At 42.8% G+C, this 576716-nt stretch overlaps 1 protein-coding gene and 1 pseudogene across 1 annotated transcript; one reads left to right on the forward strand and one right to left on the reverse strand.

Annotated features, from left to right (window-relative positions):
- Nucleotides 1-26530: 26530 nt before the first annotated feature.
- On the reverse strand, nucleotides 26531-457492 carry LOC126457144 (protein gooseberry-neuro-like). The gene is made up of 7 exons (XM_050093214.1): nucleotides 457424-457492; nucleotides 306220-306533; nucleotides 229446-229566; nucleotides 129538-129728; nucleotides 123918-124059; nucleotides 113163-113361; nucleotides 26531-26805 (listed from the first exon to the last, which is right to left on the reverse strand). The coding sequence occupies exons 1-7, from the start codon at nucleotides 457476-457478 to the stop codon at nucleotides 26658-26660; spliced, it is 1170 nt and encodes a 389-aa protein (XP_049949171.1). The 5' UTR covers nucleotides 457479-457492; the 3' UTR covers nucleotides 26531-26657.
- Nucleotides 214673-214790, forward strand: LOC126458672 (5S ribosomal RNA; annotated as a pseudogene).
- Nucleotides 457493-576716: the final 119224 nt, after the last annotated feature.

Consider the following 576716-nt stretch of genomic DNA (forward strand, 5'->3'; position numbering starts at 1 on the left):
ATGCATGTAAAATAAGCACATAATCTCTGGTCTGAGGCATAAGTGTTGTTTTAAGTGATGTAGTGAACACATGGGAAAGGTTCTAGAGTCACCAAACTATGTTTTTAGTATATCAATGAAAATAATCAATTTTTGAAAATATACCGATCGAAAACTGGAAGAAGTTGTACAACATAAATGAAAGTTGGTAGGTGCTTTTTCTACATCAGAAAGATGATGTCTATTGTAATTTCGCACCAGTTACATAAGAGTGTTGCTAGTAGTGCCATATGAGGATGCAGATCAGGTTTGCTTTAAATAAACACTGTAACGGTCCTGAGCATTAGTTACTTTTGAGACTGAATGTGGTGAGCTGATGATAGTCCAGAATGCCTTTAAGGTGCCAAAGATACTATCATAAACACCTCATTGAGTTTGAACTGGGTCATGTAATAGGGCTACAAGAAGCTGAATGTTCCTTACTGAAGAACGACTTGGCAGGAATGTAGTGACTGGTCATGATTGATGGCTTTGGTGGTCACAAGAATATATGGTCACAAGAAGACTGGACTGGAATGGCCACATAGCACTACCAAGAGGGAAGATTATCATACTTGGCTTATGGCTCTTTCACATTGTACTGCATCTGTAGCAGCAATAGAAGCAGCAGTTGGCACCACAGTGACCAAGTGAAATGTTACAAATTGGTTACCTCAAGGATAGCTCCGAGCCAGACACCCTGTAATGGGTATTCCACTGAACCCAAACCACCACCATTTCCGACATCAGTGGTGTCAAGTGAGAGCTCATTGGAGGGCAGGTTGGAAGGTCTGTTGTGTTTTCTGATGAAATCTGGTTCTCCCTCAGTGCCAGTGATGGCTGTGTATTAGTTAGAAAGAGACCACTTGAGGGCCACCAACCATCTTATCTGCATGCCAGACACACTGCACCTACATCTGGAGTTGTGGTTTGGTGTACAATTTTGTATGACAGCAGGAGCACTCTCGTGTTTATCTCACACACCCTGACTACAAATTTGTAGGTCAGTCTGGTGATTTAACCTGTTGTGCTGCCATTCATGAGCAGCATTCCATGGGGTGTTTTCCAACAGTGTAACACTCATACACATCTTGGTGTTGTAACCTAACCTGCTCTACAGAGTGTTGCCTTGGCCTGCTATATGGGACAACATCGGACAATCACTGCAACATCATCCACAAACACCATTAACCGTCTCTATATTGACCAACCAAGAACAACAGGTATATTCAACCCACATACTAACATCTGGCACCTGTATGAAAAAATGAATGCACATTTGCATACTTGCATTCAATATTTTGGTGGTTACACTGATTATTAATATACCAGTACTTCACATTTGCAACAGCTTATCTCATACTTAACAATACCAAGTGGATCTTGCAATGTTAATCACTTAAGTATGTTATCTAGACAAATGTATTCCCAAAATTTCATTACTCTCTATAAACTAATTTTGGAGTTGTGATTTTTTTTTCCTGTCAGTGTATAATGTAATAACATAGAAAAAAAATTTACTCACCAAGAGGCAGCAGGAAACACACATAGAAAAGTATTAAAATTTGCAAACCTTTAGAGCCAGTCTTCTGGCAGAAGGGTTGAAGAGGAAGGGAGTGTGGTGAAGGAAAAGGGCTGGTGAGGTTTAGGAAGTGGCAAGAGTCTAAAAAAGTCACCCAGAACCCTGGTTTATGGGAGACTTACTGGACAGAATGAGTCTTTCCTTCTCATTTGTATCTCAAAAGAGTAAAAAATGAATTGCAATCAATGAGCAAAGTGTCCATAAAAATATAAAGCAAATGATTTTGTGTTAATCTTATATTATATGTACTTATTTCTTGTTTATGTATGTCAAAGCATATAAATGTGTCAAAGTGTATAAAAGAACTGTTAAAATTTTACTGACCTATAAAATTCTTTTTATAAAAGCAGCACACCCTAGTGTAGCAGAGAAAAGAAGAGAATCAGTGAAAAAACGAACCAGATGGAGCACAAAAAATGTGAATACAGTTTTCTCTGTCTCAGTCCTCATTCCGCCTTCCTCACCAAAAATTTTGGCTTGCAAACTTGTGCTCTTTTGTGCTGAAAGAGAATAGCAGAAAGACAGTGATAATGGAAGAGAAAAAGACAGTGATAATGGAAGAGAAAAAAGACAGTGCCAATGGGGGAGGAGAGAGAGAGAGAGAGAGAGAGAGAGAGAGAGAGAGAGAGAGAGAGAGACAGTGACGGTGGGAGGGAGAAGGTGGCAGAGAGAGAGAGATAGAGAGAGAGAGCTGATGAAGAAATATAGCAGTGGGAGACAAAGAGATAGGAGATATTGATGGTCAATGAAAGACAGTGGCAGTGAAAGATAAAAGGGAGCTGGGTGGAGACAGAAAAACAATGGAAATGAAAAATACAGATGAGTGGAGACCGTACATAGCTGTGGGGGTCTGGACATTCCCGGGCCAGTGAACTTAAATATATTAATAGGGGAGAATTCATTTTGGAGTGAATTTTTAAACACTTTGGTATAGGAGAAAAAATAAGTTGAACCCTTCCCCCCCCCCCCCCCAGAATATTTTTGAACTGCAGATGTATGGATGAGACTGTGGCAATGGAAAGAAAAACAAAAGGAGCCAAGGGAGAGAGACATATGTAGGCAGTGGCTGTGAGAGTGAGTTGCAGAGTATGAAGGCTTAGCTACAAAGAGCGACTGGGTAGAAGGATTTAGAATGTTCTGTGTTAAAAGACTGTGAATATGTTTGCATGCCAAAACTTTTGGTGAGAATACAGAATGAGGATTTGGGTCTCAGGCTTGCCTTTTTCATGCTCTAACAGGAGCATTTTTCTGCTTACTATATCCAAGATGACCTTCACCCATCTTAACAAATGGCATCACCCTCCCTTAATGTGCTGAATGCAGATCGGTTCGGAATATAATATTTTCCATGAAAGCAGGGGAGAGTAAATAAATGAAATGTCAAAAGAGGCCTTCTGTTCTATTTTTATTTTGCACTCCACTAAGAAAGGAGGAATGGCTGATGACAGGTCTTTCTACACTTCACTCTCCTACTTTTCCTTTGAAATGGTGAAGTGATCACAGAATATGGAAGAACAACATGAGCATTTGTGGAAGTACACCACTGGTCACTCAGACTGCAACATTCTCTAGGTGACATGAAACAGTAATCAAATAGGCAACTGTAGTAAATGCTTGATTAGCACGAGGTAGCTATGAGTAACATCAGTTTCATTCTGTATCTACTTAATTAATAAATTATGGGTTTCTCATTAAGAATGGATTTTGGTTTTTGTGAGGGGTCATGTAATGTCCCATGTGAGAAGGAGAAATGTCTACCAGCATATCAGAATTTTATGTGGCAGGATAATGATGTATTAAGACTACATTTACCATTCTGCAAAATTGCTGCTTGTGTTGGCTGGGATCCAATGACTGTCAAGTGAATTTGGAATTAGTGGGTCCAGAAGGTCCATAATCAATGCCATGCAGGATCTCAACAGTCCCACACAATAAGCTCCCATGAAGGCAGGCATATCGTTTGCTGAGCTGTGCAGCATTGTACAGCATGCCACATATCTGTAATCAAAAAATAGGCTTGTTTGTGGCAAGGCATGTATCCACACAGACAGTGCAATGCTGTCTGCTGTATTACTGACTGTCAACGTGGTTATCATTGTTGACGCTTCTCTTGATGTGGTAGGAAAGAGAAGCACAGAAACAGTGGTGTATGACACTAGACCTAGGAATTGCACTATGTTATGTTTCCCAGTTCTGCATACAGGATCATAATGGATGTATCCATAGCTGGAGACTCCAAGGAAAACAAACATTGCCAGATTGCATTCATCATCATCATATGGCATAGTGTTATGAGGTGCCATCTGGTACACAACATGACTGTTTGTGGTTTACACAGCTGGTAATTCAGGAAGCAGCTGCTACATTTCTACTCTGTTAATTCTGGCAGCTGTGCCATATCACGAATTTCTCTGTGATGTTATCTTTTAAGAAGATAATGAAAGTCTTTATGTTACTCATGCTGACCTGACCTACCTCAAAATGTTGTTGTTGTTGTTGTTGTTGTTGTTGTTGTTGTTGTCTTCAGCCCTCAGACTGGTTTGATGCAGCTCTCCATGCTACTCTATCTTGTGCAAGCTTCTTCATCTCCCAGTACTTACTGCAACCTACATCCTTCTGAATCTGCTTAATGTATTCATCTCTTGGTCTCCCTCTATGATTTTTACCCTCCACACTGCCCTCCAATGCTAAATTTGTGATCCATTGATGCCTCAGAACATATCCTACCAACTGGTCCCTTCGTCTTGTCAAGTTGTGCCACAAACTCCTCTTCTCCCTGATTGTATTCAATACCTCCCCATTAGTTATGTGATCTACCCATCTAATTTTCAGCATTCTTCTGTAACACCACATTTTGAAAGCTTCTATTCTCTTCTTGTCCAAACTATTTATCGTCCATGTTTCACTTTCATACATGGCTACCCTCCATACAAATACTTTCAGAAACGACTTCCTCACACTTAAATCTATACCCGATGTTAACAAATTCATCTTCTTTAGAAACACTTTCCTTCTCATTGCCAGTCTACATTTTATATCCTCTCTACTTTGACCATCATCAGTTATTTTGCCTCCAAATAGCAAAACTCCTTTACTACTTTAAGTGTCTCTTTTCCTAATCTAATTCCCTCAGCATCACCCAACTTAATACGACTACATTCCATTATCCTTGTTTTGCTTTTGTTGATGTTCATCTTGTATCCTCCTTTCAAGACACTGTCCATTCCGTTCAACTGCTCTTCCAAGTCCTTTGCTGTCTCTGACAGAATTACAATGTCATCGACGAACCTCAACGTTTTTATTTCTTCTCCATGGACTTTAATACCTACTCCAAATTTTTCTTTTGTTTCCTTTACTGCTTGCTCAATATACAGATTGAATAACATTGGGGACTGGCTACAACCCTGTCTCACTCCCTTTCCAACCGCTGCTTCCCTTTCATATCCCTCGACTCTTATAACTGTCATCTGGTTTCTGAACAAATTGTAAATAGCCTTTCGCTCCCTGTGTTTTACCCCTGCCACCTTTAGAATTCGAAAGAGAGTATTCCATTCAACATTGTCAAAAGCTTTCTCTAAGTCTACAGATGCCAGAAATGTAGGTTTGCCTTTCCTTAATCTAGCTTCTAAGATAGGTCGTAGGGTCAGTATTGCCTCACGTGTTCCAACATTTCTGCGGAATCCAAACTGATCTGCGCCGAGGTCAGCTTGTACTAGTTTTTCCATTCATCTGTAAAGAATTCGTGTTAGTATTTTGCAGCTGTGACTTATTAAACTGATAGTTCGGTAATTTTCACATCTGTCAGCACCTGCTTTCTTTGGGATTGCAATTATTATATTCTTCTAGAAGTCTGAGGGTTTTTTGCCTGTCTCATACATCTTGCTCACCAGATGGTAGAGTTTTGTCAGGACTGGCTCTCCCAAGGCCGTCAGTAGTTCTAATGGAATATTGTCTGCTCCCGGAGCTATGTTTCGACTCAGGTCTTTCAGTGCTCTGTCAAATTCTTCACGCAGTGTCGTATCTCCCATTTCATTTTCATCTACATCCTCTTCAATTTCCATAATATTGTCCTCAAGTACATCGCCCTTGTATAGACCCTCTATATACTCCTTCCACCTTTCTGCTTTCCCTTCTTTGCTTAGAACTGGGTTTCCATCTGAGTTCTAGATATTCATACAAGTGGTTCTCTTTTCTCCAAAGGTCTCTTTAATTTTCATTTAGGCAGTATCTATCTTACCCCTAGTGAGATAACACTCTACATCCTTACATTTGTCCTCTAGCCATCCTTGCTTAACCATTTTACACTTCCTGTCGATCTCATTTTTGAGACGTTTGTATTCCTTTTTGCCTGCTTCATTTACTGCATTTTTATATTTTCTCCTTTCATCAATTAAATTCAATATTTCTTCTGTTACCCAAGGATTTCTACTAGCCCTCGTCTTTTTACCTACTTGATCCTCTGCTGCTTCATCCCTCAGAGCTACCCATTCTTCTTCTACTGTATTTATTTCCCCCATTCCTGTCAACTGTTCCCTTATGCTCTCCCTGAAACTATGTACAACCTCTGGTTTAGTCAGTTTACTCAGGTCCCATCTCCTTAAATTCCCACCTTTTTGCAGTTTCTTCAGTTTTAATCTATAGTTCGTAACCAATAGATTGTGGTTAGAGTCCACATCTGCCCCTGGAAATGTCTTACAATTTAAACCTGGTTCCTAAATCTCTGTCTTACCATTATATAATCTATCTGATACCTTCTAGTATCTCCAGGATTCTTCCATATATACAACCTTCTTTTATGATTCTTGAACCAAGTGTTAGCTATGATTAAGTTATTCTCTGTGCAAAATTCTACCAGACGGATTCCTCTTTCATTTCTCTCCCCCAGTCCATATTCACCCACTATGTTTCCTTCTCTCCCTTTTCCTACTCTCGAATTCCAGTCACTCATGAGTATTAAATTTTCATCTCCCTTCACCACCTGAATAATTTCTTTAATCTCATCATACATGTCATCAATTTCTTCATCATATGCAGAGCTAGTTGGCATATAAACTTGTACTACTGTAGTAGTTGTGGGCTTCGTGTCTATCTTGGCTACAATAATGTGTTCACTATGCTGTCTGTAGTAGCTTACTCGCAATCCTATTTTTTTTATTCATTATTAAACTGACTCCTACATTACCCCTATTTGACTTTGTATTTATAATCCTGTACTCACCTGACCAAAAGTCTTGTTCCTCCTGCCACCGAACTTCACTAATTCCCACTATATCTAACTTTAACCTATCCATTTCCCTTTTTAAATTTTCTAAACTTCCTGCCAGATTAAGGGATCTGACATTCCACGCTCCGATCCATAGAACGCCAGTTTTCTTTCTCCGGGTATCGACCTCCTTTTGAGTAGTCCCCACCCGGAGATCTGAATGGGGGACTATTTTACGTCCGGAATATTTTACCCAAGAGGACGCCATCATCATTTAACCATACAGTAAAGCTGCATGCCCTCGGGAAAAATTACGGCTGTAGTTTCCTCTTGCTTTCAGCCGTTCACAGTACCAGCACAGCAAGGCCGTTTTGGTTAGTGTTGCAAGGCCAGATCAATCAATCATCCAGACTGTTGCCCCTGCAACTACTGAAAAGGCTGCTGCCCCTCTTCAGGAACCACACGTTTGTCTGGCTTCTCAACAGATACCCCTCCATTGTGGTTGCACCTATGGTACGGCCATCTGTATCGCTGAGGCACGCAAGCCTCCCCACCAACAGCAAGGTCCATGGTTCATAGAGGGTGTTTAGTATTGCTGTTGCCAGTTAGTGACCCGAACCTCTCACCCATTGAAAACATGGTCTTGGGTTGCCAAGAGACTGACATACTACTGGGACTGGTGAACTCCAACACAGAGGTGGAGATGCATGGAATAACATATCTGTACCTACCATCCAAGCTTAGATTGAATAAATACCCAGCCAAATTAGAGATTTTGTTTCCATCAGAGTTTACAGCTCTGTGTATTAAATTTCACACCTTTTATACAACCAAACCCCCACCCAAATCACCTTTGAATTTGGTCATGTGCTTTTTGAGTTGCAGACAGGCACAATTAAAAGATTCCTAAACATTTAAACTTTCAGGCAAAAATGTCCTCCTTTGGAAACAGAAAACATGCACACAATCATACAAACACACACACACACACACACACACACACACACACACACACACACTCACTCACTCACTCACTCAGCCACACACTCTCCAGCTGCTATGGCCCAACTGCATCTAACATGATCAGAAATATGGGGTGGGTGGAGTGTATAAGGAGGTGGCATGGGGCAGGGAGGGGAGGAATAGAAGGGTAGAGGCAGAGAAATATGTTCTGCCTGTTAGAGCATACAGGGTCATTGTGGCTGGAGACAGTGCCCACGTGGCTGTGAGTTATGCTAGTGTGTGTTTATTTTTGAAGAAGGACTGTTTTCTCCAAAACCTTAAATATGTAGCAGTTTTTTCACGTTGTGCCTGTCTCTGACTCACTACCTCCTCTGCTCAGTGAGTAGCAAGCTATCCTTTTTGTAATGTTGTTGTTATATTCCATCTTCGACTTTCCATTGATGGATAAGTAGATTTTCATTGTTTACTATCCTTCCTGGTGTTGCTGTTTTGAAGGTCAGAAGTGTATTTATTACTCTAAAATAAATGTATATGATCAAATAATCATCTCATTTAATTATTGTGGAAAATTAGTAAATTAATTATTATGAAAAATTAATTCACATAACATGCCCCATAAAATAAATAAAAGAGAGGAAATATACCAAGTTATGACAGTCACGAGTCAAACATAGTGGACAAAAGAATGTTCTAACAGTAGCATGATTCTGTCATTCACCTATGGAATTTCCCAGGTACCATCTTGATGGTACTTTCCAGTTATTATGCCAAGAAAATACTGGCAACAATCATGGTGACTGCGTGACTGACTCCCACCTCAGTGAACTGAATGCAAAATAGAACTGAGACCAACCACAAAGGTTGTTAAATTAACACGATTCACATTGTCCATCGCACTTCACATAGTGTAGACCAGAAACCATCTGCTAAGCATGCCCGATGTGAAACTGACTGGGCACAACCCGTGCTGCCTGAGTTGTTGTTGTTCTGCCAGCAGAGGGCGCAGCCGAATTGTAGCATGCCCTCTGGTGGACGGGACTTTACTTGCGGCAACTACTGTCTGTGATGCGCCATGCCGATGTGCGCCTCCCACGATCTTTCTGGTGGCTACTGCACTCCTCCTCTTTCGGGGGGTGAAGCCACTGTGATCCATTGTGTCGGAAGGTGGAGCATCGTGCAGTAGCGATGACCGCCATGTCCATTGGAACACTGGAGTTGGGGGGATCTGCCAACCCTCGAGCCGGAACCTTCGAATACGGTTGGAAGTGGCCCACATGAAGAGGCCCCCGTCGTCCCACCACCGGAGCCCAGGACAGAACAGGCAACAAGCTGTCAAACTCCGGATCCCATTCCAACTCGGAAGGGACAAGACCCAGTGGAGGGGATGATGGGGAAGGCACGACCACAGGTGAACCAGCCTCCTGAAAAACTGGGCCTGCGAGGGGGGCCGGCTCTTGCCGGGGCATCTCTAAAGATGGCGATGCCAGTGCTGGAGCTACTGGAGGCCACCAAGGCTGAGAACCATTGCAGTGTGGCGGAGTCACAGGTGGGAGGGGCAGTAGTGTCCCCTGAGAAAACAACATGGGTGCCGGCAATGGTGAAGCCGGCGCTTGAGGGTTCGGAGGGTAGGTGCCCAAACATGGACGTAGCTGATTTTGGTGACGACGTACCTCCCGGTCCCCCGCCTGCAAGGTATAGAGCCGGCGGCCATTGCGGCGCAGGACCACCACCGGTATCCAGCATGGATTGTGACCAAACCCACGTGCCCAGACCGACATGCCCAGTGGAAGGCTGGGTACCGCGTTTTGCAAAGACTGGCGAGGACCAGGCTGGAGGAGGTGCAGCAGAGTCCTAGGTTGGCGCCCGTGGAGGCTGTATTCTCCCATTGGTGTGGTCTGGTATGCCGTCAGGAAAAACATCAATGCTTCCTCCACAGGAAATTCATGCCCATACTTTTTCATCTGCATCTTAAATGTGCGCACCATGCACTTGGCTTCCCCATTCGATTGTGGATGAGAGGGGAGAGAGCAAACATGCCGAATACCAAAGCGCCTACAAAAATCCTGGAAGGTCTGCAAAATAAACTGACGTCCATTGTCCAATACCAGGGTGACTGGTAGACCTTCCACAGAAAAGATTTTTGCGAGTGCCTGGATTGCAGCTTCTGAAGTGGTTGAGGAGCAGCAAACCACATAGGGGAATCAGGAATAAGCATCAATGACAATGAGCCAAAAACCATGGAGAAACGGGCCTGCAAAATCTATATGAACATGTTCCCATGCCTGGGTTGCAGGTGGCCATGAAGAGAACGCTGACCTTTGAGACGCCTGTTGGCTCACACACTGGGAACATGCGGCCACCAAGTGCTCAATTTCTCTGTCAGTACTGAGCCAATACATATGTCTGTGAGCCAAGGCTTTAGTACAGGAAACACCCCAGTGCCCCTCATGTAATAACGTGGGGACCTCCTTTCTCAAACTTGCAGGAACAACCATGTGAGGAGCTGTATCATCAGTAGCCAGAAGGAGAAATCCTTCCAAGACTGAGAGGCGGTCTTGCACAACAAAATAATTATGAAGAGGGTCTGAGGCCCAGCCTGGAGGTCGGAACGACCACCCCTGCTGAACGAAGCAAACTACTTGCCGGAGAACTGGGTCAGCTGCCGTTTCCCTGGTGACTCTAGAACTAGTGATCAGGAAGCCATCTACCGCTTGGTGGGACGCCACATCCAAATGAAAACACATAATGTCCTCCCAATCGAACTTAGGATCCGGGCCCACCGGAAGACAGGAAAGAGCGTCGACGTTGGCATGCTGTCCGGTAGGGCAAAAATGAATGTCATAATGGTAATTAGAGAGGAACTAGGCCCAGCGCTGCAGTCTGTGGGCCGCCCTATCCAGAATCTGAGAGGCGGGGCCAAATAACGATATTAATGGCTTATGGTCAGTGATTAACTGAAACTTCGTGCCATACAGGAATGGGTGAAACTTGGTAACAGCGTAGACAATGGCCAAAGCCTCTTTTTCCACCAGGGAGTAATGGGCCTGCATGGGACTAAGAGTTTTAGACGCAAATGCCAGTGGCTGCTCGGCTGCTTGGCTGGGCCAAGACCACCCCCACCCCATACTGCGAAGCATCTGTAGCCAGGACCAACGGCTTATTGAGGTCAAAAGTAGTGAAACAAGGCACTGACGTGAGGAGGCCCTTCAATGAGGTGAACTCGCACTCACATGCAGGTGACCAATCAAAAGGAACACCCTTGCGCAGAAGGCAGTGGAAGCCCTGGAAACGAACTGGTGGTAATAGGCAATCTCGCCTAAACAAGCTTGTAACTCCTTCAGCAAAGTAGGCCATGGAATGTTGACGATACCTTGGACCAAACTTCCTAATAGCTGGACGCCGTGCTGAGAGATGGTGTAGCCGACATACTCAACGGACGGTTGGAAGAAGTTCGACTTACACAAGTTGCAACGCAGGCCCACGGACCTGAATTTGAGAAAGAGGGCTCAAAGGTTGTGCAAGTGTTCCTTTGTGCTGCAGCCTGTGACAATTATGTCATCCAGGTAATTAATACAATGAAGGATTGTCGACATGACGTGCTCAAGAAACGCTGAAATATCGCAGGGGCATTGGATATTCCGAAGGCCAACCGCTGGTATTGGTAAAGGCCAAATGGGGTGTTGACAACCGCCAGCCGTTTGGAGTCCTCATCAAGTGGTATCTGATGATAAGCCTCTGAAAGATCGATTTTCGAAAAATATTGGCCTCCCGCCACGTCGGAGAACAATTCATCAGAACTAGGCAAGGGATAGGTGTCCACCACCAATTGGGAATTAATGGTGGCCTTGAAATCGCCACAAAGACGTAATTTTCCCAAGGGTTTCCTGACAATAACAAGGGGCAAAGCTCACTCACTAGAAGAAATGGGAAGAACGACCCCAAGGGCTGTCAGCCGGTCTAGCTCTGCTTTTACCTGAGGGCGGAGAGTCAAGGGGATCTGCCTCGCATGTAGAAAACAGGGGCGAGCTGATGCCTTCAACATTAAGTGAGCTTCAAAGTCTGAAACACGCCCCAAGCCCTCCTCAAAGATATCCATAAAGTGAGAGGTCAAAGATTCCAATGATTGATAGGGAACGTCTTTGGAGACCAACTGTATGGTGTCTGCAATAGAAAACCTGGAAGCTTGAAAGGTATCCAATCCAAAAAGGTTAGTGGAGCTCGCATCACTGACAACACTAAAATAAAGAGGCCAAGTACCTGATTTGTAAGTAATGTCGGTAGTGAATTGACCCAGTAGGGGAATGAACTGTTTACCATAACAGCGGAGACGCCAGTAAACTGGCGCCAATGGGCCACCCAAGGTCGGAGTAAGTTTGGGCATTCAACAAGGAAACTGTCGCGCCCGTATCTACTTGCAGTTCTAATCGGCGCGACCGAACCAACACCTCGATAAAGAGTTTGTGTGCTGATGCATCGGGAGCCTGGCCAGATGAAACTTCCTGAATATCAATGTCCATGTCCTCTGTACCTGCTTCCTTCGATTCTTTTGAGGCTCAGTGGCAAACTTAAGCAATGTGTCCTTTTTTATTACATTTGTGACAAACAGCCCAACGCTGGGGGCACTCTGACAGATCATGATGTATATAGCATGATGCACAGGGCAGTAACAGGGGCCGGTGGCTGGAACTCTGTTTACGCGCCGTGCGGGAGCGGCTGTAACGGCCAGATTGTACCGCTCACACGTCGTCCACCCCAGACGCAGTGGACGCAGCCGCACCGCCCTGAACCGCCGCGACGTTGCACCAAGCTTCCAAATATTGACCTGTGGCGTGAGAGACTTCATACGATTGAGCAATGTACAGGACTTCTTCCAGGGAAGGGTCTTCCAACTGCAGGGCCCGTTGCCGGACCTCCCTATCAGGGACTGAACGAACAATGACGTTGCGCACCATAACGTGGGCATACGACTCTCGCGTCTGCTCCGTGACAAATGACACTTGTGACTAAGACTGTGCAGCCCACACCCAGTAAGACTGATGGGGCTGTTTCTTGCATTGATAGAACTCGACCCTAGCTGCCACAACATGCATGCGTTGGCGATAATATGAAGACAGCAATGAACACAATGCATCAAAGGACAAGGTCAAGGGTTCCTGCAATGGCGCTAGCTGCTGCAAAACTTGATACAGTGAGGAGATATCCAAGACAAGAAAAGAGCATGACATACCTCGGCTTTGGCAACATGAAACGCCTGGAAATTCTGCCAAAGGTGATGTTCATACACGTCCCAATCCTACGCCGTCTCGTCATACGGGGGAAAGGGAGGAGGGAACGGCGCTGGAGCAGACTGCATGGAGAGCAACGCCGGAAGCGCTTGTTTCGTGGTTGCCATGAGCTCCTTCTGCTGCTCAACCAAAACCCACACTAAATCCTCCATGCTGTGGATAAGCTGTGAAACCGGAACGACGACGCAACGCGCGAAAGAATGACCCTACTCGTCATCAATTGTGTATTAATACGATTCATGTTGTCCGTTGCACTTCACATAATGTAGACCGGGAACTGTCTGTTAGGCATGCCCGATGTGAAACTGACTGGGCATGGCCCATGCTGCCTGAGTTGTTGTTGTTCCACCGGCAGAGGGCGTGGCTGAATTCTCGCGTGCCCTCTGGTGGACGGGACTTTACTTGCGGCTACTACTGTCCATGACGCGCTGTGCCAATGTGCACCTCCCGCGATCTTTCTGGTGGCTACTGCAGTTGTATAAAACCAAAAAATGTTATACAAAGCCAAAAAGTTGTATGAGGGAGTTAGTACAGTGCAAAGCTGTAGGTCTCTGCTGGGTGTTCTTGAATTCACTGCTCAATCAATTCTTATTATACAGGGTGCGCCACTCAAAAGAGGCCACACAAACATTTTTAGTAATGGCATAAAACTTTCTGATATGTCTTTATCAATACTGAAGCACAGAGTGCCTCTCTACGCAATGCTGAGTTCCAAGTTCCAAGATAGGAGGGCACCTTGCATCCAAGTGAGGAAATTAAAGCACTAGTGTACGCACTAGACAGGGAGAGTGCTCCTAGGGATCAGAATACCAGTGGAGGGACGCCTCATGATGTCAACAGGCAGGATGCTGCAATGTGTGAAGAATGGCTTGGTATATGGCAAAGGCATACTAGAGGAACAAATGAGGATTGTCGCCAGTGGTGGTATTGTTTCTGGGTGCAGTCAAGCCATTGTGTGTGCCCATCTATTTGCCGTTGCTCACATACAGCTGTGTCAGAAGATAGAGACTTCAGCTATATTCTGGCATTGTTCCTTAAGTTTTTAAAGATGCAGCACTTGTCACCAGGTCACTGACTACCCTGTTGGTTTTCTCAGAGAAGGTTAATGGTAGTTGTAAGTCAGTATGTTTTCTAGCAATCAGTTCAATTAAACAGTATGTTTTACATCATGAATGATTGTGTTTTTTGGGGTAATCAGTGCTCATGTTTTTTAAAGGCAAGAGGCTCACTGCTAGCAAAATTAACTGTGCAGCATTTCCTTTCTTGCACTCAATGGTTGTACTCTTGCAATTAATGCTCCCAATCAAGCCAAAGCCAAATCCGAAGCATCAGCCATTATTAAATGTAATGGTGCAATAATTTTCACCGTGCACATTAGATGACTGTGTTAATCATAGTTGTTGGTTAAGAGGCCAGGTTATGGGGGCAGCATATGTGTGATTTAGACTCACTTCTTTTAAGAGGGTTATCAGCCTTGAAGCAGATTGGTGTTCCTCTGTTTTAGGAAGTGTATTTTTTTTTCTACTTATGTGCCCATTCTGTGGAGCAACATCCTGTTTGTACAGTGGAACTCAGTGAAGGTTCAATCTGAGCCACCGGAGTCTTTATAATGTGGGTTGGTTGTTGTGATGGTGTGTATTGTACATTTTTAAGAAATCGCGTAATTGTTTCACCTTCATTGTTTATAATACATTAATTGGTTTGCTCCTTGCATGGATAATTTTTTAATAATGCTCATGATTTTTGGACTTCAAATGTAAAGATTTAAGATCTGGATGTTGACTATACTGCACTCGCGTAAGGATTTAACTAAACTATTTTGGTATTGGCAGATTAAATAACTGATGATTATGCAGTTTCTTTATGAGAAAGGATTAATTAATTAATTAATATGTGCATGTTTATACCAGGATGTAAAATTTTAAACCAATTATGACTTCTTGTTTTCTTTGAGATGTATGCTGTTTCAGGTTTTCATGGTCAAGATTACTTTTTGTTAGTGGGTAGACAACAATTATTGTGATAATTAAAATTAAAATTTGTTATTGTATTTGATTCTATGGGCTCAGTGGTTTCCACTCATGGATGCCCATGTCCTGTTATCACGTTTCACTTTCAAATTACCTCTTGAGCCAGAAAAGAGGAATGTCATACATCTCCAGGATAATGGACAGAATTGGGTATATTTTGCATAAACATGACATAGAGGCTATTTACAAACTGACCAAGATGATAAAAGAGTGTCTTAGATAGGCAGAGGACAAAAGGGCCCCACTCAGATTGTTGGCAATATACTGCATACTGTGTACATATGGAGAAGTCCATGTTGGGATGCCTGGTTGATCTGTCAATACCAGGACCATTGGAAAGGACCTACAGGGTGTTGCAGATAGGCACAGACGGAGAAATCAGCCACAGTGGAGTGTGCACTGTGTGAGACTGACCACATAATATACTAATAGTAATAGAATGGCCAAAATGCAGGTGGAGAAGAGCTACCACACTCATTTGTTAAGGGGATCCTTATAAATTCACAAACATGGTAATATTTTTGACAAGAAAATAGAAGGCCTCAAGCTACACAGCTCCTGGAGTCCCATGCTGCAGTGACTGAATGTTGCATATAATGAGAACCACTGTAGCAATGACCAGGGATTAGCCCTCAGACATTGGCATTACAGATACATACTCATATAATCTTATGCCACAGGCTTGCCTCCAGTGTGCTGTCCTCACCCATAAATCATCCTAGCGACCATCAGCTATGAAGGGTGAACCTTTGACAATGACAGCCACTCGTACTGGCAAAACGTCAAAAAATCATTAAACGTGTGTGTGTGTGTTTGAAATTTACGGGCGCTAAACAGCGTGGTCATCAGCGCCCAAACGCATAAAAACAGGAACACATGCAGTGAAGGGACTAAGACGAACATCGAACAAGGAGAACGGCTAAAAGACACAGACCTGACGCAGTTCCAAATCCTCACATACAGAGGCAAAACAAGAGGAGAAGGAACACACTAAAAAGGAAGGGAAACAAGGAAAAGAGAACAGAAACCGAAGGGAAACAAGGAGGTAATCGTGACTGGCTGACCTCTTACCTAAAACGTGGGTGAGCCGGTCACCCAGCAGCACATTAAAATCCTCTCCCTAAAATCCGAGGCAACAAATTGGACAGGACACAAAACCGTAAGACCTTAACTACAGTCGTTGCGTCATCTTGTAAAATAGAGGGCAAATCCAGTGGCAAAGAAACCACCGCCCTCTGGTCAGAGAATAAAAGACAGTCAAGTAAAATGTGGCGGACAGTAATCTGGACGTCACAAGCACTACAGATTGGGGGGGGTCCTCCCGCCGGAGTAAAAAACCATCCGTTAAGGGACTGTGCCCGATGCAGAGGCGAGTGACGAGAACCTCATCCCGCCTGCATGACTGGTAGGACGTACGCCATGGCCGTGTGGTGGCCTTGACCAGACGCAGCTTATTTTCACTGACTGCCAGCCACTCCTCTTCCCACTGACGCATAACGCGAAAACGCAGGAGGGAGGTAACAGCATGGAGGGGCACGGCACATGCAACAACGTGAGGGAGGGAACATGCATCTTTGGCAGCCACATCCGCCAGTTCGTTTCCCCTAATACCCATGTGCCCCGGCACCCAGCAGAAGGAAACCTCCTTCCCCTGCCGTTGCAGGTGGAGTAGGGCATCATGGATGTTCTGGACGACCATATCTGCTGGGTACAAGTGTTGCGTGGTCTGAAGGGCACTCAGGGAGTCAGAACAGATGAGGAACTTAAGACTGGGAACACATCTCATCTGCTCCAATGCCTGCAAGATCGCAAACAATTTGGCATCAAAGATGGTAAACGCCGCAGGAAGCCATAACTTGACGACTCGATCAGGGAAAACAACAGCACAACCAACAGAGTCCCCCTGTTTGGAGCCATCCGTACATACTGGTACATGGTCGGGATGCTGGTTTAAAATATCATAAAATAAGGAGGTAAAAATAAACGCAGGAGTGCAGCTCCTCCGGTACTCCGACAAGTCTAAAAGGACGCTGGGCCTCTGGAACAACCAGGGAGGCAGGCAAGTAAAACCTTGTCGTTGGGGGCCACACGCTCCACACCAAGGGACTCAAGCAAATGCATGGCACGAATGCCAAATGGTCTTGTTGCCCTGGGACCACTGGAAAATAGACATTCCATAGGCAGTCGGGCAATGGTAGAGTACTCAGGGGAGGTAGGACAGGCAAGGAATTGACACACCCGTCGCACCATGAGGAGTTTCCGCCGGGTGGCGAGCGGCGGTTCCCCTGCCTCAGCACACAGGCTGGGGACGGGACTGGTACAGAAGGCACCAGTGGCCATCCTGATACCCTCATGGTGTACTGCGTCAAGAATCTTCAGATACGAAGGCCTTGCTGACCCATACACGGTGCAACCATAGTCAAGACGCGATCGGACGAAAGCCCTATAAAACTGCAGCAGACGTGCCCGATCTGCTCCCCAGGACCGATGGCTCAGACACTTCAAAATATTCAGTGCCTTCAGGGCCCGCACCTTGAGGTCTTTAAGGTGAGGCAACCACGACAACTTGGAATCAAAAGTGAGGCCCAGGAACCGCACAGTGTCGCTAAAAGGAAGAATGGTGTCCCTCAGACGCAATTCAGGGGAGGTAAAAAGATGTCAAGAACGATTAAAATGAACACACACACATTTGTCTGCAGAAAAGGATTACCAACCCTATATCGAAGGAGGCGGTGGGAAAGAAAGGACCGAATGAAGATAGGGAGACGGCCATGAAAGCCGCACTCATGGAGTTGATTGAAGATATGGCGGCGCCAAGTAGTGTCAAACGCCTTATGAATGTCAAAGAATACACCTAGACAATGCTGGTTATGCAGGAAGGCCTGCTGGATGGCCGTCTCAAGGAGGGTCAAGTTGTCTATAGTTGAACGACATCTCCGAAAGCCGCACTGAGAGGGGCTAAGGAGCTGCCTGGTCTCGAGCAGCCAAACCAGGCGACGGTTGACCATGCGTTCCAACATCTTCCCGACACTGCTCGTCAAAGCAATACTCCAATAACCACTGGGATGCGTTCAGTCCTTCCCCGGTTTGAGGAGGGGAATCAAAATCGCCTCCCGCCACGAGTCAGGGTACGTGCCGGATAACCATATCATATTAAAACAATTCAGGAGAACTTCCTTGGAAGGCAGTAACAAGTTCATGACCAGGCGCAGTATCTTGAGCCACAGACAGAGCCGAATCCAGTTCCCACATTGTGAAGGTGCAGTTGTAGGGCTCAGAATTTGGAGACCGGAAGTCCAACTGACCCCTCTCGATGGCAGTGCGGTAGCGGCAGAAATCTGGATCACAGTTAATAGTGGCGGTAGATGCCGCAAAATGCATGGCCAGTGTCTGGGCAATGTCTCTCGGCGCCGTGAGAAGACTTCCCTGATGCAGCAATGCCGTGACAGGTAGCTGGCCGAGTTTCCCGGAAATCCTCCTGATGGCTCCCCATACTTTCGTAGAACTAGTGGAGCGGGAGATGGAGTTCAAGAAAGATTACCATGACCGTCGTTTGCTCTCTGTAATCACTCGCCGCGCTTTGGCCCTTGCCACCCGAAAGGCCGCAAGATTGTCAGCTGAGCGACGGCACTTGAAGCGGCGCAGAGCTGCACAGTGGGCTCAGATGGCCGAGCGACACTCAGTGGTCCACCAAGGGACAGGACACCTCTTGGGATGACCGGATGACTGTGGGATTGACAATTCAGCAGCATGGGAGATCACGGCTGTAACATGGTCTACCCATTCGTGGACGCTGGCACGGTGTTCCAAAACAGCCAGTTGGCTGAAAAGTGTCCAGTCAGCTCGGCAGAGGTGCCACCGGGGCGGCACTGGTAATGCCATAGCCTCATCCAGGAAGCAAATCCAAAGGGGGAAGTGGTCACTAGAATGGAGGTCAGCAGCAACCTCCCACAGAGCAGAATCTGCGAGTGCTGGAGAGCAAAAGGAGAGGTCAATAGCTGATGACGACCCAGAAGCAGTACAGAAATGAGTGGGAGCACCAGAGTTGAGGATGCACAGTTCTTCAGACATCATGAGGCTTTCCAGAATGCGACCCCTGGGGCAAGTAGTCGAAGAGCCCCATAAGACATTATGAGAATTGAAGTCCCCCAGAAGAAGAAATGGGCGGGGGAGTTGGCTAATAAGGTCTGCGAGAGCCTCAGAGTCTATCGCATCCTGAGGTGGTAAGTAAAGTGAACAGACTGTGAGCCTCCAACCCACAAGAAGGTCAACTGCAACTGCTTGCAAGTCTGTAACGAGAGGGAGCTCAGATGAGGGGTGCATGTCACGGACAAAAACTGCAACACCACCCTTTGCCCTTTCCCCATCAGATCATCTTTCCGATATACGGTATAGCCCCGTAAAGAAGGAGCATCAGTGGCCCGAAAATGTGTCTCTTGGAGACATAAGCACAAAGGGCACTCTCGTACAAGGAGTTGTAATTCGGCCACATGCGTCCTGAACCCATTCAGGTTCCACTGTAATATGGGAGCCAGTGATCAGGGGGGCTGAACTCTCACCCTGCCTCTGTGCTTTGGAGGAGAGCCCATACTGGCCTGAGATTTATTCCTGGTGCGAGAAGATCGCCCCCGGTTGACGTCAATGTCCATCAGCTCCGATGACGGCCCACGGGAGATGTCAGACAGTACGATAGCCTCATCATCGGACTGACCCTGACTAGTCTCCTCAGGTGGCAAAACCTTCAGCTTCGGCGTCTTTGTCTTGGGGGGCTTAGAATGCAGAGCCTTGTCAACAGTTGGAGCATTACTCGCCTGGGCAGAAGGCCCCATATGGGGAGAGGGAGGAAGTACCCCAATGTCAGCAACCACAGCCTTGTCCGACATGGCGGGGAGAGCCGCAGGTTGCAAAACAACCACAGCAGCACAAGTGCACTGGCAAACGCAGGTATTAGTGCTAACACTAGCAACCTCCGTTTGCGTAGCAACAGTGGCCAGTTGTACCAGTTTTTTCAGAGCGGAAGTGAAAGATGTAGTAAACACAGGAGGTTGCATGGCCTTAAAGAGCTTCTTGGCCTCACCATAGGGGATGCGCTTAGATGTTTTAATCTCCTGTATCTTCCGTTCGTCGAGATAGATGGGGCAGACCCGGCTCCAGACAGGGTGACTCCCAGAGCAATTCACGCACTTCACAGGCGATGAACAATCAGCTCCATCATGGGCAGGCTGACCACATTTACCACAAGTGGCTATCCCATTGCACCCCAACGTAGTATGCCCAAAGCGCTGACATTTAAAACAGCACATTGGGTTGGGGAAATATGGCCTTACTGGCAAACGTAAGAACCCCGCTTTAACATGCTCTGGGAGTCGTGGACAACTGAACGTGAGAATAAACGAGTCGGATTTGACTAGGTCCCCATCGACTCATTTCATAATATGCTGCACGTCAACAATACCTTCATCAGCCCATTCAGATTTTAACTCGTCTGTGGGGATATCCACCAAGTCCCTACATGTCACAACACCCTTACTGTAGTTCAGAGTGGAGTGGAGCTCAGTCTTGATAGCGTACTCACCGAGACAGGTTGCTTTCCGAAGAGAAGCGACTTGACGGGAACTAGATGTCTCAGCTAACAGAGTCCCATTGCGCAGTCGCTTCACAGATTTAAGTGTTCCTGCAATTCCCTCAAGACCCTTGTGGATGTAAAAGGGAGAATCCCTCTCAAAGCTACCCTCCTTCTGTTTAATAATCAAAAACACATTCTGATTATCAGCATGTGCTCTGTTAGGACAGTCTGATAAATCTCGATCAACACTAGGCGCTAGAGGACTCGCAGCACGAAGTCGCTTCTTCGATGGGGTGTGTTTTCCTACCAGTGGCCCACCCAAGCCACTGGTAGGGGGAAATGTAGAGGTCGAAAGGTCCATTGTGGTCCCACGAGCAGCTAGGGAACTAAAGGTCCGCTCAGACAGAGCCCCGCGTGCCTGAGTAAGCCTTATACAACTGGGGTGCGGCAGGTGCCCCAGAGGTTGCCCGCTTGTGACTGTTCCACCTCAACAACCATGCATCTCATAGGCGCGGAGCACACTGGAAGATTGAGGGGTTTTTATAGAGGTTAGCCTTCCTCACAATCCAGGTGGTCAAGCCAAGATTACCATTCCCCGCAGCACACAACATTCCACCGCCGCGCCATACGGTGGTCGCTGAAGCATGTCCGGGGGTTACAGTGACAGGAGACTGGTGGCGCCGACCAGTCCCCAGCTCAGGACCCCGGGGTCGCCAAGCCCGTACTCAGCAAATGAATGCTGAGCCCCTGGGGGGGGGAAAAAAATCATTAAACAAATGCTGATTGGTTGGTTGATTTGAGGGAGGTGAAAAAACAGCATGGTCATTGGTCCCATTTGATTAGGAAAGAATGGGGAAGGCTGTGCCCTTTCAGAGGAACCATCCTGACATTTGCCTAATGCGATTTAGGGAAGTCACAGAAAACATAAAACAGGGTGGTTGGATGCAGATTTGAACTGTCATCCTGCCAAATGCAAGTCCAGTTTGGTAACCTCTGTGCCACCTTGCTCAGTAATAAATGCTGGCTGAAGACCCCAAGACAAAAGCCAAAGGCAATACATCAACAAGTGGCCATGAAAGCCTCAACTATTTTGTATGGCATATAGAGTTGACTGTATAAGGACTGGTCTTTGGTCTCCAAAACATCTTTGATGTAGCATTTTCATTTCAGATTTCCTAAACAGATCCAGTAAATTTTATATCCTATAGTTCCTCAAGCCATAACCGATAGCATTTGTCAAGTTGGCTGCAAAAAAATTTAGGCTGCTAGGATATAGTTACCATTGTAATGTGTATGTGGTCATCACTGTAGGACAGGCTGAATAAAAAACACTGCATCTTCCCACTCAGCATACTCACAGCAGCACTACAATTCCTATTGTAAGCCTTTACAGTTATTGGACAATGGAAGCCAATATGATGGCCTAGGCATCACAGGTTCAGAGCACATAGCTACAAACAGTTGGAGACAGGTCCATATCTTTTGCAGTGTTCCAGCATAGAGTCAACACAAAGAATGAAGCTCTTAAAATTTTAGTGACAACATTGCAGTCATCTCATGCTGTGGTAATACTTCATGATTAAGACACTTCTTGTTGCTGTATGCAACACTTGTCTACCCACTAATTCCACTTATATGCATAGTAGTTGAAGCATCGTATGTAGTACAAACCAAGAGTCATGTTATTTCAATCTTTGTTTCCAGAGATGGATTCTTGTTTCAAACCCACTCATGTATTTGTTGACTTGCATATTTTTACATTCATTAGGAATGCTCACATTTCCTTTCACATTTCTTCTTAATTTAATTTAATTTCCCTTTATACCCAAGCTTACGCAGTACCAACCTTCTCAGTCACACAAGAGAGGACACTGCTCAGCCTACATATACAGGATGAGTCAGGAGGAAAGGTACATGCTTTGAGAAGCAATAGTATAAGTGAATAGGGCATATATCCACAACAAGTTTTTTGTTCAGAATTACTAATGCTGCCACCCGTCAAAACACGTACCTTTCCTCCTGACTCACCCTGTATCAAATCTTAATAATCTGCAGTTATATCGGGTACACCCTTCTACAAATCTTTTGAGTCTTTTACTCATGTGGGTCTTACTTTATTTGTGTATGCCATCATTTATAGAACTCTTTGGACCTGTAAGCTGAAGCAGAAATTTCAGACCAGAAATACAGAAAAGTCCTGTAATCAAAACTAAAACCATCACAGCTGTGGATAATTCAGTCCATTTCTGAAACTGCATGCTAAACAACATTCATCATCATTTATAAAGATCTATCCTGCACTTTCTCAACACCAGTAATCTGTTGTTTGTTTTCTTTCCTTGTGTGTAATCAGGCAGAAGTCTGTAGTGTACTGTATAGTTTTGAGATGATGTGCATTAGCTGCGTAGTTTTTCTGTGTTGTCTTGTATATATAATTCTTCCCATTTCCAACCTATGTATGATATGTGACCATCATGAATCAAAATATTTATCTACAATTTAAAATATGTATCACTGAATGAATTGCATGTACTGTAGTTAATCCTACCTTAACTGTGCTTTAAAAATGTACATTTTTATTTTTTTTAATTTGGTGTCACCCTTTTCACTGATTTGATGATTATGTCTATTTCATATTGTGTGTATGTGTGCATTTTTCACCTCTACATACTTCATTCACCCGTATTTCTTGATAATCTATTTTATACCTTCCTCTGCATTTTTCTCTCTGTTGTTCTTCTTACTGTTAAATTAATGTCCCAAGTGCCCTAATCCAAACACACCTAGCCATTCAATTCATTTGGTACAAATTTGCCACAGACTTCTTTTTCTCTTACTTTGTCTAGTATATTTCAGTCTTTCACTCTATCTGTTGCTTTAGTCACTCCACCTTTCTGGAGCAACAGTGTTAGTTACTTTTTTCTTGTCTTCTGACTATCTGTGTCACACTTTCATGGAGCACGCTCTTTCTAGTGTAGAACACCAGGAACTACTTCTACAACTGTAGGTAAATGTTTAATGTAAATAGATTTCTTCTTGCTTTAGAAACTTTGTTCAAATGTGCTACATCCTACTAGCTAAGTACTTTCATAACCTACTTAACAGTGCCCTTTAACTTCTTCTTGTGTGCAAAAGCAGTTATAGAAGGTGTGGTAATTTAATTATATTATTTTATTAGAATGCAGCTCATTTTAATGATGTCTTCTTTTAACAAAATTCATATTCTGTATTCTTGAACTTATTGTCCTCCCCTCCTGTACATTGCTTCATGAATGCTGGAACATGAGATAGTGCCTGTCGCTGAAAACTGCTTCACAGACAGGAAACTGTGATAGAATGTATTGTTTTGGTTCAGAATCCATGATCTTTTCTTCCTTACTTTCTCCTTGGCTTGATTAGAATTCTCTGTAGTGCTTCTAATTAACAGTGTTGACTTTCAAGTACCCATTCAGTCATGATAACAATGATGCATTGTTGCTGGATCACACTGGAAAATCCATGTTTCATTATCTGTGTAGACATATATGGGCAAGGATGCTTGTTCTGTGAATTGCTGTGAATTGCTATGATGTCAGAGCAAATGGAACAAAAAAGTGATAGCAGTGACAATGTTAGTTATCCAGTATCATTTTTGCATAAACTTTTTCATGTTTAATACATAATGAAAAATTTGCTTTACAGTCTTTTTGTTAGAGTTTACCATTTTGGTGAGCATCTAGATCTCCAGATATTGGCCTTTTCAAACAATTTATTTGATTTTATGCTCCCATGCAAAGTAAAGAATTTAATTTTAGATCCAACAACAGGCTGTGCGAAACCAATGGTAAAAATCTCTATCAAATTTTGAAAAGCAGGGGAGGAGACTCTAAAAATATACACATAAAATTTAGCTGATCTGTAGCAAATGTCCTTGTAAAACATTTTGCAAAAGATTTCTGTGAAATATAAAAATCAGATACTGATTTCTAGTGTACACATACATTTTCTTGAAAAGCCTGTGTTTGTTTTTTGTGGCAAACAAACAGAAGTTTTTCCATGCAAAAGAAGACGGAAGATGGGAAAGTTTAGAAGAGTAAAAATTGTTAAAACAGTACAGCTGTAGTGCCATTTCTTGAGATATACTATCAGCCAGTATACGATTTTAAAGACTGTAAATTAATAAGAAATAAGAGCAGTTTCCTGTTCTTGTCAATAGGAAAACATTAAGAATGATTGAATAGGGTGGTGGAATAGGCATTATAGAAACCCTGTTTCTGTTTATAAATTCCAGTATTCTTTTTTCAAATACATATCAGTTCACCATTTTCATTGCCACTATATACATGCGTATTTGTGAATGCAAAGAACAGAAGCAGACTTCTTACATTTCATCTGTATAAGAAGCAGCAGCTTTGTAGTCCATTACAAATGGTTAAATTTATTAAAATATGTCATTCTTTTAACTGAGTAAACAAATTACGAGGTAACATTGATATATACAGTATTTGGTATATTAGTTGCACCTAAGATGCATTCTGAGTTCTCATTGTAGTAAATATGCACTGTCATTTTGCAATAACACTTTATTAAAACTAAGGAACAATGTATTTCAAGTATATTAAAATTTATTTCATTTCATTTACAGTATCACAATATCAAAACTATATTTTAAAATATCTGTACACAAAATAAGTCTGAACTGGAGCTACCATTATCTTGTTTCATCAGTCTTTTGATTTTGGGTCTAAGTGACACTCTTGTCAGCTATGTTTCAAAAGCAGCCAATCTCCAAAAGAATTTTTTTTATGTCAAGAGATTGTTAATCATCCATTTGAATGTCAGCTGATAAGCAGTAATTTTTGCTGGTTCTTTTTGAGCTATGCTTTATAAATGATTCAGTTTTTTGTAATACATTTTTATGTTTCTGCTGTCATAAATTAAGGTGGAATAATTTTAGTGGCAGATATGTTAGATCATTCTCAGACAATAAATTTAGGTCTTATGGATTACTAAAAATGTATCCTGTGCCTCAGTAAGAGAGCGATTCGTGCTAAGTCTCTGTTTCCAAAGTGACAAGAAGTACTTTAACTAATATTCTGATTCAAGAGCTGGCTTTAGCTGGTAATCAGTAGATGATGTGTTGTTCAGATAAACTACTGCTGTTTAAACTAAAGAAAGTGATGCAGTTGTAGAAGGCACATTATATATATTCCTGAAATATTTTCTCCTAAAGCTGGCCTATTTCATATGGCATTTTGCGGTGGCAGAAAACCAGTTAATTTATTTGAACAGATTATATCTTTGTAAATAACAACACTTAACTGTGTACCTGAAATGTGGTGTGAATACTACTATCTGTCTTATGTAAATTAATTATAGTTTGCCGAAGTTATAAAAAAAATTCGAAACACATGCATTGGAAAATGCTGCAGAATAGGATGTAACAAGGTTTTTAAAAGTGTTATGATTTGATATATGCATGACATTACCCTGTATTTTTTTAATAATTTTTGATAAAAATTAATCTCTTAACGAATTTTTCAGTGAAGAAACTTCCAGTATAACAGAAGCATATGCATTATCAGTGAAAGTAACTCGAGTGGATTTATCTATGAAAAATTAAACTTTATGTGTATCTACACTTGATTCATATTTTTTACACTTTACGTACTGGTATGAATGTATATTTCTCTTCCTCAAAAGGAAGTGGTAATGCATTTTTCATTCTGGTTTCTATTAAATTATTAGAGAAAGAATGTTTTAAAAAAGCTGACAATGGTAATAGTAGGCATTCACATATTTCGAGGAAGCTATATGACCAGTCACTTCTTAGCTTGTGAGTAAATTGAGAACTTGGAAGTGCAGTTGCACTCTAGCCTGTATTGTGTGTTTACAATGGGTAAAATAATTAATGTCAGCAGTTATATTGACAAACATCCAATAAAAAATAAATATATTTCGGTAATGAATAAGACATCTTGACAAACAATTTCACTCTCAGATTACATCCATCATTAATAATCTAGTGTTATCAGAAATGACTTGCACCACCCTGTGGCAAAGCTGGTTTACACTCATAGTTCCTATATGAAACATTTGCACCAACAAGCTGTGGCACTGTATTAGTTTGTTGCATGAGACTGGAACTCATATTCTGTGCTCCAGTCGAATAAGCATCCCTGAAACAAGAAAAATGATATATATATATATGTTTACTATTTGGTGAAGGATGTAAACATATGTTGAATTCTGTTTCAGTTTTTTTCTGTAATTACAAAAGTCATTTCATTATCTTGACTGTTGCAAAACATTATTCTTATAAATGAGAGATAAGAAAAAGAACTTATAGATGAAAAATGTCATTATTTTTCTCTGATTTGTTTGTTTTCTTAGTTTGTATTACAATAAGATTGAATTCATATCCTGAATACACATAAAAAAATCAACAGTTCAGATTGACACATAGTGCATATGCGATAGTGTATTCAGGGAAATCAATTACTCATAGACAACAAAACCATCATTCCTTTTGTGATTAAGCCCAAAAGGGATGATGTTCTTGTTGTCTAGAATTGTTGACTAGATATTCTAGAGTGGACACTACATGTTGTCTGTTGTCCTTATTAAACACTTCCAAGCAACTAAGAATCTTTTCCTCAATGAAAATTTACCCCACAGTAGATGACATAACACATTCAGTGTTATTGTAATGGACCTTAGGGCTTTTCAAGGCCCCAGCTTAAAAGAATAGTTAACTATGCATTACCTAGTAGAACAGTTAATGTTGGGAGGATCCTCTACATTATACAGCTGCTGTAAAGCAACCCCTAAAGAAATAGTGACTTCTCCATAATAGTTGCAAAACAAGGCATTGTGTGTGTGTGTGTGTGTGTGTGTGTGTGTGTGTGTATGTGTGTGTGTTAGAGTGTACATGTGCAAATCCACGGCCACGGGAGGCAGTGCGCTTGTATTACTGCAGAGAGCTATGTCCATCGCTACGCCGGTGCAGGCCTGAAACACTTGCTGATATTAACTGCTCCACGCTCTCACTCAAGGGGAAAAAGGAACACACACACACACACACACACACACACACACACACACACAGAGAGAGAGAGAGAGAGAGAGAGAGAGAGAGAGAGAGAGAGAGAGAGAGAGAGATCCTGAATGAAACACATTTAGACGTACATCTACATCTTTATATGTACTCCTCAAACCTCTGTGAAGAGGGTAATTAGCAAGGTACCACATGTCAATGTTCCTTCCTGTTCTAATTACATATGGAGAGCACAGCAAGAATCACTGCTGAAATACAAGTGTGCTGTAATTAATCTAGTCTTTTCTCCATGTCACTATGGGAGTGATGCATGAGGGGGGGGAGGCAGATGAAGAATTTCTCCAGTTTTTCACTTAATACTGGGTCTTCAAACTTTTTAAATAGACTTCCATGAGATAACTGGCATCTATCTTCAAGTGTCTGCCAATTCAGTTTTTCAAAATTTCCATGACCCTCTCTTATGAGTCAAATATATCTGTGACAATTTGTGCCACCCTTCTTGGTACACATTCATTGTCCACTGTTTGTCCTATATGGTATGGTCCCACACACTAGAACTATATTCTAACACTGGAAGAACAAATAATTTTAAGCATTCACTCATCACATCTTAGAATATTGTTAAAGTGTATGGGACCCACACCAAGTAGACTAACAGAGGACACTGAACGTATACAAAGGTGGGCAGCACAAAGGTACTTTCACTCTTGGGAGATTGTTTAGCTTACAAAAACGTAATGCATGTAGCCTTCAGTGACTATTGCAGGAGATCTCTCACTAAAACCAAGGAAATTCTGATCATATTCACACAGTGGCTATAAATGACTTCAAAGTTATGTCTAGATACTCTTGGATAACAGATAAACATAAACAAAAGTGTAAATGATGAACTGTGTTTTCAAATGATCCTCTACTAAGGGGGATACAAAAGGGCTGCCCCAGTTTACTTCTCACACACAGCAAAAGTGACATAGAAATTAGTGTCTGGGGAGTTGAGAAACAGTTACAATCACTAAAAGCAAACAAGACTCCAGAGCCCATTGGGATCTCTGACAGGTTCTATCCAGAATTTGCAGTTAATTTAAGTTCATATTAACCACAATATAGTGTAGATCCACTGAACAAACAAATGCACCCACTGACCAGAAGAAATCACAGGTCACCCTCATCTACAAGAGTGTAAACAGAAGTGATCCACAAAAGTACCATCCATCCTCACTGAAATTCATCTTTTATATAACCCTAGAATCTATTCCAAGCTCAAACATAATAATGTACCTCTTAACAGGACGACTTCCTCCATGCAAACCACGACAGATTTCTTAAACGCTAGCCATGTGAAACCCAACTTCCACTTTTTTCACCTGACACTCTGGAAGCCTTGGATTGAGGCAGTCAGGTGAGCATAGTTATGTCTTGACTTCCAAACAGCATTTGACTCAGCACTGCACCAACATTTATTGACAAAAGTACTTCTGTATGGGGTATGAGACAACCTGTGGTTTGGGGTAGTGTGTTGGACTATTAATCAAAACATCCACAGTCCTGGGTTTGAACTTTGCCACTGCTTAAATGTTGAATAAAATCATCAGCAGTGGTGGCCAAAGACTTCTGGTGTAGGAAGTCACCCCTTTATGACAATGGCCATTTCAAAGAGGATAGAGAGCAGACAGAGGTTCAGGGCACTTCTTGTCCCTGTGATGGGAAACTGCCCCTAAAAGGCAGAAGAATTGGCAATGTTAAATTGCATGAGAATCCAGAAGGCAATGGAAACCACTGCGTTAAAGACATATAGTGTGTACCCACAGGACATGTGGCCTGTACTCGAAAAAGTGTCCCACTCCATTGGCAAAAGATTCTGAGCTAGTCCCTCGTTCAGATATCTACGAGGGGACTGCTGGGGGGGGGGGGGGGGCAAGCGGGGGAGGGGGGGGGGGGGGAGTGGACTCTGAGAAAAATATTGATTAGCCAATGAAAAGTAACATTCTACAAGTTGGGTTATAAAATGTCAGAAGTCTGAACGTGGTAGGTAAGCTAGGAAATCTGAAAATGGAAATGCTAATGGTCAGTTTAGATGTAATGGGGCCAGTGAAGTGAAATGGGCAGATGAGTATAGGGTACTATCTACAGAAGCAGAAAATGGTATAACAGGAGTATGAATCTTAGTGAACAGGAAGGCAGGGCAGAGAGTGAGTTACTGTGAAAAGTTCAGTGACAGGGTTGTTCTCATCAGAATCTACAGCAAACCAATGCTGACAACAATAGTTCAGGTATATATGCTGGTGTCACAAGCAGAGGATGAAGAGGCAGAGAAAGTATACAGGGATATTGAAAAGGTAATTCAATACGTAAAGAGAGATGAAAATCTAATAGTTACGGGAGACTGGAATATGTTTGTAGGGGATGGAGTAGAAGAAATGGTTATGCGAGAATATGGGGCTTGGTATGAGGAAGGAAAGAGGATAAAGGTTAATTCAGTTCTGCTATAAATTTCAGCTAATAATAGCGAATTCTCTGTTCAGTAATCACAAGAGGTGGAGGCATACATGGAAAAGGCCGGTAAAAAGGGGAAAATTCCAATTACATTACGCCATGGTCAGGTAGAGATTCCAAAATCAGGTGTTCCCAGGACCAGGTACAGACACAGATCTAAAATTTAGTAATGAAGAAGAGCAGGCTGAAGTTTAAGAGATTAGTCAGGAAAAATCAGTGCACAGAGAAGTGGGATACAAAAGTAGTACTGGATGAAGAGAGAATACTGCAGTAATGAAAAGCTCAGTAGGCATTTCAGCTGAAGAGGAATGGACATCTCTAAAAAGGGAAATGGTGCAAGAAGGGAACTGTGAAGAAACCATGGATAACAGAAGAAATATTTCAGCTGATGAATGAAAGGAAGTACAAAAATGTGCAGGGAAATTCAAGGATACAAAGGTACAAGTTACTTAGAACAAAATAAATAGGAAGTGTAGCGAAGTTATGGTGCAATGGAAGCATGAAAAATGTGGAGAAATTGGAAAAGAAATGATTGTTGGAAAATCTGACTCAGCATATAGAAAAGTCAAAACAAGATTCAGTGAAATTAAAAGCAAGGGTAGTAATGTTAAGTGTGCAATGGGAACTCCACTGTTAGATGCAGAAGAGGGAGTAGATAGGTTGAAAAAGTGCATTGAAGGCCTGTATTAGGGGCAGGACTTGTATGATGACAGGATAGAAGAAGAAATGAGAGTCGACAGGCAAGAAAAGTAGCATCCAGTATTAGAATTAGAAGTTAAAGTACTTTGGATTACTTAAGATCAAATAAGGTGGAAGGGATAGATAATTTTGTATTGGAGTTTTTAAACATGTTGGGGACATTGGCAACAATACAACTATTCACATTGGTATGTAGAATGTATGGGACTGGTGACATACCATCAGGCTTTTGGAAGAACATCATCCATACAATTCTAAAGACAGCGAAAGCTGACAAGTACAAGAATTATCACACAGTCAGCTTAAACTGCTCATGTCACCAAGTAGCTGACAGAATAATAGACTGGAGGATGGAAAAGAAAATTGAGGATCTGTTAGATTATGATAAGTTTGGCTCTGGGAAAGGTAAAGGCACCAGTCAGGTGTTCTGACATTGTGCTTGACAATGGATTCAAGACAAAGGAAGGCCAATACACTTTCACTGGATTTTTTGACTTTGAAAAGGCTTTCAATGGTGTGAAATGGTGCAATATGTTCAAACCTCTGAGAAAAATAGAGATAAGCTCTAGGGAAAGATGAGTAATATGCAATGTGTACAAGAACTGAGATTGAACAATAAGACTGAGTGACCAAGAACAAAGTGCTAGGATTAAAAAGAGTGTAAGACAGGGATGTAGTCTTTTACCCATGCTCTTCAATCCACATGTCAAAGAAGCAGTGGTGGAAATATAAGAGAGGTCCAAGAGTGGAATTAAATTCAAATGAAAAGATATCAATGATGGAATTCACTGATATCATTGCTGTCCTCAGTGAAAGGGAATGAGATTTGCAGGATATGTAGAAAGCAACGAACAATCTAATGTGTGCAGAAATTGGATTGAAAGTAAATCAAAGAAAAATGAAACTAATGAGACATAGCAGAAATGAGGAAAGCAAGAAACTTAAAATCAGAATTGGGGATCATGGAATAGACAAAGTAAAGGAATTCAGCAACCCAGGCAGCAAAATAACCCATGCTAGATGGAGGTGGGATGACATAAGAAACAGACTAGCACTGGCAAAATGGGCATTCCTTGCCAGTAGAATTATACTAGTATCAAACATAGGCCTTAATTTGAGGATGCAATTTCTGAGAAAGCGCACTTGGAGCACAGCATGGTATGGTCATCAAACATGGGCTGCAGGAAGGCTGGAAAATAAGAGAAATGAAGCATTTAGGATGTGGTGCTACAGAAGAATGTTGAAAATTTGGTGGGCCTATAAGGTAAGGAATGAGGAAGTCTTCTAGAGAATTGGCGAGGAAAGGAATATTTGGAAAACACTTACAAGAAGAAGGGACAGGTTGTTGTTGTTGTTTTTGTGGGAAGAGACCAAACAGCGAGGTCATCGGTCTCATCGGATTAGGGAAGGATGGGGAAGGAAGTCAGTCGTGCCCTTTCAAAGGAACCATCCCAGCATTTGCCTGGAGCGATTTAGGGAAATCACGGAAAACCTAAATCAGGATGGCCGGACGCGGGATTGAACCGTCATCCTCCCGAATGCGAGTCCAGTGTGCTACAAAGGGACAGGATGACAAGACATCTGCTAAGACACCAGGGAAAAACTTGCATAGTTCTTGAGGATTTGTAGAGGGTAAAGAACTGTAGACGAAGACAGAGATTGCAATGTATCCAGCAAATAATTGAGGATGTAGGCTGCAATTGCTAATATGAGATGAAAGGTTGGCACAGGAGAGGAATTCATGGCATCATGTTATCTTGGGTGGAGAGTCAGTAATGAAAGTATAAGTGGCTTATAGGGTGCTGCAGGGAAGTTTGTTGTGAACCTTGTTGTTCAGTTGTATATTAATGACCTGGCAGACAATATTAATAGTAAACTCAGACTCTCTTCAAATGATGGAATTATCTATAATGAAGTACTGTCTGGAAAAAATTGCATAAATATCCAGTCAGTTCTTGATAAGATTTCAAAGCAGTAAAAAGAATAGCAGCTTTGGTAAATGATGTAAATTTGTGCACTTTGCAAAATGAAAAGAAAAACTTTGTTCCCTATGACTACAACACCAGTAATTCACATTTAGAATTAGGCATCTTACACACATACATTGGAAATCAGTCTTCTGATTAGTGTGATGCAGTCTGCCACAGCTTCCTCTCCTGAGACAACTTCTTCACTTCAAAATAGCACTCAAACTCATTGCCCTCAGTTATTTGCTAGATATATTCAAATCTCTGTGCTCCCCTACAATTTTTACTCTCTACAGCTGTAGTACCAGTGAAGTTATTCCCTGATGTCTCAACATATGTTCTGTCATCCTTCCCCTTCTTCTTGTCAGAGTTCCTCATAGTGTACTTTTCTTGCCAATTCTATGGAGGACCTCCTAATTTCTTATCTTCTCTATTTATTTAACGTCCAGTTTCTCCACAATTAATGATTCACTTCAATAATGTGCTCCAAATGTACACTCCCAAATATTTCTTCCTCACAAATGGTTCAAATGGCTCTGAGCACTATGTGACTTAACATCTGAGGTCATCAGTCCCCTAGAACTTAGAACTACTTAAACCTAACTAACTAAGGACATCACACACATCCATGCCCAAGGCAGGATTCAAACCTGCAACTGTAGCAGTCGTGCGGTTCCAGACTGAAGCACCTAGAACTGCTCAGCCACAATGGCCGGCTTTCCTCCTCAAATTAAAGCCCTTGTTAAAATACTGGTAGACTTTTTTGGCCAGGAATACTCTTCTTGCCTGTGATAGTCTGCTTTTTGTGTCCCACTTGCTTCATCTATCAAGTGTGTTGCAGAGTTGTATTCCTCCAACGTATCAAACAGGGGACTATTCAACACACCACTGTGGCCATTGCTCAAGGCAAATGCTACTGTATGTTTCCAATTAGAATAAGTGTTCAAACATAGTACCGCCAACTCCAGTACACCTAATGATTTGCTTTTCAAATTACCATATACAGGAATACACAGGACAGAAGCACATCTGTGGTAATGTCAGCACATGTATATCTGACGCAGTCAGTCATGCCTTGATGGCCTTTTGGCACTTGTTGGTACACTTTATCTTTTACATAACCCCATAGAAGGAAATCCAGCAATGTTAAATCCCATGATCTAGCAAGCCAATTAATAGGGTCACCTCTACCAATCCACTAACCAGTGTAAATATGGTCTAAACATCCCATGCTTCAAGAGTGTAATGTGCTGGGAAACCATCATGCTGAAACGACATACACTGTTGAATGTCCAGGGCAACACATTGTTGTAGTACCGGTGGTTACTTTTCTAAGAAAGTTTGACATTTGTGTCCATTCAACATGCCGTTGATAAAATATGGACCAATAAGTTTGTTCCCCATGACCCCTAGTCTGGGTATTCTGACATTGACCTCTCAATGTATATATTCTTTACTGTCATTTGTTGTTAACAATATCATTTTATTCCCAAGAATTAGCAGCTATCAATCAGTTAACACTAGGTGGAAATCCAATCTGCATTTTGATTGCACTTCATTGACTCTTGTGCAGTACACTGCTGCATCCACTTTCAATAAGCTACTACAAGAATTCAAAAATCTTAGCAGTAATCCATGTGCTTTCAAATCGAAACTGAAGAGTTTTCTTTTGGATCACTCCTTCTACTGTGTTGATGAGTTCCTTGAAAAATTAAGCTGATTCCTATATTGTATTGCCGATTAAATTTACTTAAACTTATGCCTTGACTTTTTTGGGTTCATAAACATTTTATTTTATGTTATTACTATTATACTATACTTTCATGCACTGACACATTCCATATCCTTGGACTTTTGCTCCTCAGTTTGGTCCTATGGAGCTAGATGTGGAGGGGAGGGGAAAAAACAGTAGCATAATATGCATCACACACACACACACACACACACACACACACACACACACACACACACACACACACACACAAAAAATTAGTTGGTCCTTTATCGATGGTATGTTGAATGGACACAAATATCAAACATTTTTGGAAAAGGAACCATTGGTACTACTGCTGCAGTGTGTTGCCCTGGACGTTTGACAATGTATTTCATTTCAGCATGATGGTTACCCAGCACATTACGCACTTGAAGTGCAGGAGGTATTAGATGGTATTTACTCTGGTTAGTGGATTGGCAGAGGTGACCCTATAAAATGGTCCACTAGGTCATGGGATTTGACATTGCTGGGCTTCCTTTTGTGTGGTTATTTAAATGATAAGGTGTACCAGCAAGTGCCAAGAGTTCACGAAAACATGGCCTACTGCATCAGAAATACATGTGCTGACCTTACCACAGATGTGCTTCTGTCCTGTGTATGGTAATTTGAAAAGCAGATCATTAGGTGTATTGAATTTGGCAGTACTTTGTTTGAACACTTACTCTAATTGGAAACACAGAGTAGCATTTACCTTGATCCACAGCCACAGTGTATGTTGAGTAGTCCCCTGTTTGATATGTCAAAGGAATACAGCATTGTAAATGGAGTTTCCAGTTAGAAGTTGTGAACTACTGGCCTGCCATGCCCTTGGGACATGGAGGTGGGGTCCCACGTGCCATTGGATATTCAAGGGCCATTGAGTAGCATGTCATAAATTAAGATTGTGTACCCATTTCTATTCCTCTGATTACAGTGCCATTTGTGGCAAAACAAAGAAAATGCTTCAGGCTTAACATATATAGATTTTGGCATAGAATCATAATCTGAAATAAAAGATTACAGGATCCCACTTAAGATTTCAAAGTTGGCCCCAGCCACCCATGCATGCGGTGGGTTGGCGGGTTGAGTTGGTGTTGCTCTGAGATAAAAAAATTGGAGTTATAACTTTTTTCGATCCTATGTGTAGTTTATGAGACATTTCAGTGCCCTCAGTTAAAGTGAACTCCCTGTATAGATTGAACAGTAGAGTTGAAAGACAACCTCCCTATCTCACGCCCTTATTAATTTGAGCACTTGGTTCTTAGTCTTCCATTCTTATAGTTCTTTCTTGATTTTTGTACATGTTGTATATTACAGACCTTTCTGTATTGCTTACACCTGTTTTCCTGAGAATTTCTAATGTCTTGTATCATTTTACATTATCAAATATTTTTAAGTCAACAAACCCTAAGAATGTGTCTTGCTTTTGCTTTCATCATCAAATGCAATGTCAGAACTGCCTCTCAGGTGCCTTTACCTTTCTGAAAGTCAAACTGATCATCATCTAAGTATTCTCTATTTTATTTTCCTTTCCTCTGTGTATTGTTCTTGTTAGAAAGTTCAAAGCATGAGCTGTTAAGCTGCTTACATAATAGTTTTTCAAGCTTTTCTGGCCTGCTGTCTTTAACACTGTGCAGATATTTCTCTAAAAGTCTGATGGTATGTTCTAGACTCAGATTCTACATATAAACTTAAATAGTCATTTGGCTGTCACTTTACAAATCATTTCATAAATTTTGAAGTAATGTTACCTTTGCCCTCCAACTTATTTGCTCTCAGATCTTTCAAAGTTCCGGTAAACTCTTGACTCTAATATGGGTATCAGACTCGTGTTCCTTTTGCTGTCATGTCATCAGACAGTTTCTTCACCTTGGAGAGACCTTCAGTGCTTTTTTCCAACTGTCAGCTCTTTATTTAACATTCAAATTCCTATTTCTCTCTCAATGTTGATGTCTTTGCTTTTAATTTCACTGAAGACTGTTTTGACTTTTCTACACGCTGAATCTATCATTCTATTGACCATATCTTTTTTTAGATTTCTTCACATTTTTCCTGCCCCTAGTTCACTTTAGCTTCATAGTTAACTTCAGCATCCTAGTTAACTTCAGCATCCCTTTACTTCCTAAACATTGAGGTGATGAAAGTCATGGATACCTCCTAATATTGCGTCAGACCTTGTTTTTCCTTGCATTGTGAAGCAGCATGACATAACATAGACTCAACAATTTGTTGGAAGCCCCCTGTAGGAATACTGAGCCGTGCTGTTGCCAGAGCAGGATTTTGTGCACAAACTGACCTCTCAGTTATGTCCCATAAATGTTTGATTGGATTCATGTTGGGTGATCTGATAGCCAAATCATTCACGCGAGTTGTATAGAATGTTTTTCAAACTATTTGTGAACAGTTGTGGCCCAGCAACATTGTCATTCATAAAAATTCCATCATTATTTGGAAACATTAAGTCAATTAATGGCTCCAAATAGTCAAACATAACCATTTCCAGTCAATGATTGGCTCAGTTGGACCAGAGAACCCTGTCTGTTCCATGTGAACCACAGCCCACACTGTTATGGAGCCACCACAAGCTTCCACAGTGCTTTGTTAACAACTTGGATCCATGGCTTTGTGGGATCTGTACCACACTCAAACCCTACTATCAGCTCTAACCAACTGAAATTGGGACCCATCTGACCAGGCCATGGTTTTCCATTCTTTTAGGAACCAGCCTATATGGTTACGAGTCCAGGAGAGGCACTGCAGGCAATGTCATGCTGTTAGCAAAGGCTCTCACATGATTCATCTGCTCCCATAGCCAATTAATTCCAATTTTGCTGCTCTGTCCTAATGGATATGTGTGTTGTATGTCCCACGCCAATTTTTGTGGTTATTTCGTGCAGTGTTGCTCTTCTGTTAGCACTGACATTTCTATGCAAATGCTGCTGCTCTCGCTCATTAAGTAAAGGCCATTGGCCACTTTGTTGCCCATGTTGAGAGGTAATGCCTGAAATTTGGTGTTCTCGGCACACTCTTAACACTATGGATCACAGAATATTGAATTCCCTAATGATATCCAAAATGGAATCTCCCATGCATCTAGCTCCAACTACCATTACCCTTTCAGAGTCTGTTAATTTCCATCATACAGCCATAATCACATTACAAATCTTTTCACATGAATCACCTGCATATAAATGTCAGTTCCACAATGAACTGCTCTTTTATACCCTGTACGTGTGATACTACTGCCCCCTGTATTTGTGCATATCACTATCCCATGACTTTTGTCACTTCGTTGTACACTGCTGTGTTCCTGCCATTTCCTAAACGTTTTTGTACTTGCTGCTTTCATTGATCAGCTGGACTATTTCAGCTGTTACACTGGATTTCCTTACAGTCAACTTCCGTGTTCTCTGTCCACCTGTCCAGCTTCTGTGATTGTCATTTTTAGAGATGTCTGTTCATCATTTAACTAAACCATTTACTGTGATATTCATTATTGCAGTATGTACTTCATAACACACCTTCAAATGCACATCATCATTCTTAAGTCTTTCAGTGTCCCACTTCTTTCCACAGTGGTTCTTTCGAATGATTTTCGAAAATTTAAGTCTGCCCTACATCACCATTAAATTGTGATATGAACTTTTATCTGCTTTTGGGTATGCCTTACAATCCACTACCTGATTTCAGTATCTGTTTCACAATGACGTAACTCAGATGGAATCTTCCTAGGTCTCTAGGCTGCTTCCAAGTATACTTCCTTCTTTTGTGACTTGAACAAGGTATTAGCCAAAATGTATTGCAGAACTCAATTTTCCCTCTTATTCATTCTCCTGCAACTCAGTTTTCTGTTTCCACCCCTAATACTGTGTTCCAATCCTCCCTGATTACTAGATTTTCATTCTGAATTAACTATTTAATGCCCTTATATAGTATCTCTATCTCTTTATCACCTGCTATTACATAAGCATGTAGACTTGAACTATTATCATTGGCACTGGTTTGCTTTCGATTCTTATGAAAATAATTGTATCATACACTCCTGGAAATGGAAAAAAGAACACATTGACACCGGTGTGTCAGACCCACCATACTTGCTCCGGACACTGCGAGAGGGCTGTACAAGCAATGATCACACGCACGGCACAGCGGGCACACCAGGAACCGCGGTGTTGGCCGTCGAATGGCGCTAGCTGCTCAGCATTTGTGCACCGCCGCCGTCAGTGTCAGCCAGTTTGCCGTGGCATACGGAGCTCCATCGCAGTCTTTAACACTGGTAGCATGCCGCGACAGCGTGGACGCGAACCGTATGTGCAGTTGACGGACTTTGAGCGAGGGCGTATAGTGGGCATGCGGGAGGCCGGGTGGACGTACCGCCGAATTGCTCAACACGTGGGGCGTGAGGTCTCCACAGTACATCGATGTTGTCGCCAGTGGTCGGCGGAAGGTGCACGTGCCCGTCGACCTGGGACCGGACCGCAGCGACGCACGGATGCACGCCAAGACCGTAGGATCCTACGCAGTGCCGTAGGGGACCGCACCGCCACTTCCCAGCAAATTAGGGACACTGTTGCTCCTGGGGTATCGCCGAGGACCATTCGCAACCGTCTCCATGAAGCTGGGCTACGGTCCCGCACACCGTTAGGCCGTCTTCCGCTCACGCCCCCAACATCGTGCAGCCCGCCTCCAGTGGTGTCGCGACAGGCGTGAATGGAGGGACGAATGGAGACGTGTCGTCTTCAGCGATGAGAGTCGCTTCTGCCTTGGTGCCAATGATGGTCGTATGCGTGTTTGGCGCCGTGCAGGTGAGCGCCACAATCAGGACTGCATACGACCGAGGCACACAGGGCCAACACCCGGCATCATGGTGTGGGGAGCGATCTCCTACACTGGCCGTACACCACTGGTGATCGTCGAGGGGACACTGAATAGTGCACGGTACATCCAAACCGTCATCGAACCCATCGTTCTACCATTCCTAGACCGGCAAGGGAACTTGCTGTTCCAACAGGACAATGCACGTCCGCATGTATCCCGTGCCACCCAACGTGCTCTAGAAGGTGTAAGTCAACTACCCTGGCCAGCAAGATCTCCGGATCTGTCCCCCATTGAGCATGTTTGGGACTGGATGAAGCGTCGTCTCACGCGGTCTGCACGTCCAGCACGAACGCTGGTCCAACTGAGGCACCAGGTGGAAATGGCATGGCAAGCCGTTCCACAGGACTATATCCAGCATCTCTACGATCGTCTCCATGGGAGAGTAGTAGCCTGCATTGCTGCGAAAGGTGGATATACACTGTACTAGTGCCGACATTGTGCATGCTCTGTTGCCTGTGTCTATGAGCCTGTGGTTCTGTCAGTGTGATCATGTGATGTATCTGACCCCAGGAATGTGTCAATAAAGTTTCCCCTTCCTGGGACAATGAATTCACGGTGTTCTTATTTCAATTTCCAGGAGTGTAGAACTGTTCACAGTAACTCACTCCCTGCCCCACCTTCTATTTATAACAAATCTACTCTCATTACACCATTTTCTGCTGCTGTTGATATCATTCCAAGTCTGTTTGACAGGAAATCCTTGTTTACTTCAATGACTCCCACTGTATGTAGACTGGGCATTTGCATTTATGTTGTCAGATTTTCTAGCTTTCCTACCACATTCAGATTTCTGACATTCCACTGTCCAGCTCATATAATATTAACCTTTTGATGGTTATTTGATCTTTTTCTTATCATCACCTACCCCTTGGCAGTCCCCTCCTAGAGATCCAAATGGGTGAGTAATTCCAAATATTTTGCCAGTGGAAAGAGCATCATGACACTTTTTCATTTACAGGCCACATGTCTTTTGAACGTATATTATGTATCTTTAATATAGTGCTTTCAGTTCTCTTTTTGCATGTTCATGCCATTGATAATTGCTGTTTTCATTTTTTTATTATTATTTATTAATTTTCTTTTAAGGGAGCAGTTTTCCATTCCATGGGCAAGAGTGCACCCAAAATATCTAATCTACTCATCCACCCTCTTTGGCTAGGCCATAGGCAGAAAGAGGGTGACCTTCATACTGTAAGCCCTCAGCCACCATTGCTAATGATTTTTATTCAAAATTCCTGTAGTGGCTGTCGTCAAACCTGAAACTTAGGACATGTTTGATTATTAGTTGAATATGCTACACCTAGACCGTGGTCATGACCATGGAGAGTAGCTACAAATTAACTGACCTGCAGAGGATCGATGCTTGGTGTATGGGATTCATACCAAATAGGACTAACAGTTTATATTACAAGGAAGGATGGCACAAATGGTCACAGGTTTGCTACTATCCCCACTGTAAGAATCATCTCCATTGTCTCTGACACTTGAAACATAAAGGATTGTTTACGCTACTTACCTGTACCCATGGTGTTATATTTTGGGGTAAGGTGCTCACTTAAAGAACATTCTAAGCTCAGAAAAGGGCATCAAACTGATCAGTGGAGTTGGTTTGTGAAATTCATGTAGACCATAGTTCAGGTGTCTTGGAATTCTACCTCTAACATCATAGCCCACATCTCGTGGTCGTGCGGTAGCGTTCTCGCTTCCCATGCCCGGGTTCCCGGGTTCGATTCCCGGCGGGGTCAGGGATTTTCTCTGCCTCGTGATGGCTGGGTGTTGTGTGCTGTCCTTAGGTTAGTTAGGTTTAAGTAGTTCTAAGTTCTAGGGGACTGATGACCATAGATGTTAAGTCCCATTGTGCTCAGAGCCATTTGAACCATTCTAAGATCATAGTACATGCATTACATCATGGGATTGGTTGTGCCATTTCGTAGCATTGCAACTTCTCTGTATACAAAAGCATCATCTGCGAAAAGCTTCATGGAGCTTCTGATGTTATCTACTAGGATGCTTTTCACAGAAGATGCTGTTGTATACAGAGGAGTCGCAATGCTAGGAAATGGTAATGAAATGCATGAAGACCTGCAGAGGATCAATGCTTGGTGGAGGGAGTGGCAGTATGCCCTCAACATAAACAAATGTAATGTATTGTGAATACATAGACAAAAATACCCTTTATTGTATGATTACACAATTGCAGAACTCTTACTAGAAGCAATTACTTCCATAAAATATCTAGAAGTATGCAGATGGAACGATTTGAAGTGGAACAGTCACATAAAGTTAGTCGTGGGTAAGGCAGATGCCAGACTGAGATTTTTTGGAAGAATCCTCAGGAAATGTAGGTTATCAGCAAAGGAATAGTATAAAAAATACTCATTTGACCAATACTTGAATATTTCTCATCAGTCTGGGATCCATACCAGGAAATAGAGAAGATTCAAAGAAGAGCAGCATGTTTTATTACAGGTTCATTTTGTAAGCATGAAAGTATCACAGACATGCTCAACCAATTCCAATGGCAGACACTACGTGAGAGGCATTTTACGTCAGAGTATGGTCTACCGTTAAAGTTATGAGGTTGTTAGTCCCTAGAAGAGGTAACATATATAGTGATTCCTTTTATGTACATCTAAAAATTAAGAGAGATTGAGCCTGTATGTTGGTTTACCAGCAACAATATGAGACTGGAACAGGGAAAGGGGGAAACGACACTGGTATGCAAAGTATCCTCCACTACACACCATAAGGTGGCTTATGGAGTATAGATGTAGATGTATTCAATAAAACTTCCTTAAAGGCTGTACAGAAAGGTATACCCTATTCAGAAGGTTTTGTTTTCTAATAGATTTCCAACAATCTTGAAAAATTTATTGATAAACTCCAACTTATTCAAATCCAATTTGAAAGGTTTCCTTATAGTGCACTCCATCTGTGTTCCTCACAGTAATTAAGAACTTCTCTCTGTGACATGTAACTGAATTTTTTGAATGTGTTTTGTGCTTTATTAATTCTTTTGTTTATAAAGTTTCGATAACCAAGTAGCTTTGCCTCGCATGTCCCCTCAGAAACTGATAAATAAAATAAATCAAAATAGCAGAAGTAATGGGGTATCAACAATTTTCATTATTAACTAACTTAGCTGCTAAGTGCTTGCCAGTGTCAATGAATTTTCAGTATCAGTGCTCATAAGAAGATCAGTTAGCTGCATAGGAAATAGCAATATTCATTGCAAGCATGCATCACTTTTCTATGATATTGTGATTACTGAGACATTAAGCTAGAAATTGGAGACAGAAAGCAGATATTTAATATTACTGAGTTAGGACTTTTCTTGATATAAAGGCTTTCCTAAAATTTTGTAGTATTAAATCTAGTCTGAATAAAGTAACAGTTTATAGTATTTTAGTGACAGTTTACTTTAGTTCCTAGCAGCTACTTCTTGTAGTCAGTATGTGGCCAGGCTCATTCCACATCCCTGAAGGTTCTCCTTCAGGTTGAAGTGGTACCTGACAAACATGAAGAGCACTGTTGTTGAGAATGTATTTAAGTGATGCTATGATATGTATTAATGATTTTTGTATGGCATGTTGGCCTAATCATTAATGTTCTTTGAAATACATGTGTCTTAATGTCATAGAGAGCAGTACTGAATCATGTAATGGCAGTGCCAATCAGTCCATTAAGTGCTTCTGTGAGAAACCATTAAATAATATATGATGTGCTGTTTGGCCTTCATAATTGCAATATCATTAAAGTATATACTATGCACTGCTGTGTAATGAATTCTGTTCCAAGGTGGAAGGAAGCTCTTAGAACAAACAGCCCACACAAGAAATTCACAGCATCAAATTACGAAACCTCTGCAAACAAAATAACCACATAAAGCAATATAAGATTAAATTGATGTAAATAACATGGTTTTCTTTCTGTTAATCTGAATTTGCAGCGGCCACCAGAAAGATCGCGGGAGGCGCACATCGGCATGGCGCGTCACGGACTGTAGTTTCCGCAAATAAAGTCCCGTCCACCAGAGGGCACGCAAGAATTCGGCCGCGACCTCTGCCAGCAGAGCAACAACAACAACAACAACAACAACAACAACAACAACTCAGGCAGCATGGGCCGTGCCCAGTCAGTGCACATCAGGCATGCCCATGAGACAGTTCCCGGTCTACTCTGAAGTGCGACGGAAAACGTGAACTGTGTTACTACACAATTGGTGACGAGTAGGATCGTTCTTTCATGTGTTCCGTTGTTGTTCTGGTTTCGCAGCTTTTCCGCGGCATGGAGGATTTAGTGCGGGTTTTGGTTGAGCAGCAGACGGAGCTCATGGCCACCATGAAACAAGTGCTTCCGGCGTTGCTCTCCACGCCGTCTGGTCCAGCGCCGTTCCCTCCTCCCTTTCCCCCATATGACGAGACGGCAGAGGATTGGGACGTGTATGAACATTGCCTTCGGCAGCATTTCCAGGTGTTTCATGTTGCCGATGCGGAGGTATGTCATGCTCTTCTCTTGTCTTGGATATCTCCCTCACTGTATCAAGTTTTGCGGCAGCTAGTGCCGTTGCAGGAACCCTGGTCCTTGTCTTTTGATGCATTGTGTTCATTGCTGTCTTCATATTATCGCCAACGCATGCATGTTGTGGCAGCTAGGGTCGAGTTCTATCAATGCAAGAAACAGCCCCATCAGTCTTACCGGGTGTGGGCTGCACAGTCTTAGTCGCAAGTGTCATTTTGTCACGGAGCAGACGCGAGAGTCATATGCCCACGTTATGGTGCGCGACGTCATTGTTCGTTCAGTCCCTGATAGGGAGGTCCGGCAACGGGCCCTGCAGTTAGAAGACCCTTCCCTGGAAGAAGTCCTGTACATTGCTCAATCGTATGAAGTCTCTCACACCACAGGCCAATAGTTGGAAGCTTGGTGCGACATCGCGGCGGTTCAGGGCGGCGCGGCCGCGTCCACTGCGTCCGGGGTGGACGACGTACGAGTGGTACAATCCGGCCGTTACAGCCGCTCCCGCATGGCGTGTAAACAGAGTTCCGGCTGCCGGCCCCTGTTACCGTCCTGTGCGTCGTGCTATATACATCACGATCGGTTGGCGTGCCCCCAGCTTTGGGCCATTTGTCATAAATGTAATAAAAAAGGACACATTGCTAAAGTTTGCCGCTCAGCCTCGAAAGAATTGAAGGAAGCAGGTACAGAGGACATGGACGTTGACATTCAGGAAGTTTCATCCGGCCAGGCTCCCGACGCATCGGCCCACAAACTCTTTATCAAGGTGTCGGTTCGGTCGCGCTGATTACAACTGCAAGTAGATACGGGCGCAGCAGTTTCTTTGTTGAATGCACAAACTCACTCCGACCTTGGGTCGCCCCCATTGGCGCCAGTTTACTGGCGTCTACGTGGTTATGGTAAACAGTTCATTCCCCTACTGGGTCAATTCACTACCGACGTGACTTACAAATCAGTCACTCAGCCTATTACTTTTATTGTTGTCAGTGATGCGAGCTCCGCTAACCTTTTTGGCTTGGATGCCTTTCAAGCTTTCGGGTTTTCTATCACTGACACCACACAGTTGCTCTCCGAAGACGTTCCCTATCAATCATTAGAATCTTTGATCTCTGACTTTCCGGATATCTTTTAGGAGGGCCTGGGGCGTGTTTCAGACTTTGAAGCTCACTTAATGTTGAAGGCGTCGGCTCGCCTGCGTTTCCTACGCGCGAGGCAGATCCCCTTGGCTCTCTGCCCTCAGCTAAAAGAAGAGCTAGACTGACTGACAGCCCTAGGAGTCATTCTTCCCATTTCTTCTAGTGAGTGGGCTTTGCCCCTCGTTATTGTCAGGAAACCCTCGGGAAAATTACGTCTTTGTGGCGATTTCAAGGCCACCATTAATTCTCAATTGGTGGTGGACACCTATCCTTTGCCTCGTGCTGATGAATTGTTCTCCGCCATAGTGGGAGGCCAATATTTTTCGAAAATCGATCTTTCAGAGACTTATCAGATACCACTAGATGAGGACTCCAAACGGCTGGCGGTTGTTAACACCCCGTTTGGCCTTTACCAATACCAGTGGTTGGCCTTCGGAATATCCAGTGCCCCGGCGATATTCCAGCGTTATCTTAAGCACGTCACGTCGACAATCCCTCATTGTGTTAATTACCTGTACGACATAATTGTCATGGGCCGCAGCACGAAGGAACACTTGCACAACCTTAGCACCCTCTTACTCAAATTCAGGTTCGTGGGCTTGCATTGCAAGCTGCGTAAGTCAAACTTCTTCCAACCGTCCATTGTGTATGTGGGCTACACAATCTCTCGGCACGGCGTCCAGCCGCTAGGAAGTTTGGTCCAAGGTATCGTCGACCTTCCGCGGCCCGCTTCGCTGAAGGAGTTGCAAGCTTTTTTAGGCAAGATTGCCTATTACCACCGTTTCATTCCCAGGGCTTCCACCATCGCCTGCTCCCTGTACTGCCTTCTGCGCAAGGGTGATCCTTTTGATTGGTCGCCTGCATGCAAGCGAGCATTCACCTCATTGAAAGGCCTCCTCACGTCAGCGCCGTGCCGATGTGCGCCTCCCGCGATCTTTCTGGTGGCTACTGCAGAAATGTTACTTCAAAAATTACCAGAATCATCATGAAACATGCAGTAAAAATGCTCTTCATACTGTTCCATCCATTGACCAAGACAGCCACTTTTCTGAAGGCTGTCCAGAAACAGTTTCTTTTGTGACATATAGTCACATGGGTAGCATGCAGCCTTAATGTAAATCCTGAGCCCTTCTTATACCACTGCTGTAATGGGTTGCTTAAAATCAAGAGATCACATGTTAAAAATTATATCTGACACATTCCATGTATATCCATGTCTGCCTAACAAAACACAACTGCCTTGAAAACACAAGCATGACGTATGCATGACATTAAGAACAAAATATTTCAAAGAACATTAAGAATTAAATCCACATACCATACAAAAAAAACATTAATACATAGCATAGATTCACTTAACTACATTCTCAACAACAGTGCTTAACTGATGGCTGCTTGCCATTTCAGTATCTAACTACTGACACATACCACCAGGTGGCATAGTTGTATGGTTGCAGAGGCATTAAAAGTGTTCATAAAAATATATATAGTCAAGGTTAATAACGAAAATAGTATTGGAAAAAATGTAAACATAATAGGAAAAACACCACATTCTGGTTTATGTTTATTTCCTAAAGAACCTTAGGGGATTCTGACTTCCATAACTTCAGATTTGGCAGTGCTGTATGTTCTTGCTTCTCATCTGTAAGAATTATGATTGACTTGACTGTCCCAGTATGCCCTTCTTCCCCTTCCTGGTCTCCTTTCATCCTCTTCCCACCAGCCCTCAAATGGATCATTTGATTTACTGATCTTTTGTTACTCACGTTTAACTATTGCCTTTTAAGTTTCCTTACAGGTGTTTCCAATACTGTATTTGTCATTAACTTGTCCATACATTTCTTTGAGATAAACTTTTGACACCACTACAAACATACATTGAAGCCACCTGCTGGCATGTATCATTAGTTAGAGTCTGAAATGGCTGCTCCCCATTAGTTGAGCACTGATGTTGAGACTGTATTTATATGATCCTATAGTAAGTATTAAACAACAGAAAGTCTAGGATGGAATAACAATAATAGTATGAAAAGGATAGATTGTTTCTCACCATATAGAGAAGACACTGAGTCACAGACAGGCACAATGGAAAGACTGCTACACATTTTAGATTTTGGTCCAAATTACTTTTTCTAAAGCAGAAAACACAGACATTTATACAAGCACAACTCACATATGCATGGCCACTATCTCTGGCTGTTGTGGCTGGACTGAGTCATAACCGTGCTTTGTGGGAGCAGTGAGCTCTGCTCATGAAGATGAGGGTAATCACACTGTGAGAAAACGTAAATTAGCTGCAGGTGTGGTTATTCTTACTGGTGCAGTTATCACCAATTGAACCTAGTTTTTAAAGTAAAAGACTAGACATTAATTTAACATGGCCATTAATTATGATGTAATAAGAAGAACAACACCTGAAATCAAGAGCACTTGTGAGGAAGGAAAGATATCTGAGTTCTTACTGGCAGAAACTGCAGTGAAGTCTTGTAGGGTCCTCCAGGAAGACAGAAGAAGAACAAGAACTTCAAGTGTTTATGATGCAACCATGAACAGTCTTAATGGAAAGTTACATGACAACGAAGTGAACCAGCCTGAAGAGGATCACAGCAAGTTGGTCAAATTTTTGCAATGTAGTTGTTTTAGTGGTTTACAAAGATGCAGCCCAATACCCAAAAAAGTACTTTTCACTATGGATGATTAAGGCAACTCTGTTGTGTTGATTTTTGCAGTGATTATATTAGAAAAATCTCAAATTTCTTCAAATTCAATGGTGTCTGTGATGTAAAAAAATAATCCATTGCATAAGTTTAATCATGATCTTACAAAATATGAAAGCATGTCTAATTTCTTGTTTGAATCAGTGTACAGTAAAAAAAGATGTAGTGAAATTAATCCAAAGATGCCTAGACTTAACTCTCAAATTAAATTACGTAAACCTTATACATAGGACAACCACAGCTATGAGAAATCATTTTGGATATTAATAAACTGCTTCAGCTGTATTTAGTCCTTTATTATTAGATCAATACTGGTTTCATGGCACTGAAGGCGCCATCTTCAGGTGAACATGTGACTAAAACATTAGAGTGGAAAAGCTCAGAGCCTTTTTGTCCCAACTTTCATTGTCCGTCAGAACAAAACAACACTACAAGGTGGTATGTCATAGAATAAAATAGCCGGATTCCAATATAGTAGATGGGTCTGCTTCTCCGATCTATACAGAACTGTGAACTGACCACACGGCCACGTACCCTTTTCATGATTCCATATAGATCGGAGATGCAGACCCATCCACTATATTGGAATCTGGCTGTTTTATTCTATGAGATACCACCTTTTAGCAGGGTTTTGTTCTGATGGACAACGAATGTTGGGCAAAAAGGTTCTGAGCTTTTCTACTTTAATGTTTTAGTCATATGTTCACCTGTAGATGTGGCTTTTAGTGCCACAAAACCAGTAAATGATCCAATAATAAAGGACTAAATACAGCAGAAGCTGTTTATTAATACCAAAGATGAAAATTACATAAAGTTGACATACCTGTTAGGTCTGTTGTAAGTAGTTGTCAGAGCCCTAATAATAAAGTCAACAGTATCTGTAACGATAAACTTTAAAAAGCTATTACATTTTTCCAGTGTTAAAACAGATATGGTATGTAGTTGTAACAGAGGGAGCATTGCAAGTATTGACATCACCAACCTGTATACCAACCAAAATTCCTAATGAATGAACTCCTGTGATCATATGGACCAATCAGTTGAAATTTAAGATATTTAGCCTCATTGAAACTTTGGATTTACTGACCTAATGCAAATGACCCTGCCTTTCCATTATTTTAAGTTCAATGTTAAGCTCTATCATCAGAATGATGGTTTAGCAAAGGGCTATAGCCCCTCAGTCATTCTTGCAGATATCTATATAAATGATCTTGAGGATAAGTTCTTTGATTTTCACAGCAAGACAAAGAAAACTGTATTATTTATTGTAGGTATGTTGCTGACATTTTCATTCCTTACAATGGCTGTAACAAAGATACAGAAGGGTTTTTGTATGTGGCTGTTTGTGCTTGATCAGATGAATGAAAAAGTATTGTACATTTTATAGTGAAAATGGAGGTGAAGGGATGCTTAAATTTTCATGATCTTAAGATTATGTGTGATTGATTAAAACTTGTTACTGACATTTTCCGTAAGTCTGCCACCACCAATTTAATTACTGGTGAAGATTCATGGTGCCTATGAGCATACATATTTTTTCCCATATTTTATGGGTTTCACTAAATTGTGGCTTAGCATGGAAGCTACTAACAATGAAATTGACATTATCATTCAAATCTGGGTGGCTAACAGATGCAAAGAAGAATTTGTCCGGAGGATGGGAATGAACTTCATTAATGGACAGATGTGTCAAGCCTGAACAGTAGGGGACAAATTTAAACATTGTACCATGGTCCATGCTGTGACAAAGATGCGTAAAATTTTCAGAAGTAGATTTTTGCACCAACAAAAAGCTTGCGCTTATTCTGTACCATAGTCTTGATGAAAAATAGATACACTTAAAAAGTCAGGGATGTACAGAATTCAATTTATGTTGTGTAAAAACAACTGTATCATCCTGAAGACTAAAGATCTTTTTTAAGCAGGTGTAAAGAGCACACATACCAAAATAACAATGCTCATGGGTGCCACTAAGGGATAAGTGTTATGTGATGCTTCCTATGGATGACAGTATGAGAGTCTTGCATTCTGAACCTAAGGGGAGGAATCAAGATATTGTTGAAGAATTAGAAATTTGGTCATTGCACAACCAGTCATCGTGCAGTTATCAATGAACAAACACTCCAGTTGACATTGGTTCTTTAATATCTTTGATGAGATTCTGACATAAATGTGGTTGTCCTCTCTTGAAATCCGAATCACTGGTAGGTACATGCTGCTCATTTTAGTTAACGGTAATACCTATTAGAAATGGTGCCTGCCGTGTTCTATTTCTCAACCCGAACAAGAGATAGTATGGTAGGCTTTTATTTGGTGTGAGTATGTATAACTGCCAAACCATCACATTAATGGGATCCACCATCTGCATAAAAATCCTATGAGACATATTCCCTCACTGTTTTATCTAAGTTTAATCATACGTGTGATTTTTCACATACATGTGATTTTTCACTTTATGTAACTAGTTCCCAGATCCATTTTTACTTTATCATGCCTAGTAAGTCTGTTTCCTTGTTATATGCTTGTTCATATATTGGCCAGCTGATCTTCAAAGATCCCTTTGGTCCTACATGGGCTTGAATATATGTAATTAAATTACAGCACCCATTGTTCCTTAGCCTCTAGGACTATTGATGAAATGCCATGTGTCTTTGCAGGCTCAGCCAAACCTGAGTTTGTTTTTTGATGTTAATATGTATTTTAAGTTCCATAAATGCATATAATTTTTCCTATACTTATTACCTATTCTGTAGTGTAAGGCTGGTTAAACACTGTCTGGTTTTGTTACTGGCAAGTTCATTGTAAACATTTTTGTAAATTTGTTTATGTACTGCTTATTAACCTCATTGGTGCAACAGCATTTGAATCAACAAAAATGTTTCATTCCATGCCTGATGACTTCTCTCCCTCTCCCCCTTCCAATCTCTGCAACATTTTGTCCAAGCCCCCCCCCCTCCCCTCATCCTGATATTGCTGTATTTTCAGTTTATCCTATACATATGTGGTGCATAACCTAAAAAAATGACATAGTCCCCTCTGTTCTATCCTTTTAGGGTTAACATCTTCAATATTTTTTTATTGGCATTGCAGATGCCTGTACTGCATAAAAATTTTAGATATTTATATAAAAATGAAAATAATCAATATTTGATAATTATAATTGGATAGATAAAAATATCTACGCACCACGTGGCTGCAGGATGGCACACACATAAAAAAAGGTTACACTTATGCAAGCTTTTGGAGCCAGTGGATCCTTCTTCCGGCAGAAGGGTTGAAGGGCAAGAAAGAGGGGTGAAGGAAAAGAACTAGAGAGATTTAGTAAAAGGGGTAGAGTTCAGAAAAATCACCCAGAACCCCAGTCCAACCCTTCTGCCAGAAGAAGGAACCACTGGCTCCAAAAGCTTGCATAAATATGACATTTATTTAGGTGTGTGTTCGCCTGCTGCCACTTGGTGTGTAGATTTTTTTGTCCATCCAATTAAATTATACTGTCAAAGTTTAGATATTTCATTTGTTTGTAAAATTTGTTGGTGCAGTAGTACCATATGTCAATAAAGACATTTCGCCCCATATCTGATGCCTCACCTCCTCCTTCTCACTATTTGGGTTTATGTGCATTCTGTAAAGAACACAAGGTGATCCTGACTTCTATAACTTTCCATTCAGCACTGCTGTAAGTTATTGGTTCTTATCTGTATGTCTGTATGTATCTGTATGTGTGTATCTGCCTGTGTGTAGCTGTCTGTGTGTATCTGTATATCTTATCTGATATGAATTAATAGAGGGAAACATTCCACATGGGAAAAATATACCTAAAAACAAAGATGATGTGATTTACCAAACGAAAGTGCTGGCACCTCGATAGACACACAAACAAACACAAACATACACACAAAATCCAAGCTTTCACAATAAACTGTTGCCTCATCAGGAAAGAGGGAAGGAGAGGGAAAGACGAAAGGATGTGGGTTTTAAGGGAGAGGGTAAGGAGTCATTCCAATCCCGGGAGCAGAAAGACTTACCTTAGGGGGAAAAAAGGACAGGTATACACTCGCACACACACTCATATCCATCCGCACATACACAGACACAAGGAGACATTTGTAAAGGCTAAGAGTTTGGGCAGAGATGTTAGTCGAGGTGGAAGTGGAGAGGCAAAGATGTTGTTGAATGACAGGTGAGGTATGAGTGGCGGCAACTTGAAATTAGCGGAGATTGAGGCCTGGTGGATAACGGGAAGAGAGGATATATTGAAGAGCAAGTTCCCATCTCTGGAGTTTGGATAGGTTGGTGTTAGTGGGAAGTATCCAGATAACCCGGACGGTGTAACACTGTGCCAAGATGTGCTGGCCGTGCACCAAGGGATGTTTAGCCACAGGGTGATCCTCATTACCAACAAACACTGTCTGCCTGTGTCCATTCATGCGAATGGACAGTTTGTTGCTGGTCATTCCCACATAGAATGCGTCACAGTGTAGGCAGGTCAGTTGGTAAATCACGTGGGTGCTTTCACACGTGGCTCTGCCTTTGATCGTGTACACCTTCCAGGTTACAGAACTGGAGTAGGTGGTGGTGGGAGGGTGCATGGGACAGGTTTTACACCGGGGGCGGTTACAAGGGTAGGAGCCAGAGGGTAGGGAAGGTGGTTTGGGGATTTCATAGGGATGAACTAAGAGGTTACGAAGGTTAGGTGGACGGCGGAAAGACACTCTTGGTGGAGTGGGGAGGATTTCATGAAGGATGGATCTCATTTCAGGGCAGGATTTGAGGAAGTCGTATCCCTGCTGGAGAGCCACATTCAGAGTCTGATCCAGTCCCGGAAAGTATCCTGTCACAAGTGGGGCACTTTTGTGTTTCTTCTGTGGGAGGTTCTGGGTTTGAGAGGATGAGGAAGTGGCTCTGGTTATTTGCTTCTGTACCAGGTCGGGAGGGTAGTTGCGGGATGCGAAAGCTGTTGTCAGGTTGCTGGTGTAATAGTTCAGGGATTCCGGACTGGAGCAGATTCGTTTGCCACGAAGACCTAGGCTGTAGGGAAGGGACCGTTTGATGTGGAATGGGTGGCAGCTGTCATAATGGAGGTACTGTTGCTTGTTGGTGGGTTTGATGTGGACGGATGTGTGAAGCTGGCCATTGGACAGATGGAGGTCAACATCAAGGAAAGTGGCATGGGATTTGGAGTAGGACCAGGTGAATCTGATGGAACCAAAGGAGTTGAGGTTGGAGAGGAAAATCTGGAGTTCTTCTTCACTGTGAGTCCAGATCATGAAGATGTCATCAATAAATCTGTACCAAACTTTGGGTTGGCAGGCTTGGGTAACCAAGAAGGCATCCTCTAAGCGACCCATGAATAGGTTGGCGTACGAGGGGGCCATCCTGGTACCCATGGCTGTTCCCTTTAATTGTTGGTACGTCTGGCCTTCAAAAGTGAAGAAGTTGTGGGTCAGGATGAAGCTGGCTAAGGTAATGAGGAAAGAGGTTTTAGGTAGGGTGGCAGGTGATTGGCGTGAAAGGAAGTGAACCATTGCAGTGAGGCCCTAGACGTGCGAGATATTTGTGCATAAGGAAGTGGCATCAATGGTTACAACGATGGTTTCTGGGGGTAACGGATTGGGTAGGGATTCCAGGCGTTCGAGAAAGTGGTTGGTGTCTTTGATGAAGGATGGGAGACTGCGTGTAATGGGTTGAAGGTGTTGATCTACGTAGGCAGAGATACATTCTGTGGGGGCTTGGTAACCAGCTACAATGGGGCGGCCGGGATGATTGGGTTTGTGAATTTTAGGAAGAAGGTAGAAGGTAGGGGTGCGGGGTGTCGGTGGGGTCAGGAGGTTGATGGAGTCAGGTGAAAGGTTTTGTAGGGGGCCTAAGGTTCTGAGGATTCCTTGAAGCTCCGCCTGGACATCAGGAATGGGATTACCTTGGCAAACTTTATATGTGGTGTTGTCTGAAAGCTGACGCAGTCCCTCAGCCACATACTCCCAACGATCAAGTACCACGATCGTGGAACCCTTGTCCGCCGGAAGGATGACGATGGACCGGTCAGCCTTCAGATCACGGATAGCCTGGGCTTCAGCAGTGGTGACGTTGGGAGTAGGATTAAGGTTTTTTAAGAAGGATTGAGAGGCAAGGCTGGAAGTCAGAAATTCGTGGAAGGTTTGGAGAGGGTGATTTTGAGGAAGAGGAGGTGGGTCCCGCTGTGACGGAGGACGGAACTGTTCTAGGCAGGGTTCAATTTGGATAGTGTCTTGGGGAGTTGGATCATTAGGAGTAGGATTAGGATCATTTTTCTTCGTGGCAAAGTGATACTTCCAGCAAAGAGTGCGAGTGTAGGACAGTAAATCTTTGACGAGGGCTGTTTTGTTGAATCTGGGGGTGGGGCTGAAGGTGAGGCCTTTGGATAGGACAGAGGTTTCGGATTGGGAGAGAGGTTTGGAGGAAAGGTTAACTACTGAATTAGGGTGTTGTGGTTCCAGATTGTGTTGATTGGAATTTTGAGGTTTTGGAGGGAGTGGAGCTGGAAGTGGGTGGTTGAGTAGATGGGAGAGACTGGGTTTGTGTGCAATGAGAAGAGGTTGAGGTTTGCTGGAAAGGTTGTGAAGGGTGAGTGAGTTGCCTTTCCAGAGGTGGGAAACCAGGAGATTGGATAGTTTTTTGAGGTGAAGGGTGGCATGCTGTTCTAATTTGCGGTTGGCCTGTAGGAGGATGCTCTGAACAGCCGGTGTGGATGTGGGAGAGGAAAGATTGAGGACTTTTATTAAGGATAGGAGTTGACGGGTGTGTTTATTGGCTGAGTTAATGTGTAGGTGAAGGATTAGGTGGGTGAGGGCAATGGATTGTTCAGTTTGGAACTGGTATAGGGACTGATGGAAGGAAGGGTTGCAGCCAGAGATGGGAACTTTAAGTGTGAGGCCTTTGGGGGTAATGCCAAATGTCAGACAAGCCTGAGAAAATAAAATATGCGAGCGTAATCTGGCTAGGGTGAAGGCATGTTTGCGGAGGGAATGTAAATAAAACTTAATGGGGTCGTTGTGGGGCTGTTGTGAGGGTGACATCGTATTAGAAGGTGGAATGTGTAACATGAGGTTGAAATGGAAATGAAAGTAACTGGAGATCTGTTGTGAAAAAAGGCGAAAAAGTGTTGGATAAAGCTTGGCTATGTTGATCCTGTGGTGAACTTGGGTTGGTAGACAACGATGTGCACAAAGGTTAGGTGGTTGTGTTGCCACCAAAACACGTTAAAGGATGGAGAGATTCGGGAAAATTTCGAAAAAACGGCGTGTAAATGTATTAAAAAGAGTGGTTTTGTGGTGGCAGATTATGAAAATGAGGCTAACAAAAAACCACTCTTTTTTAATACATTTACAAGCCGTTTTTTCGAAATTTTCCCGAATCTCTCCATCCTTTAACGTGTTTTGGTGGCAACAAAACCACCTAACCTTTGTGCACATCGTTGTCTACCAACCCAAGTTCACCACAGGATCAACATAGCCCAGCTTAATCCAACACTTTTTCGCCATGATGGCTCATGGATCCCAGCCAAGCCCCCTCCAAGTAGCCCATGGAAAGGTTGGCATAGGAAGGAGCTATCCTGGTTTTAATGTCCATGCCCCTGATCTGTTTGTATGTTTGCCCCTCAAAGGTGAAGCAGTTGTTGATAAGCATAAAGTTGATGATGGAGAATAGGACGGATGTCATAGGTTTGCAATCAGGAAATGTTTGGTATTTTTAATGTAAGAGGGATGTCTTCGTACTATGGGTTTCAGGTCATCAACTAAAGCAGATATACATTCAGTGGGTGCTTTGAAGCCAGAAACTATTGGACATCCAAGATGATTCCGTTTGTGAGTCTTAAGAAGAATGTAAAAGGTTGGGGTGCTTAGTTTTGGGGGCATAAGAAGTTCTATGGAATGAGGTATAAGTCTTTCTGAGGGTCCTGAGGTTTTTAGGAGGAACTGCTGGTCATTCTGAATCAAAGGGATGGGATATTGATGGCAGATGCTGTATGTGCAGATGTCAGACAGCTGGTGTAGACCTTCATTAACATACTCCTGTTGGTCATGTACCACAATGGTAGATCCTTTGTCTTCTGGGAGGATAATGATGGAGTCATCAGCTTTTAGAGAACGTTGAACCTGGACTTTTGCAGAGGATAGGTTACAGTCATGTTGTAGGGACCTCAGGAAGGGTTGTGAAGCAAAGCTGGATTCGAGGAATTCTTGGAAGGCTTGTAAGGGATGGTTCTGAGGTATTGGTGGTGGATCAAATTGGGATTGTGGTTGGACCTGTTCAAGGTAATGTCCTGTTCAAGGTAATGTCAGGTTTGCTGTTGGAAAGGTTTTGGGATTGGGTTGCAAAGTGATACTTCCAGCTGACATTGCATGTAAAGGAAAGTACGTCCTTCACCAAAGCAGCATGATTAAGTGCAGTTTTAGGGCTGAAAATAAGACCCTTTGGTAATAAAGAAAATTCAGGAGGGGAAAGTGCTTTAGACAAGAGGTTGAGAACACTGTACTGTTGTGACTGGTTCTTGTGATGAAGGATCACCTTGTGAACTCTGTACATATACCTGGAGACCTCATTAAATATGTTTAGGAGGCTGTTCTGGCAGATATTGAGAGAACAATATGCAGTCAGCTGCATATTGTGGCATACATTGGAACTAATGATTCCTGTCTAATATCCAAGTTCATACTTGGATCAATCCAGCAACTCCAAAGAAGATTGACAACATCAGTTTTACTCACTTGCTAGAGATGCAATACACATCAGAGACTACTACCCAAGCAGCTGAGTGTGAGTAGATTGCACACAAGGTTTATTTAGTTTAGGTGACTGCAATCATTTCAGATAATGATAGTTGTAGGAGACTCCATTGTGTTTTTATAAGACTCAAAGATGTGGCCCCATAGATGAAATGATTGAAATTCTAGTAATTAACTGCCGAAGCATTCAAAGAAAAGTCCCAGATGTTGAAGGAGTTCTAAAAAGTATTGGAATTCATATAATACTTTTGCTATTAGGGAGGAGGCAGCACATTATCTTGGATAGGGAGATATTGATTAAAGAAGAAGTAACTTCAGGCATGACCCAGGTAAGTCTGTTGGCACTCTTGCAGTTAATAATATGTACTGATGACCTGCATACAATATGAATACTTGGTAACATTTCAAAGTGGTGGACAAACTGGCAATTTGCTTTAAATCTACAGAAAAGTGGAACTGTGCACTTCACAAAATGTAGAAAAGTTGTACCTTATGGCTAGAGCTTCAATGAGTCACCATTAGAATCAGTAAACTCATATAAATACCTTGGTGTAACGATTTGGAATAAAATGGAATGATGATGTAGGCTCAGCCCTAAGTAGGGTGGGTGGCAGATTTCAGTTCATTGGTAGAATATTAGGAAAATGCAGTCACTTTATAGAGGAGGCTGCTTACAAATCACTTGTGTGTCACATCTTAGAATATTGCTTTAAGTGTGTGGAAGATAAACCAACTAGAACTAAGAGAGGATATTAAATGTATGCAAGGAAGGATGGCAGATAGACCACAAAGACAAGCTTAGATTAATTACAGCATACACAGAGACATTTAAGCAATCATTCTTCAAGTACTCTGTGCACAATTTGAATCCTACCTTGTGGTATTATCTGTTGTGAAGCCATAGTGCAAGTGTATCATGATATCAGTACAGAGATGATGATGTACCAGATGGACAATTAATGCATCACAATATCTGTATTTAATGCTGTATTATGTTAGGTACCTTTTGCTATGCACTTCAGAATGGTTTTCAGGAAAACATGTAGGTGTAGGCCAAATGCTGCTGTAGATCTAATTGTTCATTAGTAGTAATCAATTTAGATGATAAAAATAACATGTTTTACACTGCTATTAAAACAGTTCTTCCCATTAATCTTATGTATTGAATACCTTTTATTTAATCTCAATCTGTGCTGTAAAGCAAAATAAATTGTGGACAGGTAACATAATCTTTGATTGAAAAATTATTACAAATCTGACATTTAGTTAATACAGCAACATTTAGATATCATGTGCACTTGTTTCACCCATAAAATAACTGTCATAAGACAATCATTTGAGCAAATAAAGAGTAAAAGTAATGTAATACAGTTTTTTGTTAATCAAGTATGACAAAATAATGTGATTATACTGAAAAAAAATTAGAGTGGACAAGTGTGGAAACCACAACAGAATAATCAGAAATGGACGCCAATGAGAAGTCTATTTACGCTCTTTTCTGTTGGATACTGTGAAGCAACTATCTTGAACTGAGATGTGGCTACAGTTTGACATTTTAGTAATTGTGTTTATCACTCCACAAAGAAGAAGAAGGAGCTGGCAGTCTTCAATCACAAATCTGATCCTACAGTAGGAGAGGCAGAATTAAAGCAGTTGTTGTCAGCAGTAAGACTAAGAGTAGTGTAGATGAGTGGATTGTGATCAAACTAGCAAATCAGGTAAGAGGTTTAAGAAAAGTTGCAAATCTACCAGCTTTAGTCAAGGTGTATCCAACAGTTTCACTGATTTGGAGACTGTAGACAACCCAAGGAGTTCAAGAACATTATGGCAAGCCAGGGAAGAAAATGGAAGTTAAGGTAATTAGTGGTCAGGGGTTTAAAAATTCAAGAAGGTCCTCCTCCTTGGGATCAGTCATAAGAGGTAAATCTCCAACTTAGTAGAGAAACACTGGGGAAGGAGTACAGGGCAGTAAGTATTTGAAACCAAGTGAGGATTTCAACAATGTGACCTGTGGTTTATGCTCTCTGCAGATTTTGGTGAAGAAAACAAGTAGTGATTTTTGGATGCACCGGTAATGCTTAGACTTTAATGCACTGGTAAAGCTCAGACTGTAATGGACTGGTAAAGCTTAGACTGTAACCTCAACTACAAAATCAAGAATAATATCAGGCACATCCCAGGGGATGCTTTATACAGGATGTAAATTTGAAGTTAAAAAAAAAAAACAGAATAACTCGAAAAATAAGCTTCACATGAAAAAATTTGTAGAATCCAAAGTTGATTTTTTTCAAGGCGGACATCTGCTGGCACTAAGATTAGCCCTCCACCCCAGCCCCCTGGCTGGCAACGTTAAAATTTCAAATGGGAACCCCCATTTTTTATTGCAGAATCAGATTCTACATTTAAAAAAAACTACTTACATTTTATTTTAAACATTTGGTTTGATTCTTGGTAGTTCACACTGTAATTCAAGGAAATCCATGTTCGTATTTTTGCATGGAATATGGCTAAGGATAAATAAAAAATACTTATTTACTTCATAAATTTTGATTCGCTAAAACTAAAACTCTCTCTCTCTCTCTCTCTCTCTCTCTCTCTCTCTCTCTCTCTCTCCCTCCCCATAGGGTGGGGTCTGAGAGAGAGGTATTAGAGTTTTACAAATGTTCACCCAAATATTAATTTTTTCTGCAGTTTTGGATAAGTTTTGTTTGTTTCATGGTCATGAGGTCACACAACTTTTAATTATCAAACAGATCATCTGTTTAGCTAACTAACCAACCTAACATCCTACTTACTAATGAGTGAACTCTTTAAGTAAAAAACTGACTCACAAACCTACTTTTTTTATTAGATTCAGAGTAATCACTCTTCTTTGTCGAGAAGTCTCACGACTAGGTTGCTTGCTGAGTTTGAGTCTTTTAGTTTCGGGTGGAAAAACATAGAAAACGACATTCATAAATTTATTGACTTAAATCTCACTCATAGAAATTCTAACCCTGCCTTTCTCGATTCTCCTTATCTTTCCTCTCTTGAGATTAATAGGAGGTATATGTCATTATGAATTATCTTCCTGTGTACATTTTTGGAGAAAGTGGGAGAAATTTTGACGATCCAGTCGTGCTTTATGCACAGTGTTTTACTGGCAAAGTACGATCAAGGTTCTATTTTGTTTGAGTGATTAAACAATTTACTGGGGAAGGTAGTGTGAAACAGAAAAAAGAACCTGTGCAGCTACTGTTTATGGAGAAAACAATCAAGTGGCAGACCTAGCTACTGTGGCTCATAATCCACATGTGAGCACAAGAGAAATATCAAGGCAGTCAGGAATTTCACACATGAGTGCTTAAAAAATCCTGAAGCACCACAAATTTCATCCATACTATGTACCCATGCATCAGGAACTACATGGTGATGACTTCCAAAGCCACCTAACATTTTGTCACTGGGCATTCAGCAAATGCAAAGAAACTAAAACTTTTTTGCCAGAGTACTTTTCTCTGATGAGGCAACATTCACAAACCACAGCAAATTTAATCGCCATAACATGCATTACTGGAGTGAACAGAACCCACACTGGATTCAAGAAGCCAACCATCAGCGACGTTGGTCAGTTAATGTTTGGTGTGATATAATTGGCAATAAACTGATCGGTCCATATTTTATCAGTGGTAATTTGAATGGCAACAAATATCAAAACCTACTTGAAAATGATCTGCTAGATCTACTTGAAGACCTGAGCATTGAACTTCGACAAAACATGTGGTTCCAACACGATGGTTTTCCAGCACATTATTCATTAGTAGCATGCAATGTACTAGATTGACTTTACCATGGTCGCTGGATTGGCAGGATAGGTCTTGTGAATTGGCCAGCCAGATCACCTGACCTTACCTCACCAAATTTTTTCTTAGGGGGTTATCTAAAAGATATCATTTGTCAGGAAACGCCTACCACTCGCAAAAACATGATGCAAAGAATAAGAGATGCTTGCGGTGCAATTACAGCAGACATGTTATCAAGATGTGTGCAGGGATTTACAGCATGAGTCAATAAATGCATCAAAGTTGGAGTTCATCAATTTGAACATATGATTTCATAAAATGGTGAGATGCAAGCGATTTATGGACAACAAGCAGGTTGAAAGTGAGAGACAAGGGGACTCACTGGAAACAGGCACCCTAAAATTCATTTACTTGCAAGTATTTGCAAATAATCAACAATAAAATGAAATCATTTATTCCTTTTCAGGACCACCAAATCTTAAACGGGAATACCTTCATATTTAGTTAGCAAGTGGGTTAGTCTTTTCCTCAGTTAGTCTTTTACTTTGTTTACTCTGTTAGTTAAAGAGTACACACGTTGGTAAGTAGGATGTTTGGTTAGCTGGTTAGCTAGTCAGATGATTTGTTTGATAATTAACAGTTGTCTGGCCTCATGACCACAAAACAAACAAATCTTATCCATATCTGCAGGAAAAATCAATATGTGGGTCAACATTTGTAAAACTCTGATTCCTCTGTCTCAAACCCCACCCTATGGGGGGGGAGAGAGAGAGTTTTAGTTTTAGCGAATCAAAATTTACAATGTAAATATGTATTTTTTATTTGTCCATAACCATTTTCCACACAAAAATGAGAGCATGGATTTTCTTGAACTACAGCACTAACTGCCAAGAATCAAAGCAAATGTTTTAAGACAAAATGTACATAGTTTTTTATGTAGAATCTGATTCTGCAATAGAAAATGGGGGTTCCCATTTGAAATTTTAAAGTTGCCTCCCGCCCCTTCCCCAGGGGGCTGGGGTGGCGGGCTAATTTTAGCATGAGCAGATGTCCCCCTCAAAAATAATCAACTTTGGATTCTTCACATTTTTTCATGTGAATCTTATTTTTCAACTTATTTTGGTTTGTCAGCATAAAATTTACATCCTTTATACTAATGTGGAGATTGTGCAACTCTCTGACTGATGCAAAAAGACCAGGATGAGGTGCTACACTAAAGGTGTAAATGTAAAGGTTCAGGAATGACACAGCAGTGTGGGACAATGACACATAGGTGAAACTGATGCATTGCTTCTCACAGTGTCACACCACATGTAAAGACCTACATCTGAATGTTTCCAGTAAGCTGTTACGTCCACAATTATTTTCCAGAAGCATTCACTATAACCATAATACTGACTGCTTAATCTCTGTGATTTCTGTTTTGTCACTGTGTTTTTAGGGTAAATTTTTCTGAAAGACAGAGCTGCTGTATAACTGTACATACATTTTGAACAGCTAGTAGAAAAACAAAAACAGCATCATGCACTGCACAGAATGTAAGAATCGTAATCTGATATTGTAGACTAACAACTGTGAAAGTCTGCTGGAGAGTATGGAACTGGGCTTCGGCCACTAGAGGGAGCTGTTACATCTTCAAGTGCTCACCTAGCTGGCCAGCAGCACCACACATCATTCTGCTTGCCAGTCAGAGCTCACAGTAACTCCGTTTGTTGATTTTCACTTCACTACATCTTAGATTCTCCCTCTTCGGATTACTTATTGGGCTTGTTTATCTACAGTGCCGTCTCCACTTGTCCGTTTCCACACTGTTTGTTTTGTTGTCTGCACTTGGTGATCCACTGTTGGTGTCCTCATGTTAGTCAGCCAAGCCTCAGCAGATTTCCTCGAGTTGTTCCTGACCTTTTGTTGAATCCCAGCCACAATACATAAAACATTTGGACTTGGAAGATTATTGAGTAAGAAAGATGAGCTTCCCACTTGAATGCTGGAAATATATCTACAGATGGACTGTGTTTCACTGAATTCCAATGGAATCAACATAAACTAAACATGTAAATGTAGTTTGATACACATTAGTATTACATTATTACAGTCTAAATAGAAGGAAAGAGGAGGTGGCTGTGTACACTAAAAGTGGAATACAGTCCTGTGTCACAGACCCAAATGACCACTGGACTAACCAGGTCCCATAATTCTGTACTTCATTAACAAACTTTGAAAAATATAAGGCAGCCTTCCTGATGAGGGACCCCCAAATAGCAAATGCTTTTTAATTTAATTAACCACTGAGAAAATATACTTACATGACATACTGAGAAGCAAATGTATGTGGGTGTTTCAAGGTGATTTCTTCTGATATAGTTCATATCATGATTACTTAAAAGTAACTGATGTCTAGATTCAATTTGTTCTGCACAATAACACTCCAAAAAAGAATAGGACACAGAGCAACAGCAATTGATGATTTATTTCTAAATCCAACTGGCTTTCTTGAAATAGATGTGAGCAACATAATAAATGCTGTGTCTGTCTATGATGCTGAAATAACAGCAAAAAGCGTTCCCATGAATCACATAAAGGGAAACATATAATTCCACAGATTTATAAGTTTTAACTCATTTACACTATTCAGATAGAATTTGCAGGTTTAACAGTGGAAGGAGTTTTCTGAGGACACACACTAGATGAGAAATTTAGTTATTTCTTAAAACTATTCTTACAAAATTATGAATTCAATTTTCCTTTATGTCAGGTCAAAAACAAGTACAGTAGAATCTAGCAGAAAGCGTGCTTAACATCCAAGATGAAAGTATCCTGTGCAAGAAGACAGAGCGTTATTTAATGCAAAGGGCTACCACTAATGAAGAATGAAAGAAGCACTGCAAAAAGTATTGTTGACATTCTTACTATGGCATCAATAAAGCAAAACCAATGTGCTATGCAAAAAATATCCCAAGAACAAAACAGAAGTGTGGAGCATTATTATGCAAGAAATGGGTAAACTTAATAAAGCAAATGATATTCAACTCCTTGATATCATCAGCCGTGAGACAAATGAGATCCAGGTCAGTGGATTCTAACTAACAGTAACTAAAAACACGTAGACAAGAAAAAGTTCATAGAAAACAGATCTGTTAAACTCATATAGAAAGGCATTGCATATCACACCAACAGACATCACTTTGGCCAAATTATTTTTTAGTGAGATCACAACAACCTTAACTCCCAGGGGAAAAAGTGGCACTTTTCGCAGTGACTGATGAAGAAACACTAAAGATAATAAAAAACCTAAAACAAACAAAGTCATGTGGAACTGACAGAATATCAAGTATATAAATTAAACACTGTATGCAGGAACTCAAGAAACCTCTTACACAACTAACTAATTCATCATTCCAGGAAGGAACTTTTCCAATGTGTTTAAAGATAGCACTGATAAAACCAATACATAAAAAGGGGAATGAATACAATCCAGAAAATTATAGTCCTATAGCTCTTTTACCAATCATATCAAAAATGAGCTTATGCACAGAGACTTGTTGCTTTTCTGATGAAATATGAAATAATCAACAAGAATCAGTTTGGCTTCCAGAAAGATAAATGCACCATAGATGCAGTAATAGATCTCATTGAAAATGTCATAACAAATTTGGACTCTAAAAATAAATGTGTAGGAGTATTTATGGATCTAACAAAGGCATTTGACTGTGTTGACCACTTTAGTAGAAATATTAGGGGTATATGGCATAAGAAGAAACACAGGAGACTGAATTCTCTCATACCTGACAAACAGGAGCCAATACACTGAAATTACAAAAACTACTGGTGAAAAACAATAAGATCTAAAGCAAGAATTTTACACTTCTCTGTGCCACAAGGCTCCATTCTTGGTCCAATGCTCTTCATCCTATACACATATCACATCCCAAACATGATCAGGTATGGTAGTGTAGTTACCTATGCAGTGACACAACTCTTCTGTTCATGGATAAAGACACAGAAAAGCTAGAAGTAGAAGCCAATGTAGAAGTACATAATGCCATTCAAAGATTTACTGAATTAAATCTGCACAACAATATTACTAAAACACTTTGTGTAAACTTCAGACTTCGAAACTTTCACAGTGAAGATATCAATGTATGCATAGACGAGTGCATAGCAGAGAACACCAAATGTACAAAATTCCTTGGGATAATTATCAATGAAAATGTAAACTGGTGTAAGCATGTGGAATATATAAGGGGGAAACTCAGTGAAAACCTGTATGTGCTGCACAAACTGAGCTACCTAAAAGAAACAGACATTATGAAAACAACCATAGCGTGGTTTCAGTTACCTGAGTTTTTGTGTGTGTGTATGTGTGTGTGTGTGTGTGTGTGTGTGTGTGTGTGTGTGTGTGTGTGTGTGTGGGCACTCGCCCTTAACGACCAAAAGTTATAATTGTGAGAGTCTTTTTGTTGTGGCTATCCGTGACTCAGCATCTCCTCAATATGGCAACTTTCCTTCTCATAATATTGTTACATTCCATCCTGGATTTTCCACTGTTTAATTTCACTGTACATAAATTTCCTACAAGATCTGAGCATTAGATCATAATACAGAAAACATTTAATAAAATACTAAAAGATGTGTAAGAGAAGCAGTATATTAATGAAGAGTGAAAGGAAATTATGATAATAATAGGAGTTGCTGGTGAAGCCTTAGGGAAAAGGATGAAACATAAAACCAAAAGAAAACTCCAAATCTGTAATAAAGAACTATTAGATATTATAAAATGTAAGAAACAAGACTGTATGAAATATTTGCTGACAAGGAGACTACAGTGATTTTAAGTAGCACACAACAGTGGTCAGAAGAGAACAAAGAAAATAAAACAATAAAGCTAGGAAAAAATTTCTGAATGTAATGTAGCACAGTATACATGGGCAACAAAATAAAGCCTATAAGATTTGAAACAACTTAATAAAGATGAAAGAGATAGTTTCAAACCGACCTAATTTCAGAAATGAATGGTTGGATTATTTACAAAGTTAATGGATAGCTGATGGGGGAAATATGAAAACAATTAGTGATGACCATGTTGATCTTACATGAATGGAAGAAGTAAAGGCCGTGTTACAGACATACCAAAATATAAAATCCCCAGGGGAAGACAATTTGCATGTGGAATAATTTTAATGTGCTTAAGAATAATTGTTCTTCAAGTTATCAGGTTTTGTAAATATTTGTCGGAAATACAGTAACATACCAGGAGATTCGAAACCTGAAGAAATTCTTATCCCAGTATTTAAAAAAGGGGTCCATAGGATAAGTGATAATTATTGAGGTCATAGTCTTTAGGCCCCTAGATACAAGATATATTTGAAACTAATGGGTAATAGACAAAAGATACTTTCAGAAACTTTTTTTACAGAACAAGAGAATGGAGGTTTGGACTGGAAGATCTTGCATAGACATCATTTTTCCAGTCTGCCAAATAATCAGAAAACACACATAAAACAGCATCTCACATGCATAGCCTTTGTAGACTATGAGAAACATTATGATAAAGTACACAGAGTTATATTATGGGAAATGTTAAGATAGAATGGTATACCTTAGGAATGGCCAACAGTTGATATGAATAAGATCTGACGTTACAAAATTGTACAACAGAATCCTTAACAAGGCCATCCAGTCAGTGAAAAATATGTTTGTGAATGTAGAAATCAGTGGATCAAACAATAAAATAAAAACTATCAGAATTGCAGGATGCAGGGAAAAATGCAGTTTGGAAGGAAAATATCCAAATAAAAAGTGAGGATCATCTTGTTAGCAATCCAAAAACAGTTGCTGATATCTTCAACAAACATTCTTTTACATTAATGGAACAAACAAGATTGCAAGGCACCATAAATCAAGCCATGAATTATTTGCAAGCCAGTGACCTAGCACAGTGCAGCAGATCAAAGTAAAAACAATCACTATACAGAAAATGGAAAATTCATTAAGTCTCTGAAAAGCACAAATCTACCAAAGTTGACAACACATCCAGTAAATTATTAAAATACTGCTGCTCCCTTGTGATAAAAATCCTTTGCCATAATTTTGAAGCATCATTTGAACAAGGAATTGTTCCTGAAAGTTGCTGCTGTGAAGCGATTGAATAAGAAGTGACATAAGACAGATACTGCTAACTATTGGCCAATCTTACTAAACTAAACTAAACTCCTCCCAAATAGGCCATGAAGGCCCAAAGGTACTGACCGGCCACCTTGTCATCCTCAGCCCGTAGGCATCACTGGATGCGGATATGGAGGGGTATATGGTCAGCACACTGCTCTCCTGGCCATATGTCAGTGTCTGAGATCGGAACCGCTACCTCTCAATCAAGTAGCTCCTCAGTTTGCCTCACAAGGGCTGAGTGCACCCTGCTTGCCAACAGTGCTTGGCAGATCAGATGGTCACCCGTCCAAGTGCTGGCCAAGCCCAACAGTGCTTAACTTCAGTGATCTGATGGGAACCAATGTTACCACTATAGCAAGGCCATTGGCTCCAATCTTACTACACACAAGGTTTTTCAAGGTTTTAGCTGATATGTACCAGGATTGTTGAACACTTTAGTGGCCATAATTTCATCAGTGAAAGTCAGCTTGGATTCCAGAATGGATTATCAATAAAAGATGCAATATTTGCAGTTGCTGCCAATGTCCTGGAGCCATCAACAAAAAATGGAAATTTTTGGAACATTTTGTGACCTAACAAAAGTGTTTGACTGTGTCAGTCACCAAATACTTCTACCTAGGTACCAACATTAAAGCATATTTTTTCTAGCATTAAACGGAAAGTTGTATTTCATAATCAAGAAGGTGTCTCAGCATCATCAGAATCGGGTAGCATCTCATTTGGAACGCCACAGGATACAGTCCTGGGTCCCTTACTACTTATTATTTTTATTAATTGTATGTCTTTGTAAAGAATATTTTAAATTTTCAATCTTTGCTGATGATATTATGGTACTTGTTGATAATTCATTAGAAAATTGTGAGGTGTTAGCTACTAAGGCTTTTAGTGATATTGTGAATTGGTTTAACATAAATTATCTTTCTGTTAATTACAGTTAAACAAACTTTATTCAGTTTCATACAGCCTCTAAAAATGAAGAAATACAAGAAAAACTAGATGACCAGCAGATATGATTGGGTGGATACTTCAAAGTGCCTGGGATTATATACTGACAACAAACTAAAATGGTCAAACTTTATCCTGTATCTGTGCAAAAAAGAACTGTATTCTGCAACTTATTCTGTATGTGTTCTTTGATCTTGCAGGTATATAAATACGGAAACTAATAAATTAGCTTTGTATGATTATCTTCAGTCCATTACAGCATATAGATTCACAATTTGTTGAAATCAAAACACTAGCTAGAAAAGCTCTGTATGCTATAAGAATTATAAGCAGAGTCCACTCTAGAGCCACACGTAAGAATCTTCTTAAGGAACCTAAAATCATCACATCTACTGCACAGTATATACTAAACAGCCAAAGAAACTAGTCCACCTGCCTAATATCATGTAGGGCCTCCTCGAGCATGCAGAAGTGCCACAAAACAATGTGATGGACTTGTCTAATGTCTGATGTAGTTCTGGAGGTAATTGACACCATGAATCCTGCATGGCCATCCATGAATCCATAAGATAACGAGGTATTGGAGATCTCTTCTGAATAGCATGTTGTAAGGCATCCCAATAATGTTCATGTCTGGGGAGTTTGGTGGTCAGTGCAAGTGTTTAAACTCAGAAGAGTGTTCCTGGAGCCACTTTGTAGCAATTCTGGACATGTGGGGTGTCACATTGTCCTGCTGGAATTGCATAAGTCTGCCAGAATGCACAATGGACACAAATGGATGTACGTGATCAGACAGGATGCTTACATATGTTTCACCTGTCAGAGTTGCATCTAGAGGTATCAGGAGTCCCATATCACTCTGTCTGCACACACTCCACACCATTACAGAGCCTCCAACAGCTTGAACAGTCCCCTGCTGACATGCAGGGTCCATGGATTCATGAAGTTGTCCCCATACCCATACACGTCCATCTGCTTGATACAATTTGAAACAAGATTTGTCTGATCAGGCAACATGTTTCCATTCATCACATTATAGCTTGCACCTAAAGCCTTCTACAGTAAATAAAACACACACATTTCACACAAGCAAGCACACCTCATGCACACTACTGCTACCATTGACAACTCCAACTGGAATGTGACTGTCACAGTGAATAGCAATCTAGAATTTCATGGTGGGGGATAGAGTGGTGGTAGGATGGCAGGATATGGAGGGGTTGGGGGGGGGGGCATGCCAGGGCTAGGTGGCAGCCTGACAAGACTGCTATGCACAGTCTTGGGAGGTGGGGTATGGGGAGGAGGGGGGAGGGGGGAAGTAAAAAAGGAGAGTAGCAGGGGCGGGAAAGGATGGGCAACTGCACTGGCAGAGTGTGGCACACAAAGGGGTTGAGGAGAGATTAAAAAGGAGGAGTTCATATGACAGATGGTGCAGAAACTGTTGGGTGGAGGACGTGGGGATAGTAGTTTGCCACAGGTTGTGGCTGGGATAGTTTTGGGAGCAGAGAACTCCCATCTGCACAATTCAGAAAAGCTGGCAGTGGAGTGTAGGATCCAGATGGCCTGGGTTGTGAAGCAGCCATTGAAATCAAGAGTGTTACAGTCAGCTGCTTGTTGTGCCACAGGGTGATCTACTTTGCTTTTGGACACATTGTTGTGGTGGCCATTCGTCCTTGTGGGCAGCTTGTTGGTAGTCATACCAATATAAAATGCTGTGCAATGGTTGCAGCAGAGCTGGTATATGACACGTCCGCTTTCACAGGTGACTATTGAAGCTGTCAGTGGTAGCAGTCATATGTGAATGAAGTATGCCTGCCTGTATGAATGTGCTTTCTTCCCCCTGAAGGAGGCTTTGAGCAAAAGCTATAAAGTGTAACTGTCTTTTTGTTGTGCCTGTCTGTAACTCAACGGGTCACCTTTACAGTGAGTAGCAATCTATCCTTTTGCTAATATTGTTGTGCCTTAATTAATGTTCAGACATATATCTCAAGTAAAGAAGAATGTTGGGCATCCTAAGAACAGATGGAAAGATCTGCTGCAGTCTACATGAAATTGAAACAGACAAAAAAGTGGAAATGATGATGAGAAGTGCGCAGTAATGATACTGTATAATGTTGGTAACAAAACATCTCACAGGAGCCTTTTCAGTGACCTAGGATTTCTTACATTAACAAGCCATTACATTTGTTCCATAATGATATTTGTGGTTGATAACAACAGTGCATTTAGTATAAACTTTGCAATTCAAAAACACAATACTAGAAGAGGCAGGGAATTAAAAATCCCCAGATATTCAAAAACAAACCAAAAGAATATCTCACTAGTCACTCTCTCTACAATTTATGGGAATATCTGAACTAAGGGATATAAATTTCATGTAACTCTAATGTTTATATTAAACTGATCTAGATTTTCTGGAGTAGATACAGCAAATAGAGGTTTTGTTTCAAATATTAGTTTAAAAACAAAAAAAAAACAAAAAAAAAAAGCCAAGTAGTCAAAGAGGAAAAGCAATAGTTTTTTTTCACTGTAGCTGTTGCTCTCTTAAAGTACATAAACATATATAAAGTAACTTCTGGAACTGCACACAAACATATATAAAGAAATTTATAAGTAATTACCATAATTGTCAGTATGATTTGCTGTCAGTATACATTATAAAATTAGCTTACAGTGGCTGCCTCTGCCTGTCAGTGTATAACTTGATTTGTTCCATATCCATGAAGGCTCTCCTTTTTTATGAGAGTTATTGAACACAATATTTGAATGAGTGGTTAAACGAACAAGAAAAGCAACCTGTAGAAGAAATGGCTAATACAAATGTTTCTAAATTTTCTTATAAATTTGTAGGGATTCCTAGATTCTTATGTTTTGGTTGATGGTAGCATATTGAAGACATTTCACTGGGATAAGGATCCCCCTATGAAAGCTAACTAATAGAATTTAATTGTCCACACATTTAGAGAACTTGGGAATGTCAGAGATTATACCAGTTGGATTTACTTTGTTGTTTAGGTCCACTACTTGATTTCATATATGAATTTCTCTGCAGATAATCTTCTGTGAAAGCCATACTGTGAAGCAGTTTCCAAGTTGTACTGTGAATAATGACTAAATAAAATTCTGATTATCAGTTTCTCAAATGCATTTCAAAAGGAAGAGGAGTGACGAATGATACGGGTCAGTACAGAATTATGAGTGATGTTCATTTCTCCCTTTCATAGACAGGTATCTCTACTGCACATTTAAATCTGTCAAGAGATATCCCTTTAGTATGTCACATCATGGAAGACAGCCTCAGCTCAGCTAGGACATGAACAGCCACCTCCAGCAGCTGCAGTCAGCAATCTGTCAATGCAGCAACCCCTCTACACTGTGCCTGCTTCTGTGCCAACCTCCTGCCTGATGACAGCACGGGTCTGAGAGACTGGCCACTGTTTGCAATATTTTCTGCATGACATAGAAATACAGTGACTCCACATGTCCAGCACTGGACAGCTCCAGTTAAACCCTCTAACACCATCCTGTCATTGTCAGACAGCTAGGCTATAGGATAATGTCCAGAGAGTTGAATGGAATGGATAGTGTCTTGAAAGGAGGATATAAGATGAACGTCAACAAAAGCAAAACGAGGATAATGGAATGTAGTCGAATTAATTCGGGTGATGCTGAGGGAATTCGATTAGGAAATGAGACACTTAAAGTAGTAAAGGAGTTTTGCTATTTGGGGAGTAAAATAACTGATGATGGTCAAAGTAGAGAGGATATAAAGTGTAGACTGGCAATGGCAAGGAAAGCATTTCTGGAGAAGAGAAATTTGTTAACATCGAGTATAGATTTAAATGTCAGGAAGTCGTTTCTGAAAGTATTTGTATGGAGTGTAGCCATGTATGGAAGCGAAACATGGACGATAAATAGTTTGGACAAGAAGAGAATAGAAGCTTTCGAAATGTGGTGCTAGAGAAGAATGCTGAAGATTAGATGGGTAGATCACATAACTAATTAGGAGGTGTTGAACAGGATTGGGGAGAAGAGAAGTTTGTGGCACAACTTGACTAGAAGAAGGGATCAGTTGGTAGGACAATGTTTTGAGGCGTCAAGGGATCACCAATTTAGTATTGGAGGGTAGCGTGGAGGGTAAAAATCGTAGAGGGAGACCAAGAGATGAATACACCAAGCAGATTCAGAAGGATGTAGGTTGCAGTAGGTACTGGGAGATGAAGAAGTTTGCACAGGATAGAGTAGCATGGAGTGCTGCATCAAACCAGTCTCAGGACTGAAGACCACAACAACAACAACATGCCAGTCAACACTGCTTCGACAACACAGCAGCCACCAATGTCAGCAGGCCTTGAATCTTAGATGACTACATGGCCACCTGTGTGGTTGGGCATCTAAGGACTCTGCCACCCTCTAGGGTTTACAATGCTGGGATTCAGTCATCTCTGCAAGTGCTAAGGTTCAAACTGAGGACTCCATCTTATGCCAGTGGGGCATGGCACAGCCTACTGTATTCTCCGTGATAGCAGACGATTCAGTGAGCAGCCTGCTACAGCTGGAAATATCAGACTTCCTCTGACACATCAGTGGTGGGCATAGTAGCAGCTTGCTGACATTTACAGGGCTAGGCTGGAAGGACAATACACTGGAAGATGCCGTGTCAATCTATTTGCACTGCTCACCATGGACAACAGTAGTAGCATTGAAGACTGACAATATAAATAATTTGCAGTAAAGGATTTCTTGTATCCAAGAGCTGCCTTTTCTGTATGCTCCACATCCATCTCTGGTAGAGAATCACTGCCCATTCCAAGCCATTTTAGACATTCCATTACATATGGTGTCAGAAGAACTAATGAAGATGAAGATGGACATCCAGTGGGTAAGACCAGTCAGTGCCATGACTGTGCAGCAGTGGCATTCTTTGCAGGAATATGAGTAAGTTGTGACTTAAGAGTTTTCAGGCCTATGTGGTTGTATTTCCTTTTCTTTCTTCTTCTTTGTTATTGTGTGTATACTGTGTACTTGTGATGGTAGTAAGTGAGCAAGATGTATAAACAGGTTCTGGATCAAGATATAATTCAGCATCTGCTGGATCAGGTAGCTCAATTACAGCAAGAAATAGAAAAATTAAGAAAAGAAAGTGTACCTGTCCTACTTTTTCAGTAGCTCCATTTTCATGTAAATCAGGGAAAGATATCATTGTCTTTTCTGATAATTTGTTTACATCTACCAGTTTGAGAAATTGGAATAATGAGGTAGAATTGTGAGTAGTTAGACTGAAATTAGCAGGGGATGTTGGGGCTTATGTAATGTACCATGAGAAATTAAGAAATGTACATCATTCGACAATTTGAGAGAAGCATTTGTAGAAAGATATGGAAAGAAAAATACATCAAGATATTACCATGAATAGTTCAACAGGATATTTTGGAAACATGGAGAATCAGTAGAGCATCTTGTAGACTACATTTGGAAAGTTAATATTAATATATATGACCTGACTGAGGGTGATAACACCAATAAATCTATTTTACAGGAAGCCAAGTAAGGTTTGCCACTGGAAATGTCACATAGGGTACACATGGAATTCCCAAAGACTTTGAATGAAGCATTAGTCACTGTGGCAGCATTAGCCAACAGCGATAAGGTCACTAAATCAAAGGGAAAACAAAAAGTGATATTTAATATCGATGTCAAGTGTTCTAAATGTGGTTGCATAATCATAAACAGTGTGGACACTCTGAATGGAATTGTTTACAGAAAGATGTGCAGAAATAGGGAATGTGGTTACCAAATACAATAATGCTGTTACCAACCAAAAAGTGTGAATCAGTAAGACATTACAGAATAAAAAAATAAAGTCAGTAAGATTAGATGAAGTACTAATGTGTGTGCTGAACCAGAGCATACAAAGTATACAAGCTCCCTTAACAATCACAATAAATGAATCATTCACATCAGGGAAATTTACACAGGATTTAAAACAGGCAAGAATTGTACCTCTGCTAAAGAAAGGTAATGCAGAATACAAAGAAAACTACCAGCCTCTTTCCCTCTTGTCACTATTCTCAAAAATAATAGAATCCATTATGAAACACAGGTTGACAAATTATTTGAATAAGTACAACCTTTATGAGCATCACAGTTTGGGTTATGGAGTGGCAGAGGTATAGTATCGGCCATAGCAGAATTCACAAAATTGATACGTTATGCTTTTCATAAGGATGAGTGTGTTACAAACACAGTTTTGGATATTTCTAAGACATTTGATACTGTTGACCATGAGGTTCTACTAAATAAACTAGAGGTATTAGGCATAAGAGAAACAGCTAATGACTGGTTTCAGTCATACCTAGCAAATAGGGCACAAAGAGTAGAGATATCACATACATCAGATAGTTATAAACTTATACTGAAACACTTATCAGAAGCAGATACACTAATACAGGAGTTTTTAACAGTTCTGATGGCAGTGAGTATAGGTATATGAGATTTTACTGCACTAATGAATTACTGCAATGAAGTCAAAATGGTAGTGTATGAGAAGTACAAAAGTAAGTTGTCAAAATTAAGTGACTGCATTTCACGTTTACAGTAAGTAATTGGTGGTCTAAGAAGAGAAAACAATGGTCTCAAGTATGAAAATATGTAACTGTGGTCAAAGCAAAACATGCTTGAACTGCTGCAAAATAGGGCTGATAAATCATCAGAATGAAAGAAAGTAAGCAACAAATGCAGAACATCAGTGCAAAAATGTCACACACAATAAGTGATACGAAGTTTGTGAATGTAAACAAATTTAATGTTCTTCCTTAGCAGCAGACCAGTAACTGGCGAGTCAAATTATTACAAATTATTGTTTAGTGCCCAAGTACATTGTTCTTATCATATAAATAACAGGGACGGATAAGCTAACGTATAACCTTACGTATGAGTAATCATACTTGACTTCTGAATGAATATACAGTTGTACATACAGATACACATACATTTCAGTTTTTAAATTACACTGTAGATAGACAAAGAATGACGATTGTAAAAATAAATTTAAGCTTCCTCAGGAGGTATTATGCATTTTGGTGTAGAAATTCATCTATACTATTATAAGATCCATCTAGAAGGAACTGCCTCAGCTTTTCTTTAAACTTGGGTATGTTTCCAAACAGTTCTTTAATTATTGGTGGAAGAGCATTAAAAATCTTGGTGCCACTGTATAAAAACCCGCTCCTGTACATCTACCTCTACATCTACATCTATACTCCGCGAGCCACCTTACGGTGTGTGGCGGAGGGTACTTATTGTACCACTATCTGATCCCCCCTTCCCTGTTCCATTCACGAATTGTGCGTGGGAAGAACGACTGCTTGTAAGTCTCCGTATTTGCTCTAATTTCTCGGATCTTTTCGTTGTGATCATTACGCGAGATATATGTGGGCGGTAGTAATATGTTGTCCATCTCTTCCCGGAATGTGCTCTCTCGTAATTTCGATAATAAACCTCTCCGTATTGCGTAACGCCTTTCTTGAAGTGTCCGCCACTGGAGCTTGTTCAGCATCTCCGTAACGCTCTCGCGCTGACTAAATGTCCCCATGACGAATCGCGCTGCTTTTCGCTGGATCATGTCTATCTCTTCTATTAATCCAACCTGGTAAGGGTCCCATACTGATGAGCAATACTCAAGAATCGGACGAACAAGCGTTTTGTAAGCTACTTCTTTCGTCGATGAGTCACATTTTCTTAGAATTCTTCCTATGAATCTCAACCTGGCACCTGCTTTTCCCACTATTTGTTTTATGTGATCATTCCACTTCAGATCGCTCCGGATAGTAACTCCTAAGTATTTTACGGTCGTTACCGCTTCCAATGATTTACCACCTATGGCATAATCGTACTGGAATGGATTTCTGCCCCTATGTATGCGCATTATATTACATTTATCTACGTTTAGGGAAAGCTGCCAGCTGTCGCACCATGCATTAATCCTCTGCAGGTCCTCCTGGAGTACGTACGAGTCTTCTGATGTTGCTACTTTCTTGTAGACAACCGTGTCATCTGCAAATAGCCTCACGGAGCTACCGATGTTGTCAACTAAGTCATTTATGTATATTGTAAACAATAAAGGTCCTATCACGCTTCCCTGCGGTACTCCCGAAATTACCTCTACATCTGCAGATTTTGAACCGTTAAGAATGACATGTTGTGTTCTTTCTTCTAGGAAATTCTGAATCCAATCACAAACCTGGTCCGATATTCCGTAAGCTCGTATTTTTTTCACTAAACGTAAGTGCGGAACCGTATCAAATGCCTTCCTGAAGTCCAGGAATACGGCATCAATCTGCTCGCCAGTGTCTACGGCACTGTGAATTTCTTGGGCAAATAGGGCGAGCTGAGTTTCACATGATCTCTGTTTGCGGAATCCATGTTGGTTATGATGAAGGAGATTTGTATTATCTAAGAACGTCATAATACGAGAACACAAAACATGTTCCATTATTCTACAACAGATTGACGTAAGCGAAATAGGCCTATAATTATTCGCATCTGATTTATGACCCTTCTTGAAAATGGGAACGACCTGCGCTTTCTTCCAGTCGCTAGGTACTTTACGTTCTTCCAGCGATCTACGATAAATTGATGATAGAAAGGGGGCAAGTTCTTTAGCATAATCACTGTAGAATCTTAAGGGTATCTCGTCTGGTCCGAATGCTTTTCCGCTACTAAGTGATAGCAGTTGTTTTTCAATTCCGATATCGTTTATTTCAATATTTTCCATTTTGGCGTCCGTGCGACGGCTGAAGTCAGGGACCGTGTTACGATTTTCCGCAGTGAAACAGTTTCGGAACACTGAATTCAGTATTTCTGCCTTTCTTCGGTCGTCCTCTGTTTCGGTGCCATCGTGGTCAACGAGTGACTGAATAGGGGATTTAGATCCGCTTACCGATTTTACATATGACCAAAACTTTTTAGGGTTCTTGTTTAGATTGTTTGCCAATGTTTTATGTTCGAATTCGTTGTATGCTTCTCCCATTGCTCTCTTTACGCTCTTTTTCACTTCGTTCAGCTTTTCCTTATCAGCTATGATTCGACTACTCTTAAACCTATGATGAAGCTTTCTTTGTTTCCGTAGTACCTTTCGTACATGATTGTTATACCACGGTGGATCTTTCCCCTCGCTTTGGACCTTAGTCGGTACGAACTTATCTAAGGCGTACTGGACGATGTTTCTGAATTTTTTCCATTTTTGTTCCACATCCTCTTCCTCAGAAATGAACGTTTGATGGTGGTCACTCAGATATTCTGCGATTTGTGCCCTATCACTCTTGTTAAGCAAATATATTTTCCTTCCTTTCTTGGCATTTCTTATTACACTTGTAGTCATTGATGCAACCACTGACTTACGATCACTGATACCCTCTTCTACATTCACGGAGTCGAAAAGTTCCGGTCTATTTGTTGCTATGAGGTCTAAAACGTTAGCTTCACGAGTTGGTTCTCTAACTATCTGCTCGAAGTAATTCTCGGACAAGGCAGTCAGGATAATGTCACAAGAGTCTCTGTCCCTGGCTCCAGTTCTGATTGTGTGACTATCCCATTCTATACCTGGTAGATTGAAGTCTCCCCCTATTACAATAGTATGATCACGAAACTTCTTCACGACGTTCTGCAGGTTCTCTCTGAGGTGCTCAACTACTACGGTTGCTGATGCAGGTGGTCTATAGAAGCATCCGACTATCATATCTGACCCACCTTTGATACTTAACTTAACCCAGATTATTTCACATTCGCATTCGCTAATAACTTCACTGGATATTATTGAATTCTTTACTGCTATAAATACTCCTCCACCATTGGCGTTTATCCTATCCTTGCGGTATATATTCCATTCTGTGTCTAGGATTTCGTTACTGTTCACTTCCGGTTTTAACCAACTTTCCGTTCCTAATACTATATGCGCACTATTTCCTTCAATAAGAGATACTAATTCAGGAACCTTGCCCTGGATACTCCTGCAGTTTACCAATATTACGTTAACTTTTCCTGTTTTTGGTCTCTGAGGACGGACGTTCTTTATCAACGATGATAATGTCCTCTCTGGTAAGCCGTCAGGTATTTTATCGTTTCGCCCAAGGGGGGGTCCCTCTAACCTAAAAAACCCCTTCTGATCATAATGAATATCAAGTTTTCTTCTGGGGTTATAATTATGGTACAAACTATTGGTTTTAAATAAGATGCTATTTTTTGAAACACAGCACATCACGGAAGAAATATATTGAGTAGCCGGCCGGGGTGGCTGAGCGGTTCTAGTTGATACAGTCTGGAACCGCGCAACTGCTACGGTTGCAGGTTCGAATCCTGCCTTGGGCATGGATGTGTGTGATGTCCTTAGGTTAGTTAGGTTTAAGTAGTTCTAGGGGACTGATGAACTTAGAAGTTAAGTCCCATAGTGCTCAAAGCCATTTGAACCATATATTGAGCAGGTGTTATAAAGATTTGAAGATCTCTAAATAGATTTCTGCATGAATGCCTAGAATGAATTCCACGCGTAATTCTTATGGCTTACTTCTGTGCATGGAATACTTTTATTGCTATCGGTTGATTTCCCCAGAATATTGCACCATAGGTCATAAGTTGATGGAAATGCCAAAGTATGCTGTTTTTATTGTTTTCATTTCCCTACTGTCTGATATGATTCTCAAGGCAAATGTTGCTGAGCTTAACCTTTTGCACAGATCTTGAATATTGTAGTGCCACTTAAGTTTGCTCTCTATATGCAGACCCAAGAATTTGGGAGACTCAACCTTTAGACTCTCATGTTCACCTGTTTTTAGATTCATTTCACTGGTAACATTTATATTGGAGGAAAAACGAATATAATTTGTCTTTTTTAGACTGATGGAAGAGCATTAGTTTCAAACCATTTTGTCATATCTGCAAAAGCCTTATTTACTATCTCATTTGACACATTCCCCAAGGGTTTATTAACTGCTATGGTAGTGTCATCAGTGTGCATGGTGATTTTCCCATGTTCTATGCACAGTGGCAGATTTATAAACATGAGAAAAAGAAGTGCCCCAATACTGAGCCTTGAGGTACTCCAGTGGCAATGGAGCCTGACCACCATGCACTCCTTCCATGATTACTTTCAGCTTTCTTCCACACAGATAGAATTCAAGCTGTTTGCCTACTGTTCCACTCATTCCTAGAGTGTTGGCTTTATTCAGGAGAATATGGTGACTTATACTGTCAAAAGCTTTTGACAGGTCACAAAATATTTCAGTTGTCAGCGTATTATTATTTATGGATTCTAAAACATTGTCATCAAATGCATGTATTGCATCCTCAGTTGATACCCCTTTTTGAAAGCCAAACTGGCTACTGCTGAGGGTGCTGTATTTACTAAGATGCTCAACCATTCAGTTGTGCATCAATTTCTCTAGTATCTTAGAATAACTGAGAGTAATGAAATGGGTTGATAATTTGTAGCATCAGTCTTCTCCCCTTCTTTATAAATTGGTCGTAAAAGTCCATATTTTAGCCTGTCAGGGAATAAGCCTTCCGCCAGTGACATATTACAAATGCAGCTGAGGACTTTACTTATTTCTCTGCATCAATGTTTCAATAATTTGCTGGAAATGTTATCAACTCTGACAGAGTTTTTACTTTTTAAAGACAGAATTTCTTTTTCTATTTCTTTCACTGCCATTTTCTGAAAACACATCTTGTCTATTTTTTTAGTTAAGGTGTTATGTACAAATTCTGTAGCTTTTGTTACAGATCCCAGGCACCCCTTTTGATTTGCGACTATTAGGAAATGATTGTTGAAAATATTAGTCTTTATTTCAGGATCATCCACTGTATTGCGCCCATTTCTTAAACTAGTAATTTCTTTGGCAGCTGATTATTTTCCAGTCTCACTTTTATCATTACTTCATAGCTCCAAGATATCCATCATGAACATCCACAAGAGGCATGGCTTGATCAAACAGTCTTGTGTAAGTGGAGCCATATCACAAACTAACTATAAATTAGCAAATACTTACAAACTTTTTAGTAATATTCATGTTGTGAATGTAAGAAGTTTTAGCAGAGTTGTGTACTATGGCCTGCACCTAAGTAGGTCAGGGAAAAAAAGCTATAGTTATCCATCTAAAAGCATTAGACAAATGGTTTTCAAAAACACAGGACAAGAATGCGTCCTTGAACTCATCAGCTGTGAATTCTTTTTTTAGACAAAGCATTAAGTCAATGGCTTGAAGTTGTATGTTACAAGACAATAAACCTCTATTGTATAGACTGTAACTGCCTCTGGAAAGTATCAGCTGACAGTTTTCCACCAGAATATTAAAGGTGTAGAAAAAGAAAGTTGTAAGCCTATAGTTCAAGAGTAAGCCTTTAGTTTCAGAACTATCATAAAGTAAAAACACATAATGTAAAACTGCAGTTGTAATGCCTTAGAGAGGAAGAAAGACACAAATTACTTAGCCTCATGCAAGTGAACATTCACAATATAAGGAATAAATTATTAGATGGCAATAGTTCAAAAGAAAAAGGCCTTTTGAATGCAGCACATGTAGCATTTTTTATTTAACTTATGCACCCAGAGATGTTTCACCTTAGTCACAAGGCATCTTTAGTGAGTGTCAGATCACCATGTAATTCATTATTTGTAAGCCCAATAGTTTTCTCTCATGTGGCAAACTGGTTGAAAGTATGCTGTTCTCTTTGTGGCCACTGTTTTCAAACTGTAGCACTGTAACTGCTACTTTCTGTGCAGCATGTAAAAAGCATTTTTCTTATGAACTTCTGCAATTTATTTACACTGCTGCGAAAATGGTCACCACAAGAAATATTTGTAACATAAAGAATGCGATGTATTGTGTGTATCAGAACAACGGCTTACAGAAAGCCAAGAATATTTTTTCATATATGACAAGTACAGTCAGGCACAGCTATAATGTGAGAGAAGAAAAGGGGGCTGCAATATTTATCAGACAACATAAAATTGTCTAAAATTGATGTAAGCTTGTACTCCTCTGAATTAAATGGAGAATTTAGCTGTATAAGAATGTCATAATATTAATAGCTGTATAAGAATATCATAATATAGATTTCCAAATGGTGATGTTAATTTATTTTTGAGAAATTTGAATAAATGTTGAGAAAAATTTTAAAAATCAAAACATATGTCGCAGTATGTGGTGCTTTTTATCATAGAGTTTTCAGGCTCAGCTGAACTCTACACAAAAGCATTTTAAACCTACTCAGATGATCAAATTTATATTTTACTAACAGGAGTCCTACATGTGGGGCCGGCCGGTGTGGCCGTGTGGTTAAAGGCGCTTCAGTCTGGAACCGCGTGACCGCTACGGTCGCAGGTTCGAATCCTGCCTCAGGCATGGATGTGTGTGATGTCCTTAGGTTAGTTAGGTTTAATTAGTTCTAAGTTCTAGGCGACTGATGACCTCAGCAGATGAGTCGCACAGTGCTCAGAGCCATTTGAACCAGCCATCCTACATGTGGGAATGCCTGTTTGGACAATATTATAGTTAATTTCTCAACAGACCTATACAGCATTAGCATATCAGATGACTGTTTCACATATCATGCTCCTCACATACATTATGCACCATCAGATAATGATTACAGTAGGTGGCTGCAAATAAGAAACCACACATGACATGTTGAGAGGACAGAAAGAGGAATATATTAAGGTATTCACAGACCACCTTAGACATGTAAACCGAGACTTTTTTTGTGAGTATGACGCAGATAAATCGACTGTTGAAACACTCTTTAATAATTTTTTGAGACATGTAGTTAACTATTGTGCTCTTGCTTACCAGTGAAAAGAAACAGTGCTAAACCAACAGAAAAAGTAAAAGGCTTAAATGCTACACTGATGACCTTGCTGATATCAGGAAAAAGATGCTTACACTGTACAAAATCTACACAAATAATTGAAAATGTGGCACAAGAATTCACTTCTATCCAAACTCAAGACGTTCTGTTGAGCCACAAAAGCTCCATAAATACTTCACTATAACAATAAATTAATTAAGATGAAAAATTAACCCACCAAATACAACAGTAACTGAAATACTTACTGATTAGCTTCATAGAGGGCATGAACTCTGTTGGTACGAATTCCATGGCCACAGTAAATATATAGTAAATGCTGTTCCATAATTTTCGAACTCGACAAGTGAGAACTGCTACTGCTGAGTACACAATAAAAAGGACAGTACACCTTATTTGTAAAATGCTTGCTTTTATTGCGAACTAGTGAATCTGTCAATGCTTCACAATTGCTAAATATAGACTGGAATAGGATATACGTCCTCATCCTCGACTGCTTCCCACCCCGCCACACTTCATTTCTGCTCAGCTCCTCCTCCCCACCCCGTACCTCCCACCCCTCTGTTTCTCCATCTCCTCCTACTTTCCATCTCTCTGTCCCCTTACCCTCTCTCTGATTTTGAACCTTGAAGTAACATCCAGCATTCCCCAAGGAAGTGTTATAGGCCCTCTATTGTTTGTGATCTATATTAATGACATAGGAGACAATCTGAGTAGCCATCTTAGATTGTTTGCAGATGATGCTGTCATTTACTATATTGTAAAATCATCAGATGATCAAAACGAGTTGCAAAATGATTGAGATAAGGTATCTGTATGGTGCGAAAAGTGGCAATTGACCCTGAATAAAGAAAAGTGTGAAGTTATTCACATGATTATTAAAAGAAATCAGCTAAATTTCAATTACGTGATAAGTCACACAAATCTGAGGGCTTTAAATTCAACTAAATACTTAGGGATTACAATTACAAATAACCTAAATTGGAATGATCACATAGATAATAATGTGGGTAGAGCAAACCAAAGACTGCGATTCATTGGCAGAACACTTAGAAGGTGCAACAGGTCTACCAAAGAGACTGCTTACACTATGCTTGTCTGCCCTATTCTGGAGTACTGCTGTGCGGTGTGGGATCCGCATCAGGTGGGACTGTCGGATGACTTCCAAAAAGTACAAAGAAGGGCAGCTTGTTTTGTATTATCACGAAATAGGAGAGATAGTGTCACAGACATGATACATAAATTGGAGTGGCAATCATTAAAACAAAGGCGTTTTTCGTTGCGACGGGATCTTCTCATGAAATTTCAATCACCAGTTTTCTCCTCCGATTGCGAAAACATTCTGCTGGCACCCACCTACATAGGGAGAAATGATCATCACAATAAAATAAGAGAAATCAGGGTTCACACGGAAAAATTTAAGTGCTCATTTTTCCGGCATGTCATTTGAGAGTGGAATGGTAGAGAGGCAGCATGAAGGTGGTTCATTAAACCCTCTGCCAGACATTCTTTTGTGAATAGCAGAGTAATCACATAGATGTAGATGTTTATTATTGTTATGAAGAAAATCTTCATTAGGAGTTTAAGTTTCTTAAAATGAATGGGTCAATCGATTGGGATCATTAGATATACGGGATATGAGAGAGATCCCTCCTGCTGCTATATCTATGAGAATATAGCTTCAATGACAGTAATTTGCACAGTTTTAATCTACCAGTGGGTAGAATTACAAGGTTCTGGATGATTCAGATTCTGCAATAGTATTCTAATCAGAAGCCTATAAGCCATAAATACAGGGTTATTCTAAATGATGGACTCATTTTCAGACCTTTGTATTTATTCAACTACAAATACAAAATGAACAAGCTTTATACCAGTGAAAAGATGAAGTTTCAAAGCTTTTTTTCATGTTTGATATCAATTTAATAAATTTTATAATTTGCAATTAATTATTATTTAATAATTACTTAATAATTAGAAATGTGACAAATGTTCAGTATGGTGACTGCTGGCTGCATGGCAATCATCAATGCAGTAGTCAATCTTATCCTACACAAGCAGAAGCATATCTGCTGTTACTGAGTGCACGACAGCAGTGATTTGGTTCCACAAATTGTTCAGAGTGGTTGGTAGAGTGGGACATATACAGCTTCCTACACATAACTCCATAAGAAATAGTCACAGGTCATAAGGTCAGGAGATCTCAGTGGCCAGAAATGCAGAGCCAGGACCTCAAGTCCCTGCAACTGAGCCAGCGCTGTGGAAGAGAGTCATTCAAAAAGCCTCGTACATCACAGTTCAATGGGGCGGAGCTCCATCCTGTTGGAAAATGAAGTCCTGGGAATCTTCCATAACTTGAGGGAACAGCCATTGTTCCAACATGTGCAAGTACATCATTCCCGTTACAGTTCTTTCCACAAAGAAAAATGGTCCATAAACCTTTGTATGGGATACAAAACAGAACACATTGATCTTCGGTGAGTTTCTTTTGTGCTGCAATGGTGAATGTGGATTTTCCAAACCCCATATGCCAACATTGTATCTGTTGACTTTTCCACTAAGGTGGGACGTAGCTTCATCACTAAAAATTACACTGTTGAAATGCGCCATCCTCCATCTTTGCTAGCCCATTACCACAAAATGTGAGGTGCTTCTCTTTCTCATTGCGGTTGAGAGCCTGCACAAGTTGTAATTGGTAGGGCTTGTACAGCAAATTCCATCTCAGAATTTTCCATACAGTTGTTTGGAGTATTCCAAGTTCTCAACTGGCTCTATTGGTAGACTTACTGGGACTGTGCAAAAAACATTCTTGAACCCTTCAGACATCATTCTCTGACACACATGGTCGGCCTGTGCTTTTCCTTTCCACACACTCCCAGCCTGTTTAAATTGCTTAAACCAACAGCTAATGCTTTTACGAGCTGGTGGTTGAATACTGAATTTGGTACAAAATGCCCATTGCACTGTAGTTTGTGACTCACTTTTTGTAAACTTGAAAACACAGAAAACCTTGTGCTCCACAGTCGCCATCTCACTCGCAACTGACAGTGAAACAGATTGACCTCGCGAACTCTACCAGCTGCTTCTGAAACCGTCACCACCCGCCTGCCGCCACCCACCAAAAACTTTGAAACTTCCTCTTTTCATTGGTATAAAGCTTGTTCATTTTGGATTTGTACTTGTATACATATGGATTTTTGAATATGGGACCATCATTTAGAATAGCCTAGTACAATTTTAATGTTTCCTGTGAAACTGATTGGGGAAGGAACAAATCAGCACATTCTTGTGTATACAATATTTGTTAGAAAATACATATAAGGTGACAGAATAATGTGGGAGAAGCAATTTGTGTAGTGGTTTACAAGCCCTCCTATCCTAGAGAGAAAAAATCAAAACTGCACATTTTTACCACACAGCACAAGCATTTTTCTCCCTCATGGTCAATTTTAACAGAAAACCTGATATATATCCTATGTCCTTGTGAATTGTACTGGAGTACTGTGTGAAAATTTGAAGTAAACTGGTCAAGAGATTTTTATAAAAACATACCCATTTTTACATTACATATATATTAATATATGATATATATACACTGGTGTCGCAAATTGTGCAAGGTTGGATTTATTTTGCCACATAACATTATAAACAGGTGTTAGTAAAGCAGAAACAATGTAAAGAATAAACAACGTAAACAACTGCAATATGCATAATGGCACACAACGAATTTTCACACGCATTCCAACAACTGGTTAATGTGTTCACTATGGAGTGTGACCACCTCTGGCAGTGATACTGGCCTGATGATGATGGTGCATGCTGTGGATGATGTCATCAATCTTATGTCAAGGCAATAATGCCAATACTTTCTGCAGATCTGCTTGCAAGTCTTGTAGAGAGTTTGGTGATGACTCCACTCTAGGTGTTCCCTTGTGTGAAGATGTGTCAGAAGTACATGTACAGCAGACCTCTGATAATAAAGGCCACTCTGCTGAAGCCTTTTGTATATTATTTGCCTTGATACAACACGTCTAGTGGATGCTATGATGCCAGTTGCATGCAGTACTAAGGTGGCACCGCCTATGTGCACCTCTACATGGATACTCTGCAAATCACATTCAAGTGCCTGGCAGAGGGTTCATTGAACAACCTTCACAATAATTCTCTATTATTCCAATCTCATACAGTGCACTGAAAAAAATTAACGCCTATATCATTCCATGTGACCTCTGATTTCTCTTATTTTATTATGATGATTGTTTCTCCCTATGTAGGTCAGCATCAGCAAAATATTTTCGCATTCAGATGAGAAAATTGGTGATTGAAATTTCATGAGAAGATTCTGTCACAACAAAAACACCTTTGTTTTAATGATGACTGCCCCAAATCTTGTATCGTTTCAGTGACAGCCTCACCTATTTCACAATAATACAGAATCTGCTACCCTTCTTTGAACTTTCTTGATGTTCTCATTCAATCCTATCTGGTGAGGATCCCACACCGCACAACAGTATTCTAAACGAGGATGGAAAAGCGTAGTGTAGGCAGTCTCTTTAGTAAATCTGTTACATTTTCTAATTCTCCTAACAATAAAACACAGTCTTTGGTTAGCATTCCCCACAACATTTTCTATGTGTTCCTTTCAATTTAAGTTGTTTGTAATTGTAATTTGTAGGTATTTATGACCTTTAGGTTTGACTGATTTATCATGTAACTGAAGTTTAGCAGATTCCTTTTGGCACTCATGTTGATGACCTCACTTTTTGTTATTTAGGGTCAACTGCCAATTTTTGCATAATACAGATATCTTCTCTAAATCGTTTTACAATTTCTTTTTATCTTCTGATGACTTTGCTAGCCACTAAACAACAGCATCGACTGCAAAAAAATCTAAGGTGGCTGCTCAAATTGTCTCCTAAATCGTTTATGTAGATAAGGAATAGCTAAGGGCCTATAACACTTCCTTGGGGAACGCCAGAAATCACATCTGTTTTATGTGATGACTTTCTGTCAGTTACTAGGAACTGTGGTCTCTCTGACAGAAAACCATGGATCCAGTCACGTAACTGAGACAACATTGCACAAGCACACCATTTCACAACAAGTGGCACAGTGTCAAAAGCCTTCTGGAAATCTAGAAATAGGGAATCAGTTTGAAATCCCTTGTCAATAACACTCAACTCTTTGTGTGTGTAAAGATCTAGTTGTGTTTCGCAAGAACAATTTTTCTATATCCACATTGACTAAGTGTTTGAACACATCTACCTTTCTTGAATATTGATGTGACTTGTGCAAGTTTCCAGTCTTTAGGTACAGATCTTTCACCGAGTGAACGATTGTATAAGTTTGTTAAGTATGGAGCTATTCTATTAGCATACTCCAAAAGGAACCTAATTGGTATAAAGTCTGGACCAGAAGACTTGTTTTTGTTAGCTGATGTAAGTTGCTTCACTACTCCGAGGATATCTATTTCTAAAACACTAATGTTGGTAGCTGTTCTTCATTCGAATTCTGGAAAATTTACTTCATTCATTACTTAAGATTTCTGCTCACATCAGAAAAAGCCATCTGCTTGCAAGTCTTTTTTTTTTAAAGATATTTCCTCATTTGCACTATTGTTTCTGGTACTGTAACTGCAAAGACAGATCATCAACTAATGTCTTAACTTACCCTTGAGATCTCAGAATTTGTCAGGGAAATCAAGGAGTTTCAGTTGGGGAAACTTCTGGCAACCCTGAAGGAAGATCAAGCTCCATCATTTGTTAATTAATTTGGTTCAAATCTCTTAACGGCTGCCCTTACAGCCAAATAATGGCCCTATCTTTCTGATGTAGCATGTGGTCAACCCTGCCTTGGTCTCTGGAAAACAGTTTCAGTCTCTATAAACTGTCACCACATCCAAGATGCAACAGAGTGATTCATATCAAGCCATCAGGCCACATCAGTGTGTGACTGGCTGCTTCCATTCTTCTTATAGCTCTCCACCGCAGAGAGTCTGAGAGGTGTCTTCTCTGTGCCATACTGCACCATCTGTGAATGTGTACACTGTGATTATGGATGGGGGACTACCTGGCAAACACTAACCTATTTGAGAGGTGCCCTGACATCATTCGTGGTTGTCCATTGACCAGAATGCCATCTAGTGTGCAGAACACATGTTCTATAGAATGTTGTGAAAATTTATAGAAAATTGGTTGAGAACTTTCTGTGATTTTTGGTAACACTCATTCCCCTTTATACATGACACATACATATATATTAAAAAAATTATATTGCCTTTGTGTGTCAGAATGTTCATTAGAGACTCATTTAAAAATCTGAAGCAAAATGGTCAAGAACTTTTCAAGACTTCTGGTAACAGCCTTGATTATCAACTTGTCTTTATATGGGATGAATATTAATAAAACTGACAAACTGCGGGGATGGATTCCTGACTGGAAATGGAGGTAAAAAGTTCTATGACTATGTGTCCAGAAATGTTCCTGCAGTTTGTTGGTTTTATTAATGTTCACCCTGTATAACAGTAAAAATTTTAAATGTCTATTTATACACCTCATATATTAAGAAATATGTAGCCTTTGTCTGTCCAAAGGTTTGTTAGAGTATTATGTAAAAATCTGATGCAAATTGCTCAAGTACTTTTTGAGATTTTTGGCACCAACGTAAAATGACTTGCAATCTAGGATTTGAAGTTTTCCCTGATCAGTGCAAAGTTTCAAAAGCTATACCTGCATACAAAAAGGTGTTGTGTCAGTCTGTTCCAAAATGTTTGAAACAATTTTTTACACAGAGCTTAGTAACTCTATTGAAAGACGTGACCATCTTTATAGTAGATATCATGGTTTTTGACAAGGAAAACTATCACTTTTGCAGTCCTTGAAATTGCTAATCAGACATTAATTGCATTTGAAATTAAGAATACGATCTCCAGTGAGCTATGTCATTTGAGATAGGCATTTGACGGTATCCCCTTTGACATCTTACCTGCCAAACTAGAGATTTACAGAATAAACAATACAGCTTTAGAAATAATTAATTGTTAGCTAAATAACAGGAGACAATTCATGTCAGTTCAAAATGGTGTTCTTACTCAAAGAATGTCACGTCTGGTGTGTCTCAGGTCTCTCTCCTTGGACTATTCTTCTTCATTGTTGCAGTTAACCATTTGTTACATTATACTGGACTTCAGTCAGTTATATGCTATGTGGACAATACAGCTTTAATCACCACATATCAAGATATTTATAGGTTACACCAAAAAATTACCGGATGCACTCTCCTTGACACTAAACTGGTTCTCATCTAACAAACTACTTTGTAAACCTGAGAAAACTCAGCATCTGCAGTTGGGACTAACTAAAGACATAGAAGCAAAATCTGTAAAACTGCTTGGAATACATATTGATTCAAAACTAAACTGACAACCCCTCATCAACCACATCTGCAAAAAGATTTTGCTGATCTAATTACTAATAAATATCTTAAGGCAGCTTACTTTGGACTTTTTCAGTGTAACATGTTTTATGGGATGTTGCCGAATGGTCACTTGTGTCATGTTAGTCATGTACTACCTAAAGTCACAAAGGAACATTTCCATCATGTCTCGGTACCACACAGGACTGAAACAACTGAATTCTCCACAAGTGTTTTGACTGCCTCTCATCATGTTGTGTATTCCGCTGTCCACTGAAATGACACAATATCCTTGTACATCCCTACTCCACCACTGCTACAACCCCTTGCCCCATGGGTTAAATCCCTGTAATTGACCTAGCTGCAAGACCTGTCCCACACATCCTCCCACCACCACCTACTCCAGACCAGTAACAAGCTCACATATCCCATCAAAAGTAGGGTTACCTATGTAAGCAGTCATGTGGTTTACTAGTTAAGCTGCAACCACTGTTCTGTGTTCTACTTGGGCATGACAACCAACAACCTCTCTGTTCACATGAATGGCTGCCAACAAACTGTGGCCACGGCACAGCTGGACCACCCAGTTGCAGAGCACACTGTCCAGCATTCTTCATTTCAATCACTGCTACACAGCCTGCACCATCTGAAGCCTGCCTATTAACACCAGCATCTCTGAACTGCACAGCTGGGAACTCTCTCTCTGCAATACCCCCCCCCCCCCCCCCCTCCCTGCTCACAGCTCTAGCACTACATAGCCTTCTATTCCACCAACACATAATAAATAAATAAATAAATCCATAGTCTTTTTACTTCTCTCCTTGTCCCCTCGCCTTCTACCCCTCCCCTCTAACCTTCCACCTCACCTAGATGCCCTATCCTCTCCCCTCCACATCCCTGTATGTCCTACCCTGTTACCCCTCTCTCCCTCATCATCCCAGCCCCCTCCTTACCCCACCATTCAGACTGCTTCTCCCATCATGTGCTGTCACTCGCAGTCTGGTCTCAGCTGCCAGAGATAGTGGTCATATGTGTGTGAATTGTGTTTCCATGAAGGCTGTGTGCATTGTCTATTTCAGAAGAAGACCTTTTGGCCGAAAGCTTATTTGTTTAGCAGTCTTTTGTTATGCCTGTCTGCAACTCTACATTCCACTATATGGTGAGTAGCAATCTATCTTTTCCATAATATTGTCATTTTCCATCCTGGATTAGCCATTGTTTGGTTAATAGATAATCCCTTCTAGAGTTTAAGAAGATTGTTGGACACTTGTTTCCTTCTGGAGAAGAAATTGAGTTTTGAGATTACAATTGCAATTCCATACAACTGGGTAAGTAATTTGTGCATGTAACATGAACATTAATTAATACAGTGATTGCTATTGTTCGTGTTATCGATGTAAAGCCCATCCCACTACATATGGTCAACAGAAAATAAAGAATCTTAATCTGAAACTCAGGGTAGCAAATAAGGGCCAATCCTGTTCCTGCTATACACAAATGACTTCCCCATTAGTGTTAGAAATTGAAAAAAAAATTCTCTTTGCTGATGATAGCATAATCACTGACAAAACAAGAGAACTCCTTGCAGGAAAAGCAAATGAAACCCTCAAGGAAGTTCACAGTTGGTCAACATGCAGTAAAGTGACACTGAACATAAAAAAGGAAATGCCATGAGTTTCAATTTGAAGAGAAAATGATACTTAAATTAAATGTGTATGGTACCTCTGAAGATTGCATAACAATCACAAAGTTTCTTGGAATAAATATTGATTCTCAGTTGAAGTGGTGTGAACATACAAAGAAAATTGCAAAGTGAACATTATACATTATGCCCTTAGAGTACTGTCATAAGTGTTTAACAGCCATTGTCTTATGGTTACACACTATTCATATGTACACTCAGTTTGCAGCCATGGAATTCTTTCCTGAGGAGCAAATGCACAAATTATGAACATAGTTCTCAAATTACAGAAAAGGGCCATTAGAATAATAACCAAAAACAGTATCCAAGCTCATTGTAAAGATCTGTTAAAAGAAGTGGTGATTTTATATAAACCTTTAAAGTTCATTTACTGAATTTACTGTTGAGCTATACACATCAAAAATAGTTTTGATAAGTACTACACAAACAGCTCTGTCCATAACCATGGAAGAAAACAAGACTGAACTTACATTTATCAAGAAAAAATAAAATTGAAACTCATCGCATCATTTTCTGCTAAGATGTAAAACTGTACAATAAATTCGTGGGGAAGATTAAAGAAATTACTGAAACAAACTTACTTAAAAAGGTATTTAAAAAGTATCTCTTAAGCAATACATTCTATACATTAAAGGATTCCTTAGATGGCACAGAGCAGGGTGTTTGGAAAAATTATGCAACATAAATAAATAATAATAGTGATATTTCACGTAACACTCACACAAAATATTTTCCCCTTTTTTTCTTTTCTGAAAAACTTACTCCCAAAGCTGTGCAGTGTATAATAGTAACACCTTATCCTCTTTCTGAGCTCAACACCTGACTAGTTATGGAGGGATGATGATTCAGTTTCCCAGACTAGCAAACAGGAAGCTACAGTATGTAAAATGGAAAAGAGACATTGCCGCACTGCTCCTTACCTCAGCTGATAGTTTGTGAGTGTGAGTTTGGATTATGAAACAATTTGTGTATATGTAGTGTATGGAGTGACTGGGAGTGAGAAATGAACAAACAGTGTACCAGTAGCAATGTATGTTGTTAAATAACTCCTTTGTAAAATAGCATTGCATATTAGGGATAAACCAAATGAGGCTGCACTGTTATAAACAGGCTGGTCTTGTTTTCAGGAGAGTGGAGACTCCAATCTTCATCCAGCCATCCTGGTTTAGGTTTCCCAAAATTATTTCAGGCAACTGCTGTAATAGTTCCAACTATAAGGTCATAGCTGAGTATTTCGCCTTTCCTTGTCAAACTACACCTGTAAGTATGTAAATGCCTGTGTTCATGAATTACTGTATATTATTTTTTTGTTCACAAACTGTAAAACCAAAACATGCCCAGTATGCTTGTAAAAATGATCTACAGACTAATAAAAGTACTGTTAGGATGAAGCTCATAATCCTCCATTAAATGGGGCAGGGGGTGGTGTGTCCTCTGTATATTGCTACCAGTAAAAATTAGCATGGGTCACCTCCAAGTGGAATCAGTGGCAGACTTTTTCTGACTGGCTGTATGAAAGGAAAATTGGGCACATTTTTGTTGGATACTGGGTCATAAGTGTGTGTGATAAGTGAGAGTATACATGGTGAAGTAAAGCTGAATCTGCCACACTGGTGTTCAAATAGAACAGGTGGAGGTAATGTTCATTCACTCAGTTTGACAATGCTGGGATTTCAAGTGGGCAGAAGTAACTTCTGAGTTAGTATTACAGTTCTCCCTACAGTAATTAGTAGCTGTGCAGTCATACTTCGTTTGGATTTCCTGGTTGCACACCATGCCAAAGTTGATTTAGGGGTGTGTGTGGCAGAGCTGGAAAGGAAACCTTTTCATTTTGGTTTTATGGTTGAAAAACCAAAACTGTCACAAGGATCACCCTCAGGTCATACCAAAAGACACATGAAAATTACACTGGGTAGACACAAGACCAGATATGCTGATTGCTTCGTTAGTAATATATGAGCTGTCACCAGAGGAAGAGGAGTTAAATGGAGCACAATTTTATACATGAGATAGTTCACCTCACATATAGGTAATTGACAGAGTCCAAGCTGTATCTGTAAGGATTGATAAATTTAGTTTCAGAGATGTAAACCCATCCTGTGGTACTCTGACAGTCAGCTTAGAAGTACTGGACTAGGATGAATTGTGTAGGGACTTAATGTTAATATATGCAACACTGAGACAGTCCATCAGTTCAACCACACTGAGGAGGAAAGTATCACATCTTCATCTACATGGATACTCTGCAGATATAAGTGCCTGGCAGAGGGTTCATTAACGTACCTTCACAATAATTCTCCACTCTAAAACAGCACACGGAAAAATGAACACCTACATCTTTTTGTGCAAGCTTTGATTTCTCTTATTTTATTATGATGGTCATTTCTCTCTATGTAGGTTGGTGTTCAATAACATTTTTGCATTTGGAAGAAAGTTGGTGATTGAAATTTCATGAGAAGTTTGTGACTCTCTCCCCTCTATTTCTTGGTAATACAAAATGTGCCACCCTCCTAGGAACTTTCTCAAAGTATGGCATCAGTCCTGTCTGGTAAGGATCCCACACAGTGCAGCAGTACACCAAAAGAGGACATACAGGCAACATTTTCTTTGTGTTCTTTCCAGGTGAAGTTGTTCATACTTGTAAATCCTAGGTATTTAGTTGAATTTATGGCCTTTAGATTTGACTGATTTGTTATGTAACTGAAGTTTACTGGATTTCTTTTATCACTGACATAGATGACCTCACACTTCTCATTATTTTGATCAGTTGCTAATTTTCACACCATACAGGTATCTTCTACAAATCTTTTTGCAATTTGTTATGATCAACTGAAGACTTTACTAGATGATAAATGACAGCATCATCTACAAACAAACTAAGATGGCTGATCAGATTGTGTGAATGAAGGACAGCAGAGAGTCTACAACACTACCTTGGGGAACACCAGAAATCACTTCTGTTTTACTTGATGACTTTCCATCAGTTACTACAAACTGAGACTCCTTTGACAGGAAATCTCATAACTGAGACAATATTCTATAAGCGCACAATTGAATTACAAGCTGCTTGTGAGGTACGGTGTCAAAAGCCTCCTGGATACCTGAAGTACATAATCAATATGAAGTTCCTTGTCGATAGCACTCAACACTTCATGTGAATAAAGAGCTAGCTGTGTTTCACCAGAAATGTGTTTTCAAAATCCATGTTGAATGTGTATCAATAGGCAGTTCTCTTTAATGTAATTCACACTTGAACACAATATATGTTCCAAAATCCTGTGGCAGTTTGACATTAATGAAATCAGCCTGTACTTAGTGGATTACCCCTAATGCCTTTCTTGACTGTTGGTGCGATCTGTGCAACTTTCCAGTCTTTGGGTATAGATATTTCCTCAGGTGAGGAGTTGTATGTGATTTTAAGTATGGAGCTATTGAATCAGCACACACTGAAAGGAACCTACAATATTGCAGTGCCTGTGTTACACTGATTTATGATGCAAAGATCCTTTGGATGTGGTGACAACAGTCATCACAAAAAACACTAAATGTATTCATAATTGCAGTTATGGACAACCATCAGCTGTGGACTGGAATGATGACAATGAAAATTTATGCAGACCAAAACTCGAACCCAGACTTCCCACTTGTTGTGAGTGGTCACCTTATGCCATTTGGCCATCCGTACATGACTCATGGCGAGACCTAAACTTCCATATGCCGTTAACCATGTGTCTACCACCTATGTATCCAAACGAACTTTGCATTGCAAATTGGAATAACACAGGCATTGCAGTATTGTATTTATCTGCCAACAACAGACAAGCGGCTTTCAAGTAAAACGTTTCTCCTGTATGAGAATATACATAGTGGATGTGTGAGTACTGATTGTAGACACATAGTTGATGACATATGGAAGTTTGGGTATGGCAGCAATTCATGCACAGATAGCCAAATGATAAGGCAACTGCTTGCGATAAGCAGGAAATCCGGGTTCAAGTCCTGGTCCAGCCCAAATTTGAATTATTGTCATTCCATTCTATAGCTGATGGGTATCAGTACACACAATTGTGAATACATTTAATGTAATTGGTATACAATGTAGATGGTAAAACTAAGTTATTTAAGTTGCTTCACTACTCCAAGGATACTCACTTCTAAGTTACTCATGTTGGCAGCTATCTTTGATTCAGATTCTGAAATATTTACTTTCTCTTTTTGATGAAGGAATTTCAGAAGGCTGTGTGTAGTAACTCTGCTTTAGCAGCATTGTCATCAGTGGTATTTCCATTGATATCATGCAGAGAAGGCATTCATAGTGTCTTGCTGCTAGCATACTGTATATATGACAAAGATCCCTTTGGATTTTATGCTTTTGAAAAAAGGTTTCACTGTGGAAACTATTATATGCATCTCACATTGAAGTCTGTGCTAAATATTGAGCTTCTGAAAAAGATTGCCCTTCTTGAGGATTTTGTACTCATTTAATTTTTGCATGCTTTTTTTGTTGTTTCTGCAACAGTGTTCTGACCTGTTTTTTGTGCCTCATCTAGAGAAACAGGATAAGGAGGACATGAAGAGATTGTTAGCAGAATACACTGAGTTTTGTTATCACCTTGGACCACTGCCTGCCATACCTCTAACTTGGCATCATTTTATCACTGGAAATGAACCACCTATCTATGGGAAACCTTACAGGGTCATGCATCATTTACAGCCTGTAATGGAAGAGCTCATAAGTCAGCAACTTCATGATGGGATCAACAAAGAGAGTAATAGCTTCTGGCCACACATCATTCTCATTTAAAGAAATCATCAGATGGCAGTAAATCAATGGGTTTTGTTGCGGCTACCATTATTTAAATCAGCAGGAGTCTACCCTAAGCCTAACGTCATAGAAGCATTAGATAATGTAGGCCAGTGTCATTACTTTACATCTATGAACCTACAAAGTGGGTACTGCATTCACAGTACTCTCTGGTCATTATCATTGTATGGCATTTGGACTGAGAAAATGTGCCAGCAACTTTTCATCACCTGTTAGACGGTGTGTTATTAGCATCAAAACTGAAGTATTGCATGGTCTACTTAAATGAGATCATTGTGTTCTACAAGGATATCCAGGAGTGTATACAACATTTATGTGAAGTCTTTGACAGTTTATGGGGAGCATGACTAACACTCAGCCTGGGAAAGTGCTATTTCATACTACAGGAAGTCCGTTACATGGGCCATATTAGTGGACAGAATTGTGTCTGTGCCAATTTGTGGCTTGTTTATGCCATAAGAAACTTCTCAGCATTCACTACTGAAGAGGAACTGCAGCTATATTCTGACTTAGTTAATTTGTACAGAACAATTATTCCGAAATTCACAGAAATTGCCATACCACTCACACAATTATTAAATATGGAATTAAAATTTCAATGTTCTCTGGACTTCAAAACAGCATTTGTTAACCTGAAAGGTTTATTGATCACTGGTCTGGTTGTCATTTGTCTGGACTACCACAATGTAATTTATAGTATCATGTGATGCCGGAAATTTTACCTTGAGTTGCTTTTCCAGCCAGAAGGTTGAGGTAAAAAACATCCAGCAGCACATGTGTCAAGACAGCTCAATATGGCAGAAAAACATTATTTGACAATGGAAAAGGAAATACTGGCACAAATATTTGGAGTCACTTATTTTCACTTTTTTTTGCAGGGCCAACAAGTGAAAGTAATAAGTGATCATGTGACATTGAAATAGCTGATGGGACATAGAGATCTGATAAGCTGTTTAACTAGATGGGCATTATGACTGAGTGAATTCGATTCTGAAATAGTAAATCAATTGGATAAATCACATAGAAATGCAAGTGGTCTTGTTCATAGAATACACACTGTGGAATGCACCAGGGTAAACATTCCAGAATAGCAGGAAGCAAAAGGTGCTGACTCAGACCGTCAGCAGTTTGTGAAGCAACCACAATTCAGCAGGGAAGATGGGGTGCTGCAAAGAAAGTGCTGCCAGGAAAATTACAAAACAAGGTGTTGAGGTTGGCACATGATTCAATTTTAGCTGGATGCAGTGGTCACCATGCCACAGAATGCAGAGTTGTGCAGAACTATTGGTGGAAGACATGCAAGCAACATGTCTACCACTATGCCAATAATTGCACTGCATATGAGCAAAGGGTGGAGCTCAGTCATCAAAAAATTACATTAAATATTTTGAAATGGATCTGATAAAAAGGGGGAAAATGACATACACTACATTAAGGATTAGGGATAGAAACACTGCATCCATAAGACACAGATTTTGTAAAACCAAACATATATGGAAAAATAGGAGAGCATTTTGCCGATTACTGCAAAAAGAAACATACAAGAATTCGGTTACTCCGTATGAGTCGTACTTTAATACCACCACATAGGCTCACTTTGTCTGAACTGATATTAAAAGAAAGAAGCTCATAATATTTTGCATTGTACATGATACTTCACTCCCCACGTCTTTACACTAAAATGTCATTTTGGCCATTGAGAGTGAGAACTATTGAAACAAATGCATGATACATCACTCACAACTGTGTTAATGTTCACATAATTTGAGCACACTGTTTGTACCAAACATACCCAGTATCATGCTCACATTCTTTATATATGAGCGTACTAAGTATCTAATAATAAAAATCACTGTTTCATCTAGTTTGGGTTATTGTTTCTCGTATTTTCATGTGGAAAAAATTCTAGTGATGTAATTAAAAAGGAGTACGCCATTTAACTATGTTACATCTTAGTTCCTCAGTGGCAACTGCATTTTCCACCAGAAAACCAACTCAGTAATCATAATCATTACCTTTCTTTCGAACGGGTACTACAGGTCCCTGAAGACCTGCACCAAATCTGGGTGGTGACACTATGAACAACTGTTGGCATGTAGAACCTTTGGAAAAGTATTCAGATAAATAAATCCATTCTTGAAATATGACTACTTTGATTTTTATCATCAGTAGCAGATCTAAGGTGAATTTAGGATTTTATTATTTTTGTTTATGGTTTTCAACTCAGTCCAGTTTGCCATTCTATATCATCCTTAAATGTATAACCACCATAGATATTCCCTGTATATTTAACATGAACAATAATGGTCCCATAACATTTGTTTGGAATGTGCTGAAGCCACTTACACAGCTTATGGTTTCTCAGCTTTGAGAATGACATATTGAGTTCTCTTTAAGTACGTAAATTAGAATATTATGGTGTAACAGGAAATGCTGCAAAATGATTCAAATCTTATATCTCTGGCAGGGAACAAAGGGTGTTATATGGAAAGAGACGTGTATTAAGCTATCAGGCATCATCCAACTGGAAACTAATTACATGTGGGGTCCCACAAGGTTCCATTTTAGGGCTCTTACTTTTTCTTGTGTATATAAATGACCTTTCATCAGTAACATTACCAGATGACAAGTTTGTCTTGTTTGCCAATGATACAAACATTGCAATAAATAGCAAATCAAGTGTAGTCTTAGAAAGATCGGCTAATAAAATGTTTGTGGACATTAATCACTGGTTCCTAGTCAATTCTTTGTCACTAAACTTTGAAAAAACACACTACATGCAGCTCAGAACTTGTAAGGGGTGTCCCACGAATATATGTTTAACATACAATGACAAGCGGATAGGAGAAGTGGGCAGTGTTAAATTCTTGGTATTACAGTCTGATAATAAATTCAACTGGGAGGAGCACGCCACAGAACTGCTGAAGCATCTTAACAAATCTCTATTTGCAATGTGAATTGTGTCAGACATAGGGGATATAAAAATGTAAAAGCTGGCATACTATGCTTAATTTCATTCCATAATGTCATATGGGATTACCTTTTGAGGTAATTCATCAAGCCAAGCTAAAGTTTTTGGGCACAAAAATGTGCAGTAAGAGTTATACATGGCGTGAACTCAAGAACATCCTGCAGAAGCCCTTTTAGGGAACTGGGGATACTAACTACTGCTTCCCAATATATTTATTCCTTAATGAACTTAGTCATTAAAAATATATCACTTTTTCAAACCAAAAACTCAATTCATTGAATCAATACTAGAAATAAGAATAACCTTCACAAGGATTTAAAGTCACTTACTCTTGTACAAAAGGGTGTGCATTATTCAGGAAAACACATTTTCATTAACTTGCCAGCAGTCATAAAAAGCTTAACAACCAATGAAATTCAGTTCAAGAGAAGCCTAAAAGATTTATTGGTGGCCAACTCCTTCTATTCCATTGATGAATTTCTCAGTAGAACCAACTGATTTGTGTGTGTGTAATATACAGGGTGGTCCATTGATCATGACCGGGCCAAATATTTCACGAAATAAGCATCAAACAAAAAAACTACAAAGAACAAAACTTGTCTAGCTTGAAGGGGGAACCCAGATGGCACTATAGTTGGCCCGCTAGATGGTGCTGCCATAGGTCAAACGCATATCAACTGCATTTTTTAAAATAGGAACTCCCATTTTTTATTACATATTTGTGTAGTACGTAAAGAAATCTGAATGTTTTAGTTGGACCACTTTTTTCGCTTTGTGATAGATGGCGCTGTAATAGTCACAAACATATGGCTCACAATTTTAGACAAACAGTTGGTAACAGGTAGGTTTTTTTAAATTAAAATACAGAACGTAGGTACGTTTGAACATTTTATTTCGGTTGTTCCAATGTGATACATGTACCTTTGTGAACTTATCAATTTCTGAGAATGCATGCTGTTACAGTGTGATTACCTGTAAATACTACATTAATGCAATAAATGCTCAGAATGATGTCCGCCAACCTCAATGCACTTGGCAATACGTGTAACGATGTTCCTCTCAACAGCGAGTAGTTCACCTTCCGTAATGTTCGCACATGCATTGACAATGCACTGATGCATATTGCCAGGCATTGTCAGTGGATCATGATGGCAAATATCCTCCAACTTTCCCCACAGAAAGAAGTCCAGGGACGTCAGATCCGGTGAACGTCCGGGCAATGGTATGGTGCTTCGACGACCAATCCACCTGTCATGAAATATGCTATTCAATACAGCTTCAACCACATGCGAGCTATGTGCCGGGTATCCATCATGTTGGAAGTGCATGGCCATCCTGTCATGCTGAAACATCTTGTAGTAACATCAGTAGAACATTACGTAGGAAATCAGCGTACATTGCACCATTTAGATTGTCATTGATAAAATGGGGGCCAATTATCCTTCTTCCCATAATGCCACACCATACATTAAACCGCCAAGGTTGCTGATGTTCCACTTGTTCCAGCCATCATGGATTTTCCGTTGCCCAATAGTGCATATTATGCTGGTCTACGTTGCTGCTGTTGGTGAATGAAGCTTCATCACTAAATCTGTCATCGTCTTGTAATTTCTCTTGAGCCCAGTGGCAGAACTGTACATGATGTTTAAAGTCATTGGCATGCAATTCCTGGTGCATAGAAATATGGTACGGGTGCAATTGATGTTGATGTAGCATTCTCAACACCGACGTTTTTGAGATTCCCGATTATCACGCAATTTGTCTGCTACTGAAGTGCGGATTAGCCGCAACAGCAGCTAAAACACCTACTTGGGCATCATCATTTGTTGCAGGTCATGGTTGACATTTCACATGTGGCTGAACACTTCCTGTTTCCTTAAATAACGTAGCTATCTGGCGAACGGTCTGAACACTTGGATGATGTCATCCAGGACACCGAACAGCATACATAGCACACCCCTGTTTGGCATTTTGATCACAATAACCATACATCAACATGATATCAACCTTTTCTGAATTTGGTAAACAGTCCATTTTAACATGGGTAATGTATCACGAAGCAAATACCATCTGCACTATCGAAATGTTATGTGATACCACGTACTTATATGTTTGTGACTATTACAGCACTATCTATCACAAAGCGAAAAAAGTGGTCCAACTAAAACATTCATATTTCTTTATGCACTACATGAATATGTAATAAAAAATGGGGGTTCCTATTTTAAAAAATCTGTTGGTATCCATTTGACCTCCTGCCATCTAGCAGGCCAACCATAGCGCCTTCTGATTTTCCCCTTCAAGCTAGATGAGTTTCGTTCTTTGTAGTTTTTTCGTTTGTGTGTGTGTGTGTGTGTGTGTGTGTGTGTGTGTGTGTGTGTGTGAGCACAATCTAACTTCTGCACCATTTCAGTGCAGTAATGTGTTCATTGTAAATAAGTATTATAGTAGTTCAATTACATGTTTGTTGTTGTTGTTGTGGTCTGAAGTCCTGAGACTGGTTTGCTGCAGCTCTCCATGCTACTCTATCCTGTGCAAGCTTCTTCATCTCCCAGTACTTCCTGCAACCTACATCCTTCTGAATCTGCTTAGTGTATTCATCTCTTGGTCTCCATCTACGATTTTTACCCTCCGCGCTGCCCTCCAACGCTAAATTTGTGATCCCCTGATGCCTCAGAACATGTCCTACCAACTGGTCCCTTCTTCTTGTCAAGTTGTGCCACAGACTATTCTTCTCCCCAATCCTATTCAATACTTTCTCATTAGTTACGTGATCTACCCATCTAATCTTCAGCATTCTTATGTAGCACCACATTTCGAAAGCTTCTATTCCCTTCTTGTCCAAACTACACTCCTGGAAATGGAAAAAAGAACACATTGACACCGGTGTGTCAGACCCACCATACTTGCTCCAGACACTGTGAGAGGGCTGTACAAGCAATGATCACACGCACGGCACAGCGGACACACCAGGAACCACGGTGTTGGCCGTCGAATGGCGCTAGCTGCGCAGCATTTGTGCACCGCCGCCGTCAGTGTCAGTCAGTTTGCCATGGCATACGGAGCTCCATCGCAGTCTTTAACACTGGTAGCATGCCGCGACAGCGTGGACGTGAACCGTATGTGCAGTTCACAGACTTTGAGCGAGGGCGTATAGTGGGCATGCGGGAGGCCGGGTGGACGTACCGCCGAATTGCTCAACACGTGGGGCGTGAGGTCTCCACAGTACATCGATGTTGTCGCCAGTGGTCGGCGGAAGGTGCACGTGCCCGTCGACCTGGGACCGGACCGCAGCGACGCACGGATGCACGCCAAGACCGTAGGATCCTACACAGTGCCGTAGGGGACCGCACCGCCACTTCCCAGCAAATTAGGGACACTGTTGCTCCTGGGGTATCGGCGAGGACCATTCACAACCGTCTCCATGAAGCTGGGCTACGGTCCCGCACACAGTTAGGCCATCTTCCGCTCACGCCCCAACATCGTGCAGCCTGCCTCCAGTGGTGTCGCGACAGGCGTGAATGGAGGGACGAATGGAGACATGTCGTCTTCAGCGATGAGAGTCGCTTCTGCCTTGGTGCCAATGATGGTCGTATGCGTGTTTGGCGCCGTGCAGGTGAGCGCCACAATCAGGACTGCATACGACCGAGGCACACAGGGCCAACACCCGGCATCATGGTGTGGGGAGCGATCTCCTACACTGGCCGTACACCACTGGTGATCGTCGAGGGGACACTGAATAGTGCACGGTACATCCAAACCGTCATCGGACCCATCGTTCTACCATTCCTAGACCGGCAAGGGAACTTGCTGTTCCAACAGGACAATGCACGTCCGCATGTATCCCGTGCCACCCTACGTGCTCTAGAAGGTGTAAGTCAACTACCCTGGCCAGCAAGATCTCCGGATCTGTCCCCCATTGAGCATGTTTGGGACTGGATGAAGCGTCGTCTCACGTGGTCTGCACGTCCAGCACGAACGCTGGTCCAACTGAGGCGCCAGGTGGAAATGGCATGGCAAGCCGTTCCACAGGACTACATCCAGCATCTCTACGATCGTCTCCATGGGAGAATAGCAGCCTGCATTGCTGCGAAAGGTGGATATACACTGTACTAGTGCCGACATTGTGCATGCTCTGTTGCCTGTGTCTATGTTCCTGTGGTTCTGTCGGTGTGATCATGTGATGTATCTGACCCCAGGAATGTGTCAATAAAGTTTCCCCTTCCTGGGACAATGAATTCACGGTGTTCTTATTTCAATTTCCAGGAGTGTATTTACCATCCACGTTTCACTTTCAAACATGGCTACACTCCATACAAATACTTTCAGAAAAGTCTCCCTGACACTTAAATCTATACTCGATGTTAGCAAATTTCTATTCTTCAGAAACGCTTTCCTTGCCATTGCCAGTCTACATTTTATATCCTCTCTACTTTGACCATCATCAGTTATTTTGCTCCCCAAATAGCAAAACTTCTTTACTACATTAATTGTCTCATTTCCTAATCTAATTCCCTCAGCATCACCTGACTTAATTCAACTACATTCCATTATCCTCATTTTGCTTTTGTTGATGTTCATCTTATATCCTCCTTTCAAGACACTGTCCATTCTGTTCAACTGCTCTCCCACTTCCTTTGTTGTCTCTGACAGAATTACAATGTCATCGGCGAACCTCAAAGTTTTTATTTCATCTCCATGGATTTTAATTCCTACTTCAAATTTTTCTTCTCTAAGTCTACATATGCTAGAAACATAGGTTTGCCTTTCCTTAATCTTTCTTCTAAGACAAGTCAAAGGTCAGTATTGCCTCATGTGTTCCAACATTTCTACGGAATCCAAACTGATCTTTCCCTAGACTGGCTTCTACCAGTTTTTCCATTCGTCTGTGAAGAATTCGCGTTAGTATTTTGCAGCTGTGACTTATTAAACTGATAGTTCGGTAATTTTCACATCTGTCAACACCTGCTTTCTTTGGGATTGGAATTATTATATTCTTCTTGAAGTCTGATGGTATTTCACCTGTCTCATACACCTTGCTCACCAGATGGTAGAGTTTTGTCAGGACTGGCTCTCCCAAGGCCATCAGTAGTTCTAATGGAATTTTGTCTACTCCCAGGGCCTTGTTTCAACTCAGGTCTTTCAGTGCTCTGTCAAACTCCTCATGCAGTATCGTATCTCCCATTTCATATTCATCTACAGCCTCTTCCATTTCCATAATATTGTCCTCATGTACATCACCCTTGTATAGACCCTCTACATACTCCTTCCACCTTTCTGCTTTCGCTTCTTTGTTTAGAACTGGGTTTCCATCTGAGCTCTTGATATTCATACAAGTGGCTCTCTTTTCTCCAAAGGTCTCTTTAATTTTCCTGTAGGCTGTATCTATCTTTCCCCTAGTGAGATAAGCCTCTACATCCTTACATTTGTCCTCTAGCCATCCCTGCTTAGCCATTTTGCACTTCCTGTCGATCTCATTTTTGAGACGTTTGTATTCCTTTTTGCCTGCTTCATTTACTGCATTTTTATATTTTCTCCTTTCATCAATTAAATTCAATATTTCTTCTGTTACCCAAGGATTTCTACTAGGCCTCGTCTTTTTACCTACCCGATCCTCTGCTGCCTTCACTACTTCATCCCTCAGAGCTACCCATTCTTCTTCTACTGTATTTATTTCCCCCATTCCTGTCAACTGTTCCCTTATGCTCTCCCTGAAACTCTGTACAACCTCTGGTTTAGTCAGTTTATCCAGGTCCCATCTCCTTAATTTCCCACCTTTTTGCAGTTACTTCAGTTTTAATCTACAGTTCATAACCAATTGATTGTGGTCAGAGTCCACATCTGCCCCTGGGAATGTCTTACAATTTAAAACCTGGTTTCTAAATCTCTGTCTTAACATTATATAATCTATCTGATACCTTCTAGTATCTCTAGGATTCTTCCATGTATACAACCTTCTTTTATGATTCTTGAACCAAGTGTTAGCTATGATTAAGTTACGCTCTGTGCAAAATTCTACCAGATGGCTTCCTCTTTTATTTCTTCCCCCCAATCCATATTCACCTACTATGTTTCCTTCTCTCCCTTTTCCTACTTTCAAATTCCAGTCACCCATGACTATTAAATTTTCATCTCCCTTCACTACCTTAATAATTTCTTTTATCTCATCATACATTTCATCAATTTCTTCATCATCTGCAGAGCTAGTTGGCATATAAATTTGTCCTACTCTAGTAGGCATGGGCTTCATGTCTATATTCACCACAATAATGCATTCACTATGCTGTTTGTAGTAGTTTACCCGCACTCCTATTTTTTTATTAATTATTAAACGTACTCCTGCATTACCCCTATCTGATTTTGTATTTATAACCCTGTATTCACCTGACCAAAAGTCTTGTTCCTCCTGCCACTGAACTTCACTAATTCCCACTATATCTAACTTTAACCTATCCATTTATCTTTTTAAATTTTCTAACCTACCTGCCCGATTAAGAGATCTGACATTCTGCACTCCAGTCCGTAGAACACCAGTTTTCTTCCTCCTGATAACGACGTCCTCTTGAGTAGTCCCCACCCGGAGATCCGAATGGGCTACTATTTTACCTCCGGAATATTTTACCCAAGAGGACGCCATCATTATTTAACCATACAGTAAAGCTGCATGCTCTCGGGAAAAATTACGGCTGTAGTTTCCCCTTGGTTTCAGCCGTTCGCAGTACCAGCACAGCAAGGCCATTTTGGTTAGTGTTACAAGGCCAGATCAGTCAATCATACAGACTGTTACCCCTGCAACTACTGAAAAGGCTGCTGCCCCTCTTCAAGAACCACATGTTTGCCTGGCCTGTCAACAGATACCTTTCCGTTGTGGTTGCACCTACGGTACAGCCATCTGTATCGCTGAGGCACACAAGCCTCTCCACCAACGGCAAGGTCCATGGTTCATGAGGAGGATTATATGTTTATTACCTTATAAATAAATAAAAAACTTGTTTTTATTTTTAAATCAGTGCATTAGTGTTTGTAAAATGATTCTTTCATATAGTGTTCGTTAAAAAAAAAAATGGATGATCATTCCACTTGGAACCTGTGGGATGGTACATTAGTGTATTTGTTTGAGTTGTAAATATTTGTCAAGTATTATTATTTTTCTGACAAGTTCTATATCCTGGAGGACTTCCTCACTATGGATCAATTGGAATGAAAGTAAATCTAAACTAATCTTTGCTATAAAATTGAGACTCCACTCACCAAGGTGGTTAGACATCAATGGAAATGATAGTTAAACATAAAACAGAATGGCTGAGTGACCACTTTGACAGTTTCCTCCTAAATGTGAGTTCAGACCACTGAATTCCTAAATGAAGAGCACTCTTATAGATCCACTCTACTGGAAGGTGTACCAGGAAAGGGACAAGATAATGGTTTAAAGTCCCATCAATGATGAGGTCATTAGAGGCAGAGCACAAATTAGGATTGGGAACCAGTAGTGCTATTTTGAAGGATCTATCCTGGAATTCACTTTGAGTGATTAAAGGAAATAATGAAATACCTAACTCTGGATGGTCAGGGAAGGAATTGAACCACCAACCTCTTGAGTACGAGTCCAGTGCCTTACCACAGTGCCACCTCCTTTGCAACATGTAACATATGTTGCAAAAGAAAGAAAGTCCCATGCACTGCTCTCCATGCAGGAATTATTGCACTGCCAAACTGAGCCTTTCATCATCTGCTGTATGCAGTGGCTATACACTGTCCCCCGATTGTATGAGTTCACCTTGTTCCACTCCAAGAAATCTGTGAAGGAATGTCATAAAGAGGTAGTCATAGATAATTTTTTTTTTATTTTTTATTTTTTCAAATGATAGGATTGCATTGGTTATCTCCAAAGTAAACCCAATGGTAACATTTTTACTTGTTATGAACAAGGCTGCTACAGTGGTACTCAGAGCATAGAGCTGCAGGGACCATGTTTCTATGACAGTGGCACTTGATGGAATATTTCCAGACCAAGTTTCTGACTACTCACCACCATCACAGCAACTGCCACCCTAAATATCACCCATACATTAATATACCTGCCTGACTTACTCTTTCAGATCCTACCCTCTGAAAACATGATGTAATGAAATAATACTTGGGATATGATTTTTCTCCCATCCCTAGATCTGGTGTTAGCTGTCCACATATCAAAGGAATATGGCCACATATCAATGGAACACCTATTAGAGCACATGAAAAGGTGTTGTACTAAACATCACCATGGTCTTTTAACACTAGGAACATCATCTTCAGCAGCCTACATAATGTTAGCCATATCAGGTATTGTTTACTACCAGAACAAGTGCAGAACTGCCCAAATTCTATCCTTACAAACCAGCAACCTGCAGGTTCATACCGGTAATTTTGGTGCCAATGAGTGATACGCTGTTAAAGGACAGTACCAGTCATGAACCAAGAACTCTGTATGTGTGCCATGCACTTGTGAAAAAGCAAAGGAACTGTAAATGGTGTAAAGGGATCAAGTAACACTGTGTGTGAAATAAGGGACACAAAGCACAAATAACTGTGACTATATCAGTGCTTATGTTGCAGCCATTTCACAGACATAAATCTGTAGGGCCAGATTTTCCTAGGGGGAAGGAAGTGTAATGCCAAGGGCCACAGTTACAGCCCATTGTTGTAACTAAGACATTACCAGCAATTGTCATAACTAAGACATTACCAGCCATCTGCAGGAGCCACAGTCAGTAACTGGCCAATGCAGCAACTTCCACCATGTGCTTGCTTCCACACTGACCTCCTTCTCCCTGATTGCCTGATGACAGCTGGACCTTGGGTCAATGGCCCCAGTTTGAGATGTTGTCATGTGACTTCCACATGGCTAGATCCAGACAGCTGTATTTAACCTCCTCCCCCCCCCCCCCACCCACCCTCCTCCCTCTGCAGCCAGCCTGCCATTATGGAACAGTTGGTCTATCCTGTGATGTACATTCAATATCACCACCAGCACCATCCCCAGGTCTTGAGCCTTTGTCTGCCACTTGACCATCTGGGCATTTGGGCAGCTCAGCACTTCATGGGACTACAGCATTAGAGTCCAGTCATTTTTGCATTTGCTGAGTGTAAAACTAAGGTTCCTTCACCCTGTACTACAGGCACTAGATACAGCCTGCTGTATTCTCAGTGACAGCAGATGATGCCACAGCCAGCTTGTTATGGCTGGAAACATGAGGTTTCCTCTGAAGCAGAGGCAGTTGGCTCAATAGATGCTTGCTACCACCGACAGAGCTGGGCTGGGAGGTCAGTACATCATTTTTCATGCTCACCATGGATTAACAATAGCAGCATAAAAGGCTTTCAAATGTAAACAAATAGCAATAAAGGGTTTCTTGTATTCACGAGCTGCCTTCTGGTACTGCCATCCTAGACCCCCTCCCCCATTATAAATCAATGACTGAGTACAATTATATCTTAAATATCCAGCTATCATGTCATCACCAGAGTTAGAGTATTTTCGTTTTTGCTAGTAAATGTGTTTTGCTTTCTTGATTACTTGAGGATTTTTGAATACTGGTGGAAAAGAAGTTTGAAATTTTGATTACAACTTAACCTCTGATTTAAATAGAGCCCTCTTTTAATTTCAGAAGGTATAGTAATGGCAAATGTCATCCATCCTCTGTTTCTGCTTCTGTTGGAAATGTACACTCATTTGTTTCAGGGAGAGACATGACTCAGACTGCTAAAGCAGTGTGTATAAGAAACAGCTTATGGTTTGATTTACAAATCTCTTATCACTGTGATTTCAATAAGTTTTCTCTAAACAGTGTGATTGAGTAATTCATTACATTTCAGTTGTGCAATATTTTGCTATCATGATCTGAACACTTACTGTGTCGTTTAAAACATATTGTAGTCTATCTTCATTATCTGCACTATTCATTACACAAGACAGTGAAGATAAATTACAATATCCAATGTATGTTTAAACCAAGGCAGTAACAGAAAATGATTTCAGCGTTTCTGTCAGGAAACAAAGGCAGTGATGGCTACTAGAAAAAGTGACTTGTATATTCAAAAAAGTTAATAAATATAGAGCAAGTGATGGGTATATACAAGAACAGTTATTAAAAATATTTATATAGGTGATGTATACTAATCAGCCAGGACATTATGACCATCAACCCACTATCGATATAGACCTGTCCAGGCAATAGCAGCATCATCTGGTAAGGAATGACTATTAGTTGTACTCGTGGATGGTGTATGTAGTTTCAGTGAGGTTGCTGTTTGTGTGTAGCATGGGGAAGGCGTGCTATGTATCTGAGTTTGACCGAGGGCAGATTGTGATGGTCCAGAGGCTCAGCACAAGCATTTTGGAAACTGCACAGCTTGTTGGGTGTTTGGGGAGTGCTGTGCTGAAGGAAGGGTGCAAATCTGTCATCTTCCAAGGGAACAGCTCCATGACACCTGTACTGTGGGACAGAGGCAAACTGACAGTGGCTCTATTATGCTCTGGGAAACATTCACATGGCCATCCATGGGTCCAGTGGAGCTCCTGCAAAGCACTGTGATGGCTATGGAGTATTGTACCCTCGTTGCAGACCACATACACACCTCCAGACAATCTTGTTTCCCGATGTAGTGGCATTTTTCAAGATAATGCCTCATGTCACAAGCCCATGAGTGTGATGGAGTGGTTCAAGGAACACAGTGGCATGTTCCAACTGATGTGTTTGCCTCCCCAACTTGCCTGATCCGAACCCGATTGAACACATCTGGGATGTGATTTAACATGGCATCAGAGCTCATTGCCTCACTCCTCCCTACCCCCACCACATATCACTGCTGTTATCCATGCCAAAGGTGGATATACTGGTTATTAGGTAGGTGTGTGAAAGTATTTGCAGATGCAATCAAAATAATATCAAAAATTAAAAAAGTGTAAGGTCACTTGCATGGGATGTTTAATAGTTTAAATTACAGTTAATGCGTATAGAAGTGAATGTAGGATAGAAAGAAAAAAGAACAAGAAATGTAATTTTTAAGAGGAGTCCTTGGACATATACTATTAGATGGAAAGAAACTGGAGGTATAAGACAGCAAGTTAAAATTGAACCATTTCTGAATAAAATTTTAAAAAGGCAGAAAGTGACATGACCATTTGCAGAAGAGTCCTGAACATAGATTTCCAGCAGCAGTCATGAACTATGCTCCTAGAGGAAAAAGAAATATCATAAAGCTAAGGATTAAATATCCAATGGAACAGCCTTTGGTTTAGCCTAATCCTTAAACAAAAGAAAACAATCTGAACCTAACTCATCAGCATTTCTTCTTCTAAATATTTAACCATCAGACAATGTAAACTCCAGGCAGGAATCTCAACAGCATAGGAAAAGACAGAGTGCTACTATCATAAAGAAGAAACGTCAAGTTGGAGACAGACAGGCACATTTTAAAGACACTCACATATGGCTTTTGGCTACAGCCGTCATCAGTAAAGCACACACACACACACATACACACACACACACACACACACACACACACACACACATACACATACACACACACACACACAAGGAAATTACATTTTTATAACTGAAAGTAGCTGGATCTAGAAATACTGGCTTCTCTAAGGTCCAAGTGACACAAGCAGCCAGGAGTGGCACCATGATGAGAGGGACACCAGAGGTGCTCCTTGGGCGGGATCTGTACTCAGTGTTTGTTATAATTAGTTGTGAAAACAATCTATTTCCGAGCTCACTAGATTAAGATATATTTTTATAAAGTTTTATTAAGAGCCCAAGGGATGACAACTAATGTATAAGGGAAGATGAATGAGGAGAGGGGGGGGGGGGGGGGGGCAAATGATGCATTGCTTATGGGGAGGGCACCAAACGATATGTCGCTTTAAAGTGTTCTTGATCTGGCCCTGCATTGGATGCTGCATTATAAGCCTCAACTGTTGTCGGAACTTACATTATGAGAAAGTTGAATATCAGAATCTCTAGATGTCTTTCGTCAGTGGCACCTAACAGTAGATAAAAATTAATGTCTTCACAAATAATGGGACATCAGTTAAGTCTACACAATCTACTTAACACACACTCTAACTGCTTGATAAAACTTAAGACAGTTTCCACTGGCATTGTATACTGTTAATACTACTAGTTTGTTTGTCTCCAGATAGACTTTGTGTACAGCATTTGAAAAGCTGTAGCAAATCAGTCACTAACCAGGGGTTGAGAGTCAACACTGATTTTTACATGTATTGCCATTCTCTTTTTAAGTTGTGCATATTTCGATTTATATCTGTTCAATTTCAATGACTTTGAAGTGGTGTTTTGACAAACATATTTACTGATAGTTTTTCTCTTTCATTTTCTCGAGTCCACCCTTTTGGCTTGTGAGGCTTCCTATATTTTGATAGATGATAGTAAATGAATGTTTCTTCAGACCAACAGTTTCATTATTCAGTCTTTCATTCATTTATCACATTCTGTGCATCCTATCAAGAAGGAGATCATTCAAGGATGTGAGACAAAGACATCAAAGGAACATAATGTTTATACTGTGTTCATGATAAGCTGTCACTATACTGCTTAGTGATTTTTGCACTTATCGCATTTAAAGTTACTCAAATAAATTAGTAAGGGCGATGCTACTTTGAAAAATGCTACAGCCTCCGCAGTTGTATTACTCAGCTACTATTAGCAGCTTGATATTTATGATTGCAAGGGTTTTTACAGAGAAAATTTTTAACATGCATTAATACCAAGTCATGTTTATGGTACATTATTGTATGACATACAGTTTTGCAACAAACACTACTACTTGCCATTTAGCTCACAGAAATTTTCAGCCACTGATTCCAGATATTGGAATAATTTATGGAAAAAGTGGCTAATTAGGTATGTTTTTAATTTTCTTTAGCAGTTCCTGATTTTTTGCTTTATGTTAGACAGAAAGTTGTTGAATATCTTACTACTAGAGTATACAACTCCAAGGTGAACCCTTGACGAAGAGGCATGAAATTTTTGTGTGTACCTTGCATTGTAGCTGTGTATATCACAGTTCACTTGAAACTGACTCTTATTTTCAACAATAAAATCCATTAAGGCGTAAATATATTGGGAAGTAAATGTAAAGATCCTTAAAAACACTTCCGAAAGATGTATGGTTACCCCCTTTACACTACATTCTTACTGTTTTCTTCTGCTGAACAGACACTTTACTTTACTTTAGGTGCACTGTGGCAAAAGATAATTCTATAAAACAGAGAATGAAAATTTGTCAAATAAGCCAACACCCTTATGCTATGTCAACACAATGGCAGATGCTTTAAGCACATAACAAAGTGAGCTGAGCTTCTCAATTGCCTTATCCAAATGCTGAGTTCATTTTAACTTGTTATCCAGTTGGACCCTAAGGAATTATACACACTGTGCTTTATTTAGTGAATGAACATTCAAGTTCACTTGTGCTGCTCAACATCATTATTGCATGTTTGAAGTTGCATAATACAAGTTTTTGTGAGAGTAATGCTGTTAACTGTGAACCACTTGTATTAGAGTTGGTCAAAAGAATGGAAACACCATGAGAAATGCTTACTTGAAAACAAATACAAGTTCTGGCCAAGCCTCTAGTTGATGCTGTTGTATTTCACCATGAATGGCACCTATGCAATGTCCTCAATGAGTTGCCAGTGTCAGCCATGGTCAGAACAGTTTTCTGTGTACTTGTGAGTGCATTATGTCAGACCTAAGTGAACTCAAATGTGGGCAAATTGTTGGGGCTCATATGGTTGATGCTTGCATAAGCAAAGGAGCAGAAGTATTTGGTGTTTCAAGGGGCATTGTATCGACAATTTGTATCACAGGGAGAGCAAAGAACTTGTCAGCACCGGAACAACACCAAAGGAATTCCTTAAGGAGGGAATAATAGTGATGCAAATGCCCATAACTGGAAAACATTGTGCTGGTGCCTTAAAACATAGACTATGGTGCAATGGAAGAATGTTGTTTGGTCAGATGAGCCTTGTTTCACACTGTTTCCTACTTCTGTCTGAGTTTACATCTCAAGACTGAAACATGGTGCAGGTTTGGTGATGATTTCAGCAGCCGTATCATTGTATTCCAGGGTTTTCATGGTTGCTTTGCAAGCTTGCATTACTGCCAAGGATTATGTGACCATTTTGGCTAATCAAATCAGTCTCATGGTACAACATTTGTTCCCAACTGTGATGTTGCTTTCCAAGACAACTGGGGTCCTATTCACACAGCCTACATCATCCAGAACTGGTTTTGTCAGCACAATAATGGGTTGTTACATCTCCCGTGGCAACCACAGTCACCACATATCAGTATAATTGAGCCTTTGTGATCTGCTTTGGAGAGAAGGGTGCGTGATCCCTATCCACCTTCATCATCATTACCAGTACATGTTACTATTTTGCAGGTGTAATGGTATAAGGTTCCCTTGAAAACTATACAGGACCTGTATTCATCCATTCCAAGATGACTGGAAGCTGTTTTGAATGCCAGTGGTTCTCCCACATTATATAAAAGGTATGGTAATGTGTTGTGTTTTTGGTGTATTTTTGTCCATCCTCAGTATGTCTATTCAGGTATCATCTGACTAATGTAATTGATGACATCATCAACTAAGTCAAATTGTTACCTGCACCCTTAACTATTAATTGGCAATCTTCCTTACCAAGATATTTGTCCAAAGAGGTTGAATCACAAGTGCTTTGCTGCAGCCTACAATTAGCTTTAAAAAATTTTTTTCTGGTAATTAAATACCAAAGCATTACAGCTTAGTTCACATTACTGACTATATTAGGATATGTTTGAGATCATATTTATGTTGTTCAGTTGAACTGACATACCCATAGCTGTCAAGGCCAAAATGATGAGTCCACTGTTGTTCACCAGACATCCTTGATCCCCACATGTCAGCTGCTACCTGCTGGTAATCAAACTGATCTGATGTTTGCTGCTGGCAGCTGGGCAGGAAGCTGGACTGGGTCTGGTAGCCTGCAGTTGGTCTCATCCAGCTAGAGCTCATACATCCAGCCATATGAGCTCCTGTCCAGAAATACAGAGGCATTAAGCCACATGCAACTCAAGTAGAATAGAAACTGAATGCTATGTAATAATTATGTTCCACATTGGTAATTTCATTCATCAGTATGAAAGAAAATTTAGTTATGCTTTTGGAGAACTGTGCTGTTTATGTTCTGGCATATACAGCATGAGATTTCACACAAAGCGCTGTCCATTTTCAGATTTATTACAATCAAATTAAAATGTAGAAACGGGAGATAGTCATGGGTAACAGGTCCACACCACACTGTTACAGGATTATTAGAATACATACAGCACTTTGCAGATAGTCTCTCTCTAGTTATACATACATAATCTGCAAATTAATGTGAAGTGCATGACAGAGGATATTTAGCAATGTCCCAAGTAAAGTTTGTTCCCATTCGAATTGTGTGTGTAATGTAGGAAGAATGACTGCTTAAATGCCTCTGTGCACATGGTAGCTAGTTTAATGGTGTCTTTTCAGTCCCTTTGGGAGTGATACATAGGGGCTGAAGAATATTTCTAATTGTTCATTTAATATTGGTTCTTGAAACTTTGCAAGAAGCCAGACAAAGCTGTTGCCATACTTGCCCCGCTTCTATATATACACTCAGTATTCCCTGTTAGTCCTTATTGTAAGAGTCCCACACACTGAGCAATATTCTAAGATGGGATGTGCAAGTGATTTGTCTCTTTTATAGATTGAATTTTTCAAGTATGCTGTCAAGGATCTAAAGTCTGACACCTGTCTTAGCTACACCTAGATCACTTGAACAGGATGCTGTACCCAGTGCCTGAAAGAAAGTACAGGTCACACCCATCTACAAGAAAGATAGCAGATTCACATAATTTGTGCCCAATCTCACTGGCACCTGTCTATTGTAGAATCCTTGAGCATATTCTGGACTGAAACAAAGTGAGTTATCTCAAACAGAATGACAAAAACATCAATCCTGTGAAACCCAAACTGCACTTTTCTCACATGACACACTGAAAGCCATGTGATCATTCCATTTCATATCCCACCCTATTATTACAACCAGATACTTGTATTTATGTATTTTATAAAGTACATTATTTCACATTCCTGTATATTTAATGCAATTAGCCAACCTTTTCACCACTTTGGAATCTTATCAAAGATATATCTGCAACTCTTTTCATAGAGTAATTCTTTGCAGGTGACTGCTCATGTGCAGAAATTCTGGGGTTATTATTATTATTGTCTACCAGGAAATAAATATACAAAAGAGCAATAAGTCTCCCAACACATTTCTCTGGAGTATGCTTGAAATTACATATAATTCTGTCAGTGACTCTGATCTGATCCATGGCTTTCAGAGTGTCTTGTGAGAAAAGTGCAGTTTGTGTTTCACAGGACTGATGTTTTTGGTCATTCTGTTTTGAGATAATTCACACTGTTTCAGTTCAGAACATGGTCAAGGATTCCACAACAGATAGGTGCCAGTGAAATTGGGCACAAGTTTTGTGGATCTGCTATCTTTCTTGTAGGTGGGTGTGACCTGTGTTTTCTTTCACTCTGTGGGCACAGCGTTCTGTTCAAGTGATCTAGTGTATATTGTGGTTAAAATGGAAGCTACTCAGCTGCAAATACCATATAGAATCTAACAAGGGTCCCACTAAGCCCTAGGACCTTGTTCAGTTTGAGAGATTTTAGACGTCTCTCAATGCCACTGACACTAATATTATACCACACCTTTGCAGTGGTGTGAGGTGTAAACCTGTGTATCTTCATTAATAAAAAAAATTAAAAACTGAGTTCAGCATTTCTTCTTTTCAATTCCTTTATCATCTATGAGTGTCTGATAATATTTTTGGCATTACTGACAGCCTTTACATATAACCAGACCTTTCTTTTTAATTTTATTTTGAGGAATACTTTGACAAGATTTTGCTAAGGCATCACTGAAGGCTTCATGCATTGTCCTCTTGACAGCTAAACATATTTAGAAATTCTGACCCCATGGAGAAAGAAAAGCATAGTGTGTAAAAACTGGTGAGCATAGTGAACTCAAAAATCAGTAATGTTTTAGATTACTTTCTATATTGAAATATAAATTGTTTAAATGGTCAAAAACTCTACAAATCTCTAAGGAATGACATTGACTTTGAGTAGACAGTTTTAGAGATACGAAATTATATGATATTCAGTCATTAATGCTTCTGATGATGTTTGTACAATTTTGATGTGAATATACATAGCTGTGACATGCTTACTGACAGGATGATGATCAAATAAATGACAAAATGTCATCAGTGCTCTGCACAAGAGGTTAGTACACTATTACAGCAGCTGATATGTAGATAATGTCTCATGTTGTCATCAGACACAGAGTACAATTTTCTCACTATTTTTACTCGTGTTTGATGCTTTGGAGAAATGATGTGTCATATTAATAGGGACAGGCAGAGAAAGCTTGAAAGTCTCATGTAGTCATTTGCTATAGGTAGTAGCACGCCCACTGATATTTTTGCTTTTGTGTGAAAAGGAAGGAGATGTCTTTTGATCACTGAACAGATTCTGGGTATAAGTGAGCTTTTGTGCTGCATTTTTATGTTGTTTACTTCTTATCAAAAGTTTTACAACACTATGGTGAATTTTATATACTATGTGTAAATTGTAGATTACACAAATAATATGTCCTATAAGGGAAAGAAAGTTCAAAATGTAACTAAACTTACAAAACAGTAACTGACAAAGGTATAACAAAAAAAAAAACAAAAAAAAAACAGGTAATACACATTCTAGTTTTCAGGGCCAACAGCTACTTTTTTGCCAAAAGACAGGAACTGAAACTACTTGGGTTTAAGATGAGAAGCTCTCAAGAACCATTCACCAAAGTAGAGGATGTGGGAAAAACAGCTGAGCTTCACCACTCATCACAGACGGGACAATCGGAAACAGCCAGTCACTCTGTCATCCTCAACAAATGGCATCACTTGGGTGCAGTATGGAGGGTATGGGTCACACACATTCTCCCAGCCATTGTCAGTTTTTCAGACCTTGGAGCCACTACTACTCACTCAAGTAGTCCTGCAACTGATATCACAAGGCCGAGCGAATCTTGCTCCAGTCCTCCCACCAATGAAAAATTCCTGGTAGGATCAGAAACTGAACCCAGGTCCTCCCCACAGCAATCTTCTGTACTGACCAATCAGTTGTAGAGATGGTCGAGAAGAGGACAAGAGCAGAGGATAAACAAATGAAATGATAGCAACAGATGGGATATAAAAGCTGTAAAGTTACACTGGCAGAGAAATAAAAAGTAACAGAAGGGAATACTGAACATTGAAGCACGTAGGAAAAATACATGAGGAGCAGCAGAGAAAAAGGAAAGTAAAAGCAAATGAAGGGATAAAAAAGAAGCAGTAAAGGAAAGAAAATGTAAGAGAGATACAAAAACAGAAAAGTTAACAGTAATGGGAGTTATGTTCAAATGGATGATTGGAACCACCTGTACATAAAAAAGTCTTCTGAGGCTTCCACCCATGAGCTTTCAGCCAAGTGGTAACTGACCTTCATGTGGTTGCTGGCCTTATCCTTAAATAACTGTGGTACTGTCTGTGACATGAACAGTGTTCAGTTCATCACTGTGTAAGCCAAAGCTTACATCCACTTCTGATATACTTGCTTTAACTTTGATTCAACTGGATTCCACACTGTACTCAGCTTCAAACCGTTATCTACATCAAGAGTGTAATTAGATATTTTGATCTCTATAGCTTTTTTTATAAGGCTATCTCAGAGACTTCCTTCATGGTGATAGAGATGTCATTTATCCAGTTTTATGTTCATTTTCCAAAGCATGTTCAGTTACCATCAATTTTGTAGACAGCGTAATAGCAGACTCCTCTCATGTTCAGTCCAAGACTGTTCTGCCATGTCTATGGTCTAATCAATTGATAAAAGCTGAGAAGCATTTAACCATAAGCCAGTGGATGTATTAACACTTAACATGGCTGGAAACTCTAAATATTTTATTAAATTATGTCACTGTGAGACTAGTTGGTCATCCATCTGTACATATTCCACAATCAATTCCCACACTCAGATTTTCAAATTTGATAAGTTGTTACAATTATATCATTGAGTGCCCTGCCACAATAGCTTCCATCTCTTGTTCACCTCAAGATCATGAATGGTTTTCCAATTTAATGTCCATATCTCAGAAAAATGAAACTCTGGATGCAGAAGCTATTGTACTGGGGAAATGCTACAAGTCAATGAGCAGACTTAATAATAATAATAATAATAATAATAATAATAATAATAATAAAAACTCTCATGAGTTCCATCGTAGAATACTGTTTAAGTGTGTAGGACCCGTACCATATTGGACTAACAGCGGATATTGAAAATAAACGTTGAAGGACAGCATGGATTGTAACAGCATCGTTTGACCCACAGAAGTGCATTATGGAAACACTAAAAGACCTTAGCTAGCAGATGTATGAAGACAGATGGCAATTACCCCATCAAAGCCTACTTATCTAGAAAACTACTACAGCCCCTACTTATCACTCCTGTAGGGATTGCAAAGACAACAATAGACTAATTATGGGCATATGCAGGCCTTGAAGCAATCATTTCATTCCATGCTCTAAACACAAATAAAAAGGAAAGAAGCTCTAATATGTGTTATGATGGGAAGTTGGTTGGTTAGTTGGTTGGTTGGTTTAAAAGAGGGATGAAGAGACTAAACTGTGAGGTCATTGGTTCCTGATGGGAAATAAACTCCTGCATGTACTTCAGAGTGGTTTGCAGAGTACGAATGGAGACGTATATGTATATGTAGAAATATGATTCAGTAACCACATAAACAAATTTTGTCCCTTGGTACTACAGTTACTGAGAGTCTTATGGGACATTAAAAGAACAGTAATGACTAAATAAACTTACATACATGAAAGAAAGTTATTAAAAGAACAAATTAACATAGAAGTAAGGAACATATGACAAGTTTGGTATAGTTTAATATGTGGTATGAAGAGTCGACATTTGGGGAACAGAAAGAACAAAATTTGTTCGATGCAGAAGGTACCTGTATGTGGAGACAAGTCACAATAACATTCTGGAATAAAAAAAGGAAACTCCAGTAACATATGGTAAGAAAATTAACAATGAATTTATACAGACATCACTGAAGTAAGTATATTGGGGTTAAAATCAACAAAGAGATGTAGAGTGCCTGTATCACAAATATAATCAGTGGATGAACTGCAAGAATTAAAACTGAATGGTACATAAACTGAGAGGTGAAAGGTCGAACATAATCAGATGTTAGCTTTAGTGAGTGAGGACAATGTTTATGAATGGAATCCTTGCGGGCAGTAGGCAGAATATTGACTTACTATTAATTTTAAAAGATTTTAATTGTTTTTCAGTTAAATTAATTGAGTGAATAAGGTTTGTGTTGTGTGGGTGCATAAGATGCTTACTGTGATCTAAAGATAGTGTCTTTTACTAATAACCAAAACATTCTGTTTCCTGGATTTGTTCCCAGCCACTGCTTAAATTTTGAATACAAATCTATTACAGTAGCAGCTGAAGTTTCTGGCTAAAGAAGTCACCCTTGCTCTGGCAAGGATCTTGTCAAAGAGGGCAGAGGAGTGGATAGAGGTTCAGGGCACTCTCTTGCTCTTAGGGTGGGCAACTGCCCCGAAAAGTTTGATGGTGATCTCTTCATTGGCAAAAGATTCTGGGTTAGTCCCCAGTTTGGTTCTCTGTTAGTGAACCGCTAAGAGAAGGTGGCCATGAGAAAAAGGTGAAATAACCAATAATGGGATTACATTCTCTGTGTTGCAGCATGGAATGTCAGAATAGAAGAGCTACAAACTCTGAAAAGAGAAATGGAAAGGCTCAGTCTAGATACAGTGGGGGTCATTGAAGTGAAATGGAAAGACGTTGAGGATTTCTGTTTAGGCAAATAAAGGGTAAAATCAACAGCAACAGAAAATAGTATAACGGGAGTATGATTGAGTAACAATGGGAAAGCACATCAGCAAATGAGCAACTGTTAACAGTTCAGTGACTGAGTTCTTCTCATCACATTCGCCAGTAAATCAAGGCCGACAACATTAGTTCAGATATAAATGCCAATGTTGCAAGCAGACGAATTGATAGAGAAAGTATATGACGATTTTGAAAGAGTAATTCAGTATGTGCCACCAGCCTTGCCGCAGTGGTAACACCGGTTCCTGTCAGATCACCGATGTTAATTGCTGTCAGGCTGCGCTAACACCTGGATGGGTGACCATCCGGTCTGCCGAGCGCTGTTGGCAAGCGGGGTGCACTTAGCCCTTGTGAGGCAAACTGTGGAGCTACTTGATTGAGAAGTAGTGGCTCCGGTCTCGGAAACTGACATACGGCTGGGAGAGCGGTGTGCTGACTACATGCCCCTCCATATCTGCATCCAGTGACGCCTGTGGGCTGAGGATGACACGGCGGCCAGTCGGTACCTTTGGGCCTTCATGGCCTGTACAGGAGGAGTTTAGTTTAGTTTTAATTCAGTGTGTGAAAGGAGATGAAAATCTAATAATTGTGGGAGATTGGAATGTGCTTGTGAGATAAGAAATAGAAGAATGGGTTACGTGAGAATATGGACTTGGCACTAGGAATAAAGGGGGAAAAGACTGTTTTAGTTCTGCAATAAATTTCAGCTGGTAATAGCGAATACTCTGTCCAAGAATGATAAGAGGAGGAGGTGTACACAGATAGACCCAGAGACATTGGAAGGCTCCAGATGGGTTACATCATGGACAGGTAGGATTCCGAAATCTGATGATGTATTTTAAGGCGTACCCAGGTGCAGATGTAGACTCAGATCACACTTTAATTATGAAGAAGAGTAGCCTACAGTTAAGAGAATCTCCCGGAAGAATCAGCGAGAAAGGAAACGGATTACTGAAGTATTGAGGAATGATGAGAAGCATTTGAAGTTCACTGAGGACGCGGGTACAATGATAAGGCATACCAGGTAGGAAGTTCCGATGAAGAGGGCAGTCTAATAATCGTTGTAAGCTGAATGAGCCCTAGGATATCGGACATTGCACAAGAAATAGGGTTTCCGAACACAACACTGTCTCCAATGAATCTTCAGTACTGCAGAGACGATGTTTCCTCACGTACAAATCGCCGCACCAGATGACCATAAGTGTTTGACAAATGGGCGTCACGTTGCGTCCACAGAATCAGAAACCGACTTGCATGTGGTGTGTCAAGAACCCATTTCTGCTGGGACTGTAGGGAGAGAGAAATGCAACCCTTAGGCTTCAGCAGCCAGTGACTGTCTAGTATCAAAAATCCTTTTCGTGACCTTCAAACATTCAGTTTTCATGGAATTTTTTGTAAGATGTTCAGGCTGTTTTTGTATATGTTTATGACAACAGTAGGTATTTGTCATTGACCTGAAGCAGTAGACATGTTTATAACTACCAGACACGACATGGAGCACACCATATGTGATGTAAGAGAGTGACTGGAGAGCATAGATATTACTCCTGCAATATTTCTCAGATCATTGCAGGAAGTGACACCCAAATGATTATTCAAGTAATCGTGTGGGATATAAAAGATATGCAGTCGAATTTTCGGAAGAATGTCCACAAAATCCGAAAGATATCAAAGGCGTATAAATGTGAAAACTATCGCACATTAAGTGTACTCGTACATTGAAGTGGTTTGCAAGAATAATATACAGATGAAATGAAAAGAAAATTAGGGATCTGTTAGATGACGATCAGTTTGGCTTCAGGAAAGATGACGGTACCAGAGAGGCAGTATTGAAGTTGTACTTGATAATAGAGACAAGAGTTTTAAAAAAAACAAGACACCGTCGTATAAAGAGCATCCGATGACGTAAAATGTTGCAGGATATTTGGAATTATTAGAAAAATAGGTGTAGACCCTAGGGAAAGGCGGGAAACATCATCTGTACAGGAACCAAGAGGAAACAATAAGAATGGTGGTCGTAGACAAAAGTGCTCGGAGCATGAAGAGCGTACAGCAAGGATTTTTCTCTGCTGTGTCAAACGTATGGATTTAATTTGTATTTCGATGGAGCACTGACATAAATAAAAGAAAGTTTCAGGAGTGGGCATTAATTCACGGTGAAGTGATGTCAATGATAAAATTCACTGATGGCGTTACGGTGCTTTCCTTAGTGAAAGTAAGGATGGATTATTGAACCTGTTAAACTCAATGAATAATATAATGAGTTGAGAATCTGGGACAAGAGTAAACGAAAGAAAGGCGAAAGTAACGAGGAGTAGCACAAATGAGATTAGCGATAAGCTTTATATAAAAATTTGGGGATCGTGTAGTAGACCAAGTTCCTGAATTATTCTACGTTGTAAGCCAAACGAAGCGTTATGGGCGAAGTAAGGAGAATATAAAAAGCAGAGTAGAACAGGTAAACAGGCCATACCGTTGTCAAATATACAATGAGGTGACAAAATTCATGGGATACCTCCTAAAACCGTGTTGAACCGTCTTTTGCCCAGTGTAGTGCAGTAACTCGACGTTACATGGCCTCAGCAAGTCGTTGGAAGTCCCCCGCAGAAATATGGAGCCATGCTGTCTCTGTAGTCGTCCATCATTGCAAAAATGTTGCCGGTGCAGGATTTTGTGCATGAACTGATCTCTCGACTACGTCCTATAAATGTTCGATGAGATTCAAGTCGGGCAATGTGGTTGGCCAAATCATTCGCTCGCATTGTCCATAATGTTCTACAAACAAATCGTCAACAGTTGCGGCCCGATGCCACGGCGCATTGTGATCCATAAAAATTCCATCGCTGTTTCGTAACATGAAGTCCATGAGTGGCTGCAAATGATCTCCAAGTAGCCAATCAATGATTGGCTCAGTTGGACCAGAGGACTCAGTCCATTCCATGTAAACACAGCCCACATCAATATAGAGTCAGCACCACCAAGCACAGTGTCTTGTTGACGACTTAAGTCAATGGTTCAAATGGCTCTGAGCACTATGGAACTTAACTGCTGTGGTCATCAGTCCCCTAGAACTTAGAACTACTTAAAACTAACTAACCTAAGGACATCACACGCATCCATACTCGAGGCAGGATTCGAACCTGCGACCGTAGCGGTCGCGCGGCTTCAGACTGCAGCACCTAGAACCACTCGGCCACCCCGGCCGGCTTGAGTCAATGGATTCGTGGGATCTGCGCCACACTTGAACTCTTCCATCAGCTCTTACTAACTGAAATTGGAACTCATTTGACCAGGGCACGGTTTTCCAATCGTCTAGGATCACGAGCCCAGAAGAGGCGTTTCAGGCAATGTCGTGCTGTTAGCAAAGGAACTCACGTCGGTTGTCTGTTGTCATAGCCCATTAACGCCAAATTTTGCCGCATTTTCCTAACGAATACGTTCGTTCGTTCCACTCTGATTTCTGTGGTTGTTTCATGCAGTGTTGCTTGTCTTTTAGCGCTGACAATTCCACGTAACACCGCTGCTCTCGGTCGTTACGTGAAGGCAGTCGGCCACTGCGTTGCCTGTGGTATGAAGTAATGTCTAAAATTTGATGTTCTCGACACACTCTTGACACTGTGGATCTCGGAATACTGAGTTCCCTAACGATTTCCGAAATGGAATATCCCATGGGTCTAGCTCCAGCTACGATTCTGCGTTAAAAGTCTGTTAATTTCCGTCGTGCGGTCATAAACTTCCCGGAAACCTTTTCATATGAATCACCTGTATCCAAATGACAGGTCCGCCAATGCACTGCCTTTTCATACCTTGTGTATGTGTTACTACCCCCATCTGCATGTGTGCAGGGTCGGCCGCAGTGGCCGAGCGATTCTAAGCGCTTCAGTCGCAGGTTCGGATCCTGCCTCGGGCATGGATGTGTGTAATGTCCTTAGGTTAGTTATGTATGTTCTAGGGGACTGATGAGCTCAGATGGTAAGTCCCATAGTGCTCAGAGCCATTTGAACCATTTTTTTGCATGTGTGCATATCGCTAACCTATGATTTTTGGTCACCTCAGTGCATATCTTAATTTCAGGAAGAAACATCAGAGAACGTACGTCTGAGGCAAAGCACTGTTTGAAAGTAAATCACCCTGTGGGAAAATGGAAAAGATGAGAATTGAAGCGTTTGAGATGTACTTTTATAGAAGGATGCTGAAAATTAAGTGGGCTGGTATGATAAGAAATGAATAGGACTTCAGCAGAAACGGCGAGGAAAGCAATGTGTGGAAAACACCATGGGACGCTATGATAGGAGATGTGTTGCGATTTCAGGGAACACCTCCCATGCTACAAGACGGAGGCATAGAGAGCAAAAACTGTAAGGGAAGCTATAAATTGTAATATGTCTACCAAATAATTCGGGACTTTGGTTGTAGGTGCTACAGTGAGATCGAGGTGTTGGCACAGGAAAGGAACTGTGGTGGGGTGCATCAAACCAGTCACTAGATTGTTAAAATTTCAATTTGGTCTTATAATGGAAACGTTTGCATATGATGTCATAGGCAATAGTTAATGGTGTATCGCATGGGTACTGGCTCTTACCCTGTGACACCTGCATGCTTGCAGCTGTAGCCGCAACATCGGAGACGCTGTGACCGCCAGCCAACTGCAGAGCTCCGAACGCCATCTGCTGGGAAGCGCCGCAATGCTTGCGCCAGCGAGCTCGTCTGTTGCTAAACCACACCTGCAAGCATGGAAGGAGCCAAAATATTATGAACTACAGTTCGCTTTACTGTAGTAATTGTTAGTAGCTAGGTACAGCTAACGAAGTTTATTACAAAGTGTATTCCCACATTTAGGCAAATTATTGTTTCTTTAGCTGCAGTTTCGAAGGGTGCCAGGGGTACTACATAAGTTTCCAGATTGACAGTATTAAGGTATCACGTTCTTAAAGTGACCGTTTTATAAACATGCTGCAAATCATGGTACGAAATATGTCTGCACAAATCATGCATGAGATAATTGTGTTAGGACAGGTATAGAGGCACATTTAAATTAATGTCTCGTCGGTATAGAGTTAAAGCAAGATGAAGAGATGAGGAAATAATCTGCTGCTTTGACAAAGAACCTATATTTGAATCCGTCTGAAAGGACTTATGGAAACAATGTAAACGCTAAATCTGGACTTGTGGGTGGCGATGTTAATCGCTTTTGTCCTGAATACGAGCCAATTGTAAACAGAAGTGTTATTTTGAAAATAAGTAAATCTTTGACAACAGGACTCTAAGAACAAATTTTTTTTCTCTTCTTGAAACACAGGATAATAAAACTGAAAAGCTTTTACAGTGCCTAAATTAGCATTGTAATGTCAAAACTCCTGAACGTTATCTAGATAAGTAACTTATAGTGGGTTCGAAAGACACCATCCAGAAACAGCTCAAATCAGGCTCTCACTGTCCGATTTGCTTTGTGAAAAATCTCATTCTTGATGCAGAGATACCGTGTTTAAGGACATATGACCAAGCTTTTTTTTTTTGCATAGAAGGCAGGTTTCGTAGAAGTTTTGTTGTAAGATAGTGGTCTCCCGGCAGTTTATCTTAATAAGTTATATCTCCTGAGATGCTATCAGATTTATCAATGACCTGTGAGATTTGATGCGAACGCAAGAGGGGGAACGATCAGTCCGAACCATGGGGATTCTGAAGAGGTCTGTGCAAGTAGTCTGACATCAGAACACCAAACAATGCTGTATTACACCGGAATGACGAAGTTCTGTGCACTCGAATAGTGTTGTCACAGTTTTTTCCTAAATACTGCCAGACCCAAACTTCACTGACATATACACTTATTTTCGAAACAGTGTAACAGAAGAATTTATTAGTTTCAGTTGTTAGTTCCCGATGGTGTAACACACTACCTCACGTCTACTAACTCATGTTAAGGAAAAAATTACGTACAAACATGGCGTTATTGTTAATTTAACTATCCGTGGAGCAGAGTGATTATTCATGAAAAATATGGCAGCTACTTAGGGGTTAACAAGAACCACGAGTTTCTCTTCTCAAACTTTTAGAATGGATGAGCCTGAGAAACATAGACATTAGGAGGACCAGAGGATGTGTACATCGATGGATAACGAGCGTTTTCAATTCCTTGCTACACCTTTCGGCGAGTTTTTCCTGTAGCTTGAACAACATTCAGTTGAGAGAATTTCGTGAAACAGATGAGCATTCGTCTATGTAAATTGTCACAGCGGTGAAATGAAATGTCGTGTGGCCAGGGCCTGCCGGCGGGTAGACCTAATGGCCTGGTGCAAGTCTTGAGCTGACATCTACATCTACATCTACATTGATACTCCGCAAGCCACCCAACGGTGTGTGGCGGAGGGCACTTTACGTGCCACTGTCATTACCTCCCTTTCCTGTTCCAGTCGCGTATGGTTCGCGGGAAGAACGACTGTCTGAAAGCCTCCGTGCGCGCTCTAATCTCTCTAATTTTACATTCGTGATCTCCTCGGGAGGTATAAGTAGGGGGAAGCAATATATTCGATACCTCATCCAGAAACGCACCCTCTCGAAACCTGGCGAGCAAGTTACACCGCGATGCAGAGCGCCTCTCTTGCAGAGTCTGCCACTTGAGTTTATTAAACATCTCCGTAACGCTATCACGGTTACCAAATAACCCGGTAACGAAACGCGCCGCTCTTCTTTGGATCTTCTCTATCTCTTCCGTCAACCCGACCTGGTACGGATCCCACACTGATGAGCAATACTCAAGTATAGGTCGAACGAGTGTTTTGTAAGCCACCTCCTTTGTTGATGGACTACATTTTCTAAGCACTCTCCCAATGAATCTCAACCTGGTACCCGCCTTACCAACAATTAATTTTATATGATCATTCCACTTCAAATCGTTCCGCACGCATACTCCCAGATATTTTACAGACGTAACTGCTACCAGTGTTTGTTCCGCTATCATATAATCATACAATAAAGGATCCTTCTTTCTATGTATTCGCAATACATTACATTTGTCTATGTTAAGGGTCAGTTGCCACTCCCTGCACCAAGTGCCTATCGGCTGCAGATCTTCCTGCATTTCGCTACAATTTTCTAATGCTGCAACTTCTCTGTATACTACAGCATCATCCGCGAAAAGCCGCATGGAACTTCCGACACTATCTACTAAGTCATTTACATATATTGTGAAAAGCAATGGTCCCATAACACTCCCCTGTGGCACGCCAGAGGTTACTTTAACGTCTGTAGACGTCTCTCCATTGATAACAACATGCTGTGTTCTGTTTGCTAAAAACTCTTCAATCCAGCCACACAGCTGGTCTGATATTCCGTAGGCTCTTACTTTGTTTATCAGGCGACAGTGCGGAACTGTATCGAACGCCTTCCGGAAGTCAAGAAAAATAGCATCTACCTGGGAGCCTGTATCTAATATTTTCTGGGTCTCATTAACAAATAAGGCTAGTTGGGTCTCACACGATCGCTGTTTCCGGAATCCATGTTGATTCCTACATAGTAGATTCTGGGTTTCCAGAAATGACATGATACGCGAGCAAAAAACATGTTCTAAAATTCTACAAGAGATCGACGTAAGAGATATAGGTCGCCACTTCGGCGACTTGCGCGTCGATAAGGATGAAATGAGAATGACTAAGACGACACAAACACGCAGTCCCTGAGCGGAGAAAATCTCCAACCCACCCAGAATCGAACCCGGGCACCTCGGAATAACAAACCAGCGCGCTGTCCACTCAGCTACGGTGGCGAAACTGTCACACCGTCACTCGCCAAATCGATACTGATTCACCTTTTCTGAAACAATCATTTAAAATACTACACTGTTCCACTCTATTTGGCGCATGGCGAAGGTAGAATTCCAGATGTACACTACTGATGTAAAGTATCCCAGTTTTCAGTGGAGTGGAACTCTTGAGTTCTACGATTGTCATACTCGTCATTTTCTGGCAAAGTATCGAGATATTGTCGAAGTCCCTTTATTTATTGGAGAGGATCCTTCAGTTCACACCGAGCAAGGTAGCGCATTTGGGTGGACGACGACTCAGTCCTCGTCCAGCCATCCAGATGCAGGTTTTCGCGATTTCACTAACTCGCTCCAGGCATAGACTGGAACGGTTCCTTTGAAAAGAGGAAGGTCGCTTTCTTTCTCCACCCTTCCGTAATCCAAGCGTGTACTCCGCCTCTAACGAGCGCCATGTTGACGAGACGTTAAACGCGTGTCTCTCTCCCTCCTCCATCTCCTCCACCCCTCGTTCCACCACCCCATCGCTGCGCCCTATTTGCCTTATTTCCTCACTGCTATCGACCCGAATAGCAGGAGGACCCCCCTCCCCCCCCCCCCTTTCCAGTCGATTACAAGCACAAAAACTTCCGCAGTGCATCGACGCTTCGCCAGAGGAAAATGAATATGACACTCGGCACTCGTCAAAACTTCGCAGTGTCTCAGTACTGCCACCTGACTGGAAATCCGAGAGCATACCATCATTTTGGGCATGGCTTTGCAAATTATACAGGGTGTTACAAAAAGGTACGGCCAAACTTTCAGGAAACATTCCTCACACAAAATAAAGAAACGATGTTATGTGGACATGTGTCCGGAAACGCTTAATTTACATGTTAGAGCTCATTTTAGTTTCGTCAGTATGTACTGTACTTCCTCGATTCACTGCCAGTTGGACCAATGGAAGGAAGGTAATGTCGACTTCGGTGCTTGTGTTGACATGCGACTCATTGTTCTACAGTACTAGCATCAAGCACATCAGAACGTAGCATCAACAGGTTAGTGTTCATCACGAACGTGGTTTTGCAGTCAGTGCAATGTTTACAAATGCGGAGTTGGCAGATGCCTATTGATGTATGGATTAGCACGAGGCAATAGCCGTGGCGCGGTACGTTTGTATCGAGACAGATTTCCAGAACGAAGATGTCCCAACAGGTAGACGTTCGTCTTAGGGAGCACGGAACATTCCAGCCTATGACTCGCGACTGGGGAAGACCTAGAACGACGAGGACACCTGCAATGGACGAGGCAATTCTTCGTGCAGTTGACGATAACCCTAATGTCAGCGTCAGAGAAGTTGATGCTGTACAAGGTAACGTTGACCACGTCACTGTAGGGAGAGTGCTACGGGAGAACCAGTTGTTTCCATACCATGTACAGCGTGTGCAGGCACTATCAGCAGCTGATTGGCCTCCACGGGTACACTTCTGCAAATGGTTCATCCAACAATGTGTCAATCCTTATTTCAGTGCAAATATTCTCTTTACGGATGAGGCTTCATTCCAACGTGATCAAATTGTAAATTTTCACAATCAACATGTGTGGGCTGACGAGAATCCGCACGCAGTTGTGCAAACACGTCATCAACACAGATTTTCTGTGAACGTTTGGGCAGGCATTGTTGGTGATGTCTTGATTGGGCCCCATGTTCTTCCACATACGCTCAATGGAGCACGTTATCATGATTTCATACGGGATACTCTACCTGTGCTGCTAGAACATGTGCCTTTACAAGTACGACACAACATGTGGTTCATACACGATGGAGCTCCTGCACATTTCAGTCGAAGTGTTCGTACGCTTCTCAACAACAGATTCGGTGACCGATGGATTGGTAGAGGTGGACCAATTCCATGGCCTCCACGCTCTCCTGACCTCAACCCTCTTGACTTTCATTTATGGGGGCATTTGAAAGCTCTTGTCTACGCAACCCCGGTACCAAATGTAGAGACTCTTCGTGCTCGTATTGTGGACGGCTGTGATACAGTACGCGATTCTCCAGGGCTGCATCAGCGCATCAGGGACTCCATGCGACGGAGGGTGGATGCATGTATCCTCGCTAACGGAGGACATTTTGAACATTTCCTGTAACAAAGTGTTTGAAGTCACGCTGGTACGTTCTGTTGCTGTGTGTTTCCATTCCATGATTAATGTGATTTGAAGAGAAGTAATAAAATGAGCTCTAACATGGAAAGTAAGCGTTTCCGGACACATGTCCACATAACATATTTTCTTTCTTTGTGTATGAGGAATGTTTCCTGAAAGTTTGGCCATACCTTTTTGTAACACCCTGTATTTGGTTTACTGGAATGAAACGTATGAAATCAGTCCTAACAGTGTAAGAACAAGAGGTGTGTGTAAGTTAGGCGCAGCTGATACAGCACGACCAGATGCACCAGCAAGAAACCTGTATGCGCGCCTCCGAGAGCCCGGTCCTTCGGGCGAGCTCCTCGCGAGTATAGACGTCTGGGTACTGCGTGCGCTGGAAGGCGCGCTCCAGCGTCTCCAGCTGGTCTCCGGAGAACGTGGTCCGCGACCTCCGCTGCTTGCGCTTCAGTGGGATGCCCGGCTCGGACTCCGTGTCCGAATCACACCGCCCTGAAACAGAAAAGCGCTAGTATTCATCAGAATTTCATACAGAACGAGGGAGACTAAAGCCTTGTTTACGCGACGACACGAGGTTGCAGGCAACTGCGCTACCGGCCACTGCGCATGCGCGCCGCGCGTTTGCGCAACTCGTTGGTGAAACTAAACACTTTCGGCGTGTTCCAACTTTGGCGACACTAGTTGCACGAGTTTTGAGGTTATGCGTGTTCGTAGAGTGTAGACAAACTGAAATATGAAGTGGGGAACGGAGAATTATGTTCGCTTTTTGGATATCTATGCTCTGCATAGGTGTTTGTGGGATTTCAGTGATGCTGATTACAAAAATAAGGAACATATTGCTGCCGCTGAGACTGTCATGTGCGATCATAACATAGATGGTTTGACAATATCTGAGCTGCAGGGCAAAATTAGAGTTAGGAGCACATATACAACTGAATTAAGAAAAATACAAGCAAGTGTAATTCTAGCTGTGGCAATGCTCTCGTCTCCTAAGACTAAAATCCCACTGTTCGAGTTGGCCAACTCTTTGTTAATGAATATTGTTGACAGGAGGGAAGGCTATACAAATTCAAGATGCTGCATTCTTTTTCAATATTCATATATTTAAAACGTCGCTGCAGTGCTCGCCATTCAAATATGTTAGAATTTTGAAATATTGCCACTGTTAAGATCTATCTTCAAGAGAGTAGTTTGCAAACCAGTATCTTCTTAATGCGGGCTGCTTCGAGTAATTATTGTTGCTAATGTTAATGTTGATAATTATTGGTGTTAATGAAATAGCGCCATCACCAACTAAAACCGTATCTTATAGCATGCCGAGTGTTCTCGATTGTAATGCACGCAATATGATGTGTAATTTCCGTTCTGGCGACAGTGCTTCATGCATTACAGTACCTTTATTCCTTATCGCATAATTAACTCAGTTTAGAAGAAACGTGAACAGTTCTGGTGACATTCTAAGATAATTAAAAGAACTTCTTGGATCTTCCGTTATAAATTATTTCAGCAAGGATGCTGAGCAACCGAGCTGACGTCTTTTCTTCATCCAGTCACCAATCTAAACGCGTTTCTTACTTTTCCCTTATACAGCTATTCCATGCAACAAGCTTCAACTCCAACACAACTCGTGCGGCGTGCAGCTGCCAAAACTTTCATTTCAGACACAACTCAGGGACCCACAAAACCACGAAACAGAAGTGTATACTAGTGTCGCCATGTCTACAGTCATATATGAAACCACTTGCGTGCAACCCATTCCACGCAACGCGTGGCGTAACCCAATGTCGTCGTGTAAACTAGGCTTAAGGGGAAAGTACATAAGATGAAATATACAGGATGCCTCCTTATTGGTATGACAGACTGACTTGGTCTTAGTGTCATCTTGAAAGAAAATAGGTCAAGTTTTGATTCACGTGGTATGCTAGCACAGAATCGCGCCACTGCAAGCGCTAGCTGTAGTTGCAGCAAAGATGGCTGCCGTTACCAGTCCCGAGAGTGCTCGCTACGTGTTTTGGTTTGAACAATCAAAGTCTGAAGCAGCTGTGCGATGTAACTTTCGTAGAGAGTAGGAAAAATTCTGCCAGTAGTCGTACTATTTATGAGTGGCAGGAGTGCTTCGTTGAAACTGGATGTTTCATAAGACATAACAGTTCCTCAAGTCGTCGCCGTGCGTCTGACAATGTTGTGGAGCAAGTCAGATCGAAGCTTTGTGAACAGTCCTACAAAATCGACCCTATGTGCTCCTTGAGAGCTGGATGTCCCACATTCACTGTTTCACCTACGTTAAGAAAAAAGTTGCATCTCAAACCATACTAGTTTACAATGGTGCAAGGACTAAAAGACACTGGTAAGATTATTCTTAAGGATTTCTGTGTGGAAATGTTACACCAGTTGGACGAAGATTCCATTGGAAAATTTATCTTCCACTTTAAGTATTAAAGCTAGCAAACACAACTGTAGGATTTGGGGCAGCGAAAAATCCACGAAAGTCCCTGGAGCACGAACGTGATAGCTCAAAATGGACTGTGCTTCATTCATTGAGGAAATGCAACGTTTACAGACCTTCCTTTTCCCAAAAAACTAGCAACGGAATAGCGCACTTAGATAAGCTGTAAAATCTTTCAATTCCCCCGGTTGACGTTCATGAGCAATAATGCAGTGTAAAGTTTATACAAGATGACACGCCACCACACTATCACTGTATTGCCTGATTTCCTGAATTTCTGCTTTCAGGTAATTGGATGGGCCGACGTGCGCAATTGCAGGGCTCCCACATTCATCGGATCTGACATCTTTTGACTTACCACCTTCTCTCCCAGAGCTCAGAGCTCGAATATACCTCGCAACTGGACAGGTCATACCTGATATGCTGTGCCAAGTTTGGCAAGATATCGGTTTCAGATGAGATGTGTGCTATATAACTAATGTATGTCACATTGAACCTGTTTCTCGTGGTCGTGCGGTAGCGTTCTCGCTTCCCACGCCCGGGTTCCCGGGTTCGATTCCCGGCGGGGTCAGGGATTTTCTCTGCCTCGTGATGGCTGGGTGTTGTGTGATGTCCTTAGGTTAGTTAGATTTAAGTAGTTCTAAGTTCTAGGGGACTGATGACCATAGATGTTAAGTCCCATAGTGCTCAGAGCCATTTGAACCATTGAACCTGTTTAGCTATCAGGTAAAAAACTTAATGTGTTTTGCTATAAAACGATACCACAACCATATCTGTACGTTAAATGAATAAATCAGTTGGAGTTTTCAAATTTGTAAAGTCCTTTTTGATACTCCAGTTATATGCATTATCTGATAAAAACCCCCATTTAAAGTGGAATTGATCACTAGATGTCATGAGAGGTGGAGCCAACAGCATAAAAGGAGGCAAGGATTATTGAGTTGTCAGCACAGAAGCTGTAATATAGATTAGTTCAGTCAAAAGAACTCAGTGACTTTGAACATGGATTAGTCATTGGATGTGACAAGAGTAACAGATTCACCAAGGACATTTCAGTCCTTATAAAGCTGATAAAGTTGACTGTTAGTGATGTGATTGTGAAGTGAAAACGCGAAGGAACAATCACAGCTAAACCAGTATCAGTTAGACGTCATGTACTGATAGACAGCAACCGCCGAGCATTGTGGAGAATGGTTATAAAAAATCACATAAATCAGGGGAAGGAAACACTTGCGAGTTCCCAAGTGCTACGAGAAGTTTTACGCACATGACTGTGTGTAGGTAGTTAAAAAAAGATGGGGTACAGTTTTCGAGCAATTCCTCGTATGGCACCCATTTTTGAAGGCAGTGCTAAGCGATACTTGGCGTGATGTGAAGGGCGACGCCACTCGACAGTGTATGACTAGAAAAACGAGTCGTCTAGAGTAATGAATCACACTAAACCCTGTGGCAATCTGATGGAAGGCTTTGCGTTTGGTGAATATCTGGAGAACGTTACCTGCCATCATGTGTAGTGCCACCCGTGAAGTAAAGAGGAGGTGGTGTTCAGGTCTGGGATATTTCCCATGGTTGGGGTATGGCCCCTTATTGCGCTTTTAAGAAAACGCCAAATACGGAAGATGGTGAACACATTTTACAGTATTGTGCGGTACCTGCAGTAGAGGAGCAGTCTGGAGACGATGACTGTATCAGCGTGACAGTGCAGCCTGTCATAAAGCTGTATGTGTGAGGCAATGGTCTGTGTACATCAACATTCCTGGAAAGGATTGACCCAACCAGAGTCTCGACCAATGGAAAACTTTTAGGTTAAGGTAGAATGTCGATTTCGCTCCAGACATCAGCGTCCAAGATCACTATCATCTCAGGTTTTGGCTCTCGAGGAAGAACGGGGTGCCATTCGTCCACAGACATTAAGCCTTGGAAAGTGTCTCCAGCAGAGTTCATTCCATCACAAAGGCGAGGGGTGGACTCACCCTATATTAATGTCAACTAATAGGTGTCTGGATATTTTTGATCAGGTCGTATATATACTTACATTCAGATGCTCCATATTAAGGTGTCTATCAGTTTAAAATGTTCAGGCATAACGTGCTGTCACTATACGAAACTTCATCACTACAACATTTCCGTCATGTTACTGCATCAGCTGAACGAGTTGGCACAGTGGTTAGCACACTGGACTCGCATTCAGTACGATGTTTCGAATCCCTGTCCGACCATCCAGATTTATGTTTCCCGTGAATTCCCTAAATCGCTGAAGGCAAATTCTGGGATGGTTCCTTTGAAATCTAATCCGAGCTTGTACACCAATGACCTCAGTGTCGACTGGACGTCAAATTCTTACCTTCGCTCTTACTGCGATCTTCTCCAGGAGCACTCACTTTGTGTGTTCCATCTGTCTCTAGAGACGGCCCAGAAGAAACAAATGCATTTAGCTGGTGAAGAATTATATCAGCTGCTCGCTCGGCGTGAAGAAAATGCAATAATCTCCCCTCGCTCGCTCATTGCCAACTTACGATTCACCTCTGGTTATGAGCTATACTCTCAACACGACATAAAAATAGTAAAAAGTTTTTAGTGAATTTAGTATAGTAATCAGCACAGACTGTTTCAAGCTGAATGTGATCGTTCCAAGAAAGGCACTAACATTTTCAGCAATAGCACCTTTGCATTGAGAAAGCTGGCATTCCCCATTTCAGAACTGGCTGAAATGGGTAAGTGCCTAGCTAGAGGAGGGCCGCGTAACCTTACAGTATTTTAGTGGTCTAATTCTCCATTTAGCATTTGATATTACACAGCTTGAATGCAGTACAAATGGTTCAAATGGCTCTGAGCACTATGTGACTAACTTCTGAGGTCATCAGCCCCCTAAAACTTAGAACTACTTAAACCTAACTAACCTAAGGACATCACACACATCCATGCCCGGGGCAGGATTCGAACCTGCGACCGTAGCGGTCGCGCGGTTCAAGACTGTAGCGCCTAGAACCGCTCGGCCACACCGGCCGCGAATGAATGCAGCACAGAATTATAGTATGATCGATTCTGGCTCATGTAGTAGGCCTAAAATAAATTTCTAAGTAGATCGGTGTAAAACAAAAGGAAAGAACTCGGTAACAGAACATAGTCCATACCAGAACATAGTCCGTATCCCTCTAATATCACCGGTAGGAACACCGACTTCAACGTCCCCGAACAATCGGCGATGCGCCATCAACTTCGCCACATATCATCACTCCAGTAGACATACTGGTGATGTTTAGACTTTAATCAACGATATCGGTGTAAAGTCTGGTGATTAGGAACTTTACGCGACCACCTCCACACCTCCCTACCACTTCGCAGCCAAATATTGCTAAGTCAGAACAGGGGTGGACAATCGGACATAGCAAATAATAATAACGTGCATGATTAGATTCAACGAAGAACATTGAAAATACTGTGATGGAAACTCCTAGAGCACTTGTGGCCTAAATGACAGAACTCGTTCAGTATCTCTGTCTAGTTCAGAAGTTACAGAGAGAATCGAACTGAAAAAAATACCGGATCATCCTCAATTCCAAGGCGTTCCACAAACCTTTGTTTGATATTAAGCACCAGTTACACGCAGTTGGCATTGAAACATGTATCAGACATGATGAATAGTAAATTTTCTAATTGTAATTACAGATCACGTTTACACAGTGTACATCCAAAGGATAAACGAACTGACAATTTTTCCCGCTCAGCTTGGAGGTGACACTTCGTTACCAATTTCAGCATCATGGGATTTCGTTTGATTTACAGTTTCTTCACAAAGATGAATTACAACAGATTATTGTGCAGACTCTTCTTGTGATCCAAATGCATTCAAAAATAATAATGCCTTCTCATCAGGGATGTTGCCGTGAGAGGTAGACACTGCCCTCACATTTGGAAGGCACGGGGTCGAGCTCCGGGCCGACTATACAGGTTTAGGTTTTCCTTGCCTTAACTAAATCCATTGAGGCAAATTGTGGGATGCTTCCTCTGAAAAGAACACGGGCTATTTCCTTCCCCACCCTTGTCCTATCCGAGTTTGTACTTCGCCTGTGAAGATCTGGGTCGGCGACGGCATATTAAAGCCTAATCTCCCTTTCTTATTTCTTTCGGGGTAGCTAACTTCCTAGATGATAATGCCTAAAACTTACCGCTTGGCTGCAGTTTTACATAGAATCCACCCTCGCCCATTTGAAGATCCGACTGCGAAGTTATCTACAAAAAATGTGTGTGAAATCTTATGGGACTTAACTTCTAAGGTCATCAGCCCCTAAGCTTACCCACTACTTTAACTAAATTATCCTAAGGACAGACACACACACCCATGCCCGAGGGAGGACTCGAACCCCGACGGGACCAGCCGCACAGTCCATGACTGCAGCGCCTGAGACCGCTCGGCTAATCCCGCGCGGCAGTTATCTACAGTCTGTGATTTTTTCACGGTAGAGAATTCGAGGCTGGAGGCTCCACCACACGACGAGCAATACAAAATTGCACTGCAAACAACACGCTTAGTGTATCCTACCATTCGGGAGTGAATCGTAGTACTATACACCCATTTAGCGACAAATTACACCCATACGCTAGACTGTAGTTGCTTCAGCGCAGTACTAATAATTTTTGTTAGAATGTTTACGTAATTTTAATATCTTTACGTAGGAATGCACAAAGAACAATATTTTGAAAAATGTGTGTAGCTTTTGAAACTTCCTAGTAGATCAAAGCTGTGTGCTGGATAAGTACTAGACCACGGAAAGTTTAGATGGTGGGAGACAGGTATTGGCATATTTGAAACTGTGAGGAAGGGTTGTGAATCTTGCTTGAATATTTATGTCAGTAAGAAAGGCAACGTTCTGGATTCGAGTTCCGATCCAGCACACAGTTCTAATCTACTGAGAAGTTTCAAATCAGTGCACATTCCGCTGAAGAGTGCTAGATGCATTCGGGCATGTAAACTTTATTTTTTCTGTTCTTCAGATGGACTGAGTAATGCGCCAGGCAACATATTACGCAGTAGCACTGTAATTGGTAAAATGTTTTCTCAGTTCCAGCCGCTTTCCGAATCTGAGTGAGTAATGGAACTTATGTCTATTGTTTACGCTGGTGCAGATCAGGAGAACAAGAGAACGTGCGTACTGGCGACGCCGGAGGGAGAGGGGAGGGGGGCGATAGGGGGAAGTATCTCGGAAGGGGCTGTACCAAATTTGTTCATTTACAGAATGTTGTTCATAAGATAGTTATAATTGAATTTTTAGAGGACTAGGTTGTTGAATAACGCAGTCGTTGCAACATCGCTATTCCTGCCACTTCGTTGTGGTGTTAGTACTTCGAATATCTTTAGTTTGGACAGACCGGTTTCGCGAAGCATATTTGACATATTTATGAAGATGGTACAGACTGAATGACGCCTACCCGTAAGCGATTTTGTGATTCTTTCTGATGCTCTTGGTACTTAACCGTAACATTTTCATTAATTTAATCCATACAAACTACTTATTCAAGAGTGAAAATCCTTGTAGATGTAAAACAACGTACAAAGTAACGATTCAACAATGAAAATGTTTTACAACTAATACACCGTAAATAAACTACGATGTACCTCCCAATAAACCTGATTTACTTAGATATTGGTTACTCTGCACGCCAGTCTGTGAAGTACAATAAAAGATGTTCACTTATCTCCTACCTCTGCGAAATAATTAACCTTGGTAAGTGATGTAAATATGCTGTTAGTGTATCATTCAACATATGCAGCTTGGTGTAACACCAATGATATAGTTACATTACCGATTTTGTTCAGCTAGAACTGTCCTTATTCCGGCGATTGATTAGATTATACTGACCCATATGGTCATTGTTATGTGAGGGCAGTGTGACTATCTGATTAGGTGAAAACGGATTATCGAAATCTGTAACATAACAAAAGTTAACTGAGATTATTCTAGGCACCCCGTATTTCGTTCATAATCTTCCTCTCTGCCCTTACATATCTACAGAAGCCTACAGATGAGTACCAAACCAGAGCCAGGTGCTCTCGCGAAAATCTTCAATATCCTGTTATAAGTAAGCAATTTCTGTGAGAAGGAAACGTTTAATATGTAGCCACTACAAGTTTTGTTTGGCGACAATGAGAACTGTGAGACATTACACACTGTGCAAGATGAGATGTAGCTATAGTTTCACATATTCAAATGGGAAACTTTTTATTTAATCTCATGACATCTTTACAATATTTTGGTGTGCGGGGGTAGAAAGAAACAGCGGTGCGTCCTGGCCTCTTCGTCTGTACAGTGACAGAGGTCACAAGCGTGAGAATACTCTCTCAACCCACTCTCTGTCTCATTAATCTCGACTATAATTGATTTCCGATCAACACAGAGTGGTCTATCACCTCTAAAATACCGGCCTCGCCCACATGAGTACGCCTGAAGAGAACGTTTGCGCTTCGAGCTCCAGGCTACGGAGGTGTGACCCTTAAATTTCCCGTCTGACATTTCAAGTATAACGACGCGTCAGTCGTATAACAGAGAACTTTTAGTGAGCCCGCTCCTCTGTCTAGTACTGGGCAGGGTTTATCTCTGAGTGTTAGTTATAGCAGTGTTTGCTCGTAAACACGAATTGGAAGCGGGCAGTCCCCGTCAGAGGTATTAGGAACCTGGCAAGCACATGCTGAATACTAATGTATGTCGTAAGGAGAATTCATTGGTAGATGAACTCCGAATGAAGAGCCTTCCTGTCAAAGTTTTCCGTATTAGTATTTTTATTATGTCCTCCAGGCTACTGCCACCGGTTTTATTAATTTTTAATCTTTAGCAGATTTCACGAAACATCACGCGATATTAAGATATACGGTAAATAGGGGTAAAAAAGATTACGAACAAATGCTCTGTGTCAATGCTGTAGATAAGAAAAGGGATAATCCGCTACGAGAGGAATTAACATGGCATGTAAACAAGAGAAACTAGAAAAAGTTAAGAAAGAAATGCGAAAAAACTAGGAAAAATAATGGTTTCTAAGAAAAGTGATTTCACATAACGGTAGAATAAATATAGCTGCATAGAACTGGGAACTATACATTAAAGAATGTTAAACGCACTCATTTAGCACGGAGGAGAGACCAGAGACATGAGAAGATGAGAAGATGGTCAGAAACCTGTATGAGAAGGGATGTCTATTCAGCAGGCCTACTGAAGAAAAAATCGATCAAATGATGAAGGACGTAGAAAAATGAATAATTATGATTCACACTAATGTTACGAAATTAAATGCAAAATGTACGTCGCAAGCTTTTGGAGGAATACTGCCTCACTATCTCCGGATAAAGCTTCAACTGCCTTTAAGAAAAGATTATAGACTGTCATTCTTGCATTACAAATAGTTTTCACCGCGTTATTAGAATTAGAAAGAAAGGGACAGAATAACAAATAAACCTTTATCGTCAATGTACAAAAAGTAAGGACATCGACAATTCAGCAACCAGGGATTGGGAAGATGGTAAAATATTAAGTGACTTTATCATGCCTACTGGTTAGTTTAAATGTTGAAGAGGGAGGTTAAAATAGTACTGAACATAAAAGAGAGAAAGGAGAACGTAGAAGAATGGTAGGCTACTTAGCACAGAATTTGGTGTAAGATTTGTTAAAAGAAAGTTAAATTGCCTTTGCGAGAAAGAAATCTCTAAAAAAAAAAATTATGAACGACATAGTGGTAAAAGTGAAGGAATTAAGCTACAAGGACGGGAAATCACTCGCTGCATTTGAAACGTAGACCAGCAAGCGCGAACGAAGTTTCCATCAGCGAAACAAATTCATTTATAAAATTTAGTAAGAATAGAGACAGGAGCTTATAAAACTGTCTGGAGAACAACATCGTCCAGGAGTGCAACTGGATGGACGTAGCGAAAATTAACAAGTAGGATATTTTATCATCTGCAGCGTGGTACTCTAAAAGGAGTTTTCAGGGTAATACGAGGGATCAGTTACTAACGTTCGATGTGCAAGACGATTGGACTCTGTGGCAGGATCCGTTTAGTGGGACGTGTACCAGTGCACCTAGAACTAGTTAATTTGGCGGTCGGAGATGCAGCACAGGTTAAAAAGTTAGGAAAAGGCAAAATTAGCAACATTTAACGGAAACCATTGTGAATACTTCAAATGCGCAAAAATTTACGAAATATTAGGGAAAAAAGGAGGATTGCATAGAAAAAGGAGAGCCTTGGGTTGCAAAATTAAAAGTAACGCTGGGAGAGAAAAATCTCCCTAGTACACCAAAAATTCAAATCTTATAGTTATAATCAGGAAGAAAAATAGGACAGACATATTGCTATAAAAAACTATAAAAATGAGAGAGAGAGAGAGAGAGAGTAGGAGTGTATAATGTACATACAACACCTGAGACGAAAAATTTAAAGTAACAGGATTTTTTGAGTTGTTTACTTAGCTGCTATTCATCACCTTCAGAATTCTGCTTTTATCCACGTCTGCTAATCTTGATCGACACTTTATTTATTTCTTTATCTGTATTTGTCACTAGTCTACCTGTTTCTGCGTTTTCCCTGCTGTTGTTCTTTGAGTGAACTTGGAACACCTCTCAGAGGGTTTTTAGCAATTCTTCTGTGGTTCATCTTCAACAAACGAATCGCCATATGCGCTAGCTTTATCTTTTACACGGTACTTATATGGACATGCCCATCACTTCTTTTGGATAATTAAAAACGTAGTCTTATGGAATGATTTCATTAGGTGTATTTTTAGCCATTTTTTGCCGCTATAGATTCCAGCAGCTCTGTTTCAAATATTCGTGTACTTCACTCGAGAAATCTGTTCAGTATTTCAGAGAGCAAGTTTGAATTTGACTGAATTGTCCACTTTTCGTATACTTTACTATTAAAAGAATAGAACGTACTGCAAATGCGGCTGAGACCAGAATGAGTGAATCAGATGATATTTACATGTAACAGTACTTTCCCTGTTGTTCGTGGTCTTTTGCACGAGCAAGTAGTTGTTAGTGTAGTTTAGTGGTTTTCAACCTTATTTGACTCAGCATCCCCTTGCTGCCTTGGAATGGTGGCCAACGTCCTTCAGCCCCTCCAGACCCCGCCACATCTCCCAGCCAGCGCGGGCCCTGTGGGGTGCATCACAGCACGTGACACTACAGGTCCTAAGAACTTCAGCGAGTTACTATTTCACAACTCTTTCATACTTCGTAGCTGCGCGTTTAAATAGAGTCAGACTCTCGATAACACGTGACAAAGTTTAAGAGTTCTGTGGGTATCTTTTCATTCATATACTGGTTCCCCGCCTGGCCCCGGACGTAGCCGAGTGCTCACGACGCATGTCGGACAAGGGAACTAATGTGACGTCACAAGTTCGTTGCAGGGCCCCGGCCCCCGTCACATCTAGTAATGTAGTAATAGTTTATCTTGCACATGTGCATTCCTATGTACAAATTGTTGCCACAACTGCAGCCCGAAAATGGAAAAAAGCTACGAATAACAACTCAGTACCAAGAAAATTAAATTTGCTTGTGTCCAAAAAACATTTTTAATCATACCGATGAAATTTTTCGACGATGTGTACGTAAAAAGTAAATCATAGATTTCATAATGATAAAACAGCAGATTAGCTTCAGTTATGAAAAAGGGCCGAAAAGGCACTCTACCAAGCTGAATAACTAAAAGATAAGTAATGTATAGTTGGAATAATAATTAAAGTTATAACATGTTTTGTTGAGAGAATGAATGTTTAACGTAAAAACGAATATGGAAGGTAGACATTAATCATTAATGGTCAGAAGATTAATACAGAATGCAAGTAGAATCAAATTTGTATAAGTGATAATATTTTACTATAGTGACGAGAGTTTAATTTGTCACAGAAATATAGTTTTAATAAAAACTATTGGATTTCACTGTCGTGTATTATGCTACCAATAGCTAGGAATTTAAATTCTCGTACATTTTTGGATATTAGTAGGCCTAGCTGAAGGATTATCATGCTAAAGGGACTACACGCCAATTTTGCGTAAATTGTGCTTTCTAATTAGTTAGATGGTATGGGAACGGGGCTTTTACATACTAAAAGGGCTATCTCCAGTCATGGCTGCTGTAGGTGCTACGAAGCCCAGTAGATGGCATGAGAGGTAACTCCTATGGTTCAAATGGCTCTGAGCACTATGGGACTTAACTGCTACCTAACTAACCTAAGGACATCACACACATCCATGCCCGAGGCAGGATTCGAACCTGCGACCGCAGCGGTCAAGCGGTTCTAGACTGTAGCGCCTAGAACCGCTCGGCCACCAGGGTCGGCAGGTAACTCCTATGACTTGGGGTAAGTGCAGTATGTGTTACACGAGTTGGCTATACTGGCATAAGGAGTATAAAGTTGCGCTTGTTCCTGCTGTTTTGTAGCCTGTCGCCTGTCTTCATTGACGGCGTAATGGATAGTGAAAACAATATGAGTAATTCAGCAAAGGGAAGTAATAGAAAAAGTAGTAACTCCAAAAAAAACGTGAATCTGAATTAAGAGTGAGTGATAAATCTTATCGTACACAGTGTGGAAAAGAAATACCCACAAAAATTAAATCAAACAGTGATGTAGGTTTTGAGGTTATCTTGTTTTCTGGTTCTAGGCTTCGGCCACTGTTTACATCCGGAAAATGTGTTATTGTCTGGCACTGTCTTTCCATAATCCGTGTAACTGGCATCTAGGTTGCACATCCACTTCACCCCAAATGAAGGAATGACTTTGTGAACAGTTGTGTGCTGTAAATGAACAAACACAAGTGACTTTCGTAATGGGGTTGGTTCATGCTACTGTTTACATTTGGAAATTGTCTTATTGTCTGTCATTGTCTTCTCAGAATCCATGTAACCTACCATCTAGATTGCACATCACTTGCACCCTATATGAAGGAATGACTTTGTGAACAGTTCTATGCTGATAACGAACAAGCATAAGAGACGTCTCTAATGGGGTTGATTCACGTTACTCCTGAGAGTCGCAGGCGAAATGGAAAGATTACTGAAGACAGCTGCCAGCAGAGCGCTTTAATATACTGATACCATGCGCCCCAGTATGCGGGAAAGTATAAACGAGTCTGTAATCTAAGTTCGTGGATCTTTTTGTTGTCAGTAAGAAAACAAAAATTGAAAACTTGAAAAAAGAAGAAGAATGGTGATACTTTGGAGGATGTTCGCAAGTACTTACGTGATCATGGTAGAAGCCAGATCAAAGGAACAAATACAAGAGACGCTTGTTACTATTCCCGAAAGATGTCAAGCAAAGAATGTCTTTTTCCAGACCTCAACATTAATAGACTTCACGAGGCTTTTAAAGCTAAATATCCATAAATCTGAGTGCGTCAGTTACCTTATAAACGAATGTTTTTGCGTCGTTTTCCAGATCTGAAAAATGGTTCAAATGGCTCTGAGAACTATGGGACTCAACTGCTGTGCTTATCAGTCCCCTAGAACTTAGAACTACTTAAACCTAACTAACCTAAGGACATCACACACATCCATGCCAGAGGCAGGATTCGAACCTGCGACCGTAGCAGTCTCACGGTTCCGGACTGCGCGCCTAGAACCGCGAGACCACCGCGGCCGGCTCCAGATCTGAGCTTTCGGCGTCCTAGAACAGACACATTTAAGAAGCGTGACCTATATAATATGCATATCAAAGGTAACACAAGGGATTCTCCACAGACGAAAAGACTATTGCAACTGCACCATATGATATCTGAAAAGACAGTTGAATGTATAGGGGAAAAGACAGTGTAGATCCATGTGCATCCGGAAGTGACGTTTGTACTTTGTCAGTGGACCTTCAGCAGGTATTGTTTGTCCCCACTCTAACGCATTCAGACCTGTGTTAAATGGGACAACTGCCATGCTATAACTCTGGCCTCCATATCCATGACACAAGTGATGCAAGTATGTGTTTTTAGCATGGAAGTGTAGGTGGTAGGAGCGCAGACAACAGAACACAGTCTCTTTAAAGTACTCAATTCTGTTCTGTATGTCACGTCAAAGAAAGAACACGTTATATGGAATGATAACTGCAGCACTGGGAACGAAAATCGGAGCCTGATGTTTGTTATATGTTCTTGATTGGCCCTGGTGCCTATGGGTCAACAGAACACAAATATTTAGTTTCTGGCTACAACTTTTTGTCTTCTGACCGTAGCTTCGCCCTTATTGAAAAAAGGGCGAAGGTGAGGAAGGATTCTATTCCTGATGACGTAATAAGCACCACAGCGAGCAATTAAAGCTGTTCAGACGAAGGCAGTTAATTTATGGACTTTCAGGAACCAGCTGATTTGATCATTAATTCTATCAAGGTCATGGATTAAAATCACCACGCCTGGGGTAATTCACATAAAGACATTTGGTGAATCAGAGGGCTGGGAAGTGATAAAGAGTGCTGAAAAAAGGGTGGCGAAGTGAAGATTTCAAAGCGATCACATTCATTAAGGCCACTGCTGGAAAAGAAACCTCAAAAGTATGATGGAATATCTACCTTAGGAGCACAATTTTACAATGAATTGTGCCGAAATAGAACAATAAAATGATTACTGAATACAGAAATCTTACAGGACGTTTTTTAGTGAACTGAGTACAAATTTATTTAGAAAAGTCAGTGTTTATTTGTTATATTTGGCTCTCTAAGCACTATGGGAGGTCATCAGTCCCCTAGACTTAGAACTACTTAAACCTAACTAACCAAAGGACATCACACACATCCATGCCCGAGGCCGGATTCGAACCTGTGACAGTAGCGGCAGCGCGGTCCCAGACTGAAGCGCCTAGAACCGCTCGGCCACAACGGCCGGCCTGTTATATTTGGATCGTGTCAAGTGATAACTTACATTCCTAAAGTCAATGACCAAGTGCTGATGAAGAGTTCGTGCATATTTTTGTGCAAGTTATTTCAATAAAGTTTATTCTGAAGAACCTAGAAAGTACAGTTTGTTCCTTAGCCCCTTTAGCATGATAATCCTTTAATTAAATAACAATAATCAAGTCAACCACAGAAAGTCCATCCTACCGTCCTTCAGTGACCCCTTTGTACTGCTATTGCAGAACAGTGTCTGAATAACAAAGCAAGTAAATAGAGTCGTCATGAAAAAAAGGTCTGCTGCGGCCAGGATGCAGACATGCACGCTGGTGAGGGTGTCAGGATAACTCTTTGAAATGCCTACTGTGCCAGAACTATTAATACATTACGAGTCGCCGATCTCGATACTTTTGCAGACATTTGTCAGCTTCAAGTTGGTCTGCCGGCTGCTATCAGCTCTTTTGACCTCTATCTTGAGCTATGGACCCTGGCTGATGTACCCGCATGAATCACTTCTCTGAAATCCAGGTTATTCCGACCAGCCGTCCGGTTCGGAATCAACGAAACTCTTCTTGTTTTAGCGAGACAGTAATAGCACTCCTCACTCCAATGGGACATCGCTCCTAAATCCACATCCTACCTCTCTGTTGGTACACAGTACCTAGAAAGTACAGTTTGTCCCTTAGCCCCTTTAGCATGATAATCCTTTAATTAAATAACAATAATCAAGTCAACCACAGAAAGTCCATCCTACCGTCCTTCAGTAACTCCTTTTTGTTATAACGTTCTCCTCTTGCCTCTTTTCGTTCAACCGCCCCTCGAGATATCTCTCCAAATTCCGGAAGTGGCATGCTAACGCGCACGGTTATTCGAGTGGGTCAAAGTCGCTGTGCATGAATGGCTCAATGTTACTTCGATAGGTCCACTACCGATTTTCCTTCTGTTGTGTACACAGTTCCGCGTAGTCAGCGCGTCACAACTTTCGTACTAGAGCGCGCCTCGCTAAGCACAACAGCGCAGGCGCAGCGCTCGTCCGTCTCCGCACTACGAGATGGTGCTGCCATAGAGACGGACCAAATTCTGCTTCATCCGATCCGTGTATTAATATGTAACGCAGCCAATGAGACTGCTGCTAACGTGGAACCTTTTATCCTCGCGGATCACACTCGCGCAATGATATATGAACGCGCAAGGTATTATAACGAGTGTGCAGACCTCCGATTAGTCAGTCTGCATTTGTCTGCACCAGTTTGTAGTCAAGTTTCAGTCTGCGCCTAATAAGATTACCATATTCCTGTACATAGCCATGAAGATAAATGTATAGACACTTCTGTCAAGTATCAGAGATATATGTGAGAATAAGATTAACGTACCAATACCAAAGGAACTTCAGATTGTCAATTGTAAATAGCATCCAGAACCAAATTAAGTAATTTTTATGCTTGTTATTATTTTAATAAATGTGTGTGAAAATTAATCAAGTTCTGTTTAAAGTTGGTCACCGTCAATCTGCTACTCTAAGCGTGCAAGTGGCATTTCTATCGTCTGACCTAACGGCAGAAGATGAACACGCCACGATAAGACCACGAGACATATTGTTGACACTCGCCTACTTCGTTAGAGCGACAAGTCAAATAATCTGATGGTGTGTGTACTGAAGGTCTTACAGTACGCACACCACACCTTTCTAATGTCCAAATGAGTTATAGTGTAGTCTCAAATGGCCTCTAAATCGATGTAAAGGTAAAACTAACATTATATCCTTCTGCAGCACAGCCCGAGATGGCTCGCGAGCTCGCAGACCCTCTGGAGTCGGAGGCGCGTGCTGGAATGTCACCGCGCAGCAACACGGGCGGCAGCGGCGGCGGCGGCGGCGGCAACAAGGCCGGTAAATTAGGCCCGCTATTGTGGACAGAGCGGGCCCGGCGCCATACGTCTTCGCCACCGACACCGACGCGTTTTAAATCACGAGCGCATAATTCAGACGCGGGCGCGACGCACGGAAGCGCGGTGGCAGCTAGTTATTACACATTTACCCCAAATGCGGTCAACGCCTCGGACGGGGTCACTGGTAGAATCTGTACCGCTGACTCGCCTAGTGGGGTATCGCTTGCCAGCCAGACCTCAAAGCCAACAATGGGATTGTTGTGGCTCCTACTAATCACCTGCATAGACGACAAAGTAAACACACATTGTGCGGTCACTGAGCTATGATCTTTAGTCGTTGTTGTGGTCTTCAGTCCTGGGACTGGTTTGATGCAGCTCTCCATGCTACTCTATCCTGTGCAAGCTTCTTCATCTCCTAGTACCTACTGCAGCCTACATCCTTCTGAATCTGCTTAGTTTATTCGTCTCTTGGTCTCCCTGTATGACTTTTACCCTCCACGCTGCCCTCTAATACTAAATTTGTGATCCCTTGATGCCTCAGAACGTGTCCTACCAACCGATCCCTTCTTCTAGTCAAGTTGTGCCACGAACTCCTCTTATCCCCAATCCTATTCAATACTTCCTCATTAGTTATGTGATCTATCCATCTAATCTTCAGCATTCTTCTGTAGCACCACATTTCAAAAGCTTCTATTCTCTTCTTATCCAAACTATTTATCGTCCACGTTTCACTTCCATACATGGCTACACTCCATACAAATACTTTCAGAAACGACTTCCTGACATTTAAATCTATACTCGATGTTAACAAATTTCTCTTCTTCAGAAACGCTTTCCTTGCCATTGCCAGTCTACAATTTATATCCTCTCTACTTCGACCATCATCAGTTATTTTGCTCCCCAAATAGCAAAACTCCTTTACTACTTTAAGTGTCTCATTTTTTAATCTAATTCCCTCAGCATCACCCGACTTAATTAGACCACATTCCATTATCCTCGTTTTGCTTTTGTTGATGTTCATCTTATACCCTCCTTTCAAGACACTATCCATTCCATTCAACTGCTCTTCCAAGTCCTTTGCTGTCTTTAGTAGCATCCCAAAACGTTTTATGATTCTAGGTCGCTTCCCTGAGAGTGTCGTGCGGAGGTAGGGTGTCACGACTACAATTGCAACTGTTTAAAAGTTAAGAATTGACAGATGTTAAGAAAAATTGCATTGTCTGGAGAGAAGAGACAAAGCAACCATTTCAATACTTAATAATGCATCAGGGTATTCAACATATCTGATCACACACCACCCACGAATATGCGTAATTCGTGATTAATTAATAGGCAAAGATTCTTCAATTTGGAACTCCTACACAAGAAGTCATATATTCTGCAGAACTGTGCATAAATAAGATATATGGAGGCGCCAAAAGGCCTTTGAAGTCCTAATCAGTTTAAGATGGATTAACAGGTACATGATGCCTATAATTGTTCTAATATTATAACTAGTTTACCTGACCCGGTGATTCAGACTAATGTTCCATAAAAGTTAGCATGTCCCACCACAGTATAGTCCTCTCATCCGGTCTACACTTCCGTTTGTAAGCATCCGTTACCCAATGAGGTGAAATTTGCTTGAGCCAATTATTTCTGGTTCTAGAGGAAACTCGCAGAGTACTTCTGTAAGAGTTTCTGCCTTACCAAAATTGCTCATAAGTTTTCTATTGCTTCAGCGCAAACTTAGCGTGAACAACAGTAACGAGAAGATATGCCAGGCGGCCGCATCAAGGAGCAGAGTGCAAGTAAAACAAGAGGAGCAGACTAATGGACCAATCCAAAAGCCAGTCTGTTTGTAACCCAGTGATTGTTGTCTGAAAGGACGGATGTTAAATATTTCTTGAATTAAGTCTACAGTGAGAATTCCGTTGAGGTCAATAAATTTGGCATCGTGTGGGGTAAGGAACGATTGAGTGTTGTAACACATATCTTAGACTATCTTCGGCAGCGTGTTAGGTTGTTAGAGTAAATTTTTGGAGGAGGAACCACCTTAGCAAGGTTTGTTAAAAGGACAATAACCCGTACTGTTAACGTAGAAAATATGTTGTTGCCCTTGTGAGAAACCGTCTGTTGTACTTTTGAAATGTTACATCTTATGCCTTCAAGGAGCCAAGAACTTTACAAGCTACGAATATGAATGCCAATTGCAGACTGTCAGCAGCTTTTACTCCCAGGTACAGTAGTTCTTGCAGTTCTTCTAATTCAATTAATGTTAATCTGTTGAAGATGAAGGCGAAAAAGTGTAAGATGTTCCGAAATTTTGACGATGTGACGGCTGTGGAGAAGCGATAATTTAAGATAGAAAAGCGAATCACTGATATTGCTCTAAACACACGACAGTGATGTGCGATGTCATGGGTGCTGCCCTACGAAGGATTTCGTCGCATTGCGCTGACTGTTGAAGTTATTTCTTTTGTTTTTATTCTGTTACTATACTCTTGTGCTAAAACTAAAGTCACAGCTTTCTTATTTGTTTTTATTCTTTTTGCTACATTCTCTAGGAAATAAAATCTGCTTCTTTTGTGTGAAACATTACGATTGTTGATATTCATAACGACAAGGAAACAAAACACTTCCAATAGTGAAGAGAATAACTCCTATCTTTTTGTATCTTCCATGGTAAGTCACATACGTTTCCTGCATGTAAAACAACTGGCAAGTACGTACCTAGTGGTATGGATTTTTTTTTTAGTTGTAGCTCGGCATGGTTTCCAGTAAAATTTCTCACAAATAGTTACTTCATTCCACGCTCCTCCTGCTCCAGGTACGTCGAAAGTTTTCAGAAAGTTGGTCTTTTTTTCTTTTTACCCGTGCTATCCATCTTCTCTGTTCTTGTTGTTTTCCGTAATTACCCTATATCGAACCAGACAAATGCCGGAATGTTTCCTTTCAAAGGGCACGGCCGAATTCCTGTCCCATCCTTGACACAATTCGTTAAATCCAATCTTCCTTCCTTCTTCCATTGTTATTTCTCTAGTTAATGGCATTACTGTCATTTACGGATCGTGCCTCGCTGTTATACCCCCTTTTTCTGGATGAGAGTGTCTTCAGTTTTTTCTCATTGCTGTACTGTGACTTGCTGTTGTGATGATGATGATGATTTTGGATTTGGGGCGCTCGACAACATTGTCATCAGCGTCCTCACGAGGAGTCAGCATGTCATCCTACCTGTTGTGTCTGTTTCTTTACTTGCACTCCCTTGATTGTGATGTTCTACATTATTCTCATTTATTTTTGGTAATACGGGCTCTAAAGCTTCATCCACTTTCGATGCACTATACTTTGCGCCAACCGTTTCTTTTTCATTCCCTTGACGACCTATCAAGGTGGCACTGGCATTCGCTATGGTGATTATTCGAAACATCGTTCCGCCATCCCGGTTTAGGTTTCGAAAAAGACACTGTTGATTTCATTCCCCATCCTGCCCAAGTACGCGCTTGTGCTCTGACTTGAATGACGTATTTGTGGACTGGACATTGAACCAGAACCTTGCTTTTTTTTTCATTTCCTTATCCACGTTGTGTTGCACTAATCTTATTTTGGCTTGAGGAAATGGTTACTTATGTACTAATCCACTGTTGGCTCTTGGCACTAGGATGTTGCACGGGTCATCTACGCTGGTAATATTATGTCATATTAAACTTTGAAATACATTGGCATTATGGTGCCACTTTTAGTACATCACGTACACTGTTGCCACAGATAAGCAAATCGAACGGAATATGTTTCTACAAGACGATTCTGGGGACTGTTAACTCCATTGAGTTTACCATACATAAATGCATGTTCCGTCTCAACATTATAAATTGTGTCGTATGTCTTTAGACTACCTCATAAGCAGGACTTTAAAGGGTAAATTATAAATTTCAACTTGTCGTAAATCTAATCCTGCGTAAGTAATTGGACCTTTGCTTACGGAACATAATAAATTTACTTACGCCGTTGATAATTTTTTACTTTTATTTTACACATATTTCAAGCAATCTTCGCAATTATACTTGTGGGAAGGACGGTTTCACTGCAGCTTCAATGAACGCAAAGACAGCAGCAACAGTGCTTGTTGTAAATAGGAATGATCCATCAAGTGGAACTAAGGCTCACGTCTAGGAGATGGCGTCCGGAAACGGGCTTGCCGGTGTGTGAGAATTGGGACTAATTAACCTTGCCTTGTGGGGCAAGTGTAGGATGGTGACCCTTATTAAATTCTCGACAACAGCCCTGAGGGTGTGATTAAACCGAACTTCTCGCTGCAAACAATAGAAAGCGTTTGACATTATTCAACATTTTAACTACGATCATACGGAATACCTTCCAAGTATATGATTGACTCAATGAATATCTGAGTAACGGAACCCAGCACTTTCAGAGGAAGCCAATATGCGAAAGGAATAGGAAAGAACACAGATAATATTGGTATGATGTACCCTCCAGCTAGCTCTGTGCAGTGGCTTTCGAGGTACAAACAATGCCTCACAAAAAAGTGAAGCACCGAGATAAAGAGGGAACAAAGTGAAACTTCGTGTATTGAGCGGGCATGTAATGTTATTTCGGCGAGTACAAAATCCAGTGCTATTTACATAGAACTTGGCGGTACGAGCGCACTCCCTCTGGCTTGGCAGCATGCACCAGTTCGGTTGGAAAATGTGTAAAGTCGTTGTATCCTCTCCTGGGGCAAGCTGGCCAAAAATTGTTTTAACTAGTCCTTGATATCCTCGATTCTGGCACTAGGATGGTACTGACACCCGTCCTGGTCCCACATATGTTCTCTCGAGGAGAGATCTGGGGATCTTTCTTGCCACAGAAGTACTTTAACATCATACAGGAAGTTCATAGATAAACGTGTCACGTTTAGACAACCCTTTTCCTGTAGATGAATGACACTACGATACTGTGGCATTGCAGGTAACCCATGAAAACGAAGAATGCCGGTGACGGATCGAATCCAAAGCACTGGACGAATGGGACCTCTGCCCAGGTGGCCGCCACACTGCGGTATAGAACATAACCGCGATTCATCACTGAACGCAATGCGACGCTTTTCATCAGCATTTCATGCTTCGCTGTATCGGCGTCACTCCAAACGTAGCGTTTGAGTTGTGGTGTTAACGGCAGCCTACACGCAATCGCCTAGGCCGGCTGCTGCCAGTCCCCCATCAATGGTACGGGATGACACAATGCTGCAGGGGGTTCCATAGCTAAAACAAGAGGCCTCTTCTAGTCCTTCACAGTGCGAACAATACTAATGCACTCTGGTCTCCGTTCTGTCTGTCACAGAGAATGGCAACTATAATCATTTACATACCTGCCGATGGTGTACACGTATACGAAGTTGCATTGACATCTGACCATGTCTTTTGGATATATGAAGATGTATCTGTTCTTACAGACATGTCCGAAAGAACAGATACCATCGGTGACCATGCAGCTCTCATAGAATGAAATAATAATTAAATCAAGACCCTAAGCTGTCGACAGGCGTTGATATCAAAGGGGACAGTTGAAAATGTGTGTCCCTACAGGGACTCGAACCCGGAATCTCCTGCTTACATGGCAGACGCTCTATCCATCTGAGCCACCGAGGGCACAGAGGATAGTGTGACTGCAGGGATTTATCTCTTGCACGCTCCCCGTGAGACCCACATTCCCAACTCAATGTTCACACACTACATTCGTAGTGCCCCTGCCCATTACACTCATTATTCGCGGCGGACATCTCTGAAAGAACAGATACCATCTTCATATAGTTAAGGCTAACCGGCCATTGACCTTCTTCTTCTGCGCTGGATGAGCACACCAACAACACCGTGGTGTACCCTTTCTCGGAGAAAGAAGTGGCGGCATATATTAAATCTCTTAAAAGGAGGAAGGCTCCAGGGCCAGACGGCATAGTAGCGGAGGTTGTGCAATTCCTCGCCCCTCAGCTAAATGCACCTCTCACAGGGTTCTTAAACGAGTGCCTAAGGCTTGGTAAATTCACGAAAATCTGGAAAGGACAAATGTCGTAATTATAAAGAAAGGGAAAGACAAGGACCCTAGGAGCCAAGTCATACAGGCCAATATGTCTCATGGATATCCTGGGGAAAATATTGGAGAGGCTATTGGCTGACAGACTGACAGTACATAGGATACTGCGAGGGATGAGCGACAGACAGTTTGGCTTTCGACCGGGGCGATCAGCGTCTGACGCAAATGCTCTGGCGGCCGAAGTCTGCAACTCAGCCCCGCACAAGTATGTGGTGGGCATCATGGTACGTATCAGTGGCCCCTTCGACAACCTGTGTGGCCCTCGCTCTTCTCCCACTTGCGTGAGAAGGAGTGCCCAGGGCCCCTCTATGGCTATCTGAGGAGCTATTATGAGGACAGGCAGGTCTTGTTATCATCGCCTAGCGGAAAAATAAATAAAACCATTACGAAGGGGTGTCCCCAGGGATCTGTCCTGGGGCCACTCTTTTGGGATTTAAATATAGAACCTCTACTAGAAACACTACAATTCAGTGAGGACGTGATATACGTGATAGCCTACGCGGACGACCTCCTCCTGTTGTTCGGCGGCCGTAGCCGTGAGGACTTAGAACCCAAAGCGGAACGAACAATAGCATTGCTTGTTGAATGATGCCACAAAACGAAAATGAAGGGTGCATCAATACAAATTTACGTATTTACAGCTGAAAGGTAGCCTGATTAGGAATCTAACTGAAAGAATCGAGGGAACACCAGTTCTTCGGCGCCGCGAGGGTAGATATCTAGGGGTTATAATAGACGAAAAGTCATATAGAAACCATAGCTCAACGAGCCCTGGAAGTCTTAAATAATCTCATCAACATTGGCGACAAAAGATTCCATCTGCCACAAAATCACAATTGTATTTTAACATCAGTAGTAGGATACGGGGCTGGGGTCGGGGCACACAGGCTCACGAGGGTGATGCCTGGCATGACTGCAAGAAGGGTGCGGCGGAATATGCTGTTACGCTCTGTTGGGGCGTACGGAACAACTCCTGGGGGGCTATATTAGTGCTAATGGAGCTATGTCCTATAGACATCAGGATACTGGAACAGGCAACATGGTATTCGATAATCAAAGGGAAGATGGGAAAGACCAGGGAGTTCATGAGGGTACAAGTAGGCGACAAATTTGCTATTAGAAGAAGGGGGGAGGAGCTATGGCAGGCGTAGTGGGAGAACGAGAAAGCGAGGCGAAGAGTATTTTAACTGCTGCCTGCCTAAAATTAAGGAGAGACTACAGATGGGTTACTTCGAGCCAAGTAGGGGTCTGCTGCACTTCCTTACGGGGGAATGGACCATATCAGACATACTTATCTCGATGTGGGAAACGGGATAGACCAGCTTGTGACTGTGGCGTTCAGGACGGAACACCCGACCACACCATTTATGAATGTCCACTATACGACGCTGTGGCGAATGAACTTAGACATCAACTACCGAATCGTGACACATATTCCCTGTTACGGCGTGCTGATACCTATCATGTCCTAAACACACTGGCAAACAAGGTATCACGTAAGAACATGAGGGAATTAGTTAGTAACCATAAAAGAAATGAAAATGTCGTGTGGCTAGGGCCTCCCGTGGTGTAGACAGTTCGCCTGGTGCAAGTCTTTCGAGTTGACGCAACTTCGGTGACTTGCATGTCGATGGGGATGAAATGATGATGATAAGAACAACACAACACCCAGTCCCTGAGCGGAGAAAATCTCTGACCCAGCCCGGAATCGAACCCGGGCCGTTAGGTATGACATTCCGTCGCGTTGACCACTCAGATACCAGAGGTGGACATTAGGAACCATAATGGCCAATGAATAAACACTGATAAAGACTTGAGGTGCACCTGCCCAATACCGCCGGGCTTCGAAATCAGGAAGGCAGGTGTGTCAAAAATATATACCTACCAGTTTCAGCACATCCATTTAGATATTAGGTATTAGAAGTAAAAAATTAGAATGTAGAAATTAACAACACTAACACGATTAGGGACTGCAGTAATTTCGGCCAGCCCAGAGCCAGGGGCACGCCCACTGGGATTAGCTCGGTGAGAAGGCCAAAAATAGTAGGTTTGTTATTGCTGGCACACTTGTAACGCTGCAGAATAGACTAGTATCTGTAGAGTAGATTAACAAATTTGCATAAACCTTGTCCATAGCAATATTGTCAGCCACCAACTGAAGTATAAGCTGCATTTGTCATTGTAATAATTAAGGAGCCAAAGCTTTTTTTTTTAAAAAAAAAAAAGAGGTGCTTACAACATCAATGTAGGCCTGTGCTGTGAGTGTGCCACGCAAAACAACAAGGGGTGCAAGCTCCCCCCATGAAAAACACGTCAACACCGTAACACCATCGCCTCCGAATTTTACTGTTGGCACTACACACACTGGCAGAAGACGGTCACTGGGCATTCGCCATACCCACACTTTGCCATAGCATCGCCACATTGTGTACCGTGATTCGTCACTCCATACAACGTTTCTCCACTGTTCAATCGTCCAATGTTTACGCTCCTTACACCAAGCGAGGCGTCGTTTGGCATTTACCGGTGTGATGTGTGGCTTATGAGCAGCAGCTCGAGCGTGAAATCCAAGTTTTCTCACTTCCCACCTAACTGTCATAGTACTTGCTGTGGATCCTGATGCAGTTTGGAATTCCTGTGTGATGTTCTGGGTAGATACTCGCCTATTACACATTACAACCCTTTTCAAATGTTTGCGGTCTCTGTGAGTCAACTGACGAGGTCGGCCTGTACGCTTTTGTGCTGTACGTGTCCCTTCACGTTTCCACGTGACTATCATACCGGATGCAGTGGACCTAGGGATGTCAAGTAGTGTGGATATCTCGCGTACATACGCATGACACAAGTGACTCTAAATCACCTGACCAAGTTCGAAGTCCGCGAGTTCAACGGAGCTCCTCATTCTGCTCCCTCACGGTGTCTAAACACTACTGAGGTCGCTGATAAGGACTACCTGCACCTAATATGAAAAACGTATGTTTTTGGGGGTGTCCGGTTGCTTTTGATCACGTAGTGTATTTTATATGGTTACACCAATCCAAAGTGCGGTGCGGTTCTAGGCGCTCCAGTCCGGAGCCGCGCTGCTGCTACGGTCGCAGGTTCGAATCCTGCCTCGGGCATGGGTGTGTGTGATGTCCTTAGGTTAGTTAGGTTTAAGTAGTTCTAAGTTCTAGGGCACTGATGACCACAGCAGTTGAGTCCCATAGTGCTCAGAGGCATTTTTGAACCAATCCAAAGTGAATAATTTCAAAGTTTGTCAGCTTAATTGCGTACATCCTTGTTGTTTTTCGTCTGTCCTGTCTACTGCGGGCCTTCGTAACTGATCAGTGTCACAATGAAACTTCATGCCACCATAAATTTCCAGACGAAATTAATTCCTGGGATCTGGGGATATGTGAGGATCCTATATCGGCGTCACATGTCGAGATACTATTTATAACATCTGAGAGTAAATTTATCGAAATGCTTAATCGCATTGATTATGTTGGTTTTGTCGAGGTAGAATTTCAAGGTAATCGCTGCCCACTGAGAATGATTTTAAGTCTGACAGTTATTCATGCGTGCGAGCCGTGAGCGCTTAGTAATAGTCGACAGGCAGAGTCGAGTGAAATGAGTCGAGTCGAGCGGTTTGTTGAAGCTATTAATTCGTTTTGTTATATGATTATTCGCATCGCGTTTGTTCACTAGAGTTTCAGTGTGAGAAGATCGATGTCGTATAGTGGCACGCGGAGACTTAATTAATTGTGCATATTTAAATGTGTGCTACCAGTCGTGCTTCCGACAATAAATCTTGCTGTTTGTTTTCTTAATCGAACCCGACATTATCCGCGCCCCTAAATTATCATCCATTGGATTACCTGTCTTTTAATTAGTGGAGCTAAGAGAGGTAGCAGCATCATAGTGATGCAGCACGCACCCACTGGTCGTGCTACAGTGTCTTAATCATTCTGAGTGCTGCTTCCACTTTTTTAAGCAGGGCAACGCCAGGCAGAACTACTCTTCTCGTCGACGTTAAGAGAAGATCTGTATTCCAGTCTGAGGCCGAGCGAGGTGGCGCAGTGGTTAGCGCACTCGACTCGCAGTCGGGTGGACGACGGTTCAAACCCGCGTCCTACCATCCTGATTTAGGTTTTCCGTGATTTCCCTAAATCACTTCAGGCAAATGCCGGGATGGTTCCTTTGAAACGGCACGGCCGATTTCCCTTCCCATCCTTCCCTAATCCGAGCTTGCGCTCCGTCTCTAATGACCTCGTTGTCGACGGAACTTTAAACACTAATCTCCTCCAGTACGAGAGCAGTTTCCTCTTATAATCAGCATACGTTTCAGTGACACTTAAAATGGCGTTAATGTAGATTGTCACATCTAATTCTGCTTCTGCAAACGAAATAAAATATCTAAGATGGGCTGGAAAGCACATAACCAGTTCAGACGTCGCTTTCCTCAAGGCGGGCGCAAATCCCATATTTGCGTGGATAGCCGTAACGCACAACACAAATAATAAAAGGCAAGAAGATTACGATAAAGGCTGTCAAAATCCTCGCTGCCCCAGTGCAGCTACCTTTAGCATGACGCCCTGACAGTCGACAAATAAACGGAAAAGGGTCTTTTTATACAGTGGCCTAGGAGTACGTGGGGGTGCTGAAAAGTAATACCTCTGTATTTTTCATTCTCTTCTCAATATCAACTGTCGTATCACATGTCGTGCATATTACTCAGTCGACTTTCCCGCTTCGCATTTCTCTGCCGCTACAGGGCACCGAATTGTAACGTGTAACGTAAGGGTGTGTAATGTAACTATGTCAGTGCGTGAGAAACAGTGTGCTGTAATCGAGTTTCTAGCTACACAAAACGTGCCTCCATTTAAAATCCATAGAAGAAGGAAACGTGAGGGTGATGGATTCGTTACCAACATTGTGACAGGTGATGAAAGCTGGGTTCCCATTTTTACCCAGAAAACAAGAGAGCAGCAATGCAATTCTGCCACAAAGGGTCGGAGACGCCAAAGAAGTTCAAGACCATGCCAGCAGCAGGTAAAATCATGCCCACAGTGTTCTGGGATGTTCAAAGTGAGGTGCATTTGGAATTCATCCACAAGGGCACCACCACAAACTCTGCAAGGTACTGCAAGACCTTCAGAAAACTGAAAGCAGGAATCAGAATAGTTCGTTCACACATGGAGCACCCTCTCTTTCAGCATGACAATGTCAGACCACACACAAGCACTGCGACGTGTGCAACATCCGGCGCCATCTACTCCATACAATCCCGATTTTGCACCATCCGATTTTCATCTGTTTACACAACTTAAAGAATCCCTTCGACGACTTCACTTTTGTAGTGATGAAGCAGAAAATTTGGCTTACACACTATTTAATCCAACTTAAACTAATTTAAGCTAAGGGCAACATACACACCCGTGCCCGAGGGAGGGCTCGAACCTCCGACGTGGAAGGCCGCCTGAACCGTGGCAAGGCGCCTGAGACCGCGGGGCTACCCCGCACAGCAGTGATGAAGCTGTGCAAGCAGTGGGGAAGTTGTGTTTCCGTCAATAAAGTCAAATATTCAAGTCAAATATTCCACAGTAACGGTATCAACAAACTGGTCTCTCGCTGGGAGAAATGTATTCGTCGCCATAATGACTATTTTGAGAAATAAATATGGGGACATGAACAATAAAGATGCAGAATGATAATAAAGTTCGTTTTATTTAAAAAGTTTTAAGAGTTTTCACATGAAAAGTTCGAGGGCATTACCTTCCAGTAGGCCGTCGTAATTAGCTACCTGCGTCTTCAGCAAGGTCGTTAATGTGTAAAGAGTGGAGGTACGTGACTCCTTGAACATGAACTTTTTATCGTCCTAGCCGTGCGGTTCTAGGAGCTACAGTCTGGAACCGCGAGACCGCTAAGGTCGCAGGTTCGAATCCTGCCTCGGGAATGGATGTGTGTGTGATGTCCTTATGTTAGTTAGGTTTAAGTAGTTCTAAGTTCTAGGGGACTGATGACCTCAGAAGTTAAGTCCCATAGTGCTCAGAGCCAATTTTATCGTCAAAATTTGGTCCTAAAGCCCGTAATGTCACATATTGCTTTTGTTAGAGAGTAGTATGCCACACACTACTGACTGGTTTTCCCTTAGTGCCCCCCCCCCCCTCTCGCTCTGTTCCTTTCTACATCGTATAAACCACAAAAGCTGTAGTCACTAACCATGTTCATCTCTGCTTAACAGTTACAGGCAAAACGCAACATTTATAATTTGCAAAACCAATTAAACTGCGTGGCAGAACCGAACCTCAGGGATTTCCGACAAAATGCCATGCAGTAAGAGACTGCAAGTTTTCTCGGCGAATTTAGCTGATGAAACCTTCTCGAGTTATCATCTGAGTTATAGTACCGTCTTGAAACAACGTTTTTACGTGTTTTCCATGCATCATCTCTCCACCTGAAGATGGTGGGTAGTGGACTTTTGAAACGTCTATTCAAGACGATGCTATTGACAAAAAAAAATGTTCAAATGTATGTGAAATCTTATGGGACTTAATTGCTAAGGTCATCAGTCCCTAAGCTTAACCTAAATTATCCTAAGGACAAACACACACACCCATGCCCGAGGGAGGACTCGAACCTCCGCCGGGACCAGCCGCACATGCTATTGACAGCGCAAGAAGATTCATGACTGCCACACAACATTATTGTTTGGGAAACCTCTGTGGATACCTTAACAGTTCCACAAATCAACAATCGATAAATTTCTATAGATTTTCATTGGTTTTATCTCATTCAGGTAACGTCTCTAGTATTAAAGGTCCTGGGAGAACAGTGTTTCCATGCAAACGCAAAGCCAACAGTGCGATCAAAGCAATTACGTTTTAAAAAACTTACCAGTGTACTCGCAGACTGATTAGTGTAAATCCTAGGAAGGCATATAATGCTACGGTACACATGATCGGTATTAGAAAAAATAATTGGTGCAGCTGCCTGAGACGGCCTGTGTATCGGAGAGAAAGCAGATGCAGCGGTGACCTCCCGGAGGCCGCATTGGCTACGCGTGCGCTGCCGTTCACCGCAGCGAACGGTGGGGCAAACATTTGTATTAACGGGGGAGGGGCGCTTAGTAATTAGAGGCTGCCGTAGCAATTAGCCACGCCCGCAGGGCTGTACAGCAGCGTATTTTCAGGCACGGCGTGACTACGAGACCGTTCTGTCGAAGATACAAATTTTTGTCAACACATGTTGCGGAAGGAATAGACCTACGATGTCTCATGTTTCACATGGTAGAGTAAGCATACCAGAGCTCGTGGTTTTCGAGTTATTCAAGAGAAACATAAGAAGTGACCTTAACGCACTCCCTCCTCCTACAGTAAAAAAAAAAAAAAAAAAAAAAAAAGATTTCCCATATTCGACCCTTTTTGGTCTTCATAGACTGGCCTAATATGCCACCGTAGTAATATGTTATTTCGTACACATTATTCATTTAAATTTTCGCGTTAGGTCCTGTTCATAATGTTTCAAACATTCTCAGTTTGGGAGAGAACCGGAGACCTTGCTGGCCCAGACAATAAAGACCAAACAGCGCCGAATTTGGGAAATCGTGTTGTAGAATTTTTTTATAGCAGTAGCGCGGAGTGCCATGAACAAAATACTACACAAGTGCTGACCAGGGGGAGGGTGCGGTGCGTTTGAAGGTCACTTTTTTATGTTTCTCTTGAATAACTCGAAAACCACAGCCGCTAGCGAAAAAGTATCCCGGTTCAAATTTATGCTAGAAAGCGATAGAACACTGACAATCTCGCGCACGGCGCATGTATTATAGCTTACGACTTCTTTAGGTCAGTTTATGATGGTTCCCCTGTTGGTGGACCGCAAGTGTCGTATATCAAATTTGCTTCTCCATTTCCTCTACACCGCTGTGGTACGTTTAAACAGTTATCGTTTACAATCTGTGCAACACAGGAACAAACATGTATTTCAGACCACTGAAGATGCTTCTTAAACAAAAAGAAGCGAAGCACCAGTGGCACTAAATAAACAACCTTTCATTTAGTTTCACAGACGGATCACATCTCCAAGAATATAGAAGAAATAACCATCATTTTGATTTGCAGCTCCTTGTATTGGCTGTGTTTGCAGTTAAAATTGTTGGATGGGTGGTCCGCCAGCAAAACACAGAAAGACACAGAAAAATCCAAAATCACCAACCCTGAATACCCTACCAAAGGTTCACAAGGATGATATCCCATTAAGACCCGTCATTAACTTCCGAAATGCTCCATCCTACCACCTAGCCCAACAAATACACACGCTATTGAAAAATACTGTACACGTTTGATAACAACAGGAATCTGGAAAACTCAAACGAGTTAATAGACAGAATCAAGAACATACACATACCAGACACAGCAACCCTCATATCAACAATGTACACTTGCATTCCAATAAATGAAACAATCAACATCGTCACACAAAGATTAAAACAACAGGGAAACATACCAGACACACACATCAATGAAATAAAAACCATACTCAAGACCACAACAACACAAAATTATTTTGTATTCTACAAACAATTTTATTCTCAACACGATGGACTGCCAATGGGATCACATTAGTGGCCTCCTAGCTAATATATTCATGAACAACCTGGACAACATGATCTTCAGACACATAATAAAACCAAAGAACTACAAAGTTATATACTGGTCCCATTATGTCGATGACATAATATGCCTGATTGATGAACCACATACACACATAGAACAGCTACACAATGAAATAAACAACTTACACCAAAAATTAACTTCACATTAGAAACAGAAACTAACAACACACTACACTTTCTAGATCTCACCATACAAAAAACAAACAACACACACAACTTCACAATATTCAGGAAACCGACAACCACAAGCACTACCATTCACAACCTATCAAACCACCCATTGACACATGAGCATGCAAATTTCAGATTCATACTACACATATTAAACAGAACACCCATGAACAAGCAGAACTACACACAAGAACTAAACACAATAAAACAAGTAGCAGTAGAAAATTGTTATACTACCCATATGGTAGACAAGTTAAATAATAAAATATGCAAACAGTAGAAAAATGAACACACCACACACGCACACACACACACACAAATCCTAACCCAGCACAGAACAACACAAAACACAAACAATGACCACACACAAGGCACAACAGAGCAACAACACACACACAAAACGAAATGGCACATACTCACCTAAAATAACAAGATTGATCACAGAATAGGCAGCATATTAAAGAAACAGGGACTCCAAATAGGTTACAGGACGGGGAACACAACACAGAAAAAGATCAGAACACAAGAAACACCCATGGATAAATTTAACAAATCAGGAATATATGAACTCACATGCAACACTTGCCAGTCAGTGTACATAGGACAAACATGCAGAAACTTCAAAACAAGATATTCAGATCATCTTAGAGCTTTAAAAAGCAACAGCTCCCATAGCACATTTGCTGAACACCTCTTAGCCAACAATCACCAGCCAACCACAATAAAAACAGACCTAAGAATACTAAAATCCAGCCACAGCCTATACAGCAAATTGACCATTGAGGAAAACTTCCATATACAGAAGGCAATAGCAGAAGGAAAACAGGTCTTACACGAATACACTACACTCTACATGGGCACACAATTTAACACATTAAAGGAACTTTACAAATAAAAACAGCACAAATGGATAAAGTCCCCCCCCCCCAAACACACACAGATAAAATGCAAACAAAATTCAAATTTGGCGCCGAACTCTCTGGTGAACAAATAAACACTGACTGGGCTGGGACACATAACAAACCACAATCACACTGTGCTCTGGTGAACTGAAAAGTGTTTTACTACATTATTTGTGAAAAATACTTGTTATAGTTAGGTGTGCATCACAACACCTCAGCATTATGCGGCGAATGGAAGTACTTGCCACACGAAAACGTAAGAAAACACGAATATAGAAGCGAAAACATCGCGAAAAGCTGAATTACAATCTAGAAAATAGGTTAACTCCCAGCAAAAAATTTTCTCATCAAGATCGTTTGGTTGCGGAATGCTAGCTACCTGTAGTAATTAACACACAAGTGATCCAGAAAATTCATGCACACCAAATGTAAAGGTATTTACAAACAGAAACGATCTGTTGTTTGAACTAAAAATGCACATCATTTTATAATCATTTAACAAAAATGTTCACATTGCAGAATAAATAAAAACGAAAACACACTGATGATGGCACAGTGGTACCGAAACATGTTTGGGTACTGAGGAAAACGGTGTTTAGCATAACTGGCGGATCTCACATCCAACAATATAGAAGAAACTAAAGGACGACGTACAGCACAAAGAAATTTCCAGGTGCGTCTTCGGCCTGTAATACTATTGACTAGAGTAGAATTGTCTTCGGTGATGAGACCCGCTTCGAACTGAGCCCCGGTGACATGCGAAGACGTGTCTGGAGACATCCAGGGCAGTGTGGGATACCAACCTGACTGTCCCCCGCCATGCTGCTCGACAGTCAGAATTGACGGTCTGGGGTGCCATTTCTGTTTACAGCTGGATACATTTGGTTGTCATACGGGACACACTTACCGCACAGCGGTACGTCGACGGTATTCTACACCACGTTTTGTTTCTCTTCATGGCAAACCATCCTGGGCTTGCACAATGCTCGCCCGAACGCGGTCAGAGCTTCTACTACTTCTCGTGCTCGCCAAACAATACCTTAGCCAGCAAGTTCATTGGGTCTGTCACCAACTGAAAATGTTTGAAACGTTACGGGCAGGGTCCCCAAAAGAGCTCGGGATTTTGACGATATAACGTGGCAACTGGACCGAATTTGGCGCGATATCCCTCAGGAGGAAATCCAATAACTCAATCAATGAATGCCAAGTCGAATTATAGTTTGTGTAAGGGTCAGAGGTGCACCAACGCGTTACTGACCTGCTCAATTAGTGTACCTCTTTCTCCTGAATAAATCATCCAACTTCTCTGGTAGTCGCTCAGGTTAGCCGAATGGTATGAGGCGTCTTGTCACGGTCTGGGTAAGTCCCCGCGTTGTAGGTTCCAGTCCTCCCTCGGGCATGGGTGTGTGTATTGTCCTTAGCATAAGTTAATTTAAGTTAGATTAAGTAGTGCGTACGCTTAGGGACCGATGATCTCAGCAGTTTGGTCCCATAAGACCTTACCACAAATTTCAATTTAATTTTTCTGAAACTCATCATTTGTTTGTCTGTACATGTACATCGCATCTACCGATTTCCGTCCCGTTCGGATAATTTCTTCGTTGTGCGTTTTTTTTTTTTTTCGTTGGAGTTTATTTATTTGATGTGGCACATACTTGACAAACATCTGTAATGTCGTGTTCTGAGATATTGACAGATGTTTAACATTCACTGCCACTGTGCCTTAAGGTCACATCGGATGCCCCTGACTGCACTGTACGGGCAAGAGCGTAATGCAGACAAGTGTCAAGTAGAATTTGCCAGCTCCTAGTGTGAAATGTACACTACTGGTCATTAAAATTGCTACACCAAGAAGAAATGCAGATAATAAACGGGTATTCATTGGACAAATATATTATACTAGAACTGACATGTGATTACATTTTCACGCTATTTGGGTGCACAGATCCTGAGGAATCAGTACCCAGAAGAACCACCTGTGGCCGTAATAACGGCCTTGATACGCCTGGGCATTGAGTCAAACAGAGCTTGGATGTCGTGTACAGGTACAGCTGCCCATGCAGCTTCAACAAGATACCACAGTTCATCGAGAGTAGTGACTGGCGTATTGTGAGAAACCAGTTGCTCTGCCACCATTGACCAGACGTTTTCAGTTGGTGAGAAATCTGGAGAATGTGCTGGCCAGGGCAGCAATCGAACATTTTCCTTATCCAGAAAGGCCCGTACAGGACCTGCAATATGCGGCCGTGCATTATTCTGCTGAAATGTAGCGTTTCGCAGGGATCGAATGAAGGGTAGAGGCACGGGTCGTAACACATTTGAAATGTAACGTCCACTGTTCAAAGTGCCGTTAATGCGAACAAGAGGTGACCGAGACGTGTAACCAATGGCACCCCATACCATCACGCCGGGTGATACACCAGTATGGCGATGACGAATACACGCTTCCAATGTGCGTTCACCGCGATGTCGCCAAACACAGATGCTACCATCATGATGCTGTAAACAGAACCTGGATTCATCCGAAAAAAATGACGTTTCGCCATTCGTGCATCCAGGTTCGTCGTTGAGTACACCATCGCAGGCGCTGCTGTCTGTGATGCAGCGTCAAGGGTAACCGCAGCCATGGTCTCCGAGCTGATAGTCCTTGCTGCTGGATACGTAGTCGAACTGTTGGTGCAGATGGTTGTTGTTTTGCAAACGTCCCCATCTGTTGACTCAGACATCGAGACGTGGCTGCACGATTCGTTACAGCCATGCGGATAAGATGCCTGTCATCTCGACTGCTAGTGATACGAGGCCGTTGGGATCCTGCACGGCGTTTCGTATTACCCTCCTGAACCCACAGATTCCATACTCTGCTAACAGTAATTGGATCTCGACCAATGCGAGCAGCAATGTCGCGATATGATAAACCGCATTCGCGGTAGGCTACAATCCGACCTTTATGAAACCCGGAAACGTGATGGTACGCATTTCTCCTCCTTCCACGAAGCATCACAACAACGTTCCACCAGGCAACGACGGTCAACTGCTGTTTGTGTATGAGAAATCGGTTGACTGGTTCAAATGACTCTGAGCACTATGGGACTTAACTTCTGTGGTCATCAGTCCCCTAGAACTTAGAACTACTTAAACCTAACTAACCTAAGGACATCACACACATCCATGCTCGAAGCAGGATTCGAACCTGCGACCGTAGCGGTCACGCGGTTCCAGACTGAAGCGCCTTTAACCGCACGGCCACACCGGCCGGCGAAATCGGTTGGAAACTTTACTCATGTCAGCACGTAATAGGTGTCGCCACCGGCGCCAACCTTGTGTGAATGCTCTGAAAAGCTAGTCATTTGCGTATCACACCATCATCTTCCTGTCGGTTAAATTTCGCGTCTGTAGCACGTCATTTGCGTGGTGTAGCAATTTTAATGACCAGCAGTGTATATTACTCCTTCAGTCTCTATCAAATAATGTGTGCATGATAGATGTGCACTTACGGGAACACACTGCAGTTATTTTACTCTTACCCGAGAGGAAAGGCTAATATTGGCAGGATGTATCCTCCGCCGTGCACTATACAGTGGCAAGGAGAAGGTCATGATGCCACTAGCGCAGTTTACTGTTGAACACTATGACACGAAGAGTTCTAAGCCGCCGACTCGCAGCCTATAGAAACAATGGACGGTTAGACAGTGGCAAAAAAAGAATATGCGAGTTGTTAATTAAAGCAATTATTTTTAATTAACAGACGTTTTTGAAGACGCGGCCACCAGAAAACAGCGCGTACGCCCCGCCCTTTACCGACATTCCCCAAATTACAGGATGAGGAAGCGGATGGGGTGGGGGTTTGGGGGGTGGGAGGACAGACCCGTAATGAGTTTTGAGCCGGCAGTGGCGCGCTGCGTCCTCCGTCGGTGGAAGTTCCATCGGGAGCGTACGTGGCGGCGGTAGCTGGGCTGCGCTCGGGGTTGCGAATCTGCAGGCGTCTCGCCGGCGCCCATAAAGCGGCTGTAATTGCCGACCAGAGGTCCGCGCCAGTCACTGGACGCTCTTCTAATTAATTCCGGCCAGATGGCTCCGGCGAGGTGTCGGCCGCGGCCGGGCCAGCGCCGCTTTTAATGTCCCTCGCGAAACAGCCTATCCGGGCAGCGGCCCGCCGCCCGCCGCAGAGGTCTCCTCACGTTGGCGCTGCACCGCGACATCAAAAGGTGCCGCCGCTGCTGCTCCGTCATACGCACCCCGCGGCAGCCAGCCGCGCTGACAATAGCCAACTCCACCGGTGGTCCCTGAATGGGGAGCAGAGCGGCCGAGTGTTCCGGGCAACTGCGCCCCTAACGGATGACTTCCTGACGAAAACAGCCGTGTGAACTGGGGGCCAGGTGACCGACCACCGACGGAGAAGTCGCCAGCCTCCGCAGCGGACCCGTGCGCCACCCTCGGCGAGGTCGGCATCGGCTCCTCTGCAGAAAGGGGCGTTCCGACAGCCAGCCTGTACTCTATTGTCGGATCTGTCCGACCTGAGGAGTCCTAAGAAAAGCTTCTTTTCTTGTCAATTAGGCAGACACTAACAACGGACAGCGGGGTCCAAGCAAACATGTTTCCCAGTCTCTTTCGCCACTAATTTTAGCAGAAATAGTATTACGGTGTATGTCATTGACTTTATATCTACACCCATCACTAGAACCCTTTGGGGATGCGGATATTCGACGTATTAACACTGCGATAAAATATTGCACCGATGCAGATATTTGAGGGTGTATCTGTGCATATCCACAGTACAATTACTTTGGCAAAGTTAAGGTACAAGTGCAACCTGTTTCTGACATACCAAAAATGGTTCAAATGGTTCTGAGCACTATGGGAATTAACATCTCTGGTCATCAGTCCCCTAGAACTTAGAACTACTTAAACCTAACTAACCTAAGGACATCACACACATCCATGCCTGAAGCAGGATTCGAACCTGCGACCGTAGCGGTCACGCGGTTCCAGACTGAAGCGCCTAGAACCGCACGGCCACACCGGCCGGCTCCGACATACCAACAGATGCTTTACGCCAGAGTCAATCCTGTTTCATCTGCAGCAAAAGTCCCGCCGGGAATCGCACCCGGATCCTTTCAGTTAGCAGCTCCCGAGGCGGACTAATGTTGAGTGTAAAATCCGCGTATCTATCAATGTTCCTTTTACATATACATTGATGAGTCGAAAAATTATGACGACTGCCCACTGCGATCGTCTGTAGCTTGATGGCTTTCTTGGCTCCTGACATGATAAGGAAAGTAAACAAGTGAATCAGAGATGAAAGAAGAATCATTCTAGTTACCATACCATCCGGAGCCATTCACACAAGCGACTGTGAAAAATGGCCTGGCGCTTGGGAACAATCTTCTCGGAAGTGTCCAAAGTGGTCGCCTGTTTGCGTGCTACTGTCGTAAGGATCTATGGACAGCCGGCAATGGATGATGAAACCAGGACATGGTCATTGACATCCACACCTCATGATGGGACGTGGAGGTTGGAGGCGTGCGCGTATTTGTGTGTGTGTGTGTGTGTGTGTGTGTGTGTGTGTGTGTGTGTGTGTGTGTGTTTGGAGTTCACCGACGCTCAACGGCCAGGTTATCAGTGCCCTCACAAATAGGCCTGTATAAAAATATCAGTGTGGATAAAATGATGGTTAAGTGTACCGTATACCTAAGTCCGTGTTAACACAGCCTGGCTGAAATGGTGCCAGGGGACCTGCGTCCTTTGTGATCGCCGGATGCCTTTCCGCCTTCAAGCCAAAGTTTTATAGGACTGTAGTACGATCAATCGCTCTTTATGGGTTAGAGTGTTGGCCAACGACAAGAAAGATTGGGCAGGCTCTCCAAGTGATGGAAATGTGTATGCTCCGATGATCCTTTGGCCTTAACCGGGCCGGCCACTGTGGACGAGCGGTTCTAGGCGCTTCAGTCTGGAACCGCGTGACCGCTACGGTCACAGGTTCGAATCCCGCCTCAGTCATGGGTGTGTATGATGTCCTTAGGTTAGTTAGGTTCAAATAGTGCTAAGTCCTAGAGGACTGATGATCTCAGATGTTAAGTCCCATAGTGCTCGGAGCCATTTGAACCATTTTGAACCTTAACCGGTTTGACCTTGCAACAAACGTCGACGTTCGACGGCGACTTGAAGTTGCACCCGTCTCAGAAAGACTACGGAAAACCAGGTTAAGATGGTACGGACACGTCATGCGCGGTAAAGCAGACTCGGTGGCGAGAACAACTATTAACCTGGACATAAATGGCCGACGAACTCGTGGCAGACCCAAGACATGAAGGATGGACCGAATCAAAAAGGATATGGAATTCATCCCACCTATGAAGATGCCCTTGACAGACCCAAATGGACGCTGCTAGCGCGGGATAAATGCTAGGAAGAAGAATGAATGTGGATAAAATAGCTCAATAAGTTATCACACAGTGGGGAGTAAAGGTACAAAATGACTCTCACTCATTTCCACACACTCGTACCTTAACGCGATAGAAGAAGGATGAAAGGCGCTATAGCTGGGATAACAAATGACAGAGGACATAAAATAACGGCACATGAAATTGTGACTGCTGAGCATTTACAAAAAACATGGGTGAGCCATTACTCTGTTATGTTAATGTTTCGGAGCGTACCGTTCAGAGTAAATTGCTGAAAATGGGGCTCCGCAGTAGACGACCCTTGCATCTTCCCATATCGACCGAAGGCCACAATAAATTACTGCAGTGAGCACGGGAGCATCGGGCTTGGACTGTGGATCAATGGAAACTTGTCTGTTGGTCAGATGAATCAATTCTTACATCACCTAGAAGGTCGTGTGCAGATATGCCAGTATCCAGATGAACGTTTGCTCGAAAGACGCAACACGCCACGGTTGCAGACGGGAGGGGTAGTAATATGCTAAGAACGACATTCATCTGAGGTTCCATGGCTGCTGTGGTAGTACTAGTAGACGGAGCTGTGAACTACGTAATCATTATTGCGGACCACCTGCATCCCCTCACGCTCGATGACAGTACAAATTTCCAGCAGGATAACTGCACATATTACAGATACGTGCTACAGTGAACTGACGATGTTTAGGCCACCGTACTCGCCTGATCAGAACCCGATGGAACACATCTGGGACACTATCAGGTGCGTAATTCACTCCCACAAATCATCGGCCAGTAATTGAAGAGTATTGTGTGACCTGTTCGTGTACTTCCAGAAACCTACTAAGGACTTGCCGAATCCGTGCAATAGAGAATCGTTGCTGCAAACTGTTCCAAAGATGGACCAGGAAGCTATTAAAAAGGTGGTCATAGTGTTTTTGCCCATCACTGTACTTACAACTGAGCAATGCAAAACTTATTAAAATCTAGCACGTTAACATGATAACATTATTATTTATTGATTTATTCGAATAGTTCTTTTACAGAGCATTTAAATCAATATTTCGGTTCTTGCTGCACCTGTTCTTCTTCATTTAACATTATGCTGTATAAACGTACATGTGATAAATGAACTATATACGGCGTTTTAAAAGGTGTCGCATATTACAATACGAAGTTCCTTTAATGGTATATCCAGCAACCAATACCTGTTGAGATATGGGTCATTATTACTGGGTGCTGGGTTGAGATCTAGAGTTGCCTTGCGTAGTTTACAGCCGACTCCACACCATAGACAGGAGAGATTTGGACGGTGCATTTCTTGAGTCAACTGCAGCACTGAGTGGTGGCATTATGGTGTTAGCGACGGGCTCCACTTTCATTTTTGGTGGTCAGATCAATGCTATCATGTGCGTGTACTACCCGACGAAAGGTCACAAGAAGCAGCAATGCTCAAGACTCATACCTCTCCATTTATTTGGGGAGCTATTGGATATGACAACGGGACTGATTTGGTAACTGTTGAAGGGAAAGTACTCTCCAATATGATGTAAGAAAGGGCAATTGTTTCATTCATTCATGACAGGGTACCAACTGGCATTTTCCAGCAGGATAATGCAAGACCAAAGTGCACGCATTAAACGCCTTTTCGATTCACAGATCTTCGACTGGTCTGCCCAGACTCCTCGTGTGTCAACCACAGAGCATTTCTGGGGTGCGACGGAAGCAATCCTCACGAAATGACACAGCAGGGGTTTTGGTCATGGCAAGAAGTTATTCAAGACGGCATCAGAGGCAGTTTGCTTTCAAAGCCGAACAGAAACAAGTGTGTCGCAGGTGTCACACAATACGCTGATGATGGCAATGGACACCAGTTCCGAATGGAACGAAAATTTAATCATTTAGTGCAAGTTTAGTAATGAAAATCTCAACAAAGTTTGATAAATGTGGGACTGGTGCTTCATAGTGGAAGACTTACCATTTCTTCAGTGCAGCAAAAGTCGTTACACGATGAGGCGTTGTGGTTATACAAGAGGGACGGAAAGCGGAAGGGTAAGAGCGTAGCGTAGACTGAAATAAACGGTGGACTTGCTTTCTTTCGAAGAACTGCGTGGAGACGGAAATTAGATGGGAGCTCATATAAGGGGAGGGGGAGGAGCGCGAGGCCCATAAAGCGCCGCGTGTGGCCCTGAGGAGGGCGTGTCAGGGCCCTGCTGCGCCGTGTCGCGCTCTGCAGGGGGCACACACTGCCCGCTGCGCCACTCCACACCTGTGTCACCTGCACTTAAGTACGATAATCTGTAACTGAGCCAATGTGACTGGCCCCCCCTAGGGGACTGAAATGAAAGGGTTCAATAAGAGGTCACTCCAGTAATCAGGGTGTATCATCAATTAAGCATTAAAACCATCCTAATCAGGTTTATATACCTAGTACATTGCTCCGTTAATACTATCAAATTTATATGCTGTTTTCTTTCAGTCTATTATTTAGACAAAAAAACAGCCCAAAAGTTGCAAATGAACTTTATGAATGTAGCACATAAATCTCGTATTTTAACAAAACTCGAAACGTGTTGGTATAACTAAGCATTATGGTGTATAATGGAAAAAGATCTACAATAAGTATCTACGCAAAAAGAAAAGAAAATAGTAAATCTTTTTTAAAAAGGAAAAAAGTCTACGTACTCCATTGAGCCATCTAGCACACAGATACAGGGTGATGATGAGGTCCCATATCCGAGAAGAGTAGGGGACGATGCGGGAGACGCGCACCGCTGTACTAGGGAAGCTCCTAGCGGAGGTGGTTTGTCAATGCCTTCCTCCGATCGTAAGGGGGTGAATGATGATGAATGATGATGAGGACGACACAACAACACCCAGTCATCTCGAGGCAGGAAAAATCCCTGACACAGCCGGGAATCGAACGCGGGACCACGTGCGAGGGAAGCTAGAACGCTATCGCAAGACCACGAGCTGCGGACACATAGGCAGTGTAACATTAATAAAACCGACAAACTACAGGGACGGATTCCTGACTACAAATGGAGGAAAAAAGGTCCTGTGAATATGTGTCCAGAAATGGACGGTGTCTGTGAAACTATAACAGATCGTCTCGGAATACAGTAGAGAGCTGCATCCCATCCACAAAATGTCCCCCATGGGATGCAATACGCACATTCACATCGTGGACTGCCGCACTCTACCCCATGTTCCGGTTCAAAAATGTTCAAATGTGTGTGAAATTTTATGGGACTTAACTGCTAAGATCATCAGTCCCTAAGCTTACACACTACTAAACCTAAATTATCCTAAGGACAAACACACACACCCATGCCCGATGGAGGACTCGAACCTCCACTGGGACCAGCCGCATGTTCCAGTCTCTCTCCGAATAACATCATAGGCATCGTGAACACATCTTTGTAGGGTATGCACATCAGGAACTGGTTCAAGATACACAAAGCTTTTCAGATGACCCCAAAGATAAAAATCAAGGGGGTTTCAGTCCGGCGATGTAGTAGGCCATTTTACCCATAAAATGGCCTCCGCGTCCTATCCAACGTCCGGGGAAAGTGCTGTTAAGATGTCGGCTAAATGTAATGTGGAAGTGGGGTGGTGCTCCGTCACACAGAAACCTCATAACCGTCGATGTGTTGTGGAATAATAACCGGTCCAAGCATGTGGTCACCTTGGTTTCCTGCCCACACAATGATGCTGAACCGATGCTGATGAGACGCTTCCAACATTCCCTGAGGCTTGTCTGTACCCCACAGAAGACGATTTTGCAGATTGATGATACCAGTTGTGGTAAAGGTTGCGTCGTTGGTAAAGAGGACTGGTGACAGAGATCCCACAGTTCTGATGGTCGTGTGCAAAAACCATCGACAAAATACTTTCCATAGAGCGAACACCGCTGAAATTCTTTCCATAGAGGGAACACCGCTGCTGATAATCCTTGCAGTCGTTGCAGGTGATCAAGATAGCAGCGATTGTCGTGCAGGATATACACAGGATAAGCATAATCGTATTAAAGCGTGCACCATTTTGCCTGAAGCTTATATTAAGGATCGTCTAAATATTCGGTAGAACCTGGTCCTTGAAATCTGGGCCGGCCGCTGTGGACGAGCGGCTCTAGGCGCTTCAGTCCGGAACCGCGCTGCTTCTATGGTCGCAGGTTCGAATCCTGCCTCGGGTATGGATGTGTGTGATGTCCTTAGGTTAGTTAGCTTTAAGCCTAGGGGACTGATGACCTCACATATTACGTCCTATAGTGCTTAGAGCCATTCGAACCATTTGAGCCATTGAAATCTGGTGTACGCACGGCCCGCCGCTTCCCTGTACGTTACTCTACGTAAAAGAGCCCATGATCACACAAACGCACAAATAGGCTCTTCAAATGTTGTGTAATGCGACTGGTGTCTATTAGGGTACTTGTTTTGTTACAGCCGTGCTGCCTCTCGGCCGTTTCCATCTGCTTGGAAGTACACAAACACCATCTCGGCTTGTTCTCGATACGAATACCAGATCATTCTGCTGCTTGCAGACCTACAGTACCCTGCGTCTATCGCACAGACTGCAACACACAAGGAACACATGCCATGTGGTCAGAGAAACTTTCATTCGTTAGTACCATCTACCGCGGCTAGGATGCATTTCCGGACACATGTTATAACTTTTTTTTCATCCGTTTCCATTCAGAACCGTCCCTGCAGTTTGTCTGTTTCATTAATGTTCACCCTGTATACGTTCATCCAAAATCCAGAAGGCACATGCTACTGGTCTGCTACACAATGCTCCATTGCTAGATCAGAGATTTTGTAATTTACAATTCAGGACTACACTACTATACAGCACTGCAGCACATAGCACTACATTACGCTTCAGTACTGTACTTGTCTCGGAACGAAGACAGATTCCTCATTGGTCCGGATAATTAGCCGCCCGGTGCACTGAGCTACAACTCAATAATTCGCAGGGGCTATGCTCCACTGCCACCTAAGTTGTAGAGATTGGGACATGACAGTCAGGGTCTCAGGAAATCCTCCCTGGTCCTCTCCGAGGGTCATCTACTCACTGCTTCCAATAAGTTGTCGTAGGCAGATGTTCTGCCATGCTGCGTCTCGTTGTCATGATGTACAACCTCTCCTTGGTTGTCTCTCAGCTATGTAGGCTTACTGTTCATAAGCTGATGTTTTAGGAGTCAGCGAGTTCATGTCCGTTCCTCATTCCTTGTTATGTTATACACTGTTGTATTATCAAAGACGTTCCTGTCCTGGCTCTGTCCCAGACAGAGTGGTCCAGAGTGCCGACTGCTCCACATTCACAAGTGTCTGTGATGCATTGTCGTATTTTCAGTAAGGAGCTGGGATATGGACCGTATCACGACGGGTAGCGTATAGCTCCTTCGGTCGGAATGAAGTGTGACATTCTTGATCTTTCTTTTACGCTAAGAAAAAATTGGTAAGTTCTCCTCCTTGTTTCTACACTGTCCCAGATTTCTTGCCATTCTCTATCAATGCATGTTTTTATTTTCTTAATCGACCTGACTCTTATGCCCAATATCTCCTTTGCCCTTTCTGGGCCAATATTATGCACCTCTCCTTCTTATAGCCGGGTCTAGGGGTAGCAAGACTAGTATCACCAGCAGTGCCTTAGTTGGTGTTGTTCTATATAGGAGTACACCTGTCTGTGGTCGTCGCAGAGACTGTGATGTCATCTTTTTGGTTTTATGAGCCCAGAGGCTCGACTGTAGCCCACGGTAGCGAGTAAGATTGCGTTCTGGTACGTTATTATTGTATTTAACAGCAGCTGAAGTTCTTTGGCTGATGGTTATTTTTTGGGGGATTTTAATGCCTCTCTGGCAGATAATTTTTACATGTTCATGAAAATTTTGGTTATCGTCGATATTAATTCCAAGGTACCTATATACTTCTTTTCTTTTCGTAGGTTGACCATTTCTTTATCATTTGCACTGAAATCTTTTGAATCATACGGCACACTATGCAGCTGATATCGATTTTTGCCTTCGTTTCTACATGTTAGACCGGAATTGATTGTGCTAGCCTTATCAAATAACGGTACTGAGAACGTCATTTGTTAGAGATGAATGACGCCTATAAATCAGCTGTTCCGCTTGCGTCAGGACGCTGCAGTGAGGTTGTCAGTAACTTCGTAATACTTCTAGGAGAAAGAGAAAGATGTCATATGGTGGAGAAGGAGCAGAATGACGTTACTGAATAAGAACCGCTGCAACCTTCGGTTATCTTACCCTGACCAATTTAAGACCTGAGAAACTGTTTTATTGCCATATTCTTACTTAGACGGCAAAATGTGCGAGGTAGTCATTGGTGGAACATTAGCGTACTCCAGAATTTCGAAGATTCAGAATGACTAGAAAACTTTCAAATTAGTAAGTCACACAATTAGAAAATAGCATTAGTATTGAACAGCTGGAAGCCAAAAGTCTTAGAACAAATTCTCGTAGTTCTCATGTTCTAATACAGAAGCCAAAGATACTAGCTTTTTGCACTGTAAGCGACATTCCGATATGGCATTGTTATCCGAGACAACTTGTTCATTAGTGTATGGTCAGTGCCGGCCGGAGTGGCCGTGCGGTTCTAGGCGCTACAGTCTGGAACCGAGTAGCGCCTGGAACCGAGCGACCGTTACGGTCGCAGGTTCGAATCCTGCCTCGGGCATGGATGTGTGTGATGTCCTTAGGTTAGTTAGGTTTAATTAGTTCTAAGTTCTAGGCGACTGATGACCTCAGAAGTTAAGTCGCATAGTGCTCAGAGCCATTTGAACCGTTTTTTGTGTATGGTCAGTGATTGCAAGTACACAGTGCAGTATACGAATAAATCATCTTTACTATGGAGTCATTGATTAATTGTGGTCATTATTTTACTAGCGTAGAAACTTTGGCAAGCGAATCAATATGCTTCAATTTTTAAGATACTCTTAAGTTTTCTACTTCGGCACAAACCAATCGTCGAATTCGCGAGGTAAAACGTGACTGCCTGAACAGTGATGCCAAAACCAAATAACTTAATATTAAATTTTCCAAATGAAATTGTCACGTCTTTTCCGTTCCTAACAACGGTGAACAATTCAAACTGCCACAAATTTTAGAAGCATTCTCAGCTATTTGAAATGAAAACATCACTGTTAGTTGAGATACTTTTAAAGAGTAATAGAAACACATATAAATGAAAATACTGGAATTAATAATGATGTAAGTTCATTCTTCAACCGAAATACAATTTTTCGGATAAATTTCAAGTATAATCCAGTCATATACCAATAGTTCTGAACTGACGTAACGTAAATTATTAACTCCCTTATGCTTCGTTGCTTGTTCTTCAGTATGATCGTGAGCTTGTAGCGTGAGGCGAAATTTAAGTGGAACTCTTTTAATATTTTGCGGAATTTACGCTGTCCTAATTATATGCCGCAAGTTGCTAAAAAAAATTCCCAGGACGGGTCTCGAACTCAGCTACCTGCTCTTCACTTGCAGTATACTAACAAATGCTCTGCCCAAGCACTCCACATGATTCAAAACCTCTGCTTCCTGCAATTTTCTCCCCGTAAACTGACTTGCTGTACGAGAATACAGCAATTTTTAACTACAGTACAGGATGATTCAAAACGTTGCGCACTGATTGAAGGAGCTGATAGAGTGGTCGAAACACAATTACTTTGGAATACCAACTTCTGGTCTTTGAAGTAATCCTGAGGCAGCAGAAAGCTCAAAATGGTTCTGAGCACTATGGGACGTAACTCCTGAGGTCATCAGTCCCCTAGAACTTAGAACTACTTAAACCTAACTAAGATAAGGACAACACACACACACACATCCATGCCCGAGGCAGGATTCGAACCTGCGACCGTAGCTGTCGCGCGGTTCCAGACTGTAGCGCCTAGAACCGCTCGGCCATTCCGGCCGGCTGCAGCGGAAAGGTTTCGAATGGCAAGGATAACATGGACAATCAATGCACACGCGCTTTAAGTTCAGCAAAGATAATGTACTGCTTACTCGGCAATGTTTTACATTACAGACGGTGTTCAAAATGGCGAGTACCATGTTCAGTACAGACATAACATCGTAGAAAATTCTGGTGTGCTCTATAAAGTACCTACACCAGGCATCGCAAGAACCTCGCGAGACGTTGCAAGTACAGGGTGGTATGATTAAACTTTCACCACTTGAGAGACCTCCACGAAAAACGAATGATCGTAGGACAATGAAACTTTGTGGAAACGTTTATAAGGACATGCGGCATAGAAATAATGAATAACCATCGAAACAAGACACATTTTAAGTTCCACATGAGAAGGTAACTTTTGTTAATTGTGTAGCATGTTTACATTCAAGGTTACAAACGCTGCTCAATATGACGAGCATCTGCATCGACGACAGCCTGGAACCGCACTTGAGATACCATTTCAGAACTATTGGTAGCACTTTTCGAACTGTGGACCACATAATGTTGAGTTGTCGTGACACAGCTTGTTCACTGCTTAAAGATCGCACATTGCGTCCAGCATTCTCAGCCGGAGAAGCAGTAACTCCAACAGTTTGCGGCCCTATTAGTGGTCGGCCTCTCCCCTGAGCATTCCCAAATCGCCAGTTAATTCGAACTTCCGAATCACGTTCTTCAACCCCGGTGCATAAAGAGGGTCTCCCCACATTTCTTTATTACGTCCTTACTCGCGAAGAGTAACAGCACCAGTGCTGTTTTTCTGCTGAAACAGTTTTACGTGTAAAGCCCTGCTCACCTTGTTCAGAACTATGTTGACTGTCTGCACATGCAATGCACGCTAATAATTTTGTTTCAGTCCTACGTCGCTATACCAATACTGGCGCCTAGCGGCACGTCATGACACTAACGCTACTAACAACCCAAATCCTGCACCGCACAGTCTGAACGTCGGTCTTAAGAAATTGGCTACCCATACGGTGAACAGTTTTCCTTCTACACTGGCTCAAGGAGTGGAAGTTTATCTAGAACCGATCTTTATCCTGGTGGGAAATGTATCTTTGCGGGGAACTGGTGTCACATACATCATACATGGTAAGAGAAAAAAAAAAGAGGTGTCATATCGTCGGAGCGAGTTGGCCATGCTTTTCGAGCTCCACTTCCGATTCAACATCTGGGACGTATGGCACTGACTACGTCACGTTCTTGCACAGAAAAGTATGCAGCTGCATGGATGTGTGTGATGTCCTTAGGTTAGTTAGGTTTAACTAGTTCTAAGTTCTACGGGACTGATGACCTCAGATGTTAAGTCCCATAGTGCTCAGAGCCATTTGAAGAATTATAAATGACTGTGCTTAAACTGACACAAAATATTTTTAGCGCAACGCAATCTGACTTTCAAAAATCCCTATAAAAGAATGGCCCTGACTAACAGTAACCTATACCTTTCATGAATCACTTATCTCACAAAAATCTTGTTACTTGAAATACTGCAATAGAGCGAGCGCCACTACTGCCAGCTAAATAAAATATTCTAACTACTGAAGGCACTAACTACTGATAGGCATAGTTAGCAAATGAAAGATTTTGATAGAGAACAAACAATGTATTTACCTTAATAGTGTTCAAAAGTCATAATATATATCAGTTCATGATATCCAGTATTACAAATTTACCCTCTCTGATGGACCCAAGTCCAGATCATGGGCTCTCAAAACTCCGCCATCTCTTTCCCCACATCCACCACTGCTGGCGGCTCACCTCCAACTGCGCTACGCTATGCGCTGTTAACATCCAACTGCCCAACACTACAATAGCAAATATTCCAACAATGCAAACCAACAGCAGCCTTCACACAGCACAGCCAGTGATTTTCATATAGAGCGCTACGTGGCGTTACCAACATAAAAACCTAAACAGCCTACTTAACACATTTTTAGGCGCGTCATGTGTACTGCATGCACAGAACAAACGTGCTCAGTCACACATCTGCAGTAATGCTGAGGAGGTAAAGGAGGATGATCGTTATTAACACGAACAATCAATTCATTCTTCCGTTCTTGCCGTAGTTGTTGTATTTCGACTCCCGTATCAGCTCCTTCCGTTGTTGACAAACTTTTGAATCATCCTATGTAAAATACTCGGGGTAGGGCAGATTCTGCCACGTTTCGTAGCTGACACCCGTAGAAGAACGGAGCACAGTGTGAGAGACACTTTATCTAGGGGTGGGAGGCGAAGGTGCGGGGTAACCTGTTAGTTGGCGCTCCACGTTTAGAGAGAGCGGCGGGATCTAAAGGCTCGCTTGCTCCAAATCTGAATATGAATGATAATAGTAAGAGAAGAAAATGAAGCGAGACCTATTAGGGAGAATGTCGCCCTGCTCCTGACACGAAACTTAATTTAGGCGAGAAGGGCGCGCGTGGCGGCCTCGCCTGGACGGCCGTCTCTGGGCCCGAAGCGCCGTCGCACCTGGGGATATTGTTCTTGTTGTCCCGGGGGCCGGCCCGACCGGAATCTCCGCTCGTGCTGCCATTCACTGCCCGGATCCTCTTGTCGGCATTTTTAATTACTCCTCATTCAAGAGGGTACGTCCGGCGCTGGTGGCACGGCGCGAGACAGACACTGCCGTGATAGTGACAGGGAGAGGGGGGATGGAACGGGGGGGAGAGGGGGGGGGGAGGTGGAGGATGAGGACAGATAAGCATCCGACGGGCGGGAATACCACTTGTCAAACAGCGGCCGCGGATCAGAGGCGCGGCGTCATAGATCACGGCGCGAGGCTTTCGGCCGGATTATGTTGATGAGACGGTTTGTGGACGTGTATGACAGCGCTGGCAATACGCAGCAGCCGCTGCCGGCGCAGGCCCACAGATTTGGGAGCGTTAGCGGGCTCTAAGCCGCCCCTCCACCGGAGCTGGCGGCCTGCGGCCCGCACAAAGAGACCTGACGGCAGTAACGTGGCCATTCCGGCAGCGGTCCTTTTTTTGAGGCTCCGCCGCTGCCGCTGCGCGACAGTAATCCCCTGTGTAAGGAGCCGCCCCCCGCGGCCTGATCCCGTATCGTTGTGCTAGCGCCCCGGCCTCCCGCCACCGCTGGCCTTTTTATCTGCAGGCGCGCGCCCGCCCGCGCACAGAGAGACCACCGAGATATATCGCTTCATTTGGCACGTGAGGTCGCCGCCTTCGCCGCTCGGTAATTACCCAGGGCCGCCAGCGATGGTGATGTATTAGCCCCCGACTCCTTAACGTACTTCTTGTTCTCTCCCAAATTATACCACCTCTTCACTTAGCCATCGCAACGCACAGTTCGCATGGCTTTACTGACGTACGGTAGGCCGTGTACCTGTGAAGTACCACACACGTTTTAGGAAATCATCAGCCAATGAATCCAGCACGGTACTACTGCGGTAGCGAACTACGAGGATCCGTCAGAATCTAAGGTTACAAAGCCTGCGGTGTAACGTGTACGTTTTATTTCGTAAGGCCATTACAGCTAACTAATACTATTAGGTTCGTAGAGTTTGTGTTTTGTATGCTGGTATTCCGGTTGGGATGAGGTTATTTATCGATTGCAATTTTTTATTTGAACACTCACGCTCATAAATCAAGGATAATTGCAGAATGTGGTGCCACGCAACGTCGCACTACACAAAACTGGCGCTAATAGCATAGGCACACACGACACAGATCTGTAAGTCCACGGTATTGGTGATAAGTTGAGAAAACCGTCCCGAACACATGTACTACAAAACGCCACTGTTTCCTTCGCATGTACCCCGACATCAGTATGGGATATGATCACCATGCACACGTACACAGGCCGCACAACGGGTTGGCATACTCTGGATCAGGTGGTCGAGCAGCTGCTGGGGTATAGCCTCCCATTCTTGCACCAGTGCCTGTCGGAGCTCCTGAAATGTCGTAGGGGTTTGAAGACCTGTAGCGATACGTCGAACGGGAGCATCCCAGACGTGCTCGATGGGGTTTAGGTGTGGAGAACACGCAGGCCACTCCATTCGCTTGATATCTTCTGTACTCATTCACGATGGCAGTTCGATGGGGCCGTGCTTTATCATTCATCAGGAGGAAGGTGGGACCCACTGCACCCCTGAAAAGGCGGACATACTGGTGCAAAATGTCGTCCCGATACACATGACCTATTACAGTTCCTCTGTCAAAGACAGGCAGAGGTGTACTTGCACCAACCATAAACCCACCCCACACCATCAAACCACGACCTCCACACAGGACCGTTTCAAGAACATTAAGGGGTTGATATCTGGTTCCTGTTCACGCCAGGTGAAAACCCAGCGAGAATCACTGTTCAGACGATACCTGGACTCGTCCGTAAACATAATCTGGGACCACTGCTCCAATGACCATGTACTGTGTTCTTGACACCAGGCTTTACGGGCTCTCCTGTGACCAGGGGTCTGTGGAATGCACCTTGCAGGTCTCCGGGCGAATAAACCATGTTTGTTCAGTCGTCTGTAGACCGTGTGTCTGGAGACACTTGTTCCAGTGGCTGCGGTAAGGTTCCGAGCAAGGCTACCTGGAGTACTCCGTGGCCGTCTGCGGGCACTGATGGTGAGATATCGGTCTTCTTGTGGTGTTGTACACTGTAGACATCCCGTACTGTAGCGCCTGGACACGTTTCCTGTCTGCTGGAATCACTACCATAATGGTGAGATCACACTTTGTGGCACACGTAGGTCCCGTGTTACGACCTGCTGTGTTTGACCAGCTTCCAGTCGTCCTAGTATTCTTACCCCTAATAACGTCATCAATATGTGCTTTTTGACCCATTTTCAACACACAGTCACCATTAGCACGTCTGAAAACGTCTGCACACTTACTCGCTGCACCGTACTCTGACATGCACGAACACACCTCTTCGTATGTGGACTGCTGCCAGCGCCACCGTGCGACGACCGCAGGTCAAATACATCGCATGGTCATACCCCGAGGTGATTTAAACCCGCAAGCCGCCCACCAGAGTGTTGTTTCGCCATGTATCAGCATTATCCTTAATTTATGAGCATGTGTGTAGTTCACTGTTCCTATTTGAGTTTACGTATTGTCATTTTGTCATTTGGAGCTAGAGTGTGGAGCTGTGGACGTTAGGAAATGGAGTGCCAAGTGGACAAATCGGAACGTTTCCGACATATTCTCAAATTCAAATGGTTCAAATGGCTCTGAGCACTATGGGACTTAATTTCTGATGTCATCAGTCCCCTAGAACTTAGGACTACTTAAACCGAACACACATCCATGCACGAGGCAGGATTCGAACCTGCGACCGTAGCGGTCGCGCGGTTCCAGACTGTAGAGCCTACAACCTCTCGGCCACCCGGCCGGTGACATATTCTCCTGTTCGAGTTCTGCAGAGGGGTGACAGCAGCGGAGGCACCAGAAAACAATTGCACCGTTCATGAGAATAATGCCATTGGACAGAGCACAACAAGAAAATGGTTTTCTCGTTTTAAGGAGGATCCTTTTGACATTGGTGACTCTTCACGTTCAGAAGACGTTAGGGTTTGATAAAGATTTTTTAAACACATTAATCCAAAATGCTCCACGTCCTTGTACTCGAGAACTGGAAAATGTAGTGAACTGTGATCATTCCACATCGTACGACATTTGCATGCAATGGGGAAGGCTCAAAAATCGGGTGTATGGGTGCCAGATGTTGTTAGCCACAATCACAAAAATCAGCGTGTGGCCGTAAGTGCATCTCTGCTTGCTTGTCATCATTGGCTCGTGAACAACACCGACAGTTCCTGTCCTGTATCGTTACTGGTGGCGAGAACTGGTATCTTTACGCTAACATAAGGAAAAGAAAGGAATGGTTGAGCCCAAACAAAGCAGCAAGTCTCCCGCGCATCCACAAAAACTAATGTTATGGATCCACTGGAACAGCGACGGTGTTGTGTACTACGAACTGCTTCCCCGAGGTGTAACCATCACTGCTGACATTTATTGTCAACAACCGAGACGTCTTGCAGACGCAGTCCAAGAACAACGACCAGGAAGACTGCGTCACGTATGCTACTCCACGATAGCGCTCACCCGCATTCTGCTAGACCAGCTGTTGCCAACCTGGAGTTAATTACCCCTCTGAAGAATAAAATGTAATAATTCTGAGGGGTAAAAACGAAAGGATACAGTTGTATTTCGGGTATGAAACTAAATTATTTTTAAAATATTATTATGTTTTGACTACTCCGTAAGATTGTAATGCTGATTACATAAGTTACTAATACCTACATTTTTTTCAAATACCAGCATCAACTCATGAAAGTATCAACTACACACTTACTTGGTACCATAAATCTACTACAGTAAAATTGAGCACATACTTCACATGTGCTTCAATGTATTGTGAAAATGCATTCTCCGAATTGTAGGTAGTTCCCACAATAGAACAGAATTTTCATCATTATTTATTTCACTACATTAAGCAAAGCCGGCAGATGTGGCCGTGCGGTTCTAAGCGCTTCAGTTTGGAACCGCGTGACCGCTACGGTGGCAGGTTCGAATCCTGCCTCGGGCATGGATGTGTGTGATGTCCTTAGGTTAGTTAGGTTTAAGTAGTTCTAGGTTCTAGGGGACTGTTGACCTCAGAAATTAAGTCCCATTGTGCTCAGAGCCATTTGAACCATTAAGCAAACTAATTCACAGCACAACAGTAACTGTGTAATGGCTACTACACTGCTGTATGGCCGACACTGTATTATTATTAGTTAGTAGTAGTAGCTGTGATCAGACACAAAGCGTTGGCAGCCTGAAGTTTTCCAGTTTCTGCCAGTTCAAAAGTAAAAAGTCCAGCAGTCGAGTGATTTACAGACAGTAGATCTAAGTACAGGGTGTTTCAAAATGCATATATCGGTTTTATGGCTCTTATCATTATTACATTCAACTAAAATGTAAATGTCGTCTGACTAGGGCCTCCCGTCGGGTAGACCGTTCCCCGGGCGCAAGTCTTTCGATTTGACGCCACTTCGGCGATTTGCGCGTCGATGGGGATAAAATGATGATGATTAGGACAACGCAACACCCAGTCCCCGAGGGGAGAAAATATCCGACCTAGCCGGGAATCGAATCCGGGCGCTTAGGATTGACATTCTGTCGCTTTGATCACTTTTTTTTCATTTTGTTCGATATGGTTCGTTGCGTTTGGTCTGGGCGGACGTCACAAGACATCCGTTAAAGTTGATCGTTGATGCCTTAACTCAGTTTTTTTATTACAGAAAGCACGCAGTCCTCTGAGCGAACAAGCTGAGCTATCGTGCCGGCACCACTCAGCTACCGGGGACGGACATTGCATTCAACTTAAAATTATAAATAATACATCAAATGAAAGAGCAACTCATATAGTTTGCCTTACAAGTGTTCAGTCTGAACACCATTCGTCTCCCATCGAGTCGATAAGCGAGATCTTCTGAAACCTTGATCAGCATGTCTGGAGTAATTGAAACAATGTTGTTTCTGAAGTCCAGAAGACGAGCTGGTAGCAGGCACATACATTTGATCCTTTATGAACCCGCAAAGGTAAAAATCACGTGGTGTCAGATCGTGTGTGAACATGGAGATCCACAAAACACGCTCTGTCATTCGACTTCTTGTGGCCAATCCAGCGATCAGATACAATCACGTACTTGGTTACACCAGTGAGGCACGGACATCTTCTGCCAAATGAAGTTCTGTGGTTCAGCTTCTTCCATTTGAGGAAAGAGCTATAGCTCTAGTGCTTCAAGATAAGGAACACTAGTTACAGTTGGTTCACTGAAAAGTGAAGGCCCCAGAAACTTTCCGCCAGAGTATGGCACAAAAAAATTCAGTTTCAGTGAGTCTCTTTGAAACTGTATCATCTCATGGGGATTTGCTGACCCCCAGAACCACACTCTATTTTTGGTCACATACTTATTTAGATGAAATGTCGATTCATGTACACAACCCAGAAAATCTTCATCTTCACGCAGCTACATATCGTTTGCACAAGATGGCATGTAAACCGTAGTTTGTAGGTTTTAGAGCTTGGAATAGCTAATTCACGATTAGCCTTCCGAATTGATTTTTTGGATCTGCACTTGAAACACTCTCACTCTTTCAACACGTTCTTCTGTCACACTTGCGCACAAATATACGAACAAAAATGTTCGAGTTGATCTCTCATTTGATGTGTTATTGATAATTGTAAGTCGAATGTAATAAAAGCTACAAAGCCTTAAACTCCATATAGTCGTTACGAAACATCCTTACAGCGCACACAATTTTAGATTGTTTAATTTTGGATTGTGGTGCAGGTATGGGTGAACCAAGTGTCACTAGAGTGCAGAGGAAGCATATTCGTAATGGGTACCTTCCACGCTACATACTGTGAGAATTGCTTCATCCTTCTATAAAAGAAAGTTTTTTTTTTTAGAAATGAGCTATATTAGTTGTCTCACTGTCTCGTGTTTTAAGAAAAAACCAACACAAACTAAATACACTCCTGGAAATGGAAAAAAGAACACATTGACACCGGTGTGTCAGACCCACCGTACTTGCTCCGGACACTGCGAGAGGGCTGTACGAGCAATGATCACACGCACGGCACAGCGGACACACCAGGAAGCGCGGTGTTGGCCGTCGAATGGCGCTGGCTGCGCAGCATTTGTGCACCGCCGCCGTCAGTGTCAGCCAGTTTGTCGTGGCATACGGAACTTCATCGCAGTCTTTAACACTGGTAGCATGCCGCGACAGCGTGGACGTGAACCGTATGTGCAGTTGACGGACTTTGAGCGAGGGCGTATAGTGGGCATGCGGGAGGCCGGGTGGACGTACCGCCGAATTGCTCAACACGTGGGGCGTGAGGTCTCCACAGTACATCGATGTTGTCGCCAGTGGTTGGCGGAAGGTGCACGTGCCCGTCGACTGGGACCGGACCGCAGCGACGCACACATGAACGCCAAGACCGTAGGATCCTACGCAGTGCCGTAGGGGACCGCACCGCCACTTCCCAGCAAATTAGGGACACTGTTGCTCCTGGGGTATCGGCGAGGACCATTCGCAACCGTCTCCATGAAGCTGGGCTACGGTCCTGCACACCGTTAGGCCGTCTTCCGCTCACGCCCCAACATCGTGCAGCCCGCCTCCAGTGGCGTCGCGACAGGCGTGAATGGAGGGACGAATGGAGACGTGTCGTCTTCAGCGATGAGAGTTGCTTGTGCCTTGGTGCCAATGATGGTCGTATGCGTGTTTGGCGCCGTGCAGGTGAGCGCCACAATCAGGACTGCATACGACCGAGGCACACAGGGCCAACACCCGGCATCATGGTATGGGGAGCGATCTCCTACACTGGCCGTACACCACTGGTGATCGTCGAGGGGACACTGAATAGTGCACGGTACATCCAAACCGTCATCGAACCCATCGTTCTACCATTCCTAGACCGGCAAGGGAACTTGCTGTTCCAACAGGACAATGCACGTCCGCATGTATCCCGTGCCACCCAACGTGCTCTAGAAGGTGTAAGTCAACTACCCTGGCCAGCAAGATCTCCGGATCTGTCCCCCATTGAGCATGTTTGGGACTGGATGAAGCGTCGTCTCACGCGGTCTGCACGTCCAGCACGAACGCTGGTCCAACTGAGGCGCCAGGTGGAAATGGCATGGCAAGCCGTTCCACAGGACTGCATCCAGCATCTCTACGATCGTCTCCATGGGAGAATAGCAGCCTGTATTGCTGCGAAAGGTGGATATACACTGTACTAGTGCCGACATTGTGCATGCTCTGTTACCTGTGTCTATGTGCCTGTAGTTCTGTCAGTGTGATCATGTGATGTATCTGACCCCAGGAATGTGTCAATAAAGTTTCCCCTTCCTGGGACAATGAATTCTCGGTGTTCTTATTTCAATTTCCAGGAGTGTATTATCTACCTCTCATAATTTAAAAAAAGAAAGTATTCAAAAAAGTTGCTTTCATTTCAAAGTTTAGTTAGGTCCTGATAGTGGTGGAGGGGGGTATCGGTATACTGACCAATATCTGGCTGCGCTCAGGGGTAATTGCCTCAGAAAGGTTGGGAACCATTGTGCTAGACTGACAACAAACACTTTACACGAGTTGTCTCCGTTGATCGATTTGGATGCAGGATAGCGGTTGGTCAAATATTTACCAAGAAAAATCGCCAAACAGCCGTACGTTTTGAGAAGGTATTTTATTTGGACAACCAGTTACGGCATCTCAATAATGTCACCTTCAGGCCCCATATTCACTTCATATATAGAGAATGACACGTATCGATACAGCATACTGGATGCACCATTATCTGGGTACCTTTAATTCGTTATTCGCGTGTTTCCTTCGAAGACTTGATAACAAGTCTTCGAAGAAAACACTAGAAGAACGAATTCACGGTATTCGGATACTGATGGCTCCAGTATGCTAATATCGATGCATCTGTCTATACATGAAGTGCATATGGGGCCTGAAGGTGACATTATTGAGATGCCGAAATTGGTTGTCTAAATAAAATAACTCGTTAAAACGAGCCGGCCGGGGTGGCCGAGCGGTTCTAGGCGCTACAGTCTGGAACCGCGCGACCGCTACGGTCGCAGGTTCGAATCCTGCCTCGGGCATGGATGTGTGTGATGTCCTTAGGTTAGTTAGGTTTAATTAGTTCTAAGTTCTAGGGGACTGATGACCTCAGATGTTAAGTCCCATAGTGCTCAGAGCCATTTGAACCATTTTTTTCGTCAAAATGTACGGCTGTTTGGCAATTTTCCATGGTAAATACAGTAGATGGATTGGGAAGTCATTCCGCAGCACCTCCTTAACCTGATCGTGCATCTTCAGATTTTCACCTTTTCCGCTGTCTGTCGAACAACCTTCAAGGAACATCTTTTCCAAAAAGCCATCTTTTTCAGTTAAAAATGAGCTCCGAACATGGTACGGCTAGTTCTTCGATCCTAGGTGACTGGAAATCCGTGGCATGGTCAGACGAGTACCGATTTCAGTTGATAAAAGTTGATGGTAGCTTTCGAGTCTGGCGCAGACCCCACGAAGCCATGGAACCAAGTTGTCAACAAGGAACTGTGCAAGCTGGTGTAGGCCCATAGTGGTGTGGGCTGTGTTGACATGGAATAGACTGGGTCCTCCGGTCCAACTAGAACAATCACTGATAGCAAATGGTTATTTGTAGCCGTTCGTCGATTTTCATGTTCCTAAACAATGATGGGATTTTTATAGATGAAAATGCTCCACGTCAAGGGGCCCACAATTGTTCGCGATCGGTTTGAACAACATTCTGGGCAGTTTGGAAGAATTACTTGGCCATCCAGATCTTCCGAAATGAATCCCGTCGTACATTTACGACCTGTCAGTTCGTGCACAAACTCCTGCACCGGCAACACTCTCGTAATTATGGACGGATATTGAGGCAGAATGGCTCAGTATTTCTGCAAGAGACTTACAATGACTTTTTTTAATGTGTGTGAAATCTTATTGGACTTAACTGCTAAGGTCATCAGTCCCTAAGCTTACACACTACTTAACCTGAATTGTCCTAAGGACAAACACACACACCCATGCCCGAGGGAGTACTCGAACCGCCGCCGGGACCAGCCGCACAGTCCATAACTGCAGCGCCCAAGACCGCTCGGCTAATCCCGCGCGGCTACAATGACTTGTTAAGTCCGTGCCACGTCGAGTTGCTGCACTGTGCCCCGCAAAATGGGGCCTGACATGATATAAGGACGTATCCTATGACTTTTGTCAACTCAGTGTACGTGCCGCTTCGAGCAACGACCTTTTGCTGGTTGCCCGACTTGAAATCTCCATTGCATGCACTTTCATTCTCACTGTTCGATCGGGATCTGGTTGAACTGGACTTGCATTTACTGACAACAACAATTACTCTCTGGTTTGATGCACCAACAAACCGGATAACTTTGTTCACGGTGCGGGCCAATCATGATAGTTTATGCCGTTCTCTCACGTGTCCTCCTCGACCAGTCTTGCTGTGCAGATTCCGTACAACAGAGTGCCACATATACACGAACTCGCTGCCACGATTTACGTCAGAGATGGACCGGTTGGTCCCCGTTGTACACCACCTGCAACACTTCAAGGCGACGAGGATGCTCTCTTAAGGGTGTGACTAATATTTCGTCCCCGAAGGTCTAGAAGTACGTCGGAACAGCGTGGGAGCTTGGAGCTACCTTTTGATGACTCGCTGAACCCACTACTGCCGTTAAAGTTCCGGAAGGAGTCTATCATTGGCGTCCTCGTCCGCATCTCGTCAGCAGTAAGGAATAACATACGAAGTCAGGCGCAACGCGTGGCGTGTAGTGCCGGAGCGGGCAGGAAAGCTACGGGATATGTAGATTCACAGCCCTGGGCGACGGCATTCGTCTTTGTAGTCGGCCGCGGCTGGCCGGCAGTAACTCACGGCCGCGTATACACTCTCACAGCTAATACACTTCTTATTCATTCATGCGCTCATGTATTTATGCAGGCGTTCTAACTGCCACTTTCAATTCACGTTCTCTGCTACTCCTTGAGACCAAACACAACTGACGTCATAGTTCCCGCATAATAGCGCGCGCATATGCCGTGCCACCTTTCCCACAAATTGCTCCTTTCGTTTGCCAGCAAAAGGCTCTTCCTAGGACGAGGTGCTATGTTCTCTAAAATCTTAGAACGGCGCGCTACATGCGCGGAATAGCGGACAATTATAATGCAAAATAAAATGAACAAAAATTTCGTTAGTCAATTATTATCGGTGTTTCCGTCTTAGGCTCACTGTAAATAACTAAAGTATTTTTCACCAGATGCGTGTCGTTTTTACTTTTTTAAAAAACACATCTTCTGTGGTCATCCTGGAAATATGGATACATAATTTGTGTACACATTTTAATATTTTTAGATTAAAAACAGTATTTTCTTATGAAATTAGTGTACTATTTACGCTCGGTGTTTTTCCTCCTTGTTCAAATTTTCTGCAAATCATTGCTTTTCCCTTCATGGTTAGTAGAGAGCTTCCACATTCACTTTTGGCAGTTTTTCACTTTTCTTGAACACACTGTTTGTTACCCTTAATTGGTGGGTTTTCCATTTCAACTCACTTTTGTATAACTTCGCAGGACAAACAGTACTGTAGATTCACGTGTTCAGCACTCAGTTCAATGTTCGTGTTTATTAAATTGTTTTCTATGTAGGTTATGGGTATTGACAACCTGTGAATGTCATTTTTTATTTGCAATAAGCTTAAGATGGAAAAACCAGTAATTGATTATAACGGCTGCTGCGAAATATGGCCATGCAAAGAAACAAAAATATTATTATTCTGCTTGATACCTGGAACTTCGCTGAAAAATGAACTGTCCTAATAAGACATCAGTTGTCATGAAGAATAATACTTGCTCTCCTTTATATCTCTATCATCAAGCGGATTTATGATAGCTAATAAGTCACGGTTGTATAGCGTGAAAGACTTTTGGGTAACCTGTGACACAGTCTGCCAGTGGTTACAGACTGTTTTTCCAGTAGTAGTTACTTGACACTCATTTTAATTAAAGGTCATAAGGGAGAAGAGATCTGACAGTGCTTGCGGATGCATATTGCTAGTCATTTTTCTCTCGCTCTCTACGAGAAATGATCTGGAACGGAAGTGACAGTGAACGATATATAATGATTGTCAGAGTATATGTACACATTAGAAATACGGCATGTTCCAAGTGCAATAATAAATGCTTTAGGAAGTGGTAGTATAGACTATTTCGTATTGAGCATTCCATATAACATGCCTCCAACTTTTATTAGTTAAGAGACAGCATATAAAATTTAACCAAATAAATACTCACAGAAGCTGTCTGAAAAAAGCCAAATAACTAAGCTCAAAGTTGATTTTCATAAAACTTACTCCAACTTAAATGCACTTCCGAATTCTCTTGACAGTGCCATCTTCCGAGGTAGTCTTGGCGTTATTTTACTGGAGCAATACTGTTCATAATACGAACGATTAATTCCCATCTTATGTTTACTTTCTGTATGTAGATTTCGCCTTTCAATCATCGGCACAGGCAAAAATCTAAAGGCGCACGGTCTGAAGGCCTTGATGGTCAATAAATGTGACCAGTTCTATCGATCCGTTTTCCGGGGAGTATCAGGTTTGGGTTACGTGTCACCTAACGAGTAAAATTTGCAGGGACCCCATCGCGTTGGAAAATCACACTCGTCCTTGTAGCAAAATAACGTCCTCCAACAATCTTGGAAGTTCGTTTTTCAAGAAAAGCAAGATAACCACACCCTGTAAGGCGATGCGGTAACGCAGCGGGTGCAGTCAACTGATCGTCTTTCATACCATGCCAAACATATACAAAGAAGCGTTCTCCAAGAAAGCATATGGGCTTTCGCCGAACCACCGATATGAGTTACGAGTCCTATTGATACAATGGTTTCATCGGTAAAGAGTATCAAAGAGATTTGCAAGTAGCCAGTGACCAAATTCCAAATGTCTACATTCATATACTTGTCGAAGGTGTCGAATCTTCTGTAAATAGTAAGGATAGAAGTCATGCATAATGTCGACCATACCTTGCATGTGAAATACCGACACAAGTAGAAATTCTGTACTTCCTGTCAACTGAATAATGTGTTTTACTTCATCCACACACTGTCCGTTTTTGTTTTCAGATGAAATACGGCTGCTGGGTGCTGCAACAGTCTCATACTGTTTAGTGAAAACACAAGTGAATGCTTTTGAATCTGCTGCTGTGAGGTTAGAAAATCGTCTACTGCATTCTCTACAAGTAGCAGTAGCGTTTTCTTTACAAAACCTGTTCACAAACACAGTATCGACATACTCAGCATTTGCAGATACGTGCAGCATGCTTGAATGATACAGTAGAATTGTCCAACAAATCCCTACCCCAGTCACCGTTGAAAAATTCGATTATGTTGACTCAAGCATAGTTTCACAACTAGAACTTAAAACCAAAAATGACACTCGGTAAACAAACCCATAGGATCCGCAGTTCACGTGGCAACATGATGAGGTGGAAACTGGTGTACACAGTTGATATGCAACCGGCAAGCATCACACTGCCAGTCAAAAATGAGCAGTATAGGTGAAGAACGAGCAGAATTCAGCGATGAACGTAGATTTAATGTGTTACTGACTAATGACGACAAAATCCTGTCTAATGATTAGTCGTTTCAGAAATGTATGTTGTAGGTGAAAAACGTGCTTTCCTCATTAGAGGAAGCTCATCAGTCATGTAGATGCGCACCAGTACACTGAACCCAACTGGTTTGGTGATCGAACTTGTCCACACACAGTGAACGAAACACGTGAGAGAAGCGTTAATCTCTTTTTCAGCATCCAGAGTAGGTGACTAATGGCTTGCTGTTGACTTCGAGAATTCTGCCAGATCTGGATCGTATTGACATCTGTGAAAAGGTTTCGTGTCGTTTGAAGTTTATGGCGATAGCCTCCTTGCAGAGTTCTGTTTCCATCAGCACTTGCGCGAGTATTATGCTGTCAATGCCGGAATAGGAATTGTTGAGTTTAATAGTTAAAAATGTTTTCTGTTTAGCTCCATATCACCCTACAAATTTCCATCAAGAAGATAAAGATGAAAGAAGTGGGAACAGTGTAAGTAGGCTGTTTAGGTTTTTATGTTGGTAACGCTACGTTGCGCTCTCACTGACTGTGCTGTGTGCTGTATGTGGCTGCTTGGCATTGTTGGAATATTCGCTATTGTAGTGTTGGGCAGTTGGATGTGAACAACGCGTAGCATTGGGCAGTTGGAGGTGAGCCGCCAGCAGTGGTGGATGTGGAGAGAGAGATGCCAGAGTTTTGAGAGGTTACTATAAGCGGACGATCTGGACATGTGTCCGTCAAAAAAAGGAAATTTGTAAAGATGGAGGTCATGAATTGATATATATATATATAACTTTCGAACGTTATTAATGTAAATACATTGTTTGTTCTCTATAAAAATCTTTCATCTGCTAACTATGCCTATCAGTAGTTAGTGCCTTCAGTAGTTAGAATCTTTTATTTAGCTGGCAGTATTGGCGCTCTCTGTATTGCAGTAGTTCGAGTAATGAAGATTTTTGTGAGGTAAGTGATTCATGAAAGGTATAGGTTATTGTTAGTCAAGGCCATTCTTCTGTAGGGATTATTGAAAGGGATTATTGAAAGTCAGGTTGCGTTGCGCTAAAAATATTGTGTGTCAGTTTAGTGATCAGAATAAGTGAAGAGAGAAATGTCTGAGTACGTTTAGTTTTACTCAGCTGTCTTTGTATCAAATAACCTAAGAGGTTTTCCAGCACTGTCATTCATAATTTTTCTAAGGGGACGTTTCAACAGTTATACTGCCATACAGCAATAACAGTTTCTGCAGTTTTTTTCGGCAGGGAGAGGTCTTTCTCCAGCTAGCATATGGCTGGCGCAACTGATAAAATAAACAGCCACCAGTTTCCAGAAGTTTATTTACTTAAAACTTGGCCTAGATTTCAATACTACTACGATTTATCTTATTCAGAAGCACAGTTATTCCATTAAAACATCTTACGCGAATCACGAGCTAACCAGCTCAAGCGCTTTTACAGTTTCAATGGACATTCTAATTACAGTTATTCCATGCGACTTGAAGTGGTTAGCTCGAGATTCATGCAGCACGTTTTAAAGTAAATAATGTAAAAGCATGTACGTCTGAGGAGGTACTCATAGTACTGTCTAAATCGTTGTCAATACTTAAATAAGTAAAGTTCCGGAAACTGGCTAGTTGTTTATTTTATCAATTGAAGGTACTCACAGCGCTATTAATAGCCATGTTGAAGATTGTGTCATGGCTGGTGCTTGTTCTGTTACAAAGTGTGGCCGTATGAACCTGTTCGCTCATTTTGCGCTGCACAGTGCAGCGCGTGCCCACTCTGTCAGTCGAGAAAGGAGAAGGACTAAGCCGATCGGCGGTGAATAGTCGTCGATTGATCGTTTCTCTGAAAGCTATAAACTCAAGAAATACGCAGAAGTGCAGAACTGGCGCCTCGTTCCGGGCGGACATTGCAAACACTCGCCTTAGCGCGCGGCGGCTGGCTAGTGAAAAAAAGATCGGCGAGCCGCGGAGGCGGGAGGCAGTCTGCTGCGAGTCGTGAGCAACGAGAAGCGGGACCGCAAATATGCGGGTAGCCAGTTTGCGGGAACTAGATGCGGGGTGGCGCAACGAAATTCGTGGAATTTTCTAAGACACGGTGTTCGTTTTAAAATATGGTTTCGTCAAACAGTCGCATTCAGTTACCGGTTTCGGTTGTCATTAACAACCCTGTCCAGATGATGTTACTGATTTCGCAGCACACAGACAGATTATTGCATTTTGAAGGACATGCGACGCCATATCTGAAGCGATTGAGCTTGATGTTGTGAAGTTCAACCGATATAGATCTTACATCTTTCAACGTGCAATAATCTTCTACTGTACTAGCGAGGTAGTAACACTCTCTCTGGATGGTATTTGAAGATAACCAAAATGCGGAGAACGAAAAGACGTCATTCTCTGTACCGAATATATGAACGTAGTCCACTATGAGTATGTCTAAGCGATAGGGAATGCGCAATCGTCTTCAGTGACGAAACTATACGACAGTGTCAGCCCAGGAAGTGTAGAGCCACCGATAAATATACAAAAAATAAGTTTTCAACTGAAACGTATTAGGGACTATTATGTTGAACTAATCTATCTCAGCAAAAAGCTTTTAAACTCCAAAAACGTCACAGAAAAGGCGATTTTAGCTGAAAGACGGAAACATGAAAGGAAAAATAACATAGAAACTAAATGTGCTGGAATAGCAAGGAATGTGATCTGGAAAAACATCAGTAGTGATGTTCTTTCGACTGACGTCAGAACAGCGTGGTACAAGGTAGTCAATAACATCATCAGCACTGATGAGCGTCTCTTTGCCATCGGTTTAAGTGACACAAACCTCTGCAGCAAATGCAACCTCGTTGATAGTGTGCCTCATCGTTACACATGTGGAGATCGGATTATCAACTGGAGGTGGACTAGGGAGAAAATTGCTCAAATAACAAGAACTTCAACAATGTACCGACTAACATTTTCTTCAGACCAGAAGAAAGTTACTACCCTCAGGCGAAAAATAACGCAATGATTTGGTTAATGGGCAAATGTACAAGTTATATTTTTAACAATATTGTGAGCGATGAACATATTGAGTGCAAGGTGTATATGGAAAATAAATTCGAGAAAACACTTATGAATCAGAATCACAATAAGAAATATGGTAATATGCTCCGAATTGTCTTCAACAGAATCTGTATAGGTTAGGAACACGTGGATTCTTCGTGGAGAGGGGATAGATTGCGTCAAGTACCCGACCCTAACCTCACGTGCAAGTCAAACATGAAAAATAAATCAGTAGTACAGCAGATACAAGAATATGACGGCAAACATTTGGTATTTGTTATAAAGGAAGATCTTGAACTCCCTAAGGATGCATTTAGAAGGCTGGAACTGACAAAAAATAACAAGGTAGTGAACGACTTCTCTTCTGTCCACGTAATTTACCCTGGAAGGAACACACATCAAGAATTTACTGAATGAGTAATTTGGGTCTGGGAAATGATGGTGAGGAACCTCTGGCTGCAGAAGAAGAGAATGTGCCATGCTGAAGTGCCACCAGTTGAAGGTGACAGTGAAGGTGCTAAATGTGTGCTACTGCTAAAGACTGAATATCATTCCTTATTCTATGAATGCTGTAATTTATGACTGCAATTATCTGTCACCTTATTTATGTCATTTCATTGTAAGCTAGCCATTTTTGTTACTGTTTTTTGGAATTTAAAAAAAATTAACCACTCCATTACAGGTGAGAAAAGTCTTATTAAAGTTCCGGTAACCATGTGGATTATAATTTCAAGTTGGTGGAATATTTAACCAGTACTCTTGGAATCTTCGTCCGTTAGTCTGAGAATTCTCATCACAATCAACCAGTGACGTCTTCGCGCGCAGAGACCATCCCACATGAAGCATAAGCAACAACACAATGACGAAATAAATCTCGGGTTAACAGCCTGGTATGAGTTTGCATAGGACACAATATTTCGGCAATCGACCACGTTGCCATCATCAGGTGCGCTGATGTACATCATAAAATACGCCTGGAGAAATTGAAGAATCACAACAACACAATTCTCTTCATTCTGTTTCACCACACTCTGCCTATGTTGATGCAAGTGATTAATGGAATCACCGTGCTGCAACATCATAAAAAATGGCCTTAGATGTGTTTTGAATCCAACCCGTGGTTCTGACTCATACTCGCAGAGAGTTCTACAATAGCAATTTAAGGCGAAGAGCAATTTCGGAAGGAAGATGAAAACGTTCTTTGAATCGAGAATCCATGTCTTCAGCAGGTTTGGCCCTGTGAGTTGCATGATTAACTCACTTAACACCTTTCACTATTCAAAGTTCAAGGAAGTCACTCCAGGAAAACCTGTAAAAATAATGACTGCGTGAAAAGAGTGTTCCAGAAACGAAGAATACTTTTAAGTAATGTCCTGCGCTCAGGAGCTTGGTTAATGTAATCGGGTTTCGAAGCACCAACCATCGGAAAGCCGGCCGGTGTGGCTGAGCGGTTCTAGGCGCTTCAGTCTGGAACCGCGCTGCTGCTACGGTTGCAGATTCGAATCCTGCCTCGGGCATGGATGTGGGAGATATCCGTAGGTTAGTTAGGTTTCAGTAGTTCTAAGTCTAGGGGACAGATGATCTCAGGCGTTAAGTCCCACAGTGCTCAGAGCCATTTGAACTATTTGAGCTCCCACCTTGCTGCACTTGCTGGACAGTGTGTCTAAGGCATTCAGCCTGACCGGGTTGCCTCCAAACACGTCTCCGACGATTGTCTGGTTGAAGGCATACGAGGCGACACTCATCGGTGAAGAGAAAGTGATGCCAATCCTGAGCGGTCCATTCGGCGTGTTGTTGGGCCCATCTGTATCGCACTGCATGGTGTCGTGGTTGCAAAGACGGACCTCGCCATGGACGTCGGGAGTGAAGTTGCGCATCATGCAGCCTATTGCATACTGTTTGAATCGTAACACGACGTCCTGTGGCTGCACGAAAAGCATTATTCAACATGGTGGCATTGCTGTCGGGGTTCTTCCGAGCCATAATCCTTAGGTAGCTCTCATCTACTGCAGTAGTAGCCCTGGACGGCCTGAGCGAGGAATTCCATCGACATTTCCTGTCTCTCTCTATAACCGCCATGTCCGAACAACATTGCTTTGGTTCACTCTGAGACGCCTGGACACTTCCCTTGTTGAGAGCCCTTCCTGTCACAAAGTAACAAAACGGACGCGATAGGACCGCGGTATTGACCATCCAGGCATGGTTGAACTACAGACAACACGAGCTGTGTACCTCCTTCCCGGTGAAATGACTGGAACTCATCGGCTGTCGGACCCCCTCCGTCTAATCGGCGCTGCTCATGCATGGGTGTTAGAATCTTTGGGCTGGTTTAGTGACATCTCTGAACTGTCAAAGGGACTGTGTCTGTGATACAGTGTCTGTCTTCAGGAGTTCTGGGAACTGAGGTGATGCAAAACTTTTTTGATGTGTGTACAAATATGAAGTACCGCTAATCTAGAAGAGATTCCCACAATCGTTAGTGCGAGTAGATTAGCACAAGTCGTAGTGTGTTGTTAGTACGCATTACGCAAGTAACGTGCAGTCGCTGTTTCTGTTAGTTCACTTATAACTTGTTTCAGTCCACATTCTCTCCACCTGATCGGAATTACTACAAGTGAATAAATGAATTAATTGATGATAATTTCTCTGTCCATTCCGCACTCACTGTTGTATCTCTGCCAGTCAGTCCTGTGAAGAGTGCAACGATATTACAATGCGACTTTCCACTTCGGTAAAGGACAGTCGGATGAAAGTATGACACGTGGTAAAAAAGTAAGATATTTATTATTTCAACAATAATCACCGTAACTGTTAATATATTTATCCCACTGTAAGACCAGATAGTCAATGCCTTCATGGAAACATGTTTACTGTTGACTACGGAATCATCCAAGCGTGCATCTCTTAGTTCGAGGCAAATCGACAGGCCCACATGTTACCAAGGAAGTTTCGCTGGGAAGCCTTACACATGCTGCATGCGGTCCCGATCTCTCCCTTGCCATTTACATATTTTTGGAGCCATGTAAGAAGAAGTTTGTTGCCGTCGATTTACTAAGAAGTGCACGCCTGGGTACATTCATGGTTCCATAGGCCGCCGAAAACATTTTTCCATGAAGGCACTGAGCGTCTTGCCTCACAGTGGGATAAATGTAATAACAGGTGACTTACTTTTTTCCATCTGTCTCGCTTTTCATTTAGCTGCCTCTTATACAGTAGTGCATGCGAAGCTGCAGCTTTCCGTCAACATATTTCTCTCTGTGAGATATATAGCAGACCAATGAACTTTTTGTTTCGGAGGTCCCCTAAAACTAGACAAACCCTTAAAATACAGAAGAACCCTAAAGATATTCTGAAAGAGTATACTGAAAATTAGTTCAGTGGAATTCTAAAAACATTTCGCGAACACGTACCTTACTTGCTCCCTACCCTCCCCTCCCCTCATTCGTTACAGTTGTCTATACTTCTAACGTAGTCCTAAAAAGTTGTTTTTCGAATAAGCAGCTGTTTCACATTGTGATCATGGACAACATATTAGCGTGCAATGTAACCCTCTCATAACCTCATTAACTGTTCAGTAAGACACATATTTGGCGAAGAGCAATATTCATTATTCACGTATTCATCTTTCTGAACAAACAAATGTAGATAAAATTAATTTTACTCTTGAACAGTTAATTCTAGGCATTTCTAAATTTGTGTAAATATTATTTGTGCGTTGTCTAATACACAATCTGTGTTACAAACTTTGAACCACAGGGATGTGTCTGCACAGTACCATGTTTTATAAACCAGTGTAATGAACAGTTCGGCGCAACGTAAATAACGTCAGGTGTAAATTTTACAGCTGTGTCACATTCACAATTCACATGTGCAACATGTATTTTAAAAAAATCCCAAATTTCCTGACATGACTTTTATTTCTGTGTTTAAATTCATTGTTACCTCCTACGGATAAATTAACGTTGACGCCACGATAACTGTACTTCAATAGTCGACTGAAGCCCTGAGGATGATGCCCTGTTTCTGGGATGCACATTGGCTAATAAAGTAGGGTATTGCATGACGGAATTTTTTTTCGACTTTTCATTGTCCGGAGCTGGAACGAGAAGCGACTATTGCTACCACAAAAACTTCTTTTTAAATGCCAATCGACAAAGAATATTGCTCCATATTAGAGGAACTTCCCATGTGTTAATCAAATGGCTAGCTCTGAGCGCTATGGGACTTAATATCTAAGGTCATCAGTCCCCTAGAACTCAGAACTACTTAAACCTAACCAACCTAAGGACATCACACACATCCAAGCCCTAGGCAGGATTCGAACCTGCGACCGTAGCATGTGTCAATCAAAACTTGCAAATTCGTTAATATGATTTCAGACGACTGGTAACGGTTAAGGGAATGATAAACGAAGAAGGTCTGGCGTCCAAAATTTTAACAGTTTTTAATTCCATAAGGGACGATTAAGGAAATAAAAGATAGGTTTATGAGTGGGATTATAATTCAAGGTGAACGGATATCAGTGATAAGATTCGCTGATGACATTGCAATGCTCAGTGAAAATGGAGAAGAATTACAGGATATGCTGAATGGAGTGAAGAGTCTAATGAGTAAAGAATATGGAGTGAGAGTAAACCGCAGAAAGGCGAAATTAATGAGACGTGTGGGAAATGAGAACAGAGAGAAACATAGCATAAGGACTGATGATCATCAAGTAAGCTAAGTTAGGGAATTCTGCTATCTATGCGAAAAAATAACCCATGATGGATGGAGCAAGGGGGACATCAAAAGGAGACCAGCACAGGCAAAAAGGGCAAAAGCCTTAATTTGAGGAAGAAATTTCTGAGAATGTATGGTTAGAGAAGAGCATTGTGTGGTAGTGAAACATGGGCTATGGGAAAACCGGAACAGAACAGAATCGAAGCATTTGAGATGTGGTGCTACAGAAGAATGTCGAATATTAGGCGGTCTGATAAGGTAAGAAATGGGGAGGTTCTGCGCAGAATCGGAGAGGAATGGAGGATATGGGAAACACTGAAGGGATAGGACGATAGGACATCTGTTAAGACATCAAGGAAGAACTTCCATGGTGCTGGAGCTGTAGACGGTAAAACCTGTAGAGGAAGCCAGATTGGAATACATCGAACGAATAATTGAGGAAGTAAGTTGCAAGTGCTACTCTGAGACGAAGAGTTTGGCGCAGGAGAAGAATTCGTGGCGGGCTGCATGAACTCAGTGAATTCATGAAGAAATGGCGAAAAATGAGTGTGAAGTAATGAAATAAACACAAGAAGAACTGCACAAATTCAACGAAGGGGAAGTCAGTGGCAATCAAAATTTATATTTCGTGCAAGCCTGTGTAATGCCACTTGCTCGGACGAGAAGTAAAAATCAAAAATTAGCTCCCAATACCCCAAAGATTTCCCCCCAAGTCCCAAATTCCCAGAAAAGTGAATAAGCGAACGAAGTTCCATTTATCACTATTATTAGGACAATAACAAGTAATTAAATCAGGAATCTAAGACTTGACAATTTAGCAGTCTATGAAAGAAAGATTGAATTTCAGTAAAATTAAAATCAAAATCATAATAAATCGCAAAATTAGCATAAATTAACATTCGCAAAGTAAAACCAACGATCCCAAAGAATACTCCGTGTGAGTACTCTTTGGGAATCGTGAGTAATGACTAAATATAATTCAATGCATTGTCACTACGTTACAGGAGTTAGCCGAAGCAGGTCATATATTTGAATTCTCGTTCATGTAGGCGCGCTTAGATTGTTTTTGAGATGGAATAATTGCGATCTATAATTGCGATCTTCTGACTTCAAATATCACGGCATTAGAATTCGAACGGAGGACTTTTAGCTACTAGAATAAAGTGAACTTTTAACTAGATAATTGAACTAAACATTACTTAGACAGTGATTTAGGCAACGAACACTGATAGACAATTTTCATTCATATAAGCCAGTGGCTTATGGAACTTCAGTGCTAGGTCCGAAGCATATGATTTAAATCCCCCCAACACCTGGGGAAGTTTTATTATCAAGGCTCGGTTAGGAAGTGACTGATATTGTGCAATAAAACACCCTCTCGTGCCAAGTCATGCATTTGTGATTTAAAATTCTATCAAATTATTGACATGAAACTCCCGAGTAATAATTACGCGCAGCGATAATAGTTAACTGTAGCGCTCGGCGCTTGTGTAGAATCTTTGACTCAAATAACAAGTCCACTGTTACGATTTCTTAGATACTTGAAATTACGACCAGCTTGTAGGGAATTTGTTGTGGATGTAACTGTATTGGTTTTGTTTGTTGTTGTGGTCTTCAGTCCTGAGACTGTTTTGATGCAGCTCTCCATGCTACTCTATCCTGTGCAAGCTTCTTCATCTCCCAGTAACTACTGCAACCTACATCCTTCTGAATCTGCTTAGTGTATTCATCTCTTGGTCTCCCTCTACGATTTTTACCCTCCACGCTGCCCTCCAATACTAAATTGGTGATCCCTTGATGCCTCAGAACATGTTCTACCAACCGATCCCTTCTTCTAGTCACGTTGTGCCACAAACTCCTCTTCTCCCCAATCCTATTCAATACCTCCTCATTAGCTATGTGATCTACCCATCTAATCTTCAGCATTCTTCTGTAGCACCACATTCCGAAAGCTTCTATTCTCTTCTTGTCCAAACTATTTATCGTCCATGTTTCACTTCCATACATGGCTACACTCCATACAAATACTTTAAGAAACGACTTCCTGACACTTAAATCTACACTCGATGTTAACAAATTTCTCTTCCTCAGAAACGCTTTCCTTGCCATTGCCAGTCTACATTTTATATCCCTCTACTTCGACCATCATCAGTTATTTTTCTCCCCAAATAGCAAAACTCCTTTACTACTTTAAGAGTCTCATTTCCTAATCTAATTCCCTCAGCATCACCCGATTTAATTCGACTACATTCCATTATCCTCGTTTTGATTTTGTTGATGTTCATCTTATATCCTCCTTTCAAGACACTATCCATTCCGTTCAACTGCTCTTCCAAGTCCTTTGCTGTCTCTGACAGAACTACAATATCATCGGCGAACCTCAAAGTTTTTAATTCTTCTCCATGTACTTGAATACCTACACCGAATTTTTCTTTTGTTTCCTTTACTGCTTGGTTAGTATACAGATTGAATAACATCGGGGATAGGCTACAACCCTGTCTCACTCCCTTCCCAACCACTGCTTCCCTTTCGTGTCCCTCGACTCTTATAACTGCCATCTGGTTTCTGTACAAATTGTAAATAGCCTATCGCTCCTTGCATTTTATCCCTGCCACTTTCAGAATTTGAAAGAGAGTATTCCAGTCAACATTGTCCTTGGTGAAATAAATATCTCACGCATGTCGACATTTCGGTGCAGCACTGTTATTTTGTGTAACGTCGTGTTCGTAACTTGATAAAGATCTCAACACTCTACCGACTGTCGTCGGGTTTTAGCGGGGGCCAAGTACAAATCAAACCAAATCATCAAGAAGAAGAGCCGTTATACCTGCCTGGAGAGAAGTTTATTGTAGATTGACTCCAGTGAAGGTGAATGGACTTGTTACGGAGATGGGCCTAATCCTCAGAACAACGTTAATGACAGAGTGCAGCCCGATTTTAATCAGAGTGAGAAAAGCTGGTATACTGCGTCATAAAGGTGTCAGTGGCGGGGCGCTGTAGCAGGTAGCTGCTAGCCCACTTGATCCCTGGCCGGCGCGTTTGTGCGGCGAGATCCCGCGAGTGACGTCACGGGCTGAATGTGGTGCCGGCCCAAGAATGCGGCGGCAAGTGCGGCCGGAGAGGAGAGCCGAGCTGAGCTGAGGGCCCATTGTGGCGGCCTGACACCGCCCTTTGTGGGCCGCTAATTTTTCAGCGTCGGTGCGGCCGTTTGAAGTCGCGCCGCGGCGCACCTGCGCCCGCCAACGCCGCCGCCGCCGCGGGCCTGTTTGGACACCTCGCGTAATTTCGCTTCTCGCCACCTCGGGCGCGATTCACCGCAAACTGCTGCGGCCTCGACCTCCTTGTTCCGCCGTCAGCGGCGACATTTGTCGCATCGCTCCGAGGCCGTCTGCAGAATCGGACGCGGACACACGCCGAGGAGGTACCTGCGTCTTTCAGACATCAGGTAAGAGAACTGTGCGGTGCAGGCTATTTACAAAACACAAAACAGGATACCATTTCCTCTCTTTTGTAACCGACCGACGAACGGGGTTCGAATCCTCTTCAAGATCGGGTCCTGGGTTCGATTCTACGGGAAATTAATGCCTCCCCCTTACCGTCCCCCCCCCCCCCCAATCCCACCACCCCATCTCTTGCCTATGGATGGGAAAAAGCCACTAGTTAAAACCGAAACCGATATTTTAGTTCTGAATAAACGGTGTTTTTCGATGTTTGTTTGGTGTCGGTTACAACAAGTGTTTACTTTTTACTAATAACCGGGTGTTGTTGTTGTGATCTTTAGTCCTGAGACTAGTTTGATGCAGCTCTCCATGCTACTCTATCCTGTGCAAGCTACTTCATCTCCCTGTACCTACTGCAACCTACATCCTTCTGAATCTGCTTAGTGTATTCATCTCTTGGCCTCCCTCTACGATTTTTACCCTCCACGCTGCCCTCCAATAACAAATTGGTGATCCCTTGATGCGTCAGAACATGCCCTACCAACCGATCCCTTCTTCTAGTCAAGATGTGCCACAAATTCCTCTTCTCTCCAATTCCATTCAATACCTCTTCATTAGTTATGTGATCTACCCATCTAATATTCAACATTCTTCTGTAGCACCACATTTCGAAAGCTTCTATTCTCTTCTTGTCCAAACTATTTATCATCCGTGTTTCACTTCCATACATGGCTACACTCCATACAAATACTTTCAGAAACGACTTCCTGACACTTAAGTCAATACTCGATGTTAACAAATTTCTCTTCTTCAGAAACGCTTTCCTTGCCATTGCCAGTCTACATTTTATATCCCTCTACTTCGACCATCATCAGTTATTTTTCTCCCCAAATAGCAAAACTCCTTTACTATTTTAAGTGTCCCATTTCCTAATCTAATTTCCTCAGCATCACCCGACTTAATTCGACTACATTCCATTATCCTCGTTTCGCTTTTGTTGATGTTCATCTTATATCCTCCTTTCAAGACACTGTCCATTCCGTTCAACTGCTCTTCCAAGTCCTTTGCTGTCTCTGACAGAATTACAATGTCATCGGCGAACCTCAAAGTTTTTATTTCTTCTCCATGTATTTTAATACTTAACTCCGAATTTTTCTTTTGTTTCCTTTACTGCTTGGTTAGTATACAGATTGAATAACATCGGGGATAGGCTACAACCCTGTCTCACTCCCTTCCCAACGACTGCTTCCCTTTCATGTCCCTCGACTATTGTAACTGTCATCTGGTTTCTGTACAAATTGTAAATAGCTTTTCGCTCCCTGTATTTTACTCCTGCCACCTTCAGAATTTGAAAGAGAGTATTCCATCAACAGTGTCAAAAGCTTTCTCTAAGTCTACAAAATCTAGAAACGTAGGTTTGCCTTTCCTTAATCTTTCTTCTAAGATAAGTCGTAGAGTCAGTATTGCCTCACGTGTTGCAATATTTTTACGGAATCCAAACTGATCTTCCTCGAGGTCGGTTTCTACCAGTTTTTCCATTCGTCTGTAAAGAATTCGCGTTAGTATTTTGCAGCCGTGACTTATTAAACTGATAGGTCGGTAGCTTTCACATCTGTCAACACCTGCTTTCTTTGGGATTGGTATTGGAATAATCGGGTAAAAAACCGAAAAATCAATTAGCCATAGTAGCAGTGCTAAATTTTTTGTGTTTTAAATAAATCTGTTTAAAAAAACTAGTAACGTTTATTCATAAAATTTCCATTGCTTTGAAATATTGCGTTATTATAGAAAATATGAAAAGCGATCCGTGCTACTGTAGTAACAAAGCCGACAGAAACGAGCATCAAACACATGACATCAGGAATTAGTACAGGATTGCTGTGACAGTAATGTACTTGTAACCATACGGCGTGGTCTACTCGATGATACGTTTATACAAGTCGTGTGCGAAACTTGCCTGATCTGGTATATATGGTGGCTTCTAACTGTCGTCGTCGAACATTAGGTGTGTTGCAGAAAGGCACCACCCCTAATCTGGAAACATTTTACGAAGTGCAGGTCTGTGACGTACAGTACTCAGTTTGCTTTAAAAGGTTAATAATGGGGAAACCACAACACACTTGCGACATCATATAAGGAAAAAAGTTAAAACTTTCGTACTTTACAATAAAAATACAATGTATTTGATCTGGTGACTTTGTCTACATAATACTCTTTTATCTGACTGTAGCTCTTGAAAATGGATAAATAAATACGAAAAATATAAATTTTCAGTCTCAGTTTAGGCCCTTTAGCAGTGGCTATTCGTAATACCTAAATAATGATATTTGCTCCATTGCAATCTATTTTTTGAGCAGAGTTTCATGAAATTAGAATCAATCGGAGAATACCGATGACTTCTTGTTCAACTACTTATCGCTTTTGGAGAAAACCTGTGAACATTCGACGTACTATGATTTCTTTTATTTGCCTATTGGATTTAAGATTTTGAGTCAACATTTTTTCCCTCTTTGTTCGATTGCTATGTTTATTACAGGAAATAATACGAAAAACACCGAAAATCTGTTATTTTAGAAAGCGGTTATTTTGAGCTATTGTATCACTCAGGCTAAACTGGCATTGAAAAAAACTGATGTAACCGAAAACCGGTTGTTTCAGCGATAATCGCTATCCCTACCCCTCTTTCCCCACTCACCCCCCCCCCCCCCCCCCCCCCGTTTGCGTTGCCGTAACCCTCACATTTAACGTGCCACTGATGGCTAGGATTTTAATAAAAGCGGTGACCAAAAAGTTTATGCCTGTGGGAGTTGCTGCAGCGTATACGCAACGTAGAGCGTCTCCGATGTGGGTATATAAGCACCGAAATGTGTGTGGCATTCGTACATTTCCAACGTTCGTGTGGTTATTGCAGAAATGTGAACTATGGCGACGTCGTTACCAAATGCGCCCAAACAAGACCAACGAACTGTGTTATTCTTTTCTTGGCTGCCGAAGGACAAACACCGACCGAAATGTATCAGAGAATGAAGAATGTGTATCGGGCAGCATCATTAAGGCGAAATGTCCGAGAACTGAGACAAGGAGTGTTCCTGCTTCATGGTAACGCACGTCCCCATGTCGCAAATGTCGTAACGCAGAAGTTAAGTCAACTCAAGTAGGGAACATTCGAGCATCCACCCTAAAGTCCTGATTGGTCCCCATGCGATTATCATGCATTCGGTTTCTTAAAAAAGACCTTGAAGACTCGAGGATTCGTGTCGGACGAGGATGTACAGCTGGCAGTTACGGGCTTCCCCACCGAAGCAGGACACGGTGTTTTCCCAAACGGATATTTCAACCTGTTGCGTCGGTGCAACGATAGCCTCAATGCTCACGGCTATTCTGCTTGATTGGCATGCCGATTCTGATATGTAGGGCCTTCGGTCGGAAACTCTTTGATCTCTCTTTGTAATTGTAATAGTAAAGTACATGAAATACTATAATATAATGATAATAATTTGTTTAAATCAATGCTGGTCTGTCAGCTTTCTCATTCCTCTCGATTCGCATTCCCAGCAGAAGGAAAGTGATGTCTTTCTCCTAACATCCTGTAGTCAATATTGGGAGCAACTAAGTCTTTTTCTGTTTATCGGAGTATCGCGAGCAGTGGGGTGCTACTATCTTCCCTCACTGCACCATTAAAATCTGCTTACCAAGCCAGTTCTCAGTGTACTATCCAGATCTGTGTGTGGTCCAGAAGGCACTGGAGCACATGAGATTTTCTGGTGGAGGGCAGTTTCTTCTCTGCACGCACTCTATTAGTACCCTGCAGGCCATTCAGCAAGTATTCTCCGCGGATAGGGTAGTTCAGGTGCTTTAGGACACTGAACACCTTCTGCACAGGCGGGGGAATTTTTGTAGCTCACGAAATAGTGGAGTCGACCGTCAGCTCTCGTGGGTGTGGTTAGAGTCATCCGCCGACTAGGGCGGAAACAGTGTTACTACTTTTCTCTCTTTGCTTAGTATGTGCTTTGTCAGAAAAGCTGCATTCTAAGGTTCTCTTAGCACCTTCAAGGAACGTTTATAATGCACTTCGATCCAGTCAGATTCTCGAAGTGTTTGATGCCTGATCAGTGGTTTCTGTTTTAGCCTCAGAAAAGTTAGGGTGTCAAGAGCTCAGCATAGCTACTAAAGGTTAAGATAACTCGCAGTTCCACCAGTGACTGTCCGAAAATAACAATTTTACCATCGACTTGATCGATTCGTAGCATATCTTACGACTGACGCACGACGTTCCACTGCAGCGCCGATCTGTGGTCTCTGAACCTCTCACACACAGATTAGGGTTTTAAAGGACTCGCGGTGCTCACCAGTAGCAAGACTCCTTCGTAATGAAGATAATGATGATGGTTAATGTTTTAGGGAGCTAAACGGCGAAATCATCAGCATCTTTCCTGCATAATGGTAAAGAAGACAAAATCAGCAGTCACCGCTGCATCAAGGATGTTTTCGGACACCTGGTAATGGAAAAAATGGTTCAAATGGCGCTGAGCACTATGGGGCTTAACATCTGAGGTCATTAGTCCCCTAGAACTTAGAAATACTTAAACCTAACCAACCTAAGGAGATCACACACATCCATGCCTGAGGTATGATTCGAACCTGCGACCGTAGCGGTCGAGCAGTTACAGACTGAAGCGCCTAGAACCACTCGGCCACTCCGGGCGGCACCTTGTGATGGACTTAAATTTGAGCTGTATCCAGCCTTCGTCTTTATGACGGTTTGAATCTGTTGGGGATACTTTCAGTGAGGTGATTTCCGCATCCAGTGACGTCTGTGGGCTGAGGATGACACGGCGGCCGGTCGGTACCGTTGGGCCTTCATAGCCTGTTCGGGTGGAGTTTGATTTTAGTTAGTCTGGTTGTCTGTGTAGGAATGGCAGGCTGTTCTTCCTCGAGAGCCGAAATCGGAGAATGTGACATTGGATGATGATGTCTGGAGCGAAGTTGACGTCTAATCCCAAAGGTATTTACTGGGCTCAGGTTCTGACTCTGGTCAGACCATTCCACTGTCCACAAACAATTGCCTCACAGATATTACTTTATGACAGGGTGCATTGTGATGTTGATACGAAGAATCACCGTCACCAAACTGTTTCTTTACTGTAAACGGTACACAGTGCTGTATAATGTGTTCATATCCTTCCGCATTAAGCATTTTCTTAAGGACAATAAGAGCACCACACACCAACCTCCACCACGAAAAACACACTTATACCTTAACACCTTCCTGCGTACATCACTGCTGGCACTACGCATGATGGCTAGTAAGGTTCTCCAGGCCGTCCCACCGGATGGCCGCAGTGTTTCATCACTTGAAATAAATCGTTCTCAGTCAACTACTGTCCAATGGCGTCGGCCTTTACACCAACTAAAATGTCGTTTAGCGTGGACTACAGAAATGTGTGGCGAATGAAGAGCTGCTCGACCATTGTACCCCCAACCTTTTTAATTCGCTACACACAGTCATTGTGCTAACTGAACTGTTGGTAGCACTTTCGAACTCACGAGTGGTTCCATCCGCTGATCTCATGAGACTTCTTGCAACCATCCTCCACAGTGCTACACAGTCCCTGTCTGTCAGTACACGAGGCCTGCTTGTTCGTGGTTTAGCAATGTTTCTTTCTTCGCGTTTCCATTTCACACTCAGATCCCCAACAGTGGACTTGGGCAATTTTACAAGGGTTGAAATTTGCCGGATGGATTTGTTAATCGGGTGTCGTAATATAATGGCTATCTACGTTCGAAGTGACTCAGCTCTCCTGACCGACGCGTTCTCTACTGACAATACAATTCTGCCCACTCATTTTGCAAAGGCTATTCGGAAAGTAAGGTTCGATCGGGCGTGAGATGGAAATGACAGTGAAACTCCGTTAAAGCTTTGCACATTTGTGTTGAGCAGTGTTTCTAGTGTGCCCGCCGATCGCGACACGTTGCTCCATCGCATAGTGAGCACCTAAAGATGCCTAGCTAAATAGTGTCTCCCAAAGTAAACAACTGGCCATTAAAACTGCTACACCACGAAGATAACGTGCTACAGACGCGAAATTTAACCGACAGGAAGAAGATGCTGTGATATGCAAATGATTAGCTTTCCAGAGCATTCACACAAGGTTGGCGCCGGCGGCGACACTTACAAAGTGCTGACATAAGGAAAGTTTCCAACCGATTTCTCATACACAAACAGCATCTGACCGGCGTTGCCTGGTGAAACGTTGTTGTGATGCCTCGTGCAGAGAAGAGAAATGCGTACCATCACGTTTCCGACTTTCATAAAGGTCGGATTGCAGCCTATAGTGATTTCGGTTTATCGTATCGCGGCGGGCGCTGATAACCTCGCTGTTGTGCGCCCTAAAACACTAATAATAATCATCATAATCGTATCGCGACATTGCTGCTCGCGGTGGTCGAGATCCAATGAATGTCAGCAGAATATGAAATCGGTGGGTTCAGAAGGGTAATACGGAACGCCGTGCTGGATCCCAACGGCCTCGTATCACTATCAGTTTAGATGACAGGCATCTTATCCACATGGCTGTAACGAATCGTGCAGCCACGTCTCGATCGCTGAGTCAACAGATAGGGACGTTTGCAAGACAATAACCATCTGCACGAACAGTTCGACGACGTTTGCAGCAGCATGGACTATCAGGTCGGAGACCATGGCTGGGGCTACCCTTGAGGCTGCATCACAGACAGGAGCGCCTGCGATGGTGTACTCAACGACGAACCTGGGTGCACGAATGGCGAAACGTCATTTTTTTTTCGGATGAATCCAGGTTCTGTTTACAGCATCATGATGGTCGCATCCGTGTTTGGCGACATCGCGGTGAACGCACATTGGAAGTGCTTATTGGTCATCACCATACTGGCGTATCACCCGGCGTGATGGTATGGGGTGCCATTGGTTACACGTCTCGGTCACCTCTTGTTCACATTGACGGCACTTTAAACAGTGGAAGTTACATTTCAGATGTGTTACGACCCGTAGCTCTACCCTTCATTCGATCCCTGCGAAATCCTACATTTCAGCAGGATAATGCACGACCGCATGTTGCAGGTCCTGTACTGGCCTTTCTGGATACAGTAAATGTTCGATTGCTGTCCTGGCCAGCACGTTCTCCAGATCTCTTACCAACTGAAAACTTCTGGTCAATGGTGGCCGAGCAACTGGCTCGTCACAATAGTCCAGTCACTGCTCTTGATGAACAGTGGTATCGTGTTGAAGCTGCATGGGCAGCTGTACTTGTACACGCCATCCAAGCTCTGTTTGACTCAATGCCCAGGCGTGTCAAGGCCGTTATTACGGCCACAGGTGGTAGTTCTGGTACTGATGTATGCACCCAAAATTGCGTGAAAATGTAATCACATGTCAGTTCCAGTATAATATATTTGTCCAATGAATATCCGTTTATCATCTGCATTTCTTCTTAGTGTAGCCATTTTAATGGCCAGTAGTGTATGAGGGCCAAGTGAGAGACTTCGGCTGATGTCATGCAGCCCACATAACACAACTGTCATGCGGCTCCTTCTTCATGACGGTTCACGGCCGCACTCCGCAGGGGCAATGAAGATGCTTCTGCAGAGTTTTCAACGGGAAGTATTTGATCACCCGCAATACAGCTCGTAACTGGATGCTCCTGAGTTTCATTTCTGCTCACATGAACCGCTGGATTTAAAGACAACTTTTTGGCACAGTCAACGAGCTGTAGACAAGCGTAGAGAATTGGCGGAAAGCGCAGGCGGCTGCCTTTTATGACGAGGGTGCTAGAAAGGTGGTACAACGCTAGGACATATGTGTAAGTCGGAGCGGCGACTATGTAGAGTAGTTGCTGGAAGATGTAGGTACCTGTAGCAAATAAAACCTTTTTGATTCTCACAGTGGTTTCCATTTCGCGGCCGATCGGACCTTACTTTCGGAACAGGCCTAGTATCCTGGCGGTTCTGCATCTCGTGATACCTAATGGTCAGTTCCGCACTATACGGTGGTATCCAGGTAATTCTGATCTGATAGTGTATACTCGGCAAGCCACTGCTCAGTCGGGCCATCCTACCAATATTATTTTGATTTTCCCTTCTATACTATTCGAATATTCGTGAGGGGAAAAATGACTATACGTCTCCGACCGTGCCGAAATCTCTCTTTACTTATTTGCATCGTGTGTACACAAGAGAAGCTATGATGTCCACAGAATGATGGCAGTCTTCTTCGAAAACAACTATGTAGGCCTTCTCTCAAAGATGACGAGTTAAGTTTCTCGGGCGTCTCTGTTACATTTTGTGTGGGCTGTATCAATCTGTTACAATCTAAAAGTCTTCTCTGAATTCTCTCAGTGTCTGTTGTCATGCATACTTGCTCAAGACTCAAAATTCTCGAACAACACTCTTTAATTGGTCCGACTAGTGTCTTGTTTGCAATTTCTCGTACACAAGCCCAACGTTTTCTGAGAACACTTCCATCAAATCTGTCTTCCATTTGACTTGGCTGATACTGGTTTTACGTCTTCGTGCCATGTCATATCGCTTCTTAGTATTGCCCTTAACTACTCATGCGGTGTGATGTGGTCCAGAGGTTCACCACTAATCCTGTCATCAGGTATTAACGGGTTCTTTGTATGTTATAGTCATTAGTTTGCACTTATCCACAATAATAAAGAGCTGTGATTTATAATGGTTCAAATGGCTCTGAACACTATGGGACTTAACATCTGAGGTCATCAGTCCCCTAGAACTTAGAACTACTTAAACCTAACCAACCTAAGGACATCACAAACATCAATGCCCGAGGCAGGATTCGAACCTGCGACTGTAGCGGTCGCGCGGTTCCAGACTAAAGCGCCTATAACCGCTCAGCAACTCCGGTCGGCTGTGATTTATACTACGAGTACAAAGCGGAAATTTTGGCCAAGTCGCTCTATATTTCCTTACAATCGTCAGCGAAGATGCTTTCTTGTAGACAACTCATCATCAGAAAACAATCTTACGGTGTTAGGTGTGATCATTGGTATGTTAATATTACCCACTTCAGGGTGTTAGTTGTTTTTTCTCTGCATCTAACAGTCTTCCCGCAACACGTCACATAATTTAAATAAGTGTAAATACCTGACGTTCTCTGCGCGGTCGTAACTGCAGCACTAAGTGAACTACGCCTCTCAGTATAGACTAACTATTTTGCGTCCACGTTTCCACACTCAGCTCCTGACCTGTTGTCCAGGGAAAAATAGGTATTAATGGCTTGCTCTTGCCACATATACTTAAGAGCTACTAACCGACCTAAAAGCTTACTGCTCCTAGTAGCTACAAATTTTAGTCTGCAAGTGAAGTAAATACTGATGTAATGTTCTTCAGTACACTGACCTCAGTCACCAACACAAATACCTCCCCTTATACCACTAACACACTTTATTTGCGAAAATACACCGTGTCGTCTTACCTGTCGTGTACTCGACGTGTTGGTACAGTACCAAATAAAAAAAAAATCCTCCCGAACAGGCCATGAAGGCCCAACCGGACCGACCGGCCGCCATGTCATCCTCAGCCTACAGGCGGCACTAGATGCGGATATGGAGACAGTACCCAAAGCCTTTAGAAAATATAGGAAGACGGAGATAACCTTACCTCGCAAATTTATAGTTCGAAAGATATCGTGCATAAATGATGCAAGTTGTGCATGAGACGAGTGGGATTCCCTGGTTCTTTGAGAGAAACTCTTTTTCTTCAGGAACGCCATAAAGTCTAAATATAGTATATGCTGTAGGAGTGCGCAACAGGCGGAAGTATGCGACACTGGTCTGTAATTCTGTACATATTGCAAGCGACAAATATAAGCTAGGTTTGTTAGTCTATGCGGCGATCAAACATCGGTATGGTACTGTTGTTACGCATAAAACGTTTTTAAATGCGAAATTTAATATTTCTGCTGTTTGAAATTTCAGCACAAACAAGATACAGAATCGGAAGTTTGGATCCTTTATTGATTTTGCTCAATTTTCTGACGTATCTTCGGATCTGACTGTGAAAATTATTATTAGCCTTCTTACCGACCGTACCATTTGCTGTTGTGTTTGCTCTGTCAGTTTCTGTTCGGTCTGTTTTGATGTGAGAGCGCAGTAGTCCCAGCTTTTGCTGATGGTGATGTTTGGTTTGTGCGTCGCAGTCAGTACACAGTCCAATCTAGCCACTTTCATGAATGGTGATGGAATAATGAGGACAACACAAACACCCAGTCCCTGGGCAGAGAAAATTCCCAACCCGGCCGGGAATCGAACCCGGGACCCCGTGATCCAGAGATAGCATCGGTAGTCACTAGACCACGAGCTGCAGACACGTATTGCTGAGAACAGCTCTTTTTTCATGTTACTAAAAACGTATTAATTTCACGACATATAATATAACAGTATTAAAAAGTGAACTGCAATCGGTAAAGAAAAAACATGCTGCCTAAAGATTACTCTGTGTCGACGGGCATCTTTGTGGCACCACAATTTAGAAGTCATCAAGATATTTCTCTCTTCTTACAACAGAAGTATAGAGACGATAGAAACAATGTGACTAATGCTATGCCTATTGTTGTACATGAACTAAGAGAAAATGTTAGAAATAAACATTAATAATCGTGAAATGTTTCCTACTAGGGGGAACTGTGACATCTGCACAAAAAAATATCTTCCTGCATGGAACGGGCTGCTAGTTTACTGATAACGAAGAGTCCTCTGTTTGACTCGCCTGCTTCAGTCGTGCCAACAGTTGCGTTATGGGGAGAGTTTAATCTCTTGCTAATATGTACAAGGTTAGAGTCGAACAACTTTACCGAGCGAGGTGGAACATTGGTTAGCGCACTGGACTCGCATTCGGGAGGACGACCGTTCGAACCCGCGTCCGGCCATCCTGTGTTAAATTTTCCGTGATTCCCCTAAACCGCTTCAGGCAAATGCCGGAATGGTTCCTTTGAAAGGGCATGGCCGATCTCCTTCCACATCCTTCCCTAATCCGATAGGACCAATGACCTCGGGGTCAGGGATTTTCTCTGCCTCGTGATGACTGGGTGTTGTGTGATGTCCTTAGGTTAGTTAGGTTTAAGTAGTTCTAAGTTCTAGGGGAATGATGACCATAGATGTTAAGTCCCATAGTGCTCAGAGCCATTTTCTTCGCATAATAACCCCAAACCAAAGAAGGAATATTTTACTCTTTAGCACAGTCCACTTGGCGATGAACAGTTGCGAGGATATAATAAGAATGTGTGTTGGACAGGCACAGATTGGAGCTCGAGTCTCGGTCCAGCTCGCGTTTTCAAGTAGTGTCTCCTTGTTTGGTCGTTGTTGAGCGACTTTGTACTCGACTACGACGAACGTTTCCTGTTTTCTACGCCTCTATGGTGCATTCGAGGGCGTTAAGACTGCGGGCCTTATCTGGCCTGCTCCAAAGTAACCGAAGAGTCTGCGCCGTGTATAAATGGCATCTTGAAAAGTTTCTTTCGTCCGCTTCTCGGCGCTTCCACACCAAGTTCCTCTCCCAGGCACAGTCGGGAGATACCACTCTTGGCAACGTGCGATGCGAATTTAACCGTTAATGTTTATTGGCGAAGCCTGATTAATTCTATGCTGTGTTACACTGTAAGATATGTCTAAATGAAAGGTCTCCTTTGACTTGCGAGATAGGGTTAGTTAAATTTCTCACAACTCTAAAGTCAATAGGCAACGGCCTTGCCGCAGTGGATACACCGGTTCCCGTGAGATCACCGAAGTTAAGCTCTGTCGGGCGTGGTCGGCACTTGAATGGGTGACCATCCAGGCCGCCATGCGCTGTTGCCATTTTTCGGCGTGCACTCAGCCTCGTGATGCCAATTGAGGAGCTACTCGACCTAATAGTAGCGGCTTCAGTCAAGAATACCATCATAACGACCGGGAGAGCGGTGTGCTGACCCCACGCCCCTACTATCCGCATCCTCCACTGAGGATGACACGGCGGTCGGATGAACCCGGTAGGCCATTCGTGGCCTGAAGACGGCGTGCTAAAGTCAATAATTAAATGCCCCGCAGCTGTCCAACTACTTTCAGGAAAGATTTCAACGTACGATCATTGGACTGGAATATGTTCTGCGCCAACACATCAATACACCCCCGGCAACTGGCTACTAGCAACTCCTGCCGATAGTCACAACAACAAAACAGGAACACAGCTCAAAATCAGTATGGAAAGCCACACGAAAATATTACATCCTAAAGTATAGGTTTCTATGAAACCTCACCAAGTCAGTATTCTTTATTGAACACTACCGTCCAGGTTGCTGCTGCTTTCTAATGGCTAGCTGGACGCTTACTTAAATAGCAATAGACATTTCTTACTGGAAAATCAGCTTGGCTAAAAGCTTAGGTTCACCAACTACAGACATCGGAAACACACTTTAAAACATTTGTGCGGGTGACTGGCTGCGATAGTTAAATCAGTGATAGATTTCCTTTATCTGTGCTTTCAGTCAATTGCCCGCAGCTCGTGGTCTAGTGGCTAGAGTTGTTGCATATGGCCGGCCGGTGTGGCCAAGCGGTTCTACGTGCTTCAGTCTGGAACCGCGCGATCGCTACGGTCGCAGGTTCGAATCCTGCCTCGGGCATGGGTGTGTGTGATGTCGTTAGTGAGTTAGGTTTAAGTTGTTAGGTTTAAGTAGTTCTGAGCTCTAGGGGACTGATGACCTCAGATGTTAAGTTCCATAGTGCTCAGAGCCATTTGAACCATTTTTTTGCTGCCTCTGGATCTGGGGTCCCGGGTTCGATTCCCGGCGAGGTAGGAGATTTTCTGCACCTGGGGACTAGGTGTTTGTGTTGTCTTCATCATTTCACCATCATTCGGGAAGTGCCGAGATTGAAAATGGAAAGATTTGGAACTTGTACGGGCGCCGATAACCACGATGTTGAGCTCCCCACAAACCAACATCATCATCATCATCATCTTCTTCTCAGTCAATAAAGCCATCTCCTTAACAGTAAATAGCTGAACTTCTCAATACTTTAAAACGTAGTAAGACTACTATTATGATGAGAATGTCTTGTTTGTGAGCATTTCCGGACTCCAGACATTATGGGAGGGGGGATGGAATCAATGAAATGAAAAACATAATGAGTCAGTGAAACGGTAATAAACGGTTAACTTGAAACGACTAATACGTATAGAGCGAAAATCGATTCTCCAGTCTTCTTGAATATATTAAGGCAAGTTTTTTTTTTTTTTTTATTTGACATAACAAATCCAGCTGGTATTGTCACCAGCTGCTTGGTGACACAATATTGGGGTGCAATGAATAAGAACTGTGTATAAAGGACAGTTAAATGAAAACGAGACAGGTGGAAAACTGTTCATTTCAGAAATAAGCGCCTTATCTGTTAATACATTTATCCCAGTGCAAAACAAGATAGGCCAATGCCGTGACCGAAAAATGTTTGCAGTTGCCTACGGAAACATGAATGTACCGAGGCGTGCACCTCTCCGTCCGAAGCAAATCAAGGGCCACGAATTTCTTCCTTCAGCACTCCAAAAATATGGAAATCGGTTGTGGAGAGATCGGGAGTGTATGGAGGATGTGTAAGGCCTTCCCAGCGAAACTTCTGCAGCATAGTCGAAACGACCTTGGCTACGCGTGGGAGGACATTTCCCTGCAACAATGATGGCGCCCGTCAACTTTCCTGCCCGCTTGGGCTTGATGGTGCGCTACAGTTTTTGCAAAGTCTCCACGTACTGCTGTGCGTTAATTGTGGCGCCGTGTTCCGGGAAGTTAATGAGGAGCGGTTCATTGTAGTCAAAGAAAAAGGTCATCATGAGTTCAAATGGTTCAAAAGGCTCTGAGCACTATGGGACTCAACTGCTGTGGTTATCAGTCCCCTAGAACTTAGAACTACTTAAACCTAACTAACCTAAGGACATCACACACATCCATGCCCGAGGCAGGATTCGAACCTGCGACCGTAGCAGTCGCACGGCTCCGGACTGCGCGCCTAGAACCGCGAGACCACCGCGGCCGGCTCATCATGAGTTTCTCGGCGCTGGCGTGCCTATTGCTTCGACTTCGCAACCCAAGTTTCACTGGGAAGGCCCTTCAAATTCTCCGTACATCTCCAGTGAGATTTCCATATTTTTAGACCCCGGAAGAAAGACAGGTGTGGGCGTCCGATTCTTTCCGGTGAAGAGCTGCACCGCTTGGGTACAGTCGTGGTTCCATAGGTAACCGCAGACATTTTCCCATGAGGGTATTGACCTTGTCTGACAGCAGGATAAATGGATTAAGAGATAAGGCGCTTATTTTCGAAATAATGAACAGTTTACTTACTCTTTTTCCATCTCCCTCGATTTCATGTGACGGCCCTTTACAGAGTCTGGCATGTCGTCTCATGGAGCTGGTGGATAACGTGCGGCCATTGAAAGATGTGTTAATTGTTTACATCAGTAACTACTTGGAGCAAACAGCTGTCAAACCTTATACAGTACGTGAAGACCCAAGAAATAAATGAGACAAAATGTATGCCTTACTCCGAAATAAAGAACGAACGCAAGGTGTTATTAAACATCCTTATCGAAATAGATTTAGCTACAGTGATAGTGGTGAAAGTTCCATAGTAGACCGAGCAGGTACACGATCTCACACATGCAAGTGTAGAAAAGTAAAGCAATAACATCGTAGAAGCAGACCCGACAACGAGTGAACCACATAGTTTTACTTGCCTTCCACCTTCTACCTATCTTCCCCCAACGAGATGAAAGCAGAAAAGAAAGGAGAAACAAAAATTTGACTGTTAAATGTCTCTTATAATACAGAGGAATGCAATCAGTTTCAGAGTTGATGTGGAAATATTGAAGTTCCTAGCGCACTAACAACTTGTAAGTAGGCTGTTTAGGCTTTTATATTGGTAACGCCACGTAGCGCTCTGTATGAAAATCACTGGCTGTGCTGTGTGCAGTCTGTGGCTAGTTTGCATTGGGGTCTGCCATTGTAGTGTTGGGCAGTTGGCTGTGAACAGCGCGAATTTTGCGCAGTTGGAGGTGAGACGCTAGCAGTGGTGGATGTGGGGAGAGAATTGGCGGAGTTTTGAAATTTGTAAGACTGGATGTCATGAACTGCTATGTATATTATGATTTTTCAACACTATTAAGGTAAATACATTGTTCGTTCTCTATTAAAATCTTTCATTTACTAACTATGCCTATCAGTAGTTAGTGCCTTCCGTAGTTTGAATCTTTTATTTAGCTGGCAGTAGTGGCGCTCGCTGTATTGCAGTAGTTCGAGTAACGAAGATTTTTGTGAGGTAAGTGGTTTGTGAAAGGTATAGGTTAATGTTAGTCAGGGCCAATCTTTTTTAGGGATTATTGAAAGTCAGATTGCGTTGCGCTAAAAATATTGTGTGTCAGTTTAAGCACAGTCATGTACAATTGTTCTAAGGGGACGTTTCATATGTCGACCCTTAGCCGAGGATACCTCACTGGAATCTTCTGATTTTTTCTTGTAGTTTGTGTAATTAGTGTAGCTATTGTTTATTGCTAGCGCGTAATTGTAGAGAGAATCTCCTTTGTAGTTGCAGTCTTTCATTGTTGTTGTGGCATGCATGTATATTTGCACCAAGTATTTCGCAGCTGCGCTTGCAATTAACCAGATATTATTTTCAGTGCTATGTTAATGTGTTTTCTTATTTTACTCTTCCAATTGTGCTTTTCTGTGTTATCGTGTGAAATACTGTGACAATAATGGCGTGTGAAAAACGTAATACTAGGCTCCAAAGTAAACTGAGAAACGACAGTGAAGACGAAAGCAGTGTGTTAGCGCCACCGTGTAATGAATTAACTAATGTTCAAAGTAGTAATTTGGTAATTGTGCATAGGGAAATGGAGCGGGTGGCAAATAATGGCGTAGACAGTGAAACAATTAGTGAACAGGGAAGCATTATCGATCGATCGGTCGGCAATAGCTCGCCTCAGGAATCCGAAATGATAGGACACAATCTCGCAAATACTGTAGATTCAGGTTTTGGGTCCTCACCGTTTTCTCAAATAAGTCAAGACACATTTTCTGCTTGTCAAAATGTGAATGTTGCCGGTGCAAATTCACTGCCGAAAAGCACTGAGGAACATGTTCCAGACACCAGTGCATTGTTATTACAATTAATACAACAAATGGGACAAACACAGCAAAAGCTTCAAAAGTTAGACACAATGGAACAAAATCTTCGAAAGTTAGACACAGTGGAACTAAATCAGAGAGAAACACAGCAAAAGCTTCAAAAGTTAGACATAATGGAACAAATTCTTCGGAAGTTAGACACCACGCTTGAACAAACACGTCAAGATTTAACTACTGAGTTACATAACATTGAATCGAAATGTCAAAAAGTCTGTAATGACGTAAAAACACAAATTTGTGAGCATTTTTAACCTATTTTTTCGCGGCATGAAAATGCATTACAGAATCACGAAGCAGCCATAAAAGAACTGCAAACTATTGTTCATGAAAATCATGAGACCTTGCAAGCTAAAATTGACTCAGTTGCATCTACCGATTCGGTTACGCAACTTGCAAAAACTCAGGAAAACGTAAAGGACACAGTAGATACTCTGAAAATTGGTTCAGAAAGACACATGGAGGAAATTAGTTCATTATCAGAGAAAGTAGTTGAACTTTCGGATCAGCTAAATAATTTATCTACGAAGGTAGATGATAATCTGAATGACACAAGACGGGTAGTCTTTAATGACACAGAAGAGTGCGAACAAATTAGGAAATTCAAACAAAATCAGAATCAAATTAATACGCAACACCAAAGAGAAATCCGGGAAGTACAAAATCAGCTGACACAGGTAATACAAGAATTACGTATTTCAGAGGACACTCACGCCCCAATACGGGAAGAGGGACATAGAAATATGGACCAGCCACAAAACAATAACACAGCGCATTTTGGAAATTATGAAAGAAATTGGCAAGATGCACCGAATTTTGAAACTGAACCGCCGAAACGACGTAACAATGACCGACATGCGACTCGCCGACATGAAGATTTTGACTATAAGCTGTTCATTACTACACGTAAATTTAAAACATTTAAGAATTCTGGCAACGACATTCATCCACAAGCGTGGCTCCATCAATTCTCTCATTGTTTTCCTCCCAACTGGTCATTAGAGCACAGATAAGAATTTATGTGTGGCTACTTAGAGAATGAACCAGCTGAAAGAATGCGGTCGGTCATTCACGATTGTCACAGTGAAGGAGAATTTTACCATGCCTTCCTCTCAGCATATTGGTCTCAAGCTACACAAGACCGAGTGAAACATAGCATCATGATGATGAAACACTTTGAACAATCTGAATTTTCCAGTCTTGTCAAATATATTGAAGACATGTTGCATAAGAATCAATATCTTTCAAACCCATACCGCCCTTCAGAACTCATCCGCATTTGCTTAATGAAATTGCCTGAACATTTAAGAAATATTATTTTGGCAGGACGTTGCAAAGACGACATTGAAGCTTTTCAGGGACTCTCACAAGAATTAGAAATTGACACAGACAGTCACGGGATGCGAAAACAGGAAAACAATCACTACAGGTCACATCCGTCACAATTCCGTGACGACAGAAACAATAACTGGACACGACAAGTCTATTCTTACAACGCAAATCGTGACCAAAACAGACACCACCCATATGACAACCACTGGCAGAGTAATAATAGTTACAGAGAAAGATCACATTTCCGTAGTAATGAATATGACAGAGATTACCATAGAAACAGACAATATGGGAACAAAAACAATTATTATCAAGGGAGACAGAATAACTTCAGACGCAACAGTTCAGCGCGCAGTTACGATTCCGGGAGAAATTCTCCACCACATGACCGACAAACAAGAAACTATGTAAACTACCGACAAAACGAAGGATCTGAATTCCATCAGAACTGGCGGGATTCAAACAGAGCAGGGCACTCTCAACAAGGTGAATTTGTAGAAGTTAGGTCTCCTAATCCCAATAACGACGCACGCCAACAAAGAGATAGCAGACAATGACTCGCACCGCAGGCAGCCACGTGCGCCGGCTGGCTCAGGGAAAAATTACATAGACGCTAACCTTGAGAAAAATTTTAGCATTCTTTACCGATGTACCATATACCACATGAAAATTCCACTGAAGCTGAAACTCTGCGTACTAGGAAGAGTAAAGGTTTACACCACATTTCACACGTAAAACCGTTTATTGAAAGATAATCTGCTTTTTAACTTTGTCTTTGCCATAAAACTTTTCACTTCACATTTCTAGTATGCATTGTCAGACTTAGAAACTGTTACCATGCAACAATGTTTGAAGTTAAATATCCAATCAAGAACCAAGAGAACTTATTTAAACAGAAATTACGAATGCATTGCTATAGTGAACAGACGTCACAGTGTTATTGTGTGTGTACATTCTTGCTTGTTAGTTGCACGATTACATAACGACTATAAGGCTTACATACTTAGAACATATACTGGTACTGCTAGTGAGATTTTAATGCAACATTTTGGTTTACTTGAAAATACATTCTGGATTTAAAGTACTTTCAGTGAGATACCAGATGACACAGTGGTTAGTTTATGTGATAGCTACACGATTTTATCACGACGCTACTAATGAGTGACAATTTACAATGTTACTTTTGCAGTGTTTCTCTTTTATATCTGCACAGTTTTTCTGTATTATTCTGGAAAGTAAAACATGTTTTAGTAGTAACTTTTGTGGTATAGCTACAATGAGACTGCCTTTTCCGTAGCACAACATAACGTTACAGCACAGTACTTTCTTGATCACGGCAATATGCGTAATAACTAAGATATCTATACGCAAAGCATTTCACTTTTGTTTATGAGGAGTTGAGTACATTGACTTCAGCAGAACTTTACTTACAGAGGACGATAACTACGACACTTCCACAGAATTATCTTACAGCAAGACGCACATTTAGCGCTACAGGACACGTATTTGAGTGATTAATTTTGTACTTAAAACATTTATTTTTAAAGATTTTTGAATTACAAAGAAAGCTTTCCGTGATACATTTCATTCCATTGCTGTAATCTGTAACACCTGAGGGTATAATTACATTAATCCTCAGGGGGGTACATGCTTACTTTGTGTACCATGTGTTTGGCAAACACAAGGAGCCCTAGCTAATATGGTATTTGCTTATACAACTTTACACGTCGGTACCATATTCCTCTATCACAGAATTACACAGCTATCTGATTATTTAACAGAGAAACAAACATTTTTTTTACTACGTCAGTGACAGATGTTTACGCAGTTACACAGTTGGAGAACTTCACACTTATGAAATTGTATTTCGTCTGTACTTTGTGAACTGTTCATATTTTTTCGGAACCATTGTGATACTATGAGAGCTCTGAATGATGCATTTGGTATGGGATCATGATTTTAAAGTACGTTTGAGGTAGATGACACTATTGAAATGAGCAGAGAATTTTTTTTTAGGTTTTGAAATTATTGGAGGAAGCTACGACAATTTTGAGAATTGACTGAGATGTTATGATATTATTATGACGACGATGTGTATTATGCTGTTGAGATATGTTTATGATCAATAAGATGATGCTACCATATATGAGGAATTTGATTATGCTACGTATTTCTTATGATGAAATATTGAAGAAGCGTCAACGAATATGTATATGTGTAATAAGGTAAGGAATAATGAGTAGTGGTTAAGGACTCTGATTTGTGGAAAAGGATGTTGGAAACCAAGAATCGTACTTTAGAATTATGAAATGTGTGTACATGTGTGAATGTATCACAATGCCACTGAAAATTTTTTGGACACTGTTGTATTTATAGGAGTTTGTTTCTACCCATTTGTAACGCAAATTCTCGACCTGTGAAATTTTTTATATGAGACTGCCACTGTAGCGGAAACTACTGTCGTAAATATTCGGTAGGAAAGTTAAGTGACCTTCACGTAATGCATGGTGGGCACCCATCTGCGTGATAGTCACCTGGGAAAATGCCATTAGTGTGTGCCTTTCAGAGGCACAGGTGGAGAAAAAAAAAAGAGACCATTAAACTCGCTATTGACGTTCCTTTGTAGAAAGCATTGCAAATATGACACGCTCATTACTTGAAAACATATGTTTACTCGTACTTTGTGCTACTTACTGAAATGCTTATGAACTGATGGGAAATATTCTTACATCTGCACACCTGATTACGACAAGCGTCTTTCTATGAGAGTTGAGAGAATTTCTACTAACTTATGAAATGCCACATGACTATTGAATGATATTTTTATGCTTTACTTTGTACATAGTTGTATATTTCATTTGATATCTGGTTTCCAGCTGTGTTGCAGCATTGGTTTTATAAAATAAAATTAAATGCTTTTGCTAATATGAACACTTTCTGTCAACAGATCTACTAAATAATACTTTTATGATCCACATTCTTCGAAAAAGGAGCACTTGGAAAGGAAAGAACAATAAGAAGGGACTAATAACAGTAACTGCATACATAATTTTCTTTTCAACTACTTGGTAATTTTTTTGGTAGGGTAAGTTATCATGATGCATCACTCTAGTGATAAGATGTGACATAGGTATTAAACATGGCCATTTTTACTGTAATATTTTTTCTGCTTGAGCTATGTCATGTTTAGATATAAGTTATTGCATTTGCTGCTGCTGTTTGCCAGGCATAGTGCTACTAAATATCACTTTACATTTCTCTGTTAAGCCAGTTTTACTACTGATTTATTTTTCTTGTTTGCTGCTCATTGCCTTACATTAGTTGTAATATTGCTGCTTGCTTTGCCAATTTGCATTTTTTTGTCACTGCTGTTTGTGTTAATTGTTTTGTGCTGCTGCATTGCCTCGTCCCTTAGTTTAGCATCTGAGCTCAGTATATTTAAGTTAGCTTAAGATGGGTAAGGCCATATAAGAGAACAAGTTGTGATGAATTGGAAGAAATGCATTGAGAAGCTATAAGATAATGGTTTGGCCAAAAAAAGTATTTTGAAAGAGGATATGAACCAAAAAAGTAGGGTTTAGGGACAACAGGTTTAGGTAGAATTTTCTTGGAAATAAATGATGAGGCAAGATCATGGAAAATAAATAATGAGGTAAGGAATGTGTGAACATAGAAATACAGAAAGCATGCATGGATAGAATTTTTTTGGTGGAAACAAATGTTGAAATAAGATGAAAGATATATGGAATGAAGTTTTGGGGTGGACTGCAGTACCAAATGTCACACTGAAAACAAACCCTGTCCTGTATTTTTGTGTTATTACACTATTGGAATTTGTGTTTTTCCTGTCTTAATGTGTTTAGCTAATAAGAGTTAAGTTGTAGAATTTTTCTGATAATATGTTATTTTCTTTGTGAAGATGTTTAGACATTATTTATTCTGTTCTGTTTTAATGCTCATGTGTTAAGTTGATGTTTCGAAAGTTATTCTGATCTTTTATGTATGTACTCATGTCATAATTCCTGTAACACTGATGTATATGTTATTTCGATTCTTTTGTAAAGCTTGTACTACAAATGTTATCTGTATTGTTATGTTCTTTAATGATGGATTTTGTACCTTTGTAATTGTATTCTTATGTTATAAAAACGTAATTGACACCAGTTCATCATATTATTAACTTGTAAGTTCCATTTCACTGCACACGTTTCTGTTGGTCATAGTATATGGACAATATGTGAGAAGTAGGGACTGTTAGTGTTTGCACGTGTGTTAATAATTCAACGAGGGACTGGATAACAGCATTGCTGGTTCTAAGGACAATTCCAAAAACTTTGTGAGTGAACAAGTGGTGGTTATGGACTTGCTATATTATTCGCAAGACTCTTCAATGGTGATTGTGCACCTGCACAGTCACAACAGATGGCTGCTGGCCATCTCTACAAGGACTACAGTGGGTCTGCATCTTTGATGACCCACCAATACCATTATTTCTACATGGACTACAGTGGGTCTACACCTTTGCTGACTCACCAGTACTATTATTTCTACAAGGACTGCAGTGGGTCTGCACCTCTGGTGGCCCACCAATATCACAATCTCTACCAGGACTACAGTGGGTCTGCACTTCTGGTGGCCCACCAATACCGCAATCTCTACCAGGACTACAGTGGGTCTACTCTGTGATGACCTACCTACAAATATTCTTCAAAACGTCGAATGACTCTGCTGTGGGTTTCCTCTGTTGTGGCCCATTACCTGTCTGCATGTCGAGAGTCAGCACTGTCTTTCCGTTGGAAGGACAACACTACTTCTTCAAGACTGCATGGAAATCCACTACTTCCGTGTGCATTTTCTTTTACTGCTCAGACTTTGAGAAAAACACTGCAATTTTACTGTGATGAATGATCAGGACTGTCTTTATGGACTGTGAGAAAATTTTAGCTTATGACCAACATTGTATCAATAAGTGTGTGCATTTGATATCTTTGTTATTGTAACTATGAAAAATTTTATCAAATCTGTATTGGCCACTGCCCAAAACAATTTGTAAAATTTTTTGTGGGGAGCATGGGGGCTATGTAAGTAGGCTGTTTAGGTTTTCATATTGGGAACGCCACGTAGCGCTCTGTATGAAAATCACTGGCTGTGATGTGTGCAGTCTGTGGCTAATTTGCATTGTTGTCTGCCATTGTAGTGTTGGGCAGTTGGCTGTGAACAGCGCGTAGCGTTGCGCAGTTGGAGGTGAGCCGCCAGCAGTGATGGATGTGGGGAGAGAATTGGCGGAGTTTTGAAATTTGTAAGACTGGATGTCATGAACTGCTATGTATATTATGATTTTTCAACACTATTAAGGTAAATACATTGTTTGTTCTCTATTAAAATCTTTCATTTGCTAACTATGCCTATCAGTAGTTAGTGCCTTCCGTAGTTTGAATCTTTTATTTAGCTGGCAGTAGTGGCGCTCGCTGTATTGCAGTAGTTCGAGTAACGAAGATTTTTGTGAGATAAGTGATTTGTGAAAGGTATAGGTTAATGTTAGTCAGGGCCATTCTTTTGTAGGGATTATTGAAAGTCAGATTGCGTTGCGCTAAAAATATTGTGTGTCAGTTTAAGCACAGTCATGTATAATTGTTCTAAGGGGATGTTTCAAACTGATTTGTGCAAATCTCCAAAAGACTCATTTTAAACTTTCCTACGTAACTCCACTACAGTTATATAAATTTTTCAGGAGAGATGTCCCCATTGGAGAAAGGGTGCTGGGTGGAAGAGCCGTCTTCGTTCGCTTCTCCTATCAGTGATCATCTTAACCATAGCACTCAGTTGTTGCTGCTGTCAACTGCGTGTCATCTTGCACTTCAAGGTGCTTGCATTACCTACTAACATACTGTTTGACAGTAAGGCTCTCAACGAGCTTGTGAACAAACTCTTCTAATTATTTTTGCTTTTAGGAGATTTCAATAGATACGGTGTGCTATGGGGCTCTACAGTACATGCCCCAGAGATCGACAAATAGAGAGCCTCCTATCATCTGAAGACATATATTTTCTGAACACTGGATGAATGTTACACATCACAATAGCATCATAGTCATTCTCTACCAATGATCTAGCTTTCAGCTCTCCAGCAGTCGCAAATACACTTCAGTGAGCAGTAATTAGGAACCTCCATTCCAATGTCCACTTCCCAATCCAGTTGTTCCTCTATGAAACAACAGTACTCAGTGGCTCCTCAGTAAGGCTAACTGGGTTATTTACAGCCCAGTGACGTATCTGAGAAGCACAGCAGTATTCTGACGTGGGCGCTGTGGTGGACAAAGCCACCGAGCCCTTCACACTGATGACTTTAAGACCAAACGGTGCCCTCAGTATATGGCTGCCAAATTAATGTACTGTTCTGGTTGGCGAATCTCACCCAGTGTTTATGACGAAACCTTCATCACTGACCGAGCAGGGACACGATTCCATACACGTGTATGTAAAATAATAAAGGGCTAGCCTCGTAGAAATAGACCAATACTGTAGCGGATGAGATGTGATCGGACGCAAAAATTCGTCACATCAGATTCATCAAGTACTTTGGCCAATGCACGAGTAAGTCCGAAACATTCAGGTTGCTCATTTCTCTTAGCGGTGCCGGTGAAGGTTTTGTATGCAGCTGGGTACCAGGTCGCTTGGAAATTGGGGAGAATGCGCTGGGATGCACTGCAGCTAATGAGACATGTCTTCAAATTAGTTGGTCAAGGTGGTATTTCATACACGCTATGGTGTCGCTATTGAACGAATATATTGTTCACCACCGCAAGAACAAGTGGCTGCAGGGGACTGTTAGAAGCTGCTGTCCATAAAGTAAACAATATTTTTAATTCTAACCAACCAAGCAGAGTGAAAAAAGTAGCTGTGGCCAGACTTTGTATGAGGCGTTTCCTGTTGACAGACGATTCTTCCTCCCAAGAAGGGACTCACCAGTATCCGATACTTGGATATAATGCTCTCGGAACGTCTAATTTAAGTCACTTTGGTTTGGTTTCTCACAAGAGGGCATCTCTAAAAGTCGGATGGGGCCAAGTTGGGACTTCATGGAGGATGATCATTGACAATGAACCCAAGGTGTCGCACTGTTGCACATGTCACAGCGCTTGTGTGTGGTGTGTCATTGTCAGGTTGAAGGAGACGGCACTCCGGGTGTGGACGAACTCTTCGAATTAGTGTTTTCAGCTTTCTGAGGGTCTCGCAGTACCTTGCAGAGTTTATGGTGGTGCCTAAGGCAATGAATTCCAAATAATTCACACGTTAAACATCCCAGAAAACTGTGAACATGACTGCGTGTTGATGGCATGGTCTTTAACTACTTTGCCACCGATGGTTGTGTTTGATGCTCTCCTGCTTTCCGAGTGAAAATGGTTACCCCAGCTTTCATCACCAGTCATAATGTTGTTAAGAAACCCATCACACTCACATTCTAAATGCAAACGAAATTGTTGACAGATGCGTACTAACTCCTCTGTTTCATGTCAGGAATGGATGTTCGAGGCACCATCCGTGCTTACAGTTTTCTGTGCCGCAGTTCTGCAAAGATGGGTTGCACACGGTCTCGTGATACGCCAAATTACCGCAGAGATAAGTCTGTATTATCGGACGATTTTATAAGATGAGTCCATCAACCCGATTCCTGTGTACCTCGTCGGTTGCCGTACGCGGTCTTCCACTAAGAAATCTGTCACACACGTTAAGTACCACGTTTCCTTCATTACAAGTACGAACAATCCTACGTTGCACATTACTGATGTCAATACCATCATAACCGTAAACAGCTTTCATTACTCTATGGATTTCAATTTCAGGCACGTTTCCTGCTGTGAGAAACTCGATTACAGCACGCTGTTTTTACGCACCGACATAGTTTAAATTAGACACCGCCATATTATACACCACTGTTCGGAGCCTTCTAGCGGCAGAGGATTATAACTAACGTGAGAGAAGCGAGAAAGTGAACTGAGTAATATGCATGGCATATAAAACCACAGCCGATGTTGAGAACACAATAAAAAAAAATTGGAAGTATTACTTAGCACGTCCTAGTATAATCATATTTAACTGCTTCTTTAAGAAATTAAGCAATATTTTAGCTTAAGACCACATTTGTGTAAAACAGTGTGTGAGCTCGCGCGCCTGTGTGTGTGTGCGTGTGTGTGTGTGTGTGTGTATTTGTGTGTGTGTGTGAGTGAGTGAGTGAGTGAGTGAGAGAGAGAGAGAGAGAGAGAGAGAGAGAGAGGGAGAGAGAGTCTATAAGCAGATTTTATTTGCAAGTGACACGCTATTTCCTGTAATTTTCATAAGTAGCCAATCAGGCACATATATATGAAATGTTGTTTTATATGATTTTGTTTTACTACTTGATGATGCATTATGAGTCATTTCATCTCGTGGCTGTTCTAAGAAGAATGAATGGAAAAGAAGTTTTAAGCTCACACGTCTCAGCAGAATATTGAATGAGCGTTAATAACCCTACAGTTGAGTGCTCCAAACCCAGCCTTAAGCCGTTCGTTTTGCCTTGGGGAAGTCTGAGAGGAAGTGGTTTGCTGATTCCTTAATACTATCGGTGAAGTCTGTATATCTGCATTTATGGCTGTTGCAATATAATGCTTGTTTATGTTGAATTAATGATTTAAAAAAAAAAACATAATCATAGCGTACTCGTTTCGAAACCATTGCTATTTATAATTACCTTTCAGACCAAATTTTATTGATGAAAATTTACTTCCTACCTGTAGTCGAAGCGAACATATCCATCTCGAGCGCCGTCTCACAAGCGTGCGTTACTGACCTCAGCTAGAAATACCAGTCGTTATTCGAAGACAGTGTTCAGTTTAGTTGCTACTTTGTCGAGAAATGTCAGTCGTAAAGTTCCATTTGATCTTCTGGGAGGGTTAATGCCATTTCCGACTCTGACAGAAAGCGCAACGATGATGACTCACCGCCCAGGATGCCGTCGATCGTGTAGTCCTTCTTGTCGGGGTCGAGTTCTCTTCGGGCACCCCGCAGCAGCCTGCTAATGGCCGATGCCGACGGGGCAGTATTGGCGTCGCACACACCTTCCTGAGAGAGGAGAAGAGTTTTCATCAACAATATTCGATCTTGTGTCAGAATAATATATCTTTATTTAAGAAGCATTCCAATGACGAATGCTGTGCTGGATCAGTGAAGTCAAAAGTGTCTGCACTGTGCACAGCAAAATCAAAAAGTGGGCTACAAGATATGCGAAAAAGGTCAATGTTAATTACACATAAATATTCAATTTGGAATTCATGATAAACAGACGAACTATACTGGTGAGCCAAAACATTAGGAGCGTAAGGGGACGCATGCGGGAGACCCGCATCGCCGTACTAGGTTCAAAATGGTTCAAATGGCTCTGAGCAATATGGGACTCAACTTCTGAGGTCATCAGTCCCCTAGAACTTAGAACTACTTAAACCTATCTAACCTTAGGACATCACACACATCCATGCTCGAGGCAGGATTCGAACCTGCGACCGTAGATGTAGCGCTGTTCCAGACTGTAGCGCCTAGAACCGCTCGGCCACTGCTGCCGGCGCCGTACGAGGCAAGGTCCTAGCGGAGGTGGTTTGCCATTGCCTTCCTCTGACCGTAACGAGGATGAATGATGATGATGATGAAGACGACAGAACTGCACCCAATCATCTCGAGGGAGGAAAATCCCTACCCCACCGGGAATCGAACCTGGGACCCCGTGCACGGGAAGCGAGGACACTACCGCAAGACCACGAGCTGTTGACATTTATAACCACTGCCCACCTATAATCTGAATGCCGCCAGGTGTCGCTGTGGGGACGTCACGAAGGATGGAGGGAACAGCAGATGTCCCTCCCACGAGTCGCCAAGGGCATTTTCTATGGTGTTTCGGCAGAGATATGAAATTTCACTTTTTCGTTGTGTAGCTTCAGTCAGCGCAAACAAATATTGTTCATTACGTTTTTCATGCGACGCCCAGTGGTAACGGAAAGCGCCACTCTGTTTCCCGTTACAAACAAAATTATTTTTCAACCGAAATTTTATATGTTCATTCGATAGAGCGGTCCCATATTAGTGTAGAGCGATACTCGGTCCAGTGGTTATGTATTACCAGGGACAGCAAAACACGAAGAATAACCAGTACTCCTACAGCAACTGGGTAGCGCTGCTGCATGGTGATAGCAGTCAGCGCGGCCTTGGTCGATGCTGTCACTGTTGGATGATGTTATTCTTCGCGTTTCACTGTCCCTGGTAATACATGCAGCTAAACAGAGTATCAAACTAGACTAGTTTGCGACCGGTCTATTGTATGAACACATAAAAGTTTGTTTGTAACGGGAAACAAACTGAATCTTTCCGTCGACACTAGGGCGCGCATGGAAGACGTGATGAGCAGTATTTATTTGGGCTGACTCAGCTACACACTGAAAAAACGAAATTTCAAACATCTGCGGAAACACCAGACTCCTGACGACTCTTTGGGGAGAGATTTTTTATAAGAGAACTAGAGACGGGTAGGAAATCACTCTAGTGACGATACGCGCCGCAAACGGGGACCTCAGTGGCGTAACCGACGTTCAGAAGGGGCTGATTGCTATGGCCCGGCACCTGGGAACGAACATCTAGGAAATAGCGAAGCAGGTTGGTTGTTAGCGTGCTACTCTCGTTGATGACACCACAGGTAAGGGACAAGATGGTGAACGTTCTCATCACAGAACACGGAGAGCGGACGGAGGCTTACCCGCCAAGTAAAGCCGAATAGGCGGTGATTTGTACAGATATGACGACAGACTGAATTGGTGTTGTAGGCACAGGTGTTTTGGATACACCTCTCAGCGCACGTTGTTGAACATGATACTCCACAATGCGACCCCTACGTGTTCCTCTGTTGACCCAATGACATTTTCAGTTACGATTTTAGTGGGCACGAAATCATCAGGTTAGGACCATGGAACAATGGAAACGTGTCGTCTGGTCGGAAGAGTCACGGTCTTCAGGTCGATGGTCGTGTCTGGAAATACAGTCATTCAGGCGATTGGCGGTTCAAAACATGTAATGCGCCACAGCTGCTGGCCGCTGGGGGCAGTGTTATGGTGAACAGTGACCTGGGCTTCCATAGTACCTGTAGTAGTAAGCGAAGGCACCATGACAGTGTTGGATTACGTGAACGTTATGGCGGACGACCCGTTTCCCTTCCTACTTGATTCCTTCCCAGACGGCTATGGCATCTTCCAGCACGATAAATGTTCGTGTCACACTTCTAGAATTGCACTAAAGTGCTTCGACGAGAATGAAGATGAATTGAAGTCACCTGATCTGAACCCGATGGAACACTTTTGGGACGCAATTGGGCTACAGCAACGCGGCCACACACTGCATTATGTTCCAAATTTACCAACACGCTATTAACCTGGCGGTCATAACGATTTCGATTATCAGTGTATCTTTCTTAGGGCAGCTGCAGTGCCCAGACTTCAGCCAAAAATATTATGAATGGGTGAAAACGAGAAAAGTACTTGACTTACATAAAGCTATATAAAAAATTTCTAGTTGCTATAGTTCTTTATCTGAATTGCATTTTATTTGTTATTATTATATTTGTTTTAAGGAATCAGCTGCTTTATACAGGCTGAGGCGCGGGAATTTCCTGATTTGAAACGCACGCCACACAGCGGCCGTTACTCATTGTTATGTGGGATCGAGCGCATTCGAAAGGACGAGATCTAACTTTTTCTTAAAGTTAATTTGGTAGCTATCACACTGTGGACAAGAGAGAAACGCGGGTTCGCCGAGGCGACTTACTTTTCCAATGGTCGTCCGGTCATGACAACTCATTGTCAGTGTGCATTGAGGGAATACTTTAACATCGCAGCTGCAGTTCGTGTTCCTAACCGAAAATCAGTTGTTACTTTTGTGCAAACGTTTATGGATACCGGTAGTGTTCAGAAATGGAAACCAGAACCTTCGAGTACCATCAAAACACCAGACAACGTTGAGAAAGTAAGGCTGGAGACTTAATTTCACGAAGCGATGTGCAAACAACATGTAGCTACTCTTGCAATATCTGATCGCACTGAGACGAGTTCTTCAAAGACTTGAAATTTAATCCATATTAACTGGCAGTGGTGCACACACTTAATCCGCGCGATTCTGGTTCACGAAAAAATGGATGCGAAGCCTCGATCGGAAACCGGTCTCATGACGCCATTATATTGTTTAGCGACGAGGCATGTTTTCATTTTACCAATTTTCTTCATAAATTTTTTCTAAAAAACTTCTGGAAACCGCATTAGCTATGCATAGTTTTTTAATTCCAAGATCATATACGACCGCTTTTGCGATATATAATCGCATCTTCAGGTGAAAAGTATAGCTAATTTAACATTAAGTCATTCGAACATTAGGAGACCGTACTATTTAAATGGCTTAGTGGTATTTAGCTATATTTTTTTACTTGATGATGCAATTATAACACTGCGAAAACCGGTCGTGTATAATTTTGGAATAATGGATCATCAACAGCTAATACGGTTTCCAGAAGTTTTTTAGAAGATTTCAATAAAGGTTTTTTTAAAGAAATTCGTTGTCATATATCAACTAAGTGGATGATGCCTGTACCGTAAAATCATACATTTTCGTTTGTGTAGTTGCGTGAATAAACAAAACATGCAATACTGGAGTGGCCGAACCCCCGACAACTTCATGAACAACTCCTACAAACAGAACGAGTGACTGTTTGATGTGAATTATTCAAAATTGGCATTGGCTCAAGGTTTCTCGATGAGAACGATAAGGTAGTCACGGTCACTTCTGGGCGTTATGTCCAGATGACTGAGCAAGTTATATCTTTTAGAACTTGAAGAAATGGACGTCAGAGACGTCTGATTTCAACATGACGAGGCCACGGATCACACAACACCAACGTCAATGACTCTCAAGCTAGAACACTTTTCCGTCCGTCTCATCTCTTTGAGTGGCGATCTTCAGTGGTCAGCACGCTCGACTCACTTAACCTCTCCGACTGTGTCATATCGCCCTACCAACGCTGGACACTTATATCTTTCCCTACGAGCTCTGATTTCCCTTATTTTATTGTGGTGATCGTTCCTCCCTATGTAGGTCGGTGTCAACAAAATTTTTTCGCATTCGGAGGAGAACGTTGGTGATTGGAATTTCGTGAGAAGATTCCGTGGCAACGAAAAACGCCTTTCTTTTAATGATGTCCAGCCCAAATACTGTATCATTTCTGTGACACTCTCTCCCATATATCGCGATAATACAAAACGTGCTGCCTTTCATTGAACTTTTTCGATATACTCCGTCAGTCCTACCTGGTAAGGGTCCCACACCGCGCAGCAGTATTCTAAAAGAGGACGGACAAGCATAGTGTAGGCAGTCTCCTTAGTAGGTCTGTTACATTCTCTAAGTGTCCTGCAAATAAAACGCAGTCTTTGGTTAGCCTTCCCCACAATATTTTCTGTGTGTTCCTTCCAGTTTAAGTTGTTCGTAATTGTAATACCTAGGTATTAGTTGAATTTACGGCTTTTAGATTAGACTGATTTATCGTGTAACCGAAGTTTAACGAGTTCCTTTTAGCACTCATGCGGATGACCTCACACTTTTCGTTATTTAGGGTCAACTGCCACTTTTCGCACCATACAGATATCTTTTCTAAATCGTTTTGCAGTTTGTTTTGATCTTCTGATGACTTTATTAGTCGATAAACGACAGCGTCATCTGCAAACAACCAAAGACGGCTGCTCAGATTGTCTCCCAAATCGTTTATATAGATAAGGAACAGCAAAGGGCCTATAACACTACCCCGGGGGAATGCCAGAACTCACTTCTGTTTTACTCGAGGACTTTCCGTCAATTACTACGAACTGTGACCTCTCTGACAGGAAATCACAAATCCAGTCACATAACTGAGACGATAGTCCATGAGCACGGAATTTCACCTCGAGCCGCTTGTGTAGTACAGTGTCAAAAGCCTTCCGGAAATCCAGAAATACGGAATAGATCTGAAATCCTTTGTCAATACCACTCAACACTTCATGTGAATAAAGAGCTAATTGTGTTTCACAGGAACGATGTTTTCTAAACCCATGTTGATTATGTGTCAATAGACAGTTTTCTTCGAGGTAATTCATAATGTTCGAACAGAATCTATGTTGCAAAATCCTGCTGCATATCGACGTTAACGATATGGCCTGTAATGTAGTGGATTACTCATACTACCTTTCTTGAATATTGGTGTGACCTGTGCAACTTTCCAGACTTTGGGTACGGATCTTTCGTCGAGCGAACGGTGGTATATGAGTGTTAAGTACGGAGCTAATGCATGAACATACTCCGAAAGGAACCTAACTGGTATACAGTCTGTATCAGAAGACTTGCTTTTATTAAGTGATTTAAGTTGCTTCACTACTCCGAGGATATTTACTTCTACTTTACTCATGTTGACAGCTGTTCTCGATTCGAATTCTGGAATATTTACTTCGTCTTCTTTTGTCAAGGCATTTCGGAAGGCTGTGTTTAGTAACTCTGCTTTGGCATCATTGTTCAAAATGGCTCTGAGCACTATGGGACTTATCAGCTGTGGTCATCAGTCCCCTAGAACTTAGAACTGCTTAAACCTAACTAATCTAAGGACATCACACACATCCATGCCCGAGGCAGGATTCGAACCTGCGACCGTAGCAGTCGCGCGGTTCCGGACTGCGCGCCTAGAACCGCGAGACCACCGCGGCCGGCTTGGCAGCATTGTCTTCGATAGTATCTCCATTGCTATCGGGCAGAGAAGGCATTGATTGTTTCTTGCCGCTAACATACTTCACATACGACCAGAATCTCTTTGGATTTACTGCCAGGTTTCGAGACAAAGTTTCGTTGTGAAAACTCTCCAAATGCATTGAATGGAACGGAGGCCACCTTCGAGATATAATTTTCAAAACATAATGAAATAAAACTTTAAATTTACATATATGTAAAGAAAGGAGAATTAGCAGAATGAGATTTTCACTCTGCAGCGGAGTGTGCGCTGATATGAAACTTTCCTGGCAGATTAAAACTGTGTGCCCGACCGAGACTCGAACTCGGGACCTTTGCCTTTCGCGGGCAAGTGCTCTACCATCTGAGTTACCGAAGCACGACTCACGCCCGGTCCTCACAGCTTTACTTCTGCCAGTATCTCGTCTTCTACTTTCCAAACTTTACAGAAGCTCTCCTGCGAACCTTGCAGAACTAACACTCCTGAAAGAAAGGATACTGCGGAGACATGGCTTAGCCACAGCCTGGGGGATGTTTCCAGAATGAGATTTTCACTCTGCAGCGGAGTGTGCGCTGATATGAAACTTTCCTGGCAGATTGAAACTGTGTGCCCTACCGAGACTCGAATTCGGGACCTTTGCCTTTCGCGGGCAAGTGCTCTACCATCTGAGCTACCGAAGCACGACTCACGCCCGGTCCTCACAGCTTTACTTCTGCCAGTATCTCGTCTCCTACCTTCCAAATTGCCCGCGAAAGGAGAATTAAACTGATATCTCCATATTTTTGTTTTATGAATTTTTTAAAGTAAGAAATTTCCCGCACCGCTAACTGTAATAACATCTAGGAGTGCACTTACATTAGTCATCTAGTTCTGTACTTTTCAGGCAGATGGCACTAAAAATGTCATCATATGTTGTTTTCGCCCCGATAACTTTAAATAAGCTTCTGGAACATCCTACAAGCAGGATGTGACTTTCTCTTTTGTATTTAATGTTGAGAGGAAACATATTTTCCTTGAAGGATACTAATCTCCCATAACATTGAAAGCCACGGGCTTTACTCATGTGGAAATTAAGTATCGGAAGGACACCATTTTAATGTAAGAGCGAAACGAATAAGAATGTTTCTTTTGTAGATTTGTTTTTATATTCAGTAGAACGTATGTCAAAGTTTTACAGAGCGAGGAATGGTATCGTGATAAAGTCGTTTTGTATTTAATAATTGAGTTGGTAAACTCGAGATAGTGAGGTGGGCTGCAACGAGAAGGAAGCTACTCCCATTCCTAATGGATCAAGAAACTTCATCGGCCTTATTTGGCCTGCATGGGAGTGAGAGCTTATAGCGCACACTGTGTGATCAACGCACTGTGCACCAATGTCCTGGGATAAATCCCCAAACCTCTCTGCAATGCCTCGTAGAGACACGGAATATGACACTCGTGATAGTGCTCCGTTCATTGCGTGATGACGTTAGGATTGGCGGTCAATTAGTAGTGACTGAGAGCCATAATCTGTGTGTCAATATTGGTTTTCACTGCATGCTTTCCTTCCACGGCTATAACTGCGCATATCATCACAAGAAGAGTTCAACTCTCCACAATAACCTGTCACTTTCATTTTTATGACTCAGCAGAAGGCTGAGCGTTCTTCGTTTCAGAACTTTCTACCATCTACAGAAATTAGATAGTGTAATGTCTGTGTTATACAGGCATGTCCAAACGAATTTATAATCGTAAGTGGGAATATCACAGGCTCTGCCCTATCGTATTTATCCTCCGGCACCGGGAACGCGACTTTCAAGTAAAATGTCTCATCTGTACGGGAATACACGTAATGAATATACGAGTACAGTTGCAGACGCATGGTTGACGACATGGAATTTTTGGTCTATCCGGGGGTTGTGCACTTATAGGCAAATGGTTCGCCGGCACTGTAGCTCAGCGTGTTCGGTCAGAGAGCTGGTTGGCCTCTCTAAAAAAAAAAAAAAAACTGAGTAGAAGGATCAACAAACGAACTTGGCCGGATGTCATGTGACGTCCGCAACGACCAAACACAACGACAAAAAAAAAAAAAAATGGTAAGGCGACCGCTTGTGATAAACGAGAAATCTGGGTTCGAGTCGCGGTCCGGCACAAATTTTCATTGTCGTCATTCCATTCTACGGCTGATAACTCCATATTCGGGATTACGAATACGTTTAATGTACCTGCAGAAATTGGGCAGAACGACTGAGTTCCGTTTAAATCCTTTACTTACTAGCCGCAAAAGGCCTATCGCGCTTAAGAAAATAATTGCGGTTTTACATATTATGGAATGAGAATTGTAACACGTTATTCAATTTAAAATATACCATACATATGCCCCGGAAACGTAGTTGAATCTGAGTTCGACAAATGCTAGCATAGTTCTTGTGCTATTATTTTCTTTCCAGTTTTTACGTATTGTGAACAGCCACATACGCAGTACTTGTAGAATAACATCATAATATCACAATACTCTTAATTTCTCAAATGTTTCTAAAGTATTAAACATTGAAAGTCAGTGAAAAGGACAATTATTCCAGTGAAATGAAATGCCGTGTGGCTAGGGCCTCCCGGCGGGTAGACCGTTCGCCTGGTGCAGGTCTTTCGATTTGACGCCACTTCGGCGACCTGCGCGTCGATGGCGATGAAATGATGATGATTAGGACAACACAACACTCAGTCCCTGAGTGGAGAAAATCTCCGACCCGGCCGGGAATCGAACCCGCGACCTTAGGATTGACATTCTGTCACGCTGACCACTCAGCTACCGGGGCCGGATTATTCCAGTAATTCTCTGTTAGACTTAATTCGTAACACAAAGGGATCGCAAGAACACATCTGAAGGAGCTGAAAACCGAAACAGAAAACATGGAGAGTTTAATAACGTGAGGTGTTACACAGTTCATCCGCTGAGAGGCAGTAACATTTGACACTATCAGGCACAAAGGGATAAGTGAAATAATTTTTAATTCATTTATATAAACAAACTGGAGGCATGTCTTAATTGTACACAAGATTATGGTCCATGAATCGATTAATCAGAGTGAAGACACGTCAATTTCATTGTGTCAAGTACGCACTTTTCTACATTTAGAAAATTTGTTTACTCGGTTAGACTTCCAAAATATATGAATTTTGATTCTCCATCATGTTCCATGTCATTCTGCAAGAATCGTTCCAAATAGAATACTATCAGTATTCACTCCCTGAACTAAAATTTTTTATAGCCTCTACACTAGCAATGCCTACTCTGCACTGCTGAAACAAATAATTAAAATTTAGTTGAAAATGATTCTAATGGCTCTGAGTACTATGGGAGTCAACATCTGAGGTCATCAGTCCCCTAGAACTTAGAAATACTTAAACCTAACAACCTAAGGACATCACACACATCCATTCCCGAGGCAGGATTCGAACCTGCGACCGTAGCGGTCGCGCGGTTCCAGACTGAAGCGCCTAGAAACGCTCGGCCACCCCGGCCGGCCTAAAATTTAGTGATCGGATAGCTATTAAAACAACAATTTTAATAAGAATGTACAGAAATTAGGTATAGTATATCAGAATAATTCCAGGCAAAGATGCAAAGCACAGAGACTAGATAACAATTTAAATTTTATCAACTACTGATCGAAGCCGCAGTAGCCGTCACGAAGTCTTCAAGAACACCAAGCTATCTATAGCTGTTCGAGAATAATCTTCAAAATAACAATTTTTAGTCTGTTTCTTAGCACCACAGTCGCACGTTGGTAATGCCAGTTTCCCCCTTCGTACTCTTCTCATTATGTTGGGTTGTTTTGTGTCAATGAAACAATAGAAAGTTCCAACTGCAAATTGTTTCTTATCGAGGTGAGAAACGAATGACAATAAGAACTTCTACATAGTAGGGTGCCACAAAATGTTCTGGATAGAGCTTATCTGGCATAACGGCATCGCTCGACTAGAGTGGCCAGCATGTTCTACAGACATGAACCCTATCGAACATGTCTGGGATAGATTGAAAAGGGCTGTTTATGGACGACGTGACCCACCAACCACTCTCAGGGATCTACGACGAATCGCCGTTGAGGAGTGTGACAATCTGGACCAACAGTGCCTTGATGAACTTGCGGATAGTATGCCACGACGAATACAGGCATGCATTAATGCAAGAGGACGTGCTACTGGGTATTAGAGGGACCGGTGTGTACAGCAATCTGGACCACCACCTCTCAAGGTCTCGCTGTATGGTGGTACAACATGCAATGTGTGGTTTTCATGAGCAATAAAAAGGGCGGAAATGATGGTTATTCCAATTTTCTGTACAGATTCCAGAACTCTTGGAACAGAAGTGATGCACAACTTTTTTGATTGGTGTGTGTAATCGAAGACGTTAAGTGAAGATGCTACTCCGAGATGAAGAAGCTGGAACAGCAGAAGAAGTCGAGGTCAGGTCGGATTAAATCAGTCATAAGATTCGTCCAAAGAAGAGACTAGTTTTGATTCTATTAGCTTTTTTTATACGATTGTGTCCCTTAATAAATTAGCACTACTTGGTTTACTCTATGCGCGCAAGAGACAATAGGAGCAACTATAACGAGCCGGTCACCGATTTGCAACGGGGTATGCGCCTCCCTTGAGAGAACTGCTTTGCTTTTGTCGCGAGGCAATGAAGGGAACAGAGCGAACCTAAGGTGGTGTTTCGATGCGAGCTGCAGCAGAGGAGGTACCCGCGGCTCACCTTTGTCTGTGACTAGAGAACGCAGCGCAGCTGCACACAGCTCCCTTTCGTGCACCGGTGATTCAATTGTAATCCCTACTACTGTCTGTGGCCAACGAGGTACTTAGCCACCGCGCGTATGGAGGTGAATTGCAGGTTGTAACCGAAGATGAAGATTTGAATTCCCACTGGATGCGTAATTACGGCTGCCAGAAATCCCCTTGGAAATGTAAGTGGAACACTTAACTGAGGTAATCGAAACATCCCAAATTTCATGCAGACCGTTTCGAATTGATCTTCTGTGCAGGGAGCGGGTGAGACAGGAGGTGGGAAGATGGGAGTTCAGGGCTAGTGAACTAACATCTTATATTCCGAACGCCGTGTGTTCCGGCAATCTCGGGAAATTAATACGTATCAGCGCGCGAGTCGCCTCATAAAAGCCTGTGCTTTGAATTAGGAGAGAAGACGCAAAGCTGTAAGAAGTGCGGGAATCGCAAATCGGAATGAGTGAGGCTAATGTTTCTTACTTTGAGAGAAAAATGTAATACGAATGTTTGAAAAGTTTTTTAATATACGTTTTTTGGAAAATACGTAATTGTAGTTAAAGCTCTTGTATATGGAGACAATATTTCACTCGGTGAGGTCATGTTCTCAACAAACGTGTAATTTTTTAAAACTTGCCCTCCCCCGCCACTTATAATGCGCTGTGGTTATGAGCATCCAACAAACGCCGCACAGGTGCTCATGTAGTTCTGCTTTAAGCATTAATCTGCCGTGCAAGAGTTTTAATGAAACTTCAGCAGTATTTCAGAATAAAAACAGTCTTGGTTGCGGATTTATTTGATATCAATGACGCGTTTCACCTTTTTGGAGCATCGTCAGATTGTCTGCTATGGTGGAGTCAGCTGGTGTGCTAAAGGCACTTTGATGATACTCCAAAAGGGTGAAAAGCGTCATTGATATTAAATAGCTTCACAACCAAGACTGTTGTTATTCTGTAATTATTCGAAACGGAAAAAAATTACTTCCGTTGTAGTTTTCAGGTAGTACAGTGAAGAATTCAAAGTCATTATAGAACAAGCAAAACTCAAGAAAAACAGAGATACGCTCATAGCATTTGTGGACCTAGAAAAAGCGTTAGTCAAGGTTAAATGGTGCAAAATCGAAACAAGAACCAAGAGGGAACAATAAGTTTGGAAGACAAAGTACGAAAATTAAAAAGGGTGTAAAACAGGGATGCAACCTTCGGCCCGTACTGTTCAATTTATACACTGAAGAAGTAATGATAGAAGTAAGAGAAAGGTTTAAGCGTGGAATTAAAATTCAGGGTGAAGGGATATCAATGATAAGATTCGTTGATGACATTGCTATTCTCAGTGCAAGTGAAAAAGAATTACGGGCGTGCTGAATGGGATGGACCGTCTAACGAGTACAGAAAATGAATTTAGAGTAATTCGAAGAAAAATGTGTGAATTCCTAAGGGACGAAACTGCTGAGGTCATAGGTCCCTAAACTTACACACTACTTAAACTAACTTATGCTAAGAACAAAACACATACACACATGCCCGAGGGAGGACCCGAATCTCCGGCAGAAGGGGCCGTGCAATTCGGTATTTCGCGCCTCAAACCGCGCGGCCACACCGCGACAGTAATAAGAAGTAGCAGAAATGAAAGGAGAGAGAAACTTAACTCTCACGAAGTCATCGAAGTTAATGAATTCTGCTACCTAGGCAGCAAAATGACCAAAGACGGACGAAGTTAGGTGGGCATAAAATGCAGATTAACGCAGGCAAAGAGTGCATTCCTAGCCAAGAGAAGTCTACTGGCATCAAACATAGGCATTAATTTGAATATGATATTTCCGGGAATATAAGTGTGGAGCAAAGCTTCGTACAGTACTGAATCATGGACAGTGGGAAAACCGGAACAGAAGAGAATCGAAAAGTTTTAGATGTGGTGCGACAGAATAATGTTCAAAATTAGGTGGACTGAGAAGACAAGTAATGAGGTTCTTCGCAGAATAGATGTGGAAAGGAACAAATGGAAAACACGGATAAGAAGGAGGGACGTGATGATAGAACACCTGTGAAGACATCAGGAAATAGAGTTATAGGGGGTAAAACTGTAAAGGAAGTCAGATTGGAATACATCCAGAAAATAATTGAGGACGTAGGCTGTGAGATGCTTCTCTAAGGTGATAAGATTGGCACAGGAGAAGATTTCGTGGTGGACCGTATCGAAAAATTTAATTAAAAAAATTTTAAAAATGGAAGAAATACTCGAGTCGAACAGGTTATTTGAATGAGTTCCTCCTAGAAGTTCTACGGTACACTTGGCGCCTAGTAAGTCTGGAGGTCACTCAGAAAAAAGATTCATATTGAATGGTTTCTCGCTGAGAAAGGAAGTTCAGTATGCATTCAGGAAATCCCTGCGCCAAGAATTAGTTTTACAGCGTACCTCGGGCACCACAGGCGCAGGTTACTACCATGTAAACAAGTTCCACGCTATCTAGCCACTACCACTAACCGACAATGTGAGCATCATGCACTGTGGAACTATTGTATCGTGGACACTGAACACACATATGGCTATTGAGATCATCAGGCTAACTCATATTTTTCCATTCACCAGAAGTGCAACGTAAACTCAGTTCTCGAATATCACACAAGTATAGCGGGGTGTCAGCCGTAAGGATCAGAAATTTTCCTCTTATCCAATTTCAATCATTTCCTTATTTCTCCATCACCAGCAAACCCTTACTAATTTGAGACCAATTAAGCCTTTCGCTATGTACTGCGTAGCTTTCACGGTGATTCATTGCGAATTTTACGTTACCTGGTTAGCGATATGGCAATAGTCCGTCGTTTACTCAGACGTTAGTTCTGATTCGTTACGAAAGTAGTCATAGCCAGCTACTGTTGTGGCGCAGGTGAATGGTGGAAAGCGAGTCTCCACGTATTTCTGCGCTACTAGGCCTGTGAGTGGTCTGACCACACTTAAACTTATCGTGATTTATCAGACTTCCTTTTAAGGTGCTTGTTAGCTCGCAGAACCTAGTCGAGGTGCACGTTCTTACTACTAGTAAGTCATAATTGCTGCTTAATGTCTTTTTAGTAACACGCATTCTACATGAATGCTGCCGTGTTCGTCGTTGCATGTCAAATGACCTCACCTCCAAACGTAATTAGTGTTCTTGACCGATAATCTCACTTGTTGCCAAGAGAGTAGAGCATGAAGGCTGGCTGTTGCTATTGCTTGCTGGCGTCCGAACATTTGCAATTGAGATGCACTAACTTTAAAAAGCTTATAACAATTTTGTAGCGTGCTGAATAACAATTGTTGATGGAATGGTGGAAACGGGCGTTAGTACTAGCGCGCAATGTGTTACGTTATCTCCACATCTTATTTATTTATCGTATGTTGACGAGAAGATACTAGACAACTATTTACAACAGATATACACATTTCTTCACAGATACAACCTCCATATAAGAAAAATATAATCTGGTCAAAAAGATACCTACACTTCCTTTAAAAACGGCAATGTCTTCTACGTACAAGAGCACTTTCAATGAAGTTGGTAAAGAACAGTGAATACTGACCAGGAATTGTGGCAATGTCCTGTACTGTGACCAATCCAGTGCGAATTAAGTTAGCCCCTTTGCCTGAAGGTGAAGCAAATTATAGGCGTTTTCAATTTTGGTTTATCGTCCTGGAAGTCAGTCACTTTTGTCGATTCATAATTATTTCTTAAAACTGATGGAACATTAAATGTTGAGTGGTGTTACATCTCTTTAAATGAAGAGTGTGAAATGTCACTTGAGTTACATTGGTCGAAAGAAATGAAAAATTAAATTGTTCGGAATGAGAAGCGCTTACGCAAAAAGTTTCAGTGCAGCTTCGTTAACTCTCCGTATTCAGTACACACCTCAAATATCGTCACAATCGTTCACAACCTAGTCTACCCTGCCACCCCGGCCGGCTAAAAAAAACGCTTTTCTTGTTATTCGAAATACATTCCGTTCAGTTAGTCTTCCCGTTCCTTTACCATCTCTGAAAGAATTGTAGTGTCATCGGAAAACCCCAAGATTTTTACTTCTTCTCTCTGAACTGGAATCCTCGTTACCAAATTCTCCTTGTTTTCCTTTACTACTTGTTCAGTGTACAAATTGAATAACCTCGAGGCTACGATCCCTTCTCTCTCCCTATTTAACTACTGCTTCTCTTTCACGTCCTTCGATTCTTATAACTGCAGTCTGGTTTCTACGCCAGCTGCGAATAACCTTTCGCTCGCTGTATTTTACGCTTGCTAACCACATAATTTGTAACATTGTATTACTGGCATCATTGTAAAAGCGTTCTCTAACATTACAAACGCTATAAACGTAGGTATGCCTTTGTTTAATCTATCTTCCAAGATAAGTTGTAGATTTTCTACCATGACTTATTAAACTGATATTTTGGTAATATTTACACATACCAGCATCTACCATTTTTAAAATTGGAACTATTACATTCATGTTGAAGTCTGTTGGTATTTGGCCCATCTCATATCTTGCACAGCAGGTAGAATATTTTTGTCGTGACTGGTTCTCCCAAGGATTTCAGTACTTCTCTGTGACTCGTCTTCTCCAGGGGCCTTCACTTAGGTCCTGTGAAATTCTAATCGCAGTATCACATCTCCCATGCCGTCTTCATATATACTGTTCAAATGGTTCAAATGGCTCTGAGCACTATGGGACTTAACATCTGAGGTCATCAGTCCCCTAGAACTTAGGACTACTTAAACCTAACTAACCTAAGGACATCACACACATCCATGCCCGAGGCAGGATTCGAACCTGCGACTGTAGCGGTCACGCGGTTCCAGACTGTAGCGCCTAGAGCCGCTCGGCCACCCCGGCCGGCTATATATACATATATATACTGTTCAGTCACATTAAAGTGACCACCTGTCAAAAACCCGAACAACCAACTTTTGCAGCGCGAACAGCTGCAAGACGTGCTGGAAGAGTCAGTGAGGTTTCGGAATGTAACGACAGCGACGTGGAGCTATGCCGACTCCTGTGCCGTAACCAGCCGCGCGTGATTTCTCGATTGAGGATCCACGGCGCGAGCAGTCCGATCTAGGTGGTCCCACAGATCCTCGTTTAGGTTTAAATCCGGGAGTGAGGCGGCTAGAGGAGTACTGTAGACTCATCCTGACGATCCCCGAACCGTGCACGTACACTGCGAAATGTGTGACATGTTACGTTGCCCTGCTGGTAGATGGCATCGTGCTGAGCAAAAACTAACTGCATATGGGGGGGGGGGACAAGGTCCCCAAGGATAGTTACTTACTTGTGTTGACCCACTGTACCTTGCAGAATGAGAAGACCGCCCAGGGAATGACACGAACACATTCCCCAGATCATAATGCTCCCTCGTCTACCCTGGCTGGATTCCCAGGACTGGTGCATAAAACGTGATTTATCTGAAAAGATCACCTGTCACCACTCAGTGGACATCCAGCTGCGGTGCAAAATTTCACCCTTCTTCTCCGATGAACAGCAGTCAGTAAGGTTGCATGAACTAGGCCCTTGCTGCGGAACCCCATACGCAGCAACATTCGCTGAACAGCCGCTGAGGAGACACTGATGTTAGCCCCTTGGTTCACATGGGCGATCAGTCGCTCAACAGTTGCACGTCCATTCGCGTCTGCACATCTCCGTAGGCTTCGTTCATGCTTATCATCTATGGTCCATGATGCACCACAATCGCCTCTGCGCCGGTTTTGGATAGCACCGCTTAAATACGGGGGCATGCGAAGTTTTCCGACTTACCCGTTTCGGAATTGCTTACACCCTTGACCTGAAAGTCAATGATCGTGGGAGGTCAGATAAATCACTCCGTTTCTGCATTACGACAACGGCTGCAGTTCTCAGCGCCCTCCACCCCCCTCCCCCCAGTTTATATACATTCCACTGCTAGTGCTGTCACCTGCTGTCTGTTAGTGGTAATATGATTGGACTGTGGATTTCCTCTTACCTTCTACAGAGGTACATGTAAATACATCATGCAAATCATAAATACGCTTTCTTATAAACATTAAATTTTGATTTTCATGAGGAACGATGGGTAACACCGCCTCTGAAATAAATTAAAATACATCCAGTCCTACAGTTCTGACGAAAGTTTTTGGGTTGTTCTGTACTACACATCTCCAATTGAGATGCCCTCTACCCTACTCTACCCTACAGAAATACTGAGGTAACTTGCGTCTCATAAATTGACTTCATCTCTAACAGGCTGCTGTACCCTTTTGAGTAGAAGATGAAACGTACAGCAACGAAAAATTTTAAAACTGAACTGAGATTAAATGGAATCCTCGTCCACGCTTTGAAGGTCAGGTGGTGCCGCCTTGTCGTCCTCCACCATTTGGCGTCACGATGATAATGATGTTGGTTTGTGGGGCGGTCAACATCACGGCCATCAGCGCCCGTACAAGTTCCAAATTTTTCCATTTCCAGTCTAGGCACTTCCCAAATGATGATGAGATGAGGAGGACATTACAAACACCCAGTCACGGGGCGGCGGAAAACTCCGCCCCACCCGGGAATCGATCCCGGGATCCCATGATCCAGAGGCAGCAACGGTAGCCGCTACACCACGAGCTGCGGACATTTAGCGTCATTCAGATGCGGTATGGAGTGGCTTGTGGTCAGCGCACCCTTCTTCCCAGCAGGTTTGCCAACTTTCCAGACGTTGGAACCGCTAAGTCTGATCCTAGCAGCTACTCAGTTTGCATCGCCAGGTTAAGTGTACCCTGTACTAGTCCTCGAATATAGGAAAACTCCTTGGCAGTATCCTGGGTACTCTGCTCGACAGCAGTGTACCTGACCAAATTTTTCTCTTCTTGATTCCGATGTATTTCTCTGTCAGTTTTCGCCTGTGAATATTTGTTTCATATACATCTTGAAACAGCATATCTACTTTCAGTAATCGCTCCTGGAAATCTGATAATGAATATATTCTGAAACGCGTCGTATGAGCAATAAGGTCATTCCCTGCCTAATGTTTGACTTTCACCATTGCGACGCAGCCAGCCTGAATGGAAACTACTGATTCTTACAACGGTCGCCTGTCTCGTGCCTGACTTCGTCCAATGTATTTTATTGAAATTAAAACATTCTCGAAAATCTTGGAATCTCTGGAACCGATATCTTTGTAAGTAGGCTGTTTAGATTTTTATGCTGGTAACGCCACGTAGCGCTCTATATGAAAATCACTGGCTGTGCTGTGTGCAGTCCGTGGCTGGTTGGCATTGTTGGAATATACGCTATTGCAGTGTTGGGCAGTTGGATGTGAACAGCGCGTAGCGTTGCGCAGTTGGAGGTGAGCCGCCAGCGGTGGTGGATGTGAGGAGAGAGATGGCAGAATTTTGAGAGCGGACAATCTGGACGTGTGTCCAAGAAAAAGAGTAAATTTGTAAGACTGGATGTCATGAACTGATATATAATATTAATAAGGTAAATACATTGTTTGTTCTCTATCAAAATCTTTCATTTGCTAACTATGCCTATCAGTAGTTAGTGCCATCAGTAGTTAGAATCTTTTATTTAGCTGGCAGTATTGGCGCTCCCTGTATTGCAGTAATTCGAGTAACGAAGATTTTTGTGAGGTAAGTGATTCATGGAAGGTATAGGTTATTGTTAGTCAGGGCCATTCTTTTGTAGAGATTATTGAAAGTCAGATTGCGTTGCGCAAAAAATATTGTGTGTCAGTTTGGTGTTGATCAGAATAAGTAAAGAGAGAAATGTCTGAGTACGCTCAGTTTTGCTCAGCTGTTTGAAAATCAAATAATGTAAGAAGTTTATCAGCACAGTAATTCATAAATTTTTCCAAGGGGACGTTTCATCTTGTCAGTGTCAGCGTCAACCTGAGGCAAAAATGGTCAAGATTCTCTATTCCCGGAATGGCTGTACAGTCGATATGAATTACATAATTTTCTACGGAACCCTCAGTGCGCACCTGGCCTTTTTTATGCATGTGTTGCAGAGGGTGACCAGTGCCAATCCCCTGACCGAACACGCTGAGGTACCACGCCGACAGCACTCAGCTACAGAGGCGGCTCTCAAATGACAAGAGTACTTCATAGAAAATTGCCAGGCAGACGGCAGAGATCGCTGATCACACACCGTAAAACATGAGCAGTGGCACGTCGCTTCCTCACCCCCTGTCCTACCCTGCAGACCCGAATACTGGATCTGCACCTGGCCTGACCACGTAAAAGGATGCCGATGACCTTGCAAATTGGAGGACGTGTCCCCAACCTTAACTGGCAGATGGACGTGTACTGACTCCTCGCTCCTTTCAGTGCAACTGCGCGCATTTCTAGCTGGCAGGCTCCCGAATGCCAGCTGGAAGGGCATCTGGAGAGCCGAAGGCCGGCGTGGGAGCTGGCAGAGCGGCGGGCGCGAGGAAATTGTGGTGGCTGCGCCCGCGCCCGCGCCTGCGCCGCGGTAGCCCCTGGGCAGACAGCGCCGGTAACGCACCCACTGCCGGCCTAATAGCCGCGCGCGATGCCATCGCTCCAACATTGAAAAACCTCCGTGGAAATCTGAGACCACAATCACCGCCGGACGCGCTATTCTTATTTCAGATCCACACTCTTTCCCCCCCTCCTTCCCCCCTTTCCATCCTTTTTTTCTTTCTCTTTCCTTTCGCTCTAGTCTGCGCTCTTTCCGTTCTCCCTCTGTCCAGCTCACACGCGCTTATCTTCTCCCACTCTGCGGGCGCACGGGCGCGAGCAAGTCGGCAAGCCTTTTTAGTTACTCGATTTTTGTCCGGTACAAAAAATGGTACTTAGGGACGGCTTGTGAATATTTAAACAGGTGGGCGTGGACCGGTGTACCGGCTCTCCGTGCCCTGGCCGTGCCGTACAGTACGCTAGGGACCCGCTGGCTGTCCCGAGAGTCAACGCCGATAAAGCGTGACGCGGCGCCGATGGCTCAATGGGGACGGCCGCAAGTGTGACCGGCGCACCGGACGTTCATTGACATTCTGCGTCCGTCCGGGTCCCATGGCCGTGTCCCATGCCCGTCTTCTTCCCACACTGTCCACGAAGGACGTTGTTTATTTATCCAATTTTTTGACGACACCCGGCATTCTACCGGTTTTAGACAGCTCCGCACTATTCTTTGTTTCATTTCTTTGGATTACTAAGCGGTAAATTTAAACAGACTTTCTCTTTCCCGGGCGCTGTTGAAATAAGCGGATATCCTTTCTAATGGTAGTGCGGGCAGAAACAACATATAGGCGATTGTTTTTTACCACTATGTTCGAAAGTTGCCTCTTCATTTGTAATTTCATTTTTTGAACACAATATATTTGCTTTTCTTCAGTCGCTTGTTATCTTTGCAATGTTTTGGGCATTTCTGCTATGATCAGTTTAGGTTAGTTGAAATAAGCACTTTCAGCAATCTCTTTGTGTCTCACTGATGCATTTCGTATCTTTGAAGGTCGGTTTAGGCCATCAGCCAATGAGAAATTTTCGCGATTTTCGAGCCATAAGGTGTTATAATTTCAATGTATATTCGTCATTCTGATGCTGAATCTCGTCGAGTTCTGTTCTGTTTTATTTGGGAATTAGGCTGCCTCGTCATCTGTTCGTGCGAGATGGTTTGGAGTTTCTACAGTAATGAAAAATTGGGTGAGATCTTCTCAACTACTTATCTTGGTGACTATTAGGCGAATTGTATAGGTTATTTCAGAATTGCATTCTAAATATCTGCACAGTTAACTTGCAGTCGCTTCGCGTTCATACTTGCGGTCGCATCATGGAATGGAAGCTGATAAGTTGCTCTCTTTCCATTAAACTTTTCAGTCCGTCTTGCTGTTAATTCACAACTATCTCCCTCTCCTATATTATAAAAGAGTTATTATTGGCGTGATAGAAGTTGTGTATCGAGAGGATATGATTTGTCTATGTTATTTCATTATGGACAGGGGACATCGGTTTGTTAAGTGACTGACAATATCAATGAAATTCGCCAACAGCCGTGTATCGTAAGATGTTATTTTATTTTGAAGGCTACCAGTTTCAGCATTTTATTATGCCATCTACAGGCCCCGTATGCACCTTTCCAAACGAACGAAAACGTCATATACGGCCATAAATCACTGGATGTCGTGAATTTAATCGTTTCACTAGTGTTTTATTCGAAGACTTGATGACAACTCTTCAGAATAAAATAAAATAAAATAAATCTTAAGATACACGGATGTTGGTGAATTTAATTGACACTGACAAATTTTATTTTTATTTGCTGCTTTGTGGATCAGCGTGATCTTTGTAAATCAACTGCATTCTTTCGAGAATAATATACGTACATATTTATGATAATTTCTGTGAATTATTTCATCAAAATTAAGTCATTACATGTATTATGTTCACGTAATGAAAGTACCCCATCATATAATGCACCCCTATTGCCGACGGTTTCGAGCGTAAATACCCTAAGATGGCACAAACAGTTAACTAAATTAATTACATTCTACAGTTAGAAGCTGTTAGTAATGATTACTCTCTTTCTTTACACGAAGTTAGTTTTCAGTTGCTGTTGTGGAAGATTGCTTATTTCTGATCGTAGTGCACAGTGAGCGGGTGTATTATGAAATATATTTTGGAGTACAGAATAGCGGGGAGACTTCTGATTGCAATATTAGGAGGAGATCGTGTTTTGAAGTTGTGTTCAGATCAGAGGGGTTCAAGGAAGTATCTGTTTCCTTTCGTGTCTAGAATCTTCATTTGCACTATAATAAAAAAATATACAGTCTATAAATTTTGGACAGTCTGTCGGTGGAAAATTATTTCTTTTTCAAGATTTGAATAATTAGCTGTACAAGATCCATTACCGTTGCGCCTATATTAAGTAAGCGTGTGCCTGTGGCTATTCGGTTAAATATTCGTGGTCAGATAGCGTTTCCAAGTTGTTCTCTGAATCGTATACAGGATCATGTATTGCGTCACAGCTTAACAGTTCATGGCTTTACTTAACGGATAGTGGTCGTAGTTCAGTTTTTACCACAGACTCATAGGACATGGTGTATTTCGAGTCACAACGGTATACCGAGCGAGGTGGCGCAGTGGTTAGCACACTGGACTCGCATTCGGGAGGACGACGGTTCAATCCCGCGTCCGGTCATCCTGATTTAGGTTTTCCGTGATTTCCCTAAATCGCTCCAGGCAAATGCCGGGATGGTTCCTCTGAAAGGGCACGGCCGACTTCCTTCCCCGTCCTTCCCTAATCCGATGAGACTGATGACCTCGCTGTTTGGTCTCCTTCCCCCAAACAACCAACCATCACAACGGTATCGTAATAAGATCGTGGGTATTTACCATGTGGCCGAAAAATTTTTCCATAGCCTACACTGTTAGGGACTGCAATGTTTGTACTCATTGCTAATAGAAGTCGAATATTAAAATTATATACGCGACAACACAAGTGTTCAAACTGCAAACTGCCAAATTTACTGCAATAAGCCTTTTTTTTTTTTTTTTTTTTTTTTAAAAAGTTGTATATAATTTGAGTAAGAATTTCTGATAATACATTATTGGTTGTTTGACAATGAAAGTAAAAATATTTTTTCTAGGAGGAAGACAAACATAAAAGTCCGTGAAAGATGAGAAATCCAACAAAATTGTCATAGTGGTCAGGTGCCAACTATGGCTAGACCTGTGGCCCTGGTAAGAAACCCTATTTTATAAAGATGTTTTTTATTCCAGTATTTGATCCAATATCACTTCTGTTGACGAGGACCGGTTTCAGTCCGTAATGACTATCCTCAGATCTTTTCTACACCATGTCCTAAAGTGATAAGGCCATAATGGCATCGTCAAAACATATAAATATAATCAGCACAGCATCGCCACATAGATCTAAAATAAGGTGTAGAATAGGCCACATCGTCCACACAGTCATTACTGCAACAATGCAACAATTGCAATAATAATTGTGTGGACGATGTGGCCTATCCCACACTTTATTTTAGATCTATGTGACGATGCTGTGCTGATTATATTTACATGTTTTGACGATGCCATTATGGCCTTATCACTTTAGGACATGGTGTAGAAAAGATCTGAGGATGGTCATTACGGACTGAAACTGGTCACCGTCAAAAGAAGTGATATTGTGATCAAAGACTGGAACAAAAAACATTTGACAGTATTTGATCACTGTTCGTATAAGCGACTATGTCGCAGCTGGCGAAAGATGTGATACCTCGATTATTCTTAGAACTATGTGAATCGAGTGAGTCGAACACTTACATTGATTTTCCTTGTTCCTAGAACAGATGATGTTACGTCGCATTTCACATTGTCTTCGAGAAATACACTGCCATACATGAGTAATTAAAATAACTAACATTGTTTAGTAAACACACATTTGTGCGTATTGTGATAGAATCCCGCTAAAATCATTTATATTCAGCAGAGACACATCTACAGCATTGCTCGGCATTTAGTCCATAGGAGAAACACACACACACACAAACGAGCGCGCGCCCGCGCGCGCGCGCGCCCGATCGCGCGCAAAATTGCTGCAAATGGCTCTACCTGATGATCTAGCTGTGGCTCGAAAGCTGGCTCTTGGGAATGTTAAAAGAATCAAGACATTAATTTGCGGCTAGTTGCTTCTTTCCTCACGTAACTCTCCGTTACACAACCGGAATTTAGTATTGGCGTGAAATATTTACTGTTAGGTATATTCTCATAGTTTTCCTGTCTTAACAGAATTGAATAAGGTTGATTGCCCACCTAAAACAAAATGTGTACGAATGTCAGACATTGCTGTCCAGCTGCAAGTAATACACAGTTATTCATTTCGTTTCTGGCACGGGTGTGCGTAGCAGCACTGTTAGTAGCATAATGGAGCAGCAAAGTACGAGTCTGCAATGTTAAGAAGAATAGCGGGACCAATTTTTATCCGTTTAGTCTTCTTACGGAACATCTTCGCCACCAATCCCTGGCGTTGAAGAAGTCAAATCAGACAGCTTCTGCTTTCCAAAATATTACTTCGGAGTCAATCTGAAAATTAAATTTCTTTGTACAGGATACGGCCTGAACAGTCTAACACTGGTTTGCAACGATGCCAGCGTTAATGCCAGCGATTTACTAGCTGTGATTGATGGAGCAGTATGGCTTCCTCACTTTATAAGATCTGACATGGTTTAATAGTGACTTTCGCTTACTATGCGCCTTAAGCGTTGTGAAAGCTGCCGTGAGAAGTGATGTATAAAATTTTGGCGCAATGATTGTAAAATGTCGTGTTAAATATAATTGTATGTTGGCTGAACTGGTGCGAGCACAACACTACTAACAACCCATATCCTACTTCACAACCTTCTTTTAGTTCTACAAGCAGGTGGTGCACTGAGACAACAGTTGTCAGTAGGCATTTGTATAAACTAGAATTCTTCTAATTATTCTGCCATGGTTAGTGCTAGATATATTGTACCTTGGACGGAATCCTATGTTTCATGACTCGTTTTTGAACGTTGCCTGTGAGAATGTTAAGAGTTTTCGCGAAACGTTGTTCCAATAGCGCCTGCCTTTGTAGTTAGTTATTGTCTACACAAGTCCATGAACAGTCGCGTAGCTCTTCTCTCAACGACATCGTATAATTCACCAAATACGGTAAAAGATCTTAGACTGACGAACAACACTCAACAATCTATTGTACGAGACTTTTGTAGTCCAGTATACAATTAGCCGAACAGTCCTAAGCGCTCTTAGATGTGAAGGTTAACTGCACGCCACGTTCTAGAAGCGCGACGTAGTCATGCGGATGATGTAAGTGCTGTTTTACTTTAGATTAATGATCAACCATCTAGTACTAGATATGGTGATTACAATCAGCATTGCAATCGCATTCATATTACTTACTATATTTTTCTTACGTCCGCACACGAAGCGAACACAACCTTCTCAAGAATTAAGACTACATCTCTACCTCTCAATTCTCAGCCGCTATTCCTTGTTCCAATTCCAGGTTCTCTTAAAAATTAGGAAACGCGGTAAAGTTGAGACGGTGACCCTAGTATTGTTTCCGTCATCTATTACGAATCATGCAGTTTTTAGATGAGAATAGCTGCTAATTTAACTGTCAGTCCGTGCCACAAAATGCAGAATTAATCTGGAGAAAAGAGAAGTAAATTAACGTAGATACTGCTTTAAACGTGGCATATGGGAAAGGTTTACAACTAATATCAAATTATCTTGTAATTGATGAAGGGTATTCTTGTTCATTAAGCTCATCAAATTAAATGTGGTTCAGAAGATGTAATGTGAAGGAGAAGGACGAAAGAAAGTGCTAACCTTCGAATTTAGTTAGGACTGGAATGATCACTTCATCTGTTGTGTTTTCGAATACGGCACGTGCCAGTAACATGTAGCTCTATATGTATCGCTAGAAAGTGCTTTCTGCTAAAACGTTCTCGTGGATTGGCACATTATTCCGCCAACCCTTTCAATTGGCGTTTTGAACCCATGGAGTAGGGACGTGCAACAGGCGTAGAGACAAAAGAACAATTTGTATATTTGCTTGTCGGTTCTAAGCAAAATTCACCGAGAAGTTATTTTCTAGCACACCTACCTTAACTTAGAAAGTGTCAGAGTAAAGTTACTTTGTGGTTTACAATAATTATAATGCATGTATTTTACTAAATCGTTAGCTAGATATAACCTAGTTTAACAGCCGGCGGCCGGCCGAAGTGGCCGTGCGGTTAAAGGCGCTGCAGTCTGGAACCGCAAGACCGCTACGGTCGCAGGTTCGAATCCTGCCTCGGGCATGGATGTTTGTGATGTCCTTAGGTTAGTTAGGTTTAACTAGTTCTAAGTTCTAGGGGACTAATGACCTCAGCAGTTGAGTCCCATAGTGCTCAGAGCCATTTGAACCATTTTTAACAGCCGGCGTGTAACACCAGTGCGTCACGCTAGACTCAACTAATTATGCTACCAGCAACACAATAACGTATCATGTATGACCTACCAGCCAGGTGCAACGAACAGCTGCGAATAAAATTTTTTTCTGACCCTTCAGTGAGGGAGCTTTCTGAACAAATGAGATATATCATAATTTTGGAGTAATTTAGTATAAAATTATTTTATGTGACTTCTCATTGCTTTGAAAGAAAGGACTTCTACCACTTTCAAAATAAAATGTAAGTATACTGAAATGGTAACATTATTTTATCTATTTTGGTTGGAGAATACCGCCGCTGTTTCCGTAAATTACGCAGTAGGAAATACTACAAACAGCCACTAATTTTCTTGAAATGGTTTTATTCTATCTTTACTAGTTTCGGGCCTAAGCTCATCATCAAATGGTAGCGTTGACTTCTTTGCAAGATTTACAACATTTTTGTGATGCATAATTTACAAAAGATTTTATATTTTCATCATAAAATTTAACAGAGTTTTTGTGATTACATAGTTTTACTCCTACGGCTCTACTTCTACAATATCCGTATAGTCGCGTCACTGTAGTAGAAAGCATTCTAATTTCTGGCTACCGTTGTGCATCACTGTCCTCTGAGTATCACGGTGCACTCCTTGCAAAGACGTATGTCTGCAATTCCTTTTGCGAGTGAGTATTTGCAAGATGTCGCAACATACCGAACATCAACATTGGCCGGACAACACAACTGTAGTGTTCAGTATCATGATCTGTGCTACGAAAATGAAGGATGACATGCTCCACAGTCCCAAAGTCTCTCTCTCTCTCTCTCTCTCTCTCTCTCTCTCTCATCTCTCTCTCTCTCTCTCTCTCTCTCTCACACACACACACACAATACTGTTACCTTCTTTACACTTAAAACTGTGTAATTATGATGTGTAGCGTCCATTTGTAGAGATATGAAGTGTACGAGACCTGTTTTGGAAACTAAGTGTTGAATTTTACTCCATCCCCTTACATCGGCAGAACTGAACGCACCCTATGGCCAGTAATTGTATTTGTACAAATATTGTTGCCACTCTTTGTCAACGATCTCCATACTGCATTTCTGCTGTCCAGTACCTCTCCAGTTATTGCTCGCATTCTCTTTGTTTCTTTTTCGTATTCAATAAACGACTCCTCCCCATCGAATCTGCTGGTCTGTGGGGTATATTACCACAGTTACTAGTAGGGACACTATTGCCGTTTCCCTGTAAGCACTTGCAATTCCTCTTTATCCATTTTTTCCTATATAACATTTTGATTACTATTGGGTTAAAACCATTTTGTTTGCTAATTTCTTGTTTTCTACGTGTCTTACGCAAAACTTTCTCACTTCACAGTGTGCTGAAGAAGGAAAACTGCAAAATAATACTCGTTATATGACAACTGGTGCGAAATGTGGTCACCCAAAAAATACTAATCTTCTTACTGCTATATAAGCTCGTCTGAACATGGTCAGTACAAAGCAATGTAAATGTACGAAATATGATGAACAGCCTGTAAAGTGACTCGTTCCAAGTACTTACAATATTTTAGCGTATTGATGACTTATGGAAGATGTAACTTGCAGCATTAAACCAGAGGCGTGGCGTCAGACGTATTGTATACTAGTACCGACAACCTACGCCACTTCAGAATTCTTGGGTAGTTATTTTATTGCGAGATGCCTAAGCACTGACACCAGACATCTGTCATTCTCTTTTCTCCTTCTCTTTCCTCGCCCTGTCCCCGAAAATCTCTCTCTCTCTCTCTCTGAGCGTTCAAAACAATTTTCAAACTTTCCTTACGTGCCATCACAGAAACTAGTAGAACTACCTCAGAACTGAGACATGAGTATGCGTAAATCTACTGACCACTGTAGTGACTGCTTGTGGAGTATAATGCAGTAGATAAAGGGATAGGACGAAAATTGGGAAACGCCAAAAACACTGTAACGTTAACATTCCTAATATCCTCTAAGAACCGCTTTGGCAGTCAAAACAGCTTCCAGTCGTCTTAGAATGGACGAGTATTAGTCCTGTATGGTTCTTAAGGGAATGTTATACCAGTCTTCCAGAAAAATAGTGGCAACTTCAAGTGACTATGATGGAGGTCGATAGCCATCACGCATCCTTCTCTCCAAATCACAAAGGCTCAGTAATATTTAGATTGTGTGACTGGGTTGACCAGGGGAGATGTGGAAATTCATCCTCAGGCGCACAAAACCAGTCGTGGACGATGCGAGCTGTGTGAACAGGTGTCCTGTCGTCGTGCTACACAGTATCACCAATGGGGAACAAGCATTGTGCCATGGGATGGAGCTGGCCAGCCAAAATGGTCAGTATGCAACCTTCCAGAGTAACCATGTGGCCCTTGGAATACAACCGAACCCCTGTCATGTTTCGCTCTTGGGACGTAAACTCGGCCAGAAGCCGAAAACAGTGTGCAACAACGTTCATCCGACCAAATGACTTTGTTCCATTGCTCCATATCCAGGTTTTAGAGCTTAGACAGGACGTTTTCCTATCACAAGCTTTTGCGTCATAAATGCGTGGATTTTTTAATTCCAGCTCGCCCTGCAGTTCCCTGCTTCTGGAACTCCCTTCATCTTGTTTTGGTGCTGACAAAGTTCTCGAATTTGACGTTGAGTTCTGCAGAGACTTTTGCAGCTGTTGTCTTCTTTTTCGTCACTGTCCTCTTCAGTGACCTAGACGGGTTTATATCGATAATAGGTCGATGGTAAGAATATTCAAGCTGATCAATGAAATGTTTTTTCCTAGTTGTTTCAGGCACAGACCCGTGATGGTTGTAGAGATCAGCCGAAGATTAATTGCAGGGATTTTGTCCCAGAGGCCTGAGGAGACGGAGGCCCCGGCCCCACGGGAAGGTTGCTTGGAGGCAAACTGGTGATGTAGCGGATGCTGCAAGGAGACAATGTGTGGGTGGAGATCCATGGCAGTCTGCCAGATGTACACATCATCAGATCGTCCGGCAGTTCGTTGCAACAGCACAAAATGTTTCTAGAATGAAACGAGGTACTGGCAGAAGTAAAGCTATGAGGACGGGGCGTCAGTCGCGCTTGGGTAGTTCAGTTGGTAGAGCACTTGCCCGCGAAAGGCAAAGGTCCCGAGTTCGAGTCTCGGTCCGGTACACAGTTTTAATCTGCCATGAAGTTTCAGCACACAATGTGCTTGTTCCGTTGGTGAGGAAGTGAGACTGTCACCCGTAAAGAAGCTGAAAATAATAAGTGTAGTAACATCTGTTCATCTTTTTATGCGAGTGAGGGAGACTTAATACAAAACGTGCCCCCTGTGCAACGCTCCTCTTCCAAGTGGCATTTGCTTCACACACACTCTGCAGCCACATTTTAAAGTCTTCCAAGTCGATGGACGTACACTGTACCAACTGCTTGTGTACCACTAGATTCCTGGACTTCTTGCCGCTGAAATGGTAGGAATTGGAAGACTTTAGGCTATCAATGCTTTGCATCTGACCACTGCCGCACAGCACTGTAGTAGCCATTACGTAATTATACCTGTGTTGTAAAAGCAATTAGGTAGTTTATTGTAGAGAAGTGAATAATGAAGGAGTTTCTGGTCCATTGTGGGAACTGCATACAAATTGGAGAAGAACTTTTCATGAGATATTGAAGCATAAATGTATCAATTTTACTGTCACAGATGGGTTATACGAAATATATGTGCAGTAGGTGGACTATTTGGGGAACAAGGAAGATGTTGTTCATGCATTCGTTTCACAAGCTGTGACATACACCACATTGCCTCAAACGTTAATGCTAGTATTTTAAATAAAAAATGTACTATTTGTAACTGACCAATCAGTATTACAGTTTTACGAAATAGTGAGATAATAATAATGATCTTCTGAAAATAGTTCAATTTCGAGACCCGAACACTATCGAAACTTTTCTTTTACCCATTAGGAAATATCATTTTACTCCACTGGTTTAGATAAAATAACACTTTCGTTGTATTTTCACAATATTCTCGGAAAAATTCACGCACCGGGCATCTACTGTTCGCGTGCAGCTACCAACGACTGCTCGAAGGTCAAAATGAAAGTCATTAAAAACGGAATCCGGTACACTTTAATTACAGTCCCTTCTTGAAAAGTTATTTACAGAGTCTTTGAGGCACTTGTAAGTACAATGCTTTGTTGGAAATTTTTTTAATCCCAAATTTTTCTTTCCTTTCTTTTTCATGATTTTTATGAAAATATTGATACATATAATATACTATCGTTGCAGGAGGAGAGACGATATTCCTACGTGGCGCGTCCGAGGTGGCGAATAGGGGGGTCCCAACAGGCTCACTGGTGGACTTCGATGAAATAAAATAGTACTCGCGGATCAAACACACCCACACCTTAGCTTGCTCCAGCTAAGGTTAATTACGTTCGAAAGTCAAATATGGAAAGGTCTTTCACGAAAAAAATACCACCATCCTGAGGCAAGTAAAGGCTACATCGGATTCGGTGGGCAGCCTATTGGACGACAGCAATGAATCGGAGCATTTGCAATCAGCCAAATGCGTTCTGACACACAAAAAGAAGATTCAACATAAGAAAATAAAATATATAGCAACAAGCAACAGTGACTCACTACGTAAGACCGAAACACTCAAGAGTTTCACAGATGAATTAAATAAACAAACAATTTTAATATCGTGGTTCCAAGAAATGAGAAACATGATAGAGAACCAGTTAGAATCATAAGGATACAGATTTATAATAGGAAACTAGGAAAGATGGTTATGAAGTCATGTCCCCAATTTGGAACAGGATTTATAGTGAACTTAAAAATAATAGACTGATTTTCAAGCAAAGTGACCAAGAACTGCAACTCTGACTTTTAAAACAATGATCAGAACCTACACAATTATAAATGTTCACGCCCCTACAAATGAAAAAATATTTTCTAACAAAGGAAGAGGTAGACAAATTTTGAGACCTCCTGAACAAACTGTGAAGAGAATAAATAAAAGGAATGTAGAAGTCTTATTGTGAGACTTTTAACACCCAGCTGGGGAAAGAAAGGAAATATAAAGATACACCTGCAAAATGAAGTCCACATAACTTTGCAAGCAAGAATGGTCAAAGATTTGCAGAACTCTGCAGATGACACAACCTTATATTTAAATCAACATACTTCAAGAAGAATACAAGCAAACTTAAATATGGAAACAATCAGACTGGAGGAAGGGCGGGGGGGGGGGGGGGGGAGGGGGGGGGGTGACAGCTAGATCATGTCTGTATAGACGAAAATGTTCATAAGGAAATATACAGTGTTGAAGTATTGGGATATGTAGACCCAGGCTCCGACAACTACTTCGTTAAAATTAAAATCAAAATTACCTCATTAAAGAAAAGAATGAAAAAACTAATAAAACAAGGAGGAAGTATGACCCAAATCAGCTAATTAAATCGAAAAAATCAACAAATGACACAAACCACGAAAGTAAAAAATAATCTAGAAGAACTGGTACCATGTCTCAAGAAAAAGCAGAGATTCTAGTTCCCTCGAACCCACAAAGAAAATACCCATGGTTGGACTCCAAAATGCTACAAATTCTTTGAAGAAAGACTCCAAGGATGGTTAAAGTTTCAAACGAACTAAAGAAAATGCCACCAACCTCAGAAATTAATGGAAAACTTTCATACAAAACATTGGGAGAATTAAGACAGGATTCCATAAAGACATAATAAACGCTGTAGAAGATAATTACCACAAAACAAATTCCAGGAACTACTACAAAATCTTTGGGAAACAACTACAACAGTATGAGCCCCCAAGGCTAATGCTGAAAGTTGAAGATGGAAGAGTGGCACACAGTAACAACGAAAATAATGAAATCGTGGCAAACCCATTTGATAAACTTTTGAACTGTGAAGAGCCCTTAGAAAGCTTACAAATCGATGTGTATACTCCAATCAAAACGGAACATAACATGTTAGGCCTCTCAATATTCCAAGAAGTAGAAACAGTCCTCAAAGGACGACAAATGTTATAATGCACGTGGAGAAAATCAGGTTCTGTTAAAATATTAAAGTGACACAGTGAAGACCTCCTCACACGAAGCTCTAACTTAAATTTGGATAACGGAATAGTTCCCTGAACACCGGACCATGGCGATCATACACCAACTACACAAGAAGTGGGACAACAGCAGTCCAGATTACTAGAGAGGAATCTCTCTCCTTGGTTGCACATATAAGATTTTATCCAAGATCCTAGATGGAAGAATCAAGGAATAACTAGAACAGGAGTTAGAGGAGTACCAGGGATGTTTCAGACCACGCAGAAGCTATGAAAAGCAGATCATTAGCTTGAAATTGATTATGGCGTATTACATGTAACGGAACAAACATCTCGCAATAACATTTGTAGATATTAAGAAGGCATATGACTGCCTCCATACACCGTTCGTTGCTACAAATTTTGAGGAATGTGGGACAACATACAAAACTAATTACATTAATAGAACTTACTCTGAGGAGAAATTTCTGGAGCATTCCTTATGAAAACAGGCTGAAGACAAGGTGACTGTCACCATTACTGTTCAACTATGTCCTGGAATACGTAATGAGAGAATGGTACAAGGAACATAAGAACTGAAGGTACTAAATACAATATAAGTTTGAATGCCTGGGGTTCGCTAATGAGCTTGCTGTCGTAACCAACAATGTTCAAGAAACCAAGCAAAAATTTAAATTACTGCAAGAGCTAGCACGGATAATTGGCTTCAAAATACTGTTTGAAAAAACAAGGAACATGCTAATTTACCAATCACTTGCAACCAAAATTACAATGGGAGAACAAGAGATCAATACTGTTGATAAATTTAAATATTTAGGTGAAATCCTAACTTAAATTCTAAATGAGAAACCATAATGGCAAACTAGAATTAAAAAACTGAACGAAAATTACATTACCAAAAACAAAAATATAACAAAGAAGCCTAGACATAGATGCAAAAATAAAACATCATAAAACAGTTACACAACTAGAAATAACATAGGCACCTGAAACCATCTTCGAAACAATAAAGCAGACACTGACAAAATACTAAATATACGAATAATAATAATAATAATAACAATTATGACATGCATAAATAAATAATATCAAGCAAATAGGTATTGGAAAATAGCTTCAAATGCAACAGTGTACAATAAAATTAAACCAGTAATGAGCACGATCAGGAAGAAGCGTATCTCATTCTTTGGACATCTGATGGGGACACCAGAAAACAGAATAAGGAAGAGAATAATAGAAAAAATTGTGGAATAAGAAGAGGAACATTAAATGGGTCACATAAATTAAGGAAGATAACACCAAATTACAGTACATGACATAAAAAACAAAACAAATAAAACTAGAATACTGCAAGACACACAAACCAGGCTACTAACGAAGATCGCTAAAAGGGCTACGGGAAGATTGGTTTCGAACAGAGAAAGAAAGAAAATATCTGAAAGAAGGAAAAAAATTTGGGCGGACAGAAGAGCAACACACCCTTAATTTAATAATTGTAATAATCCATATATAATCACTGCGCTATTGAACTGTCTTATTGAACTGTATTGTATTGCTGAATGACATCAACCTGTATAATCCTTTGTATAACTGACAAGAGAGGACAAACGAAGACCATAAAATAAAAATAAAATAAATAAATACTGAGTATTATTTCGGTTTATTAGCAGTGTAATAAACATTGATTAAAATAAAAGTTTTCACTTATGGACTCGAGCACATGACCCTCTGATTACGGTTCTGTATTCTTTACGCTGCACAAATCTCTGCCCGGAAGCTACGCTCATGTAAATGGCGTATGCTTCGCCCCAACCAAGAAAAAAATATTATTCCTTTTTGTGAATGTCTGGCCAAATGGTGCTCCATTTGTCACTTTCATTTCTGGCTAGGGCTGTATGTTCCATAAATTTGTACGAAATTGGTGATGACAAGTAGGCTCGGTGCCATTGTTATTTATACTAACACACCAACATATTACCAGGAAGAAATGTATTGAAATGTTCTACGACATTGGCATAACATTGTTGGATAATGTCCTTATTTTTTAAAGCAGAATGCATCTGCAATCAGTTAAAGCGTCTTGTGACTGCTGAAAAACTCTTCTAATTTTTTTGGAACGGCAAATGTAGAATAACATTTGTCAAAAATATTTAGTTTTTAACATACGCACTTACGTAACTATAAAGGGTGCAAGCTTTAAGTTCCGAAACAGACTTCCCGGCGCTTACTGCTGATGAAATCTTGTCCTCCTTCCATCCGGATGAAAGACCGAGAAGATTTCATCAGAAAATTTCTTGTAAATAGTCTCCACGGGTTTGCCGCCCGATGACGTTGCGCAAATTCCACAATATTTCCTCGGAACAACTGTCAGACTGGTTGAACCACCTGAAAATGTCTGACAGCTGCTCCGAGGAATTTTTGTGGATTTTGCACAACGTCATCCGGCGGCAAATCCGTGTGTATTATTTACGACATATCCACCGGGATAGCTTGAAGAGTCACATAATATTTCTTATCTCTGGGATCACAAGTAGGCACGTAGCCAGGAAGTGCCCATTCGACTGACAATGCAGTTGCTGCAATGCACAAGCATCGGTACTTGGCAGATCTGCATTTACTTCGTCGGTCTTCTAACCTGTTTGCGGGCGGCACAACTGCTTTGAGTCAAGAACATATGCATATGGACGACAGGCATCTTATTTTGCAGAGTGATGCAAATGCCGTAACTAAGCCTGACGGTGACTAACTACTGAATGTAAACAGCGACACATGTAAGTCGCGCTCTCGACAAGGAGAGTGAACGCACGTTTCGCGGAACTAATTGCTCAGACGTCACCGTGTTAGTTCAACATGTACGAATATACCGTAAGACGGTTGAAAGTGTATTCGCGATGTTATCACTCCTCAGTGTGGATCGTAGACACTGATCTCCACTTGGATGTGATGTAAGAATCGGGTTTCCCCCACAGGTATACTGATGTACACGCTTTTTTTTTCCTAAGTCGGTGAGTGTATACAGTTTTAAGTCCACCAGTCTCAGTGAATGCCGGTTGACTACGGTAGCACTGTCTTATTGTGTCTCGGAGGAGAACGGGAGGTGCCATTTGGGTGCACTTAGCACATAAGCTTCTTACATGGCATGTTTCAATGATTCTTATCACCCATCTTTCAGGAGAAGGGTCGTACGAAGTAGAGTAATGCTTAACACAACGGAGTCCGCAGCTTCTGGTCCAGTGGCTAGAGTTGCCACCCCTCTGGATCACGGGCTCCCGTGTTTGATTCTCGGCGGGGTTGTGGATTCCTGTGCCGGGAACTGGGTGTTTGTGTTGTCTTCATGATTCCATCATCACTCGTGAAAGTGGCTAGACTGGACTGTGTACAGATTGAGAATTCGTACGGGCGCTGATAAACACGCAGTTGAGCATCCCACAAACAAAACACCATCATCATCATCTTAGCACAATGGACAGCGGTTGGAGTCCCGTTCCGACCTTCCAGATTTAGGCTTTACATGTTTTTTTCCTAAATTGCTTAAGTCAAATGCCAAAATCTTTACCTTAACAAAGACACAGCTAATTTCTTTCTCCATTTTCTCTCCAGGGCAAGCTTGGGCCCTGTCTGCATTGACCCTAATCTTCTTTCCGCAGAAGAAATAGCGAGAAAAATGTGCAAAGGCAGCGTGGATAAGCTACTCCTCCAATAGCTCCACTATACAGCATTTCTCTTCAAGACGCACACACACTTCACATCACCAGCCTACACACTGCGGTGCTGTCTCTGTATGTGCTTTTGTACGTCTGTGACAAATTTATGTCCTTGGAACTAAATAATGCGTTCCCGCCTCTCATCCGTTCCAATTTCTACCCAACTATTCCGGGTCGCCTGGAGTTGTGTTCCTGGGACATACATTATGTGATCAACAGTATCCGGACACTCCCCAAAACATACTTCTTCATATTATGTGCATTGTGCTGCCACCTACTGCCAGTTACTCCATATCAGCGACCTCAGTAGCCATTAGACATGAGAGAGCAGAATGGGGCGCTCTGCGGAACTCACGACTTCGAACGTGCACAGTTGTTTGGGTGTCACGTGTGTCATACATCAGTACGCGAGATTGCCACACTCCTACACATACCTAGGTCTACTGTTTCCGATGGGATAGTGAAGTGGAAACGTGAAGGGACACGTACAGCACAAAAGCGTACTGGCCGCCTGAGACCGACGACAGTTGAAGAGGTCGTCATGTGGAGTAGGCAGACATCTATCTAGTCCATCACACAGGAATTACAAACTGCATCAGGATCTACTGCAAGTACTATGACACGCGGGAGGTGAGAAAACTTGGATTTCATGGTCGAGCTGCTGCTCATAAGCCACACATCACGTCGGTAAATGCCAAACGACGCCTCGCTTGGTGTTGCCAAATGACGCTTCGCTTGGTGTAAGGAGCGTAAACGTTGGACGATTGAACAATGGAAAAACGTTGTGTGGAGTGACGAATCACGGTACGCATTGTGGCGATCCGATAGCAGCGTGTGGGTATGGCGAAAGCCCGGTGAATGTCATCTACCAGCGTGTGTAGTGCCAACAGTAAAACTCAGAGGCGGTGGTGTTATGGTGTTGTCGTGTTTTTCATGGAGGGGGCTTGCACACCTAGTTGTTTTTCTTGGCACTATCACAGCACAAGTCTACATTGATGTTTTAAATACCTTCTTGCTTCCCACTGTTCAAAAGTAATTCGGGGTGGCATTGACTCTTTCAACACGATCGAGCACCTGTTCATAACGTACGGCCTCTAGTGGAGTGCTTGCACGACAATAACATCCCTGTAATGGACTGGCCTGCACAGAGTCCTGACCTGAACCCTATAGAACAGCTTTGGGATGTTTTGGAAGGCAGACTTCGTGCCAGACCTCACTGACCAACATCGATACTTCTACTCAGTGCAGCACTCCGTGAAGAATAAGCTGCCATTCCCCAAGACACCTTCCAGCACTTGATTGAACGTATGCCTGCGAGAGTTTGAGCTGTCATCAAGGGTAAGGGTGGGCAAACACCATATTGGATTGCAGCGTTATCGATGGAGGGCGCCACAAACTTTTAAGTCATTTTCAGCCAGGTGTCCGGATACTTTTGATCACATAATGTATACGGTTCCACCAACTTTCGCACAGTTCACTCCCATTAAACAGGAGTGTTGCGTTTTTCCCAGATCACAATCTGAAGAAACAAAGACTGTATATTAAACCAGAAGCTTTTAAAGATGATGATGACACAGATTATTCTGTAGTTATTAGACATAAGCTCGCTATACTACAGCAGGAGTGGCGCTCTGAATAAAGCACAAGGGAGTAGATTTGATGTAAGCTACAAAGAACACAAAAGAAAAAGTAAGGAAAACAGTAAACATCAGCTAAAAAGCGAGACTTACATTAGTAACCATGACTTTCTTAGGTAAACAAGACACACAGCTCATAAATAAGTCTTATCTTGTTACTACACAAACACCGCCTGTGACTTCATTTCTGTATTCTCAGATGTAACACTCTGCACAGCGTTCCCAACTCAGTACGTGCTATACTCTTCCCCTGCATCTCTTTCTACTCCCGCCTCCTCTGTCATGAAACAGTATAGTAAACCACACTCTCTCTCTCTCTCTCTCTCTCTCTCTCTCTCTCTCTCTCACACACACACACACACACACACACACACACACACTAGAGATATACAAGGTAAGCCCAACTGTGCTGATAAGAAACAGAAGTTCTCAGTATTTTGATTTAAGGAACCAGTGGTCTCCGATTGGTCGTTACAGGGTAATAATGTAACCGTGGTATACTCGCTTTTTGTTACTCTATTTACCTTAATTTCCGTGAACATATCTTCACAACAGCGAAAGAGCTTGTAATATGCAGTCACCAAAACCTACGACAGAAAAAAATAGTGTAACAACCATCACATGCATAATTACTGTGAAGTGACTGCCGTGATCAGCGTAGAGTCACTGCAGAGCTTTCCAGTTGCCTTCAGTGAAGCCATAGAAGTCGTGCAAATAGGTCAAATCTTCATCAGTAAATGTATCTGGATGTCTATCACTGTTAATGTACGACTAACACTGCAGGAAAGCAAACCCGAGAAATAACCGAGCAGTACTGAATGCAAGGTTGGGGGCCAAGAGTAAAGCCAACACCAAGTAGCTAGATGCAGTGATTCCCAACCCGGGGGTAATCACCCCCTGACGGGTAAAATGAAAGTTTATGAGCGGTAAAAGCTAAATGATCGTTACTATTATTACAATTTTGCAAGACTCTAATATTGATTATATTAGTTATCAGTTGGCAGCATGAATGCAGTGGATGTTGCAGGTTCCTCACATATTCCACGCACTACACACACCTGTTGTACTTTGTCCTGTACATCGATGATGATAAACGTGAGATATATAGGTAACAAATTCTAAAAATCTCAATAAAATGTGTTCTCCAAGTTGTAGATAGTACCCACAGTAGTCCAGAAATTACTTCATTACTCGCTTCGAAACAGATAAATGAATGACTTGACAGTACGATACAGCAGTAACTACATAAGGGCTACTATAGCGCTGCACACAGTATTATTATTATTATTACTATTACTGATTGTGGTAAGACACAAAGCATTAACAGCCTGAAGTCTTCCAATTTCTGCCAGTTAAGGAGTAACGAGTGCAGCAATCAAGCGATTTACGAACTGTATGTATAGTGCACACATTTTAACTTGGTTGATTATAAATGGGGATACAGTGTGCAGGTCAAGCAAGTGCAGCAATGGAGAGGGGTAATGCAGGGGAAGTATATTTTGTAACTGGTGTGTACCCTCACTGTTATTAGTTTGCTTTCTTATCTAAAAAAGGAGTTGTGGGTATCGCTTGCGATGCACCACGAATTCCTTCGTCATTCATTCTAACACCCCCTCCCCCTCCCCCCCACATACACATGCACAAACTAAATATCACTCATCTTTCATTATTTTAAAAATAAGTGTTCCAGGGAAAGTCGTTCACTCTACAGTTTAATTAGATACTGAAGTTAGTGGTAATTTGAGGAAGGGACCCTGGGAAGGACAACAGACAGCAGAGAGGGGGGGGGGGAGGCGATAGGGCGGTGGTATTAGTTAATGTCTGATAGCATTCAGCAGTAATGGTCTAAGAAAGGTTGGGAACCTCTGAGCCGGTGTGAGTGCAACACGTTTGTCTTTAATGCCATAGCTTTCGACGGGACGTTAATCCCTGCCCCCATCCCCTCACCTCCCCGGGACGTTAACCCCCCCGTCCCGCCCTCTCACCTCCCACGAATAAGACAGTTTCAAAACAAGACACACAGCGCAGACATCGACGTTTGGACTGTTGCGCTGATATTTTCAGTGGAATACAGACACAAGGAACAATGTGGGAAAGACATAAAATCAAATGCAATTATTCTGAAACGAGCTATCGGAGACTGCGGGTCCATATCGCCAAACACACAGAAAAGATCCCTGAACAGCCTCCGACATTACTATTGACGGACCTACACGCTGAAAATTCGGTGAAAAGCTTTGTACCGCTTTATGCACGAAATGTTTGTAACACAAGAAAGGGCAGTATCGTCTCAGCGATAATTCCAAATCTACAAGAACACTTAGAGGCGTGATGTTCTCAATCTTCCACGTAACTACGAACATCGTGCAGCTGAAAGGGACAGCAATATACGTATCACTGTGTAGTGCTACGTCGTGTGGAACAAGAAATTGACACCACTGAGGACAAACAGTCGAGCAAAATAACGGCACAGATCCAATTAACCTTAAAATATTTCTGCTCTTGTTTAAGGGAACCTGATTGTTCAAATAATCATTGAAGATCTTACGACGCAAATCGAAAAACTTAATGCAGTTGCTAAGTACGTGATAACAGAGATGTTCGTGAAACTTCCGCTATAGAAGTAAAGTCACTGAACCAAATTGGATACTTTGTTTTTAATTGAAACTCTCACATAAATTGTTATTGCTTCTATTTTGCATGTACACTGGTGTCCAAAATTAAACCAACAGAACGCTGTTACCCCGTCTTAGGTCTAATTCACAATGTAATCCAACAAGCTGTCAACAAAAGTCCGTATGATGGTGTTCTGCTCGAAGACGGCATTCCGCTCAACGGAAAACCATGCCAACGATGACGTCAGGCCACCTACGAAACGGGACACTGCATGCCGGGTAGACCCAATTTACAATCACTGCGTACACAGTCACACACGGTGCAGCATGGCACAGAGAAGACGTCTATCAGAATCTCCAGTTCTATGGGACCAAACTGCTGAGGTCATCAGTCCCTAGGCCTACACACTACTTAATCTTACGTAAACAAACTTACGTTAAGGACAACACACACACGCATGCCCGAGGGAGGACTCGAACCTCCGACGGGGGCAGGGCGCCTAAGACCGCACTGCTACCCCGCTCGGCGCGAGACGTTGTGCTCCCCGACTTCGTACTGATGAACGATAATGCTCGACGTCATAGGGCACGGGTTATTGAAGTTTTCTTGGAAACGGAAGATATTGCACACACGGTATGGCCTGGTAGCTCTTCCGATTTCAATTCCTTAGAGGAAATCTGGCATGGACTAGGGAGACGTTTTGCTTCAGGTCAGCACCCACCAACCATTCTCCAAGAGCAGTTCTACACGAAGAATGGGCGTTATTGCCTCAACATGGGACTGATGACATCACTCACAGCATGCCCTGACGTTGTCAGGATTGTATTGCTGCCAGAGGTGGTTACACTCCATATTGAACACATTAACCAGTTGTCAGCATGTGTGTACAAATCCGTTAAGTTAGAAGAGAGCACAGAATATTTTTGTCCACCGTTATGCATGTTGCAGCTGATTACGTTCTACATTCTTTACATAGAATAGTAGAAACAATCGCCTGTTTATACTGTTTTGTGGCAAAAATAGACGCAAACTTGCAAAATTTCCCTTCGTTGCTTTAATTTTGGACACCAGTGTATAAACTTTACTCACTGTATTTGTTGCTAGTATTTAGTCTGTGGTCAAAGGTCTTCATCTTCTGTATTACTAAAAGTTATTTGCTCGGCTGCAAATAAAACTCTGCTGATATTCTTTTATTGGACGGATTTAATTCCATCATTTTCACCTAGCTATTTTCGAAGCCGGTTTCAGCACATCTGTTATAAAATAGAGGCGACAAATTTCGATCATGATGCTAGTATCTTTTCTTCTTTAGGGTAGAACTCCGTTTTTTTAAAATTCATTTTGTTCTAGTTTTTGAGTTCCAGTTTAGACGTCTAGTTATACCGGTGAGTCATGTGGGATTGTCCTTTTCTTTTCATAAAGATATCCTCATTGGATACAATCGCTAGTTTGTTTTTGACATTGCATTATGGCAGTATATGTTTTTATTTGTATTATGTAGCTACCTGCGAAGTCGTGGGCAGCCCGCCTGAAACCACATTGTCCTTCCGTCAAAAGCATCTCATTATATAGTTTCTTCATAGCGTGATTCATATTTTTGGTCGGCGTATTTGTAATAATTTAACGCATCTTCTGTCTCAAATTACTTCTTTGCTCAAGAGGCGCTTAAGTCAAATGCCAAGATTGTTACCTTAAAAAAGGACACAGCTGATTTCTTTCTCCATTTTCTCTCCAATGCAAGCTTGTGCTCTGTCTGCAATGAGATTGTCGCCGAGGGAAATTAAACCTTAATCTTCTATCTGCCGTAGAAATAGCGAGAAAAATGTGCAAAGGCAGCGTGGATAAGCTACTCCTCCTTCCTTTTCTGTTATCTCCTCTAATAGACTGGTATTTCCTGAGTTGTTCTGAATTTCGCGGCTGATTTCTGAGGACTGTTTGTTTTATAACTATCTCCGGTTTCTAGGTTACATGAAAATGTTCTTAACTGAACACACAATATTTCCAAGAATTATGCACCACTGACATAAGATATAGACGCAAACAGGTCCACAAATCAGTTTCAAGCTCTACCTCTTAGCAGTGCTGATTAGCGGGATTATGCAAAAAAGCAAAATGCCTGCTCCAACTGTCTACAGTAAATACGCTGATCGGCAATAAAAGATAAGCACCCGGTAGGCGTACCAGAGGTATCATTAAACTACAGAAGTTGAGGTCTTAAGTGTCTTGCAATTATTAGAAAGTGTCATTAGACAGGTAATTAGGTTGTGTTATGGATATACTGATGTTTCGTTATAGAAGGGTACTATACTCCATTCAGTTTGAGTGCGTAGGCAGATGCGATCGAAAGTTGCCTTTCCGTGCTTGCATTTTAAGCAGTTCCACATGTTTCACTACAACGTTTTCTGTCATGGACTGTTTATAAAGGGGGATAAAAAAGTTTCCGTTCGAAGGCCATACATTCCAGAATATGTTTTACAATAAGGCAAAATCGCCGTGAGCCCTTAAGTAATCATTCCTCCAACGGACCAGGTTGAAGATACCTGTTTGGGAAAACACCGTGTCCTGCTACGTGAGGTCCGTAGCTGCCTGCTGCACGTCCCCGTCCGACAAGAATCGTCGACCCTTCAGGACCTTTTTTAGCGGCGCGCAGGCGTGATAATCGCATGGGGAGAGGTCAGGACTATAGGGCGGGTGTTGGAATGCTCCCGCTTGAATTGGATGAGGCTGACCTCCCAGATCGACCGGCATCTTGCGTCGAATTGCTACCAGCACTGAACTTTTGCGTATCATTCTTCATTCTCCGATTGATGTCGACCACTGTCGGTCCTTCGGTAGTCAAGAAAAGAATAACGACACGCTGCTCCTGCTTGGATGCATTTGGTAATGAAGTCGCCATATTTCACGTTTCCGCAAGCACGTCGGAAACACACGAATACCACACGTCGCTGCTTACTTACCCGCGTCGGGGTCGCGCTATTTTGCATATACGCCGTGGCATCGCCCTTGCTTGGAAACTTGGTGAGAGTTTGTTATACCTCTCGAAGAAAAATTCTGAACATCTGTCCGGTTCAGCTCAGAATGAAAACTATTGCCCTGATCTCCAAAACACCTATTTTTTCTGATCATAGGCTCTGAATTCATCGGTATTGGGTGTCTAAATCAAGAAAAATACCAGGAAAGTAACCATAATTCAGTTATAACAGACAGAGAAAAATATTTACCGAAGAAAAACTTGTTATCAAGTCTTTGAAGTACACATTCCACAAAAAAATTCACGGAATCCAAATACTGATGGCTCCTGTTATTCATGTATCGGTGTAGCTGATTCTGTACACATGGAATGCATAGGGGCCTGAAGATGGCATTAATGAGATGACGAAACTGGTCTTCTAAATAAAATAATTTCTGAAAATATAAAGTTGTTTCGTGATTTTTCTTTAGTAAATATCTGACCGGCCATGTCCCATATCCACGATGGATCAACAGAGACGGAAACACTAAAAACACAGCACAATACTATGGCTCATACGGTGTAGGAAACCTGTTGACTTTCAGGTTCCAGTCGTGTTGGAATAGATAAATGCACGTCCTGTATGGTTTTCGAGGAAATCGTATGTTATTCTAAGTTATTCTTCGTGAACCCCCCCCCCCCCTTCCTCCTGTCGGCCAAGGAAACGCATCTTTGGCTCTGGCTCTGAGCACTGTGCGACTTAACTTCTGAGGTCATCAGTCGCCTAGAACTTAGAACTAATTAAACCTAACTAACCTAAGGACATCACACACATCCATGCCCGAGGCAGGATTCGAACCTGCGACCGTAGCGGTCACGCGGTTCCAGACTGAAGCGCCTTTAACCGCACGGCCACACCGGCCGGCACGCATCTTTCGCATAATTGCTTGGGGAGGAGGTAGACAGTTAGAAGCTGCCCTCCTGTTGTCTTGGGGAAAGGCATCAGACTGGTGCCCAACATATTGTGCAGTTCATTGCATGTATCCACTCTGGACGGCGGCTAAGCTGAAAACATTCATTGCAGGTGTCGGAGGAGGTGGGTGTCCGAACTGCGCAAAGAAAAGTACATTCAGTTAATAAACATCTCTCAGTGCTCGAAAATGAAATGGCAAAACAGTTCTGACAAGTTACAGGTTCAGAAGATATCACAGAGTTAAGGGAAAGCCTCGAGCATAGTTTTTTTAGAATTCCCCAGAGGCCCGCGTTGTGGGGGCACCGATTATTGAAATTGATCTTACGTCAGGAGGACGTAACATCTAGTTCGAAGATTTTAGGAAATCGAGACTACTGGTTTTTAACGCTTCGCCTTTGCTGGCGGGAGGTTTTGCTAAAAAAAAAAAAAGAAAAAAGAAAAAGAAATCACGCCACTGGAGAACCGGTATAACTTCATGAGGATTAATTGCCGAGACTTTTGCGGGTGAGCAGCAGTTCTGTACTGACTAGAAATTAAAGAGTTCGTCTCAAAACCCAGCGCTGAAAGCATCGGTACTCCGCAGGCTTCGCTCTCAACTGGAACAGAAGACTCCATCACCAGAGTAGGGTCCAATGTTAGAGTCCTCGACAGAGCAGTTTTAGCGACGTATTTGAAGACAGCCAGACACGGTGTCACCACCAATCAGCTCTCATCGGACTTACTATACTGGTGAGCGTAAGTTGCAGCTTCGAAACGTTAGGACCATCACGAACTAGAAAATCGAACCATGTTCAGATTCACTTTCCCACTTTCGTCAGCGCAGTCTCACATGCATGGTCTTCTTCGTTTCTCTGGTCAGACAATCAGTCAATCAATTGATGTAAACGCAGGTCCAGTTAAATTTCACAGACTCAGGTGTATAGCTATGAGCTAATTCTGACCCCTACGAAGTAACTCTACCAACCGATAGTTCACTTACGTATTTCTTGTGGAGAGTATTCTTTGTTACAGGTTTTCGTCGTTTCATGACTTATTTAGAGGCTTGTTCATTCTCATTCCTTTTTGTATAAAACTTAAACCAAATCTTCTATTCTAGTAGATATTGCCTTTCTGATCATATTTAATATTTTTCAGTGATAAAACCTGTATTGCCCACCTCAAGATTCACTGCTAATGCCTTTGTTCATAGTGTTTATTAATCCGTTGAGTACATTTATTTCAGCATTGGGTTTCTGGTGTGTCTGCATCACGATTAGCTGTGAATCAGTTAACTTCACTCACACGCACGCAGGATTTGCATAAATTGGTCGATTCTCCTTGAATCGAATTGAAACAGGAGATTCTGGGATGCTGTCAGAAACTGAATTTTTTTCGTTTTTCATGATTCATTCAAAAATTGAACACCAGGCAAAGGAAGAGAATATTGGACTGATATTACCTAGAAAGCGGAGGAAGTGGTAAATCAGCCTCTGCAAAGGCAACAAAACCAGCGAAAACTGTGTACAGTGCCACAAAGCGAAAAATGTGACCGTAAAACAGAAATCACCTGTGCTAAGTGAATCTAGCAGCTTCAAATGACTTGAGTGAAAAGTAATACAGATCTGTTTGTAACACACATGCGAGAGTAAAATGGACTAAATATTCTAAATATGTCTAGAAAGTTGTATGAATAGTAAATAAATTAAAATCTATAGTTAAGAAACTTGTTAGCAATTGAAATAATAAATTAATATGATACATCGTTGTTCAAATAAATCAGTGATTATTATTTATAATTGTAAATAATTGTTCTGATTACTAGAAATAAAGTATGGATTAACAAACAATGAAAAAGTACTTGCTCAAGTCAAATATGAAAATATCTTTTGTGGGGTCAAAATGACCCCCTTCCGCCGTTTTAGGAATGTCAGAAACTCCGCCGTTCTAGTGTTAACCATAGTGTTCAGTATCTGATTTGAATGAGAACGATGCGGATGAAACAAGAACAGGCTAAGAATAAGACGATAGATATCATGGAAAAAAGTTAGGGTGGGTTGATGGTGATTCAGCAGAGAGCAGGGTCTTTGCTACAGAAGAATCACGTCCGAATGTTATCGACAGTGAAGCAATTGGCATTAATGAGGAAGAGGACGAGTTCACTCTACGATGCTTCAAAGCTATTGTAACAACTAGAAATTACGAGATAGGAGACAGCGATAGACCAGACATGCCAATGATAAGAGATACAAAAATAAGTTCGCTCGCTTCTTCGCCAAACAGACGGACTGCAAATGGAGACGAAAATTTTGGAATTTTACATTTTTTTAAAGAAGATGGATACGGAAGCACATACGACGGCAGATGAAATAATAGAGAAAGTGAAGGAACCAAGGAAAGAAGCGAAAGACGTTGGAAAAGACGCTAGACGAGCAGTTCTGCTGGACTGTCCGCAAAGAGCAGTGATAAAGTGGGCATGTTACAGAGACGTGAATATCCAAATGTAATGATGTTAGGGATGAACTGATATTACGAAAATGCCGCGCGGGATTAGCCGTGCGGTCTTGGGCGCTGCAGTCATGGACTGTGCGGCTGCTCCCGGCGGAGGTTCGAGTCCTCCCTTGGGCATGGGTGTGAGTGTTTGTCCTTAGGATAATTTAGGTTAGGTAGTGTGTAAGCTTAGGGACTAATGACCTTGGCCGTTAAGTCCCTTAAGATTTAACACACATTTGAACATTTTTGATATTACGAATATACCTTGTGTTGGGTTGACTGTTGCGTGGAGGGGTTGCCTGCTGATCCGTGGTATGCGTTATTCGTATTTTACGGTATGTTGTGGTTGTCCTGATATGGAAGGTAATGTTTGAGTGGGTGCTTATGTGTATTTCGTCCGTACCAATGGAGCGTTTTCGAAAGAAAAGTTTTTGCGTGTATTGAGTATAGAACCTCTCCAAAGTTGCAACTGGACATTTTTTTAGGAGTATACGTAATTAAATGTCGTAGCACGTTCGAACAAAATGATGATTTTATGCGGACATTTTTAAATATTTTCTTATAAGAGCACAAAATGTGCCGGTAAGTGAATGGTTAGACGGATTTATTTGCTTATGAGAGATGGAAAAAACGAACTAAGAACAAAGGAAAACAAGTCACACATTGGTGAGTTACACGCACCTCGGTCCTCAGAAATGTTACAGACAACAGGACGTTAAAATTTGATTTGGAGCAAACTGTAATAATGTATTTTGAGTACAATAATAGGAAGGTACAGAACTACTGTCACTGGTGTAGTGAATAGCCGACCGGTGTGGCCGAGCGGTTCTAGGCGTTTTGTCTGGAACCGCGCGACCGCTACGGTCACAGGTTCGAATCCTGCCTCGGGCATGGATGTGTGTGATGGCCTTACGTTAGTTAGGGGGACTGATGACCTGAGATGTTAAGTCCCATAGTGCTCGGTGCCATTTGAACCATTTATTAAGTCCCATAGTGCTCAGAGTCATTTGAACCACTTTGTAGTGAGTAGGTAAACGTTAAACCTTTGACTATGTCTACTTTAAGTCTGACCTACAATTTTTGTCGCATACTGTGATCACTCCAAATTGGCAGCTGGCATTTTTGAGAGGAAAAGTGGAGAAAAACCAAGTAGTGAGTTGGTTTGGGGCGACGTTCCTTATAACAAGTGACTCCTACATAGTTCCCCTACAACAAGAAAGTTTTGGAACTCGATGCACTTCAACTCCATCATGTCGATATAATCAATGAGTTTACATGTTTCAGAGGCTTTAACCTATATCATCAGTTGCTTTGTATATGTTTTGTCTACGACACTGGAGTGACCTGTGGCACTGCTTAGTGGAAAAAATGTAAATGTAAAAGAAGCAGTACATCCAGTAGTTAGGAAAACTACATCCGGCGATCTCACATCACATACAAAATCAAATTCTTTTTGTAAATACTGAAGTAAACAAAGGTGGCGTCTAGAATAAATGCCAAAGTCGTAAAATAATACCAACACTGGTGAAAACAAAACACTATTTTACAACGTCCCAAAGCATTGTGGGAGGTCTTTGGTTACAAAGGTGAACAGAAATATAAATATGAATATCTCCAGTGATCGCGAATTTTTCTGCTATCGTGTTTATATAAAATATACTTCGAATAAGGATGGCGTATTAGAAACATTAAGCGCAAAGAAAAAAAAATTATGTTTCCAGCAGTGGCAAATATGTATAGGGCGTCCCAAAAGAACACAATCAACGCTTAATATGTTGTGCGGCAAGGTAAATTGATCGGTTTTCAAGAACGAACCCATATCCGGAAACGCACAACTTGAGAGCTGCAGAGCGTCGAAATCTGAGAACAAATTGTTGTTACGGTTTGTTCCGATTCCTTTTGGTGTCTGCAAACGGAAGGTATACAACCATTTAGCCACCTGTGTGCTGCGGATGGACGACCTGAGCCTAATAATGTTGCTGCGCGTGCTTTGCAATCCTCCACATAGTCCTTGCGCGTATCCTACTGCGGACCTTGTGGGGTCTGCCAGTGCAGTTGATGTGTCGTCCGAGAAAGACACAGCGAGGGCAAAAGCACCACCTGCACAAAGGTGCGAGCTTGTGCCAGTGCCATGGACTGGCCACTTGCGCGAGTTCTACCAGCGCCACGGGTGGCGCTGAAGATGAACATATCGACTTCTCCTCGGCCAATTGCCGGCCGAGTACAATCCGCCAACGACCGGACGACAACGGACAGAAGTCTACTTCCAAGACAGAAGAGCAGCTCTCGCGCACTAGGTTATAGATCATCGTCAAGGGCTGAATTAGACATGGAACGTCGTTTAGTGCACTCTTGGAAGTGAACAGACAATTGTTGTAAATTGTATTTAGCATGTACTGTGAAGTTTACCTGCGATTACTTGCGCTTAGCCAGTGAGGGCGTTTTTGTGTTATATTACAAGCAGTGTTGCAGACATCATTATTCAGTAAGTCAGCAAGATAAGTAAATCATTTTAACTCATTTGTGTGACTTTGTTACTAATTTATTGGAGTGTTGTAAAACCTTCATTCTCACCTGGTATCTGACCCTGGGGAATAGCTGTGTAATAGTGGCAGGGAGAAATGGTCTTAGCGGTTTACTGCACCTGAAGCCGTTTCACGAACGCACGAACTCAGCTTATCGTGACAACAGAGTCAGCGCGGGCTCCACAACAGTAGCGACGAAGGCTTTATAAAATTGACGACAAGGGTTTACAAAGTAGTAACGTTATTGACATCAATGAAACATGTACCAGAACACAGCTTCAGAAATGACGGCATGGTGCTTGCATATGGCAAAGCGAATTGCAATTGGAGAGCTACTGCAAGACTGTGTGCAGAACGTTTTCGAAACAGACGTATCCCATATCATTCAACATTCACGGCCATCGAAAGATACCTGAGAGAAGCCGTTAATTTGCGCGTAGGTATTTTCTGCTTGAGGCGTGTCCATTTTAAAGTTAAGTAGTGGAACTTGGTGCTTGATACTTTCGAATACTACCCCCAGTCTACTGTTTGTCTTCTGGCAGAGGACCAAACGTGATGCAGTTCGTTCGCGCGTGGCTTGAACACTGTAGATGGAGGAGGAAGTGCCGACAATGTTCGAAGAGGACCCAGGCATCAGCACTCGCCAAGTGGCTCAGATGCTGCACACGGGTGAAAGTGTCGTGCGACGTGTTGTCCAATAACACCGGCACCGGCCGAAAGTCCAGGCATTACTGGAGGAGGACTCCCCATGACGGGTACGGTTTGCGCAGTGATATTTACAACAAGGCATTCAGCAGTCACAATTTTCGATCTTGGTGCTATTCGCGGATGAAGTTCCGTTTAGTAGAGACGGCATATTAAACTTGCACAACATGCATGTTTGGGCGGAGGAAAATCTACGTGTGCAAGTGATTCATAATGACCAACAGTGTCGGTATTAAGATCTGGGCCGGGATAACTGATGACCATGTCATTGCGTCATATCTACTGCCAAATAAAGTAACAGGACTGATCTACCTCAAGTTAGAGATGTTTTGTCTACCCTGTTGGATTTAGAGCCACTAAATGTTAGGACAGGCATGTGGCTGCAACACAACGGAGCTACAGCACACTTTGATGTCGCTGTGCGGAATCATCTCGAAGTCGCTTATACCAGTCGATGGATGGTAGAGATGGACCAGTTCCGTGGTCAGCAATGTCGCTAGATCTGACATCATTCGACTATTTTCTGTGAGGTAATATGAAGAGTATGATATACGGCACTATCAGCACAGGACTTTATTGTTCGAAACCACGGAGCGACTGAAATTCTTCAAAGGCAACCACACGTATTAGCTCAAGTGCACGAGGTTCAGCACCACCAGTGTAGGGTCTGCATTGACGTAAGAGGTACGCAGTTCGAAGTCTGTTTATAATGTAGGCAGTGCGATGTGATGGTCATGTTGGGTTCATTGACGTAGTGTGGAACACACACCCATCTCGGACTCCGACATTCTTCAGCGCTCAAGCCGTGCGTTTCAGGGTATGGGTTCCTTCTCGAAAACCGATCAATTTGCCTTCCCGCATAACATACTAAGCAGTCTCTGTGCTTTTTGGGACACCGAGTCGGAGACCGGAGGCTGTAAAATGGAAACCGATGAACTGAATGTAATGCCATTGCCTACGGAAGAAGGTCTGGTCCCTATAAGAGCACAGAGGTCCCAAACCCACCTCCGAGGACGTTAAAATCCCTTCAGCGGTTTTCATTTTACAGCCTCCGACTCGTTTATTTTTCTACATCTACAAACATAATCTGTAAGCGGTCGTATTGTTAATGTGGAGGATACCTTGTACCACTGTAAGTAGGCTGTTTAGGTCTTTTTATTGGTAACGCCACCTCTGTATGAAAATCACTGGCTGTGCTGTGTGCAGTCTGTGGCTAGTTTGCATTGTTGTCTGCCATTGTAGTGTTGGGCAGCGGCAGCTGGATGTGAACAGCGCATAGCGTTGCGCAGTTGGAGGTGAGCCGCCAGCAGTGGTGGATGTGGGGAGAGAGATGGCGGAGATTTGTAATTTGTCATGAACTGCTATATTTATATATGATGATATCAAGGTAAATACATTGTTTGTTCTCTATTAATATCTTTCATTTGCTAACTATCCCTATCAGTAGTTAGTGCCTTCCATAGTTTGAATCTTTTATTTAGCTGGCAGTAGTGGCGCTCGCTGTATTGCAGTAGCTTGAGCAGCGAAGATTTTTGTGAGATAAGTGATTTGTGAAAGGTATAGTTTAATGTTAGTCAGAGCCATTCTTTTGTAGGGAATTTTGAATGTCAGATTGCGTTGCGCTAACAAAATATTGTGTGTCAGTTTAAGCACAGTCATATATAAATTTTTCAAAGTGGGACGTTTCATATGTCGACCCTTAGCCTAGGATACATCACTGGAATCTTCTGATTTTTCTTGTAGTTTGTGTAATTAGTGTAGATTTTGTTTATTGCTAGCGCGTAATTGTAGAGAGAATCTCCTTTGTAGTTGTAGCCTTTCATTGTTGTACAGTAAAACAGTTGTGGCATGCATGTAGATTTGCACCAAGTATTTCGCAGCTGCTCTGGCAATTAAGTAGACATTATTTCCATTGCTATGTTATTTTATTTTGCTCTTCAAATTGTGCTTTTCTGTGTTATCGTGTGAAATATTGTGACAATTATGGCGTGTGAAAAACGTAATACTAGGCTCCAAAGTAAACTGAGAAATGACAGTGAAGACGAAGGCAGTGTGTTAGCGCCGCAGAGTAATGAATTAACTAATGTTCAAAGTAGTAATTTGGTAACTGCACATAGGGAAATGGAGCGGGCGGCAAACAATGGTGTAGACAGTGAAACAGGTAGTGAACAGGGAAGCGTTATCGATCGATTGGTCGGCAACAGCTCGCCTCAGGAATCGGGAATGACAGAACACAATATTGCAAATACTGCAGACTCAGGTTTTGGGTTTTCACCGTTTTCTCAAATGAGTCAAGACACATTTTCCGCTTGTCAAAATGTGAATGTTACCGGTGCAACTTCACTGCCTAAAAGCACTGAGGAACATGTTTCAGACACCAGTGCATTGTTATTACAATTAATGCAACAAATGGGACAAAAGCTTGAAAAGTTAGACACAATGGAACAACACCAGAGACAAACACAGCAACAGTTAGACACAGTGGAACAAAATCTCAAAAAGTTAGACACAATGGAAGAAAATCAGAGACAAACACAGCAACAGCTTCAAAAGTTAGACTCATTGGAACAAACTCTTGAACAAACGCATGAAGATTTAACTACTGAGTTACATCACATTGAATCGAAATGTCAAAAAGTCTGTAATGACGTAAAAACTCAAGTTTGTGAGCATTTTCAACCTATTTTTTCGCGGCATGAAAATGCATTACAGAATCACGAAGCAGCCATAAAAGAACTGCAAATTATTGTTCATGAAAATCATGAGACCTTGCAAGCTAAATTTGACTCAGTTGCATCTACCGATACGGTTACGCAACTTGCAAAAACTCAGGAAAACTTTAAGGACACAGTAGATACTCTGAAACTTGGTTCAGAAAAACACACTGAGGAAATAAGTACACTATTGGAGAAAGTAGCCGAACTTTTGGATCAGTTCACTAATTTATCTACGAAGGTAGATGATAATCTGATTGACGCAAGACCGGTTGTCTTTAATGACACAGAAGAGTACGAACAAATTAGGAAATTCAAACTAAATCAGAATCAAATCAATACACAGTACAAAAGAGAAATCCGGGAAGTGCAAGATCAATTGACGCAGGTAATACAAGAATTACGTATTTCAGAGGACACTCGCGCTCCAATACGGGAAGAGGGACATAGAATATGAAACGTCCCCTTTCAACAATTATACACGACTGTGCTTAAACTGATACACAATATTTTGTTAGCGCAACGCAATCTGACTTTCAAAATTCCCTACAAAAGAATGGCCCTGACTAACATTAAACTATACCTTTCACAAAACACTTACCTCACAAAAATCTTCGCTGCTCAAGCTACTGCAATACAGCGAGCGCCACTACTGCCAGCTAAGTAAAAGATTCAAACTACGGAAGGCACTAACTACTGATAGGGATAGTTAGCAAATGAAAGATATTAATAGAGAACAAACAATGTATTTACCTTGATATCATCATATATAAATATAGCAGTTCATGACAAATTACAAATCTCCGCCATCTCTCTCCCCACATCCACCACTGCTGGCGGCTCACCTCCAACTGCGCAACGCTATGCGCTGTTCACATCCAGCTGCCGCTGCCCAACACTACAATGGCAGACAACAATGCAAACTAGCCACAGACTGCACACAGCACAGCCAGTGATTTTCATACAGAGGTGGCGTTACCAATAAAAAAACCTAAACAGCCTACTTACATAGTGCAAAATACTGCAGTACAACAAACCCTGTCCTTTCCTTTTGTATTATCCCACTATATGTTTGTGTACCCTTGTGTATTTGTTTTCTTCCTGTCTCTGTGTACTGTTTCATAGAACTTTTTTCTCTTCTAATACTAAGTTACATTCACTATGATGAGGAATACTGTTATCCTCAAATACAATTGGCATTAATAATGTGTTATTTACTTTGTAAAGATGTTTAGACATTATTTATTTTGTTTTGTGTTAATGCTCATGTGTGAAGTTGATGTTTCGAAAGTTATTCTGATCTTTTATGTATGTACTCATGTCATAATTCCTGTAACACTGACATATATGTCTATTTCTATTCTTTTGTAACGCCTGTTTTACTACAAATGTTATCTGTATTGTTATGTTCTTTAATGATGTATTTTGTACCTTTGTTATTGTATTCTTATGTTATAAAATTGTAATTGTCACCAGTTCATGATATTATTAACTTGTTAGTTATATTTCACTGCACACGTTTCTGTTGGTCATAGTATATGGACAATATGTGAGAAGTTGGGACTGTTAGTGTTTGCACATGTGTTAATAATTCAGCAAGGGACTGGATAACAGCATTGCTGGTTCTAAGGACAATTCCAAAAACTTTGTGAGTGCACAAGTGGTGGTTATGGACTTGCTATATTATCCACAAGACTCTTCAATGGTGATTGTGCACCTGCACAGTCACAACAGATGGCTGCTGGCTATCTCTACAAGGACTACAGTGCATCTGCATCTTTGATGACTCACCAGTACCATTATCTCTACAAGGACTACAGTGGGTCTGCATCTTTGATGACTCACCAGTACCATTATCTCTACAAGGACTACAGTGGGTCTACATCTTTGATGATCCATCAATACCATTATTTCTACAAGGACTGTAGTGGGTCTGCACCTCTGGGGGCCCACCAATACCACAATCTCTACCAGGACTCCAGTGGGTCTGCTCTGTGATGACCTACCTACCAATATTCTTCAAAACTTCGAATGACTCTGCTGAGGGTTTGCTATGTTGTGGCCCATTACCTGTCTGCATGTCAAGAGTCAGCACTGTCTTTCCGTTGGAAGGACAACACTACTTCTTCAAGACTGCATGGAAATCCACTACTTCCGTGTGCATTTTCTTTTACTGCTCAGACTTTGAGAAAAACTCTGCATTTTTACTGTGATGAACAATCTGGACTGTCTTTATGGACTGTGAGAAAATTTTAGCTTTTGACCAACATTGTATCAATAAGTGTGTGCCTTTGATTTCTTTGTTATTGTAATTGTGAAACAAATTTTAACAAATATGTATTGGCCAGTGCCCAAAAAAAATTGTAAAATTTTTGTGGGGAGCATGGGGGCTATGTAAGTAGGCTATTTAGGTTTTTTTATTGGTAACGCCACCTCTGTATGAAAATCACTGGCTGTGCTGTGTGCAGTCTGTGGCTAGTTTGCATTGTTGTCTGCCATTGTAGTGTTGGGCAGCGGCAGCTGGATGTGAACAGCGCATAGCGTTGCGCAGTTGGAGGTGAGCCGCCAGCAGTGGTGGATGTGGGGAGAGAGATGGCGGAGATTTGTAATTTGTCATGAACTGCTATATTTATATATGATGATATCAAGGTAAATACATTGTTTGTTCTCTATTAATATCTTTCATTTGCTAACTATCCCTATCAGTAGTTAGTGCCTTCCGTAGTTTGAATCTTTTATTTAGCTGGCAGTAGTGGCGCTCGCTGTATTGCAGTAGCTTGAGCAGCGAAGATTTTTGTGAGGTAAGTGATTTGTGAAAGGTATAGTTTAATGTTAGTCAGGGCCATTCTTTTGTAGGGAATTTTGAAAGTCAGATTGCGTTGCGCTAACAAAATATTGTGTATCAGTTTAAGCACAGTCGTGTATAATTGTTGAAAGGGGACGTTTCACCACTATTAGCCATTTCTTTTCCTGTTTCATTCGCAAACAGAGCAAGGGAAAAACGACTATCTACAAGCCTCCGTACGAACATTAACGTATCTTATCTTCGTAGTCCGTACGCGAAATAAGAACGAGGCAGACAGAAAAAAAAATAAACTGAAAAGTAATCGCCATAAACATTAATACATTTGTCTTACTGCCAGCCAAGACGGTCAACGCCTTTCAGTTACTTATGGAACAATGATTGTACCCAGGAATAAACTTCTTCAGTGAAAATCGATGGCCACAAATGATCATGAAAGAACTGTAGGTTTTTAAGCTTACTTTTAACACTTACTTCATCTAAGGAATGGTTGAGGTAACGAATGACGTATGTTTCAAATAATCTCCACGTAAGATAAATTCTTTTTAATGTTTATGTCGTTCCTTAGTTGCTTCTATAATGTTGCTATTTTTGTTATTATTATTATTATATTAATATCTGCTTCGATCTTTTTTGGGGGTGTTGTTGTCATATATGAAGGGCTTATGTCAATAGTGGTACAAGTCCATTACCTCCACTCTTCCGTCTCTAATGCCTCCGAAATTAATGGTCCAAACAAACAGAAAGGAAGGTTCATCTCTAGCAAGAAGCCATATGATTGAATATTACTGGTATCTCAACTGCAGATTTTACAGCGCTCATTTAACTTTAGGACTCTGTATGTCAGAATGAACAAAAATGGACTTGTACCACTACTGAAATAAGACCTTCATATGTGTCGCTCCATTAGCTGGTTGTTACGGAAATGCCGGGCTGTCCAATGTGCTCGCAAATGCAGTATCACAAAAACTCGTAAGTAAATCAAACAGCAATTCGATCTAACAGAAGTCATGCTCCCAAAAATTTTTTCTTACCTATCAATAACAAACAAACTAAAAACTGTATTGCAGTGGTATACCCGGAAATACATTTATCGTACGTATACAAGACTTACGAAAGACTACAGGCGACTGCGAACGCTTCCAAATAAAAAAAGGCGAAACGTGTAGCCAAAATATAGTCTTTTATTTAGTCTCACAGGCGGATCACATCTACGTGAATAATAATACGATATTGTCTTAACAATATAAACAATTACATACTGCGTGAGTTTTGAGACTTAGGCCAGTCAACTCCTGTGTTGTGTGTGTGTGTGTGTGTGTGTGTGTGTGTGTGTGTGTGTGTGTGTGTGCGTGTGCCGAACGGTTCTGGGCGCTTCAGTCCGGAACCACGCGGCTGCTACGGTCGCAGGTTCGAATCCTGATGACCTCAAATTTTAAGTCTCATAGTGCTCAGGGCCATTTGAACCGTTTGTTGTGTGCATGTCTACGTGTGTGCGTGTGTGCGTGTGCGTGCTCGCATGAATGATTAATAATAGAGGCTGCAGTGAAAAACAGTCGGAACCTAAGTTTTGCTTTTATAGTGGACTCAGGCTGTTTTCCTTGGTGTTTTTATGTTGGGAACGTCCAAGTGATGCCTCGTTTTTTTCCGTTTAGGTGTGATGTACATAACGCTGATATTAGCGTTATTAATTGGTGTTTAGTTTCATGTACATTTTTTGCCTTTCGGCTGAATGAAACAGCACGCATGTCGTGAACTTTTCTTTGCTTTGTTTAGAGCCGAAAACTTATTTTTTATCTGATCTCGTAGTCTCAAGTCGCTGTGTTTTTGCTACAAGGATTCAGCGTATATTGCAGTTTAGGTAGCGATTATTTATGGGTTCTATTATGTGTAACAAATAATCACTTCATTCACTAAACAAAACGAAACTGAAGCTAAATGATTTATCCAGTTCATACTTAATATAGCGGAAATGACTGCACACAATTTTCCCACCACTCGTTCCAGTCTTCGGTTCCACATTGGTATGTGAAGATATTACGTTAATATCCCAAGGAATTGTTGATGGGTAGCATGAATCAATCAGCACCCGCAAAGCCATTGAGTGCTGCTTAATAGCTCAGTCGGTGAAAATAAGAGCAGAAACCGCTTCTGTTTCTGGAACTTTACTACCTGCTAAGGTTCACAGGTGTTACTGGCCTTCTGACCGACAGTAGGTAAGTTCACAACAAATGTTGAGTGGATTGGGCAGCCTCATAGAATTGTGTTTAGGACAAACAAAGATCAAAGAGTTGAGTAACGATTGTTAAACATGAAAATCGGGTATGATTTGAGCAAATAGGGAGTATCAAGGCGGGTACAGGGATTAGTAACCACAAGGTTGTTGTAGTGAGACTAAATTGCGGTCTGAGGCGTCGTGTCATGGTTCGCGCGGCTCCCCCCGTCGGAGGTTCGAGTCCTGCTCGGGTATGGGTGTGTGTGCTGTCCTTAGCGTAAGTTAGTTTAAGTTAGATTAGGTAGTGTGTAAGCCTAAGGACTAATGACCTCAGCAGTTTGGTACCATAGTCCTTACCACAAATTTCCAATTTTTTTCGAGACTAAATACCGTAACATCAACACCCGCCCGAAACAAACGCAAAATACATCTATTTATAAAAGCAGATAAAAATCTGATTGACGTCTTCCTAAGAGACAGTCTCGACTCCTGTCAATCTGACTCAATAAGTGTAGACCACATGAAGTTTAAATTCGGAGAAACAGTGTCGACGGCAGTTGAGGTTTATAAACCAAATAAACTAATTAAGAGATGGGGCTCATCCCCCTACTACACAAAGCAGATGAACGCCGACTCAGAAGCAAAGAAAAAAGCATGCCAAATTTCAAACAACGCAAAACCTTCAAGATACCAAAAGTTTTACAGACGCTCGAAACTTAGCGTGAACTTCAATGCGCGATGCCTTTAATGGTTTTTATGATGAAACTCTGTCTCGAAATCTGGAAGAAAGTCCTAGGAGACTCTGGTCGCATGTTAAGTACACCAGCAGAAAGACACAATCAATGCTCTCATTGCGCGATTACAATAGTGATGTTACAGTTGCAAAGCAGAGTTGCTGAACACAGTTGTCCTGAATTCCTTCACCAAAGACGACGAAGTAAATATTACTGAATTCGGTTCAAGCGAAGCAGCGTAAATCACTAAACAAAGGCAAAGCCTCCGATCCAGACTGTATACCAGGCAGGTTCTTTTAGAATATGCTGATACAATAGCCCGTTCTTAGCAATCATATACGTATAACCGCTCGCTCGTCAAAAAGTTCCTTTTCTAAAGACTGGAAAGTTGCACAAGTCACATCAACACCCAATTAATGAAACACGAATTTTTGTCAGACAGTCAATACTGATTCAGGAACTACCGTTCTTCTGAAACTCAACAGACTGTTTATTCTCACGAAGTAAAGAGCGCTACCTACAGGGGATGTCAAACTGATTCCTTATTTTTGGATTTTCAAAAGGCTTTCAACACCGTTCCTCACAAGCGACTTCCGTTCACAATACGCACATGTGGAGTAACGTCTCAGTTGTGCTACTGGACTCGTGATTTCCTGCCGGAAAGGTCATAGTTGGTAGTAATTGGCGGAAAGTATGGAGTAAAACAGAAGTAATATCTGGCGCTCCCCAAAGAAGTGTTACAGGCCCTCTGCTGTTCCTGATCGACGTAAAATAATCGGGGGGCAATCTGAGCAGCCGTCTTAGATGTTTTGCAGATGATACCGTCCTCTACAGTCTTACAAAGTCATCAGACGATGAAATCGATCTGCCAAATGATTTAGACAATATATCCGTTCGGTGCGAAAAGTGGCAGCTGTTTCTAAATGATGAAAATTGTGAAGTCATCTATATGAGTACTAAAAGGAATCCGCTAAATTTCGGTTACAAGATAAAACACACGAATCTAAAAATTGTAAATTCAACTAAATACATATGTATTACAATTACGAATAACTTAAATTGGAACGATTACACAGATAATGTTGTGGGGAAAGCAAAGCAAAGACTGCAATTTATTGGCAGAACACTTAGAAAATGCAACATGTCCACTAAAGAGACTGCTTAACGTGTACTCCCTCTTCTGGAGTATTTCTTCGTGGTGTGGGATCCATGCCAGATAGAACTGACGGAGGACATCGAGAAAGTTCAAAGAAAGGTAGCTCGTTTTATATAATCGCGAATCAAAGGCGATTTTCGTTGTGGAAGGATCTTCTCATGAGATTTCAATCACCATCTTTGTCCTCAGAGAGTGAAAATATTTTGTTGGCGACCACATACATAGGGAGGAAAGATCATCATAATAAACTGAGGGAAATCAGAGCTTGCACGGAAAGATTTAAGTTTTCGTTTTTATCGCGCGCTGTTCGAGAGTGTAACGGTAGAGAAATAGCTTTAAGTTGGTTCGATGAACCCTCTGCCAGGCACTTAATAATGAATTGCAGAGTATCATGCAAATTCAGTAAATGCAGACAAGAGTTTCTGCTAATTTGGTAGAAAGATTTAGACGATGCCCGAAACACAGCAAATGAGAGAAATATGTTGGTGGACGCGACGAAAGCGAACAACTCCATAGCTCTCATATACTAACATAAGTATGGGGAAGAAGTTCCTGAAAGTGTATGACTGGTCCAAAGTAGTGTTTGGGAGTGAAACGTGAATTTTGGGAAACACGACGAAGTAGAGCGTGGATGCATTATAGACTTGGTGCGAAAGGACGACTTAATAACTTGAACAGACAAATTATGTGAGAAACAAGAGATATTACGAAGAAAAGAGAAGGGAAGTAGTGTGCGGAAAATACTACCAGGAAATGGAACATTATAGTCGGGCATCTACTAAGATACCTAGTAACAGACAACTGAAATGAGTAGTAGAGAGGAATAATTACAGGGACAGAGAAAGATTAGAATGTGCAAAACAAATCGTGAGGTGTGATGCATGCAGTAAGGGTTCAGCGATGGAAAGAACAGCATAAGATAGGGAGAGATTTAAGACTTGTGGTATTACAAAACAAATTGCGAAAAGCCCATCAGGCTCTCTACGGAGAACTGTAAGCTTTTCATTATGGTCATTAAAAAACAAACGAATCCGAGGTTGTAAAACGAAAATCACCGAAAGGATCTCAATGCTGTTGCCTACGGCTGAAGGTGTGGTGCTTATAAGAACTTCGACCGTCCACTGCATTCAGTAGTACTGCAAACAGAGAAATGGAGGCTTCAGAAAAACAGGAAACGGCTTTAGTGGGCTTTCTTACATCGGAAGTAGTGCGGGAACCGGATATGCATTGAAGAATGTTAAAAGTGGACGGAGAACATTGAACGTTCGTTGCAGTTCCGACACAAAATTCGACCTCTGAAGCAATGGCTGCTACCGTAAGTCACCGGTCTTCAATAATGAGAACATCCACCTGATGGACTATAGTATTGGAAATGCAGTGTGGCCTTCCAAATCGCATGTCATCAGCCAGCAGCATCCGTACTTCCTCGAATCCCTTACGCTACGCCTTAACCCTGCAACAGACATCAGTGGTCTTCGTACACTTGCGTCATTCTCTGATGGATTTCTGTTCACCGCTCTCCTTTCACTCTCAGGAAACGCACTACACCCCTTTCCTGTTCTTCTGAAGCCACAATTTCTCTTTTTCAGGTGGCACTGAATGCAGTGTAAATTCGGATGTCCAATTCGGAAATAAAAACTACGTCGTCCTATGCGTAAGTTAGATTTTACCGCAATTTTTCTATCTTCAGTCACGTAAGACATTTAATCGGATGAATCCTTCTGGAACACTCTGTGTTATCGACGTCATCCTCTTCCTCCTTAAATTATATCTTGAGCTTCGATACCAACATGGACATGCATTACACAACACCACGTAGTATACTGAAGGAGAAGATAGTGTAGTGATATAAAGGTAGACTCGAAGATGGCAACAGAGAATTGCCGAAACCAGTAATCTGTATGAATAAATGTTTGTAGCGATCTCGGCAGCTGAAAATTTATTCAGTGTCCACTTTGTAGGATAGATTCGCTGTGCCTGTTTCAAGGATTTCCCTTTTTAATCTATTGAGGCTCTAATACGTATATCTTTGGCAACACCTACGTCCGTACGGCATTAGCATATTTGGGTCATTCAGTTCAGAGGCGTGCTGCCAGATCGGATCCTGGTACGTTCGCCAGCCAGGGTGGCCGAGCGGTTCTAGGCGCTACAGTCTGGAACCGCGCGACCGGTCGCAGGTTCGAATCCTGCCTCGGGCATGGACGTGTGTGATGTCCTTAGGTTGGTTAGGTTTAAGTAGTTCTAAGTTCTAGGGGACTGATGACCTGAGAAGTTAAGTCCCATAGTGCTCAGAGCCATTTGAACCATTTCGAACGTGGTACGTTCGATCACCACGCGACTATTACTGGAATATTTCTTGAATTCAAAACGGAATCCCTGGAGGGGAGAAAAAATGTTCAGAAAATTTAAAGAAACGGAATTTGAATCTGACTCCACCCTGATTCCACTACAGCCGCTGTGTAAGAGGCAGTGAAATGTAAACGAACCAGTAGTAAAAAGTGAGGGAACTTTAGATATGAAATAATAATCAGTGTAACAGCTAATACATATGCTCCACTCTGAGACAACACAGCCAGTGACTTCGTGGAAAAATGTTCCCGGTCGCCTAAGGAACCATCAGCGTACCCTGGCAGTACATTTCTTCGTCCGAAGCAAATCGACGGCTACAAATATCTTTCTTCAGGCCTCCAAAAACATGGGGAGAGCTCGGGGCTGTATGAAGGCTGTATGAAGCGAAATTTCTGCAGCTTAGTCGAAACAATAGGCACGTCAGGTCAGGAAAAAGGCGATGGCATTTTTCTTTCACTGAAGGATCCGCTGCTGACTGGTTTTCTGGAATAAATAGCCACAATAAAGCCACAACGGTAATCGGACACTTTGCAAGAACTGAAGCCATGATGTCCAAACGCCCAGGAATGTTCACGAACAGGATCATTTTGTTGCAGGATAAGTATCTCCAACACGTACCCAATATTATTTCGACTACGCTGCTGAAGTTTCACTGGGAATTCCTTACATATTCTCTACACAGTCCTCATCTCTCCCCATGCAGTTTTCTTATTTTTGGAGCCCTGAAGAAAGACATTCGTGGCCGTCCGATTCCTGCAAAGAGTGTGCGCCTGGGTGCAATCAAGGTTTAGTAGGCAAACGCAAACACTTTTCCATGAAAGTGTTGAACGTCTTGTCTCACTGTGGAATAAAGGTAATAACAGCTACAGTGATTACTTTTGAAATGTACTCTAAGGGAATAAACGACGCACCACAAAGGAATTATCGGAATGGTAAACAGAAATTGGTAGATGTGATATACTTGTACAGACAAACCATTGATTTCAATTTCAGAAAAACTGGACGATTTATTTAAGAGAAAAAGCTTCATAAACTGAGCAAGTCAATAACACAAGCAGTTATTCACCTTGACATTGTGGACAGAGTCGTTCGATGCCCTCCTGAGGGATATAGTGCCTAATTCTGTGCAGCTAGTTCGTTAGAGCATCAAAATCCCGAGCTGGTTGGAGGGCTCTGCCCATAATGCTTCATACTTACTTACATGGGGAAACATCCGATGACCTCCCTGGCCAAGCTAGGGTTTGGCAAGCACAAAGACAAGTAGTAGAAATGACTGTAACTCCATCTTCTGTCTGGAGTATGGGACTACGGCTGGTCAATATCCAGGAAAACAATACCAATCGCCGTTATTTAGGTTTTCTTTTTAGGCTACCAGTTTCGACGATACAGTACGTCATCTTCAGGCCTATACAGTGTAGGTTATAACGGCGCAATAAGTATATATTAAAATACAGAGCGTATTGTCTAAAAGATACAAGTGTTGCATATTAATTTACGTAATTAAAATATATACAGTGAAGGTTATAACAGAGCAATAAGTACATATTAAAATACAGAGCGTATTGTCTAAACTGGTAGCCTAAAAATAAAACCTAAATAACGGCGATTGGTATTGTTTTACTGGAAGTAGTAGAAACTCTCGCCGTGTGCGGGCGAGCATTATCTTGCTGACATGTAAGCTCAGGATGGCTTGCCACGAAGGGCAACAAAACGGAGCGTAGAATATAGTCGAAGTACTGCTGTACTGAAAGGGTGCCGCGGGTGGCAACCAAAGGGGTCTTGCTGTGGAAACGAATAGCACCCTAAACCATTACTCGTGGTTGTCGGTCTGTACGGCGGGTGAGTGTCAGGTCACCACTGTCTGAGGCGTCTCCAGACACGTCTTCGGCCTGGAACCTCACCGACTGAAGTAAAATTGTGTTCAGTGATGAGTCCCGCTTTGATCTGGGTCCCGGTTATCAACGAAGACGTGTCTGGAGAAGCCATGGACAGCTCTCGGATTTCAATTTGCTTCTCACGCGTCATTCGGCCCTGACAACCAGGAATGGTGGTTTGGGGTGATATTTCGCGTCAAAGCAGAGCTTCTATGATTGTCAGCTGCGACACCCTTACGGCACAGCGTCTCACCGACGATATTCCACGCCCCGTTTTGTTGCCCTTCGTCGCAAACCATCCTGGTCTTTTCAAACAAATTTCGGGCTTGCAGCCGGTCGTCGTTCAATACTTCGCACGATATTTCAACTGGGCACCTGCCAGTCATCTTCAGGTGAGCCGTCGCAGACTGGCGAAAACGTTTTTTTTTTTTTTTTTTTTTTACTTTATTGTTATTTTAAAACCTGTACAACTCAGGTAGGCTGGCAGCGGCACACTACGCCGCTCTTCAGCCATAGCGTTTTACAAGAGTATAAAACATGGTGAATGACAATGAACAAAGTGACGGGCAAAAGAGAGAGGTCACAGAGACATAAAAAACACGGAGTCGTTCACATGTGACGATAACAACACTGAAAACACGTTGGCACGGCGCACAAAACACTGATGAGTCCGACGGCACAAGTGAACGTAGGAGTGGGACAGCGGACACCAAAAACACTATACGACGTCACACACACGAGACACAAAAGGCGACGATCTCCGGCGCGCGAATGTTCACTATACGTGTGCGAGTCCGGGGACCTGCCAAGAGAGGAGGAGGAGGAAGGGGAGTGGGAGAGTGAGAGGGGAGAGCAGAGATGCCACGGGCAGGGGAGATAGGGGGGAGGGAGGAAGGGGGAGAGGAAGCCCGGGGGAAGAGGGGGAAGGGAGGGGACAGGGAGATGGAAAAAGAAGGGAAGAGAAGAGAAGGGAGGGAGGGTGCCGAAAGGAAAGGACACGGGAAGTGGGGGGCGGGGCAGGGTCAAAGTTGATAGGAGGGGTAGACGGAGGGGACGAGGACATCATCAGGGAGAGGGAGCTGGCGGAAGCCACCTTGGGAGAGGGTATGGAGGGTGGAGAGATGGAGACCGGGTGGGACGTGGGAATACAGGCGCGGCAGCGGGCGGGGGTGGGAGAGGATCGGGGAAATGAGCGGGTGAGGAGGATCAAGTTTACGTGAGGTGAACAGGATACGTATCCTTTCAAGGAAAAGGAGGAGGTGGGGGAGGGGGATGAGATCATACAGGATCCGCGTGGGGGAGGGGAGACGGATGCGATAGGCAAGGCGGAGAGCATGGCGTTCAAGGATTTGGAGGGATTTATAGAAGGTAGGGGGGGCGGAGATCCAGGCTGGATGGGCGTAACAAAGGATAGGGCGGATGAGGGATTTATAGGTGTGGAGGATTGTGGAGGGGTCCAGACCCCACGTGCGGCCGGAAAGGAGCTTGAGGAGACGGAGTCGGGAACGTGCCTTGGCTTGGATTGTCTGGAGATGGGGAGTCCAGGAGAGGCGACGGTCGAGGGTGACGCCAAGGTACTTAAGGGTGGGAGTGAGGGCGATAGGACGGCCATAGACGGTGAGATAGAAATCAAGGAGGCGGAAGGAAGGGGTGGTTTTGCCTACAATGATCGCCTGGGTTTTGGAGGGATTGACCTTGAGCAACCACTGGTTGCACCAAGCGGTGAACCGGTCAAGATGGGATTGGAGAAGGCGTTGGGAGCGTTGCAGGGTGGGGGGCGAAAACGTCATCCGTTCCGCAATATATAGCGTACTGTAACTATTCTGCGCATGCGTCGAAAACTTGATAGGTGAACCAGACTGCCCGCCGGCAGCGCCCTCGCTGGCGGAATAGCAGAACACAGTCGCCCTCTGCGTTGCTGTTTGCCGCGGCCGTCGACGCGCTCAGTCGTCTTCGATTAGAGCAAATCGTGAAGAAGATGGGATTCCATGCACTGTCCAGCTGGTAGCCGCTGTCACGGTTTAACAGATTTTCCGCCAGTCGTATTTCTACGGATTCTTTAATAATGGAGTCCCAGAAAGACGTTGCTGTGGACAAAATCATTGTTTTCTCATATTCCATTGAATGTCCAGTAGAAATACAATGTTCAGCAATAGCGGACTTGCTTGGCTGCAAAAGGGGGATGTAACGTTGATGTTCAGTGCAGTGATCTTTCACGGTGCGTGTGGTTTGACCTATGTAAGCCATACCACATTGGCACGGTATCTTGTAAATTACGGCCTTTCGTAGTAACAGATTGTCCTTAACTGATCCCACAAGGTCCCCAATCTTCGATGGTAGGCGGAAAACCACTTTTACCTGAAATTTTCGGAGTATTCTTGAAATACCGTGCGAAGTATTGAATGACGACCGGCTGCAAGCCCGAAATTTGTTTTAATAGTCAATTCGCCGGGAAAATATTAAAATTGACATCCTGGTCTTACCTTTCAGCAAGGTCTTACCTTTCGTCCGCACGCGGCGAAAGTTTCTACAGCTTGTCTTCGTGCTTGCAAAACACTGCCTTGGCCAGCAAGGTCTCTCCTCATTGAGGACATTTGGAGCATTGTGGGCAGCTCGGGATTTTGACAGTGTAAAGCGCCAGGAATTTGTCACGGAACCCACAGGAGGACATCCAACAACTTTATCAATGCCAAGCCGAATATCGGCTTACATAAGGGCCAGAGTTGGACCAACGCGTTTTTGGCTCGCTCAGGTTGGGAAGCTCTTTCTCCTGCGTATTTTTTCTGTAACTGGAATCTTTTGTTTGTTTGTCTGTACATGTATATCACATCTACCGCTTTCGGTCTCACTCGGATAGTTCCTTCATGTTGCTTCGTTTTTCTTCTTATTTTGTCTTAGAGTGCAATAAAGAGCTTACTTTTTTCCATCTGTCTCTTTCTCATTTGACTGTCGCTTATATGGTTACATAGGCCACGGCTGAATTGCTGAGTGTGCATGTAGATCTAGATATAGAAAACCAACTAGCCCAAGGCTATTAAATAAAGATCATTGCCTACAGAGGAAGGTGTGGTCGCTGTAGCAGCGCTGAGAGCCGACACTCGCCGCTACAGGGACTCGGGCGCACAGTCACGCGACGACAGAGTGAGCCCGTGTACGTGCCGGCCGTCCACTGCATTCAGTGGGCATGTATTTTATATGGACCCGCATACGACCTTGAAATGCATTTACAATTACGGTTGGCATCAAAGATCTAATTTATATTTAACAAATGTTCCACGACTCTCCACCGGACGCATACTTCGGCGAATATGTCTGGAGTTACTGCATTCACTGCCGTTGCCATATAGAGCGGAGTCTTAGTTAACCCGAAGTTGTTGAAACGGCAGGCACATAGACAGTCTTTCACAAAAAAAGTCACATATCTTGAGACCAGACAACTTTGGAGGTCAGTGGAGCAATGTGAGACCCGTACGCTCCTTATTGCCAATTCACGTCGAGACAGCTCATTATTAAAACTGTTCTTACATTTTGAGCACTTTCTCGTAGTCGTGGAAAAACCCATATACGGGTACGTGATTCCAACAGCCGTCCTTTCCTTTACCAGTAAACGGCGCAATATAAATGAAGTTTTGCATGGTCTCTCGCGTACTTGAGAACAGTGTATGGTCACTGTGTCCCCCGTATTCTCTTGCTGTGGTGGTCTACTTTTCTACTCAACTAGAACGTAATGTTATACTCAACACTCGGAGATACTGGGGTAGAGTAAGGAGAGCGCCTAGAAACTGTTGTAGAATTTTAGAACATGTTTTTTGCTCGAGTATCATGTCGTTTTTGGAAACCCAGAATCTACTATGTAGGAATCAACATGGATTCCGGAAACAGCGATCGTGTGAGACCCAACTCGCTTCATTTGTTCATGAGACCCAGAAAATATTAGATACAGGCTCCCAGGTAGATGCTATTTTTCTTGACTTCCGGAAAGCGTTCGATACAGTTCCGCACTGTCGCCTGATAAACAAAGTAAGAGCCTACGGATTACCAGACCAGCTGTGTGGCTGGATTGAAGAGTTTTTAGCAAACAGAACACAGCATTTTGTTATCAATGGAGAGACGTTTACAGACGTTAAAGTAACCTCTGGCATGCCACAGGGGAGTGTTATGGGACCATTGCTTTTCACAATAAATATTAATGACCTAGTAGATAGTGTCGGAAGATCCATGCGGGTTTTCGCGGATGATGCTGTAGTATACAGAGAAGTTGCAGCATTAGAAAATTGTAGCGAAATGCAGAAAGATCTGCAGCGGATAGGCACTTGGTGCAGGGAGTGGCAACTGACCCTTAACATAGACAAATGTAATGTATTGCGAATACATAGAAAGAAGGATCCTTTATTGTATGATTATATGATAGCGGAACAAACACTGGTAGAAGTTACTTCTGTAAAATATCTGGGAGTATGCGTGCGGAACGATTTGAAGTGGAAATTAATTGTTGGTAAGGCGGGTACCAGGTTGAGATTCATTGGGAGAGTCCTTAGAAAATGTAGTCCATCAACAAAGGAGGTGGCTTACAAAACACTCGTTCGACCTATACTTGAGTATTGCTCATCAGTGTGGGATCCGTACCAGGTCGGATTGACAGAGGAGATAGAGAATATCCAAAGAAGAGCGGCGCGTTTCGTCACAGGATTATTTGGTAAGCGTTATAGCGTTATGGAGATGTTTAGCAAACTCAAGTGGCAGACTCTGCAAGAGAGGCGCTCTGCATCGCGGTGTAGCTTGCTCGCCAGGTTTCGAGAGGGTGCGTTTCTGGATAAGGTATCGAATATATTGCTTCCCCCTACTTATACCTCCGAGGAGATCACGAATGTAAAATTAGAGAGATTAGAGCGCGCACGGAGGCTTTCAGACAGTCGTTCTTTCCGCGAACCATACGCGACTGGAACAGGAAAGGGAGGTAATGACAGTGGCACGTAAAGTGCCCTCCGCCACACACCGTTGGGTGGCTTGCGGAGTATAAATGTAGATGTAGATGTAGATGTAGAGATCGCAGGATTGAACACCGGGCACCCGACGGAAATTTTCAGCCTACCTTTAAGCTCAATGACGTGACAAGTCGCCAGGAGTAACATATGGTTTGGATTCCATTTTAAAGGCCAGGTTCCCTTTCCTGGAACAGACTGAGGACATGCAAGTCGTCGAAGTGGTGTCCAATTGAAAGAATTGCCCTCGGCTATTGAGTCCAGCAATGTTATTATTATTACTTGACACTAAACGTGAAAGTAAGTTATTACCTTCCAGCTCAACGTCCACAACGAATTTACAAAACGCTACACGTTGTTTGTGACTATCATGAAGGTTTTGCATAAATTGAATCCTACATGAAAAATGTTTGATCAAGCGAACTTTCCGGAACTGAGGATCATATCAATGGAATAAAAATCCACTTCTGTTGTAAGTAATGTGTCTTTTTCGTTGCACGGACTTGTTTCGGAAGCTTAAAGCTCTATCGTCAGGTGCCATAAACTGTGAACAGTAGGAGGAGGAGGAGGAGGAGGAGGAGGAGGAGGAACTAGCTTAAAAGAACTACGTCTAAGGTAGAAAATGACAGTGAGCATTTATTTTTAACATTTATGTTCATGTGTATATTAAATTTATTTGTTTTTTTTTCTATCATTTTATCTCGCTTGTGAGCCACATACATTCTAACGGAGTGAGCAGGCAGCCCTGTTTTCATTACATTTTTGGCGATATCCTATGCTTCCCCATCTCACTGTTTCCTACGTCAGTCGCTTGCTGACAGGCTGCGTTATTCAGTTCCTCCACGGTTGTCAAAGGGGGTTCCCTGCATGAATACCCTTACTTATTTACCATACTTTTCATTTTTTGTTCGGAGTCCTCTCTCTACTTTAGGGTCTTCGTTTCACTCGCATGCGTTGCCTGGCGATGGTTTGATCCCCCGCGTTTGACTAGCCCTATCACCACACTTTCATGTACTTTAATTAGGTGAATATTGTCGCTTTCCATGCCTGTACCTTGGTTATTTGAAAGTTATCCTTAGCTGTTCTAATTTAGATCTTCCTTCTCTTGTTCATTGTGGTTGCCACCGGATGATGGAGCTTTACACTTCCGAAACTGGTCGTGTAATTAAAAAGACAAATTAGCGGATTTTTATTCAATTAATAGAATCCAGTACGGTTTGAGACATAAACGTCGCCACTAAAGACGCTAGAGAGACCATAAGGAATGGCTGTCTCCGCTGGTAGGACGAGGACGTCTTGCGAATCAGATGCGAAACTTTTTTGGACACGTTCTACATGCACGAAGAGGAGTCCTGTGCAATTCCTCTTAGACAAATAACGATTGTCTTGAAGTAGTTTATGCCATCGTCGAACGGTTTGAACTGAAATGCAATACTCTCGACGAAAATCGCGCCCCACAGTTGAGCTGCAGCTGTTGAAACGGAAAACACAAAAAGCCTTTTCTTGATTTGTTGGCCATGATAGAAATCTGATGCGCGATTTCAAAACATGTTTTGTACACATAAATGATCTGCCGGCTGATTAAGCAGCTGTCTTCGACTGTTTGCTGATGATGGTGTGGTGTATGTGGGAAGGTGTCGTCGTTGAGCGACTGTAGGAGCATACAGCATGGCTTAGACAAAATTTCTAGTTGGTGTGACGAATGCCAGCTAACTCTAAATATAGAAAATGTCCGTTAGATTACAGAATTAGTAGTGTGCTGCTTGACACAGTCTCGTCGATTAAATATCGAGCAGTAAAGTCGCAAAGCGCTATGAAATAGAACGTGCATGGCAGGTTGGCAGCAGTAGAGGTGGCTTCTCTACTTTGTTTTATTGGGAGAAGTTTGGGAAAGCGTAGCTCATATACTCTCATGCTCATAAATTAAGGATAATTGCAGAATGTGGTGCCACACAACGTGGCAGTACACAAAACTGGCGCTAATAGCGTAGGCACGTAGGGAACACACACGACACAGATCTGTAAGTTCACGGTATTGGTGATAAGTTGAGAAAACCGTCCCGAAACACATGTGCTACAAAACGCCACTCTTTCCTGCGCATGTACCCCGACATCAATATGGGATATGATCACTATGCACACGTACACAGGCCGCACAATGGGTTGGCATACTCTGGATGAGATGGTCAAGCAGCTGCTGGAGCATAGCCTCCCATTCTTGCACCAGTGCCTGTCGGAGCTCCTGAAGTGCCGTAGGGGTTCGAAGACGTGCAGCGATACGTCGACCGAGAGCATCCCAGACGTGCTCGATGGGATTTAGGTCTGGATAACAGGCAGGCCACTACGTTCGTCTCATATCTTCTGTTTCAGGGTACTCTTCCACGATGGCAGCTCGGTGGGACCCTCCATCAGGAGGAAGGTGGGACTCACTGCACCCCTGAAAAGGCGGACATACTGGTGCAAAATGACGTCCCGATATACATGACCTGTTACAGTTCCTCTGTCAAAGATATGCAGGGGTGTACGTGCACCAATCATAATCCCACTCCACACCATCAAATCACGACCTCCATACAGGTCCTTTCAAGGACATTAAGGGGTTGGTATCTAGTTCCTGGTTCACGTCAGATGAAAACCAGGCGAGAATCACTGTTCAGACTATACCTAGACTCGTCCGTGAACATAACCTGGGACTACTGTTCCAATGCCCATTTACTGTGTTCTTGACACCAGGCTTTACGGGCTCTCCTGTGACCAGGGGTCAGTGGAATGCATCTTGCAGGTCTCCGGGCGAATAAACCATGTCTGTTCAGTCGTCTGTAGACTGTGTGTCTGGAGACAACTGTTCCAGTGGCTGCGGTAAGGTCCCGAGCAAGGCTACCTGCAGTACTCCGTGGCCGTCTGCAGGCACTGATGGTGAGATATCGGTCTTCTTGTGGTGTTGTACACTGTGGACGTCCCGCGTACTGTAGCGCCTGAACACGTTTCCTGCCTGCTGGAATAGTTGCCATAATCTTGAGATCAAACTTTGTGGCACACGGAGGGCCCGTGCTACGACCTGCTGCTTTTGACCTGCCTCCAGTCGCCCTAGTATTCTACCCCTCATAACGTCAATATGTGTTCTTTGAGCCATTTTCAACACACAGTCACCATTAGCACGTTTGAAAACGTCTGCACACTTATTCGCTGCACCGTACTCTGACATGCACCAACATACCTCTGTGATGTGGACTGCTGCCAGCGCCACCGTGCGACGACCACAGGTTAAATGCACCGCATGGTCATACTCAGAGGTGATTTAAACCCGAAAACTGCCCACCAGAGCGTTGATTCACCACGTATCAGCATTATCTTTAATTTATGAGCATGAGTGTATAAAGGAGACGGCATACTTGTAGAACACTAGTGCGACCTATTCTTGAGACCGAGTATTTGGGATTCCTACCAGGTCGGATTGAGCGACGACATCGAACTAATTAGAGGAGTGCTTCTAGGTTTGTTACCGGTAGGTTCGATCAGCACTCAAGTATTGCGTAGATGCTTTGTGAACTCAAATGGAAATCTCTAGAGGGCAGACGACGTTCTTTTCGCGGTGCTATTGAGGAAATTTAGAGAACTCGCACTAGAAATTGAAGAGACGCCATCTGGGATGGAGAGTGTGTACCGGAACATGCTTCGTGTCCTTGCCACATCGCGCCGCTGTTATAATAATGCCTCAGTATTGTTCTGTACGTACAATATGCTGGGTTCTTTTTTGTTTTGGGATAATGTAAACACGTACTCTTTAAGTGTTAATACAAACAAATGTGTTCAAGTGATAAATGGATCTTTCGTTATGTTTTCTCTCGAATTGTTACCTAAAACTGTACTGCGTCATGCCTAATTCATTTCCTAAAGCGGAAGTGCATGAGTTACTCAAACATTTGAATTGAAACCGTTGTAGAAGAGAAACGGTAAGTTGCTGAAGATGGGTTCCTATCCAAAATTTATGTACTGACTCCCCTCTACAAGTCTTAGCAGTTCGTAACGCGAATTTCCAAACATCCTGTATAGTCTAGTCAAATCGGAAGACTCTTTTTGAAATAACCTGTATATGATCAAAAATAGTGCGCGACAATCATCGGCCCAGGTCGCGTGTCACTTAAAGACTCAGTCACAGTGTCTATTTTGTTGGGTTGGCGGGTAAAAAGGTATCGCCTGAAAAGCTCAGAAGGATAGGGCGGGAGGAGGGAGCAGCTATTCAGTCGTCAGTGTGGTATTTAATCCGCAGCGGCAGGCGGCGGCCGCGCTGTGAAACCTTTTCAGAGTATTATGATTGGCAGCGAGCGTACAATGGCCTTTCGTCACTTAGCGGTGATTGCTTTTCAGCCTCGGGCACGAGCCGGGAACTCTGGGAATGCGGCGGGCCCGTCCCGCGTCCCCCTACCCCTCACCACAGAACTGCCGCCTACACACAATGCCGCCGCGGCGGAGGCGGCGTCGAGTGGAACCTAATAACGCAGGCTGCGCTGCGCCCCCCGGGGGCGTGCTGCACCGGTGCCTGTACCCGCGAATCTGCACTCCGTGCGTGAGCGTGCCGTATAGTTAACACTACACCAAGATGCAAGTAAGATTGATTCCTTTTTTTTAAAATGAAAAACGCAGTGAAAATCCTATGAAGCTTTGCACAAACGGGTTGGGCAGTTTCTTGTATGCCCATTGAAAGAGTCACGTCGCTCACCATACTTACGAGACCACAGTGAAAGTTTAAAGACACGCAAGAAAGGGTATATGGGTAGGTGCAGAGAGATTTCGCCTGATTTCGTGCAACCCCACATAACGTAACTGTCACGCAGTTCCTTCTTTATGACAGTTCTCGGCCGGATCCTATAGGAACAACGAGGACGCTCCAGTAGAATTGTCGATGGGCCATGTTTGATCAGGCACCACACAGCCCGGACATGGCTGCCTCTGATTTTTATCTCTGCTCAAATGAACTGGTGGCTATGAAGACAACAGTTTGCCACAGGGCTTCAGCCCAGCGTAAAAACTGTCGGAACACGTAGCCTTCTGTGACGAGGGTATTGGGAAATTAGTACAACTATGCGACAGATACCTAAGTCGGAGCAGCGGTTGTGTAGAGAAGAAGCTGGAAGGTATAGCTAACTGGTGAAAATTTAAAAAAAAAATTGATTTTCGCTTTAGTCCGCATTTTGCTATCGATCAGACCTTACTTTCCGAGTAGCCCTCGTAGAACTGACCGTGTACACCTGAACTAGTTTTGTTTGAATACGTTGGTCAAAACAGATGTGATCCCAAATCCAAAATGGATAAAAAATAATCTATTGTTGTACTGAGAAGTCATAGGACTTCGAAAAAAATTCTCCAGATGACAAAAGAAGTGAAGCACACAGAAGATATAATGGGGAACGAACACGTATGGTTGGCAATAGGTAAGGCAAATGATCGATTTCGGTTTAGTGGGAGAATTTTAGGAAAGTGTAGCTCATCCGTAAAGGAAACCGCATATAGAGCGTTATTGCAACCATTATTTGAGAAGATTTAGAGAACGGATATTTGTGATTTATTACAGAAACATTCTACTACAGCCGACGTACATTTTGCGTAAGAACCGCGAAGATGAGTTAGGGCTCGTATGGACCAATATAGAAATCGTTTTTCCCTCGCTTCATTTACGAGTGAAAAAGTAAGGAGAGTGACTAGTAGTGGTATAAGATACCCCCTGCCATGCACTGTGTGGTGGTTTGTAGAGTATGTATATGTACGTAAGACATTGTCGGATGTCAATGCAAGCATGTCCGAAAGAACAGATACCATCTCCACATACAGAAATGAAATGAGCGTATGGCATTATTGTCCGGGAGACCCCATCCGGGGAAGCTCTGCCGCCGAGTGCAAGTGTTATTTCAGTCGACGCCACATTGGGTGACTTGCGTGCCGGTGCTGAGGATGAAATGATGATGACGACAACACAACACCCAGTCCACGAGCGGAGAAAATCCCCAACCCAGCCAGGAATCGAACCAGGGCCCGTTGCACGGGAGGCAAGCATGTAACCACTCAGCTAAGCAGGCGGACATCCTTGACATTGACGATTTATGTGGGCGTAACGATCAACAAGTAATTTTTTGTGTATTTCTTATACAATTTTCAGTACCATCAAGTAGATTTCGACCCACTGCAGGCTCGCAATGACACATAGGAATATTATATTATGGACCATGTGCAGCTCCACACTATAGCCATCATGATATACCACCTCATGGTTTCTATGGCATGTTCGTTCTGATAAGGTGCATTTTACAGGTACACACACACACACACACACACACACACACACACACACACACACACACACACAATATTTAGCTGCACTAGGTTTCACACTCATTCGCAGTAAATAAACTTACCCACATTCAGCGTTTACTTACTGTCAGTGAGTGTGAAGTCAATTGCAGCTAAATACTGTGTATGAGCTTTTAGCTGCAAAGATCCAGAATGTAACGTTCCTGTAATCCTTCTATCTGATAATTAGAGCGCAGTGGCTCAAAACTAGTTAACGGTACAGAAAATATATCGTATCAGAGATTCGCAAAAAGCTACTGGTTGTTTACTACACCCACACAAATCGCAGTCGATGTGACAATCGTACTGCTGGTTTGATGCTGGTTCCATTTCTGTTGTATGTGAGCTACCCTCTTCATTTCAGCATAACTGCTCAACCTCTTCCATCAACGAAATACTTTTCAAGCATCTAGGCCTGAGCCAGTGAGTCTTTCTTTGCACCATCCATTAAGCTAATGTTTCCAGCAATGATACATATCGTAATGTGAGCCCTACCACTTTTTCTCTTTGTTACATTATCTTCTTTATTGGATACTTGCCTTTTCCCCGTGGCTTCGCCTGCATGTGCGTTTGACACATATATTGAGCACACCATCTGCCGGCCGCGGTGGTCTAGCGGTTCTAGGCGCTCAGTCCGGAACCGCGGGACTGCTACGGTCACATGTTCGAATCCTGCCTCAGGCATGGATGTGTGTGATGTCCTTAGGTTAGTTAGGTTTAAGTAGTTCTAAGTTCTAGAGGACTGATGACCACAGATGTTAAGTCCCATAGCGCTCAGAGCCATTTGAACCATTTTTGAGCACACCATCTCCTTCCCCTCTCTGTATCTATCTCTTCTTCCCACTGCCTAGACACCACATCCTCCCAACACTCTCTATCTCATCCTCCCCACTCTCTCTTTCTCTTCATCCTCTCCTCTTTGTCCATTTCATTCAGGCCCTCTCTCTGACAACATCTTCCTTCTCCTCCCTCTGACCATATCCTCCTCCCCCTCTCTTTCCATTTCCGCCTCGCCTCTTCCTTTTCCAGCTGCCACCTACTCCTCTACACGTCCACCTTCATGTCCCCCTCCTCCCTCTCTCTGTCCATTTCCTTCTCCCTTTGCTCTTCCCATCCCTTTGTCTATCCATCTCAACCTGTTCCCAGCTCTGCTCGTTGGCACATGTACTTCCTGCAGTATAGTTCAATACAGTGGGCCGATACTAGGCCCACAACACACCTGTCCTGCAGGGCAGGCTACATACAAGGCACTTGAAATTCATTTATGTGTCCCTGACATACAAGCTGCCAAGCAAAGCAGACTGACAAATCAGGCCGATACTACTCCACTACAACATGCCTGACATGCAGAACAGCCAACATAAATGTTGTGGCCCAAAAAACTGTTTCATGTCCCTGACAAGTAGGCTGCCCTGCAAAGTAGATTGATTTAGCAGGCTAGTAATGTCCCCACACAATATACCTGTCACTCAAGGTTGCCTAGACGTCAGGGGCTGCAAAAAACACGTTTTCCCCCGTATCTCTGGCAATATTGGCTCTAAGAGGTTAGAAACTCCACATTGCTGATACACGTGAGGCCCGTTGTTTCTGTGCCAAATTTGGTTGAAATCGGTATGTTGGTCTAGGAGAAGATCCCAGTCATACACTGTGCTTTATGTATATAACAGATTTGTTCTTATTAACTCATTTGCAAGGTGTCTTCATTTGTTGTTCAATCAATGTGTTTGCGACTACACCGGATGTAACCAAACAATTCGTCGGTGTATATGATGACATAGCCTTCTTGGTGTTATTCTGTAGTTGTTGGCACCTGTTTTAGGTATGTTTGTTCTCCCTGGCGCCATTTCGTCACCTCAGTCTAGGGGAGGAGAAACTGGAGCACCATCTATCAATGAATCACACAAACACTGCTTTGGGAGTCGTTCTGAGCTTAACTGTTTGTGTATTCTGTTTTTCTGATGGTGATGGGGAATTAACACAACAGTCGCCTTAAAGCCACACCTAGGTTTCTCAGTGTACAGGCTCAATAATTACGTTGATGTCTGGATGTGGCTCACTTTTCTGTCTGTCTCCTCTTATTACGCTATATGAGTGAGACTCCTGCAGTCTTTATTAGGATTCAACATCTCTTCGAAACTGAACCAGTACTTTTATCGTTAGATGTTAACAGAATTGCTGATCCAGAAATACGATTTTAATAATGGAGAGAATGCGGTAAGTAAGTGACAATGTGTCACTATTGGAATGATCTCACTCCCATTACATTCCTCGCTCTTTTTTCGAAACCAAGGTATGTCTTTAATGACCTAATAATTGATGGAACATTAAATCCTAATCTTCGTTCCTTGTTTCAAAACCACATATAACATTCTGGCATTAGCATTTTGCTGTAAATGTCAGCAACCGACTGATAGTGAGTCACATGCGTCTTTATTCCTCAGTGACAGGTGGTCCTTACCTTTATGAGGCGGTCGCGGATCTCCCAACTGAAAATACCCGGGTTCGCCTTCTTGTACTCTTCAATGCGCGCCTCGATCTCCGGCGTGGCGACGCGCGGCTTGGAGCCGCCGATGACGCCGGGCCGTATGGAGCCGGTCTCCTGGTAGCGGTTGAGGATCTTGGAGACGCAGCCGTGCGACACGCGCAGCTGGCGGGAGATGACGCACGGCCGCACGCCGGCCGCCGCCATCTCGACGATTTTCAGCCGGATGTGGTTGGGCAGCGGCCGCCCGTTGATGAACACCCCACCCAGCTGGTTCACCCGACCCTGACCTGAGGGCAAAAGTAATTATTTCCGCTTAGTTAACAGCAAGAGCTCTCATCAAAATAGAGGGAGATGAAATCATGGAACCTCTTAGTGCAGTGGCGAAGACAGTAGATTCATCGTCAGGAGTTATGGTACGATTTCGTAATCCAACTCACACTGCCACTGGGTATGGTCTCAGAAAAACTACCCTCTTCCTGGGGTATGGACCCTCCACAGAGGAGCACGCTGTGCCACAGGCTGACGAATGCCCATGGAGCCCGCGTGGTGGTGGTGTCACCTTACTGACCACTCAGCCACGGTACTCAGACAGTGACCATCGCGTCGGTACTGTACCCCATAGAAAGCTGCAGATCACAATTGGCTAGACCTAGCGATCGGAGACCTCTAAGCTAATCTCCACCAAACAGCGAAGAAATGCCTCAGAAACGACGCTCTCAAATTTCTATGGAAACAAATGTAACTTATTAGCTTCAATTAAACCTCGCCAAGCGCGTCACTAGCCGGTAACTTGTCGCACTGCTTTAATGCCTCTTCCTGCACTAGTGTGCACACTCATTGATCTACAGCGCTTGCTTAGAAAATCGGAAGGTGCCTGAGGTGAATTCGACAGCCGCACCCGGGACCTTGTTTTTACTGTTTTTACATTCTTGCAGGCTTTGCAAATACGCGAGGTTTAATTGAAGCTAATAAGTTACATTTGTTTCCATAGAAATTTGAGAGCGTCGTTTCTGAGGCACTTCTTCGCTGTTTGGTGGAGATTAGCTAGAACAGGGTTTCCCAAACTATGTTTCGCGGAAGAGTGCTGTTCCGCGGGAAGTGAGTAAGTGCTCCGCGAAAAACTATTAATAACATGCCAGTTTTTTCGACGTTTTCACGATTGCTTTCAATTTTATCATGATTTCTGAGTTATTAGTTTTGATTTGAATTCGAATTAATCATTGAACAAAACAAGTTTTTCTCGTGTTTTAAAATTTTATTAACCTTCAAAATAGACAAGGTGTTCTATCAAAGTATCCGGATTCTCAAAGTGTTCAGTCAGGGGAAAAGTTTGTGAACCCCTGAGATAGAAGCTTGACGGGCGAAATACAGTCTTTCAGTATTGTCCAGCGACAATACGGACACAAATTGCAGCCACCGTTGCCATAAAATGTTTGCGGAAACACATTGCCGGGCAAGAAGTGTTTAGATGAGACATACTGTGGCCGCGAAAAGGACGAAGAGAGATAGTGGAAGTTAGTGTGGCTCTTCTGTGTTTGCATTCCACAAGGACGAAAGGTATCAAGAAGAGGAGAAAGTCGGGATTCTTGGACCTGTTCTTTCTTATGCAAGCGAGCTGCTTCCGAAACTAACTGCTGAACTGATGCTGGATAAATATCTTTTCCTAAATAGAAATAATTCAAAAGCCAAGATAGCTTAAATACTGTTTACTGGATAACCGGTTTCAACACACTAAAGGTGCCAGCATCGGATCTTTGAAGATATAACATGACAGGTTTGAGGGAGGGCTTACATGAGTAACACTATATACATTACTATTAGTACAGTACCACATACCTGAATGTAGATTAACATTTATACACCATTTGGATATAACGATACATGAGGCAGACCAGCTGATATAAAATAATTGTCACAAAAAATGAAAAGCAACGGCTCTTGTGGTTATTCTTTTCCATAAGGTACGTAAAACCGCAGCCACAAGATAAAACTATTTGGTACATGACCGCTGCTCGACTATCAAATGTCGGCATCACACTGCCCTATTCCGCGCAGGTATACCTGCTGCGGTTCTAGTGGTTCACAACCGGCCTCTAGATAACGATGTCCAAGCAGTGCACACACAGTCCTGAATACTGAAACACAATGTATACTTTTAATATGTAGTTTAAAAACATTTCGTCTGAGAATTGGGAAGACCAGTGCAAATATGAAAGACTGCGTACAAGTCAAAACCAGATTAGAAGTCACGCTCTTCGATTTTTGGCTAGTCGTCATTCATACAGAAGTTTTATGCACCCCTTTAAATTGCACTTCTCATCCACACTCCACCTGGTAAAAGTCTTTAGGAGCGCTTTGGTGGAAGGAGGCCAGGAATTCATTAAAGTAGTTTGTAATAACAATCAAATGTTTATGTTAATATTCTGTTGTGGTTCAACTCTACATTAGCCCACAAATAAAATTATTCAGATAACAATGTTATGGAAGCGAATATCACCACATTCACATAACTTGCACGATGTAAGTAGCGCATGGCATGGAAGTTAACTGGACAGAGGAATGTTGTGTGTTCCATATATACTGAAGAGCTAAAGAAACTGGTACACCTGCCTCATACCCTGTAGGGACCTCGCGAGCACGCAGAAGTGCCGCAACACGACGTGGGATGGACACAAGTAAAGTCTGAAGTAGTGTCGGAGGGAATTGGCACCGTGAATCCTGCAGGGCTGTTCATAAATCCGTAAGAGTACGAGAGGGTGGAGATCTCTCCTGAACAACACGCTCAAAGGCATCCCGGATATGCTCAATAATGTTCTTGTCTGGGGAGTTTGGTAGCCAGAGGAAGTGTTTAAACTCAGAAGTGTTCCTGAAGCCACTCTGTAGCAATTCTGGAAGCATTGTCCTGCTGGATTTGCTCTAGTTCGTCGGAGTGCACAATGGATATGAATGGATGCAGGTGACAAGACAGGATGCTTACGTAAGTGTCACCTGTCAGAGTGGTATCTAGACATATCAGGGGTCCCATGTCACTCCATGTGCACACGCCCCACACCATTACAGAGCCCCCACCAGCTTGAACAGTCCCCAGGTGACATGCAAGGTCCATGGATTCATGAGATTGTCTCCGTAGCCGTACGCGTCCATACGCTCGACACAATTTGAAACGAGACCCGTCCGGCCTGGCAACATGTTTCCAGTCATAAATAGTCCAATGTCGGTGTTTACGGGCCCAGGCGAGGCGTAAAGCTTTGTGTCATGCAGTCATCAACGGTACACGAGTGGGCTTCGACTCCGAAAGCCCATATGGATGATGTTTCGTTGAATTGTTCGCACGGTGACACTTGTTGATGGCCCAGCATTGAAAGCTGCAGCAATTTGCGGAACGGTTGCACTTCTATAACGTTGAACGATTCTCTTCAATCTCGTTGGTCCCGTCCTTGAAGGACCTTTCTCCGGCCGTAGCGATGTCGGAGATTTGATGTTTTACCGGATTCGTGATATTCACGGCACACTCGTGAAATGGTCGTACGGGAAAATCCCCACTTCACCGCTACCTCGGAGATACTGTGTCCCATGCTCTTGTGCCGACTATAGCACCACGTTCAGACTCGCTGTAATCTTGATAACCTGCCATTGTAGCAGCAGTAACCGATCTAACAACTGCACCAGACACCTGTATGAAGTAGGCGTTGCCGACCAGAGAGCCATATTCTGCCTGTTTACATATCTCTGTATTTGAGTACGCATCCATATACCAGTTTCGTTGGCGCTTCAGTGTATAATTAGCATTTGGAGTAACATATGAAGGCAATGATGAGAGCACATCGTGATGCAACTAACATATTTACGACCAATGTAAATACTGTTTGCGAATCATGAGTGTATGTGTTTCTGAGTGATTCAATATGTATCGGAGGCTGGTTGAGATGGCACAAATAAAAGAAAAAAACACTCATGATGCGCATGTTTAACACCTGTTACAGCATTCGTGTTTTGAAGCTTAGTACGCACTGTTGAGACTCATTGCCACAATTTTTTGTCGTGGACTCTTTATGGCAGATTTCTTTTCCGCGCCACACAAAATATCGTGTCCGCGGCTAGGTTTCATTCAAGGAACCCATAAAGCTGGAAGTTGAGTGATCTCCAGCGCTGCTGAAAGAACATACTGCATGTAAACGAAGCAAAGTTACTGAAGTATTTGTCAGGAAACGTTTTACTTGAACCATAAAAAATAAAATGCCACGTATTGCGATTCGCATGTTTCTTCGCGAAGCAAGTGTTCTCAAACGAATGCAGGGAATGAATTAATTAAAAATATTTGATATCACATGATGAGGTAGTTATCTTTTCGTTATTGTTCATATTTATTGGCATACTTAAAAGATGAGTCACTCATTGCCCGTTCGTTGTTCGGAAGATCTGCAGTGAATTAAGAGTGTGAATCGTGATTGCTAATGTGAGGGAAACAGAAATAGGCTGCCTGAATTCGTCGTCATATTTCGAAATGCGTCGTCAGTGGACATACTTTTACCAGTCGTCTGCATAATTAGAAAGTGTCCAAACAAGTAACATTTTTCGACACACGACGCAGAGGATCGTGTTCACATCTGTGTTTGACCATGGAAAGCAGAAAGCTGAACGTTGAGTCATATGCTGCGATGCTGTAAAACTTCCTTTATACAAAAGAAGCAAAATTACATCCCATGCTGCGTTTTAGTTTATTCACAAAGAATTAAAAACTACAGATTTTAGATTCATATGTTGTTTTCGCTAAGCACTTGTTATGAAACGATTACAGTCACCTTGATCTCACTTAGGCGACTTGCTTGTCCCAAACCAGTTACCCAACCAGGTAAAGGGAAGCTACAGGGTAACGTGGAATCCGAGCCACATTTCGTAAGACGAATCTCCACATGTTGAAAGGCAGAGTGAAAAAAAGTGAGTCAGGTGGTTTTCGATCCTACAATCTTTTTTTTCTAGCAAAACACTTTAATGCTAGACCGGCACGCCAGATTCAAACTGGGTTACGTTCCGCGCTGGCTCAGGCAACTACTTCTCTCTAACATTATGGCGGCTGGTCGCTAGGTAGAAATGGCATCGCTTTCATAACTAAACTTTAATTCATCGTCACTGAGAGAACCTGTACGAAATATGTGTAGATTATAAACAAAAGATTCCTCGTGAATCAGTGTATCTATAAGTGAAAACTGGATCAAAACTCCTACAGAAGTTCCTGAAGTTAGCCTGCATATAGAGAAAGACGAGAAAGGGCGACTTCAGTTTATATATGTAGAGAATATTATTTTCTTTTTACATCATTGACTCCCTACTTATGAGAACCCTGCGGGCTGTTGTAGAATTTCGTTCTTTTCAGTCTAATATCGCAGTGGGCTAAGAATGGGACTGTGTAATTCCCATTTTGGAAAGGAGACGTCAGTCAAACAAGACGCAAGACAGTCGCAATTAGGGAGTTGTATGGCCCATAGAGTCATCTACTGCCAATCTGGGAGAATACACATCACTTTGCATCATATTTACTTTCTTGGCTTAATATGAGACTACCTGTAGCGTTGTCTGTTGTACGAAATGTTCCAGCAATAAATACTCCATACCTTCTCATTCACATCCACGGATGTCCTGCTACTGAACTGCTCGGACTCTGCGCGTTCATAATTCGGCCGTTTTCCGGGCGATTTTCACGACGAATCACGTGGCTCACACTGTAGCACTGAAGAATGATAATTAGATAAACGACGGATTCCTGCATCGGATCCTGCCAAGGTCTCCTTTTTTTGTTTTATTTATTTATTTTTCGTTCGAATACCTACATCGTTTAAATATAAAATTCATCAATAATGTACTAAATCTTCTGCTTCTTTCGCTTGAGCCTTTGTCCCGCAGTTATCGCAAGGTCGGCATGGGTACAATCGGATTTGGCATGGTTAGGTTGAAGGGGTGGCTGGATGCCCTTCCTGCCGCCACCCTGTACCCCCTGGGACGGAATCAATGTACCTCAGTTGTCTGCGTCTAGTGTAAATCATGAAATAGAGCGAATGTGTTTCAAATGTCTGCGAGTCGTGTAACTGAGGCGGGACGTGGGGACCAGCCCGGTATTCACCTAGTGGGATGTGGAAAACCGCCTAAAAACTACAACCAAGCTGGCCAGCACACCGGCCGTTGTCGTTAATCCGTCGGGCGGATTCGATCCGGGGCCAGCGCGCTTACCCGAGTCCAGAAAGCAGCGCATTAGCGCTCTCGGCTAACCTGGCGGGTCAGTTATATGCTAATTAACATATATATAGAATCATAATTTTTATTAAAATGCATGTTTCCTTGTTTCTAATTATATATTGCACTCAAAACTCCAGTTTTAATCCACAAAATGGCTCTGAGCACTATGGGACTTAACTTCTAAGGTCATCAGTCCCCTAGAACTTAGAACTACTTAAACCTAACACACATCCATGCCCGAGGTAGGATTCGAACCTGCGATCGTAACGCTCGCGTGGTTCCAGACTGTAGCGCGTAGAACCGCTAGGCCACTCCGGCCGGCAGTTTTAATTACAAATATAAATTCTTCACTATATGTATTTTGAAAATGATTGTTAATAAATTCGTAATTTTTTAGCTTAAGCAATTTTTATTAATAATCTTTTATAAACTGTCTAAGAATTTATGTTTGAAATGAAAACTGGAATTTTACATATGTATGTAAACAGAAAAAAAGAAGATACCCATTTTTCACAAAAATGATGATTACATATGTGTGCGATCTGTTCTCCTGCTTCCTGGTACCTAATACTCCTCGGTATGATCACGCTCCTCTGATAACAAAACCAAACCACAGTTTTTGACAGAGGACAGCTTCCAAACTTCACAGACACTCTCCTGCGAACCTTGCAGAACTAGCACTCCTGGAAGAAAGAATATTACAGAGACATGGCTTAGTCACAGCCTGGAAGATGTTTCACTTTGCAGCGGAGTGTGCGCTGATATGAAACTTTCTGGCAGATTAAAACTGTGTGACAGACGGAGACTCGATCTTGGGAAGTTTGGGAGATAGGAGACGAGGTAATGGCAGAAGTGACGCTGTGAGCAGGGGGCGTGAGTCGCGTTTGGGTAGCTCAGACGGTAGAACACTTGCCCGCCAAGGGCAAAGGTCTCGAGTTTTATCTGCCAGGAAATTCATATCAGCGCATACTACGCTGCAGAGTGAAAATCTCATTCTGGATGCTTTAGAACACGTTTTCTGGATACTCTCTAGATCAGCTCATTCAGCAGACCAAACATCCCTCAGGCTGTGGCTACGGCATGTCTCCGCAATATCCTTTCTTCCAGGAGTGCTAGTTCTGCGAGTTTGGCAGGAGAGCTTCTGTGAAGTTTGGAAGGTAGGAGGCGAGATACTGGCAGAAGTGAAGCTATGATGACGGGGCGTTAGTCGTGCTTGGGTAGCTGACACGGTAGAGCACTTGCCCAAAGGCAAAGGTCTCGGTTCGGTACACAGTTTTAATCTGACAAGAAGTTTCGTATCAGCGCACACTCCGCTGTAGAGTGAAAATTCATTCAAGATTAGAGCTGGCCTACAGAGGAGTGGGATTCAAACCTTTGTGAGCCAATTTGTTTGTAGGTGATTCCCCAAATTGCTTCAGACGAATTCCAGGATAATACGCCATACAAGGTAACAGCTGATACATTTTCCCATCCTTGTATGGTGTCTCTAGTGATCTACAAAACATGTAACATTAATATTCATTTCTTCAAATGATTTATTTTACTCGGATCATTGAAAAGGACAGGGCCATTTTTTGTGTCAGTAAGGGTAATATCACAAGTGCAGGTGTTTCACACTAGTGTCCAAAAAAAATTAATAGTAGCATACACAAAGGATCAGCCAAAGCAAAACAAGATCGACCAGGTGGTCCCAGAAGGAATCTCAAAAGAAAGAAAGAAAGAAAGCAGCACAGCAGACAGCAACACTCACTATGGCACTGGCAATACAAGTACAGAACATGCGTCACGTGGGAATTACACGTCAGTTCCCTGATAACCTACTGGGCATTATCACCTACAAATTTTTTCTTCTCGTTGTTGCGCATATTTTCGAAGTAGTGGAGACTTGGGAAGCACTTATAGCTACGTTTTCCCCCTCCTTCTTTATTCTCAATATTGAGCGATTGGAATACCTGACGGTTCCTCCATCCTTCTCAGGCATAATCTTTGATGAATTTTATGCTTCCTCATTTTCTTCTTCGGACAAAAGTTTAATCGCATTACATAGAATAACACGTGTCTGTTTGTGAAGAACTTCCCCAGCAGTTACCGTGCGCGAAGACTACGATGTCATGCTATGCGCTAAAGAGATAGCAACGGGAACGTTCGAAGTGCGCAGGTCGACGGGGTCCAGTCAACTGAGGGGGCCGCTCCTAAGGAATCACGGGGTATAATCGCACCAAGCTCACTAAGAGGGTACGTTTCTGTGCCGGTGCCCAGCGTCGCTCTACAGCACGTATCAATGCTGGAAAACAACATTTCGAGCACTTGATATGACAGGCATAAAGATATTATTCGTGTAACCTCACGTCCTGGCGACGGGACAGTGATTTGCGACCGCTACTAACTTATTACTAGTTGATCAAGTTCCACAAATATAATGTCGTTCAGGTTTTCTTTGAAAATTCTATCCAGTGCCACTGAAGAATTACTTTAAAAGAAACGGAGTCGGTATTATATTACGGCAGCTGCAAGCATAAAACATTATTTGTATAAGTTAGAAAATTCTCCAAATTGTCGAATTAAAGTTAGTGTAAACCAGACCTCCGAATGTTTACATCTTCTGCAGGCATTTGGGGTGGCCTACCTTAGCTGCCTCACCTTACGTACAGGAGGGTGTTACCGTAAACCCAAGTGAGTGTATTTTACCTTAGGAACTTTATACTGAAAAGCTAACGACAGGCGGTGCCAGTTTGAAGTCAAGGAAAGAACAAGAGTAGGGTTTCTCCTTCTGCATCGAGCTCTTTAGAAATATTTAGAGCTTACAGTACTGGTTTACAGGTAACAAATGTGAAATGGTGTAGGGCCTATACTTTCCTATGCCCTATCGTTCGCAAGAATGCTTGTGTCTCCAGCCGTAATATTAGGAATTGTTACAGGCAAGACTGCTGTTTCTGTGCATTGTACAGAAGATGAAAAATTTTACCTCACCTCCAATTAAAACATGAAACTACGCACTGAGCCGCGCGCGCTCTCGATATCTCATCCACAGCGCGATTCAGCCTCTTTGCCCCTAGGCTAAGCCACGGCCTGCTTAACCTCCCACCTGGGACACACGTGCAGTCTGCCGCATCGACATTACTCTGCCCGCCCCAGATCACCTCGCTTTTACGAGACCATTCGAAAATCGGATTTTTGTACAAATATTAGCTCTACAACTTTGCTTCCGTCGTGTTGCAATAGACGGCGGTAGTGGAAAGTAGTGGTGCAAGGCGATCGACGTAAGTGTCATACAGTAAGCTTAGGCATTTGAGAACATAACGCCATCAAAATATCAGTCGATTTTTGATTGCTTCATAAAGTTATTCCCGACTGAATACGTCAATTTATGAGCCCAGTTCTCGTCATCTGCGGAAGGTTTTAATTTTCTGCTTTGATATGAAGAAATCTGCGGCTGAGGCTCATAAAAAGCTGGGTAAGACCTACGATGAGACGCCTGTTAGTGACAGAACTTCGCAGAAAATGGTTTCTACGATTCAAGAATGGTCATTCTGACGTTGAAGACCGGCGTGGTTGTGACAGAGAGAAAGCTTTCGATGCTACTGCAACCGACGGGAACAATCACACGAGATCGTTATCGAAAGCAATTGATGTGTTTGAGCCGAGCACTGAAAGACAAACGGCCACACTGCAGCGATAGACATGAAAAAATGATTTTGCAGCATGACAGTGCACGACCCCATGTCGAAAATCCCGTCAAAACATACTTGTAAACGTTGAAATGGGAAGTTCTAACCCACCCGCTGTATTCTCCAGATATTCCTTCCTCTGACTGCCACCTTTCTGGATCTACGGCACACGATCTAGCTGACTAGCACTAGCGGTCATCTGAACAAGTGCAAAATTGGATCGGTTCATGGTTCCCCTCAAAAGATACCCAGTTTATACACTGCGGGATTCGTATACTGCCCTAAAGCTAGGAGAAAGCAGTGGCCAACGATGGACAATACTTTGAATTGTAAATTTTTTGTAAATTATTCACAATAAAGTCTCGAACTTCGTAAAAAAACGGCGGAAGCACAGTTGTAGACCTAGTAATTTTATGCCGAGGGTAACCGCAGCTGAAGTAATCCATTTTTCTGTAATAAACCTCTTTCACATATATATGAATTTTTCTCAGAAACACGATCTGTTCCGTGGCTTCAAATAACATCTTCAGGTGGACATACATCATTAAAGCGTTCAAGCACTGATAGAGGAAGGAGGGTGCTGTGTCATCCGAACGAGACACAGCCAGATCAAAAGCACCACAGGTACAAAGATGGGAGCTGGTGCCACTGACGTAGAGATTCGCCACTTGCGCAAGTTCCACCAGCGCCACAAAATAGTTCAAATGGCTCTGAGCACTATGGGACGTAGAGATTCGCCACTTGCGCAAGTTCAACCAGCGCCACAAAATAGTTCAAATGGCTCTGAGCACTATGGGACTTAACATCTATGGTTATCAGTCCCCTAGAACTTAGAACTACTTAAACCTAACTAACCTAAGGACATCACACAACACCCAGCCATCACGAGGCAGAGAAAACCCCTGACCCCGCCGCGAATCGAACCCGGGAACCCGGGCGTGGGAAGCGAGAACGCTACCGCACGACCACGAGATGCGGGGACCACCGGCACCGGTGGCCCTTAGGATGAAGATGTCGAGCTCACCTCGGCCAACTGCCGGCCGAGTAAAATTAACCAATGACCGGACGACCACGGAGAGAGGCCTACTCGGAAGATAGAAGACCAGTTCTCGCCCGCTTGGTTATGGATCATCGTCCAGGGCTGACTTACAAGGAAACATCCCCATCGCACCCCCCTCAGATTTAGTTATAAGTTGGCACAGTGGATAGGCCTTGAAAAACTGAACACAGATCAATCGAGAAAACAGGAAGGAGTTGTGTGGAACTATGAAAAAATAAGCAAAATATACAAACTGGGTCGTCCATGTCTAAGATAGGCAATATTAAGGGCGCTGTGAGCCGAGGAGCGCCGTGGTCCCGTGGTTAGCGTGAAAAGCTGCGGAGCGAGAGGTCTTTAGTTCGAATCTGCCCTCGGCTAAAAATTTTGCTTTCTTTATTTTCGCAAAGTTATGATCTGTCCGTTCGTTCATTGACGTCTCTGTTCACTGTAATAAGTTTAGTGTCTGTGTTTTGCGACAGCACCGCAAAACCGTGCGATTAGTTGACGAAAGGACGTGTCTCTCCAATGGGAACCGAAAACATTTGATCGCAAGGTCATAGGTCAACCGATTCCTCCACAGGAAAACACGTCTGATATATTCTATACGACACTGGTGACAGCATGTGCGTCACATGACAGGAATATGTTGTCGACCCACCTAACTAGTACACTTGGCGAATGGGTAAAAAGATTCTTCTACCTTGCCCGATTTAGGTTTTCTTGTGGATGTAATAATCACTCCAAAAAAAGTGATGAAAACATAAGGGTTTGTCACATAAACTGAAAATAAAAAGTTAAAATTTTCGGCCGAGGGAAGACTTGAACGAAAGACCTCTAGTTCCGCAGCTGTTCACGCTAACCACGGGACCACGGCTCTCCTCGTCTCACATTGCCCTTAATATTGCCTATATTGCACATGGACGACCCAGTTTGTATATTTTGCTTATTTTTTCATAGTTCCACACAACTTCTTCCTGTTTTCTCGATCGATCTGTGTTCAGTTTTTCAAGGCCTATCCACTGTGCCAACTTATAACTAAATCTGAGGGGGGTGCGATGGGGAGGTTCCCTTGTTAGACAAGGAACGTCGTTTAGCGAACTCTTAGAAGTGAACAGACAGGTGTTGTAAATTGCATTTGCTATGTACTGTGAAGTTTACCTACCATTATTTGCACCTAGCGATTGAGAGCTTTTTTGTGTTATATTACTTACACGCATTGTTGCATTCATTATTCGACAGGTCACAAAGGTACATAAACCTTTTTAACTCACTTGTGCGATTTTTTTACTGATTTGTTGGAGAGTGGCAGAACCATCGTTCTCCTATCATGTTACCTCACCCTGGGGCAAAGCTGCGTAATAGTGACAGGGAGAATTTGTCCTAGCGGTGTACTGCACCAGAAGCTACTCTGCTTCTCGGCCTACCGTAACAACAGTTGAAATTCGGCCTGCACAACAGTGGCGACGAGGATTTACGAAAGAAGGAGACTGAGTCTTCTCAAAATAAAATATTGTTACCCGCAACAAGCAGCACGGCATAATTTCAAATTGACCAGTTGGGAAACTGACATATTAAACGTGCGCTTGCTTCAAACCAGTAAGCGGCTGACAGCAACCGTCCAGCCGCCTCGACATGCAGGGCCACAGTGATAGTGTGCTCGTATGTACTGCGGAGCGCACTAACGCCACCATGCACGTGACGGGCAAGTTACAAAGATTTTCGCGCGTATCCAGATATCATGGGAATGACTGAGGAAGCAATTACGCAGCATAACCATATAAAAAACTACAGCATAAAAATCATTAAAACCAAATAGACCAGTTGCAACAGCATAAAACAAGCCCAGGATCAATAACCAGGCAGTTGAACAACTATCACAATTATATCCTTGAAAGGCAATCAAAATTCGACAGTATACTGTAATGTCTTAATTCCACCTGCCTGATAAGGGTGTGTTCGTGTTATAGCTTTAGACACTGCATAATTTCAATCTCTTCCAGAATGTTTAAGGTCTGGCCCTTTACTTCTCTGTGTGGGACTTCTGAATTATTAGCTACACCTATTATGGAATGGCCAGAATCACGTACATGGCTACTTAAAGTATACTTCGTATTCCTCAGTCTCTGGTGTTGTCGGAACCTAAAATCAATCCCACTGCCAGTTTGCCGCACATACCCGGCAGGACAGTTGTCGCAAATGACGCAATATGCACCAGTAGCGTTGTATTTTTCAGAGGCTACCTTCTCTCTATTTACAAGACTTTGGCTCAAATGGCTCTGAGCACTATGGGACTCAACTGCTGTGGTCATAAGTCCCCTAGAACTTAGAACTACTTAAACCTAACTAACCTAAGGACAGCACACAACACCCAGCCATCACGAGGCAGAGAAAATCCCTGACCCCGCCGGGAATCGAACCCGGGAACCCGGGCGTGGGAAGCGAGAACGCTACCGCACGACCACGAGATGCGGGCTACAAGACTTTGGCCAAGATTCTGTAGGATAAAGATCGCTGGCTTTATCTTTTTGTTCTTCACTCTTTGCCTACTTTCTATGAAATGGTGTCAAAGCCTGGTACCGTATGTCAACCAGTGAACTCGTCTTCCCCTTCTTCCACCCTCCGTAGAGTGATTTCATTACCATTAGACCGGTGCCTATTATTAGCGGATTCTTTCTTGCGCAGTGTACCATAATTAATATTCATTGTATCACCGGAAACGTATCCATTGACAGGTGCGATGTGCAGACTACACTGATGTTCTCGATCATGTGTCTCGTAAGTCAAAGGTACACTGTGGAGGCGATACAACATTGATCTAAAAGCTGCTATCTTGTACGCAAGGGAGTGATTAGAACTGGGGTGTATAACAGTATCCGTCACCTTAGCCTTTCTAAAAATGTCAACCTCAATCCTTGTATCCCGTAAGGACAATTTAAATCTAAGTAAGGTAGCCATCCTCCGTCACTGTGTTCTAAGGTAAATTGCACCCTTTAATGGATAGCATTCATTTTATCAACAAAATCACAACATTGTATTTTAGAACAATTTGTAATTTTTAATATTCATGGTACCTGAAGTTCAGAACACAAAATTCGATCAGACTAAGCCTGTCTATGCAACTCTCAAAAATTCTCGTTATAATGGAGGAATGTTAATTGACTGAGGCTAAGGCGAGAAGAAATAAAAACTTTGAGGTTCGCCGATGACATTGTAATTCTGTCAGAGACAGCAAAGGACTTGGAAGAGCAGTTGAATGGAATGGACAGTGTCTTGAAAGGAGGATATAAGATGAACATCAACAAAAGCAAAGCAAGGATAATGGAATGTAGTCTAATTAAGTCGGGTGATGCTGAGGGAATTAGACTAGGAAATGAGGCACTTAAAGTAGTAAAGGAGTTTTGCTATTTGGGGAGCAAAATAACTGATGATGGTCGAAGTAGAGAGGATATAAAATGTAGGCTGGCAATGGCAAGGAAAGCGTTTCTGAAGAAGAGAAATTTGTTAACATCCAGTATTGATATAAGTGTCAGGAAGTCATTTCTGAAAGTATTCGTATGGAGTGTAGCCATGTATGGAAGTGAAACATGGACGATAAATAGTTTGGACAAGAAGAGAATAGAAGCTTTCGAAATGTGGTGCTGCAGAAGAATGCTGAAGATTAGATGGGTAGATCACATAACTAATGAGGAAGTATTGAATATGATTGGGGAGAAGAGAAGTTTGTGGCACAACTTGACCAGAAGAAGGGATCGGTTGGTTGGACATGTTCTGAGGCATCAAGGGATCACCAATTTAGTATTGGAGGGCAGCGTGGAGGGTAAAAATCGTAGAGGGAGACCAAGAGATGAATACACTAAACAGATTTAGAAGGATGTAGGTTGCAGTAGGTACTGGGAGATGAAAAAGCTTGCACAGGATAGAGTAGCATGGAGAGCTGCATCAAACCAGTCTCAGGACTGAAGACCACAACAACAAGGCGATTTTCACGACGGACCACGTGGCTCACTCTGTAGCGATGGGTAATGGTAATTGGCTTCTTTTTTTAGTTTTATTGATTTATTTATTCATTCAAATCGAAACTTTTACATATAAAATGCATCAAATATGTGCTAAGTAACACATAGGCTATATACAATCATCTTTTTTTTATAAAAAATGCACATCTTGTTGTTCCTAATTACATGTCGCGCTCAGAATTCCAGTTTTAATTGCAAATATAAATTATTAGCTATCGATGTTTTGTAAATGATTGCAAATAAATTTGTAACATTTTTAAATTTAAACAATCTTTAATAATAATCTTTCATAAACTATAGATAATTAAAAATTATCTATGAAAACTGAAATTTCGGGTACGCGAGTGAAGAGACAAAAAAGACGTTCATTTTTCATAAAAATGGTCATTATATATGTGTTGATTAGCATGTATTTGATGAATTTTGTATTTAAACGATATGGGTATTCAAACTGAAGTGTACAAAAAAAAAAAAAAAAAAAAAAAGACCATAGCAAGATTCCAACCAGGGACCAATTGGTAACCTGATTATCATGCTCCAAGGTTACCAAGTGAGTCACGCGGTCTGACGGGAAAAATCGCCTTAACTTTGAAAGTTGGACGTCTATGATTCTGCTGTGTGCATACACAACCTCTGAGATATTATCATCGCGAACAGCCGCGGGAGTCGGAAGTTTTTGCTGGACATAGTTGTTGGTTGTTTACGTACTGGAGGGATGTTGTCAGATTTATGTATGCATACACTCAGAGTAATATTCGTGTCTTCGTTGTGGCTACAAACATGTTTATTGGGTAGACATTGTGGAATATATAAAAGGCTGTGTAAAGTTTGTCAGCACTTAAATCATCAATTTTATGAGTACAGTAAATTAAAAGTTTTTATTGGTTTCTTTCATTTTTCTTTACATCGTTTAAAGTTGGTTGACCAACTATGTACAAAAGTATGGCAGTAATTGTTGCGGTTAGTCCATGCATTGCACTCTGCATGGATCGCAGTATTGCTTTTTGAAATATGTTGCTGATCACGCAGTCGCAGCGGCAAGACAAGGTAAGTTGTCCGTTGCGTGCAGGAGCATTGTAGAAGAGCTGTTAAAGGAGGCGTTAGAAGACACTTTAAAACTCGCAGTCAGATCGTCAGAATTGATTTCTGTGTAATTCGTGGGAAGACTCTTCTGGATCTCAATCAGAATTATGTTAATATCAGATATAAGCGTACTGTCATATCGCTGGCTTAGTTGTGGAGTATCTTTGCGGGCAGCCGCGTCTGTAGAGTCGAGCACGGGACACGGAACTGTTGTGTTGTGGGTAGTTCTGCATGTGTGAAGTGTTGCCACAAGTGCTGTTACAGTAAAGTGATGAAATATGGAAATGATTCAGAGGAAAGTGCGTCAAGAAGTAATTAAAAAATGAGCAGTGCCGCCGATAACGTACGAGGGCAGTTCAATAAGTAATGCAACACATTTTTTTTTCTGAAACAGGGGTTGTTTTATTCAGCATTGAAATACACCAGGTTATTCCCCAATCTTTTAGCTACACAACACTATTTTTCAACGTAATCTCCATTCAATGCTACGGCCTTACGGCACCTTGAAATGAGGGCCTGTATGCCTGCACGGTACCATTCCACTGGTCGATGTCGGAGCCAACGTCGTACTGCATCAATAACTTCTTCATCATCCGCGTAGTGCCTCCCACGGATTGCGTCCTTCATTGGGCCAAACATATGGAAATCCGACGGTGCGAGATCGGGGCTGTAGGGTGCATGAGGAAGAACAGTCCACTGAAGTTTTGTGAGCTCCTCTCGGGTGCGAAGACTTGTGTGAGGTCTTGCGTTGTCATGAAGAAGGAGAAGTTCGTTCAGATTTTTGTGCCTACTAACACGCTGAAGTCGTTTCTTCAATTTCTGAAGAGTAGCACAATACACTTCAGAGTTGATCGTTTGACCATGGGGAAGGACATCGAACAGAATAACCCCTTCAGTGTCCCAGAAGACTGTAACCATGACTTTACTGGCTGAGGGTATGGCTTTAAACTTTTTCTTGGTAGGGGAGTGGGTGTGGCGCCACTCCATTGATTGCCGTTTTGTTTCAGGTTCGAAGTGATGAACCCATGTTTCATCGCCTGTAACAATCTTTGACAAGAAATTGTCACCCTCACCCACATGACGAGCAAGCAACTCCGCACAGATGGTTCTCCTTTGCTCTTTATGGTGTTCGGTTAGACAACGAAGGACCCAGCGGGAACAAACCTTTGAATATCCCAACTGGTGAACAATTGTGACAGCACTACAAACAGAGATGTCAAGTTGAGCACTGAGTTGTTTGATGCTGATCCATCGATCATCTCGAACGAGTGTGTTCGCACGCTCCGCCATTGCAGGAGATCAGACAGTCTTGCTTGACCTTGCGGCGATGATGACACACGCTTTGCCCAACGACTCACCGTGCTTTTGTCCACTGCCAGATCACCGTAGACATTCTGCAAGCGCCTATGAATATCTGAGATGCCCTGGTTTTCCGCCAAAAGAAACTCGATCACTGCCCGTTGTTTGCAACGCACATCCGTTACAGACGCCATTTTAACAGCTCCGTACAGCGCTGCCACCTGCCGGAAGTCAATGAAACTATACGAGACGAAGCGGGAATGTTTGAAAATATTCCACAAGAAATTTCTGGTTTTTTCAACCAAAATTGGCCGAGAAAAAAAATGTGTTGCATTACTTATTGAACTGCCTTCGTATTTGTGTGCCCTCTCGTTGCGTGTCGCACAGCATCAATCATCCGCGCCGTGTTCGTTCTCCCAGAGGAACTAATGTGAATCAGTGATACTATTTACCACAAAAGAGAGCATTTAAGACATAAGTGCCAGTGTGTTGTAGCGAGCGTGAGAACGTGCGTTCGGTCATCGCGTTCCGCATCATCAACAATCAGCCGCGCCGCGACGGTTACGCGTACGCTCGTCTGAGTGATATTGTGGACTGTTAATCATCCATTAATTGGGATAACACTTATAAATTAGAATGTAAACAGTGAAACCTGCGATTTTCTTTTATCGCCTCAGAATATAGTTGTTCATACCAGACGTAGAACAGTGTCGTGTTTTAACATTGAGTGGCTCCCCTAAACCTGCTTCCATATTTCGATAGATTATTTCAGGCAAGCCAGCAGCAGTGTGGAGCAGAACAGTACGACCGCCGCGGGATTATCAGGTACGGGTTGTGGACAGGGCACACAGTCAAGAAAAGCAGAAACGAGAAGCCAGTATAAGAAATACCCCCCCCCCCCCATTTGTACTCACGGGCGTGTTACACAGAGACGGAACGCACATTTCCCTACGTTTCTGACCGGCCGGTGTGACCGAGCGGTTCTAGGCTCTTCAGTCTGAAACCGCGCGACCACTACGGTCGCAGATTCGAATCCTGCCTTGGGCATGGGTGTGTGTGATGTCCTTAGGTTAGTTAGGTTTAAGTAGTTCTAAGTTCTAGAGGACTGATGACCTCAGAAGTTAAGTCCCATATTGCTCGGAGCCATTTGAACCATTTTTGAACCTACGTTTCTTACAAATAATTACAAACACGTTTCAATTTCAGGAAGTTAACATTCTTTGGGAAACTTCAAAGTCGATTTTATCGAAATTTCTTGAGAGTCGCACCGAATTGCTTAAGATGACGGATATTTGAGCTCCGAACTTCATGCAACATGAATATGAAGAACAACAAAAATCCGAATGCCGGGTGTTTACCTTGTCAGTCGTTGCCGACAGGCAACAGGAGGTTGGCCATCCAGCAGCAGCAGCTGGCGGTTGTATGGGACGCCGCATGCAACTGCCGGAATTGTATAGCACTTTGGGCGAAAACTGCACTGGCAGTGAGTCAGTTTACATGCCCGAGAAACACGACGGTCGAATCTAGTGGAAGACGGCCGTGACATTACAACCTGCAGAAACTGCAAGCAAAGTGGAATGTCTGAGACACGTGGACTCCCTTGGTGAGCATCTAAATGTGTAGATTGTACGAGATGCTAGTTCGAGGTATCCGGTGTGCTGTGGTGTTCTTATACTGTCTGTTTTATGCTTCAGTTAACCCGGTGTTGCTGAGAGGCTTTTACCGGTAGCTGCATTCGTAAATTCGTTTTGCTTCACGCTTATGGCTGTATATTGCCTTGTGTTGCCTTTGTGCTCTGTGGAAAATTCTCACATGTTATGAGTTATGTCCATTACGTGTACTCAGCATAAAGGCAAGTTCAATTTTCCCGTCTTAATTGAAGCTGTGTAGGCGTTCTGGTTCAAATTATACTTATATACCTTTACATAACTTTTAAAAAGGAAGTTTTGTACACTGCTGAGCGTTCCTGTCTATGTTATAAACATTCCTGTTTATTGGGCTCGAACCCGAGTTGTAACTTACGGGTATTATTTGGCGTGGTTTGGTTTTGCAGTGTTAAATATTAGGTTGGTGCGTAAGTTCGTAGCGTTTTTTCTTAAGGTTATGAAACACAACAGCTACACATAACAGAGACTTAAGTCAACAATGATATTTTTTTTCTTCATCATTTACGACAATCTGCCAAAGCTGGGGAAACTATTCCATTCCGCGATTGCAGAAATAACGAGGGCGCAAGATCAGGTGAGTAAGATCGATGCGGAATGACTTCCCAATACAACTCCTGTGTAGTACTTTTTGTCAGTGTAGGAGAATGCTGGCGAGCGTTATCGTGGAGTAGCATCATTTCACACAATCTCTCTGGTTGTTGTTCTTGGACTGGGTCTGCAAGACGTCTCAGTCGTTGAGAATAAACTTCAGCACTAATGGTTACACGTCGGGAAGCAATTCGTAGTACACTAAACCGTCGCTGATGCGCCAGATGCTTAACATTATCTTTTGTGGATGCGCGCAAGTATTTGTACGGGGAGTGCCTACTTTCTTGGCGTCAGCCATTCATTTCTTTTTCTTATACTAGCATAGAGACACAATTTCTTGTCACCAGTAGCGATACAGGCTAGGAACGGTCAGTGTTGTTCAAGATTCAATTGATGACGAGCCGGCAGAGACGCACTTATGGCCACCCAACGATTTTTGCGACTTTGGCTTAGAGCATGCAATATCCATTCACCCAATTTTTAAACCTTCCCCATAGCGTGGTATGATGTGTAAATGTGTTCATCACATCTACCAGTTTGTAAGTACACTGGCGTTTATCATCGTGGATTAATACGTTTAAACGATCCTCATCAAACCCTGAAGGTCTTCCTGAGCATAGAGAATTACTAATGCCAGAACGATTCTCCTTAAATCGAGAAAACCGTGTTCTTGCCGTGCTCTGTCCATTAGAATTATCCCCATACGCGATTCAAATATTTCTGGCTGTTTCCGCTGCTGTCGCGCTTCTATTGAACTCAGACACAAGAGTATGTCGCATATGTTCCGATTTCTCTACACGGCGTTCCATTTTCTAGCGTCCTCAACTCCACTCAGTATCTCCAAATGACAAAATGACAATATGTAAACTCAAGTAGCAACAGTGAACTAGAAACAGAAAATGACAATAAACAAGAAAAACATATAGAAACCGGAAAACCAACATGCAAAACAACCTAATATGTCACAGTCAGTTGAATACAGGTGGGCGCTGTTTCTTGTAATTATTTGTACATCTTTTGTCATTTACCATTAGTTTGATAGAGTTTGTTAATCGTGCCTCGCTGCCTACTCTGAGCTGTTAACTAAATGATCATTCACGTTAGTTTGCTGGTATGAAACGTCTGCTACTGGAAATGTTCTTCTCTCTGCTTCATTTAACATTGTGCTTGCTAATGTGTACTGAAACAGAGCCAGCAAACTGAGGTGAAGCTTAATGGTTTGGTAACTTCATTTAAATTGTCCACTCTCTAATTCGAAAATTGTGTTTTTGATGGGTTTGCATTTGGTGACTTTTAATAGTCTGCTGTCTTCAGTTAAATTGTTCAATTTCTAATTTAAAATTATACTACCAATTTGTTTGTAGTTATTGAAGGAATCAGAATTACTAAAGACAATACAAAAAAGAAAATACAAAAATTATTTACAGTACCATTATTGATAATTTTTTTGACATGGAACCATATTACTCACAGCTCCCCGCTGGTTTCAGCATTTCGTACACTATCTGAGCAATAGTATCTAATGGAATGTTATATACGTGTTCTGCCTTATTTGATCTTAAGTTTTCCAAAGCTCTTTTAAATTCTGATTCGTCTATATCGACTCCCGTTTGTACTTCTGTCACATCATCAGATAAGTCCTCCCTCTCATACAGGACAACGGGGTACTCCTTCCACCAGTCCGACCTCTCCTCTGCATTTAACAGTGTAATTCCCATTGCACTCTTAATGTTAGCGCCATTGCTTTTAATTTTACTGAAGTTGTTTCGACTTTTTTATATGCTGAGTCACTCCTTCCGACAGTCATTTCTTTTTAGATTTCTTTTTCACATTTTCCATGCAACCATATCGCCTTAGCTTCAATTCATTCGTAAGCGACTTCTATTTTTGTATTCATGAATTTCCCTTCACATTTTTGTACTTCCTTCTTTCATCGATCAACTGGTGCATTTCTTCTGTTATCCTTGGTTTCTTCGCACTTACCCTCTTTGTACCTACGTTTTTTCTTTCCAACTTCTGTGTTGCCCTTTTTAGAGATGTCCCTTCCTTTTCAACTCAACTGCCTACTGATATTTTCCTTGTCGCAACAGCTATAGCATCAGAGAACTTCAAGCGTATCTCTTCGCTCCTTCTTACTTCCGTATCCTACTTCTTTGCACGCTGATTGTTCCCGACTAGTCTCTTAAACTAAGCCTACTCTTTATCATTATTAAACTGTGATCTTAGTCTATATCTGCTCCTGGGTGCGCCTTGTAAGATAGTATCCGATTTCGGAATCTCTGCCTGAGCATGATGTAATCTTACTGAAATCTTCCCGTATCTCCAGGTCTTCCTCAAGTACACCTCCTCCTGTTGTGATTCGTGAACAGAGTATTCGCTATTACTAGCTGAAATTTGTTGCAAAACTGAATTAGTCTTAGTCCCATCTCATTTCCAATACCAAGCCCACATTTTTTTGTAACCTTTTCTTCTATTCCTCCCACTACAACCGCGTACGTAATGAATTACCCGTTCAGTATCCACATACACTTTCTCTGTCTCTTGATCTTCAGCTTGTGACGTAGTAAAGTACACCTGAACGATCTCTGTCTGTGTTGATTTGCAGTCGATTCAGATGAGAACAATCCTATCACTGAACTGTTCACAGTAGCACACTCTCTGTCGTACTTTCCTTTTCATAATGAATCCTACTCTCGCTAAACCAATTTCTGCTGCTGTTGATATTACGCTACGCTCATCTGACCAGAAATCCTTGTCTTCTTTCCATTTCACTTCACTGATCCCTACTATATGCAGACTGAGCCTTAGCAGTTCCCAATTTAGATTTTATATCTTTCCTACCATGTTCAAACTTTTGACAATCCATGCTTCGACTCGTCGAACGTTATCCTTTTGTTTGTTGTTCAGTCTTTTTCTCATGGTCACCACCCCCTTGATAATACCCTCCCGGAGATCCGAAAGGCCACATGTCCTGTAGATAATCTTTGCGTGTCTTTAATGTAGTGGTTTCCATTGCCATCTGCATCCTCACGCCGTTCACCATTGCTGATTCTTCCGCCTTAAGATATATGTATGCAGTTGGTACTTTACTAGATTATTTAAATTGTAACTACACAAAATGTGTGATTATGTACCGAAACGGAATAACTATACTACAGACAATATGTTGTTAAGTTTAGAACACAAAATATTTGTGGAGGAAATATTATAAATATCTGAAATGTTTGGTGGGATTACTATTCATGGGAACGAGGACCTTTTAAAAACAATGGTAGTGGGTAGATCACTGTAGACAGAGTTTACCGTACCATATGCGAAACCGACAGCATCACTGTTGCTGGTGTGGAAGAGGGGCTGCGATGGGAACGAGACCTTAGTCCAGCGGTCTGTGGGAAAGTACGGGCGATGCGAAATGAACCTACTAGTTATGAAGGAAAGTTGGCTTACTTGTATGGGCGACAAAATGATGATGACTAATTCACCTATAAATGGGACACTTTGTTAAGAAAAAGACGATGTTCTCTTTACTGAACTCACTCTTTTGAATAGGTGTAAATCAGCATGATAATGTAAAATGTAGTGGACATTCATAATTAATGTGTAAAGAAGCTAATAATTACCCTAAATCGTTTACCCGTGCAGAGCTGGTACAGTTGTAATACGTGTTGTTGGTTCAAATGGCTCTGAGCACTATGGGACTTACCATCTGAGGTCGTCAGTCGCCTAGACTTAGAACTACTTAAACCTAACATCACACACATCCATGCCCGAGGCAGGATTCGAAACTGCGACCGTAGCAGCAACGCGCTTCAGGACTGAAGCGCCTAGAACCGCTGGGCCACAACGGCCGGCCGTGTTGTTTGTAATTGAAAATTTAAAATTTCAGAAAGCCAACTATATGCACCAAAATGATAAACTGAAGTGCGATGTTTTAGTACTTCATCACGTTGAAACATACACTATGAAACAAAGGAAAATCCTTTCTGTTCCACTCCATCGTTCAGCCATTTTCTCGAAATCCTCCTAAATTGCAGAAACCCCACTCTGACTAGCCCGCCTCAATATACACACATCAAAAACAATTTTTTATTAGAGATCTAAATGGCATAGCCGGCTCCAAAATAACATTATTGTTATTGTCACATTATTACTACCCACTATTTCTAGCATTTGTAGACTTAGAGACAGCTTTTGACAATGTTGATTGGAATACTCTCTTTCAAATTCTGAAGGTGGCAGGGGCAAAACACAGGGAGCGAAAGGCTATTTACAATTTGTACAGAGATCAGATGGCAGTCATACGAGTCGAGGGGTATGAAAGGGAAGCAGTGGTTGGGAAGGGAGTGAGACAGGGTTGTAGCCTATCCCCGATGTTATTCGATCTGTATATTGAGCAAGCAATAAAGGAAACAAAAGAAAAGTTCGAAGTAGGTATTGAAAACCATGGAGAAGAAATAAAAACTTTGAAGTTCGCCGATGACATTGTAATTCTGTCAGAGACAGCAAAGGACTTGGAAGAGCAGATGAACGGAATGGACAGTGTCATGAAAGCAGGGTATAAGATGAACATCAACAAAAGCAAAACGAGGATAATGGCATGTAGTCGAATTAAGTCGGGTGATGCTGAAGTAAATAAAAAAAATGGTTCAAATGGCTCTGAGCACTATGGGACTCAACTTCTGAGGTCATTAGTCCCCTAGAACTTAGAACCAGTTAAACCTAACTAACCTAAGGACATCACAAACATCCATGCCCGAGGCAGGATTCGAACCTGCGACCGTAGCGGTCTTGCGGTTCCAGACTGCAGCGCCTTTAACCGCACGGCCACTTCGGCCGGCGCTGAAGTAAATAGATTAGGAAATGAGACACTTAAAGAAGTAAAGGTGTTTTGCTATTTGGGGTGCAAAATAACTGATGATGGTCGAAGTAGAGAGGATATAAAACGAGGACTGGCAGTGGCAAGAAAAGAGTTTCTGAAGAAGAGAAATTTGTTAACATCGAGTATTGATTTAAGTGTCAGGAAGTCGTTTCTGAAGGTATTTGTATGGAAGTGAAAAATGGACGATAAATAGTTTGTACAAGAAGAGAATAGAAGCTTTCGAAATATGGTGCTACAGAAGAATGCTGAAGATTAGATGCGTAGATCACATAACTAATGAGGAGGTATTGAATAGAATTGGGGAGGAGTTCGTGGCACAACTTGACTATAAGAAGGGATCGGTTAGTAGGACATATTCTGAGGCATCAAGGGATCACCAATTTGGTACTGGAGGGCAGCGTGGAGGATAAAAATCGTAGAGGGAGTCAAGAGATGAATACACTAAACAGATTCAGAAGGATGTAGGTTGCAGTAGGTACTGGGAGATGAAGAAGCTTGCACAGGATAGAGTAGCATGGAGAGCTGCATCAAACCAGTCTCAGGACTGAAGACCACAACAACAAGAATAACATTACTACACACATGAAAAAAAGTTTTACATCACCTCGGTTCAGACAATTACGGAACCTGTAAAGAAAGAGTGAATAGAGGTCTACATAAACATCATTTCCACCATTTTTTTTTTTTTTTTTTTGCTCATGAAAACCACACATTGCATGTTGTACCACCATACAGCGAGACCTTCAGAGGTGGTCGTCCAGATTGCTGTACACACCGGTAACTCTAATACCCAGTAGCACGTCCTCTTACATTGTTGCACGCCTGTATTCTTCATGGCATACTATCCACAAGTTCTTCAAGGCACTGTTGGTCCAGATTGTCCCACTCCTCAACGGCGATTTGGTGTAGATCCCTCAGAGTGGTTGGTGGGTGACGTCGTCCATAAACAGCCCTTTTCAATCTATCCCAGGCATGTGCGATAGGGTTCATGTCTGGAGAACATGATGGAAACTCTAGTCTAGCGATGTCGTTATCCTGAAGGAAGTCATTCACTAGATGTGCACGATGGGGACACGAATTGTCGTCCATGAAGACGCATTCCTCGCAGATATGCTGCCGATATGGTTGCACTATCGGTCGGAGGATGGCATTCACGTATCGTACAGCCGTTACGGCGCCTTCCATGACTACCAGCGGCGTACGTAGGCTCCACATAATGCAAGTCCAAAACAGCAGGGAAACTCCACCTCGCTGCACTCGGTGAACAGTGTGTCTAAGGCGTTCAACATGACCGGGTTGCTTCCAAACACGTCTCCGACGATTGTCTGGTTGAAGGCATATGCGGTACTCATCGGTGAAGGGAACGTGATGCAAATCATGAGCGGTCAATTCGGCATGTTGTTGGGTCCATCTGTACCGCGCTGCATGGTGTCGCGGTTGCAAAGATGGACTCGCCATGGCCGTCGGGATTGAAGTTGCTCATCATGCAGCCTATTGCGCACAGTTTGAGACGTAACACGACGTCCTGCGGCTGCACGAAAAGCATAATTCAGCGTTGCTGAGAGGGTTCCTCCGAGCCATAATCCGTTGGTAGCGGTCATCCACTACAGTAGTAGACCTTGCGCGGCCTGAGCGAGGCATGTCATCGACAGTTCCTGTCTCTCTGTATCTCCTCCGTGTCCGAACAACATCACTTTGGTTCACTCCGAGACGCATGGGCACTACCCTTGTTTAGAGCCCTTCCTGGCACAATGCTGACGCGATCGAACCGCGGTGTTGACAGTCTAGGCATGGTTGAATTACAGACAACACGAGCTGTGTACCTCCTTCCTGGTGGAATGACTGGAACTGATCGGCTGTCGGACCCCCTACGTCTAACAGGCGCTGCTCGTGCATGGTTGTTTACATCTTTGGGCGGTTTTAGTGACTTCTCTGAACAGTCAAATGGACTGTATCTGTGGTACAGCATCCACAGTCAACATCTGTCTTCAGGAGATCCGGGAACCGGGTTGATGCAAAACTTGTTTTGATATGATATTTTCGCTATTAGTGGCAACAGCTGCAGTAGTAAAAGCATTTCCACTGTTAACTATATTAGTTCATAGTCAGTGCTATTTCCTCACAACCATTTCGGATAGTCGAATTATTTTAGTGCTAGTTATATTAAAAATGTTATTTCTAAGCTCGGTGAAAAAAAGGGTATCATATGTGTGAAATCCTGGTCTATATGAGAGAGGATCTGATGGCCCAAATCAGATCACGTTAAATAATAAATTGTTTGTTTCTTTCTCACTGCACGAACAAAAGCCAATTCGTAAGATGAATCATGTTCAGTGTCGTGTTGATGATCTATTTCGCTGATGTGCATATACATGATTTTGTATGTGAATTGGGTGTATGCTCGGATAGTAGGGAGTTATGCGTGTAGAAGGCCGGAGTGGCCGAGCGGTTCTAGGCACTACAGTCTGGAACCGCGCGACCGCTACGGTCGCAAGTTCGAATCATGCCTTGGGCATGGATGTGTGTGATGTCCTTAGGTTAGTTAGGTTTAAGTAGTTCTAAGTTCAGAGCCATTTGAACCACTTTTTATGCACGTAACAGCGACTGCACGTTCTTTGCTTGCGACTAGGAGTAGTAACAGAGTTGTTGAAGGCATCGTTACAGAGTACCGTAATTATGCATTATAAATTTTCATATGCTTGTGATAATTTACGCAGATTATAGACTGGATTTATTTCGAAATTCTTTTGTTCAAGCGGATACAAATCTACGGCAAGCTAGTTAATTAGCCTCTACCGAAAGCAGTCCGCAACCCCACTATCAGTTTATAGGGCCTTCTCAGCGACGGTATTAACTCGGTAGCAGATGAGGATATTACTGTACCATACGATATAGGTACTCGCACAAGGGAAATGGCTCTAGTAAACCGACGTTATTGAGTAATTAAAGTGAATAGCTAATGGACAATAAGTCTAATAAGGCGTATGCAGTCTATTAGACAGAAGCAGAGAAATAGATCGTACCGATAAAATGTTATTATGCCTTTTTCTTTATTGTTTTTACTGAAGTCAACTGACCAGTTCTGACACCTGTGAGTGGCCAACATTTGGTGATAAGAAGTTATTAAATTTTACTTGAAACTGGCTCATCTGGCTAAAGTTAGCAATTGCGTGTGAGTGATAAGAAATATGATTATCATAAACAATATTTTATCTAAATTTCTCCTGGTATTCATGGCGAAAAATCGAGAATGACACGGACAGTAGTGAAATAGGTGACGGGTACGAATCGCAACTCTCAGCGTTGGAATGTGAGAGAAGATAATTGATTTCCAAGCTACCTGGAAAGTGACGACAAAATGACGTGTACTTATACACAACATTTCTCGATTGCTGTCGAGTTTTTTTGTTGCATAGAGTTTTACGGAAGTAAGATGTGCGAACAGGCCCTCGAAAATCGCGACTAAATGCGAAAACAACAGCTACATATGTGTGACAATAAGAATGCGACAGTGCAGCTCTCTTCACTTCCAACGCTTTACACTATACTGTTATATTCTTGCCTAACCACATCCTCAGAAATCGCGACATATTCGGAAATAAACAGCAAAATATTTACGTTCTTGCCTAGCCACACCTTACGAAATAGCTATACATAAAATGAAACGCCCTTACTGACTGACCCATATTGCTCAGCCAAAACCACGAAGGATAGAAACTTGAAATTTGGAGACGATGTACAGCTTATACTATTGGCATCGTTCCAGGATGAGATTTTCGAAATTCCACACCTAAGGGGGGAGCGGGGGGGGGGGGGATGTGGTACGAAATGACTTTTGAAAATATACCGCTGTTATGGCAGTTTTGAAGCTAGAACTACGAAAATTTTTATTTGGTACTCGGTCAGAAACAAAACAAAAACAAATGCATGCCTTAGCATTTTTGGAAATTCAAAGGTTAACGGGGTAAAATAATGGGTGAAATTTTTTGGGAAAACAAATCGTTATTAAAGTACTGGTAAAGTATTTATAAGGCTACAACTATGGAAGTTTGGATTTGACGTCTCGGTTGGAAATAAAGTAACAACTGTTTCAGTGTTTTTCGAAATTCAACCAGCAATGGGGCAAAACAAGGGATGAAATGTTCTACAATGGAAATATTTCATTGCGAAAGCACTTTCGAAACAAAATCTCTGAAAATCTGTGTTTGGCTTCTCGGTTAGAAATAAAAAAAACGTGTTTCAGTATTTTCTTTTCTTTTTTTTTTTTTTTTTGAAATTCAGAAATTCAACACCTAAGGGGTTAAATAGCGGTTAAAAAAATTCGTTAAAATATTTCGTTACATTAATAGATTTTTAAAGCTAAATATATGAAAATTGGTGTTTAAATTCCAAAGAAATGTGTGTTAGGGGATGAAGTCAAAAGGCAGGATTAACAAAGAACTCTGACCCAGCTGTCAGAATTGCTTTTCGGTCGGAAAAGATTAAGCTTCTGTGGCGTTAACTAACGTGAATAGTTTACATGATGCTGCGATTGTGAATGGCATAAAAATTCGATTAAAGAAAAAAAGATCGGTGCACGCCATTCAATCTACGCACTTGGTTCAAATGGCTTTGAGCACTATGTGACTTAACATCGGAGGTCATCAGTCCCCTAGAACTTAGAACTACTTAAACCTTACTAACCTAAGGACATAACACACATCCATATCCGAGTCAGGATTCGAACCTGCGACCGTAGAAATCGCGCGGTTCTGGACTGAAGCGCCTAGAAACACTCGGCCACCACGGGCGGCTGAAGCGCTTGTGATAAGCTAGTTTTGACGTACTTGAAAATAAATTGTTGCAAGCAACAATATAACTGCGAATGCTGCTCATTTCACTCGCAACAATTTAAGCTGTACTGTTAGGTTTCTGCTTAACAACATCCTCAGAAGTTACGACATCTGCGAAAGAAACAGCCAAATACACTGATGGAAAAAAAATCGTAACAACAAAAAATAATTAATGTAGGGTAATGAAATTAAGGGAATACATTTGTCTGGGTAACATATTTAAGTGATTATTGTTGCGAGATCACAGTTAATTGTAAGTGCAGTCAGGGTGCGTGGAATAACCAAGACATTGCTTCTGTTGTCATACGAAACCGCACCCTGCACCATAACTCCAGGTGTATGTCCAGTATGTCCAGTACACACACAGGAAGGTTGCAGGCTCTCAGCTGGCCGCCACCAGCTTCATCAGAAAAAAAAAAAAACAAAGCTCTACCCTGCCCTCCAATGAGCTCTCGTTTGACACCACTGGAGACGCAGACGGCGACGGTTTGGGGTCAGTGGGATGCACGGTATAGGGCGCCTGGCTAGGACCTCAAATAACCGATTTGTAACAGTTTGTTGTGTCGCTGTGGTGTCAGTTGCTGCTCAAATGGCTGCTGCAGATGCAGTACGATACGCAAGAGCCATACGCCGAACACAATGGCCTTCCCTCTAGGTAAGGCCGCGTGGCCGTCCGGAGCCCGGTCTTCTTACTAACGTACGTTCTCCTGACCACCGCTGCCGACAATCATATACAGTAGCTACTTCTACACCAAGTCTTTCTGCAATACCACGAAAGGAACATCCAGCTTCTCGTAGCCGTACTCCACGCCAGTGAGGTGTTGATAATGGCGTCTTTGTTGCCGTAAAAGCATTCTTGGTTAACATCAATAGGGAACTACCAATCTCAAAGGTAACTAACGAGCACGACCGTTACAGCGTGTATTTACATCAAACGCGATTTACATACTCATAGTGGTGCTACTATCGTCACTCTTATGTGAATTGCGCGAAATTTGAATAAGCATCATCTTTTGGATGTGGAAACACACCTACCAACTTTCTTTTATGACGCACAGCTCCTTCTCCGTGTTGAGACTTTTTTTTGTCGTCAGTGTATTTGTGACGTTTCACTCACTGAAAATAAATCTTTCTGTTTTTTATAAAACTGAGATGACAAAATCGAACAAGAAAACAGCGAGATATTTGTGACTAGCGAGAATACAAATTTCACTGCACACCCATAATCAAAGAAATTGTGCTAAGCATAATTATGCTGCTCATGTTTCGTCAGACCATCATCATTACAACCCTCACCAGACGTGAACATGGACACTGTTATTTTTCAATACATTACCTATTGTCAAAAGCAGAAAGGAGGAACGAGTATATAGAGGGTCTATACAAGGGCGATGTAGTTGAGGGCGAAGTTATAGAAAGGGAAGGTAATGTAGATGAAGATGCAATGGGAGATATGATACTGCGTGAAGAGTGGGATAGAGCACTGAAAGACCTAAGTCGAAACAAGGCCCCGGGAGTAGACAACATTCCATTAGAACTACTGATAGCCTTGGGAGAGCCAGTCCCGACAAAACTCTACCATCTGGTGAGCAAAATGTATGAGACAGGCGAAATACCCTCAGACTTCAAGAAGAATATAATAATTCCAATCCCAAAGAAAGCAGGCGTTGACAGATGTGAAAATTACCGAACTATCAGTTTAATAAGTCACGGCTGCAAAATACTAACGCGAATTCTTTTCGGACGAATGGAAAAAATGGTAGAAGGCGACCTCGGGGAGATCAGTTTGGATTCCGTAGAAATGTGGGAACACGTGAGGCAATACTGACACTACGACTTATCTTAGAAGCTAGATTAATAAAAGGCAAACCTACGTTTCTAGCATTTGTAGACTTAGAGAAAGCTTTTGACAGTGTTGACTAGAATATTCTCTTTCAAATTCTGAAGGTGGCAGGGGTAAAACACAGGGAGCGAAAGGCTATTTACAATTTGTACAGAAACCAAATGCAGTTATAAGAGTTGAGGGGCATGAAAGGGAAGCAGTGGTTGGGAAGGGAGTGATACAGGGTTGTAGCCTATCCCCGATGTTATTCGATCTGTATATTGAGCAAGCAATAAAGGAAACAAAAGAAAAGTTCGAAGTAGGTATTAAAATCCATGGAAAAGAAATAAAAACTTTGAAGTTCGCTGATGACATTGTAATTCTGTCAGAGACAGCAAAGGACTTGGAAGAGCAGTTGAACGGAATGGACAGTGTCTTGAAAGGAGGATACAAGATGAACATCAACAAAATCAAAACGAGTTTAATGGAATGTAGTCGAATCAAGTCGGGCGATGCTGAGGGAGTTAGATTAGGAAATGAGACACCTAAAGTAGTAAAGGAGTTTTGCTATTTGGGGAGCAAAATAACTGATGATGGTCGAAGTACAGAGGATATAAAATGTAGACTGGCAATGGCAAGGAAAGTGTTTCTGAAGAAGAGAAATTTGTTAACATCAAGTATAGATTTAAGTGTCAGGAAGTCGTTCCTGAAAGTATTTGTATGGAGTGTAGCCACGTATGGAAGTGAAACATGGACAATAAATAGTTTGGACAAGAAGAGAATATAAGTTTTTGAAATGTGGTGCTACAGAAGAATGTTGAAGATTAGGTACTGAATAGGATTGGGGAGAAGAGAAGTTTGTGGCACATCTTGACTAGAAGATGGGGTCGATTGGTAGGACCTGTTCTGAGGCATCAAGGGATCACCAATTTAGTATTCGAGGGCAGGGTGGAGGGTAAAATTCGTAGAGGGAGACCAAGAGATGAATGCACTAAGCAGATTCAGAAGGATGTAGGCTGCAGTACGTACTGGGAGATGAAGAAGCTTATACAGGATAGAGTAGCATGGAGAGCTGCATCAAACCAGTCTCAGAACTGAAGACTACAACAAAAACAACCTATTGTCAGTCCGAAACAGAACGCTAGTTTCTTGAGGTAACAGGAATGATTATGATCTGGTAAAAGAAAAAGCAAAATAGGAAACATCGAGTAACATGTTACTACGCGAGTAGTTGGAAGCTTTCCAAGTACGGCTAATTAGGCTTGTTGAGCATTATGATTCGGTTGAACCCGGCGGTCTAAACGGAGTTTAGCTATCGGGCAGCAGCGAACAATTAAATGGCTGTACGCGACGTCCAACAGGTGGGGACCTCACCACTGCCACAGGCGAGATCTACCGGCTGCGTGACGACCACCTGTGGATCCTGTTCGCGGGGTCGTATCCAGAGTCTGCTTCGACCCTGTCAGCTGTTAGCTCCGACACTGCTATAAAGCTTTCGAACGGAAACAATGACGCGTCACGTTCAGGTCAATTGACAACGAGTATGAGAGACATCGCGACAGACGCAGGCCCAAATTCGCTCAGTCGCTGTGTGACGAGTAGGAAGCACTGGGGTAATGGTGGGCAGCGTTAACATCGTCATTCACAAAGATTCGCGTTTTGTTGTGGACAAGTAACTGGCCAACAAGGGACAGCAATGAGGGAAGCGGTTGGAGATTCAATTGGTACGTTGGATTTACGTAATATTTTCTGAAAATACTTGTCACAGGAGATGCAACCTGTTACTGCTACAGTGCTGATTATTAAAATTGTGACATAATGAAGACGGCATGTAACAGACGTCAAACTGGTGGGAAACGTAATACACTGTCAGCCATAACATAATGGGCACCGACCTGCTATCGATACAGATCCCTCCAGGCGACAGCAGCGTCACGTGGCGGGGAATGACTGCTAGATACACGCACGGCACATGCAGTATCACTGACAAGGGAACCTCCCCATCGCACCCCCCTCAGATTTAGTGATAAGTTGGCACAGTGGATAGGCCTTGAAAAACTGAACACAGATCAATTGAGAAAACAGGAAGAAGTTGTGTGGAACTGTGAAAAAAATTAGTAAAATATACAAACTGAGTAGTCCATATGCAAGATATGCAACATCAAGGAGAACGCGAGCTCAACAGCGCCGTGGTCCCGTGGTTAGCGTCAGTAGCTGCTAAACGAGAGGTCCTTGGTTCAAGTCATCCCTCAACTGAAAATTTTACTTTCTTTATTTGGCGAAGTTATGATCTGTCCGTTCGTTCATTGACGTTTTTGTTCACTGCAATAAGTTTAGTGTCTGTGTTTTGCGACCGCACCGCAAAACCGTGCGATTAGTAGACGAAAGGACGTGCCTCTACAATAGGAACCGAAAACATTTGATCGGAAGGTCATAGGTCAACCGATTCCTCCACGGGAAAACACGTCTGATGTATTCTATACGTCACTGGTGATGGCATGTGCGTCACATGACAGGAATATGTTGTCGACCCACCTAACTTGTACACTTAGCGAATGGGTAAAAAGATTCTTCTACATTGGCCGATTTAGGTTTTCTTGTAGATGTGATAAGCACTCCCAAAATAGTGATGAAAACATAATAGTTTGTCACATAAACTGAAAATAAAAAATTAAACTTTTCGCTCGAAGGAAGACTTGAACCTAGGACCTCTCGTTCCGTAGCTGCTCTCGCTAACCACGGGACCACGGCGCACCTCGACTCCAACTCTCGTTGATGTGCCTATCTTCACTTGGCCTACTCAGTTTGTATATTTTACTAATTTTTTTCATAGTTCCACACAACTTCTTCCTGTTTTCTCGATTTATCTGTGTTCAGTTTTTCGAGGTCTATCCACTGTGCCAACTTATAACTAAATCTGAGGCGGGTGCGATGGGGAGGTTCCCTTGTGAGTGTGCTGGCCGTGTTTAGGATAGGGAAAGCGTATGATCTATACGAGTTTGACCGAGGGCAGACTTTGATGGGCCAGAGGCTCGGCACTAGCATTTCGGAAACTACACGGCTTGTCGGGTGTTCGAGGAGTGCTATGGTGAGAGTCTTCAAGTCGTGGCGAAACCAAGCTCAAACTATATCCAGAGGTCGTGAGGTTGCGCGGCCACCTCTCATTACAGACGTCGGACTTAATAGGCTGGACAGACTGGCAAAGCAAGACAGGAGGAGAATTGTGGCGCAGGTAAAATCAGACTTAAGTGCTGTGCAGAGTACAAGTGTGTCTGAGCACATTGCTCCAAAACTCCTAACGATGGACTTCTACAACCCATGCATATTGCAATGTTTACACGACGACACCGGAAACTACGATTGAAATATGCACGCGACCATCGGCACTGGACTTGGCACAGTGACAGAGCGTTGCATCGTATGATGGATCCCGATAACTTCTTCATGTCGATAGGCGTGAATCTGAGAGTTTCTTTGGGAACGGCTGCTTGACACCTGTACTGCCGGACGGAGACAGGCTGGCGGCAGCTTCTTTATGTTCTGGGGAACATTCACGTGGGCATGCATGGATTCAGTTGAGCTCGTCCAAGGCAACGTGTCGAACAAGGAGTATCGTACCGGCTATAGACCAGGTACACCCCTTCATGACGATCAAGTTTTCTGACAGCAGTGGCATTTTTCAGCAAGGTAAAGCGCCATGTCACAAAGCCAGGAGTGCGATGGAGTGATTCGAAGAACACAGTGGCTAGTTCCAGTCCATGTGCTGGCCCCTCAACTCTGCAAATCTGAACCCTGTCGAACACGTCTGGGATGAGTTTGAATGTGGGGTCAGAGCTCGTCGCACTCCTCCCCGGGATTTACTGTATCTAGGAGACCTGTGTGTGCAGATGTGATACCGGCTCCCTCCAGTGACCACAAAGGCCTCATTGTTTCCATGCCACAACGCGCCGCCGCTGTTATCCGTGCCAAAGGTGGACATAATGGATATTAGGTAAGTGATCAAAACATTCTGGCTGATCATTGTATGCATTTCTGCGCAGTAGCACAAAGTCGGCAGGAGTAAAGCAATTTAATTTTGAATATAAGGAAACATTACGCACCTGTTTCCTCATTCAGAAATCTCATTTGAACGTCTGTTGTTTGTGAGAGGACACCTTATCTAGGAAACAGAAACGTCTGCCGGTATGCGTTATATTTCAATAGCGACAGGGTCGTGACCTGTCGAGACTGGGATTTATCGTTCACCGACTTTGCTGCTCGCGCTCGTCAGGATCCCACAGCTGTCATGCGGATGTGGAATCGATGGGTCCACGAGGGCTGTAGTCACCGTTGTGCAGCAGCTCAGCTACCCCGTGCGAATAGCGCCTGAGAGGACAGACATATTATTGGTCCTGCTGTGCACGACCGTACGGCCACATGGAGTACCCTGAGCCAGGAAGTGGGTTTATTTACAGCAAGACAAGTATCCACGCTGTCTCTGCGACTACTAGTGGAGCGCCACGAATTTTCAGCACGGCGATCGTTGTTTCGGCTTCCCTAGCCGTAGCTGCAGGAAAAGTCGCGTCGACTGCAGTGCGCCCAATGACAAGACTGGACTCAGGAGCGGCACCAGTTCATCTTTTCACGCAGTTCCCAGTTCTGTGTGAGAAATCACGGCGCACCTATCCGTATAGGCGCGTACACACCTGGCGAACGAAGGCCAACGAACGACAAAGACTGGATTCGGCCGAACTTTGGTCGCCAATGCTTTGGCGTTCGGCTTCTCACCTGCAGAAAACGATGGGATTGGAGGCCAAGGGATTCGGCTATGTGGAATTCTAACTGGACGGCAACACTGTCGACATTGCTCACGTTTTGTTATTATTATAAAGTACCGTTTTAATTACAGTGTCACCAGCCGATATTACGAGGGAAGAAGATTTCGTAGTCGTCGTATGTGCAGTTACTTTACTGCAGGAAGCTGATAACCAGTAAAAGAAGAAGAAGATACGACGCTGGTAGACGATCTCTTATTTAAAAAAAGTCGGGAGCAGTGTGGGTGTACAGAATTAATAACTACCTTAAACTGGAATTGGAATACTTGTTATTTATCCCTAATGAAGGGTCAGCTTTTGAATTGTTATTTAATTGTGTAGGCCTAAAATTTCCAGTACAACGCGTTTTTTCTTTTTCCTTCATCACGAAAACATATCAATAAATATCGTACATATCACTTTCTAATAGCTGAGTTATTTCCCTCTAAGCGTCTAGTCTTTTCAGTCTGTTTTTATAATCGCTGTCTCGGATCATGGTGGTGGTAGAAATTTTCATCACCGGTGTTAAGCCGACAAGGAGCAGAGACGTGATGGTGAAAAATTCTACATCACCAGACATTGGGCCAATGTCCAAGATTAAATTCGATACGCTGCCCGTCGTTCATGAACACACAGTACTAGAAGTGGTTAAAGAATGTCTTGGAACAGTAGTGTGTAAAGGTAGGATGAAGCGAACAGCTTGGTGGAATGACATAGTAAAGGCAGCCTGTAAAATGAAAAAGAAGGCGTATCAAAAATGGCTACATACTAGAACTCAGGTAGACAGAGAAAGTTATGTTGAAGAAAGAAACAAAGCCAAACAGATAATTGCAGCATCCAAGAAGAAATCTTGGGAAGACTTTGGAAACAGGTTGGAGACTTTGGGTCAAACTGCTGGAAAACCATTCTGGAATGTAATTAGCAGTCTTCGAAAGGGAGATAAGAAGGAAATGACAAGTATTTTGGACAGGTCAGGAAAACCGCTGGTGAATCCTGTTGATGCCTTGGGCAGATGGAGGGAATATTTTGAAGAGTTGCTCAATGTAGGTGAAAATACGATCAGTAATGTGTCAGATTTCGATGTGCAATGGGATAGGAATGATGATGGAAATAGGATCACATTTGAGGAAGTGGAGAAAATGGTCAATAGATTGCAGTGCAATAAAGCAGCTGGGGTGGATGAAATTAAGTCGGAACTCATCAAATACAGTGGAATGTCAGGTCTTAAATGGCTACACAGGATAACTGAAATGGCGTGGGAGTCGGGACAGGTTCCATCAGACTGGACGAAAGCAGTAATCACACCAATCTTTAAACATGGAAACAGAAAAGATTGTAACAACTACAGAGGTATCTCTTTAATCAGCGTTGTGGGTAAAATCGTCTCAGGTATTGTTGAAAGGAAAGTACGAATATTAGTTGAGGACAAATTGGATGAAAATCAGTGTGGGTTTAGGCCTCTTAGGGGTTTTCAGGACAAGATCTTTAGCTTACGGCAAATAATGGAGAAGTGTTACGAGTGGAACAGGAAATTGTAGATATGCTTTATAGATCTGGAAAAGGCATATGACCGGGTTCCTAGGAGGAAGTTATTGTCTGTTCCACGAGATTATGGAATAGGAGGCAAACTTTTGCAAGAAACTAAAGGTCTGTACATAGATAGTCAGGCAGCAGTTAGAGTTGACGGTAATTTGAGTTCATGGTTCAGAGTAGTTTCAGGGGTAACACAAGGCTGCAATCTGTCTCCACTGTTGTTTATATTATTTATGGATCATATGTTGAAAACAATAGACTGGCTTGGTGAGATTAAGATATGTGAACACAAAATAAGCAGTCTCGCATATGCGGATGACTTAGTTGTGATGGCAGATTCGATTGAAAGTTTGCAAAGTAATATTTCAGAGCTAGATCAGAAATGTAAGGACTATGGTATGAAGATTAGCATTGAAACTTTGCAAAGTAATATTTCAGAGCTAGATCAGAAATGTAAGGACTATGGTATGAAGATTAGCATCTCCAAAACGAAAGTAATGTCAGTGGGAAAGAGATATAAAGGGATTGAGTGCCAAATAGGAGGAACAAAGTTAGAACAGGTGGACGGTTTCAAGTACTTAGGATGCATATTCTCACAGGATGGCAATATAGTAAAGGAAGTAGAAGCTAGGTGTAGCAAAGCTAATGCAGTGAGCGCTCAGCTACGATCTACTCTCTTCTGCAAGAAGGAAGTCAGTACCAAGACTAAGTTATCTGTGCACCGTTCAATCTTTCGACCAACTTTGATGTATGGAAGCGATAGCTGGGTGGATTCAGGTTACCTTATCAATAAGGTTGAGGTTACGGATATGAAAGTAGGTCGGATGTTTGCAGGTACTAGTAGATGGGAACAATGGCAGGAGGGTGTCCACGATGAGGAATGAACTGTATAGATCTAGCAGTCAGGGCGAACAGGCTTAGATGGTGGGGTCTGATACACGCATGGGAGAAGCAAGATTACCCAAGAGACTCATGGGTTCAGCAGTAGAGGGTATGAGGAGTCGGGGTAGACCAAGAAGAAGGTACCTGGATTCGGTTAAGAATGATTTTGAAGTAATAGGCTTAACATCACAAGAGGCACCAATGTTAGCAGTGAATAGGGGATCATGGAGGAATTTTATAAGGGGGACTATGCTCCAACCTGAACGCTGAAAGGCATAATCAGTCTTAAATGATGATGATGATGATGATGATATCATTCACTGTATGTTTTGGACGCACATTGCCATCTTTCATTATAGTTGTTGTACACAGTGACAAGTCCTTGTTAGTCTAATCGATTACTTTGCACTAACGCGGAATAGGGGAGGGTCACGGATATGACACCCGAGTTCGGGTGGCAGTAATTAAAAGAAAGGCGTTTATCGTTGCGGCGAGACCTCATCATGAATTTTCAATCACCAACTTCCACCTCCGAATGCGAAAATATTCTTTTGAGGCCCACCTACATGAGGAGAAATGATCATCCCAATAAAATAAGAGAAATCAGTGCTCGCACGGAAAGATTTAAGTGTTAGTTTTTCTGGGCGCTGTTAGAGAATGGAACGGTAGAGAAATAGTGATTCGATGAACCCTCTGACAGACACTTAGATGTGAACTGCACAGTAGTCCTGTAGGTGTAGATGTAGACGTACCTTTTGTGATAAGTCTGAAGTATGTCTAACGACTGTACCATCCAGGCCTCAAGCCAATAAGAGCATATTAAGAATATGAGGGTTAAATTCAGTTTAATTGCAGCAACTTCCCTGAGGTCTCTGTTCTATGTATTCTTATCGATGATGAATGTATGTGTGGGAAAGCATTTTATTTAGGTATTTGTCAGAAGTTTAAATTTATATCTAAGTGAAACGTGGACAGTCAACAATAAAGACAAGAGTAGAACATTTTGACTTAAATAGTATTTCAGAAGAAAGATTACATTGATAGATCGGATGGCTGATGGATATGTAATGAAGTGAATAAAAACCTAGGATGACGCTGAATAAAACTTACTATTGTGGAAGAACCTGACTAGTTGATACGACGTTTTCTGAGGCATCAATAAATAGCCACCGCAAAAATTCTCCTGTCGGAGCACCAAAAATGCGAATATGTTCCTTTTTTAAAAAGACTCTGACTGGCAAATGGGGTACCAGTTGCCTCATTCTACCTTCCTCAGCACCTTTAAAAAATTACCCAAAAATTTTGCGTGCGGACATGCTCGCGCTCTATTTAACATGCAGCTTACCTCTCACTCCCAAAACCTCCCCCAACAGTAACTCCACACTAGTCCATCGCTGTAAATCGCCCATTCCCATCCACTCCCACTTGCTATTCTCACTCTCTTATTCAGCCCAACTCATTGTCGTTATCGCTATCTCCTTGTGTCTGTCTCACTGTCACTGTTTCGCAGTCTCCTTCGTTCTGTCCTACTACTTATGTCTCCCTATCACTGTCGCCCTCTCCTCTTTGCCCTCTCTTACTGCTTACATCTCATTCATTCCCTCCCACTGCTATTAATTACTCTCACTGAATCTCTCTTTTTCTTAGTTGTCATTGTAATAGACTCTCTCTCATTATCACTGGCTCTCAGACACTTCCACTTCCTCCATTTCTCTATTCTTCTGCCACTGGCACTGCCTCCTTCACTCTTCTCTTATAACTGTTCTGTCACTGTCAACTATGTTCCATTGTTACTGTGCCCCTCTTCTTCTCTCAAACTGTCATTTCGTTTTTGCTCTTTCTGTTCCACAACCACTGTCTATTATAGTGCAGTATTTATTACTTCCCTGTCTCTTTCCCACTGCCACTGTCTCCTCCTCTCTCAGCGTTAAAAAGCGCGAGTATGTTCTTACGTCAAAAGTTTTGGAAATCTTTTCTAGGTGCTGAGGAAGACAGAATGAGGCAGCTGGTACCCCATCCTTAAGTCAGTATTTTAAACAGGAGTATATTCGCCTCTTTTGGGCTCCGACAGGAGCACTTTTCCGCTGGTTCCTTCCTTTTCCTTGCCGCAGCAGGGCAAGCCATTCATATGCAAAAATCACTATATGGGACAGCAAATTTTGATGGTTTACTTATATGAAACTGAAATAACACAAAACTAATTTTACACGTCAGATCAGATTTCATGGGAATAAAAATTTGGCATGTGCTTTAGTACCACAACATGGGGTTCCCAGAACCCTTCTAATGATAACTGAGAAACTTTCCAGCATGTTTCTCCAGGCTACGTCATTTTATAAACGACATTTTCAGCTCACACTGAATTTTACGTGAACAGGTACGGTAGCTTTGTACGTCAGGATTCTAGGAATATATCGTAAACATTTTAACCATTTCCTGTACATAGTCATCGTGGAATCTGCAGCTCGGTTTGGATACCCAAAACCCATGTTTTTCGGGATTTTTCACGAACCACCCACCAACTAAATAGTGCCTCCATAAGCCCCTTAAGGTGCTCCGTAGAGCACATCTAATGCAAAACGAACCATTTGTCTAAACTCTAAGAAATGTGTAATATTCAAACTTTCACCCTGTGCTGCAGGATAGTTACAGCAAGACGATTCTTAGCACAAGGGCTGTCCGTAACACTTGACCCTGTCTTTCTATCACCAATAGAACCCAAGACAGGAGCCACGAAAGAATCCAGTTTTTATGTGGGACGATATTAGGTAGATTAGGTAGTTATTAGGAAGATATTAGATAGTGCATTCTGTCGCTTGCAAACCAGTTAATTTGGTAATAGAGCGAAGTGTGTGCGTTCGTGGGAGAGGGAATACAAGTTGTAGAGGGAGACGAGAGAGAAACAAAGGCTTGAATACAATAAGCTAAAGCCAATAAAAGTAGATTGCAGCAGTTATATAGAGGAGGAGAAGGATAGATTAGCGTGGAGAGCTGCATCAAACCACTTCGTATGAAGACAACAACAATATAAATTCTATGAGGTGCGACTGCACCGAAACGCAGTGTGCAAAGCGTAAACTGAACTTCAGACCCCGGAGATAAAGCTTTTGCTCTGATTTTGTGTGTTTGTTTGTTTGTTTAGACTTTACGGGCGAGGTTATCTGCTCTCTTTGCTCTGAAATATTTGTATTAATTATTGAGCACTTTTTTGCATTCTGTTTTTCGAGGATTCTACACCTACATCTAAGTCTACATGAATGCCCTGCAAGTCACATTTAAGTAAAACACAGAAATAATGATTCAAATTCATTTTTCCTGTCCTTATCTTTTAATAAATGGCTGAAAATTCCTAGAAGGGATCTTTAGACTGATGCAGTTACTAGAGAAGTTTACTACAACGACAGCTCACAAGCTCATACTTCTATGTTGTGATGAAGCTCACACTTTTACCTTCTCACTTCAAGTGGCAGCACTAGCAGTGGAGGGTACATAAAACTTGTCGACGGGACGTGGAGAAACAGTGCAGTCGCAGCCGTGAAGTGGAAATGAGCGATTTAGCTGACGTCCAAAATGGTGGAAGGTTTTTCGAAACTGCTAAGTTTGTAAACTTTTTGCCTGCCGCCGTGCTTAAAGTATATCGTGCGTGGCAAAACGGTGCTATCTAGAGCCGGCGCTGAGTTAACTGTGGTGCACCACGGGCCATAGATGACAGCGGTGACTGACGGCTGCAGAAATGCGTGGCCGAATAGACGTGCAGCTGTTGAGCTACTGACCGCCCAAATGATCCAAGTGGCTGCCAATAATATCTTCTCGATGACCGTTCAGGGAATGTTGCTGTGTATGGGCATCCACAACAGCCGCAACAGCATGCTGACTGCAATTCACCAACGACGAAGACTGGAATTTGCATCCCAATAGCGCAACTGCACATCCACTGAGTGGCGACTCCATCGGTCAGACCTCTGAAGCAAACACCTGCAACTAAGAGAGAGCGCTATGGTTTGGGGAATGTTCATGTGGCATTCCCCGTGTGATTTCGTCATTCTGGAAGGCACAACGGATCAGTAAAAGTATGCATCTATCTTTGTTTCAATATTTTGTACTTTATGTCCAACTTTTACGTATGTTGGAACGCGCCCTTTTTCCATACAAAATGATACTGGTTTATAATCCCTGATATTCAACTTCTCCATCCCTGTGGTTACATGATGTTCGGAAAGGCACAAAACTACTGTCACTTCAGAAGTTTCCACATTTTCTTGGGATACAAGAAGCTCATCAATATTTTTTTCACCCCCTAATGATTCGATGAAACAAAGTAATTTTATTTTTCCGCAAACTTTCACATATGTTATGGCCCTATTCAGCTCCAATTTCTTCCAATACCGTGTGTTCATCACTTAAGTCCAACAGTAAAAAATTCGCCCTCTGACTCTCATCATAGCGATTTTGTTTTGTGCGCTCATGGCCCCCCCCTCCCCCTCCCCCCCTTACACTTTCTCCAAGAAGCTCAGCTAATCTGTCCTTTGACCTCCTGTTCAAGTTGTGTTACATTATTATTGAGTTGGAGCGTAAGTTCTTAGAGTTTTCCCTAAGTTTAATAAACACAACAGATACACATAACAGAGTTTAGTGGTCAATAATATATCCTCCCGTATTATTTACGTCTGCCAACGCTGAGACAACTTTCCGATTGATGGTTTTAAGGTGAAGAGCTCGGTGAGCTGCTTTCGGAGCGCATTTTCATCGGGGAGTGTCTTGAAGGTTGTTCGATAAAGAGCGGAAAAGGAAAATCTGAGAGAGCAAGATCAGGTAAACAAGGTGGTTGCGGAATGACTTTCCAATCCAACTCCTGTACAGTGTTTTGGTCAGTTTACCAGAATACTGGCGGGTGTTATCGTGAAGTAACGTCACTTCACACTGTCTTCCTCGTCGTTGTCCCTGGATTGCGTCTCCAAGACGTTTCAGTTGTTGACAGTAAATGTCAGCAGTGATGGTGGCCTCTCGGGGAAGCAATTCGTAGCACACCATACCGTCGCTGTTCCGCCAGATGCATAAGTGTCTTTTGTGGATGCGTTCAGATCCTTGTACGGGGTGTTGCTGCTTTGTCTGGGCTCAATCATTCCTTTCTTTTTATTACGTTAGCATAAAGACTCCATTTCACTTAACCAGTAACAATACATAATAGAAATGGTCTGTGTTGGTCACGAGTCAATTGATGACGAGAAAGCAGAAGTGCACATATGGCCACATGTTGATTTTTGTGCCGGCCGCGGTGGTCTAGCGGTTAAGGCGCTCAGTCCAAAACCGCGCGACTGCTACAGTCGCAGGTTCGAATCCTGCCTCGGGCATGGATGTGTGTGATTTCCTTAGGTTAGTTAGGTTTAAGTAGTTCTAAGTTCTAGGGGACTGATGACCACAGATGTTAAGTCCCATAGTGCTCAGAGCCATTTGAACCATTTTTTGATTTTTGTGATTTTGGCTTAGAGCATGTGGTACCCATACACACGACATTTTGACCTTCCCCACTGCATGCAAATGTCGCGCGGTCTTGGAATGACCAAGATTCTCCACATCTGCCACTTCTCGAGTACACTGACGTGCATCATTGTGTATCAGTACGTTTAAACGATCTTCACCAAACCCCGAAAGTCTTCATGAACGTGAGAATCAGTAATTCCAAAACAATTCTTCTTAAAACTTGAAAACCGTTTCTTGCCGTGCTCTGTCCAGTGGTACTATCCCTACACAAGGTGCAAAATTTTCTGGCTGCCTCCGCTGCTGTCACCCCTCTGCTGAACACAAACAGAAGAATACGTAGGAAATGTTCAGATTTTTCCACTTTGCACTTCATTTCCTAGCACCCGCATCTCCAATCACTATTTCCAAACGACAAAATTGATAATATGTGAACTCAAATAGCAACAGTGAACTACAAATAAAAATCGGTAAATAAACGCATAGCAACCGGAATACCAACATGCAAAACAAAAACTCTAAGAAGTTATGCAGCAATCTAATACACTGTTAATCAGTCGTAGGTCTCACACAATCAACCAGTATAGTTGAATTAGTAATAAATATATATATCTTATTCTGTCCTTCTGCTTTGTATGTACCTCCATTTGAGAGAAGAATTAAGTTATTTTTAGCGAAACGGCCCATGTTACCAAATCGCAGTGTTAATTAGTTGACATGTAGGTCATTAATGAGTCCCCCCAAAGTAATCTCCTCACATCGGCCGCTGCAGAGGCAGTTTACTGAGCTCCAAGACACAGGCTAATAACGACACCCGAGCACTAAGCGCCGGAGACACGTCTTAATCTCGCCACGCAGATCCTCTGATTTAGATCGTACGACGTCGCCTTGAGATCGCCTCTAATTCTATGAAGTCCGATTCTTTTATGTATGGGACGCACGAAAAGCGTTTTAAGTTCCGTAATAACTTACACTTGTGAAAGTGAATCCTTATTAACGAGTGCATACGCTACTAATATATCTGCAGCTTTAGATGGAAACAGGATCCCATGTGACGGTTTTGTAAGCGATGTGACCAGAAATAGAGCGCAGTCTTTCTAACCAAAGATTTTTCGACTGCATACTAGTCTCGTGAACAGTACAATGACTTGACGAGCACGAAAATTCCAGGGAAATGCTGGAGTCATGCACGTAATTAAGTATTCCTGAACACGCACCTCACCGTCATACGAACCTTCGATATTATCGTACTGAGTATGACGACACAGTATTGCATATGGGGAGCAGGGGGATACAAAATCCCGACCGGTCGTTCGGTTTTCAGTTCCTGGGATTTCTGTAACTCTATTATGGATTGCGGCATGGTTGGTTCCTTTTTTTTAATTTGGTTCTAGCGATGTTTCATACAATATTAACCTCTATGCTGACTTCCAGAAATAACTTAGCAAATATTAAAATATGGCACCGCATGGATGCCACTAGTGAAGTCACAAAAGTACAAACTGTGGCAGTGTTCACGCAGTTGTAATAGAAACTTGCTGGTTCTACTTTTTGATCGAAGGCCAGTTAAGTTGAGTGCGGAACAATTGGAAAACTTCTCAGCATTATAAATATGTAGATAAAATAGCTCTTAGAACTATCTGTTCAACGGCCTCTTCCTCGAAAAAGAGAAGTTAGTGTGCAAGTCGTAGCGTCTACGAAACGTTTTACAAGGCTAGATGTCTTGACATTGAAGCAGATGATCCTGCTTCTGTAAGTCCTCGTATGCGAAAAATTCAGGCAGTAACCTGTTTAAATTGTAGATGACTTAAATAGGTTGTTGTTGTTGTGGTCTTCAGTCCTGAGACTGGTTTGATGCAGCTCTCCATGCTACTCTATCCTGTGCAAGCTTTTTCATCTCCCAGTACCTGCTGCAACCTACATCCTTCTGAATCTGCTTAGTGTATTCATCTCTTGGTCTCCCTCTACGATTTTTACCCTCCACGCTGCCCTCCAATACTAAATTGGTGATCCCTTGATGCCTCAAAACATGTCCTACCAACCAATCCCTTCTTCTGGTCAAGTTGTGCCACAAACTTCTCTTCTCCCCAATCCTATTCAATACTTCCTCATTAGTTATGTGATCTACCCATCTAATCTTCAGCATTCAGCATTCAGCATTCAGCTTCTATTCTCTTCTTGTCCAAACTATTTATCGTCCATGTTTCACTTCCATACATGGCTACACTCCATACGAATACTTTCAGAAATGACTTCCTGACACTTAAATCAATACTGGATGTTAAAAAATTTCTCTTCTTCAGAAACGCTTTCCTTGCCATTGCCAGCCTACATTTTATGTCCTCTCTACTTCGACCATCATCAGTTATTTTGCTCCCCAAATAGCAAAACTCCTTTACTACTTTAAGTGCCTCATTTCCTAATCTAATTCCCTCAGCATCACCCGACTTAATTAGACTACATTCCATTATCCTTGTTCTGCTTTTGTTGATGTTCATCTTATATCCTCCTTTCAAGACACTGTCCATTCCATTCAACTGCTCTTCCAAGTCCTTTGCTGTCTCTGACAGAATTACAATGTCATCGGCGAACCTCAAAGTTTTTATTTCTTCTCCATGAATTTTAATACCTACTCCGAATTTTTCTTTTGTTTCCTTTACTGCTTGCTCAATATACAGATTGAACAACATCGGGGAGAGGCTACAACCCTGTCTTACTCCCTTCCCAACCACTGCTTCCCTTTCATGTCCCTCGACTCTTATAACTGCCATCTGGTTTCTGTACAAATTGTAAATAGCTTTTCGCTCCCTGTATTTTACCCCTGCCACCTTTAGAATTTGAAAGAGAGTATTCCAGTCCACATTGTCAAAAACTTTCTCTAAGTCTACAAATGCTAGAAACGTAGGTTTGCCTTTCCTTAATCTTTCTTCTAAGATAAGTCGTAAGGTCAGTATTGCCTCACGTGTTCCAGTGTTTCTACGGAATCCAAACTGATCTTCCCCGAGGTTGGCTTCTACTAGTTTTTCCATTCGTCTGTAAAGAATTCGTGTTAGTATTTTGCAGCTGTGACTTATTAAGCTGATAGTTCGGTAATTTTCACATCTGTCAACACCTGCTTTCTTTGGGATTGGAATTATTATATTCTTCTTGAAGTCTGAGGGTATTTCGCCTGTTTCATACATCTTGCTCACCAGATGGTAGAGTTTTGTCAGGACTGGCTCTCCCACGGCCGTCAGTAGTTCCAATGAAATATTGTCTACTCCGGGGGCCTTGTTTCGACTCAGGTCTTTCAGTGCTCTGTCAAACTCTTCACGCAGTATCATATCTCCCATTTCATCTTCAACTACATCCTCTTCCATTTCCATAATATTGTCCTCAAGTACATCGCCCTTGTATAGACCCTCTATATACTCCTTCCACCTTTCTGCTTTCCATTCTTTGCTTAGAACTGGGTTTCCATCTGAGCTCTTGATATTCATACAAGTGGTTCTCTTATCTCCAAAGGTCTCTTTAATTTTCCTGTAGGCGGTATCTACACTCCTGGAAATTGAAATAAGAACACCGTGAATTCATTGTCCCAGGAAGGGGAAACTTTATTGACACATTCCTGGGGTCAGATACATCACATGATTACACTGACAGAACCACAGGCACATAGACACAGGCAACAGAGCATGCACAATGTCGGCACTAGTACAGTGTATATCCACCTTTCGCAGCAATGCAGGCTGCTATTCTCCCATGGAGACGATCGTAGAGATGCTGGATGTAGTCCTGTGGAATGGCTTGCCATGCCATTTCCACCTGGCGCCTCAGTTGGTCCAGCATTCGTGCTGGACGTGCAGACCGCGTGAGACGACGCTTCATCCAGTCCCAAACATGCTCAATGGGGGACAGATCCGGAGATCTTGCTGGCCAGGGTAGTTGACTTACACCTTCTAGAGCACGTTGGGTGGCACGGGATACATGCCGACGTGCATTGTCCTGTTGGAACAGCAAGTTCCCTTGCCGGTCTAGGAATGGTAGAACGATGGGTTCGATGACGGTTTGGATGTACCGTGCACTATTCAGTGTCCCCTCGACGATCACCAGTGGTGTACGGCCAGTGTAGGAGATCGCTCCCCACACCATGATGCCGGGTGTTGGCCCTGTGTGCCTCGGTCGTATGCAGTCCTGATTGTGGCGCTCACCTGCACGGCGCCAAACACGCATACGACCATCATTGGCACCAAGGCAGAAGCGACTCTCATCGTTGAAGACGACACGTCTCCATTCGTCCCTCCATTCACGCCTGTCGCGACACCACTGGAGGCGGGCTGCACGATGTTGGGGCGTGAGCGGAAGACGGCCTAACGGTGTGCGGGACCGTAGCCCAGCTTCATGGAGACGGTTGCGAATGGTCCTCGCCGATACCCCAGGAGCAACAGTGTCCCTAATTTGCTGGGAAGTGGCGGTGCGGTCCCCTACGGCACTGCGTAGGATCCTACGGTCTTGGCGTGCATCCGTGTGTCGCTGCGGTCCGGTCCCAGGTCGACGGGCACGGGCACCTTCCGCCGACCACTGGCGACAACATCGATGTACTGTGGAGACCTCACGCCCCACGTGTTGAGCAATTCGGCGGTACGTCCACCCGGCCTCCCGCATGCCCACTATACGCCCTCGCTCAAAGTCCGTCAACTGCACATACGGTTCACGTCCACGCTGTCGCGGCATGCTACCAGTGTTAAAGACTGCGATGGAGCTCCGTATGCCACGGCAAACTGGCTGACACTGACGGCGGCGGTGCAAAAATGCTGCGCAGCTAGCGCCATTCGACGGCCAACACCGCGGTTCCTGGTGTGTCCGCTGTGCCGTGCGTGTGATCATTGCTTGTACAGCCCTCTCGCAGTGTCCGGAGCAAGTATGGTGGGTCTGACACACCGGTGTCAATGTGTTCTTTTTTCCATTTCCAGGAGTGTATCTTACCCCTAGTGAGATAGGCCTCTACATCCTTACATTTGTCCTCTAGCCATCCCTGCTTAGCCATTTTGCACTTCCTGACGATCTCATTTTTGAGACGTTTGTATTCCTTTTTGCCTGTTTCACTTACTGCATTTTTATATTTTCTCCTTTCATCAATTAAATTCAATATTTCTTCTGTTACCCAAGGATTTCTACTAGCCCTCGTCTTTTTACCTACTTGATCCTCTGCTGCCTTCACTACTTCATCCCTCAAAGCTACCCATTCTTCTTCTACTGTATTTATTTCCCCCATTCCTGTCAATTGCTCCCTTATGCTCTCCCTGAATCTCTGTACAACCTCTGGTTCTTTTAGTTTATCCAGGTCCCATCTCCTTAAATTCCCACCTTTTTGCAGTTTCTTCAGTTTTAATCTACAGGTCATAACCAATAGATTGTGGTCAGAGTCCACATCTGCCCCTGGAAATGTCTTACAATTTAAAACCTGGTTCCTAAATCTCTGTCTTACCATTATATAATCTATCTGATACCTTTTAGTATCTCCAGGGTTCTTCCATGTATACAACCTTCTTTCATGATTCTTAAACCAAGTGTTAGTTATGATTATGTTGTGCTCTGTGCAAAATTCTACCAGGCGGCTTCCTCTTTCATTTCTGTCCCTCAATCCATATTCACCTACTATGTTTCCTTCTCTCCCTTTTCCTACACTCGAATTCCAGTCACCCATGACTATTAAATTTTCGTCTCCCTTCACAATCTGAATAATTTCTTTTATTTCATCATACATTTCTTCAATTTCTTCGTCATCTGCAGAGCTAGTTGGCATATAAACTTGTACTACTGTAGTAGGCGTGGGCTTCGTATCTATCTTGGCCACAATAATGCGTTCACTATGCTGTTTGTAGTAGCTTACCCGCATTCCTATTTTCCTATTCATTATTAAACCTACTCCTGCATTACCCCTATTTGATTTTGTGTTTATAACCCTGTAGTCACCTGACCAGAAGTCTTGTTCCTCCTGCCACCGAACTTCACTAATTCCCACTATATTATTACTTAAATAGGTACTTGAAGAATATCAACGGTGACAGCAGTTCCATTTGATAAAGGTAAAGACCGCCGCTGAATGTGTTATGTTCAACAGCCTGGCATCATTATTTGGGATCAAATGAGACACGTGACACAGACTCAAAATAATTTGCCACGGGAAACAGCTCGACTTTGAATACATATCTATTAAGCGCAATGCAATTGTTGATGTGAATCTCACATCCCACCTGCTTGTTCACCAGATGATGTTATCTGGTGGGCAAAAAGTTACCTAATCTTTGAACTGAAAGGAGATATAGCACACATACTCGCAGAGTGACGGAAATCGCCCATGAATATCGGATATATTTTTTGTATGTTTGAATAATACGGAAATTTTAGTATACATTTTATGTTTGAAGAATTATAAAGTACCGAACTAGCAGTTTCTAGCCCTACTAAGAAGCAGCAACCAAGAATACGAATACATTATGTGTTTACGTGAGAATATAAATTGCATTACGATTTGTATCATAAGTTAGAAGAGTTGCTACCTGCATTAGATAAAGTTTTAAGCAGAGTGTATTTGATTTATGAAGAAGCAGAGCAATGATTGAAATAGTTGAACTGATATCGTTATGTGGATCTGGGAAGCATTTTGTGCTCAGTCTGATACATGTGGCAGGTGTTATGATTATCTAATGAGTCGTAACACGTGACACGTTAAGTATATAGAACAATAACAATAAATATTTCGTATTTCATTGGCGTTAGCTTTTCAGAAGCTATTGAAATTAATCTGGCAAAGCACAACACTTTAGTTCCTATTAAGTTCATGAGAGAAATACATAATTTGAAATTTAATTTTAGTTCGTCTTTATGTAATTAGTTAAGCGAGAATGTGTAGTTCAGCTGTGCTGCAAGCGATCAGAGGAAAAGCGTGTCGACTGTGTACTGTCCTTATAAATAGGCTGATACAACTATTTCATTTACTAAGGTCTTAATAATATAAGAATTTTATTCATTACTTGTTTATTTAAACTTTCACAGAGAGTCATCTTTAGATGCAAGAGGTCCCTGCAAAATTCATTTCGTTCCGTAACTTAGTACGAGGGCTATTCGAAATTCAAGGTCCGAAAGATCACGAAATAGAAACGACATCAAAAACCCGATAAAGCTTTGTGCAGATGTGCTGGGCAGCGTCTCTCGTATCCCCTTCGATCGCTTCACGTCGCTCTTTTCAATTTCGAGAGCACAGTGAGCATGTAAAGATGGCTAGTACGAGGCCTATTCGGAAAGTAAGGTCCGATCGGCCGTAAAATGAAAACCACAGTGAAAATCAAAAACGTTTTATTTTTGCAGCAGTTAGCAACACCTTCCAGCTACTTCTCTACGTAGTCGACGCCCCGATTTAGACTTTTGTCGTAGCGTTATACAAACTTTCCAATACCTTCGTCATAGAGGGCAGCCGCCTGCGCTTTCTACCAATTCTCTACGCTGGTCTACAGCTCGTTGTTTGTGCCAGAACATTGTCTTCATAGTAGCGGTTCATGTGATCAGAGATGCAACTCAGGGAGAGTCAATTACGGCCTCCGTTGTGGGTGGTCAGACATTTCCCATCGAAAACGCTGCAGGAGCATCTTCATTCTCCCTTGAGAATACGGCCGAGAATTGTCATGCACAAGGAAACGTATGACAGTTATGTTATGTAGATTGCATGACATCAGGCGAAATCACGCACCAGGCCCTCTTACTTGGCGGGAGACACTATTGTTCTAAGCATCTTTATGTGCTCACTGTGTGCTCAGAACTGAAAAAAAGCGACGTGCAGCGATCGACGGGCATACTACAGGCGCTGCCCAACGGATCTGTGCAAAGCTTCATTGGATTTTCACTGTCGCTTCCATTTCGCTGTCCATCGGACCTTACTTTCCGAATAGCTCCCGTACAATGTCTCCCGCCAAGTATGTGTGCCCGCTGTGAGGTTTCGCCTGACTTCATGCAAACCCACGTAACGTACCTGTCATGCGTTTCCTTCCTCATGACAATTTTCGGCCGCACATTCGGTGGGAAGTGTCTGATCACCCATCATACAGGCCGGACGTGGCTCCCTGTGATGTACATCGCTGCCCACGTGAAACTCTGGCTATAAAGGCAACTTTTGGCACAGACAACAAGCTGCATACCAGCGTAGGGAAGTGGCAAAAGCACGGGCGGCTGCCTCCTATGACGTGGGTATGCTAAAGTTGGTACAACGCTACGACAAATGTCTTATGACGCAGCAGCGAATATGTAAAGAAGTAGCTGGGAGGTATAGCAAACTATTCCATATAAAACATTTTCGATTTTAACTATTGTTCCCATTTTGAGACCTATCGAACGTTACTTTCTGGATAACGCTCGCCTGACACAAAAATGAAGCACCCGGAAGCGGAGGAGGAAATGAAATTAAACAGCACGAGTTGATAGGGAACGTGATGTGTCGGTGATTGCAAAATTGATTCAACGGGGCAGTATGAACTCATTTATCAGTACAATGGTGCAGCCCCCTTGAACTGATTCGGTTGCAAAGGGTGTCATAAAGCCGTTATCTTCTATCCTGAGGCAAGCTGGCCCACAACTGTTGTAACCAGTCCTCGATATCCTGGATACTGATACTGGGAGAGGGTGTATGAACTAGTCCCACACATGTTCGGACCGTGGACAGATCTGGGGATCCAGATGGCCACGGGAATACTTCAACATCTCACAGACCAAACGAGCAGGGGGTATGTACGAGTTCATGCTAGATCCCAAAAATAATATCGTGTGTGTAATAACATACCAATGATTTCCTAAATTCTTTAGCCAACTGAAAATGGCTTTTGTAATAAATCGAGTGAGGTGGCTCAATGGCTAGCATACTGGACTCTTTCTGGAGGACAATGGTTCTAATCCACGTGCGACCGTACGTTATCTCCCTACAACGCGACAAACAAATTCCGGGATGGTACCTTTGAAAGAATTCGACCGATTCCTTATGCTTGAGACAATCCGAACTTTTCCTTTGTCTCTAATGACCGCAGTGTCGACGAGATGCTAAACCCTAATCTTCTTTCCTTCTGTTTCTTTGCTAACAGTAAGGGAAAGTGTTTTCTCTCAAAGCTACTTGATAAAAAACGATACAGATACCTGCACACCAGAGTCACACCTCCACCCTCAACGTCTGTACTGGTAACGGTAATGCACCTTGCATCAAACCTTTAAGTGAAATTAAAAAATATATTAAATCTGGTTTGTTGACGAGTAACGTAAATTGTATGAAATTCTTTTTTGGAAAGACTGCGGATCAAATCCCTATCTGGCGACCCAGATTTAGGTTTCCTGTGGTTTCACTGAATCACTTACAGAGAAGGCTCGACGATTCCTTTGCGGGGTGGGGGGAGGGGTGGAGGCGGCTAGGTCGATTTCCTCCTACATTCTTCCTTCATTCGAGTATGTTTGTCGTCTCCAGTGACCTTGCCACAGATGAGATATTAAATCCCAATCTTCCTCATAATTACTAGCATTCAGCCACATTAATCATGTTTACCACAATTCAACATAGCATTTCGAGAGACTGTCCACTCACTGTCAGGGTGTCCACACCGAGATTATATGGTCGAAACTTTAAAATCTAACACAGCTGGGGCGCTCATGAAATTAAATGAAACAGATTTGCATTTGACTATGGGTCCTCATCCTACTTTGTCAGTGAACTGCTCTCCTTAACCATCCCACGATATGCCACTACTGCGCACTTCACCGTGTCCCCATTAGCCATAGGGCGCAAGGATGCTCAGCTGCCGCTTCTTCTGGTGTCGAGGCGTAGCTGGGCTCTGTTAGACCCATGCTACCACTACACAGGGTGTTGTAAAAATGTTGCGACCAATTTTGAGGGGTGCAGAGGGTGTTTTGATCCTATGCACTGAAACATCTTCCAATGACGCTACAGAGTGTCAAAGCTATAGGGGCCAGTGCCTACCACTAATCCACCCTTTACGCAGCAAATGTGACTCTGCATGCCGACCGTAGGCGAAAGGTTTTTTATACAGTGATGGTGACTGATTGTCACCATCGCCAATGGAGAAGGTGGAGCTAGCTGCTACATAGAAAGGCCTTATCTCCTATCAATGTGATGCCGTGTTTGCTCGGTGGATGGCGGTTTTGGACACGGTTTACCATCAGCAGTTTATTTTTCTCCTGGAACCGTCGAAAATCTGCAATGTTTTTCCATCTGCAGGAGAAAAATAAATTGCGGATGGAATCTCGTGCCCGAAACTGTCATCCGTCGAGGCAACAGAGCATCGCATTTATAGGAGACAAGATGTGCCTACGCAGCAATTAGCTCCATCTTCTCCACCGGCGATGGTGTCAATCAGTAGCGAGCAATGAATAACAAACAACATTCCGAGACGTTCCGCTTGCAGTCTGTCAGCGTAAACATTTTGCTGCCGAAGTGGTGGCCTAGTGGCAGGCGCTGGCCGCTATAACTTCGATGCTCTATCGCGTCATTGGACGATACTTTTGGGTACAGGACCCTATCCTCGATTTATCCCTCAAGACACTCTCTACAGCCTCTCAAAGTTTGTTGCAACATTTGTGGGACAACCTGTATGCACAGCTACTGTCTGTGAATGACTGGATGGTTTAAAGTGAGATGAGGTGCCACAAAACAGAATGATAAGCAAATCTGGAGGGTCCACAATCAAGTACTTATTGATTCTTCTCCTTTTGTAAGAAATGCTCACATCTTGGCTGTCTACGTTCCATTGGGTGAAACGCTGAGTTGAAGGATTTATGTCGACAGTTTCGGACTGTTCTGACGGAGCTCGCCCTGCAGGGATGCCCGGCCTGTTGCGTTTATCTGGCTGCCGCTGCCGCCAGCTCGTGCCGGGTGAAATATGCCGGGGCCGTGCTTCACGGATGCTGAGCGATCGCCCGTCGCGCGCCAGCTTATTACACCAGGAATGTTGCGACGTTTGTACCTGTCCGCTCCCAGTGGCCGCCGCTCGCCGGCCGGCGCGCGTCCCTCACAGCGAGACATAGTGTCGATTTCTACGCTCTCATAACACAACGTATGCCTACAAAATTAACGTTGAGAGTTACCACAGAAACGCATTACGAGCCCTGGGTGGTCGCTCGGAAAAATAGTGCGCCTCGGAATCAGCTAGAAATTCAAAGTCTGGTGCGTGTATTTCTTAAATCGAGGTCTTGCGTACCTCAGCTTGTCTTGCTCGTCCATGAGATTCAGAGCGCCGCAAACAAAGGCATCCAGGTTGATGACGGGTTCTTTGACTTTCGGAAGCTATTCGACTCAGTTCCGCACTGTCGTTTAGTGAACAGAGTACCAGTTTACCGACTATCGAACTTGGTTTATGATTAGATTCACGACTTCCACGCAAACAGAACTCAACACGGCCATCTCAACGCAACAAAATCGACAGATTCAAAGGAAACTTCGGGGCTACCCCAAGGGAGTATGATAGGGTCGATATTGTTTATAATTTATATTAATGACCTAGTTCAGTGGTTGTCAAACTGCGGTTTGCGGATCAAGGTTAAGTATTTGTGCGGTCCGCAGTTCTCAGCCGTATTTCATAATAACATGCGTATAGCAATTAACACAGCACAATCCAAAAAGTCAAGCTTCTTAAGAGTGTAGCTTAGCTCCTCAGTAATTTTAAAATGTGCTTAACTTTAATCAACGTCGGTGAATTCGGCTCTAAGCTAAGTAAAACTGACCGCTTGCCTCTGGATAAATAGCGCAGCAGTTTTAAAATTCTTATTCCCTATATTGGAGGATTTTAATGTTATAAACGTGGCTGACCATTGTCAACAACTACCCATTAATTTTATGCGACGAAAGTGACAGGAACAACCGATAGTTGCGAATGGTGAGTATTTATTCTTTTGTTTTTGGAGATGGTCCACATTATGCAAACTACAAATGTTATCTCTTCTTTTATTTCCCAACATATTTCGGTGAAGTTTCAGTATCATCTGTGGGCTCTTTTTTAACTTTCTACAAGGTAGGAAAATGTATTCTTGGGACAGTATTGACAAATTTGAATAACAATGTTTTGTTTACGAGGGTTGCCCAGAAAGTAAGTTCCGATCGCTCACGAAATGGAAACCACAGTGAAAAACAGAAACGTTTTATTTGCAGCATTTAGGTACACCTTCCACCTACTTCTCTACATAGGCGCTGCTCCAACTTCGAGTTTAGTCGTAGTATTGTATCAACTTTCCAATACCCTCGTCATAGAAAGCAGCCGCCTGTGATTTCTGGCAGTTATCTGCACTGGTCTGCAGCTCGTTGTCTGTGCAAAAATTTTGTCTTCATAGCCAATGGTTCTTGTGAGCAGAGATGAGACTCAGGGGGAGCCAATTACGGACTGTATTGCGGGTGATCAAACACTTCTCATTGCCCCTGCAGTGTGCGCCCGAGAATTAGCACGAAGTAGGAACCGTATGAAAGGTCTGTAATGTGGGCAGCATAACATCAGGCGAAATCTCTGACCAGGACCTCGTACTTGGCGGGAGACACTATTTTCTGCGCATCTTTATGTGCTCACCATGCGCTCAGAACTGAAAAGAGCGAAGTGATGCAACCGACAGGCATACTAGAGACACTGTCGAACACATATGTACAAAGTTTTATTAGATTATCACAGTGGTTTCCATTTCTTGACCGACCGGAACTTACTTTCTAGACAACACTCGTATATACCTTGTTACCACAAGCTGTGGTTTTCCTAGATTTTTATCTTTTTAATTGCAGTCTTTTCTTTCACAGTATGTCATCTGCAACTATATAGAAATTAATGTAGAACAGTTAATTCTTTAAAACATCTGTGTTTTGTTAAAGCTAGACACTCTCCAAAAACAAATCAGTCTGTAAGCAAACACGTACAGAAGAATTTCAACCTCAAGATGGTTATTTACTCTTTACCGGTTACCAATACTTGTATATGTTTCCATTTTTAACAGATGTTAACGATTAATAGCTTCTGACGAAGGATGATTTACGAATATCCAAAATCCGGTAAAGAATGAACACCATTTGCAATTCTTGACTGTACCTGACTCCAACATCGGATCAAAATATAATGAAGGAATTGTAGAAGGTGAGCGAAAAATTGACTGCTCACCTGAGGGGCAAAGCTAAGTGCCGGGGCAGAAATATTTGTCATTACCGGGGAGGGGGAATGTGATAGGGGAAATGTTTTCCAGTTTGTCTTCAAGCGCACTGACAACTCATAGACGTGTGTCTCTCGTAACGATCAGCTGCTATGGTACAAATATCGAACGAAAATATCATGTATTCGCGTATCTTCAAATTCGGGAACTATTTGTAGCAACGAATATGAAATTAAATGAAAGCTGTTGTAATACAACGTGGTGAGTAGAAGAAAAATGACAGTGAAACATTTAGTAAACATTAGTGATCACGTTTCACATGGCATAATGAATTTAAATAAAAGCACACATGCCGTTATTAACTTATTCAAATAGTTCAAATGGCTCTGAGCACTATGGGACTTAACATCTGAGGTCAACAGTCCCCTAGAACTTAGAACTACTTAAACGTAACTAACCTAAGGACATCACACATATCCATGGCCGAGTCAGGAGTCGAACCTGCGACCGTAGCGGTCGCCTGTTTCCACACAGAAGCGCCTAGAACCGCTCGGCCACAACGGCCGGCATTAATCTATTAATCATCCGCTCAAGAAGATAACGCAACACCATTGAGGGTGACAGCAATCTCAGATACAGAATAGTAGTCAGGAAGCGTTCCGTATAGTGCCGACGTAGTGGTCGGCGGCCAACTTACCACACTCTTTCTGCAAATAGTCTATTGAGGGGTTATAACATACTAATTAATAAATGATCGGTACATATGTGGCCAGAGGTGCTGCTCAACAATGTCAATATTGGCTCTTGAGCTAAAAAGTTGGGTGGCCATCGGTCTTAAGAATAACGTCGTATGTTCTGTACGTCCATTCTCAAACAACAGGGAGGTTGCAATACCAGAAGATTGTACTGAAACGTGGGAAGATCTGCAAAGGCTCGGCGGTTGGTTCATGGACTGGCTGTTGATTGTGAACGCAAATAAATGTAATGTAGTGCGCTTAAATAGTCAAAGACTTCCACCACTGTTCTACTGTACTATTGGCGACAAATTACTGAAAACAGTGCCATAATATACCAAGCAGTTACTATCTGGAGCGACCCAAAGTAGAATGACCACATGAAAGCAGCTGTCGAACCAAAGCAAATGCCAGACTAAGATTTACTGGGGGAATCTTAAGGAAATACAATTCATCTGCGGGAGAAGTGGCTTACAAGAAACTTGATATACCTCAGGTTTCCTAAGTGTGATTGATTAGTGGTGTACTTTCGGGTGTTCATCCGAGTTATTATTTCCATTTTATACGCAATACTTAAACTACCGATCCTGCTACCTTCTTGAGGAGCTTCGAGTATTGTGGATCGGTCGTCGAACCATTGTGCCAAAAATTGAGACAGCTCGGCTGAAAACTGGGAAAACACACCATTAAAAAACATTTGCCGACCGGCCTTGAATATTGTTCACCAGTCTGTGACCGTCATCAGGTTCGATTTATGAGGAGGTCAAGATGATCCAATTTAGATAGCTCGTCCTTTCGTCGCGGGATCGTTTAGTCGCGCGAGAGCTTTGTGGAGACGTTCGACAAAATACAGTACCAGGATCTACAAGAGAGGCGTTGGCCATCGTGTAGAGGTTTACTGTCGAAATGTCGAAAGTGTAAGTTCCAATAAGAATCGAGTAACACATTACTTTCTCTCGCATACAGAGTGTGGACACAAATTTGAAAACATGAAAAACATGACACATTACCAAGCCTAATACGGTATAGGAAAGCAGTTGGCATTCAAAACGGTTTCCAGTCGTCTCGTATCACGTAAAGATAGGTCCTGTGGGATTATCAAGAGTGTCTTACACCATTCTTCCAGAAAAATAGTGCCACGTTCAGATAACTATGATGGAGGTGGATAGTGATCATGCAACCTTCTCTCCAAAGTAGACGACAAAGACTCAATAATACTGCGATCTGGTTTCTGTGGTGGCAAGAGGAGATGCTACAATTCATTATCACGCTCAAAAAACCGGTCCTGGACGATGTTAGCCTTGGGAACGGGTGCACTGTCTTGGAACACAGCATCGCTATTGGGGAACATATACTGAACGGTGCGATGCACTTGTTCCGCCAAAATGTTCAGACAGTCCTTTACAGCAATGCAACTTCACAGAGTAACCGTGGTGCCCACAGAATGCCACGATATTACTGCCCAAATCATCACCGAACCCCGCCATGTTTTATTCTCTGGGCGTAAACAGGGCCAGAAGTTGGAAATAGAACGCAACGAAACTGATCCGACCAAATGACTTCCTTCCACTTCTCTATCCTCCAGCTTTAATGGCATCAGCATCACGTTTTCCTGTCACCGCCATTTGCAACTCGTCCTGTTGTTGGTCACAGTCCACTTCAATGACCATCGGTCACGACAGCTTGATTCACACTTTTGTCCGCGTTGTGACTCAGTGAATCATGTTTTTCTGCTTTCCCTTAATTCATACTAACGTTAAAAATGCGAAAATATGCCTGTCTGTTACGCTTACATTACTAAACCACTGTACCGATTTTGATGATATTTGGTATGGAGATAGCTCGAACGCTGGGGAAGAACATAGGCCACTTTAAAGACTATAGCCGGCCGAAGTGGCCGCGCGGTTCTGGCGCTGCAGTCTAGAACCGCGAGACCGCTACGGTCGCAGGTTCGAATCCTGCCTCGGGCATGGATGTGTGTGATGTCCTTAGGTTAGTTAGGTTTAACTAGTTCTAAGTTCTAGGGGACTAATGACCTCAGCAGTTGAGTCCCATAGTGCTCAGAGCCATCTGAACCATTTTTTAAAGACTGTAGTGCAGATATGTAATTTCAAGACCATAACACGAAATATGGAACAATAATTACTGTAACACCTCAAATATGGAACCCCTAATGAAAGCCCGTTGGTAGTTAAAGAAATAGCAAAATTTGTTATCCTGTCATTGACGGGAGCTACTGACAACAAAATTAACACTATTGCAAGTTTGACTAACAGGAATATTATGTAACTAATAACGTTTATTATAAAGAAAGGACTAAATGAAAGACTATCAGATGATACGAAGGCTGAAACTTTTAATAAATAATTCAGAATATATTCTTTACGAAGGTTAAAGCCCAGACCATAAATAGATCAGAGATAACATTTATCCAAGCAGATAGTTGTAGCCGCATCGAGCTGTAAGTTCGCTGCCACTACTATGTAACACTCAATGGAGATGTTAATTCAGTCTCTCTTGTAGACGTCGCAATAGTAGTAAGCCTATTGAACTCTACTAGATTGCTACAAACGGATCTGAAGTTTTAAAAGTTTTCTAGTATCGACTTGACGTACTAGTCAGAATTTCGAACTGAAGTAAAATAACATTTACGGTTTAGCCAGACAACGGAGCAGTTATTAAATGTGAAAGAAAAGTAAATCGTGTGATACCTGATTAACGCTGGGACTTAGCTTTCGTGATCTGTGGTTATCACGAACATCAAAGGACACATAAATATACCAACCGCCGACATAAACTCATTTGTTAGCCTTGAGTAGGAAACAGCTACACGCCATCACGAAGAACTTACAGTTGCGCCGTGTTGTCGTAAGCTGTAGTCAATGTCAGAATCGCTGATGCAAATAGATTCAAGACCCTGAAAGACAGATCGGTGCGTTTTCAGTGCAGGTTTAAATAATTACGAAGTTCAATAAACTCCAATATAACCTTAATGCCTCGTGTCGGCTGCGTCATTTAATGGAAATTTACTGTGTAATTGTGAAATTAACTACTTCTTGAGAGAACGCAGACGTTAAAGGTGATTTAGTGATTTTATTAACAGTCAACAGCAAGCTTACACCGAAATACAACGCTTTCTGTACCTTGTCAGAAGAGTATTTTATCTCTGGAATTATGTCGTATTACTTGTTGATTAACATCGTAGTGATGCCTTGACGATGCTATATTAATTAATAAATCAACATCCTCGCAAAACTATGATGTGGCATCGGCTTGAGTGATATCCTATTATCTGCGTTTGAACACTCATTCGCAAACCGGGCGCTGTTATCAAGTTCGCTTAAGTTTATCAGCCTGTCGCGAACTCGCGAAGCATATTTGGCTAATTATTTCAGATCAAAGGAGTTGTTGCGGTACCGAGTGGCGCAGTCGCTGTGGGTTCGAAGTAAAGAAGACCGACAGACTTCGAACACCAGTGCATCATTTTTAAACAAGGGTTGCTACTTCGATAAGGGAGATGGTGTATGAAACTAATCAACCAAGCGAGGAGTTTGTTTTTAACAGTTACAGATCGGAGTCGTCGCGATCGACGGACACTGTTTCATGTCAACCAGGCTAGGACAACCATCACCATTGAGCTACCACAAATAAAACACCACATTACCCTTTGAAAAAGCTATTTACTCTTCGACTTTTGAACGTTATCGTATTTGTAAATATGCTTTTATTGTTTGATATGTTGTACATAATGATTCATTGTAATGAATACAAATACTACTACAATCCTCGACGCGTTTGATCCATACTTTCATTGTAATACCAGTCACAGACCCGTCGTATTTTAGCTGCTGAGAGTCACGCGTATCTTAAAGTTCTGAGACACTTGAAGACTCATTACGAAGGCATCCCTTAAAGGCAGTACGACAGACAGAAAAACGTTGTGCTTTTATATGTAGAAAGCGGGAGGCTTTTATTGAGGCTGCATTTAATTAAGACTCACAAGCACAGCCGTGGGTAACAGGGAGAAGAAGAATTTACTAATTTTAGGAAATCCGCATCTTATTTTGGTATCTTCACTATTACTCATTGAAACAAAACTACAATAAGCGTAAACAGTGCGTAGTCTTTTTGTCAGGGTGGCTGATCCTTGATCACGTGTTCCCAGGTTCGATTCCCAGCCGGGTCGTATTTTCTCTGTTCGAGAATCTTGTGTGTTTTTTATCATCATTTCATCATTATCGACGAGCAGACCACGGAATTGTCGTCAAATAAGAAGACTTTCACCAGGTGGCCGAACATCCCGGCCCGGGTCTCCTGGCCAGTGAAGCCATACGCACATTTTATTTTATTTCACTGATAAGTGAGCGCAGCTGTGGGTAACAGCTAGTGCTTATAAATCTTCGATACGTTGCCTCTTGAAGCACCAAGCACTTCAGCTATCTTGGTTACGTAAGCACCCATCATAAGAGCACCAATAATTTACCCACCGTCCAATTCATTTAGTTCTGACGTAATGCACTTGCAAATACATAGAACACTGCTATGGCCTCTACTCACACTTGAAACGTATTGAGGACACTATACAGTAGCCGTTCGTGGTCAAATACAACAGCGCAACTGCAGGCTTGATTATCATCTGCATTTATGTTCAGGAATGGTTTTCTCGCGGTGTTTCCAAGGTTTTGTCCAACCCCTATACGTGTCGCGAAATGAGTTCTATGAGAATAACCGTAGAAATTATATCTCATACGGAGCTTTGGCAACGATCGGTCTTTCCTATATATCATTCGTGAAAAGTCCGCCCCAATAGCTGAGTGGACAGCGTGACCGATTGCAGTCCTACGGGCCCGGGTTCGATTCCCGGCTGGGTCGGAGATTTTCTCCGCTCAGGGACTGGGTGTTGAGTTGTCTATATCATAATTTCATCCCCATCCGGCACGCAAGTCGCCGAATGCGGCGTCGAATGTAATAAGATCTGCACCAAGGCGGTCGGACTTGCCCCGCAAGGGGCCTCCCGGCCAACGACGCCAAACGCTCATTTCCATTCATTATTCGTGAAAAGAACAGCGATGCGAGGAATACCCTCCATAAACTGTAAGCTACATTATCAAGTAGAGATGCAGATGAAAAATTCACAGAACATGCCAGAAATTATAATTGTTTATTTTTTACCAATTTATCTGAATTTTCGCGCTTTAGTAGAAAACTGACACTCATATTCGTTGCTGAGGGCTCAATTATTCTGACTGTTACATGAATCACCCGTGATCAGAACGTCGTAATGTTGATAATTTTTACATAAATGTGTGGATCGGAACATGTCCATACAACCTCCTGAATTAACCAACAGAGATGTAGCGAAGGCCGGCGTGTACCAGATTCCGTGTCAATGTGGCAAGTCGTATATTGGTCAGACGAAGCGTACCGTGGACGATCGATGCCGTGAACACCAGAGGCACACTCGCCTAATGTATCCGAGCAAGTCGGCGGTCGCTGAACATTGTTTGTCGGAAAATCACGCCATGGAATATGACCGCACGAGGATTCTGGTACAGACGTCAAGATACTGGGACAGCGTTGTTAGAGAGGCCATCGAAATTCGCACCAATGGCGATCTCATAAACCGAGACTGTGGCTATAATCTTAGCAAGGCTTGGGAACCAGCGATCGGGTTAATCAAGAGTAAATCGAGCAAACGTATAGTTGTGACGACCACGGCGGACAGAGCCATCACTCCGACGTCATCTCAGACGCCGTCGCAATCTGTTCCACCGCGCACCCGTGGCGCGGGGCGCGGACGGCGGAGGGAGCGCGCCGCGGGCGGAGGGTATTTAAATCGCCCGCCGCCGCGACCGAACCCAGTTCCCTCTGAGCAGCCATAGCGTATGGATCTCCGTACCGGCACGTTCACAGGAGCTCAGTCCGTCAGTTCACCTGATGATGGCGACATGTATGATCGCCGAAATATTGTGCCCGTTGGACACTATAGACCGGCAGCACACCCGTGGATATTTTGATAATTTCAATTCATGATATCTGACTAGCTACTCGATCCCATGATACCTTCGTCGCATTTTACTCAAGCCAAAGAGGTACTTCGTTCATTATTACCGATAATTCATATTAATGTATTAGCTGGACATTATTCGTAGTTTGGAAATTAAAAAAATGGCTCTGAGCACTATGGGACTTAACATCTATGGTCATCAGTCCCCTAGAACTTAGAACTACTTAAACCTAACTAACTTAAGGACAGCACACAACACCCAGTCATCACGAGGCAGAGAAAATCCCTGACCCGCCGGGAATCGAACCCGGGCGTGGGAAGCGAGAACGCTACCGCACGTTTGGAAATTATTTTCTCCCTTTTGCATTTTCTCTTTGAGAAGCTAGAGAGAAATGCTTGGTTTAGTGGTGTACAATACACAGTCAACTAAATGTACAGACGATGGTTGTAGTATCTATTCTCTGACGCGAAGGCTGTCTCAATTACCACATTCCCGTGTAGCACTTCACTATTTTCTCAGTCTTTTTTTGTGAGTAATCAGTCTTCTGACTGGTCTGATGCGGCCCGCCACGAATTCCTCTCCTGTGCCAACCTTTTCATTTAGAGTAGCACTTGAAATCTATGTCCTCTGTTATATGCTGGAAGTATTCGAACCTAGTACCATCATTCGCTGATGTCTTAACAGATGTCGTATCATCCTGTTCCTTCTTCGTGTGAGTTTCCATACCTTTCTTCTCTCACCGATTGTGCGGAGAACCTTCTTATTTATTATCTCATCAGACCACGTAATTTTCAATATTCCTCTGTAGCACCACATCTCAAACGTTTCCGTTCTCTTCTGTTAAAGTTTTTCCACAGTCAACTTGTCACTACGATAAAATATCATGCTCCAAACGTACATTCTCGGAAACTTCTTCCTCAAATTAAGATCTATGTTTGATACTAGCAGACTTCTCTTGGCCATGAATGCCCTTTTCGCCAGAGCTAGTCTACTTTTTATGTCCTCCTTGCTCCGTCCCTCATAGGTTATTATGCTGCCTAGATAGCAGGACTTCTTTACTTCTTCTACTTCGTGATCACCAATCCTGACGTTAAGTTTCTCGTTGTTTTCACTGCTGCTACTTCTCATTACTTTTGTCTTTCTTCGATTTACTCGCAGTCCATATTCTGTGCTCATTAAACTGTTCATTTCATTCATCACATCCCGTAAATCTTCTTCACATTCACTATCTTAGCGAATAACTTTTGTTATTGATGTTCTTTCACCTTGAACATTAAATCTATTGTTGAAGCTTTCTTTTATTTCCGTCATACTTCTTCGATATACAGATTGGACTGTACGGGCGATAGACTACATTCCTGTCTTACACTCGTTTTCATGCGAGCATTCTCCGTCTTCCACTCTCATTGTTCTCTCTTGGCTCTTGTACGTATTGTGTTTTAACAGTCTTTCCATACAGCTTACGCCTGTTTCTCTCAGAATTTCGAACATCTTGCACCATTTTACATTATCGAACACTTTTTGCGGGTTGACAAATCCAGTGAACGTGTCCTGATTTTTCTTCAGTATTGCTTCCACTATCAACCGTAATGTCAAAACTCCGTCTCTGGTATCCTTATCTCTCCTAAAACCAAATTGACCGTCATCTAACAGATCCTCAGTTTTCTTTTCCATTCACCTGTATATTACTCTTGGCAGCAAATTCGATGCATGAGCTATTAAGCTGATAGTGCGATAATTCTCGCACATGTCAGCTCTTGTGCTCTTCGGAATTGTGTGGATGATATTTTTCCGAAAGTCAGATGGTACGTCACCAGACTCATAATTCTAAACACCATCGTGAATAGTCGTTTTGTTGCCACTTCCCCCAATAATTTTAGAAATTCTGATGGAATATCACTCCTTGCGACAGTCGTTTCTTTTTCGATTTCTTCACGTTCTTCATGTGGGCATTTCACGTTAGCTTCTCTGTGCTTCCTACTTACTTCATTGTTAATGAGGAGGATCACCGCAGAATCGTCGAGGAAAGAAATACATGGGAAAAACTGACAAGAAGAAGGAACAGGACGACAGTACGCCTGTTAAGACGTGAAGGAATAACTTCCGCGGTACTACAGGAAGCTGTAGAGGATAAAAACTGTAGAAGAAGACAAAGATTGGAATACGTCTAGAAATACGTAAGGGCGAAGGTTGCCAGTGCTATTCTGAGATGAAAAGGCTGACACAGTAAAATAGTTGTTGGCGGACCGTATCAAACTAGCCAAAAGACTGATGCTCCCCTCCCACCCCACCCCCCTCAAAGAAAGAAATTAATTTTCTTGACAGTTAATACAAGGCTAGTATGCATGACTAGGGGATGTGTACAAGTGTAGAAAACTTTGGCAGAAAGAGGAGTACTTGTATGAACTTTGAGCACATAGATGGAAAGCCCGTATTAAGCAAAGAAGACTGAAAATTGGAAGGAATATATAATGCGTTTGTACAAACGAATAAAACTTGAAGACAGTGCTACAGAATGAGGAAAAGAACAAGATGAAAATGGTATGGCAAGCATGATCCAGCGAGAAGAATTTGAAAGAGCACTGTAAGACCTAAGGTGAAAAAAGACCCATGGAGTAGATGACATTCCCTCAGACTTGTTGACATCCTTGGGAAAAAGAGTTAAGGCAAAACTATTCACTTTGGTATGCAAGATACTAGAGAGAGGCTAAACCTCCTCAGGTTTCAAGAACAATATAATAATTCCAATTCCAAATCTATGACTATTACAGAACTATACATTTAATAAGTCCGCGGTACTACAGGAAGCTGTAGAGGATAAAAACTGTAGAAGAAGACAAAGATTGGAATACATCTAGAAATACGTAAGGGCGAAGGTTGCCAGTGCTATTCTGAGATGAAAAGGCTGACACAGTAGAATAGTTGTTGGTGGACCGTATCAAACTAGCCAAAAGACTGATGCTCCCCTTCCACCCTACCCCCCCCCCCCCCCTCAAAGAAAGAAATTAATTTTCTTGACAGTTAATACAAGGCTAGTATGCATGACTAGGGGATGTGTACAAGTGTAGAAAACTTTGGCAGAAAGAGGAGTACTTGTATGAACTTTGAGCACATAGATGGAAAGCCCGTATTAAGCAAAGAAGACTGAAAATTGGAAGGAATATATAATGCGTTTGTACAAACGAATAAAACTTGAAGACAGTGCTACAGAATGAGGAAAAGAACAAGATGAAAATGGTATGGCAAGCATGATCCAGCGAGAAGAATTTGAAAGAGCACTGTAAGACCTAAGGTGAAAAAAGACCCATGGAGTAGATGACATTCCCTCAGACTTGTTGACATCCTTGGGAAAAAGAGTTAAGGCAAAACTATTCACTTTGGTATGCAAGATACTAGAGAGAGGCAAAACCTCCTCAGGTTTCAAGAACAATATAATAATTCCAATTCCAAATCTATGACTATTACAGAACTATACATTTAATAAGTCGTGGTATAAACTAATGATACGAATTATTTGCAGATGAACGAAAAGACTTGGTGAAGGCGACCTCAGGGAAGTTCAGCTTGCTTTTACTTACTTACTTCTTATAAGCGTAAATTCATTCAGTGTGTAGCGGAGTAATTGCTCATTTGTTTTGTTTTGAAGACAAGCGTACATTCTTCAAGTAAGCCAGTCCGTGAGGCTCCAGTTCTCAGCTGATACACATCTACAGAGCGGCAAGTTGTTTATCTTTTCCTCGGAGTATATTCCTAAGACTTCCGTTTAAGAGGTGTAAGCTCGCGTTTTGGAAGTGTAAATTTGGGCTGTCTGTAGCGCAGTTATCACTTCTTCTGAACAGCTATATAGTTCACTGAAAGATCAGCGTCCATTGGTGACACGTCAGAAGGGTAGCAAGATGCATAGGATTCTGCAAGTTGCATAGGATTCTGTCAGTTTTATAACTTACTTCTTCATTTAGTCTTGCTAGTATGGGTAGGGTGTGTGCATGGTGTGTGTGGACGTAGGAGGCGCTGGCTGCAAATCGAGGACAGATGAATGCGCTTTTGGCTACGGTCAGTCACCTCCAGGCTGCTGCCTCCGGGTGTAGCGGTGGCGGACAATCTGGAGCGTCGCATGGGACACCTCAGGTGTCGCTTGTTTCACCCACGGGCTCTGCTACCAGGCACCTCCTAGTGCACACGACGCGGTGGATCCGCACTCACAGCAGGGTGAGTGGCGGGTGGTAACGCGTTCACGTCGCTCGAAGCCCAGGGACAACGTGGAGACTGGTCGTCTGGCCTCGTCCATTCACCCAGTGAGTGGACAGGTGGCCGCTCCTTCATCAGGGTCCGAGCAGGCGCATGTGGGGAAGGTTATTAACTATCGGGATCTTCAATATTGGGCGTCTTTGGAGCCCTAAGGCAAATAGCGTTCTGGGCTGGGAAGAAAGACAATGTTCACTCGGTTTGTCTGCCAGGGGACCTCTTGCCAGTTATCGAGGTGGACTAGCCCGCTGCTATCGAGCGTGCAGGGTGCAGTCGTCTGCAAGTAGTGACTCACATCAGCGCCAGCAACGTCTGTCGCATGGGTTCTGAGGCCATCCTCACTTCATAGAGGCGGTTGGCTGCAGCAGTGAATGCTGCTGATCTCACGCTTGGGATGTAAGCGGTGCTCACAGTTTGCTACATTTTTCCCGTAGTTGATCGGTGTCCTTTGATGTCAAGCCGAGTGTAGCGTCTCAGCCAAAGGATTCGTCCACTCTGTGACAATCTTGGCTACAGATTTCTAGACCTGTGTTATCGGTTGGTGATTTGTAGAACTCTCCTTGATAGGTCAAGGGTGCACTACACAAAGTATGCAGCTACTCAGGTAGTAGAGTACTTGTGGAGACCACATGAGGGTTTTTAGGCTCGGAAGTAGTTTGAGGTACTCTGATGAACACTGGCCAGTCGATACACAGCAAGGGAGGTCAGATAGCGTTCAGAGTAAAGCCACTTCTCTTGTCAAAATTTTATTATTAAATTGTCGAAGTTCCCGTATTCACTGGTGTGGTGAATGCCAGCTGGCTCTTAATGCGGAATAATGTAATTTAATGCAGATTAGTAGAAAACAAACCCTTAATGTTCGGATAGAGCATTAGTAGTGTCTTGTTTGTTACAGTCAGGTCGTTTACTTATCTGGGCGTAAAGTTGCGAAGCGATATGAAATGGAACGAGCATGTCAGAATTGTAGTAGGGAAGGCGATTGATCGACTTCGGTTCATTGGGAGAATTTTAGGAAAGTGCGGTTCATCTGTAAAGGAGACCGCATATCGGACACTAGTACGACCTATTCTTGAGTATTGCTCGAGTGCTTTGGATCCGTACCAGCTGGGATTAAAAGAACAAATCGAAGCAATTCAGAAGCGGACTGCTAGATTTGTTACTGGTAGGTTCGAACAATATGCAAGTGTTACGGAGATGCTCCGGGAACTCAAATGGGAATCCCTCGAGGGAAGACGACGTTATTTTCGTGGAATACTATTGAGAAAATGAAGAAAATCAGCATCTGAAGCCGACTTCGGACATATTCTGTTGCCTCCAACACACACGGCGTGTAAGGACCACGAAGATGTGATACAAGATATTAAGACACGTACGGAAGCATACGCAAGCATCCCCCCCCCCCCCCCCCCCAAGAACCACGGAACTTGGTTGGTGGGGACGCTTGCGTGCCTCTGCGATACCGATAGCCGAACCGTAGGTGCAACCATAACGGGTGGGTATCTGTTGAGAGGCCACACAAACGTGTGGCTCCTGAAGAGGGCAGCAGCCTTTTTAGTAGTTGCAGGGACAACAGTCTGGATGATTGACCGATCTGGCCTTGTAACATTAGCCAAAATGGCCTTGCTGTCCTGGTACTGCGAACGGCTGAAAGCAAGGGCAAACTACAGCCGTAGTTTTTTCCGAGGGCATGCAGCTTTACTGTATGGTTAAATGATGATGGCGTCCTGTTTGGTAAAGTATTCCGGAGGTAAAATAGTCCCCCATTCGGATCTCCGGGCGGGGACTCCTCAGGAGGACTTTGTTATCAGGAGAAGGAAAACTGGCGTTCTGCGTATCGCAGCGTGGAATGTCAGATCCCTTAATCGGGCAGGTAGGTTAGAAAATTTAAAAAGGGATATGGATAGGATAAAGTTAAATATAGTGGGAATTAGTGAAGTTCGGTGGCAGGAGAAACAAGACTTCTGGTCAGGTGAATACAGGGTTATAAATAAAAAATCAAATAGGGGTAATGCAGGAGTAGGTTTAATAATGAATAAAAAAATAAGAATGCGGGTAAGCTACTGCAAACAGCATAGTGAACGCATTATTGTGGCCAAGACAGATACGAAGTCCACACCTACCACAGTAGTACAAGTTTATATGCCAACTAGCACCGCAGATGAAGGAGAGATTAATGAAATGTATGATGAGATAAAAGAAATTATTCAATAGTGAAGGGGACGAAAATTTAATAGCCATGGGTGACTGGAATTAGATAGGAGGAAAAGGAAGAGAAGAAGAGGTAGCAGGTGAATATGGAATGGGGGTAAGGAATGAAAGAGAAAGCCGCTTGGTAGAATTTTGCACAGAGCATAAATTAATTATAGCTAACAATTGGTTCAAGAACCATGAAAGAAGTTTGTATACATGGAAGAAGCCTGGAGATACTGGAAGGTGTCAGACAGATTACGTAATGGTAAGACAGAGATTTAGGAACAAGGTTTTAAATTGTAAGACATTTCCAGGGGCAGATGTGGACTCTGACCACAATCTATTGGTTATGAACTGTAGATTAAAACTGAAGAAACAGCAAAAAGGTGGGAAATTAAGGAGATGGGACCTGGATAAATTGAAAGAACCAGAGGTTGTAGAGAGTTTCAGGGAGAGCATTAGGGAACGATTGACAAGAATGGGGGAAAGAAATACAGTAGAAGAAGAATGGGTAGCTTTGAGAGATGAAATAGTGAAAGCAGAAGAGGATCAAGTAGGTAAAAAGACGAAGGCTAGAAGAAATCCTTGTGTAACAGAAGAAATATTGAATTTAATTGATGAAAGGAGAAAATATAAAAATGCAGTAAATGAAGCACGTAAAAAGGAATACAAACGTCTCAAAAATGAGATCTACAGAAAGTGCAAAATGGCTAAGTAGGGATGGCTATAGGACAAATTTAAGTATGTAGAGGCTTATAATACTAGGGGTAAGATAGATACTGCCTACAGGAAAATTAAAGAGACCTTTGGAGAAAAGAGTACCACTTGCATGAATATCAAGAGCTCAGATGGAAACCCAGATATAAGCAAAGAGGGGAGAGCAGAAAGGTGGAAGGAGTATATTGAGGGTTTATACAAGGGCGATGTACTTGAGGACAATATTATGGAAATGAAAGATGATGTAGATGAAGATGAAATAGGAAATTTGATGCTGCATGAAGAGTTTGACAGAGCCCTGAAAGACCTAAGTCGAAACAAGACCCCAGGAGTAGACAGCACTCCATTAGAACTACTGTTAGCCTTGCTAGAGCCAGCCCTGACAAAACTCTACCATTTGGTGAGCAAGATGTATGATACAGGCGAAATACCCTCAGACTTCAAGAAGAATATAATAATTCCAATCCCAAAGAAAGCAGGGTAGAAGCGTTTCCGAAATGGATAAGTTTGTAAACTGTTCAGGCGCCGCTGCGATTAAATTGTACCGCTTATGACAAAATGGGGCGATCCAAAACCGGTGCCGAGGCAACTGTGTTACGCTACGGGCTATAGATGACAGGGCTGAATGACAGCAGCGCAGATGTGTACGGGCGAACAGACGTGCAACTGCTGGGCAACTGACCGGCCAAATAAATCAAGGGGCTGCTAACAGCGTCTCCTCAACGACAGTTCGGCGAACGTTGCTACGTACGGGCCTCTGCGACAGGCAACTGCTTCGTACACCTATGCTGACTGGTGTCAATGGAGGACGCAGGCAGGAATGTGCAGGCCAGTACGGCGACTTGACGTCCAGTGACTGACGAAAGGTGGCCTTTTGGATGGATGATGTTTATTTTCCAATGGACATTTGGCCGTTGGAGTGTACGGCGTGAATCGTCTGAAAGCAAGTACCCTGCAGCCAGAGACGGGGGGGGGGGGGGGGGGGGGGGGTTTGTCTGGGGAATGTTTTTGTGACGTTCTCCCTGTTATTTCGTCATTCTTGAAGGCGAAATGGATCAACAAAAGTATGCATTTATGCTTGTGAACTATGCACACTCGTAGATGCAGTATGGTTTTCCTCGACACGATGCCAGCTATCAGCAGAACAATGCAATGTGTCACACAGCTCGCAGTGTACGAGCGTCGTTCGAAGAGCATCGGGATGAGTTAACCGTACTCCCCTCGCCACGAAACTCACAGTATTTTTCGCGCGGATAGTGTCGGTTATTCAGGATTTTCACAGGTGGTCACAGTGATGTGACTGGACAGTATAGCTGTTGAGGCGTGGCACCTTTATATCGCTCCTCTCTGGAGCCTGTGTATCGGGGGAATGATTCATGCGTGCACAGTGACAGATGGCCTCAAACGGGTTCAGTCGAGTACGTAGTTCTAATTTTCATCCACCATAGTACAGAAGCGGACAGAGACATTCAAGAAGCAGGTCAAGACAATGTTTTTGTGAATTGTTCTGTTTATTTCTTGAAGGCTCTTTTGTTTATTTATGTTTGTACAGTTCTGTATATGCTTTTAGTCGTGTGAATTATGCGTATGCGTGAATGTGGTCTAAAGTAAAAATGTAGATAATTCTTCGACTAATGAACACTGTAGCGTGAGAAATTTTTAAGACAGTGTTACTGCAGACGACGGGGAATTTTGTATCTTAATATGTTAAGTAAATTTATGGTAAACGGAAAGCTAATTCGAGTGCAAATGAAAATAGTTAATAATGTAAAGTATAAATAAAATATCAGAATCTTAAATATTTATTTTGGGAAAAAGTACAATTCGAAAGTGTGTTAATTGTTGATTGAAAAGTCATGCAAAGCGCGGAATAACGCGGGAGAATAATACTTATCTATCGGCCTTAAAGAAAACTGACCAATCATAACGGAACAGAGTATTTTTCGCGCGTCTTTTCTCTTCGAAATAGGTTATACTTACTGCAGTCTAAAGGAATAGGAGCCCAGCCTTTCAGTACGGTCGTGTGTAGTATGAGCTCCAAAGGAAGTTATAATCCGCCGGTTTTAATTGTGCTAGATGTCTCAAAAGTGTTTTAAAGTGAAGGCATATTTATTCCGGTGAGCTTTTTTTTTTTTTTTTAGAAAATACAGATTTTTAAGTAATTTAGTGTGTGAGAAAAGACAGTAACTCCAAGTGGCATATTGAAGCAGATCGATGACCAAAAGCTTGAGAGCATTAGACACCGAAAAACTTAGTAGTGTGGCGAGCATTTTCATTTAAGAACAATCCGTGCGTAATAGCTGTTCAGATTTCGGGAAATACGTTACCATAAACTTGCTAACGTAAATGAAAGGGTTAGAAATCGGAAGTCTATGTAAGCAAATGTATCCGCCATCTTGTATTTAGTTCATTCATTGATTAGAATGGATCGTAAAAGCAAATCAAACCTATGTCTAGTAATGTGTAAAGAAGGGCTTTTCATGAAGTACGTAAAATATGTAGAGCACATATAACTGTAAAACTATACAATCACAAAAACTTTATGTTTTGTGAAACAAATGTAAAACTTGCAAAGAAGCCAACGCTACCGTCTGGTGACGGGCTCAGGCCCGAAACTGGTAACTGTACAATAAAATAATTTTAAAAAAACTTGTGGCTGGCTGCAATATTTCCTACAATTTAATTTATCTAATTGTGTACCAAACAATTTATCAGACAGAGCCAACAACACACCAAGGTTGTTCGGTGACAGTGCTGTTGTACACAGGAAAGTACCGCCGTTGGACGATTGTAATAAGCTGTAGACAGATTTGGACAACACTTTTTGCAATGAATGGTAGCTCTCTTCAACTGTGGATAAACGTGTACGACGAATAGAAAGAAACTGGTAGTATCTGATTACAAGGTTAAAGGTGAACGGTAAGAGCAAGAAGCGATATAAAATGAGACGATCGCTTGAAATCAGTATTAGGGAAGGCGAATAAGACATTGATTTTATTTTTGAAAAAATGCAGGGTATCAGTAAAGGAAATAGCACACAAGACGCAAGCGCAACCAGGTCTAGGGTATTGTTCCACTATTTATATTCGTTATCAATAGTCATCAAACAATTTCAAGGAACCGCCGCTAGGATTGTAACAGGTCCGTATAGCCAACATGAAAGTTGCAAAATCTCTCCACTTTAATAAACCACCCAAAGTAGTTTAGTTAATGAGCCCATAGGATATGGCATACGAGGCGTACAGTATGATCGGCCGTGCCTTTCCATTCGCGGTTTTCAGAGCTTAAGACAAGCCGTACTTGGGTTATCATAGAGCCGTCGCGTAGGATGTCTTCGTACCTATTTTGCCGCAAGGCTCCAGTAGTTGATGTTCCTCGCAGGAGCAGTATCTGCACCAATGGATTCTTTTGAAAGTGCAGTTCTGTGCCCTATAATTTCTAGTTTATGAAGCGGGAAGCTATATTACTTGATATAATGTTGATGCTTTAAGCCAGCCCTAGTGGCCGAGCGGTTCTAGGCGCTACAGTCTGGAACCGCACGACCGCTACGGTAGCAGGTTCGAATCCTGCCTCGGGCATGGATGTGTGTGATGTCCTTAGGTTAGTTAGGTTTAAGTAGTTCTAAGTTCTAGGGGACTGATGACCTCAGAAATTAAGTCCCATAGTGCTCAGAGCCAACCATTTGATGCTTTTATGATGTGTTCATTTACGACAAATACCGTATTCTGATAATAATAAAACAATACATCGCACATTTATTCAAAACTAGAAATTTCTTGAGAGCACGGTCCTAGGATAGAACTAGCTCGGAAGGCATCGTGTCGGCGACTGGTGACTATGGCACCAAATGTAGATCTGATACAACCATGAAACATCAAAGCTGTTCGCACAACTCCCTTATCTTAAACACTGTTCATTTCTTTATCGAAACGACTCTTTTCTCGGCTAATAATATTGTTGCAAGGAAGTACCTACGACCAGTAGATTTCCCTTAATGTGTGTAGTGGAAAAATTGGCTTTTGTTAGATTGTATTTATTAAACAAAATCACTTGTTTCGCGCCAGAATGGCTGTGGTTTTCCTACGTATCGTGCACTGATATAACTGTCTTTCTCGTAAGCAGCCACAGAAACTCATCCCAGCGTCTTCTGGCAATGCCAGATGATCCAGCGGCTGCCGGCCGTGGTGGTCGAGCGGTTCTAGGCGCTTCAGTCCGGAACCGTGCGACTGCTACTGTCGCAGGATCGAATCCTTCCTCAGGCATAGATGTGTGTGATGTCCTTAGGTTAGTTAGGTTTAAGTAGTTCTAAGTTCTAGGGGACTGATGACCTCAGAAGTTAAGTCCCATAGCGCTCAGAGCCGTTTGAACCATTTTGATCCAGCCGCTACGTCAGCCAGCGTGGGAACTGAGATCTTGCTCCTTACTAAGCGTTCTACGGTATTGCCTGAGCTTATTCAGTGCCACTCAATCTGCAGACGCAATATAATACGCAAATCTGGAAGATAAGGAGATAAAATGTGGTCTGAAATTAAGGAGTATCTTACAGAGTGTAGTGCGTAAGCTGAAAGAACTTAACTGAGAATCCTTGGATGAAAGACGACCTAGTTTGCGAAGTAAAATGGTTCAAATGGCTCAGAGCGCTATGGGATTTAACATCTGAGGTCTTCAGTCCCCTAGAACTTAGAACTACTTAAACCTAACTTACCTAAGGACATCACACACATCCATGCCCGAGGCAGGATTCGAACCTGCGACCGTAGCGGTCGCGCGGCTCCAGACTGTAGCGCGTAGAGCCGCTCGGCCACTCCGCCGGCGTTTGCAAAGTACTGTTAGGTAAATTTAGATAACATCTATTCCAAGAACACTGTGTGTCCATTGTTTTGACATCGAATAATACCTCGCGTAGGGATCACGTGAATAAGATGAGAGGGATTACAGCTCACACACTGGCATATAGACATTTCTCCCTCGCGCAGTGCGTGAGAAGGGCGGGAACAAAAATCTTTAATATTGGTGCGATGTTCTCTCCTCCGCGCACTGAACAGCGGATTCCGGAGTAACTTGTTACGGAAGGTGAAAAAAAAATGATTCAAATGGCTCTGAGCACTCTGGGACTTAACATCTGTGGTCATCAGTCCCCTAGAACTTAGAACTACTTAAACCTAACTAACCTAAGGACATCACACACATCCATGCCCGAAGCAGGATTCGAACCTGCGACCGTAGCGGTCGCGCGGTTCCAGACTGTAACGCCTAGAACCGCACGGCCGCTCGCTTTGACATGCTCTGGTAAGTTATTGAATATTTGAGTACCCATGTATTTGGCTCATTTTTGCACTAATATTAAGCTCTTATAGTCCTTATAGAGATTGTTTTGGTTCTGGTATTATAATCATGTTTTGCACCGTTTTGTGTAAAAAGAAACGTGTTGGAAATGACAAAGGACATCAGTGAGTATATGTACTGAGAAGTAGTAAAAAATGGTTCAAATGGCTCTGAGCACTATGGGACTTAACATCTGAGGTCATCAGTCCCCTAGAACTTAGAACTACTTAAACCTAACTAACCTAAGGACATCACACACATCCATACTCGAGGCAGGATTCGAACCTCCGACTGTAGCGGTCGCGCGGCTCCAGACTGTAGCGCCCAGAGCCGCTCGGCCATCCGCCGGCGTTTGCGAAGTACTGTTAGGTAAATTTAGATAACATCTATTCCAAGAACACTTTGTGTCCATTGTTTTGACATCGAATAATACCTCGCGTAGGGATCACGTGAATAAGATGAAAGGGATTACAGCTCACACACTGGCATATAGACATTTCTCCCTCGCGCAGTGCGTGAGAAGGGCGGGAACAAAAATCTTTAATATTGGTGCGATGTTCTCTCCTCCGCGCACTGAACAGCGGATTCCGGAGTAACTTGTTACGGAAGGTGAAAAAAAAAATGATTCAAATGGCTCTGAGCACTCTGGGACTTAACATCTGTGGTCATCAGTCCCCTAGAACTTAGAACTACTTAAACCTAACTAACCTAAGGACATCACACAACACCCAGTCATCACGGAAGGTGAAACTTAGAAACACTGCACTGTTTGTCAGATTACACGGCAGGTGTGCAAGCCAGCGACTTCAATCCACTCAAACACTCAATTGATGAAGCTCGGGAGGAAAGAAAAGCTTCGAAAGCAGACAACTATTAAATGACAGAGGAAATTTAATCACGGACAAACTGATCGTGGCAAAGACAGATCGCCCAGGAAAATATTAGCATATCTGGTTCTCGAATATATATGTGGAGATGTCGTGGCAACACCGTGCCGCAAGGGGAAGGGCGTTGCGGTGTAACTAGGCAGTGCGGCCCGGCTACCAATTCCAGGCAGTGGGGGCCGCTCTTTGTTACTGCGCCTGTGACTCAGGGTTGGCGGAGCGGGTCGCCACCAGTGCCCCAGTCTCGGCGCTTCTCCCCCTGAGTGTTCATTGTTAACGAGCTCCTGATACATACAACCCCCTCCCTGCAGGCTGGCTACCTACTGACACTGTTCCGTGGGGGATGTGGAGCTACAGGGGCGGCGGAAGGCGCGGCTCGCCTGGTCTGCCACTGTGTCAGGCAGGGAACAACATCTGCAACACTGCATGTGGATTTTAAACACGCCAAGCGCGATGAAACCATGTACGTATTATACTGATATGGAGCTCTTTCTCCGTTTCGGCCCTTCGAATATCAGGACTCACACCTTAAAATCGCTGAAGTTATGCAAACTGAGACTATTACGATATCATCTGGACAGTGAATCCTCTGAATATCAGACTAAAACACTGAATTTAGACCCTCGCGTAATTTTGATGCTCCTCGGTGATTATATTTGTCAGTAGAAAAAGTTTCGAGACATGATAAAAACCGGCCGGTGCGACCGAGCGGTTCTAGGCGCTACAGTCTGGAACCGCGCGACCGCTACGGTCGTAGGTTCGAACCCTGCCTCGGGCATGGATTTGAGTGATGTCCTTAGGCTAATTAGGTTTAAGTAATTCCACGATCTAGGGGACTGATGACCTCAGAAGTTAAGTCCCACAGTGCTCAGGGACATTTGAACCATTTGAACTTGATAAAAGAAAAACGGAGAACCGTTAGAAAGGTGGTTGGAATGCTCCTGGTGTTCTACATAGTCTCTCTCCACACTTGAGTACAAAGCACAGAACGTTCAGCTGAAACTACTAGAAAAGTCTTTTTTAGGATGTTCAGCTTGGCCGTTTTTCAGCTTGATTGTCTGTCATGTCATCGAAGCATGTACCCGTTCTGTGAATCTAAGCACGTTGTCATTTCATTAGGTTCCTACTGATAGTCCCGCCACCCATGATGATTTTTGCCAGAAAAGAATTGCTCGGGTTTTACATTTCATTCAAGTCATGGGAGGCGTCCAGGCGTCTTTGGTTTTGATCGGGAATTAAGGTGTGAGGGACCAACTTTGCACAGGATTCTTCTTCTCCAAAAACATTCTGGAGAATGTCTTGAACACATGCTTCACGGATGTTGCTCCATTAATATTTGTCACACAGTGACGTTGACACACTACGATCGCATGTCCAGTACTTAACACTGGCTGCTCGCAATTGACTGGTCGAATACACACCTGTTGTTTGCAGTTGGTAGTTCTATATCTACGTCAACATCTACATAGATACATACATACTCCAAAAGCCACCGCATGTGCGTGGCGGAGCGTACCGTGTACCACCACTAGTCATTTTCTTTCGCGTTCCATCCACAAACAGAGCGAGTGAAAAATGACTATCTACAATCCTCGAGTACAGAGTACGTGAAGGAACTCGTCCCCATTCTTGCTGCGGTATACCGTACGTCTCTAGAATAGCGTAGCGTTCCAAAAGATTGGAAAAGGGCACAGGTCATCCCCGTTTTCAAGAAGGGATGTCGAACAGATTTGCAGAACTATAGACCCATATCTCTAACGTCGATCAGTTGTAGAGTTTTGGAACACGTATTATGTTCGAGTATAATGACTTTTCTGGAGACTAGAAATCTACTCTGTAGGAATCAGCATAGGTTTTAAAAAAGACGATCGTGTGAAACCCAGTTCACGCTATTCGTCCACGAGAGTCAGAGGCCCATAGACACGGGTTCACAGGTAGATGCCTTGTTTCTTGATTTCCGCAAGGCGTTTGATACAGTTCCCCAAAGTCGTTTAATGAACAAAGTAAGAGCATATGGACTATCAGACCAGTTGTGTGATTGGATTGGAGAGTTCCTAGATAACAGAACGCAGCATGCCATTCTCAATGGAGAGAAGTCTTCCGAAATAAGAGCGATTTCAGGTGTGCCGCAGGTGAGTGTCGTAGGACCGTTGCTATTCACAATATACATAAATGACCTTGTGGATAACACCGGGAGTTCATTGAGGTTTTTTGTGGATGATGCTGTAGTATACCGAGAGGTTGTAACAACGGAAAATTGTACTGAAATGCAGGAGGATCGGCAACGAATTGATGCATGGTGCAGGGAATGGCAATTGAATCTCAATGTAGACAAGCGAAATGTGCTGCGTGTACATAGAAAGAAAGATCCTTTATCATTTAGCTACAATATAGCAGGTCAGCAACTGGAAGCAGTTAATTCCATAAATTATATGGGAGTAGGCATTAGGAGTGATTTAAAATGGAATGATCATATAAAGTTGATCGTCGGTAAAGCAGATGCCAGACTGAGATTCGTTGGAAGAATCCTAAGGAAATGCAATCCAAAAACGAAGGAAGTAGGATACAGTATACTTATTCGCCCACTGCTTGAATATTGCTCACCAGTGTGGGATCCGTACCAGATAGGGTTGATAGAAGAGACAGAGAAGATCCAACGGAGAGCAGCGCGCTTCGTTACAGGATCATTTAGTAATCGCGAAAGCGTTACGGAGATGACAGATAAACTCCAGTGGAAGACTCTGCAGGAGAGACGCTCAGTAGCTCGGTACGGGCTTTTGTTGAAGTTTCGAGAATATACCTTCACCGAGGAGTCAAGCAGTATATTGCTCCCTCCTACGTATATCTCGCGAAGAGACCATGAGTATAAAATCAGAGAGATTAGAGCCAACACAGAGGCATACCGACAATCTTTCTTTCCACGAACAATACGAGACTGGAATAGACGGGAGAACCGATAGAGGTACTCAAAGTACCCTCCGCCACACACTGTCAGGTGGCTTGCGGAGTATGGATGTAGATGTAGATCTAGATCCTCCGCGTGAACCCTAATTTATCTTCGTAGCTCTAAAGCAAAATGTGTGTTGGAGGCAATGCAATTGTTATTCTGTAAGCTCGAAATGCTGGTTCTCTGAATTTTCTCAGTAGTGTTCCTCGAAAAGAACGTCGCCTCCTCCAGGTATTCCCATTTGAGTTCCCGAAGCATCTCCGTAACACTTGCGTGTTGTTAGATCTTACCGGTAACCGCTCTAGCAGCCCGACTTTGAATAGCTTCGACGTCTCTCTTTAATCCGACTTTGTACGAATCCCAGACACTCAATCAGTACTCAAGAATTGGTCGCGCTAGCATCTTATATGCGGCCTCCTTTATAGATGAACCACAATTTCCCAAAGCTCTCACAATAAACCGAAGTCGACCATTCGCCTTCCCTACTGCAATCCTCACACGGGAATAAAATCATTCAGGGAACCCTTTTGCATGGACGGTGGATGCCCAGTGTTAGGAGTGGAATTTGTCTACTCTTCTACGAAACACGATCCTGCTTTACATCTTATACCAAGCTTTTCACCGTCTCTTTACCAATACTACAATGTTTTAATTTGCGAAATTTTAGTTTCTTCTTGCGATGGGATGTCCAAATAATTTACAGGAATGGAGCCAGTAAAGTCGTCAACAGCCCAAACACTTCGATAGGTGAACACCATGATAGTGAATATAGCAACACAGAGAGTCTGGCATAGAAATTCAAAGTGTTATTACATAAGCTGTTGACGTTAAAATGGGAAGCGAACTTATTAACTGTGGCGGAGGTTTTTGGTTAAATTATGCGTGGACCTCGTTAAATAACACAGGGACACGACGTTACTTGCTCACCCTTTCCTAATTAATATGTTATCGTAGATAACGTCTGAAGTTGACAGTCCTGGGTTGTCTGGCGGCGCTCGTTGTTTAAGGTGTGTATTATCTTTCGGCATGCGACCGTGTTCCTGGTTGGCACAGACCTGTCCTTCGAGGTTAATATGCCACACATGGCGATCTCTCGTTTCTTTTGTGTTTTTAATATGACGAAATATCGGCGTTGGTCCGGGATGTTACAAAGCTTCATTCCCAACAGTTATATGAAAGGTCTTCATTTTGAGAGGACATGCTGAAAAGCAATGCCTCCAATTTTTTATGTGAAAACTCTCGAACTTTTTAAATATAAGCGACTTCATTAACATTCTACAGCTTTATTATTCATGTCTACATGTTTATTTCTCGAAATAGACATCCTGATGACGAACATATTTACCCCAGCGAGAGACCAGTTTGTTTATACCGTCAACATAGACTGTTTGAATATGTTAATGGAACCTCAACCTCATCCCTGCCTGAATCACGGGGTCCCGGGTTCGATTACCGGCCGGGTTGGGGATTTTCGCCGCCCGGGGACTGGGTGTTTCTGTTGTCCTTATCATTTCATCCTCATCATGACCATTGGTGACAGTGGCTACACTGGACTGTGTAAGAATTGGACTGCGTAATAATTGGGACTTTGTACGGTTGCTGATGACCGCGCAGTTGAGCGCCCCACAAACCAAACATCATCATCATCATCATCATCATCATCATCATCATCATCATCATCCCTGCCTGCATCACTATCAAAGTGAAGTCTTCAAATGTTTCCTTTACTTTTTTGAAACAGATGTAGATCGGATGAGGCCCGGTCGAAATGCAGAATTAACTGTGAAACGTCATTCGTACCGTGTACTTATTTCCTTGTTGTCGCACTGTGAAACGCATAAGTTTCTTTTACATTACCTATTATGATAGCACACAATGAAATTTATAATTTATACCAAATATTGCCAGTTTTTTGTTGGTGGTACTGAATTTAGTTATAGAAAGCATCTACCAGAAAAATAGATATTGATATATAAATTTTATGCGACGTGCAAAATTGGTTTAGGAGGTGTTCCTTTCAACAAAAAACATTTCTTTTCACTTTATGTATCATCATCATTAAGAACAAGTCCCGGTAGAAGCTGATTCGATAAAATAGAGGAAATATAGGGAAAAATAGAAATAGTGAATCCCGGTGCTGATTACTATCGCTGGGAATATTTTATCGTCAAGTTGAATGACAACTGTATTTTTAATTAAATTTAGATTCTTGTAGATTCTGGACATTTAAAACAAACAAAAATTAGTGAAGTACACCGTGCAGACGTGAAGGAATTTAATTTGGGTGTGAGTAAGATTCTGAAGCTATGAAGAGCCTCATCTGATAATGTGTTTGACTAATTATCACACGGTGCAGTTTCGTTACCCTATAATTTTAATTTCTTCTTCAGTATTTCCTGTTTTCGACAGAGCAAAGCGAGATCGGAAAAGCCAACGCACAATAACTTTAGATAAAGAAGCAGATCAAAGACAGTGTTAGGACGTTGTACTAAAGTCGTTACCCCACAGAAGGCACCAATGTCGTAACAAAACGTCTCTGCTGACAGATACAGACACAGTACGATGGAAATAGCTAAAAGGTAACCAAATTGACACGATACTAGCGGTCGTATCGAATTTACTGTGGCGGCATCAGTCCTGCTGGCAGTGAAAGGATTACGGCCATATTCGACCATTCATCCATACTTGAGGTCACTAACGTACGCTAGTGCTCAAGGCTAATCGTTTCGAATACGCGTGGTGGAACAAAACTTTGCGTCACCAATATTTGGCCAGCTAGAGTAACATACAGTTAAATCTCTTACTTGTTCACGGTGTGAAGGTTAGATTAAATGGCACAGTAGATAGCGAAAATTGATCTTACCATTGTTAACGTATCAGTTGCAATTTCTAGCATGGTGCCACTCCTTGTGCTGTTCGAGAGTAAAAGGCAATGATTTTAGCCAAAACAATAGTTGTAAAGGCTGTATGTTAAACTGTCAAAACAACAAAAACAATCCCAAACCAGTCGGTCATCACACAGTTTGAGGAGTCAGTTTCACATTTAGTTGTCAGCTTTGGAATTGACTTCGCCGGCGTAGCTCCCATGAACATTATGGTCTTAGGTTTTTGAATAGTGAAATTTCCTGAAGAAAAACCTACAATATCATTAAAGTTATTTCATAAACAGAATGTTTTTAAAAACTTTTACCTTCTTAAATTACAACAGAATATTACGGAGAAATAAGAGTCGATGATCTGTTGTTGTTTCTACAAGCCATTGTAAATTGCTAAAGTGTAACATTCCCATGAAGAGCTCTGCAAGGTAACAGACGGCACCTAAAAATGATAATAATAAACCTGCAGGTATTTAGGCACAAAAACTTTTTAACTAACTGACACACGTTATTATTTAATGTTATCCTATGTTTCTAGGCAAAAACCTTCATTGCTTTTTAGAACATCTAACGGAAAGACCAACATCTTAGGTTGTCGTCTGTAAATCTGAACTTTCGAAACTTCCGCTGAATAATATATTCAATTTTTTGTGGTAAATAACGAAGTAGGTTTAGTATTTTAACAGAATAAATGTTGGAATTGGGATTCCTGTCCACACTTTCTCTCTCATCATTACCAAAACTTCAAAAATGACACCATGCATTACACTCATCATTAGACACAGCAGAAAACTTTATTTTTATAACACAGTGCTCTCGGTATGCATTGTAAAAGTGCCCAGAGAGCTGTGAAGGCAGAACATACGTCCGACATGTGCGTCTGCATGTATAGAGGACTTCCCATCTAATGCTGTGCGACGTTTCTTACTTAGATTCAACCTGACTTATCACTTTTATCAGTCACTTGAAGAGAGGCAGCCACTTGTCTGTTTCAGTCCGCCTGCAATTTTTAACGCACCGAACCATCACTGCAAGACTGGGAACTATCCTAGAGAAATTCCATTCGTAATACATCCAACAACACTCATTTTATTCTACACATTTTGCTTTATATGAATTTTACACGTTGTTATTTAGTGATGGCACAGTAAACATATTATGGTTTGCCACTTTTGAAATTTGTGTATCACATGTGTGTACTAGCAAATTTCTGCTGCCAAGTTTAGTTCTTTTATGGTTCTTGGTATCGCAGGGCGACCGTGCTTGTCAAAAATTGCCTCTATCTTACCTTTATATGTGGTCTGGACTTATCAATAAATGTTACACTTGCAATGTAAGCCTAACCAACGTTAAAGTGCTATTATAATTAATGGTGTCCAGCTGATGACAATTGTATCTTTTCCAAGTCGGTAGGGATGGCTTATCGGAGTTATTGTTCAGTCGGAGTTTAAAATAGCACAGTAATATTAAGGGCTGTAAGTGCGGGGAAAGAAACCACCTTAGCTGTTGAGGCAAGGGTAAACATCCGTTTGGATTTTCGGAAAACATTCCGAATGGCACTGTAGCTGGGATATTCCATTCGTGGGAATCCCTACGGGAAACAGAGCGACTTTCCTCAAATCCGAGCATAGTGTGGCACTCGCGAGAGCTTTCATTGCTCGGAGTATACGGAGGGTTTCCTGTGAAGCTGCTAATACTTTCCTTGTCATTAGTTTGCCTTATTAGTTTGCCTTATCGTTGTCCTGTGGAAGAATCCATATAAGAGGCTTGTTATTAGCGGTGGAGGAGGCTGAATCACGTAGAACGCCCGTCGGCAAGAAACCAGCCAATCATTACATAGCCACAGCGCCGATTAACCAACAAGCCTTAATGTTTATTTGGCCCTTTCATCACCATTGAGACTTACCTGCCTACGATAGGCTATCAGGAAACTTTTGGGAAATTGCTGCTTGTTTTTGCTATGTACCATGCATCAAATTTCTCTGTGCAAAAACTGTTTCACACCGTATCACAAGTAGGAGGACCGACGTGACAATCACTCCTCAGACACTCGAATTTGCATGTGATGACAAACAGTTTGTCATTTCGAACTACGTGCTGAAATGTCAAATATTTGTAATCGTAAATACGATCCAAGCGATTTTCTGAAAATATAGATCACAAAGGAAAATATAGGATGATTATTCATTTCATTAGCACGGGGGCATATAGGTCGCACGCGAACAAATTCTAGAAAGGCACATTTGTCGCACCCCTCCAGCGTTGAAAAAAAAAAAAACGGGGGAAATATTTATTTGATACTGTTTCTTCTGCAGACCACATTAACTGAAAAAAAACCCATACACATATGTCTTTCAGTGCGAAAGAAATTGGTGGTGAAACGGTAAATAAAGTCATATACATTTACAACAAAAAGCAACAGATGAAATAAATATTTGTTCGCTAATGGATTTGTTTGTAGTGATCGTCAGGCAATATAAAATTATTGCACCAGGTTACATGGTACACTCCTTATGTGGCGTCGTTAAAAATCTAAGAGTGGTAGCGTATGGGCTGTCGTCAACATTTTATATTGCTTGATGATCGTTTCAGCTGACGCTGGTAAAGAACAGATGTTTATTTTAATAACGGTTGTTGGCTATGCGGTAATATTAACTTCTTTAAATATTTACGAAGTGTGTGCGACCACCTACACAAAATATATAAATACGTAAATATTTATTGTTCTGCGGAATTTTGGTGCTAGAACTGAGAGCTAACAGATAATTGAAAAGTTGCGTGTGCTTTGTTTTTGAACTGGGAAATTACTGTATTGTTAGGTCACAGAGTAGAAAAGGGGAAGAAAGAAATTTTTGGTGAGTTCACGGTAGCACAGCCACAGGCGACACTAGGCATTGGTGGTGACATAGCTATACAGCAGAAAGATAGACTCAACGCTGTAACACTGTCCAATTCCTTTTGCTGCCTTCCTTGCTGCCAAAACTACCCTCATTCGCTCACTGTGTTTCTGTTTCCGGTCCTCTATCCACGCTTCTTTTCGGATTTGTGTCTTCGGCTTCATCTTCATTACCTGTTTGGTAGTCCATATTTCTTTCATCTTCTGGCTGTGATCTTGCTTGCGTTCTTCGGTCGATTTTACTCCCGTTCGTTTGTCACTGTGTATCTCATGTAGTTTCCTTTTCTTAATGATGTTTTTGAATTTTATTCTGTCGTTTATTGTGTCTGCTGCGATGCTGAGTTGGTTCAGGTCTTTTTTTTACCTCTGCCACCCATTTGTTGTTCGTAATGGTTACCCAGTCAAAGATCTGTTTGATCAGTCTGTGTGATGGCATTCTGTATAGGTGTCCATCCAATTGTAGTCTGCGTTTTCTAATCTTTTCTGCGATTGTCTCCGTATGTTTGTATAGTTCCATTGTAGGTTTCTTCATCCATATTTCACTGTTGTTAGTTGCACCAAATATTTTCCGTTCTACTTTTTCTAGTTCTCTGATACATTATGCCATAGGATATTTTATATACACTCCTGGAAATTGAAATAAGAACACCGTGAATTTATTGTCCCAGGAAGGGGAAACTTTATTGACACATTCCTGGGGTCAGATACATCACATGATCACACTGACAGAACCACAGGCACATAGACACAGGCAACAGAGCATGCACAATGTCAGCACTAGTACAGTGTATATCCACCTTTCGCAGCAATGCAGGCTGCTATTCTCCCATGGAGACGATCGTAGAGATGCTGGATGTAGTCCTGTGGAACGGCTTGCCATGCCATTTCAAACCTGGCGCCTCAGTGGGACCAGCGTTCGTGCTGGACGTGCAGACCGCGTGAGACGACGCTTCATCCAGTCCCAAACATGCTCAATGAGGGACAGATCCGGAGATCTTGCTGGCCAGGGTAGTTGACTGACACCTTCTAGAGCACGTTGGGTGGCACGGGATGCATGCGGAAGTGCATTGTCCTGTTGGAACAGCAAGTTCCCTTGCCGGTCTAGGAATGGTAGAACGATGGGTTCGATGACGGTTTGGATGTACCGTGCACTATTCAGTGTCCCCTCGACGATCACCAGTGGTGTACGGCCAGTGTAGGAGATCGCTCCCCACCCCATGATGCCGGGTGTTGGCCCTGTGTGCCTCGGTCGTATGCAGTCCTGATTGTGGCGCTCACCTGCACGGCGCCAAACACGCATACGACCATCATTGGCACCAAGACAGAAGCGACTCTCATCGCTGAAGACGACACGTCTCCATTCGTCCCTCCATTCACGCCTGTCGCGACACCACTGGAGGCGGGCTGCACGATGTTGGGGCGTGAGCGGGAGACGGCCTAACGGTGTGTGGGACCGTAGCCCAGCTTCATGGAGACGGTTGCGAATGGTCCTCGCCGATACCCCAGGAGCAACAGTGTCCCTAATTTGCTGGGAAGTGGCGGTGCGGTCCCCTACGGCACTGCGTAGGATCCTACGGTCTTGGCGTGCATCCGTGCGTCGCTGCGGTCCGGTCCCAGGTCGACGGGCACGTGCACCTTCCGCCGACCACTGGCGACAACATCGATGTACTGTGGAGACCTCACGCCCCACGTGTTGAGCAATTCGGCGGTACGTCCTCCCGGCCTCCCGCATGCCCACTATACGCCCTCACTCAAAGTCCGTCAACTGCACATACGGTTCACGTCCACGCTGTCGCGGCATGCTACCAGTGTTAAAGACTGCGATGGAGCTCCGTATGCCACGGCAAACTGGCTGACACTGACGGCGGCGGTGCACAAATGCTGCGCAGCTAGCGCCATTCGACGGCCAACACCGCGGTTCCTGGAGTGTCCGCTGTGCCGTGCGTGTGATCATTGCTTGTACAGCCCTCTCGCAGTGTCCGGAGCAAGTATGGTGGGTCTGACACACCGGTGCCAATGTGTTCTTTTTTCCATTTCCAGGAGTGTATATGTCCTTTAGTTTTTGTTACGTGGGTTAACAAGATATACCTGAAATGCAGTAACACCTGTCAGAGACTTGACAGTGCAATTAATAGCCTGTAACAAATTGTTTAGAAAGCACAAAGGAACGAGGACCGCTGACCACTAGTAAAGAAGCAGGCCACATTCAGCCATAACGAGCAGAGCCTCAGGTAATTGTATCTCTCCCCTTTCCACTAATACCGCAGTTCTCCAGCTCTGAATTCAGTTGGTCATTAGGATCGATAGGGCTTGTATTGAAGCACTAGGTTCAGTAATTATTACGTTGTAGTGACATCCAAGTGTTGGATGTCCCAGCGTTTATCGTGAACACACTGCTTGCCATTCCCAAGATGGCATCATCTAAGTAACCAGTACCTGTCGCTCGTGGGACCTCGCATTGGATGCCTACCACACCACTGATGGGAGGCCATAGTTTTCTAACACCAGTACATCTCGCCGTGCTTGTCGCAGTAACACCATCGTCACTGCTGAGTGAGAGTGGCATCCCGTGTCTCTGTTCCTCATCATCACTGAAGTAATTTCCAGGTGTCAGGGCCTCGTGGGGTGAGGATCATCCGACTCCACGACTTACAACATTTCCGTACATCTTCATGAGTTACTACGAGTCACCGTCACCTTCCAGAGTGGGATCGAGGACGCTCTAACGCAGTGTGGAGCATTATCTCACACCACTTCTTCACCTGCAGACTACAGATGTCAGACTGCAAGACTTCAACTTAATTGCTGTAACAGCAGCCTTGCCAGACGAACTGAAAACAAGAGTCAAGAGGAGACTCACCGTGCCACTGGCACACGGCGTCAGCAGAGGCTGACGAGAAGACACAGAACTGTAAATCTGAATGAATAAATATTAACTGGCTAATCATGTTTCACTAGCGCAGAGCCGGCCGGAGTGGCCGAGCGGTTCTAGGCGCTACAGTCTGGAACCGCGCGACCGTTACGGTCGCAGGTTCGAATCCTGCCTCGGGCATGGATGTGTGTGATGTCCTTAGGTTAGTTACTTTTAGGTAGTTCTGAGTTCTAGGGGACTGATGACCTCAGATGTTAAGTCCCATAGTGCTCAGAGCCATCTGAACCATTTGAACTAGCGCCGAAAGACGCTCTGCAGGTTATTCAACACCATCGTGACAACGTAGAGGTGTCTCCGCTTGGCATCCCTATAGTATTGCTTCCGGTAAAAGTAGGGTATCAGGTTTTGGTGAGACTGTCTAACCTTGACATCTTCGGACTCTTAATCCGAGATTTAATTTCTTTGCCGAGATTTCCAAGAAAGCTCTGTATAGGAAGGGTGATTAATGGAAACTGTAGATCACTGTGTCTCTATACTAACTGAATATTTACTGTACGACAGTTTCTCAACATGCATGGAAACTGTAGTGTAGTTCAATCCATTTGGTCATGCAACGATTTATTATATACACAAAAATGGTATAACTCTGTAAGGTGTCAGGCAAATCCAACACCTTCCATGAAAACCCTGACATGATAAGCAAATCCAATAGTATGTCACATAGCTCCGAATAAATCGTGACATTAAATTAACCAAAGTAATACGAGTAACGAATGGAATACCACAGACTAACACAAGAATGCCTAAATACATGTCATACCTTCCCACCGTGAGACAGAAGCAGTTCCGAGGGGAGAAACGAAAACAGAAGCTGAGAGTAGAACCGTGTTAAGCTATAAGGCCCTACGATAAGGGACGGACACCCACGTTTCCAGCTAACCACCAGGACCACCCCCCAGCCCATGTTAAAAGCTAGAGCCCTCCAGAAGAACAGTATAGATGTTACGATAACACTAAAAGGGCCACACCAGCCGCAAGTTTCAGCGTGAGACTTTTTCGCGTCTCTGTTACGTTGCAAACCTAAAAAACATTGCCCCACCACGAAAGGTAACCGCTAGGACCACCCCCCAGCCCATGTTAAAAGCTAGAGCCCTCCAGAAGACAAGTTAGATAAGTAATGAAAGATAATTGAGGGTCACTGTAGACCATTTTGATAGTTTTCTCTTTTGTGAAACTTAATTTAAATCTAGATTATAGATGTGATATGGCATAGGTCATCCTTCGATCCATTGTAGAACTTGGAAACCCATTCAGGGAATATTCGTTCACATTTTTGTTGAACGCAGTTGGTTTTTATCATCCTGTATTAAAACATTTCCTTTTATACGATAACACAAAAAGAGCCACACCAGCCGCAAGTTTTAGCGTGAGACTTTTTCGCATCCCTGTTACGTTGCAAACGTTAAAAACATTGCCCCACCACGAAAAGTATAACGTTTCTCATTGTATAGACAGAATTTTTGTAGGTGGAGCTTAAGGTTAACATTGAGACACTGACTGGTCAGATGAAAACACAGCCAGATAGTTTTTTTAAACCAACTCCGGTAAATTGTAGTAAGGAGAAGTTAGGAAAGAGTTGCTTCCGAGACGGCGAGCTGTATGGAGCTGCGCCGGCCGCCTCCCCCTGACGAACACTGACAAGGTAATGAACGCACGCGATGCCGCATTTTTGAGCGCATAGGGCTTCACTCAGAACTGCAGAAGTCCCATCTGTTACATCCCCTTTTTACGTAATACTAGTGTCGATCGTCAATTGAAGCTCATGGTATTCACATTTGCTACGTAAGTTAAAATCTGAAACGCGATGATTTTTCTGTTGTATAATTATTGAGAAGCCACATCAGCCACTGTAATTTACGACAAGTTAGATAAGTAATGAAAGATAATTGAGGGTCACTGTAGACCATTTTGATAGTTTTCTCTTTTGTGAAACTTAATTTAAATCTAGATTATAGATGTGATATGGCATAGGTCATCCTTCGATCCATTGTAGAACTTGGAAACCCATTCAGGGAATATTCGTTCACATTTTTGTTGAACGCAGTTGGTTTTTATCATCCTGTATTAAAACATTTCCTTTTATCAATAGTGCAATTTATAAACAATGTTTTGTGAGTAGAATAAAATTTCCAATGGTAAACTTAACTGCTTTTTCGACGTTATTTTACCAGCTAACTAAAAATAGGAAAGTCTTGAACCCCTTCCACTAAATTTAGTTAGTATTAAGATTCTTTTACAGGGAGTGCAGTGGATCTGACACTGAAATCATTAAGTATTTGGTTATATCATCGCTAGTCTCACTGAACTCTTCTGAACTCTACATGTCATGTGTGGTCTGGCGTCTCCTTAACAGCAACAGGTCCCAGGTTCAAACTAGTCAATTCCCTAAAAAAAAAAAAAAAAACACGCTCAGAGCGTTGTAGGGCGAAAGTGGTAGGGAGACACGACTTAGAACAGACAGTCACCACGCAGAATGTTAGAACTCTTTCAGGAGAAAATTGTTATATTTTTGGGCGAATATCTTTGAAGTACACATCAGTCGTAAGGCGGCACATGCAGTATGTTGGCGCGGTTCTGGTGACAGTGTTTATAGCGAACAGCTATTAATTCTGGGAACGATAGATATACCTAACACCGATACATTGATCTACATCTATATCTAAATCTGCGTCTAAGTGGATAATCTGCAAATTACACTTAAGTTTCTTGTAGAGGGTTCATCGAACCACCTTCACAATAATTCTGTATTATTCCACTCTCGGACAGTGCCCGGAAAAATGAATACCGCTATCTTTCCGTGCGAGCTGTGATTTCCCTGATTTTATTATGATGATCGTTTCGCCCTATGTAGGTCGACACCATCAAAATATTTTTGCATTCGGAGGAGAAAGTTGGTGATTAATATTTCGAGAAAAGATCTCGCCGCACAAGAAACGCCTTCGTTTTAATGATATCCACCCTAAATCCTGGGTCATGTCCACGACCGTCTTTCCATTATTTCTCGATAATACGAAACATGTTGCCCTTCTTTGAACGTTCTCGACGTACTTAGTTAACCGTATCTGGTAAGGATGGCTTAACGCGCAGCAGTAATCCAAAAGAGAGTTTTATATCTGCTTGTCACAGTGCAGCAACCTCCAATAACCAGTATCACCCTAAAGACATGATTACTTAAATTTTTGCATACTTTTTCTGAAGCTGAGGCTGAAAAAACTTGAAAATTATCTCGAGGAAATAAGCTCAGCTTAATGGCCAAGGTGAGCCATTCAGCACCGACCTCATAAGTAACTGGTCGCAGTTGCATGTACTTATACGAGTATTCGTGAGAGAGCAAAAGTGATTTTGAAATAAGATTTTTACCGTTTATGTTTTCGTCCAGTGGGGTGGGTTGAGGTCACGGAAGTTGAAAGACTTGCATCAGGTGGCTGGACATCCCTCGTGAGGGACTCCTAGTTAAACATCCATACGACTATTTTTTTAGTTCAGTCGTTAGATCTCAAATTTTTTCTGAAGGTAATCGAACTGCCATAGCACTGATCCATCGAGCCATAGTTTTGAATTTTCAATCTTATCTGGCGTCTTATTCCAAGGCTGGCAACGCTTATGAAAACTATGTATTATTACAGCAGAGCAAAGAGCTGGTTCGAGTCCGCCGATTAACGATACCATCACCGTCAATGGAGCAATCGCGTCGTATGGAAGGGACCACTCATGTCACAAAGATTCGAGCTGACGACGATACAGAAACATTTCTGCAGCTGCGGGTGCTACCAGAGAGGAGAAGATAATTATTCTAGACACAAGATATTTTTTAGTTTTCATGTGACTTTTTTCCCGAATGTATGAGTATCACATTTAAGAACAAAACTGCATAATTCCAGGAAAAATTCACTAGACCTGCCTTTAAAATAAAACTCTGCAGTATGTAGGGCTACTACAGCTATGAGTAGTCGTCTTGGGTATTAGTAAACCGCTTCAGCTGTGTTCAATCCTTTATTAAACCCTCAATTATTTCTTGGAGGTTTTGCAACCATTGTTAATTTCTACAGCTCCCTCTAGTGCATTGGAAGTGATTCTTTGATGACATAACACATGTAGTATCATCCCTTCTTACCCCAGTGCTCTTCATATTATCCTTTCTTCGCCGAGTAGCGGAGAATCTGATGTCGCCAAACTCTACATCTCTAACTCATCGATTCTCTTCTTTTCGAGTCTTCCCACAGTCCATACAACTTCGTGCTCTAAACGTACAAATTCAAATGGCTCTGAGCACTATGAGACGTAACACCTGAGGTCATCAGTCCCCTAGAATTTAGAACTACTTAAACCTGACTAACCTAAGGACACACATACACACATCCATGCTCGAGGCAGGATTCGAACCTGCGACCGTAGCAGTCGCGCAGTTCCGGACTGAAGCGCCTAGAACCACTCGGCCACCGCAGCCGGCTAAATTTCATCCTCCAATGTGCGATACTAGTAGACTCGTTTTGGCCAGGAATGCTCTCGAGGGCTGATTCTAGTCTCATTTTATGTCCGTGCTTCGTCCTTTAGGTGTTATTTTGCTTCCACTCTTGATGTTTGTTACTAATCTCATTTCAGCTACTCCTTATTATTTTCGGCTTTCTTCTCTTCTTTATCCTCCGGTCATATTATCAATTTAAAAAACGAATATTTTTGTTTTCTGCGGAAAACGGCCACCCTCACAGACTTGTTATGAATGTATCTATTGCTAAAAATGTGTGTATGTGCGCCCGAAAGACAGTGAAAGTGTACAGTATTGAGGCCGGTGGTAACAGGCACAGCTTCCCTGTCGAGTACTCTTGCTTGCGGCAGCGACCGAAACAGTGTGATGTCTGTCAGTGTGTTACCTGGCAAGGCTGTTCTGTCACCAGGCCGCAAGCTGCAGGCGGCACGCGCCGGTCGTGGGTGGCCGCACAAAAGCTGTTTGTTCGCCGCCCGCTCCGTGAGCGACATGCTGAGCGAATCGGCCGGTTGCCAGGCAACTGGCTCTCACTGCACTCGCACAGACACCGCTACAGGTTTAACGTCCCGTCGACGACGAAATCATCAGGGGAGTGTGATACAGCAGCCTTTTCGATATGGTCTGCCCTGTGTAACGTTTGCTTATCAGCTACCAATCTGTCAAATAATTCCTGTTCATTCTCACACGGTTCAAGCTTCTGTCAAAGAATTAGTACGAATTCCAGAAAAGCCACTCGTGTGAAACACAGCTACCATGATACGGTCATAAGGACAGTATTCAGGGCGAGGCACCTAAGACAGATGGCCGAGCGGTTCTAGACGCTTCAGTCTGGAACCGTGCGACCGCTGCGGTCGCAGGTTCGAATCCTGCCTCGGGCATGGATGTGTGTGATGTTCTTAGGTTAGTTAGGTTTAAGTAGTTCTAAGTTCTAGGGGACTGATGACCTCAACTGTTAAGTCCCATAGTGCTCAGAGCCATTTGAACCATGTTTGAACCTAAGACAGCCCACCCCAAATATATCCAGGATTAATAAATACAGGGTGCATAAAAAAATCATCCAATTTGGCACGTCTATATTTCTGAAACTGATGAATGGAAGTCTCAAAATGTTCTTTTTCATACCTTTTCGTAGGTGTTCAACATGCTCCCTTTGAGATGCACGGCATATATCAATGTGGCATTGAAATTGTTCCCACACTGTAGCTAGCATGTCTTGGGTTACAGCTTCCATTATGCTATATGTCAGTTCATTCATTGTTGCTGGTAACGCAGGCACGTAAATAGTCTTTTATAAGCCCCCACGAGAAATAATCACATACTGTCAGGTCCAACGACCTTGGAGGCCAGTACTGTAAGGCTGAATCATTTGGTCCAGTGCGACCGATCCATCGTTCAGTAATCCTTTGCTTTACAAATTCCCTCAATTCACGGTTCCAGTATGGTGGTGCCCCATACTGTTGATAAATGAAGTCGTTCGAACAGTCTACAACTGTGGGAAAAGAAAGTTCTCAAGCGTATCGAGATATGTGCTTCCTATAACAATGTTCTCGGCAAAGAAAAATGGACCATACACATTTTCCCGTGAAAGTGCTCAAAACATATTAAAATTTGGAGAGTCCGTCTCATGACGTACAACATCATGTTGTTCCGTACCCCATATTCTCACATTACGACTGTTCATCTTTCCATTTAAATGAAATGTTCCCTCGTCACTAAACACTAAGCATGGAAGAAAACCGTTATCCTCCATCTTGCCAAGAAGGAAATTACAGAACTACACACTTTTTTTTTCATTTTCCGAGGAACTTACAGTAGCTGGGTTTTGTATGGTTTCTTGTGTAAATGTCGACGCAACACACAACAGACGAACATAGGGGATGTTGAGCTGTCGAGCTTCACGGCGAACGGATTTCTGCGGACCCTTTGCGAAACTAAGGAGGATGCGTTCGACGGCTGTGTCAGACAGTCAGGGACGGCCCGGTGATTTGCCTTTACACAAACAACCTGTTTCTCGGAATTGTTCGTGCCATCGTTTAATGCTCTGTGCTGTAGGAGGATCCACACCTTGCCTAAGTCACGCTAAATAGAACTGAAGTGGGTGCACTCTGCTGCTATCTAGCGGGAATCATGAAAAACGCGATAATTTGCTCGTTCCAACAGTACGTTGTTCACGCACATATCTCAAATAACACAATAGTTATGATTTTTTAAAATCACATAATTCTGTTTTGATGCATCCTGTACATGGAGGTGCGGTTATCGCCAAGCTCTAGCGGACAATGTAGGGAATTTCCTGACTTTCGCAATTAATTTTTGTCTGTGTGTGAAGGCCAATCTCAGGGACTACTATATGGATTTTGATACGGTTTTCACTAACATATTAGACTGACGCACAGGGAATATTTGTCTATATAATCTATTACCGCTATACCAGACAAGTCATCCGACCACAGACACTACTGCTAACCGTGCGAAGCCGGGGCGTGCCGCTAGTATGTTAGCCACACCACTATGCCGAAATGAAATCGTCTGTACTGTGCAACGGTTTGCGATCACGATGTTTCTTTTCGCTTTTTCTGTAAAGTGGCTTCAATGACCCACTATAGCATACTAAAATTAAAAAAGGTCTTTGCTGCTTCGTCGTTTGTCCTTCCCAGCACAGAATTTCGATCGCATTTGGTGTGTTGCACAGTGCGTGCTTCATTTTACGACCCAGGAGTCGTTCCTGAAATGAGGACAAGTAAACTGAAAAACTTTTACCATTGCTCGAATTTTAAAAGCATTATGTTGTCATTTGCTAAAAGTGTCTTTCAGGACTAGAATGTCCAAATATCAGTGGTAAAAAAGACGTTACTGTTCCGTCATCTGACTTTTTATTTTTAGATTCAACGCCTGTGAAGCAGTTCTTAATGTAGATTTGGGCGAAACTATCATCATTTATACTTCGACTTGTGAGGCGCCACTCCTCAATATTTTCGAAAAAATAACTTTTTTGCCAGAACATAGCTTCCAAACACAATCAAACGCGTTAGCGATTTACAGCTTTGAAGCTTCCAATATACCACATTGTCTATGAAAAGTCACATTGCAGAATCGTCTAGAGTTACTGATAAATTCTTATAAAATATCGGTTTTCACCATATGATGAAAATGCTTTTCTATAGCTTATTAATCTTCGTACATAGTCATTATATTTAATTCTTCCATTACGACAGTGCACGAAGATTAATTAACTACAGCAATACTTTTTAATAATGAGTGCGTACTGCATTTTACTATTGACAGCAGTGACGCAAGATGCCTTTTACTTTATTTGGCGCCTCATAATGAACATTACCATACAGATACCTGTAAATAATTTTATGGTTCCTGAAGATGATCAGGTAATCGAAACAGATTGTGCGGTTTCCATCAGCAAATTTTGGTGATTCTGAGATGTGACTTTTTTCAAATTTCTTCTAGCTTTCAGGCACCATTTACACAAAAAAGTACGAAAATTTGTCGAATGCCTTTTTTTAAAACGTGACCCTCACAATCCGCCTTTTATTTACCTGCTGCATTGTATTTTTTGACTCTTCATTACATTTCGCTTTCGACAGATGGAATATTTAGATCAAGAAACACTTTTTGGCCACTAATTAAGCTGTGCAGGGCACATTTCATTGTATCACAAAGTAAATGCTACCCTCATTCCAATTACAGCACTGATAAAATGCTAATTTACAGAAACTTTGCGAGAAACATTGATTTTGTGTTCGTATTAGCTGATCACTGAAGCTACAACATTTTCTCATAATGTGAATCACTGACTTTGTGTATTTTCAGTTAACTCGTCGTAAACCCTGGAACTTGTTATCGCACAATCAGTCCCAAGCAGCTGGCATTTCACAGAGCCTTCACGAACCGAAACTGTCATTTTATAGAGGCATATCTGAATCTCGTTGCTTTTAAGAAGCTACGTAGTGAAGTTATTGATTCCTCTTATTGCAGATTTAACGCTCCTCTCTGATAAGAGTGGTTTTATTAGGTTTTCATTCTTGATTTATCGCTCCTGCACGACTGCCGTGGCGTATTTCGCGATGTTCAGAAAGGAAATCGGGAGTTATAGCCAATTAAACGGCGTAATTTCTCGTAAAAGACATGATAAGTTTCCATGGCATTGTGAGCTTATCGCTTTCATCGGTTTTTTTTGTTCTTCTTTGTGTTTTGCTGTCGACGGAGGACGGTAGGTCGCTGATGAGATGTCGCATGGTTTTCAACTCTACATCTGCATTCATACTCCGCAAGTGATCTCACAGGGCGTGTCACAGGATAGACAGTGCACTAGAATAAAATGTTACCTTTGCTACTCCATTCGTGGTCTATGTGCGGGAAGGAAGACAGTTCAGACTACATCCATATTTCTCTGATTTCACCGTCGCAATCATTACACGTGATTCAACTTGGAGGACGCCGTGAGCTCTGGTAATTTTGAGTAAATCTCTTTGCAATACGGAGCGCCGTTCTAAAAGCGTTTCGCATGAAAATGGCTCACTTACTTCGACGCCCCCCCCCCCCCCAACCACGCTTTGATTGCAGCTTTTTTTCCTGCGACCTCCGGACTTTGTACCCTACTTAGCCATCTAAAACACATATTTACACTGTATACTTAAATGTCCAGAGAAAATAAATACACACGTATTCACAGAATTGAGCATTCAAGTTCCCACAATTTTTTCCATAGTAAATCTTTAGCCAGTAGGATGATAGTTAAATTAGACATTTTTGTGATATCAGTCCCATTATTCCTTCAATTTAATCGCAGGTGATGCGGGGGAATGATAACCAGAATACTACTAAAAACTACACATTTTTCGCCAAACTCTTAATGGAAGGTAAATGTCTTCAGTAAACAAAACAGAAGAAGCTGATTTAGGCAACTGGTAGCCCATTGTTAATCCATCTACAACACAGTTATTAATGTACTTTTTCTTCCCTGTTGGGTTCTGGCTTGAGATCGAACACATTTCTTGATTGATTTGTTAACTGTGCAATCGTTTCGTTTCAGTGAATGTAAGTTCGTAAGAATGAAAAACAGGGATACAAGATTAACTCTTCTGTGGTGACTTAATTTGAGCGGACATCGACATTTCCGTTAACAAGTTGTTATAACCTTCAAGACAAAACTTTAAAAGAAGGATGAGTGTCTTTTCTGCGTGTCAACTTCTTCTCTTTAAATCATTTAACTCAGACCCATGTTATTATAAAAAACTTAGCTGACACAGTATGAGGAAATCATTCCTTTGCCATCCTCACGACGAAGAGACTAGTTGATATAAGAAATAAAGCTACTGAACTAAAAACTTATGAGCTTTGTGAAACAATTTTATTTATGGTTTTTTAATTGTTGCAATGCCTCCTCCACGAGGGAGAATCTGAGAACTCAACCAAAATTGAAATCAAAAGTTAGCAAATATTTTCCACTGGAACATACGAGATTGAATCTGTCATTTGTTTTTTATTAATCTAAAATCTGTATTGTCCTCTTCCTACATTTGTTTTCACTTTAGTGTTTCTGCCGGCAGCTGAAAAATAAAGGCAAACATTTCGTCGTTTGATGTGATATACTTTGCTGGCATGTAATATTCACCGCTGATTTGTTCAAGCTGCTGGTTACAAAAACTTCCTTAAGAAAAATTTTTGGACACAAAACAGAGGCAGATACAGAATTTTTAGGCGTTACCTTTCCAAAACATATGTTCAATCATGTAATTTTCGCTGTATCACGTTCTGAATTATTGTTTTATTAAGACTTATTTTATAGGTCGTTTGCTTTTTTCACGGTAGCCCGGAGGTTTACATGCAAGTGGAAAATTTAGGACTATGCAGAAAGTTGCAGTATCAACTCGACTTTAAGATAGACATTCATTTACAAATGTAAATTGTTGGCACACCATTCACAACATCCGGGTAACAACTTATCACGACGTCGTACACAACAATAATTGCAGCAACTGATGGACACCAATGTCAATACACGGATTGACATATTTTAAAATATACACTGAAGACGCAAAAGAATTGGTATACCTGCCTAATATAGTGTAGAGACCCCGCGAACACGCAGAGGTGCCTTATCACGACGTGGCATTGATTCGAGTAATGTCTGAAGTAGTTCTGTAGGAAATTGACGCCGTGATTCCTGCAGGGCTGTCCTAAATAAATTCATTAGAGTACGAGGCGGTAGTAATATCTTCTGAGCAGCACGTTGCAAGGCATCCCAGATACGCTCAATAATGCTCATTTCTGGGGTTTGGTGGCCAGCGGAAGTATTTCAACTCAGAAGACTGTTTCCGGAGTCACTCTGTAGCAATCCTGGACGTGTGGGGTGTCGCATTGGTCTGCTGGAATTACCCAAGTCCGTCGGAATGCATAATGGACATGAATGGATGCACGTGATCAGACAGGATGCTTACGTACGTGTCGCCTGTCAGAGTCGTATCTAGACCTATCAGGGGTCCCATATCACTCCAATTGCACACGCCCCAAACCATTTCAGAGCCTCCACCAGATTGAACAGTCCCTGCTGACATTCAGGGTCCATGGATTCATTAGGTTGTCTCCATACTCGTATACATCCATCCGCTCGATACAATTTGAAACGAGACTCGTCCGACCAGGCAACATGCTTCCAGTCATCAACAGTCCAATGTAGGCGCTGACGGGCCCAGGCGAGGCGTAAAGGTTTGTGTCGTGCAGCCATCAAGCGTACACGAGTCGGATCTGGGCTCAGAAAGCCCATATCGATGATTTTTCGTTGAATGGTTCTCACTCTGACACTTGTTGGTGGCCAGCATAGAAATCTGTACCAATTTGCGGAAGGGTTGCACTTCTGTCACGTTGAACGATTCTCTCCAGTCGTCATTAGTCCCATTCTTGCTGAATCTTTTTGCGATCGCAGCGATATCGGAGATTTGATGTTTTACCGGATTCCTGATATTCACGGTACACTCGTGAAATGGTTGTACGGGAAATATCCCCATTTCATTGCCAACTCGGAGACGCTGTGTCCCGTTGCTCGTGCGCCGAATATAACACATATAACACTATGTTGAAACTCACTTAAATCTTGATAACCTGTCATTCTCACTGATCAAAAAACTTGTCTTATATAGGCGTTGCCGACCGCGGGGCCGTATTCTGTCTTTTACATATCTCTGTATTTGAATACTCATGCCTATACCAGTTTCTTTGGCGGTTCATTCGTTGACGTACCACAAAATGCACCTACAAGTGTCAGTTAAAACCATAAAGCTGGTACAGCGATCGAGAGGAAGTTAGCATAAATTTGTTTTATTTCACATCTGTGGTCACAAACTTGTAGTTCCTTAGACTACAGGTTTCGGTCAGCAATGACTATCTTCCAATCTGCAGCAAAACATAGGAAAAAAAAAACACAAATACAACAACTGGATTGTCTACAGCTTAAAAAAATAAAATAAACCATGATGAAATGCAGAAAATTAAAACACAACAAAGTTAGATTGTTAAAAAGGAAAAAGTTATGTGACAGTAAATCTGATACACTCTAGTGGCGATATTGTAGATATTGACATAAAATAATAAACAGCTTTCGGAGTACACAGAATAATATAAAAATTACGAAACAAATAGCTAAAGAAGCCCAATGAATGAAAACAGACTGCAGCAAATAATCAGCGCTCTCTGTTGGAGCTATCGCCAGAACGCCGCATAGGCGAGAGTAGGTCAGAAGAACTTGACTGCCAGACGGCCCCTCGTACCCTGCGGCAAGACATTTCAAGAAAAAAAAAATGATGAAACAACGTGCCAGAGTGTCAACAAGATTATCTAGTTAATGAAGTACATTATATAAACAGAGAAGGGACAAGAAACCACAAGAGTTGTACACAAAACGTAAGAAAATGTGGTAAATATGTAAAGCACTTTATACTAGGTGAAGCCATAAGCAAGATATATAGAACAGAGGCGTTCAGTGGTTAATATAGAGTAGTGTGAAACAAAGCAAAGTAAGCTTTGGGCATAAAATCGCTTTGTCAGTTAAGTACTTTTGTTGGCTTTTGGTTTTTCACTGTATATATTTCAAGTTGTTCCAACAATTTAAAAACACGGATTTTCTCTACCCTGTGAATACGCGCTTTATTGTCAGTGCTCCCTATAGAATGACCAGTCTCTGATAAACGCTGTCCCAAAGTAATTTGTTACGTGGCTGTGAAAGTTCCATAAACCCTACGTTAAAAATGCGATCTGTTTCACCGGTATACTATTATTACAATGACTCTTATATTAAAATTTGTCATAGGTCCTTATCAGCTTGTGTTTTACTTGCACAATTTAAAGCACATAGTTTTCACGTGTACGTCAGTAATACTTCTCATCATGGTCTATTTTACTGTCTTAAGCTGTAGACAATCCACTAGATGTATTTGTGTTTTTTTCCATATTTTGCTGCAGCTCTGAAGATGGTTACTGGTGATCGAAACCGTTAGTGCGAGCACCTACAAGTTTGTGACCACAGGCGTGAAATAAGAAAATTTTTTTCTACATTTTCGGATTATTGTTCCATTCGCGACCATGACGCAGCTTGTCAGAGGGGAATTTAAATCGTTATAAGTACCACTGTGTGATGTTCCATCCATAATACTAAACCGATACTTTAAAAATTATGACACGTTACTAAATGATTACGACCGTTTTTGTTTCTTTATCCCTGATATTTTGGTTAACGTTATAGTCACGATATTTGCTGAAGCGAATGCTTCTTACAGGGCAGAGTTTGCTATATATGCAGAGAAATGTGACTTGATATCATATTATGTATTTCCTCCATTATAACTAAGGATGTATTATTATACTTTCATGAATATATACTAAACAGCAATATATATGAGTTACTAAGCGAAAGTGTTTTGTTAAAATTAATTCTCGTAAAGCTGCCTTTGCTTGCCAGAAACGATCCATTCCTTAAGTGTAAGTCAATTAGGACGATAAAATTATTAGACCAGATAAGTACGTGATGTCGTACGTCATGTGGCCTTTCTCGGCAGGCCAAGTACGCCGCCGTAGGGAAAGCCAGTGTTTGATCGGCAAAATTTTTAGTTGTTATGTACAGGTTATTTCGAAGGAGTAATAAACATTTTAGGATGCAGTATTACAGAGTAATCCTAATGAAGCATTCTGTATAACCCTGTCAAAATTGTATTGGTTACAGATGTACAAGTATTAAAATGTAACCCAAACACATATTCATAGGAGGAGTCAAACAAAAATGAATCATTAAGTTCAACGATAACTTTCATAAATTCCACCTCAGACTCCAATGAACTTCCAAATTCCCTTGTTAATACCACGTGTAGCTTTTATTAGGTCATCTTGTCCTTATTTCATAGTGCTACAATAGTCATAATCTCGACGATCAATTCGGCTCTTGTGTTTCCTTTTCCTTTGTAGATCCACCTTTCAACCAACTCTACAGGCAAAGACCTAAAGGGGTGAGGTCTGGGAACCAAAAACGTGACCGTTTCTGCCGATCCATTGGGGAACGTTAAGTTTAGATTATGTCACCCGACATCTTATATTTACAGTAGACCCGCCGGGCTGGAAGAACACATCCATCCTTGTAGCCAAGGGAAGAATACTGATAGCTCGTTTTCAATAAAGTCTAAATAACGAGTCCCAGTAAGGTAATGCACTAACACAACGGGACCAGTCAACTGGTTGTCAGTCATACCACATCAGTTACAGGGAAGTGTTCTTGAAAATGGTCTCCAAAAATGTATGTCGGTTTCCGTCACACCGCCAGTGTGAGTAACTATTGCGAGGGCGTACTGAAAAGTAACACCTCCGAATTCTTTTTGTGAAGACTCTTAAAGCTTTTCAAACGAAACAAATGTTATTAACATTCCACGTCTTTATCTTTATCTCTACATATTTGTTTCTCAAAATATTCGCGCTGTATATGGACGCATTTCTCCCCCCGAGAGATCAGTCTGTTGATACCGTCAATGTAGAATATCTGACTTTACTGACAGAACTACAACCTGCTTGCACCGCTTCATTAGTATTATACCGTTCTTTAAGTTATGGAAACAGATGAAAATCGCCTGGAGCCAAGTTTGGACTGTATAGAGGATGATCGTTTCACTACCTATCGACGGTGCTTGAAAATTACATCATTTCATTGAAAAAATATGTAGTCATCTTGAATATCGCGGTAGATATTGAAGTTTCCTATGTTAATCATATGGCGAAATACTCTCCTCTTTGCGTACTGTCATTCGGCAAAATCTTGTTTTGATATCTGACATTGTTTACGAGATACGAGGAACTTTGTGACTCTTTCATTCTGGCTTTTCCGCTGGCGTGCGAGTTCGGGACGAAGTGCTTTATATACGATCCGTGTTCTTGTGATTGGTACTGTGTAGCAATATCCTTCAAAGTATAAATAAAAGTTCAATACGTTAGCTACATTTCATACGCAGCAACAGACGTCTTAACATGCACCATGCCCAAATTGATAACGATCTCTGTTTTTCACTGCAATCTTTCCGAAAACTTCAGTAGTTGACTCAACTCTAAAATAGCACAATAAATATGACCATTAACGAAATGATAGACAGTTCACCATGAAGCTGACGAATGGAGAAATAAGATACACGAAAATCAATTTTTTTTACCAAATAGTTTCTTTACAGTCGTTTGAGAAAGACTACACTTCCGCCGGCTTGCACGCACTGCTGATCACGAAGTCAAGCCAGCCGGTAGCTCCGTGCCGAATCAAACACGTGAGTGATTCAGCATGCGAAATAGGCGCCACCCCAACTGCTAAGCTGCAGTCATGTTCGCTAACTAGCAAACGTACGGAGAACCTTACTCCTTGGGAGAAGGGCTTCAGAGGTTGTTAATAAATTGTCCAAAAACAACAAAGAGAAAGACAGGCGTACTGGGACAGTCGTAAGCAAAAATACGAGGACATATGGAACAACAGGACAAAGAACTCGTCTCGACGTGCACGGACTTACGTCCCAGTCATCAAGAAGGGTCGTCGAGCAGAGGCGCAAAACTATAGACCTATATCTCTGACGTCGATCTCTTGTAGAATTTTAGAACATGTTTTTTGCTCGAGTATCATGTCATTTCTGGAAACCCAGAATCTACTATGTAGGAATCAACATGGATTCCGGAAACAGCGATCGTGTGAGACCCAACTCGCTTTATTTGTTCATGAGACCCAGAAAATATTAGATACAGGCTCCCAGGTAGATGCTATTTTTCTTGACTTCCGGAAGGCGTTCGATACAGTTCCGCACTGTCGCCTGATAAACAAAGTAAGAGCCTACGGAATATCAGACCAGCTGTGTGGCTGGATTGAAGAGTTTTTAGCAAACAGAACACAGCATGTTGTTATCAATGGAGAGACGTCTACAGACGTTAAAGTAACCTCTGGCGTGCCACAGGGGAGTGTTATGGGACCATTGCTTTTCACAACATATATAAATGACCTAGTAGATAGTGTCGGAAGTTCCATGCGGCTTTTCGCGGATGATGCTGTAGTATACAGAGAAGTTGCAGCATTAGAAAATTGTAGCGAAATGCAGGAATATCTGCAGCGGATAGGCACTTGGTGCAGGGAGTGGCAACTGACCCTTAACATAGACAAATGTAATGTATTGCGAATACATAGAAAGAAGGATCCTTTATTGTATGATTATATGATAGCGGAACAAACACTGCTAGCAGTTACTTCTGTAAAATATCTGGGAGTATGCGTGCGGAACGATTTGAAGTGGAATGATCATATAAAATTAATTGTTGGAAAGGCGGGTACCAGGTTGAGATTCATTAGGAGAGTGCTTAGAAAATGTAGTCCATCAGCAAAGGAGGTGGCTTACAAAACACTCGTTCGACCTATACTTGAGTATTGCTCATCAGTGTGGGATCCGTACCAGATCGGTCTGACGGAGGAGATAGAGAAGATCCAAAGAAGAGCGGCGCGTTTCGTCACAGGGTTATTTGGTAACCGTGATAGCGTTACGGAGATGTTTAATAAACTCAAGTGGCAGACTCTGCAAGAGAGGCGCTCTGCATCGCGGTGTAGCTTGCTCGCCAGGTTTCGAGAGGGTGCGTTTCTGGATGAGGTATCGAATATATTGCTTCCCCCTACTTATACCTCCCGAGGAGATCACGAATGTAAAATTAGAGAGATTAGAGCGCGCACGGAGGCTTTCAGACAGTCGTTCTTCCCGCGAACCATACGCGACTGGAACAGGAAAGGGAGGTAATGACAGTGGCACGTAAAGTGCCCTCCGCCACACACCGTTGGGTGGCTTGCGGAGTATCAATGTAGATGTAGATGTAGACTTACGTCATACCGACAAGAACTGCTTACCAGTATCTCGATTAATAAAACGGTTACCCGTTGGAAAACAAAATGGAATATTTTCCGCTTAACGTGCGAGAAAGGTTGAAAGTGCAGGGAATGTTGTAATAAGATAAACAAAGGCTCCTTTTAAGTATATTCTTGGGTTAGTGCTTTGTTTTACTTTCTGCCAGCAACTTATTTTGCAAATATGTGCAAATGTTATAAATATTCCGAGACATTGTTGTAAAGAAGTGTCTGATTTTTTTGTAGGGGAAGAGTGAATCTTGAAGGTTGCAGTTGTTTTGCAATTATCGGTAATGGCAGCTAATAGTCTCAGACATAATTGAGAATGCGGAAGAAGAAAAACAGTTATTAGCTTCACAGCCGCTACGAGGAAAAACGAGATTTATGTAAATCAGATGAGAACAAATACAATGCGTCTGATTTATGGATTCTTCCGTCGCTTCTTGATAGAACAAGTCCATGTTGAGGGTTAATAACACTTAGGCGGTTTTTTCTTCTAGTGATTTTTATTTGTATGAACTAGTTCTCGGCTTATTAGGCCATCTTCAGTTAACTACTGGCTATTGTTTACAAGGAGCCTGTCTTCTTACGAACCAAACATTCTGGACTAAGATACAACGTACTTACATATGATCTTTACTTGTGGCACTGTCTTTGGAATTGTCAAATGGGTCTTTTGACTTTTGTTCTGTAAAACTGTTGTTTAGTAAAAAATCACATTTTATGGTTTGTCAGTACCATGTATGACAACAATTAGAATTATTTACAATACACATTATTATAAATTTACAATTTTTTGGTATTTGTTGTGAACAGTTGCACTGGATATTAATTGTTGGTTGTACAACAGCGATGTTTTCTTTGGCGGTTACATTTTGTAATTAGAAAGTTGTGCATTAATACATACCAAATATTAAATTGTTACAGTTGAGTTACAGTTAGGAATATAAACACATAAGGGATATTACATTATACTGGGGTGTGAATTTGTTTACTATTGGGACACTTTGTGGTTAGTAGCATGTTTAATTCATTGTGTAACGCTTAAGAGTGGTGATGGGCTCAGTTGCAGTTGGTCATTTAGGACCGGATTTAGGGCTAAGTGTTTGTTAATTTCAAGTGCTTCTAGTAGGCTGAGTTTTCTGCCTTTGTTGGCTATATGTATCACTTCTGTGTGTATTAGATATTGTAAATAATTCTAATAGTTGTCAAACATGCTACTGACAAACGATAAAATAGATTTTTTATGTTAAAGAACAGTTTTACAGAACAAAAAGTCAAAAGACCCAGACAATTCCAAAGACAATACCACAGCTAAAGATCGTATGTAAGTGTGTTGGATCTTAGTCCAGAAAGAACACAAGCTCCTTGTAAACAATAGCCAGTAGTTATCTGAAGATGGCATAATAAGGCTAAAATTAGTTCATACAAATAAAAATCAGTAGAACAAAAAACGGCCTAAGTATTATTCAACCCTCAAATACAATGCGAATTACATACTTCCTGTTGGAGCCTGTTTAACCCCCGGTTCTTACGAATCTCGACTGTTTAGCAACAAGTTTTACACAGAAGATTGTTGTTGTTCAAGATTAAGAGCATTATTTTAATTTCCTTGTAATCCTATAAGCGAAGACGCTTGTGACTGGAATGACCTAGTAATATTGTTACCTAAGGGCGTTATTCCAGTTTTACGAAGCTACATTGTCGGTCTTAGGAGTCTTTGGCATCTATGTAATTGCATTCAGTTATCGACGTTCCTTTAAATACAGAAAATATACATCTGTTCAACATTTGTTTTTCAAACTATACCGTACCAAGAGCGAGGAAGCATGTTGCTGTGAATGCGAATTTAAATGCTGCCCTATCCAGGTTTCCTAACAGCCTACTGTTGGAGAACGAAATGGCTCACAAAATGTCGGCACTAATCGAGGAAGAAGCTATTTTGGGAACAAGTAAAGGGTTACTTGCTCACTGCTAAAAAGTACCACATCCTGGGGCACTGAAGATTGCCAGAGAAACTACTCGTGGTTGAAGAGTGACAGAGGCTATTGTTAGGTACAAATTAGGTTACTTGCAATGAGTAAACACGTCATTGCAAATCCAGACGTGGGCGGAGGAGCGGGAGGTTTCAGGGAATCATGGCGACCATTGGACTTCCCAGAGGACTGCGAATATATACAGAGCGGAGGCGACTACCGCAGCTGGGTAAACTCAATAGTGGCTGCCCCGGCTCACCATATCTCCTCTTTGGTCGTATTTTTTTGTTTCCTATGACTATCAAGGTCCACGTAGACATAATGTTGCTAGCTGGGGATAGAACTATACTTACAATATTTCAGGAATTGGATAGGAAGCACAAAAATATGCTTTGCTGTAGCCATGTCAAGGAATATCTTCCCTCTTTGACACCCAACATTTTAATTTTAGTTATTGTGTGGAATTTGCCATCTTGGACTGGAATTCGCCAAATGAAATCTTACTGAGTTATTATTAAATACAAATAATGTTTGAATAATAGTGTCTCGTAGATATGACCTAAGAAACTTAAAGACAAAGCTTCAACACTTTGCAAAATCGCATTACGAATCAAGACGGCCACCAGTTACTACAGTGAATGCTGGGTCATGAAGTGAACAAGTTATTGTTATACCAGCAAAAGCAACGTTGTGTAACATGCAACTCAGTGGTGTTAGGAAATTACCGAGTTACAGAGCGACAAAAATAATAGTATTCTAGTAGTGTCACATATATTCGTGTTGTACATTTTAATCCTCCATTAAATTTCCACAGGCATCCTCGAGTTTTTAACTATGCACTCGTGATAGCATAAAATATGATTAAGTAGGGTCACCGTCTATCAAAACGCTGTTGTATGTTTCTTTTTAACCAAACCTGTTTCACCACAGGTGCGGAATCCGCAGTGAGCGTTTATTTATTTCCTGCTTAAATTACTATTCATTTGTCTGTACATTTGACCCACAGTTCTATTGTAAGTACAGTGTGCCATTGTTCTTGCAGTGCGGCTGCTGTGAGTTTTATCAGGTGGGCTTTCCCAGCCTTCAGATTTGTCTTATTGCTCGTATCTTATCTCGACGATATTTTTCTCAGGCTCGGTCACAGATGTCCGCTGTTAGTTGCTTGGGAGCACGATTTCGAGGATACTTACCTTTAATTTATAGTATTTCTGCTCTCTGAAGATGTTAAAACTGAGGAAACATGCTTTGCTAGAAGTCAGGCCGTGAAATTTATGTTAGATTAGCAGTGCTGGTGCCACGTCATAACACTACTACTCACTGTTTGATACATAATTTCGTTTCTTTTAATGAATTACTCACAATAGCCAATAAAACGTTTTATGTTAATTCGATTTTTATGTGGGAGTTGGATTTTCTATTGGTAATCCAATTTGGTGAATCTCAAGTGCCGTTGCGAACACTTGACACGATAAGAAAAGTATAGAGGGTGTTACAGGTATAAATGTAGATGTTATGATCATTGGTGCCTTGATATGTACCCATTTATGTGTGTCTGTTGTTTTTCTCTGCGTCTAACAATCTTTCAGCAAACACGTCGTAACTGCACCACTCAGTGGACTACGGCTGTCAGTACAGACAACCGTTTTGCATCCACGCATCAACATTTCAACGCCTCACCTGCTGCCCAGGGCAAAATAAGCAAATATTGCTTGCTCTTGCCCCATGTACTTTGAGGTACTAACAAACGTGAAAACAAAAACCTAACATCGAAAATTATTAGCCTTCAAATAAAGTGAATACTAGTGTAATATTGTTCAGTACACTTCCCTGAACCGTCAGTAGGAATATGTGCATTTCTACCTTAAACACACGGTCAGCTAGCGGCGTGAGCACTTATGAAAGTGGTTGAAGAACGATGGAGCTTCAAATTGGCGACAAGGAGTGGATGTCCACTCACGACTGTAGAACGAGGAAGTGGGGCTTGCCGGCCCTGTAAGGCAAAACAGGCAATAATCTTTGACACATCTGTCGAAAAGCCGTGCAGGATTAGCCGAGCGGTCTCAGGCGCTGCAGTCATAGACTGTGCGGCTGGTACCGGCAGAGGTTCGAGTCCTCTCTCGGGAATGGGTGTGTGTGCTCGTCCTTACGATAATTTTGGTTAAGTAGTGTGAACGCTTAGGGACTGATGACCTTAGCAGTTAAGTCCCATAAGATTTCACACACATTTGAACATTTTTTTCTGTCGAAAATGAATCACGTTTCTTGTTATACCAGGTCTATCTTCGTGTCCTGTTACGAAGTCATCCTAGCGAATAGCTGCTTGATACACACACTGTACCACGAGCTCAGCCCGGTGGAGACGGTATAAATGCAATGGGGGACACTCACATGGGCTTACATGTAACTTGTGGTAGTAATCAAAGACACAATAACATTTATATTGTTGTTTGCAGACCGCCTGGACCCCTTCACCCTTCATATCTTCCCGGACGGCGGTGACATCTTCCATCAGGATAACTGTCACAAGGCCAGAATCGTGCTCCAGTAGTTCGAGGAGGACGACAGCGAATTTACTTGATGTTTTGGCCATGAAATGCCGGTCTGGACCCAATAGAACATAATTATATGGGTTCCATCAGGTAGCAGCTCTGCGCCACAAACCACCGACCAGTCATTTTCACTAACTGCTTGACCTGTGGATAGACATCTGCTTCCGCATACGTCTGAAACCCTACCACGGATTTGTTGAATCCATGTCACACGAACTGGCCGCTGTATTGCGTTTCAAACGTGGAGCAATGGGCTATTAAGCAAGTGGTCGTGATGTTTTGCGTCATCACTGCAGGCCACTGTGGCTCAAGATGCCTGAATATTGCACTAGACTTCCAGAGCGCCCAAAACCGCCACTAAAGAGTGTATAAGGATGCGGTAAGAGCTTCGCAAATTAGAAAACAGAGAGAAGAGTACTTTTACATGACTTTGTCATACAGGTTTGACTTATTTTTTTCCATTGGATGTGTTGAAGAAAAGATTCTCAGCTTTCTCTCTGGATACAAGTGTCTAAATTTCGCGATGTTCAGGCACTTTTCTCTAGTGATACAGTCGAGAATTTATTATTCAACAAGAATGTCATCAAAATCGTGGCACAACCTGATTTGGACAAGGATTGAAGTCGACCTTGTCCAACTTAAATGAATCTTTCTTTCAAGTACCTAATGTGATTCGGTGAAACCACGGATCACCTGATGACGACTAGACAAGACTTCTGACCCCACTCCTATTACGACATCTCACTCGACAGCAAAGAGAGGTATTCGAGTACACAGGGTGGCACCGTGCCTTGTCGCTTTTATGTATGGTTATACTTTGACTATAGGTGTTCAGGGAAATATATGAATCCCTATTACTAACCGCTTAAACGGTTCATGGTTCTTACATCACTGACCCAGTTCCAGGCTGACTATCTAAGGGTTTCCAGGGGGCAATAAAATTTTAATTTTCAATATCTGACATAGTTATTGACCAAATTTAAAATTTAAAATGCTGTCATAATCCTTTCGTTAAGAGATATGACCTTATGTTAAAGGTTTAACGCAGAAAGACGAATATCGAAATTAGGAACTGTATTTGCACCTTGAGGCAGCGTAGTTCACCACGCGCTAATTGCCCCGGCTATATTCATCAAGTATTTGAAAATGAGAGCACTTGGCGACTTCCAACAAATTTTAGAAATAATTTCAAACCTTTATGACACATTTTATCGCCGATATCTCCAACAAAATGCGGAAAAGAAAAAAGGCCAGCAATTAGTACGTTCTCGCTGTTCATGCAATAAAGCATCAGCATCAGGCACGACGTTTTAATTTATCACTTTTGTACTACTAACTTTATTCTCAACACATTTTCAGACAATAATCACATATACGAGTGAACTTACGTGCAAAGTTATATCATTGCACTACAAGTAGTTCAGGAGAAATGAAGTTCATAAACTGCACGATGTGTGAAAAACTAGCTTTTGCGTAAAATAGAGTGCAAATTACCCAGACTGTATTCATCCAGTGTTTCATAATCAGATCACTTAGCGCCTCTCAAAAAACTTTAAGCATAATCTCAAACCTTTTCTAAACTGTTTCTCGTTTATACGCTTAACGTCAAATATTTAACTCGTTAACTCATTTGTAAAGTAATAAGACGTTTGAAACTATTTTATATAGCATGGAAGCTTGATACTTTAAAGCACAGGTGGGCAACTGGCGGCCGGCGGGCCTCATATGGCCCCTGACCGGTTTCAGTCCGATTCGCGGAAGAAACTCGTTGGAGGGAGAGAGTGGCGCTCGCTTTGCACTCCACCCGTGTCACATTTTCTGATATTCGCCATTATTTTGTTACCGTTTTTCCAGTTTGTTCTCTGTATAACACAGCCTATGTACGTTAAGCACAAGCGACTTAGACTTCTAAACTTGTTAAAATGAACAAAGATATGATACCTTAATTCATTTCGTCTTACAGAAATAACCCATGCCTGTGTGGTCTGTCACCAAAAGTATTTTTGAACATATGTTTCGAAAATGCTTGCTAATAGTATTTGTGGATATTAATGCACTAAATTTCAAACAGTCTAATGACCTGGTTATGACCAAAAATCGCAAAGTTTCATCTAAGTGCTTGTCGACTGCTACTGACTGTCTTACTAGCGTATTTTGTTTTTCTATTCATTCTCGTATTAACATTAGTAAATAATTGTTTTCCATTGTGGACGTAAGAGAATATTGAAACAGTTGAAGCTGGAGGTAATTTATAATGAGTTAGCTCTAATCAGTCGGATTTTTAAGCATTTATTTTTCCATGATGACATTTCAGGATGCTTAGCACCCCATATTCAGAGTTTGCATTCATTTACGTCTTGTGAACATTATTTCTTTACTAAAGGGGTTGCAGAATTTTTTAATGGAAGTTTTTAAGACAGCTGTTGTAAAACGTTATAAGTATCTAAAGACACGTAAATAAAATAAAACATTTAAAGACGAGGTGGACATGAAATGAACGTATTCCCAAAAATGCGAGTTTTGAGGTATAATGTACTGGCATGGGTAGTCGGGAAATGAGTGCCATTATCCCATAAACATTACGTCAAAGGTGCTGTAGTTTTGACTTGATGCGATATGAGCGCTACTGTAGCGTCACGTGATGAGCCCATTCGCGAGCTTAAGTAAGCATGTGAATGAGGCCCCCGGGTTGCCAAAAGTTGCCCACGCCTGCTTTAAATAATCGGTGGTTTACTGGTAGTTTCTAAAACGCTCAATGACCGCTTTCTTCTCTCATCTTTCTCCAAATGACTTCGCCAATAGTTTTGGCATCGACTGGATGTTAAACCTTATCTGACTCATTCTATTTGTGTGCACTAATGACTTTCAGTCTTAGCGACCCCAGTTGATTTCAATATGACCTCCTCAGTCAACACAGAATGAGACGGCGCAATGGTTTAGGCACTGCACCTGCTTTCAGGGGGTACGAGATTTAGAAAACTCGTCGGGTCATACTCATTCAGGTTGTAGACGATTCGCTTAAGGTAAACGCAGTTATGCTTCCTTAGAATAGAGTACGGCCGATTTCATTCCGAAGACATGTCCTATCCGAATTTAAGCCCACTTTATGATGATAATATTGTTCACGAGACGTTAAAGCCTAATTTTCCTTCCATCCTTTGTAGGTATCGAGCAAACGTAAAAAGACTAGCGGAAGAAAATCTATTTGAAAATCGAGGAAGCAAGACAGCATTTCAGTACTGAATATAACTGTATGGTCCCTGGACTCTGGAGGGTTTATAAAAACCCGGAATAAAGGTTAAGGTCTGCCGCAACGCACCATATTGTGTATGGCGGAGGGTACCTCGTACGACTGCCGGTTACTTCCTTTCCTGTTCCACCCCCAAACGAAACGAGGGAAGAGTCGTAAGGTGGTCATGTCATTTTGATTTTTGTAAGTTATCGATCCGCACGTCAGAGAGAGAGCAACTTATGTTATTGTTAAACAATCTTTAATGGTACAGCCGGCCTATGTGGCCGAGAGGTTCTAGGCGGTTCAGTCTGTAACCGCGCGACCGCAACGGTCGCAGGTTCGAATCCTGCCTCGGGCGTGGGTGTGTGTGATGTCCTTAGGTTAGTTAGGTTTAAGTAGTTCTAAGTTCTAGGGGACTGATGGCCTAAGAAGTTAAGTCCCATTGTTCCCAGTGCCATTTAATGGTACAGTCTTTGTGCAGTCTGATGTACTGCTAGTTGAAGTGTGACAAGTGATGGACGTATTTACAAATGCTGTGATTGTATCTGTTGGATGAAGAAAGATTCATCGCAAAGGAGAGCAAGGGTGAATATGATGTATGTATTGGAAAGCGAAGAGAATATAAATTTCGAATAGTGTTGTTATTTTTGAAGAGAAGAAGTTTGAGGTTAGACTGCAGCACTGCGCAGCTAATTCGTTAGAACAACTGTTGTTGGTTAGTTCACTTTGTTCACTTCATCAGAGCTTAGAGAAAGAGCGTCCCACTTCACTGAGTCATACAGTAAGATATCAACTGATTTAGCTGTTTGGTTTTTAATAGAAATTCTCTGTTAACATTGTATCCTTTACAAATCATAGTTCACTTTGTGAAGTACATTACTGTTCAGACCAATGTTGTGAGTGTGTGTGTGTGTGTGTGTGTGTGTGTAGTTTGAAGATCACGCGAAGCGTTACTCTGCCCTTTTGAATACATACTTCATTCTAAAATCGTTGTCTTGGAATATCATTTCTGAGGAATAGTTACTCTCCAAATCCCACTGTTAAAAAAAGGGTTTATCATCACGCATTACCACATTGTACCATGTGCTGTACAACAGTTGCATGTAGTTTGGAAAATTTATTTAAAAATAGAAATCTGGCTTAGTCGCTGCCTGCTTGCTGTTTGCTGTTGTGCTGTCGAGAAATCTGCAACAATCCTGTCAAAACGCAAGGTAAGTGGAAATTTTTAGTAGGACCAGATAACTGTTTTACTTAAGTTGCGCATTTAAAATAAAGACAAGTAGTACTGAGCCCAGTTACAGTTCAGTTCAGATTAAATTCTGTTCAAAGATTAGAATACGTGTTCACGTTGGATAACAGTTTGTGAGTACGTAGTTTTGGTAGTACGTAGAATTTATATAGAGTGGGAGGTAAATTTGGGCCATATTTCATACAGAGACGTATATTGGGGATGTTGCAAAGTGACTGATCGTTTCCGTATGAGCACTAATATCTCTTATCTTGCTTTCGCGGCCTAATTTCTGTTAACCTGTCTTCGTGGTTCTTAGGCGAGATGTACGTTGATAGTGGTAGAATAGTTCTACAGTCTGTCGCAAATGCCAGTTTTCTAAACTTTCTCGACAGTTTTTCGCGAAAGAACGCCTTCTTCCTTCCAGAAATTCTCAGTTGAATTCACGCACCATTTCCGTAATACTTGCTTGTTGATCGGACTTACGTATAACAAAACTAGCAGAGCGACTCTAAGTTTACTCTACTTCTTCCTCTGAGGAAACTTCGAACAGTTCTCAAGAATAGATCTCAAAAGAACTATGTGCGTGATCCGCTTTATAGGTGAGTACACTTTCCTTCGCAATAAAGTAAGCCAAAGTCGAACTTCACCTTGCCTTCACCAGATCTAACGTACTCGTTCCGTTTCATATTGCTTTTGGACGTTACACCTCAATATTTAACCAACATAACTGTGTCAGACAGCACACCGATAAAACTTCATTACATTGAACATTAATGAATTGTTTTTTCTACTCATTTACACTAACTTACATTCTGCCACATTTAAAGCAAGCTGCCTTTTATCACATCAAACAGAACTTCTGTCCAAGTCATCCTATATCTTTCTACAGTCACTCAACGACTATTCTTTCCCGTACAATACAAAGTCATCAGAAAACATCCGTAGATTTCTGCTCACTCTATCTGACTGATCGTACCTATAACTCTTCCTCGCCGCTGTCCTGGTGATACATTTGTCTCTGATGAGCACCCGTTTCCAAGACAATGTGCTAGATTCTATCATTTAAAATGCCGCCCACAGTTCTGAGAACCTATTCCGTAAGCTGTAGCTTTCGCTTTAACATTCTACAGCGGGGCACTGTGTCAAGCCGCTACCGAAAAACGGAATCCGCCTGTTTCCTTTCATCCATGATTCGCAGGACACCACGGGAGGAAAGGACAAGTTGTGTTTCACACAAGCGATCCTCTCTCTTAATCCGAGTTCGTTTGTAACAGAAGCTTTTTTCTCTCTGGGAAATTTATTACAGTTAGTGTAGTGTCTGTATTTGGAAGTTCATAGTTCGATGTAAATGTCCTTCAGACATGCATGCATGCCTGAAGGAACATCCGAAGTTAGAATATCCGAACTTCGAATGTATTGAAGAATTCTGCAGAAAACCGACGTTAAGAACAATTTTGAGAGTTCATTCTTTTACAGTTCTTCTAAGTGGCGCTCACTTGCCCTTTTTTCCAGTCCCTTAGGTTTGCACTGGGCGAGAGATTCGCTATAAATGCAAGCTAAGCAAGGGACTAATGCCGAAGATTACTCTAAAAGAATCGTATTGGGACTCTATCCGAACTTGGATTTTCGACTCTCTCAGCTGCTTTTCAACGCCAGGTAAGCCTTCCCCTACGGACAGTGTGGCTGATACGACAGAATATTAGATTTCTGCAAAAATATTGAGTGGGTGACAACAGTTTCTATAAATAACAATCAGTTAGCATAGTAGCAGATCTTGTAAATATGCGACTGCTGCTTGTTATCATTGATTGTCTCAACGATTAACTACTCGTATAAAGTGGATTTTGGAGAAGATAAACCGTACCATAAAGATTGAGGGAGGGATGAAAGGGGTCGATTTTCAAACTGAACTTCGGTTTGTAGCAACCTTTAAAGAAGTTGAGTTTTAAGATTATTTACTGTATCGTCTAAGTTGCACATTTTTAATTACGAGGGTGAGTCAAATGAAAACCTTAAATTTGTAATAACAAAATGAAATTTCGCGCCATTATCCTGTAAGTTGGTAAGCGTGCTACAAACAGCGTGCAGAATGGCCTGTAGGTGGCAGCATAGTGCAGATGCATACATACCGTCGCAGTATCGGTATAATGATGGCCGCCCCACTTGCGACTTGCACCAGGGAAGAACAGCGTCCTGTTATTCGGTTTTTGCTTAGTGAAGGTGTGAAACTTACTGAAATTCATCGACGAATGAAGGTTCAGTACGGTGATGCATGTTTGTCACAGCAGCAAGTCTACGAATGGAGTAGGAAGTTCGCAAATGGAGTGACTTCAGTGGAAGATGCTCCTCGTCCAGGCCAGGCACAACGAGCTGTGACTCCACAGAACATTGCAGCAGTTGAAGCCATAGGAAAACGTCCGAGTGGTACTGAATGACAGCATGTTTACAGATTAGTCATAGGTCAGCACACCACAATGTGCATGATGTGCTCAAGTTTCACAAAGTGTCTGCAAGTTGGGTGCCACAGCAGCTGACTCCTGAAATGAGAGAACGACATGTTGATGCTTGTGGAGAGCTTCTTCGGCGCTTTGAACGAGAAGGTGATGGCTTCCTTGTAAGAATCGTTACTGGGGACGAAACCTGGGTTCACTTCCATCAACCGGAAAAGAAGAGAGCGAGCAAGAAATGGCGCCATTCTTCATCACCAAAACCAAAGAAGTTTCGAACATAACCATCAGCAGGGAAGGTTATGCTGACTCTCTTTTGGAACGAAAAAGGCGTCATTTTGGAGCATTACATGCCTAGAGGGACCACTGTCAGCAGTGCATCATACACAGATCTCCTAAAAAATCATCTGCGGCCTGCAATCAAATCAAAGCGACGTGGATTGCTCTCAGCAGGTGTCCTTTTGCAACATGACAATGCATGGCCCCACATTGCCCGTACAACAGTTGCAACAATCACAGACCTGCATTTTGAGTGTCTTCGTCATCCACCATACTCACCAGACCTTGCCCCAAGTGATTTCCATATGTTTGGACCACTCAAAGACGCAATGGAAGGAAAGAAGTTCCGTTCTGATGAAGAGGTACGCCACGTGGTGCATGAGTGGTTGCGCAGACTACTAAAAGAATTTTTTTCTAAAGGAATTTATGCACTTTGTAAGCGCTGGAGGACTTGCATTGAGCATGGGGGAGATTATGTTGTACAGTGATACAGCTTTGTACCACTTCTCCACAATAAATAATATTTTTAAAAATATTTAAGGTTTTCATTTGACTCGCCCTCGTAGTATTAGACAAGACAAGTAGATGAGACTGTTTGCTGACGCAACTACTAAGGCCTGAAGATAATCCAGAGTGATCGAAATATGTAATTTAATTAAAAATTAGCAACTGAGACGGTGCAATAAATGAGAATTATCCTTATTATCTAAACAGTTTCTGGATCTCTTACGATGGTAATGTTGACTCTAGTGGAGTTTAGTTTACTCTGTACTCAGTGTCCAGCACGAATATGTTAGTAGCAACAGAGCAGAAGTCAGAAATTATCAGCATTAACAAACGGCTAACAAACCGCAACGGACATTGGGCGTAGACCTCCACTTACTCTGGATAAAAGTGTATTATGGTATTCTCCATGATGAAACTGTTGACCTTCTCGCCAAGAGAAGCATTACGGAAGGACGTTACATCCATCACTGATCCCTTATACGGATCTCAAAACGACGATCCCAAAAGCCGGTTATCACGACTGGAACTGTGAGCTGCACGTATCCCAGCCATGTAAGGGCGGCCATCTGGCTTCCGTACAACCGAACGCTTCTTCTCGGTCATGTTTCGCCTCTGTGAACCTTAGCCGACGTCATGCGACTTCCATCATAAACATGAGACTGGACACGGGTGTCACGCTGCCCAAGTACACCGGTTAAAATTATTGCTTCTTGACCCTGCGATAAGGACCCAACGGCGGTGGCGGATCTGAACCATACCAGCCCGGCTCGAAAACTGCATTGTGATTTTGAGTTTTTATTTTATATATAAGAATTATGTTTTTACTTCAAACTTTCATTATTATTCTATTATGAAATTTAAAATTCTTTTAACTTGACAATATCGTTTACTACACTACTGGCCATTAAAATTGCTACGCCAAAAAGAAATGCAGATGATAAACGGGTATTCATTGGACAAATATATTATACAAGAACTGACATGTGATTACATTTTTACGCAATTTGGGTGCATAGATCCTGAGAAATCAATACCCAGAACAACCACCTCTGGCCGTAATAACGGCCTTGATACCCCTGGGCATTGACTCAAACAGAGCTTGAATGGCGTGTACAGGTACAGCTGCCCACGCAGCTTCAACACGATACCACAGTTCATCAACAGTAGTGACTGGCGTATTGCTACACCATTGACCAGACGTTTTTAGTTGGTGAGAGATCTGGAGAATGTGCTGGCCAGGGCAGCAGTCCATCATTTTCTGTATCCAGAGAGGTCCGTACAGGACCTGGAACATGGGGTCGTGCATTATCCTGCTGAAATGTAGGGTTTCGCAGGGATCGAATGAAGGGTAGAGCCACGGGTCGTAACACATCTGAAATGTAACGTCCGCTGTTCAAAGTGCCGTCAGTGCGAACAAGAGGTGACCGAGACGTGTAACCAGTGGCACCCCATACCATCACGCGGGTGATACGCCAGTATGGCGATGACGAGTACACGCTTCCAATGTGCGTTCACCGCGATGTCGCCAAACACGGATGCGACCATCATGATGCTGTAAACAGAACCTGGATTCATCCGAAAAAATGACGTTTTGCCATTCGTGCACCCAGGTTCGTCGTTGAGTGCACCATCGCAGGTGCTCCTGTCTGTGATGCAGCGTCAAGGGTAACCGCAGCCATGGTCTCTGAGCTGATAGTTCATGCTGCTGCAAATGTCGTCGAACTGTTCGTGCAGATGGTTGTTGTCTTGCAAACGTCCCCATCTGTTGACTTAGCGATGGAGACGTGGCTGCACGATCCGTTACAGCCATGCGGATAAGATGCCTGTCATCTCAACTGCTAGTGATACGAAGCCGTTGGGATCCAGCACGGCGTTCCGTATTACCTTCCTGAACCCACCGATTCCATATTCTGCTAACAGTCATTGGATCTCGACCAACGCGAGGAGCAATGTCACGATACGATAAAGCGCAATTGCGATAGGCTTCAATCCGACCTTTTTCAAAATCGGAAACGTGATGGTACGCATTTCTCCTCCTTACACGAGGCGTCACAACAACGTTTGACCAGGCAACGCCGGTCAACTGCTGTTTGTGTATGAGAAATCGGTTGTCAACTTTCCTGATGTCAGCACGTTGTAGGTGTCACCACCGGCGCCAACCTTGTGTGAATGCTCTGAAAAGCTAATCATTTGCATATCACAGCATCTTGTTCCTGTCGGTTAAATTTCGCGTCTGTAGCACGTCATCTTCGTGGTGTAGCAATTTTAATGGCCAGTAGTGTACTGCTGGCTGTATGGTGTTCGTCATTTTGTGTTTTTATTTTATATTAAGATCTTCTGTTTCCACGCCAAATTATCATTATTGCTTTACTCTGAAATTTGCAGTTGTGCTAACATTGCACTTTGTAACTACTGCTGAGTGTATGGTCATTGATGCCCAAAGCCACAGTAAATAAATCAACACAAACCAGTGCACGGTACACCCTCCAGTTGCAGGTTGCCAATTTAACGTCTTCTAGGGGCTAAAAAAAATTAGATTTCAGTACTTTATACAATTACTGACCGAATTTAAAACCTACTCATTGAGAGGTATAAACTTACGTTAAAGGTTTAACACAGTGAGACAAGTATTAGAGTTACAAACTATGTATACCCCTTGAGGCAGTGTACATCTACATCTATATCTATAAACATACTCCGCAATCCACCATACGGTGCGTGGTGGAGGGTACCTCGTACCACAACTAGCATATTCTCTCCCTGTTCCATTCCCAAACAGAACGAGGGAAAAATGACTGCCTATGTGCCTCTGTACGAGCCTTAATCTTTCGTATCTTATCTTTGTGGTCTTTCCGCGAAATATAAGCTGGTGGCGGTAAAATTGTACTGGAGTCAGCCTCAAATGCTGGTTCTCTAAATTTCCTCAGTAGCGATTCGCGAGAAGAACGCCTCCCTTCCTCCAGAGACTCCCACCTGAGTTCCTGAAGCATTTCCGTAACACTCGCGTGATGATCAAACCTACCAGTAACAAATCTAGCAGCCCGCCTCTGAATTGCTTCAATGTCCCCCCTCAATCCGACCTGATAGGGATCCCAGTACTCAAGAATAGGTCGTATTAGTGTTTTATAAGCGGTCTCCTTTACGGATGAACCACATCTTCCCAAAATTCTACCAATGAACCGAAGACGACTATCCGCCTTCCCCACAACTGCCATTATATGCCTGTCCCACTTCATATCGCTCTGCAATGTTACGGCCAAGTATTTAATCGACGTGACTGTGTCAGGCGCTACACTACTAATGGAGTATTCAAACTTTACAGGATTCTTTTTCCTATTCATCTGCATTAATTTACATTTATCTATATTTAGAGTTAGCTGCCATTCTTTACACCAATCACAAATCCTGTCCAAGTCATCTTGTATCCTCCTACAGTCACTCAACGACGATACCTTCCCGTACACCACAACATCATCAGCAAACAGCCGCACATTGCTATCCAACCTATCCCAAAGATGATTTATGTTGACAGAAAACAACAGCGGACCTACCACACTTCCCTGTTGCACTCCAGATGATACCCTCACCTCCGATGAACACTCACCATCGAGGACAACGTACTGGGTTCTATTACTTAAGAAGTCTTCGAGCCATTCACATATTTGGGAACCAATCCCATAGGCTCGTACTTTAGTTAGGAGTCTGCAGTGGGGCACCAAGTTACCCAGACCATGTTAATCCAGAATTTGAGAATGAGGGCACTTAGAGACTTCCAACAAACTTTTTGTATAATTTCAAATCTTTTCTTTATTTTTTATCGCTTACATAGTTCACGCTAAATTTTTAACACATTAACTCATTTGTAAAGTAATCAGACATTTGAGGGTTGGTCGATTCTTTAAAGAAGTGATGGTGGTGAGTTTACTCGTGTGTTCTGTTTCGTATTTGTTTGCTTTTCAGCTGCCCCAATTTAAGCCTGTGACCAGTTACTGGCACTGCTATTTCCTATCACAAGAGGAAAACTCATTTGGTTAACAGAAATATAATTACGAAATGGTACAACAATAAATACGTTACAATAGTGCACTCTCTCTCCGTCTTTGGATTAGCGAGATGAACGCGGAAGTCCGAAAGCTAATAAGCGAAAGATGCCAGACACACAGCGTGTAGTTGTCTAGGCGTCGTAAACGTAGATGAAGGAAAGATAAACATCGTATCTTATACTCCTTAAAAGCGTGAGAGAGACACCGTCTCTTCCTTATCTTCCGCCTCTATGTGAGGTCGATGCTGCCATCAGCCTTTATCTTCCTCTGTAAACGCAGTCTCGCTCCTTTATAGTCAGAAAACTATTGAGTTGACTCATTTAGTGTTGGGTTTGTAGAAAAAACAAAGTATGCTTACTTTCGTTACAAACCAAAGAGCAGCCCTTTTAGAGGACAGAGACCATGGATAGCGATTCTAGAAAAGTTCATCTCAGGAAACGTGAACTTGGTTTATTAATCTTAACCATAGAGGAAAGCTTTGGAAGATGTACACGATACTCATGTAACTTTCGGTCTGTCAATGTGAGTTTCAGTTGCTATTCGAAACGATTCTGGGGACCTTGAACCCAAGTGCTCATTCTGTTACAGTACCCACAGAAATAGCGTGTGGAGGCGGAGGCACGCTGCCTGCGCGTATGCGTTCTAGGAACTTGTGTCGCAGACAACGGCAGCCGGGTCCCTTCACGCGCAAAAGTCAAGGAGATCAGTCAGTCGCTGTTCCACATAATAGGGCCTCATCTAGACCTACATCTGCCGCTACATCCACGTGCGTACTCTGCGAGCGATATGCATCAGTATAGTTTGCCAGTCACCGAGAATGTGCTGCGTACATGTATGTACGTGTCTGTAAGCGTCCTGATTTCATCACATGGGTCATAACGTAACGCGTTTGTATGGATCAGTAGCGTGTTTTAGAATCAACTACAAATACTATTTCTCGGATTTCGACGGGCATATCTTCAAGTGAGTCACGTGCTCTTTCCGTAGTCTTGATCAATCCATTTGGTATAGAACGTACCATACAAACAGGTGAACGCTAATTTGTAGTGGTATGAAGGTTGTAAACGCAGAGTTCATTAAATTAACCAGTAGTGTCGTGCCGCTATCTTCCTAAAGGAGATTAGCTCGCCACCGAGTGCTGATACGTCTACATGGATACTCAGTTAATCTTAATATAGGGTGTGCCAGCGAGTATTTTGCGCTAGGTCAGGGTATTACTGTTCCTTCCCATTCCGTACTTGGATGGAGTACGAGAAGAATAACTGCTTGCACGCCTCCTTGCAAGCTGTTATTAATCTAATTTTATCTTCACTATCCCGACGGGGCCGATTCGTAAAGATATGAAGAAGAGTCGTTGTTTCCGCTGTGAAATCACACTGAGCATTAACCATCTTTCACCGTATCGTCTGTTGAGGTGTCTCCGAACCGCAAATGAGAAGTGAGGTAGTGCACCAACTCTCACCGAAGCAGACGCTAAGTGACGTCAGGTGACTGTCTGGCATACTACACATCGTCCTGTCTACCCTGTTGCATACCAGCACAAGGGAATTCTCAGACTTTTCTCTTTTCCTCAGCAGACGTGGGCGTGTTACACGTCTGAATTGAAACGGAAACGTATTGCAACGGGAAGTTCCCAACACCTTGTGTACAGTGATGAGCAAAGACATTCCGACCATTGCCCACAACGAGATTAAATGACGCCTGGTGGCGCTACAAGCACGTGACGTGCTAACGAAAGCACAGAGTGACCCAAAGGTCAGTTAACAGTTTGTCCAACCGCGTGAAAGGCGCGATCGCCGGATTCAACTCCTATCGACTACTTCTTGTGGGGTCGTATGCAAAGCTTAATTAACGAGACACCTGTAGAGACAGAGGAAGATCTGCTGGCACGAGGTTTGACCGCCGGACTGGAAATTGTAGATACACCAGGTGTGATGGAGAGCGTGTACCAGAACATGCATCAGTACTGTTCTGTATGTAGAGTATGTCGGTTTTTCTTTTGGAGTAATATAAAAACGCTATGTTTAAGTGTTAATACAAACAAATGTGCTTAAGTGATAAATGCATGTTTCCTTATTTCCTTTCGCATTGTTACCTAATGACATGCCGTGTCACGCCCAATTCAATCCCTCAATTACAAGTGGATCAGGTAAACACCTGAACTGAAAGCGACCTAGAAGGAAAATGGTACGTTTCTGGACATGGGTTCCTGTTCAAAATATCGTATACTCACTCCTCTCTACAAGTACTAGAAGTTAGTAACGGGACTTTCTAAAGACCCTGTATAAGAGCAGTATGGAATCGAATGAAATTATGTCATCTTTCGTACTGCGTTATATTTCCAACGTTTCGTTTCCTGGAACTGAATCCAGTGAGAGAGGTGTCCCGACGTCAGACTTGAGTAGAGACGGAGACGGCTGAACCTCGAGGAAGTGAGAGTGCGCTCGTTTTCCTTAGGAGGGGTCCAGATGCCAGCAGAGCCGGCTGCCGTTATCGTGTCTGGGGATCGGCGATGCCGCCATGGCGCAACAGCGGCGCGGCTGGTGACGCGAGGCACCAAATGGACCGACGGCTGCTGCCGCCGCTGCTGCTGCACGCGCGTGGGCCGGAGCGACGGACCAGAATACCTGCGGGAGCAGCCGCCTCACTCACGCACACGCGCCGCTTACCACGCGCTGGTCTGCATTAGTGCCTCCGAACACCGTAGGGGTGAACTAGAAGCCCTTCTCTCTCTCTCTCTCTCTCTCTCTCTCTCTCTCTCTCTCTCTATCTCTTTTTCCCCATACGCGACATGTAGAGCGTTGTGCTGCAAGGAAGCAAGGGAGACGATGTAGTTACGGGTGGCCCGTATCCTCTTTCTACAACAAATGCACACTTAGATTAATACCTGTCTTTATTGACATGGACTGGTAGTTCTACTTAACTTGAATAGAGTCCATATTTTCTGGTGCAAGCTCATCAGTAATAGACCTCTTGCAGACTGATAAAACTAGTCCTGCTATAGTCACTAATCTGGTCGCTATGTACTATCGTAGCCCGTGACGAAATAAACCCGATCTGTGTGTAAACTGACAGACGCCAAACTAGATGACTGAGTGAGACCTTCTGGTCAGCGGCGGCGGCCTAAATACATGCCGTCGCGAGGGCGTTGATGGTGAGTTGCTTGTGGGTGCGTCTGTGGCCTCTCCCGTGATAGGCGCGCTTGATCCAGCACCTACTATCTATCTTCGCGCTTCATTTTTGCCGACCGGTGTGCTGGCGACAGCTTACGCCAGCACACGACAGGTTATTAAACCAGTGAAAAAATCCCCATCGACGGCGATGTAATCACAGACCAAGCTGGGATTGGCGAAAGACATGGCAGGAGATCTACCTCTCTCGATTTAACCAAGTGAAAGAACACTGAAAAACCCAAATCTGGTTGGCTGGACGGATATCTTAATCCGGCACCCATCGAATGCGAGTTCAGCGTCTTGTTGTACGAGGGCTATTCGAAGAGTAAGGTCGCGAAATGGAAACGACAGTGAAAATCCGATGAAACTTTGGTCAGATGTGTTGTTCAGTGTCTCCAGCGTGCCTGTCGATCGCGTCATGTCGCTCCTTTCAGTTCTGCGCACACAGTGAGCACGCAAGGATACCTAAAACAACAGTGGTGCCCTCTGAGAGGTTTTGCCTGATTTCATGCAACCCCACATGACGTACCTATCATGCATTTTCTTCCTCATGACAATTCTCGACCGCACGCAGCAGGGGCAATGAGGACGACCCTGCAGCGTTTCCGACTGTAAGTGTTTGATCACCTACAATACAGCCCTTAACTGGCTGCCACTGGCTTTCATCAACCAGCGTACAGAAGTGGCGGAAAGCATCGGTGACTATCTTCTACGACGAGGATTTTGGAAACATGGTAGAACGCTACGACAAATGTCTAAGTCGGAGCGGCGACTAATAGAGGACTAGCTAGAAGGTGCGGCAAACTGTTGCAAATAAAACGTCTTTCATTTTCACTGAGGTTTCCATTTCGCGACTGGTCGGATCTTAATTTCCGAATACCCCTCGTACCACCTCCCTATCTTTACATGCAATTATTTTAGGCAAAGTTTGTGATGGTATGGTAAGACAATACATTCGAGAATTAGTTGCAGATATTGACAGTCGCCTGAAAACTAGAAAGATTGTTAATCAGTCTGCGGGCTCCACGTGGTGCTATGCGGGCCAGGCATCGAACCTTGTAGCCCATTGCGGAGGCTAGACTCGTGCATTGACCGTGTACAGTAGGCTCGACCACGGCGTTCAAGTTGCTTGCCACTCCGTCCTGAGGTGCTGCTGTCTGTTGTAGAAGATTAATGGATCAAGAACTCAGAGAATTCAAGTTCCCTCACCATCGGTTTCGTGGGTCCGGTTTTTATTCTAAACTTCTCAATGCTCCAAGTAGTGCTTGTTACAGCACATAATAAAGACATATCATGGTTCTTCTCGATAATTAACAACTCATTAATGATGTATCGGTGCTGGAGACTCAAATACATCAAGTCTTAACTCTGCCCGAAACACAATCGTGGTATTTCTTGTCTACGAAGTTAATAAGAAACAATAAACAACGGGTAAAAAAATTGGAAATGTTGGTAAGGTCTTATGGGACCAAACTGCTGAGGTCATCGGTCCCTAGGTTTACACTGTACTTTAACTTAAACAAACTTACGCTAAGGACAACACACACACACCCATGCCCGAGGGAGGACTCGAACCTCCGACAAACAAGGGGTAAATGCATATCGCATCGAGCACATATGGAAGTTACGTCGTAGTCACATATAATCTTTGGTTCGCACAGTAGTGTGTAAAAAAATACATCTAATTACAGGCAAAGTGACTTTTCACACTCAGGACGATGCCATATCAGTTCGTAGATGTTGTACCACATTGGCCACTACGCTATCTTGCTCAGTTCTTAGAGAAAAGCAAGTAGACGTCGTGAGTAACAATACCAGTTTTTTACTAGAAATAAGACAGGCCGTAGTCTTGTTAAAGAAACATTTGTGTTATTCTGCAGAAGTGATTTTGTGAAAATACGGTTAACATACGAGAGTGTTCTGAATCGTAATGCCTCCGAATTTTTATGCGAAAACCTTAAAGCTTTTTAAATAAAACAAACTTCATTAACATTCTACATCTCTGTCCTTTATGTCTCCGTATTTATTTCTCAAAATAGGCACCCTGGCGACGAACATATCGCTCCCTACAAGATACCAGTTTCTTGATACCGACACTGTAGAATTTTTGACTTTATTGCTTACACCGCTGCATCGCTATCAAAGTGAAGTCCTCGAAGGCGTTCTTAAGTTTTGGAAATACATGAAAATCAGAGAGGAGGGGGGCTAAGTCGGGATTGTATGGATGATGATCGATGACATGAACACAAGGCGTCGGATAGCGGCAGATGTCACAGCGCTTGTGTGCGGTCTGCCATTGTCATGCTAAAGAAGAAGGTGCTGCATGTGTGGAGCAACTCCTCGAATTCGTAGCTCGGTTACAGCAAGCTGTTCTTCACGCACCGACGTAGTTTCATAACACAACGCCAAGTTACAAACTACAATTCTAAGCCCTCTGGTGGCAGAGGGTTGCAAATATATACACTCCTGGAAATTGAAATAAGAACACCGTAAACTCATTGTCCCAGGAAGGGGAAACTTTATTGACACATTCCTGGGGTCAGATACATCACATGATCACACTGACAGAACCACAGGCACATAGACACAGGCAACAGAGCATGCACAATGTCGGCACTAGTACAGTGTATATCCACCTTTCGCAGCAATGCAGGCTGTTATTCTCCCATGGAGACGATCGTAGAGATGCAGGATGTAGTCCTGTGGAACGGCTTGCCATGCCATTTCCACCTGGCGCCTCAGTTGGACCAGCGTTCGTGCTGGACGTGCAGACCGCGTGAGACGACGCTTCATCCAGTCCCAAACATGCTCAATGGGGGACAGATCCGGAGATCTTGCTGGCCAGGGTAGTTGACTTACACCTTCCAGAGCACGTTGGGTGGCACGGGATACATGCGGACGTGCATTGTCCTGTTGGAACAGCAAGTTCCCTTGCCGGTCTAGGAATGGTAGAACGATGGGTTCGATGACGGTTTGGATGTACCGTGCACTATTCAGTGTCCCCTCGACGATCACCAGTGGTGTACGGCCAGTGCAGGAGATCGCTCCCCACACCATGATGCCGGGTGTTGGCCCTGTGTGCCTCGGTCGTATGCAGTCCTGATTGTGGCGCTCACCTGCACGGCGCCAAACACGCATACGACCATCATTGGCACCAAGGCAGAAGCGACTCTCATTGCTGAAGACGACACGTCTCCATTCGTCCCTCCATTCACGCCTGTCGCGACACCACTGGAGGCGGGCTGCACGATGTTGGGGCGTGAGCGGAAGACGGCCTAACGGTGTGCGGGACCGTAGCCCAGCTTCATGGAGACGGTTGCTAATGGTCCTCGCCGATACCCCAGGAGCAACAGTGTCCCTAATTTGCTGGGAAGTGGCGGTGCGGTCCCCTACGGCACTGCGTAGGATCCTACGGTCTTGGCGTGCATCCGTGCGTCGCTGCGGTCCGGTCCCAGGTCGACGGGCACGTGCACCTTCCGCCGACCACTGGCGACAACATCGATGTACTGTGGAGACCTCACGCCCCGCGTGTTGAGCAATTCGGCGGTACGTCCACCCGGCCTCCCGCATGCCCACTATACGCCCTCGCTCAAAGTGCGTTAACTGCACATACGGTTCACGTCCACGCTGTCGCGGCATGCTACCAGTGTTAAAGACTGCGATGGAGCTCCTTATGCCACGGCAAACTGGCTGACACTGACGGCGGCGGTGCACAAATGCTGCGCAGCTAGCGCCATTCGACGGCCAACACCGCGGTTCCTGGTGTGTCCGCTGTGCCGTGCGTGTGATCATTGCTTGTACAGCCCTCTCGCAGTGTCCGGAGCAAGTATGGTGGGTCTGACACACCGGTGTCAATGTGTTCTTTTTTCCATTTCCAGGAGTGTAGAATCAAATGGTTCAAATGGCTCTGAACACTATGGGACTTAACATCTGAGGTCATCACTCCCCTAGAACTTAGAACTACTTAAACCTAGCTAACCTAAGGACATCACACACATCCATGACCGAGGCAGGATTCGGACCTGCGACCATAGCAGTCGTGCGGTTCCGGACTGAAGTGCCTAGAACCGCTCGGCCACCACGGCCGACTAAATATATATACATGAAGATTAAAGATGTAGAATGGTAATAACGTTTGTTGTATCTGAACAGCTGTAAGACTTTTTCACATGAAGTATTCGGAGGCATTACATTTCAGCACGCCCTCGTAAATCGAAAACTTCGAAAACTGGATGGCGTGCAACTTTGATGTATGCAATGAAAGTCATTTTTGACACTTAAGTGTCGAAAAATCAGCTTGCTTTCCAAGTTTTGTCAAACTTTTTGAATAAATAAAACGAAATGAATACGGGCATCTATCGTCGACGCTTATGTGTCATAAACCGCGATCATATAAATTGGGAGTTCTCATGAAATATAACCGCAACTCTTTCCTGTCCAGCGGACAGAATTACAAGAGAACTTCAAAAAGCAAGTTACACGTTATTGTGGTAAGTCATTTAATTTTTATTGAGTGCTGCACTACATAGTAACATAGATAAAAATGACACAACTTTTCAGTACAGTATAATCGGGTCTCTGCAAAAAACGTTCGGTACTTCTAGGACTCGTTCAAATCTTCGACAGTAGAAGTCCACTCCTTAGGCATAGAACCATTTGAAAAGCGCTGGGTGAACATCTTCATCGCCGAAAAATCTGCAATTGCCACGAGTCAACTCCTTGATTGCCCTGAAATCGTCGGTTGTTGTCGTCGTTGATGACCTCCCTTCTAAATCAGTATCTCTCACGTCTGTGCGGCCTTGATCACATCTTTGGCACCATTTAAGTACGGCATTTGGTCCACATACCGCCTGAATTTCAGTGTGAATCTCTGTACAATTTACACAATTTACCCACAAGAATCATATTGCCCCGCGTACTTTAGCTTTAGAGCAAGTTTCCAGGTGCCACGCGGTTTCAGGCCCATAATGTCAAGCGCCTGTTACCCGTAATGCAGTAGAACGGTGTCTACAGAAATCCCAATACATGTACTCTCTTCTGACAGTGATCTACTTTTGTTGAGCAATGGTCTTAGCGATGACATGTGTAACTTAATTTTTTGAATCTGTTCGTAACATGTGGTTTCTGTCAGGGAAGGAATGCAGGGCTATACTAGGCGTATTATACAAGCCGCAGTCGCAGAGTTTTAATAGACGCCACAGTTATGTATGAGCAGTTTTAGCCTGATAAAATTTTAGGAACATCCAGTCAGACCTTGCCAAAATGTCAGCCCTGTGCAGAGACTGAGAATCATATCTGGACTAAGAGAAGTGTTAAAGTGTTCACTTCAAGAAATGTGAGACTAGAGTAGACATTGACTTCTCGGTTACAGAGTCCTACCAAGAGTTAGTCATGTCGTAATAACACCTGGAAATAACAGTGTGTAGAGACGAAAAGCGGAGCAATCAAAAATCATCAGCTATAGGTAAAAGGCTTCCATTTACTTGTACTTGAAAACGGCACTTTGTTTGCGAAAGAGATTTCTCTCAGAACACTTTTAAGCCTCATATGCGGGAGCAAAATAAAATCATACTAAGTGGGAACATCAAATGTTTACAGAGGAGGACGAAGTGAATGGAAACATATTTGTTTGTCTGTTTGAGAGTCTGCTGAGGATGTATAAAAAAATCTCTTTAGTTTCTTTACATTATCAGCTTAAATGGTTTCTAAGTTTTATTATGGCTAATTGATCAGTGTACTCGAAATTATCAATGTATTCTTCACTTCAGTAATGATCGAGAGGAAAAGTACGATTGACTTTCAATAAGTAATGCAACACATTGTTTTTCTCAGTCAATTTCGGTTGAAAAAAAAAAAACTTTGTTGTAGGACATCGTCGAATATTCCCGCTTCAGACCCTATGGTTTCATGAAGTTCCGATCGGTCCCGGCGCCATACGTAACCGCCAAAATGGCGTCTGTAACGGAGTTGCGTTCCAGACGGCTGCATTGAATTTCTTTTAGTGGGAAACCAGAGCATTGCATATATTCACTGCAGTATGTCTATGGAGACCTGGCAGTGAACGAAAGTATAATGAGTCGATGGGCGAGGCGTCTGTCACCATCGCAACAAAACTGGACAGTTCTTGCTCTTACACCCTACAGCCCGAATCTCACACCTTCTGGTGAAGGGTGCACTACGAGGTCACTTATGCAACAAGACGTTTGGTCCGACGTCCACCGGTAGAGTGGCACCTTGCGGAAGTACAGGTCCTCCCAGTAAGCTGGCGAAAGGCCGAAAATAGGATTTTGTTGCCAGAAGAGTGGAGAATAATATAGTGTATTGGAAATCTGAATAAAACGAAACTCCTTTCAGAAAAAAATCTGTTGCATTACTTATCAAACGCCCCTCGTATGTTGTTTCGGCTTCAGCATACTTTGATCTGTTCAAATGGCTCTGAGCACTATGGGACATAACTTCTCAGGTCATCAGTCCCCTAGAACTTAGAACTACTTAAACCTAGCTAACCTAAGGACATCACACACATCCATGCCCGAGGCAGGATTCGAACCTGCGACCGTAGCGGTCTCGCGGTTCCAGACCGTAGCGCCTAGAACCGCTTGGCCACTCCGGCCGGCTTTGATCTGTTTTTTTTTTTTTTTATCAATAAGGACTGTGGAATCAGACTTGGTAGCTTCTCTTTGATTAATCTTTTAACAGTTGTCTTGAAATCTTGTACATGCCTATCGTTCTCGAGAGCCATAAAGGTATCACGGTTGCTCGGAACCTCATCATAGTGGAATGGCAAGCTTATGTTTCAAGTTTACAGATTCCTTTTTAATGATACCTCATATCCTACCAGTGTGCATGTAACTGTGTCCTCTGACTGGGAAATAGTGAGCTCCTTCGTCGAAAAATAACAATAAATGTCGGCTACAAGCTATAAGTTCATATCTGGTAAAACTCGTTTTTGTTGTTATCGACTTTAGAAAAATTTCACAGTTTTGTGTTCAACATTAAATAGGCAAATAGGGAGTTTTTATAGAATCCGTGCACGACAATGGATTCGTCTCATTTAGAAGTGCGCGATAACGTTTATTTTGCAAATTTTGTAGTTGCTGAGTCTTGTGAAAGCGGTCCTCAATTGCTGAATGCTCGCCAGTATATGGTGAGAATGATACCCCTGTTGCCGTACCCTTAATGATCAGGATACCACATGGCATATTCGAGCAAGATAATGCAAGGCCACATACTGCAGTTCAAACTACAAACATCTTGAGGAGTGGTCGGATTCTTGAGTGGCTCATCTGGTGCTATGATTTGTTTGTCACCCATACAGCATGTCAGGGCTACGACAGAACGGCATGTACTCTCAAACCATCTGCTATCCAGTAATCTTCGTTATCTCACATAGCATGTTTTTTTCAGGAATAGTAAAAAAAAATTCTGAAGGCGTCACTTAGAGGATGTTTGCTTCCGTGCTATAAATGAATACAAGAATGAATTTGTGTTCTCAGGAGCTGAAACCTCATACTGATGTTGATGAGACTGACTAGTTTTGAGTGGAATGAGGGCTTACTCTTTTAATACACGTTATGTAATGGTTATTCTCCCAAAATTTGATATACACCGGACTGACGCTTCATCCTGTTACGCTTTCAGTTTCCATCAATGTTTATTTCTTGGCCTGAGGTGAAATGTCCGCCTTCGCAATTCTAAGGCTACGCCTTTGGTCACGTAAGACTTCCTTATAGCAACTGGTATCTGTTGCTCTATTTCGTAATGAGGCTTACGCCCGCTGGTCGGCAGTGCTGCTTGGTACAACGGAAACACGACAGGGCGTGTGGTGTTCATTTTTCCTCATTTATAACGACATAATGACTGTGGTAATTTTAAGCTCTTGAGGTGGTTGCCGAGAGCCTGCTGTGGAACACATTAGACTGCTACTTGTCGAACGTTATTAGTACCAAGAACGATAAATGAACGTGATCGAGTGGAGCGCTTTATTGTTACACTGAGATAGTTCTCGATTCTTTCTGTAGCAATAGCCATAACAGGGTGCTTGTCAAGATGGAGCCGTATTCGGAGAATAAGGATTAAAATCTGTCTCGAAATCTGGCAGAAAATCCAAAGATATTCTGGTCGTATGTGAAGTACACCAGCGGAAAGACACAATCAATATCCTCACGGAGCGATAAGGAGTGGTACTGTAGCGAATGACAGTACCACTAAAGAGTTAGTAAACACAGTTCTCAGAAACTTCTTCATTAAGGAAGACAAAGTAAACATTCCTAAATTCGAATCAAGAACAACTGTCAACATGAGCAACTTAGAAATACGTGACTTCAGTGCAGAAAAGCAGCTTGTACACCAGTCAGGTTCCTTTCAGCGTATACTGATACAATAGCTCCGAACTTAGCACTCATATACAACCACCGGCTTGTCGAAGATCGGAACGTAATGATTGGAAAGTTGGACAAGTCACGCCAATACCCAAGAAAAGAAATAGGAATAATCTGATGAATTACAGAGCCATATCGCTAATGTCGATTCCCAATAGGATTTTGGAACATATATAGCGTTTGAACATCATGTCTTATCTCGAAGAAAACGATTTATTTACAAAAAGGCGACAAGTATTCAAAAAACATTGTTCTTGTGAAACACAACTACCTCTTTATTCTCATGAAGTAATGATTTCTATCAACAGGGACGACAAATTTATTCCGAATTTTTAGATTTCCGGAATGCTTTTGACACCGTTCCTCAAATCGTGTACCTATGGAGCATCGCCTCAGTTGTGCGACTAGATTCGTGATTTCCTGTCAGAAAGGTCACAGTTCATAGTAATCGATGGAAAATCATCCAGTAAAACAGAAATAATATCTGGCATTCCCTAAGGAAGTGTTACAGATCCTCTGCTATTCCCAATCTACATAAACGATACAGGAGACAATCTGAGAAGCCCACTTAGATATTACGCAAATGGTGCGTTTATAGAGTCATCACATGGTCAAAACAAATTGTAAAACGATTTAGACAAGTCATATGAATGATGCGAAAAGGGGCAATTGACTCTAAGTAATGAAAAGTGTCAAGTCATCCACATGCGTACTAAAAGGAACCCGCTAAATTTCGGTTACAGGATAAGTTACACAAATCTAATGGCCGTAAATTCAACTAAATACTTAGGGATTACAGTTACGAATAACTTAAGTTGGAACGATGACATACATAATGTTGTGCGGAAAGCAATCCAAAGACTTCCTCTATTGGCAAAACACTTACGAAATGCAACAGGTCTACTAAAGAGATTGCTTACGCTACATTTTTCCTCCCTCTTTTGGAAAATTGTTGTGCGATGTGGGATTTGCATCCGATGGGATTGATGGACGACATCGAAAAAATTCAAACGAGGGTAGATCGCTTTGTGTTATCGCGAAATAGGAGAGAGTGTGCCACGGATGTGCTACGTGAATTGGGGTAGTAACCGTTGAAACAAAGGCATTTTTCTTTTCGTTTTGGCAGATTCATCTCATCAAATTTCAATCACCAACTTTGTCTTCAGAGAGTGAAACTATTCTTTTGGCGCCCACCTACAGGGGGAGGATTGATCATCATAATAAAATAAGAGAAACGAGTGCTTGTACATAACTATTTATGTGTTCGTTTATCCCGCGCGCTGTTCGAGAGTGGAACGGCAGAGAAATAGCTCGAAGGTGGTTCGATGAACCCTCTGCCAGACAATTGGGAATTGCTGAATAATCGTGTATATGTAGATGAAATCAACGTCAGGCTACACCGATTTAGAATTTCGGTTGTTTTCTGAAGTGAATTATTGATTGGTTCTACCAAAAAGAACACGACCGCACTCCTCCAACATTTACGTTCGGGAACTTAGTTTACATACATAATGAGATGATGTAGTGATTATACACGCCTCCTATTTGGGTGGACTGGGGTTCAGTCTCCCTACCAATCAGACTTAGTTTTTTCTTATCTTCCCATAGTCATTTAAAGCAAATGCCAGCATGTTTCCTTTGAAAAGGGATCGGACAATTTCATCCCGTGGTCCTTCTCAAACCGAGTTTGTGTTACGTCTCTAATGACATCGTCTTCAATGACACCGTAAATACTTATCTTCCGTTTCCTTCGTTTATAACTTTTTAGGTGTGGACAGGAGGCTTAACTCTATAATTTCCATCGGTCGTTCGGTGTTTAGTTGAGTAGTTCAGTGGTTAAGATAAGTACATTATTCGGAGCATATGGTTCCAAAGCCATTTTCAGAGACACTCTAAGAAAGAAAGAAAAAGACGAACCACGAAGCAGTTGTCCAAATGGGACGGAAATCGGCAGATATGATATACAAGTACAGATAAAAAATTCAGTACAGTATTAGAAAACTTGGATGATTTATTCAATAGAAAGAGCTTCACAAACTGAGCAACTCAATAACCCGTCCGTTCACGTTTGACCCTTATGTAGGCAGTTATTCTGCTTGGTATTGATCAACAGAGCCGTTCAGTATATCCTAAAGGACGCTGTTACAAATCCTGTTCAGTTGGTGCGTTAGATGGTCAAAACCCCGATATAGTTGGAGAGCACTGCCCATAATGCTCCAAATATTGGGAAGACATACGGTGACCTAGCTGGCCAAGGTAGGATTTGGCAAACACGAAGACAAGTAGTAGGAACTCTCACCATCTGCGAGCAGGCATCAACTTGCTGAAATGTAAACCCAGGATGGTTTGCCGTGAAGAGCAAGAAAACGGGACATAGAATATCATCGACTTACCGCTGTGCTGTAAGGATGCTTCGGAAGACAATCAAAGGAGTCCTACTGTGAAATGAAGTGTCACCCCAGACGATTACTCCTGGCTGTCAGGCGGTATGATGGGCGATAGTCAGATTGGTACACCACGACTGTCTCGGAAGCCTCCAGACGTGTCTTCGCTGGTCATGGTTCTCAGTTCGAAGCGGGACTCATCACTGAAGACAGTTCTACTCCAGTCAATGAGATTCCAGGCCAGAGACGTGTCTGGAGACGACCCGGAGATTGGTGGGATACCAATCTGATTGTCGTCCGCCATATGGCGCGACAACCAGGACTGAAGGTTTAGGGTGCCATTTCTTTTGATAGCAGGACACCTTTGGTTGTCATCCGAGGCACTCTTGCAGCATGGCGATATGTCGACGATTTTCTATGCCCCGCTTTGTTGCCCCGAATGGCATCCTAAGTTTACATTTCAGCATGATAAAGCCCGCCCGCATACGGTGAGTGTTGTTACTGCTTGTCTTCGTGTTTGCGAAACCCTACCTTGGTCAGTAAGGTAGTCGGATCGCTCCCAGATGACAAAGTTTGGAGCATTTTGGACAGGGGCCTCCAACCAGCTCGGGATTTTGACGTTGTAAGGCTCCAATTGCCCTCAGTCAATGCCAAGCCGAATAACTGCTTGAATAAGGACCAGAGGTGGACCAAACGTTGTTGACTTGCTCAATTTGTGAAGCTCTTTTTCTTGAGTTCATCAGCGAATTTTTGTGAAATTTTTATCTTTTGCTAGTCTGTAGATCTATATACTTTTGGGTGTCTCTGCCCTGAGATATACAAACGAATTTACCTGTCCTATAATGTTACTGTTTACCACTATTTACTCAACAAATCTAGAGGTACATTGTAGCCAGTAAGTATCTCCCAGTGTTCCTTTACATATTAAAGACAAAAGCTTATTTGATCGCGAATGTCGCAGTCAACGCCGAGTGTCCGGTGGCACTTCGGGTAAGGCCTCTGCAGTCGCTCAGCAACTCTGCCAGTAAACCCAAATGCCACGTCCACAAGGGTGGAAATCACGTAGCCCCTGGGAGAGTGAAAGGCGAGTTCCCGGCACCTTAGCCAGGTGTTTTCGGCCAAGGGAGGAAAACAAGACGCAAGAGGAGTTGGGAGCGCTTAAGGTGGCAGTTCCACTACCTGGGTAGCCCAGCAAGAGACTGGTATCCTCTTACAGGGCAAAAGCATCTCACTCAAAGAAGGCTAGGGGTTTGTTCCTAAAATGAATCTTCCTCAACTCAGCAGTGATGTTGGTCTGTTTCGAAACTTCCTGATAGATAAAATCTGTGTGCAACATCGGGATTCGAACCCGTAACCTATCCTTTTGTGGGGAAAATTGAGGCTGTGAGGTCGAAACATGTGTTGTGACAGGATAGCATATCGGGAAGAGCAATGACCGCGAATGATAAGACTGAGTTGGATTCCCGGTCCGGCAAACACTCTAAAAATGGAGTGGGGATGGTAGTATTAGGTGCCAACTCATTCAGTCGGGACGGTAAACCAAAAGGTTAATCTGTCCGCAACTATTGTTGTTAATGCAATATCCACATCCGATGCCATCCACTTGCAACCATTCTAGATGAATATCACAGTACCCTCGCCCACTCCCCCTCCCCCGCGTCCGCGCGCGCGCGCGCGTACACACACGCACACACCGCTGCGCAGCAGTAGCAGAATCCATGACAAGCGGTAGTACACAACAGAAGATATTATTTAACGTCTGTATATCAATCGCGTTACGCGTAAACGAGTGTTACTCTCATTTTTGCCCACCTTGAGCTGCCGTTCCGCACCATACATATCAAAGTGATAAAATTTCAGAAACAAACAAAAATAAACTGTAATCCGTGTGAGAATGAATTTAACACGAAAAGATGCGGTTCTATACAATAGGGAGACATCGGTTATGTCTGGATAAAACCATAAATAGTTATGTCGCTCGAATAGCCGTCGACAGTGGAACAAAATTTACAGTATAGTTAGATCTGCGCTCGAACAAAACTACGGTTCGGTAGTTTTGGTACATTATAGAAATGGCGTAATAAATGGTAGGGTTTCAGGCAGTATTGTGGAACTGCTAGGGAAAGAAACATAAATGAATGTGAAAGAGAGAGCTGACGTCTTTGCTTTGTCTGTTTGTTTGTTGGTTTTCCACATAATTAGAACCACACATCATTCCGTGTTAGTTCAATGTGTATTTACATCCTTACAGAATATAAACTGCACTTTACACGCAATAAAAATTAGTTGGTCGCGTAATTTTTGCCCTTGTTTGTAACCAAAGCAATTACTTTTGATCCAAATACCGTTTACAAGCACAGGCGTAAAAAGTATACATAGTTATTGTTGTTATTTTATACTCAGTAGGACGTTCTTCATCATGATCGAAGGCAAGAGTTTCCTGGTATTACTGATAAATGCGAAAGCTCTTTATGAATAACAGAAGCATGTTTAATGTAAGTTCGACTAAGTATTGAAGTCATGTTTGCTATATTTTGGTTTTGCGTTTTTTTGTTTTACCTTTTTTCTGAGGAAATTGCGTTTCCTAGCGCTATTTGATAAATCTGTAATGTTTTCTTAATTTTTAACGTAACATTCTCCAGTTTCACGTTCCAAATCAACAATTTTGCGAATAAACCCTGAATTAAACATTTACAGTTTCAGTTTTGCTATAAATACTGTTTAGTCTTAAATAATAGACAGGAAGATAACTATGTAAAACTAAAATTTTCCTTAGATTACGCACCCCTTTATATATCCTCAGTTTGTAGACGGTTCACCACTTCCGGTTTTCAGGCGAATCTAGTAAGACACTGATCACGTACGTAAAGAAAGCTATCGTTGTGAGGTAACGCTCGATATGCATGTAGCACACACAATGGACAGGTAACGGTAGTACAGCCTTAACTGACCAAACCTGCTAGAAAAGCTACAGTAGTCTACGCTTACGTGTCGTAGTCTACGGAATCCTACGGTAGTTTTACAACTCGAGGTATAGTTTAAGGCTGATCTATTCATACGGCGTAAACGTGCATTTACATGGATCATATTTTACGGCAATATGTGGCCGCAATTATTTGCCAGCAAAATTGCTTCGATTTGACTGCAGTACAAGGGAATATCGTATGTCCGGGCAATATTGCTGATGAGAGATCTGTATTGGGTTTTTGCGACGTATTGTCCACGTGCTGCCGGTGTTGTTCGCCGAGGGTGGACAATATTTCGTGTGGGCAGTCTGTAAACTCTGTCTAACTCTGAGGCTTGTATCCTGTAATACAGATCCTAAGCGCTGTAGTGTCAGATCATATAATAAGAGAGGTGGAATAATACTATTTCGATTCGGCACGAAAGATGGTGTACGTTCTTAAAGGCACTCTTTCGTGTGTTGCCTGCAGATTTTTAGAAGCGGGCAAACGAGACAATCGTGAATTTCACAGATGTGATACGTACATCCACGATTAGAGCTAAGGGACACAGAAAGCAAGATCGAAACCTGAAACAGGACATTCTCACTGCAGCCGTGGCAGTGGAAGACCGCAGTAGCGAACCATAATTTTTTTTTTCTTCTACAGCCGTTATTAAGACTTCTATACTTTTTAAAGCTTCATCACGTGATTTTCCGTGTTCATGGGTGGCAACTTGGCACCTGTCTTTTTTTTTTACTCTGGTCTCTGTATACTTTACTTTTTACATCACGTAACTCTGGATGCGAAATTCTTAGTTCTGTCACGCTACTAGTGAACCACAATAAAATATTGACATAATCATTGCATTGTTATTTCAAACTACTTTTAAAAAGTCCAAGAGTTGCGTTGTTAACGCCTGGTAGTAAGAGGCATATCGATGAGAAACACACATTAAAATGGTCATTCAGACTTCTGTATAAATCACCAGTAGCCGAAAACTGATGGGCGATCACCCATCTAGCTGTAATTGGTAGACATTATCACTAGACTCACCAGTTCTCGTACGAATTACGTTCAGAAAACAAGACAAATGGCTTTGAGCACTATTCGACTTAACTTCTGAAGTCACCAGTCGCCTAGAACTTAGAACTAATTAAACCTAACCAACCTAAGGACATCACACACATCCATGCCCGAGGCAGGATTCGAACCTGCGACCGTAGCGGTCGCTCGGTTCCAGACTGAAAACAAGACACACTGACGGAAAAAATTGCTAGACCAATAATAATAATAATAATAATGCAAATGAAATTTCGAGAATGAATTTGTCTAGGTAACATATTTAAGTGAGTACCATTGAGATCACAGGTTAATGTAAGCGCGACATAAGCCATCGCAAACGACTAATGCTTATACACTAACAACAAGTGTAACCAGCAGAATGTTGAATGCAAGCATACAAACGTGCATGCATTGTGTCGTTCAGATGCCGGATGTAAGTTTGTATAATGGAGTTCCACGCCTGTTGCGCTTGGTCTGTCAATACAGGGACAGTTAATGCTGTTTGTGGATGAAACTGGAATCGACGTCCGATGACGTCCCAGGTGTGCTCGATTACAGACAGATCTGGTGATCGACACCCTATGGAGCATGCTGGGTTACAGCAGCGGTTATCTGGGACAGCGTTATCCTGCTGGAAAATACCGCATTTAATGCAGAACAACAGGTCGAATTACCAGAGTGACGTGCAAGCTTGCAGTCAGGACGCGTGGGATAATCACAAGAGTGTTCTTGCTGTCATAGGAAATCGTATTCCAGACCAGAACGCCAGGTATAGGTCCAGTGGGTTTAATACGCAGACAGTATAGTTGCAGGCCCTTTATGGGCTTCTCTTACCCAACACACAGTCATCACTGGCACCGGGGCACAACAGGTTTCGTCAGAAAACACAACAGATCTCCACCCTCGGAGTCCGGTCTCATCGCGGCCGTACATTCTCGCGACTACCGCTGACACCAATCATTTACAGCGGCTGCACTCCTGCAAAGTCTTTCTGTAATATCGAGGAAGGAACGTCCTGCATCCCGTAGCCCTATTACACGACGTCGTTCACACTCAGTGAGGTGATGATAATGGCGCCTTTGTCGCCTTAAAGGCATTCTTGACTAACATCAACTCACCACGTCCAATCTCAAAGGTAACTAACGATTATGACCGTTACAGCGTGTATTTAAAGCAAACCTGATTTGAATCCTTATAGTGGCGCTGTTAACGCCACTCTCATGCGATTGGCGCGAAATGAGAACAGACATCTTTTATGTGTAGAAACACGCCTACCATCTTTCGTTTATGCCGTACAACTTCTTCTTGGTCATGCGATTTTTTTTTCCGGCAGTGTATATTGAAAATTGTGATTCCGCATTCTGTGAAAATGTATGTATCCAGCATCAGTTCACGAGTTACAGTCTCGGAAGCAGATCGTATATTTTAAAAGACCGCAACCACAAACCCCGATTTCTCTTTTTCTTGTTAACTTTTTTCCTCGTGGCATGCAAATGCAAGAGAGTGGCGTTAACTTCCATTAGCTCGCTTTCATCCATTTCGTAGCCTTGGTGAGGTCCTAGTGAGCATTTATGACCCGGAAGTGTACGGCTGCAAAGAGTGCCGGGCAACGTTGCCGAAAGTGTGGCTGAAGTTCGTGTTGTCGGGAATATGTCCCCTGGAAACGTACCTTAACGCGATGAGCCGAACATTACAAGATAGCGAGATCTGCTAGACCCGTAGTAAATGTGGAATGGCAACCGTTGAAATGAGGCTCATCAGCCTAAGCGTCGTTTTCAGGCGATTTTCCACACGTGTGTAAATGGGATGCCCACTAGTTCCTCAAAAATGGTCAGGCTGTCCTCTATTCCAAGCTTTGAACTGATTTATCCAGTAGCTTCCCGTCGTGTCCTCAGAAATACAACACACGATAGTTAATATACGAAGACATACAGAGCGAAGTTTTGTGGGATGCCTAGATAGACGTCTTACGCCATATTGTTTCCATTACGTTATGTTCACGTTGTAAATGGAGAGATGGTATTCCAGTCAAATTAAAGACTAAACTGTCGAGCCAGAACAAAAAACTAGGTAACTCGGTGGAGAGATGTTACAAATCTTTCGTGCACATGTCCTGTACTGCCATGTGGCACTGGCCGCGTCTGTCATTCGTCAAGCGATCACGGAAGAGAACGGTTATGGCAACGTTTGCTGTGAGCTAGAGATCCAGTGAAATGCTTCACAGACGCTGTTGGAACCCAGCTCAGTATACCTGCGGTAGTACCTGCTAAGCACCCATTACTTTTGTCACGAAATAAGCATAGTGTTGTGGATAGCCTATTCTGTGTATCATAACGACACAGTATTTTATACGAAAACACAAAGGATTAAAACTAAGACTGCATTTCGCTTGGACGACTGTGGAAATTGTGATAAAAGTAGCCAAATGGTAGCAATTCTTTGTATCAACACCCATACTTAGTAAACAAAAAACGAAATACACGGCCAACAAAGGAAGCAGTAAATCAGTATCATGATTGTAAGCATTGTTAGCATTATCACCCTGACCATGGGGAACGACGGGCGCTGCAACTGTTCCCGCTTTCCGTGAATCTACAGGCAACAAGGGACACGGAAGGCGGCAGGATGAAATTAGACACGTGTGGATTCGCCCACATGAGCGCCCGGGTGAAACACGGGACCCTAGTGGGAGATGGTCGACGGTATACACGCTCACCCTCCGAGGGAGCCCAGACAGTAGTCTGGGACGGGGTGAGGGGAGACGGGGGAAGCTACAGCTAGGCAAACCAGGCCACACGGGAGTTCAGTAGGCCAGTTGCAAGCTCTGCCGCAGTTAAATGTCGGTGACTCCGTGTCAACAGTTATTAACATTAGAGTCGTTCGTTTGCAGGGTTCGGTACTGAAGGGGAGGGGGAGAGATGCGGCAACCCCCACATTTAACATGCCATTGATGCCTAGAATTTTGATAGTACTAAATATAAAATGTATGAAACGTTGTAATACAGGGTGGGCACAAAGCAAAACCGGCCTGTAAAATATTTCATGCGCCTTGAGGTAGGCAACCAAACTTATATCAGTCACACCCAGTGCAGATGGTGTAAGTTGGGCTGCCTATCTTAAGGCGCATGAAACATTTTCCATGCCAATTTTGCTTTGCCCACCTTGCATAATAATACGGGCAATTTGTTAATATTAGTGCTTTGCACCTCGCTTTTGTATAAGTTCTAAGAAATTGAAATTCAGAGAAATACAGCATTTGGGAAGGATTCGTTTCAAAAATTGACAAATACAGTGGTCATATCGGTATTTCAGTTACGACTACCGCTGTGAATTCAACTCTGGAGACTATAACACAGCGGGGTGGAGGAGGGGGAGGGGGGAGGAGCAGGAGGGAGTAATGTGTTTCAGCCGTTTCCAGCTACGTTCGGAAAGTCAGTCTTTCCTCTAACTCTACACAGTAGAAAGTTTTTCCTTTTTCTGTATTCCCTGTGGTTTGGCAATTCTGTCTGCGCTCTCACGAAATGCGTCGTGTTTGTCGTTGACAGCGGGCACCGCCAGGCCCTGAGTGTGCGCCTCTGCATGGCTGGGCGAATCCATCCACGAAAAGGCGCTCAGTCATGTAAGCAACTGAAATAGCTGAAATAAAAAACCTTTTAATATAACACATTTTTGAAACGGACTAGGAAGTATAAAATAATTAAGTTTGGCCTCATGTAGATTCCTAACTCCATACAGACTGCCCTAAAGATTTGTGCTTGTGGATTTTTAATACTTATGAGAATACTTGTTAAGTTTGAAACAAAAACATGGGGCGTATGCTATAGATAATAGTAAGGAGTGTAGAGAGTAACTGTCGTTGAGAACAGTCACAGGACAGTTGATATCATTTGCACCACATTAAAACTGTTAGCGACTTAGATGAAGTATTCGTGCATTAGATGTCTATTGCATGCACCCCACGTTTTTCGTTTTAAATTTTACAAGTACTGTCAGAGGCCCTAGCTATTAAAAATTCACAAGCACAAATTTTCAGGTCTATCTGTGTGGATCAGACATCTGTGTGAGGCTAGGAGAGATTATTTTATACTTTTCAGTCCGTATTAAGAAGCGTTATTTTAAAAAAGTTTTTTTATTGAATTACTATTTTTTTTTTGCTTTTTACTCTTGTATGTATGAAATTTTTTGGTCAACTTCAAACATTTTTATTAAAAGGCAATAGATGCAAATGGTAAATCTCAGGTTTATTTCACTTTCTGTCCACCTGAGTCAACCAATATACTGCTATCTCGTACGTATATCTAGCGAAAAGAGCGTGAAGTTAAAAATTATAGAAAATCTAGCTCACACGGAGGCTTCCCAGCAATCGTCCTTTCCGCGAAATACTTGCTACTGGAACTGACGGAGGGAGAAATAGTAATGGTACACAAAGTGTACTCCGCCACACACTAGACTTCTCATCCGATTCTGAAATATGCTGGAAGTTTCAAGTCTGTAGCTCATGAGGAAGTTAGTTTGAAATCAATTACAAAATTTGCACCTAACAGACGAACAGAGAAGAAAGCGTCGTAATAAAGACTTGTTAAAATATCCCACGGTACATACAGCTTGTAATTTCTAGCATTCCTTCCCTCTTTCGATACTCTTCATACTCCGAAAATCAGCAGGGAGAACATAGACTTCCCCTGATTATAAAAATTTATTTCTAAGCTACTGTACGAGATACAGCTAAGCGGTTTGTAGTGCACGGTAACTTAACTCGTTAAGTTTCTTGCACATACGCATCCACATGTGGTCTGTTTTTAAAACGTCTGGGCGGTATCGAATTTTTCTCCATGTCTTTACCCATATCTCTTCCGTCACAGCCTTTATAGCATCTCACATCTGTACAGTAAGAATTTCTGCATTAGACACTGGCCAATTGTACACTTCAAGTTTAACGTACGACACAAAAAATGTCAGAAGGTATGTGTCTGGAGAACTTGGTTGCCATTATGTTGCATCATCTCTACCGATTCATCTCGGAGAAAAGATTTCATCCAAGAACTGGCCAACAAATAACCCTACGTGTGGCGGTGCACCATATTCTTGAAACCGTACCCATGGTTGAATATCCTGTAACCGAGGTGTCAGAGCACACGTGGAAGTGTATCCACTAAACCTCATGACTTAACCTAGCATCTGCAAAAGAAAAGCATGGATAAGAAGGTATCCACGAAAAACTTTGTGAATTAAATTGCCATTTGCAACAGAGTCTAGCTGTATAAAGCATAGTTCCTTTGAAATGAATTTTGTAATCATGCAAAGACTTTATGCCCAAACTGTGTGTAAATATACCGTCACTTATTAGAAAATGTTCTTTAGAGGGCGGGAGGGCAGTGTCATAATCCCCATGATTTCCCCCACCCCTCCCCACTTCCATGTATCCGTACCTGTTCGCAAGGCCGTTTTCAGGCCACTATTGTGCATGAACATATAAATAGAATACTAGTGTACTTTTATTTTTTTAAATACTGCCAGAAATCTTGAATTTGTATCAGTATGGTAGAAGATCCAGGATGGTCTTTTGTGGATTCTTAGATATAACAGACCACCGAGCCAGTGGTCTACTGGAAGTCATTATAAAACATGGATACTTTTAGCCGAAGTCCGTAATGCGTGGGAAGGTCTCGAAGAGACCTTCGTCCAGCAGTTCATGTCACATGGATGATTACGACGAAAATCATAATACATTACCATTTTCTGGTGCTTGTAGTGTACCCCAAAGTAAATTAGACTTGAAAAAAAAACTGAAAAATTTTCGGACAAGTACGGTTTCGTCGCAACAAGCAAACAATAAATTGAGTGAAATATAAGCTTAGGCCTCCGAAGCCGTTGGCATTGTCAATAACATTTTCAGTGTATACTGTCAGCAAAACACCCCGAGGAATACCATTTGCAAGTCACCAAAACGTCGCAGAATTTTACATATTAACAATGCTGTCACTTACCATGAAGAATTTTATTGACAGTAAATAAAGTATATCAATTCCCCGACTCCTGATGTGTTAGTAGCCAAATTTTCGCGCTAGATCTTCCTCTGGGGGAGTGCCGGTATCACATAGTAAATAAGGTGGGGTTAACAGAGAAAAAAAGAGTGTAGCTGAATACAACATTCAGTGAAGCAAAATGTTCGGATTTCTTCCAGAGGGGTGGTCGGGATGATATCACACTAATGTGCTAAGTGTAGTTGTGGTCCATACTGCTATATCGTTAGCATTTGCACAATTCTCATAGCTCCTTTATTTACACAGAGGTGAAAGATTTACAAACTCTGTAGGATTTTGCTTTATTAGCAGTATGGAAACAACGGAAACTGCAGGCAGAAGTTCATAATGAAAAGCAGTCTCTCCTGCAAGCTCTGGTATTGAGTATAGCAGCTGTGAATCGTCTAGTGTCTTATCCTCTTCTTGGTCATTGTCTGCCATTTTAGGCAGATAAACGATTAACAAAAAGAAAACGTATTATTTCTAATAATGGAAGAAAAGAAACTACGCCTTGTGTGCAGTTTCTAAGCCAGATGAATGATTCACCCCACCATAATAATCTTCCTTTTTCAGATTCTGTTTTACCGCGTTTACACCACGATTTATTTTAAGGCATATCCTGCACCACTATACGCACGGGAATAAAATGAGATAAATGCTCTGCCAGATGGTTACCTGTGTTACGGATGACTTCTTTGCGATTTAGAACGCTGCCTACTTCCGTCAGACTCAGTAATAAAGGGAAATACTCAACATTTCGCGTTCATTCACCAATTATGAATAGAGCAGGTATACGAATACTTCACTCCTACCACTTCATACACTGAGACTGTTGCATGTATCGCCTTTCACAATAAGTAGCTTACGTGCAGCAAGTGCGCTGGTGGTAGACATACGCTTCCCTGTCACTTTACGTGACGCCCACTTTGTAACTCCGTGATGTTGAGGAGGGAATTCCTGAAGCAGGATCACCATGTAATTTTTCCCAGCTCCTTTTCTTATACTCCTTTTCTGATACAGACGGGTACTAAGCCTTTTTTTAATATAATCTTAGTGCACGTGGTCCTTAAGAACGCATATAATAAAGGAAAGTAATTTGGGAGCGGCCGAATGCAATTGTTCGTCTGTGTAATGTACTGAAGGATAGCAACATTCTATGCAAAGAGATTTTGGAAGTAAACGCATTCTCTCATTTGCAGAGTGCAGCTGCTCATGTTCTGATCCGAACACTGAGTTGACGCCACGCTTTAAATGCTGTGTCCAAATTTCGGTAACGCGTTTCTTTCACCAAGGCTAAACTCTCTAATAAAGATGTCCGCACCTAACGGCATCCCCTTCCTAGCGATATGAGCGATGGCAAGGAATTAAGTCAAAATGAGCATGTGGAAAATTTTTTCTTTCATTGCTTTTTCTCGCTGTAACCCATGTTTAACTCGGTAGCAGCAGCATTACTTGGAGTGGCTACAGCAATTTCTAGAGCTCGTAGACAGTCAGTCGGTTATATGTATCAATAACCAGACTTCGTCTAGGAAGTCCGCAGCTCGAGGTCGTGCGGTAGCGTTCTCGCTTCCCGCGCCCGGGTTCCTGGGTTCTATTCCCGGCGGGGTCAGGGATTTTCTCTGCCTCGTGATGACTGGGTGTTGTGTGTTGTCCATAGGTTAGTCGGGTTTAAGTAGTTCTAAGTTATAGGGGACTGATGACCATAGATGTTAAGTCCCATAGCAATAAAAAAAAAAGTTCATCTAGGAAAGAAGTAGTTCTTGACCTTGCAGCAAGTACAACCATAAAACGTATTAAAACGGCAACTGTTAAGATTGTTCTTGTAAACATTCTGCAATTTCGCAGTTTTCCACACACATTACTTATTTATTTTGTATGTAGTTTCTGAACGAATGGAAAATTCTAGTAGTGGAATGCCTTTTAGCTTCAATAAATCGAGTAATTTTGAGCCTGTAATTTTTGTTTTAAATTGAAAATGTATCTGCATGCGCGACTGAGGTAATGATTGCGACGTATGGGGTAGGCGCGAGGTCAGGAGATTGCCGGCTCGACTTCCTGAGGGAGCCGAAATTTCCTCAATCAGATCACCACTACTTCCTGGATTAAATTTTAAATCTTGCTGCACACACACTGCTTCGGAGGGACGAGACGCTGTCGAGTGTGAACAAGAGCTCTCCTATCAGTCAGAGGTCCGTCTCTTGAGGTATCCTATTCATTTACGCCAAACGATTCTAAGAAAGTATACTCTAATCTACATAAAACTGAAATGAAATCAGTCATATTCCATACTTAATTATTCGCTTGTACCGTAGGTCATGCACAATATGTAACATTTTGAACTTTTTGACTAGCAATGGATTACACACATGCACAAGCACGCACGCACGCACGCACGCACACACACACACACACACACACACACACACACACAAACACACACACACACACACACCACACAGAGAGAGAGAGAGAGTTTCTTTGAGGAAGTGTAAAACATACACTTAGAAAACCACACACACAACACACAGAGTTTCTTAGAGAAGCACGCCGTCGACTTTTTTACCTCGCACTTATTTTCCTTCTTCGCGTTCACGCAGTTGTTTGTCTTAAATTTCTTGCAACTACAAAAAGTTTTACAACAGCGATGGTATCCAGAAACAACCAACATGAAACGTGAATGAGTAGTACAGTGAAAAAATTTGTAAGAGCTGACAAATTTGAATTTTCGTGTAAGACAAGTGACCGAGGACGTTGGGTATAGTAGCTGTATACATATGTATACTGTACAGCGTATGTCAAGTAACCTGGAAATGTTTTAAAGCATTGAAAATAAGATATCAGGAAGTAATAGTGTGCAACGGAGAGAGTAATTCTGCAGTATATTTAAAACTCGTGTATACTGAAACAGCCGTGGGTACTTGGAATGGAACAATATACAATAGTTTGTGGAAACGAACCTAGAGTGGTGTAACGCATGTCACTGTTAACAGTGAACTATCCGGCGGTTCCCCTAAAGTTGAGCTTCACGTTTAACAGCTTTTTGCAGCTATTTAACACGGATTAAACTGCCAGCGGACGATTTAACTTTATTAAAGTGTTGTTATTAAAATATTCTCTTTGCGCACGTTCCACAGGTACGTCACGGTTTTCACGAAATACTGAATGCCAGTAAAAAAAAGCCCAGAGACATACTTTGGAAAATATAGTGCGTTCAATAAAGCTGTTGGTAACAACAAAAGGTCTTAGCAATAAATTATTCTCCCTCCCCTTTTTTTGTACTGTCACTTGCCGAGAACTCCGGGATAAACATGCTATGCGTTTCCAACTTGTTGCATTTCAAACGTTCCTCTTCACATACTGACAGCTTTTCAAAGTCTCGATGGGACGTTTTTGTAATAAATTTCTTTATAGGAAGAAAATAATAGTAGATAAGTTGGATTAAAACGATAAGATGCAAACTGCAGTACAATTATGCGTTAAAGTGGGAAAGATTTGAAACGGAAACCAGGGAATGATGTGCTGATCCACCCGTGTCAAGAAAGACTCGGATTTGGTTTGAGCTTGCAACAGCGATAAATTAACTGACAAATAAAACACAAGGAATATTACAGAATTATATACTTCTTCCACGACACGTTTCGGAAACATTAGACTACTCCCTCGTATTCAGGCGGACACCGTGCCTATATTACTAAACCGCAGGTGACACTGATTTTGTGTTGATTCTGCTTGGTGTTTCGCTTTCGATGCATAATGCCAGCAGAAACATTACAATGCTTATGGTGACACGTACAGCGTTTGCGTGAATTGCTTTAAGCAAACAAGCAATATCATTTACAATGAATGCGTATACCAAGTGTCACGAATATTAATTATGTGCTATGATATCTGGAGTGACGTTATGAAACAATAACGAGGCACTTCTGAGAAACAACAAAGACTCAAGTTTACCTACGTGTCAGCAATCTGCAAGACCTTCCATCCAAAAACGTGGCAGTAACAACTTGGAAATGTGTCATACCAGTGACTACTCACCGTGTGTAATTTGCCAGGTAAATAAATATCAGTGCCAACACTTTCTTCTTATCGTACATGTCATGACAGCAGGTCGAAACGAATTAAAACGTGTTCGTTCACTTTATTAGTGTTTACCAGTACAAATAATGTTTTATGTTCAACATTGAGGAGTGAGGTAAGTAATAGTAGGAGAGGTATAGGAGGCCAGCAGGTTTCTGAATGAATTATATTAACAGTATACTTTTTAAAGAGGTAATGATATGTAATCAGGATCCAGACCCTGGAAATACCTTTTAGCACACTCTTAACAATACCAAAGCACTTTCAAATAACGTGTACTGCCAACCTTATGATCACCCCAAAAAATATAAAAGATGCAGATTTCTTTCATTATTGTTGACTTTCACACTAATTATACTTTTTGGATAGATATTGATGTGTAAGTATTGTCTTGAATCTGAAAACAGTGAATACGATCTTCACTGAGACTTAAATTGTTGGATTAAGTTTAAGAGAAAAATTTAAAACATAATGGATTCCAGTAGAGGATTTCATTAACAACAATAAATACTTTTTTTCAAAATTTTAAAATTTAAAGAAATTAACTAGATCACAGTATTTTCAAAAGGTGGGTGCAAAGCCCCCTCCCCCCTCCCTGGTTTGTATTGAGAAGTTAAGCTGATGAGAAATTTAATCTTTAAATTGAAGAGCGAACGGCGCTCCTAGTGGGAGAAGTGGGCTTTCGCGTTCGCGAGGGATGGCACAACTGCCTTATAAGGGTACCAAGAATAAGTCTCCCGTGTATCAGGGTAGTGGAGCCTGCGTTGATAGTGTAGTTTGTGCCGTGCGCCTTCCTTCCAGTAGCAGCTTTAGCTACTAATATCTTTATTCCGTGTAGTATTATTGTCTTTGGCAAAAAGGGGTGACAGCATTACAAAAGCCATTGCTTCAAAAGGTGCGTCGCCTAAGCGCCTGTATAACGTCGTTGATCAGCCTGTGGATGCCCCTTGTGACGTAACTGGGTAGAGATAGTGGGAACTCGCCGGTTCATTCTTCATTCCACAGGCAAACTATACTGTCAGACAGTGACAGTCTATGAGGCGTCTGCGGGTTTTGTAGTTTATGCCTATGATACGTAAATACCAGGCTTAGAGTACCCGCTACAACAGGATGTCTTAGTTCGTTGGAATGGGTTATAAAGTCCGTGGTAAAAAAATTCCTTCCGTCTAGTTCTCTGCATCGGGAATCCCGCCAGACAGCAATCCAGTTTCGCTACCGAGGTTCGTGACAGCTTAGGCGGCGGGCCACATGGCGCGCGAGACCCACCTTGGAAGGAGTATCCCGCGGCGAACAGCGGGTGTATGTTGATGGTGCCGGCCATGGTGCGGGCGCGTCGCGCCGGGCTGCGTGACGAGCCGAGCCGAGGCGTGCGTGCGCTGCGTGCGGCCGCCGCACGAGGTCTGAGCAGCCGTCGGGTGGGAGGGAGGGGCGGCCGCCGGCGCCCGCATTGGTGGTGCCGGTCGCGGGGGGGCGCGGCCGCCGCGCGCCACGCCTACCGCACGCTCGGCGTGACGTCACGAGGCACGCGCCGCTCAGCGGCACGCGACCGCCTGAGTCACAGCGGGCGGAAATAATCGAGGTGCGGCGCGGATATGTCTTCACGAATGAGGCACCCGTAGTGCATTCACTGAGGTTACCGTACTCTATCACACGTCCTGTGCGGAACCAAGGCCGTTTCCCAGCTGTGTGTCCATGGTTATTGAGCTTCATCCATATCTGAACTGTGGTGTCCGTTCTAGCGCGCACTCGGCAAATAGTCACAAATGGTGCTTCTCGACAATGCAGATTTTGGATGATGCTTCCGTTCCCGACACAGGTGAAGAGGAAAATCTGCCTCTACGTGTACATTTATACTCTTAAGCCAGTTTATAGTGGTTCGCGTTGGTGTATACCGCTGTCACTTTCCCCATTGCCCCAGTCGCGAGTAGTGCCACCCAAAGTGGACTATTTAACATTTTCGTTTGAGGGGTTGGACTGCTGCAAAAATCAAAAACAAAACTGGATGAAGTTCACACAGGACTCTGCAGCATCATTCAAGGCCGTTTCCTTTTGAAATTATGAATTTAAATGTGATGGGACAAGTACCGACGACGAAACGCGCTCGAGTCGTCCACTTGAGATCGTCACAAACGAAGCTATTGACAAAATCCGTGACACTGCCAAATAAAAATTCGTGAGATCGCGGAAACTGTAGGTATCTCAGCTGAGGGAGTGTAATATATCTAGCACAGAGCAGGCTTTTAAGAAACTGTGTGAGAGGCTGGTGCCACGACTGCTCACAGTCGACCCAAAGCGCATCCGGCAAAACATTTCAACACAATTTATCGCCGATTTGTGACAGTTGATGAAACTTAGATCCACCATTACAGAGCAGAGTCTAAACGGCAGTCAAAACAATGAACAAAGGCTGGTGTAAGTGCACCGAAGAAGGTAAAGACCTTTTTATCAGCTATTAAGGTGATGGCCACTCGATTTTGTCATTTCCAAGGAATAATCATCATAGATCACTTGCAAAAAGGAGACCCGTAACTGTCTCCTATTACGAGGGTTGGAAATTTAATAGTGGCAACTATTTATTTACAGCTCGTACAAAACAGATACGTGTTTCAAAGTTTTACTGACCTTCAAAGGAGTCACCAGCATTATGTATAACCTCTTGCCAGCGATGTGGAAGTCGTAGGATAGTCATAACAGTGCCAGTTATGTTGACAGTTCGAGTGGCGCTGTCTATTGCCCGACTAATTTGTAGTAGTTTTGAAGCGAATGCCGTGAACTGTTTCCTTCAGTTTAGAAGTCGAGTTGAATTCACGAGGGCTTAGGATAGAGGCGCGCAGTAGGTGGTGTAGCACTTAGCAGCCCCTTCAGTCAAACAAATCAGTAACAGCTTGCACATGCTTGACATTGTCCTGCAAAATGATGGTCAGGTCCTGCAGAAAGTGTCATCACTTCTGTCTCTATGCTGTTCATTTTTGGAACACAACCAACGACCAGCTTGTACGAGCTGTAAATAAATAATTTCCACTATTAAAGCTCCAACGCTCGTATGTTTCACTGTTGGGTCGTTTGAAACTTCTGTTGGCTGAAAAAAGACAAGGATGGCACCACAAAAAGTGTTCTTGCGCGAGGGTAATGCACCACACCACATATCAGCGAGAAGAATAGCAAAAGTGCATGAACTGGGCTTTGAATTTGTTCCTGATCCACCCTGTTCACCGTAATTAGCCCCAAGCGACTTCTTCCTGTTCCCAAATTTGAAATTTTGGACTGCTGGGAAGAAATTTTCATCAAACGAGGAAGTGCCAGTTGCTGTCAACGAATATTTTGCAGCGTTTGACAGAACCTATTTTTCCGATGGGATGAAAACACTGAAGGATCGGTAGACCAAGTGTATATCTCCCAAAGGAGACTATGTCGAGAAGTGAGTTGTTTACGAAAGAAACTTTTTCTCACCTTTTTACCACACATATCAAACCACTCTCGTACACTATGAAGATAGTATGAAGTAACACCTAAAAGTGCGCGCGTAGTGACTGACATAGGTTAACGGTTCTACTCATTTGGTTGTGAACAGCAGTTTTTCTGTCACATGAATCTACAGCAAATTGTGGCTGACAACGGAGGCAGACGAGTTACGTATACCACGTGGTCTCTGGCAAAGTCTTCAATAGACTCTGGCTTTTGCTGATTCGTGGTGAACTCAGCGTAGTGTTAGCGGTACTGGTATACGACGTTATTTATCAAGGTTTGCTGTTGTTAAAGTTCCCCTGTTATTGTTACTGGATGTGATTTTGTGACGACAAAAGCAGTTGACTGCATAATTATATTTTCGTTCTCTTTTTCACTGTCGTGAATAATTTTCACTAGTGCATACGAAATAAACACAGACACTAAACTTTACCGTGACAATTAAACTCAAACTATCATTTGTAACAACGGCCATACATGTTTATCGTGCAGCCTTCTGGTTGGTTGGTTGGTTTTTGGGAAAGAGACCAAACAGCGAGGTCATCGGTCTCATCGGATTAGGGAAGGACAGGGAAGGAAGTCGGCCGTGCCCTTTCAGAGGAACCATCCCGGCATTTGCCTGGAGCGATTTAGGGAAATCACGGAAAACCTAAATCAGGATGGCCGGACGCGGGATTGAACCGTCGTCCTCCCGAATGCGAGTCCAGTGTGCTAACCACTGCGCCACCTCGCTCGGTCAGCCTTCTGGAAAGTGGAACCAGGCTACGTACAAATTAGCAAAGAAAGTGACCCTGCAAGAGAAATCGAGTACCGTACCCAGTATTAACAACAAACCCTCATAATTTTCTGTATTATACTTTTATTTAAAAAATTTGTTACCGTTCACGTTATAATTACTATAAAAGTCGATAACCAGGAAGAAAATGTGTAGCATTAATATCCCCCCCCCCCCCCCAGCCGCCTCTTCTGTTTGATAATTAAACGCTTTTAGACTATCGGACAGATGGGATGGGTATCTTAGCTGAATAAGTCACGCCTAGTTTGGATAGCAATGATCGTGGTTCGTGGAACCACGACGTCCCTCACATCACTAGCTGACTTTTCCTACTTTTGCTTAAGTTTCGTAGTTCCAAATAAAAAAGTTAATTGTTATTAAGATAACACTACACATATTCCTCTAACACCTGTTGGATGTCGAATGTTGGTAAAATATGTATAATGTTTTCCTTTATACGCGTCAACAAAATGAAGCTATTTTTTAATATAAATGTATGAATCCGAAGTATCTTGACTATATTTTGACAATCAGGACGCGTAAAAACACATTTGCTCCACTTTGTAATAACTACTCTTCTCGGTTTAGTTAAATTTTTTGAACTGATATCGTTAGCCGCAGTTAAGACACCAAAACGGGAAACACATGAGCTTTTGTCAATAATTATAGGTATCAACGAGGATTTGCCATTGCCTTCCGCCCATCACTGGATAGTGTGCCATTTTTTAACTGACTGTTATTGTGAGAATGCGATGAAGTGCTGTGTTGTATGACTGAGAGTTACTGTACGACGAGGGAAGATGTAAAGCTGCTGCCTGATACTGAATTTCATCTTGCTTCTGTGTAACAAGTGTGCCTCAGGACTTAACGTTCCCCTTCGAAGCACTGTAAATGTAAGTAGGCTGTTTATGTTTTCTTATTGGCAACGTTACGTAGCGCTCTGTATGAAAATCACTGGCTGTGCTGTGTGCAGTCTGTGGCTAGTTTGCATTGTTGGCTGCCACTGTAGTGTTGGGCAGCGGCAGCTGGATGCGAACAGCGCGTAGCGTTGCGCAGTTGGAGGTGAGCCGCCAGCAGTGGTGGATGTGGGGAGAGAGATGGCGGAGTTTTGAAATTTGTAAGACTGTATGTCATGAACTGCTATATATATTATGACTATTAAGGTAAATACATTGTTTGTTCTCAATTAAAATGTTTCATTTGCTAACTATGCCTGTCAGTAGTTAGTGCCTTCCGTAGTTTGAATCTTTTATTTAGCTGGCAGTAGTGGCGCTCGCTGTATTGCAGTAGTTCGAGTAACGAAGATTTTAGTGAGGTAAGTGATTCATGAAATATACAGGTTATTGTTAGTCAGGGATATTCTTTTGTAGGGATTTTTGAAAGTCAGATTGCGTTGCTCCAAAAAAAAATATTGTGTGTCAGTAATTTTTCTAAGGGGACGTTTCATATGTCGACCCTTAGCCGAGGATACCTCACTGTAATCTTCTGATTTTTTCTTGCAGTTTGTGTAATTAGTGTAGCTTTTGTTTATTGCTAGCGCGTAATTGTAGAGAGAATTTCCTTTGTAGTTGTAGTTTTTCATTCTTGTACAGTAAAACAGTTGTGGCATGCATGTAGATTTGCACCAAGTATTTCGCAGCTGCGCTTGCAATTAACGAGATATCATTTTCAATGCTATGTTAATGTGCTTTCTTATTGTGCTATTCAAATTGTGCTTTTCTGTGTTGTCGTGTGAAATATTGTGACAATAATGGCGTGTGAAAAACGTAATACTAGGCTCCAAAGTAAACTGAGAAATGACAGTGAAGACGAAAGCAGTGTGTTAGCGCCACCATGTAATGAATTAACTAATGTTTAAAGTAGTAATTTGGTAATTGTGCATAGGGAAATGGAGCGGGCGGCAAACAATGGTGTAGACAGTGAAACAATTAGTGAACAGGGAAGCATTATCGATCGATCGGTCGGCAACAGCCCGCCTCAGGAATCGGGAATGCCAGGACACAATTTTGCAGCTACTGCAGATTCAGGTTTTGGGTCCTCACCGTTTTCTCAAATAAGTCAAGACACATTTTCTGCTTGTCAAAATGTGAATATTGCCGGTGCAACTTCACTGCCGAAAAGCACAGAGGAACGTGTTTCAGACACCACTGCATTGTTATTAATGGAACAAAATCTTCAAAAGTTAGACACAATGGAACAAAATCTTCAAAAGTTAGACACAACGCTTGAACAAAATCAGAAACAAATGGGACAAAATCTTCAAAAGTTAGACACAATGGAACAAAATCTTCAAAAGTTAGACACAATGGAACAACACCAGAGACAAACACAGCAACATTTAGACGCAATGGAACAAAATCTTCAAAAGTTAGACACCACACTTGAACAAACACGTGAAGATTTAACTCCTGACCGAGCGGGGTGGCGCAGTGGTTAGACACTGGACTGGCATTCGGGAGGACGACGGCTCATCCCGCGTCCGGCCATCCTGATTTAGGTTTTCCGTGATTTCCCTAAGTCACTCCGGGCAAATGCCGGGATGGTTCCTCTGAAAGGGCACGGCCGACTTCCTTCCCAATCCTTCCCTAATCCGATGAGACCGATGACCACGCTGTCTGGTCTCCTTCCCCAAACCAACCATCCAACCAATTTAACTACTGAGTTACATAAAATCGAATCGAAATGTCAAAAAGTCTGTAATGACGTAAAAACACAAATTTGTGAGCATTTCCAACCTATTTTTTCGCGTCATGAAAACGCATTACAGAATCACAAAGCAACCATAAAGGAACTGCAAACTGTAGTTCATGAAAATCACGACACCTTGCAAGCTAAAAGTGACTCAGTTGCATCTACCGATTCGGTTATGCAACTTGCAAAAACTCAGGAAAACTTAAAAGACACAGTAGATATTCTGAAAATTGGTTCAGAAAGACACATGGAGGAAATTAGATCATTATCAGAGAAAGTAGTTGAACTTTCGGGTCAGCTAAATAATTTATCTACGAAGGTAGATGATAATCTGAATGGCACAAAACCGGTAGTCTTTAATGACACAGAAGAGTGCGAACAAATTAGGAAATTCAAACAAAATCAGAATCAAATTAATACGCAACACCAAAGAGAAATCAGGGAAGTACAAGTTCAGCTGACACAGGTAATACAAGAATTACGTATTTCAGAGGACACTCGCGCTCCAATACGGGAAGAGGGACATAGAAATACGGAACAGCCACAAAATAATAACTCAGGGCACTTCGGAAATTATGAAACAAATTAGCAAGGTACACCGAATTTTGAGATGGAACCGCCGAAACGACGTAACAATGACCGACATGCGACTCGCCGACATGATGATTTTGACTATAAGCTGTTCATTACTACACGTAAATTCAAAACATTTAAGAATTCTGGCAACGACATTCATCCACAAGCCTGGCTCCATCAATTCTCTCATTGTTTTCCTCCCAACTGGTCATTAGAGCACAGATTAGAATTTATGTGTGGCTATTTAGAGAATGAACCAGCTGTAAGAATGCGATCGGTCATTCACGATTGCCACAGTGAAGGAGAATTTTATCATGCCTTCCTCTCAGCATACTGGTCTCAAGCTACACAAGACCGAGTAAAACATAGCATCATAATGATGAAACATTTCGAACAATCTGAATTTTCCGGTCTTGTGAAATATTTTGAAGACATGTTGCACAAGAATCAGTACCTGTCAAACCCATACAGCCCCTCAGAATTCATCCGCATTTGCTTAATAAAATTGCCTGAACATTTACGACATATTATTTTGGCCGGACGTTGCAAAGACGACATTGAAGCTATTCAGGGACTCTTACAAGAATTAGAAATTGACACTGACAATCGCAGAACGCGAAAACAGGAACACAACAATTACAGGTCACATCCGTCGCAATTCCGCGATGAAAGAAATAATAACTGGACACGACAAGGCTATTCTCACAACACAAATCGTGACCAAAACAGACACCACCCGTATGACAACCGTTGGCAGAGTAGTAATAATTACAGGGAAAGATCACCTCTCCATGGTAGTGACTATCACAGAGACAATCAGAGAAACAGACAGTATGGAAACCAAAATAATTATTATCAAGGGAGACAGAATAACTTTAGACACAACGGTCCAGCGCGTAGTTACGATTCTGGGAGAAATTCTCCACCATGTGACCGACAAGAAAGAAACCATGGAATCTACCGACATGACGACAGACGATATGATCGTAACGACAGACCTGAATTGTATCAGAACTGGCGAGATTCCAACAGGGCAGGGCCCTCTCGACAAGGTGAATTTATAGAAGTTGGGTCTCCAAATCCCAATAACGACGCGCGCCATCAAAGAGACAATAGGCAATGATTCATACCGCTGGCAGCCACAAAACGTACTTATGAAACTGACGATGCAGCTGCCGTAGCTAGTAATTACGTAAAAATGGAAGACATTAGGGACATCTTACTCCAGGAACACGACGTAAAACATAACAATATTGCATATCCTGTGATTCACATTACAGTAAATGACGTAAAATTTACGGCAGTACTTGACTCTGGCAGTCCCATTTCAGTAATTAGTGAAACAGTCTTTAGCAAATGCAACAAATCTAACGATTGCCCCACACTTCCGTTACGGAAGATTAATTACAAGGTGTAATCTTTGGAAAAAGTGTAGATGTACGCCAACAAACCAACTTAGAATTCTGTTGTCAAAGCCACAGCTTCTCTATGAACTTTCTTATTGTCCCATTATTGTCGACGGAAATTATATTGGGAGTAGACTTTTTTAATGAATACAAAGCAATCTTAAACTTTCACGATGCTGAAATAAGTTTAGAGAAAGAAGGTAAGTCAATAGCTTTGAAATTTGAAGATTGGCTCTCAAACCATGACGATGAAATTAATCGGCTTTACCTCCTGTTAGACAACAGTATGGAATTTTCGACGGAACTTGACACTAAGTATCACTCTGAAAGTACTGACAGGGATGATATTGATGGCGCATTTGATACTAATGAGTTAATTCAGAATAAAATTCAAACAATTGAGAATTGTAATGACACTGATAGGCAAGACCTTTTTGAGATTTCACAAGCACATTCCACAGTTTTTACTCACAAAACGGGAACAATCAAGGGATTTCAATACCAATTTCGTGTTCGTGAGCATACTAAATTTTGTGTTACAGTAGGTCTTTTGCAAACGGCTATCAAGTAGCAATGAATAATTGCAGAATTATAGTATCATATCGCTACACGGATACACCCTGAAGAAGAACATAATCAGCAATTCAAATTAAGAACACTAATCTAACAACACAATTAAACGCGTAATGTTTGAACTACGAACATCATTGAAAACAACAATACAGAATATTTCTAGAAATATGCTTTATTATGTGCATCTAAATCACATCAAATACCGCTGAGGACATCCTCGTATGACACACTGATAAGAAAGCACAAAAGTAATTATACAAACAACAGTCGCATTTTTGTACTTTGTGGAAAACACTTCGCCGTCTTCAGTAGCTCGGCAACGAAGTGACGGAACTCGTGAATTGAAAAGTATTTGCCTTTGGACTGTAGTAAAGCACTTAAAAGTGGCCAGTCAGCGAGTACTGTTCCCCCAAACGGTAATTCCTTACATTTATGTCATAAATATGCAATAATTTAATGCAGTTAATACTGCTGTCTTAAACTGGTGACTGAGCAATGAGAAAGTGGAATTTTCATTCTTCACGGTCTACACTGCTGCCAATCAAAACTGCAACGCCACGAAGGCGGCATACGCCGAACATAAAATTGGCCTGAAACGTACTACATGCTTGGATACTGAAACAATTGGCATTTCTTCCAATGAAACCACATAAATTGGGTACGATTAATGCCATTTACATCATGCATATAAGAAAAGACCACGCGGCGACTTTCCCAGTCGGAAATCTCAGTCGAATATTTGTGAGAAATCGCGGAAGACGGAGAAATGTCCACGATCAACGTGTACGATTTTGACAGCAGGAGGATCACGGATTATCAAGTCTGCAGTTATCGTTCCGCGATACTAGCGCTCGCGTTGGTTGGGATCCCACGTCTGCCATGCGACTATCGAATCGATCGAATCGATGGGGTGAGAAGGGCCAAACTCAGCGCCATCTAATGTCTAGACACGTCAAGCACGGGTGAGGACGGACATACTTTTCTCTAGACTTTCCGGGTTGTAAGGCTGCGTCACACAAGGGTTGGACAAAAATACGGAAAAACGCCGAGAAATGCATGCTTGAACATAATTGCAGAGACTAGCCGATCCCACAGTTTATACAGTTACACCTGCGCGATTTCATTACGTTCCGAATATCACTTGTGGTCCGAATAGTGTTCTGTATATTTGTTAGTGCCTATGTCGGAAGTAAGTGAATTCGAATTTGGGCAAATTGTTGATGCTCTTACGGGGGGTTCTTCCGTAACCAAGGCAGCAGAAGTATTTGGTGTTTCAAAACGCTAGGTATCGAAGATTTATACAGCATACAGGGAAAGAGGAAAAACATCATCCGCTACGTTGGAACGTGGGTGAAAGTGTGTTCCGACTGCCCGTGACAAACGGTCACTGAAAAGGACTGTGACAGAAAATAAGAGTTCGACAGCATTAAAAGTCACTGCAGAACTGAACCCTGTCAGCACCAAAACAACACAAAGGGGGCTCCTTAAGCAGGGAACTGCAGCACTAATTGGAATTCCATAACCACTCATCGCTTATGCAAATTCCTGTAACAGGAAAACGTGGTGCCCAAACCATAAAACATAGACTGTTGACCGATGTCATTTGGCAGCATGAATCTTGTTTTACACTACTTGAAAGTTCTGGCCGAGCTTACGTCCCAAGTGTAAAACATACGAGGGGCTCGGTGATGATCTGGACAACCATATCGTGGTATTCATGGGCCCCATGGCTACTCTGCAAGGTCGCATTATTGGTTGGTTGGTTAATATGGCGGAGTGGGCCAAACAGCGAGGTTGTGGGTCCCATCGGATTAGGGAGGATGAGGAAAGAAGTCGGCCATGCCATTTCAAAGGACAGTCCTGGCATTTGCCTGAAGTGATTTAGGGAAATCACGGAAAACCTAAATCAGGATGGCAGGACGCGGGTCTGAACCCCTGTCCTCCCGGATGCGAGTCCAGTGTGCTGACAACTCGCTCGGTGGTCGCGTTATTGCCAAGGAATATGTGATAGTTTTTGCAGATCTGGTCCTTCTCTTGGTACGATGTTCGTTCCCAAGTGACGTGTTCCAAGACACAGGACTCCCGAATTGTTGCATCTCCCTAGCCAATACATTCGCTAGATCTCAATATTATTGAGAGGAAGGTGCGTGGTCGGTATCCACCTCCATCGCCATTATCTGAACTAACCACTATTTTGCAGGAAGCGTGCTATAAGACTCACTTAAAAACCACACAGGGCCTGTATTTATCCGTTCCGAGACGTCTGGAAGCTGCATTTTATGCCTACACTCTATTAGGGATGGCAATGTGTCGTGTTTGTGATGTTTTCATGTTTCTGTCCAGACCCTGTACTTTGGGGCAAGGAATGGATTTGTTTGTAGCAAGACAAATATTCAGATCGACACCACGGTGACGTCTGCTGCACCACCGACTGTCAGTACGTAGACCATTTCTGCGGTTTCTCTTACACTGCATCAGAAAGACGCGAGCCGACAGTGGCTCTTCCAGCAGCAACACTAGAGACAGGGGTGGCAACAAGTTGTCTTCTCAGACGAATCTCGATTATACGTTAAGCATTGCGATGGATGTATATGTATGCGTAAAACTCGAAGACAACAAACGTTTCTAGGTTGCATTCGACATTGTCATACGGGCACATAACGTAGTATGATGCCACTGGTCCTCCTCTCGATCTCATTGCCGAAATTTGGACAGCAGCCATTACATATCCCAAGTTTACAGGCCGGTCGATGCGCCCCTATCTTTGAGATCTCCTTGACATTTCCTTTCAATGAGACCGTGTGTTACGCATCCTTTGATGACCTCCTTCGATACAGAGGCTGTTAGATTGTTGGCTTTGCCAACTCTTTCTCCAGCTCTCTCAGCAGTTGAGGTACTGCACTCGCCACTCGCCACTCGCCAGTGATACGTTTTATGAACTTTGGTATAGAGTTGAATGAGTAGAGAATATGGACAGAGAGTAAATCGAAGAAAGACGATAGTAATGAGAAGTAGCAGATGATGATGATGATGATGATGATGATGATAATAATGTTTGGTTTGTGGGGCACTCAACTGCGCGGTCATCATCGCCCGTACAATGTCCCAATTTTTAAACAGTCCAATGTTCAACTCAGTCCAATCGAGCAACTGACATGAATGATGATTATGATGATGATGATGATGAAATGATGACAACACAAACACCCAGCTCCCGGGCACAGAAAATTCCCAGCCCGGCCGGGAATCGAACCCGGGACCCCGTGATCCAGAAGCAGCAACGATAGGCTCTAGACCACGAGCTGCGGATGGAAGTAGCAGAATTGACAACAGCGAGAAACTTATCATCATGATTGATGGTTACGAATTAAACGTTAAGGAATTCTGTTAGCTAGGCAGCAAACTAACCAATGACGGACGAAGCAAGGAGGACATAAAATACAGACTGGCACTGGTGAAAAGGGCATCCCTGGCCAAGAGAAGTCTACTGGTATCAAACATAGGACTTCATTTGAGGAAGAAATTTCTGAGAATGTGCGTTTAGAGAACGGATCGTATGGTAGTGAATCATTGACTGTGGGAAAACCGGAAGAGAAGAGCATCGCAGCGTTTGAGATGTGGTGCTACAGGCGAATGTTGAAAATTGAGTGGACTGATAAGGTAAGAAACGAGAAGGCTGTGTGCAGAATCGGAGAGTAAAGGAATATGTGGGAAACATTCACAGGGAGAGGGACAGGATGATAGGACGTGTGGTACGAAATCAGCTAGACGGAGCTGTAGAGGGAAAAACTGTAGAGGTAGACAGGGATTGGAATATATCCAGCACATAACTGAGGACGTAGGTTGCAAGTACTACTCTGGGAGGAGTTCGTGGCGGGCCGCATCAAACCAGTCAGAAGACTGGTGACTCAAAATGATTAAAGCAGCTTGAAATGATGTTCCCATAAGTCATACAAGCAGCTCGACCAAACTCCCAGCCGGTGTGCAGCCGTTGTTGCTGCCATAGAGGGCAAATCCCACACAAATTTAATCACGTGTCAAAAATGGTTCAAATGGCTCTGAGCACTATGGGACATGTTACGAATGCTTTTGTATATTTGCAACACTGCTTCGCAGCTTCACTGCAGAGGAAAAATGGTGAGTAAACTTGCTTTTTTCTTTACATAATGCTAATTTAAAGTAATTATGGTCTTAAGTAAATTCATTTCAATGCAATTAAGTGAATAGTTTCTGATTTATTTGAGCCGAGGTTTCGAATTTCAAGTGTGTGTCAGTGTGGTTGTGATCTGAAATGGCTCTGAGCACTATGGGACTTAACGTCTGTGGTCATCAGTCCCCTAGAACTTAGAACTACTTAAACCTAACTAACCTAAGGACATCACAAACAGCCATGCCCGAGGCAGGATTCGAACCTGCGACCGTAGCAGCAGCGCGGCTCCGGACTGGAGCGCCTAGAACCGCATGGCCACCGCGGCCGGCAATCACGTGTCTTTCTTGTACACACTGAGGTGACAAAAGTCATGGGATAGCGAATTACACATATACAGATGGCGACAGTATCGCTTACACCAGGTATACAAGCGCAGTACCTCGACAGAGTTGTCATCTCTGCTCAGATGATTCATTTGGAAAAGTTTCCGATGTGATTTATGGAGGCACGACGAGAATTAACAGACTTCGAACGCGGAATGGTAGTTGGAGTTAGACGTATGGCACATTACAATTCGAAAATCGTTTGGGAATTCAATATTCCGAGATCCACAGTGTCAAGACTGTGTCGAGAATACGAGATTTCAGACATCACCTTTCACCGCGGACAACACAGTGGCCGACGGCTTTCACTTAACGACCGAGAGCAGTGGCGTTTGCGTAGAATTGTCAGTGCTAACAAACAAGCAACACTCCGCGAAATGAGCGCAGAAATCACTGCGAGACGTACGACGAACGGGCCCGTTACGACAGTGCGGCGAAATTTGGCTCAATGGGCTATGGCAACGGACAACCGGCGTGAGTGGCTTTGTAACAGGACGACATCCCTGCAGCGCCTTTCCCGGGTACCATGGGCTAGTAGTCAGAATTCCAATTTCATTTGGTAAGAGCTCATAGTAGGCATCGATTGTGGCTCAAACTCCACGGAGCCATGGATTCTAGTTGTCAACAAATCACTGTGCAAACTGGTGATGGCTCCGTAATGATGTGGGCTGTGTTTACATGGATTGGACTGGTTTTTCTGGTCCAATTAAACCTATCGTTGGTTGGAAATGATTATGTTCGGGTACTTGGAGACCATCTGCAGCCATTCATGGACTTCGTGTTCCCAAACAACGAAGTAATTTTTGTGGACGACAATGCGTCGTGTCATCGGCCAACAGTTGTTCGTGACTGGGTTGAAGAATATGCTGGACAGTAAGAGCGAATGATATGGCCACTCAGATCACCTGAGATAAATTCTATCGAACATGTGTTGGACGTAACCGAGAGGTCAGTTTGTGCACAAAATCCTGCACCGGCAACACTTTCGCAGTTATGGACGGCTATGGAGGCAGCATGGCTCAATATTTCTGCAGGGGACTTCCGACAACTTGTTGAGTCCATGCCACGTCGAGCTGCTACACTACGCCGGACGAAAGAAGGTCTGACACCGATTTCAGAGTTACACCATGATGTTGGTCACCTCAGTGTATTGTGTATGCGCAACATCATTTTGTTATTTGCTGTTCTTCCTTGTGTTGCAATATAATGGCAACGAAGAAATTTCATAGACTTATTAACAACAATGTTACGGTGGCTGATATCTCCTGCTTAGGTAAGGATTATCCACAGTCACTCTGTGCGAGAGATAAGTTCGCTATTTGATTGGGAAAATACGCAATTGTCACTTAACTATTACGAGCGCTGATCCCTTTCAGACTATAATGTTCTCCTAAGAACAACTGTTACTTGAGCGATTTAAACATGTCTCATTACAGCACTTACTTACATACTATACTTCACAACTGTCGTCTTGTCTTCATAACGTAACGTTTGCACCAGTCCCTGACACTCTGGATCTCGTGTTGCAGGGTATGCCTCGAACCTTGGCGCATGTTAAATCCATGCGCGTTTGGAAACGCTACAAAATGGACAATTATAACTTGATCTGCAGTTAATATAACCGTAATGCTAAGTTGTGGTAGCAGCAGGATCATACTAAACTCAGTATTTCTTTTTTTTTTTCCTCTGTCGGCAGCTTGGATGCATGAGCTGTTAAGGTGATCGTGCTATAATTCTCGCACTTTTCGACTCTCGCTATCTGCAGAATTGTGTGGATGAAGTTTTTCTGAAAGTCTGATAGTATACAGCCAGTGTCATAGAATCTACAGACCGACCTGAATAATAGTTTTGTTGCGACTTCCCTCAATGATTTTAGAATTTCCGAAGCAATGTTATCCATCCCTTCTGCCTTATTTGATTTTAAGTCTACCAAAGCTCTTCTAAATTTTGATTTAAACAGTGGATCCCCTATCTCTTTCCTATTGACTCCGGTTTCTTCTTCTGTCACCTTATCAGGTAAGTCCTCCCTCTCATAGAGGCCCTCAATGTACTCTTTCCACCGATCCACTCTCCCCTCTGCATTTAACAGTGGAATTCCCTTCGCATTCCTAATCTGTCAGCCATTGCAATTAAATTCACTGAAGATGGTTTTGATTTGTGTATATGTTGAGTCAGTCCTTTCGACAGTCATTTCTTTTTTTCCTCCATGCAGCCATTTCGCCTTAGCTTCCGTGCACTTCCTATTTATTTATTTCCGAAGTGACTTGTGTTTCTGTATTCCTGAATTTCCTTGAACATTTTTGTACTACCTTCTTTCATCGATCAGCCCAAGTATGTCTTCTATTACCGATGTTTTCCTCGCAGTTACCTTCTTTGTATCTATATTTCCCTTCCCAACTTCTGTGATGGCCCTTATAAGAGATGTCTATTCCTCTTCAACTGTACTGCCTACTGAGCTATTCCATACTGCTGTATCTGTAGCCTTAGAGAACGTCAACCGTATTTCGTAATTCCTTAGAACTTCCGTATCCCACTTCTTTCCGTATTGATTCTTCCTGACTAATTTCTTAAACTTCAGCCTACTCTTCATCATTATTATATTGTGTTCTAGGTCTATGTCTGCTCCTGTGTACGACTCACAAACCAGTATCTGATTTCAGAATATCTGTCTGATCGTGATGTAATCTAACTACAATCTTTTCCAAGTATACCTCCTCCTCGTATGATTCTTGCGTAGAGTATTCGCTGTTACAAGCTGAGATGCATTACAGAACTTAATTAGTCCTTATTCTCTTTCATTCCTAGTACCAAGTCCATATTTTCCGGTAACCTTTTCTTCTAGTCCTTCCTCTACAACCGCATTCCAAGTTTCCATGACTATTATATTTTCGTCTCCTTTTACGTACTGCATTACCCGTTTAGTATCCTCATATACTTTCTCTGTCTCTTCATCTTCAGCTTGCGACATAGGCATGTGTACCTGTAATGTCGTTGTCGGTGTTGGTTTGCTGTCGATTCTGATGAGAAGAATCCTATCATGAACTGTTCACCGTAACACGCTCTCTGTCCTACCTTCTTATTCATAACGAGTCCTACTCGTTGTTGTTGTTGTGGTCTTCAGTCCTGAGACTGGTTTGATGCAGCTCTCCATGCTACTCTATCCTGTGGAAGCTTCTTCATCTCCCAGTACCTACTGCAACCTACATCCTTCTGAATCTGCTTGGTGAATTCATCTCTTGGTCTCCCTCTACGATTTTTACCCTCCACGCTGTCCTCCAGTACTAAATTGGTGATCCCTTGATGCCTCAGAACATGTCCTACCAACTGATCCCTTCTTCTAGTCAAGTTGTGCCACAAACTTCTCTTCTCCCCAATCCTATTCAACACCTCCTCATTAATTATGTGATCTACCCATCTAATATTCAGCATTCTTCTGTAGCACCACATTTCGAAAGCTTCTATTCTCTTCTTGTCCAAACTATTTATCATCCATGTTTCACTTCGATACATGATTACACTCCATACAAATACTTTCAGAAAAGACATCCTAACACTTAAATCAATACTCGATGTTAACAAATTTCTCTTCTTCAGAAACGCTTTCCTTCCCATTGCCAGTCTACATTTTATATCCTCTCTACTTCGACCATCATCAGTTATTTTGCTCCCCAAATAGCAAAACTCCTTTACTACTTTAAGTGTCTCATTTCCTAATCTAATACCCTCAACATCGCCCGACTTAATTCGACTACATTCCATTATCCTCGTTTTGCTTTTGTTGATGTTCATCTTATATCCTCCCTTCAAGACACCATCCATTTCGTTCAACTTCTCTTCCATGTTCCTTGCTGTCTCTGACAGAAATACAATGTCATCGGCGAACCTCAAAGTTTTTATTTCTTTCTCCTGATAACGACGTTCTCTTGAGTAGTCCCCGCCCGGAGATCCGAATGGGGGACTATTTTACCTCCGGGATATTTTACCCAAGAGGACGCCATCATCCTTAACCATACAGTAAAGCTGCATGCCCTCGGGAAAAATTACGGCTGTAGTTTCCCCTTGCTTTCAACCGTTCGCAGTACCAGCACAGCAAGGCCGTTTTGGTTAGTGTTGCAAGGCCAGATCAGTCAATCATCCAGAGTGTTGCCCCTGCAACTACTGAAAAGGCTGCTGCCCCTCTTCAGGAACCATACGTTTGTCTGGCCTCTCAACAGGTACCCCTCCGTTGTGGTTGCACCTACGATACGGTTATCTGTATCGCTGAGGCACGCAAGCCTCCTCACCAACGGCAAGGTCCTACTCGAGTTATACCATTTTCTACCGCTGTTGATATTACCCTACATTGTCAGAACAGAAATCGTCGTCTTCCTTTGATTTCACTTCACTGACTCCCACCATATCTAGCTTGAGTCTTAGCATTCCCGTTTTCAGCTTTCCTATGTTCCTTACCACGTTTAAGCTTCTGACCTTCCACGCCCCGGCTCGTAGAACGTTTGCATTCCGTTGGTTATTCAGTTTTTCTCTCATGGTCTCATCCGCCTTGGTAGTACCCTCCAGGAGATACAAATGGGAGACTATTTTTAAACCTTTGCCAATGAAGAAATGATCATGACACTGTATCAGTTATAGGCCACATGTCCTGTGGATATACAATATGTTCTTTTAATGCTGTGGTTCCATTACCTTCCGCATCCTCACGCTGTTGATCATTGCTGAGTCATCCGCCTTTGGGGGAAGTATTCCAGGCCAAGGATTAGAGAGTGCCCTGAACCTCTGTCCGCTCCTCCACCCTCTTTGACAAGGCCGTTGGCAGAACGAGGGTGACTTCTTCGGCCGCCAGTGCTGACTTTTATTCAAAAATTAATTGGTGGCGGGGTTCGCAGCCGGCGCCGAGGGCGTTTTGATTACTAATCAAAGACGGTATCCCTAGACCACGGGTGCCCTGAAGATACCATAGTATTGTCAATATTCAGTGAATGGTAAATTTTGGCTAGGAGCGATTGGTATTCCTGTGATCTATTAGCGTTGTTGCACCTGTTGATGTGACTTTAGGTCACTGATTGTATTTCAATAAAAAACAATTTACCAGCTGTTAGCGGAATCCTTCCTAACATCATGCCTTTCATGCGGGTACCCACAATAGTATAATACAGTTATTGCAAATTTTATTGTCTTGTTCCCAGCGGCACAATGTCCTCTACCTACCTTTAAAATCTAGGTGCCTGAAGCCAGGTGGCCGGACACCAACAGATGGGTCTCATTGCTGGTAGCGAAAACTGACTGGAACTCTTCCTTTTCTCCAGGCCTGCCTTCCTGTCCTTGTTGCCTCTTGCCATTCAGCCCACATACGAAGTGCTAGCAATACATTGCTCGCACAGATCAGTCCAATAATTAACAGAACTTCTGCCCCAATCTTACTTCCCAGGACATCATGTGTCGCAGTAATTCTAAACGTTAAAGAACATAAGAAATTAAAATCAAACAAAACCCCACTATACTTTAATCTCGTAACCATTAATTATTGGACAAATAAACAGTTTGATATCGAGATTAGCACGTCAAAATTATTCGAATTTATCTGCCACTTGATGTAGAAATGAGAGTAGGAGGTCTCAAACATACTGACGCCTCAGAGTTTTAAGCAATTTGTGTCTCTATGTAACGCAACTGACTCGGCACTATGGCGTTAAGACAATGCTGATTAAGGTATATTTTTAGGCATCATACTTTTTCTTGTGGCAAATATAATCTAACATGCTGTGTGAAACAAAAAGCGTATGGTGGATGCTAGTGATCTTCTATAATAAGGTGACAATGCTGATACCGCTGGTCTCTTATTCGGAAAGCTCTAGTGTCTAATTGCCGACCTATTCAACTGAATTAGTTTTCTTCTTCTTCTTCTTCCTCTTCTCCTTAAAATTACCGGAAGTTAATTTTGACATGGTTCCTTGAGGAACTCACGGCCATTTGCTTTCCCCATTCTTACCACAACCAGTTTCATCTTAATGGGCGTTCTTGATCTTCATTTTATGATATACACTGACGTGACGAAAGTCATGGGGTACCTCCTAATATCGTGTCGGACCTCCTTTTTCCAAGCGTATACTAGCAACCAGACGTGGTATGGAATCAATAAGTCGTTGGAAGTCCCATGTAGAAATTTTGAGGTGTGCTGTCCCTATAACCATCCATAATTGCGGATGTGTTGCCAGAGAAAGACTTTGTGTAAGAAATGACCTCTAGATTATGTCCAATAAATGTTCGACGAGATTCCTGTCGGGCGATCTGGATGGCAAAATCATTCACTCGAATTGTCCAGAATGTTCTTCAGATCAATCGTGAACAAATGTGGGCCGACGAATCCATAAAAATTCTATCATTATTTGTGGACATGAAGTTCTGAATGGCTGCAAATAATCTCAAGGTAGCCGTACACAGCAGTTTTCAGTCAATGATCGGTTCAGCTGGACTAGAGGACCCAGTCCATTCCATGAACAAACAGCTCACATCATTATGAAGCCACCACAAACTGGCACAGTGCCTTGTTGACCACGTGGGTCCATGGTTTTTTGGGGTCTGCACCACAATTGAACCCTACCATTAGCTCTTACCAAGTAAATCGAGACTCATCTGACCAGGTCACGATTTTCCAGTCGTCTAGCGTCCAGCCAAAATGGTCACGAGCCCAGGAGAGGCACTGAAGGCGGTGTCGTAACAAAGGCACTCGCGTTAGTCGTCTGCTGCCATAGCCCATTAAGCCGAATTACGTTGCACTCCCTAACGGAACTGTTCGTCGTACGTCCCACAATGATTTCTGCTGCTACTTCAGGTAGTGTTGCTTGTCTGTTAGCACTGACAACTCTACGAAAGCGGCCCTGCTCTTGATCCTTAAATGAAGTTCAGGTATTCATGTCAAAGTCGCAAGCTGAAGATGAAGAGATGGTGAAAGTGTATGAGGATAATGAAAGGGTAATACAGTATGTATATGAAAATCTAATAGTAACGGGAGACTGGAATGCAGTTGTAGGGGAAGGAGTAGAAGAAAATGTTACAGGAGAATATGGGCTTGGGACAAGGAATGAGAGAGGAGAAATTGAGTTCTGTAACAAGTTTCAGCTAGTAATAGCGAATACTTTGTTTAAGAATCACAAGAGGAGGAGGTATACTTGGAAAAGGCCAGGTGATACGAGAAGATTTCAGTTACACTACATCATGGTCAGACAGAGATTCTGAAATCAGAGAATTAAAAATGTTCAAATGTGTGTGAATTGCTATGGGACCAAACTGCTGAGGCCATCGGTCCCTAGACTGACACACTACTTTGAACTAACTGAAACTAACTTATTCTAAGAATCATACACACACCCATGCCCAAGGGAGGAAGCGAACCTCCGGCGGAAGGGCCGCGCAATTTGTAACATGACGCCGCAAACCGCGCGGCCCCTCCACGCGGCTCCGAAATCAGATACAGCATTGTACAGCGTACCCAGGAGCACACATAGACTCAGATCACAATATAAAAATGATGAAGAGTAGGGTGAAGTTTAAGATATTAGTCAGGAAGAATCAATACGGAAAGAAGTGGAATACGGAAGTACTAAGGAATGACGAGATACGGTTGAAGTTCTCAGAGGCTACAGATACAGCAATAAGGAATAGCTCAGTAGGCATTAGAGTTGAAGAGGAATGGACATCACTTAAAAAGGCCATCACAGAAGTTGGGAAGGAAAACATAGATACAAAGAAGGTAACTGCGAAGAAAACATGGGTAACAGAAGAAATACTTCAATTGATTGATGAAAGGAGAAAATACAAAAATGTTCCGGGAAAATCAGGAATAAAGGCATAAAAGTCGCTTAGGAATGAAATAAATAGGACGTGCAGGGAAGCTAAGACGAAATGGCTGCATGAAGAAATCGAAAAAGAAATGCTTGTCAGATGGACTGACTTAGAATATAGAAAAGTCTAAACAACCTTCGGTGAAATCAAAAGCAAGGATAGCAACATTAAGAGTGCAAAGGGGATTTTACTGTTACATGCAGAGGAGAGAGTGGAAGATGGGAAGAGTACATTGAAAGCCTCTATGAGGGGGAAGATCAGGCTGATATGTCAGAAGAAGAAACAAGAGTCGATTTGGGAGCCTGTATTAGAATCAGAATTTAAGAGAGCTTTGGAGGACTTCATATCAAATAAGGCAGAAGGGATAGATAACATTCCATCAGAATTTCTAAAATCATTGGAGGAAGTGGCAAGGAAAACCTGCAGTTACCGCGCCCTTGCAATCCATACTCTATTAGGAGCTCATGACATACATTTTATGTAGACTGGGTAGTTAATGAGATCGATACAAGTGCAACCCGAGATGGCACTTAACATAGTCAGTATTACTTCTTGAAGAAAAACGTTGGACGCCCATTGGTCTAAACCTTTACTGACATAGTTGAGCCTACAATCCACTCAGTACTCTCTGATAATGGACCTTTCCAATAAATGGAGTTCCTATTAATGTTGCCCGGAAATACTACCCAGAGAACAAAATGAAACTCCCCCAGCAGTCAAGAAATCATTTCATTTGCAAAATATAAGCCCACTAGATAAAATATTAGCCTCTTCTTTAAAGTAGGGGTTTAGTTCTCGCCGGAGGAGGCTCCGTGATACTTTAGGGGAATCGTTCGTACCATAACTTGGGCCCATTCGTTTAATTTACCGTAAATACGAACGAGGATGCTTGTGTCAACATTCACGGTGAGCAGGCGTCGTCCCTTCTTTCACATCTTCATGATGACTATGCTCTGGACACTCAAATCTTCCCGGATGACTGCAGTCGTGTTCAGACGACTGCATGAATGTGTTCCTGGTTTAACTAACTTTACGGCAATCCACCGCACACTAAATGGCCCTGTAAATCATCCAAAATTAATTCGAAAGAAAACGTCTGGTGGGAGTTTCTGTAACAGTGGTTAAAATGCAACAATAAGCATTTCTGCAATTTGCAACCTTAAAACTTCCGTTTTGTATGCAACCAATGACAGTGCTGGAAAAACTCTTACGTTATTTGATTTTCAAACAGCTGAGCAAAACTGAACGTACTCAGACAGTTCTCTCTTTACTTATTCTGATCATCACTAAACTGACACACAATATTTTTAGCGCAACCCAATCTGACTTTCAATAATCAAATGGTGCAAATGGCTCTGAGCACTATGCGACTTAACTTCTGAGGTCATCAGTCGCCTAGAACTTAGAACTAATTAAACCTAACTAACCTAAGGACATCACACAATTCCATACCCGAGGCAGGATTCGAACCTGCGACCGTAGCGGTCGCTCGGTTCCAGACTGTAGCGCCTAGAACCGCACGGCCACTCCGGCCGGCTTTCAATAATCCCTACAAAAGAATATCCCTGACTAACAATAACCTGTATATTTCATGAATCACTTACTCATAAAAATCTTCGTTACTCGAACAACTGCAATACATCGAGCGCCAATACTGCCAGCTAAATAAAAGATTCTAACTACTGAAGACACTAACTACTGATAGGCATAGTTAGCAAATGAAAGATTTTGATAGAGAACAAACGATTCCAATCTTGCAAATTTTCTTTCTCTGACGGACACACGTCCAGATCGTCCGCTCATAGTAACCTCTCAAAACTCTGGCATCTCTCTCCCCACATAACCACTGCCGGCGGCTCACCTCCAACTACCCAACGATACGCGCTGTTCATATCCAGCTGCCCAACACTGCACTAGCGAATATTCCAACAATGAGTCCAACCAGCTACAGACAGTCAGCGATTTTCATACAGAGTGCTATGTGGCTTTACCAACATGAAAACCTAAACAGCCTACTTACAACCTCTACGGAAACTAGCCATCAGTCGCTGACTTTATCCGGATATGACATACCTGAAGAAACTAGTAAAAAAGCGATACTGAAATGGTTCTTTGCAGGTTTCTGTGCTTCCGTTGCGACGCAGTCTCAGCAGTGATCGTGGGCAGAAACCACGCGCTGTTGGCGACGTGCGGCGCTCGACGCAAATCATGCGACGTACCGCTCCGTAGATTTAATGGCAAACGTTTATTTGTGGCCGCAGAATGCAAGCATTTTCTTTGATCATTCTCCATTTCCACCAATCACTTCACTGCAAAATATTGCATGCCACCAAAGCTTTTGAAACACTTTTATTTTTTCAGTAGCTGCTTCGAAGCACCTGCCTACCTGGGAAAAAACTCGCTTTTAAGCCAATCTCGTATGTCTTTTCCATGACCCATTTAGGAGGCCTCGGGAGAAACCGTTCCATCACCTCCAGGCTGGAAGACCTTCCTTTCCCCGGATACTAACTGTGACGTTGACAGGAAGTGCATACCGGCGCAGCCAGGACATTACGACGTAAATTAACAATATGATTAGTTTACTTACTATAATATAAACGAGGCAGCCTACCACGATACATGGTAACAATTACTGATCCATACGAAAAAAAAGAAAAAACTGCGGCGTACACACACTTTATTCAACATGAAAGAAACGTCACTAAAGATATTAGGATTTAGGTTAAAAGAAGTTCGACATGCCTGCCATCATTGGTGATAATGTGCCGCAGACGAGTAGCGAAATTCTGCATGACGCGCTGAAGTGTCGGAACTTCGATGCTGTCGATGACCTGAACGGCTATTTTCAGCTCAGCTGGGGTTATTGCTGGACACCATGCTTTAATACAGCCCCACATAAAGGAGTCGAATGTGTTCAGATCCGGAGAATATGGCGACCAAGAGCCAGAATGTAGTTCCGAAAGTACTCCTTCAAGACATCAAACACTCTCCTGCTTCTATGAGGTCGAGTACCGTCTTGAATAAAGCACATTTTGTCCAAACCAGGTTCACCTTGGATAAAAAAATCACCTTCCAAAACCTTCGCGTACCGTTCAGTAGTCACAGTGCCATCAAGGAAATATCGCACCGCTTATTCCGTAACTGTACATTTCATGCCACACAGTCACCCGTTGAAGATGAAGAGACTTCTCGATCGCGAAATGTGGATTCTCCGTCTCCCAATTGCTCCGGTTTTGCTTATTGAAAAACCCATCCAAATGAATGTGGGCTTCGTCGCTAATCCAAACCATGTACACGCGTACTAATTTCCATCTGCCCCGCGGCCAACGGTGCGGTTTTAAAGTCCTAACGCAAACCGTTCAGATGTTATGACGATTTTATTTCATACAGTTCAATAATTGTCACCCTGTAACTGTCTGCAAATATAATAGCAAGTAAACGTGAGGTATTCAGTCGTAAAACCGAAGTCTTTTGAGCTACAGGTGAAACGTCCCCTTAGAAAAATTATACATGACTGTGCTTAAACTGACACACAATATTATTTAGCGCAACGCAATCTGACTTCCAGTAATCCCTACAAAAGAATGGCCCTGACTAACATTAACCTATACCTTTCACAAATCACTTACCTCACAAAAATCTTCGTTACTCGAACTAATGCAATACAGCGAACGCCACTACTGCCAGCTAAATAAAAGATTCAAACTACTGAAGGCACTAACTACTGATAGGCATAGTTAGCAAATGAAAGATTTTGATAGAGAACAAACAATGTATTTACCTTAATAGTGTTCAAATGTCATAATGTATACAGGGTTATTACAAATGATTGAAGCGATTTCACAGCTCTACAATAACTTTATTATTTGAGATATTTTCACAATGCTTTGCACACACATACAAAAACTCAAAAAGTTTTTTTAGGCATTCACAAATGTTCGATATGTGCCCCTCGGCAGACATCAAGCTGATAATCAAGTTCCTCCCACACTCGGCGCAGCATGTCCCCACCAATGAGTTCGAAAGCATTGTTGATGCGAGCTCGCAGTTCTGGCACGTTTCTTGGTAGAGGAGGTTTAAACACTGAATCTTTCACATCACTATGCGTGAAACTTGCCCGCACGCGTTCAACCATTTCTTCGCTCACTGCAGGCCGACCCGTTGATTTCCCCTTACAGAGGCATCCAGAAGCTTTGAACTGCGCATATCATCGCCGAATGGAGTTAGCAGTTGGTGGATCTTTGTTGAACTTCGTCCTGAAGTGTCGTTGCACTGTTATGACTGACTGATGTGAGTGCATTTCAAGCACGACATACGCTTTCTCGGCTCCTGTCGCCATTTTCTCTCACTGCGCTCTCAAGCGCTCTGGCGGCAGAAACCTGAAGTGCGGCTTCAGCCGAACAAAACTTTATAAGTTTTTCTACGTATCTGTAGTGTGTCGTGGCCATTTGTCAATGAATGGAGCTACAGTGAATTTATGAAATCGTTTCAATCATTTGTAATAGCCCTGTATAGCAGTTCATGACATCCAGTCTTACAAATGTACTGTCTCTTATGGGCACACGTCCAGATCATCAGCTCTAAAAACGCCGCCATTTCTCTCCCCACATCCACTACTGCTGGCGGCTCACCTCCAACTGCGCAACGCTACACGCTGTTAACATCCAGCTGTCCAACACTACAACGGCAGACAACAGTGAAAACTAGCCACATACTGCACACAGTACAGCCAGTGATTTTCATACAGAGCGCTACGTGGCGTTACCAATAAGAAAACCTAAACAGCCTACTTACATTGCCCCCATGGGCCGGTCGGAGTGGCCGTGCGGTTCTGGGCGCTACAGTCTGGAGCCGAGCGACCGCTACGGTCGCAGGTTCGAATCCTGCCTCGGGCATGGATGTGTGAGATGTCCTTAGGTTAGTTAGGTTTAATTAGTTCTAAGTTCTAGGCGACTAATGACCTCAGAAGTTAAGTCGCATAGTGCTCAGAGCCCGAGCCCCCATGTTCCCCACAAAAAATTTTACAAATTGTTTTGGGCACTGGCCAATACATATTTGTTAAAAATTTTTCACAATTACAATAACAAAGAAATCAAATGCACACACTTATTGATACAATGTTGGCCAAAAGCTAAAATTTTCTCACAGTCCATAAAGACAGCCCCGATCATTCATCATAATAGTAATTACAGTTTTTTTCACAAAGTCTCATTAGCAAAGTCTCATTAGCACAGAAGTACTGGATTTCCATGCTGTCTTGAAGAAGTAGTGTTGTCCTTCCAACGGAAAGACAGTGCTGACTCTTGACATGTAGATAGGTATAGTCTGTCGGTAAACTAAAGAGCGAGTGCGCGAGTCCCCACTCTGCCTACCGTTCTACGTCACAGGGCGCTTCTACAGGCTGTTTCACAACATAGTACCGGCCCTGCCGCGGCGCGCGCTTTAAATCTGTTGCGATGCCGTGTACAGATACGCCCCCGCTGCGCTTATTTTTAGACAAATTCGTTTAGAGTATAAGGAAAACAAAAGACGATAGCTTCTTCGAAACAAAACATTATAGAGTAAATAATATTAACACAAGGACAGAAGTCAGGATTCTACTATAAACATTGAACCGTCCGCAGCTCGTGGTCGTGCGGTAGCGTTCTCGCTTCCCGCGCCCGGGTTCGATTCCCGGCGGGGTCAGGGATTTTCTCTGTCTCGTGATGACTGGGTGTTGTGTGATGTCCTTAGGTTAGTTAGGTTTAAGTAGTTCTAAGTTCTAGGGGACTAATGAGCATAGATGTTAAGTCCCATAGTGCTCAGAGCCATTTGAACCGAATGTCTATTCATGTGAATGTATGTTCCTCTATTCGTAAGACGAACCATATATAGTGCAATCAGTCTGTAGAATTTAAGGCTTGTTCTTACTTTATGTTTCTACTATTAGGGAGAAGTTTTCTTTGAAGGGCTGCATTGAAACTTAACAATTCTTGCAACACCAAGGGTGTTTAAAATGTAACCAGAAATTTATAATTTCATGTGTTGTATTAGTTAGATTCACACTGCTTTTTTTGTCACTGTCTTCGTAAACATGTCTGAAAAGTATTTCCAGATAAATCCCATTTCACGCAATATCTTGTGTAAAACATCTTTCTGCCAAGGAAAAAGTATTTTTTGTTTCACGGCAGTAAGTAATTTCCGTAATGTGGGCACTATTTATTGGTTTATGTAAAAGTCCTGCATCGTTTGTCGAATGACCGATTTTGTGAAACTGTCTATAACGATGGGTTTCCTCCCTAAATTATTAGTTTTCCTTCGCGGCGATTCCAGTAAACCATGCGCCTTCTTTTTGGGTTCCTTCCTTATGCGTCCTACTGTGGCGAGGCTGACGTTTGCATAAACTTCAGCCCTTTGATTGGGACTGGTAATATTAACCAACAGTTCTTTTTGTGTCGTGTCCTTAACACGCTGTAATAACGTTAGAGGCGATCGAACGCTCGTTACTCCGCAAATATCTCCTCTTCTTCGTATTCTGCGCGTTTTCTTGCAATGCAGGGCGATTATCCATTACTTACGGATACTGAAGTATATCAGTGAGTACACTGGCAACTAAGATCCCATGAACAGAAACGACGTATATCACTGCACGCCGAACTACACCGCTAGACAGGTAAAAGGTAACTGATTTTGGGTTGCCCTGTAGGCCAGTGGCAGGGTTCTTCCGGGAAAGATTTTGATAGAGAACAAACAATGTATTTACCTTAATAGTTCATGACATCCAGTCTTACAAATGTACTGCCTCTGATAGACACACGTCCTGATCATCAGCTCTCAAAACGCCGCCATTTCTCTCCCCACATCCACCACTGCTGGCGGCTCACCTCCAACTGCGCAACGCTACGCGCTATTAGCATCCAGCTGCCCAACACTACAATGGCAGACAACAATGCAAACTAGCCACAGACTGCACACAGCACAGCCAGTGATTTTCATACAGAGCGATACGTGGCGTTACCAATAAGGAAACCTAAACAGGCTACTTACACAGGTCATGGTTGGCCGTTGGCCTACATGCAGATCGTTCCATCACTTCCCATACTGGGCATCATCAAACGCCAGTAACGAATATCACAATCTATTTCTAAATGAAGCACGATACTATTTCGGGTTTAGTATCCTTAGAGTTTCAAATCAACGTTTTCTGTGTGATGTAGTCTTCATCACGTTGTTATATTCTTCCCCGCTTTAAAGCGCCATTCGACAAGCTTATACCAGCGGCATAATGAACCTTAATTTCCTCTGTCATAATGTAGGTACAGTAACAAAAATGGTAATTTAGTTTGTGAATCATTTTGTGCTTTATTATTAGTTATCGCCTCAAAAGTTGCTCACCGGAACAGCATGGCTGGATGCAATAATGTCGCACCGTTCATAGTTATACATGATTTTCACACGGGACAAGTCAGAGCGCTTCCATCTTCCGTCACAAAACAGTACTGTTTCCTTTTGTTTTCTCGGCCACTCATCACTAAGAACATACTATTTCTCTGCTTCACATTTTTGTATATATGTATCTGAAGATCTCATCTGTAAGACAAAAAATTAAACCAAACGTTCTTCTGATCCTACTCTACGGCGCAGTAGTTAAGAAACTAGACCCATACTCTAGGGGGATTCAATGCAATCACTACCATTCCGATTTACGAGGGTTGAGTGAAAAGTAATGCCTCCACCTTCGTAGCTCTTTAACAGTTGGCAGCATTGGTGTGCGGCAGCAGGGGTGCCGACATATAAAAAATATTGGGGGGACCCGGGAAGTTTTCTAAATTTTAAATGAAAAATAGTGGGCTTTAAAGTATTTTTAAGCATTTTAGAGTTATATGATCAACATTAGAACCCCGAAAACTGGACTCTCCATAAGTCGACACTCCGGGAAACTCGACAAGCCTAACACATTTTTTGGCTTTGAAAAAAGGCACAAAACATAAACACGTAAGGTATTTTCGTAGAAAGCTAATTTAATTTTCAGTAATAATCATGCTTATAGACTATTACAGGGCAGTGAATATCTACAATGACATTGTTCGTGAATCGTAGAATCATTTGTTTCGTCAACGAGAAAATGTTCAGTCTTCTTGATTGAAGCCAATACCTTTCTCAACACAGACTTTCCCAGTAGATCAATGATCTCGTTTTGAATATCGTGGGACGTCCACTTACAAACCAAACGCCCTAGCCCATATTTAAACTCAGGTATGTCATTGTTTCGGAGTTCCAACAATTTAAAAAAAAAAATTGAGTTTACATCTTCGTGCCCTCTGATTGCTAGTCCTTGTCGGCATAGAAATTGCACGGTAGTAAAAATTGTCTCAAGAGCTAAACGGCCTTTCTTCACATCACTATCTAACTGTTCATTCAATTGGGAGGCCACACTTTGGTTAGTGATAGGATTTAGTTTCAGAATACCTTCTTTATGCGTAAATGTATTTTCAAGACGACGGAATTTTTCCAAAGCTTTTTTTTTCGAGTTAGAAAACCCTGCAGAAGTAAATGTATTTTTTTAAGAAAATTGTAACAGATTTTTAGCATCTAGTTCTTTGCAAGTTTTGCACAAATCTTTTTCGGTAGCTGCTTCATATTCTAGCCATGTATATTTGATTAACCAAGACTTCTGAAATGATCTTCCCTTACAGGAGTGTTCAGGTTTCCGCCGTGAACGGTTCTCGCCTGAAGACGACGAAGCAATTGACGACACAATAATTGTTGGAGGTTGTCTTGCAGTATCATCAACTTCCAAGCGCGCATTTTTGGTAACAAATTTATCCATTGCAAACTTAATTCACAATGCAGGAAGAGACTAAAGTAAACGAATAAAATATAGTCATATAAAATAGTCCTCTGGACACTTCAGTGAGAACACTAAACACGTCTGTAGGATGCACTGAACAAAACTATCCACACTGAATGACTGCGACAGCAGGGTGGGTTTCATATAGCCGCGGCGTCGTAATATCTCGAGGCGTCAAGGCAACCTGAGGCGGAGAGTTCCAGGCGCTTCTGCTCCAGTCCTTTTGATGTCGCCGCGGCCGCAGCGCTGGCCCGCCAGCGCCAGACTTTACCCGAAGGTTCGCACATTCTAAGTGCGCCCGCAGCACTGTAACACTATCATGATTCACACCACTCATTTACAGTTAACCTGCTTACAACCGTAATAATTATTTGTTTTAACTCATTACTGTATGTTTTTCAAAAGGTAACTATGGTCAAACAAGGACAGTAAAAAATTCCAACATAATGTTGTGATTTTACAAAGCATAATACAACGAATAATTTTCTTAAATTATGGGGAGGAGGGGCTCCGAAATTTGCCAGGAACACCTCTCGCGGTACGAGGATGGAGGTGACGCCTTTCTCCATCAAGTTGTGACAGGAGACGAAAGTGGGTTCACCATTACGACCCGGAGACGAAACTTCAATCTATGGAATATCGACACAAAGACTCGCCCCAGAAAAAGAAATTCAAGATGCAGTCGTCAGCTGGAAAAATCATGGTCACAGTGTTCTGGGACGCAGATGGTGTTATCCATGTTGATTTCCCTGATCGTGGAACAACAAGAAACTCAGAGAGTTACATTACAACGCTGCGAACTCTGAAACGACGGCTAACAAGGGTCCGAAAGGAAAAGGGAAGCATTTTCCTGCAGCATACCAATGCCAAACAACACACTTCACTCGCCACAATAGCAGAACTTCAGAGACTGAATCTCAGCACCATACGACATCCTCCATTCACTCCAGATTTAGCACGGTGACTTCCATCTGTTCCCGACAATGAAAGACGATCTGCGAAGACATCGTATGCTTCTGATGAAGACGTTGAGAGAACTGTAAGACTGTGGTTACAGAAACTGTGTCAACTTCTTTCGTGACGGCTTCTGAAAACTTGTTCATCGTTGGCAGAAATGTATCCAATTATGTGGAAAAGTGAATATTCTGCGTTTGATTTATTAAAATATTCCCATCAAAATCCAGTTAACGAAGGTGGAGGTGTTACTTCATTCAACCCTCGTAGAATGTTCCGAAATTGCGTCAGGGAAGTTCTTTCTTCAATCTCTTCCCAGTACGTCTGCCTGATGACACGGACGAGGACAGACGATTTAATTGATTCCCCTTTGATTTTCCTTCGAACGTAGAAGGTACATGTAGCATTTAACGAAATTCTTTGTGTATTTATTCAGTAGTTTCTCATAATACTTGATCTACAATAGCAACTGGCAATCGCAACAAGAAAATAGTACCATTCTTTCTTTCTTGCACCGCAGATTTACAAGGCGTCAGAAGATCGCTTAGGGAAGTAAGATACTAAAACTGAGCCTTACGAATTTTCACCCATTTAACATTATTAGTTGAGCGGCATTTTAAGAAAATCCACGTCGGTGGAGACTTTCAGAACTTCTGCGTTTGGACACTACAGTCTACACAGAGCTGGTATGTCATAAAACTGGTCGCTGAAGATACAGGATATGGATTTCATTAAACACGCACAAAGCATTTTCGTCGGCTTCTTGCAGTGTCACTAAGTGCCTTCATCGCTGGATGCACAGTATTATGAAGACAGTAGATTCGTTGTTGACATCTGCATGGGCTAAAGATTTTTTTTTTTTTACGGCACTTGAAGTCATGTATGCAGTAACTGAAAATTGGCACAAAAGCTACCTGAAGGCTCATCTAGGGTACTCCGCCTCCTGGAATCTTCCTTTAGTGGGGTATATCCTGTTTGTTTGTCACAAATAATATGCGATACAAACCTGACCTATCAAAGTTCCTCTTAATCATACTTACAAGTATCCAATGCAAAGCTTATTTACTGAGAAGTACGGGATGCTAATAACATTCAGCGTTAGGGTGAATTAATATACATTTGTTAAGTGAACTACATGACTAGCTTTATTCAGTATGCAGTGATGATCACTCGTAACTCGGCTTCATTTGACTTCCTAAAGCAGCAGAGATGTTCCGCAGAAAATTTCACAAAAAGCATTTTGTGAATTACAACAGAAATTTGTAATTTACCACAGGTATTAATAATGTCGGGTGATGCTGATGCTGAGGGAATTAGATTAGGAAATGAGACACTTAAAGTAGTAAAGGAGTTTTGCTATTTGGGGAGCAAAATAACTGATGATATTCGAAGTAGAGAGGATATAAAATGTAGACTGGCAATGGCAAGGAAAGCGTTTCTGAAGAAGAGAAATTTGTTAACATCGAGTATAGATTTAAGTGTCAGGAAGTCGTTTCTGAAAGTATTTGTATGGAGTGTAGCCATGTATGGAAGTGAAACATGGACGATAAATAGTTTGGACAAGAAGAGAATAGAAGCTTTTGAAATGTGGTGCTACAGAAGAATGCTGAAGATTAGATTGGTAGATCACATAACTAATGAGGAGTTATTGAATAGGACTGAGGAGAAGAGAAATTTGTGGCACAACTTGACTAGTAGAAGGGATCGGTTGGTAGGACATGTTCTGAGGCACCAAGGGATCACCAATTTAGTATTGGAGGGCACCGTGGAGGGTAAAAATCGTAGAGGGAGACCAAGAGATGAATACACTAAGCAGATTCAGAAGGATTTAGGTTGCAGTAGTTACTGGGAGATGAAGAAGCTTGCACAGGATAGAGTAGCATGGAGAGCTGCATCAAACCAGTCTCAGGACTGAAGACCACAACAACAACAACATTAATAATGTGACGGACTACGTTATATTAAAATGTGGTGTTACAGGCTCCCACTTTCTTGATCAGTGGAACGTAAATTACGAAATTCAATTTCAGCGGACAAACGAGGCCAGGGTTTCCAGCGCTCCGAAAGGGTTAATAGAGTTTACAAAATTTTGGTATCCATGGATGCAGATGAGCACTTGTGAATGAGGATCTCGAACAAAACTCTCACTGTAGAAGCTTCTGACTCACCAATGGCCGGAGTCCCTCCACCGTGCCTGCACGTACGAGAACCACGTGACACGGCATCTTGTCCAGCACGGCATCTCACCCCCCCCCCCCCCCCAAAAAAAAAAGTCACTCTTTTAAGATGCACGGCTGCTACAAGCAGCCACGTTGTGCAGCGAACTATAGTTAACACTTACAATTAGCCGTCTGAATGCTTACTCTCACAAGGGAGCCCTGATTGCGAGGACTCAGGTTCAGTCTTCAGTCTGGCTCATCTGAAAGTGTTAACAATTATGACAGAAAAAATATTAGCTGCTAATGACTCACCATGTGCATCAAGAGGACGACAGAAAATGAATGTCCGGGAGGTGTAGAGACTAACATTCTGTGGGGCGTATGTATTGCGCTTTACAGAATGGACATCGTCGACATTCAAGAAACGTTCAAAGCAAACAATTAACTAGCACCATGATCGCCGAATGAAAAATGGAGTGCTACTTTCATCACCTTGAGGTGCGCACCATCAAGATCGATGGCGAACTCCTTGGGAGCTACGAACCGTACAGGACGTTCAGCTAGGTACGCACTCTTGAAGAATGCATATAGAATCATATTGGTGTAAGAAGGTGATGAGAACTGATGGGATGTGATGGCATGCAACTGAATGCGAAACAGACTGTCGTGGAGATTTCGTGGAATTAGCTATCCTTTAAGACGCAGCTGTAGATAGTGCGATAATATGTTTTACAGGCATGGAAGAAATAATCATCCAGAGGCTGAATTTGTCCAGTACTTCTACTTGGTATGAGCTGCGATGTCAGACACTTTTCAAGAGGGACAGTTTGCTCGTAAGCAGTAAGATTTTTATATGCAGTCCAGCAATCAAGCAAAAGGAATTTCTTCCCACCACCTATTGGCCGAAAGCAATTCTCGGAACATAGTTGTAGTTCTCTTACGCAATTTTCCCACTCTTGCTTCCCCTGACGTAAATATTCCCACATATGTTCAAATGTGTGTGAATTCCTAAGGGACCAAATTGCTGAGGTCATCGATCCCTAGATTTACACACTACTTAAACTAACTAATGCTAAGAGCGACACACACACACACACACACACACACACACACACACACACACACACACACACACATGCCCGAGGGAGGACTTGATCCTCCGGCGGGAGGGGCCGCGCAATTCGTGACATGGCGCCTTAAACCGCGCGGCCATTCCGCGCGGCCACACGAGAAGGAATCGTAGGGGACACAGCACCTCCAGCTTCTCGCGGCACAATAAATAACCTTCCAACCAATTTACCATCCAGATTAACAGTCGGCACACTTGTATACGAATGGGTTAAGACACCGACGTTAGTTGATCTCGATACAGCTCTCTTGGAGCTTATAACTTCCAGAACTGCTTTCACGTGCATTTTCTCTTCAAATGACGATTGCTCGAAGCTGAAAATAAATTCCTTACTAGAAGATGGGATAAGTTTGTTTATCTAACCTACAAATTTTCTGGGCGATTCTGCAGTTTGCTGCGCATCGTCGAGTTGACATATTGTCCGACATTTCGTTATCTTATGTCTTCTGTAGCACTGTCATGCAACCATCCAATGCTTCCTTGAAATCACTGTAATATATATTGTGCTCAATTTGATGAGCATGAAACGACCACATACCAGTTTTTGCAACAATTTTTTTTACTGGTCTATGCTGTGGATGATCTTCCATATACATAATTACGTTTATTACCCGCTACTGGGTAACTGTCGTCCTATTTTAAGTTTCACTGGAGACGGGATTTGTGACTCCCTGTCCGACAAGGATGATGAACTACGTGGCTCGACATCTGTTTTAATAGCATTTTCACTTGTTAAGCACGTATCGTCATCATTGTACTCCTCATGTACATTGTCCGGACAGTTGAGCGTTTACGACACCACACATTTCACTGACTCAACTTGCAGAAACGCTTACATTTCATCTGACACTTCTTTCTCACTCTGCGAAATTATTTGGGCTCCTTTCCTGATGAAAAGTCAATTTCGGCGGCTGTCGTTGTAGATATAATGCAATGTTTACTTTGTTTGTCGTTGCCATTGTTCTGCTTTATACCAACACCACTCGAACTGTAGATCTGGTGTGAGTTACTCGTCGACTAAATCATTCGACTACGGTCCGTAGTCGCTCAAGTTGTGCTCACCACTCGATACCTCCAGTCTCACCCACTGTTGCCTCTAGCAGCCAATATCGGGCGCCGAATGTCTTCAGTGACCTCGCACTGAAGAGGTTTCTTATCAGTGATGGTAGCCTTAATGATAGTGCTAGGGCTTCCTAAATCACGACCCTATTTCTGCCTGTGACAATTTCAAACCGTTTCTTTTCTTACTATCGTGTTTTACCTTGTTCTACTGTATTTGCTGTCATCATTCTGCTTTTATATTTTCAGACCACATATAAACCATCCGTCCAAACATTCCGAGGCTGATTTTATTCCTCGCGTATGAGGAACATAAGCACAGAAACTACGGTGGTAGCTTAAACTAAAAACTGTAAACAGTAGATGTGCATTCGACCAGTCAGTTGCGAGCATCAGTATTAAGTAGTGGATGTGCAGCCGTAGTGTGGCAACGTTGCTATGTCACAAATCGCAAGGGAGTAACATCTCTGAATCAAGTGTTCAAGACAGTTTCTAGAATATTTTGAAGGAGAGAAAACTGTTTGCTAAATTTGTACCGCACACCTTGACCCCCCCCCCCCCCCCAAAAAAAAACAAAAAAAAGGACGCTTGCCACGACTTGATTAAAATGCAAAACGCAGACAAATCTTTTCTGAAAAAATCTCCACGCGCGGTTCAGACTTGCTGTTGTCAATTTGAACCTACCACGATAAAACAAAGGGCAGAAATTCACATGAAGTGTCAACGTTTCCACAACATACAAATGTAACTCATCCTCGAAGGAAGTGGCTTATAGAGCGCTTGTTCGACCGATACTTGAGTATTTTCCACCTATCTGGGATCCTTACCAGGTACGAGTGATAGAAGAGATAGAGAAGATCCAACGAAGAGCAGCGCGTTTCGTCATGGGATCATTTAGCTGGCGTGAGAGCGTTATGGCGATTCTCAACAAATTCCACTGACAGACGTTACAAATGGTTCAAAATTACCCTCCGCCACACACCATTACATGGCTTGTGGAGTCTAATGTAGATGCAGATGAAGTCAGTGGAAGCCAGTCTGCAAATGGCCCCCAGTTGCAAGCCATCTGAAGCCAGCAGTTCTGCAGCGTCTTGTAGCAGTTAACTGAATGACACATATCACATCCATGAGTGCCGTGGAGTAACTCTCGGATTTTGACCGCGGACAATAGTGCATAACCAGGGCAGGTGGTATTTCTAGTCGCTTGCCCCCCAATCTGTTTTGACAGGCCTTCATTTCTGATCACGTCGCGAGACGTCGCAAACCATATATTCGACCATTTTAGTAATCTGTTCATGATTGGCTACCCGAGAGACATATTGCTTCCCATGAACTCGGAACATGGCTACCCGAGAGACATATTGCTTCCCATGAACTCAGACGAGGAAATAAATGTCCTGCAACAGGCCGTATAATGTGAAAAATTTGGAATGAATGTCAGTTCTCAGAAAGTAATTGAGGATTAGTAATTGGAGGGGATCAGCTGCCCATTGAATTGATAATCTTGTCCCACATTAACCCCAGTTTAGCTTGTTATTCACGAGCACACATATGAATGAAAACGGGAAGTTCGTATGAACAGAATACTATAGAAAGCAAGTTGGATGACAAATACTGAAAACTGAAGCGATTTAACTGGATATCCGATCGGTTGGACAAGGTCTGCACAGAGATAAGATGTGAGTGACCATCATCTCAGTAGATCGCTCTGCAACAACGCATAATCAGGCTGGTAGCGCTATGCTTGATCCTATCACACCAGGAAACATGTGTAGATTCCACAAGCAAATGCCTAAACACACTGGGTTACGGGTGAGTCCTCGACTACATTGTCTAACCATGTTTAAAAGAAACGGATTGAACACGTGATCCTCCTGTGGTAACCGATACTGCACGCTATTCTCACTGAATCTGACAAGAATTACATCTACTGCGGCCTGGAGCTGCGGGGGATAAAAGCTGTACTAGAAGTCCGGGGATGGAATATATTAAACAAATAATTGAGAACATTTTGTCTGAGTGCTACTCTTAGATGAAAGGGAAAGTCTTGGCCGCATTGTACCAGTCAGATGAATTATGACGGAAAAAGGGTCGCGACAGTTAGATACATCGGAATTACGATGGTAACGCGCACTTATGACCGTATTCTGACAGCAGAAGTCACTATGCTGCCACTAAGGTAATCTTCTTCTACTTCTCAGTACCATCACTAGATAGAATTTCTCCTGCTCGTCTCATTTTCATGTTTGATTTCTATACTCATCAGTGTTACACAATTTATTGCCACACATGTCAATGCTTTCTAAGTTACACTAAAAAGCCAAAGATACTGGTACCACTGCTTAATATCGTGTAGGGCCCCTACGCAGAAGTGCCGTTACACGACGTAACATGGACTCGACTAATGTCTGAAGTAATGCTGGGGGGAACCGACACCATGAATCCTGCAGGGCTGTCCATAAATCCGTAAGAGGATGGCGATCTCTTCTGAACAGAATGTTGCAAGATATCCCAGATACGTTCAATAATGTTCATGTCAGGTGAGTTTGGTTGCCAGTGGAAGTGTTTGCACTCACAATAGTGTTGCTGGAACCACTCTGTAACAATTGTGGACGTGTGGAATGTCACATTGTGCTGCTGGAACTGCCCAAATCCTTCGGAATGCACAATGACATGAACGGATGCGGGTGATCAGACAGGATACTTACGTACTTGTCAACTGTCAGAGTCGTACCTAGTAGATAGTGTCGGAAGTTCCATGCGGCTTTTCGCGGATGATGCTGTAGTATACAAAGAAGTTGCAGCATCAGAAAATTGCAGCGAAATGCAGGAAGATCTGCAGTGGATAGGCACTTGGTGCAGGGAGTGGCAACTGACCCTTAACATAGACAAATGTAATGTGTTGCGAATACACAGAAAGAAGTATCCTTTATTGTATGATTATATGATAGCGGAACAAACACTGGTAGCAGTTACTTCTGTAAAATATCTGGGAGCATGCGTGCGGAACGATTGGAAGTGGAATGATCATATAAAATTAATGGTTGGTAAGGCGGGATCAGGTTGAGATTCACTGAGAGAGTCCTTAGAAAATGTAGTCCACCAACAAAGGAGGTGTCTTACAAAACATTCGTTCGACCTATACTAGAGTATTGCTCATCAGCGTGGGATCCGTACCAGGTCGGGTTGACAGAGGAGATCGAAAGAAGAGCGGCGGTTCGTCACAGGGTTATTTGGTAACCGTGATAGCGTTACGGAGATGTTTAACAAACTCAAATGGCAGACTCTGCAAGAGAGGCGCTCTGCATCGCGGTGTAGCTTGCTCGCCAGGTTTCGAGAGGGTACGTTTCTGGGTGAGGTATCGAATATATTGCTTCCCCCTGCTTATGCCTCCCGAGGAGATCACGAATGTAAAATTAGAGAGATTCGAGCGCGCACGGAGGCTTTCCGGCAGTCGTTCTTTCCGCGAACCATAGGCGACTGGAACAGGAAAGGGTGGTACGTAAAGTGCCCTCCGCCACACACCGTTGGGTGGCTTGCGGAGTATAGATGTAGATGTAGACATTTGAGGGGTCCCATATCACTTCAACTGCACGCGGCCCATACCGTTACAGAGCCTCCACCAGCTTGAACAGTCCCCTGCCGACATGCAAAAAAATATTAAAATGTGTGTGAAATCCTATGGGACTTAACTGCGAAGGTCATCAGTCCCTAAGCTGACACACTACTTAACCTAAATTATCCTAAGGACAAACACACACACACCCATGCCCGAGGGAGGACTCGAATCTCCGCCGGGACCAGCCGCACAGTCTATGACTGCAGCGCCCTAGACCGCTCGGCTAAAGCCGACATGCAGGGCTGGCTCCATACCCGTACACGTCCATCTGCTCGATACAGTTTAAAACGAGACTCGTCCAACCAGGCAACGTGTTTCCAGTCATCAACAGTCCAATGTCGGTGTTGACGGGCTCCGGCGAGGCGTAAAGCTTTGTATCGTGCAAACCTCAAGGGTACGCGAGTGGGCCTTCGTCTCCGAAACCCCTTATCGACGGTGATTCTTTGAATGGTTTGCATGCTGGCACTTGTTGATGTCCCAGCATTGAAATCTACAACGATTTGCTTAAGGGTTGCACTTCTGTCACGTTGAACGATTCTCTTCAGTCGTCGTTGGTCCCGTTCTTGCAGGATCTTTTTCCGGCTGTAGGGATGTCGGAGATTTGATGTTTTACCGGATTTCTGATATTCACGTTACACCCGTGAAATGGTCGTAGGGTAAGATCCCCATTTCATCGCTACCTCGGAGACGCTATGTCCCATCGCTTGTGTGCCGACTATAACACCAAGTCAAACTTTATTAAATCTTGATAACCTGCCATTGTAGCAGCAGTAACCGTTCCAACAACTGCGCCAGACACTTGTTGTCTTATATAGACGTTGCCGAACGCATGGCGTATTCTGCCTGTTACTTATCTCTGTATTTGAATACGCGTGCCTATACCACTGTCTTTGGCGCTTCAGTGTATGTAAATTATTCACGGGTCTCTTGAAACGTCCCCTTAGAAAAATTAGTGAATTACTGTGCTGGTGAATCCCTTACGTTATTTGATTTTCAAACAGCTGTGCAGAACTGAACGTACTCAGACATTTCGCTCTTTACCTATTCTGATCAACACTGAACTGACACACAATATTTTTAGCGCAACGCAATCTGACTTTCAAAAATCCCTGCAAAAGAATGGCCCTGACTAACATTCACCTTTACCTTTCACAAATCACTTACCTCACTAAAATCTTCGTTACTCGAACTACTCCAATACAGGGAGCGCCACTACTGCCAGCTAAATAAAAGATTCTAACTACTGAAGGCACTAACTACTGATAGGCATAGTTAGCAAATGAAAGATTTTGATAGAGAACAAACAATGTATTTACCTTAATAGTGTTCAAAAGTCATAATATATATATAGCAGTTCATGACATACATTCTTACAAATGTACTGTTTCTGATGGACACACGTCCAGATCATCCTCTCTCAAAAATCCGCCATCTCACTTCCCCACTTCCACCACTGCTGGCGGCTCACCTCCAACTGCGCAACGCGCTGTTAACAGCCAACTACCCAACACTACAATAGCGAATATTACAACAATGCCACCCAGCCACAGACTGCACACAGCACAGCCAGTGATTTTCATACAGAGCGCTACGTGGCTGTGGCGTTACCAATATATGAACCTAAACAGCCTACTTACACTCTATGAGACAATATATCTCTTTAACTGAGTCTGCAATCGACCTTTATTTAAGAAGAGTGCTGCTGTCCTCTCTTTCCTTAAATGTAATCATGTTTGCAGCTGTAAGTCTGATCAAGCGTGAGATTGAGACGAATTAAACTTGCAATTGGAGAACAATTTGATGCTTTAGGCAGCTGTCAGTGGGCCCCCGTTTTAAGCTACGCCAGTGAACACAGACCTTGTCTTTACAAATGCGCAGTGCACTCCTTGTCCCAAGCTGAGATGTATAATTATGTAAGTGCTTCTGCAGCAAACTGTTAACGCTGTACGTCGCAGTTACCGCCAGTCTTTAGAAGCAGGCCGCGTGATAGGGGCCGTGGGCTTCCTTGGGTACAAGCCAGCACATCGTGCGCCTATCTCTGACGGCGCAGAGCGGCGCAATCATCTCCGACTCGGCGTTAACACCGAGCATGCGACCCCTCAGACACAGTGCGCCGACTCTCGCAGCCGACAATGGACCCGCTAATGGGTGAGACCGGCGGTAATCATGTTTATTATTCCTCGTTTATCTTTCAATAATACCGTTCGCGTCCGTGTGATTCGGCGGATTAGACGCAACTAACGCGTTATTTAACAAGACGCGCGTACGATGAAAGGGACCCCCGCAGCAAGAAGTGCAGTAAACCTCGCCTCATTGCTATGCACGTAATGGAGGCCTCGTCGGCTGTTTCGCAGTACTCTGGGGGGGAAGCAAGCGAAACCACTGCACAAAAACGACCGGGGCGGCTGCGGTGCCCCGTCTTCAGTCCCGCAAAGCACGTCAGATGCGCTTATTACGTTTGAGCTCGATCGCCTCTGAAGAAAATGACTGTGCCGGAACGTTCTTGAATGTAGTAGCAGGAGAAACAAGACGACCGTGAAAAACTATCAATACAATTTCACTGAGCAAAAAATTCCGACGAAATCTCTGTTAAATTACTTAAACGTCATTATCTGTACAGACAGATATAAGTAATATAGGCCTCTTCGACAAAGTAATGATTTTAATAACGTTTTATGAAGAACTGCAGCTTTTTCCTTGCAAACCCCCTTGGAAGGACTGGCTCAGCGTATAGAAAAGTCGAAACAACCTTCGGTGAAATTAAAAGCAAGGGTGGTAACGTTAAGAGCTCAACGGGAATTCCACTGTTACATGCAGAGGAGAGAGCTGATAGGTGGGAAGAGTAAATTGAATGACACTATGAGGGGGAAGATCTGTCTGATACGTCAGAAGAAGAAACAAGAGTCGATTTGTAAGAGACAGGGGAGCCGGTATTAGAATCAGAATTTAAGAGAGCTTTGGAGGACTTAGGATCAAATAGGGCAGAAGGGATAGATAACATTCCATCAGAATTTCTAAAATCATTGGTTTGTAGAATGTATAAATCTCGCGACATACCATCTGACTTTCGGAAAAATATCATCCAAACAATTACGAAGACAGCAAGAGCTGACAAGGGCGAGAATTATCGTACAGTCATCTTAACAGCTCATGCATCCAAGTTGCTGACAAGAATAATATACAGAAGAACGTAAAAGAAAACTAAGGACGCGCTAGATGACGATCAGTTTGGCTTTAGAAAAGGCAAAGGCACGAGAGAGGCAATTTTGGTGTTGCGGTTGATAATGGAAGCAAGACTAAAGAAAAATGAAGACACGTTTTTAGGATTTGTCGACCTGGAAAAAGCGTTCGACAATGTAAAACTATGCAAGATATTAGAAATTCTGAGAAAAATAGGGGTAAGCTATAGGGAGAGACGGGTAATATACGTTATATACAAGAGCCAAGAGGGAACAATAAGAGTTGACGACCAAGAATGACGTGCTCGGATTAAAAGGGGTGTAAGACAAGGATGTAGGCTTTAGCCCCTAATGTTCAATCTTTACATCGAAGAAGCAATGATCGAAATAAAAGAAAGGTTCAGCAATGGAATTAAAATTCAAGGTGAAACAGTATCAATGATACGATTCGCAGACAACATTGATATCCTGACTGAAAGTGAAGAAGAATTACGTTTCGCTCGCGAAATAAAAACCACTGTCACAGTCATAAATGTTTTATTTGAACAGTTTGCTACACTTCCAGATACTTTTGTAAACAGTTGCGCTTCGACGTAGATAGACATTTGTCGTAGCGTTGTACCAACTTTCTAGTTCCGTTATCGTAGAAGGCAGCCTCCCGTGCTTTCACACAAATGTCTGTACGCTCGTCTACAGCTCGCTGTCTGTGCCAAATTGTTGTCTACATAGCCAGCGGTTATGTGAGCAGAGACGAAACTGAGGGGGGGGGGGGAGCCAATTATGGGCTGTATTATGGGTGATCAAACACGTCCAATCAGGGCAACGTGTTTTCTCAGTTGTGCGCATGACGTCACGGTGGAAGCAGCTGTGCCAAACAGTACACAATTCGAATTGTGTGTGACTGTTTTTGTTGTGTTGTGTTTGAAGGAATATTTTGATTGAGTTCTTTCTTCTGGGGTACTCAGTCAACAGCGGAAACATTCGGATTTCGGGAGTTTTACGGTTTTTGCTGTAATTGATATTTGATTCGGAACTGAAATAGTTAACGATAGTGGACAGCGGGATCAACATTGTGTTCGCCAGCTCTATAGTTTATGGTTCGTTCTGTGAAATTCTAGTTGGAGAATCTACAAGTGAGTGAGAAAATTAATTTTTACAATGCCAGGCTGTGCTGTTACGGGCTGTTTTTCCTACAAGCGGGACACAGAGGGAACTGACGTAATGTATCACAGTTTCCCGCGTAATGAAACATTACAAAAACTGTGGTTGTCGAAATGTTGTAGGAAAGACAGTGTAAATGTTGCGCATGCACGAATATGCTCTCGCCAGTTCGCGGAAACAGATTACTTAAGGGATTTATAGTCTGAATTGCTTAACTTGCCCCGAAAAAGAATGCTCAAGCCAGATGCAGTTCCTTCGTGCAATTTGGCGAGCAGTAGTGCGACTGTCAATGTGTCGCTCGCAACAGAAGACAAAACCAAACGGTATAAGAAACGAGAACTACATAAGAGATCTCTGGAAACTCTGGAAAAGCTGTCACCAAATAAGAAACATAATAATAAGAGCACATGTACAGATAACAGTTTTTTTCAGACACAGATAAAGTAACTTTGATGAATATAGCGACATTAGAAAGAAGAAATGCTGTTCTTGCAAACAAGTGTGTGCAACTTCGAGCGAGGAATAAAGATCTTCGGAATCAGCTGTCTAGAATGCGATGACTTATGCTCTAGGAAGAAATTAATAAGAATGTTCTTGCGCCTAAGGAAATTACTCGTGTGCTGGGAAAAATATTTTAACCCAATCAAATAAAAAGTTTATTAAGTGACTCAAAAAGGGTTAGATGGAGTAATGAAGACATTTGTGAATCAATTACTCTCTGTGCTATATCTCGGAGATGTTATAATTTTCTGAGTAAAAAAATCGGGTATCTTCTACCAGCTGTGTCGACGTTGAGGGCCTGGATAAACCGCTCTTTTAGTTGCAGTCCTGGCATTTTGAAAGATGTTTTGATTATGATGAAAATGCAGGCTAAAACATTCACTGACAGGCAACGTGTTTGCGTTTTGTCCTTCGACGAAATGAACATCTATAGTAGGACAGGGTGTTAGGACCCCACAGTAATGTTTTAGTTATTATGGTGTGTGGACTGTTTGCAAGTTGGAAACAACCTGTTTATTTTGATTTTGATGTTCGCATGACAGCTGCCCTCTTGAATGAAATTATTGTCGCCTTAGACAGTAATTCGTATAAGGCTGTAGCTTGTGTAGCAGACATGGGAACAAAAAACGCTTGCGTTTGGAATGAGCTTGGCGTGACGCACATTAACACTTGTTTCCCTCATCCTAGCGACGCACGGAAACGTGTGTGGGTGTTCGCTGATGTCCCACATTTGCTTAAGCTGTTACGGAATCATTTGCTGGATGAAGGTGTTATTGTAGAAAATAAGGCAGTGACGAAATCCGTGTCTGAGAGACCTTTGGCTTTAGACAGTGGGGAAATGAAAATGTGCCCAAAGTTAACCCAGCAACACATCACTGTTGAGGGAAGAGACCGACAGAGAGTGCGTTAGCAGCCGAATTGCTATCTCACGCAACTTCACAGGCCGTTCGGTATTTAATGCCAGAAGAAGGACACGCTAGTGACTTCATACAGCTGGTCGACGATACTTTAGATGTCCTCAATTCAAGGACTATCGAAAGTAAGAAACCTCAGGCATGTGGATTCGGAATTCATTTTGAAGCACAAGAACAATGTCAGCGCAAGTTCTACAACTGCTATGAGAGAACGCACGTTCGCTCATCAAGGCATTTGTTACCTTTTCAGAAAGGATTCATGAAGTGTATTCGGTCAATTTTAGATCTATTCAGTGACTTAAGAGAATACGATGTCAAATACATACTTACTGCCAGGCTGAATCAGGACTGTCTCGAAAACTTCTTTTCTCTTGTAAGGGGCCTGGGACATTTTTATGACCATCCAACTCCGATAGACGTAAAAAACCGAATTAGGCTATTATTGTTAAGTGCAAATGCTTCCGATATTCCTCTGTCTAACGCTTCTTTTGTTGAACCTGATGAAGAAGGAACATTTGTTACTGCAGCAGTGTTCAGCAGCGTTCTTCCTGATATGTCTGAAGCACTGTCGATGATTGAAGGGCAGAAAGAAATTGAGGGGATAGAACTGACAGCAGAAAATTATGAGAGTTCCTCAGCATCCGTGGGTTCAGACTGTAGCGTGGAGGGATTTCAGTACCTGGCCGGATATATAGCCCATCGGCGCAGGCAGTACGACAGAACATTAGCCACACCCCCGTCCCAGGGGCAAAACCAGTCAGCTGGCTGTGTACGATTTCTAAGGGAAGCTTGCTTGTGCCAGCAGAAACTTGGCTTGAGACAATAAGCCAATTCGAGCTGACTTTTACTCAGCTCCATGGTAGTGAAAGTTTGTCTACAGAAAGAGGCATAATTAGTAAGCTGTGTGCAGCACTTGGTGAGCGGTTCCCCAATATACACAAAGAAATAATTAAAATATATGCTAGAACTCGCACATTTATTCGTCTGCGCTGGCTTTCATCAAAAGACAGAGCAAGAATATCTGAGGCAGCTCAGAGTAAAAAAGGGAAAAATGGCATATGTCATCATAGTAATCAATTCACTACATAGTGTAACTGTTTTGCAAATAAAAGTTGTGTATATAGGTACGTACATTTTTGACAGAACAATTGGATATAGAGTGTCGTTGCGTGTGATATTCTGTTTGTAAACTTCTCCCTAAATTGTCATGGTGTTACAAGACATGTTACGAATGCTTTTGTATATTTGCAACACTGCTTCGCAGCTTCACTGCAGAGGAAAAATGGTGAGTAAACTTGCTTTTTTCTTTACATAATGCTAATTTAAAGTAATTATGGTCTTAAGTAAATTCATTTCAATGCAATTAAATGAATAGTTTCTGATTTATTTGAGCCGAGGTTTCGAATTTCAAGTGTGTGTCAGTGTGGTTGTGATCTGAAATGGCTCTGAGCACTATGGGACTTAACGTCTGTGGTCATCAGTCCCCTAGAACTTAGAACTACTTAAACCTAACTAACCTAAGGACATCACACACATCCATGCCCGAGGCAGGATTCGAACCTGTGACCGTAGCAGTCGCGCGGTTCCGGACTGAGCGCCTTAACCGCGAGACCACCGCGGCCGGCGGTTGTGATCTGATATTTTACCGATGTCTAAGGCATAAGCTGCGAAAGAATATAACTCATCAGTTTTAACTGTAATATTTTAGCAGCAGAAAAGCAGTTTAGACATCTCAATTCTGGTATAAATAAAATCTTCCGCCAAAAACTTGACGTAAACGCGCATGCCGTGTCGTCTACTTCTGAGCGCTTGCTTTCACGCTGACGTCACCAAGCCAGCCAATGGCACAGCAGAGCTCTTACTGCCCAACCTTATTATTTAGTAACCTTGCTTCCAATCGAAAACGCTGGCGGAGCATCTTCAGTGCCCCTACAGAGTGAGGCCGAGAATAATTGAGTAGCTCAGATGTGAAAGCCGCTAATGCATTTTTTGTCGATTTTGAATCGAACACACTACCTTATAGATTTTTTTCAGCGGCTGCAAGCTGGAACAGATTGCAGCATACAAAACCAGCTATAAGTAATGAAATTGGTTGTGGAAAATCGTGTTTGGTTGCAAAAGCCGCTAAATGCACGTTGTCTTCGGGTGCAAGGCCCGCAAACTATCCACCGTGTGCGAAACTCACCAAGTTCAACAGGCATGGCGGTCGCCGTGCCGTGGCCGGATGCAAAGGTCGCCAACTGACCTCAGGCTTCCAATCTAGACATTCAAAGCTACCTTTCAGTCTGTTACGATTAAAAGGGATATTTTTCTTATTCACAGTTAGGCTGGTTGCGCTGTAGCGGAGGTGTACGCAACAACGAAGCTCTCGCTGCCGATGCGTTGTCGAAATATATGCTGGTAATCACAGTACAACTGATCACTAGGATGTTTGTTAACGTATTTGTGAGAGTATTTTGAAGAAAATAAGTGAATTTTTGGACGGTTTAAATGCCGAAGATGGTACAAACGAAGTGGAAGTAATTGAAATAGTAGTAATACAGCAAGAAGTCGAGCCCATTGTTGTAGTTACATATGAGGAGAGCCAGACCGAGAACGACTGTCCCTCCCAGAAAAGGAAGAGGCGCTCTGATCAGTGGAAAAGAAAAGTTTTCAAAACAGAAAGGTAAGAACGTGAAAGTAATTATTAAAGCAATGTTATGCAATGAAAGCTGTGTCGACACTAATTGCTATGACATATGTGGAAGAATTATGAAAGTTACTGGTAACTGTCATTGCCAGATTCAAAAAGCCAAAAAAATCGTTTTCACGAAAAGCAAAAACAAGATTTATCTAGTTCATGGAGAGCGCATCTACAACTCTGAAGCTGAAGAGGGGAAAAGTATCTTGAAGAGGGGAAAAAATTTCAGCAAAGTAAACGGCCCAACACCAATCAAAGCTGGTGTAGCACTTTCAGAGGCCAAACTCAGAAACGTGAAAAACCTATTGTAGCTCCACTGGGTGACCAACGAGAAACTAAAACTCTACACCGAGGCGTTAGACGAGCAGGAAGCCACTCCTAAAGTCGCTCCTGCCGCTGCCAACCATCAGAAGAAGCTGGAAGCGATTTGGAGTTGATGAGCAGTGTTGAGGTCGATGTCACTCAAAAGTAATTTTCAGCTAATTTCATTTTCTAAAGCTTTTGTCACTGTTTTAACTAAGATGCAACATTCTGCCAATTTTATTGTTTTCTAATTTTTATTTTTTATTTTGTTAAGATGCCATTTGGAGCTTACTTTATTTTCTACAATACCTTGTGATGTCAAAAACGCGATACTGTATTTAAAAAAACTAATGTTGCGTATTCATATTTGTTCTCTTTTTGACATTAAGTAAGTCAGTTTTTGCTCGTGAAGTAATGTCACCTTCGTATTTGTATGTGTCAATTTTGTAGCATTGTCAGATTTCTCTTTGAAATAAATCGTATTCATGATTTTACAACCAAATGTTTGTTCTGTAAGTTGATCGATACGTTTTCGATACCTGCTAACTACGTAAATCGGGTGCAAAAACCGCTAAGTCAATATTTAGCTTAAGATTTTAACATACAAAACATAATCACTGACTTCAGCCTTTAATACCATGTAATTAATTACTTTTTTACTTATTTGTAGCAAAGAAATGAAGTCTTTAATAGTTTGGATGGGACGAGTTCTTCGCAATTATCTCAGTTTTACGTATCATGCAGTTAGTGGCTTTTGCGTCTGGGCTGCTCAATCGTCAGGAAGAAGGACACGCATTACAGTTATGTTACGTGGCCTGCATGACATCAGGCGAAATCCCTCACCAGGCCCCCATACTTGGCAGGAGACACTACAGCTTTAGGCATCTTTACATGCTCACTGTGCGCTCAGAACTGGAAAGAGCGACGCGACGTTGTCGCCGGGGATACCAGACACACTGTACAACACATCTGTGCAAAGCTTCGTCAGATTTTCTCTGTGATAATGATGATGTTTGGTTTGTGGGGTGCTCAACTGCGCTGTCATCAGCGCCCATACAAAGTCACAATTTTTACACAGTACAAATTGTACACAGTCCAATCGAGCCACTGTGACAAATGATGATAATGATGATCAAATCTACATCTACATCTACATCCATACTGCGCAAGCCACCTGAAGGTGTGTGGCGGATAGTACTTTGAGTACCTGTATCGGTTCTCCCTTCTATACCAGTCTCGTATTGTTCGTGGAAAGAAAGATTCTCAGTATGCCACTGTGTGGGCTCCAATCTCTCTGATTTTATCCTCATGGTCTCTTCGCGAGATACACATAGGAGGGAGCAATATACTGCTTGATTCCTCGGTGTAGGTATGTTCTCGAAACTTCAACAAAAGACTGTACCGAGCTACTGAGCATCTCTCTTGCAGAGTCTTCCACTGGAGTTTACCTACCATCTCCTTAAAGCTTTCGAGATTACTAAATGATCCTGTAACGAAGCGCGCTGCTCTCTGTTGGATCTTCTCTATCTCTTCTATCAACCCTATCTGGTACAGATACCACACTGGTGAGCAATACTCAATCAGTGGACGAACAAGTGTACTGTAACCTACTTTCTTTGTTTTCGGATTGCATTTCCTTAGGGTTCTTCCGATGAATCGTAGTCTGGCATCTGCTTTAACAACAATCAACTTTATATGATCATTCCATTTTAAATCATGGTTTGGCCGGCCGGTGTGGCCGTGTGGTTCTACGCGCTTCAGTCTGGAACCGCGTGACCGCTACGGTCGCAGGTTCGAATCCTGCCTCGGGCATGGATGTGTCTGAGGTCCTTAGGTTAGTTAGGTTTAAGTAGTTATAAGTTCTAGGGGACTGATGACCACAGATGTTTAGTCCCATAGTGCTCAGAGCCATTTTCAAATCATGGTTGGTTGAAATGGCTCTGAGCACTATGGGACTTAACATGAAACGTCCCCTTAGAAAAATTATAAATGACTGTCCTTAAAGTGACACATAATATTTTTAGCGCTACACAATCTGACATTCAAAAATCCCTCCAAATAATGGCCCTGACTAACAATAACCTATACCTTTCATGAATCACTTACCTCACAAAAATCTTCGTTACTCAAACTACTGCAATACAGCGTGTGCCATTACTGCCAGCTGAATAAAAGATTATAACTACTGAAGGCACTAACTACTGATAGGCATAGTTAGCAAACGAAAGATTGTGATAGAGGACAAACAATGTATTTACCTTAATAGTGTTCAAAAGTCATAATATATATAGCAGTTTATGACATCCAGTCCTACAAATTTACTTTCTCTGATGGACACACGTCCAGATCATTTGCTCTCAAAACTCCGCCATCTCTCTCCCCACACCCACCACTGCTGGCGGCTCACCTCCAACTGCACAACGCTACGCACTGTTCACATCCCTGCCCAACACTACAATAGCAAATATTGCAACAATGCCGACCAGCCACAGACTGCACACAGCGCAGTCAGTGATTTTCATACAGAACGCTATGTGGCGTTACCAACATAAAAATCTAAAGAGCCCCACAAAAAATTTTACATATAGTTTTGGGCCGTGGCCAAAACAGATTAGAAAAAAAATTTCATGATTACAATAATGAAGATATCAAATGCACACACTTATTGATACAATGTTAGTCAAAAGCTAAAATTTTTCACAGTCCATAAAGACAGTGCTGATCATTTATCACAGTATTAATTACAATTTTATGCACAAAGTCTGAGCAGTAAAAGGAAATGCACATTGAAGTAGTGGATTTCCATGCAGTCTTGAAGAAATAGTGTAGTCCTTCCAACAGAAAGACAGTGCTAACTCTTGACATGCTTCATTCATCATTATTTCCAAAAAGTCCTAACTATACCTGCTTTCTGTTTTCTATTTATATCCTCTTTCCGAATAATTATGCTTCATTGTACAGTACCTTTTCTTTTTACAAACTTTTTTCTTATAACTTCTCAGTGCATTTCTTCCAATTCATCGCAGCTCATTCTCTTATATAGCCTACCCCCTCTTAAGCTACCTTAAATCTACTGAGCTCAGATGCATAAACTAAGGGACGAGGCAATGCAGCAGCACAAAACAATTAACACAAACAGCAATGACAAAAATGCAAATAGGCAAAGTAAGCAGCAATATATCTAAATTAGCAAAGCAAATGCGATATTACAACTAATATAAGGCAATGTGCTGCAAACAAGTAAAATAAATCAGTAGTAAAATTGGCTTAACAGAGTAATACAAAGTGAAATTCAGTAGCACTATGCCTGGCAAACAGCAGCAACAAATGCAGTAACTTATATCTAATCATGACAAACCCACAAGCAGAAAAAATAGTACACTAAAGACAACAATGCAGATAAGGGAAATGTCTATTCACATCTTAATGTCTATGTCATTAAAGTGGTGCATCACAACTTATTCTAAAAAAAAAAAATACCAAGTACTTGAAAAGAAAATTATGTATGCAGTTACTGTTATTAGTCCATTCTTATTGTTCTTTCCTTTCCAAGTGCTCCTTTTTCGAAGAATGGGGATCATAAAATTATTATTTAATAGATCTGTTGACAGAAAGTGTTCACATTAGCAAATGCATTTAATTTTATTTTATAAAACCAATGCTGCAACACAGCTGGAAACCAGATATCAAATGAAATAAGCAACTATGTAAAGCAAAGCATAAAAATATCATTCAATAGTCATGTGGCATTTCATAAGTTAGTAGAAATTCTCTCAATTCTCGTAGAAAGGCACTTGTCATAATCAGGTGTGCAGATGTAAGAATATTTCCCATCAATTCATAAGCATTTCAGTAAGTAGCACAAAGTACATGCATCACAGTATAATCATATGTTTCCAAGTAATAGCGTGTCATATTTGCGATGCTTTCTACAAAGGAATGTCAATAGCGAGGTTAATGGCCTTTTTTTTCTCTCCACCTAATGGCTTTTTTTCCAGGCAGGTGGCACAGCTGGGCACCCACAACGCATTACACAAAGGTTACTTACCTTTCTTACCGAAATTTACAACAGAAGTTTCCGTTACAGTGACATTGTGATATAAAAAAATTTCACAGGTCGAGAATTTGCGTTACAAATGTGTAGAAACAACATCTTGTAAATATGACAGTGTCCAAAAAATTTTCGCCGGCATTGTGATACATTCACGCATATACACACATTTCATAACTCTTAAAGTACGATTCTTCGTTTCCAACATCCTTTTTCACAAACCAGAGTCGCTAATCATTACTCATTATTCCTTACTTTATTACACATACACATATTCGTAGACACTTCTTCAATATTTCATCATAATAAAAACGTAGCATAATCAAATTCCTCATATAGTATCAGCTTATTGATCATAAACATACCTCAGCAGAATAATACACATCGTCGTCGTAATAATAACATCATAAAACCTCAGCCAAATCTCAAAAACGTCGTAGCTTCCTCCAATAATTTCAAAACCTAAAAAAATTCTCTGCTCATTTCCATAGTGTCATCTACCTCAATCGTACTTTAAAATTATGATCCCATACCAAACACATCATTCAAAGCTCTCATAGTATCACAGTGGTTCCGAAAAAATATGAACAGGTCACACAGTACAGACAAAATACAGTTTCGTAAGTATGAAGTTATCAACTGTGTAATTACGTAAACATGTGTCACTGACGTAGTAAAAAAATGTTTGTTTCTCTGTTAAATAATCAGATAGCTGTGTAATTGTGTGTTAGAGAAATATGGTACCGATGTGTAAATGGCTCTGAGTACTATGGGACTCAACTGCTGAGGTCATTAGTCCCCTAGAACTTAGAACTAGTTAAACCTAACTAACCTAAGGACATCACAAACATCCATGCCCGAGGCAGGATTCGAACCTGCGACCGTAGCGGTCTTGCGGTTCCAGACTGCAGCGCCTTTAACCGCACGGCCACTTCGGCCGGCACCGATGTGTAAAGTTGTATAAGCAAATACCATATTAGGTAGGGCTCCTTGTGCTTGCCAAACACATGGTACACAAAGTAAGCGTGTACCCCCCTGAGAATTAATGTAATTATACCCTCAGGTGTTACAGATTACAGAAATCGAATGAAATGTATCACCGAAAACTTTCTTTGTATCTTTGTGATTCAAACATCTTTAAAAATTAATGTTTTAAGTACAAAATTGATCACTCAAATACGTGTTCTGTGGCGCTAAACTGTGCGTCTTGTTCTAAGATAATTCTGTGAAAGTGTCATAGTTATCGTCCTCCGAAAGCTAAGTTCTGCAGAAGTCAATGTACTCACCTCATCATAAACAAAAGTGAAATGCTTTGCGTATAGATATCGTAGTTATTACGCTTATTGCTGTGATGAAGAAAGTACTGTAATGTAACGTATTGTTGTGCTTTGGAAAAGACTGATTCATTGTAGCTATACCACAAAAGTTACTACTAAAACATGTTTTACTTTCCAGAATAATACAGAAAAACTGTGCAGATATAAAATAGATACACCGCAAAAGCAACAATGTAAATTGTGTCACTCATTAGTAGCGTCGTGATATAATCGTGTAGCTGCCAAATAAACTAACCACTGCGTCATCTGGTATCTCTCAGAAAGCACTTTAAATCCATAATGTATTTTCAAGTAAACCAAAATGTTGCATTAAAATCTCATTAGCAGTACTGGTATATGTTCTAAGTATGTGAGCCTTATAGTCGTTACGTAATCGTGCAACTAACAAGCAAGAATGTACACACACAATAACACTGTGTCGTCAGTTCACTATAACAATGCATTCGTAATTACTGTCTAAATATGTTCCCTAGGTTCTAGACTGGATGGTTAATTTTAAAACATAGTTGTATGTTAACAGTTTCTAAGTGTGACAAAGAGTACTAGTAACGTGAAGTGAAAAAGTTTATGGCAAAGACTAAGTTAAAAAGCAGATTAACCCTCAATACATGGTTTTACATGTGAAATGTGGTGCAATCCTTTACTCTTCCTACTACGCAGAGTTTCAACTTCAAAGCAATTATCATGTTGTATACGTCGGTAAGGAATGCTAAAATTTTTCTCAAGGCTAGCGTCTATGTTTTTTCTCTGAGCCAGCCGGCGCACGTGGCTGCCTGCAGTGCGCGTCATTGTCTGTCTCTTTGTTGGCGCGCGTCGTTATTAGGATTAGGAGGTCTAACTTATACAAATTCACCTTGCCGAGAGGCCCCTGCCCTATTAGAATCCCGCCAGTTCTGATGAAATTCAGGTCTGTCGTTTCGACGGTAGTTTACATAGTTTCTTTTTTGTCGGTCATGTGGCGGATAATTTCTCCCTGAATTATCACTGCACCGTGAACCGTTGCGTCTGAAGTTTTTCTGTCTCCCGTGATAATAACAGTTCTGGTTGCCACATTGTCTGTTTCTATGATTGTCTCTGTCATATTCATTACTACGGAAATGCGATCATTCTCTGTAACTGTTACTACTGTGCCAACGGTTGTCATACGGGTGGTGTCTGTTTTGGTCACGAGTTACGTTGTAAGAATAGCCTTGTCGTGTCCAGTTATTATTTCTTTCATCGCGGAATTGTGACGGATGTGACCCGTAATTGTTGTGCTCCTGTTTTCGCGTTCCGCGATTGTCAGTGTCAATTTCTAATTCTTGTAACAGTCCCTGAAAAGCTTCAATGTCGTCTTAGCAGCGTCCTGCCAAAATAATATGTCGTAAATGTTCAGGCAATTTGATTAAGAAAATGCGGATGAGTTCTGACGGGCTGTATGGGTTTGAAAGATACTGATTCTTATGTAACATGTCTTCGAAATATTTGATAAGACTGGAAAATTCAGATTGTTCGAAATGTTTCGTCATTATGATGCTATGTTTTACTCGGTCTTGAGTAGCTTGAGACCAATAAGCTGAGAGGAAGGCATGATAAAATTCTCCTCCACTGTGACAATCGTGAATGACCGATCGCGTTCTTATAGCTGACTCATTCTCTAAGTAGCCGCACATAAATTCTATCCTGTGCTCCAATGACCAGTTGGGAGGAAAATAATGAGAGAATTGATGGAGCCATGCTTGTGGATGAATGTCATTGCCACAATTCTTAAATGTTTTGAATTTACGTTTAGTAATGAACAACTTATAGTCAACATCATCATTTCTGCGAGTCGCATATCGGTCATTGTTACTTCGTTTCGGCGGTTCCATCTCAAAATTCGGTGTACCTTGCCAATTTCTTTCATAATTTCCGAAGTGCCCTGTGTTATTATTTTGTGGCTGTTCTGTATTTCTATGTTCCTCTTCCCGTATTGGAGCGTGAGTGTCCTCTGAAATATGTAATTTTTGTATTACCTGTGTCAACTGATCTTGTACTTCCCGGATTTCTCTTTTGTACTGTGTATTGATTTGATTCTGATTTTGTTTGAATTTTCTAATTTGTTCATATTCTTCTGTGTCAGTGAAAGCTACTGGTCTTGCGTCATTCAGATCATTATCTACCTTTGTAGATAAGTTAGTGAACTGATCCGAAAGTTCGGCTACTTTCTCTGATAGTGAACTTATTTCTTCAGTGTGTTTTTCTGAACCAAGTTTTAGAGTGCCCATTTGTGTTGAAATCGTATCTAATGTGTCCTTTAAGTTTTCCTGAGTTTTTGCAAGTTGCGTAACCGAATCGGTAGATGCAACTGAGTCAATTTTAGCTTGCAAGGTGTCTTGATTTTCATGAACAATAGTTTGCAGTACCTTTATGGCTGCTTCGTGATTCTGTAACGCATTTTCATGACGCGAAAAAATAGGTTGGAAATGCTCACAAATTTGTGTTTTTACGTCATTGCAGACTTTTTGACATTTCGATTCGATTTTAAGTAACTCAGCAGTTAAACCTTCACGTGTTTGTTCAAGCGTTTGTTTCATTGAGTCTAACTTTTGAAGCTGTTGCTGTGTTTGTCTTTGATTTTGTTAAATCGTGTCTAACTTTTGAATATTTTGTTCCATTGTGTCTAACGTTTGAAGCTTTTGTCCGATTTGTTGCATTAATTGTAATAACAATGCACTGGTGCCTGAAACTTATTCCTCAGTGGTATTCGTCAGTGCATTTGAACCGGCAATATTCGCATTTTGAAAAGCAGAAAATGTGTCTTGTCTTATCTGAGAAAACGGTGAGGGTGTAAAACCTGAATCTACAGTATTTGCAAGATTGTGTCCTGTCATTTCGGATTCCTGAGGCAAGCTGTTGCCGACCAATCGATCGATAATGTTAACTAATTGTTTCACTGTCTACACCATTATTTGCAGCCCGCTCCATTACCAAATTACTACTTTGAACTTTAGTTAATTCATTACACGGTGGCGCTAACACACTGCTTTCGTCTTCACTGTCATTTCTCAGTTTACTTTGGAGCCTAGTGTTACGTTTTTCACACGCCATTATTATCACGTATTTCACGAGGTAATAAGAAAAGCACAATTTGAAGAGCAAAAATAAGAAAACACATTAACATAGCATTGAAAATAATATCTTGTTAATTGCAAGTGCAGCTGCGAAATACTTGGTGCAAATCTACATGCAAGCCACAACTGTTTTACTGTATAACAGTGAAATACTACAACTACAAAGGAAATTCTCTCTAGAAATACTCTCTAGCAATAAATAATAGCTACACTAATTACACAAACTACAAGAAAAAATCAGAAGATTCCAGTGAGGTATCCTCGGCTAAGGGTCGACATATGAAACGTCCCCTTAGAAACATTTATGAATGATTGTGCTGGTAAACTTCTTACATTATTTGATTTTCAATCAGCTGAGCAAAACTGAACGTACTCAGTCATTTCTCTCTTTACTTATTCTGATCATCACTAAACTGACACACAATATTTTTAGCGCAACGGAATCTGACATTCAAAAATCCCTGCAAAAGAATGGCCCTGACTAACAATAACCTAAACCTTTCATGAATCACTTACCTCACAAAAATCTTCGTTATTCAAACTACTGCAATACAGCGTGCGCCAATACTGCCAGCTGAATAAAAGATTATAACTACTGAAGGCACTAACTACTGATAGGCATAGTTAGCAAATGAAAGATTTTGATAGAGAACAAACAATGTATTTACCTCAATAGTGTTCAAAAGTCATTATATACATATATATATATATATATCGGTTCATGACATCCAGTCTTACAAAGTTACTCTCTGTGATGGACACACGTCCAGATCATCCGCTCTCAAAACTCCGCCATCTCTCTCCCCACACCCACCACTGCTGGCGGCTCACCTCCAACTGCGCGACGCTACGCGCTGTTCACATCCCTACCCAAGACTACAATAGCAAAAACTGAAACAATGCCGACCAGCCTCAGACTGCACAGAGCAAGTCAGTGATTTTCATACAGAGCGCTACGTGGCGTTACCAACATAGAAACCTAAACAGCCTACTTACAAACATCTGAGGTCATCAGTGCTCTAGAACTTAGAACTACTTAAACCTAACTAACCTAAGGACATCAGACACATCCAAGCCCGAGGCTGGATTCTAACCTGCGACCGTAGCATAGCGCGATTCCAGATTGAAGCGCCTAGAACCGCTTTTTAAATCACTTCTAATGCCTAATCCCAGATAATTTATGGAAGTAACTGCCTCCAGTTGCTGACCTGCTATATTGTAGCTAAATGATAAAGGATCTTTCTTTCTATGTATTCGCAGCACATTGCACTTGTCTACATTGAGATTCAATTTCCATTCCCTGCACCGTGCGTCAATTCGTTGCAGATCCTCCTGCAGTTCAGTACAATTTTCCATTGTTACAACCTCTCGATAAACCACAGAATCATCCGCAAAAAGCCTCAGTGAACTTCCGGTGCTATCCACAAGGTCATTTACATATAATGCGAATAGCAACGGTCCTACGACACTCCCCTGAGGCACACCTGAAATCACTCTTACTTCGGAAGACTTCTCTCCATTGAGAATGACATGCTGCGTTCTGTTATGTAGGAACTCTTCAATCCAATCACACAATTGGTCTGATAGTCCATATGCTCTTACTTTGTTCATTTAACGACTGTGGGGAACTGTATTGAACGCCTTGCGGAAGTCAAGAAACACAGCATCTACCTGGGAACCGTGACGTACATGAGAGGACAACACAAACATCCAGTCTCCGGGCAGAGAAAATCCGCAACCCGACCGGGAATCGATCGCGGGACCCAGCGATCCGATTTGCTCTGTGGCTTCCATTTCGTGATCGATCGGACCTTACTTTCCGAACAGCCCTCGTAGCTCGGTTCCATTCACATCTTTCAGTGCATGCCTTTTTTTTTTTAAACTGGAATCATTCCATTTTTGAAAGTCTGAAGGTACTTTATGCCTCTTATTTATATCAAGGATCTCAGTAATTCTGAAGAGTTGTCCTACACTCTTGGTGTTTTGTTTCGACTTAGGTGGTCTGTAAAATTCCTCTCACAGTATAACGTCTCCCATTTGATCTTAACTTATTTCCTCCTCCGTTTCCGCCGGCCGCGGTGGTCTAGCGGTTCTAGGCGCTCAGTCCGGAACCGCGCGACTGCTACGGTCGTAGGTTCGAATCCTGCCTCGGGCATGGATGTGTGTGATGTCCTTAGGTTAGTTAGGTTTAAGTAGTTCTAAGTTCTAGGGGACTGATGACCACAGATTTTAAGTCCCATAGTGCTCAGAGCCAGTTGAACCTCCTCCGTTTCCTGCCAGAAAAAAAATCATACAATCAGCAAGGAAATAAAATTACGAAGAGATGTGTTCTGTGTCCAATAGCTTATCTTACGCTCTCTCGACGAGGATGAGGATGAGAGGACAACAGAAACATGCAGTCTCCGGGCAGAGAAAATCCGCAACCCGACCGGGAATCGATCCCGGGACCTAGCGATCCGATTTTCTCTGTGGCTTCCATTTCGTGATCGATCGGACCTTACTTTCCGAACAGCCCTCGAAGCTCGGTATCATTCACATCTATCAGCGCCCGCCTTTTTTTGAACTGGAATCACTCCATTTTTTTTTAAGTCTGAAGGTACTTTATGCCACTTATCTATCTTGCACATCAAGGATCTCAGTCCAGTTTTCACACAGTCCACTCGAGCCACTGCCACGAATGATGATAATGATGATTAAATGAGACGGCCGGCCGGAGTGGCCGAGCGGTTAAAGGCGCTACTGTCTGGAACCGCACGACCGCTACTGTCCCAGGTTGGAATCCTGCCTCGGGCATGGATGTGTGTGATGTCCTTAGGTTAGTTAGGTTTAGGTAGTTCTAAGTTCTAGGGGACTTATGACCACAGCAGTTGAGTCCCATAGTGCTCAGAGCCATTTGAGCCATTAAATGAGACGACAACACAAACACCCAGTGTCCGGGCAGAGAATATCCGCAACCCGACCGGGAATCGATGCCGGAACCCAGCGATCCGATTTTCTCTGTGGCTTCCATTTCGTGACAGCTCTCGTAGCTCGGTTCCATTCACATCTATCAGTACCTGCCTTTTTTTTTTTTTTTTTTTTTTTTGACTGGAATCATTCCATTTTTTAAGTCTGGAGGTACTTTATGCGTCTCATTTATGTTGCACATCAAGGATCTCAATAATTCTGAAGAATTGTCGTACACTCTTGGGGTCTTGTTTCGACTTAGGTGGTCTGTAAAATTCCTCTCACAGTATAACGTCTCCTATTTTATCTTAATTTATTTCCTCCTCCGTTTCCTTAATAATGCGAGAAAAAAGAAAACATTCACTCAGCAAGGATATAAAACTACGAAGAGCTGTGTTGTGTGTCCAATAGCTTATCTTACGCTCTCTCGACGACGGTCCCGCCTCGCCACAAACAACCGTCCGGATAGCACAAGTGATGGTCACCCAGCACGAGTTCCGTTTACTCTGATGAGTATATTGAGTAAGTGCGAGCTCGGAGGTAATGGCGCGCGGTGATGGCGCTTTATAGGCGACGCGAGGTGTGAAAACAGGGCCGCCCCGGCGCGTTACGGCGCCCTGATCACAGGCGGCGGCGCGCGGCCCGCCGCGGGGCGCCAATTGTCGTCCAGCCCCGGGCCGTCGCGAGCGACGAGGGCAGCGGCCGCAGCCAGGTGGGCGGCTGGCGGGCCGGGGCGTAATTTGGCAAGCGCGCCGGCCGCCGCGGCCGTGACGCGCCGTACCGTACTGTGTCTCGCCGCCGCCGCCGCCGTCCACTGTCCGCTGGCCGGCGCGTGGGAGCGCGCTTTCATTACGGTAATAGCCATTATAATATGAGCGGCCCGCCTGAGTGATGACCCCGGGCGGGGAAACACCGCGTACAGTCGCTGCCGCGGCCAGTCGCAAGCCGGTCCAGCTCTGGTGTGACCTAACACTGAAGGCGACCACAGTCGTCACTCTTTGAGTCTCCAACCGTGCAAAATCCAGGATGGAATGTAACAATATTATGAAAAGAACAGTTGCTACTCACCATATACACAGTGGCCATTAAAGTTGTTACACCAAGAATAAATGCAGATGATAAAGGGATATTCATTGGACAAATATATTATACTAGAACTGACACGTGATTACATTTTCACGCAGTTTGGGTGCATAGATCCTGAGAAATCAGTACCGAGAACAACCACCTCTGGCCGTAATAACGGCCTTGATACGCCTGGGCATTGAGTCAAACAGAGCTTGGATGGCGTGTACAGGCACAGCTGCCCATTCAGCTTCGATACCACAGTGCTTCAAGAGTAGTGACTGGCGTAGTGTGACGAGCCAGTTGCTCGGTCACCATTGGCCACACGTTTTCAATTGGTGAGAGATCTGGAGAATGTGCTGGCCAGGTCGGCAGTCGAACATTTTCTGTAGCCAGAAAGGCCCGTACAGGACCTGCAACATGCGGTCGTGTATTATCCTGCTGAAATATATGGTTTCGCAGGGATCGAATGAAGGCTAGAGCCACGGGTCGTAACACATCTCAAATGTGACGTCCACTATTCAAAGTGCCGTCAGTGCGAACAAGAGGTGACCGAGACGTGAAACCATTGGCACCCCATACCATCACGCTGGGTGATACGCCAGTATGGCGATGACGAATACATGCTTCCAATGTTCGTTCACCGCGATGTCGCCAAACACTGATGCGACCACCATGATGCTGTAAACAGAACCTGGTTTCATCCGAAAAAACGACGTTTTTGCCATTCGTGCGCCGACGTTCGTCGTTGAGTACACCACCGCAGTCGCTCCTGTCTGTGATGCAGCGTCAAGCGTAACCGCAGACGTGGTCCCCGAGCTGACAGTCCATGCTGCTGCAAACGTCGTCTAACTGTTCGTGCAGATCGTTGATGTCTTGCAAACGTCCCCATCTGTTGACTCAGGGATCGAGACGTGGCTGCACGATCTGTTACAACCATGCGGGTAAGATGTCTGCTAGTGATACGAGGCCGTTGGGATCCACCATGCAACTGCATTATCGCTACTGAACAACTGCTGAATACATACCTCCTGTCGGTCACTATAAATCATGCCCACTCTCCGCTCTATTCGACCAACAGTGCATTCCCAACGCGAATTCTAAAAAAGCAATTTACTGCGCTCCACCCTGTAAGATATCAGCTTACATTTCCTGGTCGAACCACTCTTCTCTACTCGCACGCTAGACACATTTACTGGCGGGTCCCACAGTAAGTTCCCAATACGTCAGAATTCGCACCCAGAACTGCCGCACAACACCAGCGAATCACACGTTCCAAGATGCCAAGCCTGTACTCCGCCCAACAGGACACGGAGCTGCCTTCACTAGGGACACCGGCCGCTGCTCGCACTCCGCAATCAACAACACTCTGCTCGACTCAGGGCTGACTCCCATCTCCACTCGGGGAGCCGTGAAACATCGCCGTTTCCGCCGGAGGGAACAGACATCATCTCTGTCCAGCGACTCAGTGAATCAAAGTGCTGCCAGCCTTGTTACCAGAACAAAATCGTGCCACCCATGGCACAATGCCTTGATCACTCCATACCCCCCCCCCCCCCCCCCCCCAGTTATCTCCATTACCAGCTTTTAAATTGCTTGTGCCTCATGATGTGATGTGTCCTATTAACCTGCCCCTTCTTTTAGTCAAAATTTGTCATACATTTCTTGTTCTCTCAGTTAGATTCAGCACCTGGCATAAGTTATTCTGTCTACTTAGCCAATCTTGAGCATTCATCTGTAACGCCGCCACATTTCAAAAGCTTCTGGTGTCGTCTTATCTGTACTGTTTATCGTCCATGTTTAACTTGACCATAAAACTACACCCCAAACAAATACTTTCAGAAAAGACTTCCTAACATTCAATATCACATTCGATCTAACAATATTTCCCTTTTTCAGAAATGCCTTTCTTACTATTTCCAATCATTGTTCGATATCCTTTCTCCTTTGGCTATCATCTCTTGTTTTTCTGCACAAATATCAAAACGCGTCTGCCACTTTTAGTGTCTCATTTCCTAATGCAATGCCCTCGGCCGGATTTAACTCGAATATATCCCTTATGTTTGTTGACCATCTAATAATCATTTTTCAAGACAATATCGCTTCTATTCAGCTATGAAGGTTAGAACTTTGATAGTGGTAACTATTGATTTGCGACTTATAGAAAATAGATACATGTTTCAGTTTTGGCAGCATTGTGTATTATTATTCCTGGGGGGGGGGGGGGTAGAAATATGCGTTGGTGAAGAGAGTAGAATGTATAAGATTTGATTATGATATGGTATTAGTGGCAGAAAGTGAGCAGACTGTGAATAACATGCTGAAAGATCTGAATGAAGCTTGTCTAATATGGGATGCAAATAAACACAGTGAAAGCAAAGAGTATGGTCATCAGTGCAAGACGCAGACTGTCCAATATTAAAATAGGACAATCTACCGTTAGCCAAGTAAGTGCACTTAAATATCTTGGAAGCACAATAACTGAAGACTTGAGATGTCACCAGGAGGTGAAAACTCGAATTGCCATAGGGAAGGAGGCATTCAACAGAAAGTGGAGACTCTTATGCGGCAAATTAGATAAAGGACTAAGGAAAAGGCTTGGCAAATGTTTTGTCTGGAGTGTGGCACTAATGGGGCAGAAACGTGGACGCTGAGACGAGAGGATGAAAAAAAGTTAGAAGCATTTGAGATCTGGATGTGGAGGAGAATGGAGAGAATAAGCTGGATGGAAAGAGTGAGTAATGAAAGAGTATTGGAAAGGGGTGGTGAGAGAAGATGTCTGCTGAAGGTTGTAAGAGAAAGGAAAAAGAACTGGTTGGGACATTAATTAAGAAGGGAGTGCTTGCTACAGATGCTTTGGAATGATTGGTTTGTGGGAGAAGACTGAGAGGAAGAAGGAGATACAAGATGATAGACGACATAAAGGGAAGAGGAAATTATGCAGACCAGAAGAGGATGGCAGAAGATCGGACAGCCTGGAGAACTACTATATGAAAACCTGCCTTTTGGCAGAACACTGATGATGATGGTGTATTACCCGTTGCCAGCGATATGGAAGTCTTACGATCTCTTCAGTAGCGCCAGTTGTGTTTACAGGACGTATAGAGCGGTCTATTGCCCAACGAATCTCTATAACAGTAGAACGCGATTGTCATAAAGTCCTTCCTTCATTTTATAAATCAAATGGAAGTCACAAGGGCGTAGTTATGTCCGGGGATTGTGCTGCGTGGCAAATCATTTCCCAGCAACATCGATAGAACAAATCAGTCACAACTTACGCAATATGCTCCCGAGAATTGTCCTGCAAAACGGTTTTTGGTACGCAGTCTGCCACCAACTTCTTTCTCGAAGCTGTTCATTTTTGGAACACAGCCTGCTACCAGCTGGGAGAAAGAATCGGCGACGCTCTCTGCAGCATCCTTCCATCGTTTTGCAGGAAAACGCTCCAGCGCATATGGCGAAAGTTGTGACTGATCTTCTCGATCGATGGGGCTTAGAAATGCTACACCACTCCCCCACACTCCCACGGAGTTAGGCCCTTGTGAACTTGATTCCTAAGATGACGGAAGCACTTCATGCCATTCATTTCAGAAATGATACAGAGAGTCGTCGGGCAACAGACAGCTCCACTCAACTGGAGCTACTAAGAATATCCTATGACTTCCGCATCGCTGTCAACGGGTTATACACAGTGCTGGTGACAGGTTTGAAGAAAAGTAAAACTTTGAGACGTGTATCTACACTGAAGAGCAAAAGGAATTGCATGTAGATGTAGTCTTACATTCCTAACTGCCTTCAACCACCGACATTTAGTGGCCACGCCCTCTCAACAGTTTGCAAAAGCACAGTAAGGAACCGACAATCCGATATTAAGGGCCATGTGTGATTACTATTTTATAGTGATTTATCTTCATGTGAAAATGTTACTTATGGCTACATACATTGAAGAGACAAAGAAACTGCTACGCCTGCTTAATATCGCGTAGGGGTCCCGCGAGCATGCAGAAGTGCCGCAGAATTACGTGACGTGGACTCGACTAATGTCTGAAGTTGTGCTGAAGGGAACTGACACCATGAATCCTGCAGGGCTGTCCACAAATCCGTAATAGTACGACGGGATGGAGATCTCTTCTGAACAGCACGTTGCAAGGCATCCCAGATAAGCTCAATATTGATTGTGTCTGGGGAGTTTGGTGGCGAGCGGAAGCGTTTAAACTCAGAAGAGTGTTCCTGGAGCCAATCTGTAGCAATTCTGGACGTTCGAGGTGTCGCATTGTCTTGCTGGAACTGCCCAGGTCCGTTGGAATGCACAATGGACATGAATGGATGCAGGTGATCAGACAGGATGCTTACGTACGTGTCACCTGTCAGAGTCGTATTTAGACGTATCAGGGGCCCCATATCACTCCAACTGCTCACGTCCCACACCATTACAAAGCCTCCACCAGCTGGAACAGTTGCCTACTGACATGCATGGTCCATGGGTTCGTGAGGTTGTCTCCATACCCGTACACGTCCGTCCGCTGGATACAATCTGAAACGAGACATGTCCGATCAGGCAACATGTTTCCAGTCATCAACAGTCCATTGTCGGTGTTGATCGGCCCAGGCGTGGCGTAAAGTTTTGTGTCGTGCTGTCTTCAATTGTACACGAGTTGGACTTCGGCCCCGAAAGCCCATATCGATGATGTTTCGTTGAACGGTTCGCACGTTGACACTTGTTGATGGCTCAGCATTGAAATGTGCAAAAATTTGCGGAACGGTTGCACTTCTATCACGCAGAACGATTCTCTTCTGTCGTCGCTGGTCCCTTTCTTGCAGGATCTTTTTCCGGCCGCAGCAATGTCGGATGTTCAAATGTTCAAATGTGTGTGAAATCTTATGGGACTTAACTGCTAAGGTCATCAGTCCCTTAGCTTACACACCACTTAACCTAAATTATCCTAAGGACAAACACACACACCCATGCCCGAGTGAGGTCTCCAACCGCCGGCCGGAGTGGCCGTGCGGTTCTAGGCGCTGCAGTCTGAAACCGAGCGACCGCTACGGTCGCAGGTTCGAATCCTGCCTCGGGCATGGATGTGTGTGACGTCCTTAGGTTAGTTTGGTTTAATTAGCTCTACGTTCTAGGCGACTGATGACCTCAGAAGTTAAGTCGCATAGCGCTCAGAGCCATTTTTTTTTGAAGGACTCGAACCTCCCCCGGGCTCAGCTACACAGTCCATGACTGCAGCGCCTCAGACCGCTCGGGTAATCCCGCGAGGCAGCAGTGTCCGAGATTTAATGTTTTACCGGATTACTGATATTCACCTTATACTCGTGAAATGGACGTACGGGAAAATCCCCACATCATCGCTACCTCGGAGAAGCTGTGTCCCATAGCTCGTACGTTCAAACTCACTTAAAACTTGAAAACTGCCATTGCAGCAGCAGCAGTAACCTATCTAACAACTGTGCCAGACACTTGTTGTCTTATATAGGCCGAAGCGCCGTATTCTGCCTGTTTGCATATCGCTGTATTTGAATACGCATACCTATACCAGTTTCTTTGGCGCTTCAGTGTATCTTGTAAAAGTTCTTAAGTCCCCCCAATGATTCGGTGGCGTTCGAGATGAAAGAGGAGAAAAAACAGAAGAAACCATCATGGCGCTGCAGCTAATGGTTGCCAAAAAGAAAGGGAACCCCCCCCCCCAGCTATATTGGTGGAGGGGTGTGAGGGCACAAATATTGACGTTACACTAGTAACGTCAAACTTTGTAAGCAAAGTAAAAGATGGGAGTGCCTGGGACCAGATTACCGCCAGGGACCACAGCGTTATAACCTTCTCCTTGGGTGATAGGGAGAGCCACTGGGACATGCGGTGGGAATTACAATTCAACTATAACATGACTGATTAGGACCGCTTAGTGAGGGAGTTCGACATACCGACATTGCCAGAAGGAGACGAAAATGTAGAGGATTACTCCGAGGAAATGGTGAAAGCAGTTATCAGGGCGATGAAGGCAGCCGTACCAACCAGGAGGAGAGCCTTGCGGCTTCCCCATCACCATGGTCAGCTGAACTGGGACAGATGCGCCAGTCTGTAAGGAGGGCGAGGAGGTACTACCAGCAAAGTGTCGTCTGGGAGGAAACGAGCGCTGGTTGCATGGTTACAGAGAAGCAAAATACACTTTCAACAGGAGCTAAGGGCAGTCAGGTTAAGGAGCTTAAGGAGCTGGGAGAAGTACATTAGATTCCAACTGGCTACTGACTCAGGGGGGTCCCGTACCAATTGGTATGGAAGAAAATAAGATCACCGATGGTGTTGTCCACCGTCAGGTTTGGGGGCCGGATGACGGTAACTTGGCGGGAGACTGCCGAGGTCCTCCTCCGGGTCCTGTTGCCTGACAACACTGAAGAGGATGACTCAGAGCAACAAAGACAAATTAGAATAGAGAACCAACAAGGCTACGAGAATAACAGCATGGTCTATCCCTTCTCCAAAGAGGAGGTCGGTGCCCAAATAAAAGCCCTTAAAAAGGGCAAAGCTCCTGGCCCAAACAGCATTACAGTGGAGGTGGTGCAATTCCTCGCCCCCCCCCCCCCCCCCCCAGTTGATGGCGTCATCCACTAAGTTGTACAATGAGTGCTTAAGGCTCAAAAAATTCCCTTCCATCTGGAAAAAAGCAAATGTCGTGATAATTAAGACACGTCCTGATAAAGATCCGAAAGAAGCTAAATCATACAGGCCCATCTGCTTACTGGACCTGCTAGGGAAACTTTTTGAGAGGCTGCTGACAAACAGACTGACAGCACACCGCATGCTGTGTGGGATGAATGACAGACAATTCGGCTTTCGGTCGGTGCGATCGGCGTCTGACGCAAATCGCCCTGGCGGAGGAGGTCTGTGAGTCACCTCCGCTCCGGGAGGACGACGGTTCAATCCCGCGTCCGGCCATCCTGATTTAGGTTTTCCGTGATTTCCCTAAATCGCTCCAGGCAAATGCCGGGATGGTTCCTTTGAAAGGGCACGGCCGACTTCCTTCCCCATCCTTCCCTAATCCGATGAGACCGATGACCTCGCTGTCTGGTCTCCTTCCCCAAACAACCCAACCCCCAACTCACCCCCGCACAAGTAGATTGTTTACATCTACATATACATGGATACTCAGCAAATCACATTTAAGTGTCTGGCAGAGGGTTCATCGAACCACCTTCACAATTCTCTATTATTCCAATCCCGTACAGCGCACGGAAACAATGGACACCTATATCTGATTTTCTTTATTTTATCGTGATGATCATTGCTCCCTATATAGGTCGGTGTCAACAAAATATTTTCGCATTCGGAGGAGAAAGTTGGTGATTGGAATTTCGTGAGAAGATTCCGTCGCAACGAAAAACGCCTTTCTTTTAACGATTTCCAGCACAAATCCTGTATCATTTCTGTGACACTCTTTCCCATACTTCGCGATAATACGTAACGTGCTGCTTTACGTTGAACTTTTTTGATGTACTCCGTCAGTCCTATCTGGTAAAGATCCCACACCGCGCAGCAGTATTCTAAAAGAGGGCGGACAAACGTAGTGTAGACAGTCTCCTTAGCAGGTTTGTTACATTTTCTAAGTGTCCTGCCAATAAAACGCATTCTTTAGTTAGCCTTCCCCACAACATTTTCTATGTGTTCCTTCCAATTTAAGTTGTTCGTAGTTGTAATATCTGGATATTTAGATTAGACTCATATATCGTGTAACCGAAGTTTCCGTTATTCAGGGTCAAATGCCATTTTTCGCACCATTCAGATGTTTTTTCTAAATCGTTTTGCAGTTTGTTTTGATCTTCTGATGACTCTATTAGTCTATAAATGACAGCGTCGGTATCATGGTGGACATCAGTGACACCTTTGACAACCTGTTGTGGCCTTCGCTCTTCTCCTGCTTGCGGCTGTCTTAAAGGAGCTTTTGTGAGGAAAGGGAGGTCTGGCCATCGTCCCTTAGCGGGAAAATCAGCAAAAAAATAACAAAGGGATGTCCACAGGGCTGTGTCCTCGGGCCACTTTTTGGGACGTTAATACGGAACCCCTTTTGGACAGCTTAAAGAATAGTATTGATGCGCTAGAGGTCATAGCCTACGCAGACGACCTCCTCCTGCTGGTTGGCGGTCGTAACCGCCAAGGCTTAGAGCCAAAAGTGGAAAGGGCCATATCCATCTTGACCACATGGAGCCTTAGAGCAAAAAATAGTACCTAGTAAGTCTACGTATTTAGTATTAAAAGGACAACTTGTTAGAAATCCAGCCGTTAGAATAGACTGCTCACCAGATCTTTGATGTCGCGAGGACCGACATCTAGGTGTAGTCGTCGACGAGAGGTGGAATCATGCAACACATATTGACGATGTAACGTAGGGGTCTCTGGAAACACTGACTTAATTGGGATCGGTCATAAACGTTTCCACCTGCCACCAGACCTGATAAAGCTATATCACAATAGTACCCTAACTTTGACTGTAGGATATGGGTCAGGGGTCCGGGCGCACAGGCTCACGAGAGTCATGCCGGTTATGGCCGTAAGAAGCGTGCAGCGAAACATGCTCCTGCGCGCTCGGTAGGGGCGTATAGAACAACTCCTGGGGGGAGGGGGGGGGGGGGTACTGCTAGTATTAATGGAGCTCTGTCCCACTGATATAAAGATTAGAGAACAGGCAGCCTGGTATTGGGTGAAGAAAGATAAAAGGGATAAAATAGCTCAGATAATGGGAGTTTAAGTAGGGGATTAATCCGGAATTAAAAGAAAGGGGGAGGAATTATGGCAGGAGCAGTGGGACAATGACGAAACGGTGCGGTGAACATATGAGCTGCTGCCAAATATCAAGGAGTGGTTACAGCTTATGTACTTCAAACCAGCTAGGGGATTGCTGAACTTTCTTACTGGACATGGACCGTACTTGGCATACCTATGCCGTTTCGGGAAGCGGGCAACACCGTCGTGTGACTGTGGCGGCATACAGGGCATTCCAGACCATGTGGTGTATGAGTGCCCCCTCTTCGACGATGTCGCATCACCACCCAGGCAACAACTTCTCAATCACGACACGCATCACTTGCTCAGGCAAGGGGACAAATTTTATATTCTGAACAAACTTTCAAGTGAGATATAGAGTAAAGTATTGCGAGAATTCCAAAGGAACAGTCGAAATTAGACTCCGTACACCGGTCCTGTTACGCTGGGACGTGGATTTGGCCAGCCACTTCACGGCTGGGATCCGCCACGTCTCAGATTAGGGGGAGGTTGTACACTTCAACCTAACATGACAAGCACCGGAAATGACAGTAGAAATAAGAATTTGGTTTAGACGTAGGATAAGACAGGATAACTTACTAGGATAGAATTGCAGCGATTCCAACATCTTGGGCCAGCCCAGGGCCAGGGGCATGCCCGCTGGGGTTAGCTCGGTGGGCACGGCCGACAGTGTGGGTTTGTAACATGCTGGCACACCTGTAACGCTGCAGGTAGTGTAGATTAGCTTAAGTACTGTATAAAGTAGCATATAATTAGAAATAGCGGTAGTGAACTAACCTCAGGTAAGAAACTTCCAGGCGGATTAAAACTGTGTGCCGGACCGAGACTTGAACTCGGGACCTTTGCCTTTGCGGGCAAGTGCTCTACCATCTGAGCTACCCAACCACGACTCACGCCCCTTCCTCACAGATTTACTTCAGCCAGTATCTCGTCTCCTATCTTCCATACTTCACAGAAGCTCTCCTGGCAGGAGCAAAGCTGTGAGGACGGGGCGTGAGTCGTCCTTGGGTAGCTCATATGGTAGAGCACTTGCCCGCGATAGGCAAAGGTCCCGAGTTCGAGTCTCGGTCCGGCACACAGTTTTAATCCGCCAGGAAGCTTCATATCAGCACACACTCGACTGCAGAGTGAAAATCTCATTCTGGGAATCTCAGGTAACTTAGTAACCAAAGAAACATGTAGCACACAATAGTATCCAAAAACTAGAAATACCCATAGTCGAACAATAGTAAAGTATTAACACACCTGTATTAAATAACAAGCTAAGCTGGAGTAGTTGTAATACGAATTGGTCCCACTAATGTAGTTAGGTAGTGGGTTAAATATGTATCATTGTAGTCTTATGAATAAAGATTTTTTTAAAAAAAAGAAAGAAAAAGTTCTAACGGAAAATAGCTCCTATTAAAGTACTAAACCTCGTACATCGTCATCGGGAAACCTTGACTTTTTTTTTTATTTCTTCCTCCTGAACTTTTCATTCCGTTCCTCAACTTCTCCTTCGTAACATTGTCGTAAAGCGAAAATGGTGCTCGGAAAAATACTGTCCGTAATTTCTTGAACGATCGTCGCATTAGTACGTACGGGAAAGGACATCGGGTGAAGGTAGGGGAGACGGGGCGGTGACCCACAAAAGGACCGCGCCGCTTTGTGGCGGACCCTCACGCCCCGGGCGCGTCACGTAAATGTCGCCCGCCGTCCACCACTGCGGCGCTGTCGTCGCTGCGTCTTGCACGGCCTCTTCTTTTTTCTTCGGCCAGTGTCCTCCGCGGCGCGGACTCTCAAAACGGCACGTCCAGCAGCGCCCGGGGCGATCGTCCGCATTAATGGCACTCGCCAGTATGACAAAAGATCTCCGCTGCGAGGGACTCCCTTTCAGCCCGCTCCCCAGTCTTCTTCCTTCCTCACCCAAAACCGCGGCCGCCTTTTCTGGCGGACGCATCTCGCCAGCTACACTGCGACACTCGCCGTCGGAAGGAAGCCGTTATGTCGCAGAGTACCGCCCTACTGCCCCGTCCCCTTTCCGTCGAGCGTAGCATCGGGCTCGGACCCTGCAGGCAAGTGACAGACTGTTATTATGGTCGCCGCACCGTGCACTGCACGTCGCGCCCTGATGTGTGAAATTTGCCAGTAATAAGCGGGCCGCACACTGTCTTCACAAAAAAAAGGGGGAAGAAAGAGGGAAGATAAGCGACCGCACGAGCCGGCGCGGCTGACCTTGTCGCTTCCTTCCCCTTCCGCCGCCCCGCGGTCACAACCCGCTTGCTGGTCGGATGGCCGTAAATGGCTCTCCTCACACCTTTCAATTCGGCGCTCCCGTATCGTATATCTGGGGTTTAACGGCGTCCAGGTGCTCGCCGTCAGGCTCTTCTCTGCTGACCGCCGCGGCGGTAAAAAAAGGCCTCAGGGAAATGCAGGAACCAGATCGCCGCTGTCCCTAACATCAGCGCGGCTGCGCTGCTCACAACACGGTCGACATCTAAAGGGGGTGGACCAAAATATGGAAGCACCAAAGACACAACACCTCAGCGTGCCTAATACGACGTAGGAAAACCGTTAGAATTCAAAACAGTTTCCAGTCGCCTCAGATTACATATGTACCGTCCTTTATGGTTTTGAAAGGAATCTTATACCACCTACCATCATCATCAATGTTCTGCCGTAGAGCAGGTCCTCACATGTAGCCCCCCATGCAGTCCTGTCATTTGCTACCTTCTTCGTTTCCCCATAATTTATTTCCAATCCTTATATTATCCATCGTCTCATATCTTCTTCGTCCTATTCTTCTTCTTCTTCTTCTTCTTCTTCTTCTTCCATTGACCTTTCCTTCCATAATATTTATCAGTAAACAATCTCTTCTCATCCAGTGCCCAAGCCAACTGTGTTTCCCCTTCCCGATTACCTTCAAAATTTCTCTCTCCCCTCACTCTTCTCAATACCTCTTCTTTTCTTACTTTGTCTACCATTTTACTCCTTCCATTCTCCTCCAAATCCTCATCTCAAATGCTTCTATTCTTCTTTCTTCCTCGTCCCTCAGTGTCCATGTCTCAGCCTCGTAAAATGTCACGCTCCATCTAAAGCGCTTCACCAGTCTCTTCCTCAAGACCCTGGCCATGCACCCACATAGCAGCCTCTTCTTATTCAATGACTCTTTCGCGAATGCTATACGTACCTCATTACATTACATTGTGTGCGCAAATTTTTTGTCTTCGTGGTCCTTTGGTGAGTGATATGCAGAGGGCTGAATTCCTAGATTCTTCAGTCAGCACTGGTATGGTCGGGTCTATCTCCAGCGTAAATAAAATTCTGGTTTTGACGGTGTTCTGCAGGACAAAGAAATCTGTGAGCGTACGTGCTACCTTTCTTTGTATACGCTCAATAACCCTTGTTAATCCACACACCTGAACATTATTCTAGTATGGAACGTAAGAGTGTTTTGTAAGCCACCTGCTTTGCAGACTGATGACATTTTCCCTGTATCCTGCCAATGACGCTGCTTTACCGACGGCTGAGCCTATGGCATGATGCCATTGCATATGCCCACAAGTTCATACATTCAGATACGTTGTGAATTTGATTCCATTTGTGACTTACTGATAATGTAATCTTAGGTACAACATTGTTTAATTTTTTGAGCTGCAAAGTTTTACATTCCTGGGTGCTTGAAAACATTCATCAAATTTTGCATTTCAATTATTAAGTATCATCATGATCCGACGATATTTGTTGTACCGTGCGGGCACATCGTGGCGCGTCTCAATACCGATAAATCCCTCTGGTTGGCAGCATCACTGGCGGTGTTAGAGCGATTTCGCCGCCATAGGAAAGCGCAGTGATGATGAGGTCGACCGCGGGGACGGTTGTACTCTCTCAGTAACCGGGTGTCTAGTGGTTTGTATGGCGATGGCGGATCGTTAGCGCCGTAACATCCTGCCCGATAAGATCCTTGGTTCGCTGTAGCATTTGGAATGTTAGTCAGTGCGGGGTGCGTGATGTCCTGTGTCGATCAGTGGAGACTCCCAGATGTACAAGTTATTTCGGTGTGTTGCTTGGACATCTACTTGTACTTGGATATGGATCATTCCGAAGAAGCCTCTGCCCACTGTGGTGCCGGGCTGGTTTCTGTCATCCAATTCCGGAGGACTGAACACGTGGGCGACTGGTGGATACGTTCTTCCAATTGCAGCCATTGATACGGCGGTTATTGACTTACGTTCTTACTTCCTGGAAATAGCGAAGAGCATTGAGTTACAGTCCCAGCCTTTACTGTTTGTGTGTGAAAAGCCTATTCTCTTACTTGTCGTCCTGGTTATCCAGCCTCGCCTGTAAAGCAGTTTTTGTGAACCTCTGAAGTGGTCTCATGCAAGTTATTTTACTGAGTTCAAATGGTTCAAATGGCTCTGAGCACTATGGGGCTTAACATCTGAGGTCATCAGTCCCATAGAACTTAGAACTAATTAAACCTAACTAACCTAAGGACGTCACACACATCCATGCCCGAGGCAGGATTCGAACCTGCGACCGTAGGGGTCGCGCATTTCCAGACTGACACGCCTGGAACCGATCTGCCACACCGGCCGGCTTTTACAGAGTATTTTTGACTATTACACTGGCGGTGTGGAAGCCTCTTGCCAGTGTTTGGCCACGATAACTGGTGCTATCTAAATTAGGTAGTACGTAACGTGTTTTCAGCGCACGACTCGCTTTTTCCAAATTTTCTCCGGTGTCTTTTGGTGTTGCCAATTTTTTACCCACTTGTTAACTAGTAATTTATATGTTACAGGATAGCTTGAAAACATTTGTGGTTCACATTATTAATTCCGATAATTTTTTTCTTAAATATTATTTTAGAGGTTTTGCAAATTCTACCACAAGTTGCCATGCTTCAAAAAAAGAAATAGTCACTAGAAAATTAAATTCCGGTGGTATTGCTGAGATTTTTACTTCTTTTTGGTGGGGGAATAGAGTGGTTTATTTTTTTTTTTAATTTGTTAGTAAAATTGTGACCTAGCATCCTACTACTCAACACCAACTCCCTACCACATTTTATTTGTACAGGTTCTTCGGACAGTACTTCATTATAGATAACGGCATCATTTGCCAAACGTTTGCGATTATTACTAATATTGCCCGCCAGGTCACTGATTTTGTAACAACAACAGTTTCCCAGGAGAAGGTGGTGATGGGTTGCGAGAGAAACACACAGGATCACCAGAACAATATTTTATTGAAAATCAGAATCGTTCCTTCCCAAAAAAACACGAACCCGCGTTGCTAAATTCGTACTCAACATTTAAATTGAATCATTATAATGATCATTTCCCCAAAGGTGGTTCTGCCTGGGTGCATTCCACATCTAGTTTTTAATATGGTATAGTTGTCTTATCACAATACAGCCGTAGGCCCTGAAGACAACAACATACAACCTAAAAGTAAGCAACAAGCGTTAAACGTCCAAAACTGAACTCAGGTATTATTATGTATTTGGGTGAATGTTATGTATAACAGAAACGACGCTTCCCTAAGTTGCTGAGTTCATAATAAGGAAGTCCATTGAATAACCACAATAACTACGCTCGGATACATTCAACGTCAGTATTTTCTCTTGTCTGCTTAGAGCACGGCCACAGAACGACAAGACAATAACACACAATCGAAAACGATCAGCCGCCGTTAATCGGCCAAGTCACGACTTAGGTACGTGCCACCTGATCACCACACCACAAGGGACGCAAAATTTTGCAGAATTCCTAATAAGTCAGTCCACCGAGTAGCTACCGTAATTCATTATCCACAGGCGATTACCCTAAACTACATCTAACATCAGATTGCAATCTTAAGTTCTCTCTCTCTCTCTCTATGTAAATTGAAGAGGGAGGGAGGGGGGGAGGGGTAGAAAGGTAAGGAAAGGAAATGGATTACTGATGTCAGCTGCATTGGTACATTACGTGGAATCAGCGGCGACGAGTGGAAATATGTACCGGACTGGGATTCAAACCCGGTATCTCCTACTCGCTAGGAAGGTGCGTTAACCATTGTGCCATCCAGGACTCAGTGTTCTCTCTAAACGCTTCACAGCCGATCCACATTCCCACCGAGCACCATCTATCCGCCGCCCTTGTCCATTTCCTCAATGGTCGCTACTTTGAGATTACCGCAGCAGAACAGACGTATTGCTGCATCTGCATTGAAGAAGGTGGATCCATTACCCAACTAGGCGAATCAATTATACGAATTCGTGGTGTCTGTTCTTTCGGACATTCTCCTGCTCTCTCATTACAACACGCCATAGATGGGCAAGGCAATAACTTACAATCAGGAAATAAAGTAACTGTCTTTAACGGGCCAAATCACCATTTAGGCACCTGCCACATGTTTACCACACAGTAAATGACACTTCAAAATTTTTCTGAGTCCATAATAAGTCAATCCATTTAATAAAGATCATAATCCCTTCGTCACAGACGATAACGTTCGCATACACCTAACATCAGACTGCAACGTATATTCTCTGTCTCCTCAATGTACGGCAGTAGATCGGCCAAGCTTGCATTCACAAATCAGAAAAGCAATCAACAGCCACTATGTGCCCGAATCCAAACCAGGCATTTATCACGTATTTATCAGGTAAGAGAAACGAACCTCCAAATTACACAATCTCACGAACAGAACCAAACTCAGGGAAATAAAAAAACAAAATTTAAAATTATGAAAACATGCAAAAACTTCTTTAAGTGCACCGCACTTCAGGACAGCTCGTAGGGTGCTCAGAACAGATGAATAAAACTTGAATATACACTACTGACCATTAAAATTGCAACACCACGAGGATGAAGTGCTACAGTCGCGAAATTTAACCGATGGTTCAAATGGTTCAAATGGCTCTGAGCACTATGCGACTTAACTTCTGAGGTCATCAGTCGGCTAGAACTTAGAACTAATTAAACCGAACTAACCTAAGGACATCACACACATCCATGCCCGAGGCAGGATTCGAACCTGCGACCGTAGCGGTCACGCGGTTCCAGACTGAAGCGCCTTTAACCGCACGGCCACACCGGCCGGCGAAATTTAACCGACAGGAAGAGGATGCTGTGATATGCAAATGATTAGATTTTCAGAGCAATCACACAAGGTTGGCGCCGGTGGCGACACCTACAACGTGCTGACACGAGGAAAGTTTCCAACCGATTTCTCATACACAAACAGCAGTTGACCGGCGTTGCCTGGTGAAACGTTGTGATGCCTCGTGTAAGGAAGAGAAATGCGTACCATCACGTTTCCGACTTTGATAAACGTCGGATTGTAGCCTGTCGCGATTGCGGTTTATCCTATGACGGCATTGCTGATCGCGTTGGTTGGGATCCAATGACTGTTAGCAGAATACGGAATTGGTGGGTTCAGGAGGGTAATACGGAACGCCGTGCTGGATCCTAACGGCCTCGTATCACTAGCAGTCGAGATGACTGGCATCTTATCCGCATGGCTGTAACGGATTGTGCAGCCAGGTCTCGATCCCTGAGTCAACAGATGGGGACGTTTGAAAGACAACAACCATCTGCACGAACAGTTCGACGACGCTGCATCACAGACAGGAGCGCCTGCGATGGTGTACTCAACGACGAACCTGGGTGCACGAATGGCAAAACGTAATTTTTCCGGATGAGTCCAGGTTCTGTTTACAGCATCATAATGGTCGCATCCGTGTTTGGCGACATCGCGGCAAACGCACGTTGTAAGCGCCTATTCGTCATCGCCATACTGGCGTATCACCCGGCGTGATGGTATGGGGTGCCATTGGTTACACGTCTCGGTCACCTCATGTTCGCATTGACGCCACTTTGAACAGTGGACGTTACATTCCAGATGTGTTACGACCCGTGGCTCCACCCTTCATTCGATCGCTGCGAAACCCTGCATTTCAGCAGGATAGTGCACGACCGCATGATGCAGGTCCTGTACGGGCCTTTCTGAATACAGAAAATGTTCGACTGCTGCCCTGGCCAGTACATTCTCCAGATCTCTCACCAACTGAAAATGCCTGGTCAATGGTGGCCGAGCAACTGGCTCGTCACAATACGCCAATCACTACTCCTGATGAACTGTGGTATCGTGTTGAAGCTGCATGGGCAGCTGTACCTGTACACGCCATCCAAGCTCTGTTTGCCTCAATGCCCAGGCGTATCAAGGCCGTTATAACGGTCAGAGGTGGTTGTTCTGGGCATTGATTTTGCAGGATCTATGCACCCAAATTGCTTGAAAATGTAATCACATGTCAGTTCTAGTATAATACACTCCTGGAAATGGAAAAAAGAACACATTGACACCGGTGTGTCAGACCCACCATACTTGCTCCGGACACTGCGAGAGGGCTGTACAAGGAATGATCATACGCACGGCACAGCGGACACACCAGGAACCGCGGTGTTGGCCGTCGAATGGCGCTAGCTGCGCAGCATTTGTGCACCGCCGCCGTCAGTGTCAGCCAGTTTGCCGTGGCATACGGAGCTCCATCGCAGTCTTTAACACTGGTAGCATGCCGCGACAGCGTGGACGTGAACCGTATGTGCAGTTGACGGACTTTGAGCGAGGGCGTATAGTGGGCATGCGGGAGGCCGGGTGGACGTACCGCCGAATTGCTCAACACGTGGGGCGTGAGGTCTCCACAGTACATCGATGTTGTTGCCAGTGGTCGGCGGAAGGTGCACGTGCCCGTCGACCTGGGACCGGACCGCAGCGACGCACGGATGCACGCCAAGACCGTAGGATCCTACGCAGTGCCGTAGGGGACCGCACCGCCACTTCCCAGCAAATTAGGGACACTGTTGCTCCTGGGGTATCGGCGAGGACCATTCGCAACCGTCTCCATGAAGCTGGGCTACGATCCCGCACACCGTTAGGCCGTCTTCCTCTCACGCCCCAACATCGTGCAGCCCGCCTCCAGTAGTGTCGCGACAGGCGTGAATGGAGGGACGAATGGAGACGTGTCGTCTCCAGCGATGAGAGTCGCTTCTGCCTTGGTGCCAATGATGGTCGTATGCGTGTTTGGCGCCGTGCAGGTGAGCGCCACAATCAGGACTGCATACGACCGAGGCACACAGGGCCAACACCCGGCATCATGGTGTGGGGAGCGATCTCCTACACTGGCCGTACACCACTGGTGATCGTCGAGGGGACACTGAATAGTGCACGGTACATCCAAACCGTCATCGAACCCATCGTTCTACCATTCCTAGACCGGCAAGGGAACTTGCTGTTCCAGAAGGACAAAGCAGGTCCGCATGTATCCCGTGCCACCCAACGTGCTCTAGAAGGTGTAAGTCAACTACCCAGGCCAGCAAGATCTCCGGATCTGTCCCCCATTGAGCATGTTTGGGACTGGATGAAGCGTCGTCTCACGCGGTCTGCACGTCCAGCACGAACGCTGGTCCAACTGAGGCGCCAGGTGGAAATGGCATGGCAAGCCGTTCCACAGGACTACATCCAGCATCTCTACGATCGTCTCCATGGGAGAATAGCAGCCTGCATTGCTGCGAAAGGTGGATATACACTGTACTAGTGCCGACATTGTGCATGCTCTGTTGCCTGTGTCTATGTGCCTGTGGTTCTGTCAGTGTGATCATGTGATGTATCTGACCCCAGGAATGTGTCAATAAAGTTTCCCCTTCCTGGCACAGTGAATTCACGGTGTTCTTATTTCAATTTCCAGGAGTGTATATTTGTCCAATGAATACCCGTTTATCATCTGCATCTCTTCTTGGTGTAGCAATTTTAATGGCCAGTAGAGTTACAAATAGACCAACCAAAATGTGAAGTGAAGACCGCTCACATACGACTGTTATTTCGAGCCTATCCTGGCCGCATAGTCCACTATCTTTTCTTTTTGTCCTAGTTATAACTAAGCTTCATAAGTATTAGCATCGAATGCTGTCGCCACGTTCCAATAACGGCAGATTCGGCTACAAGTTATAACGATGCCTCTTCTTTAATCTTCTTCTTGTTCATCCCGGCTTCTTGAGATCTCTTGTGAAGTCACACGATTCAACACGTTCCGTAGTGGTGTGGGACAATCAATGAAGTTACACAACAGTTAGTAATTTAACGTTTGAACCTGTCGGTTTATTGGAATTTCTGGAAATGAAATCACTCTCATACTCTCATGCGGTCAGCAAATTTCGTGTAACAGTTTGTGTGTGTAATGGAACTTGTTGTTGTTGTTGTGGTCTTTAGAGCAGAGACTGGTATGATGCCGCTCTCCATGCTACTCTATCCTGTGCAAGCTTCTTCATCTACCAGTACCTACTGCAATCTACATCCTTCTGAATCTGTTTAGTATACTCATCCCTTGGTATCCCCCTACGAATTTTTACCCTCCACGCTCCCCTCAAATACTAAATTGGTGATCCCTTGATGCCTCAGAATATGCCCTATCAATCGATCCCTTCTTCTGCTCAAGTTGTGCACCAAATTTCTCGCCGGCCGAAGTGGCCGTGCGGTTAAAGGCGCTGCAGTCTGGAACCGCAAGGCCGCTACGGTCGCAGGTTCGAATCCTGCCTCGGGCATGGATGTTTGTGATGTCCTTAGGTTAGTTAGGTTTAACTAGTTCTAAGTTCTAGGGGACTAATGACCTCAGCAGTTGAGTCCCATAGTGCTCAGAGCCATTTGAACCATTTTTTTGAACCAAATTTCTCTTCTCTCCAATTCTATTCAATACTTCCTCATTAGTTACGTGATCTACCTATCTAATCTTCAGCATTCTTCTGTAGCACCACATTTCGAAATCTTCTATTCTCTTCTTGTCGAAACTATTTATCGTCCACGTTTCACTTCCATACATAACTACACTCCATGCAAATAATTTCAGAAACAGCTTCCTGACATTTAAATCTAAACTTGATGTTAACAAATTTCTCTTCTTCAGAAACGCTTTCCTTGCCATTGCCAGTCTACATTTTATATCCTCTCTACTTCAGCCATCATCAGTTATTTTGCTCCCCAAACAGCAAAACTCCTTTACTACTTTAAGTTTCTCATTTCCTAATCTAATCCCGGCAGCATCACCCGATTTAATTCGATTACATTCCATTATCCTTGTTTCGTTTTTGTTGATGTTCATCTTATATCCTCCTTTCAAGACATTGTCCATTCCGTTCAACTGCTCTTCCAGGTCGTTTGCTGTGTCTGACAGAATTACAATGTCATCGGCGAACCTCAGACTTTTAATTTCTTCTCCATGGATTTTAATACCTACTCAGCAGTTTTCTTTTGTTTCCTTTACTGCTTGCTCAATATACAGATTGAATAACATCGGGGAAAGACTATAACCCTGTCTCAACCCCTTCCCAACCATTGCTTCCATTTCATGTCCCTCGACTCTTATAACTGCCATCTGGTTTCTGTACAAATTTTAAATAGCCCTTAGCTCCCTGTATTTTACCCATGCCACCTTCAGAATTTGAAAGAGAGTATTCCAGTCAACGTTGTCAAAAGCTTTCTCTAAGTCTACATATGCCAGAAACGTAGGTTTGCCTTTCCTTAATCTAGCTTCTAAGATAAGTCGTAGGGTCAGTATTGCCTCACGTGTTCCAACATTTCTGCGGAATCCAAACTGATCTTCCCCGAGGTAGGCTTCTACCAGTTTTTCCATTCGTCTGTAAAGAATTCGTGTCAGTATTTTGCAGCCGTGACTTATTAAACTGATAGTTCGGTAGTTTTCACATCCGTCAACACCTGCTTTCTTTGGGATTGGAATTATTATATTTTTCTTGAAGTCTGAGGGTATTTCGCCTGTCTCATACATCTTGCTCACTAAATGGGAGAGTTTTGTTAGGCCTGGCTCTCCCAAATCTGTCATTAGTTCAAATGGGATGTTGTCTACTCTCGGGGCCTTGTTTCGACTCAGGTCTTTCAGTGCTCTGTCAAACTCTTCGCGCAGTATCATATCTCTCATTTCATCTTCATCTACATTCTCTTCCATTTCTATAAGATTGTCCTCAAGATCATCGCCATTGTATAGACCCTCTATATACTCCTTCCACCTTTCTGCTCTCCCTTCTTTCCTTAGTACTGGGTTTCCATCTGTGCCCTTGATATTCATGCAAGTCGTCCTCTTTTCTCCAAAGGTCTCTTTAATTTTCCTGTAGGCAGTATCTGTCTCACCCTTAGTGATATGTGCCTCTACATCCTTACATTTGTCCCCTAGCCATCCCTGCTTAGCCATTTTGCATTTCCTGTCGATCTCATTCTTGAGACGTTTGTATTCCTTTTTGCCTGCTTCATTTACTCCATTTTTGTATTTTCTCCTTTCATCAATTAAATTCAATATCTCTTCTGTTACCCAAGGATTTCTATTAGCCCTCGTCTTTTCACCTACTTGATCCTCTGCTACCTTCACAATTTCATCTCTCAAAGCTACCCATTCTTCTTCTAGTGTATTTCTTTCCCCCATTATTGTCAATCGTTCCCTAATGCTCTCCCTGAAGCTCTCTACAACCTCTGGTTCTTTCAGGTCCCATCTCCTCAATTTCCCTCAATGGGACTTATTACGTCGCAAATTGTTCTAATGAATTAATTAATCTGCATTACAGTGTTGCTAAGCAACGTGATCAAGAAGGTGATATGTGTCTCAATTAAAACACAACCTCGATATTTTGAATAAACTTTCGGTTCATTTTTGTCAAAATCAGCACTTGTCTCGAAATTAATTTCCGATTTCGTGCATTAAGTCCAAGCGCGTGTGGAACTATTGTACTCTGAACACAGGACAGCTGGATCACACAGTACCGTGTAACATATTTCAAATCGTGCGCGCAGCTTTCAGTTTTCCCTAATGGGCTAAACGACTCTTTTGTAATAACGTGATGCGTCTATCTCATGTAAAGTCTAAATGAAACTGGATTTGTCTGCATTCGGGTCAAAATCACAAAAAATAAAATTCACCGTGCAGGTCAGTGAACTGTACACGCGCACTTTTTGCACTCTAAGAGATAAGGCAATGGAAACCACTGCATTAAAGACACGTAACGTGTATCCACAGAACATGTGGCCTGTAATTGAAGAAGTGTCATGATGATCTCTCCATTGGCAAAAGATTCCGGAATAGTCCCCCATTCGGATCTCCGGGAGGGGACTGCCAAGGGGGAGGTTACCATGAGAAAAAGATTCAATACTCAACGAATGGATAGCGTTCTACGAGTCGGGGCGTGGAATGTCAGAAGCTTGAACGTGGTAGGGAAACTAGAAAATCTGAAAAGGGAAATGCAAAGGCTCAATCTATATATAGTAGGGGTCAGTGAAGTGAAGTGGAAGGAAGACAAGGATTTCTGGTCAGATGAGTGTCGGGTAATATCAACAGCAGCAGAAAATAGTATAACAGGTGTAGGATTCGTTATGAATAGGAAGGTAGGGCAGAGGGTGTGTTACTGTGAACAGTTCAGTGACCGGGTTGTTCTAATCAGAATCGACAGCAGACCAACACCGACAACGATAGTTCAGGTATACATGGCGACGTCGCAAGCTGAAGATGAACAGATAGAGAAAGTGTATGAGGATATTGAAAGGGTAATGCAGTATGTAAAGGGGGACGAAAATCTAATAGTCATGGGCGACTGGAATGCAGTTGTAGGGGAAGGAGTAGAAGAAAAGTTTACAGGAGAATATGGGCTTGGGACAAGGAATGAAAGAGGAGAAAGACTAATTGAGTTCTGTAACAAGTTCCAGATAGTAATAGCGAATACCCTGTTCAAGAATCACAAGAGGAGGAGGTTTACTTGGAAAAGGCCGGGAGATACGGGAAGATTTCAATTAGATTACATCATGGTCAGACAGAGATTCCGAAATCAGATACTGGATTGTAAGGCGTACCCAGGAGCAGATATAGACTCAGATCACAATATAGTAGTGATGAAGAGTAGGCTGAAGTTCAAGACATTAGTCAGGAAGAATCAATACGCAAAGAAGTGGGATACGGAAGTACTAAGGAATGACGAGATACGTTTGAAGTTCTCTTACGCTGTAGATACAGCAATAAGGAATAGCGCAGTAGGCAGTACAGTTGAAGAGGAATGGACATCTCTAAAAAGGACCATCACAGAAGTTGGGAAGGAAAATAGAGGTACAAAGAAGGTAGCTGCGAAGAAACCATGGGTAACAGAAGAAATACTTCAGATGATTGATGAAAGGAGGAAGTACAAACATGTTCCGGGAAAATCAGGAATACAGAAATACAAGTCGCTGAGGAATGAAATAAATAGGAAGTGCACGGAAGCTAAGACGAAATGGCTGCAGGAAAAATGTGAAGACATCGAAAAAGATATGATCGTCGGAAGGACAGACTCAGTATACAGGAAAGTCAAAACAACCTTTGGTGACATTAAAAGCAACGGTGGTAACATTAAGAGTGCAACGGGAATTCCACTGTTAAATGCAGAGGAGAGAGCAGATAGGTGGAAAGAATACATTGAAAGCCTCTATGAGAGTGAAGATTTGTCTGATGTGATAAAGAAGAAACAGGAGTCGACTTAGAAGAGATAGGGGATCCAGTATTAGAATCGGAATTTAAAAGAGCTTTGGAGGACTTACGGTCAAATAAGGCAGAAGGGATAGATAACATTCCATCAGAATTTCTAAAATCATTGGGGGAAGTGGCAACAAAACGACTATTCACGTTGGTGTGTAGAATATATGAGTCTGGCGACATACCATCTGACTTTCGGAAAAGCATCATCCATACAATTCCGAAGACGGCAAGTGCTGACAAGTGCGAGAATTACCGCACAATCAGCTTAACAGCTCATGCATCGAAGCTGCTTACAAGAATAATATACAGAAGAATGGAAAAGAAAATTGAGAATGCGCTAGGTGACGATCAGTTTGGCTTTAGGAAAAGTAAAGGGACGAGAGAGGCAATTCTGACGTTACGGCTAATAATGGAAGCAAGGCTAAAGAAAAATCAAGACACTTTCATAGGATTTGTCGACCTGGAAAAAGCGTTCGACGATATAAAATGGTGCAAGCTGTTCGAGATTCTGAAAAAAGTAGGGGTAAGCTATAGGGAGAGACGGGTCATATACAATATGTACAACAACCAAGAGGGAATAATAAGAGTGGACGATCAAGAACGAAGTGCTCGTATTAAGAAGGGTGTAAGACAAGGCTGTAGCCTTTCGCCCCTATTCTTCAATCTGTACATCGAGGAAGCAATGATGGAAATAAAAGAAAGGTTCAGGAGTGGAATTAAAATACAAGGTGAAAGGATATCAATGATACGATTCGCTGATGACATTGCTATCCTGAGTGAAAGTGAAGAAGAATTAAATGATCTGCTGAACGGAATGAACAGTCTAATGAGCACACAGTATGGTCTGAGAGTAAATCAGAGAAAGACGAAGGTAATGAGAAGTAGCAGAAATGAGAACAGCGAGAAACTTAACATCAGGATTGATGGTCACGAAGTCAATGAAGTTAAGGAATTCTGCTACCTAGGCAGTAAAATAACCAATGACGGACGGAGCAAGGAGGACATCAAAAGCAGACTCGCTATGGCAAAAAAGGCATTTCTGGCCAAGAGAAGTCTGCTAATATCAAATACCGGCCTTAATTTGAGGAAGAAATTTCTGAGGATGTACGTCTGGAGTACAGCATTTTATGGTAGTGAAACATGGACTGTGGGAAAACCGGCACAGAAGAGAATCAAAGCATTTGAGATGTGGTGCTATAGACGAATGTTGAAAATTAGGTGGACTGATAAGGTAAGGAATGAGGAGGTTCTACGCAGAATCGGAGAGGAAAGGAATATGTGGAAAACACTGATAAGGAGAAGGGACAGGATGATGGGACATCTGCTAAGACATGATGGAATGACTTCCATGGTACTAGGTGGGAGCTGTAGAGGGCAAAAACTGTAGAGGAAGACAGAGATTGGAATACGTCAAGCAAATAAATGAGGATGTAGGTTGCAAGTGCTACTCTGAGATGAAGAGGTTAGCACAGGAAAGGAATTCGTGACGGGCCGCATCAAACCAGTCAGTAGACTGATGACCAAAAAAAGAAAAAGAGATAAATCGTCTCACAGTAAAAGCCGCACATAAATTTACACTTTTTCATGCACACAAAATTAGAAACACCTTTATATTAAACAGATAAATTACGGCCTGCATTTACTAATTAACATTTCCCATTCTGAATAAACTTTAAGAAATTGTATTTCATAATCAATAAAATTTTATCACCTGAAAGAAACTATTTGTTCGCTAAAACGGATTCAGACTACAGTCAACTCGTGTCTAGACGATGACGTCACGAATCGATACTTGCTTGGAATGAACGAATTACCTGTGCTGAAAAATACTGTCCGTGGAGTAATTTCGTGACTTTTATAACAAATTTGGTACCCGTTTCATCGCTACAAAGTTCCGTGCAATTTCTACAGATTCAGATTCACTACCGTTTCCACACCAGTCCACAGCCTTGTCTGGACGCCACCGCGACCAGAATCCGAGGTAGCTTGGGCACGCTGCCCATGGCCGAGCTGCAGCCGCGATTCAGCGCAGCTCCCTCCTCGCTGGGCGGACGAACAGGGATCGCGATGCGAAGGCTCCAGCTGCACTTCCTTGGGGCATGCCTCAAATCACTTCTTTTTCTGTCGATGACTCTCCATCCAAATTAACATGCTGTGCCCTTCCTACTGAGACATCCTTAATCCAGATATCGTTTGCTACCCCATGTGATGATTGTTTCGGAATATAAGCGTTGGTACTGAGTCAAATGCTTTTCAAATGTCAAGAAACCCTTCAATTATCTGTCTTAGACATGTGTTTCAGGATCTCACGTCAAATAACGTGAGTATGATATCGCATTATCTTTGTTTTCGAACACCACATTGCGTTTGAGCTCAGAATGTGTTCTTTGGTACTATAACGGCCTCTGCCCACCAAGCACATACTAGCTCACTAAACCGGAACACTCTTTCATAAAGCCGGAACGTTATAAAAGCCGCATTCTACGCCTTACAGGGGAACGAATTTTCGAATTCTTTAGTGCTTTTCATACTGGCAGAACAACTTTGTCGTTTACTGAAGATCTATTACTCCGCACACGATATACTCAACACTCCTAGAACTTCGTTTTCTCGATAAAGGGCCTAGCACGTGACTCTTGCTACCCGGAGGGCCTCCGCCGGTTCCTTGAATTGGCGAGGTCCCATCCGCTCGATAAAAACTGTTTCATTTACATCTACATAGATACTCCGCAAGCCACAGAACGGTGCGTGGCGGAGGGTATCTTGTCATTTCCCCTCCCGTTCCACTCGCAAATAGAGAGAGGAAAAACGACTGTGCGCCTCTGTTCAAATGTCTCTAAGCACTATGGGACTTAACATCTGAGGTCAACTGTCCCCTAGCCTTAGAATTACTTAAACGTAACTAACTTAAGGACATCACACACATCCATGCTCGAGGCAGGATTCGAACCTGCGACCCTAGCAGCAACGCAGTTCCGGACTGAAACGCCTAGAACCACTCGGTCACAGAGGCCAGCTGTGCGCCTCTGTATGAGCTCTAATTTCTCGTATCTTATCTTCGTGGTCGTTACGCGCGGTGCATGTTGGTGACAGCAGAATCGTTCGGCATTCAGCTTCAAATGCCGGTTCTCTAAATTTTCTCAATACTGTTTCTCGAAAAGAACGTACCCTTCCCTCCATGGATTCCTGTTTGAGTTCCTGAAGCATCTCCGTAATACTTACGTGTTGTTCGAACCTACCGGTAGCAAATCTAGCTGCCCCCTTCTGAATAGCTTCTATGTCTTCATTCAGTCCGACCTGATACATTTAGGCCCAACAGGCAAATAACCTCAAAGCAGAATAAAGGCATTTTCACTGGTCGCTGCCATCCACCGCTGACAACGATCCCCAGGAAAGTGATGTTTCTTGTCAGGACTTTTCAACACCTGCCGTCACGGCAAGTTCCTAGGCCCATTTCCCCAAATACTAGCCCCCATATAACTCTATTTTGGTTCAAAAATGGTTCAAATGGCTCTGAACACTATGGGACTTAACATCTATGGTCATCAGTCCCCCTAGAACTTAGAACTACTTAAACCTAACTAACCTAAGGACATCACACAACACCCAGTCATCACCAGGCAGAGATAATCCCTGACCCCGCCGGGAATCGAACCCGGGAAACCGGGCGCGGGAAGCGAGAACGCTACCGCACGACCACGAGCTGCGGACTCTATTTTGAAGGATTACGGAAACACTGACACATGTCCATCGTGAACAAAGTCTCCTTTCCCCGGAAGACTGTCTAGAGACCATAATAGCCTATAGGCGTGGCCAGGATTGCGCATTGACAAGTCACATGGAAATACACCGCTTCACCAAGTAATGATTTCTCGACTCTTGTACAGTACCTGATCAAAAGTATCCAGACAGCTGTTAGTGTGGGGTATATCCATCCTTTGCGTTCATGACGGCTGAACTCTGCAGGAGATATGTTCAGTGAAATGCCCATGGAGGAATGGCAGCACATTCTTCTTCGAGAATCGAAACTGCAGTGGACTGGACAGTGATTGAAATCTGGTTACGTAGGATAGAGCGGATCGGGTTATGGTTGTGGGGGGCCGTAATCAGTTACTGTCATTTGCACGAAACACACAAATTTTTGTTTTCCTAAGAACCGCTTAATTCCAAACTGGCTTAAAAGGATCAAAATAAAACAATATGGCTGAAGGTCTAGTTGAGAAAACTTGAGATACCTCCTGGGCTGAAGGCCCAAAGACACAGAAAAAACAAGAACGGCTGAAAACCTGAACACAAGTTATAAGAAATTGCTTTAAAGAATACAGTGGTTGAAGGCCTTACTAAAAAAATATTTCACATAAATACTCGGCTGAAGGCCACACACAAGACATTGAACAACTCAAGACTTAGAACCTGGATAACAAGAATTTCAGATAGAGCAAATTTTCAAAATTTATTTTTTAAACAAATCAATCCTCAAATTTTAATTTAAGTCGGCTGAAGGCCTTATTTTAAAATCAAAACAAACTAAATTAATAGACGGCTGAAGGCCTCGCACAGTACTTCAGACTAAAATGAAAATCACAATCGAAAACCAACAGAACAGTGGTGCTCACAAGTGTTCCAAGAGTCGGCTTGAGGTGGTAGCTTTAACGTAAGGTGAGGTGAGACAGGCAGCCAAGAGTAATGTTAAATAATCGGATGCCAACCCGACTCGGGGACAGCTGAGGGTCACTGCCATCCACCACTGACAACGATCCTCAGGAAAGTGCTGTTTCTTGTCACTGCCCAACCAATGGCACGACAACGGAAAGTATCAGCCGAGAACAAAGATACCATCAGTACCACATCTTCAAAATTGGTGTCTAAAAACAGCCAAGGCACAATAACCACCCTAAGAAAAAAAATGTGAACAAACAACTAAAAGGCTGTCAAAGTACGCGCCGTGCCGGACAGCATCAACATAGCGACGAAAAACACACTGCCGGAAAACCGCGCTAACGCGCTGGGCAGGTAACTGGGGCTTTAACGGCCAGAAGGCAGAAAATACCGCTGGTGCACTTCACTGATAAGTAACAACCAATTTAATATTTAAAGACCATACAGGAAGACGATTGCAACACACTGCTGCTAGCCGGAACAGCCCAGGAAGCAACAACTGGCAATGAACAAAGAGATGTCACAGCAATTGAGGTTTCATAACAGGTTAATTGATCACTCAACTTCACTGTCTAGGTTCGGTGGGCAACGAACTTTGTAGCTCTCACAGCTAGCGCCTCACAATCCGATCGCACGTGCACGCCGCCAGCGGTCCTGACCTCTCGCAGCGGAGACTTCTTCACTGCTCTGTCCCAACCGACCGACTGCATGCAGCACGCAGACAGCATTAAAATAGCTGCTCAGTCAAAACCACACAAGCTAAACATGGTTCCACGAAAACACTTCCACAAACAAGTCGAACAATACTAAAAATAGTGAATATGGAACAACAAGGACGAATCACAAGTCAACACACACGGAGAACCCAGAAGCGGTCGGCGATCAAATACGTTTCGTCCGATGTAACGACCGACCGAACGACCAACCAAGGTCCCCCTCCCCCCCGCCCCTCAAGTCATGTGTGTCGGCAACGGTCGGGCGTGTCATGGGTGTCCGGACCTGACTGCTGCTCCATCCCGAATGAACTCACGACATACGACGACCCGGAAATACTAGCGGTCGCTTCAAACATAGTATGACAGTGCTCTTATCGATAAGCTGCTGCTGCTGCCACTCACGGGCAGGCAAGCCAGCAACTTAGTGACGCCATTAAATCGAATAAGAAACGGGCAGCAGTACCGCAAAGACAAGATGTCAAGTAATAAATGGCATGAACACGAGCCGCACACGGCTCACTGACATCTGAAGCGAAGTCGCTGTTCTTACTCATTTCAAAGGATTCCACTGGGCTCAGGTCGGCACTCTGGGCAGGACAGTCCATTTTAGGAGTGTTATTGTCTGAAAACCATTGTCTCTCAGATTCTGCTTTGTGAACTTTTCATGCTGATACTGTCATCGTCTCAGAACTGTTTGTCTTCTGTATGCAAAACGCAGTGAGGTAAAATGAGTCCATATCATTTTCCATTTAGCGTTTCCTTAAGTGCAATAAGCACGAAAAATACCTCCATAATGTAACATCACCTCCTTCGTATCTCATTGTTGGCACTACATATGATGACAGGATACATTCTCTAGACATTAGCCAAGTCCAGACCGTTCCATCGATACTGCGTGATTCATAACTCCATATCAATCGTTCCGGGTCATCCACTGTCAAGTGGCGGTACTCCTTACATCGCCTAAAGCGTCGCCTAGCACTTACTACAGAAATGTGTGGCCTATGAGGAGCTACATGACCATTGCACACCATTCCATTTAATTCCCTACGCACTCAAAAAAGCTCCGCACACACACAACTGGAGTGCTGGTAGCACTTTGGAACTCACGAGCAATTTCATCCTTTGATATGATTTCTTGCAACCACCTTCCGCACTGCCCGACGGTCTCTGTCCGTCAGTATAGGCGGTCAGCTTGGTCTCAGTTTAGCTATAGTTGTTCCTTTTCGATTCCAATTCTCAATACATCATGAGCAGTCGACTTGGGTAGCGATAAAAGGATTGAAATGTCCCTGATAGTATAGTTACTCAGGTGACATTCAATGATTAGGCCACGTTCGACGTCTCTGAGTTCTTCTAAGCGACTCTTTCTGCTGTTACTGCTTTTCTAGCGACAAGATAATGCTCCACGTCTCCTTTTATACTGGAGCATCCCCCTCCCGTGACATCCAGTGGCAAATTCAGCATCACAAATATCGTATCTACTTTATTTCTCAGCCATATCTGATCATAGAGAAGGAGGAGAAGGAGATGGACAGAAAGGGGGCAGAGGAGATTGACAGACAAACGGAGAAGGAGGAGACGGGCTAATAGAATTGAAAAAAATACAAACCAGGATAACGCTGGTTGCCAATTTGAAATAAAACGTAATCAATACTGTACGCTGTAGAGACATTCAGGCGGGAACACCGCAAGGCGCGTAGTACCAATGTATTTGATAGCCACCAAACTGTTTATCCCCGGGGAATCAGACTATCTCTGATGTTTTGTGGTCACTGGGCTTCCCAAGTGACACCGAAGAACGAACTGGCAATATTCTGGTTTTATAAAAACATCTGCTGGAGAATGCTGCTGCGGGGAACAAGATTTTGATTACATACGTCGCCGTCCACACTTATGGGGACCCGGTGGGCGAAATTGGTCTATTTTTTAAATATTGAACACAAGATCAACCACTGGTTAGTATTCGTGCCATCCGGAACCACCTACTCGCTGTAGAGTACGGAATTATGTCGTAGGGAGCGGCAGAGTGTAATATTTCTGGCTTAGTCAGCCATCATATTAGGCTCCAAGAAGCTGTTCCCAGAGCAGTGGAGATGCAAGAAGTATACAGGGTGTTACAAAAAGGTACGGCCAAACTTTCAGGAAACATTCCTCACACACAAAGAAAGAAAATATGTTATGTGGACATGTGTCCGGAAACGCTTACTTTCCACGTTAGAGCTCATTTTATTACTTCTCTTCAAATCACATTAATCATGGAATGGAAGCACACAGCAACAGAACGTACCAGCGTGACTTCAAACACTTTGTTACAGGAAATGTTCAAAATGTCCTCCGTTAGCGAGGATACATGCATCCGCCCTCCGTCGCATGGAATCCCTGATGCGCTGATGCAGCCCTGGAGAATGGCGTATTGTATCACAGCCGTCCACAATACGAGCACGGAGATTCTCTAAATTTGGTACCGGGGTTGCGTAGACAAGAGCTTTCAAATGCCCCCTTAAATGAAAGTCAAGAGGGTTGAGGTCAGGAGAGCGTGGAGGCCATGGAATTGGTCCACCGCTACCAATCCATCGTTCACCGAATCTGTTGTTGAGAAGCGTACGAACACTTCGACTGAAATGTGCAGGAGCTCCATCGTGCATGAACCACATGTTGTGTCGTACTTGTAAAGGCACATGTTATAGCAGCACAGGTGAGTATCCCGTATGAAATCATGATATCGTGCTCCCTTGAGCGTAGGTGGAAGAACATGGGGCCCAATCAAGACATCACCAACAATGCCTGCCCAAACGTTCACAGAAAATCTGTGTTGATGACGTGATTGCACAATTGCGTGCGGATTCTCGTCAGCCCACACATGTTGATTGTGAAAATTTACAATTTGATCACGTTGGAATGAAGCCTCATCCGTAAAGAGAATATTTGCTCTGAAGTGAGGATTGACGCATTGTTGGATGAACAATTCGCAGAAGTGTACCCGTGGAGGCCAATCAGCTGCTGATAGTGCCTGCACACGCTGTACACGGTACGGAAACAACTGGTTCTCCCGTAGCACTCTACATACAGTGACGTGGTCAACGTTACCTTGTACAGCAGCAACTTCGCTGACGCTGACATTAGGGTTATAGTCAACTGCACGAAGAATTGCCTCGTCCATTGCAGGTGTCCTCGTCGTTCTAGGTCTTCCCCAGTCGCGAGTCATAGGCTTGAATGTTCCGTGCTCCCTAAGACGCCGATCAATTGCTTCGAACGTCTTCCTGTCGGGACACCTTCGTTCTGGAAATCTGTCTCGATACAAACGTACCGCGCCACGGCTGTTACCCCGTGCTAATCCACATATCAAACGGGCATCTGCCAACTCCGCATTTGTAAACACTGCACTGACTGCAAAACCACGTTCGTGATGAACACTAACCTGTTGATGCTACGTACTAATGTGCTTGATGCTGGTACTGTAGAGCAATGAGTCGGATGTCAACACAAGCACCGAAGTCAACATTACCTTCCTTCAATTGGGCCAACTGGCGGTGAATCGAGGAAGTACAGTGCATACTGACGAAACTAAAATGAGCTCTAACATGGAAAGTAAGCGTTTCCGGACACATGTCCACATACATCTTTTCTTTATTTGAGTGTGAGGAATGTTTCCCGAAAGTTTGGCCACACCTTTTTGTAACACCCTGTATAGGTGACGGCATGTGGTGTGAGGTGCCTGTGACAGATATTAAATTCGGTATCATTCCCGTGAGAAAGACCGCCTGCATAATGCTACTGCTCTGTGATTGGCTGCTGGGTTCGGAGCAAGGGCGCCAAGACGTTTAAGTATAGTTATTATTATTAGTTAAACTACTCATTGGAATGACTTCACTTTTTAATATAAATATCTCTCAACAGCTGACTATCAATCAGTCATTTTAGAATTATTAAAAACAATTTGAATCAAAAACAAAAGACTGATGAAATTGCAGACGAAGCACTTCGGTAGCGTTCGGGTCACGCCTTTTCTGGTATGGCGCGCGAAGTGTTACGGGCTGTTCGTCACTCTGGATTAGGCAGTTGAGAAGAACAGACATGTTATCTGTCGTAGGATGTTTTTCCAGTATTCAGTATTAAAAGATTCACTCCGGTAGTCATGAGGCACAGACACGTGCCACAAATAGTGTAAAGATACACTTTCGTACATTTGATCATGTACTTTGCTGTATCAGAAGGTGTTGTGTTAAGATCGTGTAGATTAGATTAGATTCACTTTCATTCCAATTGATCCGTAGTGAGGAGGTCCTCCAGGATGTGGAACATGTTAGAAAAACAACAATACATGACAAATATTCACAACTAAAACAAATAAGCTAATGTACTATTCCACAGGTCCCAAGTGGAATGATCGTCATTTTTTAATGAACACTATATGAAAGTCATTTTACAAATACCAATGCACTGAATTTAAAATAAAAAAGTTTTTTATTTATTTATAAGGTAATAAACATGTAGTACAACTACTATAATACTTATTTACAATGAACACATTACTGCACTGAAATTGAGCAGAAGTTATATTGTACTTATATATATATATATATATATATATATATATATATATATATATATATATACTATTTCAGAACAGAACCTCACTAAAAGTCAGTTTCAGCCTCAAGATACAGAACCTACGACCTGCGTGCTGTTTTCTGCGCTGGGGACATCAACTTGAAGACACCAGGTTAGTCAACTATAACAGAACCTTCGTATTCCACACAGTGCTGTGGGAACAACTAGGCGCCTCACGTGTACTGCATGCACAGAACAAATGTGCTCAGTGACACGTCATTCGCAGTAATGCAGAGGAGGTAAAGGAGGATGATCGTTATTAACACCAACAATCAATTCATTCTTCCTTTCTTGCCGGAAGACGTCGACAGGAAGAAGAATAGTTAAGACCATGTTATAAGTACTGCAGTACTTGTACTTCTGCACTCCACACCTCACTCGGTATAGAGATCACCACGGGAGAAAGAAACCCGCTAACGCGTGCTCGAAGCGTCGAAAAGGTTGCGAATCTTCCGCGTTCTCACGGTGTATTAACTGATCCGTAAAACTACAGGAATCTAACCTTCACCATATTTCGGCTGCATACCGGCCAAGTATCTGGAACGATTCGTAACATCGAGAAAAGTTGTCTAGCACGATAACTGAAATACACGTTCCAGAAGGTACCGAAATTATTGACAGGTGGAGGAATACGAGGTGGAATCCAAAATTTTCGGGGCTGGTGCTGTCATCTGGAAAGTAGGAGTAGTAGATCTTTGCACAGCTACGTGGCGAGAGCTGCATATCTGATGAGTCAGTGTGCAGAGTGGCATTCAGCTGGGAGGACGTGTTGCGTGTCCACAGTGATTTCCGTAAGACTCTGTGTTTGGAGTGTGGCGATTTTACGATGGATCCGCGAACAGAACAGCATGTGTGTATCAAATTCTATGCGAACCTCGGGAAAAGTGCTACGGAGACCCTTGCAATGATTCAACAGGTGTTTGGGGGACAAAACATGAGCCGTACACGTGTGTTTTAGTGGCATGCTCGGTTCAGGGCCAGCCGTACAGACGTCGAAGATGATGCTCACACTGGAAGGCCCGTTAGCTGCACAACGCCAGACATTGTTGCCAAACTTCAACAACTGGTTCGTGCGGATCGACGTGAAACCATTCAACACCTTGCAGATGAAGTGGATATTGGTTATGGGACATGTCAAAGAATGTTGACTGATGAATTGGGCATGCACCATGTCGCCGCAAAATTTGCGCCAAGGATCTTGACTGCCTATCAGAAGACACAACTTGAAGTGTGCACGGACCATCGTCAGACCGCATCTGATGATCCAACCTTCTTGTCATCGGTTATCACCGGCGACGAGAGCTGGATTTACAGTTATGACCCAGAGACAAAGCAACAATCGTCCCAGTGGAAGAGCCCGGGCTGTCCAAGACCCAAAAAAGCGAAACAGGTGAAGTGCATGATCATCGTGTTCTTTGATACCAAGGGAATTGTGCACAAAGAATTCGTCCCACCCAACCAAACAGTGAATTCTGCATACTACTGTGACGTTTTGCGATGGCTCCGTGTAAACGTGTGGCGACGACGGCCCCAACTTTGGCGTCAAGGGGAACTGGCTGCTGCATCACGACAACGCACCCTGTCACATATCCTTGCTCACCAGGACCTTTTTGGCAAAAAACAACATGGCGGTTGTACACCACCCACCATACTCGCCAGATTTGGCACCTTGCGACTTCGCGCTATTCCCAGACTGAAACTCAAGTTTAAAGGCCGTCGGTTCGACACTCTAGAAAGGATTCAAGAAGCATCACAGGCGTGATAAACAGCCACAAAGAACAGGACTTCCGGAAAACGTTTGACCAGTGGCAGAAGCGCTGGGACCGGTGTGTATGTGCGGATGGGAACTACTTCGTGGTGACCATTAGTCCTAAGGTAAGGTTTTCAACAGATGGCAGCACCAGTCCCGAAAATTTTGAATAGCACCTCGTACTTATATAGGGTGAAGTGGAACCGTTAATATCTACCATCATCAGATATATAGAATCCTACTTCCCTGTTACATGCATGCCTTTGTTTCTTTACAACACGCCGAAACCTACACGTGGCTTCAGCAAGACAATACACCACCCTTTCTCTTCCGGGCAGAGTCAGACTCTACTGTGAAACTATTTCTCTGCAGCGGAGTGCACACTGTTTTTGAAACCTCTGTGTGCCAGACAAGGACTGAAACCCGCAACTTTACATTTTGCAGAAAATGTTTACACACTGAGCATTTCAGACTGGCATTCAAGGCTTCCGTTCTGCTAGTAACTCTCTCTTCCTTTCTCAAATTCACAGATGAATGCGTGCAGCAGAGCTTCTGTGAATTTGGGATAGCGGGAGAGAGAATTCATACAACAAACGTCTAAGCGGCATGCTTGGATATGCAAATATTAGCACAGAGTACGAAGGGCATTCAGTGCGTAATGCAACGCCCTCCTTTCTCGGCCAATTTCGGCCGAAGAAAATGCAGACTTTGTTGATGGACATCGTGGAATATTCCCACTTCAGCCCGTATAGTTTCATAAAGTCCCGATAGGGATGGTGCTATTCGTAGCCTCCAAAATGGCGTTTGTAACGGAGTTACATACCAAAGAGAGAGCTGTCATTGAATTTCTTTTGGCAGTAAACCAGAGAATCACAGATATTCATAGATGCTTGCGTAATGTTACGGACACCTGGCAGTAAACAAAAGCACGGCGAGTCGTTGGGCAAGTGTCTGTCGTCATTGCATCTAGGTATGCAAATCGGTCCGATCTCCGGCATGCGAGCCGGCTGCACATAGACGTGATTTGTGAAACGCTGGAACTTGAGGACACTGTCATTCGAGGCGATAGACAGGTCACAATCAAACTCCTCACTACACAACAGGACGTTTGTTCGTAGTGCTGACGTACTTATTACGTAACGATCAACGCAAAAAATACATCGCACTACCCTCAGGAAATAGGAAAAAACGACTTGTGCGTGATCATTGCCACAGAAATGCAAACGAACTTCTTCTTCTCCACGACAACACACGGCCTCACAGAAGTGTGTTTACCCTAAAGGACATCACAAAACTTCATTGACTGTTCTACCTCTTTTACCCTACAGCCCAGATCTTGCGCCTTCCATCTGTTTGGCCCAATGAAGGATGCACTCAGGCACTCCGAGGGAAACAGTACGTGGGTGATGGGGAAGTTATTGGTGCAGCAAGACGTTGGCTCCGACTTCGACCTGTAGAGTTGTACCATGCGGGCCTACACACACACACACCCCACCCTCCACCACCCCCACCTCCTCCCGGTATAAGATGGCACAAGGCCGTCGCATTGAACGTAGATTGAAAAATAGGGTTTTGTAGCCAAAAGAGTGGGGAATAATATGGTGTATTGGAATACTGAATAAAACCAACAAACTTTCAGAGAAAAACGTGTTGCATTACTTATTGAACGCCCCTCGTATTATAGGTAGGAGATACGTTGTGTACTTCCTGTATACAAGTAAATATTATCCAACTGGTTTCTCATGCGCAAATAGCATTTGAATGTTCTTTGTTCATTTGTGAGCAGACCGTGTTATATCCTTATAAATAAAGAAGGATCGTCTACCAGCACGTGTGTGTATTTGACGATGGCAGGATTGCGACCAGTCGAGACTGCTGTTTATCGTTGCTGCTCGCATTTCAAGATCCTATGGCTGCCATTGGAATACGGAATCGATGGTATCAGGAAGTCCATACTCAACGCATTAGCTGGCCACACACGAGCGGATTTTAGTGACAGACCACGGACATTTCCGGCGGACTGTTGAAGACCTACAGCTCTGGCAACTTCAGAGTTGGGTTGGGTTTCTTTGGGGGAGGAGACCAAACTGTGAGGCCATTGGTCTCACCGGATCCGGGAAGGATGGGGAAAGAGGTCGGCCGTGTCCTTTCAAAGGTACTATCTCGGCATTTGCCTGAAGCGATTTAGGGAAATCACGGAAAATCTAAATCAGGATGGCCGGACGCGGGATTGAACCATCATCCTCCCGAACGTGAGTCCAGTGCGCTAACGACTGGGCCACCTCCCTCGGTGATAACTTCGGACCCGGCCTCTGAGCAGGTACACACTTGGACGAATTTCTACGACGGGACTCGTTCGGTCAGGTCCGCTATACTGGCAGAAAGGCGCGCTCACGCTGTCTACCCTGCAATCTTTGTTGCACTATTTTAGAGAAACTTATATTCCTATATGGGAAACAACTTTCTTATGAACTGCGATAGACAGGGTGACAATTACTGAACTATATGAAAAAAAACGTAAATTAGTTACAAACTACGACGTGCACACACTTTATTCAAAACGTAAACGTCACTACAGATAACCGGATTTAGGTTATGCCATGGTCGATAGGCCTGCCGTCATTGGCGATGACGTTGCGCAGACGAATAGCGAAATTCTGCATGACCCGCTGAAGTATCGGAACATCGATGCTGTTGATGACCTGTTGAAAGGCTGTTTTCAGCTCAGAAATGGTTTTGCGGTTATAGCTGTATACCTTGTCTTTAGTACAGTCCCACAAAAAGGAGTCGCATATGTTCAGATCCGAAAAATTCGGCGGTCGATCAAGGCCATATTAGTGGCCGATGGGTAACCCAGAGCCAGAATTCGGTCCCCAAAGTGCTCCTCCAGGACATCAAACACTCTCCTGCTTTTTTGACGTCGAGTTCTGTCTTGCATGAACCACATCATGTCAAGACCAGGGTCATTTTGGATAATGGAGATGAAATCATCTTCCAAAACCTTCACGTACCGTTCAGTCGTCACCGTGCCATAAAGGAATATCTCACCGATTATTCCGTGACTGGACTTCGTTCACCACACAGTCATCCACTCAGCTGAATCCCCCAAATGCTCCAGGTTTGCTTATTGCCGAACCCATCCAAATGATAGTGGGCTTCGTCGCTAATCCAAACCATGCTGATTCCCAACATGCCCCGCGGCCAACCGTGCAGTTTGAAAGTCTTAACGCAAACCATTCAGAAGTTATGACGATTTTATTTCATATACACTCCTGGAAATTGAAATAAGAACACCGTGAATTCATTGTCCCAGAAAGGGGAAACTTTATTGACACATTCCTGGGGTCAGATACATCACATGATCACACTGACAGAACCACAGGCACATAGACACAGGCAACAGAGCATGCACAATGTCGGCACTAGTACAGTGTATATCCACCTTTCGCAGCAATGCAGGCTGCTATTCTCCCATGGAGACGATCGTAGAGATGCTGGATGTAGTCCTGTGGAACGGCTTGCCATGCCATTTCCACCTGGCGCCTCAGTTGGACCAGCGTTCGTGCTGGACGTGCAGACCGCGTGAGACGACGCTTCATCCAGTCCCAAACATGCTCAATGGGGGACAGATCCGGAGATCTTGCTGGCCAGGGTAGTTGACTTACACCTTCTAGAGCACGTTGGGTGGCACGGGATACATGCGGACGTGCATTGTCCTGTTGGAACAGCAAGTTCCCTTGCCGGTCTAGGAATGGTAGAACGATGGGTTCGATGACGGTTTGGATGTACCGTGCACTATTCAGTGTCCCCTCGACGATCACCAGTGGTGTACGGCCAGTGTAGGAGATCGCTCCCCACACCATGATGCCGGGTGTTGGCCCTGTGTGCCTCGGTCGTATGCAGTCCTGATTGTGGCGCTCACCTGCACGGCGCCAAACACGCATACGACCATCATTGGCACCAAGGCAGAAGCGACTCTCATCGCTGAAGACGACACGTCTCCATTCGTTCCTCCAATCACGCCTGTCGCGACACCACTGGAGGCGGGCTGCACGATGTTGGGGCGTGAGCGGAAGACGGCCTAACGGTGTGCGGGACCGTAGCCCAGCTTCATGGAGACGGTTGCGAATGGTCCTCGCCGATACCCCAGGAGCAACAGTGTCCCTAATTTGCTGGGAAGTGGCAGTGCGGTCCCCTACGGCACTGCGTAGGATCCTACGGTCTTGGCGTGCATCCATGCGTCGCTGCGGTCCGGTCCCAGGTCGACGGGCACGTGCACCTTCCGCCGACCACTGGCGACAACATCGATGTACTGTGGAGACCTCACGCCCCACGTGTTGAGCAATTCGGCGGTACGTCCACCCGGCCTCCCGCATGCCTACTATACGCCCTCGCTCAAAGTCCGTCAACTGCACATACGGTTCACGTCCACGCTGTCGCGGCATGCTACCAGTGTTAAAGACTGCGATGGAGCTCCGTATGCCACGGCAAACTGGCTGACACTGACGCTGGCGGTGCACAAATGCTGCGCAGCTAGCGCCATTCGACGGCCAACACCGCGGTTCCTGGTGTGTCCGCTGTGCCGTGCGTGTGATCATTGCTTGTACAGCCTCTCGCAGTGTCCGGAGCAAGTATGGTGGGTCTGACACACCGGTGTCAATGTGTTCTTTTTTCCATTTCCAAGAGTGTACTTCAATGATTGTCACTCTGTACGAATAACTGCACAATACTGCAATGTAATGATGTAACTTTTTAACAGTCATTGATAGCTGGTGAAATGTAGATTAGTGTGGCTTTGTAACAAGATAGGTGATGAAATTAACCTTATATATTTATATTGAGAAATTGATTTTTGATAAGCTTTTGCCTCAATTTGTCCTCAATTCATCGTTGAATAGATTACTATAAAAGTATTCTACTGCAATTGTAACTGCATTAGGATGTTGGCGATATGACACTGTATAAGCGGCCGGCCGCGGTGGCCGTGCGGTTCTAGGCGCTGCAGTCCGGAACCGCGGGACTGCTACGGTCGCAGGTTCGAATCCTGCCTCGGGCATGGATGTGTGTGATGTCCTTACGTTAGTTAGGTTTAAGTAGTTCTAAGTTCTAGGGGACTGATGACCTAAGATGTTAAGTCTCATAGTGCTCAGAGCCATTTGAACACTGTATAAACTCCGCTTTGTCTTGCCAAAAGAGGTAAATATTATCGTGGCAACCAGAGAAATGTTGGCGATACTCTAAATCCATCACTGATGAATGAGTGGTTTTTAGGTAACAGTAAATTTCAGTTGCTACAAGTGTAGCAAAAGAGTTGGACCAATGGTCACATGGAAAAATGGATACACGTAAACCGTGAAATATCTTATTTCACATTTGCACATGAACATTACACAAACGAGAATATAAAAGGGTAGGGCGTACAGAGAGATTGATGAAACATCTTTAGACAGCGTTCCAACTAAGGTTCAAAGAGTTATAAACACTAACAACAGTGCCAAACTATGGAATGCCCCAACGACATACAAGCAGACAGCTATTCTGTTTGTACGGCATTTCTTTTACGTTCACCATACAAATGTAGTACGTATATCCAACTTCTCCTCATTGGTGTACATGTCTGCACGCAACGTATGTTGAAGCACAAATGAGCGGCTTGCAGTGCGGACAAGTAAACAGGCAAATGTATTGACATTCTGACTCAGCGTAGCACAGTCGTTGTATTGGCGCTCCGTGAAATGTGTCGGTAAGGTGTTATGATGTCTTACTCACAGTACTGTACTTACCATTATGTGGTTTGCAGTCAGTTGTGTAGTTCGAATAGTGTTGTAGGCTACGTTAGCTTTCGTCGTGTTTGTGTGCCTTATTGCACAGTATTGTCAACGCTGGGTATGTAGCATGGTGTTTTACCTTCTGCCAAACGCGGATTCACTTAAGTGTTTACTGTTCCTGCGCTCTCTGTACGTACTGATGGTATAGTACATATAATTTTCTCTCTTCCACAACATGTTAGCAATGGAAACATACTACTCAACAAGTGAAATGGCGGATATGATATTCTGCTATGGTTTAGCAAATGAACGTAGCCTGCGAGCCCATGCCCTTTGTGGTGTCACCGCCAGACACCACACTTGCTAGGTGGTAGCCTTTAAATCGGCCGCGGTCCCTTCGTATACGTCGGACCCGCGTGTCGCCACTATCAGTGATTGCAGACCGAGCGCCGCCACACGGCAGGTCTAGTCTAGAGAGACACCCTAGCACTCGCCCCAGTTGTACAGCCCACTTTGCTAGCCATGGTTCACTCTCTACATACGCTCTCATTTGCAGAGACGACAGTTTAGCATAGCCTTCAGCTACGTTATTTGCTACGACCTAGCAAGGCGCCATATTCAGTTACTATAATTACTATCTTCAAGGATGTATTCTGAACAGATAATATTGTGAATCATGTACCGTCAAGAGCGACGTTCGTCGTTAATGGATTAAAGTTAAGTATCAAACTAATTACGTCCGCTTTCTGAATTCTAATTCCTTGTCATGTTCCAGACCTCACGTCAGTATAGTTCTTCCCTCCTCACGCCAGCCTGCGTGAGCTAAAACGCGTGCATTCCGGCCTCCACTCGTAACACGGTGTTGGCTCTTCTGCCAACACAAAACCCTCTACGCTGAAAAACATTCACTGCGCAGAGTGCCCTATGATAAAGCTGTTCGGCTGACTTTTCCAGCTTCTGAGGGACACAGGCACCCTTACGCCTTGGAAGACTGATAGTGGAAGGCCCCACACAGTCCGCACGCCTGACGTGTACTACGTTCGGTGGAAGAAACCCATGGGACCAGTATGCGACGATTAGCAGCAGCATAAAGCGTGTATCATTTTCTTATCTAGGGAGTATTTCATGAACAGTTGCTGTACTCATATCATCTACAGCGCGTTCAGGCCCTAAGCACACACAATTATAATAGAAGACGGCGATTCTGTCAATGGCTGTTGCAGAAGTGGGCCACGGATCCACTGTTCACATCCAAGACTTTATTTAGCGATGAGGAAGGGTTCAAAAGAAGTAGTGTTGTGAATTTCCACAACCAGCATGCATGCAATCTCAAGTAATTCGGGAAAGAGGGCATCAACATCGATTTTCAATCAACGTATGGGCAGGCGTACTTTGCGGTTGATTAACAGGACCACACGTGCTACCACAATTGATAACTGGGGCGCATTATCTGGACTTTCTCATTAATATATTGTCTAACATGCTGGAGGCTGTGTCATTGCAGCAACGAATACAAATGTGGTTCATGCACGATGGGTTCACCTGCACACTTTCAACACTATGTCTGCGGATATCTGACGCAGGCATTTCAGCACCGCTGGCTTGATCGGGGTGGGGGGCGCACGCCTTGGTCTGCTCGTTCCGCAAACTTCAATGCCCTAGGCTTTTCATGAAGGGGACATTTGAACGAACTGGTCTGCGCCACGCCAATCAGTGATGTGCGGACACTATAGGGTCACATCTTCAATGCGTGACTGCAGGTACAACAACAACCAGGTATACGTCAAACTTTGCGCCATTCCTTACGCCGGAGAGTATAGAGGAACACTGTCATCAATGGACGTCACATTGAACACCTCCAGGGACAGCAGATTAGCAGGTGAATGCCACTACCTGTCTTACGGGGAAACAGTGATATGCAAGGGTCTCCCCAGTGTTGTTCAGATCATTCAGCAACTGCAGGTCAGTCACCACACTCAGAACCAACCAATTCCTGCGCATAAAGGGGAACTGTGAAGTGAACACCGGTGCTTCTCAAGGCAACAAGTATCTGCTCTCGACTATGTAGTTTCCGGGCCAAAATATCGGCGGCGCCGCTCGTAAACACGGCCGCGAAGTAGCCGTCAGCTTTTCTGGGGCGTCTCCGGGTGGCGCGCTGCTTCTTTGTTCCTGTGGGTGGCAGCCGCGCGCAAGAAACGAGTATCGCGTAAAGCACTCGTTGCCGCCGATAAAGTGTTCCGAGTTATAGAGCGGCCGCCCGGAACGGTTGGCGAGCCGCGGGCGTATCGCCTCTAAACTACCTGCCGGCGACTTATACGGCCCGGGGCTCGCAGCCGCCGCCTCGCGCTCGCGGCGGCCCCGTTTTTGTCGCGGCGTCCAGCTCGTATTTTCGCGAAACGAGCCGGGCATCGATCGCTGCCCGGCAGGCTGGAAACGGGCGCCCCCTCTCGCGCCGGTCGCCTTTAGGCGGGCGCTGTTGCGCACGCCGCGTTTGCGGTCAGCTTTATATCGTGGCCGAAATGATCCCTGCGAACCCGGCGTGCTCTTTGACTCTCAGTCACGTCAAACTCTCTGAGTAAGTAGTTTGTAGAAAGTGGAATGCGGGGATTACCAGTAAGAGGAGCCCGCCGAAAGGCCCTCTCCGTGTGTGAGAACGGAGCATCCCACCTGACCGTTCGGCCATAGGGTCGGTGAATTCAGTGAATGAACCCCGGGACCCCTGCTGCTCATTTTGCACATCAATGACTTGACAGTCAGTATTACCAAAACCGATTAATTGTATCAAAACGAAGCGGAAATCAGAGTAAGGGATCTGATATGGGTGCCAACATCTCACTCTACACTGGCAAATGGTACGTTAGCAGTAAGCAATATTGAAGCCAATATTACAAAACGTTTGCTTTACACTGAATCTTACGTACCTTGGACAAAAAAAGCACTGTGAATCTGAGTCTTTAAAACAATACAGCATACATGAAGACTACCAAAACTCATCTTGCGGGAGAACATGAAACGGGTAACGGTATTTGAAACCTTTGTATTACTTTTTGATGTAGACGAACTCACTGGTTTCAGGATAATGCCGCTGCCCCGAGGAAGTGATGGTGGTGCGTTAGACGCTGTCTCGTTGATGGTGGTGATTATAAATGTGCTGGTATTATCTGTGTATTCTGTACAAACAAAATTCAAGTGTACGTGTTAGCTACCGGTATGCGTGCGACAGCGTGCTTACAAATGTGTTCCAAAACACCGCGCATAAAAACAAGATTTTCCGTTTTCCGATGCTCATACTTGTGGTTCTTTTTTTTAAGTGGACACACCGCCATTTGACTGTATTGTTGTTTTTATAATTACGACCTAGGTTTCGGCCTTTTATGCCATTTTCAAGTGATTGGCAGCAACCTAGGTCGTAATTAAATAAACAATGATACAGTGTTCCCTGCCGCCGTTGGATAAGCAGCTGCCAGCAGCAAGTCGTATACTCCTAGCTCACTTATTTGATACATAGTTTAATTCTTAATTTCTTTGCGTGTTTTTGGGTACTTGCATTGTTTCATTCATAAATTTCGGGCGTATTATAGTATTTGAGAGTTGTAGCATCGCGCTTTAGTGTTTACTTCTTAGATTCTAACTTAAATTGCTTGTGAGTTTCGTATAGGAGGTGTAATTTCGAGTTTCAGTTACTGTAATCGTAAATTCAGGCAGATTGTAGCGCAGTCGTTAGGCATTTGTACAGCTTAGTTCATACATTCTTTGCGTGTTTCCCTTGTGTTATCTAGGCACGGACTCGTGTTTCAGTAACTGTTGTTCAACATCGATTAGAATGGACAGGGACTGTGATTGCTGTGTTCGGATGAGGGCTGAGTTGGCATCCCTTCGCTCACAGCTGCAAGCGGCGCTGACTTCGGTCGCGCAGCTTCAGGCTGTTGCCAATGGGCACCGCTGTGGGGAGCCGGATTTGGGTATCACGGGGATGTCAACCTCGTCCCGTCTGTCCCCAGATCGGTCTGCCGCTGTGGTTGCCCAGGTTGCTGCCCGCAGTGGGGCTGAGCTCTCGCCTGTGGTTGATTGGGAGGTCGTTCCAAGGAGTGGCAGGCAGCGAAAGACTTTCCCGGAGGCTGATCAGAAAGCCTCCCTGGTGCGTCTGACAAACAGGTTTCAGACACTGTCTCTGGCTGAGCCAGATGCATCAGCCTGCCCTGTTACAGAGGATCATTCTCAGCCTTCAAGGTCCGGGCAATCGCAGAGGGTGGGCTTATTGGTAGTTGGGAGCTCCAATGTTAGGCGCGTAATGGGGCCCCTTAGGGATATGGCGGCTAAGGGGGGGGGGGGGGGGGGGTGGGAGAAATTCAGTGTGCACTCCGTGTGCATTCCGGGTGGAGTCATTCCTGATGTGGAAAGGGTCCTTCCGGATGCCATGAAGAGCACAGAGTGCAGCCAGCTGCAGGTGGTGGCACATGTCGGCACTAATGACGTGTGTCGCTTTGGATCTGAGGAAATTCTCTCTGGATTCCAGCGGCTCTCCGATTTGGTGAAGGCTGCCGGTCTTGCTTACGAGATGCAGGCAGAGCTCACCATCTGCAGCATCGTTGACAGAACCGACTGCGGACCTTTGGAGCCGGGTGGAGGGTCTGAATCAGAGGCTCAGACGGTTTTGCGACCGTGTTGGCTGCAGATTCCTTGACTCGCGCCATAGGGTGGTGGGGTTTCGGGTTCCGCTGAATAGGTCAGGAGTTCACTACACTCAGCTGGCGGCTACACGGGTAGCGGAGGCTGTGTGGCGTGGACTGAGCGGTTTTTTAGGTTAGAAGGCAACGGGAAAGTACGGGGTGAGCTGCAATCTCAAAGGGTGCATGGCAAATACAGGACGTGCTTGGATCAAGGAACAGTCGGAATTGTAGTTGCAAATTGTTGTAGTTGTGCTGGGAAAGTCCCTGAGCTACAAGCGCTAATAGAAAGCACAGAAGCTGAAATCGTTATAGGTACAGAAAGCTGGCTAAAGCCTGAAATAATTTCTGCAGAAATTTTTACGAAATTTCAGACGGTGTTCAGGAAAGATAGATTAGGCAGAACTGGTGGTGGAGTGTTTGTGTCTGTCAGTAGTGGTTTATCTTGTAGTGAAGTCGAAGTAGATACTCAGTGCGAATTGGTATGGGTGGAGGTTATACTTAACAGCGGAACTAAGTTAATAATTGGCTCCTTCTACCGATCCCCAGACTCCGATGACATAGTTGGTGAACAGTTCAGAGAAAAATTGAGTCTCGTGACAAGTAAAGATCCCACTCATACGGTTATAGTTGGTGGGGACTTCAACCTCCCCTCGATATATTGGCAAAAATACTTGTTCAAAACCGGTGGTAGGCAGAAAACATCTTCCGAGATTGTCCTAAATGCTTTCTCCGAAAATTATTTCGAGCAGTTAGTCCACGAACCCACGCGAATTGTAAATGGTTGCGAAAACACACTTGACCTCTTAGCCACAAACAATCCAGAGCTGATTGAGAGCATCATGACTGATGCAGGGATTAGTGTTCACAAGGTCGTTGTAGCTAGGCTAAATACCGTTTCTTCCAAATCCACCAGAAACAAACGCAAAATAATTTTACTTAAAAAAGCGGATAAAGTGTCACTAGAAGCCTTCCTAAGAGACAATCTCCATTCCTTCCGAACTAACTATGCAAATGTAGACGAGATGTGGCTCAAATTCAAAGATACAGTAGCAACAGCAATTGAGAGATTCATACCTCATAAATTGGTAAGAGATGGAACTGATCCCCCATGGTACACAAAACAGGTCCGAACGCTGTTGCAGAGGCAACGGTAAAAGCATGCGAAGTTCAGAAGAACGCGAAATCCCGAAGATTGGCTAAAATTTACAGACGCGCGAAATTTGGCACGGACTTCAATGCGAGATGCCTTTAATAGGTTCCACAACGAAACATTGTCTCGAAATTTGGTAGTAAATCCGAAGGAATTCTGGTCGTATGTAAAGTGCACAAGCGGCAAGACGCAGTCAATACCTTCGCTGCGCAGTGCCGATGGTACTGTTACCGACGGCTGTGCCGCTGAAGCGGAGTTATTGAACGCAGTTTTCCGAAATTCCTTCACCAGGGAAGACGAATGGAATATTCCAGAATTTGAAACACGAACAGCTGCTAGCACCAATTTCTTAGAAGTAGATACCTTAGGGGTTGCGAAGCAACTCAAATCGCTTGAAACGGGCAAGTCTTCAGGTCCTGATTGTATACAGATTAGGTTCCTTTCAGATTACGCTTATACAATAGCTCCCTACTTAGCAATCCAATACAACCGCTCGCTCACCGATAGATCTGTACCTACAAATTGGAAAATTGCGCAGGTCGCACCAGTGTTTAAGAAGGGTAGTAGGAGTAATCCATTGAACTACAGTCCTATATCATTGACGTCGGTTTGCAGTAGGGTTTTGAAGCATGTATTCAAACATTATAAATCACCTCGAAGGGAACGATCTATTGATAAGTAATCAGCATGGTTTCAGAAAACATCGTTCTTGTGCAACGCTCTTTATTCGCACGAAGTAATGGCCGCTATCGACAGGGGACCTCAAGTTGATTCCGTATTTCTAGATTTTCGGAAAGCTTTTGACACCGTTCCTCACAAGCGACTTCTAATCAAGCTGCGGGCCTATGGGGTATCGTCTCAGTTGTGCGACTGGATTCGTGACTTCCTGTCAGGAAGGTCGCAGTTCATAGTAATAGACGGCAAATCATCGAGTAAAACTGAAGTGATATCAGGTGTTCCCCAGGGAAGCGTCCTGGGACCTCTGCTGTTCCTGATCTATATAAATGACCTGGGTGACAATCTGAACAGTTCTCTTAGGTTGTTCGCAGATGATGCTGTAATTTACCGTCTAGTAAGGTCATCCGAAGACCAGTATCAGTTGCAAAGCGATTTGGAAAAGATTGCTATATAGTGTGGCAGGTGGCAGTTGACGCTAAATAACGAAAAGTGTGAGGTGATCCACATGAGTTCCAAAAGAAATCCGTTGGAATTCGATTACTCGATAAATAGTACAATTCTCAAGGCTGTCAATTCAACTAAGTACCTGGGTGTTGAAATGACGAACAACTTCAGTTGGAAAGACCACTTAGATAATATTGTGTGGAAGGCGAGCCAAAGGTTGCGTTTCATTGGCAGGACACTTAGAAGATGCAACAAGTCCACTAAACAGACGCTACACTCGTTCGTCCTCTGTTAGAATATTGCTGCGCGGTGTGGGATCCTTACCAGGTGGGATTGACGGAGGACATCGAAAGGGTGCAAGAAAGGGCAGCTCGTTTTGTATTATCACGTAATTGGGGAGAGAGTGTGGCAGATATGATACGCGAGTTGGGGTGGAAGTCATTAAAGCAAAGACGTTTTTCGTCGCGGCGAGATCTATTTACGAAATTTCAGTCACCAACTTTCTCTTCCGAATGCGAAAATATTTTGTTGAGCCCAACCTACATAGGTAGGACTGATCATCAAAATAAAATAAGAGAAATCAGCGCTCGAACAGAAAGGTTTAGGTATTCGTTTTTCCCGCGCGCTGTTCGGGAGTGGAATGGTAGAGAGATAGTATGATTGTGGTTTGATGAACCCTCTGCCAAGCACTTAAATGCGAATTGCAGAGTAGTCATGTAGATATCATGTAGATGTAGACAGTCAAATGACGGTGTGTTCATTTCAAAATTTTTTGTATGACTGTTGCTCAGCAAAATCAGAAACTGTCTACCTGTCGTTCTATTGGTGACAAAAAGGTAGGTTGAAGCCCTTTGCCGGGGACCATTTGTATACCCAACAGAAGGATCGTCTTAGTATCACTATGCTATAGTACAGGATCGAAGTACGAATATTGTACACTTCCTTCTGCCTAGGCAAACGGAGCGTAATCGATTGGTTCTTTTTGCATTTGAGGTCACCTACGGTGAGGTTGATAGGATTCATGGAGCATCATTAGTGCATGGACAGTTCCTCGGAAAACCACAAAAAAGTTTTTTTTACTATATCTTTTCGGCCATCACCAGCGAACCAAAACCCAACCGAAGATCCCAAGATGGCTATGCGCAGAAAATGGCTGAAATTTTTGCTATATATTCCTAACATCCGCATCTCGAACATCCTTGAAAATTTTCTTGATGTCTTTACCCCTTTCCCGGATACCCTATCCGTACGCGTTAAATATGCACGTAAAAATTAAATAAATGATTGATGACGGGTATACCCGCGATAAACCCGTGATTTAATTAACCTAACAGGTATAACGGTGAATGAATAAATGAATGATACATTTGCCTAAATTAATGGGCGGTTCCTAAGAAAACCCGATAAAACCGGTTTTCACCATTTTTTCGCCAGTCAGCAGCGGACCAAACTCCAGTCGCGGACTCCAAGACGGCTATGCACAGCAAATGGCTGTAATTTTCATGATATATTGCTAAGATTCCGGTCTAGAACAGCCTTGAAAATATTCTAGATATCTTTATCTGTTTCCGAGAAACAGACGTTTGGCTCTGAGCACTATGGGACTCAACTGCTGAGGTCATTAGTCCCCTAGAACTTAGAACTAGTTAAACCTAACTAACCTAAGGACATCACACACATCCATGCCCGAGGCAGGATTCGAACCTGCGACCGTAGCGGTCTCGCGGTTCCAGACTGCAGCGCCAGAACCGCGCGGCCACTTCGGCCGGCAACAGACGTTTATATTTACCCTATCTTCAGAAGGGTTCTGGGAATTCCACGTTGTAGTATTGCAGCACATGCAAAATTTTTGTGCATGTAAAAAAGTATACAATTAGTTTTCCATCATTTCAATTTCACCTAAGTAAATTACGGAAATTGTATTCACCCATCGAGTTCTTTTCATATGAGTGGTATGCCCTACTGCGGCAAAGGGAAAGAAGGGAACTAGTGGAAAAATGCTCTTATCGGAGCACAAAAAAGGCGAATATGCTCGTTTTTATTAAATGAGTCTGCCTGAAAAGGGGGTACGAGATGCTTCATTCTGCCTTCCTCGGCATTTTTTAAAAATTTTCGCAAAAATGTTGGCATACAACATATTCGCGCTTTTTTGTGCTGAGAGAGAAGGAGACAGTGGTATCGGGGAAGAGACAGCAACAAATACTGGAAGGCAGTATACAGTGGTCGTGGTACAGAAAGAACGAGGGAGACAATAGCTGTGTGAGAGAACGGCAGGGCAACAATGGCAAGGGAACATAGTTGACAGTGATAGGAGAAGAGTGATGGAGACAGGGGAGAGGAATAAAGAGAATGACAAAGTGGAAGTGGTTGAGGGCCAATGAAATGAGAGACAAGGAAGAGAGAGATAGTGACAGCGAGAAGAGACAGCAGCAGTGGGAAGGAATGAATGAGATAGTAGCAGTAAGAGAGGGCAAGAGGGAGACAAGTAACAGTTGGAGGAGACAGCAGTAACAAGACAAATCGAAGGCGACTGTGACTGTGAGACAGGAGACAGTGACAGTTGGGAGACCCACAATGAGATAACGACAATGAGTTGGGCCGAATGAGTGAGTGAGAATGTGCAGTTGGAAGACAGCGATGGACTAGTGAGTGTGAGCGCGTTGCAATTAGGAAACCTTGTGGGACTGAGATGTAGGTTGAATGTTAAAAGGAGCAAGAAATATTCGCATCCCAATATTTTTGCAAAATTTTTCAAAAGTGCTGAGGTAGGTAGAATGAGGCAGGTAGTATCCCACTTTTCATCACCGTAATTTAGTAAGAAGGAGCATATTCGCCATTTTTTGTGCACCGATAGGAGCATTTTTTCGCTGGTGAATGACAAAGAAAATACGTAGAACAATTAATTGTGACTATTATACAACTAATAGACTGAATATTCATTGTGTTGCCAAAGGACACTAAAAATAACAAAAGGGAGAATTGCAAACTTGCATGATTTGTCGCATTATCCATTACATGTGAGTTGTGTTAACAGCGAGATAAAGACGAGGAACCATGCCTCACATATCGATGTTTTGGACCAATTTCTCGCCTGCTAACTATTCTGTCGCACCATCTGTTATCCAACAAAGTGGCCACAATAGAATAAAAGTATGAAAATCACGAACAGGTCGTACAGGGCAATACTGCCTTCCACTATCCTCTGCACCTACAAAATTCTTATCCCAGCCATCCTTACCTGTGCCTCTACCAGTTGATAAAATTCCCCGCTCTCTTCAATTTGTTCAAAGATCTACACGAATCCTATACTTTCCACAAATTCCTAGATCAATGCCTCATGTTGCTGCCGCTCCTATACCACCACTACTCATCCTCTCGAGACTTCTACATGACTCACAACTTACCACAAAGCAAGCGCAACGGGGTCCCTTTTCCTGACCCAGAAATTCGTACTAATATCTACTCAGCCTGCCAGTTCTAGCCCCAATGGGTCGATGCTACGATACCTCTGCCAGCCTTATGATCAGTCCTCACCCCTTCTGTTGCAGCGTCCACTTACACATCACTCTTTGGCCTAAACATCGTTTCTCAGGTTCTTCATTTCTTTTAGTAAATCAGTTTACAAAAACGGTTTGCTCTCCTTCACGAAAAATATGAGGAAGTCCTTGGCGGCAATGCAGGAAGAACAGAATCGTGCAACTTAGTTGCTGAAAGATGCGTTCACGACGATGTTTTTCGTGCCACACATCTCATCCAACAAATGCCATACGACAGTTACATTGTGCATTGATTCCTTTGAACGATAGTGTACAGCCTGTAATGTAACTGCCGGCCGATGTGGCCGAGCGGTTCTAGGCGCTTCAATCTGGCACCGCGTGGCCGCTACGGTCGCAGGTTCGAATCCTACCTAGGGCATGGATGTGTGTTGTCCTTAAGTTAGTTAGTTTTAAGTAGTTCTAAATTCTAGGGGACTGATGACCTCAGATGTTAAGTCCCATAGTGCTCGGAGCCATTTGAACCATTTTGTAATGTAACTACTTACACGCTGACAGTCCGAATATACATTTTCTGTGATCACAATCTTTTTGCCCAACTATCTTGATTCTGAAAATAGTTGTCGACATGTACTTACTTTAGTGTTTTTTTTAATTTCCTGTTCCCAGTGCAATGGCGAGCTATAACGTACTTGTGGTGGTTTTAATTGAACTGAGAAATATTTGAACCTAAGGATTAGTTAATTCGATTTCTGAATTTCCGTAGGAAGGACTGTGTTGTTTTAGGAATGTCTGAGGTACTGGTTGCTGTATTCATATTGTGACGTACGGGCTGGACAGCATTCATTTCCGCGGTGTTCAGCACGTCGTACAGGGATGTCTCCAGTCGATTTCTTGACAAATGAGTACTAAGTCTCAAGTCTAATTTAAATTCATCTCTGTTTACTAGGTACTAATGTTGTACCGTTTCTGTATTCTTTGATGGCGCAGTTTCATAAATTCAGCATCTCTTCCGCACTGTCGATCAGCATTTGGTAGTTTTATCTTAGGCAAAACTCAGCAACCGTTGATCTACCAAAATGCTTCAGTCGACTGCGTCACCGCTGTATCTCCAATTACCCTCCAGTATTATTGTGGTTTGTCCTATGTATGACACGCCAGAGTCGGAAGATGTGAGCTAATCTCTGATTTTAATCGACTGGAGAGAGACATTTTGTAAAATATAAACAGGCACTACGATGGCTGCTGAAATTCTTTATTATTTAGCCGTTCGTCTCTGCTATCGCTGTCAGAGAGCCTCGCCATGCGGCGAGTGTTATCTGGGACTGAGGCGGAAGTGGAATAGCGTCGCCTAGTGCGGAGTGTCAATAACGGTCTGTCAGCGGGTACAGCCAGCCTGCATTCGCAGCTAGGCCCACGAGAAAGACAAGCTGTGGCACGCATGTCACACCACGAGACACTACAGGTCTTACAAGTGTCAGCAGCCGTCACCGGCGGTTAGCCTCTAACTATTTTTGGCGGGTTTAATAACTGTTGACTGTCCATTTGAATCCATGCAAGCAAACTCTCTATAGTTAAGACCTTTAAGGGGCACCTTTTCAATTACATATTGATTTCCCACGGGCCCTGCACAGAGCCGAGCATTCGCGAAGTGTGGCGGACAAGGAGAATATTGTGATGTCACAAGTTCATTGTGGGGCCCGTATTTCTCGTGGGCTTTGGTTCGCAGTCACCGAGGTGCGACCGCTGAGACACGTCGTCCATGCCGAGCCTCAGGCAACGGGAGCTGTCGGTTGATCTGTCGTTTTCTCGCTACATTGTATGGAGTATGGCGTATGGATGGATGGTGCGCAGATACTAGAAAATAATGCATGCTGTGTTACTGCCTTTTCTTGCTGCTGTGTTGAGAGTATGATGCCTGGACGGATTCTGCAGTATTACAGGTCATTTACTCATTACGGTGGTCAGGCTCATGCTATGCTTGTCACGTTCGGATGGATGTGGAAGTGACACAAGCATGTTATCTTGATCTGTGGTTGCGGATGCAGGAGGACAAGTAGCCACTGTGCCACTAATTGTCGGAGTTAAGTCACGGTCCGTTGGTTGTTGTTCACCAAGCATCTCTTCTCTCTGTTTCCTCTTTGCTGCTTTAATACTGTTAGCAGTATTAAAGTGATATGCACCGGTCGTTGGGTTGTTCAGTTTTGAGAAGTACAAGCAGCATTATTTTAAATTATCTTGTTGTCTGGTACAGCGTTGTCCTTGTCAATGGTGTCCTTTGGTCACGTCAAGTGGTGTGTCGCCTTAGTGTTCCAACTATTGTGAAGTGTTTTGTTAAAGTATATTTGTATATTTATTAGTGTAACTGTATAGGCTATAGTAGAAGTGTGCGGTTTGTTTAAGATGACAGGACTTTTCCTCGTCCATTCCCGATTTTAACTACACTCATGCTCGTAAATTAAGGATAAAGCTGATACATGGTGAAACAACGCTCTAGTGGACGGCTTGCGGGTTTAAATCACCTCGGGTTATGACCATGCGGTGCATTTTATCTGATCTTCGCACGGTGGCGTTGGCAGCAGTCCACATACGCAGAGGTGTGTTGGTGCATGTCAGAGTACGGGACACCGAGCGAGGTGGCGCAGTGGTTAGACACTGGACTCGCATTCGGGAGGACGACGGTTCAATCCCGCGTCCGGCCATCCTGATTTAGGTTTTCCGTGATTTCCCTAAATCACTCCAGGCAAATGCCGGGATGGTTCCTCTGAAAGGGCACGGCCGACTTCCTTCCCCATCCTTCCCTAATCCGATAAGACCGATGACCTCGCTGTCTGGTCTCCTTCCCCGAAAACTACCACCTACGCACTCACAAACTTAGAGTACGGGGCAGTGGGCAGCGAGCAAGTGTTCAGACGTTTTCAGACGTACTAATGGTGACTGTGTGTTGAAATTATCTCAAAGAACACTTATTGATGACGTTATGAGGGGTAGAATACTACGGCGACTGGAGGCTGGTCAAACAGCAGGTCGTAGCACAGACCCTCCGTTGCCACAAAGTGTGACCTCAACATTATGGCAACGATTCCAGCAGCAGGAAACGTGTCCAAGCGCCACAGTACGGGACGTCCACAGTGCACAACACCACAAGAAGACCGATATCTCACCATCAGTGCCCGCAGACGGACACGGAGTGCTGCAGGTAGCGTTGCTCGGGACCTTACCGCAGCAACTGGAACAGTTGTCTCCAGACACACAGTCTACAGACGACTGAACAGACATGGTTTATTCGCCCGGATATCTGCAAGATGCATTCCACTGATCCCTGGTCACAGGAGAGTCCGTAAAGCCTGGTGTCAAGAACACAGTAAATGTTCATTGGAACAGTGGTCCAAGGTTATGTTCACGGACGACTCCAGGTATAGTCTGAACAGTGATTCTCACCGGGTTTTCATCTGGCGTGAACCAGGAACCAGATACCAACCCCTTAATGTCATTGAAAGGGACCTGCATGGAGGTCGTGGTTTGATGGTGAGGGGTGGGATTATGACTGGTGCATGTACACCCCTGCATGTCTTTGACAGTGGAACTGTAACAAGTCAGGTGTATCGGGACGTCGTTTTGCACCAGTATGCCAGCCTTTTCAGGGGTGCAGTGTGTCCCACCTTCCTCCTGAAGGATGATAACGCACGGCCCCACCGAGCTGCCATCGTGGAGGAGTATCTTGAAACAGAAGATATCAGGCGAATAGAGTGGTCTGCCTGTTCTCCAGACGTAGACTTCATCGAGCACGTCTGGGATACTCTCGGTCGACGTATCGTTGCACGTCTTCAAACCCCTAGGACTCTTCAGGAGCTCCGATAGGCACTGGTGCAAGAATGGGAGGCTATACCCCAGCAACTTCTCGACCACCTGATCTAGAGTATGCCAACCCGTTGTGCGGCCTGAGTACGTGTGTATAGTGATCATATCCCGTACTGATGTCTGGGATCATGCGCAGGAAACAGTGGCGTTTTGTAGCACATTTGTTTCGGGACGGTTTTCTCAACTTATCACCAATACCGTGCACTTAAAGATCTGTGTCGAATGTGTTCCCTATGTGCCTATGCTACTAGCGTCAGTTTTGTGTAGTGCCACGTTGTGTGGCACCACATTCTGCAATTATCATTAATTTATGAGCATGAGTGTAGTACTGAGCATGGCTTTCCGTTGTTCATTGTGTGTATCTTTAACTAATGTAAGCAAATTTGATATTTCTTGTGTTATGGCAGAGCTCCCTATTTGTTCCTTTTAAAATGTTTTGTGGGCTGGCCTAGCCCCGAAAGTGTATACTGATGGTGCTGTGAATATGAGAGAGAGCTGTCACGATTCCAAGTTTTATTTTATGGCTACAAGGTGATTGTTTTGTAACCATACCACCGTGTTAAGATTTAGAGTAAATATTGCACTAAGGCGGTGCGAAGCGTTTAAGATTTGTGAAATAATGTAGTACTTTTACTTTGTCAGAGTGTTTTTTAAGGTATGAAAAACTAAGCTGTTAATGTTTTTTGTGATTCGCAAGACCAAATGGAATTGCTTATTAAACTGGTTCGCGATTGATGCTTGTAAAATCGCTACTGCCGCCATGTGTGATATGGTGATATTCTTTTTGTTAGCAGATGTTAAGTTGGAACTATGTCTTGTAAAACGTTCCACTCTTCACCACTCACTCGCCTATCGTAACAATTTTCTTTTAAAAACATGATCATCGAGCTTCCGCCCATTCGTTTTCCTACGCAGACCATCGGGCTACAGGGCTGCTCTCACACGATCTGTTTAGTCGAGCTAGACCCCTCGATTTGTTTATGTTTACAGTGCTGAGTCAAGAAACGACTCGTTTCGTTCCCTCCCTGCACTGCGTCTGTTTACGTCTGAAGGACACGTACGCCGACAATGGCTAGGGAAACTGGAACCTGTTGCGTGCCCAATGAGATCATCCTGTAGTAAGCCGTCTGAATTACTTTTGATGGTAATATGTCTAGGACGTTTGATATGTTTTAGCTCAGCCTAGAGGGATACTGAATGAATTCAATAAAACCCTAAAGTGTTACAAAGACTTTGCGGTAACTGGTATGAATATAAAGCAACAGCAGTCCAGCGTAGAAACAACGTATACCTTCATCGATCTCCTCGCTAGTTTGCTTAGAAAACCAATAAGTAAAACTTTCATTTCATTTTATGGTGTGATTTGAGACTTGACTTCTGTTTAGTGATGCAGTCATGAAATACCGCGACATAGGATACTGATTGACAAAAATTATCGTTAGTCTAAATAAGCCGGTTCAGATAGTTTCATGTTTCCCACACTGTGTTCCACGGAACACTAATGTTCCGGAGGAAGTGAATAAGTACTCCGCGAAAAACCGTTAATAACATGGCGTTTTTCTTTTTCGATATTTTGACGTTAGTTATTAGTTTTCAAAAATTTTATTATTTCTGTGCTATTAGTTATGTTTTAAAATTGAAGTATTCACTGAAAGAAACAAATTTCTCTTACTTTTTAGAGAAAATTATTAATCTTCAAGTAAAGGAGTGGTTTCATCAAAGTACAGATCCCCGAAGTATTCTGCCAGAGGAAAAGTTTGGGAACTCATGAGTTACGTAGAACGGCTGTGGGGAAGGGCAATTCGGGTTCCGAAGAAATGTAACAACACGCGTGGCAATACAGACCATACCTACGTTAAAGGGATTTGTGGATCATGGAAAACTTTTGACAAAGTTGACTGGAACACACTCTTTGAAATCCTGAAGGTATCAGGGATAAAATACAAAGAGCGAAGAGTTATTTACAACTTATACAGGAACAACATTGCATTTAAAACAGTCGAAGGAAGTGAAAGAAAAGTAGTTTGAAAATAGAGAAGGACAGTGTTTTAAACTACTTCAGAAGTATTCGATCTTTACACTAAGCAATCAGTAAAGGAAACCAAGGAGAAACTTAGAAAGGGAAATAAAGTGCCAGGAGAACAAAATAAAAACTTTGAAGTTTGCCGATGACATAGTTCTGTCAATGATTACAAAGGATTCGGAAGAGCTGTTGAACGGAATGGATAGTATCAACAATACTAAAACAAGGGTAATGGGATGAAATCGAATTAAAGTACGCTATGCTGAGGAAATATGATAAGGAAGTCAGACGGTAAAAGTAATAGATTGATTTTGTTATTGGGTAGGAAAATAACTGTTGGTAGCAGAACTAGAGAGGGAATAAATAGTAGAGTGGCAAAATCAAGACAAGCACTTCTTAAAAAGAGAAATTTGTTAACATCGAATACAAATTCAAATGCTAGAAAGTACCTTCTGAAGATATTTATCTGGAATGTAGTCATGTGCGAAGGTGAAACGTGGACATTGAACTGTTGAGACAAGAAGAGAATAGAAGCTTTAGAAATGTGGTGTTACGGAAGCATGCCAAACATTGGATGGATAGAGCAAATAACTAACGAGGAGTTACAGAATCAAAATGGAGAAAACAGAAATTTTGACGGAAAGAAGGGTTCCGTTGGAAGGACATAACCTGAAGCATCAAACTTATGGTCACTTCGATATGAAGATACGAATGGCGGGAGCGGGGTCAAAATTTTAGAGAGAGAGGCCAAGGATTGAATACAATAGCCAGGTTTAAATGGCTCTAGGTGCAGTATATATGCAGATATAAAGAAATATACACAGGATAATGTCGCATGAAGAGATGCATCAAACCAGTTATCGGAATGAAGACCACAACAAGTTATATGAGAGTGAGGTAGCTAGCACAGGCTTCGATCTATGCCGTAAATGTTGAAGATTAATATGAGTAATTTTTTTAGTAAAAAACCCATTTCTAGGTAGTATTGTTCCAGAGGCTCTGAACTGTCCAGCACGGGCAGAGGGCACGCTTATACACTTGAAACAGCAGCCAAAAACAAAATGTTGACAGTTAATGCTCCTCTTTCCAATGTACTCAAACGTTTCATGACTTCTTTCTTCGTTATGACGGGTCCTTGCAAGAAATCTCACATGCGTCCGCGGTCAGAATGCACACTCTACCGCCAAGGTACAGCATGAGAGATAAAATTACGCGACGTATTACACATCTGATTAAGAGAGAGAACTTTTGTCGGTGGACCCGGACCCAAGTGCTTCCTTCGATGAATTGGTTGCAACTTCACGACATCCAGAAACATGTGGCCACAGTATGTCGCCCCGCGGGGTAGCCGCGCGGTCTGGGGCGTCTTGTCACGGTCCGCGCTGCTCTCCCCATCGGAGGTTCGAGTCCTCCCTCTGGCATGGGTATGTGTGTTGTCTTTAGCGTAAGTTAGTTTAAGTCAGGTTAAGTAGTGCGTAAGCTTAGGGACCGATGACCTTAGCAGTTTGGTCCCATAAGACCTTATCACAAATTTCCAAATTTTCCAGTATGCCAATATCGATTATTTTTTAGAGGTGCGTATGGGGCCTGAAGATGGCTTAAAGAATTGCGCGAACTAGTAGTGAAAATAAAATAAAAGAAATTCTCAGTTTGCACGGCTGTTTAGCGGATTTCTTTGTGAAACACTCATCAGTGGCATTCTTGTGTAATTGGATTGCTAGTCTCGCTTTGTGATTGCGAAAAGAGACGTTCAGATGGTTCAAATGGCTCTCAGAACTATGGGACTTAACATCTGAGGTCATCAGTCCCCGAGAACTTAGAACTACTTAAACCTAACTAACCTAAGAACATCACACACATCCATGCCCGAGGCAGGATTCGAACCTGCGACCGAAGCGGTCGCGCGGTTCCAGACTGAAGCACCTAGAACCGCTCGGCCACAGCGGCCGGCGAAACGAGACGTAAATAGCCACTACTGCAATACCTTACTGGAATTTAACTGCCTTCAAACGAAGACCGGCCACTGGACTGGGAAAAGTACAGTTTAACTGCGTTGAAACGAAGACCGACCACTGAACTCGGAAACGTGTACTGATAATAGTCAATGTCCCACATCAAGCAATTTCCTCAAAGATCAGCGGGCAGGGGTGGCTGAGCGGTTCTAGGCGCTTCAGTCTGGAACCGCGTGAGCGCTACGGTCGCAGGTTCCAATACTGGCTAGGGCATGGATATGTGTGCTGTCCTTCCTTAGGTTAGTTACGTTTAAGTAGTTCTACGTTCTAGGGGACTGATGACCTCAGATGTTAAGTCCCATAGTGCTCAGAGCCATTTGAACCGTTTGAACCTCAACGATCTCCACTAAGGAAAAATAGAGTAACAGTTCAAAGTTACTGACATTAAGAGTCACGCCGAAATCGAAAGACTTCAATTTTCATCCAAAAAACTATTATCGATAATTGCACTCCCCCAAATTCGTCTCTTCCATCAAACATCCACTTCCAGTTAGCGAATGTCGTACGAGATTATACGAGGTCACTGCCTACTAGTCACGTATGAATACATTAATTCGCAACACTTATCTACGAAAATATGATAAATGTT

Source organism: Schistocerca serialis, chromosome 2 (assembly GCF_023864345.2).
Source record: "Schistocerca serialis cubense isolate TAMUIC-IGC-003099 chromosome 2, iqSchSeri2.2, whole genome shotgun sequence".
NCBI lineage: Eukaryota > Metazoa > Arthropoda > Insecta > Orthoptera > Acrididae > Schistocerca > Schistocerca serialis.

Bases quoted from the DNA above. Each gene is read 5' to 3' on its own strand.
- LOC126457144 (XM_050093214.1), bottom strand. From the start codon at position 457,478: ATGGCCGGCACCATCAACATACACCCGCTGTTCGCCGCGGGATACTCC. The intron at 129,729-229,445 runs GTGAGTCATCAT...TTTCTGTTTCAG, and splicing joins GATCGACGGCATCCTGGGCG to GGCGGTGTGATTCGGACACG. The intron at 26,806-113,162 runs GTATGTCAGTTC...TTCTTGTTTCAG, and splicing joins TTTGGCCTTGACAGCTATGG to GGATGCTTATTCGACTGGAG.